Source organism: Mustelus asterias, chromosome 3 (genome assembly GCF_964213995.1).
Source record: "Mustelus asterias chromosome 3, sMusAst1.hap1.1, whole genome shotgun sequence".
NCBI lineage: Eukaryota > Metazoa > Chordata > Chondrichthyes > Carcharhiniformes > Triakidae > Mustelus > Mustelus asterias.
Genome location: NC_135803.1, coordinates 45128447 through 45640799, shown reverse-complemented (window position 1 = coordinate 45640799; position 512353 = coordinate 45128447). Strand labels below are relative to the sequence as shown.

The window sequence follows — 512353 nt, the reverse complement described above, 5'->3', positions numbered from 1 at the left end:
GCAGTGCTAACCACTGTGCTACCGTGCTACAGGGATCTGATTCCCCCTGGTGCCACACACCAGGGTGTATATCTGGACAGCACTGTGCTATGGGGCTCACACAGTAAGGAGTCTAACAACATCAGGTTAAAGTTCAACAGGTTTATTTGGTAGCAAACGCCACTAGCTTTCAGAGTGCTGCTCCTTCGTCAGGTGAGTGGAAGATCTGCTCACAAACAGCAAACAGGGCATATAAAGACACAAACTCAATTTACAGAATAATGAATAATGATTGGAATGCGAGTCTTTACAGCTAATCAAGTCTTAAAGGTACAGACAATGTGAGTGGAGAGAGCATTAGCACAGGTTAAAGAGTATTGTCTCCAGACAGGACAGCCAGTGAGACTTTGCAAGTCCAGGCAAGTTGTGGGAGTTACAGATAGTGTAACATGAACCCAAGATCCTGGTTGAGGCCGTCCTCATGTGTGCGGAACCTGGCTATCAGTCTCTGCTCAGCGACTCTGCGCTGTCATGTGTTGTGAAGGCCGCCTTGGAGAATGCTTACCCGAATATCATGCCCGTGACCACTGAAGTGCTCCCCAACAGGAAGAGAACAGTCTTGTCTGGTGATTGTCGAGCGGTTCATGCATGCAGCCACTGCAACAAATGTCCAAAGTTTGCCTGGAGGTGGAGTGCGAGATGAGGTGAGCCTGATGAAGGTGAGGGGGACAGTGTAGACCCTGAGCTGTGCAAGAGCGGGGGATTACGGGTGAAGAGCAAGGGAATTTAAGCTCTGTGTGTATATATATTTATTTCTTCCTCCTTCAAATAAGAATTTACTGGCTGATAATCAACCTGTTTGGCCACAGTATGATCTCACCTTCCTTGGGCAACAAGCCCTGATGCGGGGCTTGAACCTGGAGCATCTGGCCCAGAGGTAGGAACACTACCACTGCACCACAAGATCTCCCCTGTCGGCATGCAGCCTCATTAACGTATTTAAATGACTGACCCTCCTCTCCAGAGCAACTCCCTAGAGTCCCCATTAAAATTAAAAGTTGGCATAATCGAGGCCAGTTGGGGTCACTTTCAGATGGTTGAAATTTGAAGCTACCCCTCTCCTGCCCATAGAATGGAGTTAAAACCCCCTCACTTAGGCTATCCTGTTTTTATTGATTCCTCAGTCAGAATGACCAAGAACATTGTTACCCCTATTAAATCAGTGCAAAAGTAATTTATTTTACTGTAGTCTTTTTCCCAGCAGAATTCTTAAAAAGGTTTGATTTGGGTTTGGAGGTAATATGGGCCCATTTGTTGAAACGCATATTTTGCATGAGGTACAAGAAAACTATTTAATTATCTTACTGTAACTTTGCATTTCAAGGACCCGATGGTCTGGCCTCTTCAGATGGCCCGCGGGAATCCTGCTGCCCTGGTCATTGGAGCATTGGCCTAAAATCAGGATTCTCGACGGGTGTAAAGTAAAAATATGTTAGTTAGTAGTCACAAGTAAGGTTTACATTAACACTGCAATGAAGCTACTGTGAAATTCCCCTAGTCGCCACACTCCGGTGCCTGTTCGAGTCAATGCACCTAACCCGTATGTCTTTTCAGAATGTGGGAGGAAACCGGAGCACCCGGAGGAAACCCACGCAGACACGGGAGAACATGCAAACTCTGCACAGAGTGACCCAGGCTGGGAATCGAACCCAGGTCCCTGGCACTGTGAGGCAGCAGTGCTAACCACTGTGCCACCGTGCAGTGTGAGGGTTTTCAGGATTCACCCACCCCGCTGGCCCTGATCGGGTTCCCACCCACAGCGGGCAGCAACCCAATAATTATGTAAATGCCCTCATCTCTGTGTCATTAGCAGGACTGACCCCAGATGCAGCAGCCATATGGTATTCACCTACCCTCGCTGTCGGACATCACGTGGGTGTAATTTGGCATCCAAGGGGGAGCCAAGAGGGAAATGTTCATTTTAAATTTTTTTGTCTTGATTGGGTAGCATGTCAGACTCAATGGGGGAAGCTGGGGTTTGACTTGGAGGGAAGGGGGTGATCTCACAGTGGACGGTCTCCCAGATCGGGAAGGCCTTGCCTGACCACATCCATTGCCTCTTTGAACTGTTGCTGCTAACTCGATCCATATCAATTTCAGGCATCTGTATGTCAAAAAAGTGTTGGTTCTGCTCTGTGTCCGATCTTAGCTCTGACCTTCTGGCTTTATGGGTAACACGTACCGAGGACATAGAGACCCCTGCATATCTGGACCTGTTAACCTCTCACAGTCTAGCATAGTCCTGTCCTCATGCAAGATATCTCCAACTCAGGCCAACCCTGTCCTAAGTCCCTTCACACACAGCAAGTGTCACTGACCCAGGACCTCTCTCCTTTCAAATCCTACATGAGGGCTGGATGTTGGCACACCCCAAGAAACTCCCTTCATTCACAGTAACGCACCAGGTCAGGGAGAGGAATGGGAAAGGTGAGTACACACAAGGGTGAGGAGCCCCAGTAACAGCTGTAACAAGTGCTGCCAGGTGACCCATATCACAGAAACAGCCACAGCGCTGAGACATACAGGGGAAGCTCCATAAAGGATGATGCTTGCTGCTCCTGCATGCCAGCTGCTCCCTCACTGTCTCATCCTTATCCCACTGGAAGACAGTGACACTCCTATAAATTTGCCAGGTCTCACCAAAGAGCGTGATGGAAACTCAGATTCGAACCAGTACCAGTGTCACTCACTCTGATCTCCATGTGAAAGGATTGACATCTGCCTTCAGGGCAGCTGGTTCCTGGGATCTGGCAGTCCTCTGACTGCTGGCTGTCCTGGAAGTTCCTACCTCCACCCGATGTACAGCAGTAGTTGTGTAGTGATCACCAGAAAGTGCCCCAGAAACCTGATGGCCTAACATTTCCTACCGAGGTGAGTGTATCTGCGTTGTTGGATGGTGTGGTAAAGGCAGTGCTGAGAATTCAGTGCTGTTCCCGGAGCCATGGCCTGGGGAGCTCTGAGGAGTTAGACGAGGGGGTATGACAACAGGTGGCCTGGCCTTGTTGGATAGTGATCCTGGAAGAGAAAGGACATTTTGGATCCTCAGTGGTGTGGAGAACATTAAACTCACTTGAGATATAAATGAATTTGCTTTGGATTCTCACTTGCTCGGGCCATCCCGACCTCAAAGTTGGTTCCTAATCACTCCTGGCCCTCCCCTGTGATTTCCAGAGCCCATTGTTCAAAGGGGGGTAAGGACCCTCACAATGGTTCACCCACACCCGTCTTCTCTCTCTCCCTCCTGTTATGTGCTGTCTTATCCTTCAGGGAGAGAAGTAGATTTTGAGAGGGTGGCCAGGTGAATTTGGGGGCTTAGCATCAGCGTTAGGTGTGGGATCCGGGGCAAGTCTGTGAGAGATCATGATGGATGTCAGGGGGGAGGGAGTGAGACTGATGGGGATCAGAGGAGGAGAGGGGAATGGGGGTTTCTGAGCGAGGTGCGATAGGCTAGCTGGTTGAAGGCTGGAAGCTGTAACCTGGCTGCGTTAGGGTTGGAAATGATGCCAGGGGAGAACAAGCAGGTACTCTTACAACTCTAGGGAGGTCGGTAATTTTCTTCATGCACTGGATGGCTGTCCTCCGGGTCAGGCTGTTGCTACTGACAGCCTCAGCCACCACCTCCCAGGTTTCTGCCAATATGTTAGCAGGTAACCTCCTGCCTACCCTGGGGAACAGGGTGGCCCTCCTCTCCTCAATGACGTCCAACATCCCGTCAATATCCACATCCAGTAAGCCTGGGGCTGGTCTCCTTCCGGCCATCTTCCCTGGTGATGTGACTGTGGGTTGTGCAGGGAGACCTTTTAAGCTGTTCCCTCTTGTTGCTCATTCAGGTGATTCCTGACTCCAGTGCATCTGCTGCTGCTAAAGTCAGAGGATCCGTGTGTTTCACGTGGGACTGGGCTAGCCTATTTTGAATAGGCAGAGTGGCTTGTGAACACTGCTGCCAGCGGAAGCATGAATCACTCCAGCTTCCCCACTGGCAGGAATGCTTAGACTCAAAACGGGAGAATCAGGCCCCAAATACTTTGGGGGAAATAACCCATTCTGCCAGTAGTTCAGTGAATTACTGAGTGTACATAGTGTAAACTCTAAGACAACATAAGCTGTCCTTAGGATTATATTACAAGTTTTGCATTCCTTAACCTTCTTGTAGTGTTGGACAGGCTTGATTATGCCATTCTCCTTTATTGCCTCTCTTCTATTATTTAGCTCAAGAAGACACCATTTGTTCGGCTCCCACTCTCTTCCTCTCCTGTTGCAGCCAGTACATCTTTAGCAATGACTTCACTTACCTTTGCAACACCAGCAGTGCAGGACTCACCTTGGCTGCTTCCTTTTCCGTCTTCTTATAATTGCTTCACAGTGACATTATCTGTCGGCATGGGGTGACCTTTTATTTGGACACTGCTGATACCTCGGTGCACTTTTCCACCAACTTTCTCAATCCCATACACCATCTCATACTGTCTGGCTGTCTGTCCAACAACTCAGAGGACACAATATCACATTAAATATCACATAACTTCTTTCAGCTGGGCAGGCTGAAGCCTTTGCAGCACTTTAAACCCTACTGTTTGGACTCATCCTGTCCTCCTTCCAAACATCTCTCTCAGACGGAAGAAGTTCCGAACCCTGGTACCCTGCTCAATGCTCAACCTTAGTTGCCTGTTTAAAAGACCAGGTTAAGATCAAAGATGGCAGAATCCTGGCTTTACATTGGTGGGTAAGAACCTACTTGATTTTAACTTTCCATCTGTCTTCACGCTTGAAGGATGGCCATTTAGATAAGGCACAAGAGGCTTCTGGCAAAGTAAACTGAACCCAGTAAATTTAAACTTCACAAAACAAGGTGGGAAAATTGAGAAACAAAAAGAGAAACATGGGAATTATATGGAGATGTCAGCAATCCTTCAGAGTTCTAATCCAGATTTGCATGTGTATAATACAAAGTGAAGTACTATCAGCACATTGTTGTTGGTGGATTGCTACAAACATCTGCAAACCTTTTTCAAATACAGTGCATGCCAGCAGCAATGTACGCATGTATTTCCTCCTCACTGTCCCTTGTATAACCATGAAATGGAAATGATGTGCTGTTGCTGCAGGGAAACCCAAATCGGAGACTAATTTGGGTGCCTTTGTTATAAGCATGAAAAAGAGAATAGAGCAAACTTGTACACCACTGCACCCGATAGAAGCAAGCTCTGTTGCTAATTATTTTTAGCAGCTCCTTTGGAAATTCAGCGATTGAATCCTTTTAAGTTCTGTAAGGGAAGGCTCCTTTGAAGAGCGGCAGCTGCTTTGAGTTAGTTGCATCGATGCAATTATCCAATACCCTGTTTAGATTTACAGACCAGACCAGGTTTCTCTTCTGCGATCTCTGGTCACTGGGGGACTTGGCTAATGCCTCATGGCTAATTGGAACAGGACTTTAATTCAATGTGCTTCCTTTTACTTTTTGTTTAAAATTGGTGGTGCCCTTTTAAAGGGAGAGCCTGTATTAATTGATAATCTATTAATCTGGGTTGAAGAAAAAGTACTTCAGGTTCCTGTACTCACCTGGCCTCCAGCTATCAAAGGAAACTCACCCAATTCTTAGTCTGAACTATCTTATTATAAAGGAAGTCCATCTCTGGTTTCATAAGAATAACAGGGTGTAAGTTGTTAACAGACTTAATGCTGAAATATAAACAGATAGTATCAGCATCAAGCAGTAGAAAGAATTGATAATTCCTTGAACCTGGGACACATTTTTATATTTCCTCAAAGTTTAGCCTATTTTCTTTGCTAGACAAATATTATTTAATTGATTACTTTCTGTTACAAAGGCTAAGTGGCAGCAATGTAAATGGGACAATTCCTTCAAGAACAGAGAACACATTAAAAGCTGCAGGACTCTATGAACAAAGCTGATTATAAACTCTGTTTTAAGAATATGGTGTGAATATAGAATTATATTCCAAACACATTGAAAAGATTTCCATACACTGGATTGCCTTAAAGAAAAATATTTAAAGTTCAAAATGAGATAGCCTGGTGCAGTAGAAAAAATATTTGAAGGAAGTGTGATCGTATCTAAATAAACTATGTAGGCTGGGACTTTCCACCCCTGCCAAACCCACCCTCCTCCCTGGCCGATGCATGGCGTGTTTTCCGGTGGTGGGGGCCACTCATCATTGACCCCGGCGGGATCTTCTAGTCCCGCTGAAGTCAATGGTCTTTTGCGGTGCATGCTGCCAGGACCAGCTGCCAGAGGTCTTCAGTGGGACCGGAAGATCTCGCTGGCAAGAAGGACTGGAAAATCCTGGCCATAGGGGGGAATTTTCCTATAATTTGTCAGAGTGTCAGGCTCTGACTGAAAGCTGGTGTGTATTTCTCCAGGTGCACTGCCAAGTTTTCAGACCAGATCTTCAACTACTCTGGACAACAAAATGGGGCCGTGGTTTATGCTGTCACTCTGGCAGGGTAGGGCGGGGCTCCACAGTGATCGGGACGCCATCATTATAGAGCGCTCTGATCAGCACTAAAGTTATACTCCCCCCTCCCTCACATTCACAGGCAAGTACCACTACCCCCCCCCCCCCCTTCACCAGCAAGGCCCCCCCTTAACTGGCAAGTTCTCATCCCCCATTCACGGACAAGTCCCCCCCACCTTCACAGCCAAGTCCCTCACCCTCTCTGACATGCAAGGCTCCCAGTCCCCCTCTTCATAGGCAAGTCCCCCCCCCCCACTCTCAAGCTAGCTCCCACCACCGCCCTCCACCCCCCGCCTCCACCCCCAACTTAGCAGGCAAGTCCTTTGTTGTAAATCAAAGATCCCCAAATTTGTGTTTTGTATTGTAGTGGGGGAGGAGCCAATGGACCAAATATAGAAGAAAACATTTTAATGGCGTTGAAACTGACTAAGCAGGATAACGTGTAGCAGTGTCAGCCCTTGGCAAATACTGCATTGGAAATAGCTTGGAGTCCACCGAAAACAAGCAATTTTGTACCAGGTAAAAAATACATTGTACAGGTTTGAAAAGAAGAAAATGATCATATAAGATTCGCTGGCTGCAAAATTCGGCTCCATAGTGTTGGTGCCGTTGCAATGGAAACCCAAAACTCTTAACACTGTACACCAGACCCCTTCTTCTGGACACTGCTGACATCGCCGGCGTGAGGTGCAATAATTTCAGTCCCTTTCTGGGACTGCTACATTAACGGCTGTATATTGATCGAGTGTATCTCCCCTTCAAGAGGGAGGAGACTTCCTTTAAGAAATATCGGCGGGTAGTATGTTATGTTAGTCACACACACAGACATACACATGGCCTCTCCCTCCCCAGGTCAGCACGCAGCAATCAACAGTGTATTTCATGCTGGGCTTCACAATTCAGTCATGTTGAAGTTTACACACTGCCGGCCTCGATGGCAGCAGGTGTGAGGTAACAACACATTGTGGTCCCTGAGTCTACTGCTGAGCCTAATCAAAATTTTCCACCTGTTTTACGTGATAGAAGGCAGAGGGAAGAGAAGGGAAGCAAATTGACTATTTATAAATGGTGACAGGACACCTACAAATTGTTACATAGCAACAAAGTGTTCCATTCAGCAACTTAAGCCTTGAATGACCTTTAGCTTAAATCCATTTACCAACCTTGATTCCATACCCTTACTGAACAAAAATCTATCAATCTCATTTTTGAGTTTTCCAATTGACCTTGCCTCAATAGCTTTACGGAGGCAAGAATCCAGATTATCGCTCTCCTTGGTGTGAAGAAGTTATTCCTGACAACACTCTGGAACGGCCTAACTCTGGTTTTAAAATTATGTCCGATGGTCTATCCCACCAGATAAAATAGTTTTCCACTATTTACCCGATCACATCTGTGATAACTCGAGGTGAATCGGTATGGCAGGTATAAAAGGTTTATTTAACGAGAAGAAACTACAACTAAAGGATTTCCAACAGAACGACACAGGTCTGTTCCCAACAACTCACTCTGCCAACTTCCAGCTCTGGGGCTGCACGCCCTTGCTCCTGATTGGCCGAGGTTTGCACACTCGCGCTCCATTGGTTCTGGTCGGTCATTGGGTCACATGGCCCACGAAGGATTGCCTCTTAAAGGGACCACACTACCACAATATCCTTTTATCACCTGAGACACCACAATTAGATTAGCTCTTAATCTTATATAGTCAATGGAATATAAGCCTAGTCTTTGCAATCTGTTCTCAAAATGTAACCCCATCATCCCAGTATCATTCTGCTGAATCTGCGCAGTGGCCCCTCATAGGTCAATGTCCTCCTTCAGGCATTGTGGCTGTAGTGTATTGAAAATTGCATTTTGCATTTTGTCCACTTGAAGCTAGTACACACTTGTACCAGCAGACAGAGTTTAGTACAAAGAGATAGTAATAAAAAGGCCCCATGTTTAACAGCACTTGCAGCAGTTCTTATTCTCAACATCCAAGATTTTGCCTGATATCTGCAAAGGCCAATGTCAAGCAGGAAAAGTGGTGTTGAAGTCACCGACAGCAATGGCAGCTTTCTCTACCGTACTGTGTAACACTTTGAAAAAAAAACGTTCAAGTCGTGGGTCCCACAATGTATCGCTGGCACCATCAACTTCAACCCTCGATGATCTGGGGTGCAATTTTTAAAGGTCTCTGCAGCACACAGTGAGCAAACCAGTTTGTCCCGGCACTACTCTAGCAACCCCCCCGGAACTACCCTGGCATCAAGCTGGTATTGACCCTTTCCCCCTGAGCACTGCACTTGCCTAGCTCTCCTGAGAGGTCTGCTCACCAGGTGCATGTCTTCTGAGACCAGTTGTGATTCACGCCGTTCTGCCATTGCGCTGCCATGGATGGATTTCATGACATGAGGGGATGATTCCAGCATATAGGCCTGATAATGATATGTTATTTTATTATTATGATGTTCCTGACATTCTCTGCAGCCCATCACTGACAGGCAGGGATAATTGCGTCACACTTTCATTTAAATATAACTTCACACTTCTCATATTTTTCGTTCTCCTTCACATTGGATGGGAGCAGAAAATCTCGAACAATGCTCCTTACTGAAATTGGCTGAATCTCACTATTTCTGACCCACAAACTTTACAGTGCCCAGACCTAGGCTCAGTCCACTAAATGCAGACTAAATGAGCTCTATATAACTGTCTCCTAAAATTCCATTGTTATGTATTCCAGCTCCCTTGAGATGAAAACCAACATTCCTTTAGCATTTAAGTTACTTCTTTGAATCTGTTCACCAGTTGTTGGTGATCATTTATTAGCAGGAGTCTATATAGAAGAGTCAAATTACAGATTCTGTTCCATGTTTGAAGATGGCCTTGGCTAATTTACCTACAGATACTCCCTCACTCAGTGAGGGAGCATTAAGCTTTTGCTCTTTGCTTTCTGAAAATGAGACTGAGACCAGCTGAGAATGGAATAAAGGATGACATATGTCAGGGTGGCACAGTGGTACAGTGGTTAACACTGCTGTCTCACAACACCAGGCTTGGATAAATATCTGTGTGGATTTTGCATGTTCTCCATGTCTGTGTGGGTTTCTTCTGGGTACTCTGGTTTCTTCCTGTGGTCAAAAGATGTGATGATTAGGTGGCCTTGCTAAATTGCCCCTTAGTATCCCAAGTTGTGCAAGTAAGGTGGATTAGCGGGTATGGGGATCAGGCAGGCAGACAGAGGTGGTATGTGGGCTTGGGTAAGTGTAGAGTCAGTGGAGACTTGATGAGCTGAATAGCATCCTTCTGTTGGCATTCTATGATTTTATTATATTGAGCGAGAGAACTATTGTCTTTCCATTCCGAGCATTTCAACGGAACTTTGTTTTTTCATCATTCAGTAGACACCTTCTCCTGCTGGCAAAAGAGTAGGAACAGAACTCTAACCACTTTCACCTTCTGGAACAGGAATTGATACAAATCACAGAAGAAGCTAGAAGTGAGAACAACACTGAAGTGAAATAATAGCCCAGATTTTCCTGGGGGCATGCATCATTGTAATAACACACTGAGGGCATAGGGACCCGCGAATGGCATTGAAAAAGGACAATTTAGAGGAAGTAACATTCCACATTAGTTGTGGCACTCAATGTTTTCCTGTACATTTGGGCCATTCAGCTTTTACCCTCAGCAAAAGCAGAACTTTCGTCTGTGAGTCAGTTGCGCAGAGCTGGGAGAATTCTACAAACTCAACTTTTAAAAATGGCTGCCTGGATGTCAGTCTGTTTTCAGTCGGGTGGGTGGGCTATATTAGAAATCAAGGCAGAAGAACTGCACATAGTAAGGAGGTTGCCAACTGCAGAGGTGGCCTAGGTGGAAGGCCTTGGGATACCAGCACAGTGCCCAAATTTTAAAGAAAGAATAAAACATGAAACATAGTTTCAGCTCTCACTCCTCCTCACCCCAAGACATTCGCCATACCCCATCCATGCCAACCCTTACCACCTCATGCCCTGTACCCACCCTATAACTCCTCATAACCTCCATGCCAGCCTCTGCCCATGTACCCACTCTGCATATCCTTTGTAGACTTAGTGTCGACTCATGCCAACCAATGACTCCACCATCCTTTGCCCATACATGCACCATGCCAACTTACCCAGTATCCACCATGGGCGGATCTCAGGACCCATGCATAGATGAGATAAAATAAAGTTGAAAGTGTCTATTGCTGATTGCACTCTATTCAATAAAACACTCTAATTCATAAAACCCAATTACTACATTTACATTCCTTCAACTAGATAAAGCCTTGTTACAATAAAGATTTAATTCAAGTACACAATCCTTATGACAACAAGTATTGGAATCCACAGTCCCACTTCAAAGAGCATATAAGTAATTATAGCTGTCAGTCAAATCTTAGGCACCCTGCTGTGATAATGGATGTTTGTGAAATCTGTCATGCAGCACTAATCCAGTATTAAAGTCCTAGGGCTTATGTTAACAGTAAGCAATGTTTTTTTAAATATTGCAGACATTTTTTCAAAGATTTAAAGGGCAGGACTTTTAAATGCCTTGATAACTATTCAGCTCTCTTTGACAGGTGCCTGAAATTTTCTCTTTGACATGTTTTTGGGACAGGTCCTCGAGACACGATTAACTAGTCCTCTTGACCATTTTGACAGTTAATTTTGACAGGTCTGTTGGTAGTTCATTTATGCCTACTTTTAACAATTCCAAGGGACGTCTGACATCCTCCAAAGGGCACCTTACCTCCTTAAAGGGCAGCTGATCTCCCCAAAGGGGTTAGATCATCTCTTCAAAGGGGTACCCTGACTATCCAAAGAAATGTACAAAATTCAGACGTACTCTTACCAGGTCCATTCTACATGCTTCAGGTTTCAGACTCTCTTGGGCTATCAAAACCCAACTTGAGTGGAGGCAGCTGATGATTTGAATGGCCAGATGCTTCCCTGAAATATGCATGTGCGAAACACCCCCAAGTCTGTCCCCTCCCCACCCATCTCTGAAAATGAGAAGTGCTATGTTCAGGGCAGGATTTACGATTTTTAGGCATTTCCGCCATCCTCGCCATCACAGTTTTAAATAACGCTGAAAATCATTATGAACTCCTGAAGAATTTCCTTTCAAAATTCAAATGATGATGATCGCTGGAAGTGTAATAAGTCCTCAAAGGCGGAAGTCCCTTCACCAAAATTCCTTTATTTACAAGATCCAACAACAATATACTGCGTGCTCTCAGTATGCAGTCTACATCCGGAGAACTGACACTCCTGGTTAAATACAAAGCAAGGGACCCCCTGACTGGCCCATCAATTTGGCCCTTAATCAGGGAGTTCATACTCTAACAGGCCAACCTCAATTGCCTGATTAAAGTCATTACAGAAAGGCACAGCAAAGAATTATGTTTCAGCAAGTAAAACTAAACATCTATAAAAGTGATGAGTTGCTCCAACTAGTGTACTTTTGTCAACTCTTGTAGAGTTCAAGCTAAAACGAGCTAACGTAAAATAGCTGTTTATTAGAAGATTTTAAAAAACGGTATTTCAAAAAACATTAATGCTCAAATGAAATGCATAAAGTGTGCAATGAAAATGAGATCAAATGAGTGAATTGCAGCATTAGCAAGGCTCAACCTAATGACATTGATATAAAGCAGTTTAATGAAAATCATAATTCACCATAACCAATTTCCAAAAAATGAAGGTGGAAATTAATTTGTTCGACTTCCAGTGTCAACATGTATACTCTGGTTCTGCTTCAATATAATCTGCACACATGACTTTTTAAACATAGTAAAATCAAGTCCATATGTGGAAAAATGGAGACAGCCTACATTAGTTTTTCACTGTAAAACTGAGTTTCTTTAATGACCATTGCCTGCGTCACTTCTGATTTACCACAGCTCTTGTTTTGGCTGATTCAAATATCTGTCCAGAAGTGTTAATTTGTCACCAGAGGATTGGGGTGCACAATGCTCCAGCTTAGGAAATTTGTCACCAAAATCCCAGATGTGGGAAAATCTGAGCCAATAATTATGCAGTGGTGGCAGCAAAACAAAACTACATAACTGAATCCCACTAATGGAGCTGTTAGGGCAGAGTGTCTCTAATGGGAAGCAGCTGGACTGGCACTTTGAAGGAGGAGGGACAAATAAAATGCAGACTGTCTGCCAATGTGCTGCATTGTGCTGTCACAAACACTACAATGTCTCCTGTGCACTCAGCTCTGCAGTCCCCCCTCACCTCACGCTCACTGATTTGTACAGACATACTGTTGCTGATTTAAACTTTCGACAGACTTCAGCGAGTGGCTGTGCAGTATGACTACATCTCCTAACTGATGTCAACAGTGGAGACTTGCAGCTGTTCTGAAAATCGGACCTTATTTAAGTGGATTTGGAGAGCTTTGCATTGACCAACAAGGATGGAGAGGTTCAGGAAACTGAGGCAGGGATAACGGGGGCAGGATGGGGGTGGTGGTGATCTGGAAGTACCTTTGCAAAGCTGTGCTGGACATTGGAGGTTAAATGGCAAAGCAGGTGGATAGGAAGAATTTTCATTTTCCTTCTGGCTGCACAGAATTCTTTTTGAGGTATCTTTACCTTTGCTGTTTTGTGATCAGCCTTTAAGGATTGCCAGATGGGCCATTCCATACTAGTATCGATGTTAGTTCAATGCTGGGCATGTTGGCATGGTGCCTTCGCTTGATCCTCCAAATCTGGTGGCAAGAAAGATGGTCCAACAGTAGCATCTTCTCCCAAGCCATCATACCCAGTTTCGAGGCACTGATCACTGAAAACCAGCTCCACTGGGCAGAACGTGTCTTTCATATGCCTGACATCAGATCCCTGAAGCACCTCAGAATTCTTGAGACTCCCAGGGGCGGGGGACAAATTTCAGGGATGTACCCAAAGCATCCATGAAGCATCCATGAAGAGGGTCAAACATTCCCGTTGACTCACGGGAGCCCCTGGCTTGTGACCAATCAATATGCAGCAGGTTCATTTGGGATGACACAGAGCACATCAAGAGACTTTGTCAAGAACACACGAGGCAAAGTCAAGGCGTTGGAGGGAATGCAAGAAACCCCCCCAACAACTCCTCTACCTGGCCAGTCAAACACTATCAGCCCCACATATGGCAGAGTCTGCTAATCGCATATTGGACTCACCAACCATCTCAGAACCCATTGAATTGGAGTGGAAGCAAGTCACCCTCGATTCCCAGGGACTGCCTAAGAAGAGAAGCAGTATCACTGTGAGCAGCATGTGCATCTAGCGATCGGCAACTAAAATTATGTACATTGTTCCCTAATTTTCATTTTAATCAGGCACCCACTGAAACAAGCAGGCACTTTGGCTGTACAGGATCGAATGGAAATCATGGCAAGCATAGGAATAAGGTGTTAAGTTCAGCATTATAATTTTCAAAGCGCTTCTGCCCTGTTCTCACCTGATGGAGGTATTAAAATCCTGCTCCATTTTCTCAACACTGAGAGCACACGAGAAGTTTTATTTCTAATCAGTTCCTATAGGGAAGATGTGGAGATGTTGGTATGGGACTGGAGTAGGACAGTAAGAAGTCTCACAACACCAGGTTAAAGTCCAACAATTTGGTAGCAGGAGCTTTCGGAGCACTGTCCCTTCATCAGGTGAGTAGGGAGAAAATAGTTCCAAAGAATTTCTATAATATTTTGACCACGTAAATAATGTTTTCCATTTTGCTGACGTGACATCGCAGTCCATTGTTTAAGTCCCAGCACTTGTTCTGTTTAAACTAGTCCATCTGTAGAGCTGGTGCCTTTCTTCAACAAGCTCCGCCCTGTTTGAAAGGGCCTGTGAATAAACTGGTTTATGCCTGTCTCTGCCTTCCACTTCAACAAGATCCACTGGGCAAGAACTAGTTCTACTAATCCACGTAATATAGGAGAGAACATTTTTGTCCTAAGTATCTGTGGCCCTTTCAAAAGCAATTGTACATTTAGGTTTAAACAGAAACTACTAGTGCTGTCTACTTTGTATTGTTCGCTATGGGGTCATGCTGATAAATGGAGACACAATGATCCCAACGTTTTTATTGCTCCAGCAGCTTCCTTCACTGGTTCAATGTTTATGTCAATCTAATGATTTTAATCTTTCACACCACCTAGTGGAATTTGGAAAAAATGATTATTACCGCCTTCAAACTGGAGCCCATTCTGCAGCCATCGTGAACTTTGAATCCATTCTGCGTTTTTCTTCACATATCAGTGAAAGGAATATATTCTGAGGCCCCGGTTCTAAATCTGAACATTATTTAACAATGTGAAGAATGAAGACTGCCTCCATGCCAGACTCCAGTGTCAGACGGCTGAGCTATTGTATTATCCAGAAGATTCTTAGTGCCTAAATTATAACTCCCCATTTATGGCAGAAGTATCCGTGCTTCCTTTCCCAATCAAAATAAATATCTACCAAGCCATGCAGCCCACATGGTTTATCCTCCTTGGGGAACTCTCTCCCACACAGTCTTTTAAAGCAGAATTTCTGAAGCACAACTTGGGCAATGGGAAGGCCTTTTTTTTTCATTCATTTGTGGGGCATGGGCGCCGCTGGCTGGCCAGCATTTATTGCCCTCCCTAATTGCCCTTGAGAAAATGGTGGTGAGCTGCTTCTTAAAATGCTGCAGTCCACATGCTGTGGGTTGATCCACACTGCTGTTAGGGAAGGAATTCCAGGATTTTGATCCAGTGACTGCGGAGGAACGCAATATATTTCCAAGTCAGGATGGTGAGTGACTTGGAGGGGAAATTGAAGGGGTGATGTTTCCATATATCTGCTGTCCTTGTCCTTCTAGATGGAAGTGGTTGTGCGTTTGGAAGGTGCTGTCTAAGGATTTTTGGTGAATTGCTGTAGTGCATCTTGTAGATAGTACACGTTGCTGCCATTGAGCATTGGTGGTGGAGAGAGTGGATGTTTGTGGATGTGGTGCCAGTCAAGCGGGCTGCTTTGTCCTGGACGGTGTCAAGCTTCTTGATTGTTGTTGGAGCTGCACCCATCCAGGCAAGTGCAGAGTATTCATTTTATACTCCTGATTTGTGCCTTGTAGATGGTGGGCAGACTTTGGGGAGTCAGGAGGTGAATTACTCGCCACAGTATTCCTAACCTTTGGCCTGTTTTTGTAGCCACTGTGTTTATGTGGCGAGTCCACTTGAGTTTCTGGTCAATGGTAACCCCAAGGATGTTAACAGTGGGGAATTCAGTGATGGTAACACCATGAAATATCAAGGAGCAGTAGTTGGAGTGTCTGTTATTGGTGATTGTCATTGCCTAGCATTTGTGTGGTGCATTGTGTAACTCTAAACATTACTTTATTTAACAATGTGAAGAATGAAAATGATTGTCTCCATGCCAGACTCCAGTGTCAGATGGCTGGGCTGTTGTATTATCTAGAAGATTCCTAGTGCCTAAATTATACCTCTCCATATATAGCAGAACTACCCGTGCTTCCTTTCCCAATCAAAAAAAAATCTACCCAGCCATGTAGATTCACATGGTTTATCGTCCTTGGGGAACTCTCTCCCACACAGTGTAGAGTTCATCTATTAAAGGGAGATTTCTGAAGCAGAACTTGGGCAATGGGAAGGCCTGTGAACTTGACCATGGTCCAGTAGAGATTGTCACTATCCTGATCTCAGTAATCACCAAGGTCAATAAGATAATGATCTTTGGTTGCAACTTATTTTATGCCACCTGATCTGATTAAAAACAAATTATTCTCAAGCTGTGTCCGTGAGAAATGTCAAAGTGAACCAAATTAATTTACGAGATGTACCTATAAAAATGCTTCCTGCAATATTTTAAAAACAAATATAAACACCTTTTAATATTTACTTTATGACACACGAGTTACTCTAATGATATTTTCACGGCAAACGGCTTCACAGCGATGCTAAGTCTATAGTGTAAATTGGGTGTGAAAGCCCAAGCTGACTGTGGAGTGGAGGAGAAATAGATTTCCTCTGCAAGGCTGCTTTTTCACTGTATTTGCAACTACAGTGTGAAGTGAAACCACTTAGCAGCCATGTTAAATCTGCAGTTTAAATGTTTCCCTGAAGTGTTTAAATAAAATGACAGTAAAGGTGTCCAAATGTGATCCTCTATATTGTGTTGTGCATTTTCTGTCTGTCATTTTACATGCTTTTTTTTACATGTGTCCAATAGCGATACATGTTTGTACATGGTGCAGACAAGAAAGGATATAATCCCATTGGTCAGTTGCTATAGGCTTTGGTTTCAAAAGTAAACTATTTTATCCAAACTTTTTATTATCCCTTCCATGTTGTTAGGAAGATGTGCTGGGAACATTCTCTATTTTATGGAGATTTAAACAATATTTGCAAAAGCACACATTGCTTTTATGGTACCTTCTGCCTGAGAAGCGCTTCTCAGGATTACTGCTTGGTAATCAGGAAGATGACAATAAAAGCAAATTATTTTGGTTTGCAACTTTTAGTGCTCATTCTCAGGATGTGGCAAAATAGGCATTTATTGGCCATTTCTAGTTGTCTTGAGTTTGATACAACTGAGTGGCTTGCTAGGTCAATTCAATTTCAACCACACTGGTGTCAAGCTGAGGTCATTCATAGGTCAGGCTGAATAAGGCTGACATCTTCCTTCTTAAAATTTAACATTTAATTAACGAGTTGGATTTTTAACAATGTTACAAATATGAGTTTCATAGGATTGGTATGTGTCTTTGACTGAGGATAAAACAGTTCATGTGACCTGTTCTGAAGTCTGCCTAGTAAGCCTTGGTGAGATGACTGTTCAAGATTAAAGGGAGGCCTGGCTTATTTTGCTGTCAAAGAAAGTCTAAAGTGTTCACAAGTGGAGGCAATGGCAGCAGCATCTGTGTTTATAGTGGTTAGATTGCTGTGCTCCAAAGTCCCAGGAAGGTGTTCAGAATAGCGAATTGTCAACAGTCATCACAGAATCACAGAGTACTACAATGCAGAAGAGGCCCTTCAGCCCATTGAGTCTGCACCGATGCTTGAAATGCCCTGACCTGCCCACCTAATCCCACTTGCCAGTGCTTGGCCCATAGCCTTGAACAGAAATACTTTAGTCATACTTTAAACAGTCCATTTACTTCAAGATAGAACCGAGGTAGGGTCTAAAGATTAGCTAAACAGCATTTCTACCTGGATACAAGGCCCATGTGATCCACATTGCCATAGAGATTACTTTTGAGAGGGAAAGAGTCCTCAGGATGCCATTGTGAGATTGGGTTACAGGCCTTCCTAAAAGATATCCTTAAAACTTATAGACTTAAGACAGTCTGCCAGAATTCAGGAGAAAGAGAGAGAGGGAACAGCCAGCGGCTGAAATACTCTGTGGTTCATTGTGCAGGAATGTGAGTGGTAGGGCGGCATGGTGGCACAGTGGTGAGCACTGCTGCTTCATAGTGCCAGGGAACCAGGTTCAATTCTGACCTCAGGTGACTGTGTGGAGTTTGCATGTTCTCCGCGTATCTGCGAGCGTTTCCTCTGGGTGCTCCGGTTTCCTCTCACATTTCAAAGATGTGCGGGTTAGGTAGATTGGCCGTGCTAAATTGCCCCTTAGTGCTAAGGGGATTAGCAGGGTAAAAACGTGGGGTTACGGGAATAGGGCATGAGATTGCTGTCGGTGCAGGTTCGGTGGGAGGAATGGCCTCCTTCTGTACTGTAGGGATTCTATGATTCTATGAGTGGGAGCAGGTGCTCAGACACAAATCCTAAATTTGTGAGGATTTGAAACAAGGCTGGTAGATTCATTTGTTTGCGCTCGAGGGAATCTCTCCATGAAAAAACCCTTACCTTGAAAGCCAGTTCTGGGGTTAGAGGTTACCAGGCTGGGAAAGGAAAGATCTGAAAGTGAACTGTCGGCAGCTCAGGATCAATTTGGCCTAGGTCCAGGCAAATTGAATGCCATTTTAAGAACACTGTAAAGTAATTGTGAAGCAGGATTTCCGGTTGTGTTAAGAGCGAATGAGGAAAGTTCTGAACAGTCATTTAAAGTACAGGTTGACCAGGCAAATAGGCCTGAACTCTACCACCTCGCCCGCCACGGAATCGGAGCGAGCGAGTGTCCGACAACAGAAATCTCTATTGACCTCGGGTGAGAATTTCCAGTCTTGCCCGAGCAAGGCTGTAAAATCCCGCCCATAGTGTTTAGCCAAAGTTACCTCTAGTTTTCTTGTTACAGTAAAAGTCTTAAAATGTGAACTCTTGTTGCATAAACCTTTCAGCTATTAATTGGAAGTTCAAATATTTTTAAAAGCTAATGGACTGTTTAAAGTTTGAAGTTTATTCATTTATTATTCACAAGTAGGCTTACATTAACACTACAATGAAGTTAGTGTGAAAATCCTCTAGTCGCCACACTTTGGCACCCCTCCGGATTCATTGAGGGAGAATTTAGCATGGCCAATGCACGTAACCAGCACATCTTTCGGACTGTGGGAGGAAACTGGAGCACCCGGAGGAAATCCACGCAGACACGGGGAGAACGTGCAGACTCCGCACAGACAGTGACCCAAGCCAGGAATCAAGACCGGGACGGGTCTCTGTGGCGATCATAACAATAAGAATCCAGCAATTTCATGGTTAAAAAGCTGATTACAGCTTTTATTATTTCCAGATTTTTCCATGGTGAGATTTGATCTCACCTTCTTGGGATCACTAGACAGTAACATGAACTCTACACTGTCATACCTTCATATCTGTCAATAATATGAAGCAGTTTTCAAATAGTTTAAGTTCAATTAAAATGTGCACCTTGCACAAAAGTGATTGCTCCCTTAATAGACTTTTAAAGTTGTTTAATAGAATTGAAAAGAATGGAAAATGAATTGCGTTTCTTCTATCACATCTGGTAACTTATGTCTGGCTCCCATCTGGTGACTGTACTAAGCATTTGAGGTCAAGTATGCATGGATGAGCAGTAATAATAGGCATCCACGGTATTCCACAATGTAGTTTTAGCCCCAAGCTCCAAACAGCCATCCACACTTTTTCTTCTCTCTATATATCAAGCTTGGCAAGGATGTAATTGTAATATTATTAAAGCTAATGATTGGTAGCAGCTTCCACTACCAACCTATGAGCCCCTTGATCCATATTATCTTGTTTATTTTTGTAGTACAAATGAATGATTGTTTGTCTCCATCCCTTGGTGATATCGAAGGGATAATCTAGAAAACTGAAGCAATAGCTTGAAAAGAAACAGCCAAAATAGAATTGGAATAAGAAGAATCTGCCTGTCAGTCTTCCTTGATCTCTTTGAGGATTTTACAGAAACAATAAATTGTGGAACTCCCTACGATATTGTTTAGTTGTATTTTGAGAAGATCTAATATCAATAGATGTTCTTAGTTCTAAGTATTCTGAGATGTAATTCTGATATGTGGGACATTATATAAATCTATTATTTTTAACTAGTCTTCCAGTTCTTTGGTTTACATTGCATTCTCAGGTTATTAGTTTATTGCTGTTGTCATGATATGGATGTTATCTGCAAGGGCAGCTTACTTGAAACACTGAGTCGTGGTGGTGTATAATTTTGTGTTTGGAATGGTGTGAGGTGTCATGTGAAACCCCAGTGAGCATAACCAGCCCAGTCACCATGTGACAATTACTAAAGACTATTTATAAACTAAACAAAAGACCAATATACACAGGTAAGACTATCATACTCTAAGACAATTAAATATATGAACTACTAAACACATGCAATTTATACAAAGTTCCAAAATATATATATAGCTACTACCCTGAACTTCTTAAGACTTTCCTGCTCCCAAACAACATGCAAATTAAATAAATCTCTACGTCAAATCCAACTTTTAGTTACCACACAATACAGGATGAATGATCAAGTCTGGGAAACATCTTTTCCTGGTCAAGTGAAGATGTTTAAACTGCCTTTATGAAGATTCCTGCACTACCCTTGGTTCTGAGACTTCTTAAATGTTAAAATGGCCTCTCGGCTGTGAAGTGTTAAACTGACCTGTCGGCTATTATGTTACAATGCCTTCTTAGTTGCTAGATGTTAAACTGGCTTACCTGCTTCTCCAGGTACTGGCAATTATACCCTGGTTCATTTGGATTCTCCCCTCTGTGTAGTTGGGCTGTTTGCATCTCTCACATTCCATAACTCTTGAAATTAGCACCTGCATACCGCCAATAATTGCTCAGCCCTCATCGGCAAAGAGGCCTCACCAATACACCCTGTCATGACCTCGAATGGGGCGCATGATGATAGACATCACCATTACATCTTGCATAGGGGTGCAGTGTTATCTGTGCGATGTTGCAGCCTTACTGGGATTGTCAGTTCAATGCTAGGGACATCAGCTTGCAACGGTTAACGTTTGGCCTCCACTAAACAGTTTTTTTTGGCTGCACACCATTTATTGATATAACCACTAGTGAGGGAAGGCTGGGATGGCTGTTCAGCCAAGTGTCTGCCTCTTGTGGCAGAAGAGGCACAGCTGAATCGTGCAAGGCCACAATTAGCATGTCCAGCTCATTCCCAGAGGGTGCCCTGTTTCTACTAGGTCATAAGAGGTGCAGAGCTGAGCAGCCTTCCATGACTCATTGAGAACTACTGTTGCACGCAAGCATCCTTACAATTGGTTTTGGCCTTCCGGGCAGTCTCTCCCCTTTGTCCTCACACTGCTGTCTGAGTGTGGGTTCCAATCACACTCCAGTCATCCTCCCCACTGAGTGGGAGGCCCTTTAGGCCACATGAGGGGAGATGCAGCCCATTCTTGAATCCCTCACTCTGACCTGACAGCCTGCACTCTCATGAGACCCATTCGAGAAACTCACTGTTACCCCCAGTACTGAGCCGCTTGTTTTCAACCCTCCTACCTTCTTGTCAGCCCCCACTAAGGAAGGGTGCTCCCTTAGCTGTGAGATGGACAGGGACCCAGGATGGGGGACACGAGAAGCATTCCTGCATTCCAGCCTTCACAATCTTCTTAAAGCAAGGGGCAGCCCAACATGAAGTGAAGGTAAGGCCTATAAGTGACCCCCCGGACCCCAAGTTGCACTTATTTGTGTTCCCCATGTCCTCTCTGGTGTCCCTTGCACCATGAACATTCCGGAGGTTGATGGATGCCTGAGCGCTCACCTCCGAACTCCCTCTCAGAGGTGGAGGTGCCAGGTTCAAGCTTATGTAGGTCTGTTCAAAATGGCGCCTGCGTGATGTCACGCCAGCTCACACTGAATATCCAGTGAGAGGGTAAGTCCTGGAGAGAGTGCTCGCTAATGACATGTTAATGTATTGAAATGAGCTTCCTGGGGTCCCGCAGTGTGTTTCACACTACTCCTCAGATGAGGGAGCTGAAAGATCGGAACTCGGAAACTCACTAGCGTCAATCGCGCTTCCAAGTCTCTCCGGATTTTGAGCACGTGCCACCATTCCGGCGGACAGAGTGTGCGGGCTGCAAATCGCCTCTTAAGGGTTTCAATTTTGGAAACAAGCCTATTATGCGGAACATTGTCAAGCGCCTTTTGAAAGTCCAATAACACAAAATTAACCACAATTAACCTCGACCCTCTCTTTTACTTCATCATAGAAGTGGAAACTGTTCCTTTGTAGGCCAGGAACCAAAACTCATGATTTATCTTCTATCTGGTGAGTCTTGCTTTGATGCCAACTCATGGCCTCCAGTAGCCTGACCTTACAGTTAGAAACAGGGGAATTTATAATGGGGAACAAAGAAATTGCTGACCAACTAAATACATACTCTGGTTCTATCTTCACAAAGGAGGTCACAAATAAGATACCAGAAATGTTGGGGAACACAAGGTTTAGTGAGAGGGAGGAACTGAAGGAAATCAGTTTTAGTGGGGAAATGTTGTTGAGGAAATTGATAAATCTACATCCCAGAGTACTTAAGGAAGTGGCCCCAGAAATAGTGAATGCATTGGTGGTCATCTTCCAAGATTCTGTGAACTCAGGATCATCTCCTACAGATTGGAGGGTAGCTAATGTAACTCCACCATTTAAAAAGGGAGGTAGAGAGAAAACAAGGAATTATAGACCAGTAAGTCTAATGTCAGTAATGGAGAAAATGCTAGTGTCCAATATAAATATTTAATAGCAGAGCACGTGGAGAACAGTGGCAGGATTGGACAGAGTCAGCATGGATTTATGAAAGGGAAATCATGCGTGACAAATCTACTGGAATTCTTCGAAGATGTAACTAGTAAAGTTGAGGAGTGGGAGGCAGGGAATGTGGTTTATTTGGACTTTCTGGAGGCTTTCAGCAAGGAGACACATAAGAGACTAGTGTGTAAAATTAAAGTGCATGGGTTTGGGGGTAATGTATTGAGATGGATAGAAAACTGGCTGACACACAGGAAACAGAGGCGGAATAAATCGGTTATTTTTCCATGTGGCAGGCAATGACTAGTGGGGTATCGTGGGGATCAGTGCTAGGACCCCAGCTATTCACAACATCTATTAATGATTTAGATGAGGAAACTAAATGTAATATCTCCAAAATTGCAGATGGCACAAAACTGAGTGTGAGGGTGAGCTGTGAAGAGGATGCAGAGATGCTTCAATGTCATTTGAACAAGTTGAGTGAGTGGGCAATTGCATGGCAGATGCAGTATAATTTGGATAAATGTGAGGTTATCCACTTTGGTAGCAAAAACAAGAAGGCAGATTATTATCTGAATGGCTATAGATTGTGAGAGGGGAATATGCAACGAGACCTGTGTGACTTTGTACACTAGTCGCTGAAAGTAAGCTGGTGCAGTAGGTAGTGAAGAAGGCAAATGGTATGTTTGTCTTCATAGCGAGAAGATTTGAGTACAATAGCAGGGATGTCTTGCTGCAGTTATACAGGGCCTTGGTGAGGCCACACCTGGAATATTGTGTGGAGGTTTGGTCTCCTTACCTGAGGAAGGATGTTCTTGCTATGGAGGGAGTGCAGCGAAGGTTTACCAGACTAATTCATGGGATGGCAGGACTGACGTAAGATGAGAGAATGAGTCAGTTAGGCTCGTATTCACTTGAGTTTAGAAGAATGAGGGGGCATCTCATAGAAATCTACAAAACTCTCACAGAACTAGACAGGGTAGGTGCAGGAAGGATGTTCCCGATGACAGGGGAGTCAGAACTAGGGGGTCACAGACTGAAGATAGAGGGTAAACTATTTAGGAGTGAGATGAGGAGAAATTTCTTCACCCAGAGATTGGTGAGCCTGTGGAATCCTCTACCACAGAAAGCAGTTGAGGTCAAAAGATTGTGGGTGGGATTTTCTGGCCTTGCTCACTCTGAAACTGGAAAATATTGCCCCAGATCAATGGACCTTTCCATGGCCTCCCCTCACTATGGGAGGTGGGCCGATAAAATTCCCCACCCCGTAAGGGCAGCATGGTGGCACAGTGGTTAGCACTGCTGCCTCACAGTGCCAGGGTTTGATTCCCGGCTTGGGTCACTGTCTGTGTGGAATTTACACATTCTCCCCCTGTCTGCGTGGGTTTCCTCCAGGTGCTCCGGTTTCCTCCCATAGTCCGAAAGATGTGCTGGTGAGGTGCACTGGCCATGCTAAATTCTCCTTCAATGTACCCAAACAGGAAAAAAGAGTCGAAGGAAATTTAAGAATTGATTCCCTTTTTTACAATATTCTGAAGTAACAAATAAGTGTTGTCCTTGATTCCTGTTATACACAGGACATCTGATGGGAAAGATAATATTTTACTGCTGCAGCATTCTCTGGAATCTGAAGTGGCCAACATGCCAGATTATCCTGCAATTTCCCTGAATCTGTCGTAATCTGGAAAAAATAATTGTTAAAAAATGGCCCTTATCATTTTCTTTGAATTGTCTTGTTTATTACTTATACAAATATTTGGAGAGAGTGGGAAAATGCTGCTTGATCAACAGTTGATCATCTAATTGGATAAGGAAGAGTCTGCTCACTTTCCAATTGGCTTGGGAAGATGATGCATCACAAGGATGGATGTGTCAGGGTGACCAATGCAGGAGCACTGACTGGAAGTGGGAGGTCATGTGATGACGCTTCAAACAGAGTTGTTAACTCCATGACTGTAAGTTTAGTCTAATGCTCCAGATATTAATCTCTGAGGCTTTGCAACAGAATCCTGGAACATGACACAGAGGAACAATTTACTCAGTCAAAATAGTGTAAAATAATTCCCTAAAACAGTTTTTCTTCATAGTGAAGAAAATAAAGTTTGCATTTATATGGCACTTTCCACCACTGTCAGATATTTCAAAGCAATTTACAGCTGATGAGGTAACTTTAAAATGTATTCACCGTTGTAACATAGTAAAGGCAGCAGCCAATATGTTGCACAGCAAACCCCCACAAATAGCAATGAAATAATGACCAGATAATCCATTTTACTGATGCTGATTGAGTGATAAATGTTGGCCAGGACACCAGGGATAGCTTCCCTGTTTTTCTTTGAAGTAATGCCGTGGATTCTTTGACATCTTGTCCACCTTCTCAAGCACTCGGAAGGATGGGCAACAAATACTGGCCTTGCCAGTGAAGCTAACATCCCATGAATGAGTAACATAATTCACTCCACCAGGCAGATGTGGCTTCAGTGTTAATGTCTCATCCAAATGAAGACACCAAGACAGTGCACTCCCTCAGTACTGCACTGGAGTGCCAGGGTAAAATTTTGTACTCAACTCTGGCATGGGACTTGAACCTAGGACACTGTGTGCCTCAGTGACAAGAGTGCTACCAACTGAGCCATAGCTGACACTACTGTCAAAAATAACACTGTTCAGGTACTTAATCCAAAACATGTTTTAGCTCTTTTATATAAATAACACTAGGACAAGAAGAAACTTTGTCCAAAACTGTTTGCAATTTGCGTGATGGACCGGAAACCCACAACAAAAATAAATGCTTGTTGTCCTCTGAAATCTTTATCCATGCTTGCGATGTTAACTTGACTGAACAGCCAGGATGGACACAGTTAGCTGACTGCTGAGTTATATGTAATATAGTTTTTTTTAAAACAATTTTTCGCAGGATTGATTTCAAGAGCTATTGCATTCAATTGCATTCTGCCAAAGTTAAGAAAATGAAATGATGGAATCACGGTTTTAATGCATGTTTTGTTTTGCAATATTTCCCTCCCTCTTAGCAAGTAAAATTATACGGTGTAACTATTGCCAGCACTGCAATATTGATATTGGATCGGTCACCTGATTTTTTTTTTCCATTAAAGTTAATCCTATTGTGCACCTCACATTAAAATTATTTCTATTTGTTGAAAACTGGGTGAAAACCTGAGGTCTACTATTCTGTAGTGCAACATCTTGAAGCTACTTCAGTTACGTAGAAAGTTCGGAGAAGTCGTGATTGTCCTCTCTGGCAAAGAGAAGGTTGAAAAGAGATTTGATAGAGGTATTCAAAGTCATGAGAGGTCTGGTCAAAGTAGATAGGGAGAAATTATTCCAATTAGTGGAAGGATCATAAACAAAGGGCACAGATTTAAAGTAACTGGTGAAGGAAGCAATGGCAACATGAGGAGAAACTTTTTCACATAACAAGTAGTTAGAATCTGGAATGCACTGCTTGAGAGTGTGGTGAAGGCAGGTTCAATTAAAGCTTTCAAACGACAATTGGATCATTATCCGCATAGGAAAAAAATTGCAATGCTGTGGGGAAAAGGCAGGGGAGCGGCATTAGATGAATTACTCCCTCAGAGAGCCAGCACATTGCTTTAATGGCCTCCTTCTGTGCTGTAACTATTCTATGATTTTATGATTGTGTAACAAACTGGGACCTATAAGGCAATTTTAAGCCCTGGACAGATGAATAAATTATGATCATGAATATAACAAGGGCAATTGGAAATGCAGTAAGGGCACTAAAAAGTAAATTCTTGTAGTTTTATAATGTAATCTGTCAAATCAGATTTACAATTGGGGGAGAGGTAATTATGATGCGATTAGGCAAGAATTAGGGGGCAGAAGTTGGGAACAGAAACTGTCAGGGAAAGGAACTAATGAAAAGTGGAACTTTTTCAAGGAACAAATACTGGGTGTCCTTGATAGGTATGTCCCTGTCAGGCAGGGAGGAAATGGCCGAGTGAGGGAACCGTGGTTCATGAAAGAGGTGGAATGTCTTGTGAAAAGGAAGAGGGAAGCTTATGTAGGGATGAGGAAACAAGGTTCAGATGGCTCGATTGAGGGTTACAAGTTAGCAAGGAATGAGCTGAAAAAGGGGCTTAGGAGAGCTAGGAGGGGACATGAGAAGTCCTTGGCGGGTCGGATCAAGGAAAACCCCAAGGCTTTTTACTCCTATGTGAGGAATAAAAGAATGACCAGGGTGAGGTTAGGGCCGGTCAAGGACAGTAGTGGGGACTTGTGTATGGAGTCAGTAGAGATAGGCGAGGTGATGAATGAATACTTTTCTTCAGTGTTCACCAAGGAGAGGGGCCATATTTTTGAGGAAGAGAAGGTGTTACAGGCTAATAGGCTGGAGGAAATAGATGTTCGGAGGGAGGATGTCCTGGCAGTTTTGAATAAACTGAAGGTCGATAAGTCCCCTGGGCCTGATGAAATGTATCCTAGGATTCTTTGGGAGGCAAGGGATGAGATTGCAGAGCCTTTGGCTTTGATCTTTGGGTCCTCGCTGTCCACGGGGATGGTGCCAGAGGACTGGAGAATGGCAAATGTTGTTCTTCTGTTTAAGAAAGGGCATAGAAATGACCTGGTAATTATAGACCGGTTAGTCTTACTTCGGTGGTTGGTAAATTGATGTAAAAGGTCCTTAGGGATGGGATTTACGACCATTTAGAAAGATGCGGATTAATCCGGGACAGTCAGCACAGATTCGTGAAGGGCAAGCCGTGCCTCACAAATTTGATAGAATTTTTTGAGGAGGTAACTAAGTGTGTTGATGAAGGTAGGGCAGTTGATGTCATATACATGGATTTTAGTAAGGTGTTTGATAAGGTCCCCCATGGTCAGCTTATGATGAAAGTGAGGAGGTGTGGGATAGAGGGAAAGTTGGCCGATTGGATAGGTAACTGGCTGTCTGATCGAAGACAGAGGGTGGTGGTGGATGGAAAATTTTCAGATTGGAGGCAGGTTGCTAGCGGAGGGCCAAAGGGATCAGTGCTTGGTCCTCTGCTCTTTGTGATTTTTATTAATGACTTAGAGGAGGGGGCTGAAGGGTGGATCAGTAAATTTGCTAATGACACCAAGATTGGTGGAGTAGTGGATGAGGTGGAGGGCTGTTGTAGGCTGCAAAGAGACATAGATAGGATGCAAAGCTGGGCTGAAAAATGGCAAATGGAGTTTAACCCTGATAAATGTGAGGTGATTCATTTTGGTAGGACTAATTTAAATGTGGATTACAGGGTCAAAGGTAGGGTTCTGAAGACTGTGGAGGAACAGAGAGATCTTGGGGTCCATATCCACAGATCTCTAAAGGTTGCCACTCAAGTGGATAGAGCTGTGAAGAAGGCCTATAGTGTGTTAGCTTTTATTAACAGGGGGTTGGAGTTTAAGAGCCGTGGGGTTATGCTGCAACTGTACAGGACCTTGGTGAGACCACATTTGGAATATTGTGTGCAGTTCAGGTCACCTCGCTATAAGAAGGATGTGGAAGTGCTGGAAAGAGTGCAGAGGAGATTTACCAGGATGCTGTCTGGTTTGGAGGGTAGGTCTTATGAGGAAAGGTTGAGGGAGCTAGGGCTGTTCTCTCTGGAGCGGAGGAGGCTGAGGGGAGACTTAATAGAGGTTTATAAAATGATGAAGGGGATAGATAGAGTGAACGTTCAAAGACTATTTCCTCGGGTGGATGGAGCTATTACAAGGGGGCATAACTATAGGGTTCGTGGTGGGAGATATAGGAAGGATATCAGAGGTAGGTTCTTTACGCAGAGAGTGGTTGGGGTGTGGAATGGACTGCCTGCAGTGATAGTGGAGTCAGACACTTTAGGAACATTTAAGCGGTTATTGGATAGTCACATGGAGCACACCAGGATGATAGGGAATGGGATAGCTTGATCTTGGTTTCAGATAAAGCTCGGCACAACATCGTGGGCCGAAGGGCCTGTTCTGTGCTGTACTGTTCTATGTTCTAAATCTCTCAGTACAGAACACATTCTGTAATCTCCTAACATTGCAATAAAAATGGAGGTGAGAATGACAGTTGCCCTTATAAAGTATGTGAAGAGACAGGAATGAGGACATGCTGAACTTTACAGAAAACAGGGTTATAGTTAGAGTATTCTCTAATTGTCAAAAGTAACCATTCTGCAGTATTTAATCAACTGATTTCCATTAATTCACCATAAGGCAGTTGACGTTATCATATCAGTGGCAGGGTTCCATTGCATTTTTTCTAGTAGATTATGATTTTTTTATTTTACTGTAAATTTGAAGGTATGTTACCAATGCAGAAATGTACTGTACTCAATTAGCCTAAACATGCAACCAACAGATGTCTATCGACATATATCCAAGAACTGGCTTGACTTATTTCCTTATGAAAAGCTTATTTCAACATTGTAAGGTAAAAACAACTCAAAGAATTGTCACAGTGCCCACTGTCACAATAAGCAGTTTCATTTCACAGTGGTTACTTTGATAACTCTATGCGATAGTTGTTTTTTTTACTTTTTACTGCCATTCTGGATCAGCCATCCATTATATCAACCATTCAATTTTATTTTCCATTAATATCAAAGAAAGTGAACATTGGGGCATTTTTATAATACAGCACTGACCCACAACACCAGCTTTATGTCTTTGTGGCAAGTTTGAAGTTGATTTTTCCTAAAGATACTGACCGTTGGATAAACTAGATTAAGAGAGTAAATACTTTACACCAATAGCATTTATCAGAGACAGAACAGTAAATCTTAGGCTAAAAGTTTTCTCTGGCCTCTGTAGATTAGTAAAATTGTAAACATAATGAGCAAATTATGAGGTGGCACGGTGGCACAGTGGTTAGCACTGCTGCCTCACAGCGCCAGGGACCCAGATTTGATTCCTGGCTTGGGTCAATGTCTGTGTGGAGTTTGCATGTTCTCCCCATGTCTGCGCGGGTTTCCTCTGGGTGCTCCGGATTCCTCCCACAGTCTGAAAGACGTGCTGGTTAGATGCATTGATCCGAACAGGTGCCATAGTGTGGCGACTAGGGGAATTTCACAGTAACTTCATTGCAGTGTTAATGAAAGCCTTACTTGTGACTAATAAATAAACTTTACTTTAAATTTCCAATGTTCAGTAGTTTCAGCAAAAATGGTTGAATTTTAACTGCCCTCTGCAATAGCCTGGCAGATCACTCAGCACAAGGGCTGGACGACAAATGCTGGCCTTGCCAGCGATGTCCACATTCCATGAAAAATTTAAAAATACTGCATTCTAATAGAGTATATTGATAGGGGGCGATTTTCCGCCTGTGTTCGTCACAAGCGATCTTGTGTGAATCAGAAAACAAGATTCTTGCCGGCAATTGTAATTTTCTGATTTTCCCTGCCCCCAACCAGTGACATAATGAGGTACCCACCCTTTATTTTAATGTATTTTTAAAAATTGGACTGCATTTAAAGGGCTTTCCTGTCATATCCCCCACCCCCCCACTGGTAAGGAAGTCCCGCCTCATCACATTGGCAATGTTTACAACAGCTGAAGCAAAATGGAAAGTAGTCGAGAGGAACCCGGTGGAGGCACAAAGGTAAGTATAGCCCCTGGGGGGAGAGGGAGATGTCAGGACTCTGCTGGGAGCTGTGCTGGGATGTGCCCTCTGGGGAACTCCATTGGGGGGAATTCCCTTCATATGGGGGTCTCCCCAGTGCTGGTGTATGTGGGGTGTTGCCCAGCTGCTTGTGTGAGGGGGTGGTTTGCCCTGATGCTTGTGGGGATGTCCCCCATGTCTGTGGAAAGATGGGGGTGGGAGTTTATTTTTAATGTGGATCAGGACGCCCTTTAAAAAATGGCACCCCGATCTCTGTGGAGCTGGCATTGCCGGCTCTATCAGCCCCGCCCTGCCAGTGTGATGGTGGAAACCATGTCCCAGATTCTCTGTGCATAGTGTGCCAGAGAATCTGGAGAGAAAACTCGGCTGTGCAGCTGGAGAACTACATGCCGATTTTCTCTCCCCAGCCAGCACTCTGTGGAGAGTGCCAGCTTCGGTTGATAATTTTACTAGAATCATTGATAAGAAGAAATCTTTCTGCTGCACTAACAACACTGCTAACATTTAGCAACTAGAGAAAAATCTCTTCCTTTGAATTCCACCATCAGTAATTCTCAACACGGCACGGTAGCACAGTGGTTAGCACTGCTGCTTCACAGCTCCAGGGTCCCAGGTTCGATTCCCGGCTCGGGTCACTGTCTGTGTGGAGTTTGCACATTCTCCTCGTGTCTGTGTGGGTTTCCTCCGGGTGCTCCGGTTTCCTCCCACAGTCCAAAGATGTGTGGGTTAGGTTGATTGGCCAGGTTAAAAAAATTGCCCCTTAGAGTCCTGGGATGCGTAGGTTAGAGGGATTAGCGGGTAAAATATGTGGGGGTAGGGCCTGGGTGGGATTGTGGTCGGTGCAGACTCAATGGGCCGAATGGCCTCCTTCTGCACTGTAGGGTTTCTATGATTTCTATGACATTTATAAAGTGTGCGTCTATAGTTTGGCAGTACAGAACTTGCGTATTGCTGAATAATATCGCAGTATAATTTGTGGTTCCCTTCACTGTTGACATTTCTCACGAGTTCTCCTGATGGCTGCAAGACAAAAAGTTTCAATAGCATGTCTCTTTTTTTCAGCAATGCTATGGCCGGGATTTTCCAGCCCCGCCCACAGCCGGAATGTTCCAGTGCTACTGAAAGTCAATAGACCTTTGGCCAGCTCTCCAAATTTTCTGTTCCCGCCCGCCCACAATGGACTGGAAAATCCTGCTCCACGTGTTTATATTTAAATATACATATACTTTTCTCAAAAGTTCATTATAAATAGTGGACATAACAACAGTGTGATTGGTGCTCCAATAAACCAAGTACTTTGGGAGCAGGCAATGGTTTCCAGCTGCAGGTGGTCAGAATGTGGAGGTCAGGTACAGTCCCATAGATGGAGGGATTGAGAGTCAGCCGTGAACGGCAGGCTGGGCAGTGTTGAAAGAAGCCTTGAAGCAAATTAACGCATGGCCTTCTAGGTTGAGGCACAATTTACTGTTAGGAGGCATTACTGCACACAGGAATATCAGCTTGCTAATCTTAGCAAGTCCTATTTCATAGAAATCATAGAAACCCTATAGTACAGAAAGAGGCCATTCGGCCCATCGAGTCTGCACCGACCACAAATCCACCCAGGCCCTACCCCCACATCCCTACATATTTACCCACTAATCCCTCTAACCTACGCATCTCAGGACACTAAGGGCAATTTTTTTTTTAGCATAGCCAATCAACCTAACCCGCACATCTTTGGACTGTGGGAGGAAACCGGAGCACCCGGAGGAAACCCACGCAGACACGAGGAGAATGTGCAAACTCCACACAGACAGTGACCCAAGCCGGGAATCGAACCCAGGTCCCTGGAGCTGTGAAGCAGCAGTGCTAATCACTGTGCTACTGTGCTTTATATATGTTAATCTTCATACACACCATTATGTTGAAATATTGTTCTCAATCTCCATTTGGATGGATGTAGCTGCCATTGACATTAAAACTACAGCAAAAGTATATCAGAAATTTTGTCTCACCAGCAATTTGCTCAATTGAAACAATATGGTCACATGGGGAACAATCCAATGTTCTGGGAACATCTCCAGATTTTCCTATCAGAACATAAGGTTAAACACTCTGGTCACCATATGTGTCTGAAACAATGGTCAAAGTACATTGTGATTCTTGTGACACTTTGTTTGACTGATGACCCCAAGCTCAGGCATCCTTAGGACCAAGACAACAGACCTAGTTCATACAGCAGAATCAGTAACAACTGTTGAGATAATAATTACACATTCAAATTTAATAATCAGTCATAAAATGAATTCAACAATGTCAACATTGGGTGAGACTGTGATTGGTTCATACATATTAAATGTATGTTGAAATTGCAGACCATTCTATTGAACTGTACAATTTTGATATGTGGTTTTTCAATATTTCATTTTTGAAATGACGTCTATGTGAATATTTGCCCAATGGAATTCATATTGTTTTTTGTATCCATTATAGTGTTTAATAAGGTAGCAAAGATAGATGCATCATGAATACATTTGATATTATATGATTTGATAATAAGTTGAGGTTAACTCAAGGTTTGGTCGCCAATTGCTTAGCAACTGATATTTAAGGTCTCAGATAGTGGGTGGATCCTTCCTTATTTTCTATTGATTGATTTAAATAGATGAAAACCCATGGGTAGTTTATCTGCAATTTTCCAAAAACTTGTTAAATGCCTGTGAAGTTATGCTGGTAGTTAAGGTCTCAGAAAACCTCATCCTGGTGTCTAGGTTCCTATGATAAAAGTAGTCAGTTAGGGAAAGTAGTAAAGGCCAGTTAGCAGCCCTGAACCTGCTCCAGCATGAGAGATGCTTTAGCTTTTGTAGTAGTTTCATCATTTAGAACATTTCTGGTTATCCCTTTCTGATGTGGAGATGCCGGCGTTGGACTGGGGTGAACACAGTAAGAGTTTTAACAACACCAGGTTAAAGTCCAACAGGTTTATTTGGTAGCAAACACCATTAGCTTTCGGAGTGTTGCTCCTTCGTCAGATGGAGTGGAGATTGTACACGCTGAGGATTTTGATTTGATTTATTATTGTCACATGTATTGGTACGCAGTGAAAAGTATTGTTTGTTGCGCGCTATACAGACAAAGCATACCATTCATAGAGTACATAGGGGAGAAGGAAAGGAGAGGGTGCAGAATGTAGTGTTACAGTCATAGCTAGGTGTAGCGAAAGATCAGCTTACTATAAGGTAGGTCCATTCAAACATCTGAGGGTAGCAGGGGAGAGGTTATTCTTGAGTTGGTTGGTACATGATCTTAGATTTTTGTCGCTTTTTCCTAATGGTAGAAGGTGGAAGAGAGTATGTCCAGGGTGCGTGGAATGCTGAATAAGAATAATAAACATGGATCTGAGAAGCAGATATAAAAAAGAAGAATGGGGATGCTAAGGAATGATACTGAGAAAAGATGCTAAGTGTTTACAAACATACTTGACTTTGAAAATTGACATACATCATAATTTATAACATAATAATGATTGATTTGAATGAATAATTTATTGATTATACTAACATCATGCCAACAAGGTTCGAATTTCTGAAAAAGACATGGTTTTATAGCTGAAAGATTAGCTACAAACCCACTGCATTATCCAGTTCACGGACTGATGTTTTTATCAGGATAAATGTACAGATTTGCTCAGCGAATGCATTGTACATATTCAACACAACAGTGAAATAATCAGATCAGTGAGAGTCTGGCTCACATAATTATCTTGTGTTTCCAGAATTTAAAACGATGCCTTAAGCTACATGCACTGGTAAAATGGTATCTTGGGTCGATTAATATTTAAGACAAATTGTGTTTCTACCCCACCCTTTCACCAAAGTCGTGCTTCTGATCTCAACTGTTCAGACTTTTTCTGAGCCAGGGAGACAGCAAAGAGAAGTCACCCTAGGAAGCTCTCAAGCACCTCCTAGTGGCCAGTTTCAAGCAACACCAATGAAGACATGGAAACATATTGCCCTTGCCTGCCGTGACTGGAACTGGGACACAAGGAGAAATTAAGAAAAATGCCTTCAAAATAGGGTGGCCCCCCTTGCCAACAAAAAGAAGGAATCATTTGATTCCTTTCGTATTTAGCAAAATACCACAGCAACTTAATTGCTTCCATACATTTCCTGGAGTGTTTTCACTTATGGGTGTATTCAGGAAAACAGACACGAACACAATCAAGGACTACAGGAAAACGATTGGGAGTGACAGTGCAATAAAAAAGGAAAAGCATGACTATAATGTTGAAGCGATGCTAGGCTGACAATTAACTCCCAGTTCCAGAAGTTTGGTTTTCTTGGGAGCCAGTGCCCTTCATTAGAAGAAGAGGCAGCAGTAGTTTTATTAATTAATAAATACCCAACAGCAGTAACCACTCAGCTCGCAACTGCTTTTGAACCCCAGGAACTGCATTTGAACCCCAGGCGCGTGCAGTTGCAAACAGAGGATTGAGGGAGGCTAATGAATGAGCAGACAGACATTCAGGGATGGGCGGCTGGATGTTTTCATGACAGCATTTTGTTTGCTTGTTTTCACTTTTCCTTTCTATTTTTTTCAGAACCAGCTTTTTTTTGGAGTGATTCTCCAACTTTAGTAGGATTAAGAAGAAATGGTTTGAGCTTTAATTTTTACTATCCAGCTTTAATGAAAAAATAAAGTAGAAATTTCTAGACAGAACTATTATTTGAAAGCAGTACACAAGGATTTTGAGTTGAAAAAATCTTCCATTAATCAAAAATTTATAGAATGTCATATTTTATCAACTGCAAACATTAGAACTGGACAGTCCCCTGGCTGAGAGAGTTGACGAGCTGAAAGAAACTTGTTGTTGACTTATTTTCTAAGTTTCCCACCTCCTCCAGAGACAAATGTCTGGCCGCATATTAATTTGCTTCTTAGTGCTTCTCATGTGGCCTGCACTCCATACAGTTAATCCTAGATTTCACTCAATTAATCTGATTGTGTCAATCTGTAGGCTGACATCAGTTTCTCGGTCTGAAAGGAAATTCCTATATAAAGTCTGCCTTCATGCAACACCTCACCTTCATTCCTATCTGGATTCATATAATGGAATCAAGACAGCAGCAAAAAGCTGTGTTTAACAGATGGTGGCTCATTGTTACAGCAATGTTGATTAGTCAGGTGAGGAAGGATGCAAGGACTTTCTTTTCCCCAACTCTTCGATTCATCGTAACAAGGATTTTTTATAATTTAAGGAAGGATGAATGTGCCAATTCAGTGTATACTTAACTGTTTAAGTGCTGATTACTAAGAACTCAAACAGACAAACTTTCTTGAATTTAAACAAATATGGGTTTAGATTTATTGTGCAAAAAATCCACCCAAGTAAGAATATTGCAAATATTAAAAAGGGCAAACAAACTGTCATAATATACACACGTACCCGCAAGTATACAAAAATACAAGTTACAAAGGACGGAATGCTAGCTTTTGGCCAAATTAAGGTTGAACAAGAAAATACAATTAAATGAAGCATTTACTGTTTGTTGCTGTTTTTCACAGCTGAGGAAGTTGTTAAAGGGGTGGGTGAATGGGTGAAAGAGCAGTCTTTTTGCAGTTTTCAGATATTCCTTCTCCAGATTGATTCAAGTGGTGTTTTATAATAAAACTGGCTTTGACCATATGACCTCTTTCTCCATGACGATTGAGCAGTCCATAGAACATAATTGATTATCTCATATTTGGACAGTCCTTGGCTATTGTGTTACCCATTCTTCTTTATGCTGAGCTAGGAAGAAATGTATCAATACCTTCAGGGTAGCCATTGTCTCTGTAAGCTCTCCACCTTCAGTCTAACAGAATGAAATATAACGATGAAAGTTGAGGCAGTAATTAGCTTCACTCTGTCTCTGAAGTAATCATTGATATCGCAGGTGTGAAATTCCACAGGAGGATTATTTGGGCATGTCCTAAATGCAATCCGCATTGGGAGCTTCCAGAAGCTTGACCAATTTGTGGTTGCAGAAATATCAAATGATCTCTGGCAGCCATCTTAAGTCATGCCTTTGTTTCAACAATTAAAACTGTTTCTTTTAAAAGAGTCCTCATGCAATTCCAGCAGATTGAATTGAAATGTAATATTTGACATCAACACTTCGTCATAACATGTTTCTTCAGGAAATTAACTTTATTCCCATAACAATATGCACCTTAAAACTAAAAGCTTTGTCTCTGTTATACTGTAATAAGCTTGTTACATTGGTCATTGGTTCATGTTTACTATGCGACACCATGAGAGCTTGCTCTTTGTCAACTCTTGATGACAATCAATGATGACAATTGTCATCAACAATGGGAGTTAACAAGTATCTCCCCCCACTCTTTTAGAGGGGCACAAACAATAAACTGTAATTTATCTGTAAAATAAAAAATAAAGTAAGATGTGGTTTGCTATGTCCATGTGCACACCAGTCCCTCTAGTGTTCTTCAGTTGAGAATGTGTCAAACATGCCCTGAGACACTGTATGCTCCCTCTCCAGAGACATCCTGGCACAAATACAGCCACTGAACAAGTTGCTCTTTGTTAACCATGAGACACCACATGTCAATCAAATCCTCACAAAAATACACAGTTGGCCATGTTGGGTCTGTGCCTACATAATTAAACAAATAAAGCATTACAGTTCCAATTTAAATCCTGACTTTAATTTGTTTTAATTCTGTGGTTAAGAAAACTGATAAAGCAGAACAGGATAGAAATCATGTGAGAAGTTAGTCCTGGAATGGAAAGGAGTATTTATGAACTGAAATGATAGTACCAGAGAGAGAAGAGAAATAGCAGACACAGAGAGGGGAAAAGCTTGGAAACAGAGAGAGCGAACTGAGAGTCAGTTCTAATCATAATATGCTGTGTAGTGCCTACCTGCAGCTATAATGGGAGGTCGGAGGACAAAGCACATGAATATGGAGCAATGGCAGAGATGATCAGCTAGTATATTTAATAAGTGTTTGCAAGTGTTCCTGTTGCAATGCAGCAGTAGATATAATTGATTCACAGCAAATACTTCCTCTAAGATGCTTCATGTTTGTAGTATCTGATGCAATATGACAGTGGTTACTCAGCTGTGAGAAAATCATGCTTTGTAAGAGAACTAAGCCATATATTCAAATTCTGCAGCTTTAACACAAGTGCGTATAATCTCAAGTACCATAATTTAGATTCTAAGTAAATCTTTACTTAGAATCTAAATTATGGTACTTGAGATTATACGCACTTGTATATTTGTTTGTAACTGCATGGAACTGTACTGAACTAGTCAAAACCAGGCCTGACTGATATGGTGTCTGGATGTGTGAGAATTCTCTTACTTAGAAGCCAACATCTGATGGCAGCGACCAACTGAAGATGAATTATGTGCCTTGGTAACTGGTCAATTGGCTCTATTGGTTTATAGAGATGAAGACTAATTAATTGTTTCGGGTATAAGAAAGATTGAAACCGCGTTTGTTACAGAAAATACAAGCAAGATCCAAAAGCGAAGGGATTGCCCCCATCAAGGATCAGAGAACTACAGAAGCCTGAATAAGTCTTCCAGACGAATCCAGTTTTGACTTTTATGAGCTCTGTTGTTCACAGCTGAAGCGGGAAGTATAACCAGTTGGGTGTGTTAATTACTGCCTAGTTTGTTAGGTCATATTTTATATAATGAATCTTTCCACTTTACTACAAGCTGACAGTTTTGCTGTTGACTGATTTATTACAGCTGGATTCCTAACACTACACCCAATACCCTGCATGTATGTTAAGCACTGATACGGGGCACAAAGGAGCTTGTATTTGAATTAGGAATGAAAACTTGTTCCAGATATGCCTTTTTCACGTGACCACCATGTACACGTAGAACTACATTACTAGTGAATGCCTGTAAATGAATCAGAGACAGAAGTAGCCATAACATAAATCACAACGTGATATATAAAGCTATCTATCAGGAAATGACATTTTGATTGCAAATTAAAATTCTTTATTTTAGAGAGCTGGCGCTCTGAAAGCAAGTCATGTAATTTATATATAAATATATATGTACAATTACATTAAACGTCCAGATAAATTACATAACACACACTGGTACAGTACTCATATTCATGGGGGTACAGTTTCTGGTCCAGCCGGCCATGGGAATCTCACGGACAGGACGGGAAATTTGGTGAACCAATTAAAGGCCCATTGACCTTGGCAGGAATTTCTAGTCTTGGGGCAAGTGGAACAGAAAATCCCACTCATGGTATGTTCTTGATCCATCTTTCATTACAAAATGACATTAGTGATAATAACATTTGTTTGAAGTAATTGTTCATGTGCAAATTTCTTCCAGGAATCTTTTAAAATTAAAAGAGATTTTCTGGCAGTGGTCAGACAGGATGTCTCTAGTTTTGTTGCACAGTATAGTAATCAGCTGAGAGGATAGACATATCTCTGGCACTTTAAATGCTGATACGGGTTATTGCTGAAAAATTATTTTTTGTCAAAGAATTTCGACTTGCACTCATCAGAACATTTGTAAGAATACTGATGTCAGGGGAAATCAACAAATGTATCCTGTATGAAAAGAGAGTGCTGATTAGTTGGCAAGTGGACTCTGATTGGTAGAGGTGTTGCCATGGAGCATGCACCAGTTGATGGTGACTAACAGTTAACAGCCATGCGTTGTTGCAATTTAAATCAGGCCGCTTGACTCTAAATGGTCAAAGTATTGCCCCCTGAAGAGGAAAGCAGCAAATTGCTGTTACTTATTTTGTTTGCTGAAAGCAATGTGTGCCCTTACAGGGTAATCTGAGATATACTAGGCACTTCTCAAGGCCAAAAGCTGTGGCCTTTGGCCCACTCTTGATTTTGCATGATACACAGCATGAAATGATCTGATCAGTGTAGCCATTATCCCACAAGATGACTCTGGTATACACTATTTTAGCATCAAGCTTGCATGATGACCAAGTGAATGGTTGTTACTTACTTGCATGCACTGGAAGCTACATATATGCAGACATAAAGAACATGTACACACATTACATCTATAGAATGTGTATTCTTGGATGTATTGACATGTCCTACGCACTGGAAGTGATGTGGTAGTTGCATGGGAGACTGCAATAGTGTGGCTAAGAGCTGCTGAAGAGCTTTAAAGTAAGCTGTTGAAGTTGTAGTCCTTGTCATTATTCCTACACAATATTACATGTTTCAGCTAAATAAAAGAAGTAACAGCTATACACTGGCTCATTCCTCATGGCAATACCTTGACTGCCTGGTTTAAATTTCAGACAATCCTTGGGAGTTAATGGTCAGTCATCATCAACTGGTGCATTCTGCATGACAACACCTCTACCAGAGTCCACTTGCCAACTAATCAGCAGTCTCTTCCCATCCAGTATAAATTTGTTGATTTCCCTTACATTGTATTCTCGTGAATGTCTTGATGAGTGCAAGATAAAAAGCTTTAACAAAAATATTCAAAAACTGATCTACCAAATGACTATTTAGATATTGATTAATTAGAATGTATTTGTTGGTTCAGAGAATTGAACCATATGAGATGAATTTGAGTTTAACTGGTCTCTGAGTGGAAACTGAAGATGAAATTTCTGGTCTTTTTCTCCTTTTTATTTATTGCTAATATTTTCAAATCATAAACTGCAGACATGTCGATCGTGGTGTTATATAGCTGCTCCTTCAGCAAGGACGCATTCAAATTTCAAAACTGACAGCAAAATGTAATGCATCAGGTGTTGTAGTCAGTCCTTTAAAGAAGCCAACATTTAAAAGTAAAAAAAAGAGTACTATGAAGCTAGGTTCTTTGTGATGGACAATGTTTAGATGCCTACCAGCATTCTTCAGCTCAAACCTGTCATACATACAGTGACTTTTTCAATATACAACTCGAGAGAATTAATAAAGCCATCAGAACATGAATATGTACCTACAACTGTAAAACTGTAGCTAATACCTACAAATTTGGAGCCACTGGGGCAAGATTTACTGTCCCAACGTCATGGGAATCAGAATGGGCAAGGGGCGGACCATGGAAAGGTCTGTTGACCTCGGGCGGGATTTTCTGGTTTCAGGGCCAGCAAGGGCGGAAAGTCCCACCCACTGTATTTGAATGTGCTCTCACATTCCCGGCAAATACTAAACCCAGGGAATGTTTTGATAAGAGTGAAAGTTACCAGATACTGCTATCAGGATCATCCCCATTGGAATCACCTTCGTATGGTAATGGACTATTCATTAAATTGTTACGGTATGTAAGAAGACATAGATTTGACAAGGTGTTTTTGCACCAGTCTTTGTCCTGAGTGTGATTTTTGGTATTTAAGAAACTTGGGGGCGACTCTCCCGGCCCAGGAGACATCAGTGGAGGTCGTTTCACGGGCTCCCCACTGTGTGTCACGGCCTCCACGGGTCTCCCAGCTGAAGATTTCCAGAGTAATCAACTCCGTGCTGGAAATTGGTGCGGAGTTGATTAGCATGTGGAAATCAGCATTTACATCCGATTAGTGGGCCTGGGACTGAGGTCTCCGGGCCTACTAGCCTCTCCCCCGCTAGTTCACTCCAGCGGAGTTTACTACTGTTCCCCACGAACAGGTGGGTGCCGGCAGAGGAAGGGGTCAGGACTGTTTGGGGGGGGGAATTGGACCTGCCCGGGGTGGTCCTGGAGGCCAGCGATCGGTGGGGTAGGGGAAGGGGAGGTCAGTAGGCCAGCGATGGGGGTTGCGGAGCTGGCCAGTCATTGGGCTGGCCAGCGATCTCGAGGCCAGCAATGCGGGGCCACTGCACTTGCGCCGACCTCTGCGCTGACAGATTGGCACATGTGGAGTGGCCCGCTCAGCGCTGTGCTGCTGGCCTCTCGGATGGGAATAGGTCCCGCCCGCTGATTTCCAGAGTGAATCACACTGGGGACTCTGTGATGCAGTGTCGGAAATTCATTCTGGGAATAGAGTCATAGAGGTTTACAGCATGGAAACAGGCCCTTCGGCCCAACTTGTCCATGCCGCCCTTTCTTTTAAACCCCTAAGCTAATCCCGATTGCCTGATTTGACCCATATCCCTCTATATCCATCTCACCCATGTAACTATCTAAATGCTTTTTAAAAGACAAAATTGTACCTGGCACTACCTCTGGCAGCTTGTTCCAGACACTCACCCTCTCTGTGAAAAAATTGCTCCTCCTACTTTTGTATCTCTCCCCTCTCACCTTAAACCTATGCCCTCTAGTTTTATATTCCCCTACCTTTGAGAAAAGACATTGACTATCTAGCTGATCTATGCCCTCAGTATTTTATAGACCTCTATAAGATCAACGCTCCAGATAAAAAAGTCCCAGTCTATCCAGCCTCTCCTTATAACTCAATCCATCAAGTCCCGGTAGCATCCTAGTAAATCTTTTCTGCACTCTTTCTAGTTTAATAATATCCTTACACTGAATCACGCTGAAAAAAACAGTGGCACTTACTCCCATTTTCCCACAAATTGGGGACTTAGAATTTTTTTGGGAGAATCCCAGCCCTTGTGTTTCAGCACAGAGAAGTAGTGGTACTAGCAGCTGAAGCAGAGAAAAGACTGCAACCGACAGCAGTGGCAGCGCTGAATAGTATAGAGCTCACAGGAAGTAAGTTTGATAAGGTAATTAAATGGACTAAAATGGAACAACAAAGCTAAAGGAACATCAGGGAACTGAAGAAGCAACTTTTCAGAAGCAGCAATCCAAGGGTTAACAATGTGGGTTGCTATTGTAATGATACTGTGCCCTTGAGAAATATATTAATATCATGTTATGTCATGAAGCAATTGAGCTGGAGATAGATTGATTTGATGATTGTTTAAGGGGAATGGTGGACAGTGCATTCTGCTGGATGGACCTGGAAAGATGTGTGTGGTCTCAAGAAAAGGAGTATACAATTGGGAGGCATTAATGAAAAAAGTCCAAAGTGAATTAAAGCCATTGTAGAGCAGGAGAAGGGAGTGTTTGCCCAATACACACACAACTGTGGGAGAATCCCAGGGGAAGTTAGTGGAAGGAAAACCCAAGAAAACTTTGCAGAGGTAATATCATTTCCCCAAAGCAGAGAGGGATTTAGCAGTAAGATCCCTCGTGGATCAAGGGGTTAAGGCTCTTGACAACACATATTTGTTCACCAATTTGGCCTAAAAAAAACCCCAAATGAATCATGGAAGATGACGATAGATAAAGTTAAATATGAATATTCCAGCATGTGCCCTAATGGTCACTGCAGTCACAGATTTGATTGGCAGTATACCAAGTTCCATAAAAGGGTGCACAGTTCTGGATATTTCTAATGGGTTTTGCTCTATTCCAATGAGGAAAGAAAATCAATACAAATCTGCCTTTACCTTTAAGCGGCAGCAGTACATGTGGACATAACTGCCACAAGGATTTCAAAACAGTGTCAATATTCCACCAACAAACGGTTAAGTGTTAGTTCGCTGGCAGGGACAAGCTGATTCAGTATGTGGATAATCTGTTAATATTTACACAGATGCCTGAGGAACATATGGTGTTGCTGAAGGAGTTGTTACTACTCCCAATGCGGAGGATGAAGGTAAACTCTAAAAAGGCTCAGATAGGTCAAAAAGATGTATAATTTTTGGAGCTTATATTGAGACTAGGAGGGTCATGGATGAGGAATAAAGGATGAGTAACCGAGACCAAGAGATGTTTCAGCTTTAAGATCATTTTTTGGATTGATGGGATATTGCTGAGTTTATGCAGGTATAGCTCAGACTGTTGTACACATTAACACAGATGTCAGTCAAATGGAAGTGAACAGAGGAATGTGGGAGAGCTTATCATACACTTAAGCAGAAGCTGCAAACAGCCTCAGCTATGGGAACAACAGAGTTTTTGGCTAGAGTGCATAGCCACACAAGCTAGTTCAAGTGCAGTATTGTTACAATAGCCCATGGGAAGCTTGGACCAGTAGTGTATGATTCTCGGACATTAGCTTTAGTAGAAATTGCATACTCATCTTGCAAGAAACATCTTTTAGCGACCTAATGGGCAAACACTTTGCTGTCTTGATGGGAACTGCCATGATAACTCTAGCAAAGGGATGAGATTATTGGTAGTTGGGAGAATTAAAGAAGGGGCAGTGTCCAGCCTGACTGTTAGTAGATGGACCATGGTAATAGGGTCATATATGATCTGAAGGTGAAACCACTGAACCACCTAACCCATGCAGTAAATATAGGGTACATGGGAAAACAGCAACAGTGTACAGTAGAGAAGGTGGGATGAATGGAAGGAGGACTTATTGCACTGGTAAGGTTTCTAGCAATCTGGGAAAATCACTGTATACTAATACATATGACAAAAATAAATCAAATCAAAAAGTGAGGATTTAAATCAGCAGACGGGAAACTCGTCTTAAGTGACCCTGTGCTGAAGATGGTACTGCAGGTGATCAAAAACAATGGAGATATGACTTTTAATTCACAAAGTAGCAGAGCTGAGATGGGACGGAAATGAGAAAGCAGACACATGCTCACAAGAAAGGTTCTACAGGAGGGGTGGCTTGGGTTCCTGGGCGGCACTGTTAACACTGCTGCTTCACAATGCCAGGGACCCCGGTTCGATTCCCGGCTTGGATCACTGTCTGTGTGGAGTTTGCACGTTCTTCCCATATCTGCGTGAGTTTCCTCCGGGTGCTCTGGTTCCGGGTGCTCCGGTTTCCTCCCACGTTCTGAAAAATGTGCTGGTTAGGTGCATTAACCCGAACAGGTGCTGGAGCATGGCGACTAGAGGAAATTCACAATAACTTCGTTGGTGTTAATGTAAGCCTTATGGCACGGTGATGCAGTGGTGACTAGGGGAATTTCACAGTAACTTCATTGCAGTGTTAATGTAAGCCTTACTTGTGACTAATAAATAAACTTTAACTTTAAAACTTTTACTTTACATAGAAGGGATGGGATAAATAGCAATGATGTCGGCAGTTGAACCAGTGAAAGAGAGTGACCTCATGGCAGTGCAGAAGGCCTAGTACTCAGGGACATGATAAGCAAACTAGAAATTGGGTAGACTACGGAGGGAGCTAATGGAATGTCTGAAATGGGAACTAAATCAAGGGTGTCATTTAAGAATGCGAAAGAGTGGTACCTACAGCCCAAAGGGCAGATCTTCTCTGATTAGTACAAAAAAGAACCACAGCAAGGACACCCTAACGGAGAGGAAACATAGAAAAGAGCGACTGTAGTGGAATGTTGGCTTCATCAGAAAAATGATGTGGGTGACTTTTGTCATAATTGTCGAAGTTATTGTCTCCAGTACCTCTGTCAATGCCAGGTTTTCTCACCAACTTTTCTGTAGAGCACAATTTTACTTCCACGATTGTCAATTTGTCTAGGCTTTTGTCCAAACCCAATTTAGTTGTCTAAACCTAATTTAGCGTCCCCCTTAAATAAAAGCAAAATACTGTGGATGGTGGAAATCTGAAAAAGAGAAAATGCTGGATTAACTCAGCCTGTCTGTGGAGAGGAAAACAATTAATGCTTTGAGTGCCATCCTCATTCCATAAACTCCAAGACGTCCAAAACTCAGCCCACGCATCCTACTTGCCCATTGTCCTCACTGATTTACTGACTCCGTTCTCACTTCATTCAATATCCTAATTCTCATCTTCAAGTCCTTCCACAGCATCACACAATACTTCTGAAATTCCTTTAATTTCTTTGCCCACGTCAGTGCCCCCAACTGTGGTCTTTATGCATCGCCGCTTCATTCTTGTCTAAACCTACAGTTGCCTTTGCCCCACAATCTAGAACTGCCTATTTCTCTAGTTCACCTCTGCCTCCGCCATTGAAATCCTTCTTAAAACCCAAGCCATGTTTTCCGTTCTCTCCAGCAATAATTCAACATCTTTTGCCTTTGCAGATGTATTTTGTATAATTTTGTACATTAAAAATGCTCGAGAATGAAATGTAATTCTACAACTCGTCAGGTGCCTATACTAAAGATGGCGGCGATCCATCTGATTTCACCCACACCGGCAGTAGAAAGCTCACGGTATAAACATTTTTTCGTATTTGTGTCTTCTTTGTTTACAGTAATTCTACTGGTATCGTTTATATAACAAGCTTTTGCTATTCTCGTCGATGGCTAATATCTGTTCAGCAGTGAGAGATTTTAACTTCATGTCTCCCTCCCACTGGCTCTGCATCGCCAGGGATTGTGGGCCGGTTCGGATCTGCCGCCAGGGATTGTGGGTCGGTTCGGAGGTCTGCCGCCAGGGATTGTGGGTCGGTTCGGAGGTCTGCCGCCAGGGATTGTGGGCCGGGTCGGCGGCCTGTCGCCGGGGATTGTGGGCCGTTTCGGAGTGCTGACGACTCTTCCGGAGGACTCAGGTTGAGGACGTGGAGACATGGCGCCCAAAGGCAGCAACAAGCAGCAGTCCGAGGAGGACTTGTTGTTGCAGGACTTCAGCAGAAACGTCTCGGCCAAGTCATCCGCACTCTTTTATGGAAACGCGTTTATTGTGTCGGCCATTCCTATCTGTAAGTGTCGGGGGTGGCGGAGTTGCTGCTGCCGGTCGGCGCTGACAGGCGATCAGCCTCTTTGAGCATTTGTGTCTGGGTGCACCATAAGACATAGGAGCAGAATTCGGCCACTCGGACCATCGAGTCTGGTCCGCCATTCAATCATGGCTGGTATTTTTCTCATCCCCATTCTCCTGCATGTGCCCCGTAACCCCTGATCCCCTTATTAATCAAGAACCTATCTATCTCTGTCTTAAAGTTACTCAATGACCTCAATGGAGAAGGAGGACAGGGCCTCGTCTCTTGGATTTGGGAGCTGAATCAGTGAGAATGGAGGGTTGTGTCTGTCTCTGGAATACAATGAATTGCCAACCATCTTCGACCCCAATTACTGGCTCAGTCTCTGCCATATATATTTGCAAATCTATATTGTGAAGTAGGGAAAAAATAATTGGTCTTTGGTGTCTTTTACATTGCGAAAAGTTCAAATTCCTTCAGACAGAAATTGGTTGTAAGGTTTTTGGTCCTGTCCTGGAATAGGTGGAATTTAAGGTGGGTTTTTTTAAGTTTGGTGGGAGGAAAGGAGGCTGAAGGCTGAGAGTCTTAACTGAAGTAGAGCGGATGGGAATGCTCACCAGACCAGAGATGAATGAAGGCGGATAGTGCGAGTTGCCACATAAAGTTGGAGAAGGTTGTAAAATTTAGAGCCTTGATGGTTAGAAGTCAGTGTGCCAAAGGATAAGGGAACTGGAATCCAGGCAGTGGAGTTTACTAAATCTGTTTATTGAGGAGAGACTTTGGATAATTTGGAGGTGACAAAAGACATAGATGAAGATACGGTCATGATGAAAATGGTGACGTTTCAGAGCATGCAGCCCATCTCAAAACTACGTGTTCAGTTTTGTTCAGGGATGAATGAGACGCCTATCACCAGCTATAGGAACGATTTTAAGCAGGCTTCTGGGAAGGGATTAGCCCATTGCAAGATTGAGGTTTTTGACAATGACCTTGATCATTTTAAATGTAGATGTGTAAGAAGCTGTGGTTTATCTGTACCTTACTGTCAGTTAGGAATTTATATAGCATGACATTTTTGGAGTGGTAATTGAGAGCTGTCATTAGCACACGTTAGTGTTGACCCCATGTTTATTGAAAATGCATCCTTGGAGCAACATAGATCAGAATTGTCCAACAGAAATTGCTGCCTAGTCATAAATGTAGTTTTGGTGACGTCATTTAACAGTGTGTTCGCTTTCGTAGAGCATTTGTACATTTTCAATATTCAATTTTTAGGAATGCATCTGGTGTTTTTAAGCAGTAATAATTCTTAAATTTCACTAAGCTCTATTGGCATCATAGCTACAAGTACAACTAGAACTAATTGTTTAAGTGCTGATAGCCTGGAGATTCAGTGCTGTTTTTGTGTAAAGTATTAAAGGTCATGATTCTCAACCATGTGAATTTGGCGAAATCTTTGTAGTGAGGAAAGTCAGGAAAGTGAGTTACAATTGTTCAAAGTCCGGAGCTGGTCATAACTGACTTTTGTTTCCAGGTTCCTTCTTCATACCCATGTCATGTAAGGTGCTGTAGCAGTATTTAAAATTCATTTGATTTTCAGTGGCCTTATTAACACACTGTTATTGCATAGATGTTGTGGGTAGCATTATTGCAATATTTTGTTGTTCAATCTATTCCATATAGAACTTTCAAATTGCCAGTATACACAATATTAATCAGTTTTACAGCTTGTTGTTTTGTCAAGATCCACTTTTATGGGATACCATATCTTGTATTTCCATTTTTCAAACAAAATGATTTCTCCCATGTCTATGCATGTTTGATACAAATGCCTTCAAACACTTCCCTAAAGAATAACATTTTTGTTGTGCAAATAAAGTTAGACCATTTTCCTTTCCTCAGCTTCCCAATAGATAGATGAGTAAAGTATTCATTTTGGAATACTAACAGAACTTTATTAGTGTTAAGAAACATCAGAAATTTTTAATTTTTTAAATTATATTTAATTTTTAAAATTAATTTATAAAAACATTTTAAAAGGGCATGGACTTCGCTGGCTCGGCTAGCAGTTTTATTACCCTTGAGTAGACGGTGCCTTTTTGAATTGCTGCAGTCCATGTGGTGTAGGTAACAATTATAATGTTGTTAGGGAGGGTGTTCCAGGATTTTGGCTCAGCAGTAGCAAAAGAACTGGGTTATAGTTCCAAGTTAATACGGTGTGTGAATTGGAGGGGAAGTTGAAAGTGGTGGTGTTCCCCTGCATCTGCTGCCATGTCCTTCTAGGTGTAGAAGTTATGGGTTTAGAAGGTGCTGTCAAAGGCGCCATGGTGAGTTGCTGCAGAGTATCTTGTAGATGGTACACACTGCTGCCACTGTGTGTTGGTGGTGGATGGGGTGCCAATCAAATGGGCTGCTTAGTCCTGGTTGAGCTTCTTGACTGCTATTGGAGCAGCACTCATCCAGACAAGTGGAGGGTATTCCATCACACTCCTGTGCCTTGTAGATGGTGGACAGGATTTGAGGGTCAGGAGGTGACTTATTCTCTGAAGAGCTCTCAGAACAAGGACTATTAAATTAAAACTTAAGCTTTTTTTCTTGGACCGTTTAATTCTAAATTAAACTTGATCAAATGAAAATGAATAGTGGACATAGGATTTTGAATATTTTCTCAAGCTGAGGTGAGATTTTAATTTTCAATCTTTCAGGACTGTCTTTGTGAGAATAGACTGATACAAAAGTATTTAAAATGCCTATTTATTGTAAGAGGAGTTGAATATCTGAATCTATTGCATTTTCTTCACTGCTGCAAGCCGATGTGTGTTGACAATTGCAAGAGTAATGGTCTCTAAACTTTGTCTTTCAGGGCTCTACTGGAGGATCTGGCACATGGACCTTGTCCAGTCTGCAGTTCTGTATTGTGTTATGACCCTTGTCAGCACCTATCTTGTGGCATTTGCTTACAAAAATGTTAAGTTTGTCCTGAAACACAAGTAAGTAATTCCCAGAGACATATTACTTGTACAATTTAACGGATGATGTATTAGCATGTCACATTGTTAACAGGGATTCATTTGTCTAGGGTTGCGCAGAAGAGAGAAGACGCAGTTTCCAAGGAGGTCACTCGGAAACTGTCAGAGGCTGACAACAGGAAGATGTCTCGTAAAGAAAAGGATGAAAGGTGTGCTTTTTAAGTTTTGAAAGTTGCACAGTGTATATTGTCTTAAAAGTGGAGAACGTCAAAACATGCAAAGCACAATTTCTGGTATATAAAATGATCGTATGTGCGAGCTTAGGTTTCTTTTTTAAGCAGAGGCAACCAGCTAGTAACAAGGCAAAGCTGTCATCACACAAAGAGGCTATAAAGTGAGAAATGCAAACAATTGACACTAGTGTGGTTGTTGGTTCATCGCAGGTGGCTGTCTGTTGTTAAGTGGATGCCGAAACCAAAATAGTTTTGCTAGTCTGTTCCAAAATTGGTTCTCCGAATCTTAAAGTTGAATGCGTGGCTGTCTGTCTCTTGCCCGGAAGATGCACCACCATTTATGTAAACTTTATACCAACAGCCCCACCAATCTGATTGTAGACAAGATTCTTGTGAATCTCAGTACCATTGTAGTGTTTTGGACTTTAGTACATAGCTACCAATCTGAAATGTTCAAAGGATTTAAGGGCTGCAACCCTTGTCTATTGTTTGATTACTTGATATCAATTCTTTGTAACTCCTGCAGTCGTGGGGTAAAAAAGACCAATGTAGCAATGATTTCCCAGAGAATTGATTTTGCGACTGAAGAGAGTGGCTTGGAGCCTGGAAAGCTTTTACCTCTTGGCTTTGAATACCGTCCAGGCTCAAGGAAGGAATGTCAAATAAATGGGGCATTATCTGTTTGGCTTCTAAAGGGCAAACGCCAACATCACACAAAGAGGCTATAAAGTGAGAAATGCAAACAATTGACACTAGTGTGGTTGTTGGTTCATCGCAGGTGGAACTTTAGTTTCCAGCTGGAAACATTCAGGAAAGCCAGGTTGACATGTGGCCTAATAAGTCATCCTTGAAAGTCTGCTGCAGGCTCCCATCAAAATGGTTACATTTGTTTTTAAAAATACATACATGACAGTGAAGCCAGGAGAAGGAGAAACATCATAATCCCTGCCATTTTTTCCTGCTGGATAATGATCTCCCCTTGTTCCCTTTATGAAGTTATGGAAGTGACGCTATCTTCAAGGCCCCTTTAGTGATCTGCCTGGTGTCGTGCATTTGTTGGCTGAAGCTCACTGGTTTATTGATAGAGGCTTGAGGCCCAATCTTTGATACATCTCAGATCTATCCATTCAGAAATAGAGATCATCGCCTGTGGCTAGCACATTCATTTATGGGGGGGAACAGACTTTTACCCTTTGTGTATTTACACAAGTGTGTTTTTTCTAGATGTGTATCTCTGGTTCTTGCAAGCCATGCTTAATTTAGATTGTTTTTCTCCCCAATAGAATTCTGTGGAAAAAGAATGAAGTGGCTGACTATGAAGCTACAACCTTCTCAATCTTCTACAACAACACCTTGTTTCTCGTCATGGTCATCATTGCTTCGTTCTTTATACTGAAGAATTTCAATCCAACAGTGTATCCTTTTTCATAATAACATAGCAACAGCAGCATGCAATTATTTGCATTTGGGAAGAAATCTGTCCTCTGCTTAGGAATTGGTGAAGACTTTCACCTTTAACGGTTGTGACATTCTTGGTACTATCTGGCGCTGAACTGTAGTAAAAAATGATAGGAAAAGAAAAACTTTTAAGTTTGTTTTGTTCATTTATGGGATGTGGGCTTCACTGGCCAGGCCAGCATTTATTGCCCATCCCTAATTAGCCATGAGAAAGTGGTGGTGAGCTGCTGCCTTGAACCACTGTAGTTCCTGTGGTGTAGCTACACCCAGAGTGCTGTTAGGGGTAGAATCCCAGGATTTTGACCCAGCAACAGTGAATGAATGGTGATGTATTCCCAAGTCAGGGTGTTGTGTCATTTGGAGGGGAACTTCCATATTGTTGTGCTCCCACACATCTGCTGCCGTTGTCTTTCTAGATGGTAGTGGTTATGGGCTTGGAAGATGCTAAGGAGCCTTGGTGAATTCTTGTAGAGCATCTTGTAGATTGTACACACTACTGCCAATATTCTTTGGTGATGGGGGGGAATGAATGTTTGTGAATGGGGTGCCAACCAAGAGGGTTTATTTGTTCTGAATGGTGTTGAGCTTCTTGAGTGTTGAAGTTACTGCACTCATCCAGGCAAATGATGAGTTATCCGTTACACTCCTGACTTGTTGCTTGTAGATGGTGGACAGGCTTTGGGGAGTCAGGAGGTGAGTTACTCACCACAGGATTCCTAGCCTCTGACCTGCTTTTGTAGCCACTGTATTTATATGGTTAATACAACTTAGTTTCTGGTCAATAGTTAGTCCCAGGATGTTGATGTTGGGTGATTCAATGATGGTAATGTTATTGAATATCATGAGGCAATGTTAGATTATCTCCTTGTTGGAGGTGTTTATTGCCTGGCACTTGTGTGGTGCAAATGCTGTTTGCCACTTGTCAGCCCAAGCCTGGATATTGTCCAAGTCTTGCTACATTTGGACATGAACTGCTTCGGTATCTGGGGAGTTGTGAATGGTGTTGAACATTGTGCAGTCATCACCGAACATCCCCACTATTGACTTTATGATGGTAGGAAGGTATAACACTACCCTGAGGAATTCCTGCAGCAATGCCGCAGGACTGAGATAGACCTCCAATGACAACAACCTTCCTTTGTGCTAGGTATGACTCCAATCACGGAGAATATTGCCCCGATTCCCATTGATTTGCAGATTAGAAGCCCTACTAAGTTAAGGAAAGCCAATAATTATCAGTCCACACATTTATGCCCATCATAAAACAGCAGTCCATTCCACAGATTTCATTATGCACAATAAACACTTTTCCATTGGTGAATTTGAAGCCTGCAGATCCAGTTGTAGTTGTTGCATTGAAGTTAGAGAATAAATAGGCATTGTCAGTCCTTTTGATGTGTGTGTGAACAGTACCATGTCCACAAATGCAAATTAGAATGCAACATATTTTCTGGAAAATATGGGAAAACAATGGAGGCATTTTACATTCCAGTTATTGCCTGTGTTGATATAGCCTTTGCCTGAAGATATCATTCAGTCCTTCTAGTCAGATATAAATTGTCATGGGTTTCTTTATAAAACTTGTATTCCTTAATTGTACTCTCAGAAACTACATCCTGTCCATCTGTGCTTCATCAGGATTGATTGCTCTTCTATCTACTGGCTCAAAGTAATTGCCTCTGGCTTTCTTTGGGAGCTGGAACTTAAGAATGCGATCATTTAGATTTTAAGTCTAAAGATGAGATCTGAAACCACAGAATTGGCCACTTAACTGAGACAACTATAGTTCTGTGAACTGCATCTTTTTTACAATATACCTGCATTCCATGTTTTCAGTTATGGATGTGCTGTAATAAAATGAATGCACTTTGCAATCAGAATTTTTTATTTGCAAGTCTATTACTAGCAGTTTGTAATTTTGCTTCAACTTAAATGCACATGCGCATAAACTTGATTTATCAATGTTTCTGTAGATGCTGTAAAAGGTAAGTTAAACTTTTGGTGTCAAACCAAGGCATAAGAGTTGGGACCTAGTGTAGATGGTGTGTTGTACATATACATAAGTACAGTTTATGCTATGTGTAGTCTCATACTAATTATGAAATTCTGTACACTTGATACACAAACAATTGCTAAGATTCTGAATACATCCCACTGCACATGGGTCATCATGCAAATGAACAATTCAGTAAGAATCGTGATCTAAAAAATTATAACTCACTTAATCTCCAAGCATTGTGTTATAATTTAGGACAGGCATTATTGACCACAAAATAAATGTATGCATAAAAAACTAATGCACAGAAAGAAGCGAAGTAAATAGGAATCAAAATTAAAAAGGATTGTTAATTTTCTAATTGGGTGAGGGGAAGTAAAGAGGAAACCTGAACAGATGTGGAAGAAAGATGGGAATAACAAAAGTATGAGGCAATTAATATTACTAATAAGGACGTAGCAACAGTAGATAGAAATTGACTGTTTCCAGTGATTGAGCAGATATCACAGCAATAAGAATTTATTTATAATAGAACTTTTAACTATATATGTCCCAAGATGCTTCACAAGAGTGTTAGACTAAAGTTGGGCACAAAACCACATGAGATGATGGCACAAGCTTGGTCAAAGAGGTAGGTTTTAAGAAGTGTGAAATAATATCAATTTTTACAGCGCTGAAGGAAGCTATTCGGCCCATCGCGCTCTCACTGTCTCCAATCGAGCAATTCATCTTGTGCCATTCCTCTGCCTTCTCCCCTTAACCCTGCACATTCTTCCTTTTCAGGTGACAGTCTAATTGCTTTTTGAGTGCTGTGATTGAACCTGCCTCCACCACACTCCCAGGCAGTGCATTCAAGACCGCAGTGCTGGATCTAGAAACATAGAAAAACTACAGCACAAACAGGCCCTTCGGCCCACAAGTTGTGCCGAACACATCCCTACCTTCTAGACCTACCTATAACCCTCCATCCTATTAAGCTCCATGTACTCATCCAGGAGTCTCTTAAAAGACCCTATTGAGTTCTACTCTTATTTGTCATTTATATTAATAATTCGGATTAGAATATAGAAGGCATAGTTAGTAAGTTTGCAGATGACACCAAGATTGGTGGCATAGTGGACAGTGAAGAAGGTTATCTCCGATTGCAACGGGATCTTGATCAATTGGGCCAGTGGGCTGACAAAGAACAAAGAACAGTACAGCACAGGAAACAGGCCCTTCGGCCCTCCAAGCCTGTGCCGCTCCTTGGTCCAACTAGACCAATCGTTTGTATCCCTCCATTCCCAGGCTGCTCATGTGACTATCCAGGTAAGTCTTAAACAATGTCAGCGTGCCTGCCTCCACCACCCTACTTGGCAGCGCATTCCAGGCCCCCACCACCTTCTGTGTAAAAAACGTCCCTCTGATGTCTGAGTTATACTTCGCCCCTCTCAGCTTGAGCCCGTGACCCCTCGTGATCGTCACCTCCGAATGGCAGATGGAGTTTAATTTAGACAAATGCGAGGTGATGCATTTTGGTAGATTGAACCAGGGCAGGACTTACTCAGTTAATGGTAGGGTGTTGGGGAGAGTTACAGAACAAAAAGATCTAGGTGTACAGGTCCATAGCTCCTTAAAAGTGGAGTCACAGGTGGACAGAGTGGTGAAGAAGGCATTCAGCATGCTTGGTTTCATTGGTCAGAACATTGAATACAGGAGTTAGGACGTCTTGTTGAAGTTGTACAATACATTGGTAAGACCACACTTGGAATACTTTGTACAGTTCTGGTTACTCTATTATAGAAAGGATATTATTAAACTAGAAAGAGTGCAGAAGAGATTTATTAGGATGCTACCGGGACTTGATGGTTTGAGTTATAAGGAGAGGCTTGATAGACTGGGACTTTTTTCTTTGGAGCGTAGAAGGCTGAGGGGTGATCTTATGGACGTCTATAAAATAATGAGGGGCATAAATCAGCTAGATAGTAATATATTTTCCCAAAAGTAGGGGAGTCTAAAAATAGAGGGCATAGGTTTAAGGTGAGAGGGGAGAGATACAAAAGGGTCCAGAGGGGCAATTTTTTCACATAGATGGTGGTGAGTGTCTGGAATAAGCTGCCAGGGGGAGTAGTAGAGGCGGGTACAATTTTGTCTTTTAAAAAGCATTTAGACGGTTACACGAGTAAGATGGGTATAGAGGGATATGGGCCAAATGCGGGCAAGTGGGGACTAGCTTAGGGGTTTAAGAAAAGACAGCATAGATAAGTTGGGCCGAAGGGCCTGTTTCCATGCTGTAAATGTTCTATGACTCTAATAACCACTCAGTGCGTGAATATGTTTTTTCTCATGTTGCTCTTGCTTTGACTTTAAGACCAAAATCTTATCACTGTTCACGCCAGTGGGATTTTCCCATCCTGCTGCAGAGAATGGAGATTTGGCTGGCTGCCAAGTTCTGCAATCTTGCTGCAGCAGGAATGTGGCGTGAACGGCAGGTAAATTTGCACCCTAAATCTTTGCCCTCTTGTTCTTGATCCTTTCATGAATGAGAAGTTTCTTCCTATCTACTCTGCAGAGCCCTCATGATTTTGAATACATCTATCAAATCTCCTTTCAGTCGTCTCTTTTTCAAAGAGTTCTCCAATCTGTCTTCACAACTGAAGTTCCTCATTCCTGAAACCATTCTTGTGAATTTTTTTTGCACTCTCCCCAATGCCTTTACATTTTTCCTAAACAAGTGTAGCATCCAGAATTGGACACAATACTCCAATTGAGGCCAAAGTAATGCCATACAAGTTCAACATAACCTTCTTGACCTTGTACTCTATTCTCTTACTCATAACACCTAGTATAATGCATGCTTTATTTCTAGCATTCTACCTTTCCTGCCACCTTCAACGACTTACACACATATATACCCAGATCCCACTGCATCAGCACCCCCTTATTCTGTATTTTGCATTGAAACATGTTCTTACCAAAATGAATCACTTCACATTTCATTGCATTGAACTTCAAAGGACATATCAGTAGACAAGTGGAAGATTAAGTTCAATGCTATCTTCCTCTCAGTTCACATGCTTCCAAGTTTCGTATCATTCACAAATTTTGAAACTAACCTGTACACAGAGGTCTAAGCCATTAATTTATATCCAGGAAAAGCAAGGGTCATAACATTGGCCCTTGGAGAACTCCACTACCAACATTCCTCTGGCCTGTAAAAGATCAATTAACTCTGTTTTCTGTCACACAGCCAAGGATGAGTTAGAGATTTAGGGAGGGATGTCACAAAGCATTTCTTCCTGAGATATCGCACGTTTTAAAACACAGGCAATTACCATGGCAAATTAGAACTTGATGTTAGACATGATGGGGGTGATTCTCCCAAAAGTGCTGAATTGGTGAGAAAACTGATCGAGATCACAACTGTTTTTTCAGTGCAGCTTCAGACCTGAATCTCCCCACTCTGTGCATAGCAGAGGTCACAATCGTGAGTATCATTAAAAATCCAGGGAGGGTGGAGCCCATTCACGTCAGAGTCTGACAGCTCCAGAACTCTGCGTGTGTGCAGTGGTCCCGATCTTTGTCTCCCTGTTTGCTGGCCAGCTCGATCACTGGCCAGCCCGGGACCCCTGCAGTGCTGCCCTTCCCGACACCATCATGCCCCAATCGCGGTCCCCACAATTCCCGGGCCATCCTTGCCTGCCCCGATCGCTGGCCTCCCTCCATCCCAGACCGATCCCCATGCAGAGTGGCAGTGGCTCCCCCCACCCCCACCAATCACCCCCTAGGCCCTGCCCACAATAGGCCCCCCTTGGCCCTGCCACATGCCTGGAGGGACTGCCAGGGGGCACCGCCCAATCCTCTAGGAGACTCCTGCTAGTTCGCCGAACGTGGGGAGCTACTCTTAAACCCCGCCGGAATGAAGTACTCCTGGCAGGGTGGGAGATGCTATCGGGCCTGGCAAATTCTGTGCTGGGCCCGATACATGCAAAATAGATTTAAAATACATTTAAAAAGATTAAAATGACTTACCTCTCTTCCTGTCGGTTTCCAGTGCGGTCTCGACTGCGACTGGTCTCCGGCTCTGGGAGACACATGTGCGAAACCCCTGAAATGGCCGACACTTGATTCTCCTGACTGGACCCACCAGAAAATCTGCGGGTCGCAATGGGAGAATCGCCCCCAATATTACCCAACAAGCCAGTTAAATTACTGCATCATAATTATGGCGGCGGCGGCACGGCGGATGATGCAGAAAGTGGTGACCGGGGGCCCCAAGCTCGCCCTGGCTGCTGTGAATTACTCTAAGCCGTGTCTGGCTACCTTCTGGAAATATGCTCGTGTGGAGCTGACTCCAACTCCTGGAGAAATCCCAGTGGCTGTTGAAGGCTTCAAGGGTCTTGTGGCATCATTTAAGGCTGGGCATTACAAACAAATAACTGTAAAGGATGTCGTGAGGAATGCGCTTGTGGCCACGGAATTTGCCATGTGGTTTTACATTGGTGAGGTCATTGGCCGAAGAAGTCTGATTGGATATAATGTCTGAGCCTTAACGTGTGTTGGACCAGCATTCTATTGTAAATGAATAATATTTCAAACTAAATAAAACCATTATTAGGAATTGGGAAAAAAAATTATGTCTGCTGATTAGTCTTGGTTTCTTATACATAGTGATGCAGCAACAATGTAACTTGTTAAGATAGTGAAACAGGATGGTGCAGAATGGAACAAATTAATGCACAGCATGGTAGCACAGTGGTTAGCACTGCTGCCTCACAGCACCAGGGACCCGGGTTCGATACCCAGCTTGGGTCACTGTCTGTGTGGAGTTTGCACATTCTCCCCGTGTCTGCATGGGTTTCCTCCGGGTGCTCCGGTTTCCTCCTACAGTCCGAAAGACATGCTGGCTAGATGCATTGGCCATGCTAAATTCTCCCTCAGTGTACCCGAACAGGCGCCGGAGTGTGGCGACTAGGGGATTTTCACAGTAACGTCATTGCAGTGTGAATGTAAGCCTACTTGTGACACTAATAAATTAAAAAAAAACAATGTTATGCCTGCAACTAATCAATTTTATTTATATTTTGAATCAGATCAGATACAGCTTTAAGTTAGTTTTCACACTGAGCAAAAGATCTGATTTGTAATTTAAATCTCATAACTAGCCAGAGTGCATGTACACGGGTGTTTTTAAGTACGTGATACCCGATCATCTTCCTACACTTCTAGTGCACCTTTCTGTTTTACTTCTCATGGTTACCTTTTTACTTTGGCTCGGTCAATGTGCTGGCATTCATTAAAAAAAGTCATGGTCTTTGCAAATTAAACTATAACAGATTCTACTAAATGGTTTCTCAAGTAATTTAAAGCTATCTCAACTTGTTTTGATATCTATGAACATAGGAACAGCAGTACGTCGTTCAACCTATTCAAATCAAATCACGATTGCTCCATACCTCAATTAAGACACTTTCCATTGATTCAGATCTCTGAATATCATAAGCTAATAAAATCTGTCCACCTTAGTCATGGACGTTTCAGTTGATCGAGTATCCACACATACTTTTGGGGGAGAGAACTCCACGTTTCCACTGCCCTTTGTGTGATGGCCTGGATCTAATTTTAACAAGCCCTGCATGTTCTGGATTCTGTCCCCCAGAGGAACCAGCTTCTCTATATTGACATGTTGATTCCTTTTAAAATTTTAACACCTCAATAAAAATCACGCTCAAACTTTATAATCAAGGGAATACGGCCCATTTATGGAACCTGAGCACATAATTTAACCCTTTAAGGCTTGGTATCATTTTGATGAATATGCTAGGTAACCCCCTCAAATTCAAATAGCCGCCTTGAGGTGCAGTGCCTAAAACTTGAATGCGGTCGACCAGATCCAGTCTGACAACTGAAACATTGCTTCCTCCACTTCATATTTCAATCCTTAATATATAAAAGGACACCATTCCATTAGCCTTTTGTATCTGTCCAATATTTATTTTATGATTTTTGTACCTATACTCTTTGCTCTAGTCTCTCGGTGGCAAGAAAGTATTCTGATTTCTCTTTTCTGGATCCAAAGTGGATTACCTTTCACTTCCCACATTGCACTGGTCCAGTCATTATTTTGCCCACTCATTAATCTGTCCATGTAACTTTAAACTTTCTGCTTCCTTTGACACAACTTAATCTACATCCTATATTAGTGTCACCCGCAGACTTGCATATGCTCCGCTCTATTCCGTCATCCCAGTTTGACATATATCGTGAATAGCTGAGATGCTAGTACAGATCACTTGGGAACACCATTTGTAAGATTCAACCAAAGTATACTCTCTTTATCCCTATATTCCCTCTGATCTCCCAACCAATGAAACCATTAAAAATTGAAAATTTATGGAACAGAGGCATTTATAGACCATTCATAAAGCAACTGTTGCTTTCTGAAAAAGGCACCCAGCAGTTGTGTGTGTCAATGAAAGCCATGTGGTTTAACGTGTTTGTAACACACGTACAGTACAATTTAAGCTTTTACCATTGCACACTGACTTGTTATCAGTGACTTTATATAAATGTACTAATTTAGCCCAGAACAGGTTAAAACAAATATTTGTTGTCAGGATATTTTACAACCCGAAATAAAATATCCAAAATGCATCTTTGGGTTTCAATTTACTGATGTAAACACATTTAGATTCCTGTTCTAAAAAAAAATCAGCAAGTTCCAGCATAAAGCAAGCCACTAATTACATGTACATGCCTGTGATCTATAATTCACTGGATAAGATTCTGTTGGGAGGGAAAAATTGCTTTAACTTGGTACTGGAATTGAGATTCCAAAGGTACACAAGCTATGAACTTGCTTGTTCTCAGTTTTATATTTTAAGCAAAGAGATAAATGTACAGCTCAGTTTGGGTGAGTAAAAAAACTCCAGGAACCACTTTAGCCTGGGAGATTGTAAATGTGCTTCTGTATAAGGGTACGTCTCTCATTGTATGGGCATGCACCTGTGGGAATTCAGCAAGAAACAGCTTTAGATTCACAGCCAGACAGTGGTCCAGCAAGTAAAGAGTACCACTTGCATCATGCAATCCCAGTCATTATCATGCATCTTTAAATTAGGATCTGTAGTCCTTCTTGCTTAATGGTTTATTGCCAAGTATGTTGTCGATCTCATTCACAGTCTGCGTTGTCAACTTTGAGAGAACCTGAAAATAATCCAAACATTTCAGTAAGAAACAGGAAAGAGATCCTGAAAAAAATATTTTATCCAATACAGACTAGAAAAGAAATGCTTTCAATTTCCACCTATGTAGCACTTATGACCTCAGGACATTTCTATGCAGTTTGCATCCAATGAAGTACCTTTTGAAGTGTTGTCACTGTTATTATGTAGGAGATAAAGAAGGCAATTTGTGCACAGTTTGGTCCCAGAACTAGCAATGCAATTATGAACAGAATTACTTACAAGTGATCTTGGTTGAGGAATAGACATTGGCCAGGCATTAGGGAAAACTTCCATGATATAATTTTGAAGAAGGTCTTTTATGTCCAGATTAGAAAACCAATGGGTCATGTTTCAACACAAGATGGCATAACGGTGCAGCCCTCTCAATACCACACTGTCAGCCTCGATGGTGCATTCAAGCCTCTGGCATGCTGCTTTGAACTCACTATCTTCTGACTAGGAGGCAAGGGTGCCACAGTTAACACTAGGTTAAGAGAAACCTTAGGCCTAATGTAAGGTCCTGAAACAAAACATGCAATGGATACAAAATTAAGTTGGTAGGTGATAGGCTTGATCAGTACCAATAAACGGTTCATAAAAGACCCAATTCAGATCTAGCTGTGGACCACGAGTTCTCAATTCTATTTCATTTATAGATACTTGACATTTATAACTAGGTAATGGACAAACATGCACTAGATTAGAGTGGACCGAAGCAGTTAATCGTGTAGTCTTTTCCACATCAATGCTTTCAATTGACTGGTTAGTATCCCTATCTTGAAATGACAATAACTGATAAAATTCCAGTTGTATTATGTAGAACTAATGCAACCTCCCCTTCAAGATAAAGCTTTAAGAACGTAAGTTAATAGTGGGAAAAGGAACAAAATTATATAACACTCAAACCACCATGTGGAAAGTATTTTCTACGTGTAGAAATTAACTTTGCTAATATACAGTGGAGGGGCTGGTTTTTGATTTGGTTGTATATTGGGTGGAGTTTCCTCTCCTCACTGCAGTTAATGAGAGACTGTAATATTGTGGTTGAACACGCAATGCGTTGAGGTGCCTAACCCTGAGTCTGCAGCAACAGTTTAATGGAGTAGAGCGGAAGAATCAGGAGTTAAAGGGAGCAGAATGGTGAGGGGAAAACATTGTGTTTATAACAGAAAGAACTTCATATGTTGGAAATCTTTCAAGCTCAGGACACCGAGGCAAATAGAATTAGGGTGGCTCGGTAGCACAGTGGTTAGCACTGCTGCCTCACAGCACCAGAGACCTGGGGTCAATTCTGGCCTCTGGCTACTGTGTGGAGTTTACACATTTTCCCTGTATCTGCGTGGATTTCCTTTGGGTGCTCCGGTTTCCTCCCACAGTCCAAAAATGTGCAGGTTAGGTTGACTGGCCGTGCTAAATTAACCCTAGTGTCAGGGGGATTAGCAGGGTAAGTATGTGGGGTTACGGGGTTAGAGCCTGGGTAGGATTATAATCAGTGCAGACTCGATGGGACGAATGGCCTCCTGCACTGTTGACGATTCCATGATTCTTGAAAATGTTTGGACCTGAATCCATCTTTCCCTATGGCAGCTAAGGATCCCTTTAACAGTAGTTTAAAATGATCATCTCTCATACGGTGTTGCTCACAGATTGTGCCTAGTTTAAGGAACTGGTGATAGTTGGGGTCTTCCCACTTTAACTATCTTCAAATAATAGTAAAGAATAAACATAGTGTTTGGTTTGGTTGAAGCAACACTTGAGAAGCAAGAGAAAGAGCATTTCTGAAGTGTGCACTGAACGTTGTAAATGTAAAGGTTTTAATGACAATGGTTTTTGTGACCTGCGTGACTTGCTCCTTATGAAGTTTACCAGAGTACTGGCAGTCCAATTTTCGAAAGGGGGAGCTTGATCTGTTGATGGATTTCACTCTCCGGTATCCCTTTGTGGGGGTGAGCAATCCTGTTGCAAATAACGATTTCTATCAATAATTTGGTCAGAGTTTTCAATAATAACTTGCCTGTATGGCACCTAGGTTTTCTGTCAGCTGTTCTGCATTGGAGGCTCCCAGGAGAACTGAACTTACACCCTCATTGCGCAGACACCAAGCTGAAAGAAGTGGAGAATTGCTCAGGGTTAAAAATTGCACCAAGTTCGCTGACAGTTTTGCTAAAATACCATTGCACATTACACAGCAAGAAGACAAATGTACAATAATAGTAAAACAGAAGTTAATATCTTTCATATTATATGTAAGATGTTGTACTGGTCAATTCTCTGCATTTGAATTTACTTTTTCCTAACTTTCTGTATAGCCACTAGATGGAGCACTTTATCACAGCCAGGACCATGAAACTTGAAAAGCTGGAAGTAAGATGGCTTCTTATTTTCAAAGCAAATAAAAGTAACGTTAGTGGCTTTGGAGAATGACTCAGCTCAGACCACTATTTCCTCCAATTTATACTTGTTGGTCTTAAAAAAAAACGTTAGAGAGAGAATGAGAGTCTAGAGATGTTGAGCAAGTCTAGGGATACATATAGAAATACATAAAAGTTCTAATTCGACTCAAGCAGTTTGTGATGGTGATTAACCTTCAAATGGTATTTACTCACCCTGTATCCATATCCTTATATCTCATTTTTCTTCGTCCACCAGCTCAATCTAATCTTGAATGTAACATCGCTTCACCTCAATCCTGGTAATGAATTTCAAAGGCTTATAACTCTGAGTATATAGATAGGCGGGAAAATTGGGCGGAGAGGTGGCAGATGGAGTTTAATCCGGATAAATGCGAAGTGATGCATTTTGGAAGAAATAATGTAGGGAGGAGTTATACAATAAATGGCAGAGTCATCAGCAGTATAGAAACACAGAGGGACCTAGGTGTGCAAGTCCACAAATCCTTGAAGGTGGCAACACAGGTGGAGAAGGTGGTGAAGAAGGCATATGGTATGCTTGCCTTTATAGGACGGGGTATAGAGTATAAAAGCTGGAGTCTGATGATGCAGCTGTATAGAACGCTGGTTAGGCCACATTTGGAGTACTGCGTCCAGTTCTGGTCGCCGCACTACCAGAAGGACGTGGAGGCGTTAGAGAGACTGCAGAGAAGGTTTACCAGGATGTTGCCTGGTATGGAGGGTCTTAGCTATGAGGAGAGATTGGGTAAACTGGGGTTGTTCTCCCTGGAAAGACGGAGAATGAGGGGAGATCTAATAGAGGTGTACAAGATTATGAAGGGTATAGATAGGGTGAACAGTGGGAAACTTTTTCCCAGGTCGGAGGTGACGATCACGAGGGATCACGGGCTCAAGGTGAGAGGGGCGAAGTATAACTCAGATATCAGAGGGACGTTTTTTACACAGAGGGTGGTGGGGGCCTGGAATGCGCTGCCAAGTAGGGTGGTGGAGGCAGGCACGCTGACATCGTTTAAGACTTACCTGGATAGTCACATGAGCAGCCTGGGAATGGAGGGATACAAACGATTGGTCTAGTTGGACCAAGGAGCGGCACAGGCTTGGAGGGCCAAAGGGCCTGTTTCCTGTGCTGTACTGTTCTTTGTTCTTTGTAAAGAAGCTTCTCCTGCTCTCTGTCCTAAATCTCTTGCCATAGAGCCAAAGGAGGCAATTCGGCCCATCTTGTCTGTGTCAGCCCAAGGACACCCAGGTGCATCTGTCCTCTCATCAGCTATTTCAATGGCCTTTTCCGAGGAGTTGGCTTAAATGTTCAGTGGACCTGAACACCCTGCTCTTCCACAGCACCAAACATACTTGTGTTTAGTGCATAATCAATGTTATTGTTCTTTAACTAAACTGCAACACCTCACAATGACACTGATTTACACCATTCACTCTTTAGTCCATTCCCCCCTTATCAATTTTCTGATACAACTTCCTTTAGTCCTCTCAGAATGAAGTGTCCTAGTGTTATCTGCAAATTCTAACACCATTCCCTCAACCCTATTCCCAAATCAATCTGTATAGTAGACAGAACTGAACTATTGAGCTATTCATAGAATCATAGAATCCGTACAGTCCAGAAGGAGGCCATTTGGCCCATCGAGCCTGCACCAACAACAATCCTACCCAGGCCCTGTCCCTGCAACCCCACAATTATGCTGCTTATCCCCTTGACACTAAGGGGCAATTTAGCATGGTCAATCAATCTAAACTGCACATGTTTGGAGTGTGGGAGGAAACCAGAGCACCCAGAAGAAACCCACTCAGACACAGGGAGAACGTGCAGACCCAAGGCCAGAATTGAACCTGGGTCACTGGCGCTGTGAGGCAGCAGTGCTAACCACTGTGCCACTGTATTCATTATTCCCTTAACTATGATTCTCTATTCTTTTTGTTACAATCAATTTTCAATCCAGTTTATAATACTCCCCTTAACCACATGTGCTTAACTCGAATAGATTCATGTGTGGTACCTAGCTAATGATCCCCAACAGTCTAGAAGTGGAGTGAAACCTGACAGTTATGGGATGAGTGTATACTGAACCTCACAATCTAGAACAGTCTACTCTGACATCTGACAGTCTGGGGCTGGGTGTACACTCATCCCTGATAGTCTAGGGTGGGTGTACACTGATTAATGGCAGTTAAGTGATGAGTGTACAATGATCTCCAAGAAGTAGAGGTGAGTGTACACAGAACCCCCTGATTCTACGACTGTGAACTCTACTCCCCAACAATCTAGGGATTGATCTCCACCATTGGAATGTTAAGTGTACACTGGACCCCGACAGTCTGGGTCACACCGGGTCCCGACAGTCTGGTGCTGGGTGTACGTCTTCCGAGAAGGAGTCAACAATGAACCGGAGTTCAGGTTCTCAGTGAATGCACACAAGCGTCATCTGCATAGATACAGGTAGGGTACCATAGGATTAAAGGTCTGTGAACTCTGTACATTATTTTAAAAATATGCAAGGGATAGGCTAGAAAATGACAGGCTGGCCAGTTTGACTTCAGTGGTGGATAAATTATTGGAAATAATTCTGAGAGATAGGATAAACTGTCATTTAGAAAGGCTCAGATTGATCAGGGATTAGTCAGTATGGTTTTGTTCTGGGAAGACCGTGTCTTATAAGAAGATTTTTTTTTGAGGAAGTAACAAGGGGATTGATGAGGGTATTGCAGTGTATATTGTCTACAAATATTTCAGTAAGATAGCTGGCAAGGTGCCACATGGCAGACCGGTCAGAAAAGTGAGATCTAATGGGATACAAGGGAAGGTGACAGGTTGGATCCAAAGTCGGCTCAGTGACAGGAAACAAATGATAATGATTGATGGATGTATTTGCAAATGGAAAGAGGTTTTCAGTGGTGTTCCACAGGGTTCACTGTTGGGGCTTTTGCTGTCTGTTGTATAATTTAATGATTTAGACTTAAATGTGAGTGGCATGATTGGGAAATTTGCAGATGACATTAAAACTGGCTGCGTAGTTAATAGTGAAGAGGATGGCTGTCAACTCCAGAATGATACCAATGGTTTGGTTGAGTGGGCAGAGAATTGGCAAATGGAATTCAATCTGGAAAAGTGTGAGGTAATGCATTTGGGGAGGGCAAACAAAGCAAGGAAATATACTCCATAAATAGGAAGACATTGAGAGAGACCTTTGAATGCAAGTCCACTGGTCCTTGAAGGTGGGAGAACAGATGAACAACATGGTCAAGAAATCAAATGGAATGCTTTCCTTTATTGTGCGAGATATTGATTACAAAAATAATGATGGAACTATATAAATTCTGGTTAGGCCACAGCTGGAATTTTGTGTACAGTTCTGGTCACCACATTACAAGAAGGACACTGCTGCTCTGGAGAGAGTGCAGAGGAGATTTATAAGAATGTTGCCAGGGCTTGAAAATTACAGTTATGAGGAGAGACTGTATAGGCGACTGTTGATTTCCTTAGAACAGAGGAAACTAAGCGGTGAAGTAATTGAGATGCAAAAAATTTATGAGGGGCTTCGACAGTGTAGATAGTAAAGACTTATTTCCCTGAACTAATGGGTCAGTGACTTGGGGGGACAGAAATTTAAGGTGATTGGTAGAAGCATTAGAGGGGACATGAGGAAAAGCTTTTCCACCCAGAAGGTGGTGGGTGTCTGGAATTCACCCGCCTAAATTGGTGGTTGAGGCTGAAATGCTCAATTCATTAAAAAAGTCCCTGAATCTGCATCTGCAAGGCTATGGAGGTAGTTTCTTTTTTAAATCTTTTTTGGCTGGCGCTGATATGGTGGGCTGAATGGCCTCTGTCTGTACTGTAACTTTTCTATGGTTCATATTGAAAGCTCAATGACGGAGGTTGGAATGATTTTGATTTTGGATGGAAGGTGACATAGGTTGAACGGTTTCCTAAAAAGTTTATTTTATTAGTGTCACGAGTAGGCTTATATTAACACTGCAATGCAATTACTGTGAAAATCCCCTAGTCGCCACACTCCGACGCCTGTTCAGGTACACCGAGGGAGAATTTAGCATTGCCAATTCACCTAACGTCTTTGGACTGTGGGAGGAACCCGGAGCACCCCAAGGAAACCCACGCAGACACGGGGAGAACATGCAGACTCCACACAGACAGTGACCCAAGCCGGGAATCTCCCTGGCGCTGTGAGGCAGCAGTGCTAACCACTGTGCCACCGTGCTGCCCCTTCTATATTGCAGATTATCTCCATGCTTGTGGGTAATTTCCTTGAGGTGAGGTGCAGTACTGCAGCAAGGAAAATGGAGAAGTAGGTTTGTGTGTGACACAATCTTTTTTGACTTCAGTCTTAACTGAGATAGGATCTATGGTGGTTCCATTGACGAGGATGACGGCTTGCACGTCATTCTTGTGACAAAGTTCTGAGGGCAGCCATGTTCCATAAGTCTTTGTGCTCGACAGAATCAGGGGGCTTTGCAAGGTTTTTAAAAAATGGTCATGTACTGCAATAGTGCAGTTTTTGGCATTTATCTGAAATCTACCACGCAATGAAGATCACATCTCGATGGGTGTAAATGGCACTGTGACTCTGGAAAGAGTTATTCGACCACAGCGGGGAGATGATTAGAACATAGAACATTGAACAGTACAGCACAGAACAGGCCCTTCGGCCCACGATGTTGTGCCGAGCTTTATCTGAAACCAAGATCAAGCTATCCCACTCCCTATCATCCTGGTGTGCTCCATGTGCCTATCCAATAACCGCTTAAATGTTCCTAAAGTGTCTGACTCCACTATCACTGCAGGCAGTCCATTCCACACCCCAACCACTCTCTGCGTAAAGAACCTACCTCTGATATCCTTCCTGTATCTCCCACCACGAACCCTATAGTTATGCCCCCTTGTAACAGCTCCATCCACCCGAGGAAATAGTCTTTGAACGTTCACTCTATCTATCCCCTTCATCATTATATAAACCTCTATTAAGTCTCCCCTCAGCCTCCTCCCCTCCAGAGAGAACAGCCCTAGCTCCCGCAACCTTTCCTCATAAGATCTACCCTCCAAACCAGGCAGCATCCTGGTAAATCTCCTCTGCACTCTTTCCAGCGCTTCCACATCCTTCTTATAGTGAGGTGACCAGAACTGCACACAATATTCCAAATGTGGTCTCACCAAGGTCCTGTACAGTTGCAGCATAACCCCACGGCTCTTAAACTCCAACCCCCTGTTAATAAAAGCTAACACACTATAGGCCTTCTTCACAGCTCTATCCACTTGAGTGGCAACCTTTAGAGATCTGTGGATATGAACCCCAAGATCTCTCTGTTCCTCCACAGTCTTCAGAACTCTACCTTTGATCCTGTAATCCACATTTAAATTAGTCCTACCAAAATGAATCACCTCACATTTATCAGGGTTAAACTCCATTTGCCATTTTTCAGCCCAGCTTTGCATCCTATCTATGTCTCTTTGCAGCCTACAACAGCCCTCCACCTCATCCACTACTCCACCAATCTTGGTGTCATCAGCAAATTTACTGATCCACCCTTCAGCCCCCTCCTCTAAGTCATTAATAAAAATCACAAAGAGCAGAGGACCAAGCACTGATCCCTGCGGCACTCCGCTAGCAACCTGCCTCCACATAGACATAGAAACCCCACAGTGCAGAAGGAGGCCATTCGGCCCATCGAGTCTGCACCGACCACAATCCCACCCAGGCCCTACCCCCACACATTTTACCCGCTAATCCCTCTAACCTACGCATCCCAGGACTCTAAGGGACAATTTTTAACCTGGCCAAACAACCTAACCCGCACATCTTTGGGACCTGTCTCCTTCCAAACACTCCAATCCGAAAATTTTCCATCGACCACCACCCTCTGTCTTCGATCAGACAGCCAGTTACCTATCCATTCGGCCAACTTTCCCTCTATCCCACACCTCCTCACTTTCATCATTAGCCGACCATGGGGGACCTTATCAAACACCTTACTAAAATCCATGTATATGACATCAACTGCCCTACCTTCATCAACACACTTAGTTACCTCCTCAAAAAATTCTATCAAATTTGTGAGGCACGACTTGCCCTTCACGAATCCGTGCTGACTATCCCGGATTAATCCGCATCTTTCTAAATGGTCGTAAATCCCATCTCTAAGGACCTTTTCCATCAATTTACCAACCACCGAAGTAAGACTAACCGGTCTATAATTACTAGGGTCATTTCTATTCCCTTTCTTAAACAGAGGAACAACATTCGCCATTCTCCAGTCCTCTGGCACCATCCCCGTGGACAGCGAGGACCCAAAGATCAAAGCCAAAGGCTCTGCAATCTCATCCCTTGCCTCCCAAAGAATCCTAGGATACATTTCATCAGGCCCAGGGGACTTATCGACCTTCAGTTTATTCAAAACTGCCAGGACATCCTCCCTCCGAACATCTATTTCCTCCAGCCTATTAGCCTGTAACACCTTCTCTTCCTCAAAAACATGGCCCCTCTTCTTGGTGAACACTGAAGAAAAGTATTCATTCATCACCTCGCCTATCTCTACTGACTCCATACACAAGTTCCCACTACTGTCCTTGACCGGCCCTAACCTCACCCTGGTCATTCTTTTATTCCTCACATAAGAGTAAAAAGCCTTGGGGTTTTCCCAGGATTGAGGAAGATCCTTGCAATGATCATACTAGTGGCAGGGAGACTTCTCAGTAATTACCACAGTCGGACCTGTCTCCTTCTATGACTGCCTCGCATGCTCCTATTCCACGGGTCCTACTGATTTTCCATGTCAGGGAGAGTTTTTTGGAGGCCAAGTGATTTTTCTTTAGACTAGGTGATAGCTACACACAACTTTCTTTCATATGTATTGGAGGCAAAAAAAGAACATCCATGTCATGAGTTCCGTGCCTTTCCGAGTAAACCTTCTCCATTTCGATCAGTTGCAAGCCAGTCCCCATGAGTCACCAGGTATGTCTGACCTCCTTAGGAGTGCTTTGAGGACATCTCAAAAGGAATTCCACTGTCCTCCTGGGAGTCTCTTGCTGTGATAGAGTTCTGAGTAAAGCAGTTTCTTCGGGAGTCTGGTATTTGGCTTACGATCATTATGTCCCATAAAGCGGACATGGTTTTGAGTGATTAGTGCCACGATGCTGGACAAGTTGGCCTGGGAGAGGACACTGCTTTTGGGTGGCCTTTCTTGCCACTAAATTGGGAGCATCTTAGTGAAGACATCACCTGTGATACTTTTCCAATGTCTGTTGTGGATCATCTAAGTGTCTGAAGCAGATAGGAGTCAGGAATCACTCCTGACTGGTAAACCATAATCCAAGTCTCTGGATCTGGTCCTCAACCTCTCTTTTCCTCTATTGGCCAAAGGCTGAGCTGGCACAATGGAAGCAATATGAATTCTATCGTCTTTGTCAAGAAGAGGCTCCCAAGATACAGAAACTGGTCCACATTTTCCACGATTGAAGATACAAAAATCTATGATGCCACCATAGAAAAGTCTTGTTTCTGACATTAAAATTGATAAGTGCTGAATCATTCTAAGTACTCAGCAATTAATATATTCCTAATCCAAAAAAAGTAAAATAACAAAGTGACATTGGATTTTCCCATAGATTACCTTATAACAGGTACTTTTCCATATTTAACACTGCACAATTTGGCTGACAATAGACACTTTACCCTTTCCAATTCAGTTCACAGAAACACTCCATTCTTTTATGTAGATACTCTCCTACGGCCCTCACTGTCCACACTGACATTCTTCTCCATTCCCCATCAATTCATTTCCTTCATGTTCATCACTTCTCCTGATCAGACTGGCATTCTTGCCTCTCAGCCACTTTCTGCCCCACTTCCTTTCATTCAATGCTGACTTTCTCGTTACTCTCCGATCCCAATTTCTGTCCCAAACCAGCGATCCAATATAAGCCTCTTCCTCTCCCCCTTTTACGCTCCCATTCATTTGCTCCTCCTTTGTCATCCGTTGCCACCTCATTGACTTCCTTCTATGCCCCCTTGCCACTGCTCCTACCCGGGTCCAGCTACATTGTATCAGGCACACACACTGTCATATGTTTCTTCTGGACCTAGGATAGAGATTCTGAATATGATAGATATGAAATTATAATTGCAAAACCTGCTATTTGCAGTGTGCAGAAACAGATCAATCCCTGTCCTGAATTAGCAAAGATTGAATCGAGTTATCCAGTCTGGTACTTTATTCAAATTTTATTCATTGGACATGGGCGTTGCTGACTGGGTCAGCATTTATTGCCCATCCCTAATTTAAGAGTCGACCACATTGCTGTGGGTCTGGAGTCACATTTAAGTCAGACCAGGTAAAGATGGCAGATTTCCTTCCCTAAAGGACATTACTGAATCAGATGGATTTTTGTTTAAGGACGATCAACAATGATTTTATGGACTATCATTAGCCTTTTAAATTCCAGGTTTTTATTGAATTCAAATTTAATCATCTGCCATGGTGGGATTCGAACCCGGGTCTTCAGCCTTCATTCAGCCAACATTGGATCTCTGGATTACTGGTTCAGTGACCATGACCATTATGTCACCACCTCCCCCTGCCAGGCCGACCTAGCTAGAAACAGCAGCAGAGGAGAGATCCCATTCCAAACTAAATTTTGTTGACAGTGGTCATTGTTGACATATATAAGACTAATAGAAGGTGTTTGTTTAATTATCATAGAATCCCTGCAGTGCAGAAGGAGGCCATTCAGCCCATCAAGTCTGCACTGACAACAATCCTGCCCAGGCCCTATTCCCGTAACCCCACACATGACACTAGGGTCAATTTAGCATGGCCAATCAACCTAAGTTGCACATCTTTGGACTGCGAGAGCACCTGGAGCAAACCCACACAGACACGGGAAGAATGTGCAAACTCCACACAGACAGTGACCCGAGGCCAGAATTGAACCCGGGTCCCTGGTGCTGTGAAGCAGCAGTGCTAACCACTGTGCCACCGCGCCGCCCCAATTATGTTTAACCCAAAGCTTGATTCAACCCCGAATCTCAGTTTTGGGGTCAGACAAGCTCGGCAAGGTTTCACTCGATGTTACTGATTATAGTCTGCCACTTTGATTCAGAGTGGTAGTAAGACTGTTAGTCGGAATCTTCTAGAACTGTTCTCACCTATTGCTAACTGGGGTAGCGTACAGCTCAGTCGCTCCACAATCGGAATGAGATCCTTCAGTTTTGCCTGCTGTCTCCTTCCTTCTTCACTGATAATTTTGTCCTTCAACCATTGGTAACACTGAAAATGAGCACAATCTTAGTATAACGATTATTTTATTGAATACTTTCAATAATTTGATTTATAGCGCTAGAATAGTTGCTGCATATCAAAAATAATCTATTGGTCGTGAAGCGCTTTCAGACATCCTGAGAATATAATGAAGCATTATATAAATGTGTTTTTATTTTGATGACAATCAATATACATTCTTTGCAAATTACTTGGACAATGTGTATCTGAATGTCAATACATATTTGAAGTGTTTTAATGGATCATGAGATGTCATGTATTTCCAATATTCTACAAAACAATGTAACAATTTTGTATAGTACTGTATATTATGTACATTTTTTTTTACAACCTTCTGTTTTTAAACTTGCCATAATCCTGAACATAAACTATGTCCTCAGTAACATTATAATGTACATTCAATGTTCTATTTCCTCATAGTCAAGCAACAAATCTTTGTGGCTCTTTTGATCATTTGACATATTTGTGTATTTACTCATTTTGTCATGAATTATATTACGCCCCCTCATCTTGATATTTGACTCAAAAAAACCCCATTGGCTACAGAGACTGCAGGGGTGAACATTTTATGGTATTATCAGTGTAAAAGGAACACATCTGAAGTTTGCAGGGGTCTGAGTTTGGTGCTGAGCTACCTTCAATCAGGACTACGGTTATGTGAAATTCCCGTTCAGTGGGACAAGCGCCCCTGGCTAGCTGCAGTAGTTAGCAGCTGAAGTATTAGCCAAACAGCAGCCATTAGGACCTTCAGGAATGGAGGTTTTTTATCATGTGCTGGAGTCTTTCAAGCTGAAGGACAAAAAGCTGATAGTAGCCCGCAGTGCCTGAACTAATCAAAAAGGACACTGCTCTTCATTATTAGAATAGCTGCAGAGAAAATAGAGATCATCAAGGGAGTTACAGTTGGAGAATAGAACTAGTGCTGTCAGTCGAATTGTGATAGAGTAAGAAAAGGGACTAAAGTCAAATAGTCACAAATCAATCCTCTTATAGGAACTGAATCTGACTGAGATTAAGGGAGATGCATTACTGACATGATCTGTTACACAGTTCAGAAGAAAGAGAACAAAGTTAATGAGCAGATGTAACCTAAGAGCATCAGCAGCTGTGGTTAAGTTTGAATACACAAGTGCGGGACAGGTTGAGGGAGGACTGGTGCTGCTACTGTCCTCATGTTGCGTTCACTGAATAGTACCATGAATGTTGTGCCATATGATGGCTAATGAATGTTACCTTAATTTACAGTAGGTCTAGTCTCCTATACTTCTGTAATGGTTACAGGCTGCTTGCTAATGAGTAGGAATTCACCCGTAGAAATATATTATCTAAGGTAATAGTTGAAGTAGAATGGATAATGTGCAACCTTAAGGGTGAGTTAATATCATAAATTGCAAGAGGAAATTTTGAAATAAGATTGCGCAATGCATTCATATTCAATGAAGTCTCATTCAATGAAATATAAGTTGACGTTAGTGCAGTGCGAGTCACATTGTATCATAGCGCTGTAGTTTGATGCAGTCGTGGGTTCCTGCTATCCAGGAACATTTCAGTCATTTTTGCTGCTGATTTTCATAATACAATAAGATCTGCTTCCCTAGTGGCCCAGCATACCATTAAGTTTTGCCATATTCATTTAGAAAGCACCGGTTTTGACCTTTGGTCTCTTTTAAGTTAGTTAACCTCAGCTGCCAGTGTAGCAGATGTGCAATAATTGATTACTGGGTCGCTGAATCATAGAACAGTTATAGCACAGAAGGAGGCCATTCAGTCCACCGTGTCTGTGCCAGCTCTCTGTAAGAGCAACTTAGCTAGTTTTATTGCTTGACCCTTTCCCCATGGCCCTGCAACCTTTCCCCCTTCAGGGCTTATCCAACTTTTGAATCTGGCTCCAACATGCTTTTAGGCAGTCCACTGTCTGTAATGCCTCTTTGCAGCTGAATACTTTGCTGGAATTCAGTACCGATGTTCACATATGAAGAGTAGGTACTTGTGTGAAGTACTGGAAAGCAATTGGGACCAGTGGGACTGGAGCCAAACAAAAAGACTTTGACCACAGCATTTGGTTGCACAGTTACTGTATTTTTCATGATACGAGTGCTAATTTAATTCCATAGTGGGGGGGGGGGGGGGGGGGAGGGGGAGGGAGTCACACATGGTTGGTATTAGCCATGCCAGATACCATTTTTGAGAATGTGTCGGCTCAGGTACAGGGAATGTGCACCGGAAGAATGCGGATAGGCAGATTCTGACGTCAATCAACATGTAGTACTCATTTGACACCATGCTGCTATTTTTGACCTCAGCTGTCTAACTAATCCTATATTAATCCTGTATAGCTGAATATGCATTAGCAACAAGAACTCCATCAGTGTGATTTAAAAAGATCAACTACTTTCAGTTTGATTTCTACTGGTGTCGAGTTTGTAGAACTGGTTGCTGGTTTGTATCATCATTTAAAGTTGCTGAGTTCTACAGTGAGTGCTGTCGCATGTGCTGAAGGACTTTCTCCTGACTTTAAGGATTCTACTTAGACCATTTGCTCCCAGACATTAGTGCAGCAGTTTGTATCCCCCTTGTCTAGCAGTTTGATAGAGAAAACAAACAGAGGCAACACCGAGGAGGACAAGCTGCTTGAAGAGGGAAGAAGAGAAGGATTCTCAGCTGGAGACTGTATCTGTCCAGGGTCTTCAGTGAGCAATTCTCCACAAGAAACCACAGCAAGGAACAGTGTGTCAGACATCTCCACTTCACTAAGGATGTCATCAGCAAATCTGCCACCTATTGCAGCAAGAACTGTACCTCAGAACAGGGCCAGGAGTGCATTGCCAGTAGCTTTATGCAATCAGATCCTTCCAATAGGTATAATTTCAACATTCGCAATGGGAACAATTGCATAAGGGAGCTCCTTAAGGCTCTCATATTTCGTTCTCTCTTGCCAGAAAAGAGCAGGTAGAATGAACAAACAGCTTCAGGATTATAGGCTCCCCTGTGGAATGGCCTTGCACTGATTACCCTATTCCATTGCTGTAATTATTTTTCAAATTAGTCGATCGTTCTTTTTGAACCGACATTTGCTGGTAGCATGGCAGCCGTCAGCTGCGTGGACCCTCTGGAAGCCCTTTGCTGACCTCCGCACACCCCAGTTTAGAAACCCCTGATGTAGAGCATCATCTCTTCCATGGGTGGAGGGATATGCTAGTAAGGTGTTGCTGTCTGAGGTTTTGTGCCACCTTGCCCTGCAAGAAATGGTGGGGGAAGTGCATTGGGGAATATGGTGCAACCTGTTTGGTTGTGTGGCTATCATGGTTGAATAGCTAGCAGTGTGTATGAGATGGGAGTGTGAAGTTTGCAGCAGTGCAATGCAGTGTGTGGGGGTGAGGTGAAACTATAATTGTGATATGTCAATCATGTTTGATAGCGATTATTGGTAAGTGAGTGATGAATTGAGCAGTGTCTTAGGCTAGTGATTTTTATTATTGGCTATCCCTTGTTAGTGAGGGTGATTGTCTTCCATGGTCCGAAGATGGCTGTTGAAGCAGATTCGGGACCTGTGGGCTTTGCATCGCCTGGAATGTCTGGTCGTGTATTTTCAGTTCGGGTCATGGCATGTTCTTTTCACCACTTTCACTTTTCCTCTTTATTAATGCTGGGATCCTTCCTCCAGACTCTGCCAAGGTTTGATCCAAGGCGATGGTCTCCAAGGAGCTGATGTTAATGTTGCATTTCTTCATGTTGTCTTTCAAGCACATCCTTAAGTGCTTCTTCTGGATTCTTATGCATCTTCCCTGACTGAGCTAGGAGAAGACCAACTGTTTTGGGGGCCTGATACCTGACATCTGAATTCTGTGACTAACTGAATGAAGCTTTTGGCAGATGATGACAGCCCTCAATGCTTGTGAGAGGATACTGATGTTAGTGCGTCTGTTCTCCCATATAATATATAAGATCTTCACAGGCAGCGCTGATGACACGACTCCAGTGCTTTCAGGTGTCTCCTGTACATTGTCCATTTTCAGCCCTGTACCGTATGGAAGGGATCACCACCATATGGTAGACCATCAGATTATTTTCAGTATTGACATTGTAATCTTCAAATAGTCACATCCTCAGGTAGTCAAAGGCTGCTCCAGCAGATTTCAGGTGAAGCTGGATTTCTTTGTCAATGTCAGCCTGTAAGGATATAGCTTTGAAGATGAATTCACTGATCTTGACCACTTGTGTGGTCATTAAACTTTTTGTGGCACTGCATCCAGGTCCTCGGGGTTATACAGTTTATATTGACCACAAAGGCTATTGCTGCCATTGCCTTCTCAGAGTTGATCTGATGATCCACTGGCTTCCTGTGAAGATAAAACATCTCTGCTCCTCTTCAACTCTTGTATCAGCGCTGAGTTTGTAAACGACAGGGGCTGGACTCTCTTTGACCCCAGTCACTCTTGAGTTAGCACTTGCCCAGCCACAGTGCCGGATTTAGACTTGGTGAGGCCCTAAGCTATATAAAGCTTGGAGGCCCCTTGTTAAAAAGTTACACCAAAAGGTCTCACAAAGGTGCGTACCAAAACAGGACCTTGGGTCGCCACAAAAAAATTGAAAACATAATTATGCCTTTTAATTATTTAATAGCAAGGTATTTAAAGTGAAAAATACAAATTATTTTCAAGTGAATGCATTTACTGATTACCGAGGATGCATTTACTGATAACCGAGGAGTTCACCCTCGGTTAAGACATCCCATTGACCTACATCATTGAGTTTCGTGAATTTTGTTGTTTCAACTCTGGATGTCGGCTCTGCAACGCTCACATTTGCATCACTTCCAGTGTTTTCCTCAGCTGAGATTCCAGACTCTGTTGTCTCAGTAGCAGAGGCACTAGGCTGTGGTTGTTTTGGACTTTGCCGATCACCTTGGGTTTGTGGATCCTTATCTGTTTCTGGAGTAAAGTAACTGTCAACTTTTGATAATTTTTTGAGTTGCTCTTCAAGCTGGTGCTTTCTTTTTCTTTTCTGGTATCCGCTCTTAAATGTTCCCTTCATTGTAAACCTTCTGAAATTTTGTGAGGCCCCTGCGGATTGTGAGGCCCTAAGCTGTAGCTTGTTTAGCTTATGCCTAAATCCAGCACTGCCCAGCCAGAATGCACCTCCCCTTTAAAAGTTGTAGGCTGGCTTTAAGTGATATTAGCTTTGCACAAACTTGAACCCCTTAGAGGCCTACAGCTGTCCAACAGCATGGTTAAGATTTAGCAACACATTACTGTTAGCATTACAGTTTGAGGTTTGTGTGATGCCTGAATTGGAAGCAATGGAGATTAGTTATGCCTTGCAATCCCTGTGCCCATTTTCTGGGCAGCCATACTTTCCGTCATTGACTTCTGGATAGCAGGAAGAAATGGAAAAGAATCAGCGAGGAAAAGGTTTGAAAAGAAACAATAAATGAGTTACTTTTCTTTCAATGTAGTTACATATTGTGAGGGTTTTTGGTGATAGCAGCTTTATTTAACTTGTCATCATTACATTCCTGTTTTGACACTAAATATTCATACACTGAGCACTAAAGAGTTTTGAGTAATTTGATTTGCATGATAAGTGAACTATTAACTGAATCACTGACTAATGTTTTCAGCATCCTAAAACAAGAAATAGTTGAATAAGGCCACTTGTGTTGCTGCTTCCACAAATCCAATACCATCACACAGGCTGTATTATCTCCTTAACCTTCTCAAAGTTTTGCAATATGCATAATGCTACATAAGGTGGACTGTTAATGCCACAATGTAAAATTTGAAAATAGCAAAAATAATAACTGCTGTTACCTGGGGAATCCAGTTATAACATGATTAATCTCATAAAATAAATTACTTCAACAAGGCAAAGGTGTCACTTTCTATTTCGTTAAAGGCGCCCATTAAATCCAAGAGATTTATTCATTAGTTGCATTACCTTTAATGAAGCTCTTGAACTGTCAGGTACTCCAATATCATACTTCCCACTGATGATTCCACAGGCAAGGGGAGACCAGGTCATTGCACCAACTCCTACAAAAACAAAGACAACTGAAAATGAGAAAACAATCAATACAGTACAATGACAAACCTAAGAAACAAGGGCTTATGGGGTTGCTTCAATATTAATGATAATACGCAAAGTATTGCCTGAATTAGAGAAAATATCCAAAGCATTTCCATAAATCTGACCTCAAAATGGAGCCAGTGGTCAGACTGCACATTGGGGAATTAAAATGCTAATTCAAGTCTGAAGGTTAACATAATAAGCTATTCTTGTGAGTTTGGGAATACAGAAGCCATCAAGGCGAAGGTCCACAGATAGTTTGTTCAGAGTTTCAACTGTTTCACTGCTCTGAAAGAGTGCAAGGCTCTTTATTAAAAACAGACTGATGTTAAGGGCATATTAACATATAAGGGCAAAAACTGGCATATTTGGATTAATCTTCAATAGCGTTTCATTCATCAGAGTATTGATGTAGCTGTTTAAACTATCTGATATCTAAAGAGATGAACTCTTCTAATCTGTATCACTCAGATTGATTAGTAAAATTCAGCACGTTTCTTTGCAAATCAATGATATATAAGATGTAGTTTGGCAGTAGTAATTTTTGTAGTTGGTACAAATTCAGAACATTTTAGTTTTAAGCTTCACAGGTATTATCCAGTACTACAGTGTAGGAGTTATTTGTCCAATGTATGTGGAATTAGAGTAATTAATTCAATGTCAGATCAGATATAGAAATATATAAAGAAAGAAAAACTGAATTGAGAGAGAAAAAAGATCAAAAGGGGAAAGTCAGCTTTTTTTTCAATTTTAATATTTTTGACAACAATTCACTACCTAATAGTATGAATTTCCAGACTTTCAGTTACTCACTTTCTGGACACAAGAGGTTGATTACTTATTCTTTCTCTGGAAGACAACACAAACCACCACTGACAAAAACTGCCAAGTAAATGGCTCAGGATGAAGCATCAGCAGACAATGAGCAAGGACCTTTCTTCAGGCACAGCGCACATGAATGAATGAAGAGAGTATTTACTCTGTTAATTACTAGACTTAACTTTCCAGAGCAATTCATGTACAAATAGAGCAACTTCATGAAAATCATAGGAGATTAAGAATGAACGGCTGTTTTCACAAAGCTAAAGGCAGAGCACTGCAAATTGGGCAGAAACTTCTGGCCTTTCACAACTCATGAGGTTTATTTTCCTCGTCACCAATTGCTGGCTGATTTGTGCATTAATAAGGGTGAATCTGATTCAGACACCATTATTTTTCAGTTCTTTCTAGGCCGGTGTCTGAGTGCTGTGGATTGTGACCATGTGAATAATAAACAATTGTTAGGTCTTGGCTTTATTATTCAGCTGATTAGATGTTTTGGCAAGACAGGTTTCGTTTATTTTCTCAGTCGCTTGTGTTTATCCTTGTATGAGCTTGGTTGTATAAATGCTAATATAATCCAAGCTGGCAAAATAATTCTGCAGGTCAATCTTTGGCATCATTAACTCCGAGGCATAGACTGGATAGGAAACACTAGACCATTTTCTTCACAAGGAGTTAAGAATCTTCTGGTGCTCTTAATGCATGTACTTGACAAGGTACTGATCCAAGTCCTTTTATGCTTTACCGATTTACTACATTGTCATTTGGAGTTGATTGTGACTACATTTTAGTTAATTCCTATCCAGACAATTAAATTAACTTACTTTACAGAGAACCCAAAGTGGAACTGACACACCAGCCATGTCCTACAAGGGTATACGGAATGTGCAATATTGAATCTTCCCTCGAGTTCAGACTGCTGCAATGTCAGGCACCAGTGAGATTCAGGACAAGGAAAGTGAAGTTATACAAGGTCACTTTCCATAAAGCTACTTTCAATAAAGCTCATCATTGCTGAAAAACACCCCCACAAGATTGGGACAGTTAATCTGAACGGTACGAGACGTATAACATGGAACATTTCATATAGTCATCCTGAGCTGAGCTTTGAATAGATAACATTTAATTTTACTTTATTGTCTGGATGCATTGAAGCTCCTGAAAAAAACCCAATTGCCAATGAAAGGAATCACATCATACATCAATGCACAGCATATTATTTTACACAGGTTTGGATGCATGCTGCTGCTGTATGAAGCATGTAATATTACTGACATTGTAAATAGTTATTATAATTTCAAAATATTGAATTATATAAAAATTTTGATGGTGTCTAAATCCAGCTAATAAGTAAAATCTTATATAAGCTTGGCTTATTTGATAGCATTTTGCCTCAGTCAGAAGGTTATTGGTACAAGTACTGCTCCATGACTTGGAACACTTAATAGAGGCTAATGTCCCAGTGCAATAATGAATAAAAGCTGCTGTGATATGTGCTTTTTGTTAGTGATGTTAAAATAAGGCTCTGGCCTGACTTGACATTTCAAGTGCTTGTTAATGGTTTCAGTGTGCTGGTCATCTACCATCATCAAAAACTGATTAATCAATCAACTGCCTCATTGCTGATTAATCAATCAACTGCCTCATTGCTGATTGTATGATCTTACTTAACATACCTAAACTGGATTTCAAAGTAGAGTAATTAATTGAATGTAAAGCGCTTTGAAATGCTTCAGGGAAACGGGGCAGTCATTTTATGACAGGACCTGATGTCATTCTCAAATGCAGCTTCTAGTCCTGCATCAAGCTGGGAGCAGTCACCGGAGATTGATTTTTTTCCGGACTGGCTAATTACTGATCAGAAGATGCAACTCACCATTCAATTAAAGATGATTTGTGGACACTGAAGCTGGAGGGCCAAACAGAGGGGGGTGCTCAAGGACATCTTGGAGAGGTGGGTAGGCCCTCAGGCTGACTGGATCTATAGTCTTCATTGGCTGGGTATTTACCAGAGCAAACTACCTGAGCAAGATACCCACCTACCTTGACCCAGCCTCCTGGTTGATGACTCGGGAGTGGCTGGTTACTGGCAAACTAGCACGCAGGCCAGTAGCGTTAAAGTATGCACCCACCAGCCTCAGTTGCCATCCCCATATTGGGGCCAAAACCCTGATCATACAATCAGCCACAAATCTTCCTTGTCAACACTTAGGATGCAGCATATTAATGTTCATCTTAAAACTAATGGATTAAATCTTGGCAGGACCAGTACATTAACTATAGCGCAGGTACTCACCAATCTTGTGATAAAGCTCAGGGAGTTGCACCTCAATCTTCTCTCTCTGAAAGATATGATATTCCGCTTGCTCACAGACTGGAGGGATCAAATTAAACTGTCTGGCGACGGAGTAGGCCTCCTGAGGAAAATCACAAACCGAAAATCAGTTTCTAACAATACTGTACTAGGAAATAAAAGATGAAGTGACTATCCTTGTCAATCCATGATTCTCATCAGAAACATTTCAATGATTGGAACAGATGGTGGTGGGAAATGAAACAAGACACTACTCATTTGCACATAACTTATTTTCAAGGGTTTTAAATAAATATTTGTGGGTAAAGTTCCCCCATTAATAGGTCTGAATTTATTAATCCATAAATTGAAGAATGCCCTTTATTCTAACAAATGCACGTTGATGATGCCAAAATTACAGACAATCAGAGATTCAAAGGTTTCCTCAGGTAAAATCCATTAAAAGAGAAATATAGATTAACATCAACATTTCATCAGAGTCAATCTGTGTTTCTCTTTGATATGGGTGTGAATTTATACAACTTCAGATTTTTGCATTGTTTAGGATTTCATTTACAAAGTGCTGCCTTTGATCATTTGACTAGAACATAGAACGGTACAGCACAGAACAGGCCCTTCGGCCCACAATGTTGTGCCGAGCTTTATCTGAAGCCAAGATCAAGCTATCCCACTCCCTATCATCCCGGTGTGCTCCATGAGCCTATCCAATAACCGCTTAAATGTTCCTAAAGTGTCTGACTCCACTATCACTGCAGGCAGTCCATTCCACACCCCAACCACTCTCTGCGTAAAGAACCTACCTCTGATATCCTTCCTGTATCTCCCACCACGAACCCTATAGTTATGCCCCCTTGTAATAGCTCCATCCACCCGAGGAAATAGTCTTTGAACGTTCACTCTACCTATCCCCTTCATCATTTTATAAACCTCTATTAAGTCTCCCCTCAGCCTCCTCAGCTCCAGAGAGAACAGCCCTAGCTCCCTCAACCTTTCCTCATAAGACCTACCCTCCAAACCAGGCAGCATCCTGGTAAATCTCCTCTGCACTCTTTCCAGCACTTCCACATCCTTCTTATAGTGAGGTGACCAGAACTGCACACAATATTCCAAATGTGGTCTCACCAAGGTCCTGTACAGTTGCAGCATAACCCCACGGCTCTTAAACTCCAACCCCCTGTTAATAAAAGCTAACACACTATAGGCCTTCTTCACAGCTCTATCCACTTGAGTGGCAACCTTTAGAGATCTGTGGATATGGACCCCAAGATCTCTCTGTTCCTCCACAGTCTTCAGAACCCTAATTTTTGATTTTATCATATAAAGTTTTGTGGTTGAGGTGCGAGCCCAGGAAATAAAACGACAAGAGGATTAGCAGCTTTCTGGTGCCTTTGGAACACAGCTTCATTCTGGATAAAGCAAGGATTCACTTACATTATTAATCTGTCAGATCAATTAGCTTTCTTCTAAATGGTGAAAAGGTCAAGATCCTAAAATAGCACCGTGGCACGAATAAATAACAAATATTTAACTCGCTAAAATTCTCTCTGTATGAGACAAAAATAATTTCTGACAAAACCAACAAATGCATTCAAACCACAGTAGTCTTCACATAAATGCCAGTTAGAACTGAAGAATTATTTTCCACACGGTAGTAGTATTTGATTCAAGACTGAGCTCTGCTTACACAGATTAGATCATAATGATAAATTTGAATTGCTACTTTTTTCTAAAGATATTAAATGACCGTTTAGATCCTTAGAAGTGGATTGCGTGGTTGATATGCAGCTAATAAAGTATTTACAGATGGATACCATAATCTCCATGGCGCTCCAACGGGATGTTCCCCAGTACATGGTCATTCCTTGGTTTATCACATATGTCATTGCCCGGACAATCTCTAAATGAAGAGGGAAGCAAATAAAAAGATAGAAGTTAGGTACTTCACCCTTCTTGCTGCTAAAGGATCCTGCATGAACTATGGCTTTTGACAGAACAGTCATATTTCTAGTTGATAATGCTAACTTTTCCTCGGTTTCCATGACTTCAGTTCAACGACTGGAACACTCATAATAAACTTAAGAAATTAAACATTTCTGCTTCTCAAGACAATTTTGAACTGTGCTTATCCTTTGCTTCAGGGGTTTTAAAGCATGGCTGATCTGACCTGAAGTCCTATTGTCTTTCATGTAACCCCACTTCGATCGATTTTGCCTCTATTGGACTTGTCCACTACTTGCATATAAAGTTGTCAGAAAATATAAGCACTGTTCATTGCATTACATTCTAGGATATTATCTGTTATTGTAAATGAAGGAATTATACATTGGTTTTACCAGACAAAATCAATTTTCTACTGACAGTAATGCTTTACTGATAGACTAGATCTGATTGGAGCAGATGCAGAAATTACCTGCCCTATTATATGATTTAGTTTTTCAACATGCTTGGAATCATGTTCTTGTTTGAATAAAGCCTCAGCTGTGAGTTCAAACAACATTCAGAGCAAGACGGGGGCGAGCGAAAGATGCTTTTAGGGGTGTAGATAGCTCCAGCTGAGGGGTTAATATGAACACAGGGCTTATGGCGTCCTGTGCTATAATTTCCCAATATTGTGATTTGATCATGACCAACAGCAATGGAAAATGCCATCAGTTAGCAGCTATACGGTGGCACCGTGGATAGCACTGCTGCCTCTCAGCGCCAGGGACATGGGTTCAATTCCAACCTCGATGACTGTGTGGAGTTTACATGTTCTCCCCGTGTCTGCATGGGTTTCCTCTGGGTGCTCCAGTTTTCTCCCACAGTCCAAAGATGGGCTGGTTAGGTTGATTCGCCATGCTAAATTGTCCCTTCATGTCGGGGGATTAGCAGGGTAAGTATGTGGAGTTATGGGTATGTGGAGTTATGGGTGGGATTGTTGTCAGTGCAGGCTCAATGGACCACATGGCCTCTTTCTGCACTGTGAGGATTCCATGATTCAATGACTCTATAATATATTTACTACTCTGTTAAATCCTAGTGATCGGGATGTAATCGGGCAACTCTCACATACTCTTTTCATCCCCTTCAAACAGCAAGCATGAGTGTCATTCCCACTCCAATCAGTTTGTGCAGAGTGGTTTAAGGAAGCATTCGAGAGTAGACAATTTTGCATTTGTTGCCCATATCACTGCTGCTGATGCATGATTAAAAGTTTAAAAAATGATTGATGAAAGTGTTAATTACAATTAAAACATTTTCAAGGAATGATGAACTAAAAGAAATAATGTTTCCAAAGGGCAAAATGAAAAACTTCCAAAGAACTTTCATGGTACATTGGTTATATGAAAAAAAGGCTATTTTAGGACACTTGATTTTTCACAAGATTTCTTAATTTTATTCTGTACGTATTCTTCAGGTGGGATATTAAATGGATGCCCTGGATGTCTATTCCAATGTTTCATGTGCACACTATAGGTCTGATGGAACCTATTAAGGAGCAGTGAGTTCTTCCAGTGTTCTGACCAATGGCCTTCTTTCAACTGTCACTAAAGATAGTGTAACTGGCAAAATTGCTTCCACATTGTTATTGTGTTACAGGCAATCACTATAAATTGTGGGAGAAGTGCTCGGAGACATTTCTGAGAGATGTGATTATTTTATTTGAGGTAACATTTGATCAGAATAACAGTTTCTGTGTACAAGCCACTGACTCTTGGAGACAAGGTTTACGTCACAGCTCTTCCAGAGAATAAACACAGGCCCAACAATTTCTGACCAATGTCTGCTGCTCCTTTTCAATAGTGTTTATTCTCATGACACATAATTATAGCCTGAAAATCCAAGGAAAATCTTATGTCTGTATGAGTGGAAACAGACATTTGTCTTTCATCTAATGTATTCTGCTGTGGAAAAGCTGGGTCCCAAGATTTTATAACATTCTGTATGTCACAGGAGTAGGTACTGAGAAAGAAAAAGAAAACTTCTCATACTTCAACATGAAATGTTGCTGCTAAATTAATATAAACAATATATTGCCACCAAAGTGTACTGCCAGGGCAGTATAGGGTTAGAGATAACAAGCCCTTCAGCCCAACTCATCCATGCCGATCAAGTTTCCCAAACTGAACTAGTCCCATTTGCCTGCGTTTGGCCCATATCCCTCTAAACCTTTCCCATCCATGTACCAGTCCAAGTGTATCTTAAATGCTGTAATTGTACCCATCTCTACCACCTTCTCTGGCAGCTCATTCCATATCTGCACCACTCTCTGAAAAAGTTGCCCCTCAGTCCTTTTAAATCTTTCCCTTCTCACCTTAAACCAATGCCCTCTAGTTTTGGACTCCCCTACCCTGGTGAAGACTTTGGCTATTCACCTTATCTATGCCCCTTATTGATTTTATAAACTTCTATAATGTCACCCCTCATCCTCCCATGCTCCAGGGAAAAAAATCCCAGCCTATCCTTATAATTCGAACCTTCCAGTCCCGGTAACATCCTTGTAAACCTGTTTTGTCTGGGAAGGAATGGCATCAGACAACATGGAGAAAATAACGGAGGATATTTTCTCCCTAGTAGGATCACAAGCAACGGCTTATTCTATCTAAAAATAAATAAAATACCATAATTTAGTTTTGTTCCACATTTGGGAGTGAATCTTCACTGCTTGCATTGTTATGTACTCATTATAGAACTCACACAATTTTTATTTAATTGAAGTGAACGATATTAAAATTGGATGGAATCTGTAATGGGTGAGCGATCTCTTCTGCCAGAACCAAGCAGTGAAGTGAAAGCTTTCTTCTTTCAGTGCCAGTATTACTGTTCCTTCTGTGCACAACCCTTACATAATAATTACTCAGTAATGAAGAATAAAAGGCTGGCATTAATTTTAATACAATAGCACAGGAAGGTAACTCTGATGAAGTGAAACAGGTTTAGACACAATCTTCAATTAAGGTAGTGATCAATAAAGAACTTCCTCAAAATATGTTGTTTATGAGAAATATATATATTAAATGTTCACATTGAGTGTGACATTTTTGATCATATCTTTTCTCTACTTGCCTGCAGCAGGTTTCTCTACTAGAATGGCTTTGAAAAAGCAGGAGAAACATTTGTTTCTCAAAATTATAAACCTCATTCAGCCTTCAACCCATGATCTTGGATTGTTTTTAAGATCTTTCACCAACCAACAAAATGAATGTGCTTTAATTACATTATCACTAGCAACAAAATCATGATTACTTTTGACTCTTTCTTCTGGCTCTATGACTCACAATTTGATTTGGCGGGCCCTGGTCTACCAACACAGCCACTAGGAGGTGCACCTCCTCCAAGAAAGATGCTTAACTCATATTGGAGGAAGTTGATGTACCATAGGCTGAGACTATTACCAACTGCTTTCTGGACAATCCAGGCACTGACATTAAAGGAGCATTTACACTACAGGAATATAACAGAGAGCAAATATATGGGTGTCTTTCTGAAAACCCACAGTGAGGTACATTTTAAACTCGTGTTTTTATGCTGCTTCACTCACTTAGATAATGTCAGCTGCAGTGAGACTCCCAAATGACCATCAGGTAAATCTGAGAAACTTCAACAGCAACACTGTTGAACTGTGTGGAAATGGATACTTGTGGTATTGAGGCTTACAGCACATAAGGAAGCCTTTTGGCCCCTGTTGTGTGTAGAACCATCCAAAATAAATCCCATTGCTGTGTTTGCCTCTCGTAACCCAAAATATTCCTGTAAAAAATGTAAATGGCTTCTGTCGTAACTATTCTTTGTGACAAAACATTCCATGTTCGCACAACTCTTTACATAAAGAAACTTATCCAAACCTCTGACTTTCTCTGCAACAAGTTTAAATTGATGGCCCACTTGTCACTGTCTCAACAACTGGGGAAAAAAAACTTCACACTATTCACTCTATTAAAGTCCTTCATAATTTTAAAACCCCTATCAAATCTCCCTTTAGTTTTCCCTGCTCCAGTGGAAATAGTTCCGGTATCTCTCAGTTCTCCTCCACAATGACAATTTTTCATCCCTGGTGTTGTTTTGTAATCAATAAATTGATTTTGGAATTAAATGCGAGTTAATTGGTCTTGTTCAAAGTTGTTGTTATGGCCGGGAGGTTTGCTAATTGGCCGGGAGGTTTGCTAGTGTCACACGGGAAGATTTAAACTAGTTTGGCAGGGGAGTGGGAACCAAAGCAAAGGTGAATTAACTGAAGGGGAACCAGAGAGTAATAGAAACATAGAAAACATACAGCACAAACAGGCCCTTCGGCCCACAAGTTGCGCCGGTCATGTCCTTACCTACCTAGGCTTATATATAACCCTCAATCCTATTAAGTCCCATGTACTCATCCAGAAGTCTCTTACCACCACCACTGACGGCAGCCGATTCCACTCACCCACCACCCTCCGAGTGAAAAACTTACCCCTGACTTCTCCTCTGTATCTACTCCCCAACACCTTAAACCTGTGTCCTCTCGTAGCAGCCATTTCAGCCCTGGGAAAAAGCCTTCGAGAATCCACCCGATCTATACCTCTCAACATCTTCTACACCTCTATCAGGTCACCTCTCATCCTTCGTCTCTCCAAGGAGAAAAGACCGAGCTCCCTCAGCCTATCCTCATAAGGCATGCCAACCAATCCAGGCAACATCCTTGTAAATCGCCTCTGCACCCTTTCAATCATTTCCACATCCCTCCTGTAATGAGGCGACCAGAACTGAGCACAGTACTCCAAGTGGGGTCTGACGAGGCTCTAATATAGCTGCATCATTATCTCCCGACTCCTAAACTCAATCCCTCGATTGATGAAGGCCAGCACACCATATGCCTTCTTAACCACCTCCTCCACCTGCGAGGCCGATTTAAGAGTCCTATGGACCCGGACCCCAAGGTCCTTCTGATCCTCTACACTGCTAAGAGTCTTACCCTTGATATTATACTCCTTCATCCCATTTGACCTGCCAAAATGGACCACTACACATTTATCCATGAAGTCCATCTGCCACTTCTCCGCCCAAGTCTTGCATCCTATCTATGTCACGCTGCAGCTTCTGACATCCCTCCAACCTATCCACAACACCACCAACCTTCGTGTCGTCGACAAACTTACCAACCCATCCCTCCACTTCCTCATCCAGGTCATTTATGAAAATGAGAAACAGCAAGGGTCCCAGAACAGCTCCCTGGGGCACTCCACTGGTGACCGACCTCCATTCAGAAAAAGACCCATCTACAACCACTTTCTGCCTTCTGCAGGCAAGCCAGTTCTGAATCCACAAGGCAACAGCCTCTTGGATCCCATACCCTCTCACTTTCTCGAGATGTCTTGCATGGGGGACCTTATCGAATGCCTTGCTGAAGTCCATGTAAACCACATCTACCGCTTTTCCTTTGTCAATGTGTTTAGTCACATTTTCAAAGAACTCCACCAGGCTCATAAGGCACGATTTGACTTTGACAAAGACGTGCTGACTACTTTTGAGCATACTAAACTTCTCTAAATGTTCATAAATCCTGTCCCTCAGGATCTTCTCCATCAACTTACCAACCACTGAGGTTAGACTCACCGGTCGGTAATTTCCTGGGCTATCCCTATTCCCTTTCTTGAATATAGGAACCACATCTGCAATCCTCCAGAACCTCTCCCGTCTCCATTGACGATGCAAATATCATCGCCAGAGGCTCTGCAATCTCTTCCCTCGCCTCCCACAGTAACCTGGGGTACATCCCATTCGGTCCCGGCGACTTATCTATCTTGATGCTATTCAAAATTTCCAACACATCCTCTTGTAGGGCCAGTAAGACTCAGAGGAAGAGCAGGCAGGGTGTAGTTGCTAATCAAAGAGGGTCTGGTGGACTGAAATGCATTTGTTTCAGTGCGAGAAGTGTAGCAGGTAAGGCAGATGAACTTAGAGCTTGGATTAGTACTTGGAACTATGATGTTGTTGCTATTACAGTGACTTGGTTAAGAGAAGGACAGGATTGGCAGCTTAACATTCCAGGATATAGATGTTTCAGGCGGGATAGAGGGGGGTGTAAAAGGAGTGGGTGAGTTGCACTACTGGTTACGGAGAATATCACAGCTGTACTGTGGGAGCACACCTCAGAGCGCTCATACAGCAAGGCAATATGGGTAGAGCTTAGGAATAGGAAGTAGTCACAATGTTGGGGGTTTACTATAGGCCACCCAACAGCCAGCGGGAGATAGAGGAAGAGGGTTGTTGTAGTGGGAGATTTTAACTTCCCCTATATTGCCTGGGACTCACTTGGATGGAGCAGAGTTTGTAAGAAGCATCCAGGAGGGCTTCTTGAAACAGTATGTAGATAGTCCAACTAGGGAAGGGGCCATACTGGACCTGGTATTGAGGAACGAGCCCGGCCAGGTGGTCGACGTTTCAGTAGGGGAGCAGTTCGGGAACAGTGACCACAATTCCGTAAGTTTTAAGGTACTGATGGATAAAGATAAGTGTAGTCCTCAAGTTAAGGTGCTAAACTGGGGGAAGGCTAATTACAACAATATTAGGCAGGAACTGGGAATGTAGTTTGGGGGCAGATGTTCGAGGGCAAATCAACATCTGGCATATGGGAGGCTTTCAAGTTTAAGTTGATAGGGATTCAGGACCGGCACATTCCTGTAAGGATGAAGGATAAGTATGGCAAGTTTTGGGAAATGAGAGATATTGTGAGCCTAGTCAAAGAGAAAAAGGAAGCATTTGTCAAGAATAATCCAGATAATTACAGGCTGGTGAGCCTTACGTCAGTGGTAGGGAGATTATTGGAGAGAATTCTTCGAGACAGAATTTACTCCCACTTGGAAATAAGTGGATATATTAGCGAGAGGCAACATGGTTTTGTGAAGGGGAGGTCATGTCTCACTAACGTGATTGAGTTTTTTGAGGAAGTGACGATGATGATTGATGAGGATAGGACAGTGGATGTTATGTACTGTAAGGCCTTTGACAAGGTCCCTCATGGCAGATTGGTGCAGAAGGTGAAGTCGCATGGGATCAGAGGTGTTACAGAACTGGCTCGGTCATAGAAGACAGAGGGTAGCAGTGGAAGGGTGTGTTTCTGAATGGAGGGCTGAGACAAGTGGCATTCCTCAGGGATCAGTGCTGGGACCTTTGCTGTTCGTAATATATATAAATGATTTGGAAAAAAATGTAACTAGTTTGATTCGTAAGTTTGCTGATGACACAAAGGTTGGTGGATTTTCGGATAGCGATGAGTACCATCAGAGGATACAGCAGAATATGGATCGGTTGGTGACTTGGGTGTAGAGATGGCAGATGGAGTTTAATCCGGACAAATGTGAGGTAATGCATTTTGGAAGGTCTAATAAAGATAGGAAATATACAATAAATGGCAGAACCCTTAAGAATATTGATAGGCAGAGGGATCTGGGTGTACAGGTACACAGGTCACTGAAAGTGGCAACGCAGGTGGAGAAGGTAGTCAAGAAGACATTCGGCATGCTTGCCTTCATCAACTGGGGCATTGAGTTGGCAAGTCATGATACAGCTTTATAGAACCTTAGTTAGGTCGCACTTGAAATATAATGTTCAATTCTGGTTGCCACACTACCAGAAGGATGTGGAGGCTTTGGAGAGGGTACAGAAAAGATTTACCAGGATGTTGCCTGGCATGGAGGGCATAAGCTATGAGGAGAGGTTGGAGAAATTTGGTTTGTTTTCACTGGAACAACGGAGGTTGAGGGGCGATCTGATAGAAGTCTACAGGATTATGAGGGGCATGGACAGAGTGGATAGTCAGAAGCTTTTTCCCAGGGTGGAAGAGTCAATTACTAGGGGGCATAGGTTTAAGGTGCGAGGAGCAAGGTTTAAAGGAGATGTACGAGGCACGTTTTTTTACACAGAGGGTGGTGGGTGCCTGGAACTCGTTGTCGGGGGGAGGTCATGGAAGCAGATACGATAGTGAGTTTTAAGGGGCGTCCGGACAAATACATGAATAGGTTGGGAATAGAGGGATATGGTCCCCAGAAGTGTAGGGGATTTTAGTTCAGTCAGGCAGCATGGTCGGTGCAGGTTTGGCGGGCCGAAGGGCCTGTTCCAATGCTGTAATTTTCTTTGTTCTTTTCTTTGTTGTACATGAAGAAAGAATGTGCATTTATATAGCACCTGCACAACTCCAGGGCATCCCAAAATGCTTTCAAGTTAATGAAGCGTTATTTGAACTCCCTATCTATAACACTGTAGGAGTGGCTTCACCACAGAGTTTCAAGAAAGCAGTTTTTCACCCCCAACTGAAGGACAAAAGGAATGGCAATAAATTAAGTTACTGTGCATGTGCTGTAGGATCAGAACCCCACCCAACTGGATTTTATGAAATATGAAAAACTCAAAACAGACACTCAATTACTGTAAATAAAAGAGCCTTACCCCAACACACAAACATACAGAGCCAGGCTATACTGTAAGGGGTTAATTTCAAACATTCCAACGGCGAAGCGGAACTGATGTTATTGAAGGGTGTTGGGACATTATCACAACAGTGACACATGATTGCTGCCATCAGATAACTCAGGTAAGAAGCTGAGGAGGCCATTGTTACAAATGGCCCCAACAATGATAAGAAGCATCACAAAAAAGACATGATTGAAGGGTCTGGCACTGCAGTCAAGGAGGAGAGTCAGAAACAGCCAACCTGGCTCGCAGACCTACAATTCACATCAGAAGGGGGAATTGTAAATGATCAGCCAAATCTGAGGGTATTGGGGCTGAGGTTTTTAAAGTAATTTAAGGGGAGCAACCAATTCTTGGTGGGGGGGGGGGGGGGGGGGTGCGATTTGGGTTTTAATTGAGGAAGATTTGAGTAGAAACCTGGGGTTTTGTCTGTGTTTTTTATGTAGAGGCTTTCAAATAAGTCGTGATGATTTTGTGTGTTTAAGTGGAAGCCGAGGTTAAATCGTGGAGGAATTTAAATTGGTGTAGTGTCATACACTGGTTTAGTGCTCTTTGTATTAGGAGTGCTTTTAAATAAACAGCAAGTATGTGGGTGCGCCAAACTCCTTGTCTGTGTTATTGTGTCCTTTATAAAATTCTAAAGTCAGGAACCATCTGTAGGGGGAAACTCTTACAGTGCGGACTGCAGAAGTTGTCAGTTTCAGTGCAGTGATGGCGATGAATGTTGACAGTTTCTTTACTGCAAAATCTGGGCAAACATAAGAAAGATAAAACAGGAATAAGCAGAAACCATTCAGTCCATCTCTCTTGCTGTTTGTGAAGTTCCTAACAGAACTTGGCCAGCCTTTTAAAATACCCAACCGACCATGGTACCAAGCCAGAGGCTCTCCTTCCCATTGTTCTTTTAAAAAGGCAAGGCAACATTATTTTTCTATAATGAAAGAGCAACTGCTGCCACCCTTCCAAATTACTTCCTGAATCAATGTCTGGGATTTTAAGGTGATGTATATTTTCACTATGCTTTTTTTGTTCGGGGGGATGTGGGCATTGTTGGCTGGGCCAGGATTTATTGCCCATTCCTCATTGTTCTTGAACTGAGTGGTTTGCTAGGCCATTTTCAGAGGGCATTTAAGAGTCAACCACATTGCTGTGTGTCTGGAGTCAAAATGTAGGCCAGTAACGATGACAGATTTCCATCCCTAAAGGACATTCGTGAACCAGATGTTTTTAAAAATCATGCCCATCATTAGATTTTTAATTACTAAATTTTTATTGAATTCATCTGCTGTGGTGGGATTTGAACCCAGGTTCCCAGAGCATTACCCTGGGTCTCTGGATTACTATTCCAGTGACAACACCACTATGCCACCACCTCCTTGGGTCAGAAGGTTCTGGATGAGGTTAGACCAATAGGATGAGAAGAAGTGGCTTGTAGATACATTTATTTATTCTCATTGAATTAATGGAGAACAAACAAGTGCTTATATTTGGGAGTGAAAATTGATTTTGTTTTGGGAACTTAAAAATAACACAGTTTGCGCTTTTAGAACTAGTCTCCCAGGGTTTGTTCCTGGATGAAAATTAAAGTTTAATTTAGTGCCTCAGTAAGCTACAGACCCACTGCAGTTGCATAAATAAATAAACACTTTCCTGTGCACTTTGCAGCTTTCCAGTTTGTCGCGCCTATTTGTACAAGTAGCCAATTTTATACTTCATTAATTTTGTTGATGGTGTCTTCAAAGCAGCAGATTACCGGGCATTCCTTTGCTAATTACTGATTATCTGCCCCCCTACCCACCCTCACCATGTGTGGTTTAAAAAAAACTTCCTGAGGATAACTAGGGAAAGAAGCTTAGAATACCGTCTGCGCGTGAAAGAGAGAGAACTGAGCAGGCTGCAAACTCATACATGTCCTGAAAGAGCAGCGGACAAAATTAATGGAAAATAATATATTTACACAACATTTACTCTGACTTTGAAAGGGTTAATGTATTTAAAGAGGAATGCCATGCCTTCTATTATTGCCGATAGTAATTTTTAACAGTGGCAGCCAGTCACCTTAGATATTGCGTAATTTAAAAAGTGGAAGGATGGCAATCAAGTGAGAATGGGGTGGTACATTTTCAGAGAATATTTTAATTGCACAACTGCTCCATTTCTGCCAGGGACCTGGGTAAAAATAGACCCTATGCTCTTGTTTCTCAAACTGACACTGCTGATTTATTTTTGCTTGTGTTGTGGTTCACAGTAATTACACTCTCTGGAGCCTCTCACTTCCTTTGTTCAAGACTCTTGTGACTACTGTCTCAGTTGTACTCCTGAATCTTACTATTAAGCAATTTGATTTAAATTTTGAACTGTCCATGCTGCAAACAATTTAGTGGCAGAATCATCGAATGATAAAATTAATGCAACTTACTTAACTTAATGTAACTGATTTAACTTCTGTTATATTAGAACTGAATTCTTTCCTCCTGTCTCATATTTAGGAACAAGAAAGTTAACTGCTGGACATTTCCCTATGTCAAGATATATCTGAAAACATGATCGGGGCACATTATAGGATTTACTAAAGTACAAAATTTGATTTGAGCCATGACGGTGAACAAGTCCACCATGAAGTATGGACATGTGCAGAGGGATTTGGGTGTCCTCATTCATGAGTCACAGAAAATTAGCATGCAGATACAGAAAATAAAGAAAGCAAATGGAATGTTGGCATTTGTAACTAAAGGAATAGAATATAAAAGGTAAGGAAGTACTGTTGCAACTAAATAAGGCATTGGTGAGACCACATCTGGAGTATTGTGCACAGTTTTGGTCCCCTTATTTGAGGAAAGATGTGGTGGCATTGGAAGCAGTTCAGAAGAGGTTCACGAGATTGATTCTAGAGATGAGGGGTTGATCGTATGAAGAGAGACTGAATAGTTTAGGCCTATACTCTCTGGAATTTAGAAGAATGAGGGGAGATTAAGTTGAGGTATATAAGATGATAAGAGGCATGGATAAAGTAGACGTGGAGCGGATGCTTCCTCTTATGGGGCATCCTAGGATGACAGGTCATAGTCTGAGGATAAGGGGTAGCAAATTTAAAACAGAGTTGAGGAGAAACTACTTCTTCCAAAGGGCTGTGAATCTGTGGAATTCGCTCCCCCAAAGCGCGATGATGAGACAGTGAGTAAATTTGAGGAGGGGTTAGGCAGATTTTTAATTGGTAATGGGTTGAAGGGTTATGGGGAGAAGGCAGGAAAATGGGGATGAGGAGCATATCAGCCACGATCGAGTGGCGGAGCAGACTCGATGGGCTGAATGGTCTAATTCTGCTCCTATATCTTATGAACTATTAATTCATCAGCCAGGCTCACAACACTGCTCATTTACATCAGCTTGAAGCTATATCTATTCATACGCAGGGATCAATTTCTGCAGGAAAAAGGAACTTGTCCTGGCATTGTTTCTTTTTTTGAATTAAACAAAAGCATGGAGGAATGTGAAGTCAATAAAAGAGTCGAATGACAATCATGAAACCTTGTCAGTTGTAAAAAAAACCTGTCAGGTTAACTAATGTCCGCTAAGGAAGGAAATCTGCCATCCTTACTTGGTCTGGCCTACATTTGACTCCAGACACACAGCAACGTGGTAGACTCTTAAATGCCTTCAGAAAATGGTTTAGCAAACCACCAATTCAAGGGCAATTAGGGATGGGCAATAAATGCTGGTCCAGCCAGCAATGTCCACATCCCATTAATGAATTAAAAAAAACACAGTTGGAGCTCAATCTCTGCCTATGTACTCAAGGGGCTGCATACATCCTTCAACATGTCTGCTGGAGGTTCATGAGCACCCTTTGGGTCAGGCACAGCTCGGGCATCCTGGACCTCCCAACATGCCCTTCATCCTTTCACTCTCATCGACCTCTTCATCATCTTCCTCACAGGGTGTCTCCCACAGAGACTCCTTTCCCCATACTTGACTTAGTGTAAAAGACTAAGATGATGGTTAAGGACTAAATTGACCTCTCTGTAGGAGGAATTAGACCACTAAATACCGTCACTTAGAAATGCAAACTCTGCTTCTTGCATGAAACATTTCCAGCAGTCACAGAACTCTGAACCACGAAGCTGAAACTCAGGGCTCAGCTGGACTCTCTAAACCTGCCCAATAAAAATATGGGAAACCCACTTGGGGTGAAACACACTTGACAAGAATTTTATTGCTCACACAAAGTTTTATTCCAGTCAATTGCCTGATTAATGAGCCCCATTTAATGATATTTGAATAATGTGAGTGAGTTCCTGATTTTTAGCCCCAGTAGCCAGCTGTGTTAGCGACCCAACCCTAGCGCGCCAGATTTGTTGGTATGGGCGCATAACACTCCTGTTTTGGGAGCTTATTATTCAGCCCAATGACTGTCTACATATCAACAATCATGGCCCTTCAATAAAATGTAAAACTAACAAACCAAAGTTAAGCACTAAGGCCATTGGTGCAAAAAGGTCACCAAAATTCAAAGGCTTTGAAGAGAGGATGCAAAATAATGATCAGGCAAACATCAAAAGCCAATAGACTGTGACTACTTTGTGATGTTATACTGCCACTGTGATTTCTCAACGGTAGTTCCCTACATATGTGATAAATAATTATGTTTTAAGTTTGCAAGTTCACAAGTATCCCCGAGACCCTGAAGCTATTGAGAAACATCTGTCACACAGCCATGCTGGGGATTGTCATCAGTTGCGTTGCGTTATCATAACTGACAATTGCTGGCTGCTAAATGACACTTCCATTAGGAAACAGGGAACAGGTTTCTTACTGAACGGTCTCACTGAGCCTGGCCTAAAGGGTATAAACAATCATTGAAATCATAAATGTACATTGTGGGATGTTGTAATGGGCTTTTAATAGTCTTGCCAAGAAACGCTGGATGATAATCTGTCAGCAAACTGGTCTGTTGCAATATGATTAAAAGCAGAAGGTGCTATAAATTGCTTCAATGATATCAATGTGCGTCACAGTGATAATATACCACATCTAATTTCTTAATTTTTAATGTTGCTATGCAACACTTTAAACTCCACACAGCAAACTGTTCAACTAGATAACTATTTGACAAGAATAAGTGCTGCATTGTTGCATTTCGTGATGTAGCATGTTGCATAGTTTCTTCATGTGCGTATATATGGGATCTATATTTATATACATTTATAAATACCCTATATCTGTATCTATATAGTTAAAATCAGAACTTGTGTGTGATTGTAATAAGTATAAAGCCATGTTTTCAAATACAGAATTGCCAGGTTAGCATCCCCTTTTCTTTCATACTGTCCTTCTTTAAAGACCTTAGTAGCTCTTCTGTTGCACCACATTTCAGATCTGAAATATTTTATATAAATTTCTGGCAGTGCGATTCGCCATGAAGCTCAATGAAATGGAACCTCCACTTGCCTCTTTCACCTTCACTTTCTCACGTCCCACAACATGGGCCACTCCTATAATAGGGATGGGTGCCTGTGCTGGAGTAACTCTGTCCGTGCAACGACGTTAGCAGAAGCTTTGAGTGACACCATAACATTCAAAAAGAAGGAACCACAGTGCCATCAGTTCAGAAAATGGAAGTGCTGCCAGGATCTTTGGGCAAGGCCCATGTTAATACCTCACAAATCAACCAGCAATTGTTCCTGCTGGGTTATCTGGTGGGGGCCACTGTCCCCTCCTGCAAGCATCGGTATCACTGGGCTGTGTACCTCCAGCCACACTCCCAGATTGTCATCGTGACGCAGGGCACAGGCAGAAAATGCACCCCTTAGAATTTCAGTCCATTGATCTCTTGAGGTAGAAATACAGCAAAGCTGGTTATGCATCAAGAGGCCCTCTACCTCTACTACACCAGAAGGAGTTCAAATTCTGATCTTTTCTCAATGAGGAGTTTTTAAATGATGGGTTTTGAAGATCTCATCACTCAGTGGCAGTCAGAACAAACATGGTGACCTGTTTCTAAGCAGGAACCATTTCTGACTCTATCCCTTGACTATGAGCCAGTCACACAATCTGCTGGATGTCTGTAGGTTTCTCTTATTCTTGTACTCTCACCAGGTCACTGGCACACTGTCAGGTTCTGTGGCCCGGAAAGGAAAGAGAGGGGTTAGGAGAGCAATAGTGGTGGGGGATGCGTCGGTTAGAGGCACAGACAGGCGATTCTGTGGGTGCGAACGGGACTCCAGGATGGTAGTCTGCCTACCTGGTGCTGGGGTCATGGATGTCTCCGAGCGGATAGGAGGCATATTAAAAGGGGAAGATAAAGAAACGGATGTCATTGTACACATTGGTGCAAATGACGTAGATAGGAAGAGCAGGGGGATCCTACGAGAGCAATTCAGGGAGTTGGGAAATAGGCTAAAACGTAGGGCCTCCAGGGTGGCCATCTCTGGGCTGCTCCCAATGCCTCGTGCCAGTGAGGCTAAGAATAGGGAGTTAGTACAATTGAATGCTTGGCTAAAGGACTGGTCCAGGAGGGAGGGCTTCATTTTCCTAGATCAATGGGAAGTTTTCAGGAGAGGATGGCACCTGTACAAGAAGGACGGGTCACAACTAAGTTGGAAGGGCACGAATATCCTGGCTGGGAGTTTTGCTAGTGCAGTTCGGGGGGGTTTAAACTAGTATGGCAGGGGGGTGGGGATCAAAATATTAGGTCTACAAGTGTAGAGGCTGGGGACGAGCTTGGGGCTGGGACAAGGCTGGCAAAGAAGGAGAGCACTCTGGGGGAGGATGACCTCACTGGGCCTGGAGGTCTGGAGTGCTTATACTTCAATGCAAGGAGCGTAGCAGGTAAGACAGATGAACTTAGGGCCTTAATGCTCATGAGGAATTTGGATGTGGTTGCGGTGACAGAGACTTGGTTGAAAGAGGGACAGGACTGGCAGCTGAATATTCCAGGGTACAAGTGTTTTAGGCGAGACAGAGGAGGGGCCAAAAGAGGTGGGGGAGTAGCAGTATTAGTTGGAGAGCATATTACAGTGGTGCAGAGGGAGGACAATTCAGAGGGGTCGTGTAACGAGTCACTCTGGGTGGAGCTTAGAAACAGGAAGGGCGCAGTCACTATGTTGGGGGTGTACTACAGGCCCCCCAACAGCCCAAGGGAAGTGGAAGAACGAATATGTCAGGAGATACTGGATAGGTGCAGGAAAAATAGGGTTGTTGTAGTGGGAGACTTCAATTTCCCTGGTATAGACTGGAAATCGCTGAGAGCAGGGACTCTGAATGGGGAGGAATTTGTAAAATGTGTACAGGAGGGTTCTTTGGAACAACATGTAGATAGCCCGACTAGAGAGGGGGCTATACTGGACCTCGTACTGGGGAATGAGCCCGGTCAGGTCTTCAAAGTTTCGGTAGGGGAACATGTGGCAAATAGTGACCACAATTCTGTTAGCTTTAGGATAGTGATGGAAAAGGATGAGTGGTGTCCCAAGGGTAAGGTGTTGGATTGGGGGAAGGCTAACTTTAGTGGGATTAGGCAGAAAGTGGCAGCTCTTGATTAGGAGAGGCTGTTTGAGGGTAAATCCACATCTGGCATGTGGGAGTCTTTTAAGGAACAGTTGTTAGGGCTACAGGACAGGCATGTGCCTGTAAAAAAGAAGGATAGGAAGGGTAGGATTCGAGAACCGTGGATAACCAGGGAAATTGAGGGACTGGTCAAAAAGAAAAGAGAGGCGTATGTTAGGTCCAGGCAGCTAAAAACGGAGGGAGCTCTGGAGGAGTACAAAGAAAGTAGGAAAGAACTCAAACGGGGAATTAGAAGGGCAAAAAAGGGGTCACGAAATGTTCTTGGCAGACAGGATTAAGGAGAATCCCAAGGCATTTCATTCATACGTTAGGAACAAAAGGGTTGTCAGGGAAAAAATCGGACCTCTCAGGGACAAAAGTGGGGAATTATGCTTGAAGCCCAAAGAAATAGGGGAGATCCTAAATGAATACTTTGCGTCGATATTCACAAAGGAGAGGGATGTGTTGACTGGGAGTGTCTCGGAGGGGAGTGTTGAACCGTTGGAGAAAATCTCCATTACAAAGGAGGAAGTGTTAGGTTTGTTAGAGAATATAAAGACTGACAAATCCCCAGGGCCTGATGGAATCTATCCAAGGCTGCTCAGGGAGACGAGAGATGAAATCGCTGGGCCTCTGACGCAAATCTTTGTCTCGTCACTGGACGCAGGTGAGGTCCCAGAGGATTGGAGGATAGCTAATGTGGTCCCGTTATTTAAGAAGGGTAGGAAGGATAACCCGGGTAATTATAGGCCGGTGAGCTTGACGTCCGTGGTGGGGAAGTTGTTGGAGAAGATTCTTAGAGATAGGATGTATGCGCATTTAGAAAGGAATAAACTCATTAACGATAGTCAGCATGGTTTTGTGAGAGGGAGGTCATGCCTCACTAACCTGGTGGAGTTTTTTGAAGAAGTGACCAGAATGGTTGACGAGGGAAGGGCCGTGGATGTCGTCTATATGGACTTTAGTAAAGCGTTTGACAAAGTCCCTCATGGTAGGCTGGTGGAAAATGTTGGATCTCATGGGATAAAGGGGGAGGTGGCTAGATGGGTGGAGAACTGGCTTGGTCACAGAAGACAGAGGGTGGTAGTGGAAGGGTCTTTTTCCGGCTGGAGGCCTGTGACTAGTGGTGTTCCGCAGGGCTCTGTATTGGGACCTCTGCTGTTTGTGATTTATATAAATGATCTGGAAGAAGGTGTAACTGGGGTGATCAGTAAGTTTGCGGACGACACAAAATTGGCAGGACTTGCAGATAGTGAGGAGCATTGTCAGAAGGTACAGAAGGATATAGATAGGCTGGAAATTTGGGCAAAGAAATGGCAGATGGAGTTCAATCCTGATAAATGCGAAGTGATGCATTTTGGTAGAAATAATGTAGGGAGGAGCTGTACGATAAATGGCAGAACCATAAAGGGTGTAGATACGCAGAGGGACCTGGGTGTGCAAGTCCACAGATCCTTGAAGGTGACGTCACAGGTGAAAAAGGCATATGGCATGCTTGCCTTTATAGGATGGGGCATAGAGTATAAAAGTTGGGGTCTGATGTTGCAGATGTATAGAACGTTGGTTCGGCCGCATTTGGAATACTGCGTCCAGTTCTGGTCGCCACACTACCAGAAGGACGTGGAGGCTTTGGAGAGAGTACAGAGGAGGTTTACCAGGATGTTGCCTGGTATGGAGGGGCTTAGTTATGAGGAGAGATTGGGTAAACTGGGGTTGTTCTCCCTGGAAAGACGGAGGATGAGGGGAGACTTAATAGAGGTGTATAAAATTATGAAAGGCATAGATAGGGTGAACGGTGGGAAGCTTTTCCCCAGGTCGGTGGTGACGTTCACGAAGGGTCATAGGTTCAAAGTGAAGGGGGGGAGGTTTAACACAGATATCAGAAGGACATATTTTACACAGAGGGTGGTGGGGGCCTGGAATGCGCTGCCAGGCAAGGTGGTGGAGGCGGACACACTGGGAACGTTTAAGACTTATCTAGACAGCCATATGAACGGAGTGGGAATGGAGGGATACAAAAGAATGGTCTCGTTTGGACCAGGGAGCGGCATGGGCTTGGAGGGCCAAAGGGCCTGTTCCTGTGCTGTATTGTTCTTTGTTGTTCTTCTTTGTTGTTCTTGCCAATTTTCCTGTCAGGAAAACACACTGGTAGTTCCTATGATTTGGAAATGTTACATCCACAGTTCCTCGTCTTCCTTTGAGCTACCAATCAAAGGAACGCTATGGCCTGTGTCCTATATCAAACCAAAATGCCTCTAAAGAATTCCACTGGCATAACCTCAAAAGGTCTGCTTCCTCTGAATACCTGTTTTCTCAGGTACTGTCAACTGATGAAAGTCTGTCTTCCTGCTAAGTTTCCACATTCCACTGTATATTTTCACCTTTTTGCTGCTACTGTCTCACAGGTAACCTTTAGTCATCAGCAAATCACTGTTTTGCTCCGTCGTTATATAAAGATTCAGGAGCTTCCTCTATCGGTACGACAAAATGAGGTGCAATATCTTTTCTGGGATGACACTGCAAGGATGTTACTTGGATTGTTATCATACACCTCGAGTTGAGAACATAAGGTAACTTTTTGTTTGGCTGTAGATGGGAAAATGGTTGTTGTCAATTGACTGCCTGTTATACAGCCTGGTTACTTTTCCTTTCCAATGAAGCTGATAGAAATGAAAATCGGGCAGGTGTTTGATCCCTTACTACCAGTTTTCCACTCCTGTCAGAGCTGAAAATTGTCCACTGTTTCAGAATATTTTGCATTCATAAAAGATGAACACCAACTGATCAGTGAGAAAACAGGGATTAAGGTGGAGAGTTGAAGACATGTGCTGGAATTTTACCCCCACGCCTACCCCGGAATTGGGGCAGGTGAGGCTCACAGAACAGAATTTTTCATTGGCCTTGGGCAGGATTTTACAAGCCTCGCCTGAGCAAGGTGGTAAAATATCGGCCATGGTCCGTGAAGGGAATCACAGGAGGTTTTAAGAATCCGGAGGAAAGGTGGTAATGCAGTCCGAGGTAGAATGCTTCGATAAATCTGAAGCAGAGGAAGAATTCTCCAACTAAAAACTCATTCGTGACCATCCATTCCAACCTCACCTCTTGTGCCTGACAGATTGTGGAAAAAACACAGTTCTTGGCTCTTTATACTGTGTAGATTGAAGCAGCCACCTGCTTGTCAGAGTTCCAAGTCTTTCACTGTAGTTATGTTGAAGTCACATGTCTAGCCCTGACTGGTACTGGCATGGCTTTCTCACAGTTCATAGCCATCTCTGAGAACAGCTGAACACCTCACTGATATTCTCTACTTGTGGAGTACTAGAGAAATATAACCCCTGTGTCATTCCAGAAAAGACACATTTAAAATATAACAAGCAACAAATGAAATAAAAATGACAATTGAATAATTTCAGCGCATATGCCAGAGGTTTAGTGGTGTATTAAAAAAAATTAGATTGGATAAAGTTAGACACTGTCTCTGAATATTTTGCATAAAAGATAAACACCAAATTTTTACCAAAGTGTTCCTATGTGGTGTTTTCATCGTCACCATTCTGATTCACAATTTTAACCCAAGCCAACAGCATTACCAAGAGCCACTAGTTTTACTCTGCGGAAAGATACTTTTATAAGTGCAATTGGGGCAATTTGCAATATTCCCATTAACAATGGTGCATTATGATTCAAAGCAAATGAGCTCTGATGTTGAAAAAGCCTCAAGTGTGGGACTGACAGTGTGTAAACACAATGCAGAGACATCAGCTGGTGCAGTGCTCCACTCAACTGAATTGGATTGTCAAAACAGAGCGTCACTGACCTTCCATTGGGGTATTGGTGTCCGGCCGATTTGCAAACACAACATCGACGTACTCAAGCTGCATTCTCTGCAGAGAGGCCTTTAAACCTAAAGGTAGTACACAATATAAGTATGCTCAGTTCTACTAGTAAGAAGAAGCATTCAACCAGCAAATTAAGCCAGGCACTGTGATTGACTGTTCAATCACTGATAGGAATATGCCACTGTCAATGTTCAACACCTTATGCATCAAAGTCATATTAAATAACAAACCAGCAATGCCACTGCTATCAGCACACTGAAATAATACCTTAAAAGTGCTTTTTAAATTCCTGTATAATGAGGTGTCTAAGATGAACTAACAAGTTCTATTTAATAACAGGAAGAAATAATTTTGGGTGACACCAATTGAACTTGAGGGGCTTGATTTTCAATCCAGGGTCAGGAACCAAACACTTGGAGCATTTCTGGGTCTGAACCTTGCATTATGACAGTGTCAGTGGCACAATGTGATTTTTAGATACTAATTGGCCAATTACCGCAAGTTCAGTGGCCAATTATCAGTTCTGGGAATGGCCTGGAAGTGGGACATAAGAAGCAAAGGTCCTTGGAAAAGGTGAGTGGCAGCCATGACTGGGCCTGACACATGCTGAGGAGATGGCACAAGAGGATTCACAGAGGGCCAGCATTGGCATGGGTAAGCGTTCAGAGGTGGCTTCAAGGTTCTCCGATGCCCCTCTTTGAGGCATTAACTGAGGCAGTTGTTGAGAAGAGAGAGATATTGTCCCCAGCGTTAGGTAGAAGACATCCATCCTCAGACACCAAAAGTGCTTGGATGGAGGTAACTATAGAGGTCAGCATTAGGGGAATGATCAGGAGGATGTGGATCCAGTGTTGGAAAACATTCAATGAGCTTATATGTTCCGGAAAGGTGAATTGAAAGTGACGTTGGGGTGGCAGTCCTCAAACTCTGAACACAACAGCATGCACACAAGCTCTCCCATTCTTCCTTTGAAAACCACGTTTTGGGGCATGGGGATCCAATGAAGCAGGAATGTGATTTTGAAATCATGCCCACATCCGTTCTCCACCCCACTGGCATTTCAAAATCCAGCCTCTGAGTTGAGGAAATTGTAGTGGAAATAAGTTAGATAAAAATGCAAAAAGCATGTGTCACGGTTAAAGTACAAAAGGATAAAGCTCCCCCTGGGGGATGAATACCGTTGTTTATTTTACTTCTAATTTTTCTCTTGGCTTTTCCATGAGAGACACAAGAAAGTAGATCTTTACATTTATTCATTAAGATCTGAAGTTACTCATAAATAGTATGCAGTCGGTTTGACGGCTATGTTTCTCAATGAGTGTTTGAATTGTCTGTCATCTAGCCCGACTGCTACTGGCAGGCTTGTTCTCTCAGTTTGTAGCTAGATTACTGAAAACAGTTGAACACCTCACTGTGCTAGGATGTTCCATTTCAGAGAAAGAAGGGAAATGAAAATGGCATTGTAGATTGATCCCATTATAAATATGATTCCCACTGGCTAAATTACAAATATTACAGACTGATTTATTCTGCTCAAGGCAGCTGGGTGGGCCAGGCAATGAAAAAGTTAAACCTCTATGCTTCTATATTCATATTTTTTCTTTACAAGTATTTTGCACAAAATCTGAATATACCAACCCACACTATATGAAAGAGCTGTCACGACCGTATTTCATCCAGCAGTCCATGAGTGGGAGGAACCATGATACAGAAACAAGACCATCACATAACCACAACTGATCATTATTCTCTTAAAGTTCCTGTTACATTATTTATACCCCCTTTTCAATAATCTGTATAATTCCAGCCTGACAGCTAAATAGAATTCCTGTTGGTAAATTAATTGGGAATAAGCAGTTTCACAAAAGCAGAGGCAAATTTTCAAAGATAAATGTGCAGAGTTACTGAATAACATTCGATCGCATACTGTGATGCATACCTTCAATTATATGTTTTCGAGAAAGGCCTCTTTCAGTCTCAGCCCTGTAGATGACATCAAATACACATCAGTACCTTGTGCTTCCCCACAGGACACAGACAATGAATACGAAATCAACTGACACTTTCACTGGTTGAAGATTTTTTGATCAAGTTTATCTCATTCTCCAGGCCCTTATCCCCAAAGGAGAGTTATTCACTGACAAGAAATTACATTTGCTATACGGCTGTTCAGAGTTCTTTTTATTGTTGGTGGTTGTTTCTGAGTGTAAATCCAATGGACCTATCATCAGAAGGAAAGAAGAAATAACCAATATAAAAGCAAATATCCAGACTTGAAATGTTAACACTGTTCTCTCTCCACAGATGCTGTCAGACCTGCTGAGATTTTTTTGTGTAAGCGGTAACTGATATTAATCATTTACAAGTCATTGCTTTTTGTTTGAAATTCAAAGCCCATTCAACTTCAAACAAGTGAATACAAACATATGCTTATAGATACTTATTCATGAGCGTCTGAACTTGGTACATGAAAGTGGTTCAAAACTGGATCCCCAAACTCAAGGCCAGAAATGACCTCCCTCAAATAGGGATGTTTATTTGGTTTCCAAAAGGCTCCAGATGGAGCACCAGCCAGAAGGGAAATGGCACTGACCACCTCTGCCATTCAGATGGGATTCCTACCAACTGATCACAGATTGATTGCTATTTACTTTCAGCAGTTCTGTTTTTGACCACAGGCTGTTATTAATGGTGGCCAGACATCCCAGCACATCTTATCCTCCTGTAAGTGCAGAATAACATACAGTCCGAAAAGAGAAGTTTGAAACAACATCGTGAATGTTGAGGACATTTGCAAAAATACGCCAAATTCAAATGAAGAGCACAGCTGAATTTTCTTTACACTCTTTGGATGTTTGACATTACATTCGGCGTATTTTTCTGAATGTATGGTGCTGTTCCACTTTACAGGAAGTATTTTCTTCCATATTTCAGAAGTTGTCAGAAATTTTTTATGGATACAAAAACAAATCCAATCTATTTTTGCAATTGTTGCTTTGCTTTACAAGTAATTGCATTTGGCTCCCCTGATGGTTGGGGTAAGGTTTACAGGGCTGATATACCTCCCAACATAATCCCAATGGTTACACATGATCATGGCCATTGGGACTTGCCAACATTTAACCTGCTGGAATTTTGGGTGCCATATGGAGAACAATGCAATAGGACATGGCAAACATTGGCCCCTGGCACATTTTGGATTCTGTCTGCACAAAGGGCAGAAACTCAGACCACCTGCAATGGAATTGTGAATGGTTTGCGCAGGTTCCCTTCACCATCCCTGACCTCGGCCAGGCTCCTCTTAGCCTCCTGAGCTTCTGAAATAAAAACTTACTTGCAGTAAAAGTTATCTACTACTTTGGAACTCTATGCTGCTTGGCCAAGTCCCCATTGGTGGAACCCATATCGATCATGAATGAAGATGGAGTGAGTGCCTTGTCTCATTCAGTGTACTTGATTTCTCTGTTACACTAGCCCCTGCATAAGCCTAATAATAAGCATAGGGAGAGTCCACCCTTGTTCCACATTTTTGCCTTCATTTGTCTTGTCAGAGGCGGCAGTTTGGAGCTTTTTCATTTTATCTGAGGGAATGTTTGTGCAGAAAATTAAAAATTTTACACAATCATCCAAATGTTGTACCCATCACACAAACTCATGCTGCATTTTGGGAGATATGTCAGAGAGGTTGCACCTCTGGAAACCTTTGAATTTTAGTAAAAAATGATTAGTGACATTGGAAAATTTTACAATTAAGAGCTAATTGTAGGGGATTTTCACAGTAACTTCATTGTTTTGTTAATGTAAGGCTACTTGTGACACTAATAAATTAAATAAACTAAACTAATAAATAAACTATTTAATCGGAAAAATAGGACAAGAATGTTAACTTGGATTCATCTATATTTAATAGATTAAATAGATGAACACCTCCAAGATACCACGACAATTGCAATCTCATCCACCCCCAGCAGCAAGAGGAATTCCCTCTCTCCATCTGCCCTGGCTTCAGAAGTACTCCATACCTCTAGTTTCTCCATCATTCCTAGTTCAGAGACATTGAACCAGATTTCCTTCAAATGGGTGGATTATCCCACCAGGTAGGCCTTCCCATTACAACTCTAGGGCAGACACAAAAGAATAAGAGAGTTGGGAAGATGGAAAATGAACTGTCAAGAATATGTAGATAAAGGCATCAGACGAAAGGATCACTATGTGAAATTGCAAAATTTCTAACTGGGCACAGACAGAGTTGCTCTTTGCTTTGAAACTCCAAGGCTATTGTATAGACACAAACTTCTCAATTCCTGTCCTATATTCACAACGTGGAGATGCCGGCGTTGGACTGGGGTAAACACAGTAAGAAGTCTCACAACACTAGGTTAAAGTCCAACAGGTTTATTTGGTAGCAAAAGCCACTAGCTTTCAGAGCGCTGCTCCTTCGTCAGGTAAGTGGGAGTTCTGTTCTGAATTCATCTGACGAAGGAGAGCGAGCGCTCCGAAAGCTAGTGGCTTTTGTTACCAAATAAACCTGTTGGACTTTAACCTGGTGTTGTGAGACTTCTTACTGTATTTACCCCAGTCCAACGCCGGCATCTCCACCTTATGAAATAAACACAGATTACTCTCTCTGAACTGTAATTACCCCAGAGCTGCATACCAGTTTATTAACCAAATATTTCCATGTATTGGAATTTAAATTCAATTTCTAAACTAAATGTTACTTCCTAAAACATATGAATTATGAAATCAGATATTCACACCAATGAGCACAAGGAACTGGGAATTGAAGAAGATGAACAAGTCATTCTTCCAGAAGGGTGAGAAATGACCACTATTGGCTGGGGAAGCAATCTTCACAGGATCAATGATTAGGGAGCATCAACCTGATATAAAGTCATTGAAGATGCTTCTCATGAAAATGACAGTGCTGATGGGGGAGTGGAAGGGTCCATTACACCCATGGAATTTACTATTCCACGCATAACACCCTCAAAAAGGCATCAGGTCAGGCGTTATCTGTGATGAGAAGGTGACATGAGGAAGTACCAAGCAGTTTGATATTTTCTGGAGTGGTGGCTAGCACTACTGTAATCAAGAACTTGAGGATCAGCCTTACCATGAAAGTCTTCTAGGATTTAATTGGACTTTTCAGTCCTTCCTCTCTCACATTGATCAGTGGTGCACTTGAGCCTGTGTCCAGGGTCAGAGAAATGGTAAGAAGTATCACAACACCAGGTTAAAGTCCAACAGGTTTATTTGGTAGCACAACCAATAAACTTTCGGAGCACGGCCCCTTTATCGGGTGAGTGGGGCTCCCACTCACCTGATGAAGGGGCCATGCTCCGAAAGCTTGTGGCATATGCTACCAAATAAACCTGTTGGACTTTAACCTGGTGTTGTGATAATTCTTACTGTGCTTACTCCAGTCCAATGCTGGCATCTCCACATCAGAGAAATGGTAACAGATATCACTGTCTTTCATGAGAAGGAGAATGCATTGCTTTTTAACTGTCCTTTCCAATGCTAGCATGTGAAGGAGATTCAAGCTTGGATCCAAACTGCTTTACCCAAAAGAAAGATGACTGGAAGACAGTTTGACTGCCAAGAGTCACTTTAATTCCTAAAGGCTGCAGAAGAACAAACCTAACCACCCTGTTCTCAAACCTTGTATTTGTAAGGGAGCATGTCATAAAAGCAGAAGAATAAGGGCCTCAGTAAGAACCTTAGCAAGGACGGAATTGCAGCGCTAAGATGTAGATGTCAATTGAATGTTTGAAATTGTTGATTTCATTTGGAAAAGGCCATTGAAGAATTTTTTTGAAAAATTCTGTGACTACAGAGTTTTGAGATCAGCAGATTGCAGCGAGGTCATTGTAGATCATTGATGGAATGAGGAAAAATTTGCCAAGCATGACTCACTAACTTACTAACCAAGTTTGCTGAGCTATTAAAGAAGTCCATTGGTTGAATAGTTAGCAATTGCTATAGACTCTCATAAAATCAATTCAATGCAGCAAAATTAATTATGGCTGGGATTTTCTGCACTCGACCCCTCCCCCCCGCCAGATTTTCCCATATCAGATGCAGCAAGCCATTGGTCACCGGCTGGACTACTTTTGAATGGCTCATCCACCCCACCACCAAGGAACCAGCTGTGAGAGTTCAGTTTTGGCGGGACTGGAAGATCCCACTGGCAAGAGGGGCCAGGAACTCCTGTCCTGCATGTTATTTCTGAATTTGTATAAAAATAGATCCAAAGGCAAAGAAACAGAGGGACAAGCAACTTTACTAAGCACTCACTTTCCTCCCCAGTACAACTTCGTCGTTATCACCAGGCTTGATCGTCTGAAAGAGAAACACAAGAATATCTCAAATCACATGCACAAAAAAAGGACCCCAAAATCTAGGCTGGTGCTTTTACTACTTACATTGACTGTTAATAGGATTGTTATAAACTTTCAATCTACCATAAATATCTTAGCGGATTCAATGGTGTCGGTCACACTCATTAGCAGTCTGAGAGTGTTACTTTAATGAGATTTGACTTACACAGTTCTAGACCTATTTGTATGAGATCACAGCCCAGTGCACAAGTATTCTCTCCTGACCTAAACTGAATGTTTGAGTCTTCTACACATGTACTTGTTCAATCTTCTCTGAAGACCAAGAAAGCACTTGAGATTAAGCCTGACATCAATCGATAAACTGCTTTATCTTACGGTAAAGTGAATATACAGGTAACACTTACAATCAGAATCAATTTGATTCAATTCCTACAACCCTAGCTTCACGTGACAATATACTGTAAGGGACATGTCACATTTCTCCCAATATCTTACTTGGCTTGGAAAACCGCAAATGTAATAATTCTGTTCAAGAAAGGAGGGAGACAGAAAGCAGGAAACTACAGATCAGTTAGCCTAACATCCGTCATTGGGAATATGCTAGAATACAGTATTAAGAAGGTAGTAGCAGAACATTTAGAAAATCATGATATAATCAGACAGAGTCAACACAGTTTTGCAAAGGAAAAATCATGTTTGGAAAATTTATTAGACTTCTTTGATGATGTAACAAGCAGGATGGATAAAGGGGAACAAGTAGATGTAATGTATTTGCATTACGAAAAGGCATTTGATAAGATGCCACATAAAAGGTTTCTAAACATAATGAGAGCTCATGGTGTTGGGGTGATATAGTAGGGTAAGAATATGCCTAAGAATTCCTGTATAAGCTTGCTTAGAAGGACGCCTGAGATTGACTGTTAAAAAATTATTGCTAATGAAGGAGCTTACTGTGCTTGTGTTTACCTTTCATTCAAAAGATGCCTCATAAGTCGTGGACAATCATATGCCCCTTTCAAAAACAAATGAGACCCTGAAGCAAAAACGGACGCAAGGCCAAACATCCTGCGGCTAAATAACTACTTGTTGGAGGGTCTCATAAGAAAGCAAACTATAGGATTAAGTCCAGTGGGATTTGGACCAAAGATTGAGCATACATCCTGGAGACCAATCAGTGGCCTTAGAAGAATCAGGCATGAGGGCAATTGCTGTGCACATGTAGATACAACAAGTAATTAGGAAGGCAAATGGAATGTTGGCCTTTATTGAAATAAAAGTAGGGAGGTCTTGCTACAACTATTGCTGAGACCACACTGAGCACAGTTTTGGCCTCCTTGCTCAAGGAGGGGAAGCAGTTCATTTGAAACAGTTCAGTGAAGGTTCTCAAGGCTGATTCCTGGGATAAAGAGATTGTCTTAAGAGGAATGATTGAGCAGGTTCGGCCTGTACTCACTGACATTTAGAAGAATGAGAAGTGATCTTATTGAAGCATAAATTTTTCAGCAGGCTTGACAGGGTAGATGATGAGAGGATGTTTCCCCTTTGTGGGGGAACCTAGAACTATAGGAAACACCGTTTCAAAATAAACAACCACATTTTTGTCTCCTGACTTGGAGCAAACCCGAGTTCAGAGGGTCAAAGTGGAGGCCTGCAAGACCACAGCTTTGAATTTCCCTAACAATTCTATTATTCCATTATTGGAATTGTTAGGGAAATTGTCAGAATCATAACGGGTCAGGACCTGATGCTCACTCAAAGTGACATCAGGTTTGCAGTTTAAATCCCTGCTGGAAATTCAAATCTACCTGTCTTTAGTGCTTTCGTGTCGGCAGGTGGGTTTGGGAGCTGACCAGATAAGTCAGTTTGTGAACCTTGGGAAAAGTTTGCTGAGAACCGGCACTTATTGACAGTTTAAAAGGTGTTGCAATGTCTACTCATATTCCCATGCCCCTTCACGCGCCCATGCTCTTTCCATGTCCACTCACATTCCCAAGCCTTCTCCATGCCGCTCATATCCCCCATGCCCTTTCCATGCCCTCTGAGGGGAAGGCCCCCTCCCCCCACCGCTCCCCCCAAGGTCATTTGGTGAGAGTGAGAATTGGCCCTCAAGTGGGTGCAACGTCCAATGACCCCCACTGTATGTGAATATGGAGGTGGTAGCGACAGGTTGGTTGGAGGTGGACACAGTGCTCACAGGATTTTACACACACTCACTTCTTCAAACCCCTCCATGCCAAATGCAAGATCCAGGCCCAAGTTTCAGAGCTTTGTTTTAACTGCATTAATACACCAGGTAAGTTTTTATCAATGTATTTTTTTGTTTTGGAGGCAGCATACACATAAACCAAGAAGATTGAGGATAACTAGGAATTGGTCCTCGATGCTGGTAGTGTTGTGCAAAAACTCACCCCTTGAGAAAAATCTTTGGGTTGTCTGCTTTGGTGTCAAGGAGCTATTGCTGGAGCAGACAATAGGGCGGGGTGAAGGGGAGGCCTGATCACCATGGCTATGCAGATGGGGAGGGTGGCAGGGCAGAGGGTGAAGGTGGTAACACCTCTTTGCTCCACATAAAGGATTAAAAAAGGATTGATGGCCACAAAATAGCACTTGAAGAATTTGGAGTGGGTCCCACTAAAAAATAACAAATTTTACACGGGGGATCCTTCAATAGGTGTTGGGCCCCAGAAGTATTCAGGTGCCTTATCTCTGCTTCAAGTGGCTGGCTGGGATAACCAAATATTGAGCCACATGAATGTAGCAGTGGGGTCAATGCCTGTGCTGATCAGTGGACAGTGTCCCACTGCTAATTTGGCTTTGCTCCCCATTTTACACCCTAAAAACAGGAGTGATTTCATTTCAAATGCACCAAACCTAAAAATGTTAATGTAACACTTTTTCTCAGTGTGTTCTGTGGAAAACTGATGAACAAATCATAAAGTACCTCAAGGGTTTTTAGAAAATAAATATTTCCTTATGCTTCATTTCTGTAAGTTAAGCATTTATTTTAAAGATATGTGATCTTATAGTGATTGCACCTTAATGTCCTTATGTTCCAAAAACAAGTTGTTAATGATAAATGACAACTCCTTTCAGGCTAAGAAAGACATGACTCATAAGTGACCGATATTATAAATAAATTCTGCACTTCCTTCGGGACTAAACAAAACAATGGTGTCTGTCATTAATATATTTTTATCTTATAAAACACAACAAAATGGAGCACAGGTATAAAAAAGTTCATCACTGCTTGAACAACAAACCTTCCAGACAATTGTTTCTTTTTAGTCATTTCCCATTATCTATGCATTGATGTAATCTGATTACTTAACCGAAAAATTCATATGATGCTCAGTGGCTGTTCTCTTTTATAATTATTTGTTCAGGATGTGGGTGTTGCTGACTCGGCCAGCATTTATTACCCATCCCTACTTGCCCTTGAGAAGGTAGTGTGAGCTGCCTTCTTGAATTGCTCCAGGCCATATGTTGTAGGAACACCCACGGCGCTGTCACAAAGGGAGTTCCAGGATTTTGACCCAGCAATAGTAAAGGAACAGTGATATTGTTCCAAGTCAGGATTGGTGCGTGGCTTGGAGGAGAACTTGCAGGTGGTGGTATTACCATGCATCATTAAAGTACATGGGGTTGCAGGTAATGTCTTGAGATGGATAGAAAGCTGGTTAGCAGATAGGAAGCAAAGAGTTGTCATAAATGGCTTTTTCTGCTTGGCAGTCAGTGACTAGTTGGGTTCTGTAGGGATCTATGCTAGGACCCCAACTGCTCACATTACATATTAATGATCTGGAAGAGGGAACTGAATGTATTATCTCCAAATTTGCAGATGATACAAAAGTTGGGTGGGAGGGTGAGCTGTGAGGAGAATGCAGAGATGCTTCAGCGTCATTTGGACAGGCTGAGTATGTGGGCATATGCATGCTAGATACAGTATAATGTGGACAAATGTGAACTTATCCACTTTGGTAGCAATAATAGGAAGATAGGTTATTACTTGAATGGGTGTAAAATGAGAGAGGTGGATACTCAGCGAGACCTTGTGCATCAGTTGCTGAAAGTAAGCATGAAGGTACAGCAGGCAGTAAAGGCGGCAAATGGTATGTTGGCCTTCATAGTGAGAGGATTTGAGTATAGGGATAGAGTTGTTTTGCTGCAATTGTATAGGGCATTGGTGAGGCCACACCTGGAGCATTGTGTGCAGTTTTGGTGTCTTTATCTGAGGAAGGATATAGAGGGAGTGCAGCAAAGGTTTACCAGGCTGATTTCTCAGATTGCAGGTCTGTCAAATGAGAAAAGACTAAGTCGGTTAGGATTATATTCACTGGAATTTAGAAGAGTGAGAGGGGATCTCATAGAAACTTATAAAATCCTAACAGGGTTAGACAGGGTAGATTCAGAAAGAATGTTCCCAATAGTGGGGGAGTCCAGAACTAGGGGTCATAGTTTGAGGATAAAAGGTAAACCTTTTAGAACTGAGGTGAAGAGAAATTTCTTCACCCAGAGAGTGGTGGATGTGTGGAGTTCACTGCCACAGGATGTAGTTGAGGCCAAAATGTTGTCTGATTTGAAGAAGAAATTAGATATAGCTCTAGGGGCTAAAGGGATCAAGGGATATAGGAGGAAGGGGGGGGATCAGGAAGTGTATTTTATTTATTATTCAGAAGTAAGGCTTACATTAACACTACAATGAAGTTACTGTGAAATTCCTCTTCACCTAACCAGCACATCTTTCAGAATGTGAGAGGAAACCGGAGCACCCGGAAGAAACCCACACAGACATGGAGAGAACGTGCAAACTTCACACAGTCAGTGATCCAAGCCGGGAATCGAACCCGGGTCCCTGGCGCTTGAAGCAGCAGTGCTAACCACTGTGCCACCGTGAATTCGATGATCAGCCATGATCAAAATGAATGGCGGAGCAGTCTTGAAGGGCTGAATGGCCTCATCCTGCTTCGAGTTTCTATGTTTCTATCTACCGCCCTCGTCCTTCTAGGTGGTAGAGATTGCGGATTTGGAAGTTGTTGTCGAGGGAGCCTTGGTGAACTGCTGCAGCGCACCTTGTGCATGGTACATGCTGCTGCCATTGTGCATTGGTGATGGTGGGAGTGAATGAGATGCCAATTAAGCAGAGTGTGTTGTTTTGGATGGTGTCAAGCTTCGCAACTGTTGTTGGAGCTATACTTGTCAGGCAAGTGAAGATACATTTGTGTTATTTTGTATTTACAGGCATGACCACCACACAGTCCATGTGGAGATAAAGTTTATTGCAAGGGGAAGACTATAAAAGTAAGGATGTTCTGCTATATTTGTACAGGGTGTTGGTGAAACCACGTCTGGATTTCTGCATACAGATTTGGTTGCCTTATTTATGGAAGGATATAAACAAGGGAAGGTTCATTTGACTGAAACCTAGGATGGGGATGTTATCTTATGAAAAAAACGTAGGCTTGTATCTATTGGAGTTCCAAAGAATGAGAGATCATAACACATAGGAATAGTAGGCCATTCAGCCCCTCAAGCTTGCTCCGCCATTCAATAAGATCATGGCTGAACCAACAGTCCTCACGTCAACTTTCCTGTCTTTTCCCAGTAACCCTCGATTCCCTTCCTGATCAAAAATCTATCCCAACCTTCGATATGCAGAAGGACTTGGCCTGCACAGCAATCTGTGGCAAGGAATTCCAAAGACTCACAACCCTCAGAGAAAAAATTCCTCCTCATCTCAGTCTTAAAATGGTGCTTCTTTATTCTGAAACTATGTTCCCTGGTCGTAGACTGTCCCATGAGGAGAAACATCCTCTCAGCATTTACCCTGTCAGGCCTCTTAAGAATCCTGTACATTTCAATGAGATCACCTCTCATTCTTCTAAATTCCAATTAACAGAGTCCTAACCTATTTAACCATTCTTCGCAAGACAGTCCCTCCATACCGGGGATCATTCTAGTGAACCTTCTCTGAACTGCCTTCAGTGAAATAATCTTTCCTTAAATAAGAGGACAAAAACTGCTCACAGTACTCAGAGGTGGTCTCACCAGTACCTTGTACGGTTGCAGCAAGACTTCCCTACTCTTATATTCCAACCACCTTGAAATAAGGACCGACATTCCATTAGCCTGATTACCTGCTGCACCTCTTGTGCTAGCCTTCTGTGTTTGGTGCACAAGTCCCTTTGTGTTGCAGCTTTCTGCAGTTTTTCTCCATTTAAATAATACTGTTCTTTTGTTCTCCCTTCCAAAATCAATAATTTCACATTTTCCCACTTATACTGCATTTGCCAACTTATTGCCCACTTACTTAACCTCTGTGTAAACTGCTGGTATCCCTCTCGCAACTTGCCTTTCCACCTATTTTTGTGTCATCTGCAAATTTGGCTACAGTACATTTGCTTCCTTCCTCCAAGTCATTAATACATTATAAATAGTTGCGGATCCAGTACTGATCCCTGTGAAACCCCACTGGTCACCAACCTAAAAAAGAACTCCTTATCCCCGCTTGCTGTTTTTTTTCATTCATCTGTGGGACATGGGTGTCGCTGGCTGGCCAGCATTTGTTGCCCTTGGAGGGCAGTTGAGAGTCAACCACATTGCTGCGACTCTGGAGTCACATGTAGGCCAGATAGGTAAGGACGGCAGATTTCCTTCCCCAAAGGACATTAATGAACCAGATGAGTTTTTATGACAATCGACAATGGTTTCATAGTCATCCGTAGATTCTTAATTCCAGATTTTCTTTACTGAATTCAAATTCCACCATCTACCATGGCAGGATTCGAACCCAAGTCCCAGAACATTAGCTGAATTTCTGGATTCATTGTCTAGCGATAATACCAGGAGGCCATCGCCTCCCTTCCTGCCCATTAGCCAATTCTCTATCCATGAGGTGAAGATCATCAGCAGTCCTGACAGGTTGGATGCTGAAAAGATACTTCCCCTTGTGGTGAACTAGGGGACACTGCTTAAAAAAAAGAGAGATGAGGATTTTTTTTCTCTGAGAGGGTTGAGTCTATGGAACTCTCTTCCCAGAGAGTGGTGGAGGCAGGGTCATTGAATATTAGTAAGGCAGAGATAGATAGATTCTTGACTATCAAGGCAGTCAAAGATAATGGGGCATAGATGGAATGTGAAGCTGAGGCCACAATTAGATCAGCCAATATATGGTGGACCAGGCTCAAAGGGCTGAATGTTCATCTCCAATTCCAAATTCGTATGTTCATATGTTCACACGGAGGATCCATCGTGTTGTGTGGCATTACCACCGTGCTAAATGCATTTGATTTCAATTCAAAGCTGGACATTCAGAAAGCACTGTGGTCCATCAGCAGCAGCAGAATTGTATTCAACTACAATCTGTATCTCATGGGTCAACATATTCCCCATAAACCGGGGGAGCAAGCCAGGTTCAATGAAGAGTGCAAGAGGGCATGCCAGGAGCAGCACCAGACACATCTAAAATGAGCTGCCTACCTGATGAAGTTACAACACAGGACTACTTGCATGTGGAAGAATTGTGATCAATAGAGCTAAGCAATCCTACAATCAATGGATCAGATCTAAGCTCTGCAGTCCTGCCACACCCAGCCAGAACTTTCTCAAATCCCCTCTTTGTCCTCCTAATTGCTTTCTTCCACCCTGCACTCTCTGTTTCCCACTAACGCCTCTGCCGATTTTTTCCTCTTGTACCTGCTGAAAGCTTCTATTTTCCTCATCATCACTTTAATATACAAAATGACTGGGGTCAATTTTCAACTGGCGTTTGCTACTTATACGTAGAAAGGGGAGCTAACGATTGAAAATCAGGGTGAGAGGGCATCTCAGCCCATGTTAATGCGAAGGCACGGCCTATGCAATTTAGGAGCATTGAGCTGCTATATTATGCAAATTGCAGTCTAATAGTAGTTATAAGACTCTGTTTGCAAACCTCAGGTACAGATTAACAGAATGGATGCTCTTGCCTGCTCCCAACTGGGGATGTAAACTTCAATGGACACAGAAAGTAATCCTTATAGATCTCCAAAAGTCACTGTCCCGCAGACCAAAGCTATGCTTTCTAACGCTGGTCAAATGTTTTATCCAACCCTGCTCATTTGCTACAAACTCCATTTCTCTTTCTCCTATCTTTCTCAGCAGCTTACATCTTTGAATTTTGTCGAATATCTTTTGAAATCCAAGTGTACTACACCCACTCAGAGACTGCTGCGTGCTATCCCCCAGGGGCACTGGCAAAAAAAAAGATCTTGTCATGCGTAAGGTTATGAGCACAAATCCAAGTTTCACCTCTCCATGCTGTAGTGCACTTGAATGTCGAGTACTGTGCCACCTACTCAGGCCATCTGCTTCAACAACACTGTCTTACAAACACTTACATAACCACGCCTCATGAACTATGAATGAATCTCCATTACAGAAGCTTCATTAAAAAATCATTTTCGTTAATGTTCTGTTTCTTGGACTGACATTTGTGACATCAAGAAACAAACCCAAACTATAACACACTGAATCAACACATCAGTTATGGGATCGAATTTAACTCTCAGCAGGTTCCTGGCAGGAAACGTGTCGCAGGGTGAAAAGTGGCTTTTAGCCCATGAAAAACTGGATAGCCAGGGGCCCAGCTGCCAGCGCTCAGGTAAGTGTGGAGGCTGGAGTTCTGGGAGCATATTAGGATGTGGAAGGCAGGTATTTCTGACCCTACACTTAACCCTGGAACACCTTGATAACAACGACACCTATGTCAGACTCCTATTTATTGACTACAGCTCAGCCTTCAACACTATTATTCCCACAAAACTCATCTCTAAACTCCGTGGCCTGGGCCTCAGCACCTCCCTCTGTGACTGGATCCTGAACTTCCTAACTCACAGACCATAATCAGTAAGGATAGGCAACAACACCTCCTCCACAATCATCCTCAACACCAGTGCCCCACAAGGCTGTGTTCTCAGCCCCCTACTATATTCCTTATACACCTATGACTGTGTGGCCAAATTCCCCTCCAATTCAATTTTCAAGTTTGCTGACAACACCACCGTAGTGGGTCGGATCTCAAACAATGACGAGACAGAGTGCAGGAATGAGATGGAGAATCTGGTGAACTGGTGCGGCAACAATAATCTCTCCCTCAATGTCAACAAAACAAAGGAGATTGTCATCGACTTCAGGAAGCGTAAAGGAGAACATGCCCTTGTCTACATCAACAGGAATGAAGTAGAAACGATCGAGAGCTTCAAGTTTTTAGGTGTCCAGATCACCAACAACCTGTCCTGGTCCCCCCATGCCGACACTATAGTTAAGAAAGCCCAACAACGCCTCTACTTTTTCAGAAGACTAAGGAAATTGGCATGTCAGCTATGACTCTCACCAACTTTTACGGATGCACCATAGAAAGCATTCTTTCTAGTTGTATCACAGCTTGGTATGTCTCCTGCTCTGCCCAAGACCGCAAGAAACTACAAAAAGTCGTGAATGTAGCCCAATACATCACACAGGCCAGCCTCCCATCCATTGACTCTGTCTACACTTCCCGCTGCCTCAGCAAAGCAGCCAGCATAATTAAGGACTCCATGTATCCCGGACATTCTCTCTTCCACCTTCTTCCTTCGGGAAAAATATATAAAAATCTGAGGTCACCTACCAACCAACTCAAGGACAGCTTCTTCCCTGCTGCAGTCAGACTTTTGAACGGACTTACCTTGCATTAAGTTGATCTTTCTCTATAACCTAGCTGTAACACTACATTCTGCACTCTCTCGTTTCCTTCTCTATGAACGGTATGTTTTGTCTGTATAGCGTGCAAGAAACAATACTTTTCACTGTATGTTAATACATGTGACAATGATAAATCAAATCAAAAAATCAAATCAAAAATTTCAGTGCGGAAGGCCTGAACTTGCTTTCCGGAGCCCAGAAATGCAATTCTTCACAATGGAAAGTAAAAATAAACTTACTTTTAATGGCCTCTTCTGCTTCCCAACATCTTCAGATCGTTCTCACCTAGTTGGAAAAGCTGCTCAGGCCAAAGTTCAAATTGCAGTGAGGGCCCAGTGGGGGTCATTGGAATATAATCTGCAATCAGTGGGGGCGGCACAGTGGCACAGTGATTAGCACTGCTGCCTCACAGCGCCAGGGACCCGGGTTCGATTCCCGGTTTGATTCACTGTCTGTGTGGAGACAGTGTACGTTCTCCCAGTGTCTGCGTGGGTTTCCTCCGGGTGCTCCGGTTTCCTCCCACAGTCCAAAGATAAGCGGGGTAGGTGAATTGGCCATGCTAACTTCTCCCTTGGTGTACCTGAACAGGTGCCGGAGTGTGGTGACTAGGGGATTTTCACAGTAACTTAATTGCGGTGTTAATGAAAGCCTACTTCTGACTAATAAATAAACTTACTTACTTGCATAGTTAAGGAAGGGTTTCACCAGCTTTGGGTGGATGGTGTAGCCACCCATCAGGGAATACCAGTAAGAATCAGCAATGGCCAGTTCCTGGCAGGGCTTCTGCAGTCATCCTGTCGAATTCAACTTCTTTCCAGAAACCCAGTGGGTCGGGTTAAATTCTTGTGACATTTGTTTAAAAATTGGCAATTTATTTAAGTACGTGGGTAAGTCCATTTTATGTTGTTTAGTGCTTCTTCTTGTTTAAACACAACTTACTCATAATTACTGTTATCTTAATATCATACTTAAATATATTTAATATTCTAAAAATAGAAAAAAGCAACAAATAGTGACTTGTTTTTGGTTCTTACTGTAATTAAAGTCATTGGTTGTAAAGACAAGCTGAGGTAAGTATGCTGTCGCAGCCCCTTTAGTAGTTCAGTTAATTAATGTACAGGAAAAGCATTGATTAGTACGTTGGCTTAATCTCCATGGCAAATGGAAATGAATTAATTAATCAAATAAAACCGTGACAAAGCATCTATCCTAAGTCAAATATAAATCTGCATATTAATGTGGAAATTGAGGCACTTGCTATTTCTTCAGAAGTTCAGACCTGTGATCTGATGTCATGGCCAGCAGCTGACTGAGAACCAAATAACATTAACCTTGCAGGTCTGAGTGCATTACTCCAAACTCCAAACGTCAGGAAGACAAATGGCATGTCGCTCTTTACTGCAAGGGCATAGGAGTACAGAATAAAGAAGTCTTGCAAGAGTTGTACAGGGTTTTGGTGAGACCAGAGTTGTGTGTGCAGTTTTGATCTCCACATTTAAGAATAGATATACTTAGTTGGAGATGGCACAGTGATTCGCACTGCTGCCTCACATTGCCAGGGACCTGGGTTCGATTCCCAGTTTGGGTCACTGTCTCTGCGGAGTCTGCACGTTCTCCCCGTGTCTGCATGAGTTTCCTCCGGGTGCTCCAGTTTCCTCCCACAGTCTGAAAGATGTGCTGGTTAGGTGAATTGGCCATGCTAAATTCTCCCTCAGTGTACCCGAACAGGTGCCAGAGTTTGGCAACAAGGGGATTTTCACAGTAACTTCATTGCAGTGCTTATGTAAGCTACTTGTGACACTAATAAAAAAACCCAAAATAAGGTGGTACAACAAAGTTTCACTAAATTGGTTTCTGGGATCAGGGGATTGTCCTATGATGAGAAGCTGGACAAAATATGTCCACTTTCTCTGTAGTTTGGAAGAATGAGAGGTGATCTCATCGAAACGTACAAAATTCTGAAATGGCTTGGTAGGGTAGACATTGAGGGAGTATTTCTGCTGGTTGGGGAATCTGAAATGTGGGACAGAGTAAGGGGACAGTCATTTGGGACTGAGATAAAGGGATATCACTTCGTTCAAAGGATTGTGAATCTTTAGATTCACTCCACCAGAAGGTTATGGGTCCTCTGTCACGGAATACAGTTAAGACAGATTTTTGGTCTCAGGGAATCAAAGGATATGTGGAACAGGCAGGGAAGTGGAGTTGAAGTCCAAGATCATCTATGATCGAATTGAATGGCGCAGCAGGCTCAACTGGCCATATCATCTTATTAGGAAACCAAAGGTAGTTTTAACAGATTTATATTTAAGAACAGAAGAACATAAGAACATAAGAAATAGGAGCAGGAGTAGGCCATCTAGCCCCTCGAGCCTGCCCTGCCATTCAACAAGAACATGGCTGATCTGAAGCGAATCAGTTCCACTTACCCGCCTGCTCCCCATATCCCTTAATTCCCTTATCGATCAGAAATCTATCTACCCGTGATTTAAACATATTCAACGAGGTAGCCTCCACCACTTCAATGAGCAGAGAATTCCAGAGATTCACTACCCTCTGAGAGAAGAAGTTCCCCCTCAACTCTGTTCTGAACCGGCCCCCACTTATTTTGAGGCTGTGCCCTCTAGTTCTGGTTTCCCTTCTAAGTGGAAAGAATCTCTCTACCTCTACCCTATCCAGCCCCTTCATTATCCTATATGTCTCTATAAGATCACCCCTCATCCTTCTAAACTCCAACGAGTACAGACCCAATCTGTTCAATCTCTCCTCATAAGCTACACCCCTCATCTCCGGTATCAACCTGGTGAACCTTCTCTGCACTCCCTCCAAGGCCAATATATCCTTTCGCAAATAAGGGGACCAAAACTGCACACAGTACTCCAGTTGCGGCCTCACTAGTGCCTTGTATAGTTGCAGCAAGACCTCCCTGCTTTTATATTCTATCCCTCTCGCGATAAAGGACAACATTCCATTCGCCTTCTTGATCACCTGCTGCACCTGCAGACTGAGTTTTTGCGATTCGTGCACAAGGACCCCCAGGTCCCTCTGCACAGTAGCATGATGTAATTTTTTTCCATTTAAATAATATTCCAATTTACGATTATTTCTTCCAAAGTGGATAACCTCACATTTGCCAACGTTGTATTCCATCTGCCAGATCCTCGCCCACTCGCTCAGCCTATCCAAATCTCTCTGCAGACTTTCCACGTCCTCCACGCAATTCGCTTTCCCACTCATCTTCGTGTCATCAGCAAACTTTGATACCCTACACTCAGTCCCCTCCTCCAGATCATCTATGTAAACAGTGAACAGTTGAGGCCCCAGCACCGATCCCTGCGGCACGCCACTGGTCACCAACTGCCAACCAGAAAAGCACCCATTTATTCCAACTCTCTGCTTCCTGTTAGATAGCCAATTCCCAATCCACGCCAACACCTTACCCCCAACTCTGTGTACCCCAATCTTCTGCAGCAACCTTTTGTGAGGCACCTTATCGAATGCCTTCTGGAAATCTAAAAACACCACATCCACTGGTTCCCCTCTGTCAACCGCACTAGCCACATCTTCATAAAAATCCAGTAAATTCGTCAAACACGACTTTCCCTTCATGAATCCATGCTGCGTCTGCTTGATCGAACCATTCTTATCCAGGTGCTCTGCTATTTCCTCTTTAATGATGGACTCCAGCATCTTCCCAACTACGGACGTTAAGCTAACCGGCCTGTAGTTACCCGCCTTTTGTCTACTTCCGTTTTTAAACAGCGGCGTAACAGTAGCTGTTTTCCAATCAGCCGGCACTACCCCAGATTCCAGCGAATTTTGATAAATAACTACTAACGCATCTGCTATTACCTCAGCCATTTCTTTCAGTACCCTGGGATGCATTCCATCCGGGCCCGGGGACTTGTCTACCTTCAGTCCCATTAGTCTACCAAGCACTACCTCTTTAGTAACAGTAATTGTATTAAGGACCTCACCTCCCACCAACTCTCGATCTCTAATATTCGGTAAACTATTTGTATCTTCCACTGTGAAGACCGACACAAAGAACTTATTTAAAGTCTCAGCCATTTCCTCGTTTTCCACTATTAAATCCCCCCTCTCGTCCTCCAAGGGTCCAATATTCACTCTAGCCACTCTATTCCTTTTTATATATTTGTAAAAACTTTTACTATCATTTTTTATATTTTGAGCTAGTTTAGTTTCATAATCTATCTTTCCTTTCTTAATCGCTTTCTTAGTCATTCTTTGTTGCTTTTTAAAGCTTTCCCAATCCACTAATTCTCCACTATTTTTGGCCACTCTGTACGCATCTGTTTTTATTTTAATACTCTCCTTTATTTCCTTCGTTATCCACGTCTGGTTATCCCTTTTCTTACAGTCCTCCTTTATCACCGGAATATATTTTTGCTGAGTACTTAAAAAAATCTCCTTAAAAATCCTCCACTGTTCCTCAGCTGTCCTACCTACCAGTCTGCTCGCCCAGTCTACATTAGCCAATTCCGCCCTAATCCTATCGTACTCCCCTCTGTTCAAGCAGAGGACACTGGTTTGGGACCCTACTTTCTCACCCTCCATCTGTATCAGAAATTCAACCATACAGGTGTGACCTGTACACAAAAAACGGGTGGCACTTGAATCCAAGGGGGACCAATATCCTGGCGGGAAGGTTGTCTAAGGCTACTGGGGAGAGTTTAAACTAGATAGGTTGGGGGGAGTTGATCGAGATGAGGTGACTGGGAGCGAGGAAGTTAGCTCGCAAACAGAGAAGGGTTATAGACGGTGCAAGAGGGAGGATGGACGGGGGATAGAGAAGGGGAGAGCTCAGACCAAAGGATTGAGATGTGTTTACTTTAATGCCAGGAGTATAGTGAATAAAGGGGATGAGCTCAGAGTGTGGATCGATGCCTGGAAGTGTGATGTGGTAGCCATTACGGAGACTTGGATGTCTCAGGGACAGGACTGGATACTACAGGTGCTGGGATTCAGATGTTTCAGGAAGGACAGGGAGGGAGGCAAGAGAGGGGGTGGAGTGGCACTGCTGATCAGGAATAGTGTCACAGCTGTAGAGAAGGTGTATGCTGTGGAGGCTACAGAGTCTCTGTGGGTGGAAGTTCGGAGTGGGAAGGGGTCGATCACTTTGCTGGGAGTTTTCTATAGGCCGCCCAATAGTGACAGGGAGGTGGAGGAGCAGATAGGGAAACAGATCCTGGAGAGTTGCAATAATAGCAGAGTTCTTGTGATGGGAGACTTTAATTTCCCAAACATAGATTGGAATATCCCTAGGGTAAGGGGAGTGGATGGGGAGGAGTTTGTTAAGTGTGTTCAGGAGGGTTTCCTGACACAGCATGTGGACAAGCCTACAAGAGGAGAGGCTGTACTTGATCTGATACTGACCAATGAACCTGGACAGGTGTCAGATCTCTCAGTGGGAGAGCATCTTGAGGATAGCGATCATAACTCTATCTCCTTTATGCTGGCATTGGAAAAAGAGAGGATCAGGCAAGCGAGGAAAGCGTTTATATGGAGTAAGGGGAAATATGAAGACATAAGGCAGCAAATTAGAGGAGTAAATTGGAAGGAGGTATCCTCGGGGAAATCTACTGAAGAGAGGTGGCAGTTTTTCAAGGAATGTCTGTCTAGGGTTCTATAGGACAATGTTCCGAGCAGACAGGGAGGAGTTGGTAGGTTAAAGGAACTGTGGTGCACGAAAGCTGTGCGGGACCTAGTCGAGAAGAAAAGGAAAGCGTACAAAAGGTTCAGAGAGCTTGGCGAAGATAGGGATCTAGATGAGTATACGGCTTGTAGGAAGGGACTAAAGAAGGAAATTAGGAGAGCCAGAAGGGGTCACGAGAAGGCCTTGGCAAGTAGAATCAAGGAAAACCCTAAGGCATTCTATAAATATGTGAAGAGTAAAAGGATGAGACGTGAAGGGATAGGGCCTATAAAAGGTGAAGGCGGGAAAATCAGTACGGAACCAGTAGAAATGGCAGAGGTGCTTAATGAGTATTTTGCCTCGGTTTTCACAGAGGATAAGGACCTGGGTGGATGTACTGTGGGCTTGCGGTGGACTGAAAAGATTGAGTATGTGGACTTTAACAAAGAGGTTGTGCTGGAATCTTTGAATGGCATCAAGATAGATAAGTCGCCGGGTCTGGATGGGATGTACCCCAGGTTACTGTGGGAGACGAGGGACGAGATTGCAGAGCCTCTGGCGATGATCTTTGCTGCCCTGTGGATCCAGAACTGGCTTGCCCAAAGGAGGCAGAGTGTGTGTATAGATGGGTCTTTTTCTAAATGGAGGTCGGTCACCAGTGGTGTGCCCCAGGGATCTGTTCTAGGACCCTTGCTGTTTGTCATTTTCATAAATGACCTGGATGAGGAAGTGGAGGGATAGGTTGGTAAGTTTGCCGACGACACAAAGGGTGGTGGGGTTGTGGATAGTCTGGAGGGATGTCAGAAGTTACAGAGGGACATAGATAGGATGCAAGACTGGGCGGAGAAGTGGCAGATGGACTTCAACCCAGATAAATGTGTAGTGGTCCATTTTGGTAGGTCAAATGGGATGAAGGAGTACAATATAAAGGGAAAGACTCTTAGTACGGTAGAGGATCAGAAGGACCTTGGGGTCCGGGTCCATAGGACTCTAAAATTGGCCCCGCAGGTGGAGGAGGTGGTTAAGAAGGTGTATGGTGTGCTGGTCTTTATCAATCGAGGGATTGAGTTTAGGAGTCCGGGGATAATGATGCAGCTATATAAGACCCTCGTCAGATCCCACCTGGAGTACTGTCCTCAGTTCTGGTTGCCTCATTACAGGAAGGATGTGGAAAAGATTGAAAGGGTGCAGAGGCGATTTACAAGGATGTTGCCTGGATTGAGTGGCATGCCTTATGAGGATAGGCTGAGGGAGCTCGGTCTTTTCTCCTTGGAGAGACGTAGGATGAGAGGAGACCTAATAGAGGTGTAGAAGATGTTGAGAGGCATAGATCGGGTGGACTCTCAGAGGCTTTTTCCCAGGGTGGAAATGGCTGCTATGAGAGGACACAGGTTTAAGGTGCTGGGGGGTAGGTACAGGGGAAATGTTAGGGGGAAGTTTTTCACACAGAGGGTGGTGGGTGAGTGGAATCGGCTGCCGTCAGTGGTGATGGAGGCAAACTCAATAGGGTCTTTTAAGAGACTCCTGGATGAGTACATGGGACTTAATAGGATGGAGGGTTATAGGTAGGCCTAAAAGGTAGGGATATGTTCAGCACAACTTGTGGGGCCGAAGGGCCTGTTTTGTGCTGTAGTTTTCTATGTTTCTATGTTTCTATTATGATCACTCAACCCAAGAGGATTCCTCACAAGAAGATCCTTAATTCTACCTGTCTCATTACACAGCACCAGATCTAAGATAACTCGCTCTCTTGTAGGTTCAGTAACATACTGTTCAATGAAACTATCCCGACAGCATTCCAAGAACTCTTCCTCAAGCCCTCCACGTCCAATTTGAGTCGACCAATCAATATGCAGGTTAAAATCCCCCATGATTATTGCCGTTCCGTTTTTGCACGCATTCATTATTTGCTTGTTTATAGCCCTCCCCACCTCTAAGTTATTATTTGGGGGCCTATAGACCATGCCTACCAGTGTCTTTTCCCCCCTACTATTCCTTATCTTGACCCACAACGATTCCACGTTTTGCTCCTTAGAGCCTATGTCGTCTCTCACTACCGTCCTAATATTATCCTTTATTAACAGAGCTACCCCACCTCCTTTTTCTACCTGTCTATCCTTCCTAAATGTCTGATACCCCTGGATATTCAGTTCCCAGTCCCGGTCACGCTGCAACCACGTTTCTGTGATGGCCACAAGATCATACTCAATTGTACGGATTTGTGCCATCAACTCATTTACTTTGTTTTGAATGCTTCGTGCATTCAGGCAAAGCGTCTTTCTGCCAGCCTTTATCTGGACCCGGTTTGTTGAAACGCTACTAACATCTCCCGAGCCCTCTACTCCTTTAACTAGTTGAATGTCCTCAACATTAACCTGCACTTGTACTCTCTCCTTTACCTTTGATTTTGTAATTCCCCATACCCCTGCACCCTCCCCCCATTTAATAGTTTAAAGCCCTATCAACGACCCTAGTTATACGATTTGCCAGGACTCTGGTCCCAGCACGATTCAGACGGAGACCATCCCATCCAAATAGGTCCCATCTGCCCCAATATTGGTGCCAATGCCCCATGAATTTGAACCCATTCCTCCCACACCAATCCCTGAGCCACGCATTCGTCTCCTTAATCCTATTGACCCTGTGCCAATTCGCGTGTGGTTCAGGTAGTAATCCAGATATTACCACCTTGTTGGTTCTGCTTTTTAATTTGGTTCCTAGCTTTTCATACTCCCTCTGCACATCCTTTGTTCCTGTTATGCCTATGTCATTGGCACCTACATGGACCACGACAACTGGATTCTTACCCTCCCACTCCAAGTTCCTATGCAGCCCAGATGATACATCTTGGACCCGAGCACCAGGCAGGCAACACAACCTACAGCATTCTCTATCCTGGTCACAAAGAACAGTGTCTATGCCCTTAACTGCACTATCCCCAATTACCACTACATTTCTCTTTACTTCCTCTGCCTCAACGGCTCCCTGCACCATGGTACCATGGGCAGTTTGCTCGTCCTCCTTGCAGTCTCTGTTCCCGTCCCGACTGGTAGCAAGAATCTCAAACCTGTATGGGTAAACATTAGAAGGTAAGTTTAGGTGGGTTTAATTTAACATTTCTGTATCTGGAAGGGATCCGTAGTTAGTCCATCATGTTGGACAAAGGTGCTTGCCTATGTGGGGGTTGGTTTCATTTCCAACTGGGATCCTATTGTGCTTAGAAAGGGTTACAGTGGGTAGAATAAATAGTTGTGGGTGCTTAGCAAATAAGGCCCACTTCCCAGAGAGGGAGAACTTTTCTTTGATTTTTAGTTTTAACTGGAAACCAGAGCAGTTGATGACAGGCAGCTGGAGAGGGAACATCAGGAAACAGGCAGCACGATGGCACAGAGGTCAGAGCTGCTGCCTCACAGCGCCAGGGACCTGGGTTCAATTCCAGCCCCGGGTGACTGTGTGTGGAGTTTGCATATTCTCCACGTGTCTGCATGGCTTTTCCCATGCTCTGGTTTCCTCCCACACTCCAAAGATGTGCAGGTCAGGCAGATTGGCCATGCTAAATTGCCCCTTAGTGTCCCAAGATGTATAAGTTAGGGGGATTAGTGGGTTAAATACATGGGGTTACAGGGATTGAGTCTGGGTAAAGTGTAGGCTCGATGGGCCGAATGGCCTCCTTCAGCATTGCAGTTGTTCTAATTTCAAACTTTTCATCTCTCTCTCTCAGCTTTGCTAGACGAAAAGCCATACAATGGAGTATTGGTTAAGAAAGCCAGTGCCAGAAATCTAAAGGGCAACTACTCAAGGAATCTAGAGAAATGAAGAGCAGTTTTGAGGAAACCTTATATTAAAGGAACCAACTGCAGTTTGTGAGACATTAATTAAAATAATTCTGGAGCAATCAGTGACTGGATATCAGAATTTGTGCATGTAAAAGCAATTAAGACAAAGAAATCCTAAAGAAGCTGGTGCAAAACCTAGCATGGGTTCACTCAGAGTGGGGCAGAAAGCTTTGTTCAAAAGAGTTGTTTGGAAAACATGCAGTGGATTTCAGAATGCAACCTGCCAATGGAAAGCATTATTATGAGAGAAGATTTTAAAATGTATCGGGAGTAGAGTTTGGAAACTTTCATGTGACAATCATTTGGGGGCTTTGGAGGAGTAAACCACAGATACTAACTTGGGTTGAGGTCAGAGTGTATGTTTGACCACAGCCAATCTGTGTGCTTGAAAAAGGACTTTGGGTTAATTAGACCCTTGTTGATACAAATATACTTTGTCATCCATAGTAATGATAAAACCTATGTGGATTTGTTAAGCTAAGGGGAGAGTAAATGAGTATATTATTATAATCCAATTTTTCCATGTTCAATAATTGTTTTTGTGGTTAAAACTAATCAGCAATGCTGTTACTCTGTTCCTCCATGTTTGAAAAAACAAGAAAAAGTTGTGGTCTTTTGAGCCAGCGTTCCACTCTGGGATCTTCCTGTCCAGTTATCACATCAAGTGGGATCGTAACAAACTACTCTTGCTTCTATTTCTTGTGTTCTTGTTTACAGCACTCAAAGTTCATTACTGCAGGTGACTTGAAAATAACTGATTCCCAAAAGAATTCTACAGAAAAAAATAATAACTCCCCTAGCTGACCTTCACTTCACTACCCTCAATAAACTTCATCTCCTTCAAAACACTGCTGCTGGTATCTTATCTTGCACCAAGTTTGCTCATCCATCACCCCTGTTCCTATATTGGCTCTTTGTTACTCAAAGCCTTAAATTCAGAATTCCTATCACAATGTTTAAATCCTTCCGTAGTCTTATTTTTCCCTAACTCTCTAACTTTCTCCAGCCCTACAAACCCTCTTTTGTTCTGATTCTAGCCTTGTACACCTGCTCTATCCCCTTAGCTGCGCCACTCCTGGCCCTGCCTTTGGTTGTTTAGGCTTCCTTTCTACAATTACCTCTCTAAGCCCCTCTAACTTTACCAGACCTCACTCATTTTTATGGCCTTGCTGCCTCACTGCGCCAGGGACCCGGGTTCAATTTCTGGATTGGGTGACTGTGCGGAGTCTGCACTTTTTCCCCGTGTCTGCGTGGGTTTCCTCCAGATGCTCCGGTTTCCTCCCACAGTCCAAAAGATCTGCTGATTAGGTGCATTGGCCATGCTAAATTCTCCCTTAGTGTACCTGAACAGGAGCGTGGTGACTAGGTGATTTTCACAGTAACTTCATTGCAGTGTTAATGCAAGCCTACTTGTGACAATAATAAATAAACTTTAAACAATATCCACTTCTTTGATCAAACATTTTGGTCACTCACTCCAGTAATAGAATTGGTTGCTCTTTTCTCCTGTCAATCAACTGGGGGAGGGGTGGCACTAGGGGAGCAGCATCCGCAGAAAGATTGCAACGAGCATGTAAACATCACAATGTGTGTTCTCAATAAAATTTAAGCTTATCTGCACCAAATTGGTTCCTCCCTCAAGTTATTACACCTTCTAAACTCTTTTAGTTTAGTCTCCATTTATTGCTTATCTCTCTGTGAAGCATCTTGATTTTTTCACCCCAGATTTAGGGTGCTATATAAATCCAAGTTGTTGTCATTGGCTCATGGCGCTGACCTTTTTTATTCATTGCTGTGGGTTTGTGTGTCCCTGGAGATTTAGTGACTTTTCAATCTCATCAGGTAGATGGAGGTTTCAAATTGTTTCCAACAGAATATCTGACCCTTGCTTGATGCCTTTCAAAACAGAATCATCAGTAAACGAATCCCACCACAAAACCCATCCACCAGAGCACCGCTCTTTGGAATACTAAAGTTGGGCCATTGAACCTCCGCTACATTCTTAAAAACAGAATTCTGAATTTCATTTTGGTAGGAGGCACATTGTTAATCTCAAGTTACATTTTACTCATTCACCAACAATGGCAATGAGTGAACTGCCACTGCTTATAGGGTGGGTAGTGTTGGAAATTAACAACATGCCTAGTATGTATAATTAGCTTAAAATCGATAGAGGGATGGGTTAGTGCTGTAAGCTTTCTTTCACTGGAAATTGATCAAAGTTTTATTTTGCTGGAAGCAAAAGTTAGTGGGATGATTATTCTGAGATGGTGATAATTGCAGCCAGACTGAAAAAGAGGCCATCGTCAGATGAGGGCTCTGCATTAGTGGGAGAACAACTGGGTAGATACTTCAAATAAATAACCATAGTACAAAGCTGAGTTAGGTTTTTCAGTTAACCTTGCTCAATTAAGATGCTTGCTGATATGTGAAAGTTAATTAGGGTGTGGAAGTTGAATAGGCTTTAGTGAATAACCCTACGATTCAATAGTTTGATCAGGGATGAGACCACTTTGACCAGATAGTCATTATGAACAGCTCATTAACAGGTTTTATGAACAGATTTGGGCACAAAAAATTGATAACAATGGAGCCCTGAGGTTAGCTGAAGGTCGGAGATCAGATGGAAGGAAGATACAAAACCGATCACAGAACAGCCAAGAGTGAGACAGGGAAAGATAATGTGGAAGCCTGGTCAATCAATAGAAGGAAGCAACTGACAGGTGAATAACATTAGACTGAACTTTTACCCCATAGTTTAGACTAAGAACTTGATATATCGCTGGGTATTTTATAATAAAATAAATCTTTATAGGGCAATCAGGTCCTGTCAATAATTAATAATCCATCCAGGTCGACCCTGAAAAAGACTTTGGGAGGTTTCAGATAAATAGGTAGTGCTGAGGAATTCCAATGGGTACATCCATGCTAACAGTTTTGGGTAGTGTTAGGAATAGCGTATGGCTTTACATTGAATTTATATTTTGTAGATGCATGTTAAGAAAGGTAAAACCTGAGTCTAGTTTCAATTGGAATTTCTTTTGTGAATTGCGTGCCGCCAAGTCTGGGCCTTGTTTGTACACATGCATTTCCAGTGTGTTTTCACAACTCAAGTCAACTTGGTTACCAAGGGGTTTACAGTTTAGTCAGGTTAAAACCAAAAACAAAGTAGAAAAAAACAGTGCTAATGCCTAGCATGACTGACACAGTGGCACAGTGGTTAGCACTGCTGCCTCACAGCACCAGGGACAAGGGTTCAATCCCAGCTTGGGTCCCTGTCTGTGCGGAGTCTGCACATTCTCCCCATATCTGCATGGGTTTCCTCCGGGTGCTCCCTCCCAAAGTCTAAAGATGTGCAGGTTAGGTGCATTGGCCATGCTAAATTCTCCCTTAGTTTACCCGAACAGGCGCCGGAGTGTGGCGACTAGTTGATTTTCACAGTAACTTCATTGTGGTGTTAATGCAAGCCTACTTGTGACAATAATAAATAAACTTAAACAATGGGGTCCAGAGACACACATCAGTAAAGAGAGAAGGACTGTTTAAATGGTTAGTTTTTGGATACCAGAGAGTGGAGGAAACCCAGTTTCACTCTGGAATCTGACTTGTTTAGTATTATCAGCTGGGATTGTAACAGTACTTTGAGAAGTCGTGAAGACATGAGGCACCAAGATGAAAAGAGAAAGATGAAGAAATAGTTCTTTGTGCGTGTCAATGTTCTGACTGATCGGGGCAGGCGTTTTCTACTTGTCATGGTTAGAACCATAGAAAGATTTCCATGCAAAAAGAAATTAGCTGCTCATTTTAATCCCATTTTCCAGTACCTGGTTCATAGCCATGAAGGTTACAGCACTTCAGATGTGGATTCAGATACCTTGTAAATGAGTTGAGCCTTTCAGTCTCCATCACCAACCTAGACAGTGAATTCCAGATGCTCACCACCCTCTGGGTGAAAAAGCTTTTCCTCATGTCCCCACTAATCCTTCTACCAATCACCTTAAATCTCTGCCCCCGAGTAATTGGCCCCTCTAGAGGAAACATGTCTTTCCTGTCTATCTTGCCTAGGCTCATCATAATTTTGTACACGTCAATTTGGTCACCACTTAGTCTCCTCTGTTCCAAGGAAAACAACCCTAGCCTATACAAAGTCTCCTCATAGCTGCAATTTTCAAGCTCTGGCAACATTCTTGTAAATCTCCTCTGCACTCTCTCTAGAGAAATTATGTCCTTCCTGTAATGTGACCAGAACTGTACATAAAACTCCAGCTGTGGCCATCATTTTATACAGTTCCATCATTACCTCCAGGCTTTTTTATTCAATACCTCACCCAATAAAGAAAAGCATTCTATATACTTTCTTGACCACTTTGTACACCTGTCCTGCCACCTTCAAAGACCTGTGGACATGGACTCCAAGGTCTGTCACTTCCTCAATCCGTCTCGATATCTTCCCGTTTATTGAATTTTCGCTTCCTTTATAAGCCTTCTCCAGATGCATTATCTCATACTTTTCTGGATTGAATGTTGTTTGCCATTTCTCTGCTTACTCAAGCAAACCATGCTGTATAACTAGTGTGTTAAACCCTGTCTTAAACTTTGATTAAGTTCAACATAACCCCCGCATTGGTTGAGATCAATTGGTTAGATAATTGATGACCACAACATATTTTGCTTAAATGAAAATATCAACAAACAGGGAAGATATAATTATAGAAGGATAAACACAAAAACGCAAGAATTCTTTCTTGAATTGAAATGGGAGGTCAAAATGGCATTAGAACAGCAATACAACTTTGCAGCTATGGGCACATTTGATATTTATATTAAACACATTTGATCGCTAAGCATCACAAATCGCAATTGTTATTTTTTAAAAATCAGTGACTGAGCTTTAGAGGAAGAAGGGAAAACCCTATCAAACTGAAACTAATCCATAGCAGCCTCTTCATCTGCATAGATAAACCTTGTCTTACGTTTGCCAAACTAATGTTGAATGCTCTGTCAGTACTCAGCAGACAAGAGCTTAAATCATGTGAGCATTGCTAAAATGAGAAGAGTTTGTGCGTGACAGTTCAGCTCTTTCAGCGCTATCTGATAGTTCTGCATAATAAACCCCATTGCCAATAAAAAAAATGGTAAATGCCGGAAACTATTCATCAGCTGAAGCAAAAAGAGTAAATAAGCCATGGGAGGAATCTAATTTACTCCCCGATTTCACATATTTATACTGGATTCCTGGGGACTCTGTAGTGTCCCTGAGGCATGATTTCTAATGGAGAGAATTGAAGCTTCAGTTGGCAAAATGCTCAGAGTTTCTGCATCTCTTAGTGGGGCCTTGCATGTAGCAAGCGGCTGGTCAGAAAATTATGGGTACACTGCCCTGCAATTTTAGTGCTATTGTCATCCATGGCTTGAAAGCAAGAGTTGACCTGTTGGTCCTGATAATGACAGATAGACAGGAAAATTGTGGGGCCGTTGAAGGTTTCTGTCCAGTTTGACAACAGGACCTGATTTAACAGAAATTGTTTCCCAGCCAGACTGAAGTTCGACAGGTAGGCCTGAGGCTCCAGGCAGCAACAAGAGGCTCTGCATCAACAAGAGTAAGTCACCGGAAGGTCAGATCACTGGAGAGGGGAATGGGTTAATTTGATAGTGGAAGAGGGTCATGCAGATCGTACAGTGAGAGTTTTTGCAGGTTTGCTGGGAAATGTGGGGAAACACTCTTGGTCCTGTTGGCACACTAGCAATGCTGTAAAGGCACTTATGGATCTGACCCTTCATGTCTCCCTTCAAACAGCCACACTTCCTGAGGCCCAAGAGATGCATCTTGAGGTGGTTAAAAATCAAACTGACATTAAAATTTATAAGGAAGCTGGGTGCCTCCATTTTAAGAGAACATACATACATTTTGAGAGTGGTTTCAACAGCTGCCCCCTTTTTTTAATTTATTAATCACAAGTAGGCCTACATTAACAGTGCAATGAAATTACTGTGAAAATCCCCTCGTCGCCACACTCCGGCACCTGTTTGGATACACAGAGAGAATTTAGCATGGCCAATGCACCTAACCAGCACATCTTTCAGACTGTGGGAGGCAACTGGACAGAATGTGCAGACTCCGCACAGACAGTGACCCAAGCCAGGAATCGAACCCAGGTCCCTGGCGCTGCAAGGCGGCAGTGCTAACCACTGTGCCACCGTTCCACATGGTTAAAACCAAGAATGGATGGAATTGAGCCGGAGTGAGCTGGGTTGCTCACTTTTTAAAAAACTTTTAACCACTGCCTTCCTTTGAGAATTCAGGATGGCTGCAGTGCCAGGACATAACTTCTACATCGAAAGGATTGAAAGCCGATGGAGAGGGAGTGAAACAGTGAGGAAAAGACAAATATCCAACTTTTCAGATCCTGACATGGAAGTGATCCTCCCCAATTTACAAAAGAGAGGAATTCCTTGGATGGGAGGAGTATTAGAGAAGAAGCCATTACAATTTACAGCACAGGCCACAAGGAGGTAACCATGGTTTTATGACCTACAGAACCTGAAGGGTGTCCATGCAATGTTGAAAAATGTTGGATAAACTAACTAGGTCGGCAAAAATAAGTATTCAAGGTGAATAACAGGACAGCTGACTGAATCACTGAGAAATTCCAGGGCATTTCCTGGTCAATAACCAATCAATGCTCTTTGGTGTGTCACAATGCACCATGCCCTTTGACCCAGAAGCAAATTTAACTTTGATTATGTGCTCAAGTTCCTGGTGTGGCCCTTGTACAATATTTGGCCTCAGAGGGAAAAGGGCCATCACTTTTCCCACTTTGATAGAAGACGTGTCTTTATACCTGCTGCCTGTTGTTGAAGTCACAAAAACAGTGCAAGGGCCAATTGAAGACACCCCATTAAATGAAAAAAAAGAGCTTTAAAAGGCTTTAACCTGCTGGTCCTTGTTAACTAGTAAGGAGGGAGTGTACCATGCAACTGAGTTTAATTTTATGTGGCTGGAAAGTGGCTGCAGAAAACAGTTCAAAATTGCTGCAGTTTTTAATTGATGTTTCTTAGCAGATTTTTGAGGTTTGAATTTCAAATCCTATAAAATCAATTCATTAAATTGCAAATTCACCCAAATGTTTATTCTTCATGACGATTGTTGTTTCTCCTCCCGCACTTATTGATGCACAAGGCAGAGTTGCATGCTTTCATGGTGGGTTTTTCCTGCAACTGGCTGCCACCCGCGACTTATAGATTATGGAGCACCATTCTGCATTAAGTATAGTTGACCAGGAGTATCTCCCACTCTTACCGCCTGCCATTGGCATGTGCTGGAAGGATTCTGCAGGTTGCTCAGCTGCGTTACAAACATACCTTCCTTGGTCATCAAGTCCTGGGTGGGAGTCAAACCCAAACTTCTGGATCAGAGGGAGGGACGCTACAGTACAGTTCCATACATCTTTTATTTGGCCAGGTGTGTAGAAATGGGTTCCCAAAGACCGGCCACTTATAACAAACAATACTTTATTCACTTACTGAGCAGTTACTCCAGCTTATGCTCTGGGGAGAACTCCTGCCTTTCCATCACATGACCTCTTAAGTGACCGTGTCATCATGTGACCACCTGGTCTACCCAGTGCATGCTGACATAAGATTTAAGTTATTGTTCAGTTGCAAACACATTAGATTGCACTTACGATCCCTATTGTCCAAATGCTGTAATTATTTTATAAATATATATTTTTTTAAATCACAATGTTACTTACATCCATGTGAGTTATTAGTATGCACAGAGATGTGAACATATTTGGGAAGAGGGGTACAATAGGTCGAATGGGAGAAAGAGAAAACAAAACATGCAAAACTGAGTAATAAAAATATTACCTCCAGCCCTTTTTCTTGATGATGTTTCCAAGTAAGACCTCTGCCCTGAAACAATATTAAATAGATCGGAATCAATGTTATAAAATGCAGCCATTATTACACTAGGACATAGTTAAACAGAGGTTTGGAGATTGGATCGGTATTCTGGAGCTCCAACATTCAGGCTACAATGGGCCTGATTTTATCAAAACTTCGCACCCGTTTTCAGGCGTGAAATCGCGGTAAAGTTGGGTGTCGGGCCTATACCGCGATCTGCACCCGATTCCAAGCAGATCGCGGCTTTACCAACACCCGATTCAGACGTGGGTCCGGTGCGCGCTTGAATCGGGCGGCCCGACGACTTAAATGCATTTGCATGCATTTAAATCGACTTAATGAACCACGCGCCCAACTCTACCGCCAAATCCCACTTTACCGTCTTCTGGCCCAATCCGCGTCCGCGCTGTAACCGACCTGCCAAATAAAAGTCTGAAGTCGCCACTGCAGCCTCCGAAGAGCGGGGTCAGAGACTGCAACGGCTCTCTGACCCAGGTCATCCGCTGGTCGGGGCGGGAGGGGAGTGGGAGGAGGAGAGGGGGTGTGACGTCTCAACCCCTGGGGGGGGGAACGGGACGGGGGGGGGGGGGGGGGGGGGAGGAGAGGGGATGTGGCGTATGGTAGTGTACCATCACTGGTACACTACCAGCCACAGATTACTCTTCCCTGCAGGGCAAGAGAGCGGAAGAGATGGCTGTGGCTGGTAGTGTACCAGTGATGGTGCATCCCTTTACAGGCCCAGTTTGGTCCTTCTCCAGTGTCTCCTCTTGGACTTGTACTGATCTTGTAGCTGGTTTTCATGCGGATCCACTGTGGAATCGGCCGGTTCTGCTTCATCTTCTTAGCGAGGAATCGCTTCATCCTGAAGGTTTTGTGGGATGGCACGGCCGCACGTCCACTCCGGCAGGAGGGATCGGCTGCAGACAGACAGCGGAACCCCCCCGACCAGAGAATGATGGGTCACCCCCAACCCCCGACCAGAGGATGAACGTCAGAGAGCCGCTCTCTCCGCTTTTTCTTTTTGTTTCGCGCCCGGGCGCGCTGTCACATTTTTTCAAACTGCGCATGCGCAGTTCAGAGCTCCGATCGGTCCGCCAGCACTAAGCCCCGCCCACAGCGCGGATCGGGCCGGAGCCGACAAAACACGTATGGGCGCGCTGGAAAGAGGATTCCAGGCGCGGATCTATTTGACGCTCGTGTTGTGGGAAATGTACCACTGAGCCAGGCTTGAAGTTTTCAAGAATACAGTTTTATTTTAACGAAGCTTCGTGGAGACAAGGCACTAACAAGCAGCAAACCTTCTCTCAATGAGACAATAGGAGCGGTCCATCTTTATACCCTTTACACAATAGATGGACCAGACATCTAGCCATTATCACATCATTGTAATCAAGTAGGTGATCGATCGTTAACACATCGTTATAGACAAATACAGACAGAAGCATGTTAACATTGCATTGTTCTATGAATGGATACATTTCCTACGTCAATGACTATCAATGGTTTAGTTTCGGCTCATTCATATAATAATGGGTTTTCCTGCATTTATGTATTCCCATTCCCATTTGTGGCTAATCTCTTTAGCAGACCTTTTTGTCCCGGGACTGTCCCTATTTCCACTGGCTTCCTGCAGTATCTAATTCCTGCATGTTTTAATTCCAAGTAGTTGTCTGGGCTAAAAGTCAGTGCCTGTTTATGGTCTCTCTCCCAGTTAACTCTTTATGTGCCAGGCAGTCATTTTTAAAGTGTACTCATCTGTATATTTTTCCTCACTTCACCCAAATTCGGCACTTAGACTCAAAATGGTAAAATTCCCCCCAATGTGTGCCCCTTACACTGTGCTACTTTGCACCTCACATGAGGACAATCAGCAGAGGCAGGAACAACACCAACAACAGCTGCTGATGCTCACAGAGCTGCAGTTCCATAGGAGAGGGGGAAATCAACAGAGTGGTGCAGCCCGGAGGAGGGGCATAACCAATACACAGATTCTGCAGAGAGGATCACAGAGGATAAGCTTCCTCAACATGCAAGAACACAAATATCTTAGCAAGTTCAGAGTCTAGCATTGAGGGGTAGCAAATGTGTGTAGCCTGCTGGAACCAGACCCACGGGACCTGGTGGCCATACTTTACCAGTGCCTGTCAAATATATCAATGCCTTCAACTCTTTCTACTTCTGAAATTTTCCAGGACTCTGCTGGGGATATTAATAAGATTTCCAGTTGGTGGCCCACAACAGAAACAGAAAAGAGTGACTGGTTTCTTTGCCATAGCTGGCAATTATATCAACTTTGTCGATGATAACATCAGTCAGAGTTAGCAAGGACCTAGGTTTGCAGCTCTGACTGGCTTTTCACATATGGAGGGCATCACAGACTACACCAGTGACAGAGCACTCATTAATAACTCATTGTTAACCACAATGCCTCCTGGCTGGAATAGAAATGGATTGGCTAACTTCTCCCTTCCTCGTGCACCTCCTCCTCCTCAGCTGGTTACTGTATACCTGGTGGCAAAGGCTGTGTCTTCATAATAGTGAGATCATGCAGCAGGCAGCAAACCACCACCAATCATAGTGAGTACTGCTTGGCTCCTTGAGAGTACTCTCGGCAGCTGAAGCATTCTTTAGGCATCACAATGGTCTTCTCCATCACATTTTGTGTGACAGTATAGCTTTCATCATATGCATGCTTTCCACATTTATGTGGGTTGTGCACCAAAGTCATGAGCCATGTTGTCAAACGATAGTCTTTGTTGTTTAGCCACCACTCTTTGGTTTGTCATGGTGGTTGAATTGCAAATGGACTCTGAAAAATGAAGACAACTTGACTGGTGCCAGGATATTGGGAATTCCTTGTGCATGGTTACTCACTAGCTGAGCATTCAGGGAATGGGATCCTTTTTAATTTGATACATTTCACAGTTGGCATTTGGTGCCACGCGGCACCATAAGGAATGCCTGCATTCCTTATAAATGCACACACTCATTTTGCTTGCTTCTGTCTGGCAAGAGAGGATGAAATGTATTCCGTCCTCTTGGAATACAGAGCTCCTTTATGCAACAATGGACAGCAAACTGGCAGATGTTGCCAAAATCGCCTGTTCCAGCCCGGAGGGATTCAGATGCATAAAGGTTCATCGCCACATTCATTACCAGATCCACTGGCAATGCCACCTTCATCCTAAAGTTAAAGTTTATTTATTAGCGTCACAAATAGGCTTACACTAACACTGCAATGAAGTTACTGTGAAAATCTTCTAGTCGCCACAGTCCGGCGGCACTTGTTCGGGTACACCGAGGGAGAATTTAGCATGGCCAATGTACCTAACCAGCCCGTCTTTTGGACTGTGAGAGGAGCACCCGGAGGAAACCCATCCAGGGAGAATGTGCAAACTCCACACAGTGACTGGAGGCCAGGAATCAAACCCGGGTCCCTGGTGCTGTGAGGCAGCAGTGCTAACCATTATGCCACCGTGCTGCCAGTTTGAGGTTGCAGCTGTGGCTGCAATAAGTGGCAGGTTTCAAGCGAGGTCTTTCTGAAATGGAGACATCTGATACACTGTTCCTTAATATGGTTCAGCTAGAAAAATTGCATCTGAACACCACAGCTCAATATGGCCTCCTGCTGAGAGCTCCTCTCCTCCTCCTTCTCCTCACTCATCCAGCAGCATGTTCTGCTCTGCATCACTTCTGCTTATCCCCCCTGCTATACTCTGGTTCAAGGGGATATAAACTAATGCCTGCGAGCAGGATGTTTGTGCAGAATCCTTCAAGTTATAACCAAGGCCTTCAGTACATACTACACCCTCTCCTCTCCTACCATTATGTGCTGTTTGGCTTCACAAACTGCCTACTCTGTATTGTTTTGCTGGTCACTACCTGTACTCACCAAAATGGCATCTAATGTGCTCAGCACCAGGATTTAGTCTGCATGTTGCAGGATGGAGGCAAAACAGCATTCGTAGTACCAATAAAATAGGTGTTAGAGAGCTGAATTCATGCCCAAAATCTGTTAGTTGACTGTTTGTAGTATAGTTCAAGTAGTTGCAGATATCAGGAATATTATAGTTGTCCTGTAGCGGTAAGCTATAGAACAACTTTTAGAAATAATCTTCACTGCTCAGTATTAGCCAGAGAAAAGCATCCCTGATACAAATATGAAATTTCAGTTCAGTCAATCAAGTTCTATATGCTTCCATTAAATAGAAATGTTGTTGCAACTACAACAATGAGCAAAAGAACTCCCCTAATTATTCATGTATTCAGCGTTTGCTGACAGGTAGGTTTCATTTTAATGAACACGACTGGCTATCAGTCTAACCTTTGCACACCAATTATTTCTCTTCATACTTCTTCAACAAGAATATCACTTTTGGCGACGTACTTTCAATGTAACCCCATCATGAAAAAAACCAATTCCATTAGGCCGCACAATAATAAAATAACATTAAATAAAAATATTTGCTGGGAGCATTGCAGGCAAGGCCGACATTATTTATCGATCTCTAGCTGTCGTGAGAAGCTGGTGGTGGGCCTTCTTCTTGAACCACTATCAGTGTGGTGAGGATGCTCCCACAATGCTTTTGGAAAGGAGTCTTTGTAGTACTTTGATAGACTGACTGTTGTCAGGCAACTTGAGAGTCCACCATATTGGTGTGGAACTGGAATCAACATCCTGGAGGTTACCATTGACCAGAAACTTGAACCAGACTAGCCACATAAATACTGTGCCTATCAGAACAGGTCAAAGGCTACGAATCATTTGGCAAGTAATTCACCTCCTGACCTCCCACAGCCTGTCCACCATCTACAAGGCACAAGTCAGGGGTGTATTGGAATACTCTCTAGTTGCCTGGATGAATGCAGCTCCAACATCATCATGATGCTTAACAACATCCAGGACAAAGCAACCTGCTTGATTGCTACCCCTTCCAGGAACATTCAGTCCCTCCGCCATCGACAAACGGTGCCAGCAGTGTTTACCATCTATAAGATGCACTGTAGTAAGGTTCCTTAGGCAGCAACTTCAAACCCATAACCATTACCATCTAGAAGGACAAGAGCAGTAGATAGCTGGGAACACCACCACCTGGAGGTTCCCCTCCAAGTCACTCACCATCCTGACCTAGGAAATATATTGTGATCACTGTCACTGGATCAAAATCCTCGAATTCCCTCCCTAACAGCATAGTGAGTGTACCTACAACTCTAGGACTGCAGCAGCTCAAGAAGTCAGCTGACCACTACCTTCTAAAGGGCATCTAGAGGTGGACAATAAATGCTGGCCTAGCCAGCTACACCCACATCCTGTAAATACATTTTAAAAAAGTCAGACTGGGTAAGGACAGTAGATTTCATTCCCTTTAAAAAAGTATTAGATTTGTTGTATGACAATCCAAAATTGTCATGGTCACATGTTACTGATACTGGGTTTTATTTCCAGATTATAAAAACTGAAGACAAATTCTCAAGCTGCCATGGTTAGATTTGATTTCTGGATTATTCCAATGACATAACCACAACATGCTCACTATAGAATGCGTTTACATTGAATGTACAAATTTAAAGTGCTAAACCTGGTCACCATGCATTCTAACCCAGTTGCCTCAGTTAGATGCATTTCCCATGACAATAGAATGCTCCATCTAAAGGATGGTCTGGCTCTCCACAACCACAATTACTGCTTAGTCATGGGATTGATGGTGGCCACAAAAAACAATTTTAACCCTACCTGTCCAGTGGAAACCAGGTCTTTAGACGGTAAGATAGTTACACAACCCCACTGAAGCTGCAAGGACCTACATTCCCTCTGATTTTAATCTGCTCTCATGTCAGTGGCAAGAACATCCTCCCAAAGTCAGCAAGGTCAATATGCATGTTTTTTTATTATTCATTTGTGGGCGTTGCTGGCTGGCCAGCATTTATTGCACATCCCTAACTGCCCTCCATTTCAGAGGGCATTTGACAGTCAACCACATTGCTGTGGCTCTGGAATCACATAGGCCAGACCAGGTAAGGACAGCAGATTTCCTTCTCTAAAGGACATTAGTGAATTAGTGGGTTTTTCAGACAATCGACAATGGTTTCATGGTCATCAGTAGATTCTTAATTCCAGATGTTCTTTCATTATTGAATTCAAATTCCACCATCTGCCAAGGCGGGATTCGAACTCGGGTCCCCAGAACATTAGCTGAGTTTCTAGATTAATTGTCTAGCGATAATACCACTAGGCTATTGCCTCCCAATGTTGATCTCAGGCTCCAAATGCAATTTTAACTCAGGCCTGAACAAGGAAACAGTTGTGACTATATCATCAGGCCAAGTCTAGACAAAAGAATATCAATCCCAGCAGTGGACAAAAACCAGTGTGCCAATTTTCTTTGTTCGGCTAGGAGTGCTTCCTTGCCAAGGCAAACTTAATTTGCCCCGCCCCAGACCTCCATCTTCCTGAATGTGGAGGAACCTAATCCTGTCACACCTTGTAGTCAAGCAATGTTCCACTGGTTTGGGTGAGTGGGGTTTAATGGAAGCCTGGTTGATTGTACTGCAGATAGGTGGGAATTAACTTGCTAGTGCAATTTCTTACTTAAAAAGACCCACTGACAGTTAAAATGAGAAGGTGTTTAAATAGCATTAATCATATCTAAGTAATCAATAGAAATCTACAAACCAGCAAAATCTTGGGATAGAATAACAAATTCTGGTGAGCAAATCATCTAGTTTGGAATATTCAGTAGGTTTTCATAGAAATCATAGAAACCCTACAGTGCAGAAAGAAGTCATTTGGCCTATCGAATCTGCACCAACCACAATCCCACCCAGGCCCTACCCCTATACCCCTACATACTTACCCGCTAATCCCTCGAACCTACACATCTCAGTACATTAAGGGGCAATTTTAGCATGGCCAATCAACCTAACCGGCACATCTTTGGACTGTGGGAGGAAATCGGAGCACCCAGAGGAAACCCACGCAGACACGACGAGAATGTGCAAACTCCACACAGACACTGACCCAAGCCGGGAATCGAACCCAGGTCCCTGGAGCTGTGAAGCAGCAGTGCTAACCACTGTGCTACCGTGCCGCCCATACCACTGTGCTACCGTGCCACCCAAAATTTTGTTTGATTTGTAATGTCATGTCCACAATGGGGGTCACACAGGAGGCGATTTTCAAATTCCAGCTTTCTTTTGCCTGAAAAACAAATACTGAGGGGAAAATGTGTTTGCCCCAATGATGCCCAAGGCCCAGCTGCTGCCATGTTGAGGAGAATGGGTGAGCAGCCTGCATGACCGCTTCCAGCAGGAAACTATGTTAATGTGCAAATTGAGGCCCTATGGCACTAATGTTTGCAATTTTTCACGTACAAATGAGCACAGCATCCTCCATCTATATTCTGTCCGATAGTGCCAAGCATAAAGGAAGCACTGGAATCAACTTAAAAAAGTGCTCCTCTGGGGCTGGCAGTTATGTGCAGCCTCCTGTCAGGCCACGATAGGCATCCCCCACACCACACCCACACAATCTCCAACGACCCAAACCTCCCTGATTATATCTCCCCCCTCAAAGCCTGATCTGCTGGCTTGCTCAGTGTGGAAGACACTCAATATCCTACCTTACCATTACCCTACAGCTAGGCTAGCTGCTGGGCAGCTAAAACTGACCACGTTTTTTAAATGAGGCCCGAACCAAAAAAATAGTTTGGGACTAGATTCAGACAGCCAGCTCAGTCTCTCTGCCGATTTCATGTTGGATTGGTTTTGGATACGAGTCGGGATTGCACCCATAAAGTCCAAAGCTGGATAAGAAACTTGTATGCTAGTTGGAGTAAAAAAATAATAACTGAATTACTTCTAACCCAAGGTTCACTAATTTGAACTAAATTCTGTGGTTGATTAATTGTTGCCAGTAGTGAATGGCTCAGACTCTGGTTATTTAAGGCCAGATAGTATATTTAAAATGTAAATTGAATTCTTAGGACTCTATTAGGGATTAATGTCTAATCAAGGACAATCAGATCATGATTAATAATATACCTATTAGTATGAAATTCATATTCCAATACAGAAAGATGTCTGGTTTGACGGATGTTCTGTGTTCAGGCATTATAAATCTGAGAACAATGGAGTCCTGCATCACAGCGAGGTCTCATGAAACTGAAGAAGTTCATTTTCATTCTGAACCATGTTACAACCTACTAACATCCAAGATCGATTTGAAAGTTGAACTATGGTTGCAGTGAGGACACGGCATTATTCATGTGGCACTGTTCTGATCCAATGAGCCATGGTTCATTCATATACCCTATCAATGGGATAACAATGGTTTGATCACTGGTGAATTACTTTGTAACATCAGTTTCTGGTCTATGTCATTTTTATTCAGAAGGGTCATTTCAGACTGCAAATAGTTTCTAGTTTCTAGAATAATTATGCAAACGTTGTGCAAAAGTGTTAAAATTCTGCATTTATAGAAAGTAAGTATCTGAAAGTGCAACTTCCAGAAACACGTACAAATGAATTTTGTATAAAAGGGAAAATACAGAGAAAATAATGCCACCGCCTGAAAGGTTTTGGAAGTCTATTCCTTGCTTTTAAGTATCTGTTTAAAAATAAAACCTCAAAAATAATAATTTGATACAAGCTAGGTAGTTAGGTGACAGTGGTTGCTTTTCTTTTGTCTCAGAGCAGTAAGGCAGTTCACTTACTTGCCAGCTGCGTACACCTCTGCTGTATCGAAGAGATTTATTCCATGTTCATAGGCAATTGTCATTAGCTGCTCAGCCACCTGGAAATACAAAATAATCAAAGACAGCTGAGCTGTGCCGTTCTGAAATGTCTGACTACTTTGTCTTAGGAACATGTTTTCCATTTTTCATTCAGCACTTTTCTTCAAGCTTGGGATTATCTTTCCTGTCCAACGGCCCTCAGCAGTCACGTGCTTGGCAATATCTGAAATGTGGTTGCTACTTCCTACAAAGAGGAAGCAATCCTGAGAGAGCATGTGTCATCAGCAGTTTAGTTTTTCCCCCAACTGCCCGAATGTGCCCTTTATTGTTTGATATTATGCAAGTTGAGTCAAATTCTGGAACTAGCCCCAGCTAAATAAAATAATGTAATACTACAACCAGCTTGTTCTCTTCGTAAAACAAGGAATGACAATCAGTAAATTATTATAATGGCTTTGCCAATACCAGGTATAGGTCACTAAAACCTTAATTGTTATTCCCCCAGACATGATTGACATTAAGGTGGAGACCTTGGCCAGAAGGTAAGTGGGCCAATCACTGGGATCAAAAAGGAGGTCTGACCTCATGCAGGCTGGCAGCAACCCTGGGCTGCATATTACCAGCCAGAGACAATCGAAAGGCTGTTGCAGGGACTGCCATCCAATTGAGGGTGGAGACCTGCCCCCGAGAGCTGTCAACATAGGCAGCTTTTCATGCAACAAACTGGGCGCAGGATTTTGTGTCACACTTAGAGATTAGCCATGGGTGCTGCAAGAAACTTTTCGATACCTTAAATTTGATGTTATAGACTGAAGCACTTTTTACCTTTAATTCAAGGAAGATTATTATGTGTTTACAGTGACAATTTGGTTTGCTAACTGAACGAACAGGGGGCGAGATCTGCTCAAGAAAACCATGCCTCAACAGAGTCCACCTTACTCCTTGAAGTTTGGATCAACAGATAACTGTTTACACTTTACCACTTGCAGGTATTTCAGTGTAGCAGTGAATACACTCAACTATTTTACCAACCAACTACATGAGTGGAAATTCCAGCCTGATCATCAACGTATATTGAAGAAAAGAGAGTTATTGAATGATAGGTTGCTTTGCTGCTCAGAAATTAAGTTTGCCGCTCGATTCCTTGCTCCTACTTCAAGTAACATTATTTATATTTCCGTTATCTTCAAAATGTGTAAATCTGGGATTGAGAGTTAAAACAGTACTTAATGATCTATCTGAATGTTTAACTTACATATCCAATAGCTGCATGGGCATTCCATACTGCCCTTCAATCTCACTCTGGGTAAATCCAGGAAATGGCAGGATGATACAAGAATCCTGACAGCGCGTTACTTTTGGGGGGGTTTAAACTCCTTGCATGCACCTAAACCCACCACACAGGCTGGGAAAATTCCATCCATGATTAAATATGCATATTTTTTGTGATAAGCCCATTTTCCGCTTTAAACTGCACCAGGTTAAATCTCTTCAATATATCAAAGAATGTTTTTAAAGGATTATTTCTAAAAAAAAATTATGATCTAAGACACTGCTCAATTGTCCTGCTTCAGGCAAGTGTTCCACTCAGAAATATGCAAATGAATTTGAGTGGAAACTTCTCAAAGCATAATTTCAGCTTCAATTCACACCTGGATCACCAATTGCACTCAAAGCAGATGTTGCTATTTAGCGACAGAATCTCCTGATAATGTTCCAGTCTGAAAATGATGTGGAAATTGTGAACGACTTTATTCCATTTGTTCTGAATTGAGACTTTAACTTACTTTTTCAAAAGTGAACGTGGTCCTCATTTGAGGTACAAATCTGACCTCAAAAGCATTGTTAACAGCATTAATCCTAGCCTGTAAAATGAATAAACTGAATCATGCCCTCACTGTGGATGAGCCCTATTTATTTACTTCTCTTGATTGCATGGAACCCAGCCTCGCTGTAAGCGGCATCTGTCAGTTTCATTTAGGGAAGGAAATTGTTGTTCCGTTATTTTGTGCTCCTCTCCATAAACTTAACATATGTCAGGAATAAAAGAATGACTAGGGTAAGATTAGGGCCAGTCAAGGACAGTAGTGGGAAGTTGTGCATGGAGTCCGAAGAGATAGGAGAGGCGCTAAATGAATATTTTTCGTCAGTATTCACACAGGAAAAAGACAATGTTGTCGAGGAGAATACTGAGATACAGGCTATTAGGCTAGACGGGATTGAGGTTCATAAGGAGGAGGTCTTAGCAATTCTGAAAAGTGTGAAAATAGGTAAGTCCCCGGGGCCAGATGGGATTTATCCCAGGATTCTCTGGGCGGCTAGGGAGGAGATTGCAGAGCCTTTGGCTTTGATCTTTATGTCGTCATTGTCTCCAGGAATAGTGCCAGAAGACTGGAGGATAGCAAATGTTGTCCCCTTGTTCAAGAAGGGGAGTAGAGACGACCCTGGTAATTATAGACCGGTGAGCCTTACTTCTGTTGTGGACAAAGTTTTGGAAAGGATTATAAGAGATAGGATTTATAATCATCTAGAAAGGAATAATTTGATTAGGGATAGTCAACACGGTTTTGTGAAGGGTAGGTTGTGCTTCACAAACCTTATTGAGTTCTTTGAGAAGGTGACCAAAGAGGTGGATGAGGGTAAAGCAGTTGATGTGGTGTATATGGATTTCAGTAAAGCGTTTGATAAGGTTCCCCACGGTAAGCTATTGCAGAAGATACGGAGGCATGGGATTGAGGATGATTTAGCGGTTTGGATCAGAAATTGGCAAGCTGTAAGAAAACAAAGGGTGGTGGTTGATGGGAAATGTTCATCCTGGAGTTCAGTTACTAGTGGTGTACTGCAAGGATCTGTTTTGGGGTCACTGCGGTTTGTCATTTTTATAAATGACCTGGGTGAGGGCATAGAAGGATGGGTTAGTAAATTTGCAGATGACACTAAAGTCGGTGGAGTTGTGGACAGTGCAGAAGGATGTTGCAGGTTACAGAGGGACATAGATAAGCTGCAGAGCTGGGCTGAGAGGTGGCAAATGGTGTTTAATGCAGAAAAGTGTGAGGTGATTCACTTTGGAAGCAGTAACAAGAATACAGAGTACTGGGCTAATGGTAAGATACTTAGTAGTGTGGATGAGCAGAGATCTCTCGGTGTCCATGTGCATAGATCCCTGAAAGTTGGCGCCCAGGTTGATAGGGTTGTACGGTGTGTTAGCTTTTATTGGTAGAGAGATTGAGTTTCGGAGCCAGGAGGTCATGTTGCAGCTGTACAAAACTCTGGTGCGGCCATAGTTGGAGTATTGCGTACAGTTCTGGTCGCCGCATTATAGGAAAGATGTGGAAGCATTGGAAAGGGTGCAGAGGAGATTTACCAGGATGTTGCCTGGTATGGTGGGAAGGTCTTATGAGGAAAGGCTGAGGGACTTGAAGCTATTTTCGTTAGAGAGAAGAAGGTTAAGAGGTGACTTAATAGAGGTATATAAGATGATCAGAGGATTAGATAGGGTGGACAGTGAGAGCCTTTTTCCTTGGATGGTGATGGCTAGCACGACGGGGTATAGCTTTAAATTGAGGGGTGATAGATATAGGACAGATGTCAGAGGTAGGTTCTTTACTCAGAGTAGTAAGGGCGTGGAATGCCCTACCTGCAACAGTAGTGGATTTGCCAACATTAAGGGCATTTAAATGGTCATTGGATAAACATATGGATGATATTGCAATGGTGTAGGTTTGATGGTCTTTAGATTGGTTTCACAGTTCGGCGCAACATCGAGGGCCGAAGGGCCTGTACTGCGCTGTAATGTTCTATGTTCTATGTTCTAACTGGATGTATGCCAGAACAGTATGTAGTTGTTGTGAGGCTGGCATCATTGGAAGGTGTGTGAGAATGAGGTGGAGCATCTGATTGTTAGACATGAGTCCTGAGTGGCAGGGACTGGTGCTGTGTGTGAGATAGGGCTGTAATGCATTGAGCAGTGAGAGAGGTTGGTGGTGTGGTGAATAGGAGATGTCACATGAAGATGCATTCACTGTCTTTGAACACTTGTGAGGTCAATACACATTTTTTTGCACTCCTGTCAGACTACAGAGTTCAAATCCCTTGCATTAACCACTTCCTTCTACAGCCCCCTGGGCCCTGTAGAAACATGACATCTTTCCTCCTGCCAACCTCCATGACTAATGCCTCCAGTGCTGCATACATGAATCTTGGAGCCTTCTCTCTGTCCTAGTGTTCCATTTAACTAGACTGCACTGGAGCACTGATAGCAGCCGCCTTTGTTTGGGTGCAGCTTCCCTTTAAGAGGGACAGACTGCATTTAAGAAATGGAAGCTAGCTGCAACCCATGCTTGCCTCACACGCTCCTCGGCCTTATTGTGCATGCTGCCATCCAGCAGGGTGAGTTGTTCTGGGATACATAAAGAAATTATGAGAAGGCAGTGTGAATTTTGCACATTGCTTGCCTCAATGTGTGTAGACAGACCATGAATCACAAACCACCGCTCCAGAAAATAAGTGCAGAGCCATTTTTAACTGATCCAGTTTAAAAAATATATATATATCATTGTGAAGTGTGAAACTTTTATCACTGGACAGTACAAAACCCTCTCAGTTACATCTAGTTTTCCACTTTAACTCTCATCAATCAGATAATATAGAAAATTTAGTCCAACATGATGTTTGTAGGATTTTAAAAACTAATATTATTTAATCAACAACTCTGTAAAGAATTGGAAATAGGCTGGTATTAACCCAATGGTGTACCTGTTTACAAATGCCATTAGCAAAGTAGTTTTTGCCGATTCAACATCTTCACAAATTGAGACAGAGCAAAGGCAGAACTAATAGGTGGTTTTGGAAACTCAACTTGTGAGGAGAGTCTATGCAAATACATTCCGTGGTTTCCAAGCAATTCTTCAGTATATGCAATTATCTATCCATCTCTAGCCCTGTGCTAATTATTTTGTTCCCACTGTGGTAAATAGTTGGTGCAATCCTGTTAATTATCATTAGGACAATGAAACCTTAAATTAAGTATACAACAAAACCTAATGACCTCCTAACCGGTGAACTGAAGGGTATTGAACAGAGGTTAGATTCCCGAATATAAAATAAAAATAGGAAGTGCTAAGAAAAACTCAGCATGTCTGACAGCATCTGTGCAGAGAGAAAGAGTTTTGAATCTAATATGGTTCTAATTCGGAAATGGGATTCCCTACTTTGTTACGGTCTTCATTTTTCAAAAGAATATGTCACACATTTCTAGGGTTTGGTATTTAAAAAGGGAATATCATGCTTGTTTGTTGAGGTGCAGTCTGTAAAAGGGAAGCAGCATGTTTGATGATCAGTGCATTTTAGCTTATTCCTATAAAGCCTAACTAGGTGGGGCACCCTGATTTGGAAATGGTAGTCTATCAGAGCTAAGGAAATGGAAGTCCTATCAAAGCTATGAGTGGGATGGTAGAGAGGAAGAATCCATCCATTCAAGAACTGAAGTAGACTTTACTGAGGAAGATTAATTAATTAAGGGGTGTCATAGTGGCACAGTGGTTAGCATTGCTGCCTCACAGCGCCAGGGACCCGGGTTCAATTCCAGCCTCGGGTCACTGTCTGTGTGGAGTTTGCACATTCTCGCCATGTTTGCGTGTGTTTCCTCCAGGTTTCCTCCCACAGTCCAAAGATGTGCAGGTTAGGTTGATTGGCCATGCTAAATTGACCCTAGTGTCAGGTGGATCAGCAGGGTAAATATGTGTGGTTATGGAAATAGGGCCTGAATGGGATTGTGGTTGATGCAGACTCAATGGGCCGAATGACCTCCTTCTGCACTGTAGGGATTCTAAAATGAAGTAATAATCTTCTTCATCATCATTCAGCAAAGACAGCAGGAACATGATGAATTATTGCCAGCTCGGAAGATCTTACAATGAAGTTTAAAGACCAAATAAAAAGACTGATCTCACAAAGTTCAAAGTTACTTGTAGGATGTACTGCCTTGTGAATGATGCAGTAAGGTTGCTTCATGTCACCGCTATGCAAATAATATTGCTAGTCTTCTGACAGAGTAAGATAACCAGTTGTGGCTGTTGACTGGATGAAATTACCTTATTCTATCCTGGGCACTCTGTCAGAAAGATAATAGTTCACGATGCTTTCTACTGGTTTTCTTATTGTCTTCGGGCCAAGGAAGATTAATTGCCCTGAGTTTTTTTAAAGTTCAGTTTGTTTAATACAAAGTTGGCATCGAAGCAATGAAGCCTTCTTTCCTGGTTAGAACATAGAACATTACAGCGCAGTACAAGCCCTTCGGCCCTCGATGTTGCGCCGACCTGTGAAACCAATCTAAAGCCCATCTAACCTACACTATTCCAATATCATCCATATGTTTATCCAATGACCATTTAAATGCCCTTAATGTTGGCAAGTCCACCACTGTTACAGGCAGGGCATTCCACGCCCTTACTATTCTCGGAGTGAAGAACCTACTGCTGACATCTGTCCTATATCTATCACCCCTCAATTTAAAGCTATGTCCCCTCGTGCTAGCCATAACCTTCCGAGGAAAAAGGCTCTCACTGTCCACCCTATCTAATCCTCTGACCATCTTGTATGCCTCTATTAAGTCACCTTTTAACCTTCTTCTCTCTAACGAAAACAGCCTCACGTCCCTCAGCCTTTCCTCATAACACTTTCGCACCATACCAGGCAACATCCTGGTAAATCTCCTCTGCACCCTTTCCAATGCTTCCTCATCCTTCCTATAATGCGGCGACCAGAACTGTACGCAATACTCCAAGTGCGGCCGCACCAGAGTTTTGTACAGCTGCAACATGACCTCCTGGCTCCGAAACTCAATCCCTCTACCAATAAAAGCTAACATACCGTACAACCCTATCAACCTGGGCGCCAACGTTCAGGGATCTATGCACATGGACACAGATCTCTCTGCTCATCCACACTACCAAGTATCTTACCATTAGCCCAGTACTCTGTATTCCTGTTACTCCTTCCAAAGTGAATCACCTCGCACTTTTCCGCATTAAACTCCATTTGCCACCTCTCAGCCCAGCTCTGCAGCTTATCTTTGTCCCTCTGTAACCTGCAACATCCTTCCTCACTGTTCGCAACTCCACCAACTTTAGTGTCATCCGCAAATTTACTAACCCATCCTTCTATGCCCTCATCCAGGTCATTTATAAAAATGACAAACAGCAGTGGCCCCAAAACAGATCCTTGCAGTACACCACTAGTAACTGAACTCCAGGATGAACATTTCCCATCTACCACCACCCTCTGTCTTCTTACAGCTAGCCAATTTCTGATCCAAACTGCTAAATCACCCTCAATCCCATGCTTCCGTATCTTCTGCAATAGCTTACCGTGGGGAACCTTATCAAACGCTTTACTGAAATCCATCAACTGCTTTACCCTCATCCACCTCTTTGGTCACCTTCTCAAAGAACTCAATAAGGTTTGTGAAGCACGACCTACCCTTCACAAAACCTTGTTGACTATCCCTAACCAAATTATTCCTTTCTAGATGATTATAAATCCTATCTCTTATAATCCTTTCCAAAACTTCTTTTGTAAACCACGGTTCCCTGGCTCGACCACTTCCTCCCTGCCTGACAGGTACATACTTATCAAGGACACGCAGTAGCTGTTCCTTGAACAAGCTCCACATTTCAATTGTGCCCATCCCCTGCAGTTTCCTTCCCCATCCTATGCATCCTAAATCTCACCTAATCGCATCATAATTTGCTTTCCCCCAGCTATAACTCTTGCCCTGCGGTATAAACCTATCCTTTTCCATCGCTAAAGTAAACGTAACCGAATTGTGGTCACTATCACCAAAGTGCTCACCTACCTCCAAATCTAACACCTGGCCTGGTTCATTACCCAGTACCAAATCCAATGTGGCCTCGCCTCTTGTTGGCCCATCTACATACTAGTCAGCAGGCACATCACCCTAACATGGTGCAACACTTCCACTGACTTGCTTCTCTTGCTCTTGCATGACAAGCTGGCATGAAGTTGAAGACACCAGCAGAGAATTGGTAGCCGGGCACACCTTCACCCCCTGAACCTGACGGAGGAGATGGTGCTCTAGATCATGGAACAAACTATGACAGAGCTGATGACATCCAGGGTGATGATCCAGGGCGGCATGGTGGCACAGTGGGTTAGCGCTGCTGCCTCACAGCGCAAGGATCCAGGTTTAATTCCGGCCTCGGGTCTGTGTGGAGTTTACCCGTTCTGCCCATGTCTGCGTGGTTTCCCCGGGTGCTCTGGTTTCCTCCCACTGTCCAAAGATGTGCGGGTTAGGTTGATTGACTATGCTAAATTGACCATTATATCAGGGGGATTAGCAAAATAAATGGGGGTTATGGCGATAGGGCCTGGGTGGGATTGTGGTTAGTATCGACTCGATGGGCCGAATGGCCTCCTTCTGTACTGTAGGGATTCTATGATAAATGGTATTGCCTCGTGCTCCTTTTCAACTCCCACCTCCCTTTCATCCTGCTATCTGAAATGCCAAGCAAGCTTTAGATGGTGTGGCCAGGGACCTCTTTCTTTACTCTCCATCCCACTCTCCCTTCATCCCCATCCTCCCCTGCTGACTTTGTTTTTAGATATCCAAGAGATGCCACTTAGACAGTGCAGCACCAAGAGGAAGAGAGAGAATAAGACCACATAACTGATGAAGAAGCATCTGACACGCTCAGCCACCATCCCAAATACAGGCACTGTGCATACTTTAGAGGTTAGTATTAGGTTATAATTGGCAGGTAGTGAATGTCTGGATACAAGTAGGCTGCAGCCAGGCCATGGGAAAAGCTAGTCCTTGTTCCCCAGAGAATGAGGTCACAAAAGAGTACTACCAAAGGGAACTCAGATGAGGACTTTGCTGGGAGAACCTACAGGAGAATGTTGATGAACCTGTACACTGAGATGCCTCGTGCATAGGCAGGCCTACCATGCAGCCTTCTGTCATTGTCAAGGGACATGGAGGCTGTAGCCCTGAGCACTTATAGGAATTTGAGGTCTCAAACAGCAGTCAAGCAATCGCAGATTATGAGGACTGCTGGGGTTTTGCCTCGGGGAGTGGCAGTAGCACTATGATGCATGACGAGTCTGCTGATCTTTCTCAGAATGACTGCATGCATGCTTCCAACACTCCGTTCCACCATTCTTTGTCATTGCCGGTCAGTCAGCCAGCCCAGACTGCAGCCATCACTGCCAAATTGGTGCTGGAGAAATTAATGGGAATGAAAGCCGATAAATCCCCAGGGCCTGATCATCTACATCTCAGGGTACTAAAGGAGGTGACTATGGAAATAGTGGATGCCATTTTCTAAAATTCTATAGATTCTGGAATAGCCTGGATAGATTGGATGGTGGCAAATGAAACCCTGTTGTTATTTTTTTAAAAAGAGGGAGGAAGCAAACAGGGAATTACAGAGCAGTTAGCTTATCAGTAGTAGCGAAAATGTTAGAGTCTATTATAAAAGGTGCGATAACAGGAACTTAGAAAATATCAACAGGATTAGACAAAATCAACATTGATTTACGAAAGGAAAATCATGTTTGACAAACCTCCTGGAGTTGTTTGAGGACACAGCTAGAATAGATAAGGATGAACCAGTGGATGTGATGCATTTGGATTTTCAGAAAGCTTTTGACAAAGTTGCACATAAGAGGATTGTGCGCAAAATTAAAGTGCATAGGATTGGGCTATTGTGTTGGCATGGATTGAGAATTGGTTAGCAGACAGGAAACAGAGTAGAAATAAATTGGCCTTTTTTGAAGTGGCAGGCAGTGACTTGGGCCCCAGCTATTCACAATATACATCAATGATTTGGTCGAGGGAACCAAATACATTATTTCCAAGTTTGCTGACAACACAAACTTGGTAGGAATGAGAGGAATGAGGACGTCAAGAGGCTTCAAGGTTATTTAGACAAGTTGAGTGAGTGGGCAAATATGTGGCAGATGCAGTATAACATGGATAAATGTGAAAATATCCACTTTGGATGGGGAAATAGAATGGCAGAGTATTATTTAAATAGTGATAGATTAGGAAATGTTGACATACAAAGGGACCTGGGTGTTCTAGCGCACCAGTCACTGAAAGCAAGCATGCAGGTACAGCAAGCAGTTAGGGAGGCAAATGGCATGTTGGCCTTCATTGCAAGAGGACTTGAGTACAGGAGCTAGAATTTCTTACTGCAGCTATACGGGGCCTTGGTGAGGCTACTGGAGTATGTGTATGCAGTTCTGGTCACCTTATCTAAGAAACAATACTCTTGCCAAGTGGGGGGTGCAGCGAAGGTTCACCAGACAGATTGCTGGGATGGCAGGATTGTCGTATGAGAAGGAATTGGGTCAACCAGGCCTGTATTTACTGGAATTTAGAAGAATGAGAGGGGTTCCAATTGAAACATATAAAATTCTGACAGGGTTCAACAGACTGGATGCAGATACATCATTTCCACCGGCTGGAGACTCTAGAACATGGGATCAGTGTCTCAGGATACAGGATAAGCCATTTAGGACTGAGATGAGGAGAAATTGCTTCACTCAGAGTCTGATGAACCTGTGGAATTCTCTATCACAGAAGTCTGTGGAGGCCAAGTCACTGACTATATACAAGAAGGAAACAGATAGATTTCCAAACTCCAAATGTGTCAAGAGGTATGGGGAGAATGCAGGGTATGCTGTTGAGATAGAGGATCAGCCATAATCATATTAAATGGTGGAGCAGGCTTGAAGGGCCGAATGGCCAACTCCTGCTCTTGTTTGCTATGTTTCTACCACCTGCAGACCTGACAGAAATGTAAAATTCTGCACAATTAGTCTCTGCAGAAATCACGCCTAATGAGAGCATGCATAGGTTTTATATGTACTGGAACTTAAGAAACATTTTAGAAACTTTTGCCTTCAACCTCTAGCTCCCTATCAATTAGATTTCCCGGCAAGCATTCAAAGAAGTTGCTTCTGTTCCACCTTTACCAGTGAAGAAACGTACCAGAATTGAGGGAACACCTTCACTTGGAATTTTACCTTCCACAACAGGTACAAATCTGTTTAGGTTTACGATTGCTTCAGAAATGTTTAATTCTTCAACAATTCCACACTCTTAAATGAAAAAAAAAACGTTCTTACCTCATCAGAAATTTGACCTCCAAATGTCACCCAGGTTCCTGGAAACAGAGAAATATACTGTCAAACCAGTAGATGAAATGAACAGACAGTTCCACACTGTATTTTTAAAATATATTTAATTAAAATGACCACATATGTTATGTATATTGTGTTACTCACCGACAATGTTTATCTTTAGATCCCTTCCTATCCTTGCTCCTTCCCACTTTCAGAGACACCACCAACTGTACAACTTCTTTCCTTCATCTCCTCAAGCCTCTGGATGTAGCCTCACATCCATCTGCTCACACCAATATCCTCCAACCCCCTGTATGTCCCATTATCGACAGTCATTACTTTTAGTTATCTGGAGTCCAATCCCAAAAAGACTCTTTCTAAACAATTACATTTCTAACTTCTTTAATCCTCCTTAAAATCCACAACTTCCTGGTTTTGATAACTCCTCCTAATCTTTTCTTATTTAGTTCCGCGAGCATTGTTGATCATCAGCCATTACACTCGTCGGAGAAGATGCAGCACTTCAGGACACATTGAACCAATTAACCCAGTCTAGACTCAAAGACAGCTGTAGTCAGAGTGTGTCATATCATCTATACAATGGCATAACTTGATTCCAATACATCATGCACCAAAGCTGTGCATAATTAAACATGTGACAATACTGTGCCTTTAAAAAATGTATTTTAATCATCTTTCCCTGCAGTTTTATCAGCAGGTCTGGTTATTTTTGTTTTGTTACCATACTGGTATCTTAAATTGTTGAAGCAGGATAATTGAAAGTGTTTATTTTTAATCTGGGCCTAATGCAGTGTCCTGGAGTTTTATGACCCTTTTGGGATTGATGCCTGGGGTTTGATTTGCGAATGATTGACAGGTCGGATGTTACTTTGGGAAAGCTAATGGCATTTGCCACCAAATAAACCTGCTGGACTTTAACCTGGTGTTGTTAAAACTCTTACAGTTTTTTTCCCCACAGGGAAAATCCAATTAGTTTCAGTTTGTCAGAAGCTGTTTGGACTGCAGACTAAAAGCAGTGTTCTCTGACTTTCTCTGGAGTGAAAACTCTGCTCTGAGATGCAGCTAGAAGCTAGAGGCAAGCAGTATCTTTGTGTCTCAAGGTATGCTAGAAGTTCCAGGGCTGAGAAGGCCTCAGCGTTTTCATTTCAACATCCAAAGGAGTAATACATAACAGGTGTTGCAAGGTCCAGCATCACGTGAGCATACTTGCTTTCTGTGCTAAGCCTAGAATAGGGTGTATGTTTGTGAGGTTGTTTATTTAACAGTATATTTAGCTGTTGAGGTTTAAACAATATAATGGTTGTTCTTTCTGTAATTGGGAAAAGTTACACTAATTTTCTTATTATATGTTAACTGTGTTCTTAGATAAATTTTGTCTGATTAAAGCTCCCTAGTGGATTACATGAATCATATTTGGAGTGGAACACCTTGTGCTCACCCACACCAAATTCAAAGTGCAAAACTTATGATCTAGGCTGACTTTGCAAAACACCTTGTAGTTTCTGGCCTGGATTATAACAAACAAATTTAGTGCCGCTTTAGTTAACCTGATTATTACATTGCCACATCGCTAACCATGACTTAGTGAGCAGTGAATCTGAGATATCTCCGACCAAAGATCCATGAAACAATTGGTTAACACTGAAGATCAATCTTGAATGCTGTGTGACAACTATATCAGTTTCCACTGAGGCTCCTCCAGTGCTGACACTTACCAGGATTAAAATGTTATACATATTTTAGAATGACCTTTTATTAGCAACTTCAATTACCATTTTGAGAACACAGAGACACTTGCTGCATGCCTGATCATCTCAAGCAAATTAAGATATTTCATTAGTGCAAAGCAAATAATAAGATGAATTGGAGTTGATTTTGGAAATTTGTCTCTTCCATGCAGACTATTCAAAGAAATGTAGCTGCAGTTGTGTCCAGGAAAATTGTCTTCAAAACTATTTCACCAGCTACACAAATACACGAAGAGCACACAGCATGGGGATAAGATCTCAAAGATAATTGGGGCGATTCTTCCAGTCCGCTGAGCCACAGACTCCGTGAGCCTCCAGGTGCTGGATTTCCGGCGCCATTAGCTCCGCGCCAGAAAGCAGGCTCGGGACTAAAGCCTCAAGGCACGGTAGAGTCTCTGCCCCCGCCAGGAATGTTTCACTCCAGCGGGGTTTAGAAATAGCTCCCCACTTGCAGGGAGCTGGAGGCCCGACCCTGCTGGAGTGAACAGGGGCGAGGCCTCCTCTGATGTTGGGAGTGAGGGGGTGCCCCCGGACATTGCCAGCCTGGAGTGCCAGCCTGGCCCACTGGCAATGCCCAGGGGGCATCTTGGCATTGCCTACCAGGCATCGGGCAATGCCAAGGGGGGGTAGGGCCTAATGGGGGCGATTGGTGGGGTCCCGCTGCCACTCTGCATTAGGGATCAGTGACAGAGGGAAGGAGGCCAGCAATTGGGGCTGGCGGTGGTGTGGGGGTGGGGGTCTCTGTGCCAGTGATGGGGGGGGGGGGTGGTCATGGGGCTGACCAGCGAATGAGCTGGTCAGTGATTGGAAAGCTGGCATTGCAGGGCTACTGCGCTTGCGCCGATCTCTGCCCTGACAGATTGGCACATGCACAATGGCCGCTCCAGCAGGCCCCGCCATCTAATTTTTAATTAGCTTCACACTAGTGCAGTCTACAGTGCACAGAGTGTGGGAGATTCATTTTGAAAATTGTAGTTGAGAATTCTGATTAATTCTAAATACCCAACATGAGGATAATTAGCAGCTCATGTTTTAATATGTGGTTTGAGAATACAAAATATGTAACTAACATCTTAATGTCTCTCAGAAATGTTTTTAACATGTCATTAAGATGTATTCATGAAAGACATCAGCACAAATCAGGCACAAATAATGCAGAAAAGTAAATTACCAATGCATTTCTAAGCTGGGGAAAATAAGTCCAATAGATAAAGGTGCCTTCAATAGAAGCGGTTTAAATTGGTTAGAGAAAATGCTGAATCATAAGAATCCGTTTTTTGGGAGAGAACGTACGTAAAACAGACTGACGAATAACAGAGTTATGTTTGAAGGTGCCAGAGAATTATTGATTGAAAAACATGCCATCAGTAGATTGACAGATAAGTGAATGAATAAAATTGCTATTAATTAAGTGCTGGGCAGATTAATCTGATAAAAAAAAGTATAACTATTCTACTTTTTTGACATGAAATCGGAGATCTTTTGTGAAAACCTGCTAGTGCATTAGCTGTGTAGGTGGAACCATTGATCTCCCATTTTGGCCAAAATGAGATTTGTCTTGTCCTAATTGTATGTTTGTCCGAATATTGTTAATTTGTAATGCTTTTGATTCTAACATTTCAATGTTTTAATAAAAACTAGTTTAATTGAAGAATTTCATTGAACTGAATAAACTTTTTTTTTGCCTTTGTGAAATGAAATGTTTAATGAAAAGTCTTTAAATTAATTAGGCCACCTAAAAAAATTTCCCCACAACAAAAATCCTGCTGAAAGAAAACAGGATTATCTGGACTCGAAATGTCAGCTCTTTTCTCTCCTTACAGATGCTGCCAGACCTGCTGAGATTTTCCAGCATTTTCTCTTTTGATTTCAGATTCCAGCATCCGCAGTAACTTGCTTTTATGCAGGATTTTCTCCAGTTTTCCCGCGAATTCGACACTTAGAATCAAAATGGAAAAATCGAGCCCCAAGTGCTGAATCTGGGTGCAATTCAGATCCGAATTGGAAAACTGCTCCCAGGCACCCCCAAACGCACTCAGCCTGAAAAAAATAATCACGAGTCTGAATCACGCTGTGGGCGGGGCTTGGCACGTCTGAAACGCTGCAGCTCTGATTGGAGATTTGAACTGCGCATGCGCAGTGAGAAAAATATTTGAAAAACACGCCCCTGTCACATCGCCCCCGGGCCGCAAAAAGCACATAAAGTGGCCCGGGAGTGAAAAGCGGGAGCGATGGCCCCCACAAACATCGCCCCACCCCCATAACATAACTGCCCCCCTTATCCACCCAAACCCCCGCTACCCAGACTGATCATGACCCTCTTACCCCCTTCCCCCCACTGATCACCCAGAGTGTCAGCGGATGTCCCCTGCCCTCCCCCCCCAACCAGAGATCCATCTAGCCTCCCTCCCCATGCCCCACCAGTGAGCGATCGAGCCTCCGTCCCACCACTAGAGTTACATCTTACCTGAGAATGATCGGGCCTCCCTTCTCTCCCCCCCCCCCCACCAGAGAATGATCTGGCCCCGCCCAATCAATCTGAGTTAGGGAGCTGCTGGAAGCTCTGAACTTACCTCTTCAGAAGCTGGAGCGCCCAAAACAGACCTTTGCTGAGCATGTCTGTTTCGCGCCAAATCTGGACGCGCGAACGCGATAGTAAAGGGGAAAATGCTGGTAAAGTTGGGCAGGCAGTTCATTAATTCAATTTAAATGCCTGCAAATGCATTTGAATTGCCGTTGCGCCCGTTTCGGGTGCGATTCGGATCACGGCCATTTTCGTGCCTTGGTAAAGTGGCCATCTGCATGGACGCGGGCGCGGATCGCGTTAATGGCCTCACGCCCGACTTTACCAAGTTTTCACGCCCGTTGGTAAAATTAGGCCCTTAGAATTTTTTTGGGAGAATCCTACCCAATGCCACAACATGTGCATTCCAATTCCCCAAATTAATTACGCAAAGCTCCCGAATGTTTATTCATTTCAAATCTGACCTGCTGCCCGCTACACAGAACATTTTCCACCCTAGCAGCAGAGGAGCCACTGGAAGAAAGTTTCAATCTCTGCTGGTGCCCTGCTTACAATGGGGTGTAAGGCACCTTACAACGATGAGTGGAACTCTTGTTCTTGTAACTCCTGTTGGAAGCTTCTGGAACAATTGCCCAATCCTGAGAGTTATGTGGCCTTTAGCAACCATCTTTTGCTTCAGCAAATGTCCATTCTAAAAATAGCGAAAAGAATAAAGTTTGACGTACACAGCTTTGATTTCTTTCCCGTCTTATTGACATGTTAGGGAAATCTAATTAAGGTTCTCTATTTTGCAAAGACATTGGATGGAATTTTTCTTTCTGGGACAAAGTCCCATGGTGGGTGTGGAAATGGGGGGAGCCTCCCATCGTGGAGGCTACTGAAAATTTGTGCCAGGTTACACAATACTGACCTCATTTATTATGCAGTCAGAGGTTTCCCAACATTTCTTTGGCAGAGTGGGCTGGATGGCTCACCCTGCTATCACATCCGGGCGTGATATTTAAAAGGTGCCTGGACATCAATTGACCCACCACTGAAGATAGTAGGCCGACCTTCCAGAAGATACACAAGCCAGAAGGTTCATGTCATAGATGCTCCACTCACCCACAGGTCCCAGGGTCTTGTTGCTGAAGGCAATGTCCAAAATGAGCATGTTGGTGCAGACGTGTCCTGAACTGACATGAAAACCCACTGGCAGCATGGATAGCTGGGCAGGTGGGGGCAATGCTTTCGGTCAGGCTTTCATCAACGCCAGTGAGAATCTTTATTCGCCTTCTGCTGCTTTGTCTTGCCTGCCCATCATTGAACCCACAGTCTGGAAAATTCCACCCATTTATTTTTACATTTTATTCAGCTGGCGCTCCCCACATGTCCTTGGTGAGCTTATGCAAGCTTATGCCCTCTCTCACGGAACTCACATTATTGACGTTCATTTGATTAGTAATTTACAATTCCAATATGTAATTTTATTGTAAAGCAGTTCAACCAAAAATACATATTTAAAAAGCAGTGTAATTTAATAAGTTCTCTATGTATTCAAAGGAAGACTATTTTCCATCTTTTGTCATTACTTCATGTTTGTTTAATGTTGTAAAAGATTTAATGGTGTAGCTGCAGAATAAGGAAAAGAGAGGATTATAAATTAGGGCAGCGAGTGTTACCCTAGAATGCCACAGAGCGAAACTCCGGAATATTATCTATCGGATAGAAGGCCACAGCACAACACAGATAGAACCGTAACAGGAAAATGCTGGGAAATCTCAGTAGGTCTGACAGCATATGTGAAGAGAGAATAGAGCCAACATTTCGAGTCTAGATGACCCTTCATCAGCTCTGCTTCAGATTCCAGCATCCACAGTATTTTGCCTTTATACAGATGGAACTATTCCCATCTCCCACACCTCCCAGATTCTCTCTCCTTTTCTCTACTCCTGTCTGGAAGACATGGCCTCATCCTGGATCACAGATAAGGTGCCTGGTGGTTCTGGAACGAAGTGTCTATTTTATATGGTGATGTGTTAAGAGGAAAGAAATTGCATTTATATGACACCTTTCACATGTTCAGGGTATTCCAAAGCACTGTATGGGGTGAGATGTGATTGTTGTTGTTTTATGGGCAAACACAACAATCAAAGTTCATGTAAGGATCAATTAGATGAAGGCCCAGTTAATTTTTTTTTAATGGTGTTGCTTGATGGTCTTATGCTAGTCAGGATGCAGGGAAAATTCCCCTATTATTCCCTGTAACGTGGCATTGGATCTTTTACATCCACTTGCAAGGGTGAAGCTTGAGGTTAATGTCTCATCCAAAAAAATGGCACTGCAGCACTGAGACATCAGTCTGGATTACGTGAAGTCCAGGTTTGGGACTTAATTTAATGAGCTACTGACTCAGAGGATTGAGTCCTACTGGAGCAAGGCTGACACATGCAGAGTTCGCAGATGGACATTGATAGGTTGAGTGAGTGGACAAAAAATCTGGCATATGGAGCTGATGTTGTTCACTTTGGTTGGAAGAATAAAAAAAGCAGAGTATGACTTAAATGGAGAACAACTGCACAACGCCGAGGTGCAGAGGGATCTAGGTGTTCTCATGCATGAGGCACATAAAAGTTAGTATGCAGCTGCAGCATGCAATCAAGATGGTTAATCGAATGCTGTCCTTAATTACAAGAGGAGTTGAACATTAAAGTAAGAATATTATGTTTCACTTATACATGGCATTGGTGTGGCCACATCTTGAATACTGTGAATCTTGCTCTCCTTATTTAAGGAAGGATGTAAATGTGTTGGAGGCGATGCAGAGGAGGTTTACTAGATTGATACCTGGAATGAACAGGCTGTCTTATGAGGATAGATTGGATAGGCTGGGCTTGTTTTCACTAGAGTGAGGAGTGGCTTGACTGAAGTATGTAAGATCCTGAACAGTGGAAGGACATTGGAAGGAAAAGGTGGACATTGAAAGGACATTTCCTCTTGTGGATGAGTCCAGAACTAGGGGGCACTGTTTTAAAATTAGGAGTCACCATTTTAGGACAGAGATTAGGAGAATTATTTTTCTTTTTGAGGGTTGTGCGATTGTGGAACTCACTGCCTCAGAAGGCAGTGGAAGCAGGGTGGTTGAATATTTATAAGGCAGAGGTAGATAGATTCTTGTTAGGCAAGGGAATCAAAGATTATCCTAGATTTTTGTGTAGAACTCAACAGATCAGCCATGATCATATTGAATGGCACAGCAGACTCACAGGGCTGAATGGCCGACTTCTGCTCCTATTTCTAATGTTTATATAAAATAATATTATCGCATGGTCAAGCCATGTTTACGTACTCAATGTTTTCCACCACAGAGTTTGCCAATGGGCAATCAATTTGCATTCCGTGATGCAGGAATGCAATGTCGAATCGTAAAAGATTAAAAAACGTGTTTGAGGCCTTAAAGGCCCTTCCCATTGACAGATGCGCCAAAAGTGAAGAGACAGCTTCTAAATGGTTGATATGTTTGTTAATGTTTCACAGTGCTATTTTGATGATTGTCCCCAACTTTTTATGAGTTTGCTTTATGGAACTGAAATTTCATCCGCTTCATTTAATTTTTCTCATCAGTCCTATATTCATTGGGAGTATTTAGCAACACAAGGCCCATTCGATCTACTTCCCATAACATTTTGTTACTGCTTTTCTCCTCTGACTCAAGCATTTGAATAATCTTTAGATTATTTCTTAGTAATTATACATCCATATTTATATTTATGACTACTCCACATCTCTTCCCATGAGTGATCATTTGCCTGAATGATCACTCATGGGAAGAGATGTGGAGTAGTCATAAATATAAATATGGATGTATAATTACTAAGAAATAATCTAAAGATGATGAAACCAGGTTTCAAAATGAGACAGCAAAACAAGCCATATATTTAAAAAAAAATTTCTACTGTGCAAAATCTCCTGAATACTCATCGTCAATAATGTGGAATCAATTCCCCAAGCCTCTACATAATCACTCTGTGATCCCATTTATACACCTGTTAGCTATTAGAGTAGACAGCGGCCGTGCGTTAGAGCAGGCAGCGGCTGTTCAGAGTGGGCATTCGCTGTTTATTAGAGTGAGCAGAGACTATTTATTAGAGTAGATAGCGGCTGCTTATTAGAGTAGACAGCAACTCTTTATTGGAGAAAAGATGTTTATTAGAGTGGACAGCAGCTCTTTATTACAGTGGAGAGCAGTTATTTATTTATCAGCAGCATTTTGATGGGTAGACTTCAAACTATCACCCTCCTCCAGCAGCAGCTATGTATGGGCGCGGGCAGCGGCGGCTGTGTATCTGCAGCATTTTGATGGGTAGCACTGGAAATATTACCCTTTTACAACAGTGATTATTTGAATCGGGTTAATCAAATTATTGTTGAGGATTACAAGCGCCACTTAACGACACACTCATCTTCCAGTTTTTCACGTTTGAAAAAGACTTTGAAACACATCGGAATCTTTCTGGAATGATTTTTCATAACTACACCAAGACTCTATGAAAACATTTATTCTGTAAATTCATCAGGAGAAAGGGAATGCTAGGTCACAGGCATCTTGCCAGAGATCTCCCATGGTCTGCAGGAAGTATTGGAGGAAGAGGTGATGCAGTGCAGGGTCGAACAGCCTGTGTGCCCTCTCCTCTGGTCCCTGGGTGATCCTGAAACATGCCATTGTGTGTCAGCCAGAACCTTCCTTGGAGGTTGGTTCGTGGAGCCACATCTACTGTTCCCTTAAAATTGCATCTCATCAGTGCTTTAGTGCTGAACCTCTAGGTGTCTATTTTAATATCTTCAGGCAAGTTCAAATTAGAGTAATCAGTAAGGCCCAAAATTACATGACTAAAATCAGACTTTCAAATGAGTGTTTGTTTTACAAGCAGCACCACTGAGAGAATATTTGAACTCTTTCACCACAGAACCCACTTTGGTGAGAATGGGTGAAAGCCTGTTTTCACCTCATTATCTGAATTTGTTATGGCCAGCCAGAGTGGAGCAGAAAGGAGATGGTTGTGTAAATATATTAATAATCAGTGTGGAGTACTACAAAACCCAAAGCCCTTTGGCATTTTTATTCAATCAACCTTGCATAATTTATTTTGACAGAAGCAGGGGTGATTTCCCCAGTGTCCTGGTCAATATTTATCCCTTAACTAATAAAACATATCATTAAGTGATTATCACACTGCTGTTCATGACTGCTTGCAGACATTTGTGGAAATTAATTGCTGAATCCTACATTACAACAGCAGTTACACTTGCAAAGCACTTAATTGGCTCAAAAGCATTTTGGGATACAAAGAGGCACTCTATAAACGCATATCTTTTCTTCGTCCTTTGATAGCCATTTAAGCATTGCCAAAAAGTACATTCATTCAAAGTTTTTTATCTTGAACTCATCAGGACAATCAAGTAAAACAATATCAGGGGAAATAATAGATTCATACAGCACAGAAGAGGCCCATCGAGTCTGCACAGACACATTAGAAACTCCCACCTAATCCCATCTGCCAGCACTTGGCCCATATCCCTGAATGTTATGATGTGCCAAGTGTTCATCCAGATACTTTTTAAAGGATGTGAGGCAACCCACCTCTACCACCCTCCCAGGCAGCGCATTTCAGACCGTCACCACCCTCTGTGTAAAATGGTTTTTCCTCACATCCCCCCTAAACTTCCTGCCCCTCACCTTGAACCTATATCCCCTCATGACTGACCCTTTAAGTAAGGGGAACAGCTGCTCCTTATTCACTCCATGTCTCTCATAATCTTGTACACCTCAATCAAGTCGCTGATATTTATACTGAATGAGAAGAGAGTGCTGATTGGTTAGCAAGTGGACTCGGATTGGTAGAGACATTGCCGTGAAGAATGCACTAGTTGGTGGTGCCTGATAGTTAATAGCCAAGGGTTGATTAAAAATTTAAACCAAACCTTGGCTGTTAACTATCAGGCACCACCAACTAGTGCCTAACTTTGATTGGTTCATTCCACAGGGCAATGTCATGAACAGAGAATCATCTATTTTGTTTAGCTGAAACAGGCACAACGTGCTTTCTGTCTGCAAAGAACAGGTTGCTCGAGTTCATTCAAACATATCACACTATGAGCCCAACTGACAATATTAGGTTGGTTGTCAGTGTAATGTTTAGTACAAGAGGGTTATTTGACAAAAGTTTGTTCAATCGTGGAATCACATCTAACAGTGGGCACTGTGTTTTGGATTTTGCAAGCACAGTTTGATTGGGTACGGTCTGTACTTTGCCTATTGTGGACAATGGGCGGGACATGCTATTTGATACAAACCACCAGTCTACAGCCTGTATATTGAATTCCAGTGCCAGTGTGATGAAGTAAGAGTTTTAACAACACCAGGTTAAAGTCCAACAGGTTTATTTGGTAGCAAATGCCATTAGCTTTCGGAGCCCTGCTCCTTCGTCAGATGGAGTGGATATCTGCTCCCAAACAAGGCACACAGAGACACAAAATCAATTTACAGAATACTGATTAGAATGCGAATCTTTACAACTAATCAAGAGTTAAAGATACAGACAATGTGAGTGGAGGGAGCATTAGGCACAGGTTAAAGAAATGTGTATTGTCTCCAAACAGGACAGCCAGTGAGATTCTGCAAGTCCAGGAGGCAAGCTGTGGGGGTTACCGATAGTGTGACATGAACCCAAGATCCCGGTTTAGGCCGTCCTCATGTGTGCGGAACTTGGCTATCAGTTTCTGCTCAGCGACTCTGCGCTGTCGTGTGTCATGAAGGCCACCTTGGAGAACGCTTACCCAAAGATCAGAGACTGAATGCCCATGACCGCTGAAGTGCTCCCCCACAGGAAGAGAACAGTCTTGCCTGGTGATTGTTGAGCGGTGTTCATTCATCCGTTGTCGTAGCATCTGCATGGTTTCCCCAATGTACCATGCCTCGGGACATCCTTTCCTGCAGCGTATCAGGTAGACAACGTTGGCCGAGTTGCAAGAGTAGGTACCGTGTACCTGGTAGATGGTGTTCTCACGTGAGATGGTGGCATCTGTGTCGATGATCCGGCACGTCTTGCAGAGGTTGCTGTGGCAGGGCTGTGTGGTGTCGTGGTCACTGTTCTCCTGAAGGGTGGGTAGTTTGCTGCGGACAATGGTCTGTTTGAGGTTGTGCGGTTGTTTGAAGGCAAGAAGTGGGGTTGGCCTTGGCGAGATGTTCGTCTTCATCAATGACATGTTGAAGGCTCCGGAGGAGATGTCGTAGCTTCTCCGCTCCGGGGAAGTACTGGACAACGAAGGGTACTCTGTCCATCGTGTCCGTCTTCTGAGGAGATTGGTGCGGTTTTTCGCTGTGGCATGTCGGAACTGTCGATCGATGAATCGAGCACCATATCCTGTTCTTACGAGGGCATCTTTCAGTGTCTGGAGGTGTCTGTTGCGATCCTCCTCATCCGAGCAGATCCTGTGTATACGGAGGGCTTGTCCGTAGGGGATGGCTTCTTTAACGTGTTTAGGGTGGAAGCTGGAGAAGTGGAGCATCGTGAGGTTATCCGTGGGTTTGCGGTACTTCCCCGGAGCGGAGAAGCTACGGCATCTCCTCCAGAGCCTTCAACATGTCATTGATGAAGACGAACATCTCACCAAGGCCATCTCCACACCCCTACTTCTTGCCTCCAAACAACCGCAGAACCTCAAACAGACCATTGTCCACAGCAAACTACCCAGCCTTCAGGAGAACAGTGACCACGACACCACACAACCCTGCCACAGCAACCTCTGCAAGACGTGCCGGATCATCGACACAGATGCCATCATCTCACGTGAGAACACCATCTACACGGTACCTACTCTTGCAACTCGGCCAACGTTGTCTACCTGATACGCTGCAGGAAAGGATGTCCCAAGGCATGGTACATTGGGGAAACCATGCAGACACTACGACAACGGATGAATGAACACCGCTCGACAATCACCAGGCAAGACTGTTCTCTTGCTGTGGGGGAGCACTTCAGCGGTCATGGGCATTCAGTCTCTGATCTTCGGGTAAGCGTGCTCCAAGGCGGCCTTCACGACACACGACAGCGCAGAGTCGCTGAGCAGAAACTGATAGCCAAGTTCCGCACACATGAGGACGGCCTAAACCAGGATCTTGGGTTCATGTCACACTATCGGTAACCCCCACAGCTTGCCTCCTGGACTTGCAGAATCTCACTGGTTGTCCTGTCTGGAGACAATACACATTTCTTTAACCTGTGTCTAATGCTCCCTCCACTCACATTGTCTGTATCTTTAGCTCTTGATTAGTTGTAAAGATTCGCATTCTAATCAGTATTCTGTAAATTGATTTTGTGTCTCTGTGTGCCCTGTTTGAGAGCAGATATCCACTCCATCTGACGAAGGAGCAGGGCTCCGAAAGCTAATGGCATTTGCTACCAAATAAACCTGTTGGACTTTAACCTGGTGTTGTTAAAACTCTTACTGTATTTACCCCAGTCCAACGCCAGCATCTCCACATCATGACTGGAATTCAAATCAGTTTACTCATTGTTATCCGCCACTTATAGGATGCTGCCGTCAAGCCAAAAAGACGTTCGACCCAAGAGATCTAACAGGTCAGCCAATGCCTATCAATGTTCTCCTGTATGCCACCCCAGCAAAGTCTTCATTGGAGTCCTCTATAGAACTTGTCTGCAATCTCATGCTTCAGTGAACTGGCTGCAGCCCACTCATGCCTGTTGAATCACGGGGGCGATGCTCCCAAAAGTGCTGAATAGGTGGGAAAACGGGTCTGGATCACAACTATTTTTTCAGTGCAGCTTCAGACCGGAATTTCCCCACTCTGCAATGCAGAGGTCCCAATCATGAATCTCATTAAAAACCCAGGGGGGCGGCGCCTATTTGCGCCACAGTTTGACAGCTCCAGAACTCTGCGCATGAGTAGTGGTCCCGATCTGTCAGTCTCCCTGTTTGCTGGCCAGCTCGATCATGGGCCAGCCCGGGACCCCCCCAGTGCTGCCTCTCCAGCCACATCCCCCCCCACCCACGGCCCAATTGTGGCCCCCACAATTCCCGGGCCCGCCCTGACCCCCCTGCCCCGGAGCACTCCGATGTCCAGCTCACCCCCCAGTAGTGGCGATCCTCCCACCCCCTCATCCCAGCAGACCCTCCCCCCCTCCAGGAGGTAGGCCCCCTCCCCTCCCACCACCCCTCCCCCAGCCTGCCCCGATCGCTGACCTCCCTCCAGCCCAGAACGATCCCCATGCAGAGTGGCAACGGGACCCCCCAACCCCACCAATTACCCCAAGGCCCCGTCCACAATAGCCCCCCCCCTTGGCACTGCCCAATGGGCAGTGCCAAGGTGCTCCCTGGGCATGGGCACTCGGCCCCTTAGCAGTGCCAGGGGGCACAGGCTGGCACTGCCGAGGTGCCCATGCCCAGGGGGCACAATCCCCCCCAGCGCCCGACCCCCTGGGGGGCCCCCCGATTGTCCCCCCTTCACTCCGGAGGGCTCTCCCGCTAGTTCCCCGAACGTGGAGAGCTACTCTAAACCCCGCCGGAATGAAATACTCCTGGTGGGGTGGGTGATGCTATCAGGCCCGGCAAGTTCCATGCTGGGCCCGATAATCACATTTAAAATATATGTAGAACATATTCAAATGACTTACCTCACTTCCCGTCGGTTTTCTGCACGTTCCTGGCGGCGCCATTTTCTTCCAGTTGGAAGATGTGCGTGGGTCGTAAACACTCATGGAGAACCCGCGAAACGGCTGACACTCTCATCTCCCAACCCAATCCTGCCAGAAAAGCTGCGAGTCTCAATGGGAGAATCGGGCCTACCATGTGCAGACCCTAAATCTGTACTAAGCCGCAAGGTAAGTATGGTACCAGTATCTGAGCTGGAGGCTGTGGGTATGGGGGGGGGGGGGGGGGGGGGGGGGGGGGGGGGCTCTTCATCAGTGCTGCCCTGCTGTTCTCCTACTTCTAGTGGCAGGTTGCAGTTATTGGGTGTCTGAAAGCAGGAATCCAGAAGGGCAAGTTTAGTGTGAGGGAACTGGGCTGGGGTGGGAAGCAAGAGGTGTATGGCCACACAATCAGCAGCTTGCTCATCAGACCAGTATAAGGGTGAGCTGAGAAAGGGGATAAGAGTTCAAATATGTCATCCTCAATATTCGGAATGACGCCAGATGTCATGGGCCGCATCACAGTCGGCATCATGGCATCGAGGATTCAAGGAGACGTAGGTGTCATTGTTGCACCAGTTATGCCCTGAATCTTTCTATTTTGTGTCACCCTGTCCTACAAGAGAGAGGGCAGAACACGAGTGATGATATAGCACTGTCTGGGTAATGTGCCTGCTGAATAGCTGGACGTATGTGGGGGCAGAGAGAGGTGGGCATGAGGCCTGTTTGATGGGTTTGTGAGGGTGAGGTGGAGTATCAGAATGTTAGGCATGGGACCCAAGTGCCAGGGTGAATAATGGGATGTGGTGTGGGAAGAATTTGTGGGTGTGTTGGAGAGGTCTTGTGAAGTGCATTCATTGATCTTGACCATGGACCTGAAGTCGTTAAACGTTTTGGGACTGTGTTACCAGGTCCTCAGGTCAGAATTCTGGTAGACCTCACTGATCACCTCTCCTCTCTGCAGCTGGTTCCTGAGGGGATTGTTCTTCACCCACCCTCCCCCAGGGCCATGGCTTGTCACCTTGTGATCACTACTCATGCATTCGTCACTTTGGACGAATCGTCACTCTGCCTGCCCCATGTAGCAACAATTTACAAGGCAACAATACTTTCTGCGCAGGTTGCCTTTAAGATAAAGCCTACCTTTAAGAGAATAGGCTGACTGTGCTCAGAAAACAAAGCTGCCAAAAACTATGCAATGAGGCCACAGGCAGCTTGGAGGAGGGAGGTGACGCTAGAGCCATTAGCGCCAACAATCATACAGATACAATGGGGACACTGTAACTGCATGGTCCCCACCTTGATCTGTATGGGCAGAGGCAGGTTGCAAATCATGACCCCCCCACCGCTCCCCCAACACACGCCCTCCCTAATCCCTGCACAGCCCAATTAATAGCCTCAGGAGTAACCACCGTTAAAGCATCGTATAGAAAATGATTGTAAGTTTATGTTTGAAAACAAATAATTTTATCTCCTGATAATTCAAAGTCCTACTTATACTGTTTTTTCCTATCCCTATCGGATAATGAATACAGGCTGTATCCAGTATATACACATTCTGCTTCATTATAATACTGCTCCAGGCAACTATAAGATAATTGAGATGCTCATGCCTCTGTTGGGGGCTCTTAAGAATCGGCTGAAGAGGCACTGAGCACCACTGCCTTGAGGCACTGGTCTGTCCAATGTCAAATTGAACTCTGATGTTATAGGCACAGGCACCTTTCCAGCATGCTGGCTGGCTGAGAAACTGACCAACCCTCACGATTTTGTACAATTGTTTTACTGGGGACTATATAACGGCCAGAAATATGGGCGCAATTTTAATGGATTTTAATATTAACAGAAATGCAAAATGCTTGTGATCGGGATGTAGGGTTATTCACCACAGAGAGCACTGATAGGAACTACCTTCTAACATTTTAGACCAATACATCTAGTGTATTGCAGATATTTATATTTACATTTCAGGCTCAGACCTTTCCCCTATGTCAGTTATTTTCTGCTATTGAGCAAATATTTCAATTTCCAAAAAAATGGAATGGCCACAATTGGTGCACTTCCTTATTGGCAGGGCAGAGCTGCTATGAATGCAGAAAGGGAGTGAGTTAAATGAGTGGGTACCAGCTAACCCTTTGAACTTTTCACACTGTTATTGCACTTAGTATCAAATGGTAGTTGGTCAAACTTAAGGGAAAATGCATTTTGTACTGTGAAAAGCAAGCTGGTGTTGGCACAGGTGGGTGGACAAGTGAAAAGAATGTTTAAAGGAATCTTTGCAATAATGGTTAAATACTGTTTATAGGGCAGAGTCTTTAAATGTATTTATTTTTATTGCCATACAGTGCGAAGCACAGAGGCACAGTATTAAAAACAAGATCAAAAATAACATTAGACAATACATCGATAGAAATCACATGCACGGGATCTTATGCTTCCGCTTTTGTCAATGGGGTATCCCGTTGGATGCAGCCCTCATCACCGGAAAACCCACGGCGGGAATGCACCATCAGTAGGAGCGCAAAATCCTGGTGGCATGAACCGCAGCAAGACTTTGGCGTATGTTCCTAACAAGTCTTCTTTAAAAAAAATCACTACATTTTCAGGATTCACAACAAAAATCAGGCAAACCATTCCAAGTATCAACAATTCAATGTGAAAAAATAGATTGGTGAATATCACAACATGAACCAAGCTGCTAGAGTTTGCACTGATGACCACACAAAATACCATCATTGCGAGTAAAGAACTTTTCAGGCTTAGGCCATCCATCAATTTATAAACTTCAGCTAAATCAAACATCAGTCTTCTTAAACGTTCCTCATAAGGTATTCCCCTCAGGCCCCCTTCCATTTTCCCGGTAACACATCTTTTTACACGCTCTCTAAGCTGCACATCTCTCTGAAAACATGGATTCCAAACCGTAGATGCATACTCCAGATATGGGCGAACTAGCTGCTTATAGAGTTGAAGATGAACGCTGACATCCCAACTCAAAGAGCTTGTGGTCAGTCTCACTTTATTCAGACAATTTTACCCATTTACCCAAGACCAATGCAAAAGATTGTGCAATTTTGTTCTACACAAATAAAGTTTGTGATCTTTCACATTGGTTGACAAAATACGGCTCTGGAAGTCGGCAAAACTGGCCAAGACCCCAGTTAAAATTTTGGTAATCATCAATGCAATTGTGCTCATTTACAAGCCTCCAAGGTGGCTCCTTTGGGTACAGGAATACTAACAGAAGCTTTTGAATGGACTTTTTCTTAATTTACTAAGAAAGTGACTCCTATATTCTGATATCTACTAACAAATGATTCACCAGTTCCGAGCTTCCAAGCTGGACAAATCCCCATTTCCAAACCAGATTGGACAATGTTGTCTACTTACCTTCCTACAATTTTTTGGGCCCATCTTTTGATGGAAGATCCTTCTAAAATCTCTCAGTGCAGCGAATCATTGGAGAAGCCACCACTTTTTATGGCACTAGCTGTCATCTTCCACAAAATAGAGAGAGCTTAAATGTCCCAAAGAGGCAGGTGGTTGGGTGAGGATATAGGGAATATCCTATCCATTTCCTAAGTAACTATTCAGATAAGTGAGTCAGAAGTATCCAAAGTCTCCGATTCTAACTCAAGAGTTGAAGAATGTTTTGAAGGTTCCAGATGCAAGTGAATTGTCTACTTGAAGTTCAAACTTCTTGGGCAATTCCCACATCAGTGTGTCAGGACTTACAAGATGTACGCTACCACATCTGGAAATCTGGAAGTTCTGTGCCATTATATATATTTTTTTAAGTATGACTTTACAGTTGTTGCCTTCTTCAGCTTCCGGTAGACCTTGCCAAACACAAGGTGGTGGTCAGATTTTACATCAGCATCTCCACATGTCTGGACATGGGATGTTCTCCATCTGCTGTTTAAGCATATATAGTCAATCTTGTTCAGAGTGTTACCATCTGGAGACCTTCATGTCTTTTTTTGTGAATGGGATTGTATTTGAAGAAGGTATTCCCAATACTGACCCCATTGCTGTTCCAGAAGGCCAATAGACACTCCCCGTTTCGGTTGAGCATGCTTGCTGACCCATGATGCCCAATCGTACTGTTCAGTCCTCACTGGTTGCCATTGAACTCAGCATGGAGGTCACTGATCAATAACTTGATATCATAGCTGGGACTCGTGTACTGCAATTTATGACAGACTACATCTTCTTCCTCCTCTGTGTCTGCCTCTGTTAGTGCATAAACCTGTCTTGTGGGGGTGATGATGCAATCATTTACTGGCTTCCACCCAACTAATGCTTGTGCTGAGCATCTATTAAGTATGAGGCCAACTCCATGGGTCTGGTGTTCCTCCTGCCCAGAGTACAGGACTTTCACACCCTCACTGCTATTCATCCTTGGCCTGTCCATCAGGTCTTCGGCATGGTGTTCCTCAACAGATTGAAAGGAGTAGACAGTACTCTTCAAGAGAGCAGGTGGGTTTCCAGGGTGGCAGATAATACTGCAAGTGGATCTGGGAAGCCATTCAGCCCATCGAGCCTGCACCGAAAACAGCCCCACCCAGGCCCTATCCCTATAACCCCACGTATTTACCCTGTTAATCCCCCTGTCACTAAAGGGCAATTTAGCATGGCCAGTCCACCTAACCCGCACATCTTTGGACTGTGGGAGGAAACCAGAGCACCCGGAGGAAACCCATGCAGACATAGGGAGAACATGCAAACTCTACACAGACAGTGACCCAAGGCTAGAATTGAACCTGGGTCCCTGTCGCTGTGAGGCAGCAGTGCTAACCACTGTGCCACCGTGCTGCCACAGCTTATGATTAACTTCACTGATTTCATAGAACATAGAACATAGAACAGTACAGCACAGAACAGGCCCTTCGGCCCACGATGTTGTGCCAAGCTTTATCTGAAACCAAGATCAAGCTATCCCACTCCCTATCATCCTGGTGTGCTCCATGTGCCTATCCAATAACCGCTTAAATGTTCCTAAAGTGTCTGACTCCACTATCACTGCAGGCAGTCCATTCCACACCCCAACCACTCTCTGTGTAAAGAACCTACCTCTGATATCCTTCCTATATCTCCCACCATGAACCCTATAATTATGCCCCCTTGGAATAGCTCCATCCACCCGAGGAAATAGTCTTTGAACGTTCACTCTATCTATCCCCTTCATCATTTTATAAACCTCTATTAAGTCTCCCCTCAGCCTCCTCCGCTCCAGAGAGAACAGCCCTAGCTCCCTCAACCTTTCCTCAAAAGACCTACCCTCCAAACCAGGCAGCATCCTGGTAAATCTCCTCTGCACTCTTTCCAGCGCTTCCACATCCTTCTTATAGTGAGGTGACCAGAACTGCACACAATATTCCAAATGTGGTCTCACCAAGGTCCTGTACAGTTGCAGCATAACCCCACGGCTCTTAAACTCCAACCCCCTGTTAATAAAAGCTAACACACTATAGGCCTTCTTCACAGCTCTATCCACTTGAGTGGCAACCTTTAGAGATCTGTGGATATGGACCCCAAGATCTCTCTGTTCCTCCACAGTCTTCAGAACCCTACCTTTGACCCTGTAATCCACATTTAAATTTGTCCGACCAAAATTTCAAGGATGCTTTTGATTGCATCCATCAGCAGTCACTCTGGTACATCACAATCGAGAGGCATGGGCACTGTGGGCTCCTTCAACATCAGCACAGGAGTACACCAAGGTCAAATACTCTCCCCACTCTTTTTCTTCTTGGTCACCGATTTCATTATGAGGGAGGCAATGGCGGGTACAGACTTTGGCATCCCATGGCATTACCACCAATTCATGGGCTTGAGGATTTCACAGACAAGAACACCTTGGTGGCAGAAGAAATGCTTGCACTCCCAGGTCATGATCACCAGTCCTAAGAGTAGCTGTGCCAAGGTTGGTCTATGCATCAGTTGCAAGAAGACCAACACATGAGTGACGGGTGACAACAAAGCCTTTCCACCACTATTGGGGAATAGAACATCAATGATGTCGACCATTTCCCCATCTTGGAAGAAATATTACCGAGAGGGTGATCAATGTCCAAAAGAATTGGCAAAGAAGCATTGGTTTTCCTGCAGCTCGATATGGTCTGGGCATCCAATGCCATGAAGCTGTGATTCTACATGTCTACAATAACACCCACTGCAATCTATATTAGCGAGACATGGAAAAGAATAGCAAAGACATCACATAAGTTGAAAGTCTTTCACCTGCGCTGCTTACGCAAGATCCTGGGCATTACAGGGAGAGGCAGCATTGCCAATGAAGAAGTTCTATAGAGAACTAGTCAGATTGTCTATGGAACACCATGACACAGATGATGGAGGCTAGCAAGGTTTGCCAGGGTGGCAGTGGAACGCACACTACCAGATGGAAGAAGAAGACTGGGTCGGCCAAAGAAGACCAAGAGAAGTATATTTGAGGATCTTCAAGAGTGCGACACCACCTAGGCTGGAGTGGAGATTGTGATGGACAGGTAGCTGAGCCTTGCTGCCCATTGTCCCACAATTACAATGCAAAATAGAAAGCTCTCATCAGTTCAATTATTTCTAATAGATAGGAAATCAACATAATGGAGAAGTACAGAATGACTGAGAGCAACGTCTGGATTTCCACATGATCTACTTTCACATGGACTGCTGTCAGTGTTAGAGGAGTAATGACCCTAAACACCAACAGAAACACTATTACTACTGTAAAACCTAGACCATTATTGTAAACAATACATTCAGCTTCCTCACTGATCCAGTTGCTTAAGGAAGTAAATAGCTGAACAGAAAGTCTGGAACATCTATGGTGTGATCCTCTATGGCAAACTGCATGCTTCGTGGATGTACAGAATCACTAACCCAGTAGCCCATGTTGGAATCATTGGATGTGTATGGGCATTGTTTGAGGACATGTTTGGACTCATTGGTTATGCTGCAAGATAACAAATTGATTGGAGTCAATAGTAAAGAATGGTAACTTAGGGGAGGCACTGGAGAGTTGGTAGTGTTTATGGAAAGTACACTAGCAAAGAGCCTCTCAATTACAGTAAAAGTAGAAGTGGAAGCTCGAAAGGCTACTCTAAAGTAATGTTAACGAACATTAAATGAGCATTTTGATTGTTACAACTCGTATAGCCTTTTCAAAGTAATTCAGTAAAAGATTTGCTAAATAAAATTATTAAGTAGATTTCCGTTGAAGTAATTTGATTTTGTGGGTCTCCTGCACGACCCACTCCAACAGAAAAATGCTCAGACTGTGAAGGTGAAAATCCTTTCCCGCTGCTATATATTCTTAAAGGATATACAGAAGTGTTTAACAGTAACTTCAGTTATATTACAGATATCACCGTGAAACCAGAATTTCAGAATCTTATTCTGCCAAAATGACTGTTGTATTTTTAAAGGCTGACCTCACACTATATTATTTTCCTTAAAGCAGAGTGATCCAGCAGAAACTATTGACTTTTCACAGATGCAGCTTTGGTGTACCATTTCACCCATATGCGCCGATATCCGTAGAAATGGCTTGGGTCATTTGAATCATACCTGAAATGAAACATATCATGCTTATCCTAGCCAAATTTAAGGCTTGGGTGAATATTTACACAACAAGCATCTGCAGCCACTCCGTATGCTACTCTATGTACAGCCTGTCCCTTTCATCAAAGTTTGGAATTCCACCATTAACTTTTTGGAAACAACATTTTATTGCAACGTCCAGGTTTTTATCCAGCAGTGTCAATTTTTAATGTGCAGTACTTAGACTTCATCAATGAATGTTGAAATACACAATGTGATGCACCAGATCCACCCACATCTTTCATCCAGAACAAGGTTGGATTGCTTGCCTTTTGCCATGACCATTGAAGATGCTTAATATTGCTTTGCTTTCTTCTGCTGTTTGATTCTTTAATTTTCATTTGTCAAGTTAACCACAAAGACTGCTCCCCTTCATGTACTATATTGCTAGTGTTTGTTGGTAAAATGGCAGGTGGAAAAGTAGAGTGTGTGTTTGATATTATGTGTGCATTACTTTTTGGGTATTGCTTATTGAATGTCTGTTAATGTGGTGTGTAACCTGGGTGAACTTTGGCACCATGATGTTATGGTTCAGGTCAGAAACTCCAAATGGAGCCCGCCTGGATCATAAGTTTTGCCTCTTGAATTTGGCTAGGATAAGCATGGGTTATACATTATAGTGGTTGTTTTGTTTCTTGTTTGTAATTGATAAGAATTCTTGCTAATTTTCTTACCATACATGTTAACTATATTCTTAAATAAACTTTGTTTGATAAAAGCTCCCTAGTGGGTCATTTCAATCATACCTGAAGTGAAACATATCATGCTTATCCTAGCCAAATTTAAGAGGCAAAACGTATGATCCAGGCAGGCTCCATAAAACACTTTGGAGTTTCTGACCTGAACCATAACACCATGGTGCCAAAGTTCACCCAGGTTACACACCACATTAGCAGACATTCAATAAGCAATACCCAAGAAAGTAACGCACACATAATATCAAACGCACACTCTACTTTTCCACCTGCCATTTCACCAACAAACAAAAGCTCTAAAGTACACATGTAGATCTCATGCTGAATGATTATTGACATCACATCATAGAGACCATTCAGCCCATCAACTCCACACTGACTCTCTGACAGATCATCTCACCCAGGCCTTATCTCCGTAACCACATGTATTTACCCAGCTAACCCCCCTAACCTATACATCTTTGGACACTATGGGGAAATTTAGCAAGACCAATCAATCTAACTTGCACATCTTTGGACTGTGGGAGTAGCACCCGGAGGAAACCCACGCAGACACGGGGAGAATGTGCAAACTCCACACAGTCACCCAAGGCTGGAATCAAACGAAGGTCCTGGCGCGGTGAGACAGCAGCACTAACCACCGTGCCATCCTGCCCCCTGACCGATAACAGTATTACTTAATTATTAACAATTAGTCGGGTACATCTAAATTTCCAATTAACTACATGTGGCTGGTGGCTAACATATTAGACTGTACTATTCTACTGCAGCCATACAAATTCAAGATTCATATCAGATGTTGGACGTCACTCTTCAGATTGTTTGTCTTTCGGCACTCTGAGCTCCAGACCCATTAATGATATTCTGTTATCACTTTTCAAATCAACATGTACCCAAAAATTACTTTACAAAGATAATCATGCAATGGCAACATACTTTATATTTTTCAGATTTACCTTGTGAAATGTTTATGAAGAAGACATACATAAAGGAGTAATTTTGGGAGCTTCTATTGCTGGTGTTGAACTTCATGAGGCCAGTCCGTAGGTTGAAAATAACACTTTAATCAGATTCTGACTCACACTCACCTTGAGCCAAGTTCTGCAACAACAGTGCTGCCTTACAAAATGCCTCAATGTTCTAACCCAAAATCATGTTAAATATCAATACTTACCAAGTCCTAAGCAAGATACTCGCAGTCCTGATTTTCCCAAGTTCCTTTAAATTAAAAAGAGTAACAGTTAGTAAAATAAGCGAAAGCAAAGAAACACACAAGTTTTGCTTGTCTTTTAAGCATTTTTAAATGGAACAAAATAGATTTCAATTTCAATAATCTTTTTTGGGGAAGAGGTGAAGAAGCTACAGTGAGCTGTTAACATCATGACCAGAGAAGATTATGTCAGGGCTTGCATTAACAATGAACTGCAGTGTCCTGGCAAAAGCCAAATGTGCACAAAGCCCACAAGTGGGCTTTTCCATTGTTGGAAAAACCCCATCTGGTTCACTAATGTTCTTTAGGGTGGCACAGTGGTTAGCACTGCCGCCTCACATTGCCAGGGACCCAGGTTCGATTTCCAGCTTGGGTCACTGTCTGTGTGGAGTCTGCACGTTCTCTCCGTGTGTTTCCTCCGGGTGCTCTGGTTTCCTCCCACAGACCAAAGATGTGCGGGTTAGGTTGATTGGCTATGCTAAATTGCCCCATAGTATCAGGGGGATTAGTTGGGTAAATATGTGGGGTTACAGGAATAGGGCCTGGGTGGGATTGTGGTCGGTGCAGACTTGATGGGTTGAATGGCCTTCTTCTGTACTGTAGGGATTCTATGAATTTATTATTCCATAAGAGTTAATTTTCTTCCTGTTGTTATCTACAGTACCACAGTATAACAGTAACAGCTTTAACAATAGATTAATTTTCACAAAAGAGGGCATATGAATGTGATTATGCAGCAATAACAGAGAAATACAATTGAAAGTCAAAGACAAGGTAATTAAAGGTTTGTTTTATCAAGGTTATGAGTGCTAAAATTGGGTACAAGGCAAAGTATTTATTTACACGTTAAAATTCCCTTTGCCCTGAACCAACCCAACCATCGAAATAATCTTGTATTGCAGCACTGAAGGTTTTTTCCTCTTTTGTTTTTAAATCTGTCAAACAAGACATCATCATTTATATCATAATTTTACAGCAAGTTAGCAATCAACTGAAGTTATTTTAATAAAAAAATGGTAGGACGGTAGGAAATCAAGGTTAGCTGTGCAATTGGAACCAACAACTGTAACAAAAACAGAATGAATTTATATCATCCAGGGCTCAGTTACGCAACAAGATTTTAAGAAGAAAAATTATAAATGCTGAAAGTGGAAATAAACAATAGAACTGGGCAGGAATATAAAGCAGGCCATGTACCTTCTGAAAGGAAATATATTCACATTATAATTACCCACCCGAAACAATCTCTTCCTTTTCCCCACATTGATTGGATCCTCCTGTTTCTCTCACTGCGATTGTCAATTAAGCAGCCATTTTGTGCTGTAGGTTCTCACTCATTAGAAATTGAGACTGTCTAAAGTGATTTCATGTGTGAACCCTTACAGCCAAATAAAGGGAGGAGACGTCTTGATTCCTCAGGAACACTATTAATTGGATCTATAAGTAGCCCAGATGGTAGAGGTTATACTAAGTGCATCACTAACCGAATGAAATACGAACATATTCAGTGCACACAGAAACTATGCTCCAATCTGTGCCATCTATTCCAAGATGGCAGTATCCCCAATTCTACGCAGCTACAGACCATCAGCAAGAACATCGTTTTAGATAGTAATATATGATGCCACTGTGATTGAACTTGTAAGATTGCTATATGTTTCAAATTCATATTTATATGTACATTTTCTATAAAAATGGATTTGAATCTTTGACTCTAGAAATAATAAAGCATATCAAGGATATGTCATGAATAACTTAAGGAAAAGGGGAGAAAATTGGGCTAATGACAAAAAACTTAATGTGCAAGCCTCTACATAATGCATTTTCACAGCATTATGGGAACCCACTGGAGTCTATTGTTTGGTCCTAAGATCTCTCACATTGTGAGACCAAAAGCAGAATTTTACAGTAATGTAGCCCGGTCGACTCTGGTCACCCCGCAGCTCTTTGAGGAGTGGCTGGAGATGGCATTTATGTCCCTTGATTGGGAGGAAGGCCTGCCTCAGAGAGGTGCCAGCCAATATGATTGGCCAGCAGTTCTGAGGTCCCAGCGATACCATTGGGACCAGTGGCCAGGATTGGAACTGCAAGCGATCTCCAGATTCTAAGCCCAGAATATTTATGCTCCCCTCAGCAGATGCTGAGGTGGGGGGAGGAGCGTGAATTTGCATGCATGTGATTCTTTCCAGGATCCCACCTGCCCCGACTTGGTTGTAAGTTTACTCTAGGGTGGGCGGGGCCTTGGATGGGTCACATCCCCGACCCCCTGCCCCTATTAAGGCCATTAAGTGGCCAGTTAATGGCCACATAAGAGCTTTTCCCCACCCAGCCTCAAATTTAGGCTGGAGGGAATCAGATGATAGGTCAGGAGGGCACACTTGAAAATGAGCAGAGGTTGATCTCAGGTGGGAAGGGTGGGGGATGCCTTCATCAGAAGCCGCCTTCTTAATGTCCAATGACCTCCAGATCTCTCTCCTCCCCCAATTCCACTGGAACCCCGATCAGCCCCTCACAAGGCCCCTAGGCCTTTCCTACCCTGCCACTTACCTTTCCTCTGGTTCCCAGGGCTTATTCCAGGCAGCTGCGTGCAGTACGTCTTCTAGCCACTACAGCGCTGCTCCTGAAGGAACTGGAGAGCTGCTGGTCAACCTGATTGGCTGACAGCTCTTTAAGGTGGCACTTCCTCATGGTGTTGACTGGAATTCCCACTTTATGCCAATCAATGCTCATCAGAGCGTGAAATAGCATTGGGTCTGCTGGAGTCGGCGGGAAGTTGGCATGTCCTCCCCATCAACTCTTCAGCCAAGCCCCATCCATCCTGAAAATTCAGGCCTCAGACTCAGAGCCCAGGATGGAGGGAAGTGCAAGGATCTCACAGTAGGAATGGGAGGGGTGGTGGGGAGTGGGGTCAGGGGCAAGAACTTTCAGGGGTTCAAAGATTCTGGGGAGACTGCACCTAATCTCAGAAGGGATCAAGAATTGGAGGCCAATTCCAGTTCCCACCTGAGGCCCAAGCAGAGTGATTTACTGGGTTTATCCCCTGGACACTGCCCATTGGCTGAAAAACTGAGACCAATAAGAGATGGCTCTTAAATAGCCAATAATTGGCCACTTAAAGGCCTCAATCCCGGGGAGGACAGGTGGGCCTGAGGCCTCAACCATCTCCCACCCACTTCCAGTAAAACTGTGGACAGGTCAGGAAGAGGGCTGGCGGGAAGACAATGGGTAGGCGATCCTGAGAAATTTATAAGCTCCCTGAAAACCAGCGGGCAGGCGGCTGTAAAATTCGGTGCTCTGCTCTGGAACTGCAGATAGTTTGTTCGAAGGGTTGTAAACAATGAAACCTTTAGAAGGATGCAACTAAATCAAGCTTGGAATTGAGCAATAGTTATGACAGAAGACGTTTCTAATTGAAAAGTTGGACCTTAGTCAGCTAAGTTAAACAACTAGAGCTCTTAACAGCCAGCAAGATAATTTCACAGATTGGAAAGAGCCATGTCAGAATGTCGAATGGCAGATTTACTCAGAGGCCAGGAAATAATGTAGAGAAAAACAGAACTTAGCAACTGGCATTCAATAATGCAGTGGTTCACTTTCAAATTAAGATTGCAAAAAGTAATATTCAAAAATCTGTACAAGGCATCATTTGTATGTGAACATGTAATGCAATTGTTAAGCTTTGTTGCAATACAAATAGATTAGAGTTGAAAATTGTTAGAATAATTAAGGAATTGTTTAAGTAGCCAGGTTATCCTAACTCTCCTTTCTTTTCAACATTTTCATTGTTGGAGAAAATGAGAGAGGAAAGGAAATCATAATCTTTTCTCCATATTTGAACAACTGAAAGTTTGGAAACATAAGGGAAAGGAAAAGGCTTTTCAAAGTACCGTAAGCATGGCAAACGATAAACATTTGGCCAACACACTTACTGTTATTATAAACAAAGCCTGTAACTTAAAGAGAAAGCTAAAAAGATTGGAAGCTGGGTAAATACCTAAAAATGAAGGCTCAGCTAAATTTATAACCTACATAATATAGGGGCACAGAGCAAGGTTGTATTATAGTACAAGAATTATGATCTCCATAGAGAGTAATAACTTTAAGATTTAAATTCCCAGTGATCACATCATTAGATTTCATGTTTTAAAACTTTTACTGTAACAAACACACTAAAATAAACATCAACTAAACATTACTTAATAGGCAACTAATACACTTAACTATGGGAAAGTTATCTCCCTTGACTTCATAACAGACGGAAAACCCCATGTTGTGTTTAAATGTTACATTGCACTCTCCACAGAATTGTAGTTTTACATGAACCAGTCCAAAGTTATCCTCAGCTTCCAAAAGACTCGCTGTCCCTGTTTGGCTTAGTTACAACTTCCTGTCCATCGAAAATTGTTTCTGTCACTCTTCTGAGAACCCCTGAATTGATTTCCAGCAGCAAGATCCACTCTGGCAACTCCTTCTCCTGGCCATGCCAGGGTGAATCTTCCAGTGTTCCTAAATCTCCACCGGTGCCACCTCTTCAACCAGAGAACAAGATCCCACCAGCATCTTATCTGGTGGTTAACAGAGGGCAGCCTTTCCTCTGCTGTTCATAGCAGCTGCTGTTTCCCTGTCTCTCTCTCTCTGGAATTCACTCTCTCACTTTGCCCAGCATCTGAGTCAACAAGACCGCAACCAGAAAGAGCAGCTGCCTCTCCCTTTGTGTTCAGATGTTAAATCTGGCACTTGACTTTGAATAAATTTTGGCCTGGTCCTGTCTCTATGGTAGCCAGATCTCCTGGGCTGAATACCGGGAAGATCTAATAGGAAGTTACATGGTCCTCTCCACTGCTCCATTTTACAAAGAACAAAGAACAGTACAGCACAGGAACAGGCCCTTCGGCCCTCCAAGCCTGCGCCGATCACGTTGTCCTATCTAGACCAACTGCTTGTATCACTCTATTCCCTGCCTGTTCATGTGTCTATCCAGATAAGTCTTAAATGTCACTAACGTGTCTGCCTCAACAACTTCACTTGGCAGTGCATTCCAGGCCCTCACCACCCTCAATGTAAAAAACTTCCCCTGCACTTCTCTACTGAACCTTTCCCACCCTACCTTGAACTTGTGCCCCCTTGTAATCAGCATTTCTGCCCTGGGAAAAAGCTTCCACTGTTCACCTTATCTATGTCCCTCATAATTTTATAAACTTCTATCAAGTCACCCCTCAGCCTCCGTCTTTCCAGGGAGAACAATCCCAGTTTATTCAATCTCTCCTCATAGATAGTACCCTCCATACCAGACAACATTCTGGTAAACCTTTTCTGTACTCCCTCCAAAGCCTCCACGTCCTTCTGGTAGCGTGGTGACCAGAATTGGACACAGTATTCCAAATGTGATGTAACCAACATTTTATACAACTGTAACATAATTTGCCAATTTTATTACTCAATGCCCTGTCCGATGAAGTCAAGCATGCCATATGCTTTCTTCACCACCTTTTCCACATGTGCTGCCCCTTTTAAAGATCTATGGACCTGTACTCCCAGATCCCTCTGTGTGTGTGTATGCTCCTGATGGTTCTGCCATGGATACATAATTGGCTTGATGACAGAAGAGGGTTGTAGAGGGTTGTTTTTCCAATAATAGGTCAATATTGTGTCCTGGAGGTCTGTGACTAGTGGTGTGCCTCAGGGATCGGTGCTGGGTCCACTGTTATTTGTCATTTATATTAATGATTTGGATGAGAATTTAGGAGGCATGGTTAGTAAATTTGAAGATATGCAGGTTAGGTGCATTGACCATGCTAAATTCTCCCTCAATGTACCTGAATAGGTGCCGAAGTATGGCGACCAGGAGATTTTCACAGTAGCTTCATTGCAGTGGTAATGTAAGCCTACTTGTGACTAATAAATAAACTTTTTTAGTGGACAGCAAAGAAGATTATCTAGGATTGCAATGGGATTTTGGTCAAGTGGGCTAGTGGGCTGACGAATGGCAGATGGAGTTTAATTTAGATAAATGCGAGGTGATGCATTTTGGTAGAACAAACCAGGACAGGACTTACTCAGTTAATGGCAGGGTGTTGGAGAGAGTTATAGCACAAGGAGATCTAGAGGTACAGATTCATAGCTCCTTGAACGTGGAGTCATAGGTGGACAGAGTGGTGAAGAAGGTATTCGGCATGCTTGGTTTCATTGGTCAGAACATTGAATACAGGAGTTGGGATGTCTTGTTGAAGTTGTACAATAAGAAGTTTAACAACACCAGGTTAAAGTCCAACAGGTTTATTTGGTAGCAAAAGCCACACAAGCTTTCGAGGCTCTGAGCCCCTTCTTCACTCACCTGAAGAAGGGGCTCAGAGCCTCGAAAGCTTGTGTGGCTTTTGCTACCAAATAAACCTGTTGGACTTTAACCTGGTGTTGTTAAACTTCTTACTGTGTTTACCCCAGTCCAACGCCGGCATCTCCACATCATGACTACCGAAGTTGTACAAGACATTGGTAAGGCCACACTTGGAATACTGTGTACAGTTCTGGTCACCCTATTATAGAAGGGATTTTATTAAACTAGAAAGAGTGCAGAAAAGATGTACTAGGATGCTATCGGGACTTGATGGTTTGAGTTATAAGGAGAGACTGGATAGACTGGGACTTTTTTCCCTGCAGCGTAGGAGACTTAGGGGTGATCTTATAGAGGACCATAAAATAATGAGGGGCATAGATCAGCTGGATAGTCAGCATCTTTTCCCAAAGGTAGGGGAGTATAAAACTAGAGTTTTAAGGTGAGAGGGGAGAGATACAAAAGTGTCCAGAGGGGCAATTGTTTCATACAGGGGGTGGTGAGTGTCTGGAACAAGCTGCCAGAGGTAGTAGTAGAAGCAGGTACAATTTTGTCATTTAAAAAGCATTTAGACAGTTACATGGATAAAATGTTATAAAGGGTTATAGGCCAAACGCGGACAATTGGGACTAGCTTAGTGGTTTAAAAAAATGGGTATCATGGATGAGTTGGGCCAAAGGGCCTGTTTCCATGCTGTAAACTCTATAACTCTATTTATTTTATAGCTCCCACCTAAATTGGATCTACCAAAATGTATCACCTGGCATTTGTCCAGACCAAATTCCATCTACCATTTCTCTGCCCAATTTTCCACCCTATCAATATCCTGCTGTATTCTCTGACAATCTTCATCACTATTCGCACTATTGCTGTCCAGCAATCTTCGTATCATCCTTGACCTTGAATTTACCTTGAATTAAGAGAGACAATTCAAAACATATCTGTCTGAGAAAGCCTGTCATTCATAACAGAATAAAACCTGCGTCCTTTTTAAGACTGAACATTCTTGAGCTTGGGAGGCATTCAACCATGAGAAGAGCTTGGTCACTCCTGGATTTGGGAATGAACTGTGTTGTTCTCTTTGGTTGGAGCACACTTTCAAGTGTCAAAGCCTGGGAAACCAGGTTGTATTATTTGCATGTCATCTCATCATTTAATATAAATGGAACACCATTGTAATAAAGCTTGTTATTATAAAAATAAATCTTGTGTGAATCACACCTGGAAATATTAGCTGCCAGGCTAACCAACCATTTATTGTGGTGGTATTCACAGAGGAAAATTCTCCAGCAAGCCTACTTTTCTCCCTCCTCTAGTGTATAATAGAAACTGGAAAAGCTTTGAGAGTTCGTGTGACTAATTCCTGTTGTCATACCCAGTAAAAGACTTGTCTTATGCATAACTTTAAACATAGACTGAGGTCCGATGGAAGCTTCTGGAACTACCTTTATTTAAAAATGGACACTGATGTGTCAGACAGGTAGGCTATAGAATTAAAAACGCTGCACTGATTGTACAGTGTGGATGAGGAAGCTGCAAATCGCATGAGAGCAGTGAAGAGCTCTGAAGAAACATCAATTCTGTTTCTCTCTCCACAGATGCTGCCAGACCTACTGAGTTTTTCCAGAATTTTCTATTTTTATTATGTGAGAGCAGTGATGATGGTAGAATGCACAAAGTGGAGCTTTGGTTTACATTATGAAGATCTTATCCAGCCTTCTGCAATTATAATTATAGTTGTTCTTGTCTGGTAACATGAAAGACTTTATAACCTAAATAGTGGGTTAGTTATTCCTTTAAAGTTTTACATTACCTTCCTTCCAGAAGTGATGTCCTTTAGTTCAGAGTAAAGGAGCCAAGATCAAAACCACATTAAAATACAACAATCTGGTTCGGCACAAATATGCCCACAGCAGCAAGTGACTCTTTCTATCTAGGGTGGCACGGTGGCACAGTGGTTAACACTGCTGCCTCACAGCACCAGGGACCCGGGTTCGATTACTGGCTTGGGCCGCTGTCTGTGTGGAGTTTACACATTCTCTCTGTGTCTGCAGGAGTTTCCTCCGGGTGCTCTGATTTCTTCCCACAGTCCAAAGATGTGCAGGTTAGGTGCATTGGCCATGCTAAATTCTCCCTCAGTGTACCTGAACAGGTGCCGGAGTGTGACATCTAGTAACTTCATTGCAGTGTTCATGTAAGCCTACTTGTGACGAATAAATAAATAAAAATCTAGCATTTGGCAAGACCTTTTACCGCCCACTACTATAGTCTAACTGGTCATGCAGCACATGCACACAGACAAGACATCCTTCCTTCCACTGCCTGGGAAGGACTTGAGTCCTATGTTCTGAATAAGCACTGATGTGACCATGAAGAAGCCTTTCGCCTGCAAGCGTTCAGCCTCCTATGTTCCAATCAATTGGTGATGCACCAAAGTACAGATTGTGGGCCTGGCTCCTTCATCAGCGTGGCCTGAGGACAAAGTTTCACCACCCACAGGAGTGGTAGCAAGCACTGAGATATCCGATCAGGCCTGTGCCTCTTCAACTGGGACACTTGCAGCAAAGCTAGGTCCAAAAGGCTAACACGTTCCACTGCAATGAATGTTATATTATGATCACGGTATTCAGCACAAGAAACATTAAATAGTAAGAATAATTATCATCTTCATTGCTTGACCAGTAAACCGGCAAAGTGGATCACACCCCCTGTTACAAAACCTCTCTGAACCCAATGGTCAATGGTAGAGAAATTGGGTACACGCTAATGCAGAGGTAGAAGCATTCAGTTCTGCTGGATTAGCAGCCAAACAGTGGTGGCACAAACGGCCTCTGGTGTTTCTATTCTGGGATCTGATGAAGTGCAGAGTAAGCAAATAATACTTGAGAAAAAAAACCAAGACGTCAATTCAGAGAATATGGAGCAGTAAAGCGCAAACCTGGGCCCTGAGGGATTACTGTGCTCCATGCAGAAATGCTCTGCTCTTGAGCTTTCATTCCTTGATGTAGTCCTTAAAAACATGTTAATCTAAGCAGCGCTCTAACTAACCTGTGGATTTGCAATTACATTTCATTGCTAAATAAATAATAAACACATTGCACATTTTTTTCGCTGGAGTAGTTATTTGCTTCCCAATGAATTGAAGCATTGCCCTATCTACATAATCAAAAACTTCCTTCACAGCTGCTACAGTTCTCAACACCATTATGTTCTGCAAATTATTATTGGAAAATAATAGAGACAATTAAAATGATGCCATCATAATAAAGTAAAAATGAAAACTAAGTTAACTCAAATCAACATCATTAGCATATTTTATATTTGGAGAGAAAATGAGGATTCTCCCAAAAGATTCTCCCAAAAGTGCCGAATTCCCGTGAAAACAGGAGTAACAGGAGATTTTTTTAGCGTGATTTTCAGAATGAATCTCCCACACTCTGAGCACTGCAGAGTGTCCTAGTGGGATTCACTCTGGAAATCAGGGGGTGGGGCCTTTTCCCGCCCGAGAGGCCGGCAGCATAGCGCTGAGCGGGCCACTGCGCATGCGCTGATCTGTCAGCCCCGAGATCGGCACATGCGCATAGCCCCGCATCGCCATCCAATCGCTGGCCAGCCCCGTGATCCCGTATCGCTGCCCCCCCCAACCGTACCATCTCCTGATCGCTGGCCTCCCGGACGTCTCTGGGCAAGCCCCAATGTTCCCTCCAACCCCGAGGAATCCCAAGCAAGCATAATAAAAGGCAGAAATGTGTGGGTGCATTTTCAAACACAGAATGGTGCTGCGCAAGCATTTCATTCCACAACCAAAAGGTCTGTGACCAGCCCAAAATTAGGCCTCATTTCAGTAAGATTTGCAACTTCCTGAATCTCCTTCTCAATTTCAGAATTCAGGACACTTACGTTGCTGGCAGCAGTCCTCAGGTAAGTGCTACGAGAGGAGGAAAGGAAGCAAGAAGTGGCAGGAGCGGATATCAGCTGTCAGAGGATAACAGAGATCTGTGGAGCTGGAATTGAAGATCATTGGTAAAAGAACCAGAGGTGAAAAGAGGAGTTTTTTCAATGTAGAGAACCGTTGAGATCTGCAATGCACTGCCTGAAAATAGGATCGATGCTGATTCAATAATAGGGGTTGGAAAAATACTTAAAGGTGAAATAAATTGCAGCATTATGGGTAAAGGGCAGGGGAGCGGGACTAATTGGATAGTGTTCTCAAAGAGCAGATACAGGCGCAATGGGCCATACAGTCTTCCTCAGTACTGTATCATCATGTGATTCATTAGCACACGCCATTTTGGACGACTGTCCCATACACCTGAAAATTCAAAGTCAAAAGCACTGCAGACCTTTTTCCACTTGCCCATGAAGAACAGGACTTGAAATTCATCATTTTTGGTCCAGTAAACAGGCACAACAATGATCAATTATTAACCCTCAGAGTGACAACTTGGTATACACATGTAATAAAGCAGAATCTTGTTGAGGTGTCGGGTCTTGCCTGTCAGCTGACAAACGGGCAAGAGACTTGCGCTGCCTCTTTTCAGGAAGGTTCACCAAACCACCAGCCAACAGGCCACTCGCAAGCCCTCCTCTGGAATCAAGATGCCAAGGGTAGAAGCCTTGCCTACCAAAAGCTGTAGGCCACTGGATAGGTTGTGGCTGCTGCAGTAAAAGAACCTACCCGCATCTCATGATTGCAGAAAAACCCAGGCCACTGTTAAATAATTGGAGGGATGGCGGGGGTGGGGGGGCGGGGTGCTGGCAGTCAGCAGAAAGAGCTGGAGGGTGTCTCTCAGTGGGTACCTCCTTCCTGATGTGCAGTCTCTTGATCAGGCACAGAGTGCCTTTGACCCCCCACTTCCCTGGAGGAACAAGCAGGCATGGTTTTTGCTGTCATGGACGCTGCACAGTGACAAGCCCACTGGCAGGATTATTCATTGCCCACTTAAGGAGTTCAACAGGCGTTAATAGCTTGCCACTATCAATCATTCTCTAATTGTTTAATAGAAACAGAGTTATAAATGTGTCAGGAGTCTGAAAGGCAACTAAAGGGCTTCCTGCCTAGAACTTCATTCCACAAGAGGCTGGAAAGAGGTAGGGTTCCAGTATGCCATCATCTCGCGTAACTATGTGCCCTTCCTGCCTCCAAGCTCACTGCCATCAAGAACAGAAGATTCCACCCATGGTCAGCAGACATGAAATGTCCAAAAATGTGCGGGTTAGGTTGATTGGCCATGTTAAAATTGCCCCTTAGTGTCCTGGGATGCGTAGATTAGAGGGATTAGCGGGTAGAATATGTAGGGATATGGGGGTAGGGCCTGGGTGGGATTGTGGTCGGTGCAGACTCGATGGGCCGAATGGCCTCTTTCTGTACTGTAGGGTTTCTATGATTTCTATGATTCTATGATGATTAAATTTTATATGACCTGGAAGAAACAATGGCTGCAAACAATATCCATGTGTTTAACTTTAAGAAGACCAACTTCAAGGAAATAAGGAAAAACCTCAACAAAGCAACTGTGATAGTCAGACTGAATAAATCCTCATTTGAGGACAAATGGAATATCTTTTTATTTTAAGATTATTCAAGTGAGCATGCAGGATGAATAAAAACAAAGGATCTAAGAGTCCAGAAAATGCTTAATTGCTTGACAGTATTCTAAGGCAAACAAAAGCCTTTAAACCCTTTTAGAAAATAGTGAGGAGAATCATTGGGGAGAATACATGAACTCTCATGAACAGACTGGAAGGGATAAAGAGGGAAATGGGCAGAATGGCACATAAATAGTTTTTTCCAGTGTTTTAATAGCAAAAGAAGCATTGAGATGTGTAAGGGTGCAACAGTGGTGCTACTAAAGATGAGTTGAAAATAATACACATTAAATTATTAGTTTATGCAAGTATTTATGACTGAAGACTTCTTACTTTAAACTTGCTAAAGTATAATATTATTATATGTTCATAATTCATGCTAGAAATTAGGAAAAGAACCATATGTTATGAAAAACGCTGAGGTGCAACATGCGCCATAATTATATAAATCTAAGAGGATTTTTGGCACCATTGGATTATTCTAATTAGAAAAAAAAGCCCAATATTTCTCATTTGGCAGCTTGCCACTACCAACCATTCTCTAATTGTTTAAAAGACGCAGAGTTATCTATGTGGTCAGGATTGAGTTCCTATACTGTAATATACAAACACAATTCAAACAAATTCCACATGACATGTTTGTGCAATTATTATTCTGCGGTTCATTTCAAGACTGAGTGTAATCCATTTGCACTATTTTTCTAAAGTTGCATTCTGTGCACTTGTGACCACCGTTTCTCTATTGGAGTGAATTCAATTCCAACCATTGTATTTTCCACAAGTGTTACACCACTCCTCACCAATCAAGTAGACTGGTATAACAGGACACGATGACATACCTGTCCAAATCTCAGTACTTCAAATAGCACTGCATCCACAAGGTGGAATTGCAAATGGGATGATGATCAGGTGATTCAAATACTTCTGAGAGAGGAGTCTCTCATTTCAAGAACCTCAAAATCTAATGTGATACCCAAGCTGGAGCAGCAGTTGCAAATTAAAACTGAGCAATCGTGGTTTAGCTAATTTCACTGATTATATCATAACTTGACATTATGCAATATTATTAATGTTTTAAGGTTTAAATATGGTGTTGATGGTTGTTGTAATCTAACTTGTAAACATGACAACTGTCAGTTGTAATGAATCGCATGCACTATCTATATAAAAGAGCTGATGTGAGAATGATCAAAGCAATTTTGTGAAGAGTAAAAGGAATCAGACAGGGATGTATTTTTTCTCCACATTTATTCAATATGTATAGTGAAAATATACTTTGAGAGATTGAAGACCTCACTGGATTATTAGTTAGAGGCTATAATCTTAATAATGTAAGATATGCCAACGGTGCTATTTTATTGCCAACTATTAAGAAAGGTTTTGGATAGAGTAGAGAATGAAAATGAGAAGAAAGAGTTGAACAGAAATTGTAAGGAAACAAAATGTCTCGCTGTGTGCAAAGAGAATTTTATATCAGAATGTAAGATCACATTGAAGAGTGAGAGGATCAAACGGACAGACAGATTTTCTTACCTAGGAAGTATCTTAACATTGGGCAGAAAGTGCAACCAAGAAATATGGCAAAGAGTGGAATGGCCAAAGATGCATTTCAAAAATTGAAAAAGATTATGATCAGAGAGGCGAGTTTCGGATGATCAGCGAAGTAGTGCAGAGAAGAATTGAGGCCGCAGGATTGTGGCTTTTGAGACCAATATTGAATGTATCTTGGGCACGTTACATTAAACATAAGGAATTCCTAGCAAAATCAGAGACCAAGAGAATTCTGGGGATCAAGATCAGGAAGAGACAGTTGGAATTTCTTGGGCACCTTTGTAAGAAATCATGATTAAGAAAGTCTGATGTTGATGGGAAAGATCAATGGTAAGTGAGATCGAGGGAGACAAAGAATAGCGTTTTTAAAGAACCTTCTAAACTGGATGAATATACCACCAATGAAGAAGATCCATTTCTCTACAGCAAGATTAACATGTAGTCCATCAAGGCTCTCTTAGGGCAAGCTACCTGAAGAGAGAGAGCAAGAATATACAGACCAGTATGGTGTCTCAAGGATGTGAAAGCAACATGAGCAAGAATAGGTTTTCAAATGTTTTAAGTGTTACCATTTACCTATCTTAACCCATGAAATGATTATTGCTTATATATTCATCTATTAGACAACAATATATCACTTTTGATTAGATAAACACCCAAATATTAGAGCTTCAATAATTCAGTTATTTTTGACTGAATCAGTCATATAACATTGATTTGTGTGGAAAAAAAAATTACCACATTTTTTTATTTGTTCCATATCTCCAAAAGATATAGAACAGAGAACATAGAAGTCATAGAAACCCTACAGTGCAGAAGGAGGCCATTCGGCCCATCGAGTCTGCACCGACCACAATCCCACATATTTACCCGCTAACCTACGCATCTCAGGGGCAATTTTTTTAACCTGGCCAATCAACCTAACCCGCACATCTTTGGACTGTGGGAGGAAACCGGAGCACCCGGAGGAAACCCACGCAAACACGAGGAGAATGTGCAAACTCCACACAGACAGTGACCCGAGCCGGGAATCGAACCCGGGACCCTGGAGCTGTGAAGCAGCAGTGCTAACCACTGTGCTACCGTGCCGCCCACATAGAACAGTACAGCACAGAACAGGCCCTTCGGCCCACGATGTTGTGCCGAGCTTTATCTGAAACCAAGATCAAGCTATCCCAATCCCTATCATCCTGGTGTGCTCCATGTGCCTATCCAATAACCGCTTAAATGTTCCTAAAGTGACTGACTCCACTATCACTGCAGGCAGTCCATTCCACACCCCAACCACTCTCTGCGGAAAGAACCTACCTCTGATATCCTTCCTGTATCTCCCACCATGAACCCTATAGTTATGCCCCCTTGTAATAGCTCCATCCACCCGAGGAAATAGTCTTTGAACGTTCACTTGATCTATCCCCTTCATCATTTTATAAACCTCTATTAAGTCTCCCCTCAGCCTCCTCCGCTCCAGAGAGAACAGCCCTAGCTCCCTCAACCTTTCCTCATAAGACCTACCCTCCAAACCAGGCAGCATCCTGGTAAATCTCCTCTGCACTCTTTCCAGCGCTTCCACATCCTTCTTATAGTGAGGTGACCAGAACTGCACATAATATTCCAAATGTGGTCTCACCAAGGTCCTGTACAGTTGCAGCATAACCCCATGGCTCTTAAACTCCAACCCCCTGCTAATGAAAGCTAACACACTATAGGCCTTCTTCACAGCTCTATCCACTTGAGTGACAACCTTTAGAGATCTGTGGATATGGACCCCAAGATCTCTCTGTTCCTCCACAGTCTTCAGACAAAAACGGTCGATGAAGGAAGGGCCGTGGATGTCGTCTATATGGATTTCAGTAAGGCATTTGACAAAGTCCCACATGGCAGGTTGGTTAAGAAGGTTAAGGCTCATGAGATACAAGGAGAAGTGGCTAGATGGGTGGAGAACTGGCTTGGCTATAGGAGACAGAGGGTAGTGGTCGAAGGGTCTTTTTCCGGCTGGAGGTCTGTGACCAGTGGTGTTCCGCAGGGCTCTGTACTGGGACCTCTGCTATTTGTGATATGTATAAATGATTTGGAAGAAGGTGTAACTGGTGTAATCAGCAAGTTTGCGGATGACACGAAGGTGGCTGGAATTGCGGATAGCGAAGAGCATTGTCGGGCAATACAGCAGGATATAGATAGGCTGGAAAATTGGGCGGAGAGGTGGCAGATGGAGTTTAATCCGGATAAATGCGAAGTGATGCATTTTGGAAGAAATAATGTAGGGAGGAGTTATACAATAAATGGCAGAGTCATCAGGAGTATAGAAACACAGAGGGACCTAGGTGTGCAAGTCCACAAATCCTTGAAGGTGGCAACACAGGTGGAGAAGGTGGTGAAGAAGGCATATGGTATGCTTGCCTTTATAGGACGGGGTATAGAGTATAAAAGCTGGAGTCTGATGATGCAGCTGTATAGAACGCTGGTTAGGCCACATTTGGAGTACTGCGTCCAGTTCTGGTCGCCGCACTACCAGAAGGACGTGGAGGCATTGGAGAGAGTGCAGAGAAGGTTTACCAGGATGTTGCCTGGTATGGAGGGTCTTAGCTATGAGGAGAGATTGGGTAGACTGGGGTTGTTCTCCTTGGAAAGACGGAGAATGAGGGGAGATCTAATAGAGGTATACAAGATTATGAAGGGTATAGATAGGGTGAACAGTAGGAAGCTTTTTCCCAGGTCGGAGGTGACGATCACGAGGGGTCACGGGCTCAAGCTGAGAGGGGCGAAGTATAACTCAGACATCAGAGGGACGTTTTTTACACAGAGGGTGGTGGGGGCCTGGAATGCGCTGCCAAGTAGGGTGGTGGAGGCAGGCACGCTGACATCGTTTAAGACTTACCTGGATAGTCACATGAGCAGCCTGGGAATGGAGGGATACAAACGATTGGTCTAGTTGGACCAAGGAGCGGCACAGGCTTGGGGGGCCGAAGGGCCTGTTTCCTGTGCTGTACTGTTCTTTGTTCTTTGTAACCCTACCTTTGACCCTGTAATCCACATTTAAATTAGTCCTACCAAAATGAATCACCTCACATTTATCAGGGTTAAACTCCATTTGCCATTTTTCAGCCCAGCTTTGCATCCTATCTATGTCTCTTTGCAGCCTACAACAGCCCTCCACCTCATCCACTACTCCACCAATCTTGGTGTCATCAGCAAATTTACTGATCCACCCTTCAGCCCCCTCCTCCAAGTCATTAACTTTCTTATACTTTCATCGACATGTTTAGATATACTGCTGTCATCAGCACCTTTTATAGAAAGGTGAGCCAAGGCCTCACTTATAAATATTTATAGAAATTCCATATAAAGTCTGACATCTTTTTCAACATGAGGAATTTTGAGAAACTAACAGCCAATTGCTTGTTCAATGGGGTGTCTTAAAAGCAGTAGAGTGGTAAATTACAAGCATAAGATTTAACAGGCCACTGAGGATCTATATTCTTGAACAAATATTTATTACCATTTTCAGGATGCTGATTTTAAAAGATGAAAGGGTGGATATTTTGGATGCCCCTTTACGGAATCGTAACAGACCTGGCACTGCAGTTTACAGCATCTGTCTGATGCTTCATGATTGAATTACATAAGTAAAGGCCAGACTGAAAGCTTGGATCGGAACCAAGGTATATGCAGTAAATACAGTAAAGACAACCAGTCACATTTGCACTCAGGGCACTAACGTAAAGGGAACAATGCTTTGCTCAGATCGAGAAAGAATGCCTGGCTATTATTTTTCCATGTGAGCATTTTCATCAATACCTGTTTGGGGGAGACAAAGAAACAGTGGAGTCCAACCACAATCTCCTTCAAAGCACTTTTTTCAAACAGCTAATATCTGTTCCAAAGCAAATGTTACTTCACTCACGGACAAGGTAATAGTGTTAAGTATTCTCCTTTCACATCTCGTAACTGCAGGAATATCTCAGCTCTTTCATGGATGTTCAGGACAAAGTCAGAAGAGGAAATAATGAACATTAAACTTGCCATGGCTTCAATCATTGGAGTTTGCTGTGAGTTCTGAGATTACTGATACAGATGATTTTTGTTTGATTGGCACAATTACTGAACAGTGGAGTTATTTCCTCCTGTGCAAACGCCAGTGGCAGGGAAGCTAAAGAAAGAAAATGGGGTTTGATGGCAGAATATCCACTTGTCTCCCGAGTTTTCATTTTATACACTCAGCTCAAATAGAAATCGTATTTAATAAATAGCAGTCTTGCCAATGTAAATGCCCACATACAAAGAATGTTTTTTTTTCAATTCTGAGTCCTTTTACCAATTTAAGATTCCTATAAAATGGACCTGAATCTCTAGATCTCCCCGTTTTTCCAGTTCATTGACAATTTCATCGCCTAAGATATATTTCAATTCCATGAAACCAAAAGAAAAAATGCTGGAAAATCTCAGCAGGTCTGGCAGCTTCTGCAAGGAGAGAAAAGAGTTGACGTTTCGAATCCAGATGACCCTTTGTCAAAGCTCAATTTTTTTCAATTCCATGATATCGGACTTCACATTTATCTGCACTGAACTGTACTCACAATTCTGAATATTCCTTACCTCTTATTACCTCTATTACCCCATTTTATATTATCAGCAAATATTAATCTTCCCTTAAACCCGTGTAGTTGGAGAATAACTGGGCTGAAATTGCCCATGAGCCAAGTTCAATCAAAGCCAGAATGACACTGCAATTATCATTGTAAGATTACAGAGAGCTATGAACCTTATTTGCAAGTGAATGAATATTGTGGGGAGAAATGCCGAGAGTGGTATTGTTAATCTATCCACTGGCAGAGTGCTAGGTGCTAGTATTTGGTGAGTGAGTGATAGATTAGATAGATTTCTGGTCACCATGGGAGTTGAAAGTTTCATTGAGAGGGCACACAGTGGAGCTGAAGCCAGAATTAGATCAGCCATGATCTTATTGAATGGCAGAGCAGACTCAAGGGGAATCTGTTTTCCAGCCTGTTTTGCAAGTTTATGGGAGCTCATGTATTCTCCCCAATGATTTTCCTCTTGTGTTGATATGAGTGGGTGTGAATGAAGTTGGTAGATTTGCTCCCAGCAGCCAGGCTATGCAAAAAGATTGGTGAGAGAGAAGGATGGGGCAATTGGCTTTCGTTTTTAAAGAGGTAGTGGCAAGTACCTTGACTCCCCAGTGAGCTGTAGGATTATTAAAGAAAGATTGAAGCCTGGGTCAGTGACAAGAGAGTAGAGGACAACAAAATAGTCATGGTTTGTGTTCGGGAATGATGGCCAGGGGATGGGGAATGCTGACAGAGGACCAAGAGGGAGCAAAAATACCCAATTGGGAAGAAACAACAAAGGTGGTACAACTGGATGACAGGAAAAAGAGACAGAAGGAAAGGATCACAAGTTAAAAAAGGGAGAGAAATAATGTACTTAGATTTGGAGGAGCAGTCACAATGTGTTTGTGCCTGGACACAGAGATGCTTTAGCCAGAAATCTCCAGCTATTCACGCCAGCGGGATTCTCTGATCCAGCTCCAGTGAACGGAGATTTGGCTGAGCACCAAATTCTTGCAGTGACGGCGGAGCATGAACAGCTGGAGAATTCCGGCCTTTGTGTTACACAGGATGACAGATAAGAGACATATCCTGGCTGTAAATAATTAAGAGGAAAAGGATGATATGAAACAGTTCAAAGTCTGAGATTCTTTGGTGAAATTATGTTGACCAGGAATAATAAAAGCAGACAATGGGCCTGATTCTCCCATCGCGACCCGCAGCTTTTCTGGCAGGTCCTGACTGGCGAATCGCGTGTCGGCCATTTCACGGGGATTCGTGCATACGTCAGGAAAGCATGCGCATCTCCCAGAGCCGGAGAACAGTCGCAGTCGAGATCGCGCTGGAAACTGGCAGGAAGAGAGGTAAGTCATTTAAATCTTTTTTTAATGTATTTTAAATATATTTTGCATGTGATTATTGGGCCCGGCACGGAACTTGCCGGGCCCGATAGCATTTCACACCCCGCTAAGAGTATTTCATTCCGGCGGGGTTTAGAGTAGCTCCCAACATTCAGGGAACTAGCGGGAGACCCTGCCGGAATGCAGGGGGGGCAATCAGGACCTCCCAGGGGCAGGCAGCAGGGGAGTAGTGCCCCTTGGGCATGGGCACCCTGGCAGTGCCAGCCTGTGCCCCCGGCACTGCCCAAAGGGCAAAGTGTCCATGCCCAGGGGGCACCTTGGCACTGCCCACCAGGCATCGGGCAGTGGCAAGGGGCGGGGCCTATTGTGGGTGGGGCCTAGGGGCGATTGGTGGTGGGGGGGGGAGGAGGAGTCCTTCTGCCAATCTGCATTGGGATCGGTCTGGGCTGGAGGGAGGTCAGCGATTGGGGCAGGCTGGGGGAGGTGGTCTGCCAGGGGTGAGGGGGATCGCTGGACATCAGGGCGCTCTGGGGCAGGGGGATCAGGGCGAGCCCGGGAATTGTTGTGGGGGCCGTGATCGGGCCGTGGGAGGGGGCTGGAGGGGCAGCACTGTGGGGGTCCCGGGCTGGCCAGCGATCGAGCTGGTCAGCAAATGGGGAGACTGACAGATTGGGGCCACTGCGCATGCGCAGAGTTCCAGAGCTGTCAGACTCCGGCGTGAATGGGCCCCGCCCCCACTGGGTTTTTGATGATATTCACGATTGTGACCTCTGCAGTGCACAGAGTGTGGACATTCGACTGAGAAGCTGCACTGAAAAAATAGCTGTTATCTGGAACAGTTTTCCCACCAATCCAGCACTTAGAGTCATAGAGGTTTACAGCATGGAAACAGGCCCTTCGGCCCAACTTGTCCATGCCACCCTTTTTTTTAAACCCCTAAGCTAAATCCAATTGCCCGCATTTGGCCCATATCCCTCTATACCCATCTTATCAATGTAACTATCTAAATGCTTTTTAAAAGACAAAATTGTACCCACCTCTACTACTGCCTCTGGCAGCTTGTTCCAGACACTCACCACTCTCTGTGTGAAAAAATTGCCCCTCTGGACACTTTTCTATCTCTCCCCTCTCACTTTAAACCTATGCCCTCTAATTTTAGACTCCCCTACCTTTGGGAAAAGATATTGACTATCTAGCTGATCTGTGCCCCTCATTATTTTATAGACCTCTATAAGATCACCCCTCAGCCTCCAACGCTCCAGAGAAAAAAGTCCCAGTCTATCCAGCCTCTCCTTATAACTCAAACCATCAAGTCCCGGTAGCATCCTAGTAAATATTTTCTGCACTCTTTCTAGTTTAATAATATCCTTTCTATAATAGGGTGACCAGAACTGTACACAGTATTCCAAGTGTGGCCTTACCAATGTCTTGTACAACTTCAACAAGACATCCCAACTCCTGTATTCAATGTTCTGACCGATGAAACCAAGCATGCCGAAAGCCTTCTTCACCACTCTGTCCACCTGTGGCTCCACTTTCAACGAGCTATGAACATGTACCCTAGATCTCTTTGTTCTATAACTCTCCCAACGCCCTGCCATTAACTGAGTAAGTCCTGCCCTGGTTCAATCTACCAAAATGTATCACCTCGCGTTTGTCTAAATTAAACTCCATCTGCCATTCGTCAGCCCACTGGCCAAATTGATCAAGATCCCGTTGAAATCGGAGATAACTTTCTTCACTGTCCACTATGTCACCAATCTTGGTGTCATCTGCAAACTTACTAACCATGCCTCCTATATTCTCAATCAAATCATTAATATAAATGACAAATAACAGTGGACCCAGCACTGATCCCTGAGGCACACCACTGGTCATAGGCCTCCAGTTTGAAAAACAACCCTCTACAACCACTCTCTGGCTTCTGTCAAGAAGCCAATTTTGTATACATTTAGATACCTCACCCTGGATCCCATGAGATTTAACCTCATGCAACAACCTCTTGTACCTTTTGGGAGAATCGCCCCCAGTATATCTGTCAAATGTTTAGGTCTCTGGTCAGCACATCAGAATTTGCTGACAAACTCCACTAGTCCTACACCTAGTCAAGTTCAACGACTTTCCACCAAACTAGTTCCCTTTCTTCTCTCAGTGCTTCTTCCAGGAATAATGACAGGGATTAGAACGTCTTCATACATTTGGGAGGAACTCTCATGGTAACAACTATTGTAGAGAGGCCACAATGCCTTCCAATGAGACTAGCAGTGAAGCTGTGAGGACCTAATCAAATGCATTAACAACAGGATTTATGAGTAGGATTGAGCATTGAAGAGGGATTTGGCAACAATCATAGGGAGTAAAAGATTGACATTAATGGGAGAAACAGATGACAATTAATAAGGAACAAGCACATGGTAAAAGCTGGAAATGGATAGGAACAAAGATAAATAGATGGCAGTGAAAGTGGAAATATCCAGCAATAAAAGGCCAACTGGAATGGAAGAGAAAGGGAAAGATAAAATGTATAATAATGAGGGGGAATGGGAAGTGGAACTGAACGTGGTGCTTTGGGAGAAAAAGGAAAGATTGTTAGTATGAATCAGGGACTTGGAGAAAACAGGATCTCGCTCTGTGACAGGATTGTGAGTTGGATGGACTACATTCTCTCTGAAAAAGCATGAATATAGAATGACTGTGAAATGTGACAATGAAAGGGTTTTGTGATGATTCAGATCAGCTTTTGAGTATGAGTAATTAAAGATACAAAGCCTTACATTTAACTCAAATTGAGGGGACGAGGTGGGGAGGGGGTGGAGAGTGGTGGGGGACAATGCAGCCCAGAGAGGGGAGAACTAGGAATTTTCCCATCCTGCCCGCAATGGGAATCATAGCAGGCGGGGGCGGGCCATGCAAAGGTCCGTTGACCTCAGGTAGGAATTTCTGGCCTTGGGGCGAGCGCGGCCAGAAAATCCCGCCCTTACTCTTTCTTCATGGGGCCTGGGGGAGCAGTTCTGCTGCTCGTCCTGGTCCCATGAGGAATGAAAATTGGCACGAGGCTATGCGCCATTATTTTTGAAAGTATGATTTTTCAACTTTCAACTGACTGGAAAGTTTTCAATTTAAAATGAGACAGAACAAACTTCTTAAAAATGCAAGGCCACATTCCAAGGTGAAGGTGAAAATGAAACAAATTACTCCCAGGAGAATGCGAAGATAGGGAGAGATTTCCTGTAATTCCACGACACTTCAAAACCCGTCACTTTCTAAGGAGGAGACATTAAAATCTGAAGTGCTAGATAATGAAACAATGGCTGCCACACAAAACCACTTGGAAATACACAATGGGTGAAGTATTACAACTCGGGCTGCAAGGTGATTGAAAGAACATTTTCAACAGAGGAAACAGGCTGAAAGCTGGACTCTCTCCCTCTCTCTCTTTTGGAATAAATGGATATTACCCGAATTAGAAGCCAAATTTACCTAAAATCTTTCAGCAAACCAAGATCTCATAATAATTGCAACATCATAGAAACCCTACAGTGCAGAAGGAAGCCATTCGGCCCATCAAGTCTGCACCGACAACAATCCCACCCAGGCCTTATTCCCATAACCCCATGGATTTATCCTGCTAATCTCTACCTACTCATCCTGGGACACTAAGGGGTAATTTTCCATGGCCAGTGTGTCTAACCCAAACATCTTTGGACTGTGGGAGGAAACCGGAGCACCCGGAGGAAACCCACGCAGACACAGGGAGAACGTGTAAAATCCACACAGACAGTGACCCAAGCCGGGAATCGAACCCAGATCCCTGGAGCTATGAGGCAGCAGTGCTAACCACTATGCTACCATGCCGCCCTAACATCTTCTACATCTTAACGCATCCACAAAACCAGTTAATTCAAATTGGTCGCAACGTTTAAAAATCTACGTTTTAAGGTTAATCAAAGGACACTTAATCATATATTCTTTTTAACTTTTTTTTTCATTGGATCTTAACTTCTCTTTATCTGATGCCTGTATGTGTGTGTGTAACATCACATTTTTATTATTTTCTGCCTCAGGTTTAGTGATTAAAATTTCTTTGACTCAAGAAAACTTTGTTTAATTGGCTCCTCATTGCCCAAAACTCAAATAGTTAAATACATTTGGATTCAGAAAAGGCATTTCCTCATTTAAAAAGAAACTTAAACTTTTGTTGTAATCAACTGAGGATGATGAATAGAGGGGAGCCAATTCACCCCTGCTCAGCTGGTCATCACAAAAATGAAATAGCTCTTTGGGATTTTTCTGGCCTGGACTCTTGTTCCTGTTAGGTAAAGGAGCATAATGCTGCACTCTCTGGCAATGCACCTTCAGCATTTGAATTCCTCCTTCAAGCTTTCAAGCACATGTCCCTCTAATGCAAGTGGAAGAATGTTGTCTGCACTTAAGCCTAAGTTACAAACTAGTTGTTTAGATGTGTCAGGGTTGTTTTTGAGTTGTCAGCTCTCTCTGATGCTGTGGTCAGCTTCCCTTAGCTTTCTGTGATGTCAACAATACGAAAATACTCACTGATTTGACAGACTAGGTTACAGTTTGTGAAATGAAAATGACTAAAGGCCAGAACAGGATTAATGTCATCTGAAAGACTTTCACTTTGTGCTGTTTTCCCTTCACATTTATTTGAAATAACAAATCAACCACAGTCATCTAAACATTAATTCTTGAAGGACTGCTATGGAATAACTGCTGATTCACTCCTTGTTGGGGTAAAGTTCCACTCTTTGATTTCCCTCAAAAGTTATTACTAATAATGTTAAATCTTGATAAATAATTTCAGCGAGGTATTCAAGCAATGGACATGCACTGGTGTGTATGTCCAGCAGTGCTTCATTGTAATCAGTATCGTAAATCCGTCTAAGCTTGGGTGACTATGCTGCTTTTCAGTGCTATTCACCAGAAATCAACCAAACCATGTAAACGATAGCAGAGTTTCAAGCACAAATTATGTTTCCACGATTTAATTTCAAAATGCTCATTTCAAAAACATTACACCAGAAGGTGGCCTGCCTATAAAACTGGCCAAGCAATATCACCAGTGAGAATTTCTGCTAATTGTGTTTGTTTGCGAGACTTTGAGGAGGCTCTTAAAATCAAACTGGTTCCTTTAAACGTAAGACACATTTTGAAAGCTTTTGAATATAATATTTTTTAAATTTACTATATACCAATGGAACTAGCAATAGCTCTGTATAGTTTAACAAAACCCAATTTTCAGTTGTTTAAAATCAGGCGGTAGACTAGAGACTGGTTAAAATGCTCATCTTTTGTGATGAGCCAATTTACAGCTATATTAATCGAATTCCACCAACTTTAATGCTTAAATAGATGAAGGATTTTTAAAAAAACAAAGCTTAAAAAACATCTAAAATATACTTCCCAATGCATATACTTCATGGCAGATTTTATGTTCACGGACATGTCAATGACTTTCAGCAGAAGGTAGAGGAAAGAAAACACTTCTCAAAACTAGTTCAATGTTGGGCACAATTTGTGACTGTATCATTGATTGTTCCCAAAGCAGTAAATCTATCCCATTGCACCAAGTTCCTATTGGTTGGTTGTAGCATCAGATCAATGGAAGCCAGTAATTAGTATCTGAGTGCTTAATCTCTGCCAGCCCACTGACTGAATCTTTTAATTACTCTCTTTAAAAATCTTTCTCCATTCAGGCTTAAGACTCAGAATCAAAATCATTCTATTGCAAGAGAGACGTTTTGTTTCAGGTCAGCTTTACAACATGGAGAGTCGGTAAACTATTATTCAGTGTAAAGGACAATTCTAAGAAAATGAGATTTGGTTATGCCAAATGGAATCATAATTTTAAAAATGCAGCAATTGGTCTTGTTTAACATATGCGTGGCTGAATAACATGTTAAGAAGAAAAGTAAGTGGATGGTTTGGTGCTGCATGCATCTGTGTTTTGATATCCAATGAAGGGCAAAGTATTCAATTAACTTCTCTAATGTCCTAAAGGGTGAATTCCCAACCTTAGCTCAGCTGTTGGGTTGAAACACAGGATAGAGAGTTATGCATGGTGCTCTGCATGCCACACTTGCATGTAAGTGAGAATTGCAATCAATGAAGTTGCAGTAAAACCAGCGAATCACATTGAAAGTATGGAGGAACAAACCCAGACTGCAGAAACAGCTACAGTAAAATGGGAGCATAAATTGTAGATAAACTGGGAGTAATTGCTCCCAACAGATAAATGGATTGCAACAACCTAACATGAATTCATCAAACTTTCTTCAGTAAATGATTGAAATTCTGCATGGGAGATAAGGTTCCAGTTGGTAACTCTGTCAGCTGCTTTGATAGGACAGCGTATGAGGTTCCTATAAAAGTCATTAAAAGTGATATTGGATTGACACGATGGAGGTAGGCCAGGAAGAGGATTTTTTTTTACAAATGTTTGACCTATCAGGAGTGGAAGAAAAGTCTGATGAAATAAACAAAACTGAAGAGGTGGATTTCCCCTGTGCTGTGTTATTTTAACTCAGTAACATGTGTGGTGTCGCCACTAGCTGGTTCTTCACTGGGAATCATAGAATACCTGCAGTGCAGAAGGAGGCCATTCGGGCAATCAAGTCTGCACTGACCACAATCCCATCTTGGCCCTATACCCGTAACCCCACACATTTACGCTGCTTATCCCCTAACACTAGGGCCAATTTGGCATGGCCAATCAACCTAACCCGCACATCTTTGGACTGTGGGAGGAAACTTACGCAGACACAGGGAGAATGTTCAAACTCCACACAGAGAGTAACCTGAGGCGGGAATTGAACCCGGGTCTCTGGCACTGTGAGGTAGCAGTGCTAACCACTGTGCCACCATGCCGTCCTAGCAAAATACAGGAGAGAGATTATGAATGGTGCTAGGCTGATTGACAGACTTAGCTCCAATCAGGTGGGAAACAGTCTCTTGGAGCAGGATTTTCCAGCTGCACTTTCCCGAAGACTGGAAATTCCTGCCCGAGGTCAACAGAACTTTGCATGGTCCGCCCCCACCCATTATGATTCCCGTGGTGGGCGGCATGGGAAAATTCCACCCATAGAGTCCATAGAACTTGTTTGGCCCAATGAATCCTAGTTACGCAAGATATTTGCAGTGCAGCAATTCTCTCCCCTCAAACCCCTCTGCAAATCTGGAAAACCATGTAACTACTGAATTTGAGAGCGACTTGTGCAAGAACTGCTAAAAGTCATGATCTTACTGAGAACCCGGGTAGCTCATCCTCATCCTTGCACGGTACTGAAGTATTGAATAGTATGTTGTATTCATGTCCTCCTGCAGATATGTAGGGAAGGCGATGGCCTCGTGGTATTGTCGCTAGACTTTTAATCCAGAAACTCAGATAATGTTCTGAATACTCGGGTTCCAATCCAACCATTGCAGGTGGTGGATTTTGATTCAATAAAAAAAAATCTGGAATTAAGATTCTACTGATGACCATGAAACCATTGTTGACTGTCGGAAAAACCCATCTGGTTCACTGGTGTCCTTTAGGGAACGAAATCTGCCGTCCTTACCTGGTCTGGTGTACGTGTGACTCCAGAGCCACAGCAATGTGGTTGACTCTCAACTGCTCTCTGAAATGGCCCAGCAAGCCACTCGGTTCAAGAGCAATTAGGGATGGGCAAAAAATACTGCCAACCATGTCCCACAAATGAATAAAAATATGATTTTAACAGTCCCTTTTTAGGACTGTTGATTTGGTTTGTGTATAGAAATAACATTGAGTAAACTGTAATGCTGAGTGAGAACAGATGTTGCAATCCAGCAGGAAAACTTTACCGATTGTATACAAATATATTTATTGCCTTCCCAGACTTACTTACTGGCAGCTCAGTCTCAGCGATACTCTCCAGAAAATTTGCATTCACAAAAATACCTTGGCTATTTGATTTCTTTAACCTTTTGTGGTTTAAATTGCTATCAATGTAATCACAATATAGTAATTTAAATTAATATACCCAGCTCTCAAGAAAACCCACATTTTATTTGTTGATTCAGAATTATGTAAAATTTATCCCACCCCCAGACACCGCCCTGTGTTAGGGCTCGGGACCAGAATCCCAAATTACATTAAGAAGCCAAGCTAGACCCCAACAATTTTTCTATTTTTACATAAATGTGAGGATGTGATGCTTCACTCCAGGAGCAATTAGGGGTAATTTATAGTAAACAAACATTATTTAATAACGCAGTTTAGCTATATTTCTAGTAAATGAAACAGCTTACTATTACCCATTGAATAATATTTTAACATGAAAAGAAACAACTCTAATTTCTAACTTATCACTGTTCCAGTTCCAAATAAGCAACATTCTTCTTAGACTCAAAAACAACTTCACATAAAGTTAGCAACTATAACTATACTTATTATAAGGGATGTAGTCAGTCTTGAAGCTTTCAGATGGATTTTGTGGAGAATGCAGTTTACAAAGCTCTTTCTTTAAACAAGCCCCTGCCAGAACTCAAAAAACTGTTTTCTCTCTGCTACATACCTAACTCCTCCCATTAACCACATTATCACATGACCCTGTCAATCTAAACCCACTTCTATTCCTCCTATTCCTTAGAACTCCAGAGGACCTTTTATTTTTGTAAACTAAAGGTCATTAGCTCTCTCCTAAGTAAACACTACATGGCTAAAATTAGTAATTAACCTACTTCCCCAGCATCTGAGCTGCATTCCATCCAAACATACCGACTACTTGTAGAAAGAAAACTGAACTTTAAAACAGTTCCCTTAAACATATATACATAATATATATATCCATAGCAATGGCACACTATCATTACACCTGAGAAAACGTTCGATACAGCAGAGTGATAGGACACTTCAGAAGGCAGTTAAGGGTCAACTATGTTTATGTGGGTTTAGCCCACACATAGGCTGGTGTGGGCAAGGAGAAGTTTAACACCACCAGGTTAAAGTCCAACAGGTTTATTTGGTAGCAAAAGCCACACAAGCTTTCGGAGCTGCAAGCCCCTTCTTCAGGTGAGTGGGAATTCTGTTCACAAACAGAGCATATAAAGACACCGACTCAATTTACATGAATAATGATTGGATCAGTCCAACCATTATTCATGTAAATTGAGTCTGTGTCTTTATATGCTCTGTTTGTGAACAGAATTCCCACTCACCTGAAGAAGGGGCTTGCAGCTCCGAAAGCTTGTGTGGCTTTTGCTACCAAATAAACCTGTTGGACTTTAACCTGGTGTTGTTAAACTTCTTACTGTGTTTACCCCAGTCCAACGCCGGCATCTCCACATCGTGGGCAAGGAGAGACAGTTTCCTGTCCTAAAGGACATTAGAGTAATAGAGGTAAGCTTACAATAACAATCTGACAGCTTTGCTTTTCCAAGTATCAGATTTCATCTCCAGATGTTTTATATTGATTTCAAATTCTCACACTGCTATGGCAGGATTTGTACTCACATTCTCTGAATTATTGATCCAGTCCTTTGGATTACGGTTCTAGTTACATAACCATTACCCTAACAGTGGTCCACAGTGCAAATAAAGTAGCACTGAGGCACACATCAGTGAAGCAATCCCAGATGTAACTGCTTTGACAGTTTTGAAGCTGTATGAATTGTACTCTGTGATACTGGGAAGCTAACCCAAGAAGGTGTGAGAATCAAGTCCTATGGATCTGTCACCCAATCTAAGATTTGAAGTCATATGGACATCAATGTTCTTCAATATTATATTACAAAAATGAATTTCTTACATTCATGTAAGTCATGTATGTCATTCCTATCAATCTGATCCTTGGCAACTTAAGTTTATTGTATACATTATCTGTTTTATCTTTTTCAGCATGACCCTGACTTTTGGAAGATTCTGTTGGAGCAAACTGAATAATGTAAAAGTACATTCAGATCTGAAATAGACTCCATAGGCTCGGGTGCAACCTGCAAAGCTCTAATATTGTACAACCATCTGTGCATGATGCTTCTCTTCCTCTTAGATAGTCCCTTGGGATTGAGGAAGACAAAGCAAAGAACCAAGAAAAGTACAGCAAAGGAACAGGCCTTTTGGCCCTCCAAACCTGTGCAGATCATGATGTTCTCACTAAAAAACCTTAAGCTCTTACTCGGTCCTATCCCTCTATTAAAGGACAAAAGATTCTCTCTCAGTGCGCTGTCAGGAAACTTCGCAGCTCTCCATCAGGGAATTGGACCTCGGTCTCCCACGTGACAGGCAGGGATACTAACGAGGACTTGCTTCCACTCCTGTGCAAAAGGTTCTGAAATGGTTGATAAGTCCAAATGCTCGATCTGCAGACTCTTAAACATGCAGGGCAGGTGGTGCATGAGGATTCAGTAGATGGGTTGTTTGGAGGTTTGTGCATTCACTCTGAAGCATTGACCTCATCTCTGTAAATTCCCGACTAAGTCTCTCAATATGTTCAGTGTCTTTCCAAATCAGCCTTTTCCATTTTGATTGGTCATAATCCAGGGTCTTCCATGAGTCTGTCTGATCTCTTCAGAAATGTTTTGAGAACATCCCCAAACCCGTTTCTGCTGTCTTCCTGGGAGTCACCTGCCCCAACCGAGCCCAAGTAGAATCATGAGTCTAGTGACTGGCACATGAATGACACGTTCTACCCAACATTGTTGAGTACTTGACACACACTAGTATTAAAGGCATGTACAACATTTCAATAATTTAACTCTGAAAAGAATAACATGGCATCAAAAGGTTTTGGCCTTGATGAAGGAGCAGCACTCCGAAAGCTTGTGATTCCAAATAAACCTGTTGGACTTTAACCTGGTGTTGTGAGATTTCTTACAGAATATGATAGGAAGGCATGGAGAGTACAAACATAAGAGTGCACCGGCAAATCAGGTCAGAGTATGGGAAAATAGTCAACAGACAGAATTATCAGAATGCTCACCCCACTCAGAACAAGATTGATGGGTTGATGGCATAAATTGAAATAAGAGATATGGTTATAAGGTGGCCAAGGTGAATGTTCAATGATATTTGATATTTCAGCAGGATATGAAGAAAGTGAAATGGAGGTGGGGTGGCTCTATTAATAAAGGATGAGATCAGTACAGTGGTGAGAAATGATCATGGTTCGTAAGATTAAGATATAAATTTAGTTTGGGTGGAGATGAAAAATAGCGAAGGAAGAAAATCACTGGTGGAAGTCATTTATTGGCAACCTAACAGTAGCTGCACTGTAGGATTGCATTAAATCATAAAATAAGATGGGGTTGTAAGAAGGTACTGAAACAATGGTGGACAATTTAAATCTACATCTAGATTTAATTAATCAAATTGGCAAAGGTAGCCTAGAGCAGGGGTCCATGGAGTGTACCTCTAGAACTTCAAAGAACGGGAGGTGATCACATTGAAACTTACAAAATTCTTACAGGGTGTGACAGGGTAGGTGTGGACAGGATGCTACCCCTGGCTGGTCAGTCTAGAACCACAGGGCATGATCCCAGCATAAGGGGCCAGCCATTTAGGACTGAGATATGGAGGAGTTCCATCACTCAGAGGGGGCATATTTTTGGAATTCTCTACCCCAGAGGGCTTTGGAATCCTTGCATCATCATAGCATACAAGGATATCGGCCAAGTGCTGGAAAATGGGATGAGAATAGATAAGTGCTTGAGGCTGCTGCAGACCCAATGGGCCAAAGGGCCTCTTCCTTTACTGTAAAACTCTATGACTCTATAACAATTGTTGAGCATGTTCAAGATAGAAATTGATAGGTTCTAGATACTAATGACATCAAGGAGGAAAAATGGCATTGAGCTAGATAATCAGCCATGATCTATTTGAATGCGGAGAAGGTTCGACGGACTGCTCCTATGTTGCCACGTATTCAGGGCGGTTTCTTTGACAATACATTCTGGAACTTATCAGAGACTAGGTAATTTTGGACCCGGTGATGTGTAATGAGACAGGATTATTTAAGGACCTCATAGTCAAGGATTCTCCATGCAACAGATTCCATAACACGATGGAATTTCACATTCAGTTTGAGCGTGGGAAATGTGGATCTAAAATTAATGTCCTAAACTTAAATAAAGGCAACTAGAAAGACAGTGTCGGCAAAAGTGAACTGGGAAAATAAGTTATAATAAAAAGCACATTGTGGATGTTAGATATCTGAAATAAAACAGAAAATGCTGGAAAAATGAAGCAATCTGGCGGCATCTATAGAAAGTGAAGCATTGTTAACCTTTTGAGTCCATGTGATTCTTCTTCAGAGAAAAATAAGTTAAATGGTAAGATGATAGAGAAACAGTGGCCAACATTTAAGGAGCTAGTTCTTAACTGTCAAGAAAGTGGCTCAGTTGAGATGGGAAGGAATATCTAAATACATATCGATGCCAAATGGGTTAATCAGTCAAATTATCATTTTTATTTTTAACAATGGACAAAACTACCCTGACTAGCCATGAATCATACCAGAGGAATTTCTGACCTTCAGACAAACCAGTAGAGTCTCATTATCTTGAAAACAGACACTAATGCCTCTTCCTGGAGATGCACAAAATGTATTTGCTTTTGTAAAGAAGGATGCCTACCACCAGAGGCGCTGGGTCCCGAAGGACAAAGGCAGCTATTTGTGATTCCCAGGCCGGAATTCTACCGCCTCACCCTTCCCGGGATCAGTGCAGGCGAGGCTCACAGAATGGAAATCTCCACTGGCCTTGGGCGGGATTTTACAATCTTGCCCGAGTGAGCCTCATAAAATCCCACCCCCTATATCCAACGAGAGGTTAATGGGCTGACCATTACCTGCTCCAAAACACAATGAGTTTCAACCAGGAACCTTGGGCGAAATTCTCCCAAAGAAACTCTAAGTGTCGAATTCGCGTGAAACCTGGAGCAATTCGGTTTCTTCAGTGAGAGTTCAGACAAGAATCTCCGACACTCTGTGCACTGCAAAGGCCACCAATGTGAATATCATTAAATTTCAGGGGCGAGACCTATTCCTGCTGGAGAGGCTGAAATCAGCGCACTGAGCGGGCAACTGCACATGCGCTGATCTGTCAGTGCTGAGATCGCCATGCGCAGTGGACCCACACTGACAGCCTCCCTCTTTGCTGGCCAGCTCAATCACTTTCCAGCCCCATGGCCCAGAAGCACAGGCCCTCCACCCCTCCACGACCTGACCACCGGCCCCCTGACCATTCCCGGGCCCAGTCCCGACACAACCCCTCCCGACCCACCCCACCCCGATCTCTCCAAACCCCCCCGCCCCGATACTTAACACCCCCCACAGTCCCGATCCCCCCCCTCAGTTCCAGCCCCCAAGCAGACTGACTCCCCCAGTTGACCCCACCCCCCCCCCAACCCGGCCTGCCCCAATTGCTGGCCTCCCTCCTTCACTGACCGATCCGTAGGCAGAGTGGCACCCACACCGAATGCCTCCTAGGCCACATTCCATCAGGCCCTGCCCCTAGCCCCATTAGCCCCCAGTAGGTCCCACCTCCTATAGGCTCCACCCCTTTGGCACTGCCTGGTGCCCGATAGGCAGTGCCAAGGTGCCCCCTGGGCATTGGTACTTTGCCTCTTGGGCAGTGCCAGGGGGCACAGGCTGGCACTTCCAGGGTGCCTATGCCCAGGGGGCACCACCTCCTGTGCCACCCACCCCTGGGGGGCACTGTTGCCCCCCTTTCACTCCAGTGGAGTTGAGCTGCTAGTCCCCTGAAGGTAGGGAGCTACTGTAAACCCCGCTGGAGTGAAACACTCTGGCAGGATGGGAGAGGCTCGCAGGCCGGAGACTTTAATCCCGGGCCTGCTAATTACATTCAAATAGTATTTAAATTTCTCCCTGCATGTATAATGCAGCTCCGCACCTATTTCCAGCGTGGAGCTGATGGCGCTGGAAATCCAGCACTGGGAGATGTGCTTGGGGCTGGGCACCTCTTAAATCTCCTGGCCCGCTGCACTGATTTTTTTTAATGCAGCGGGATGGGAGAATCGCCCTCCTTGATATTCAACCCAAAACCACACTGTCACATGACTGAGACTTGATCTGTCTGATTTCCATTAATTCATAAGTTGTTGGATCTTATCATTAGTCTCTGTTAGACCTTGAAAGAGAACAGGAGGCCATAAGATCATTAGGTGCAGGAGCAGAAGTAGTCCATTCATCCCATCGTGTCTGCTCCACCATTCAATGTGATCATGACTGATCCGATATGATAATCAGTAACTCCAGGTAAACAGCCTGTTGCTGTTTACAACAGCAACATTTAAGAGGCATCTTGACAGAGATATGAATAGGCAGGAAATAGAGGGATACAGACTGCACAGAGGCAAAAGGCCTTTAGTTTAGAAAGGTGTCATGTGTCGGCGAAGGCTTGGTGGGCTGAAAGGCCTTTTCCTGCACTGTTCCTGTTCTTTGTTTTCTACCATCTTACCATCAAACAGGTAGCAGCAGAAAGCCCTGTCCAGGTACAATTGCCTGGCCCTCATCTATACTGTCAACCACTGAAATATTGGAACTGGTGCCTTCAAGACTAATCCAACTTTATGTGCCTTTTCCCTTTGTGGAAGTCCTCACTTCTGGAAAGACAGGTGACCCTGTGACAGTTAACCAAACTACCCGCGGAATAGAAACATTTGTCTTTTGATTCTGGACTCACATAAACCATGTTTATTATGGTCTGGCCATGGAACCCTTTCTTTCCCTGAAAACGCTTTTACTGCATGAAAGCAAAAAGGGGTGGACATTGCAAAACCCCTTTCCCATATTTTGTGTGTGTGTGAAACAAGCCAACCCTTTTACTTTATCTTATTTTGAGTTTGCTGTGCGTGTTATTCATAGAGAATCAGAACACTCCAAATTTAACAGTTGGGAAGAATACATAACCACTTATAAAAGGAAGAATCAAAAATCAAAAACATCTTTCTATTCATGGATAGTAGTGAGAGGAGAAATCAGGGCTGTTTAAATTAATCCCCTCTCCTGTCCATAATAGAAGAGATATTCCATTCAGAAAACAAGATTCTGAAAATACACAGCATTTGAGGCTAAGTAAGGAAGTTAAGGATGGTATCAAGTTGAAAGAAGAGGCTTACAATATTATGAAGATTAGTGTAGACCAGAAGCTTGGGGAATATTGAGAAACCAGCAAAGGATTACTAAAAACATAAAGAGGGAAAAATTAGAAAAAATTTGTAAGATATTTTTAAAAAGAGTAAAAGCTTTTACAAGTATATGAAAAGAAGAGTAGTTAAAGTAAACACTGGTCCATTAGATTGTGAGATGGGGAATTAATAATTGGAAACAAGGAAATGGTGGAGATTTTGAACAAGTATTTTGAATCTGTTATCACAGTGGAAGACACAGCAAGCATTGCTAGAATAGTAGGAAATCAAGTGGCAAAAGAGAGGGAGGAATTTAAAACAATCAGAATCACTGGAGAAAAAGTATTGGGAAAACTAATGAGATCTAATGGCCTGCCTCCTAGGATCTTAAAAGAATTGGTGGCAGTGTGTGGTGGACTTCAGTTGTGCCTTTGTCCTGCTTGGACCACCGTTGTGTGTTTGTTATGCTGGACACATTCCCTGCCGGCTCGGCTCCTCCCCTTGTCACCTAGTATAAAGGTGGCTGTCTCCTCCCCCTTGTTCAGTTCGGGTCGGTTACCTGTTAGAAATCATCATAGAAACCCTACAGTGCAGAAGGAGGCCATTCGGCCCATCGAGTCTGCACCGACCACAATCCCACCCAGGCCCTACCCCCACATATTTACCCGCTAATCCCTCTAACCTACACATCCCAGGACTCTAAGGGACAATTTTTAACCTGGCCAATCAACCTAACCCGCACATCTTTGGACTGTGGGAGGAAACCGGAGCACCCGGAGGAAACCCACGCAGACACGAGGAGAATGTGCAAACTCCACACAGACAGTGACCCGAGCCGGGAATCGAACCCGGGACCCTGGAGCTGTGAAGCAGCAGTGCTAACCACTGTGCTACCGTGCCGCCCATTATTTTATTTTTCTACTATTCTGTTATGAATAAAAGCCTACAGTTATATTGGCACACAAGTAGTCTTTTGCCTAATTGATAGCGCATCAATTTTATTCATAACATTTGACCGACATGGAGCAGCTTTTAAAACCCGACAAGTTAACATTAGACCCTCAAGAGGTCGGAGTCTCTGATAAATTTGACCATTGGCTGGACTGCTTTGAAGCATTCATCGACGCTCACTGCATGGACCCTGGGCCGACTCCGCTCTCTGTTCGGACGACTCTGCAACCTGCCCTACGACGATCGCGACGGCAGATCAAGCCACCAGATCGTCTGGACTTGTGATATTGTTTCCACTTCACCCCGTGTTGTTTTTTTAAAAAGGAGGGGTGAATGTGGTGGACTTCAGTTGTGCTTTTGTCCTGCCTGGACCACCGTTGTGTGTTTGTTATGCCTGGACACATCCCCTGCCGGCTCGGCTCCTCCCCTTGTCACCTAGTATAAAGGTGGCTGTCTCCTCCCCCTTCTTCAGTTTGGGTCGGTTACCTGTTGGGATGTGCTCCTGATTCTGTTATGAATAAAAGCCTACAGTTGTATTGGCACACAAGTAGTCTTTTGCCTAATTGATAGCGCACCACAGTGATAATGGGTGCATTGGTGGTAATCTTCCAAAAGATTTTCAAGGAAGTGACAACGCTGACTGACTGGATTGGCAGCAAGATAGCTGTAAAAAAAACCTAGAAAGCTGAGAATGTGCATAGATCCAAAGGTCCTCAATAAAGCTTTGAACAGATCTCATTACCCTTTGCCAACTAGTGAAGACATTTTGCTGCAACTTGCCAAGGCAAAGGTTTTTATCACCCGAGGTGTGAAAGATGGATAGAGGCAAGTGAATGAAAGCAGCAGTTTTCTGACTAAATTCTGGACGCTATTTGGGAAGTACAGATGGTAGTGCATGCCCTTTGGCATTCCTACTACTCCAGAGAAATATTAACATAGACAGCATGAAATAGTCCAGAAATGAAAGCAATTGTGGATGATCTGCTAGTCTATAGATGTGGAGATACAAAGGAAGAGGCCATCACAGACCTTGATCAGAATATACTCAGACTGCTAGAGAGAGCTCACCAGATGACCCAAAAGCTGTACAAGATAAAACTGAAGACAACTGAAGTTCACAGGTTAGTAACTGATGGCAAAAGGTGTTCACCCTGATCCTGATAAAATGTTCATTGAAATGCAGCAACTAGCAGATATGAAGGCGGTGGAGCAATTTGTTTGATTTGTAAACTACCTAGGAAAGTCCTTGCACAATTTGTCACCAGAGTATGAATCTCTATGCAAGCTGACTGCAAAGGATGTTCAATGGTACTGGGATACAGAGCGTGAAGTAGCTTTCACTCGCATCAAATAACCAATGATGAAAACACCAGGGCTGAGGCATTATGATGTTTATTATGAGGACACTCTGCAATGTGGCAGGACTTGGAGCAACTCCCAAGCAACAAGGACAATCTGTTGTGTTTATATCCAAAGCATTAATGCCAATCGAACAATACCACGCACAGTTTGAGAAAAAGTACCTAGCTATTGTCTTTGCCTGTGAATGTTTTCATCTGTCCCCGTTTCGGAGAGACAAAGTGACAGTAGAGCCTGACCATAAGTCATTTCAAAGCATCTTCCTATCTGCGCCAAAGCATCTGCAAAGGATGTTACTTTGTTTGCGAGGTATTTCTGCTCTACCATTTAATAAGATCGTGGCTGATCTGAATGTGGCCTTAGCTGTTAAAAGTGGTGGATGAAATGCCTTCTATTCTCAACACCAAAGATGATATCAGAGGCCATATGGCTATTGCATTTCACATTGCACAATAGCTTTTCTCTAACTATCCCCTTTACATAGAACTGCTATGGTGCAGGAGGCCATTTGACCTATCATGTCTGCACTGACACTCCAAATGAGCATCATGACTTAATGCCATTCCCCTGCTTTTTCCCCATACCCCCACTCATTCTTTCTATTCAAGTAATGATCCAATGACTGTGTGAATGCCTCGATTGAACCTGCCTCCACCACACTTCCAGGCAGCACTTTCCAGACCCAAAAAAATTTGTTGTGTGAAAAAGATTTTTCTCAACTCATATTTGTTTCTTTTGTAAATCACTTTAAATCTGTGCCTCTCATTCTTGATCCTTTTAAAAGCGGTAATAGTTTCTCTTTATCTACTCTGTTCAGCCCCCCTCACGATTTTGAACATCTTTATCAAACTTCCTCCTGGCCTTCTTCTCTCCAAGTAGAACTGTCCTAATCTCTCCAATCTATCCTCATAACTGAAGTATCACATAAGAACATAAGATAAGAACATAAGAAATAGGAGCAGGAGTAGGCCATCTGGCCCTTCGAGCCTGCCCCGCCATTCAACAAGATCATGGCTGATCTGAAGCGAATCAGTTCCACTTACCCGCCTGCTCCCCATATCCCCTAATTCCCTTATCGATCAGAAAACTATCTACCCGTGATTTAAACATATTCAACGAGGAAGCCTCCACCACTTCAATGGGCAGAGAATTCCAGAGATTCACTAGCCTCTGAGAGAAGAAGTTCCCCCTCAACTCTGTTCTGAACCGGCCCCCACTTATTTTGAGGCTGTGCCCTCTAGTTCTGGTTTCCCTTCTAAGTGGAAAGAATCTCTCCACCTCTACCCTATCCAGCCCCTTCATTATCTTATATGTCTCTATAAGATCACCCCTCATCCTTCTAAACTCCAACGAGTACAGACCCAATCTGTTTAATCTCTCCTCATAATGGGAGATTTTAATTTCCCAAACATAGATTGGAATATCCCTAGGGCTAGGGGTTTGGATGGAGAGGAGTTTGTTAGGTGTGTCCAGGAGAGTTTCCTGACACAGTATGTGGATAAGCCTACTAGAGGAGAGGCTGTTCTTGATCTGGTGCTGGCTAATGAACCTGGACAGGTGGAGGATCTCTCGGTGGGTGAGCATCTTGGGGATAGCGATCATAATTCTATCTCCTTCACGATAGCATTGGAAAGAGATAGGGTCAGGCAGGCTAGGAAAGTGTTTCTCTGGAGTAAAGGGAAATACAGTGTCATCAGGGAGGAAATTAGACGGGTAAATTGGAAGGAGGCATTCTTGGGGAAAAGTACCGAAGGAAAGTGGAGGATTTTCAAGGAATGTTTGTCTGGAGCTCTGCATGACAACGTTCCGATGAGACAGGGGGGTGTTGGTAGGGTACGGGAACCGTGGTGCACGAAGGTTGTGATGAACCTGGTGAATAAGAAAAGAGAGGCGTACAGAAGGTTCAGAGAGCTGGGAGGTGTTAAGGATTTAGAGGAGTATACGCGATGTAGGAAGGAGCTTAAGAAGGAAATTAGGAGAGCGAGAAGGGGTCATGAGAAGACCTTGGCGGGTAAGATTAAGGAGAATCCCAAGGCTTTCTACAAATATGTCAAGAGTAAAAGGATGAGATGTGAAGGCATAGGACCCTTAAAAGGTGAAGGGGGAAAAGTTTGTGCGGAACCGTTAGAAATGGCGGAGCTGCTTAATGAATACTTTACCTCGGTATTCACGGTGGAAAGGGATCTGGGTGGTTGTACTGCTGGATTGCGGAGGACAGAAAGGATCGAGCATGTGGACATAAAGAAAGAGGATGTGTTGGAACTATTGAATGGCATCAAGGTTGGTAAGTCGCCGGGACCGGATGGGATGTACCCCAGGTTACTGTGGGAGGCGAGGGAGGAGATTGCGGAGCCTTTGGCGATGATCTTTGCATCGTCGATGGAGACGGGAGAGGTTCCGGAGGATTGGAGGATTGCGGATGTGGTCCCTATATTCAAGAAAGGGAACAGGGACAGCCCGGGAAATTACCAACCGGTGAGTCTAACCTCAGTGGTTGGTAAGTTGATGGAGAGGATCCTGAGAGACAGGATTTATGATCATCTAGAGAAGTTTAGTATGATCAAAAGTAGTCAGCACGGCTTTGTCAGGGGCAGGTCGTGCCTTACGAGCCTGGTTGAGTTCTTTGAAAATGTGACCAAGCACATTGACGAAGGAAGAGCGGTGGATGTGGTCTATATGGACTTCAGCAAAGCGTTCGATAAGGTCCCCCATGCAAGACTTCTTGAGAAAGTGAGAGGGCATGGGATCCAAGGGGCTGTTGCCTTGTGGATCCAGAACTGGCTTGCCTGCAGAAGGCAGAGAGTGGCTGTGGAGGGGTCTTTCTCTGCATGGAGGTCAGTGACCAGTGGAGTGCCCCAGGGATCTGTTCTGGGACCCTTGCTGTTTGTCATTTTCATAAATGACCTGGATGAGGAAGTGGAGGGATGGGTTGGTAAGTTTGCTGACGACACCAAGGTAGGTGGTGTTGTGGATAGTTTGGAGGGATGTCAGAAGTTGCAGCGAGACATAGATAGAATGCAAGACTGGGCGGAGAAGTGGCAGATGGACTTCAACCCGGATAAGTGTGTAGTGATCCATTTTGGCAGATCCAATGGGATGGAGCAGCAGTATAAAATGAAGGGTACCATTCTTAGCAGTGTAGAGGATCAGAAGGACCTTGGGGTCCGGGTCCATAGGACTCTTAAATCGGCCTCGCAGGTGGAGGATGCGGTCAAGAAGGCGTATGGCGTACTGGCCTTCATTAATCGAGGGATTGAGTTTAGGAGTCGGGAGATAATGCTGCAGCTTTATAGGACCCTGGTTAGACCCCACTTGGAGTACTGCGCGCAGTTCTGGTCACCTCATTACAGGAAAGATGTTGAAGCCATTGAAAGGGTGCAGAGGAGATTTACAAGGATGTTGCCTGGATTGGGGGGCATGCCTTATGAGGATAGGTTGAGGGAGCTTGGTCTCTTCTCCCTGGAGAGACGAAGGATGAGAGGTGACCTGATAGAGGTTTACAAGATGTTGAGGGGTCTGGATAGGGTGGACTCTCAGAGGCTATTTCCAAGGGCTGAAATGGTTGCTACGAGAGGACACAGGTTTAAGGTGCTGGGGGGTAGGTACAGGGGGGATGTCAGGGGTAAGTTTTTCACTCAGAGGGTGGTGGGTGAGTGGAATCGGCTGACGTCGGTGGTGGTGGAGGCAAACTCGTTGGGGTCTTTTAAGAGACTTCTGGATGAGTACATGGGATTTAATGGGATTGAGGGCTATAGATAGGCCTAGAGGTGGGGATGTGATCGGCGCAACTTGTGGGCCGAAGGGCCTGTTTGTGCTGTGGCTTTCTATGTTCTATGTTCTATGTTCTATAAGCTACACCCCTCATCTCCGATATCAACCTGGTGAACCTTCTCTGCACTCCCTCCAAGGCCAATATATCCTTTCGCAAATAAGGGGACCAAAACTGCACACAGTACTCCAGTTGCGGCCTCACCAGTGCCTTGTACAGTTGCAGCAAGACCTCCCTGCTTTTATATTCTATCCCCCTCGCGATAAAGGCCAACATTCCATTCGCCTTCTTGATCACCTGCTGCACCTGCAGACTGGGTTTTTGCGATTCGTGCACAAGGACCCCCAGGTCCCTCTGCACAGTCGCACGATGTAATTTTTCTCCATTTAAATAATATTCCAATTTACTATTATTTCTTCCAAAGTGGATAACCTCACATTTGCTAACGTTATATTCCATCTGCCAGATCCTCGCCCACTCGCTCAGCCTATCCAAATCACTCTGCAGACTTTCCGCGTCCTCCACGCAATTCGCTTTCCCACTCACCTTCGTGTCATCAGCAAACTTGAATACCCGAGATTCAGTCCCCTCCTCCAGATCATCTATGTAAATGGTAAACAATTGAGGCCCCAGCACCGATCCCTGCGGCACGCCACTGGTCACCAACTGCCAACCAGAAAAGCACCCATTTATCCCAACTCTCTGCTTCCTGTTAGATAGCCAATCCCCAATCCACGCCAACACCTTACCCCTAACTCCGTGTACCCCAATCTTCTGCAGCAACCTTTTGTGAGGCACCTTATCGAACGCCTTCTGGAAATCTAAAAACACCACATCCACCGGTTCCCCTCTGTCAACCGCACGAGTGACATCTTCATAAAAGTCCAGTAGATTCGTCAAACACGACTTTCCCTTCATGAATCCATGCTGCGTCTGCTTGATCGAACCATTCTTATTCAGGTGCTCTGCTATTTCCTCTTTAATAATGGACTCTAGCATCTTCCCAACTACGGACGTTAAGCTAACTGGCCTGTAGTTACCCGCCTTTTGTCTACTTCCTTTTTTAAACAGCGGCGTAACAGTAGCCGTTTTCCAGTCAGCCGGCACTACCCCAGAGTCCAGCGAATTTTGATAAATTACTACTAACACATCTGCTATTACCTCAGCCATTTCTTTCCAATTCACCAATTCGGTGTCTTTTGTTATTGCAATGGAGAGGGATAGGGCCGGACGGCAGGGCAAGGCTTACAATTGGGGGAGAGGTAATTATGATGCGATTAGGCAAGAATTAGGGGGCATAAGATGGGAACAGAAACTGTCAGGGAAAGGCACTGATGAAAAGTGGAACTTTTTCAAGGAACAAATACTGGGTGTCCTTGATAGGTATGTCCCTGTCAGGCAGGGAGGAAATGGCCGAGTGAGGGAACCGTGGTTCACAAAAGAGGTGGAATGTCTTGTGAAAAGGAAGAGGGAAGCTTATGTAGGGATGAGGAAACAAGGTTCAGATGGCTCGACTGAGGGTTACAAGTTAGCAAGGAACGAGCTGAAAAAGGGGCTGAGGAGAGCTAGGAGGGGACATGAGAAGTCCTTGGCGGGTCGGATCAAGGAAAACCCCAAGGCTTTTTACTCTTATGTGAGGAATAAAAGAATGACCAGGGTGAGGTTAGGGCCGGTCAAGGACAGTGGTGGGAACTTGTGTATGGAATCAGTAGAGATAGGCGAGGTGATGAATGAATACTTTTCTTCAGTGTTCACCAAGGAGAGGGGCCATGTTTTTCAGGAAGAGAAGGTGTTACAGGCTAATAGGCTGGAGGAAATAGATGTTCGGAGGGAGGATGTATTGGCAGTTTTGAATAAACTGAAGGTCGATAAGTCCCCTGGGCCTGATGAAATGTATCCTAGGATTCTTTGGGAGGCGAGGGATGAGATTGCAGAGCCTTTGGCTTTGATCTTTGGGTCCTCGCTGTCCACGGGGATGGTGCCAGAGGACTGGAGAGTGGCAAATGTTGTTCCTCTGTTTAAGAAAGGGAATAGAAATGACCCTGGTAATTATAGACCGGTTAGTCTGACTTCGGTGGTTGGTAAATTGATGGAAAAGGTCCTTAGGGGTGGGATTTACGACCATTTAGAAAGATGCGGATTAATCCGGGATAGTCAGCACGGATTTGTGAAGGGCAAATCGTGCCTCACAAATTTGATAGAATTTTTTGAGGAGGTAACTAGGTGTGTTGATGAAGGTAGGGCAGTTGATGTCATATACATGGATTTTAGTAAGGCGTTTGATAAGGTCCCCCATGGTCGGCTTATGATGAAAGTAAGGAGGTGTGGGATAGAGGGAAAGTTGGCCGATTGGATAGGTAACTGGCTGTCTGATCGAAGACAGAGGGTGGTGGTGGATGGAAAATTTTCGGACTGGAGGCAGGTTGCTAGCGGAGTGCCGCAGGGATCGGTGTTTGGTCCTCTGCTCTTTGTGATTTTTATTAATGACTTAGAGGAGGGGGCTGAAGGGTGGATCAGTAAATTTGCTGATGACACCAAGATTGGTGGAGTAGTGGATGAGGTGGAGGGGTGTTGTAGGCTGCAAAGAGACATAGATAGGATGCAAAGCTGGGCTGAAAAATGGCAAATGGAGTTTAACCCTGATAAATGTGAGGTGATTCATTTTGGTAGGACTAATTTAAATGTGGATTACAGGGTCAAAGGTAGGGTTCTGAAGACTGTGGAGGAACAGAGAGATCTTGGGGTCCATATCCACAGATCTCTAAAGGTTGCCACTCAAGTGGATAGAGCTGTGAAGAAGGCATATAGTGTGTTAGCTTTTATTAACAGGGGGTTGGAGTTTAAGAGCCGTGGGGTTATGCTGCAACTGTACAGGACCTTGGTGAGACCGCATTTGGAATATTGCGTGCAGTTCTGGTCACCTCACTATAAGAAGGATGTGGAAGCGCTGGAAAGAGTGCAGAGGAGATTTACCAGGATGCTGCCTGGTTTGGAGTGTCGGTCTTATGAGGAAAGGTTGAGGGAGCTGGGGCTGTTCTCTCTGGAGCGGAGGAGATTGAGGGGAGACTTAATAGAGGTTTATAAAATGATGAAGGGGATAGATCGAGTGAACGTTCAAAGACTATTTCCTCGGGTGGATGGAGCTATTACGAGGGGGCATAACTATAGGGTTCATGGTGGGAGATATAGGAAGGATATCAGAGGTAGGTTCTTCACGCAGAGAGTGGTTGGGGTGTGGAATGGACTGCCTGCAGTGATAGTGGAGTCAGACACTTTAGGAACATTTAAGCGGTTATTGGATAGGCACATGGAGCACACCAGGATGGTAGGGAGTGGGATAGCTTGATCTTGGTTTCAGATGAAGGTCGGCACAACATCGTGGGCCGAAGGGCCTGTTCTGTGCTGTACTGTTCTATGTTCTATGTTCTATTTTCAGTATCACATCTCTGGAAACATTCTTGTAAAGCTCTTCTGTACTCTTCCCAGTGCGTTCACATCCTTCCTATAGTGCGGCCCTCTTAGCTGTCCGCAATATTTTAGCTGAGGTCTAATTAGTGTCTTGTGTAATTGCAGCATCACCTCCTTGCTCTTGTACTCTCTATTTTGGATAAGTACATGGATGGGAAAGGATTAGAGGGATACGGCCAAATGTGGGCAATTGGGACAAACTGAGAGGGCACCATGGTCAGTATGGACCATTTGGGCCAAAAGGCCTATTTCTGTGCTGTATTACTGTATGTCTCTATGCCCTTATTAATAAAGCCCAGAATACTATATGCTTTATTAGCTGCTCTCTCCACCTCTCCTGCGTCTGTGTATGGTCTATGCACATACACACTCATGTCCTTCTGCTTCTGCACCCTGTTAAGAATTTAACCCCTTATTTTATATTTTCTCTCAATGTTCTTCCTACCAAACTGCATCACCTCACACTTCTCTATATTGAACTTAATCTGCCTCTTATCTGTCCATTCTGCCAATTTGTCTGTGTCCTTTTGAAGTTCTACACAGTCCTCTTCACTGTTTACAATACTTTCAAGTTTTGTGTCATTGGCAAACTTTGAAATTGTCCCCTGCACACCAAGATTTAGATCATTAACATATATATCAGGAAAAGCAAGGATCCCAATACTGACCCTGGAGAAATCCACTACAAACTTTCCTGAAAAATATCCATTGACCATTACTCTCTGCTTCCTAATATTCAGCTAATTTTGTATCCATGTTACTACTGTCCCTTTTATTCCATAAGCTATAACTTTTCTCTCAAGTTTGTTGTGTGGCACTGTATCGAATGCCTTCTGAAAGTCCATGTACACCACATGAACAGCATCAATTTATACAGCATCAATTTATATGAAGTCTAAATGACTCACTTTTCTGTTGAAATGAAATTATTTGTAGCTTGGTTGCAAAATTAAGCCAACTTCATGCAACAGATGTACAGTGAGTAGAAATCATTGGCAGGATATCAAAATAAATGGACTTCATACACAAGTTTACAAAACCCAAACACCTAATGGCCTTGAATTTGGCTTCGTTCATTGGAAAGCTTCTTAAAACACAATGGTGGCCATCTCTTTTACCTGCTCTTCCCTTTCCACAGTATCTTTATTGGGTTAGGATGAATGGAAGTTGACCTGTTGCACTTATTACTGGAGATGTTGCAAACTACTAGTACATCACTTTGTTTTCAATGTACAAGATTCTGGAATTATGTTGAAAAATGGAAGCTAGGATCAACCAACAATCTTCTTAATAAACTTAAAGAGGGCGCATTTCCTTCAGAGGATGCTTTCAGACAGTTATGCAATAGTCAGGGCATCATAAATCATAAACAGGAGGTAATTCAATCTATCATGTCTCTATCAACTGAACTCATTGCCCTGGTCTGTCCCAATAGCTCTGCATCTTTCCCTAATTCAACCACACCCTGTGAGGAGACATTCTATTCTGCAATCTGAGTACATAAAGAATCTTTTCCTAACCACTTTTCCCACTCTTAGGGTGGTATTTAATGCAATCTCCAGAAGTGGGAAATGAAACAGATAGAGAATTAATGAAATGTGATATTAAATTTCAGTTTTGTAATAGTGGATTGAGATGTGGAGATTAAGTAGGCAGTGTTGTACTGGCAAGTTGGGCTTCATGCTGTCCAACGACAGGTTCCTATTTTCAGTATATTTCCATTTGAGAAATATTCATTGTATTAAAACTTTTTAAAATTAAGTCCTACCATTGAGATTAAGTACGTGACATATGTGAATCTCATGGCACCAGTTTCATGCTGGTTGAAAGATGGCTGCACCAGCAAAGTTTGTCCATTTGGATCTGAAGTGGGCAGTTGTCTTTGTTGTAGGAGAAAGGCAGTTTAGATAACGGTACAGGAGAGGTGAGGACAATTGGGGATTAAGAGAGGACAGTTTAGATTAGAGAATCTATGGGACTGCGATGCTAGTGTACCTTTAAGAAATGTATTTTTTTAAAATCATGTTCTCTGCAGTTTGTAAGCAGGCCTTTAGATTCCATTGTTGCACCAGGTCTCTGCTAAAAGTCTTTTTATTGCTGCTTCAATGGTTTAAATGGGGTTTGTTTATTTTTAATCTGGTTAATGCTCTGATTTGGAATTTACGACTGGGTGGCAGGTCATGTGTTTTGGACAGTTTTTTTCCCACAGTGAATTCAAGGTTTCACTTTCAGTTTAGTTGCTGGCTGCGGTTTTAGTTTAGAAGGTGTTTGGACATCAGACTGAAAAGCAATGTTTCACTCTCTCTCTCTCTCCCTGGTCTTGTAAATTCTGCTGGCTAGCTGGAAGCAGATCGTCTTGCCTTCCTGGAGTGAAAATTCTGCTGTTGGTGGTTTGCTAGCCAGTAATGAGAGTCTCTCTCCCTGATGTTTTGGGAAGCGGTTCTGACTTCAAGCTTGTCTGTGTGCATATCAAGAGAGCTGCAGCACCCAACCATAGGACTAAGTTCCAGTATCACGTGAGCATTCTATGCTAAATCTATAGCAAGGATTTTGTTTATAGGATTTGTTTGGTTGGAACAGTATTTAGCTGTTAAGGTTTATACAATATCATGGTTGCTTTTATCTTGTTTGTAATTGGTATAAGTTATTGCTAATTTTCTTTCTATATATGTTAACATATTCTTAAATAAACTGTTTGATAAAAGCTCCTTGGTGGGTCATTTGAATCATACCTGAAGTGAAACATCTCATGCTTACCCTAGCCAAATTCAAATTGCAAAACATATGATCCACGCGGACTTCATAAAACACTTTGGAGTTTCTGACCTGAATTATAACAGGAGCAAGGGAGTTTTGAGAAAGGAGAGTGGGTGAAGTCAGGCCATGAAGAGCAGGAGGGGCTTTGAGGAAAGGGGCAGGTGAGGTTGGGCCATGAAGGGGGGGAAACCAGAGCTTCAGGAAAGGGGAGGAGATGGGGTTGGGCATGAAACTGCACAATAGAAAGGTCCTGGCGTATTGGGTGTGGTCAGAGTGGGAGGAGCAGTTAAAAAATGCAAAATGAGTAGCCTAAAGGATGGATTCGGGGGATTTACTGTCAGGTCCTGGGTGTCTAAATAAGGAAGATTTATTGCCATGGAGAAGTTCCACCATTACAGTGGGGGAAATTCAATGCAGCTTATACCTCCATCTGATCTATCACCGAACAAATCACCAACTTACATAAAGCATACTGCTGTTGCCTTGATCCGTATGAAGGGGCTATGCTGTACATACCACAGAGGGTATTCTGAATAGTTGTGGTCTGCTGTGCATTGCACAATGTGGCCATGCAACATGAAAAACCATTAAAACAGGATGACAGGGCAGAGCAGTACTTCAATCAGATGAAAATGAATTGAATGAGCTGAAGGAAGAGGTGATGAATGTGCAAGAATCTTTATAGAATACAAAGGCCATGAGGAGATCAGCCAGGGATACCAGGGACAACATAATGTACAGCCAATTCACCCAAGCTTGAGGCATCTACATGACCATGGTCTCATTGCCGGAACTCCACTGCCCCTCTCAGCCTGTCCACCAACCTCCCATTCAGGGCTCCAGGTACACGGTACATACTCTTGCTACTCGGCCAACATTGTCTACCTGATACGCTGCAGGAAAGGATGTCCCGAGGCATGGTACATTGGGGAAACCATGCAGACGCTACGACAACGGATGAATGAACACCATTCGACAATCACCAGGCAAGACTGCTCTCTTCTTGTTGGGGAACACTTCAGCAGTCACGGGCATTCGGCCTCTGATCCTCGGGTAAGCATTCTCCAAGGCGGCCTTCACGACACACAACCAGCAGAGTCGCTGAGCAGAGACTGAGAGCCAAGTTCCGCACACATGAGGACGGCCTCAACCAGGAAGATGGTGAGATAGGTTAACAGAACTGTAAGTATCTTTTCATTTTCTCCCACCATTGATCCTCTAGGCACAAGATTACATTGCTTGCATTTTGAGTGATCCATTTTTCTCCTCAAATGAGGAAAAGCTGAGCATGTTGGGTTTATTATCACTGAGGGAAAAAAACAAGTTGGTCCGTTAAAAGCTTTCAAAATTCTGAATAGGACTGATGGTGCAGATGAATTGTTGACACTGCCGAAGTGTTTCAGTTACAGTACATATTTCAAAATTGGGTAATGAGCTATACATGTGGCAAATGAGGCAGAACTCATTTAAACAAATTGTATGATATTGGAATTAATTACGAAGAATGGTTAATGATATAAATAGTATAAGTAGGTTGCAGGGATAGCTAGTTTGAAGGAGGAAATAGGTGAGAGGACCAAAGGTGTAGTTGATATCAAAGAAAAGATAGTCCGAATTTAAACCAAGGATTTCTTCCCATCTCTAAAATACCCTATTTCCTCTGTCACAGAGCCCCATTTTTTGAATAAAGTGTTGTCTTTTCTAGGAGGAGTTTAAGAAAGAGATCTCCAATAAGGGTGGCACAGTGGTTAGCACTGCTGCCTCACAGCTCCAGGGGCGTGGGTTCGGTTCCCGGCTTGGGTCCCTGTCTGTGTGGACTTTGCACATTCTCCCTCTGTCTGTGTGGGTTTCCTCCCACAGTCCAAAAGGTGTGTGGGTTAAGGTGATTGGCAATGCTAAATTTCCCCTTAGTGTCCCCGGATGCGTAGGTTAGAGGGATTGGCAGGGTAAATATGTGAGGTTATGGGGATAGAGCCTGGGTGGGATTGTTGTTGGTGCAGACGCGACGAGCCAAATGGCCTCCTTCTGCACTGTAGGGATTCTATGACAAAGTCAAGGTATGGGAGAATAAGTGAAGAAGTATTGTGCATATCCATTGCTTAAATTACAAACTTCATGTAACTACCTGTGTTAGCATCTGAGAGATATTTGTTAAGTTGTCAACTTTTGGACACAGTCAGCGTATTGAAACTGTTAATCCTCATTTTCTAGATAGATGTTGAGTACATACAGGCAAATTAATTAATTATAAACCCTAATCTAAATTAGGCATAACATAAAACCAGACATTTTAAGTCAATATGGCTAAAAACTGCTTCTATGAGTTTACCACAGGTCAAAAGCCAACAGGGACAATCAGAACTGTCTTGGATACCAAACTGGGGTACTTCACTTTAACAACAAGGAAGTCATCATGACCCGAAAGCAGAACTCTTACATATTGAATGGAGAGGCTCAAACTTTACAATGGAAGAGTCAATATGGCCCGAAACCCATCAGAAGACATTATGATTGTGTATGCCAAAGTTTCAGCCAGACTCCTGGCTATTAAAGAGATATGTACACCTAGGATGACTGGCCTAACCTCATCGGGGGTTGTGACCCCCCCACCCCCGCTATGTCAACCCCATTGGCCAAAAGCCAGGGAATGTTCGAAGAATATAGAACAAAGAACAGTACAGCACAGAATAGGCCCTTCAGCCCACGATGTTGTGCCGAGTTTTATCTGAAACCAAGATCAAGCTATCCCACTCCCTATTATCCTGGTGTGCTCCATGAGCCTATCAGATTCTTGCAGCCTAACCCTGTCTGCGAGGTTCAGTGCGATTTTGTTTCAGGAAAACTTGCAACCCAACCCTACAATAGCTTCCAATGGACTTTTCTCTTTTCAAAGTCCATCTCCATGGCATTGCAAATCACAAGGGCCTTGTATCCATGCAGAAATGCTAATTAGCTATCTTTCATTATTTCTTTGAATTAAATAGCTAGTTTAAAGTACAGGCATTCCTAAAACCTCCTGGGACGATGCAAGAGGGTGTAAGAGACCCACCTTTGTGCTAAGAGGACCCTGAGTTCATCTGTCGCTGTGAGCTCAGTGAATTGAATCCCACAGCCCAATCGATTTCATCAGGCCGGGTAATATCTATTTCTCAGACAAGTAGCCTAGTTTGGGGAAAATTAATTTATCGTGTAAGAATGGTTTCTTGAATCTGTGGGTGTTTTTTTATAAAGCTAAGTTTGAACCCCAGTCCTTTGTCTGTCTCATAAAATAAAAGCACCTGAGCAAATGTGATACATTGATCGAAGTGTCTGTATAGAATACTTGACAGACAACACAATACTCATAATTATAGTGTGTGAAAATAATCTGTTAATAGCTTCAAGGAAACAGGTATTTATTTACAAATGAGATGAATTTGCCTGCTCCTCAGTCGGAGCTATCAGCCTGATATTTAACAATGACATTCATTCCATAAAGAAGCCAATGTTTCTTAGTTTTCAGAAATTGGAATTATCTTTTACCTAAAAATACCCATAAAAATACCATTTAATTAAAAACAGAGTTTGATTTACTCAGTCTGGTAAAAGCAACAGACTTGCACAGCACTGGAGACCAGCTAAAGAATATGGTCTGAGACTAGTTTGGCAGCTCTATGCACCTCCCGGAGTGCACCAATGAAAGAGGCCACGGCATATGTAAACATTTGCCATAGTCACACTGGACGGGGTTTTTAACCAAAAGGTCTAGCACATTTTAGTAGCAGGCATGGTGGCGAGATGAGATCCAAAGCCTGGCTGTGGCTTCCGGGCAGTCGCCCAAGTTCCCCACTTATAAGGCCAGCCCTGCTCAGTAAGCAGTTTCCACAGTGGAAAGTCTCTGTCAGTCCCGGTTTGAGAACCACTGGTCTAACCATGTGAGGGCCAGCTACCCTACTGCTGAGAATCGGACATTCATTTGCACTTGAGGTGAAGTCCCTACTTGTAGATTGAGAAATGACTAACACAAAGTCAATAGGCAGCTGTCAATTTCTACCCAAAACGATAAAGGAATCGCTGGGCAGGATTTCAAATTTGGCCTTATAAACTTATGCTCAAGCGGGGGCATTTGCCGCAGTGAATTTTCTGGAGAAGACCAATAACCTTTTTTGGAAACGCATGATGACCTACTTTTTCACAATTTGCAAGATTGATGCTCAACTGCTGCTGATATGATCAGTGTCCTTGCTTAAAGTACAACTATTGCAGGCAGATTTTATATGGAGGATTAGGAGGCTGAAGTTTCAGTGCTGATGTATAATAATACAAAATGTAACACTGCAGTTATCTCTTGCAGCAACCTTGGTAACAGACACCGAAAGGAAAGTTTACAACTTACCTTGTGTTTATAATTTACAAAGTATTTATTTTCTCAGCAAGACTGACAGCATCCATGGGGTGCTCTCCACTCACACTGTTTGTACCTTTAAGACTTGATTAGCTGTAAGTATTCGCATTCCAACCATTATTCTGTAAATTGAGTTTGTGTTTTTATATGCCCTGTTTGTGAACAGAATTCCCACTCACCTGCCGAAGAAGCAGCGCTCCGAAAGCGTGTGGCTTTTGCTACCAAATAAACATGTTGGACTTTAACCTGGTGTTGTTAAACTTCTTACAGCATCCATGGGAACAGAGGTGTAGTAAAAGTTTCAAGTCATCATCAGAACTGCTTCTTGACCTGAAACATTAACTCTGTTTTTCTCTCTCTCGCTCTGTTTGACCTGCAGAATATTTCCAGCATTTTCTGTCCTTATATAATTTCCAGCGTCCTCAGTATTTCCAGCTTGTCACAGTAAATATATGTTGCTGTCAGAGTGAGAACTCTTCAGAATCTCCGTGAATAATGTTTCCTTTGCCCTCTTTGTGTCCTTGGAAGGCTTTAGAGTCACCTTCTCAAATAGTAATTGATGATGGACCTGAATACTTTGATGTTGCAAACTCATTTTTAGGACAGTTAGATTGAGAAATATTTGATCCCATTTACCTTTTAGCATCGCGAAAGAAGACCTTTATCCAGTGCATTAGACTTTCACTGTGATCTATGCCATAGGTAGAAACTTTAATCTGCCGCATTAACTGTTCTATAAATAGGGGTGGCACGGTAGCACTGCTGCTTCACAGCTCCAAGGACCTGGGTTCGATTCCCGGCTTGGGTCACTGTCTGTGTGGAGTTTGCACATTCTCCTCGTGTCTGCGTGGGTTTCCTCCGGGTGCTCCGGTTTCCTCCCACAGTCCAAAGATGTGCGGGTTAGGTTGATTGGCCATGCTAAATTGCCCCTTAGTGTCCTGAGATGCATAGGTTGGAGGGATTAGTGGGTAAATATGTAGGGATATGGGGGTAGGGCCTGGGTGGGATTGTGGTCAGTGCAGACTCGATGGGCCGAATGGCCTCTTTCTGTACTGTAGGGTTTCTATGATTTCTATGATAAATTGATAGGAATGACAGATCATTTTTAATTTGGTGACCATTGTTCATTTCTCACCAAACTGAGACACTGGATATCTCAAAACAGTGAGTATTTGGAACTCAAACTCAAAATGCAGAGGCAGACTGGTAACTGCAATGTTGTATTATCAACTTTAAAACCCAAGTTCAAGTTCCCTGTCTCAATTGACATTTGCTGTGTAACATTCTCAACGGGAGAGTTTGTCAACCTTGGCTTGATTATCAGGGAATGTGGACGTAATGAAAAGATCACATGTCTGTCTCCATGTGTCTACCAACGAGTTGCGATGCCAATTTTCTGTTATCCTTTATTACTTACCTTCATAAGGATGTAGAGGACTTTTCCCAAAGAACTTGACTGAAGTCAACAGATTGTAAACTACTGGTATTTTTTGGTCTGGATTTCAGATAGCAGCAATGCTTGTGTGGTATTATACTAACCAGAGTGATTTCCTCCATGCTCTTATGCAGATGTATCAAAACATTAAACATGTGCATTTTATAGACAGTTTACTAATTATGATACATCGCATGTCAAGTTACAGATAATAATTTCTACCAATGAGAGTGGCGAATGTTGTTCCTCTGTTTAAGAAAGGGAATAGAAACGACCCTGGTAATTATAGACCGGTTAGTCTTACTTCGGTGGTTGGTAAATTGATGGAAAAGGTCCTTAGGGATGGGATTTACGACCATTTAGAAAGATGCGGATTAATCTGGGATAGTCAGCACGGATTCGTGAAGGGCAAGTCGTGCCTCACAAATTTGAATGAATTTTTTGAGGAGGTAACTAAGTGTGTTGATGAAGGTAGGGCAGTTGATGTCATATACATGGATTTTAATAAGGCGTTTGATAAGGTTCCCCATGGTCGGCTTATGATGAAAGTGAGGAGGTGTGGGATAGAGGGAATGTTGGCCGATTGGATAGGTAACTGGCTATCTGATCGAAGACAGAGGGTGCTGGTGGATGGAAAATTTTCGGATTGGAGGCAGGTGGCCAGCGGAGTCCCACAGGGATCAGTGCTTGGTCCTCTGCTCTTTGTGATTTTTATTAATGACTTAGAGGAGGGGGCTGAAGGGTGGATCAGTAAATTTGCTGATGACACCAAGATTGGTGGAGTAGTGGATGAGGTGGAGGGGTGTTGTAGGCTGCAAAGAGACATAGATAGGATGCAAAGCTGGGCTGAAAAATGGCAAATGGAGTTTAACCCTGATAAATGTGAGGTGATTCATTTTGGTAGGACTAATTTAAATGTGGATTACAGGGTCAAAGGTAGGGTTCTGAAGACTGTGGAGGAACAGAGAGATCTTGGGGTCCATATCCACAGATCTCTAAAGGTTGCCACTCAAGTGGATAGAGCTGTGAAGAAGGCCTATGGTGTGTTGGCTTTTATTAACAGGGGGTTGGAGTTTAGGAGCCGTGGGGTTATGCTGCAACTGTACAGGACCTTGGTGAGACCACATTTGGAATATTGTGTGCAGTTCTGGTCACCTCACTATAAGAAGGATGTGGAAGCGCTGGAAAGAGTGCAGAGGAGATTTACCAGGATGCTGCCTGGTTTGGAGGGTAGGTCTTATGAGGAAAGGTTGAGGGAGCTAGGGCTGTTCTCTCTGGAGCGGAGGAGGCTGAGGGGAGACTTAATAGAGGTTTATAAAATGATGAAGGGGATAGATCAAGTGAACGTTCAAAGACTATTTCCTCGGGTGGATGGAGCTATTACAAGGGGGCATAACTATACGGTTCATGGTGGGAGATATAGGAAGGATATCAGAGGTAGGTTCTTTATGCAGAGAGTGGTTGGGGTGTGGAATGGACTGCCTGCAGTGATAGTGGAGTCAGACACTTTAGGAACATTTAAGCAGTTATTGGATAGGCACATGGAGCACACCAGGATGATAGGGAATGGGATAGCTTGATCTTGGTTTCAGCTAAAGCTCGGCACAACATCGTGGGCCAAAGGGCCTGTTCTGTGCTGTACTGTTCTATGTTCTATATAACTCTAGCATCCCATGGCACACATCTTTGCATTGGGCTTTTCCAGGTTCTGGTAGTATCCCACATGGTTATCTGTCCAGGACATTAGGGAGTGTTTTGTTCCCAAAATATGGTATTTATTTTCCCGCTTTTCCCCCAGCAGTCATTCCACACTGAGATTATTATTCAACTGACATGACTACGAATCACCTTTCACAAGAGCGAAGTGAATTCTATTGCTTGTGAAACTGCTGTCAATCATCTTATTTGGTGACTCATGTTCCTGCTCTGTCTGTTAGGATAGCCACTGAGAAACAGGCAGTGTGTTATGCACTTTATAGGGTAGGATCTCTGAGTCCTACCGACTATGGGACCAGAAATTCCTGCCCGAACTCAACAGACCTCTTGCTGGTCCCATCAAATTCTCCGTCCCGCCTGCAATGATTCCCGAGGCAGGTGGGACTGGAAATTCCCAGACGTACAGTCTGCTTACAATACCAATACCATAAGACCATAAGATATTGGAGCAGAATTAGGCTATTCGGCCCATTAAGTCTGCTCCACCATTCAATCATGGCTGATATGATTCTCATACCCAAGATGTAAAATTGTATCATTAATATACTTCTCTGATTTTTTTTAGGGCAAGACCTGTGCCCTATGCATTAGTAGAGAGGGTACAGGCAAAGCCAAAATGATTGAATGGCATCATCAGGCCCATACAATTTGCAGAGTGGGTAGCACCCATTGAACTAATAGTTAAACCAAACAAGAGCATCCATATCTGCGGAGATTACAAGCTAACAGTAAACCAAGCTGCAAAACTGGATATGTACCCCATCCCCATGATAGAATATCTATATGTGAAGTTAGTTGAGGTTAAGACATATACCAAACTGGACGTGAGCCACGCTTACTAACAGTTAGAGCAAGACAACGGGCGGCACGGTAGCACAGTGGTTAGCACTGCTGCTTCACAGCTCCAGGGGCCTGGGTTCGATTCCTGGCTTGGGTCACTGTCTGTGTGGAGTTTGCACATTCTCCTCGTGTCTGCGTGGGTTTCCTCCGGGTGCTCCGGTTTCCTCCCACAGTCCAAAGATGTGCGGGTTAGGTTGATTGGCTATGATAAAATTGCCCCTTAGTGTCCTGAGATGTGTAGGTTAGAGGGATTAGCAGGTGGATATGGGGGTAGGGCCTGGGTGGGATTGTGGTCAGTGCAGATTCGATGGGCCAAATGGCCTCTTTCTGCACTGTAGGGTTTCTATGATTTCGACAACAGATCAAGAGCTCATGTCACCATAAATACACATAAAGGGCTGCATCAATATTTGTCATTTGGGGTTTTGTCGGCTTGCTCCATCTTTCAGCAAACAATGGAGAGTTTGCTGCAGAGTTTGGCCAGAGTTGTTGTTAATTTGGATGACATCCTAATAGCAGGGTCCACCAAAGAGGAACGTTTGGCAAATCGGGACGAAGTTTTGATGAGATTTCAGAGGGCAAGAGTGTGCCTAAAAAGTGAAAAGTGCATCTTCAAAGCAAATGAGGTGGCTTATCTTGGTTATTGGGTTGATGTTCAGGAGTATACCCAATGGAGGACAAAGTGAAAGCAATTAAAGTGGCACCAGCCCCTAGGAGCACCTCAGATCTCAGATCCTCACTTGTGATGGTCAACTATTACAGGCGGTTCCTGCAAAATCTTTTTTTCATTCATTCATGGGACATGGGCGTCACTGGCTGGCCAGCATTTATTGCCCATCAATGTTGAGGGTTCCTAGTGCTGGCCTCTCCTAACTATTCATCATGGCCCGGCAACTCTGGCAAGAAATACCTAGAGATGGTGATGGAGCAGTATGGGATGTTGGTTATTGCCTGACTACACTATGGGATAGCTCTCCAATTTCGGTACATGTCCACAGATGTTAGTGGAGAGGATTTTTACAGGGTTGACTCTGCCTTTGTTGATGCTGGCGATCTATCCAGTTTTATTCTTAGAATGTTTGTCCTTTTGATTTAACTAAGTGACTTACTAGGACATTTAAGAGGGAATTTAAGAGTCAACCTGGATCTGGAGTTACATACAGATCAAAACAGGTAAAAGCAGCAGATTTCCTTCCCTAAAGGACATTAGTGAACCAGATGAGATTTTATGATAAAGCAGTAGTTTTATGTAGGTTACCATTAGGTTACCATTACTGATACTAGCTTTTTAATCCAGATTTATTTAACTTGCTGACTTTAAGTTCTCAAGCAGCTTTTATGGAACTTGAATTCGTGTCCTGGCAACTTTCTCCCTGGGGCCTCTGGATTACTAGCTCAGGACCTTAACCACAGCACTACCATAACTCGTTGGCATCATTTTGAGTATAACTCATCTATCCGCCAACTCTTGAAATTGGTATATCTGTTGTCAGTTACAAAAATCTATCTGACAGAGTTTAAATAAAGTACTGGGGAAGTTAAAACCAGTAAGAAGTTTAACAACACCAGGTTAAAGTCCAACAGGTTTATTTGGTAGCAAAAGCCACACAAGCTTTCGGAGCTCCAAGCCCCTTCTTCAGGTGAGTGGGAATTCTGTTCACAAACAGAGCTTATAAAGACACAAACTCAATTTACATGAATAATGGTTGGAATGCGAATACTTACAACTAATCAAGTCTTTAAGAAACAAAACAACGTGAGTGGAGAGAGCATCAAGACAGGCTAAAAAGATGTGTATTGTCTCCAGACAAGACAGCCAGTGAAACTCTGCAGGTCCAGGCAACTGTGGGGGTTACAAATAGTGTGACATGAACCCAATATCCCGGTTGAGGCCGTCCTCGTGTGTGCGGAACTTGGCTATCAGTTTCTGCTCAGCGACTCTGCGCCGTCGTGTGTCGCGAAGGCCGCCTTGGAGAACGCTTATCCGAATATCAGAGGCCAAATGCCCGTGACCGCTGAAGTGCTCCCCCACAGGAAGAGAACAGTCTTGCCTGGTGATTGTCGAGCGGTGTTCATTCATCCGTTGTCGCAGCGTCTGCATAGTTTCCCCAATGTACCATGCCTCGGGACATCCTTTCTTGCAGCGTATCAGGTAGACAACGATGGCCGAGTTGCAAGAGTATGTACCGTGTACCTGGTGGATGGTGTTCTCACGTGAGATGATGGCATCTGTGTCGATGATTCAGCACGTCTTGCAGAGGTTGCTGTGGCAGGGTTGTGTGGTGTCATGGTCACTGTTCTCCTGAAGGCTGGGTAGTTTGCTGCGGACAATGGTCTGTTTGAGGTTGTGCGGTTGTTTGAAGGCAAGAAGTGGGGGTGTGGGGATGGCCTTGGCGAGATGTTCGTCTTCATCAATGACATGTTGAAGGCTCCAGAGGAGATGCCGTAGCTTCTCCGCTCCGGGGAAGTACTGGACGACGAAGGGTACTCTGTCCACTGTGTCCCGTGTTTGTCTTCTGAGGAGGTCGGTGCGGTTTTTCGCTGTAGCGCGTTGTTTTGTTTCTTAAAGACTTGATTAGTTGTAAGTATTCGCATTCCAACCATTATTCATGTAAATTGAGTTTGTGTCTTTATAAGTTCTGTTTGTGAACAGAATTCCCACTCACCTAAAGAAGGGGCTTGGAGCTCCGAAAGCTTGTGTGGCTTTTGCTACCAAATAAACCTGTTGGACTTTAACCTGGTGTTGTTAAACTTCTTAGTGTGTTTACCCCAGTCCAACGCCGGCATCTCCACATCATGACTACCATCGAAGTTAAAACCTGCAGCTTTGTAACATTTGATTGATCCTTTATAGCAATCCATTATCCATTTATCATCCTGTCAAAACACATATACAATATAAAAATGGTCCATTCTTATGGTTGTGAAGAATTAGCACTCAGAACACTGAGTAGGTGAATCAACACTTCATTTCCCAGCGAAGAAGTAAATGAAGGCTGGAATTTTACCATCCCGCCTGCCACGGGTAATCGGGGCGAGCCATGGAAAGGTCCGTTGACCTCGGGCGGGATTTTATGGTTTCGGGACAAGGGACAAAAAATTCCACCCAAAGACTTTTGTTTATATAGACTGGAATTCTCCGGCCGTTCACGCCCCGCCGCCGTTGCCAGCAGGAACGGAGAATTTGGCACTCAGCCAAATCTCCATCAACTGCAGTGGGGCCAGAGAATCCCAGCTGAGGTTGGAGAATCCGGTCCATAGTGTCTTTCATAACTTCAGGATGTCACAAAGCATTTTACAGCCAAAATGAAGTACATTTTAAGGGTAATCACTGTTGTAATGTAGGAAATGATTGGGGTAAGTTAACCTGCTGCACTTGCAGCATCTCAATGTTGTCAGCGACATACCAGATGCACACTGACAACACACTAGCTGGTTTTTGCGTGCTGCAAGTATCAATATTCTGAGCTATACAACAGAAACAGAATTAAATGAGAAAGCATGATTATGTTAGTGTGGGTTCAGAAATCAGACTATTGCTGCAAACTGCTATTTATAGTGACATGCACCATTTATATAATGTGGAATCTATTTTTGTGTTTCCTTCCTTAACCACCCACTGTTTTCACTGATGCCACTATTTGAATGCCCAATTTTTCCCCACACATTGCTGCTAAATAGCAGACTTTTAAAATGTCCCATGAAGTACACTGAATCCAGGAAAGAACCACCGTCTTGTTCTTCCTAATAGTATTTCAATGATTCTATACCAGCTTTCTGTATTCGTGAAAATGCAGTGGGTTATCAAATATTCATAACAATTTCACTTAGTGATGTGGAAACATGGCTTGTTTTTGTTAAAACTGGGGCTGCACAAACACAAAAATAAAATCTTATATACAAATTAAATTAATGAGTATCGTACGTTATAGTTCACATTTAAAACCCTTGTCTGTCCTTGCAACAACCATCCCATCTCCAGCTTCCCTTCCTTCCCAAAGTCCTTGAGTGCGATGACGCCTCCCAAATCCATTCCCATATTTTCCAGAACTCATGTTTAGATCTCTGCAGTCAAGTTTCCTTCCATGCCAAAGTGCCCAAATAGCTCTTATTAAAGCCACAAAATGGCAGCCCAACTCCACAGTGTGAGTGAGTCCACTGATATGTAAATCTGTGATTTAAAATCACATTAGTCACAGGTGAAAGACTGGAACTTCTTATTAAAAGGATTCTTTTTTCTGTGATAAATTCATTTTCAGTTGTATCAATAAACGTGAACCAGATTACATCTTGCTGAAAAAAAGACACGTGTTGCTGAAATGCTTTGGCTTGCTTTCATCAGAACAGATACAAGAATGCCAAATTTCAAATAATCACAACAATTTATACTACTGAAGAAAAATATGCTGATTGGTTGGCAAGTTGACGCCAATTGGCTTAGGCATTGCCATGGAGAAAGCAACAATGAACTATAGGTTCCCAAGCCCCCGGGTAATTCAAAAAAGGTGCAAAGCTTGAACATATTTCCTTTGCTTACAGAGAACGGATCCCTGTGTGTGAATGTATGTTGTTTCTAGCAAGTGTAAATAAGCCATGTTATGAGCTCAACTGGTTATTTTAAATTAGTTGTTAGCATAGCAACTAGCACACTCAAGATTGTTCAACAAGTGTTGCCCAATCATGGAATCACATTTAACAGGAGACATTTTGTTTTGGGTTTTGCAAGCACAGGCTGTTTGACAATGCTCTGTACTCTGCTTATTTTGAAGGACCATGCTGTTTGATTTGATCAGCCCATTGTTGGGATGGATAGTCTACATACCTGGCATCACAATGGCACTGACATTTATGCACTGCATTGCTCAATTGTGTGGTCGGCAGAACATCTTTTTGGACTATCGGCAGAAAACTGTACATGCAAATACCATCTGTGCCGTCACTGCATGCAAGCAGCCTGAAATGGTTTGTTTAATCTGCTGTTCAGATTTCTGAGGTGTTTTGCCTTTTCAAGATAATTTGAGAGAGACTGGGCACTTTTCAGATCCGAAAGTTGCAGCCTTTGGTCCTTATGCAAGTTTGTGTGATATGCAGTGAACATTGATCTGATCAGGATAGCCATTGTCCCACAGCATAGCTTTGACAAGTTCTATTTTACATCAAGCTTGCAATGTGACCAAATGACCAAGGCCCTATTTAGAAGATTGCTGAAAGGCCAATGTTATAGCACATGGAACTATGTGAATTCCAATCAGCATATTGGATGGCACGGTACGGTAGCACAGTGGTTAGCACTGCTGCTTCACAGCTCCAGGGTCCTGGGTTCGATTCCCGGCTCGGGTCACTGTCTGTGTGGAGTTTGCACATTCTCCTCGTGTCTGCGTGGGTTTCCTCCGGGTGCTCCGGTTTCCTCCCACAGTCCAAAGATGTGCGGGTTAGGTTGATTGGCCAGGTTAAAAAAAATTGCCCCTTAGAGTCCTGGGATGCGTAGGTTAGAGGGATTAGCAGGTAAATATGTGGGGGTAGGGCCTGGGTGGGATTGTGGTCGGTGCAGACTCGATGGCCTCCTTCTGCACTGTAGGGTTTCTATGTTTCATATTGATCAGTAAAGATAGGCTTGTGAGAGATTGTAGTGGAAAATCCATCAGCAGATTTCTCAACCAGCATGTTGAGGAAAGGAAGCGCATTAGACTGCTCCATGTTAACGTTGAATTTAAGCACGGAACAGACTATACCTTTGAATTGGAGTACTCCAATGCACCCCTTTCTGCAATTGGACAGCACCCGTTGAACAATGTTGAATGCGCTAAGAGATACATGAACAACAATTTAAGATAACTAGTCAAGCTCATAATGTTCATTTACACTCGTTAGTAGGAACACATATTCATACGTAGGGACTTGCTCTCTGCAATGAAAAGGAATATATTCATGCCTTATGCCTTTTTTTGAATTACCAAAAGCTTAGTAAACATATCGTTCCCCTTTGCCTTCTCCATGGGCAATGCCTTTGCCAATCAGAATCAATCTGACAACTAATCAGCACCCTTTTCTCCTGTAGTATAAATTGTTGGGAGCATTTGAAATTTGGTATTCTTGCATTTGTCCTGATGAGAGTGCAAGGTTAAAAGCTTCAGCAAAATGTCTCTATTTTCAGCAATATTCAAGTTCTATACTACCAAGCAACTGTTTGCAGGTAACATCTCTTAAATAATGAATATCTTTTAATGAAAATAATATTAAAATCTATCATGGTGACCGATGTCACTGGTTCACGGAACTCTTTAAATTTGTGTTTATGCAAATGAGTTTGGGCAGATAATTGCAGCATAACTTCACTACAGAAAACAGCACCATTTCAAGTGTAATTTTTGTCCAGTTTCCTGACTGTGTTCAAAGCAGAAACTCTATCCCAGAAGAACTTTTATGAGATTGGTTTAATAATGGAATTAATCATGCTAATTTGAAATGAGTGTTATTTATAAATGAGTGGATATGACACTTAACATTGCTTGCTTAATTCACTGGAAATGCTTAGGTAAAAATTCAAACAAATTAAAATCATTTGAAAATTTTAACAGATGAATTTAGAGTTTAATGCCATTTGAATTATGAGATGATCAAGCAGCACTGTGGTTAGAGGGGCCTCAGCACTGAAATTATGATTTAATGGATTAGCAGCCAATTTATCATTCTCCAAAACATTCTTGTGTGATAAGTAATTACTGCCTCAGCAAACAGTTCATGGGAGTACAGTTACAATGCGGTTAGGTTACCGGACTAATAAGTGAGAAGTCTAAGAATCATAAATCCAGGCATGAATTCAAATCCCAGTGATAGTTAGGAAATTCAAATTGAGTTTGTTAGATAAATCTGTGATTAAAACCTAGTATCAGTATTGGCAACCAATGTTAACACTCATTTGGTTCACTAATATCCCTTAGGGAAAGAAACCTTCTATACTTAAGTTGTCTGGCCTATATATGCCACCAGAACCACAACTGGGTGGTTAACTCAACTGCTGTCTAAAATGGCCTTGCAAGCTATAGAGCAATAAGTGCTGTCCTTGCCAGTGACCACCACCCTCCCACCCCCACAGGGAATGAATAAATGTAAACTGTACAAATAAAGATTACCAAACTTTGCCTCATGATTCTTAACATTTGTAGTATTCAACCATTAATTTAAAAAAATCTTTATTTACTCATCAAATTCCATCAAGGTGCTTCTGATGTCTTTCTTTCAACCCTATATTATAGTTATGGAGAGTCTCAAGGAAAACAAGGACATAGGCTGAAATTCTACTGCTCCGTCTGCCACGGGAATCGGAGCGGGTGAGGGGTGGATAATGGGAAGGTTCATTGACCTCAGACGGGATTTTCCGGTCTCACCGAGCGAGGCCATAAAATTGCACCCAAAGTTTTTTAAATTCTTTCATGTAACATAGGTACCACTGACAAGGCCAACATCTGTTGCCCATCCCAAGTTACCCTTGATCTGAGTGACTTGCTAGGCCATTTCAGAGGACAGTTAAGAGTCAACCACATTGCTGTGGGTCCAGAGTCACATGCAAGTCAGACCAGGTAAGGATGCCGATTTCCCTCCCTAAAGGACATTTGTAAACCTGATTAATTTTATGCAACAATCAGTGATAGTTGTCATGGTCACCATTACTGTAATCACTTTTACACTCCCATTTTCAGAAAATTAATTGAATTTAAATTGCTCCAGCTGCCAGTGTGTGATTTGAACCCATGTCCTCAGGGCAATGAATAGAGTAGGAGGGCACACCAAAAGCAATGCCAGGCAGACCTAAAAATGAGGTATCAACCTGGTGAAGCTATAACACAGGATTACTTGCATGCCAAACAGCAGAAGCAACAAGTAATAGACACAGCTAAGCAATTCCACAACCAATTGAACAGATATAAGCAGTCCTATCTTATCCAACCATGAATGGTGGTGGCAATTAAACAACTCAACCGGAGGGGGGGTCCACAAATATCCCCATCCTCAATGATGGGGGAGCCCAGAACATCAGTGCAAAAAAATAAGACTGAAGCATTTGCAACAATCTTCAGCCAGAAGGGCTAAGTGGGTGATCCATCTCGGTCTCCTCCAGAGGTCCCCAGCTTCACATATGTCAGACTTCATCCAATTTGATATTGAAAGGCTATTGTTCCTGACAACGTTCCAGCAATGGTACTGAAGACTCGTGTTCCAGAACTTGCGGCATCCCTAGCCAAGCTGTTCCAGCACAGTTACAGCACTGGCATCTACCCGGAAGTGTGGAAAGCTGCCCAGGTATTTCCTGTACACACAAAACCTGAAAAATCCAACCTAGCCAATTACCACCCCATCGGTCTACTCAAGATCATCAGTAAAGTGATGGAAGGTGTCATCGACAGTGCTAACAAGTGGCACTTATTCAGCAATAAACAGTTCAATGACATTCAGTTTGGGTTCTGCCAGGATCACTTAGCCTTAGTTCAAACATGGACAAAAGATCTGAATTCCAGAGGTGAGGTGAGAGTGACTACCCTTGACATCAAGGCAGTATTTGACCGAGTATAGCACCAAGGAGCAAAACTCGAGTCAATGAGAATCAGGGGGAAATCCTTCACTGGTTGGAGTCACACCTTGCACAAAGGAAGATGGTTGTGGTGGTTGAAACATCTCAGTTCCAGGACGTCACTGCAGGAGTTCCTCAGGGTCGTGTCCTAGGCCCAATCACCTTCAGCTGCTTCATCAATGACTTTTCTTCCATGATAAGGTCAGAAGTGGGAATGTTCACTGATAATTGCACAATGTTCAATTTGCAACTCCTCAGATACTGCATCAGTCCATGTCCAAATACAGCAACAACTGGATAATATCTAGGCTTGGGCTGACAAGTGGCAAGTAACATTTGTGCCACACAAGTGACAGGCAATGACCATCTCCAACAAGAGAGGATCTACCCATTTTCCCTTGACATTCAATGGCATTACCACTGCTGAATCCCCCACTATCAACCTCCAAGGAGTCACCATTGATGAAAAACTGAACAACAATGTTCCCCTCCAGGTCAGTCACCATCCTGACTTGGAAATATGTCTCCATTCCTTCAGTATCGCTGGGTCAAACTCCTGGAACTCCCTCCCTAACAGCAATGTGGATGTTTCTACACCTCAGGAACTGCCGCAGTTCAAGAAGGCTTCTCACCACCACCTTCTCAAGGGCAACTAGGGATGAACAATAAATGCTGGTCTAGCCAGTGACATCCACATTCTATAAATGAATCACCAGCTCAGTGACATTACCACTGCACTATTGTCTTCCCCCGTATATCACACTATGGAATCCTCAATGATCCTTTGGAACAGAATAAAAACTGGCACCAGATGCATTTTTAAGTTTAAATTTATTTGTTAGTGTCACAAGTAAGCTTACATTAACACTGCAATGAAGTTACTGTGAAAATCCCCTAGTCGCCATACTCAGGTACCTGTTCGGGTGCACTGAGGGAGAATTTAGCATCACCAATGCACCTAATCAACACGTCTTTTGGACTGTGGGAAGAAACCAGAGAACCCAGCAGAAACCCACGCAGACATGGGGATAACGTGCAGACTCAAGACGGTGACCCCAGCCGGGAATTGAACCCGGATCCTCGGTGCTGAGAGGCAGTAATGCTAACCACTGTGATACGGTGCCACTAATGTGCTACCGAAATGGTAGACATCCTGTCCAGTCCAGTCACTGGTTGCTGCCAGCATTGTATCACAGACCAACTGTGCTGGAAATACAGACGATTAACAATATTTGCCTGTGAGTTAATCGCAATCTTTTATTGCTACCCTTTTTTGCTGATTCTGCTGATAAACTCAAATCCAACACCATCTTATGGCCAAGTAGTCATTGACATCAGATACCTTCTAAACTATTAGTGCCATGGCAAAGAGGTCACTTTACTCAAGAATAGGCTAAAAAAAGATTCAAATTAATATCAGGAAAAAAGCTCGAGATAATCTAAGTAGAGAAAGAAATTAAAAAAGAGGGTAGAGATACTAATTAATTACTTGACTGTTAAATCCTTGCAATGTTATTGACCTAAATGTAAGCAGTAACACACGGTAAAGGCTTATTCCAATAATGAGCTTGAGAGCAAAAGTGCAAGAGATACATCATTATTGATAAACCAAGAGTTTTGCAGAATATACCAACATGATTAGTGTTATAAGTCTTCATCTCAATTGATGTTTTAGTCAGTATTTTTCTCTTCCAGCATGAAAGATATTGGAACATTAATCATTATCAGAATAGGTTTTTTGTGATTCATTTCACATTCATTCATGGAAATTCAGAAAAGAATTTTTAAAAAATAATTTTCTGCCCTGTATTTTTATTTCCCCATGGGATATTTTTACATACTTTTAAAGAAATGATGAAAAATCTAGCCAGCCACTGAACAAATATTATCCAAACAGCTGTGTGAATCTGTAAACTGTTACAAGTTAAATCAAGTGGTCTCAAACTGTGCGAAGGGATCTCCAAACTGAAGCTGCAAACTAGTAATCACAGTGAACTAATATTCTGCAGCATATGGATGGTTTTACTGAATTGGTAACAGTGACTGCCATTGCAGATACCAATGACCAAGTGTCAGGGGTGCATAATGTCACCCACATTGAAATGTTGTAAATGCAATGTTATCAGTCAGGTCAGTAGAAAGTATTTTGGAAATAGCACAACCATGTTTTCCTCCTCCCTCTAATCCTGCAGCTCCCTGCTGGCCTCCAGTACCTGCCCTACCTTTTCCATCCCCATCCCGCAATCTCTCAGAATTCTTCTTCTCCGACTTCATTTCTTGCCTGTTTTGAATTCTTTTTATTTCTCTTTCACCATTATCCTCAATTTCTGTTGGGTAACGTTTCTTTCTGTTTCCTTTTAACAAGCTTCTGACATATTTTGTTCAGTTGTCCGGCAGTGATGAATAGAACCTAATCATTTTACGTTCTTCACATGAAAAATAGAAATCAGATCTTAAGCTGAGCATGAGTCAATTTTGCTGAAAAAGTCAAACTCTTTACACTATCAAGGACTCATTCTGAGTCCTTCCTGCTCTGTCCAAGACTGCAAGCAACTACAAACAGTTGTGAACGAAGCCCAGTCCATCACGCAAACCAGCTTCCCATCCATTGGCTCTCACTACACTTCCCGCTGCCTCGGAAAAACAGCCAGCATAATCAAGGACCTCATGCACCCTGGACATACTCTCTTCAAAAAGTCTACATGCCAACCGACTCAAGGACAATTTCTTCCCTGCTGCCATCAGATTTTTGAGTGGACCTACCTTATATTAAGTTGATCTTTCTCTACACCCTAGCTATGACTGTAACACTAAATTCTGCACCCCCGCCTTTCCTTCTCTATGAACGGTATGCTTTGTCTGCAGGGCGCGCAAGAAACAATACTTTTCACTGTATACCAATACATGTGACAATAATAAATCAAATCAAATCAGAAGTTACATTCAGGAAAGCATTTCAGCCCGCAGTAATGCTGCAAAGTAAAAATAAAACTACATTGTTAATGAAAGTGTGGTCTTCACAGTTTTATTTTGATTAGTCAGCTTGCAAGAAGCGTCATCACCTGTCACCTAATAATAGCTCTGAAACTGACAGTGATTATTGACAAAGTTTTAACATAATAAGCCCTTTAAATACTTTGGCAGCGATTAGCTATAAAGGAACTTGCTTTACCAGTACAGGGAAACATGCTTACTGTTGCCCAGGTTCTTAAAGATGTAGCACTAAAAATAGCATTTTTATATCATTGTTCAAAATAAGGACACATTATCAGAATATGGTACGAAGGATTTAATGAATTTTCCTTTAATCTTTAATCCTAACAGCTGACAGAAAAGACTTGGCATTTTGAACAGGTTAATGTAATAGTCTTAAACAGATATTGCAACACCAAAACTGGACAAACCCATTCCATTTTAAAGATTATCCTCCACACCAGCAGTTGTCTTAATCTCATATGCCTTCCTGTTCCTCCAATCATCTAATCTATTGTTAAAGGCTAACACTATCTCTGCTTCAATCACTAACTCTAGTACTGCAATCTTCGCAGCCCTCTGTGTAAAAATAGTTCCTTCTGGTCTGTCCTAAACATCTCTTGCATTTAATCTTCTATCTCCATCTCCTAGTTCTACACCCTACCATCACAAGAAACTTTATCTATATCCATTTTTCCCATCACGTTATAATTTTAAACACTTCTGTCAAATCATCCGTTAATTCCCTCTGTTCTAACAAAAACACGGTCCCATTTTCAAATCTTTTTTTGTCCTCAAACCAGGCAAAATCCTAGTAAACCTGCATTGTACTCTCTCTATTCAACATCCTTCCTAACTGCACATGGCATTCCAATTATAATGTCACTGAGGTTTCCCATAGATTCACCATGACTTTTCAGCTGTTATATTCTATACCTCCTGCTATAAGTTCCATTATTTAATTACTTATTTTTTAAATGGCTTATTCCACTTGAGGTGCTACTTTTGGTACCTTGCGAACCTGAACTCCAAATCCTTTTGCCATCCAAACCAAAAGCGTAGTTATTAATTTATTTTCGAATCAAAGTGTGACACCTCACATTGACACTAAGTTCTAAATGCTATACCTTTGTCTATATCACCACATGATGAGTATCCATGTGACTCATACTCTATGATCCTCAGGATTTTTTCCCTCATAATTTAATATTGGCCGGGAATTTCCGCTCCCAAATGTTTCAGGAGGATTTGGCAACGGGAGCAGAAAATCTCATGAAAGGCCCAAATTGCATTTGTGTCTGAAGTGGAAGAGGCTGAAGAAAGATGGAACGAAGGAAATTTATTAACGGACAGCAGCATCGATGGAAGTGACAATGACGCAGAAGAAGAGCCATGAATTCTTGATGGGACCTTATTTTTAAATGACTGCTTTAAAAACTCATTTTAACTGAAATGTTGTGATCATCAGATGTGCATTTTTTCAATTGCCAAGTTGATTGCTGTAAATTGGAAAAAAAGCTTCTTTCGTATGGTTAATATTTGGTAACAATATTTGTGATACAATTGTCCCCAACCCCGCACCAGTGACGTAACAGGATTCCCAACGTTCAATGTTAGGAACAAAATTTCCATGCATTAATATCTCATTATCAGGCCACCAGGTCTGAATCATCCCCCCAGTAAAGAAGTCCATTCACGTCAGCATGAGGGCAGACCAGGCTTAATCATGACGGGGCTCCCAAAGCATGAACCTGACAAGCAAACTTCCCAAGGAAGCGGGGGAGTGCATCGCTCGGGGGGTGTGGGGTTGGCGGGGGGGGGGGGGGTCATGCTCAGCACTGGGCACTACCCAGGTACTGGCAGTACCCTGAAGCTGACCCCTGCATATTTCTAACTTTGTTATTTGGAGTTTTAAAAATTGGCATTAGTTCAGGCAACATAAAACATATTGACAATTTAACAGATGTTCTATCAAATTATTTATATTTGAATTTGAGATAATTTGATTTTAAGCAACTTTTATTTCAGGACCCATCATCTATTTAACTTTTAGTTCCTTTATGAAGATTTAGAAATATTGCCGAAAAAAGAGGCATACTGTTGAATCTTTTCACCATTTACTCATCAGGACAGATTCACAAGAATATATGTGTGAATATAACAATTTATAGTGCATGAGAGGACAGTGCTGATTGGTTCTCAAGTGGACTCTGATTGGTAGAGGGGTTGCCATTGACAATGCACTGTTAACAATTAACTGCCAAGCTTTTATTTAAATTCAAACTAGACAGGTTGACTGTGATTGGTCAAGGCATTGCCTAGGCTTTTGCTTAATTGAAGAAGGTGCAATGCATGGACATGATCCTTCTGTCTGCACAGAACACTTGTGTGTGAATATATCTAGCTTCTAGCCATATTGTGAACCCGACTGATAATCTTAAATTGGTTGTCAATGTAATTCCTAACGTAATCAGGATTGTTTAGTTAATGCTGTCCAGTCACAAAATTTCAGTTATTGTTCGACACTATGTTTTGAGTTTGGCAAGCACAGCTTGGGCCCTACGTATAAAGTTGCTGATAAAGCTGATCCTATAGCACATGGAACTGTAGGAATCCCAACATATATATTGACCAGTTAAGATAGTCTTGCTGCAGACAGTAATAGAACTTCAATTGGCAGATTTCTCCACTGACATGTCAAGCAAAGGGAGCTCATTTGATTGCTCTGTTTCAAAAGTGAATTTGAACAACGGATAGAGCCCATTTAAGTATGGAAGGAAATTCTTAAATGCAGCTGCGGATTCAATGCAGTAGCAAGATGAGTGGTATTTGCCGCTGACAATATGCTGCCGTCAACACAGAAAGATATTTTGACTATCACACAATTGTGTAAAGTGGTATATGAATTTCAGTGCTGGTGTGATGCCAGGTATGTCGTCCATACACCGCAATGATTGGTGGCTCATATGAAACAGCACACCCCTTCCATCATTCGCTGCAGGCAAAGTGACACTGAAGACAGGATCTTCCAACCACGCTCACCCCGAAACTGAAAAATACTGCCCAAGGTCAATCGACCTTTCCAGAAAATACACCCCTGTATCTGAGCAGCCCAGGCTTGCAAAACTCAAAAAAAAAATGCTCAGCAATAGATGTGATTCCACAATTAGACAGCATTTGCTAAACAATTCTCATTTTGCTAAGATTTACATTGACAATCAATTTAAGATATTCAGTAGGGGCTTGCAGTGTGGCTCACATACGCTACATATATTCACACTCATACTGCTGCCCTTGGCAGATAAAAGGAGCCTGTCCGTGCATAGCAGCTTTTACAACTCAACAAAAGCTTTGGGACAGCCAGTCTCCATGGCAATGCCTTGACCAAGCAGAATCGACTTGCCTAGTTTGAATTTAAACAAAAGCTTGGCAGTTAACTGTTCCCTGGTACATTCTCCATGCCAACCCTTCTACCAATCAAAGTCCATTTGCCAACCAATCAGCACCCTCTTCTCCTGCAGTATAAATTGATCTTCCCTTTACAGTTCGTATCCTTGTGAATTTGTCCTCATGAGTGAAAGATGAAAAGCTTTGACAGTATGTCTCTTTTTCCGACAATATCCAAAGTCTGTGGCCGGAATTCTCGCCAAAAAATTCTAAGTGTTGAATTCAAGTGAAAACTGGAGTAATTCGCACTGTTTTTTTCAGAGGGAGTTCAGAGAAGAATCTCCCACACTCCATGCACTGCAGAGGCCACCAGTGTGAATATCATTAAATTTCAGTGAGCCCAGATATCTATTCCCACTGGAGAGGCTGAAATCAGCATACTGAGCGGGCCACTGCGCATGTGCCAAGATCTGTCAGTGCCAAAATCTGTCAGTGCCAAGATTGGCGTATGCTCAGTGGCCCCACATTGATGGCCTCCCGCTCGCTGGCCAGCTCGATCACTGGTCGGCCCTGCGACCCCCGCATTGCCAATCTCCCATCCCCACAGCCCGATCACTGGCCCCCCAACCATTCCCGGGCCCAGCCCCAGCCCGCCACAATCTCCAGCCCCACCCACTGATACCCCCCCCCCCCCGCATTCCTGAACACCATCCCCTCCCCACAGTGCTGACCGCCCAGCAGGCTGACCATTCCCCCGCAGCCTGCCTTGGTCGCTGGCCTCCCTACTTCCCCTGCTCATCCCTATGCAGAGTGGCAGTATGTCCCCCCATCCCTACCCCTACCGATCGCCCCCTAGACCCCTCCCCAATCAGGCTCCACCCCTAGTCCCCCAAAAGGCTCCACCCTTTGGCACTGGCCCATGCCCAATGGACAGTGCCAAGGTGCCCCTGGGGGCACAGGCTGGCACTGCCAGGGTGCCAATGCCCAGGGGACACCCCCCCACTGCCCAACCCCCTGGAGGGCTCAGACTGCCCTCTCCTTCACTCCAGCCAGTCAGGCTGCTAGCTCCCCGAAAGTGGGGAGCTACTGTAATCCCCGCTGGAGTGAAACACTCTAGCGGGGTGAGGGGTGCTAGCAGACCCGGAGGCTTCAGTCCGGGCCCGTTTGCATCTCTCCGCCGATTTCCGGCGTGGATCAGACGCCGCCGGAAATCCGGCGCTGGGAGATGCAAGTGGGGCGCGAACACTTGCGCAAACCCTGCGAATCAGCTGATGCGACAATCTCCTGGCCCACTGCGCTAAAATATTAGTGCAGCTGAATGGGAGAATCGCGGCCTGTATTACCAAAAGACTATTTAGAATACAACGATTTTGATGATTGCTTCATAATGGGAAATTACCAAGTTGCAAAATAACAATTCCCAAAGTAACTACTAAAACATTCAACCAAATTTCTAACTGTTGTTAGATCCCTAAATTATGCAGCAACAAAAGCTGGTCTTGGAACGTGATCAGTACCATGGGACATTCAGAGAGGATCAAACATCTGTGGCAGTGCATGGAGTACAACACCAGGCACAAGAGAGAGGGAGTGTTTTCATTTCCCGAAAGAAAATGATACTGACATGTAGTTTTGCTCATTGCATAACTGTGCATTTTTTAGCGTAAGGCACATACTTTAATTTGTGATCAGATCAAAATGACTCCTAATTAGATAGTCCAATGCTCCTGTAATCAATTAAATTATTAGGATGCCAAATTCATAAAAGCTTTCCAATTTGCAATAAGTTTCCTCTGTGGCTCAGTTGCTACTACTCTCAACCTCTGAGTCGAATGATTGTGGGTTCAAGAGACTTGACCACACAATTTAGGCTGGCAATGCAGTGACGTGTTGAAGGGGTGTTTCACTGTGGGAGATCAGGGTGGGGGGGGTGATTCTCCCATCCCGCTGCGTTAATTGTCTAGCACAGCGGGCCGGGGGAATTGCGCGGTGGGCGATTCGTGGGGTTCCCGGAGGCGTTCGAGCCCAGCTAGCGTCTCCCAGCGCCGGATCACCAAGGAGGCATGGCTAGTATCATTTAAGTGCTATTAGCAGGCCCGGGACTGAATTCTCCGGACCCGCTAGCCTCTCCTACCCCGCCAGAGTGTTTCACTCCAACGGGGATTAGAGTAGCTCCCCACTTTCGGGGAGTTAGCAGCCTGACCACACTAGTGAAGGGGGGGCAATTGGGGCCCCCGAGAGGAATGGGCGGCATTGCCCTCTGGGCATAGACACCTTGGCAGCACCCACCTATGTCCCCTGGCACTGCCCAAGGGGCAAAGTGCTCATGCCCAGGGGGCAGTTTGTCACTGCCCACTTGGGAATAGTTATGATGTGGAGATGCCGGCCTTGGACTGGGGTAAACACAGTAAGAAGTTTAACAACACCAGGTTAAAGTCCAACAGGTTTATTTGGTAGCAAATGCCATATAGAGCAGAGCCTAGATGGCAGGGCCTACTGTGGGTGGGGCCTAGAGGATGGGCCTGAGGGGGTGGGGTCTAGGAGGCAATCGTTGGGGGTGGGGGGGGTCCCGCTGCCACTCTGCATAAGGATCAATGGGGAGGCCAGCGATTGCGGCTGGGGGTGGGGGGGGGGGGGGGTGTTTGCCAGGCGAGGGGGTTAATCATCCGGGGGGGTGGGGGCTACCTGCATGGGTGTCTGCACGCGGGCGGGTGGGGGGAATTGGCACTACGGGGGGGGCTGGAAATTGGTGCGATCCGGGGGGGGGGGGGGGGTCTTGGGAATGATCGGGGTTCCATGATCGGGCTGTGGGGGTTTTGGGGTGGCAACACTGTGGGAGTCCTCACTGGCCAGCAAACGGGAGGCTGACACTTCGTGGCCACTGTGCATGCCCCGCCCCCTGAAATTTAATGATATTCATGCTGGTGGCCTCTGCATTGCACAGAGTGTGGGAGATTCTAGTCTGAACTCCCACTGAAAAATCCAGCGTAATTTCCGCCAGTTTTCCCGTAAATGCAACACTTGGAATTTTTTTGGGGGGAGTTCCATCCCCCGTCTTTCCGATGTTACATGAATCTGAAGTCCTGATTTAAAGTCTCACCTCAGGTGGATGTAAACAATCCCATGACTCTATTCACTGAAAAGCAAGGGAGTCTCCTAGTGTTTTAGCTGATATTTATACCACAACCAACATCTTCAAAGCAGATTATTTGGTCACGTATCTCAATGCAGGAGGCTTCTGGCGTACAAATTGGCTGTTTCCTGCAATACAAAAGTGACTGTATTTCAAAGTTCCTCATTGGCTGTGAAATCTTTGAAATATCCTCATGTCATGTTGGCACTATATGAATAATTCGATTAACTTTGACCATCAGACAATGGCAGGATTCTCTGGCATCCTCACAGCATCTTTCTCATGGTGGGATCAATGGGATTTCCCATTAACTCCATCCCACACTGTCGGGAAACCTGCAGCAGGGATGTGTCGTCGGCAGGACCAGAAGATCCCGCCAGCGTGAACAGCTGGAAAGTTCCGGCCAATGTTTTCACAGTTCAACTCAAAAGGAGGCGCAGCTAGATCTGGTGCTGGAGAATCAGGTGGCCCAAGGGGATCAGGTGTCTGAGGGGCATAATCTGGGTGAGGGTGACGAAGAAGAGGAGGAACAATCCTAAGTAAAGTTTCTAAATTAGAATAGGGCTAACTAACTTCAACGGGATGAGAGGCAATCTAGCCAGGATAAAATGGAACCAAGGATTAACAGGAAAAAATTTAACGGAACAATGAATGATCTTTAAGGAGATGTTTAGGTATTTTCCAACAAGAGGGAAAAATCAGGGGATTCAAAACCTTGAATCATAAGGGAGTTAGAGAAATAATTAAAATTAGTAAGTGGGTGTCAGATGAATTCTTCAAGTGAGAACCAGACCAAATACAAGAGTGGAAGAGAGTGGAAGAGAGAGTTGGCACAGTGGTTGGCACTGCAGCTTCACCAGGAGCCTGGGTTCAATTCTGGTTTTTGATGACTGTCTGGACAGGATTTTCCTGCCTCGCTCGTCTCGAAATCAGAAAATCCTGCCCGAAGTCAACGGATCTTTCCATGGTCCGCCCCTCGCCCGTTCCGATTCCTGTGGCAGGCGGGACGATAAAATTCACCCGTGTGTGTGGAGTTTGCACATTCTCCCCGTGTCTGTGTGGGTTTCATCCAGGTGGTCCAGTTTCCTCTCACAGTCCAAAGACGTGCAGGTTAGGTGGATTGGCCATGCTAAATTACCTCTTAGTGTTCCAAGATATGCAAGTTAGATCGATTAGCCATGAAAAATATGTGGGGTTACGAGGATAGGGTGGGAAGAGGGCCTGGGTAAGAGCTCTGTCAGAGAGTCGGTGCAGACTCAATGGGCTGAATGGCCTCTTCTGCACTGTAGGAATTCTCTGATTCAATGAATTGAGAAAAGAAAATGGGTGATGCAAATATAGGAATAGAGTGACAGTTAACATAGAACAGAGCTCAGAAATCCTCTACAAACGTTTAATCAGGTAGTAAGAGGAGTGGTGGGGCCTATTAGAGACATAGAGAATGATATCTGTGTAGAAGAGCAGTGCAAAGCTAGGATAATGAATGTATATTGTGTATTGATTTTTAATAAGATGATGCTGGCATCATTTGTGTAGAAGTGAAGGTAGAGGTAATAGATGGCAGGAATAGTTGATAGACAGGATGTTCTGGAAAGGTTGACTACGTTTACAGAGGATACGTTCTGTTCCAGATGGCATGTATCCCAGGTTACTAAGCAAAGTGGGGGTGGAAATAGTGATAGGACCTGCCATAATCTTCCAGCAGAGGTACTAGAGGAGAGAAAAGCTGCAATTGTGATATCTTTATTCAAAAAAAGGACGCAAGGACATTCTTAGCAATTACACACCAGTCAGCTTATCAGCAATTTGTGAGGTTTTAGAAACAACAATGAAGTAAAAGAATTATAGGCACTTGGAGAGGTTTAAATCAATTAAAGAGAAGCCAGGTCTATTAAAGGTGTATGTGTTTGACTAACCTACTGAATCTTTTAATGTAACGGAGAAAGTTTTATTTTAAAGTTTACTATTAGTGTCACAAGGAGGCTTACATCAACGCTGCAATGAAAATACTGTGGAAATCACCGAGTTGCCACACTCTGGCACCTGTTCAGGTACACTGAGGGAGAATTTAGCATGGCCAATGCACCCTGTCTTTCAGAGCGTGGGAGGAAACCAAAGCACCCAGAGGAAACTCACGGAGACACGGGGAGAACATGTAGACTCCGCACACACAGTGACCCAAGCCCAGAATCACCTGGTACTGTTAGGCAGCAGTGCTAACCACTTTGCCACCATGCGCGTTGATGAAGGGAATGTGATGAATGCATTTTACCAAGTACCACATTAACTGTTGGATATCAAAATAAGGGCTCATTGAATAGAAGATTAGTGTCAACTTGGATTTCAAAAAACTGGCCCAAGGATAGAAAACAGTGAGTTAAATGTTTTCTTTCAGTCAAGAGGATGGTGAACAGCTGATCAAGGGTCAGCGCGAGGACCACTGCTTTTTTGACATCTATAAGTGATTTGATTTCAAAATTTGCTGAATATTTCAAAATCTGTTCTCGGTAGATGATAGTAAAATACAAAGTCGCCATTCTCCTAGATGACCATAGGCTGCTCTCCCGTTCGAGGGGGAGAGCTGACTGGTGGTGATTTAACCTGAGTATCAGCAAACCTCAGGCAAGGGACAAGGTTGAGAAGGCGGAACCTTCATGAATAACCTTGATAGTAAGAAATACTGGGGGACAAAGATTTAAGGACGCAGGGGGGATTTTTTTATTTGTTCGTGGGGTGGCAAGATCAGAATTTGTTACTCATCGCTAATTTAGCATTAGAGCAGTTAAGAGTCAGCCACTTTGCTATGGGCCTGGAGTCACATCTAGGCCAGACCAGGTAAGTGAGGCAGATTTCTTTCCCTAAAAGACTGAGACTAGTTTTGTATTTCATATCCACCCTGCTGAAGTTAAATTCCACCAGCTGCCATGCTGAGAACCACGCCCCCCCCCCCACCCCCCCCAACTCCCAATAAGAGGAAAATATTTTTACGCAGCAAGTGGTAATGACCTGGAAGTCATTTCCCATGAGGGTGGTGGAAGAAAAAATGATCAATGATTTCAAAAGGATATTAGATATATGCTTGAAGGAAATGATTTGCAGACCTACAGTGAAAGAGCGGAGGAATTTCTTCTCTCAGAGGGTAATGAATCTGTGGAATTCTTTATCACAGAGGACTGTAGAGGCTGGTCCATTAATATATTCAAGCCTGAGATAGATAGATTTTTCATCAGTATGGGAATCAACGGTTATGGGGAGAAGGGCAGCACGGTGGCACAGTGGTTAGCACTGCTGCCTCACAGCATCAGGGACCCGTGTTCGATTCCCGGCTTGGGTCACTGTCTGTATGGATTTTGCAAATTTCCCCATGTCTGTGTGGGTTTCCTCCGGCTGCTCCGGTTTCCTCCCACAGTCCAAAGATGTGCAGGTTAGGTGAATTGGTCATGATAAATTCTCCCTCAGTTTACCCGAACAGGTGCCGGACTGTGGTGACCAGGGGATTTTCACAGTAACTCCATTGTAGTGTGAATGTGAGCCTACTTGTGACTAATAAATGAACTTTAAAAACTTTAAAGGCGAGAAACTCGAGAATTATCACATCAGATCTGTCATGACCTCATTGAACGGTGGAGCAGGCTCAATGGGCTGAATGGCCTGCTTTCGCTCCTGTGTCCTATGTTCTTATGATGTCAGAAAATGTGAACTTGTCCATTGTGGCAGGAAGAATAGAAAAGCAATATATTATTTAAATAGAGAGATTGTGGAACTCTACAGTACTGGATGTCCTGGTACCTGAATCACAACAAGTTAGTATGCAGATCCAGCAAGTGATTAGGAAGGCCAATTAAATGTTGGCATTTATTGCAGGGAGAATCGAATATAAAAATAGGAAAGTGTTGCTGCAGCTGTACAGGGCCTTGGTGAGATCACATCTGGAGTAATATCTACTTATTTGAAAAAGGATATAATTGCATTGGAAGCAGGTCAGAGAAGGTTCACTTGACTGATTCCTGGGATAATGGGGTTATCTTCTGAGGAAAGATTGAACAGGTTGGGCCCACACCCATTGGAATTTAGCAGAATGAGAAGTGACCTTATTGAAGCATATAAGATCCTGAGGGGACATGACATGATGGTTGTTGAGAGGATGTTTCTCCTTGTGGGGAGTCTCAAACTAGGGAACACAGGTTAAAAATTAAGGGTCTCCCACTTAGGACTGAGGTGAGAGTGAGGAGAAATACTTACTCTTGTAGGGTCGTTAGTCTGTAGAATTCTCTTCCTCAGAGAGCAGTCGAGCTGAGTCACTGAATATATTGAAAGCTGAGTTGGATAGACTTTTGATTGATAAGGGGGAATCAACAGTTATGGAGGGCAAACTGGAAAGTGGAGTTGAAACCAAAATGGGATTAGCCCTGGTCTTTTTGAATGGTGCAGCAGCCTTAAGGGGCTGAATAGTCTACTCCAGCTCCAAAGTCTGGTGTTCTTCTGTTGTGTTTATGTCATTGAATGCATTTGAATGGGGCGCTAGACAGAGAGATACCACTTGCATGAAGCTAATAGTTGAATGACGCATCTCCAACAGCAACTTTTCAATTTCTGCATTGAATTGTGCATCTGGGCTTGCCTGAAAGTGCTGCGGAATTTTCACACAAATAATGCTGAGCACCATTCATCTCACTGTAAATCTGACAGCAATTTTTGGGTCAATACTGCAAATTCATTACTCAGCTAATTTCGGTTAGCCATTAATTATCACTGTTATTTAATTGTTGACATCCGTTTAGACAGTGATTTATTACAGCTATGAATGATCCTTAACATAAAATTAGATTCAGTAGTAATAAGACTACATTTAACGTTTTCCCAAAGATGAATGATAATAGTACTAAAACACTGCAATGCAAAAGAGAAATACTGCGGATGCTGGAAATCTGAAATTAAAACAGAAAAAAGCTGAAGATACTGAGCAGCTTGGGCAGCTTCAATGAAGGCAGAAACAGAGTTAACATATCAGCTCAATGATCTTTCATCAGAACTGGGAAAAGTTAGAGCTATCATTGATTTTGAGCAAGTGAAAGGGAAAAGGATAGGGATAAGAACAAAAGGATGAAAGAAAGGAGAGACTAAGGGTGGAATTTTACAACCTCGCTCGTCCTGAAACCATAAAAACCCGCCAGAGGTCAATGGACCTTCCCATGCTCCGCCCCACATCCACTCCGATTCCCATGGTGGACGGGGTGTTAAATTTCCAGCCTGAATGACTAAACATTGCTGCAAGGCCAAAGGGAGTGGGAATGGGAGATTCCCATTGAATGGGAGATGTAAATAAACAAAAGACATGTCGAGGGCAGAAGTGAACAGGAGAATGGCGAACAACTGCTGTCTGAAAGCAAAAGCAAGAGTCAAACCAAAAGCTGCAAAAAAAACCCAAAATGGGGACAGAGGTCATGATCTGAAATTGTTGAACTTGATGTCTTTTTTAAATCACTCATGGGATGTGGGTGTCACTGACTGGGCCAGCATTTATTGCCCATCCCTAATTGCCTTGGAAGTGAATGTCTCACTCAGCCATCTCAGAGGGCAGCTGAGAGACACCCACATTGCTGTGGAAGTAGAGTCACATGTAGGCCAGATCAGGTAAGGATGGTAGATTTCCTTCCCTAAAGGATATTAGTGAACCAGGTGGGTTTCTACGACAATTGACAATGGTTTCATGGTCATCATTAAGATTTTTAATTCCAGAGTTATATTGAATCCATTTGCCATGGTGGGATTCGAACCTGGAAACCCAGAGCATTACCATGGGTGGCTGGATTACTAGACCAGTGACAATACCACTGCATCACTGTCTCCCCAAAAGGTTGTAAAGTTCCTTCTGGAAAGATGAGGTGCTGCTCCTTACATCGAGTTTCACTTGAACACTGAAGGATGCTGAGGACGAAGAAGTTAAGGTGACAGCAAGATAGAGAATTAAAATGACAGGCGACAGACTGAAAGCTCAGGGTTCATGCCTGCGACTGGAGAGAAGTATCCTGCAAAGTAGTCACTTAATCTGCGCAGTTCTCCGCAGTGCGCAGCAGACCACAGTGAGCGGAGAATACCTATACTAAGCTGAAAGAATTACATGCCAATCAGCTTTTCAGCTGAAAGGAATGTTTTGATTTGATTTGTTGTCACATGTATTAGTACACAGTAAAATGCATTGTTCCTTGCCCGCTCTACAGACAAAGCATACTGTACATAGAGAAGGAAAAGAGAGAGTGCAGAATGTAGTGTGATGTGAATGTTTGTGGCCCTGGGCTCTGAGGAGGCAAGAATGACACAGCAGATTTTGCATGAAAGGATGCAGTGTGAAGGAGAGGGAGTGGGTGAGGAGTGCACTCAGTATTAATGGGGATCGTCCCTTTGGAATGCAGGAAGTGGAGGTCTGACGGCAGGTCATCTAGACTTGAAACGTTGGCTCTGTCCTCTCCCCACAAATGCTGTCAGACCTGCTGAGATTTTCTGTTTTTGTCCCTTCTAGCCATGCCTGGTTAGTTTGAGAAAATTGCCTCTTCCTCCCGTCCTTTGCGAACACCACCTCACTTTAGTCCATCAGATCCCACAGCAAAATGTTCAGATAAGAGGCCAAGACCCAATAGATCTTCTAGGTCTCTTTATCATTCCTGTGGTTGCTGAGAACATAGGAATCAATGTACAGTTCATCCATTCTGACTCCTGGCTGAGTTAAAGAACAAAACTTGTCAGAACAAATGGTTCCTGTCCCATTTCCTGCTGCTTGTATGTCTAGGTAAAGTTCTGTCCAATGATTTTATAAAATATTGTATGGTATAACATATAGTGTGTCCCGGAATTAGCTCATATACTAGTTTCACATACATAGAAGGGGAGAATATTAATGTGTAGAAGCAGTCAAATGCATAATGCAGCAGGTAATTAAGACGGCAAATGGAATTTTGTCTTTCATTGCTAGAGGGATGGAGTTTAAAAACAGGGAGGTCATGTTGCAGTGGTATAAGGCGCTGGTGAGGCCACACCTGGAGTATTGTGCACACAGTTTTGGTCTCCTTACTTGAGAAAGGATATACTGGCACTGGAGGGGGTGCAGAGGAGATTCACTTGGTTGATTCCGGAGTTGAGAGGGTTGGCTTACGAGGAGAGACTGAGTAGACTGGGGCTATACTCATTGGAATTCAGAAGAATGAGAGGAAATCTTATAGAAACATATAAGATTATGGAGTGAATAGATAAGATAGAAGCAGGGAGTTGTTTCCACTGGCGGGTGAAACTAGAACTAGGGGCATAGCCTCAAAATAAGGGGAAGCAGATTTAGGACTGAGTTGAGGAGGAACTTCTTCACATAAAGGGTTGTGAATCTGTGGAATTCCCTGCCCAGTGAAGCAGTTGAGGCTACCTCATTGAACGTTTTTAAGGCAAAAATAGATAAATTTTTGAACAGTAAAGGAATTAAGGGTTATGGTGAGCGGGTGGGTACGTGGAGCTGAGTCCACAAAAAGATCAGCCATGATCTTATTGAATGGCGGAGCAGGCTCGAGGGACCAGATGGCCTACTCCTGCTCCTATTCTTATGTTCTTATAATTATTCCTAGAATTACTTAGCCAGAATCTGACCTTCTTTAAGTTTGCAGACCTCACATTTAAAAAAAACTCCCATATTTTTAATTGGATTTTCAAGCTCCCTTGCTCTTTTGTAACATAATAAATATCACTTCTAACATAATCCAATGTTGACAACTCTGGTAATGCTTGAAGGATCCATTTTGCCTGATATCGTTCAGTGCAAGCGAAGAACTGATGGAGCTGCCAAACTAGTCAGCAGGCTTAATATGTTTTAACTCCTCTGGTAATGGAAAATAGTATGCACAAGACAGGCTAGTTCCTGTGATAAGTCTGGATGATGTACCTGAGAAGTGAGGAATGAGATACTTTACTTATCCCAATCTCAGGAAAATAATGATTCTTCATTCAGGCAAGCTGTTAAGAAAATTGCTGTCACTTGTCCTTTGAGCTAATCAATAAATAAGCCAGTGGGAAAATTAGTTTTTTTTTTGTTATTTGCTTTTTAATTTCCATAAATCACTTGGGGAATGACAATCATAAAATTCAAGACTACATTCGTAAGAAGAATGTCAATGGATTTTTGAGGAATTATGATGTCTCAGGAAAAGCAAAAGCTAACACGTCTGGATGGAGATACTGCAGTTTGAAAGCTATATGAATACAATTCAGGTTTTGTCACATCCATCCACTATACCACTTAAGGATTAACAGTATGTTGGACCGGGTGCGGCAGTGGGTTGAACACACTATCCTTTCACCTTCAGGATTTGGATTCTAACATGAAAGTTCCTTCTTTCTGTTGAAGGTATCAATCCTAAAAATGAATCTACACAGCTTCAAGTCAATGTTGAGCTGGTCCCAATCTCCATAGTCCACATCTTCTGACTGGACTGGGACTTTTTTCCCTGGAGCATAGGCGGGTTAGGGGTGATCTTATAGAGGTCTATAAAATAATGAGTGGCATAGATCGGCATAGATCAGCTAGATAGTCAACATCTTTTCCCAAAGCTAGGGGAGCTACTCGCTGCATAACTTCTAGCTTCTGACCCACTCCTATAGTCAAAGTATCTATATGGCTAGTCCAGTTCAGTTTCTGTTCAATGTTAACCCCTTGGATGTTGACAGTGGGGGATTCAGCAATGGTAATTCCATTGAATGTCAAGGGGAGATGGTTGGATTCTCTCTTGTTGGAGATGGTCATTGTCTGGACATGTGTACTGCAAATATTACTTGCCACTTATCAGCCCACACCTGCAGGTTGTCTAGGTCTTTCTGCATATGAACACAGATTGCTTCAGTATCTGAAGAGTCACAAATGATACTGAACATTGTTCAATCGTCAGTGACAAACCCCATTTTTGACGTTATGATGGAAGGAAGGTCAAAGAACAAACAAAGAACAAAGAACAGTACAGCACAGGAAACAGGCCCTTCGGCCCTCCAAGCCTGGGCCGCTCATTGGTCCAACTAGACCATTCGTTTGTATCCCTCCATTCCCAGACTGCTCATGTGACTATCCAGGTAAGTCTTAAATGATGCCAGCGTGTCTGCCTCCACCAGCCTACTTGGCAGCGCATTCCAGGCCCCCACCACCCTCTGTGTAAAAAAGTCCCTCTGATATCTGAGTTATACCTCGCCCCTCTCACCTTGAGCCCGTGACCCCTCGTGATCGTCACCTCTGACCTGGGAAAAAGCTTCCCACTGTTCACCCTATCTATACCCTTCATAATTTTGTACACCTCTATTAGGTCTCCCCTCATTCTCCGTCTTTCCAGGGAGAACAAGCCCTGTTTACCCAATCTCTCCTCATAGCTAAGACCCTCCATACCAGGCAACATCCTGGTAAACCTTCTCTGCACTCTCTCTAAAGCCTCCACGTCCTTCTGATAGTGCAGCGACCAGAACTGGATGCAGTACTCCAAATGTGGCCTAACTAGCATTCTATACAGCTGCAACATCAGACTCCAGCTTTTATACTCTATACCCCATCCTATAAAGGCAAGCATACCATATGCCTTCTTCACCACCTTCTCCACCTGTGCTCCTTTGAAGGACGGTCATTGATAAAGCAGCTGAAGGTGGTTGGGCCTAAGACACAACCCTGAAAAATTCCTGCAGTGATATTCTATGACTGAGGTGCTTGGCCTCCAACAACCACAACCACATTCCTTTGTGTTAGGTATAATTCCAAAGGGTGGAAAGTTTCCCCCTGTTTCCCATTGACTCCAGTTTGCGAGGGCTCCTTGATGCCACACTCGCTCAAATGTTGTCTTGATGTCAAGGGCAGTCATTCCCAATGCACCTCTGAAGTTCAGCTCTTTTGCCCATGCTTGGGCCAAGGTTGTAATGAGGCCAGGAGCTGAATGGTCCTGGCAGAACCCAAACCTGGCATCAGTAAGCATGTTAATGTTGGATAAGCTGCGCTTGACAGCATCTCATGCATCCTTTATCAGTGCAGTGTTATTGCAGGCCCTCCAAGAGATGACACATATGCCTCTCCATGAAGATCCTCTATCCTCTGCCTCTGACCCTGCACTGCCTCAGGGAACATTGACATGTGGCAGTATATCTCCTGCTGCTGGACTAGACACAGCCTCCTATCCTGTAATTCCTGAGACTCAGCATCTGTGTCTAGCTGAGTGCAGCTGTGTCTGTCCTCCATCCTCTAAGTGGGTCTGAGCACAGTCTCTCTCGCACCTCCTCCTGCTCAGTCGTGCTATGATCGCCACCCTTTCAAGGACTCACCCAACTGTGTGTATCTGGTTGCTCCGGTTTCCTCCCATTGTCCAAAGATGTGCAGGTTAGGTTGATTGGAGCTAATTGTCCCTAGTGTCAGGGGATTAGCAGACTAAATATGTGGGGTTATGGGAATAGAGCCTGGGTGGGATTGTGGGCGGTGCAGACTCAATGGGCTGAATGGCCTTCTTCTGCACTGTAGTGATTCTATGATTCTTCCGTTAGTCACAACATTATGCAAAGTGAAAAACAGGATTGGGGGACAGTACTTCTAAGGCCCGTTCCTTTCATACACATTTATCCTGTTTTTGGTCCAAGCTGTAGGTTCTTTGCTGTTGATGCAAAAGTGAAGGATCAAGAATGACAAATCCAATTGTGATCATTCATCAATCTGCTGACACCGTTGATAAAATTCTACGTCCTCCTCTTCAGGCAAAAAAACTGCCCTGTTATGGCAAAGCCAATGCCATCTAATACTCACATATTCTGGCCATGCATCCTTTCAATGTACCTTCCCAAATCAATCCCGTTTTTTGTGAGAATCAGAATGATCGCAGCCCAATATTTCCAGCAGAGTAAAACCCTTTCATGTGAATGTATCCTCTGAGAGAACAGATGCTGAGCATTTCAAAGGATGGCTGCCTATATTTTCTTTAAACACATCAATGGTTTGATGCACAGTCCTCGGGGTTGACTGACAGTTTAGTGAACCTCGGCTTACTTTGCTAAGCAAATGAAAGGATTGTAAACTATATTCCCTGCTCTCGGTCATATGTAAAATCTATTACTTTAAATTGGAGCTGACAATCATGATGCTGGAATATATTTTCAAGTTACACAAAGGTTAGAAAATAAATATGTATCACATGGATTGCATAATAAATATTTTCTTGAGTTGCTACTCAAAATATGTTACTTCTACCAAGATTTTATTTATAAGCTGTCACTTAGCTGCGGGGCGAGACAGTGGTTAACACTGCTGCCTCATAGCGCCAGGGACCCAGGTTCAGATTCCCAGCTTGAGTCACTGCCTGTGCAGAGTCTGTACGTTCCCCCATGTCTGCATGGGTTTCCTCCGGGTGCTCCGGTTTCCTCCCACACTCCGAAAGAAGTTCTGGTTAGGTGTATTGACCATGTTAAATTCTCCCTCAGTGTCCCCGAACAGGCACTGGAGTGTGGCGACTAGGGAATTTTCACAGTAGCTTCATTGCAGTATTAATGTAAGCCTACTTGTGACACTAATCATTAAACTTTAAACGTTAGAACAAGATCATGTCATTTAGAACTGCTAAAGCATTTGATCTGAGACCTTCCTAATCGGTTTAGCTCTGTACCACAGAAGGTGGTGCACCTATCCATCGAGTCCAGCACAAGTTATTAAGCAGAACATTTTTTTTGTAACTGGCTCAAAGCATGTTTTCATCAAATATCAGTGCTCCAAGCAGACTTACACAATATCTAACTGCAATGGACTTATAACTAATATTACACATCAGCATAAATGCATCTTGTACTAGGGCACGTAGCAGCGCTGGAAGGATTTTTGACAGCATTGTGTGTAGGAAGTAATATAATTTATTATCTGGGATAAAAATGATTACTTCACTCAAAGGGCCCTATTTTACCATTTTAATTCTAAGTGCTGAGTGGGCTTGAAACTGGGAGTGTTTCAGATCCAACTTTTAGACCTGTTCTCAGGTGCCCCTATACGCACTCTGCCTGAAAAATAGCAGCAATTCTGAATTGTGCTGCAGAGGCCTGGGGGCGGGGCTTATTGCATCCGAAACGTGCAGCTCCAATTGGAGCCTTCAACTGCGCATGCGCAGAACAAAAAATGATAGAATGCGGTTCCCCTGCCACATCGCTCCCGGGTAAGATAATGCTTCCCCCTGGCCCCCACAGATATTGCCCCACCCCCACAACATTACTGACCCCCTTATCCCCCCACGCCCCCGTTAGCCAGACCAATCGCAGCCCCCTGCCCCCCTTTCCCCCCACCGATTGCACGCAGAGTGGCAGCGGACCCCCCTTTCCCCCACCGATCACACGCAGAGTGGCAGTGGACCCAACTCCCCCCCCGCCACTGATCACATGCAGAGTGGCAGCGGACCTCCCCTTCCTCCCCACTGATCACACACAAAGTGGCAGCAGACCTCCCCTGCCCCGCACCCCCCCACCAGAGAGCGATCTGACCCGCCTCCCTCACCCACCCCCTCACCAGAGAGCCATCTTGAACCGCTACAGTTTCTAAGGTGTAGTGGGTACAGCCACAGTGCTGTTATGAAGGGAGTTCCAGGATTCTGACCCAGTGACAGTGAAGGAACGGCAATATATTTCCGAGTCAGGATGGCAAGTGACTTGGAGGGGAACCTCCAAGTGATGGTGTTCCCAGGTATCTGCTCCTCTTGTCCTTCTAGATGGTGGCAGTCATGTGTTTGGAAGGTGCTGTCTAAGAAGCCTTGATGAGTTCGTGCAGTACATCTTGTAGATGGTGCACACTGCTACCACATGTTTACGTAGCATCTGTAAAGGCGTGTAACCAATAAGCATTTTTCCTTGGGTACTGTTCTCACATACAGGTCACAAATATTGGCCTGTCCTTCCAACAATTCGCAATTTTGAATTGATAAAGAGAAATGCTACCCATTCTTCTAATCAACTACAATGTTATCCATGAAAGTTACAGCTAAACTCAGAGACTCTTGTTAAAGTAATCTTCCATCTAATTGTACAGAAGGAAAAAGTCATTTACAACTTGCTGTTCATAAATTTTCAAAAGAAATGATTCTTAGTAGTCTCCATCATATTGTGATGTTTCAGGACAGTTATTATGCTACAAAGTGTTGGGCCCCAATTTTAACATGACAAAAAATTCTCTGCCTCAAAGAAAGTTCACCAATATCAGGTAGATAGTGGGATCAGCAGCAGGAAGGTTTGATCAGATGGGGTCAGTGGCAGAATGTGTCGGCGTGTGTTCCTGAGGTTGGTGAGGGATTCAAGGCTGGAGCACAAGAGGCCTAAGCTCTTGTTGTGAGCAAAGTGCTTCAAGAGAGCTTCAAACTAAAGAGTCGGGGTGAGGGTTCAGTTGCTTGGAAAATTAGGAAGTCAAAGTTAAAGGTAGGAGTGCAGGTTAGTGATCAGTCTGAGCATCAACAGAAAACTACAGGTAGGGACAGATCATATCAACATTTTATTACACCGAGGATTCATACAAGAGCCCTAACTAGGAGGGGGGAGGGTTCCAAGAACAGAAGGTTTAAAGAAAATCAGGGGTATATGAGGGAGTGGTGGCACAGAATAGTGAGGGGGAATTTGACTGTGACAGGCCAGACAGGAAACAGAAACAAAAATATACAACACAAGAGAAAATCCAGAATTGTAAACAACTGCAAAAAAATCAAAGCTAAATGTATTTTATCTGAATGCTGGAAGCATTTGCCACAAGACAGATGAGTTAATAGCACAGATTAGTATGATGTATTAGCTCTTACAGAAATGTGATTGCAAGGTGATTAGGACCGGGTGCTCGACATTCCAGGTATACAATGTTCCGAAAGAACAGGTAAAAGGGGAAAGGAGGGAGGCTGACATTGTTAATCAAGGAAGGTTTCAGAGCAGTGCTGAAGCATGATGTAAAGGTAGTGGAAATGATGCAGAATCGGTTTGGGCTGAAATCATGTATAGCAGAGGAGGGAGAACAGAGGTGGGAGTAGTCTATAGACCCCAAAATGTGACCTCCCAAGTGCCTCCTGGGTCTGCCCTTTGCCCTCATTATCTTCATCTGATGGGGAAAGGCAACAAGCTGCCAAGCTAAAATTACAACTCAGTCCCGGTGACACCATGTAAATCCAACATGTATTTGCCAAGAAGGCTTCTGGGGGGGGGGGAATAGGGCTAAAATCACTTTCTAGGTTCCTAAGGAGTATAGATTCAGTTTTATACTCCCTAAAATATACAATCAAGTTAAATCCTAAATTTTCTTGCTTTCAGCTTCTTAAGCTATTTTCTCCCCTTTGACTCAGAACATTACTCAGCAAAGAGAAGGGCAGCCTGCTGTTAGGCCTCTTCCCGTGCTGGTGCCAATCTGTAACCTCTTGTCAGCAGATCTGCAAGGAGACTCACCTGTTTGTCTTCTCTTTGTGCTAGTGAGCACCACCTGTCCAAAGTTAATTGCTGCAGGAAATGCTCAACCCTATCCGTTTCCCCATTTTCTGATGCCAAGCTATATTTTCTTGAATTTAACAAATGGGATATTTTCATCCTGCTGTGATCTATCCCATCAGTGCCAGCAGGCACTGTTAAAATGATCCGTGAAGAAAAACAAAATTGAGAACATAGCTCATCCCTCATTGCTTTCATATCACAATTAATAAACATACATCAATCTTGGCACAACTGTTCCGTTAATGTGTTTTCTAATGCTTCATGTAGAGTACAGCAAAATATTGGCTCACAGGAATAATGCTTCAGGATATAGGAAATAATAAAAAGCCATTGGCCATCTAATATCTTTGTCCTATGACCCATTCAGCTCATCACATTTTCTGATCAAATGGACCATATGCAAATAAAACATCTAAGATGGAGTTGCATGATGTATTTGTTTAATCCTCTAAGGTAATCAAACAATGAAGCAGAGTCCATGATATCAATTTAATATTATAAACCGTTTCATTAAGCCTCGAATTTAACTTGGGAAGATGTGAGATCAGGAGCATAGACACAAAGAGAAATCTGGGAGTACAGGTCCACAGATCCTTAAAAGTGGCAACACAGGGGGAAAAGGTGGTGAAGAAAACATATGGCAGGCTTGCCTTCATCGGACAGGGCATCGAGTATAAAAGTTGGCAAATTATGTTACAGTTGTTTAAAACATTGGTTAGGCCACATTTGGAATACTGTGTGCAATTCTGATCACCACACTACCAGAAGGATGTGGAAGCTTTGGAGAAAGTACAGAAAAGGTTTACCAGAACGTTGTCTGGTATGGAGGGTATTAGCTATGAGGAGAGATTGAATAAACTGGGATTGTTCTCCCTGGTTAGACGGAGGTTGAGGGGCAACCTAGAAGCTTATAAAATTATGAGAGGTATAGATAGGGTAAAGAGTTGGAAGCTTTTTCCCAGGGCAGAAATGACAATTACAAGGGGGCACAAGTTCAAGATAAGGGGGGAAAGGTTCAGTGGAGATGTGCAGGTGATGTTTTTTTACACAGATGGTGGTGGGAGCCTGGAATGCACTGCCAAGTGAGGTGGTTGAGGAAATTACATTAGCCACATTTAAGACTTATCTTGATTGGCATATGAACAAACGGGGAATAGAGGGATATAAGTGGTTGGTCTAAATAGGACAACATGATCAACGCAGGCTTGGAGGGCCGAAGGGCCTGTTCCTCTGCTGTACTGTTCTTTATTGTTCTTTGTTGTCCAATTTGACAGGAAGATTTGAAAAGCACCAGACTATTTAAATGGAGAGAGATTCAGGAACTCAATGGGACAAATGGATCTGGGTCTCCTCATTCATGAATTACAAAACGTTAGTACGCAAATACAGCAAGTGATTAAAAAGTAAAGTTTATTTATTAGTCACAAGTAGGCTTACATTAACACTGCAATGAAATGACTGTGAAAATCTCCTAGTCACCACACTCCAGTGCCTGTTCGGGTACACTTGAGGGAGAATTTAGCATGGCCAATCCACTCACCAACACATTTTTCAGATTGTGGGAGGCAACAGGAGCACCTGGGGGAAACCCACACAGACACAGGGAGAATGTGCAAACTCTACACAGATAGTGACCCAAGTTGGGAGTCAAACCCAGAGCCCTGGCACTGTGAGGCAGCAGTACTAACCACTGTGCCACCGTGCCGCAATGTTTGTGTTTATTGAAAGAGGAATGGAAATAAAAGTGGGGAAGTTTTACTGCAGCTGTCCAGAGCTTTGGTGGGACCACACCTGGAATAGTTTTGGTCTCCTTGTTTGAAAAATTATATAGTTGTGTTAAAAGCCGTTGAGAGAAGGTTCAATCAACTCATTCCTGGGATGAAGCGCTTATTTTATGAAGCGGATTGAATAGGTTGGATTGATACCCATTAGAGTTTAAAAGAATGAGAGGTGATCTTATTGAAACATATAACATCCTGAGGACACTTGAAAGGGTGGATATTTCCTCCTGTGGGAACTAGGGGACACAGTGTAAAAATTAAAGGTCTCCCTTTTCAGATGAGACGAGGAGAATCTTTTTCTCTTGGAGGATTATTAGTCTGTAGAATTCTCGTTCCCAGAGAGCAGTGGAGGCAGGGTGATTGAATTTAGTCAAGACTGAGGGAGATGGATTTTTGATCGGCAAGGGAGTTAATGGTTATAGTGGACTGACAGAAAAGCGCAGTTGAGACAGCACTCAGGGCAGTGAAGATTTTATCAAATGGTTTGATGGACTGAATGGTCTATTTCTACTCCTAAGTCCTATGTTCCTATAACCTGTTATATTCGTATGAACATATAAATTAACAGGAATAGTTCATTTGGCCCCAAAAGCCTGCTCCACCATTCAATAAGATCATGGCTGATTTGATTATAACCTCAACCCCACACTCCTGCCTACCCCCAATAAACTTTCACCCCTTTGTTGATCAAGAATTTATCCAGCTCTGCCTTTTGAGGAAGAGAGTTCCAGAGACTCACGACCATCAGAGAAAAAAATTCCCTTCATCTCCATCTTAAATGAGAGGCCCCTTATTTTTAAAGTGATACCAGAGATATCATTCCCAGCATCAAAGGAGCCACTGGCCTGTTTTTTGCAGTTAACAGCAAAGGAATCGTTCACCTCACTGACTGCTTCCCTTAAAAGTCTTGCTGACTTTAGAGAGCAGACTTTCACTAATCCCGGTCTCAATCAATGCTGCGATTTCCACAAGGTATCTGCAGAATTTGTGACTAGGGTAAGAAATAATGAGACCCTTCAATCAGATTGAAAAATCCTCACCAAGATAAACAGAATCTAAATCAGGAAGTTTATATTAGATTTAAATCATGTATAGAAAATGAAATAAAGATTGGGAAACACAGGTGCGATAACAGAGATAAACGATGCAGACAGAATAAAAAACATTATTTTAATTTATTTTACATTTCCAAGATAAGTTTTCTTCTGAGGGAATGAAACTCCACACTTGTAAAATTCATTTTTCAGAGCAGGCGCTGTCTTTTGGCAGTCATTACCATTTACTACATTGTTAAGAACTCACTCTAACTACATCAATCCTAACATTTTGCCATCTTTAGCCGAGAGCTGATGGGCAAGCACCCCAAGTTCACATAATTACATTCATTTCAGTGCTGAGTCCATTGGTAGGGACTACAAAGCACACTTTGGGTAGGAGCTGAATGACAGTAATTTCTGGATCTCTGTGTTTAACTGCACAATTGTGGATGCTGGAAATTGTGTTCAACTTAGCCCCATTATAAACAATGAGCACTGTTAACCTGACTCGCAAAATCCACTCCATTTGGTTTAACAGATCATGTATGTACTTACTCTTGATCAAGTGTTTGTTTTAGCCAGATTTCTTTTAATTAAAAAGAAACAGCAATTGTTTTTCCAATGACTCTACTTCACAATCTACTGCTGTGTGGAAAAATATCTGCTTGGTTAAATTTGTCTCTAATCTTCCAGTTCTGCTCCAATAGTTCAATTAAATTAACTTGATTATATTATTATTCATGTTTCACAGCATTTTAAAGGCTGACATCATTGGAAAAGAGATTAAAACTGGACAGAGAAAATAAGCTGAGTTCTGTAACTCTCTCCATTGTATAAAGTGCTTTCAACATTGGTGCTATTTGGTTTAGATCCGGGCCTCGCCTAGCCGTCAGTATTTACATTGCTAAATTCACCACCTTACCCTGGCAGCAGAATCATGGAGACATGAAAATGCAATACAAACCAAATAGGCACCAATGTTAAAAAATGCCTTAAGAACTCCAAGGCTGCCCAGTTCTCCTTGTTTATTTGGTTTCTCTCCTGAAGGTACAATGCACAGTGCAGTATTCTAAATTTGGCCTACAACAGTAAGTTTATAACCTGTTTTGGCATATCGTCAAACACCAGTCAAATCCCAGAAATGGGTCAAGTCCCCTATTTTTCCAAACGCCCCCTACTCCTCCATTCCAACAAGGAAGGAAACATGAAAATACAAGGCTTTGTGTCCACCTCACAGTTTACTTTCCTACCTATCTTTGTCTCATCAGCAAATTTGGCTACAATAAACTCAGTCCCTTCATTCAAGAAATAGTTGAGGCCCTAGTACTGATCTTTATGGCTCTCCATGGTTACAGCTTGACAATATGAAAATGATCCATTTTTATCCTAACTCTGTCTCCCATTAGTTAGCCAATCCTTTATTCACGTTAATATATAACCCCCAAAACCACTTGTGCAATAACCTTTCATGGGAGATCGTATCAAATGCCTTTTGGAACTCCAAACACACTACATCTATCGGTTCCCCTTTTTCCAACTGCTGGTTGTATCCACGACCTCCCAAGTGCCTATACCTCTGCTACAAGGACATCTAAAAGCAAACTATGAAGATCACGGGCTTAGCGACAGATAACTGGGTGGCACGGTGGCACAGTGGTTATCACTGCTGTCTCACAGCGGCAGGGACCCAGGTTCAATTCCGGCCGCGGATCACTGTCTGTGTGGAGTTTGAACATTCTCCCAGTGTCTGCCTGGGTTTCGTCTAGGTGCTCTGGTTTCCTCCCACAGTCCAAAGATGTGTGGGTCAGGTTGATTGGCCATACTAAATTGACCCCAGTGTCAGGGGATTAGCAGGATAAATATGTGGGGTTACAGGAATAGGGCTTGGGTGGGATTGTGATCCGTGCAGACCTGATGGGCCGAATGGCCTCCTTCTGCACTGTAGGGATTCTATGGATTCTATAACTTCTCAGCACACTAGTCTTTCTCTATATCACATCAGCAGAGAATGGCATCCCAGAGTGCGATTCCTGAACCACACCAGGCAATACTTCAATAGATGATTTGGAGTTGGGGACCAAGTATAGTGTGTCAAAATCCACAGATGACACTAAGATGAGTGGCAGAGCAAAGTGTGCAGAGGATACTGAAAGTCTGCAAAGAGATATAGATTGCCTAAGTGAGTGGGTGAGGGTCTGGCAGATGCAGTACAATGTTGGTAAATGTGAGGTCATCCATTTTGGTAGGAATAACAGCAAAATGGACTGTTATTTAAATGGTAAAAAATTGCAGCATGCTGCTGTGCAGAGGGACCTGGGTGTCCTTGTGCAAGAATCACAAGGAATTGGTTTGCAGGTGCAGCAGGTAATTAAGAAGGCAAATGGCATTTTGTCCTTCATTGCTAGAGGGATGGAGTTTAAAAACAGCAAGGTTATGTTGCAGCTGTAGAAGGTGCTGAAGAGGCCACACCTGGAGTACTGCGTACAGTTTTGGTCTCCTTACTTGAGAAAGGATATACTGGCACTGGAGGGGGTGCAGAGGAGATTCACTAGGTTGATTCCGGAGTTGAGAGGGTTGGCTTATGAGGAGACTGGGACTATACTCATTGGAATTCAGAAGAATGAGGGAGATCTTATAGAAACATATAAGATTATGAAGGGAATAGATAAGATAGAAGCAGGGAAGTTGTTTCCATTGACAGGTGAAACTAGAACAAGGGGGCATGGCCTCAAAATAAGGGGAAGCAGATTTAGGACTGAGTTGTGAAGAACTTCACACAAAGGATTGTGAATCTGTGGAATTCCCTACCCAGTGAAGCAGTTGAGGCTACCTCATTGAATGTTTTTAAGGCAAGGATAGATAAATTTTTGAACAGTAAAGGAATTAAGGGTTATGGTGAGTGTGCGGCTAAGTGGAGCTGAGTACACGAAAAGATCAGCCATGATCTTATTGAATGACGGAGCAGGCTCAAGGGGCCAGATGGCCTACTCCTGCTCCTAGTTCTTATGTTCTTACGTTCTTATACTTAACACAGAGTTAATCACCATGGTGAAAACAATCTTATCATATGGAAGGCTGCCATATATGAATGCATCCTGAAAGAACACTAATAACATTTGTCAAACACAATATGCTTTTCATAGAACCATGTTGACTCTACCTGATTATAATATGATTTTCTAAATGTTCTGCTATAACTTTGTGAACACCAGATTCCAGCATTTTCCCAACGATATATGTTAGGATGACTGGTCTAATAGTTTCCTACTTTCTCTCTCCCTCCCTTTTTGAATAGAAGTGTTACAAATCACTGAGACCTGTCCAACATCTGGGAAATTTTGGAAGAGTACAACCAATGCATCCATTACCTCTGCAGCCACTTATTAAGACCCTGGGATGTAGGCCATCAGATCCAAGGGACTTGTTCACCTTTAGTTTTCTTAGTATTTTTTCTCTGATGAAGATAATTGTTTGAAGATTGTCTCTTCCTTTTGCCCCCTGATTTTCTACTATTCATGGGATTCCTTTTGTGTCTGCTACCATGAAGACATACAAAATACTTGATCAAAATGATGCCAAATTTTTCTGACAGGAATGGACCAATGTTACTTACTCTTTCTTTTGATCTATTTCTTGCTAGTTTACTCTCAAATTCTAATTTCTCCCCCTTTATTTTTTCTTAGTCATCCTTTCTGAATCTTCTGGAATACCACTAATCTTCACACCATTAAACCCCTTTTCTTTCAATACCTTAACTTCTTTAGTTGGTAATGAATGGTACATGCTGCTCATGGAGTCTTTCTTTCCAGATGGAATGCATCTTTGGTGAGAGGTATGAAATATCTCCATAAATATCTACCAATGCTTCTTAACTGTCTCACCTTTAAACCTGTTTGCCCAGTCCATTGTAGCCACTCTGCCTTCATATCTTTGTAATTACCTTTATTTAAGTTCATGTTACTAGTTTCAGACCCAAATTTCTCGTCCTCAAATTGAATGTGAAATTCTATCTTCTTAAGATCACTCTTGCTTAATGATTTTTTCACTGTGATGAAATTGGTGAGATGCACCCACATATTTAGGCTGGATCTTTAGGAAAACCCTAAATGGCGAAACCCAGAAAGCGAAACCCCAAAAGATGACTCGATTTTCATTGGAAGGGAGGTTGTTTGCTGCTGTATTAAGGACAGTATATTTGCAGTTGACGTGATATCAGCTTGTTGTTTTAATAATTTATCATTGTGAAATCATAATGTATTTGGATTGTAATGTACTTGATGAATTATTTGAATAAATAAAAAATTGGGACTTGTGTGAGAAACGTTGTCCTAGTTGGGACTTGTGTGAAAACTGTTGTTCCTCGAAGGCGAAACCCTGGATGGCGAAACTCTAGATGGCAACAGATAACTTCACTTACAATTGACTCTATTTTCATTGAAAGGGAGGTTGTTTGCTGCTGTAATAAGGAAGATATATTTGCTGTTACATGTAATCATAGCAGCTTGTTGTTTTAATAATTTGTAATGTTTGTAAAATTGTAATGTATTTGGATTGTAATGTATTTGGATTTTAATGTATTTGGATGAATTGTTTGAATAAAAAGAAAGTTGGGACTTTTGTATGTACACCAAGGAGTACTGGCTTCATTTTGTGTCTAACAATAAATACTGTTCCTTTCCAATCAGGCTTCCTGCATTATTACATTGGCGATGAGGAACAAGGAAAGTTTTGCATATGGGGGTAGGGCCTGGGTGGGATTGTGGTCGGTGCGGACTTGATTGGCCGAATGGCCTCTTTCTATACTGTGGGGTTTCTATGATTCTATGAACCTTGCCTTCAATAAACCCGGTAAGACAATAACAGGGAGATTTTAAAATGCTGTCGTTCAGGAAATTGGAACCATATGATGTAGATGTGGAGGATTGGTCCCAAGAGGTTGAACAGATGAAATACTTTATCCGGGCAAACGGAATCAAAGGAGATAATTGGCAAAAGGTCATCATCCTGACCGCTGGTGAGGCCCCAACTTTCAGCATCATAAAGCGTTTAACCTATCCGGCAGCCCTGGATTCAAAATCCTTTACTGAACTGATAGATTTGTTAGCAAACCACTACGACCCCAAACTATCTGTTATATTATAGCACTACAAGTTTAACACGGCAAGTAGACTTTCTGAGGAACCAGTTACAGAATTTTTGATTAAACTGCTGGAATTGACAGAACAGTGAGTACGGGCCAGCCCTTCCAGAAATATTAAGTAACTATTCGATATGTAGAATAAATAATATAGCAGCCGAAAGGAAGCTATTGACTGAGCCAAATCTGGACCTTAGGAAAGCCATAGAACTGGCCTTTTCTCATGAAAATGTGCAGAAAGGGGCCCAAGAGCCATAGATCGATAGTCGTTACTGTCCTCAGCCTTGGGCAATCCCATGGGGAGGCACGGTGGCACAGTGCTTAGCTCTGCTGTCTCACAGCGCCAGGGACCTGGGTTCGATTCCTGGTTTGGGTCACTGTCTGTGTGGAGTTTGCACATTCTCCCTGTGTCTGCGTGGATTTCCTCTGGGTGCTCCGGTTTCCTCCCACAGTCCAAAGATCTGTGCAGGTTAGGTGCATTGGCCATGTTAAATTCTCCCACAGTGTACCCGAACAGGCTCTGGAGTGTGGTGCGTAAGGGATTTTCACAGTAACTTCATTACAGTGTGAATGTAAGCCTACTTGTGACTAATAAATAAATAGATACAGCAGAACCAAGTCCCCAGCACATAACATTCATATCTCCCATTTGTTGCCAAGGAAGGGCGAGGTGATTCCAGAACTGGAAGGGAGATTTCTCCACAATATAGTGAGGAGCAAGCACATCCATGTTGCACTTGCAGTCATAGGGTCCGCCCCAAACAAGGCTACCGAAACAGGCAAAACGCATATCGCCCAGGCCGAAGCCAGCTCAAGATGGGGCTTTGCAAATAAATCAGCCCAAGGACGAGAAATTCATTCAACTAAATTGCAGCATTGCACCCAAAGTGGCCCCTATCCAGATTCAACTGCAGGCAAAAGGCTACCTCCTAGACATGGAGGTAGACACAGGTGCCGCAGTATCTGTCACTGGGGAGAACACCTTTAGGTGTCTCCAATTGAGCATCTTGCCATTAAGCCACCATGGCTGGATTGGCCACACACACCTGGGAGTCCTTGCGCATTATTGGGAACACTATAATCCCAGTTACACTTGGGCAACAGACAGTCTGTCTCCCCCTAATAGTAGTGCAAGGACCAGGGCCCAGCCTCTGGGGAATGGATTGGCTGCAGAAAATCTGCCTGGATTGGCAACATATCTTTAAAATGGGTACTGGAACCTATACAAAGTAATTGGGAAGTACCCCGAAGTGTTCCAAGAAGGCCTCAGGAAGATTAAAGATGCCAGGGCCAAGATCTATGTAGACCCAGAGGGCCAACCTAAATACTTCAAAGCACAACTGGTCCCCTATGCCCTGCGTGCCAAAGTAGAGGACGAACTGGAACACAACCAAGTTGAAGTTCTTCCTATGTCTCAAATTACTACGGGAAATTCAGGCCAATCCTGGTGATGCTGCTGGCACCAACCTCCCCGCCAACTCTCCCATGTCCTGCTAAAAAAAAATCAGAAATGGTCATGGCAAAGGCCACAGGAGAAAGCCTTTACTCGTGTCAAACAGCAATTGCTGTTTACAAACATACTGGTCCATTATGATCCACTGAAACCACCTACGATGCCTCCCCCTATGGGATAAGAGTAGTACTGGGATGATGGGACAGAGCGCTCAATCATGTATGCTTCATGAACCCTGTGGGATGCAGAAAGAACAAGAAAAGTACAGCACAGGAACAGGTCTTTTGGCCCTCCAAGCTTATGCTGATCATGATGCCCTAACTAAACTAAATTTTCCCCCTCTCACCTTGAACCTGTACCCCCTTGTAATTGACACTTCTATCTTAGGAAAAAGCCTCTGACTATCCGCCCTGCCTATGCCTCTCATATTTTTGTAGACCTCTATCAGGTTTCCTCTCAGCCTCCATCTTTCCAGTGAAAACAATCCTAGTTTATTCAACTTCTCCTCATAGCCAACACCCTCAAGACCAGGCAACATCCTGGTAAACCTTCTTTGCACTCTCTCCAAAGCTCCCATGTCCTTTCAGGAGTGTGGTGACCAGAACAGCACACAATACTCCAAATGCAACCTAACCAAGGTTTTAAATAGCTGCAACATGCTTTCCCAACTCTTGTACTCAATGCCACGGCTGATGAAGGCAAGCACTGTGGACCTGCACGCCCAGATCCCTTTGTATGTTAATGTCCCTAAGGGTTCTGCCATTTACAGTATAATTCACACCTAAATTTGATCCTCCAAAATGCATCACCTCGCATCTGCCATTTCTGTGCCCAAGTCTCCAATCTATCTATCTATATCTTGTTGTATTCTCTGACAATCCCCAGCACTATCAGCAACTCCACCAATCTTTGTGTCATCCTTAAACTTACTAATCGGACCCCCTACATTTTCCGCCAGATCATTTATATATACGACACACAACACTAGCTACAGATCTGCAGGAATGCCTAAATTGAGAAAGAATGTTTGGCTGAGGTATTTGCAGTGAAATAACCAATACGTCTATGGTTGGCATTTCACCATAGTGACGGATCACAAATGTCCATTGGGTCTCTTTGCAGAAAGTAAGGTGATTCCTTGAACAGCATCAGCTCGGATCCAACGCAAGGCAGTGCTATTAAGCATTTATGAATACACCCTAGAGCATTGTCTAGAGAGATAGATTGACAATGTGAAATCCTTGAGCCGCCTACCAGCATTCACTAGCCTACCCTCACCTCTGAAAATGCATGAAGTCATGATGACTTCAAACTTTATGGACAATCAGCCAGTATCTGCCAAGCAAATTCAGGCTTGGACCCAAAACGACACCACGTTGACAAAGCTAAGTCATATCATCCTAAGTGGTGGATCACAAGGCAGACCGCCGGAGGATCTAAAACTTCATACTTCCAAATATCAAGAGCTCTGCATTGAGGATGGTATCATCTTGTAGGGAGCCTGGGTGGTTGGTTGTTCCGTGTCCAGGCCAGCGACCAATACTCCATGAATTGCATAACGGCCACCCAAGGATTTCTAAAATGAAAATGTATGCAAGAAACTACATCTGGTGGCCTGATATAGATATAGACAAGGACATTGAGAACTTGGTCAAGCAGTGCAAAACCTGCCAGGAAAACCAGAAGATCCCATCGGCAGCTTTATTGCACCCCTGGGAATGGCCGCGGAGACCCTAGGTGTGAGTACACATAGGGTTTGCAGGGCCATTCATGGGCTTTGTGTTCTTAATTCTGGTCGATGTGCACTGGATCACCTCTACTACCTCTTACAACACCATAGAAAAACTCCAGCAATCTTTCTGCACACATGGTATACCTGAGGTCCTTGGAATGGACAGTGGGACCCAATTTACCAGCAGGGCATTTCAAACATTCATGAAAACAAATGGAGTGAGGCACATCAGCATGGCACCCCATCACCTGTCTTCAAACAGCCTGGCAGAGCATGCAGTCCAGGTATTCAAAAGCAACACGAGAAAACAAAGCTTGCTCATTTCCTTTTCAATTATAGAACAACACTGCACATGACAATGGGAGTAGCCCTGGCACAGCTATTGAGGGGCCGACCCCTTTGGACCAGGTTTAGCCTCACTTTCTCAAATCTGGGAAGCAAAATCGTAAAAGAAAAGCCCAAAAAAGGGGCCACGATGAACATCAGCCTGATAGGACCTTCAAACCGGGAGACAACGTCCACGTACGGAATTTCGGGATGGCTCCCCAAGAGCCGTGCTCTCAAAACAGGAGCAGTGTCATACATGGTAAAGACTGGGGAGATGATTACAAAGAACCCGTTGATAACCTCCGCCATTGGGAACCTCCACAGACGCACCTGCGGCACCGGACATGCCATCACTGGCACCTTATATTCCGGCCAGTGGATGGAAAACTCCATTCACATAAACCTCAGGAGGTCTACCAGGACTCAGCCTCAGAAACAGGGATGGAGCAGTGGAATCGCGGTCGGAAATCGCCACCGAGGACGAGCCCCCTACAGTGGCTCTTCGATGTTTCACAAGGAAGAGACATTCACCCACTCAGTATACGCTCCCCAGACCAGACCAGGCAAATGTCAGAAACGAGGCCACAGGCCAAATGACAAAAATGGCCCCATCACCGTAAGAGCAAGGGGGGGACCCTCAAACCTGGAGAGGGAGTGATGTGATAATCCCCATGAGTTCAGTGGGGAATCTCTAATTGATCTCCCTATGGGGCTCGTTGAATAGGAGTTCCCTTGCTCACAGCCAAAGACCGACCCAGGTGGAACTCATCTGAACCATTTATAAGACAGTCAACGGGGAAGAGTCTGCAGAACTGTTGTCCCGATTGGGATTTATGTATGTACACCATGGAGTAGGGCTTTATTTTGTGTTTAATAATGAATACCATTCCAGTCGGGCTTCCTGAATTATTACAGTTAGAATGTCCAAAACCGTTGCATATCGGGCAGCTGCCAACCGAGTACAAGGAATATCAAAATTCATTATCAGCACAAGACAAATTAAATAATGGCAGGACTACCAGAGAAGTAACAACCAGGATAGTTTATAGTGATTTCACTACATTCTGTATCTTACAGCTTCATCTACAAAGATAGCTGATTGCAGTGAGGCAAGGCACAGAATTAAAGCAAAATAAGCTTGACAAGCCAAAACCCACAAGAGCAGTGCAGAATGGAGCAGTGTGAAATAAAACTGGCAGTAAACCGATAATAGGGAACAATATGTGTAGCACAGTGATAATCAGGTCCCTGTAATGTGTTGGCAAACCATGCACTATTTTCTATTTATGATGCAGTTTAAATGTGTTTTTTTCTTGTCAACACATTTCAAATGCTTTCTTTTACGCAGAAATCTTCAATTTCAGTGCACTCATGGGATTGGGCAAATTTTGGAGTTTGCCAAGTTAATAATCTTCTGTGCTGTGCCAAATAAAACTGGTGAGAAGCTTGCGTGCTGCATTAATCAGAACTCCCCATGAAGCTGACTGCATGCAGTTCTTGGTTTATTTACAACAATTCAGAAAAAGGTGATTTTTCATCAACTGCATAGCCTTTGTTCAAATTTTCAGTGGAACTAGCTCAATGGCTGAACAACTGCTACCAGCACAGTCACATGGTCCTGTTTCTCAGCAACCAGAGGACCTGAAGCCAGGTAGCCAATTAAAATTGGCTGACATCCCAATGTATCCCACCGTCTTCAATTTTAACTTGCTCTTTTTTATTTTAAGGGTGGTTATTATGTTCCCTTTTCAATCTATTTTCAAATGAAAACATGTTCAATTCTCTCTTCTGGGGCTAGCTTTTATATACAGTGAGCGGATCTTGTGGGTGGGTATGGAAGCAGGCCTATCTTCCCCCTCCCACCCAGTGCCATAACCCCACAGCAATTTAATAAATGTTGGGATGTTAATTACCACCCCCAGCCAGGGAAGGAATCCTGCCTCCAAAAGCTGCCAGCCAATTGAATGGTCGACAGCTCTCTGGTCGTAGCAGCGCCATCAGGAGTAGTGGCTATTGCTAGAATTGCATCCAGCACCTAACAACATTGTGGAGATACCAGCATTGGACTTGGGTGGGCACAGTAAGAAGTCTCACAACAGCAGGTTAAAGTCCAATAGGTTTATTTGATAGCACGAGCTTTCGGAGCACTACTCCTTCACTCACCTGATGAAGGGGCAGTGCTCCAAAAGCTCGTGCTACCAAATAAACCTGTTGGACTTTAACCTGGTGTTGTGAGACTTCTTACTGTGCCCAACAATGTTTGTCACTGTGGCTGGATGAGGGAGGTGGGTAACACTCGAGCCAAGCTGACAATGGCCCAACAAGGAAGGTGGAGCGGGCTCAACAGCCAGTGTGGACAGGGCAGAGGAGAAGGGTGTGTCGGGACCTTGAAGAGGTGTCTCTGATCAAAACAGGAGGCTCCTAAAGGAGGCGCTCCCCCTTTTCCACCCAAAGTTTGAGCAGTATCACCATTGCCAGCAAAGCTGGCCATGAAATGGCAGCAGAGGCTGAAAGTGGCCCTTAAGTGGTCATCAATTAGCCACTTAAGTTTCAACTGACACAAGGACAAGTAGACCACCTGAAACCTCACAGGCCATTCATACAATTGTGGTTGGGGCAGCAGTGGGTGAGTAGGATCTGGGACAGATAACTATGGCATTTTTCAAGCCACTCTTCCCCAACTGCAACACCCCCCGCCTCCCGCACTACAAGGGAGTGTAAAATTCAACCCCACAATTTAGAGACCAGTGGTCTATAATAAATACAATTGTTTTTCTCTGAACCTTCAACACATTGGTACCTTTATGATAGAAGGATGCAAATTTTGATTTGATTTATTATTGTCACATGTACAGTGAAAAGTATTGTGTCTTGCTCGCTATACAGACAAAGCATACCGTTCAGAGAAAAGGAAAGGAGAGGGTGCAAAATGTAGTGTTACAGTCATAACTAGGGTGTAGAGAAAGATCAGCTTAATATAAGGTAGGCCCATTCAAAAGTCTGATGGCAGCAGGGAAGAAGCTGTTGTTGAGTCGGTTGGTACGTGACATCAGACTTTTGTATTTTTATCCCGACAGAAGGTGGTGGAAGAGAGAATGTCCGGGGTGCGTGGGGTCCTTAATTATGCAGGCTGCTTTTCCGAGGCAACGGGAAGTATAGACAGAGTCAATAGATGGGAGGCTGGTTTGCGTGATGGATTGGGCTTCTTTCACGACCTTTGTAGTTTCTTGCAGTCTTGGACAGAGCAGGAGCCATACCAAGCTGCTTTCTATGGTGCATCAGTAAAATTCTAGATGGTCTAAATGTCAAGTGGAATATGTCAAGGGTTATTTTCAACTTTGCTAGGCTAAAAACAGGCGAGCTCAGATTAGTTCACCAGAACGCTTCAGATGTTTCTCAGTTCATTGAAAATTGGCTCATTCATTTATTTTGCAATTTAAATTGGAAATTATTGTGCAGGTGAGCACGAGTGTGGAATATAATGTTTAGAATGTCCTGTAGTTCAAAAATGGTTGTAAACTGTAAAATCAAATGCACGTAATGAACTCAATTGGGTTAATTTTTAACATTGGAAAAGTATGAAACCAGCATCAAATTGGCTGCCCATTATACACTATGTCCGATTTCCCGACGTTACCCAGCACAGCAGGAAATGTGACATTTTTCAACATCAATTCAATTAGACAAACTGTTCCTGTTCTTTTAAAAATGAAATGGGATAAAAGTTTTCAAAATTACTTACATCATTAAATAAAATGACCTTCCATCATTCTAATCTAAAATTCTGTTACTGCAGAGTTTATATAAATCTCAAAATAGAAACACAGTTGTTCTAATTGTAATAAGTGGTGCATGAAATGTGCATCTCCAGGGTGAATTTGCACTGTCAGTTTTCAACACAGCCTCTTTCTATAAACTCCATATGAAATGATGGGTTGTGTTATTGTCAAAGAAGCCTCACTGACACATTGAACTTATACTCTTTACTTTCATACATAAACCTTGCTCATCAGAGATTCACTAGATTGCACAATGGTGAGTTAACCTTTGAAAGCTTTTTGCTAGCAAACTGCCTGGGGTTCAAATATGACAGCAACCATTAATGGACATTATATAATAGATTCACTGGTTTATGATGTAATGTAATTAAATTAACAGGAGCTACAAGACCGCACAGAACTATGGTTTACATGAACACTCCACTCATCAACTCTCCTATAAATTGTTATAGGCCATCAGTTGCACAGAGCATTTCTTTTCCAAACAAAATACAGGAAATTTTATTTTGTCATACAACTGTTAGTTGGCAACATAACCATTTTCGTACAATTAGGTTATATTAGGTGGGCTACTGTAATAAGAGTTCGGAAGCAGAAGTTCCTTCACCATAATCTCTTTATTTACAATTCCAACAGTAAACAGAGTGCTATCAGTCAGCAATCTACCATCAAGAGCGTCAGAGGAACTGACACTCCCAGCTAAATACAAGGAAAGGACTCCCTAATTGGCCCATCAATTGACTCCATAATCAGGGAGTTCATATTCCAAAAGGCCAACCTCAATGGCCTGATTGAAGTCATTACAGCTACCAATCTAGCCTGTGGGCCATGGGTTGGTAGCCCTAGATTCTCCCAAAACCAAGGTACTCGGTGTCACAAAAATACAAGTCAGAATCTCTTAAAAATGTCACACTTTTAATTTCTCAATATAATGCAACCGAGGACAACTTGGCCGAGGATGGATGACACTCCGGTGTGAATCATCACACTGTTAAGTTTGTAAGTTTTAATGTTGCTAGGGGTAAAGAAAATCACAAGAAAAACAACAAATATATTGTTTCAGTGATTAATGCCCTTCAACATTATTAACAATATAAGGCGATATTCCATGGCAGTAAAAAGTGAGGCACCAAAGCAAAACGTTGAAGCGGGACATGCAGAAAATTGAGTAACTCAGTGAGTTAAATAGTTCAGTCTCAATCAGCTTTCCTGTTACATAACCTCTGACTGCGGAGTAAATGTTTTTGAGTCTAAATGAGATTACCTATTGCAGCATGTTGCGCTGTTTGGAGATGGGAGTTGTTATTTATAGTCTCACTTCAATAATCTTACTTCATTGTTGACCACCTGTTCTTTGCAAAAATCAGCAACCAATTCTTCTCACTGAAGCTGACAATCATTTGTCAAAAATTAGAATATTAGGATCAAATAAAGCAAATTTGGCAATTTGAGATGTTAACATGCATTATAGGAAAACTCTCTGTAAGATCAGGGACTTTGTGATGAAGTAAACTCAAAACAGTGGAAACACTCCAAGTCTCCAAGCAAAGGCATTAATTTTGGAACAAATTTTATTGCAACTGGATAGCAAGCAGCCAATGTGTGCACCTGCTTCTCATTCATTGATGCTGATATGTGATTGAGCCATTTTGAGGCACATGTTCCATCTGCATGCAACTCAATATTACAATCTGTGTCCTGTGTCAAAGGACTGTGATTTGCATTCCAAATGGTCTTTTCTTGGAGCAGGCAGGCACTCTGGCTGCCAATCTAGGAAACTATCAAAGATAATGGTAGATTATGGCCACATTTATGGGAAAGTATGCAATTTAACATCCGTGCCACTAACACCCAACTCAAAGAGAAAGTTAAAGTCAGCCCTTATTACTCAGAATTATGTTCTACTGTGATTTAACAGTAAATATTCTGATTATAGCCTCATTTAGCCACATATTGCCATTCAAGATTTATTGCAGTATTTTTAAAATAATCACTACAGACCAGATATTCATGGAGTTGAGCCAACTCCTGAGACCTTAAAGTGGGCGGAACCAGTATGCAGAAGTCCCGCCCTATTTCTAAAAATCTTTTGCAAGCAAGGAGAAGGAGACGGAGTGTGAATCATACAAATAGAAAAGCCAAACTCACAATGCCAGATTAAATTAGCGCCAAATTCAAACAGACCTAGTGGCCGACAAGAGGTGAGGCCACATTGGATTTGGTACTGGGAAATGAACCGGGCCAAGTGTTAGATTTGGTTGTGGGAGAGCACTTTGGAGATAGTGACCACAATTCGGTGTCTTTTGTTATTGCAATGGAGAGGGATTGGGCCGGACGGCAGGGCAAGGTTTACAATTGGGGGAGAGGTAATTATGATGCGATTAGGCAAGAATTAGGGGGCATAAGTTGGGAACAGAAACTGTCCGAGAAAGGCACTAATGAAAAGTGGAACTTTTTCAAGGAACAAATACAGGATGTCCTTGATGGGTATGTCCCTGTCAGACAGGGAGGAAATGGCCGAGTGAGGGAACCATGGTTCACGGAAGAGGTGGAATGTCTTGTGAAAAGGAAGAGGGAAGTTTATGTAGGGATGAGGAAACAAGGTTCAGATGGCTCGATTGAGGGTTACAAGTTAGCAAGGAATGAGCTGAAAAAGGGGCTTAGGAGAGCTACGAGGGGACATGAGAAATCCTTGGTGGGTCGGATCAAGGAAAACCCCAAGGCTTTTTACTCTTATGTGAGGAATAAAAGAATGACCAGGGTGAGGTTAGGGCCAGTCAAGGACAGTAGTGGGAACTTGTGTATGGAGTCAGTAGAGATAGGCGAGGTGATGAATGAATACTTTTCTTCAGTGTTCACCAAGGAGAGGGGCCATGTTTTTGAGGAAGAGAAGGTGTTACAGGCTAATAGGCTGGAGGAAATGGTTGTTCGGAGGGAGGATGTACTGGCAGTTTTGAATAAACTGAAGGTCGATAAGTCCCCTGGGCCTGATGAAATATATCCTAGGATTCTTTGGGAGGCAAGGGATGAGATTGCAGAGCCTTTGGCTTTGATCTTTGGGTTATCACTGTCCACGTGGATGGCGCCAGAGGACTGGAGAGTGGCGAATGTTGTTCCTCTGTTTAAGAAAGGGAATAGAAATGACCCTGGTAATTATAGACCGGTTAGTCTTACTTCGGTGGTTGGTAAATTGATGGAAAAGGTCCTTAGGGATGGGATTTACGACCATTTAGAAAGATGCGGATTAATCTGGGATAGTCAGCACGGATTCGTAAAGGGCAAGTCGTGCCTCACAAATTTGATTGAATTTTTTGAGGAGGTAACTAAGTGTGTTGATGAAGGTAGGGCAGTTGATGTCATATACATGGATTTTAGTAAGGCGTTTGATAAGGTCCCCCATGGTCGGCTTATGATGAAAGTAAGGAGGTGTGGGATAGAGGGAAAGTTGGCCGATTGGATAGGTAACTGGCTAGCTGATCGAAGACAGAGGGTGGTGGTGGATGGAAAATTTTCGGACTGGAGGCAGGTTGCTAGCGGAGTGCCACAGGGATCAGTGCTTGGTCCTCTTCTCTTCGTAATTTTTATTAATGACTTAGAGGAGGGGGCTGAAGGGTGGATCAGTAAATTTGCTGATGACACCAAGATTGGTGGAGTAGTGGATGAGGTGGAGGGCTGTTGTAGGCTGCAAAGAGACATAGATAGGATGCAAAGCTGGGCTGAAAAATGGCAAATGGAGTTTAACCCTGATAAATGTGAGGTGATTCATTTTGGTAGGACAAATTTAAATGTGGATTACAGGGTCAAAGGTAGGGTTCTGAAGACTGTGGAGGAACAGAGAGATCTTGGGGTCCATATCCACAGATCTCTAAAGGTTGCCACTCAAGTAGATAGAGCTGTGAAAAAGGCCTATAGTGTGTTAGCTTTTATTAACAGGGGGTTGGAGTTTAAGAGCCGTGGGGTTATGCTGCAACTGTACAGAACCTTGGTGAGACCACATTTGGAATATTGTGTGCAGTTCTGGTCACCTCACAAAAGAAGGATGTGGAAGCGCTGGAAAGAGTGCAGAGGAGATTTACCAGGATGCTGCCTGGTTTGGAGGGTAGGTCTTATGAGGAAAGGTTGAGGGAGCTAGGGCTGTTCTCTCTGGAGCGGAGGAGGCTGAGGGGAGACTTAATAGAGGTTTATAAAATGATGAAGTGGATAGAGTGAACGTTCAAAGACTATTTCCTCGGGTGGATGGAGCTATTACAAGGGGGCATAACTATAGGGTTCATGGTGGGAGATACAGGAAGGATATCAGAGGTAGGTTCTTTACGCAGAGAGTGGTTGGGGTGTGGAATGGACTGCCTGCAGTGATAGTGGAGTCAGACACTTTAGGAACACTTAAGTGGTTATTGGATAGGCACATGGAGCACACCAGGATGATAGGGAGTGGGATAGCTTGATCTTGGTTTCAGATAAAGCTCGGCACAACATCGTGGGCCGAAGGGCCTGTTCTGTGCTGTACTGTTCTATGTTCTATGTTCTAGACATCACTTTTGCTGTTACATAGGCCTTAACCTACAGTATAGGAATCATAAACTTATGGGGCAGGCATAAATGCTCGTGAAAAGCGGATAATGTAAGTCCCATATTCTGAAGTTATTTAAATCCCCATTCCTTTAATCATGGAAAAGTCAGGCCTCAGCTTTCAATTAAGGAAAAAATACCAGTAGCTGGAATGGTTTGAATGACAGGACATCTGGTGTAACTTCGATAAAAATACAACTATTTGTTTCCTGCAGTTTCAATAAAGTTCATTGTTGATTTCCCAACGGCTGTTATTACAGCTGAACACATTATAAATGCTTTGCTGAGTTTCAACACCTCAGACACACAGCACGGAGTTCTGAGACAGACTGTTTAAAAGGTCTTCCTTAATTCTCTGGGACCTCTCCCATCCCTAGCCCCTCATTATCATCAATTCCACCCCCTCCCCATACCCTACCCATGCCAACAGATGCCCCCAATGGTCCCTCAAATCCTTCATGCCAATCTATGCCCCCTCTCACCTCCAAGGCCCTTTATTAACCTCATGCCAACCTATTGCCAACTAATTTCAACCTATGCCTCCAATATTTGCCTTTACAGTCTGTGTCAACTCATCCACTAGCAACATTCAGCAGATCTCAGGAGCCGTGATGAGATGGAATAAAGTCTAAATGTCTATTACAGCCTTGACTATAATAAAAAAACTCCCATTTATGAAAATCCATTCAAAACTTTAAAGGCCTCTCAAATAGTTACTCCCGTATCAAAACAAATACACATGCATTCATAACACCACAAAGACCAATAATCTTTTAATAGCCTTTATGGGAGCTCAATCAAACTGTAAACTTATAACCCCGCCCTGCTGGGATAACTAGTTTGTGGAAAGCAGCCAGCCATTAATAATGATACTTCTAAAGTGTAGGGGTTTCAATACTTTGACAGTATGGTGTTTAACAGACCTTATCCACACTTCATGATCATTTGTCCCTCCTCCATCAATTTAAGACTCTCACATTGTAGGTTTAGGCCTTTTGAACAGTCACAATTTGCTCTGTTAGAATTCAGCTTTGAGTTCAAATGGCCCTGCTGAGTTTGGGTTCCCAATTGTGTGAGTCATGCCCTGGCCCTTTCCCCAACCAAGAAAAATGGGATCTATCAGAAATAGGGGCAGGACTTTCAGATCTGCTTCCCATCCATCATTTTAAAAGTTTGCAGTCATCACAACTCTGTAAAAACCTGGCCCAAAGAACATTTTATCACTAATCTCAAGACTTGGTTTTTTAAAAAATCAATTCAATCTTTTCAATTCACCACCTCAATAAAAATGAACATAGTAGGAAGAATAATAAATAGCATCCACTATCTTCAATATTTTAGGATTTTTTTTCTATATTTCTTTGAAGCAAAATTAAATTCTGATAAAATCTAACAGGAAAGAAATGTTAGGTTTTCTGGGTGAAGATTGAGAAAATTCCATATTACAAAATCTTCTACAGATTTTGATTTTATTGGCTATAAAGTTTTAATTAAAGAAGAATTTTATTAAAAACTTTTATTAAAGTTTAAATTTTGAGGGCCTTGGGAAGACTTAAGCTATTATTTCTTCGTCCCTGCTCTAAATTCTGTCTCCAATTTACTGACTCTATCCCTCTCCCCAACATATCCAAGATTAAACCACACTGTTTGCAACCTTGGCATCATGTTTGACTCTTAGATGAGCTTTCAACCACATATTCACACCATCACTCCATCCACCCATTTCTTTTCCATAACATTTTCTGACTTTGCCACTGCCTCAGCGCATCTGTTGCTGAGGCACTCAGTCATGCCTTTGTTACCTCTAGACTGGTCTATTGTGATAAACTCCTGGTTGGTCCCCACATTCTACCTGCCATAACCCTCTGCTGCCAGTGTCCTAACTCACACCAAGTTTTGTTCACCAATGACTCCTGTGCACGCTGACTTGCATTGACTCCCCGACCAGCAATGCCTTGATTTTAAAATTCTTATTGTGGTCTTCAAAGCCTTCCATCACCTCATCCCTCCCTCTCTTTGTAATCTCCTCCAGCCCCACAACCCTCTGAGATTTCTATGTTCCTCTAATTATAGTCTCTTGAACATCCCTGATTTTGATCGCACCACCACTGTTGGCCACCCCTTAGAGTGATTTAAAGAAAGAACTTAGAACATAGAACATAGAACATAACAGCACAGAACAGGCCCTTCGGCCCACGATGTTGTGCCGACCTTCATCTGAAACCAAGATCAAGCTATCCCACTCCCTACCATCCTGGTGTGCTCCATGTGCCTATCCAATAACCGCTTAAAATGTTCCTAAAGTGTCTGACTCCACTATCACTGCAGGCAGTCCATTCCACACCCCAACCACTCTCTGCGTGAAGAACCTACCTCTGATATCCTTCCTATATCTCCCACCATGAACCCTATAGTTATGCCCCCTTGTAATAGCTCCATCCACCCGAGGAAATAGTCTTTGAACGTTCACTCGATCTATCCCCTTCATCATTTTATAAACCTCTATTAAGTCTCCCCTCAATCTCCTCCGCTCCAGAGAGAACAGCCCCAGCTCCCTCAACCTTTCCTCATAAGACCGACACTCCAAACCAGGCAGCATCCTGGTAAATCTCCTCTGCACTCTTTCCAGCGCTTCCACATCCTTCTTATAGTGAGGTGACCAGAACTGCACGCAATATTCCAAATGCGGTCTCACCAAGGTCCTGTACAGTTGCAGCATAACCCCACGGCTCTTAAACTCCAACCCCCTGTTAATAAAAGCTAACACACTATATGCCCTCTTCACAGCTCTATCCACTTGAGTGGCAACCTTTAGAGATCTGTGGATATGGACCCCAAGATCTCTCTGTTCCTCCACAGTCTTCAGAACCCTACCTTTGACCCTGTAATCCACATTTAAATTAGTCCTACCAAAATGAATCACCTCACATTTATCAGGGTTAAACTCCATTTGCCATTTTTCAACCCAGCTTTGCATCCTATCTATGTCTCTTTGCAGCCTACAACAGCCCTCCACCTCATCCACTACTCCACCAATCTTGGTGTCATCAGCAAATTTACTGATCCACCCTTCAGCCCCCTCCTCTAAGTCATTAATAAAAATCACAAAGAGCAGAGGACCAAGCACCGATCCCTGCGGCACTCCGCTAGCAACCTGCCTCCAGTCCGAAAATTTTCCATCCACCACCACCCTCTGTCTTCGATCAGATAGCCAGTTACCTATCCAATCGGCCAACTTTCCCTCTATCCCACACCTCCTTACTTTCATCATAAGCCGACCATGGGGGACCTTATCAAACGCCTTACTAAAATCCATGTATATGACATCAACCGCCCTACCTTCATCAACACACCTAGTTACCTCCTCAAAAAATTCTATCAAATTTGTGAGGCACGATTTGCCCTTCACAAATCCGTGCTGACTATCCCGGATTAATCCGCATCTTTCTAAATGGTCGTAAATCCCATCCCTAAGGACCTTTTCCATCAATTTACCAACCACCGAAGTCAGACTAACCGGTCTATAATTATCAGGGTCATTTCTATTCCCTTTCTTAAACAGAGGAACAACATTCGCCACTCTCCAGTCCTCTGGCACCATCCCCGTGGACAGCGAGGACCCAAAGATCAAAGCCAAAGGCTCTGCAATCTCATCCCTCGCCTCCCAAAGAATCCTAGGATACATTTCATCAGGCCCAGGGGACTTATAGACCTTCAGTTTATTCAAAACTGCCAATACATCCTCCCTCCGAACATCTATTTCCTCCAGCCTATTAGCCTGTAACACCTTCTCTTCCTGAAAACCATGGCCCCTCTCCTTGGTGAACACTGAAGAAAAGTATTCATTCATCACCTCGCCTATCTCTACTGATTCCATACACAAGTTCCCACCACTGTCCTTGACCGGCCCTAACCTCACCCTGGTCATTCTTTTATTCCTCACATAAGAGTAAAAAGCCTTGGGGTTTTCCTTGATCCGACCCACCAAGGACTTCTCATGTCCCCTCCTAGCTCTCCTCAGCCCCTTTTTCAGCTCATTCCTTGCTAACTTGTAACCCTCAATCGAGCCATCTGAACCTTGTTTCCTCATCCCTACATAAGCTTCCCTCTTCCTTTTCACAAGACATTCCACCTCTTTTGTGAACCACGGTTCCCTCACTCGGCCATTTCCTCCCTGCCTGACAGGGACATACCTATCAAGGACACCCAGTATTTGTTCCTTGAAAAAGTTCCACTTTTCATCAGTGCCTTTCCCTGACAGTTTCTGTTCCCATCTTATGCCCCCTAATTCTTGCCTAATCGCATCATAATTACCTCTCCCCCAATTGTAAGCCTTGCCCTGCCGTCCGGCCCTATCCCTCTCCATTGCAATAACAAAAGACACCGAATTGTGGTCACTATCTCCAAAGTTCTCTCCCACAACCAAATCTAACACTTGGCCCGGTTCATTTCCCAGTACCAAATCCAATGTGGCCTCACCCCTTGTCGGCCTATCCACATATTGTGTCAGGAAACCCTCCTGCACACACTGCACAAAAAGTGCCCCATCCAAACTATTCGACCTACAAAGGTTCCAATCAATATTTGGAAAGTTAAAGTCCCCCATGACAACTACCCTGTGACCCCCACACGTATCCATAATCTGCTTAGCAATTTCTTCCTCCACATCTCTATTACTATTTGGGGGCCTATAGTAAACTCCTAGCAACGTGACCGCTCCTTTCCTGTTTCTAACTGCAGCCCATATTACCTCAGTGTGCATATCCCCCTCAAAGTGCTTTTCCGCAGCCGTTAAACTATCCTTGATTAACAATGCTACTCCTCCACCTCTTTTACCAGCTTCCCTACACTTACTGAAACATCTATACCCCGGAACGTCCAACAACCATTCCTGTCCTTGTTCTACCCACGTCTCCATAATGGCCACAACATCGTAGTCCCAAGTAGCAATCCACGCCCCAAGTTCATCCACCTTGTTCCGGATGCTCCTTGCATTGAAGTAGACACACTTCAACCCATCTTCCTGTCTACCGGTACCCACCCTTGACCTTGATACCTTCCCCAATATCTCACCACCCTCAACACTGACTTCCGGACTACAACTCCTTTTCCCACTCCCCTGACAAATTAGTTTAAATCCCCCTGAAGAGCCGTAGCAAATTTCCCTCCGAGGATATTGGTGCCCCTCTGGTTCAGGTGCACCCCGTCCTGTTTGTAGAGGTCCCACCTTCCCCAGAACGTGTTCCAATTATCCACGTATCTGAAACCCTCCCTCCTGCACCATCCCTGCAACCACATGTTTAAGTGCACTCTCTCCCTGTTCCTCAACTCGCTATCACGTGGCACCGGTAGCGTACCAGAGATGACCACATGTTTTGTCTTTGCTCTCAGCTTCCAGCCCAGCTCCCGAAATTCCTGTTTTAAATCCCCGTCCCTTCTCTTACCTATGTCGTTGGTACCAATGTGTACCACGACTTGTGACTGTTTCCCCTCCCCCTTAAGAATCCGGAAAACACGGTCCGAGACGTCACGGACCCTGGCATCCGCTAGGCAACAAACCATCCTCGAGTCTCTTTTGCTGCCACAGAACCTCCTATCTATCCCTCTAACTAACGAGTCCCCAATAACTATTGCCCTCCCGCTCTCCTCCTTACCCTCCTGAGCCACAGGGACGGACTCAGTGCCGGAGATCCTCTCACTGCGGCTCACCACTGGTATGTCGTCCCCCTCAACCGTATCCAAAGCGGAATACTTATTGCTAAGGGGAACGACCACAGGGGATCCCTGCACCGACTGCTTCTTCCCAGCCCCTCTCACCGTCACCCATCTATTTTCATTCCTCGGAGTAACTGTATCCCTGAAGCTTCTGTCTATGGCCATCTCTGCATCCCTAATGATCCTAAGTTCCTCCAACTCCAGCTCCAGTTCCCTTACACGGTTTTGGAGGAGCTGCAGATGGATGCACTTCTCACAGGTATAATCAGCAGGGACACTGTCGTCGTCCCTCACCTCGAACATAGTGCAAGAGGAACATTGCACTGCCTTCACACCCATCCTCTCTAGATACCCTGCCAGTACCAGGTAGAAACAGCAAAAAATGAATTAACTCACCCAAGCCCTGTGAGCCAAAGCCCTACTGCTTTCACTCTGCCTCCTGCTCACTCTGCTGCCCGCTAACGACGCTGCCCGCTCAAAAGTGCGGCCTACTTTTAAACCCTCCAAAAACCTTCCCAGACTCCTGCTGGGCCCACTTCCTGTTTTAAAAAAAACCTCCGATTTTTTTACACAAATTTAACTTAAAATAAATAAATAAATGTAGTGAACAAACCAACTGCCTTCTCCTCAGCCTGGTCCTGGTCTGGAATCCATTTCCCACTCCATCTCGTTGTCCTCCTTTAAAATATTCCTTAAAACCAACCTTTTTGACCAAGTTTTTGGTCATCTGACCTAATACCTCCTTATGTGGCTTGATGTTGTATTTAGTTTTATAATGCTCCTGTTATGTGCCATAAAATGTTTTATTATGTTCAAGGTACTATCTCAAGATAAGGTGTTGTTCCACAAGTTTCTTTTACAACTTTTTGCACTGAAGAGACAAGATAATGCTACAGATACACTGGAGGTGAACGGCTACTTGGGAGCTGCAAGCAAGGGATGGCAGTGAATTGTCCCCCAATTACTTCTCCTATATTCAGTCTAATTCTCCTTCCCACTCCACCTCTGATGGAGTGGCAATGGCCAAACACAGCTCCGGAGAAATATATGGATTTTGTGCTTAAAGGTGCGCATATTGGGGGAAGATGCAAAATCAGCATAAAGTCTTGGCGATATTTTGAAGGTTGCAAAATCAGGGTTGCAATTTTACCAAGTTGTGTTTGTTTTGCTAGCAATGGATTGAAATGCAAACCAATTCAAATTTTCACTGGAAAGGTTTACATATGGAACTTCATTATGATCACCAGCTGTGATAGGACTTACTTTCAGCCTCTCAGCTGGTTTAGCGTCCATTAAAGTAGTAAAAATAACTTGCAAATTAGGAACAGGAGCAGGCCACTCTGCTCTGCCATTCAATAAGATCTTGGCTGTTCTGACTACAACTTCCCACCTGCCCCCTTTGTTTTATCAAGAATCTATCTACTGCAACCTTGAAAACATTCAAAGACTCTGCCTCCACTGCCTATCGAGGAAAGGAGTTCCAAATATTCCAAGAAAAAAAGGCTTCTTCTCATCCCTGTCTTAAATGGGCGACCCCTTATTTTTAAACACAGTCAGTTGGCAAAGATGTTAAACCAGCTCTGAACAGTGGGAAGATGTTAAGCAGAGCAATTAATTCATACACCACTGGCACTGCCAGTTTTAAAAAAAACTGACAGCTAGATCCATTGGCGTTTGTGTATGTAATCAATCCCCAGTAAAAATGTAAATAAACTGCAACACAACTTTTAAAAATTGTCTGAATCATCTGCTTGAGTAGGTGGTTTCAAAAAATATTTAAATGCGCCCCTTAGTCAGTCTTGGTCTCCTTTGTAGTTTATGATGATTTATTCCATCAAGAAGAGCGGAACATGCAGCACATTGGCACAGTTCACTTCTCATTTCTTTGAAGTACTCACGAACGGATTACTGTATTGCTGATTAAAATGACAGTGAGAGGAGTACTGGTGGGGTGAATGCATTAGGCCACAATGGAGTCTGTGCTCTCTGGCAACCCTCTCCTGCTAATGCTGACACTGGAGCAGCTAATTTCACAATTGCAGCAAAATCCATGTTGAGCAGATGTTTTGTTTAGTTGCTCCATCATTGTATTAACTCCAGCTGACTGGCTGACCTAATTCTTCACAGATCATTTTAAATCCCCCCCCCCACAGTGGGTAACAGCCATATCCAACTCGGAAAGTTCATTACTTGAGCATTAACAAACTCCAAATATTTTTCAAAAACATCCCCTTCCCCAATTTCACTCCAGGTTTTGAGTTTCCCCTCCAGGAGGAAGGATTAAAGAATAGAGCAGAAAAGAGAAGATAAAAGAGGGGACACATATTTCCTGGTTTTCTGCCAGCTTTAATTCCCATCTGTTGTTGATCCTGATGCAGAACAGTGGGAAAATTTTCCCTCAACTGCGTTCATTAACATGAACGCTGGTTTGTGGTTAAGTTGTAAGATGAAAAATCAATAATTATACCAAAGAGGCAAGCATGTTGAAGTGTGTCCCACTCAAAGGAGGGACGCACTTCACCTTTCTTTGGCAATTTCCAGACTCACTCCTGTCCTGGACATTTGACTGAATGGGAACCGGAGTTGGCAAATGGGATTTATAGGTTGTCTCATCAGGTACAAAGCAGCATCAGGAAGATTCTGCTGGACATAGGCCTGAACTTAACAGTTTGATTATGGGCAAACAGTACCATGACCCCTTTTACTCAAAGGTAAATGTACATGGACAGCACACTTTGGAGATTTGACTCCATCGATCCACTGCCCTACGACTGAATGTTGCATGGGGATGGAACTACCAAAGATTTGCTCTATCGGCACTGCCTCACAAGCCACACAAATCATGAAGTGTTTTATCTACAATTTTGTGATAAGTCACCCATTTAAGGTCAGAAAACTCTTCCACTGACTGAAGACTTTAGTATTAATTGATAGTGAGCACAGTGCTGTCCAGAGTTTCTGGTTCAGAGGTAGGGGTGCTAGCACTGTGCCACAGGACCTCCTTTTCTGTGCCGTTTCAACGTAATTTTCTATATCAATAATGCCTGACCCTTCATATTAAATGTACTTGTGGAATAAACCTCGTTCCTATGCCTCAGTGCCCCGCCATGTGCATTATTGATCCTATGATTGAGGCAGAGGTGTGGTGTTCCCCTGTCTTATCTGCATTCTTAAAAGGTGAAGGTATGGTGTTTAAGGAGAGATGTGCTCACACATACAGAAGGCTCACATACTGTCTATTTCCATCTGCCTGCTATTTCTCGGCAAGGTTTTGATGATATGAGCCTTTATTCAGAGCTTATGTGCACTCAGCCAAACAGGTTTCCAAGGCTCCCAGAGTCAATCTGCTGAGCTCGGCAAAAAGTGGGAGCACCTTGCCACCTCATGGTGACAAAGCAATGACACATTAGTGTGCAGGCACTGAGCTGCCCGACCTTAAGTGTCTTCCATCCTGCAGTTGTGACAGTTGCAGGGAAATGTGTCTTATCACCAGGTTGATAGACAGTGCTGTGCATCCCATCACCTTCACATTCCCAAGAGGTTACTGGTGCTACTTCCACATGGTAATTTCTGGAGACTGAAACAGTCTTTCAGCATTCTCTGGACTTGCATAGCGTCATTTCAGACTGTGTGGAAGGGAGCAATGGGATAGGAGCAAGAATGTAAGAAGCAGAGCATTGTCCTCATTAGCAATGAAGCATTCCCTGGAGGGCTTCATGTTGTCTGACCATCTTGGACTTCTCAAGGACCAAGGTTGTGTTGCTTCCAATGGATCTCTGAGGAGTCTTGAAGGCATGCAATCACTAGCCCACTGAAGATTGTGCCCTTGCATCTGGTAAGGTGCTGTTGAGTCTGGGATGCTGGCTGGACACATGAAGAAGCAGCACCTTCTGATACCAAGAAACCTCCTCCATGTAGCACTTCATAGATATGCCCTCAAGGCTTGCTCATCTTTCAAAACATAAGGGCAATGTGAGCATCTTGTGCAATGATGCATTGTCATCTGGAAGATCATGGGTGAAATTCAAGAGGGAGCAATGCTGGTGGTCATGCTGGAGGAGAGTTGTCCAAGAGGACCCTCAGTGCATATCCTCATTCTCCTCCTGGAATCTTCTGGCAAAGAGGGCCTCATGAGCCTGTCACCTCTTTGCTTACATCCTCTGCTTCCACAACCTCAACACCATCATCCCCTCAGAGGTCCTCCTCATTGGAGGAGAAGTCAGCTACTCCATCTCATCATCTGACAAGACGTCTCCCCTTTGCAACGTCAGGTTGTGTAGTACGCAACAAGCCTCAATGATACACAAGACCCTCTGGGGAATGTACTGAATGTACCCCATCAGAATCACCTTTTCATGATCCTTATGATGTGTTCCAATGTGGTGTTGTGACATGAGCCTCATTATACCTTCACTCAGCAGGAGACTGAGGCCACCGCACAGGTGTCATCAACTACTTCCTTTGCAACTAACTCTTAACCATGAGGAACTGACCCTGCATCCTGTGTGGTCCCTTGAAGAAGTCAGGGATCTGAGATTGACTCAGACTGCACAGACTGTACTGGGTATTTGGTGTAACACTGAATGTTTGTTATGGTCGCAGACCAGCTACACATTGAGTGAGTGATGGCTTTTCCAGTTGATGTACTAGACTGTCTGTTGCCAGGAAGCTTGATAGCCACATGAGAGCAGTTGATGCCATCCTGCACCTGTGGGAAACCAGAAATCTCAGCAAAGCCCAGCGCTCTTGCATCCTGGCTTGGTCTCTGTCGGTGTTGAGAAAATTGTGGACCTTTGCAAAAATGGCATCCATGGCCTCCTGGATGCGTTTGAGAATGGATACTTGGGAGATCCAGCAGAGATACACTGTGGAGCACTGGATGGAGCCACAGTGTAGAAGTTGAGTGCAGTGGTTACTTTCACAGTTACTGGCAATGGATATCCTCCAAGATCCCTTGTGATGCATGGAGATGTGTTACAATCTTTATTAAAAGTGTGCTTAATGCACTTGTAACTCTTCCTTCTCATCACCCACCAATGTGTAAGGACAGCTCAGCCACTTTGAAGAATTAGCAGCAGTTGTGTCTTTTTTTTATTCACCTGTGGGACATGGGCGTCACTGGCTGGCCAACATTTATTGCCCATCCATAGTTGCCATTGGACTTGTGGCTTGCTAGGCCATTTTAGAGGGCAGTTGAGAGTCAACCACATTGCCATGGCTCTGGAGTCATATGTAGGCCAGACTGGTTAAGGATGGCAGATTTCCTTCCCTAAAGGGCATTAGTGAACCGGATGGGTTTTTCTGCCAATCGACAATGGTTTCATGGTCATCAGTAAATGCTTAATTCCAGATTTTTTTTATTGAATTCAAATTCCACCATCTGCCATGGTGGGATTCGAACCTGGGTCCCCAGAACATTGGCTGAGTTTCTGGATTAATAATTTAGTGATAATTCCACCAAGCCATTGCCTCCCCATATCACTACCCCATTGTCTCCTCAGTGGTAGTGTTAAACAACGAGATGTGGATGGATAGATGATATCCCCAACCATGTCCTCATCTCATTGGCCACCACCGTATCGCATTAACGTGGCAATGGCTGTATCCAGGAAGTTGCCACCATGTTCTTGCTGTTGTTTTGATTATCACTTCCTAGAGTGAGCACATACAGGGTGCACCACTGACCTTCTAAAAGATCATGGCCTAGTCAATCATGAGACTGGAATACGAAACTTGCTGTCCATGTGTCCATTGGACACCCCTTTCAATGCAATAGAATGGTATTCATGGACAGAAGAAAATTGGCCATCTCCCTTTGCCTTCACTTTATTCCTCCTGGAATCTTGTGGCAATGAATGAGTCAAGGGCATATCTTCCACGTCATGCTTCCTTGATGGCATCATCACATAGAAACTGACCCTCATCTCCCTCTTCAGGTTCCTGGGCGTCCTGCTTTTCATCTTCTGATGAGTTGTTATCCTTGGCCATTTTTCCCTCTGACGATGGATCACCCATCACCACTTTGCAGCGCCAGGTTGTGATGGATGCAACACACAGCAATTCTGTGGGCGACCCTCCCTGGAGTGCAGTGGCCCAAACAGAGGAAGCATATCTTCAGAATGCCAATGGTCTGCTTAATTAGTGACCATGTGGAGCAGTGAGTGCATTGGATCTCTCCTCCAAAGCACTCTGAGGCTGACGCATGGGTGTCATGAGTCAGCATTTCAGTGGGTACTCCTTATCCCCAAATATCCAAGTCAGGCCCTTTGAATATCTGAGGCACCTGGGAGTGACTCAGGATGTATGGGTTGTAGCAATTCACAGGGTTATTGGCACAGATGTGCATTATGTGCTTTTGATGATCCCAGACCTGTTGCACTTTGATGAAATGACCGCCTTTATGGTTGGTGAACATAAGGGCTCCATGGCAGCTCCTAAGAGCCACATGGGTACAGTCAATGCCTGCTCCAAGAAATTGCCAAATGTAATGAAAGAGGGGCATCGTGTTATAATAATGAAACGGAAAACTAATTTTTGCTTTGTAATATTTATGTATATAAATAAAGGGAATATGGGATCTATGAACTTTGTTTCCATTTGTCTGGATTAACAAAATGTGTTCCTGAATTTAAAGCTTTAATTCAGAAGACAGGAGTATCTGGCAATGTATCAACAAGTGCACGGTGGCACTGTGGTTAGCACTGCTGCCTCACAACACCAAGGACCCGGGTTCAATTCCAGCTTCGGGTCACTGTCTGTATGGAGTTTGCACGTTCTCCCTGTGTCTGCGTGGGTTTCCTCCAAGTGCCCTGGTTTCCTCCCATCGTCCAAAGATGTGCGGGTTCAGTTGTTTGGCTATGCTAAATTGCCCATTGGTGTCACGAGGACTAGCAGGGTAAATATATGGGGTTACGGTGATAGGGTCTGGGTGGGATTGTTGTCAGTGCGATACCTTGCTGCTTTTTGGGTAATGAAGTAACCCATTTCCATATCTCACTTCGGTTTTCCATTGCTCATGTAGCTTGATGAGCCGAATGGTCTTCATCTGCACTGTAGGGATTCTGTGAAGTGCATGCTTCGGTAATTATACTGTTAAGCTAATTACCTTATTAAAGACAGGTGATTATTATTGGCTCAGCCACAAATAAATGGACACAGCTGGAACACAGGTGTAGAGAATTTACAGGAGTTTGTATCTCTATTGAACCATATGCAGAATGATTGTGAAGGTAAAAGACATGTATTATTTCTCTATCGTATATTAGCACTGATGCTAACATGACAACAGATGATGAACATTAAGCCTTGGTGACTGATTGCTGCAAAAGGAAGTTTTTAGTTCCACCCTCTGAAGGAAAACAAATGTGCTGCTGTTGATAAGTTTATATGACAGGATGGCAGAAGATGCAAAATGTCAGGCTTTGATTATCCACCAGTTTTCTCAGAAGTGGAGCCACATGAGCAATGGAAAACCGAGGTGAGGTATGGAAATGGGTTACTTCATTACCCAAAAAGCAGCAAGTATGGCTTTGGCTCTATCATGGCCAACAAAATTAGGAATGAAGTGTCTTCAGAATGGAATGTGAATAATTTTGATAATGAAGAGGGACTGAACCTACTGTTACAGTTTTTGGATAAATTCTACGAAAAGGATGACTTACTCCAAGCATATGAAGCCTGGTCAGCCTTTAAGAAAACAGATGCACAATCCATGAAGGAATATATCGTGGACTTTGACAGATGGTGTAAGAGACTAAAGAAATTTGAACTTGACATCTACCAGTCTATTGACACTTGCGTTATGTAATCAGTCTTCGGAGGCAGAAGTCCCTTCACCAAAATCCCTTTATTTACAATTCCAATAGCAGAACAAAGTGCTATCATTCAGCAGTCTACCTTCGGGAGTGCCAGAGCAACTGACATTCCCAGTTAAATACAAGGAAAGCACTCCCTGATCGGCCCATCAGTTGACTCCTTAATAAGGGAGTTCATATTCCAATAGGCCAACCTCAGTGGTCTGATTGAAGTCATTATATGTTACTTGGTATGCATGTGTTTCTCATGTCGATAGACTTTTAGTTTTTTTGATGCGAGTTCAATTCCTGAGTAGACAAAATGGCTACTGCCCTAAAAGAAAAGTCTGAGCAGACCATCATTTCTAGTTATTTTCCTACTTAATATCTCTGTGATAAAGCAAAAGATGAAAAGTTCAATGGTGGCTGAATTTTGAGATCAATAAAATGTTAGATGTAGAATTTAGTACAAAGATGGGGTTATTGATGAGCAATCTGAAGATAGCTTTACTTCTAACCAATTTGAGAGTTGAGATGAAAAGCAGTTCTGCGATGGCAACTGTAGCCACTTAAACCCAAGAAATGCGTGGGGAATATTTAATCAATGTTGTTGGTGTGATTCCAAATATCATTATGCAATTCATTGCCCACAGTGAAATAATGCATGAAGCAGAACACTAAGGCTGATGTCGGATGATGAAGATGACAGTAAAAAAATTATGTTGGCCATGGAGAGTTTGAATCCAGTGATGAGTACTTAGTTGGCTGATTCCTTTAACTGGACAATTTTAGATAGTGGTCACACTTCCACACACTATAGGGTGGACTGGGTTAACTGCTATCTGGAGTCTCTTGATGAAGCAGATCGGTGGAAGGCCAAAGGGTATGAAAGCTCTACATGCTTCAGGTTTGGAGATGACAACCCACTAATGTCTTCCAAAACATAGACCGTCCTTGCAGGATAGATTGGATCAGCCTTTTCATCAGTACAGATGTAGTTTGTGATGACATACCTGTCCTGTTAGGTAGATCTTCAATGAAGAAAGTACAGATGACATTAGACATGAAAAATGATGGAATGATCATGTTCCAAAAAACTGTGGATCTATATTTTACTACATCGGACTGTTGCTGCTTACCATTAAGGAAGCCAGAAATTTCTCAAGAAATTCATGAAGTCTTAACTTCTGGGAATGAGAATCTGATAGACAAAGGGATCACTTAGAAGTTACATAGACAGTTTGCATATCTGATGCCACAAAAACTGGAGGCTTTACTTGTGAGATGAATAAAGACTGACCATTTTGAGAAAAATCACGGCTCAGTGTGAAATTTGTATAAATATCAGAATACACCACTACATCCTGTTGTGAGCTTGCCTCGCCATTAGCTTGGGAATTTAACAATGCAGTGACAATGGACTTAAGAATGCAGGACAAAGATAGGGGTTTTTGTGTTGTGTTGTAATAATGAAATAGAAAACTAATTTTTGCTTTGTAATTTTTTGTATACGTAAATATGGTAAAGGGAACATGGGGTCTATAACGTTAAAGCACATAAATTTGTTTTCATTTGTTTGAATTGAAAAATTGTGTCCTCGAATTTCTTTGTTTTTACAGCTTTACTTTAAAATAGAGAGGGGAAAATGAATCAGCAACTGCATGCTTTGGCAATTGCATTTGTTAAGCTAATTGCCTTATTAAAGGCAGATATTGATTATTGGCTCCACCTCGAGTATAAATGGACATAGCTCGATGCATAAGGAGTTTTGTATCTGTACTGAGCTGTGTGTAGAATAAACCTGTTAAAGGTAAAAGATGAACTGCTGTAATATTCCTAATCATGTACGAGTGCTTGTATTAAGTGCTTGGGAAGCCTGAGATAGCTGTAGAACATAGAACAGTACAGCACAGAACAGGCCCTTCGGCCCACGATGTTGTGCCGAGCTTTATCCGAAACTAAGATCAAGCTATCCCATTCCCTATCATCCTGGTGTGCTCCATGTGCCTATCCAATAACCGCTTAAATGTTCCTAAAGTGTCTGACTCCACTATCACTGCAGGCAGTCCATTCCACACCCCAACCACTCTCTGCGTAAAGAACCTACCTCTGATATCCTTCCTATATCTCCCACCACGAACCCTATAGTTATGCCCCCTTGTAATAGCTCCATCCACCCGAGGAAATAGTCTTTGAACGTTCACTCTATCTATCCCCTTCATCATTTTATAAACCTCTATTAAGTCTCCCCTCAGCCTCCTCCGCTCCAGAGAGAACAGCCCTAGCTCCCTCAACTTTTCCTCATAAGACCTACCCTCAACCAGGCAGCATCCTGGTAAATCTCCTCTGCACTCTTTCCAGCGCTTCCACATCCTTCTTATAGTGAGGTGACCAGAACTGCACACAATATTCCAAATGTGGTCTCACCAAGGTCCTGTACAGTTGCAGCATAACCCCACGGCTCTTAAACTCCAACCCCCTGTTAATAAAAGCTAACACACTATAGGCCTTCTTCACAGCTCTATCCACTTGAGTGGCAACCTTTAGAGATCTGTAGATATGGACCCCAAGATTTCTCTGTTCCTCCACAGTCTTCAGAACCCTACCTTTGACCCCGTAATCCACACATTTAAATTAGTCCTCCAAAATGAATCACCTCACATTTATCAGGGTTAAACTCCATTTGCCATTTTTCAGCCCAGCTTTGCATCCTATCTATGTCTCTTTGCAGCCTACAACAGCTCTACACCTCATCCACTACTCCACCAATCTTGGTGTCATCAGCAAATTTACTGATCCACCCTTCAGCCCCCTCCTCTAAGTCATTAATAAAAATCACAAAGAGCAGAGGACCAAGCACTGATCCCTGTGGCACTCCGCTAGCAACCTGCCTCCAGTCCGAAAATTTTCCATCCACCACCACCCTCTGTCTTTGATCAGACAGCCAGTTACCTATCCAATCGGCCAACTTTCCCTCTATCCCACACCTCCTCACTTTCATCATAAGCCGACCATGGGGGACCTTATCAAACGTCTTACTAAAATCCATGTATATGACATCAACTGCCCTACCTTCATCAACACACTTAGTTACCTCCTCAAAAAATTCTATCAAATTTGTGAGGCACGACTTGCCCTTCACGAATCCGTGCTGACTATCCCGGATTAATCCGCATCTTTCTAAATGGTCGTAAATCCCATCTCTAAGGACCTTTTCCATCAATTTACCAACCACCGAAGTAAGACTAACCGGTCTATAATTACCAGGGTCATTTCTATTCCCTTTCTTAAACAGAGGAACAACATTCGCCATTCTCCAGTCCTCTGGCACCATCCCCGTGGACAGCGAGGACCCAAAGATCAAAGCCAAAGGCTCTGCAATCTCATCCCTTGCCTCCCAAAGAATCCTAGGATATATTTCATCAGGCCCAGGGGACTTATCGACCTTCAGTTTATTCAAAACTGCCAGTACATCCTCCCTCCGAACAACTATTTCCTCCAGCCTATTAGCCTGTAACACCTTCTCTTCCTGAAAAACATGGCCCCTCTCCTTGGTGAACACTGAAGAAAAGTATTCATTCATCACCTCGCCTATCTCTACTGACTCCATACACAAGTTCCCACTACTGTCCTTGACTGGCCCTAACCTCACCCTGGTCATTCTTTTATTCCTCACATAAGAGTAAAAAGCCTTGGGGTTTTCCTTGATCCGACCCGCCAAGGACTTCTCATGTCCCCTCCTAGCACTCCTAAGCCCCTTTTTCAACTCGTTCCTTGCTAGCTTGTAACCCTCAATCGAGCCATCTGAACCTTGTTTCCTCATCCCTACATAAGCTTCCCTCTTCCTTTTCACAAGACATTCCACCTCTTTCGTGAACTATGGTTCCCTCACTCGGCCATTTCCTCCCTGCCTGACAGGGACATACCTATCAAGGACATCCAGTATTTGTTCCTTGAAAAAGTTCCACTTTTCATTAGTGCCTTTCCCTGACAGTTTCTGTTCCCAACTTATGCCCCCTAATTCTTGCCTAATCGCATCATAATTACCTCTCCCCCAATTGTAAACCTTGCTCTGCCGTACGGCCCTATCCCTCTCCATTGCAATAACAAACGACACCGAATTGTGGTCACTATCTCCAAAGTGCTCTCCCACAACCAAATCTAACACTTGGCCCGGTTCATTTCCCAGTACCAAATCCAATGTGGCCTCACCTCTTGTCAGCCTATCCACATATTGTGTCAGGAAACCCTCCTGCACACACTGCACAAAAACTGCCCCATCCAAACTATTTGACCTACAAAGGTTCCTATCAATATTTGGAAAGTTAAAGTCCCCCATGACAACTACCCTGTGACCCCCACACATATCCATAATCTGCTTAGCAATTTCTTCCTCCACATCTCTATTACTATTTGGGGGCCTATAGTAAACTCCTAACAACGTGACCGCTCCTTTCCTATTTCTAACCTCAGCCCTTATTACCTCAGTGTGCAGATCCCCCTCGAAGTGCCTTTCCGCAGCCGTTAAACTATCCTTGATTAACAATGCCACTCCTCCACCTCTTTTACCAGCTTCCCTACACTTAGTGAAACATCTATACCCCGGAACGTCCAACAACCATTCCTGTCCTTGTTCTACCCACGTCTCGGTAATGGCCACAACATCGTAGTCCCAAGTACCAATCCACGCCCCAAGTTCATCTACCTTCTTCCGGATGCTCCTTGCATTGAAGAAGACACACTTCAACCCACCTTCCTGTCTACCGGTACCCACCCTTGACCCTGATACCTTCCCCAATACCTCACCACCCTCACTGACTTCTGGACTACAACTCCTTTTCCCACTCCCCTGACAAATTAGTTTAAACCCCCCTGAAGAGCCGTAACAAATTTCCCTCCCAGGGTATTGGTGCCCCTCTGGTTCAGGTGCACCCCATCCTGTTTGTACAGGTCCCACCTTCCCCAGAATGTGTTCCAATTATCCACGTATCTGAAACCCTCCCTCCTACACCATCCCTGCAACCATATGTTTAACTGCACTCTCTCCCTGTTCCTCAACTCGCTATCACGTGGCACCGGCAACGTACCAGAGATGACCACGTTTTGTCTTGGCTCTCAGCTTCCAGCCCAGCTCCCGAAATTCCAGTTTTAAATCGCCGTCCCTTCTCTTACCTATGTCGTTGGTACCAATGTGCACCACGACTTGTGACTGTTTCCCCTCCCCCTTAAGAATCCGGAAAACACGGTCTGAGACGAAACGGACCTTGGCATCCAGTAGGCAACATACCATCCGTGAGTCTCTTTTGCTGCCACAGAACCTCCTATCTATCCCTCTAATTAACGAGTCCCCAATAACTATTGCCCTCCCGCTCTGCCCCTTACCCTCCCGAGCCACAGAGACGGACACAGTGCTGGAGATCCTCTCACTGCAGCTCACCACTGGTATGTCATCCCCCTCAACCGTATCCAAAGCGGAATACTTGTTGCTAAGGGGAACGTCCAAAGGGGATCCCTGCACGGACTGCTTCCTCCCAGCCCCTCTCACCGTCACCCATCTGTTTTCATTCCTCGGAGTAACTGTATCCCTAAAGCTTCTGTCTATGGCCACCTCTGCATCCTGAATGATCCTAAGTTCATCCAACTCCAGCTCCCTAACACGGTTTTGGAGGAGCTGCAGATGGGTGCACTTCCCACAGGTGTAATCAGCAGGGACACTGTCGTCATCCCTCACCTCAAACATAGTGCAAGAGGAACATAGCACTGCCTGCACACCCATCCCGTCTAGATACCTTGCCAGTACCAGTTAGAAACAGCAAAAATGAATTAAACTCACCCCTGATCACCCTGTCCCCTGAAGCCCTGTGAGCCAAAGCCCTTATAGCTCACACTCTGCTTCCCACTCACTCTGCTGCCCGCTGTACTGCAGCCTACCTTTTATACTTCGCGCGCTTAAAAAACCCTTCCCAGACTCCTTAGCAGCCCACTTCCGGTTTTCACTTTAAACTTAAGAAAAATACTACTACAAAAGTAAAGGCCAAAAAAAAAACACACACTAACTGACTAATTAAATAAATAAATAATTCAATCATCTCTCACCAGCACTCCTGCCTCCAATCACTCCCTCTCTGCTTGCTCCAGTGGAACTATTGATTCTTGCTACCCAACTAGCTTCATTGAGTGAGAACCTCACATTGATGAGCCTGAAGGCATCTGTGATGTCCTTGATGCATCTATGTGTAGTGGACTGTGAGATGCTGTACAGGTTCCCTGAAATGATCCACAAGGAAAGGGAATTGAGCTTCAAGGCCAATGGCAGGAGATCGACTCCAAGTTCACAGGGCATTTAGGTCCATACGAAGAATGTGGCAGGTAACTCAGGGCAAGTGCAGACATGCATAGTATTGTCTCTCACTCATCTGTAAATCAAAGCTTTCTTCAGTGTACCCTTGATCTTGTGAGTCACCTCCTCGGGCTGGGTCTATCCTCCTGATCCTCATGTTCCTGCTGTGGCTCCCCTGTACCCTGGACCTTGGGAAGATCCTCCTCCTGACACTGCACTTGGCATTGCCTGCTCCTTCCTCCCATGATTAGAACTTTTTATCCTCCGCCCCACATACTCTTTCTTCCACCGCCCACCCCCCCCTCCCTCCCCTGTTCCACTGATGTTGCAAAGTGATTGGCACAGTGCTGTGGCAGGTAGGCTATGAATGTGGCACTCAGAATCATGGCAGACTCAATGATAGTTATAAACAATGAACATATAAAGTAAAATACATTGGCTTGATATCCTAAAATGAAGTCTCAGCCAATTGGGTGGGGAGGGGTGCGCGCGCACGATGGGCAAGGGCAGTAGCAAGAACAGGTGAGATTCCTGGTCAATGATTTGAATTGGACCCTCTACCATCACCATTTATAGTCTAGACTAGAGTGTGCATATTGCCACAACTCCTTTTTTAGGGGGTTTGAGGTTGGCTGGACAGCTGACGTGGATCAAATTGGTGCCACCAGCGCAGGATTTGCTCTGGCTGGGGTGGATTTGTGACCTGCCCTTTTGCCCTACCCTTGCAGGAGGTTGTGGCACTGAGTTGGACCCCACCTCGGACAGAGAACTGAAGAATACTTTACCACTTTTGAAGACTGAAGTGAAATTAAAGGAGGCTCAAATTCTGTCGCTAAAAATAATTACTAGACAGCGCTACTGTTCATGGGCAAATTATCAAAAGCCAACCTAGATCCCAAGGCAAGTTATGAATGTTGGAACTCCCTCATGAAACATGATACAAGACATGAGAGCTAAAATAATCTCTCTCAAGATTAGAAAATATCTAAAAGCATTTTATATGTACGATAAAGGAGATATCAGCACAATCCTAATGCTAATCACAGGTAATTGGGCAATTACTACATTAGTTTTAGAAAAACATTAAGGGGAGCTCCTTTATTACAATACGTTAGGCGACCAGCAAGCCTAAAGCTTGTGCACTAAGAACCCACTCACTCAATCAGAAAGGCCACTCAACAAATATAGTTTAGCATAAATTACCACAGCCCACACCACTTAAAACTTCAATCAGAAATTTAAGGCATTTAGATATTCGGAGGGACTGATTAAAAACTACTCATGCATGTAAGTGTTGTTGCAGAGCACTCACTGGATCTTCTTCCGTGAATACAAACTGAAATGTCACCATAAAGTAACATTTCCAGCAGTAATTATGAAGAGTGTAGGTGTGCTACGTTATTGATATTCTCATTTTTCATTATCAATTTCATGTTTTCATTAATTTTAATGTGGAGAACAACATTAGGGATAATTTGACAAAATTAACAGCTATGCAGCAAACCAGTTTGAAATCATAATTAATCCTGAGCTGTGCTAATTTATAGAATCAGTCTCTCGTCACGTGGGCAATTTCAGACAGATTCAATTACTCGAATAACGAACAACAGCTTGTTCAGTTGTTCCAGCACAATGTGGTCATAACTGGAGCATAATTTGCTATAGCAAGGCAATTGACAGGGTCTCTGCCATTAGCTACAAAAGTGTCCAGAGGGGCAATTTTTTCACAGAGGGTGGTGAGTGTCTGGAACAAGCTGCCAGAGGTAGTAGTAGAGACGGGTACAATTTTATCTTTTAAAAAGCATTTAGATAGTTAAATGGGTATAGAGGGATATGGGCCAAATGCAGGCAATTGGGATTAGCTTAGGGGTTTAAAAAAAATAAGGGCGGCGTGGACAAGTTGGGCCGAAGGGCCTGTTTCCATTCTGTAAACCTCTATGACTCTATACTCTTGCCTTTGCAGGTTTTTAAATGTCTTGTGGCAAGTTGCTGAAAATGTGAGTGATAATGAGGAAAACAGTGCATTTGGGCCTTAGTGAATAGGCAATGAAATGTGTATCTCCTCAATCAATCAATCAGGCTGAAGATTGTTAAATAAACAACACAAGAACTGAGAAGGAGGGTGAATGAGTCAAAACAGGTACAGTGGAGAATACAAACAGAATGAAAAGCTGGATTGAGAAAAAGGGTAAGTTTAAAAAAAATACAATTTTGCAAGTTAATTTCTCCAACAACAATTAAAAAGAGTGAGGCTCTACACTTGTAACCGTTACTTTTCAGTCCCAGAGTAGTTGATTGGCAGTAATAATTAGATCTGATTGTTAAAAAGATACCCAGGCTCAACTTTCTGGGGCAAAGTTAGATTGAATGTAGAGCACAACTACAGCAATATATACTATACAATGCAACTCGGACAATAACTTTAGGGTATTTGTATATCTGCTCATGTTGCTGTAGCATATGTGCTTAAAAGCGATGTTTTTTTACAGCAAATTCAGACCCATTATATCATCCAACACATCTCTCCTGGTAATCATTCCTCCTGTTCATATATTGAAGATTATTTTACTTATTGGGCTGAAACCATTGATTGTGTTTTAAAAGACTGAACAATAACATTTCAATTACTAAAAACAACAGCCTCTAAAATGCCAGGAGAATTGCATGACTGTACTTTACAAATGCCAAAGCCATTGAAAATGGAGTCAGGCTATCCAAAGAGGTATGTGAATGACCCATCCCTTTATCTATTCACAAAATATCCAGAAAGTCACCTGTGTATTCAACTGGATGGGGAATGGGCCAATAGACAGAATCACCTTTGACAATGATCTCTTGTGGGAAAGGAACTTATCCAGCCATAATGTAATCATATCTAAACCATGGACCTGGAATCAATTTGCCATGACCATATTTGATTAACTGGTCAGTTGGCGAGAGGGGTCATGTGATAAGCCAACTAACCCTCTTTTGTGTTTAAGAAATTGTTTAGCTCCAGGCCACTGGACAGAAGAAGAGGACAAAGATGAAGGTTCCCAAGTGAACACATTATTTTTCTGTACCCTACAAACTCAAACACTGCCTGTTATTTGACTATTCACACACCGCAGGCAGTGTTTTATGAATTAAACCAGATGCTACTGCCTCAAGAACAAAGGATATAAATTGTCTGTCAACAACTTTAAATCACCTCGATGCAGAATCCAGAAGGACTGTCAAACCAAGCCTAATCGGAAACTACCCAAGTCATCAATCTGTAAGATCCATATAGCATCTCCAAAAACTATTTAATCTATTCTCCCATTTGTAACTTACTGTCTGTGTGTGAGCTTTTGAATGCATGTGTGAAAATTGGAGCATTTTTTGGATTGGGTGATAATACTATTCTCTTTAAAAAACTTACAAGGAAACCTGGCTCTGTCTTTTACAGTCACAGTGCTTAAACAGTTAAATACTCACTGAACTAGAAAGTGTACTCTTTTTAGAAACTTGTTGCTGTCAGACAAGGAGTGGGAAAGCCAGGAGCCATTTTATCCCTTCTCATTTGTTCATTACACACTCGCTTTCATGCAAAATTTCCAGAGTACTTCCTTACTGGAATTCTGTCTTTATTAGAAATTGGCAGTTAGAAGAAATCCAAAGTAGCCATATAAAGTTAAGATCGGGGTGAAGTGAACTGGGTGAAGGATGTCTGTCCCATGCAGCAATATAAAAACTGACTTCAATAAACAAAAGATCTGCTTTTACTTTAAACTAATTGTCTAATAGTGATTGCAAGCATGCATGACTAAATACACCTAGAAGTAGCATATACTTTATGACCAACTTGGGATGTTGGAGAACAAACTGAATAAATTTAAAGCCATTATGAAAAATGTTTTCAAGATTTTTGTTTATGTATTGCTTATCTTTGACACAATATTATAAAGCAAGATAAGTTTCAGGGGAAATCTTCCTGTTATTTGAAAAACACTTTTGATTGCTATGTCAGTTACAATCTCTGTTAAACTCGAACATCAATTAGCATCTCGAGATTTGCTTTTCTCATATGCATGTGATTAGCTTCTGCATTGTCAGATCAAAAATGATTGAAGCAAATTAAACCATCAGCTACTCCATCCTGGAAGGGGAAACATATTCAAACTTGTGAACATTTTAAATATCACAAAATTAATCTTCAGGCAAATGAAACATATGCCAAAATTGTGCCAGTGAGTTAGTGTTGGGAGATCTGGAGCAGCTCAAACAAGAACGGACTACAATTTATTACTGCCCGCCTCAGTAACGGCAGGCTTTGCTGTCCAAGAGAGTTGGAAGACAAGTGAACTGGAGGAGGATATTGTACAGCAGGGAAAGATAATGTTGGATTGATTATTTCACATTTTCCAGTTGGTAAGTACAAGATGGCATTAGCATGGGTTTAGGAAGAGAACTAATGCTTGGTCTGCCAAATGCGAATCAGTGAAATGTGTATGGAAATAATACGGGGCAGGGGAAGGAAGACAAAATTTTAAAAGGGAGAGATATAGATAATAATGATGCACAAAGCTGCATCTGGATATAACCCACATACTTTACCAAGAGCTGTGTAATGTCTAAGAAAAATGTCAGCTTGACTAAGTTGGTCGCACTCTTTCCTCCGACTCAAAAAGGCTACTAGGCAGATTTTCATTGCTGACACTGCAGATCTTTAAAAATGGTGGGGCAGGACTAGGATGGAGCCATCCCATTCCCATTTCCAACTTCTAAACCAAATCAGGACAAAGTCCCAGAGAACTGAGGTAGCTGGTTAGAATGTCCACCTTGGCACTTGCCTGTCCGAAGGCTGCCTATGATCAGTTTCCAAGGTTGGTGGACTTGACCTGCTCCTGCCTCCCCTTACCAGAGTGGAAACTGTCCGATAGGCCCTTTAAACAAAGTTATTTCTGCCAAGACAGGAAATTCTCTGACTCAAGCTTCCTGCCTGGGGAGCAAAAAATCCGACCCTATGAGTTGAAGTTCACTGCAGGACCTGGACACATCATTTAGCTGAGACTTCAATACAGTAGTGAAGGAGTGCTGCGTTGTTGAAGACTTTTGGGTCAATTTTCATCTGGAGCATACCCGAGGCTGGTGCACATGTTGCCCGCTATCCAATGTACCATTTCTGTGGCTAGGTCTAATTTAAATGCAACTAGCAAGTTGGCATTGCTAATCGCAACACATTAAAAAGAGAGGTGTGCTTTTTAAATGTGGTTGTTGGACAGCAATGTACTCAGCAACCAGCAGCAAAGGGTAGATTTTTACTTTTGGCAGTGGCTCCAATTTCTATGGTTAAGGGAGATCAGGTGGGAAACCAATCCAGCACTGTGGAGCTTTCATCCAGAGCCAAAAGTGAAAACTGGCTTCCACTGAGTTCAAGGGAGGCTTCAGATGCTCTGAAGCAATGTTTATGTTTATGGAGCAAATGCAACAGATGGAAGGTCATCTTGTACCCTGATGGACATTGAATGTCTTGCACTGCTAGGCAGGTACATGCAGACATTGTTCGGAACAGTCTGAGGTGGCGACAGGGCTGCCAAGCAATGAAGCAGGCTGGTTAAAAAGGCCCACCTCAATATTCTGGTTCTTTATCTCAGTTGGCTTGTTCAATACTGAACTCTCTAGCTATCACCCCTCGAATCCCCCATCCGCTCCGCATGCACATACATGCCAATTCATGCACCCCACCCATCCCCAAGTCCTGCCATGCCAGCCTATGCCCTCACATACTACTTTTGACCTTACTTTCCATGCCAACTCACCCAATGCCCACCATGGGCAGACCTCAGGAGCCACATTGAGATAAAATGAAATAAAGCTTTAAATATCAATTAAAGACTTCACCATATAAAAAAAATGTTTCATTCATGAATGTCTATTTGATGCATTTAATTCCCCTCAAGAACTTAATTCCTTTATTCAATAAAAACATTTGTATTTATATCCCATGGGGAAAGACATCTCATCCTTGAATAAACTCTTTTAGCTGTCAATCAAACTGTGAACCTACAACCCCCATTGTGATAATGACAGGAAGCAGCCAAGCAATGACAATGCTATAATGACAACTCTTTGGGTTATGTCAACAAACATCTGTTGAAACAGTTAAAACTAGTTTTGTTTTTTTAAAAACTCGTGGCACAGTCAGGCAGTATTTTCAAAATCTAAAGGGCAGAAGAATTAAATAACTTGACATCTTGACAGTTCTACATGCCTCATCTGCTCTTCAGGAGCATTTCCACCTTCACCATGAAGTTGCGGAACACTCACTGTGGGTTGAGGCTGTTCCTGGAGTAAAAATTGGATCCTCCAACCCTGTACACAGAGATTAAATGGTCCAGCCAATTCATAATTCACAACTGTGCACTTCACACCCTGACCCATTTCTCCTACCCGTTAAAATAGTAGATCATAGAATCATAGAATCATGCAGGAAATTGGGTGGGTCTTTGAAATCTGGGTCCCATTCACCATTTTTAAAGGTCCCCAGAGTATCGAGACTCTGCGAAAATCTACTCAGCATGTTTAAAATTCACATATACTTGAATGGACAGGCCCCGACTTATTTTGGTGAGTTTAGTGGGTATTAAACAAACATGAACTGCAGTATCACATCCTTCCATAAATGTCAATGCTGAATCTCAGTGAATTACTGTTATAGTGAAGCCTCTAAAGCAGCAGTTTAACTCAGACAGCAACTTCCTGATTTCCACATTTAACTATGTATGTCGAGATGTTTGCAGTTACTGACAGAGTTATTCTTTTATAACGCTGAGCACTGCTGCGCCATTATTTCTACCACAAAAAGGTCAAATGTCATACTTTTGGTTTTAAAAAAGGGATTTACACTCTCTCTCTCTCGCAAGATGCTCTTCCAATGAGCTTAGAAAGCTGATGGAAGGCTATTTGGTGTTCACATGGAGATCTTCGAGATGCTTGTGACAGGTGACTTCTGGCTGCTCAAAGCTGTCACAGCCCAGCTTCATGTTACAGCACTTCAATGTCAACAAGATGAAGGAGATTGTCATCGACTTCAGGAAGCATAAAGGAGAACATGCCCCTGTCTACATCAATGGGGACGAAGCAGAAAGGGTTGAGAGCTTCAAGTTTTTAGGTGTCCAGATCACCAACAACCTATCCTGGTCCCCCCATGCCGACACTATAGTTAAGAAAGCCCACCTTTCTCAGGAGACAAAGGAAGTTTGGCATGTCAGCTACAACTCTCATCAACTTTCACAGATGCACCCAGAAAGCATTCTTTCTGGTTGTATCACAGCTTGGTATGGGCTCCTGCTCTGCCCAAGACCGCAAGGAACTACAAAAGATCGTGAATGTAGCCCAATCCATCATGCAAACCAGCCTCCCATCCATTGACTCTGTCTACACTTCCTGCTGCCTCGGCAAAGCAGCCAGCATAATTAAGGACCCCATGCACCCCGGACATTCCCTCTTCCACCTTCTTCCGTTGGGAAAAAGATACAAAAGTCTGAGATCACGTACCAGCCAACTCAAGAACAGCTTCTTCCCTGCTGCTGTCAGACTTTTGAATGGACTTTACCTTGCATTAAGTTGATCTTTCTCTACACCCTAGCAATGACTGTAACACTACATTCTGCACTCTCTCATTTCCTTCTCTATGAATTTATACTTTGTCTGTATAGCGCGCAAGAAACAATACGTTTCACTGTATATGTTAATGCATGTGACAATAATAAATCAAATTCAGGTGTGAGTGGGGAAGTTTGGCTCATGGTGGCATCTGCTGCAGGAGTCATGGACAACCAAACATGTTGACATCCTCAGAGAGGGCAAAATGTATCATTACTGTTGCACCCATTGCCACTCTTTCCTTGGAGCTGCAGTTCATCACGCCCACTAACCTGCAGGACAGCAGGTTCATTAGCTGTCCCTCAATTCGACAATGACATCTACACAAAGTCATGAGTTTCTGCCATGATCTTCATGTGATTAAACAGCCAGTTTTTGACACACAGATCTTCGAACACACGCGCCAGATGTTCTACAAGGTAATGTGATTTGGAGTGCAGGATTTCCTACCCTGTCTTTTCTTAGAGTCATAGTCATAGAGATTTACAGCATGGAAACAGGCCCTTCGGCCCAACTGGTCCATGCCGCCCTTTTTTTAAAAACCTGTAAGCTAATCCCAAATGCCCGCATTTGGCCCATATCCCTCTATACCCATCTTACCCATGTAACTATCTAAATGCTTTTTAAAATACAAAATTGTACCCGCCTCTACTACTACCTCTGACAGCTTGTTCCAGATACTCACCATCCTGTGTGTGAAAAAATTGCCCCTCTGGACACTTTTGTATCTCTCCCCTCTCACCTTAAACCTATGCCCTCTAGTTTTAGACTCCCCTACCTTTGGGAAAAGATATTGACTATCTAGCTGATCTGTGCCCCTCATTATTTTATAGACCTCTATAAGATCACCCCTCAGCCTCCTACGCTCCAGAGAAAAAAGTCCCAGTCTATCCAGCCTCTCCTTATAACTCAATCCATCAAGTCCCGGTAGCATCCTAGTAAATCTTTTCTGCACTCTTTCTAGTTCAATAATATCCTTTCTATAATAGGGTGACCAGAATTGCACACAGTATTCCATTGGCCTTACCAATGTCTTGTACAACTTCAACAAGACATTCCAACTCCTGTATTCAATGTTCTGACCGATGAAACCAAGCATGCCAAATGCCTTCTTCACCACTCTGTCCACCTGTGACTTCACTTTCAAGGAGCTATGAACATGTACCCCTAGATCTCTTTGTTCTGTAACTCTCCCCAACGCCCTACCATTAACTAAGTCCTGCCCTGGTTCAATCTACCAAAATGCATCACCTCGCATTTGTCCAAATTAAACTCCATCTGCCATTCGTCAGCCCACTGGCCCAATTGATCAAGATCCCGTTGCAATTGGAGAAAACTTTCTTCACTGTCCACTATGCCACCAATCTTGGTGCCATCTGCAAACTTACTAACCATGCCTCCTATATTCTCATCCGAATCATTAACACAAATGACAAATAACAGTGGACCCAGCACTGACCCCTGAGGCACACCGCTGGTCACAGGCCTCCAGTTTGAAAAACAACTCTCTACAACCACCCTCTGGCTTCTGTCAAAAAGCCAATTTTGTATCCATTTAGATCCCATGAGATTTACCCTTATGCAACAACCTACCATGCGGTTCCTTGTCAAAGGCCTTGCTAAAGTCTACGTAGACAACATCAACTGCACTGCCCTCATCTACCTTCTTGGTTACCCCTTCAAAAAACTCAATTAAATTTGTGAGACATGATTTTGCACTCACAAAGCCATGCTGACTGTCCCTAATCAGTCCTTGCGTCTCTAAATGCCTGTAGATCCTGTCTCTCAAAATACCTTCCAACAATTTACCCACCACAGATGTGAGGCTCACTGGCCTGTAGTTCCCAGGCCAGTTCCTGGGAACTGTTCCCTTCCCTGTTGTTGCACTACCCCATCATTACGATGTTGCGACTCAAAGTGCGATGCAGCTTCATGGACAAGCTATTCCATTTTGAACAATTATACCAAACTCTTCCCAGTCATTGATGTCAATGTATTTCAAGGAGAGATTCAGAGGGTCATTGAAGCATTTTCTTTGTCATCCCCTGTAACACTGGCCATTTGAAAGTTGAGGAAACAGGACCTGGCATGGGAGAAGCTTTTCTGCCATCCGCACACAATACAAAGTTGATTTTGCACGAGTTTTGCCTGAATGCTTTTGGGCTGGCTTCAAGAAGGACACTAGCATTTACCTGACGGTCCTCCCATTGAATCCAGGCAGCATGCAAGAGGAGGTGGATGATGCCTAGACCCTCTCTATTCAATGCACCACTCTATCGAAGAGAAAGCCTAACATCTGGATAGCAAATGTTTGTGTTTCCACCAAAACTGAAAAGACTGATTTCTTTTCAGACTAGTTGAAAATTACAACCAGAAAATCACCATATGAATTGTTAATGAGACCTGGGAGATGAAATACCCAAGTACCAAATGTGTTTCTCAACTGCATCATCACCTGATCTGGGTAAAAATCAACTGCAAGGATATTTTTTTAAAGTACATATTTAATATAAAATTGTTGATGAATAACAGTGCATGAAGCTCCCTATTTTTCTCCTTCCAGCAGTCAAAAGTGATGAAATAAGTATTGATTCTGACCCAAGACAGAGTTACATAATTTTTAGTCTTCAAATTTTGATTCATCAGGCAATTAAATACTGATGCATTGCCTAATTCCTTTCTACACAATCTTTAGAAATCCTCATCTTTATGCAACAGTTGCACTGGTAGGACCAAACTGAACAGCTTTGCTTGTGTTCTTACTCATCAACACGGTACAACATGCTGAAATAAATCAAGATTGATTCCGAGGCCGGAGAAGTTAAACATAAGAAAATAGCCCTTGGTCAGAAATGATAAACCAAAGGAAAATAATTGAAATTGTGAATTTTCTATATCAAAGCCACTATCCATCTAAATATCCATCTTGTGAAAAAGGCATTGAAGTGGATGATCAGCCCTGATCATATTGAATGGTGGAGCAGGTTCGATGGGCTGAATGGCCTACTCCTTTATTGCTAATATATTCCACGTAGCAATCCACTGATCTGGACCAACTTTACCTTTGGGCTTTCTCAACATCTTGTTCTTATGGTATTCCTTGCGCAGGCTGTTGCCAAACGCAGCAAAGGAAAGCAGTAACGACACAAACAGGAAACATTCCATACTTGTAGAAAAACAATCTTAATGAATAGCACCAATCACAGTCCCGCGGTGCAGTGGCAGACATTGTGCCCCTCGCTCAGATTCAAGCTGTGTTTCTTCTGAATCTGTAACTAATACACTTCAAAGAACACTGCATAAATTTTCTTGCACTTCAAACACCAGGCTCCCATGTGGTCCCTTCAGTTCTGTTCCAGAATGCCAATTCACATTCAAATTGATGAATAAACAGTTATGAATATTCAAAAGAATTGTAACACAAGAAAATGTTAAATAAATTTGGGAGGAAACTAACTAAAGAATTGAACAAGTGCAACCGCAGGATAAACCTCAAGCATCATTGAATGCCCTGAAATGTAGATATTAAGTCCCTAGCCCAACAGGCATATTGGCCGCTTTCTGTAATTAAAAACATCCAGAGATGCTTTCTGTATTTTTTATCCATTTAGTTTGTTTGACCCCAAGTGATTTGTAATGCTGCCATAGTGAGTAAACTGGAGCAAAGCTTTGGCCTAAGTGTCACAATCGCACCTCTGAGTCAGAAGATACAGGATTCAAAAACCATAACAAGTTCTGGCAAGTGAAGACCAGAGCACTGGTTTGAATTTTGGCTTGTCAGGCCGAATACTCAAGTTCAGTAGGTGTGAATTGTCGTGACAACGGATCATAGCCCCAAATTACTTACGGACATATTGGGCTGAATTTTCCCATCTCACCCACCGTGGGAATCATAGTGGACGGGGACGGAAAATTTGGCAGACTATTTAATGGTCCATTGACTTTGGGCGGGAAAATCCCACCCATTGAATTTTTAAATAAGATATGTGCTTTTCTAAAAAAAAGGACATACAAGCAAAAACTGGCAGAGACTGTAAAGTAACCACTTGCTAGAATTCCTACATGGATTACACTTGACCAACTTGTCCAGAGAGAATGGAATGCTGCACCTTTTTCAGACAGAAACACTTCTATACAATACAAAAACTGAACTGTAATTTCCTGTGAAGCTAATAGAAGTTGAGTCATCTCAGCTGAAACCATCGCCTGTGAGTTATACCCCAGACTGTGGACATGATGCAAGTCCAAAAAAAGTAGTTCTGGATGAAAGGCATGTAAATGTTTTTTCCCTTCCAAGAATACACAAGAAAATGGGTTAAAAACGAACTGCAACCTTGGGTGCCAGTCCAATGTTCGCGTTCTACTGTGCTAGTGTGTGGTGTGAAAGTCACAGCTGAAGAACTAGGTATCCCTGTGCTGCAGGATAAAAAAAGCTCACTTTCTGATTGCTGGAATTAGTCAGAAGTCATCAAAGCCACCGTCAAAAAGGATCCAAGACAACTTCTTTCAGCTAAACTGTACAACCAAAAATCTCCAAATGGACTGCTCAACTGCCGAAGTCAGTGATACCGGAATCACTCAACTTAATGGCCATAACCTTTCAACATCTACTCATCATGGACAAGCCAAAGACTGATACATATATTATTTTAACTTTTATTTTTGGACTCACTTCTCATTTATAATGTGTGTAATGTGTGTTGTGTTTTTATTGTTTTCTTCTCAGGTCTTGGTAACTGATAGACTCACCCTTTCTTTAACTCAAGAAAGTCAGGTTAAATTGGCTCCTTCTAAAACATAAATATATTTGGACTGGGGAAAGGTATCCAAGAGGGAAAGGATCCTTTTTAAATTAACCATGTTGTGACCAACTGAGGGGGTTGAATAAAGTTCACCCTCCCTCACCCAGGAACATAACAATTTGGGGGTATCTCACCTGGAATCGTAACAAATTGGGGGACCAGTCATAATAGAATGCATCCTTCTTTGTCATACAGGTTGAGAGAGTGATTTAAAACAATTTCCTACCATTTACACTTAACCACCTAAAGAGCTGTTATAAACGGGGTGGCACAGTGGTTAGCGCTGCTGCCTCACAGCGCCAGGGACCCGGGTTCAATTCTGGCCTCGGGTCACTGTCTGTGTGGAGTTTGCACATTCTCCCCGTGTCTGCATGGGTTTCCTCCGGGTGCTCCGGTTTCCTCCCACATTCCAAAATTGTGCGGGTTAGGTTGATTGGCCATGCTAAATTGACACTTAGTGTCAGGGGGACTAGCAGGGTAAATACATGAGGTTACGAGGATAGGGCTGGGGTCGGATTATTGTCGGTGCAACTTTAATGGGCTGAATGGCCTTCTTCTGAACTGTAGGGATTCTATGATTTTATGAAAAGATAGTTATAGTTAAAAAAGTATTCACATTATGACATATCACACTATTAATCCACTTTTTATTCCAGATTTAATTAAACAAGTAACTTAAATTTCTCGGCTGCAGTGTTGCAGTGTTGGGATTTGAATTCCTGTCCAGTAAAATAACCACCATGCAATTGTTCTCATTTTGATATAAAATTTTATATTTGGGAATTCCTAGGAGATTTCATAAATGTAACTTTGTCAAGCCATTTTCACTCTGAGAGGCCTCATTAACATGCTGCTAATTCATTCACCATCTGGAACTTGAAATGTGTGACAAAAGGACAGTGGAAAAGATAAATCTTTTGAATCAGTTTCATAGCTCCAGATATTGCAGTCAGCAGTAATGTGACAGTGCTCACCTCCAATCTGAAAGAAAGCTACAACCAAAGATCCAGCAAGCTCAGTGGCATAGGCTGCATATTCACCAATGTGAATTTATTTAGTGCTAGCAATAAGGGATCTCTGGCATCCAGCTACAGTGATGTCATCAGGCAGGCTAAGCAGCAAACCAGGAAGTAAAATGTACAGATAATCTTTCACTTGTTAATTAGTTTGCAGAGAGTGAAGATAGATCACAGCATACGTTTAAGACTAAGGTGGAAGCAGTAATGTCAAAACAATCTCTAAATTAAAATTAGCTTGTATTATTTTAAAACCTATGTAATTGTTATCATGAAATTTGACATTCCACAAATGTAAAATTAGTATTTCAGATCCAAGGAAGTTGTTTGGCTGTGATTATGACCAACTCCTTCATTTAAAACTCAATTACACATTATTTAATAAGGCATAACCTTCTTGGGGTTTTTTAACAGCAAGAATAGAGCGCAAAAAATGGAAGCTCATGTCAATTCAGTGCTTTCTAATTGATTTCCATCTGCAAGGATTTTAACAGCACTCCCTGTGAAGGAGCAGGAAATCACAGTCAACAATCTATTAGTTCCGCATGTAAAGACATCAGAAGTTTCCATTGTTTTCACAGAGTAGTGATATGAATGCTGACAATTGTGCTGTGTTACACCTATAAAATCTAGACTGTAATAATTTTTCTAAAAAGAAAACTTTGGTTAGGAAAGCTGTTCCTGAAGTGACCATTGGAAACAAATAAAGTGAAAGAAAAAACAAACCCCTTACAGTGACAATGATGTGAAAAAAATATATCATTCTATTGTCAATTTTCAAACCAAGGGTAGACAGACATTTCTCAATCTATCAATGTCCCCAGCGCAACTGAGAACATGGCCTCTTACAGAACTTGGCCATGGAAGGCACCAACACTTCATAGCTGTCGGCATTTTCACTACAATAGGCAGATAGAATTTTGGTTTAACATGATATCTGACAAAGCAGTACACTTTGTCAATTGCATTGACTTGTTAGCTTAAATTGTACTTCAAACATGAGAAGCATTTTCACTCTGCAAGAGCAAATACGAATCATTATGGAAAAGGGCAATCACCATTGGAACACAAGCAGTAAGGATCCAAAAGAAAATAATGCATTTCTTTTAAATATTATAGGTATCTTGTACTCATGATGCCTTACACCATAATCGACTATCTGGAGGTTGTGTCCATTAATTCTTTGGAAACTTGGATTCGTTAAATGAGTTGAAACCCTTAATAGAATTAACGTTCACATCTGTTTTGTCTACAAAACAGCTATGTACGTATGCATGATTGTCAAAATGCTATGGGTGTGAGCATTTCAAATGCAGTATAATGTGAATGTGACTATAAACATTTCGGCCTTGAAACCTTGTTGTTTTCAGCTTTTTATGTTTTTTCAGTTTGGATGCCCTTAGCAGGAGTTACTGAAGAATCCTCGAAGTGATGCTCTTGACGTTCTCCTGAATAAACTGTTCAAAATCTGGGTCCATCAGAGTCTGTCCGAAAAAATGTTATTCAAGATATTAAAGAGAAAATGTTTATCAATAAGAGAATGCTTCATGTATTGTGTCTAAAAGACTCCTTTATGTATCATGTGTCTAAAAGGCTCCTTTACATAAATGACCTTGCATCACTAGAAATTTCTAAACAAGTTATATTTATCCCACATGGAAGCCAACTTTAGCCACAGAGGAGTACAATGCATGGCAGAATTTCTAATAAATAATTACACTGCTAATAATCAATTGCATGGTAAATTTGACTTACAATTGAACACTTGCACCTCTGGATATAAACCTCATATCATGTTTGAAGTACAATTTAAGCTAACAAGTCAATGCAATTGACAAAGTGTACTGCTTTGTCAGATATCATGTTAAACCAAAATTCTATCTGCCTATTGTAGTGAAAAATCCCAAAGGACTATTCCTGACTAAAATTACTCCCATACAATAAAAATTTAGAAGGCATTGTTTTGTAGGATGCAGCAGGTGCGCAGTAGTTTTCTTTATTCATTCAAGGGATGTGGGTGTTGCTGGTTAGGCCAACATTTATTGCCCATTCCAAATTGACCTTGAGAAGGGTGTGGTGAGCTTCTTTCTCGAACTGCTGCAATCCATGTGGTATAGATACACCCACCATGTCTTTAAGAATGAGTTCCAGGATTTTGATCCAGCAAGTGCTGGAATGGCGATATAGTTCCAAGTCGGGATGGTGAGGGGCTTTGAGTTGAACTTCCAGGTGTGGCATTTCCATGTGTCTGCTGCCTCTATCCTTCTAGATGGTAGTGGTTGTGGGTTTGGAAGATGTTGTCGAATGGGCCTTGGTGAATTTCTGCAGTGCATCTTGTAGATGGTACACACTGCTGTCACTGTGCACCGATGGTGCAGGAAGTGAATGTTTGTGGATGGAATGCTGTTTTCTGTGTAACACTCACTGTGCTTCAAGAAACTAATGCACAATGTGAAGAACTTTGTGATCTTCAATTTGATAAGTACTATATATAAATGCAAATGGATGGAATTTTTCCAAAAAAATGGCATGGAGGAGCCCTCCCTCATAAGCCTCAGGGTGCCTCCCCCCCCTTCACTACAGAAGGACGCACGCACACACACACGCACGCACGCACATACACACACACACACACACACAGTACTCGGTGGCATCCCTCTCCCCCTCCACCACACACAAGGGGAACTGCCATAATAGAGGAGGATAATCCCTTGACAGTGCCCACCTCAGTGCATTGGCCCACAACTTCTGAGACCTCGAGGCACCTCTGCAGTCCAGCGTGGTCTTCTCAACTAGTTTTCATTTTCATGATATCACACTAGTGGGAGAGCATTCCACAGGGCTGGACAATACAGCGTGAGCCTTTTTATAATATTTAAATATATGTAAATCCATGGTAATCAAGTTCACACCCTTTCTGAATCTTTCATGAACCTGATTATTTAACCGTTGGAAGAGGGAATGGGGCTGGGACTGTCTCAACCCAAGATGTCACTGGCTCAAGTCCAGTTATTGTCCTCCCGTGAGATTTTGCAGCCATAACTAATTTGCACATATGGCAAATGGACTCACAGAATCTTGCCCAATAAGTCTTAGAATCTTAGAATCCCTACAGCACAGAAAGAGGCCATTCGGCCCATCGAGTCTGCACCGACCACAATCCCACCCAGGCCCTACCCCCATATCCCTACATATTTACCCGCTAATCCCTCTAACCTATGCATCCCAGGACACTAAGGGGCAATTTTAGCATGGCCAATCAACCTAACCCGCACATCTTTGGACTGTGGGAGGAAACCGGAGCACCCGGAGGAAACCCACGCAGACACGAGGAGAATGTGCAAACTCCACACAGACAGTGGCCCAAGCTGGGAATCGAACCCAGGTCCCTGGAGCTGTGAAGCAGCAGTGCTAACCACTGTGCTACCGTGCCGCCCAGTTTCACGTAACTACACCAGAAAGAAATCAGAGCTTGCTTTAAATCCCTACTTTGGAAGCAGTTTATGGTATTTTCCTGCACCATCTCATATTGACATGCAGCAGCCATCAAAATCATGCCACATGCCTTAAAATTATAGCAGAAAAATAAGGAATGACAGTAAAACAAATTGATGACCAAACATGGAAAAAAACATCTATTATTTAATGATGTAATCAAAATTACTTCCACAAAGATCACTCACTCACTGCAAAAAACATAAGCCACACTTCACTGATGCTCCCCAACATAATGACATTTAGAAAAAATACTCAAACATCAATAGAATTTATTTTCAGTTCCATGAATTATTTCATTAGTCATCAGAAATGATTGTAAAGTTCTGCTGCTGCATTAAATTAGGGAATATTCTGGGTACCCATATCCATTTTAGGAAAAAATTGCACAACCGGGATATTTGCCCATGCCTTCCATTGCAATCTCTGTGTAGATATTGTGCAAATCACGGACTTATTTAACTTGCCTTGACATTAGCATAAAAGAAGCTTAATGACGTAATGTGCTAAATATGTCGACCCTGAAATGACATACAACAGAATAATAAAGGAATGCTTCTGTGTAACACTATTATTTAAACAGACAAATCAGGTCCATTGTATCCAAAAACAATAGAAACATAATATTCCAATGGATACAAATTGAATCTATATATTGATTTGGATTGACACTGAAAGATATGAATGGATAAATCTGATGCCTTGGATAAACCTATCATTCTCAGGTTGCCAGATCAGAACCCCAAGGTATATTAAGAAGCCAGACTAGACCCCAACATTTTTTGGGGGGCATAAATATAAGGAGAAGATGTTTCACTCCAGGCACAATTCTACTGACAAACTAGGGAGCTTTTATCAAAACAAACTTTATTTATCAATACAGTTTAACTATAACAAATGAATTAGTTTAACCTTTAACAGTTGAACAATTCTTAAAATGAAAGGAAGCAATTCAACATTCTAACTTATCACTACATCAGTTCCAATTAAGCAATCTTGCTCTTATAGACTTAAAACACACTTTAAACACAGTTAGCAAAACACAGGCATACTTGTTTTAATCTTTGTTAATAGTCTTGGAGCTTTCAATGACCTTTGTCTTCAAGCAATTCCCAGCAAGAATTCCACTTTAAACTCTGAAACTAAAACCAGCACAGAACCCTTGCTACAGACCTTGCTCCTCCTATAATGATGTGGTTAACATCATTATACGTTCCTGTTGATCAACCTTACCAAAAACTCACATGACTCTGCATACCTAGTCTGAAATACCAGCCCATTAACTCTACAAAATAACACATTCCTAGCTAAAACGAGCTATTATCCTGCTTCCTCAGCATCTGAGTTGCGCGTTTTCCCAAACAAACTGACTGCTTGTAAAAAATCCCTGCATCAGAAACATAAAATATATTAATAGCACATATCATCACACAATGAAGATATGATGCTTCAAACTTTTGTGAGGTTATTCAACACATATACTATTTGAGTAGTGTTTCACTTTATCAATATTGGTTTAAAATCAATAATCAGTCCAGGTATGAAGGAACTAGCCAGAGGTTTAAACCCCTAATTAGAGTAAAATGATTATTTGAGGATTTGTTTTGTAAAGAAATGTCTTCTCAAAAAGTCCTTGTTATAAAATACAAAAAATACAATTCTGGTCAAGATGTTCTTCAGTACTGACCAATAAAGTGGCCTGACTATGTCATGTGACACATTATTACACAATGATCGGCACATCACACCTTAGTCATATATATAATAGAGTTTCTCAGTCATCAGTGACTTGATTATTTATTAGGACCTAAAGTAGAGAACTATTCAGGCTCGTCCTCATAACTCATGATTATTATTAGTTAGATGCAACTAATACAATGCCCTCATAATAGATAGTCAACAAGGGAATGGAAGTGTTCAGAATATTTTGTCTCGCAATAACATGAGAAAGATCCTTATTAGCTCTTAAAGATTAATGGAACAATGATAAATGCTTCAGTACAAGTTGTACACTAATTAGTGAAAGATGCTTAACATTACAAATTTGATGTAACCTATTTGAATGGGCTAAACAGATTAGGGAAATACACATTGAATTCAAACTAAAGAAAGCTACAAATGGTGGATTGCAAGTTAGGGGACAGTTAATTTGATGATGTAAAGAGTTTCAAGTCAATTATGATATAGGATTGACACATACTTTAAATGCCAAAGGGATTAATTACAGAAATAAATGCAAAAATGAAAGTTTAGTTCCTCAATTGAAATGAATATATAGGTTTACAAGTAAGGATGGTCACGTTTTCAACATTAATAGTGAAAAGTGATGCATAAAAATTTCAGTGTATGATGCTGAAAATGTTCTAGGGTATTGCTGTTCTTTACAGAGCACCAAATGGCATAGAATAATAGCTCTTGGTTTTTAAGCAATGGCTTGAAAAGATTAAACAAGGTTGGGCATTATTTGTGCACTTGGGTAGTCAGAGTTCAAGCAATATTCTTAATAGTCTTATACAAAGGATATTTCTCCTACATTACAAACATCATTATGCTAAATAATGAATTCAGCAAGCCGTGGTTTTCACTGATGAATTAATGGAATTACAGAATGTGGTCCCCAAAATGCAGGCAAAATGTCCTAAAAGAATCATCATCAAATCAATAAAAATGTAATAAAATTTGAATTTAATTTATTGTTGATAATTTTCCAACAATGCATCACCCACTGGCAACACAAAACAGCCAAAGGTAGGTGCACAGTATGTGTCAGGAAAATTACCCTTACTCAGCCTTTAAAATAAAGGATATCCCACTGTACTTCACTCGTTTAAGCGCAGAAAACAGATATTCAGCAGAAAGGAAGAAGTTAAGAGAAGTGACTGAAGTCTTGTTCAAAGAGATGGGTTTTAAAATGTTTGTAAAAACAGAATGGCAAAAAGGTTCACAGAGAGAATTCCCGAAAGTAGGGCCAAGATGGTTGAATGGGCGACAAGCAAATGGTTGCAGTCTGGAGTGCACTGCTTGAGTGTATGGTTAAGGCAGGTTCAATCGAGGCATTCAAAAAGGAATTAGACTGCCATTTGAAGAGGAAAAATGTACAGAGTTATGGGGAGAAAGCAGGAGAATGGCATTAGATGAATTGTTCGGAGAGCCATTGCAGATACGATGGGTTGAATGTCCCCCTTCTGCACTGCACCAATTCTGTGTTTCTATGAGGGAATTTTACAAAGAAAATATAAGACTAGAGGAAATGAAAGAAATAGATTGGAGACATATTTAAAAACTAGGATGAAATTAAATTTAATGTAGAGGGGATGGGGAACCAATGTAGGTCAGCAAGGACAAGGATAATGGATCTAATGTAGCATGGGATATGCACAGCAAAGCTTTCCTCATAGAATAGAGTGCACCAACTCTTTGAAAGAGTACCTCCCCAGGCCCTTTCCCCCGCCTATCCCGGTAATTCCACACACATTTACCATGACTAGTCTCATCTAACCTACACATCCTGGGACGCTAAAGGACAATTTAGCATGGCCACTCCACCTAACCTGCATATCTTTGGACTATGGGAGGAAACCGGAGCACCCAAAGGTAAACTATGCAGACACGGGAAGAACTTGTAAACTCCACACAGTCACCCAAGGCCCAAATTGAACCTGGATCCCTGGAGCTGTGAGGCAGCAGTGCTAACCACTGTGCCACCATGCCGCTCAAGGTGCAGTTTTGAAATGGAGGTCAGTATTGGGGTGGTTGAGTTAAGTGTGACAAAAGCATACGTGCGGATATCAGTGGTGATGGGACAAAGGTAAGAATAGAAGTGGGACATGCATTGGAGTTGGAAGTAAGCAGTCCTTGTTAAAAGATATAAAGCCTGAAACTAAGCTCAGGATTGAACAGAATTTCAAGATTGAAGAAATGAAAGGGTTGACGTATGAGGTGAGATTTGAACAGTTTGGGCTGAGACTCTCTGGAGTTTAGAAGGATGAGAGGAGATCTGATAGAGGCATATAAAATTTTTTAATGGATTGATAAAGTAAATGTAGACCAAATGTTTCCTCTTGTGGGGCAATCTAGAACAAGAGGTCACAGGTATAGGTTGAGAGGTGCTGGATTTAAAACTGAGATGAGGAGGAACTACTTCTCGCAAAGATGGTAAATTTGTGGAACTCGCTGCCCCAGAGCACGGTGGAGTCTGAATCATTGAATGGTTTCAAGAAGAAGATAGATAGATTTCTAATTTTAAAAAGGGATAAGGGGATATGGGGAAAAGGTGGGGAGGTAGATTTGATACCAGGGGGAGAGAGATCAACCATGATCTGGCTGAATGGCAGAGCAGGCTCAAAGAGCTGAATTTGCCTACTTCTGCTCCTATTTCCGATGTTCTTATGTTGTGCAGAATTTAGTTTGAGCCTTGGACAGTAATGTGGGTGGGGAAGCATCTGATGATGAAAAAGTTTGTGGCAGAAACTGAAAAGAGATTTTGGAGGGACTTGCCGGATAACCCTGTAGCGAATAGAAGACAAAGCCTTCCTGGGGATGTGCTGACTGCATTTGGAAAGATGTCACTGGAAGAGAGATGTTGGAGGAGAATCATGAGGTGCAATCAGAGAGGATGAGGGGGGATAAAGCATGACAATCATGGTCAAAACGATAGTGTTGTTACTTTAAATAGAGACACTTTGAGAAAGGCAGGAGGCAGACTGGAAGGGATTCAGACATAAAATTCTGGGAGTGATGGTCATGTAGTTTGGAGATAACAGGGGAAGGATATTTTGAGACAAGACAGAAACTATAAGACCATAAGACATAAGAGAGAATTAGGCCACTTGGCCTATCGAGTCTACTCTGTCATTCAATCATGGCTGATATTTTTCTCATCCTCATTATCCTGCCTTTCCCCCATAACCTCTGATCCCCTTATTAATCAAGAACCTATCTATCTCTGTCTTAAAGTCACTCAATGACCTGGCCTCCACAGCCTTCTGCGGCAAAGAGTTCCACAGATTCACCACTCTCTGGCTGATCAAGTGGTATAATTATAAATAAACGCAATCATGGAATATGATTCCAAAATACCAGAAAACATCACTGAATCCCAAAAAATAAAAACAATTTTAAATATTCAGGAATTAAATCAGTGGCTCAAATGATAAAAGGTAGAGACTGGCTAGAAAATCAGTCCCTGATTTTAAGAATAAGCTTCTACAGAGTTTACTGTGTGAACATTTAAATTTAATATTTAGGATCTCCTCAGGCACTGGTTACTGAAGTTGCTGCTATAGTTTGTTGATATGCAACTGGCCTACTTTTTAATAATAATCTGCTTCTGAAGCAGTTTTGTCTAAAGGAAGTGAGCCATTTAAACTTATGTAAAAATGTGAATTTGATCCATGAACATTTGAATATTTCTGCAAGACTTATGTTTTCATTCTGATTAATTTTGGTATTCAAGATCTGACTACACTACTTAAAGGTGGTTTTCTATCCTTCTGAGTTGTACCAACTCTGATTTTCCACCTTCAAGTTTTATACAAGTGTGTTTCTGAAAGAAAGCTAAATAGAATGTTAACACACATGGCAACATGGAATTTGTTATGCTGGAGGTAATCAAACAAAATATTTATTAAAGGAACTTGTAACAGAAAACACCACTGGATTTGTCTGCTGTGTTATGTACTACATCAAAATTTAGGATATTTCTATTAATCTAATATGTGTGCTTCAATACTATCATAAAATATATTGCTGGAATCGTTCATTCAAAACAAAAGAAAACCTCATATTTAGTGGTCAGACTTACGCACATCTAATTCCTACATGACTGTGATCCCAGCACAGAAAGCCGCACACCCTCTCATTCATGGGTAACATTTTTACATAGTTGCAGTATATTTTTTTACTGAAGATTGATGTTTGTTACTACTCTTTAGCAATACACATGTAATATTTTAATATTGAGCATTTAGTACTTAGATGAGAATAGCAAATATATAAATGGGAAATAGTTCCTGAAAGTGTACATTTTATATGAAGCCTTCAAAAATCCTCCCACTTTGTCAAAATAGTAATGCATCAAAATTCATTCATTCTACAAAGTATTGAATCTGTGAAATATTAAGAATACATAACCTTCAATATTGTATCCAAACATCTTGCACTGAATAGAAACACTTTGAAGCCTTTAGCAGAGCAGTAATTAATTTAATGCACAAAGTCTCATTTACTTTATTGGATCTGCGATCAAAGGCTATGATTAACATAATTGCCTTTGAATATGCTGGGCAGTACATTAGACTCCACAGATCAGTACAAATAACATTATTGCTTTAGCTGCGAAATCATTCCCTGGAATAGGCAACGGAACAAATCTGCAAAGTGCTGAGTAAAACAAGAATATTTCTCATACCTATATTTCATCCCTGTCTGCTTTGCTGTTGACTCCTTCAGAGAGATGTGGTGTTGAGGTATGAAGTGTCCCAGACTCCGGGCAATGATAGCAACCGTCCGAAATTTTGCACGGGCCCCATTCCCTAATTTCGGGCTGCTGGGGTTCTGCTTGTGCCTGTCCTCGTTACTCCTTGTCTTCAAATTATGATCGGTGCAAGCGATTGAGACTTGCATTTTTTTTTGTTAACGGTGCCGAACGAAAATGCTAACCACAAGTCAACAAACCCAGCTGCTTTTGCACTAGTCTACAACACTTGCGGAGCAGCAAAGAGAGCTGTTGGTTTAATCCAGAGAGACAGCAATTAGCAAAACATCGCATCACAGGTACTCGAATGCTTCCAGATAAGTGCCAGTGAATGAAGCGAAGATTGATGCGAGGCAGCGAATGACACAGTGCCCATACAAAATGTTGAAAGCTTTTCATATAGCATTAAGCTTTTCCCCCCACTTTACAGTTCCCTCCTTCCGCCAAATCTGCAGTGATTTTAACTCTTTAAAAAACTCAACACTTGGAACGTTCTGCAGCTTGAATTTCCCTTTGGTTGCCTTACAGATTTTTACACATTATGAAGCAGCAGCTCCTCCTCCGTCCTGGCCAAGCCCCCCAGCTGCTATCTCACATTTTTCTCCTCTCCCCGGCACCAGTAGGATGCATGCTTTCTTGACACACTCTTTAACTGCCGAACGGATAAGTTGTGAAACACACACACACACAACAAATTAATCTCGCACTCAAACTCCGAGGATACAATCGCAGGGCACAGCAGTTGTTTAGAATAATCGTCCACCAAAGAGGATTCACTTAGGCGTTCGGCTGCCTGTTATTATTATCGGACCTCAGGCGCTGGGAAACAAACAGCAAGCTGATGTATGTCAGGATCCTTTGACAGATTGCATCGTTATTACAAAGTAATAAGCTGGAAAGGTCTGCTCTGGGCTCCTGGTGTGCGGGCATTAGCACTTCGCTACTCGACCATATCAATTTGCAAGAAAGACTGCAGCAGTGGGGGGAAAACTCCCTGTGAAGTGCTTCAGCCCTGAATCAGGTCTTACGCCCCATCGAGCTTAAACTGGTTCGTCGCTAGAGCTCTCCAATTAGCCCCACTCTTCCCCCATAGCTCTGTATATCTCCCTTCATTTGTGAAAGCGACATTTCTCCCTGTTGTCACCATCCCTCTCGGGCTTGCCTTCCACATCACAACTCATTTGTCTAAAAAAAAGTTTTCTCATGTTGCCTTTGGTTCATTTGCCAAACATCATAAATCTGTATTCTCTGCTTATTAGCCTTTCTGTCACTGGTTCCTCCTCATTTACTCAATCAAAGCCATTCATGATTCACCTGGACGGCATGGTGGCACGGTGGTTAGCACTGCTGCCTCACAGCACCAGGGATCCAGGTTCAATTCCAACCTTGGGTCACCGTCTGTGTGGACCTCTCCCCATGTCTGCATAGATTTTCTCCGGGTGCTCCGGTTTCCTCCCACACTCCAGAAATGTGCGGGTTAGGTTGATTGGCCATGATAAATTGCCCCTTAGTGTCAGGGGGATTAGCAGGATAAATACGTGGGGTTATGGGGATAGGGCCTGGGTGGGATTGTTGTCGGTGTAGTCTTGATGGGCTGAATGGCCTCCTGCACTGTAGGGATTCTATGATTAATCTCTGAACACCCTCTGCTCTAATGAGGGCAACCTCAGCTGCTCCAGTCTCTCCACATAACTGAAGTCCCTCATAAGACATAGGAGAAGAATTAGACCACTCGGTCCATTGAGTCTGCTCTGCCATTCAATCATGGCTGATATTTTTCTCATCCCCATTCTCCTGCCTTTTCCCCATAACCCCTGATTCCCTTATTAATCAAGAACCTATCTATCTCTGTCTTAAAGACACTCAATGACCTGGCCTCCACAGCCTTCTGCGGCAAAGAGTTCCAGACATTCATCACTCTCTGGCTGAAGAAATTCCTCCTCATCTCGGTTTTAAAGGATCGTCCCTTTAGTCTGAGGTTGTACCCCCTAGTTCTAGTTTTTCCTACTAGTGGAAACATCCTCTCCACGTCCACTCTGTCCAGGCCTCACAGTATCCTGTAAGTTTCAATAAGATCCCCCCTCATCCTTCTAAACTCCAACGAGTACAGACCCAGAATCCTCAACTGTTCCTCATATGACAAGATCTTCATTCCAGGGATCATTCTTGTGAACCTCCTCTGGACCTTCCCAAGGCCAGCACATCCTTCCTTAGATACTGCTCACAATACTCCAAATGGAGTCAAATCAGAGCCTCATACGGCCCTGAAGTATATCCCTACTTTTGTATTCTAGACCTCTCAACATGAATGCTAACATGGCATTTGCCTTCCTAACTGCCGATTGAACCTGTACATGAACCTTAAGAGAATCTTGAACAAGTCTATGCTTCCATTCCTCCTTCCAAAGTGCCTAACCTCACACTTTCTACATTCCATATTTTCCTCATCCCTGATAGCATTTGAGTAAACCTCTTCTACACATTCTCTAAGATCTTGACATCCTGAAAGATGATGCCTGGAAGTAAACACATGACCCCAGATGAGGACTAATCAGGGTTTTATGAAGGTTTAGTGTAACTTCTGTGTTTTTGTAATCGATGCCTCTATTAATAAAGTAAAAAGTCCCATATTCTTTTTTAACACCTTTCTCAACTTGTCCTGCCATGTCCAAAATTTTGTGAATGTACACCCCTAGGTTTCTGTTTTTGCAACCATGTTAAAATTGTGATGTTTGGCTTATGTTGCCTATTAACATTCTTCCTGCCAAAATTCACTTCACACTTCCCTGCATTGAATTTCAGATCATGTGTCTGCCCTTTTCCACCAGTCTGTTTACATCCTCTTGAAGTCTCTTACTACGTTCCTCATTGTTTATTACATTTATAAGTGTTGTGCTATTTGCAAATGTTGAAATTATATCCATATCCATGTCATTAATATATATATCAAAAAGCGGAATGGTTCTATTATCAACTCCTAAGGAATGTGGCTTCCATCCAGTCAGAACAGCAATCAAAGAACAAAGAACAATACAGCACAGGAACAGGCCCTTCGGCCCTCCAAGCCCGCGCCGCTCCCCAGTCCAGGATTGAATCCTGAATCCAGGATCCCCACCCAATTTTCCAGCCTATCTACATACCAATATCCTATCCACCGAGCTGTCCCTCACAGCTACGATGCTTTGTTCATTACAACCTATTAACTTACCCCCACCCCCCCATTCCAGACCATGTGATCTCCAGGGAGAGGCGAAAACCCAGAGTGAAAAACCCCAGGGCCAATATGGGGAAAAAAAAATCTGGGAAATTCCTCTCCGACCCCCTGAGGCGATCGAAACGAGTCCAGGAGATCACAATGGCCCCGATCGGAAAATGCTTCCCAACCCTAGTCATTTCCACTTCCACGAACACCATATGAATCCCCTGCCCCCGAGACAGGTTCCCAACTATCCGCAGTATCACTCTGTACTGGCACCAGCAAGATGATCGTAGAATGAAGCCTTGAAACGAGAAACCAGGAACAATTAGCCCGCGCCGCTCCCTGGTCCAAACTAGATCACTCTTTTGTATCCCTCCATTCCCACTCCGTTCATATAGCTGTCTAGATAAGTCTTAAACGTTCCCAGTGTGTCCGCCTCCACCACCTTGCCCGGCAACACATTCCAGGCCCCCACGACCCTCTGTGTGAAATATGTCCTTCTGATATCTGTGTTAAACCTCCCCCCCTTCACCTTGAACCTATGACCCCTCGTGAACGTCACCACCGACCCGGGGAAAAGCTTCCCACCGTTCACCCTATCTATGCCTTTCATAATTTTATACACCTCTATTAAGTCTCCCCTCATCCTCCGTCTTTCCAAGGAGAACAACCCCAGTTTCCCCAATCTCTCCTCATAACCAAGCCCCTCCATACCAGGCAACATCCTGGTAAACCTCCTCTGTACTCTCTCCAAAGCCTCCACGTCCTTCTGGTAGTGTGGCGACCAGAACTGGACGCAGTATTCCAAATGCGGCCGAACCAACGTTCTATACATCTGCAACATCAGACCCCAACTTTTATACTCTATGCCCCGTCCTATAAAGGCAAGCATGCCATATGCCTTCTTCACCACCTTCTCCACCTGTGACGTCACCTTCAAAGATCTGTGGACTTGCACACCCAGGTCCCTCTGCGTCTCTACACCCTTTATGGTTCTTCCATTTATCGTGTAGCTCCTCCCTACATTATTCCCACCAAAATGCATCACTTCGCATTTATCAGGATTGAACTCCATCTGCCATTTCCTTGCCCAAATTTCCAGCCTATCTATATCCTTCTGTAGCCTCTGACAATGTTCCTCACTATCTGCAAGTCCTGCCAGTTTTGTGTCGTCCGCAAACTTACTGATCACCCCAGTTACTCCTTCTTCCAGATCATTTATATAAATCACAAACAGCAGAGGTCCCAATACAGAGCCCTGCGGTACACCACTAGTCACAGGCCTCCAGCCGGAAAAAGACCCTTCCACTACCACCCTCTGTCTTCTATGACCAAGCCAGTTCTCCACCCATCTAGCCACCTCCCCCTTTATCCCATGGGATCCAACCTTTTTCACTAGCCTACCATGAGGGACTTTGTCAAACGCTTTACTAAAGTCCATATAGACAACATCCACGGCCCTTCCTTCGTCAACCATTTTGGTCACTTCTTCAAAAAACACCACCAGGTTAGTGAGGCATGACCTCCCTCTCACAAAACCATGTTGACTATCGTTAATGAGTTTATTCCTTTCTAAATGCGCATACATCCTATCTTTAAGAATCTTCTCCAACAACTTCCCCACCACGGACGTCAAGCTCACCGGCCTATAATTACCCGGGTTATCCTTCCTACCCTTCTTAAATAACGGGACCACATTGGCTATCCTCCAATCCTCTGGGACCTCACCTGTGTCCAGTGACGAGACAAAGATTTGCGTCAGAGGCCCAACTATTTCACCTCTCGTCTCCCTGAGCAGCCTTGGATAGATTCCATCAGGCCCTGGGGATTTGTCAGTCTTTATATTCTCTAACAAACCTAACACTTCCTCCTTTGTAATGGAGATTTTCTCCAACGGTTCAACACTCCCCTCCGAGACACTCCCAGTCAACACATCCCTCTCCTTAGTGAATACCGACGCAAAGTATTCATTTAGGATCTCCCCTACCTCTTTGGGCTCCAAGCATAAGTCCCCACTTTTGTCCCTGAGAGGTCCGATTTTTTCCCTTACAACCCTTTTGTTCCTAACGTATGAATAAAATGCCTTGGGATTCTCCTTAATCCTGTCTGCCAAGAACATTTCGTGACCCCTTTTTGCTCTTCTAATTCCCCGTTTGAGTATTTTCCTACTTTCATTATACTCCTCCAGAGCTCCCTCCGTTTTTAGCTGCTTGGACCTAACATACGCCTCTTTTCCTTTTGACCAGTCCCTCAATTTCCCTGGTTATCCACGGTTCTCTAATCCTACCCTTCCTATCCTTCTTTTTTACAGGCACATGCTTGTCCTGTAGCCCTAACAACCGTTCCTTAAAAGACTGCCACATACCAGATGTGGATTTACCCTCAAACAGCCTCTCCCAATCAAGAGCTGCCAATTTCTGCCTGATCCCAATAAAGTTAGCCTTCCCCCAATCCAACACCTTACCCTTGGGACACCACTCATCCTTTTCCATCACTATCCTAAAGCTAACAGAATTGTGGTCACTATTTGCCACATGTTCCCCGACCAAAACTTTGAAGACCTGACCGGGTTCATTCCCCAGCACCAGGTCCAGTATAGCCCCCTCTCTAGTTGGGCTGTCCACATATTGTTCCAACGAACCCTCCTGTACACATTTTACAAATGCCTCACCATCCAGAGTCCCTGCCCTCAGCGATTTCCAGTCTATACCAGGGAAATTGAAGTCTCCCACTACAACAACCCTATATTTCCTGCACCTATCCAGTATCTCCTGACATATCCATTCTTCCACTTCCCTTGGGCTGTTGGGGGGCCTGTAGTACACCCCCAACATAGTGACTGCGCCTTTCCTGTTTCTAAGCTCCACCCAGAGTGACTCGCTACACGACTCCTCCGAATTGTCCTCCCTCTGCACCGCTGTAATATGCTCTCCAACCAATACCGCTACTCCCCCACCTCTTTTGGCCCCTCCTCTGTCTCGCCTAAAACACTTGTACCCTGGAATATTCAGCTGCCAGTCCTGTCCCTCTTTCAACCAAGTCTCCGTCACCGCAACCACATCCAAATTCCTCGTGCGCATTAAGGCCCCAAGTTCGTCTGTTTTACCTGCTACGCTCCTTGCATTGAAGTATAAGCACTCCAGACCCCCAGGCTCAGTGAGGTCGTCCTCCCCCAGAGTGCTCTTCTTCTTTGCCAGCCTTGTCCCAGCCCCAAGCTCGTCCCCAGCCACCACACTTATAGACCTAATAGTTTGATCCCCACCCCCCTGCCACACTAGTTTAAACCCCCCCGAACTGCATTAGCAAAGCTCCCAGCCAGGATATTTGTGCCCTTCCAACTTAGTTGTGACCCCTCCCTCTTGTACAGGTGCCATCCTCTCCTGAAAACCTCCCATTGGTCTATGAAAATAAAGCCCTCCCTCCTGGACCAGTCCTTTAGCCAGGCATTCATTTGAACCAACTCCCTAATCATTCACTGCTTCTCTCCTTTTAAACCTTAGACAATTTCCTATCCATATTGCCACTGTGCCTTTAATCCCAGCAAGCTCATGTTGCAATTAGTCTTGATGATTGTTGATTCACATGAGGACAAGCTAGGCTACAAGGGTAATTAAGTTGTATTAGCTATTTAGGCTAGCAAAGAATTAATAGGATCCTGACAGCAGGCAAAAATGAATGTTAGACACACAAAGGCGGAGAGTAAATATATGTACCAATACCAAGGTTGCATCTGCTTGGAATTTTGTAAACACAAAAGGAAGACTTGCTATCCCCTGGGAAACGTGAAAATAGGTGCCTCTCAAAAGCTGGGAATGTTATATTTTCTTGGTTTACTGATGGCTGCCATGATAAGGGAATCATGATGTGGAGATGCTATGACAATGGATGAATGAACACCGCTCAACAATCACCAGGCAAGACTGTTCTCTTCCTGTGGGGGAGCACTTCAGCGGTCACGGGCATTCGGCTTCTGATCTTCGGGTAAGCGTTCTCCAAGGCGGCCTTCACGACACACGACAGCGCAAAGTCGCTGAGCAGAAACTGATAGCCAAGTTCCGCACACATGAGGACGGCCTAAACCGAGATGTTGGCTTTCTGTCACATTATCAGTAACCCCCACAGTTTGCCTCCTGGACTTGCTGGCTGTCCTGTCTGGAGACAATACACATCTCTTTAACCTGTGCTTAATGCTCCCTCCTCCACTCACATTGTCTGTATCTTTAAGAACTGGTTGGCTGTAGAGATTTGCATTCTAATCAGTATTCTGTAACTTGATTTTGTGTCTCTGTGCCCTGTTTGAGAGCAAATTTCCACTCCATCTGACGAAGGAGCAGCGCTCCGAAAGCTAATGGTATTTGCTACCAAACAAACCTGTTGGACTTTAACCTGGTGTTGTTAAAACTGTTACTATGATAAGGGAAGCCAGAGAGTCAAAACCAAATAATGTAAGAGGTCACAAACCAACACCTAAGCAATTTGAGGCCAGCATACATGATATCTATATGATTGGATGATGGGCTTTCGGTTGTAGGTTAATGGTTGATCAATACAATTGATGATATAAAATTAGGTGATTGTGTTTGCGTGTGTGATGCTGCAGTCACCTGATCTCGGTGACTGTGTACGTCAGGTCAATTCTGTAGTTTGAACGAAGAAATTGTTCACTTGAAAAGAAAAGTATTGTGTTTGAGAGTACTGCGGCACATGAACTCCAGTATTCAGAGGGGTAGGACAGGCATTAATGCTAAATGTGGGAATCCTGATGCTGTGGTTTTATTTAACTGTAGTCGTGCTTTTCTATTCTTTGAGTAGAAATAAAAAGGGAAATAATACTTACTTGCCAATGAACTCACAGCATGACTTTGAATGCCTACATGTAGTGTTTCACTTGACAATGTGCACACGCTCACTGACCTAACACAAGCACCAATCATCAGATACTGGTGAAACTGAGTGTTAAATAGAAGTGCTTGAACCTGTTGACAGCAATAATGTGACAACATGCCTGAAGATGGGTGGCGGCGGTACAATGGTTAGCACTGTTGCCTCACAACGCCATGAACCCAGGTTTGATCCCAGCCTCGGGTGACTGTCTGTGTGGAGTTTGCACATTCTCCTCGTGTCCGTGTGGGTTTCCTTCGAGTGCTCTAGTTTCCTCTCACAGTCTTAAGATGTGCAGGTTAGGCCATGCTAAATAGCCCCTTTGTGGCCCAAGATGTGTAGGTTAGGGGATTAGTGCGGTAAATGAATGAGGTTACGAGGATAGGGTGGTAGGTGGGCCTGGGAAAGATGCTCTGTTAGAGGGTCGGTGCAGACTCGATGGGCCCAATGGCCTCCGCCTGCACTGTAGGGATTCTATAATCTTATGAAGAACATACAACATGGTGCATTTAGACTTTCAAAAAGCATTTCACAATATTGCACATGATAGACTATTAGGTAAACTCAAAGGTGTGGGGATTCAGGATGAAACTTGGGTATGGGCAACCATTTGCTGAGGTTTGAAAAAAGTAGACTGTGGTTAGAGGGTTAATTTCGGAGTGCAGCAGGGCAGTATTGTGCACGGTGCCCTCGGGTTCAGTTTTGGGAATACTGCTGTTTCCCATTAACATTAAAGGATATGATCCACAATTGAGAGAATACAGTGGACTGAATATTTTTGGGGCCAAGACATCTAAGGAGGCGATCTTGTAAAAATATATCAAATTGCAAATGCTATGGGAAAGGTTAATCCAAAAAGTTATTTTAAATTATGAAATGTGAGTGTTGGATCAGGAACACAGCTTTGAATTAATAAAAAGCAACTTTACAAGTAATATCAGCAAGTTCTTTTGCACAGAATGGTGAACACTTGGAAAAGGCTTCCACAGTGATGGAAGCAAAAACCTTGAATCATTCAAGAAACAATAAGATCCAATGGGGGAGTATGGTTGTTCTGGATAGATTAAAATTCGGCCAAATAACTTTTTCTCGTCTATGTATCTCTTGATCTTCAAATTTTAGTATATTATAGTCGACTGTTAAGTAAAAAAGAGCTGGCAGCAGTTTTTGACAATACAATCTTTGACTTACAACAGCAAACAATTAAAATGATGAAGGAGGTGGCAGGTTTATATCGCAAATATAATAAAGTTACTCTCTTTTAATGCTAAAATAATTTGCATCTCTTCATCTCAAAGAAGTATCCATGCAGTATGATATGAAGTCGATGCAGTGGCATTATAATGCTGGTTGTGCACTACTGAAAATTGCATGGAGGTTGACCATAAAGAAGCTTTCTGCATGAATGCTTCAATACATGAGTGAAAACCTATTCCCAGGTTGAGAAGTTTTCACATCTGGAAAGTACTTCCAGGAACAAAGAAAAATGAAAAGTACAGTACAGGAACAGGCCCTTCGGCCCTCCAAGTTGATCATAATGTCCTAACTAAACTACAAAAAAAACATTCTGCCCTTTCTCGGTCCATATTCCTCTATTCCCTCCCTATTCATGTACCCATCCAGATGCTTCTTAAATGTTGCTAATGTGCCTGCTTCCACTACCTCCTCTGACAGCATGTTTCAGGCACCCACCACTCTCTGCATGAGAAACCTCCCCTGCACATCTCCTTTAAACTTTTCTCCTCTCACCGTGAACCTGTGCCCCCTTGTAATTGACACTTCCACCCTGGGAAAAAGCCTCTGATTATCCACTCTGTCTATGCCTCTCATAATTTGGTAGCCCTCTATCAGGTCTCCCCTTAGCCTCCGTCTTTCCAGTGAAAACAATCCTAGTTTATTCAACCTTTCCTCATAGTCAATGCCCTCAAGATCAGACAACATTCCAGTGAACCTTCTTTGCACTCTCTCCAAACCTTCCACATCCTTCTGGTAATGTGGTGACCAGAACTGCATGCAATACTTTTATATAGCTGCAAAATTATTTCCCAACTCTTGTACTCAATGTCCCAGCCAATGAAGACAAGCATGCCACATGCCTTCTTAACCATCTTGGCCACCTATGCTGTCATTTTTAGGAGACTGTGGACCTGCACACCCAGACCCCTCTGTCTGTTAATGTTCCTAAGGGTTCTGCCATTTACAGTATAATTCACACCTAAATTTGATCCTCCAAAATGCATCACCTAGCATTTGTCCAGATGAACCTCCATCTGATATGGAGTTAAACTCCATCAGGGGTATTGCACCACTAATGACGTTTAAAAGGAATCCATACAGAGTTGTGGAAATTTTCAGGAGTATCAACAGACTGCCTGGGCAGCTCAATTATGACCTTGTACTGGGACAGAATCATATTGTAGCTGGTGTCAATTCAAAGTGCTGTGAGATGAATTGTTGCACTGCTTGGCTTTACTGCTGATAGGCGTGAAGCCAGGACTTAGCTCTCAAGATCTAATGCCACTTTCACACTGATGCATGCTTGGAACTGTTCCACATTGATGTTGCCACTTTGACTGTATAACTGCAGCATCAACAGACTGTGTATTTAAATAACAAAATAGTAATGTGAAGTTCCATAAATGGATCAAAGAGTTCCCATTATTTAAATTTCAACAGGAGAAACTGGTGATTTTAACTCTCCCTAATTGGTAGGAATGGATTGGAGGAACAGTTAGAATGGAGCAGCTTCATTTCCCAATCCATTCCTGATGATCTACTAAATCCTGGTGACATACAAGGCCCACACCAGTTCTGGTAGAAGATCCGGTTTTCTAAAAACAAATTGGGATCCCTTGACTTCTATTAAACGGGATTGGGTAGAAGGTCAGGTGTTTCACACATGTCAGTGCAGATTCGATGGGTCGAAGGGCCTCTTCTGCACTATATGATTCTATTCTATGATGCTATGACTAGTAGGAATCTGCAGTGGAATTTTTGCTGCCCCCTGAGTGCAGGAGTACTCCTCGGGACATCACAAGGGAAGTCCAGGCTTTTGCTATCTCGGGCCCCTTTCCCCCCTCCAGCCATGAAACTCCACAAATGCCCCCTACCCTCACCTTCCCAGACTCGCAAGGGTTCTCCCAATGTCAGCAGCTGGCCTCTGGATAAACTGAATTTCATTCTTCCCACCAACCAGAAGTGGTCAGGCAACTAACCCAGTGGCTTAATCAAGGGTCAACAGTTAGAATCAGTCTTCCAACCCATACATCCATGTGAGAGTGCTATTGGGAGTCAATCTGCCTCTATCTCATTATTGCAGCGAGATTCAAACCCTAGAGAACTCAAACGAGGTTCCAGGTAGTTGAACTCAAATTTTGAACAAGGAAGTTGGGTGAAAACTTTGAGAAATGAATGAAGTTAATTCGTCATGTACATATTCTGTATTCTAGTTTAAAGTAGATCAAAATATTCTTGGTATCTACTGAGATGTATTGAGCGAAAATCATGAATCCAGACACTCAAAACTCCAAAAAGGGAATTGTCTTTTTTTAACTTTGCTCATTGCCACACTACAATGCATATGCCACGACAGATGTAACAGTATATTAATCATCATCACAGGTCTAAATAGGCAGCTGCTAGTTCAATATCTGCTTCCCAAAATCTTACTTTTGCTTCATATGACCCCATGTAAAGGAGCGGATGTTTTGCTACTGCTAAACAAAGCCTGAGTTAGACTACATCTGATGTACTGTGTATAGTTGAGTAGCCAAGTTCCACTCCAACTCCATTTTCAAGTTTGCTGATGACACCACCGTAGTGGGTCGGAGCTCAAACAATGCCGAGACAGAGGATAGGAAAGAGTTGGAGAATCTGGTGAAATGGTGCAATGACAATAATCTCTCCCTCAATGTCAGTAAAACAAAAGAAACAGTCATCGACTTCAGGAAGAGTAGTGAAGGACATACCCCTGTCTACATCAACGGTGATGAAGTGGAAATGATTGAGGGCTTCAAGTTTCTAAGTGTCCAGATCACCAATGACCTGGCCTGGTCCCCGGACATTGACGCTATAATTAAGAAAGCCCACCAATGCCTCTACTTTCTCAGGAGGCTAAGGAAATTCGGTAGGCAGGATTTTACAGCCTCGCTTGTCCCGAAACTGTAATGATTCTATGATTCTATAATAAGTTCATTCCCACAATCAGTCTAGTTACTCTCCCCCAGAGTGAGCCTGTCAGACAGGTACTCTCCCATGCCATTCTCAGGGACTCCCAGTCTCTTCAGGTTGGTGATGTGATCTCCAAGCTTTTTGATCGTCTTCACTTGTTCATCCCGTAGTCAACGGACCTTTCCATTGTCCGCTCTTCACCTGCTCTGATTGCTGTGGCGGGCGGGGCGGTAAAATTCCGGTGTGTCTGCTGTGACTCTCACCAATTCTTATAGACGCACCACGGAAAACATCCTTTCCGGATGTATCACAGCTTGGTATAGTTCCTGCTCTGACCAAGACTGTAAAAAATTACAAAGGGTTGTGAACTTAGCCAGGTCCATCACGCAAAGCAGCCTCCCATCCATTGACTCCGTCTACACTTTCTGCTGCCTTGGGAATGCAGCCAGCATACTCAAGGACCTCACACACCCCGGACATGCTCTCTTCCAGCTTCTTCCATTGAGAAAAAGATATAAAAGTCTGAGATCACGTACCAACTGACTCAAGAACAGTTTCTTCCCTGCTACCATCAGACCTACCACATATTAAGCTGATCTTTCGCTATCTGTAACTGTAACACTGTATTCTGCACCCTATCCTTTCCTTCTCCTCTGAGTACTCTATGAACGCTATGTTTTGTCTGTATAGTGTGCAAGAAATAATACTTTATGCTATATCCTGATACATATGACAATAATAAATTAAATCAAATCAAATCAAATCAGTTCTGGGCCTTGCGCCTTAGGAAAAATGGATTAACATGGATGCACTGCCATGCAGATTCACCAGAATTTTACCAGGGCTCCATCGTTCAATTGTGAGAGATTGCATAAACTTGGCTGGAATTCTTGCAATATAAAATGTTGAAGGGCTATTTGATTGAGGGTTTCAGAGCCCTGAAAGGAATTGATGGAGTAGGTAGCGAGAAACATTATACACAGATTGGCGAGACTAAAACCTGGCTACGTACATAACTTTGAAATCAGAGCCAAACCATTCAGGAATGAAGTTAGGAAATACGTTGTCACAAAAAGGGTGGTAGTAGTGTGGAACTCTCTTCCATAAAAAAGTAGACGCGAGATTAATTAATCATTCTAAATCTCAAATCAATAGAGTTTTGCAAGCCAAAAGCATTAAGTGAAATTGCCAAGGCAAGATTTAGATAATCTATGACCCCATTGAACGCAGAACAAATTCAAGAGGCTGAACAGCCCATTGCTGTATCTACGTTCCTAATTCTTCCGGTTTCTATAATCTACCACCTTTTCTTGTTTTTTTCTATCTATCATCACTCTCAAGGAACAACACTCAAGGAATTTGACACCATCCAGGACAAAGCAACCTGCCTGTTTGGCACCTCATCCACAAACATTCACTCCCTCTACCATTGATGCACAATAGCAACAGTGTATACCATCTACAAGAGTACCAGAGGAACTCACCAAGGCTCCTTAGATAACACCTTCCAAACCCGTGAGCATTGCCTTCTAAATGTGCAAGGACAGGACAGCAGATACACAGGAAATCCACCACCTGGAAGTTCTCCTCCAAGTCACTCACCACTTGGAAATATATCGCCATTCCTTTACTGTCGCTGGGTCAAAATCCTGAAACTCCCTCTCTAACACCACTGGGTGTACTTACACCACATCGACTGCAGTGGTTCAAGAAGGCAACTCACCACCATCTTCTCAAGGGCAATTATGAATGAGCAATAAATGCTGGCCTATAAATAAGCCCACATTCCACAAATTAATAATAAAAATCATATCCCTTCTTAGTAAATGCCCAATCCAATGAATTTGCTTTCATAGAACCATACAGCCCAAAAGAGGCCCTTCAGCCCATCAAGTCCACACCGACACATTCTTCTGATATGAAACTGTGTGCATATGGTATCATTGTCAATTCTTTACTTCCCTTGTTCAACCATTTTACTTTATCCAAGAATCTCCAAACTCAAATCTCCAAACTCAGTAGGTTGTATATATATTCTATAGAACTTACAAAACCGATTCCAGGCCTCCTATTTTCTCAATGCCAATATTTCAGCACAGTACAGCACACCACTTCATATCAAACTGCTCACTAATCTTTTCTTCAGTTCTCTATCTAATTGACCAGTCAATATTCTACTTCCTTCTAGTAAATGCCAATTGTCTCAGTGTAACTCTGACTCTCGCTTCCTGGGCACAACTGCCATCCTTAATCTTTATGCTGCTGTGTCTCAACTGAACCAAATGTTCCTCATTTATTAATCTATATGCTGAGAATCCTTCATAACTTTGGTTATAACCACGTTGAGCTTCATGTGATAGTATATCACGACAACATTCAGGCTATTCACAATAACATTTTTAAAAACTCATTGTACGGGATGTGGGCATCGCTGACTGGGCCAGTATTTATTGCCTATTCCTAACTGCCCTCCATTTCAGAGGGCATATGAGAGTCAACCACATTACTGTGGATCTGGAGTCACATGTAGGCCAGATCAAGTCAGGATGGCAGATTTCATTCCCTAAAGGACACTAATGAACCAGATGGGTTTTTACTGCAATGATTTCATTTTAATTCCAGACTTTTATCGAATATAAATTTTACCATCTGTCATGGTGGGATTTGAATCTGGGTCCCCAGGTCATGCCCTGAGTCTCCGAATTACCAGTCCAGTAATAATACCTGCACCACTGCCTCCCCTAAACCATTGATGATTTTCCAACCAAGACTTTGTCAATTAGGTAGCAGTCTATTCAATGAGTATAAAAATCTAAGATTCCAGAGCTCCTCAAGAATCGCTTCTCGGCCTTTTGGCTCAGATCAAGTGTGGTCTGGTGATGCTGCACTTGGTCGTGGCCATTGCGTTGCATTTAAGCTTTATTTTCATAAGAAGCAATTTTTAAAAGCGGCATCTCAGCCTTTTGGCTAAGATGCAAATGAGATCAAGCCTTGGAGGAGGAGCTATGCCTACTCCAATCAGCTTGGATCATGTAGATCAAGCTCAAGACAGGAGGTGAGAGCCCTGTCTTGTCAGCTTGGATCGGGAATGTCTCAACTTGTTGAGACTCTGAATTGGACTTGATTTGATTGATTTGGAATAAAAACAAAATTAAAAAAAGAGAGAATAATAAACTATCATTTGAGTAAAATCAAATAATATGCGTTACTACTGAGATATTATGTTAATTATTCAAAGTAAAAATAATGACTGGAATAAATATATGAACTTTTAAATTATAATTTTGATTGACCTCAATTTCATGTGAGTAATATCATGAGTGTTAGAGGTTTCCATAGTGACAGGTCTTTAGTAAATCTCTGCTCTGGGCTGTGGGTGGGTTCTTGGTCTCATGATGTCAGTGTACAGAGGGATGCTATACAGTTTAATGACTATATCCCTTCTTAGGACAGTGGTAAATTGGAGTGGGAATATCATTTGTAATTATATATTCTGAATGTAATTAAAACAGAAATCCTGGAATTTACTCTTAACTGCCCTCTGAAGTGACCCAGCAAGTCATTCAGTTGTCGTAGAAGGGATTCTAAATGCTGGCTTTGCTGAGGAGATGATGGCATAGTGATAATGTCACTGGACTAGTAATCCGGAGGCCTAACCTAATGCTCTGAGAAAATGGATTCAAATCCCAGCACGGCAGCTGGTACAATTTAAATAATTCAGGAATTCAAAGTAGTCATTGTTGTAAAATCCCATCTGGTTCACAAATTCCCTTTAGGGAAGGAAATCAGCCATTTTTACCTGGCCTGGTATACATGTGACTCCAGACCCACAACGCTTAAATTCCTTCTGAGATGGCCTAGTGAGCCACCCAGTTGTACCAAACCACTTCAAAGTCACAAAGAATAAAACCAGACCACCCAGCTTCAACCTAGGCACTGGAATAAACAACAAACACAACATTGTCGACCCTGCTAAGTCATAGAGTCATAGAGGTTTACAGCATGGAAACAGGCCATTCAGCCCAACTTGTCCCCTTTTTTAACCCCAAAGCTAGTGCCAATTGCCCGCGTTTGGCCCATATCCCTCTATACCCATCTTACCCATGTAACTGTCTAAATGCTTTTAAAAAGACAAGATTGTACCCGCCTCTGCTACGACCTCTGACAGCTTGTTCCAAGTACTCACCACCCTCTGTGTGAAACTAATTCCTGTCTGGACACTTTTGTATCTCTCCCCTCTCACCTTAAACCTATGCCCTCTAGTTTTAGACTCCCCTGCCTTGGGGAAAAGATATTGACTATCTAGCTGATCTATGCCCTTCAATATTTTATAGACCTCTTCAAGATCATCCCTCAGCTTCCTACGCTCCAGAGAAAAAGGTCCCAGTCTATCCAGCCTCTCCTTAAAACTCAAACCATCAAGTCCCAGTGGCATCCTAGTAAATCTTTTCTGTACTCTTTCTAGTTTAATAATATCCTTTCTATAATAGGGTGACCAGAACTGTACACAGTATTCCAAGCGTGGCCTTACCAATGTCCTGCACAATTTCAACAAGACGTCCCAACTCCTATATTCAATGTTCTGACCAATGAAACAAAGCATGCTGAATGCCTTCTTCACCATTCTGTCCATCTGTGACTCCACATTCAAGGAGCTATGAACCTGTACCCCTAGATCTATTTTGTTCTATAACTCTCCCCAATGCCCTACCATTAACTGAGTAAGTCCTGCCCTGGTTCGATCGACCAAAATGCATCACCTCGCATTTATCTAAATTAAACTCCATCTGCCATTCGTCAGCCCACTGACCCAATTGATCAAGATCCCATTGCAATCCTAGATAACCTTCTTCACTGTCTACTATGCCACTAATCTTGGTGTCATCTGCAAACTTACTAACCATGCGTTCTAAATTCTCATCCAAATCATTAATATAAATGACAAATGACAATGGACCCAACACCAATCCCTGAGGCACACCACTAGCCACAGGCCTCCAGTTTGAAAAGCAACCCTCTACAACCACCCTCTGTCTTCTGTCATCAAGTCAATTTTGTATCCAATTGACTACTTCACCCTGGATCCCATGAGATTTAACCTTATGCAACAACCTACCATGTGGTACCTTGTCAAAGGCCTTGCTAAAGTCCATGTAGACAACATCAACTGCACTGCTCTCATCTACCTTCTTGGTTATCCCTTCAAAAAACTCAATCAAATTTGTGAGACATGATTTTTCACTCACAAAGTCATGCTGACTGTCCCAAATCAGTCCTTGCGTCTTTAAATGCCTTAGATCCTGTCTCTTAAAATACCTTCTAACAACTTACCCACTACAGATGTGAGGCTCACCAACCTGTAGTTCCCAAGCTTTTCCCTGCAGCCCTTCTTAAACAAAGGCACAACATTTGCCACCCTCCAATCTTCAGGCACCTCACCTGTGACTATCTATGATTCAAATATCTCTGCTGGGGAACATGCAATTCCCTCTCTAGCCTTCCACAGTGTCCTGGGATACACTTCATCAGGTCCCAGGGATTTATCTACCTTGATGTGCTTTAAGACTTCCAGCACCTCCTTCTCTGTTATATGTACACTCCTCAAAACATCACTATTTATTTTCCCAAGTTCCCTCACATCCATGTTTTTCTCAACAGTGAATACTGATGAGAAATATTCATTTAGGATCTCACCCACCTCTTGTGGATCCGCACATAGATGACCTTGTTGATCCTTAAGAGGTCCTACTCTCTGCATAGTTATTCTTTTGCCCTTTATGTACTTGTAGAAGCTCTTTGGATTCTCCTTTGCCCTATCTGCCAAAACAATCTCGTGTCCCCTTTTTGTCCTCCTGATTTTTCTCTTAACTCTACTCCTACACCCTCTATACTCTTCAAGGGATCCACTGCATGTCATGTATAGGCAGATGGGATCAAGTGGATCCCTGTTAATATCTACGGGTTTATGCCAAAATTGGAAAAGCTGTCCCACAGACTATTCAAGCATCAGTCTGACATAGTAATACACACACAATCATATCTTACAAACAGTATCCCATCACTAACCATGGGGCGACATTGCTGCCTTACAGTGCCAGGGACCCAGGTTCGATTCCTGGCTTGGGTCACTGTCTGTGTGGAGTCTGCACATTCTCCCTGTGTCTGCATGGGTTTCCTCCGGGTGCTCTGATTTCCTCGCACGGTGCGAAAGATGTGCTGGTTAGGTGCATTGGCCATGCTAAATCCTCCCTCAGTGTACCCGAACAGGTGCTGGAGCGGGGCGACTAGGGGATTTTCACAGTGACTTCATTGCAGTGTTAATGTAAGCCTACTTGTGACACAAATAAATAAACTTAAACTTAATATGTCCTGTCCCATGGCCAGGATAGCCATGGAGGCACAATGGTATATAGTCAGGAGGGAATTTCTCTGAGAGACATCAACATTGACCCTGGACCCCATGAAGTCTCATGTCATCAATTCAAACACAGACAAGGAAACCTCATTCTTATTACCACATACCTCCCCCACTCCAGCAGATAAATCAATATTCCTCAAAGTTGAACACCAATTGGAAGAAGCACTAAGGGTGGCAAGGGCACAGAATGTACTTTGGACGAATGATTTCAATGTCCTTATCCAAGAGTGCCTCAGTAGCGTCACTATAGACTGAGCTGGCCGAATCGTAAAGGACATAAAGGACAATCATAAAGGACAAATTGTATAGTGGGTGACGAGGGATCCAGAGGGAAAAACTTCATCCTCACCAATCCATTCGTCACAGATGCATCTGTCCATTACAGCATTGGTAGGGGTGACCACTACACAGTCCTTGTGGAGACAAACTCCTGTCTCCATCATGTTATGTGGCATTACCACCATGCTAAGGGGCATCCATGAGACACTGTGGGCTAAGCAACAGCATAATTGTATTCAGCCACAATATGTAACATCGTGGTCCAGCATATTCCCCACTCTACCATAACCAACAGGCCAGGAGATCATCCTTTGTTCAATGAAGAGTGCAGGAGGGCATGTCTGGAGCAGCACCAGACATACCTAAGAAGGAAGTGTCAACCTGGTGAAGCTACAATACAGAACAACTTGCATGTCAAACAGCAATAGCAGCATGTGATAGACAGAGTTAAGTAATGAACCAATCAACAGGTCAGGTCCAAGTCTGCAGTCCTGCCACATCCTGAATGAATGCTGGTGGACAAATAACTGAAAGAGGAAGCTCCACAAATATCTAAATCCTCAATGATGGGGGAACCCAGCACATCAGTGCAAAAGACAAGGTGAAATATTTGCAACCATTTTTGGCCAGAAGTGCCAAGTGGATGATCTATCTAGGTCTCCTCCTGTGGTCCCCAGCAACACATATTGTATTCAGGCAATTTGATTAATTCCACGCAAAGCACTGGATACTACAAAGACTATGGGCCCTGACAACATTTTGGCAATAGTACTGAAGACTTATGCTCCAGAACCAGTCATGCCCCTAGACAAACTGTTCCTGTACAGTTACAGTACTGGAATCTACCCAACAATGTGGAAAATTGCCCAGGTATGTCCTGTTTACAGAAGGTAGGACAAATTTAACACGACAAATTACCACTCCATCAGTCTACTCTCAATCATCAACAAAGTGATGGAAGAGAGTGTCATCAATGGGATCAAATGATACTTAGTCAGCAATAATTGTCTGACTGATGCTTCGTTTGGGTTCCGCCAGGGCCGATCAGCTCCTCACCTTATTAAAGCCTTGGTCCAAATATGGACAAAAGAGTGAACTCAAGAAGTGAAGTGATAGTAACTGCCTTCGACATCAAGACAGCATTTGACCGAGTGTAGAATCGAGGGGCCCTAGCAAAACTGGAGTCAATAGGAATCAGGGGGGAAACTCATTCCAGGCACAAAGGAAGATGGTTGTGGTTGTTGAAGGTCAATCATTGCAGACCAGGGATATCACTATAGGAATTCTTCAGGAGAGTGTCCTACATCCAACCATCTTCCGCTGCTTCATCAATTAAATTCCCTCTGCCATTAGCTCAAGAGTGAAATGTTTACACAATGTTCAGTACCATTCACAACTCCGCGGATACTAAAGCAGCCCATCTCCATATGCGGCAAGAATCAGACAGCATTCAAGCTTGGGCTGATAATTGGAAAGTAACATTTGCGCCATACAAATGCCAGGCAATGACTATTTCTAACAAGAGAGAATCTAACCATCTCCATTTGACATTCAGTGGCATTACCATCGCTGAATCCCCCACCATCAACATACTGGAGGTCAACATTGACCAGAAACTGAACTGGATCAGCTGTATAAATACTATGGTTACAAAAGCAGTTCAGAGGCTGGGAGTTCTGCGTGGAGTAACTCACCTTCTGACTCCCCAAAGCTAATCTACCATCTACACGGCTCAAGTCTGGAATGTGATTGAACACTCTCCATTTTCCTGGATGAGTGTAGCTCCAACAATGCTCAAGAAGCTCAATACCATTCAGGAATGCTTTGTCCTGCCCGCTTCATTGGCACTCCCCATCCATTACCTTAAATGTTCACTCCCTCTATCACCAACACAGAGTGGTAGCAGCGTGTACCATCTACAAAATGTACCGTCTACAAGATGTACCATCTACAAGATGCACTGCATCAACTCACCAAGGCACCTCTGGCAGCATCTTCCAAACCTGTCCACCTCTACCGCCTGGAACAACGGTAGCAGATGCATTGGAACACCACCAACTGCAAGTTCCCCTCCGAGCCACACACCACCCTAACTTCAAACGATATTGCTATTCTTTCACTGCTGCTAGAACTCCCTCCCTAACACCACTGTGGCTGTACCTACGCCACATGGACTGCAATGGTTCAAAAAGGCAGCTCATCACCACCTTCTGAAGGGCAATTAGGGGATGCGCAATATATGCTGATATAGCCAGCGATGCCCACATCCAATGAAGGAATACATTTTTTTTAAACCCACAGCCTGTGAACAAAGAAAAAGAAAAGTGAGGTTAGGAAACTTTGACTTCAATATGGCCATCAATGTGTCGGAAATATTACATCATCAGCTCAACAACTGAACTTGAAATCTCATTTTAGTTGTTCTGTAGCTACTAGTCTAAGACCAGTGTCTATAGAGAGTTATACACATTGGTAGATCTCTTGACAGTAGCAATGTAGTGATGAATGTATAAATAGAGATCAGTGAAGCATGTTGCAAAAACAGTATATTGAGAGATTTTAATTTTTTCGCAGACAAGAAGAAACAAAACAGTTCAAATGCTAAAGGCAATGATTTTTTAGAATTGGCACAATTTACTGGAACAACATATTTTATATGTTGTCAACAATGGATGGGTCATAATGGATTAACTGAATAAGGAACCTGAATTAGTTAACAATCTGATGATAAGGGACAGGATACAAATACGGACCATACATAATTGAATTTGTTACTGGCTTCAAGAAGGAGAAGGCAGAATCACAAAACAAGATTTTAAACTTAAGGCAAATTTTAAAAGGATGACTCATGCAGTGGCCATATTAAACTGGACTGAATTGGTAATCCTACAAATAAACAAGGAATGATTAGTGTGTCGTTTGATCTAAAGTGTGGTGAGTGCAGTGCAGGATGCAGAGAAAATAGGAGGCCTGAAATCTGTGTTGTAAATTCTATGTAATTATGTATAATCGAGCAAGCTTTGAAATGTGAGTTTGGAGAATTATGGAGAAAGTGGATAAACAATAAAAGTAAGAATTGGCAATGATACTAGAGGCAGATAGTTCCATATCAAAAGAATAAAACTTAATTATCATGCCAAGTATTTGATACAATACAAAACCAGTATATACTCCTTAAAGACAAAGGGGGTGATTCTCCTAAAAAAATGTTTTAAAAAACTGGAGTAACTCCCGCTGGTTGTTTTAGCGTGATTTTCTAAATGAATCTCCCATACTCCAAGCACTGTAGAGTGCACTAGCGAGATTCACATTGAAGATCAGTGGATGGGGCCTATCCTCACTGAGCATATGCTGATCTGTCAGAGCAGAGTTCGGCCCGTGCGCAGCAGCCCCGCACTGCCAGCCTCCAGATCGCTGCCCCTCCGACCCATCCACTTCCTAATCACTGTCCTCCCGGACCTCTCAGGGCCAAACTCAATGTCCCGACAACCCCCAACCAGACCCGATCTCCCCAATCCCCACCCCCCAACTGGCAGTCCCGGTCCCCCCAGACAGCCCCGATCCTTCCCCCATCAGACCTGATCGCCTCCTCCCTCCCTCTGCCACCGGGACACCCCACCCTCACCCATCACCTCCCAATAGGCTCGGCCCCCTCCATTTGCCCCCCCCCCCACCCCCACCCACTCCCTTGGCACTACCTGATACCCAGTAGACAGTGCCAAGGTGCCCCTTGGGCATTGCCAGTTTGTGCCTTGGACAGTGCAAGAGGGCCAGCCTGGCAATGCCCAGGGGGAACCCCCCTTACTCCTGATCTCCTGGGGGGGCCTCTGTTCCCTCCAGCAGGCTTGGCCGCCAGTTCCCCGTGAGTGAGGAGCTGTTATAAACCCTGCTGGAGAGAACCACTCCTGGCGGGGGGGGAGGGAGTCAGTAGAGGGCCTGGAGACTTCAGTCCCAGGCCCGCAAATGATATTTAAATTGAAATTTTAATATTTAAATCAGCTCCGCACTGATTTCCGGGGTAGAGCTGATGACTCCAAAAAACACGGGCTGGAGGCGCGCGGAGGCCATGGCGCCCAACGGAGAGCCTGCTAAACGGCTCCACTGATGGGCTGGGAGAATTTCCTCCAATAGCTTTACCAGTGTCGTCCATAAATGAGCAAGTTACCATCATGCTAAAAGGCTTAAACTAATATGAGAAAAGAAACATGGCAGACTGGAAGAATGAGGAAAGGCAACATAGGGATGCAAAGGAAACAAAAAGGGAATATGAAAAAAAACTGTCAAGAGATATTTATGAGGTTTATAACGTTGTCACATTTTGGGCCAGTGTATTTCATTTTATTGATAAAAAGAAGTCCTGTGGTCTATTCTGACATCTGCCTGACAGATGTGGTTTGATTGCTAGAGATCAAAGGGAAGCTTGTTTTCTTTTTACTGGGAAGAAGGTGCAAGGTATTGGAGACAATAACAGCCACCTGTTAGTCTCCAAAATCCCAGAAAAGTTTTGAGAATGTCAGGTAGTATGCAATTGTCCTTTAAACTGCCCACTTAGTTCCAATCTAAAAGAGAGTTAGGCTGTCTAGGATAGCTAATTAGTATTTCTACCTAAATACAAGGCCCGTGAGACTCATGTTGCCATGACAAAGAATGCCGAGGAAGCTATTGTAAAGATCAGGTTGCAGGCTTTTCTTGGATACCATTGAATATCACTGCCAGTGTTTTTAATCTGCCCAGAGCTGGTTGAGGGGGATCAGATAGAAAACAACAAGATTTCTAACGTTTGCTGCATAGGAATGTGGGTGGAATGTCACACTCGGATTGAAAGGGTCAAATTCATGGGGAGTTAAAACAAGGATGGAAAAGTCAGAATATTTTCTTAACAGTGAACTATAGAAGACCAAAGATACTGTGACATGCATGCTATTGTCCTTATACATCTAAATCTAATACAAGCTAGTGTACAGTAAAATGTGATCAAAAAGGCTAATGAAATGTTTGCCTTTATTTCAAGAAATTGGAATTTGAAAGTGAGGAAATGTTACTTCAGTTGTTTAGGACCTCGGAGTGACCCCATCTAGAATATAATGCTCATTCTGAGCATCAAACCTCAGGAAAGGTAAATTAGCCTTGGGAGGGTTCCCCACAGATTCCCCAAAATAATACTGGTATTTAAACTGTTAAATTATGCGGAAAGGTTGCGTTAAGTTGGCTTTGATTTCCTTGCATTTAGGTTGAAGGATCATTCAATTGAGACACTTGCAATGATTAAGAGATTTAATAGGTTAGATGCAAGGAAGCTGTTTCCTCTTGTGGGGAACCCAAGGCAAGAGGACATAAACTTAAAAATAGAGCAAGATCAATTAAGAATGAAAGCAAGATGCATTTTTTTCACACAGGGTAGTAGAAATCTGGGACTTACTCTCCCAAAAGGCTGCTGTTGAATTGATTGAAATTTTCAAGACAAAATTGACGGTTTTTGTTGGGAAAAGTATTAGGGGACATAGAACAAAGGCAGGTCAATGGAGTTGAGGTACAGATATGACTGAATGGTAGAACAGGCTGGATGGCTGAATTATTTACTTCTGTTCTTATGTTTTCTGGGCAATGATTCTTTAATGTTGGAAAAACATGAGTGGAAACACAAGTTTTCTTTTGACATGAAATAAAATGTATAATGTTGAGAACCATTGTAAGATGGTTTCAGAAGGGACCTTGGACCAATTTAGCCTGTCGATATTTGTTCTCAAATTGAGATCCGGGTCCTGAGTTACACTAGCACTTCTACACTTCATAGAATCATAGAAATCCTACAGTGCAGAAAGAGGCCATCTGGCCCATCGAGTCTGCACCGACCACAATCCCAACCAGGCCCTACCCCCATATCCCTACACATTTACCTGCTAATCCCTCTTACCTACGCATCTCAGGACACTAAGGGGTAATTTTAGCATGGCCATCCAACCTAACCCGCACATCTTTGGACTTGGACACAATGGTAACAGTGTAACTGCACCATTAACAGTTGCCAGTCCAGCTGGCTTATTTTATGAACAAGTGCTCTAGAACATTCATTTATATCCTTCAGATGGAGTCAAATAATTTTATACATACTTGATGGGCCATTACATACAAATCAATAAAACATCAGTGCAAATAGGTGGATTGACCATGCTAAACTGCCCCTTAGTGTCAGAGAGATAAGTAGGGTCAAATAAGTGGGGTAACGGGGATAGGGCCTGGGTGGGACTGTTGGTGGTGCAGGCTTGATGGGCTGAATGGCATCCTTCTGAATTGTAGGATTCTATGAAATATATGAATCTAATAATGCAGAATATGAAAGCGTTTGGGCAGATAGCAGAGAATGGGAATAGAGTAGATAGATCCAGGTTAAAAGACATTCATGGGACATGGATGTCGCTGGCCAAGCCAGCATTTTTATTGCTCATCCCTCATTCCCCTTAGAAGCTAGTGGTGAGCTATCTTCTTGAAGCACAGCTAGAAGGGAGGGAGTTCCAAGATTTTGACATTGTGACAATGAAGGAACAGCGCTATAGTTCCAAATCAGGATGAGGTGTAGCTTGGGGGGGAACTTGAGGTGGTGCTGTTCCCATGCATTTGCTGTCCTTGTCCTTCATGGTGGTAGTGGTCATGGGTTTGGAAGGTGCTGTTGAATGAAACTTGGTGAGTTGCTGCAGTGCATCTTGTAGATAGTGCACACTGCTGCCAATGTGTGACAGTGGTGGAGGGACTGGATGTTGAAGGTGGTGGGGGTTGGGGTGCCAATCAAATAGGTGCTTTGTCCTGGAAGGCTTTGAGCTTCATGTGTGTTGGAGTCGCACTTATTCAGGTAAATCAGGAAACCTCCATCACATGCCTGACTGATGTCTTGTAGATGGTGGACAGGCTTTGGGGATTCAGGAGGTGAGTTACTGTGCAAAATTCCCAGCCTCTGACCTATCTTGTAACCATAGTATTTATGTTGCTGATCCAGTTCAGTTTCTGATCAATGGTAATCCCCAGGATGTTAATAGTGGGGGATTCAGTGATGGTAATGACATTGAATGTCAAAAGGTGATAGTTAGTTTCTCTCTTGTTAGAGATAGTTATTGCCTGGCATTTGTATGGCATGAATGCTACTTCCCAATGATCAACCCAAACCTGAATGCTGTCCAATTCTTGCCGCATATGGAGATGGACTGCTTTAGTATCTGTGGAGTCATGAATAGTACTGAAAATTGTGCATTCATCAGTGTACATCCACCATTTTGGACCCTATGACCCCCGATTCCCATTGACTCAAGTTTTGCTTGGGCTCCTTGATGTCACATAGTTGAAGAGATAGCATCGGCATGGGCATGAGTATCCTCTTGTTTGTCATTTCTATGTTTCTGCTAATCAATGAATAGTATATGGATCACATTGCAGCTTCTGTTGCTAGCATACCATCTGTATCCACTCTGTGCCTTAATAGTGTATTTTCTGAAGTACACACTGGTTTTATTATAATACATTTCATACCTCAATTACGTTTCGCATGACTTACTTATTTTAAAAAGTCCAGACAAAGGGAGTAATTTGTACACACTATTCAGCTTTCTCTTCCATTGACCATATGAAATGAGCAAACTATTCAATATCATCCATTTATTAGTTCAAGTTCAAATTACCCCACAAATTCTGAGTAGGACATGACAGTTACTGGTCACTGAGGTGACAAAAGCATTTTCAGAATAGAGATTTTCACTGACCAAGCATTCTATTTTATTAAACTTTACTATTCTCACTTATGGGAATTTGCTGTTGATTTTGACCAGGATATTGAAAGCAATCTTTTCACTGCTGTTCATTAAGTTCCTTGCACAGTGGTTGGATATGAATAAACAAGAGGTGGATAATGCACCTGGCGTGGTGCTCATTTGGCCCTGCGCTCTCCCGTGGTGCATCCTGCTGACCTCATGCTATGATGCTATGTCAGCTCATTAGAATAGAAATCTGGCAATCTCAGCAATCAGTGCATGCTATCAGCAGCTCCACAGGATCAGGAGCAGAATACTGAGTGTCAGCCATTCTTAAAGGGCTGCTGTTCAGCTTGCAAACTGACCTGCAACTGAAGCCAAAGCACAAAGGCTTATATACAGTGGCACAATCCGGAGGCCTTGTTTCAAGAGGTATTAAGGAGAGGGACGGTCTTTTTTGGAGGAGAATGCCAGCATGCAATACAGAATATGGTCAGAGAAACACAGATGAATTGAATAAGGCTAATTAATGCTTTTGTACCCCTGGTTCAAACATGGGAACAAGTAAGAAATATGTTTCCTGGGCTATGCAAAATTGCCAAAATACATATGTTAACATATGACTTTATTTCACAGTTAAAAAGCATCTAGACTTCATTCAAAACTTGTGTTGTCCCAGAGGGATGTACTGTACTTTGTTAACTGTTCATTCTTTAAATGCATCGGGATACTCATGTTCCTTTCTGAGTATTGAGACACCAAATTGTTGACAATGAGTCTCTAAAATCTTCCTAATGATAAGCAAGAAATATGCTTCCTCCAGAAGGAGCCTGAATGCTTCATGTTCACCCATTCACAGATGGTGAATTAGATACTTAACCAGATGCATCTTCTTTCTTTTAACCTCTTTCCAACAAATGAACTATTTATTTTTACTTGCACATAATTAGAGGCAGTGCATGTGAACAGGAGGTGGGTCTCCAGGGCTGCAACCATTGCCTCCTTGGGTAAGGTCTTACGGCCTCGCTCGTCATGAAACCGTAAAATCCTACCCAAGGTCAACAGACCTTCTATGCTCTGCCCCTCACACCCTCCGATTGCTGTGGCAGGCGGACCGGTAAAATTCCGGCCCTAGTGAAGATTGTCAACTGCAATCCTAACCAAAAATAGATGGGATCACGGAATAAGTGACAGGGAAATGGCAAGGGGAGGGTTTTCAATGCTGTTATCAAGATTTCTCTTCCCATACTCGCATTGGAATCATTCCTGTCCACCCCTTCCCTATCTGTTGTTGCATACCAATAGTGGTAGGATGCAGACAGTGAGCTGTTGGCAGCAACTCACAAGGGGAGCAAGTGCAGGTGGAATAGCAGAAAATGCACTGTGTTGCTTGGACAGCCTATTTAACGGCTGCATCAAGTGAGTTCAAAAAGAATGTGAGAGGAACCGGGAGTTCACCAAGAGCATGAAAGGATTCGAGAGTTCAAAAAGAGCGCTAGAGGAACCGAGAGTTCAAAAAGAGCGCTAGAGGAACCGAGAGTTCAAAAAGAGCGTGTGAGGAGCTGAGGGTTCACAAAGAGTGTGTGAGGAGTTGGGAGTTCAGAAAGAGTGTGTGAGGAGTTGGGAGTTCAGAAAGAATGTGTGAGGAGTTGGGAGTTCAGAAACAGTGCGGGAGGAGCCAAGAATTAAAAAAGAGCATGAGAAGTCAGCAGGGTGGCACAGTGGTTAGCACTGCTGCCTCACAGCGCCACGGACCCGGGTTCAATTTGGGCCTCGGGTCACTGTCTGTGTGGAGTCTGCACATTCTCCTATGTCTGCGTGGGTTTCCTCTGGGTGCTCCAGTTTCCTACCACACTCCAAAGATGTGCAGGTTAGGTTGACTGGCCATGCTAAATTGACCCTAGTGTCAGGGGGATTAGTAGGGTAAATATGTGGGATTACGGGAATAGGATTTGGGTGGATTGTGGTCGGTACAGACTCGATGGGCTGAATGGCCTTCTTCTGTACTGTAGGGATTCTATGATCTATGAGGAGGCAGGAGTTCAAAAAGAGCACAATAGGACTGTGAGTTAACATAAGAATATGAGAGGAGCCGGGAGTTTAAATTATGAAGAGATATTGGATAAACATCAATTGTTTTCAACGGAGCAGAGAAGACGGAGGGGCAACCTGATCGAGGTGTGCAAGATTATGAGGGGCTTGGACAGGGTATATAGGGAGCAGCTGTTCCCCTTAGTTGAAGAGTCAGTCACACGGGGACACAAGTTCAAGGTGAGGGACAAGAGGTTTAGGGGGGATATGAGGAAAATCTTTTTTACCGGGGGGTGATGACAGTTTTGAATGCGCTGCCTGAGAGGGTGGTGGAAGTGGGTTGCCTCACAACCTTTAAAATGTACCTGGATGAGTACTTGGCACATCATAACATTCAAGGCTATGGGCCAAGTGCAGGTAAATGGGATTAGGTAGGTAGGTCAGGTGTCTCTCACGTGTCGGTGCAGACTCGATGAGCCGAAAGGCCTCTTAGAATCAAGAATCCCTACAGTGCAGAAGGAGGCCATTTGGCCCATCGAGTCTGCACTGACCACAATCCGACCCAGGCCGTATCATTGTAACCCGACGTATGTACCCTGCTAGTCCCTCTTGCACTAAGGGACAATTTAGCCCAGCCAATCAACCTAACTTGCACATCTTTGGACTGTAGGAGGAAACCCCCGCAGACATGGGGAGAATGTACAAACTCCACACAGTCACCCAAGGCTGGAATCAAACTTGGGTCCCTGGCGCTGTGAGGCAGCAGTGCTAACCACTGTGCCACCGTGCCACCCCACAGCGCCACTGTGTGATTCTGTGATTCTGAGCTGCAGAGATAGAGGATGGAATTATTGTAGAGACAGAATGATTCCACACCTTCGCAAAAAATGACACCAGGACACAAATCCGGAAGTTCCCCCATTGTAACCAGCACCCACCATTTTTGCTGAGGGGGAATGAGTATTGGGGATGGGATATACTCCACCTATCCACAGTTTACAAAGCACATTTAAAAGTAGAGTTCCTTCACTCAGAAACAGTTTTTGTCACCCAAGCTTCAGAAATACAATTTGCAGGCTTGCTAACGGAACAATAGGAGGATCACAAAAGTTGGCATGGATAATGGAGATCTGCTACCGCATATGTTCCTTTCAGCTACCCCACCCAAATGATGGAAGACCTGGACAGTGTACAACCAATCCCTGTGGTCCCTGCAATTTCTGGGCCATCAAATGATACAAACAAAGCAGAAACTGTGCCTCTTCCATCTCTAGAGGTAGATTAGCAGACTTCCACCTCACTCCATCTGCTATTCGGCTTACACTTTGAAGGAACAAGGATTAGGAATTAGAAAATATATGCTCTCTATTTTCATTAAGAGGGGCAAAATGCATTAAACATTCCTGCACCATACAGGATAAAAGTTAATAAAAATTGCATTGACTGAAATTGGAATGTGCCCCAATGCTAGTTGCTGCTTATTGGCTGTTTTCTTTTCCTACATTTTCCATGGTTGTTTCCATTTGTAAGACACAGTTGAAAATATAATAAAACGCAACAGTCACAGAGACCTTGGCCAAGTAAATTGTTCGAACAATTTGTCATAACATTGATTCACTGCTTAAGAATGCTAATGTTGTACTCAGAGCAGATCTTTGAGTGAAATCACGCATCACATTGTATCTTTTGTTAGATCTTTCATTGACCTTGATTTGCAGTGAGTCAATGTCGCAGTTTGTAACCTTGAGTAGTCTCTGAGAAGAATTCCTCAGAACTGCCATAATGACAAGCATTCACGTGTACAGGGTGGTAGTTGTTTCTGTGCTCTAATAGATTAGCATTCTGCGTAAAGGCACATATTGACATATGAATAGATTGACACAATATTCTGGGGAATCTTTGATTTGATTTATTATTGTCACATGTATTAACATACAGCGAAAAGTATTGTTTCCTGTGCACTATACAGACAAAGCACACCGTTCATAGAGAAGGAAAGGAGAGAGTGCAGAATGTAGTGTTACAGTCATAGCTAGGGTGTAGAGAAAGATCAACTTAATGCAAGGTAGGTCCATTCAAAAGTCTGGTGGGAGCAGAGAAGAAGCTGTTCTTGAGTCGGTTGGTACGTGTCCTCAGACTTTTGTATTTTTTTCCCGACCGAAGAAGGTGGAAGAGAGCACGTCTGGGATACGTGGGGTCCTTAATTATGCTGGCTGCTTTTCCGAGGCAGCGGGAAGTGTAGACAGTGTCAATGGATGGGAGGTTGGTTTGAGTGATGGACTGGGCTTCGTTCATGACCCTTTGTAGTTTCTTGCGGTCTTGGGCAGAGCAGGAGCCATACCAAACTGTGATACAACAGGAAATAATGCTTTCTATGGTGCATCTGTAAAAGTTGGTGAGAGTCGTAGTGGACATACCAAATTTCCTTAGTCTTCTGAGAAAGTAGAGGAGTGGGCTTTCTTAACTATAGTGTTGGCATGGGGGGACCAGGCCAGGTTGTTAGTGATCTGGATACCTAAAAACTTGAAGCTCTCAACCATTTCTACTTCGTCCCCATTGACGTAGACAGTGGCATGTCCTCCACTATGCTTCCTGAAGTCAATGACTATCTCCTTCATTTTGATGACATTGAGGGAGAGATTATTGTCGTTGCACTAGTTCACCAGATTCTGTATCTCTTTCCTGTACTCCCTCTCATCATTGTTTGTGATTTGACCCAATAAGGTAGTATCATCAGCAAACTTGAAAATCAAGTTGGAGGGGAATGTTGCCTTATGCTAAAATAACTGCTGCTGCAGGATGCTTTGCAAAAGGCTGTGGCAAATAAAGTGCCAATGAATTTCATGTCTCAAGTGTACACCAAAGATTGGGAGATATGACCAAAACTTTAATGGCTGCTTGGAAGTAGTTTCTAACATACAATTTCAACACAACTACAAAATGTACAACCTCCACCTCACCCTCTCAAGCCACAATGGAGGAATATTAGTCTCTGAAATGTAGGTGTCTTTGGACATGTCCAGAGGCTGGTTCTGTATTTATGACGAGAGTATAAGAACAGATTCTCATAGAGCAGCTGAAATACAAATCCACCCATGTGGCATATCTCTGAATTCTCATTCTCCAGATACAGGACTTGCAATAAGAGATTTATGCCCCAAGCGTTACATATGGTTTGAAAAAATTGGCACAGGTGACAGATGATGTACAGCCTTAAGTTGTCAGGAAGATTTTAGTTAGATTTGCTGTCTTCCTTCATCCAGTAAGAAGTTTAACAACACCAGGTTAAAGTCCAACAGGTTTATTTGGTAGCAAAAGCCACACAAGCTTTCGAGGCTCTGAGCCCCTTCTTCAGGTGAGTGGGAATTCTGTTCACAAACAGAACTTATAAGACACAGACTCAATTTACATGAATAATGGTTGGAATGCGAATACTTACAACTAATCCAGTCTTTAAGAAACAAAACAATGGGAGTGGGGAGAGCATCAAGACAGGCTAAAAAGATGTGTATTGTCTCCAGACAAGACAGCCAGTGAAACTCTGCAGGTCCACGCAACTGTGGGAGTTACAAATAGTGTGACATAAATTCTGATTCTAGGATCGCATGATAAAGACTCAGGAGGAAAAAAGCAGAAATATTTATGTGAAATAGTGTGACATAAACCCAATATCCCGGTTGAGGCCGTCCTTGTGTGTGCGGAACCTGGCTATCAGTTTCTGCTCCGCGACTCTGCGCTGTCGTGTGTCGCGAAGGCCGCCTTGGAGAACGCTTACCCGAATATCAGAGGCCGAATGCCCGTGACCGCTGAAGTGCTCCCCAACAGGAAGAGAACAGTCTTGCCTGGTGATTGTCGAGCGGTGTTCATTCATCCGTTGTCGCAGCGTCTGCATAGTTTCCCCAATGTACCATGCCTCGGGACATCCTTTCTTGCAGCGTATCAGGTAGACAACGTTGGCCGAGTTGCAAGAGTATGTACCGTGTACCTGGTGGATGGTGTTCTCACGTGAGATGATGGCATCTGTGTCGATGATCCGGCACGTCTTGCAGAGGTTGCTGTGGCAGGGTTGTGTGGTGTCTTGGTCACTGTTCTCCTGAAGGCTGGGTAGTTTGCTGCGGACAATGGTCTGTTTGAGGTTGTGCGGTTGTTTGAAGGCAAGAAGTGGGGGTGTGGGGATGGCCTTGGCGAGATGTTCGTCTTCATCAATGACATGTTGAAGGCTCCGGAGGAGATGCCGTAGCTTCTCCGCTCCGGGGAAGTACTGGACAACGAAGGGTACTCTGTCCACTGTGTCCCGTGTTTGTCTTCTGAGGAGGTCGGTGCGGTTTTTCGCTGTGGCGCGTTGGAACTGTTGATCAATGAGTCTAGCGCCATATCCTGTTCTTATGAGGGCATCTTTCAGCGTCTGGAGGTGTCTGTTGCGATCCTCCTCATCCGAGCAGATCCTGTGTATACGGAGGGCTTGTCCGTAGGGGATGGCTTCTTTAACGTGTTTAGGGTGGAAGCTGGAGAAGTGGAGCATCGTGAGGTTATCCGTGGGCTTGCGGTACAGTGAGGTGCTGAGGTGACCGTCCTTAATGGAGATGCGCGTGTCCAAGAATGCAACCGATTCCGGAGAGTAGTCTATGGTGAGCCTGATGGTGGGATGGAACTTGTTGATGTCATCATAGAGTTGTTTCAGTGATTGTTCACCATGAGTCCAAAGGAAGAAAATGTCATCGATGTATCTAGTGTATAGCACCGGTTGAAGGTCCCGTGCGGTGAAGAAGTCTTGTTCGAACCTGTGCATGAAGATGTTGGCATATTGAGGTGCAAATTTGGTCCCCATGGCTGTTCCGTGTGTCTGGATGAAGAACTGGTTGTTGAAGGTGAAGATATTGTGGTCCAGGATGAAGCGGATGAGATGTAAAATTGCATCTGGAAACTGGCAGTTGTTGGCGCTGAGCACTGAGGCCGTTGCAGCAATGCCATCGTCATGGGGGATGTTGGTGTAGAGTGCTGAGACATCCATTGTGACGAGGAGCGCTCCTGGTTCAACTGCTCCATGTGTGCCGAGTTTCTGTAGGAAGTCCGTCGTGTCGCGACAAAAGCTGGGGGTTCTTTGTACAATGGGTTTCAGGATGCCCTCGACATAGCCGGAGAGGTTCTCGCACAGGGTCCCATTGCCCGATACAATGGGACGGCCGGGTGTGTTTGCCTTGTGTATCTTCGGGAGGCAGTAGAGATCTCCAACGCGGGGAGTACGTGGGATGAGAGCACGGAGGGTGTTCTGAAGGTCCGGATCAAAGGTCTTGATCAGAGTGTTGAGTTGACGGGTGTGTTCTTTGGTCGGATCTGCAGGTAACTGTCTGTAGTGTTCCTCGTTGTTGAGTTGTCGGTACACTTCTTTGCAGTAATCCGTTCTGTTCAGTATGACGATGGCCCCTCCTTTGTCTGCTGGTTTGATGACAATGTTGCGGTTGGTCTTGAGAGCGTGGATGGCGTTACGTTGTGCTTGGGTGATGTTCGGGGCTGTCTTGTGAGTGCGGCTGATGAATTTGGTGTTGACGCACCTCCTGACGGCTTGGGCATACATGTCAAGTCGAGGGCAGCGGCCTTCCGGAGGAGTCCAATTCGACTCTTTCCTCTTCGGATGCACTGCGGATCTCTCTGTCGGCTGTTCCAGTTCATTGGCTGTCTCATTGTGTTCGTTGTTGGCCTCTTGGGGTTTGTGGAAGAACTCCCTCAGCCTCATTCGCCTGATGAATTCCTCTGTGTCTGCTGCGAGACTGATGGGGTCTATTTTGGTGGTGGGGCAAAAATTAAGCCCTCGGCTGAGAACTTCGATTTCATCTGGTTGAAGTGTGTAGTCGGACAAGTTGACAATGGACTTCCCTGCAGTGGGACTGTTTCCTACTGTGGTACCGGGGGAGGCTTGGTTGCTGCTGGTGGTGATGCCGAGTTTCTCAAGTTTCCTGTTCTTGGTGTGCATGTAGATGGTGTAGTTCCTTTGTCTCGTCTGCTTGGCAGAGTTTCGCAGCTGGTCTGCGTCCTGAGCGCAAGTTGAGAATATGGATTCGATCTTGGTTTCCAGGCTGCGGCGTTTGCTGTAGAGTTGGTGTATGAGGTGGTTGAGGAGGGTGAGAGAGGTGCGACGGCAAAGTCTCTCAGCGTAGTCTGTGTTATAGGTTGACCTGAGTGGGTTCGTGATCTGTAGTCCTTTCGGTATCTTGTCTGCTTTCTTGCATCTTTGTAGAAACTTGATGTCTGTGTCGATATGCGCGATCTTCTTGGCGATCCTCTCCACTTGGAGCCGGCAGTTTGCGGTGTCTATGGTAGTCATGATGTGGAGATGCCGGCGTTGGACTGGGGTAAACACAGTAAGAAGTTTAACAACACCAGGTTAAAGTCCAACAGGTTTATTTGGTAGCAAAAGCCACACAAGCTTTCGAGGCTCTGAGCCCCTTCTTCAGGTGAGTGGGAATTCTGTTCACAAACAGAACTTATAAGACACAGACTCAATTTACATGAATAATGGTTGGAATGCGAATACTTACAACTAATCCAGTCTTTAAGAAACAAAACAATGGGAGTGGGGAGAGCATCAAGACAGGCTAAAAAGATGTGTATTGTCTCCAGACAAGACAGCCAGTGAAACTCTGCAGGTCCACGCAACTGTGGGAGTTACAAATAGTGTGACATAAATTCTGATTCTAGGATCGCATGATAAAGACTCAGGAGGAAAAAAGCAGAAATATTTATGTGAAATAGTGTGACATAAACCCAATATCCCGGTTGAGGCCGTCCTTGTGTGTGCGGAACCTGGCTATCAGTTTCTGCTCCGCGACTCTGCGCTGTCGTGACTCTACACCAACATCTACACCAACATCCCCCATGACGATGGCATTGCTGCAACGGCCTCAGTGCTCAGCGCCAACAACTGCCAGTTTCCAGATGCAATTTTACATCTCATCCGCTTCATCCTGGACCACAATATCTTCACCTTCAACAACCAGTTCTTCATCCAGACACACGGAACAGCCATGGGGACCAAATTTGCACCTCAATATGCCAACATCTTCATGCACAGGTTCGAACAAGACTTCTTCACCGCACGGGACCTTCAACCGGTGCTATACACTAGATACATCGATGACATTTTCTTCCTTTGGACTCATGGTGAACAATCACTGAAACAACTCTATGATGACATCAACAAGTTCCATCCCACCATCAGGCTCACCATAGACTACTCTCCGGAATCGGTTGCATTCTTGGACACGCGCATCTCCATTAAGGACGGTCACCTCAGCACCTCACTGTACCGCAAGCCCACGGATAACCTCACGATGCTCCACTTCTCCAGCTTCCACCCTAAACACGTTAAAGAAGCCATCCCCTACGGACAAGCCCTCCGTATACACAGGATCTGCTCGGATGAGGAGGATCGCAACAGACACCTCCAGACGCTGAAAGATGCCCTCATAAGAACAGGATATGGCGCTAGACTCATTGATCAACAGTTCCAACGCGCCACAGCGAAAAACCGCACCGACCTCCTCAGAAGACAAACACGGGACACAGTGGACAGAGTACCCTTCGTTGTCCAGTACTTCCCCGGAGCGGAGAAGCTACGGCATCTCCTCCGGAGCCTTCAACATGTCATTGATGAAGACGAACATCTCGCCAAGGCCATCCCCACACCCCCACTTCTTGCCTTCAAACAACCGCACAACCTCAAACAGACCATTGTCCGCAGCAAACTACCCAGCCTTCAGGAGAACAGTGACCAAGACACCACACAACCCTGCCACAGCAACCTCTGCAAGACGTGCCGGATCATCGACACAGATGCCATCATCTCACGTGAGAACACCATCCACCAGGTACACGGTACATACTCTTGCAACTCGGCCAACGTTGTCTACCTGATACGCTGCAAGAAAGGATGTCCCGAGGCATGGTACATTGGGGAAACTATGCAGACGCTGCGACAACGGATGAATGAACACCGCTCGACAATCACCAGGCAAGACTGTTCTCTTCCTGTTGGGGAGCACTTCAGCGGTCACGGGCATTCGGCCTCTGATATTCGGGTAAGCGTTCTCCAAGGCGGCCTTCGCGACACACGACAGCGCAGAGTCGCGGAGCAGAAACTGATAGCCAGGTTCCGCACACACAAGGACGGCCTCAACCGGGATATTGGGTTTATGTCACACTATTTCACATAAATATTTCTGCTTTTTTCCTCCTGAGTCTTTATCATGCGATCCTAGAATCAGAATTTATGTCACACTATTTGTAACTCCCACAGTTGCGTGGACCTGCAGAGTTTCACTGGCTGTCTTGTCTGGAGACAATACACATCTTTTTAGCCTGTCTTGATGCTCTCCCCACTCCCATTGTTTTGTTTCTTAAAGACTGGATTAGTTGTAAGTATTCGCATTCCAACCATTATTCATGTAAATTGAGTCTGTGTCTTATAAGTTCTGTTTGTGAACAGAATTCCCACTCACCTGAAGAAGGGGCTCAGAGCCTCGAAAGCTTGTGTGGCTTTTGCTACCAAATAAACCTGTTGGACTTTAACCTGGTGTTGTTAAACTTCTTACTGTGTTTACCCCAGTCCAACGCCGGCATCTCCACATCATTCCTTCATCCAACCACAGACGTTTAGCAGAGAAATACAGGGTGGAATTCTCCCATTCCGCCTCCAGAGGGTTTCATGGCAGGTGGGAGTGGAGAATCCACAAGTAGGCAGAAAGTCGGGAACCCGCCAGTGTAGACGCAGTTTGCAATTCTCCCAGTGGTGAGTTAATGGGGGGATTGGGTATCCCGCTGCCTAATGGCTTGAACGCCATTTGCATGGACGTAAACAACAATCATAAACAAAGACATTAAAACAATTGCTCGCCAGAATCTCCTCATGTCTTCTAATCTTTTGTCACACCAGTGGAATATTATGTCGGTCTCACACCCATTTGAAAATGTGTGGTTTGCATAAGTTGGACCTTAATTCACTTCTGACTTCAAGGTGAATGCAGCATACATAGCCTACCTGCCACAACGCTGCACCGCTCCTGTTGCGATGAAAGCACACTGCTGAGGCTGTTCTGATCCATCCACTTTCAGACACTGGTCAGTACTACGGCAACAGTTGTAGAGTGCAGGGGTCTTCTGGTCTCAGTGGCTGACACCATCGTCCACAAGGGCACCACTGTGCAGTGGTACTCAGGCAGAACTCCATTTTCACAAATGCACATTTCGGATCGGGGGTAGGACGTGAGGGGAGGCTGGGGATGATGAACACAAGGGATGCAACAGGGAAGAAAGGATGTACAAGGGCTATGAGAGGGGGAAAAGGTGAAGATGAGCAGGGCAACAGGGAAGGATAGCTATGCAAGATGTGTGAGGTGGTCACATGGAAACTCAAAAGGTGGGAGGATACTGTAGTCCTTACTCTTCATGGCAATGGGGAATACCGTCAAAGTCCAAATCGTTGGTCTGGGGCATGCAATCAGGCGTCACAGAGTACAGGCACTTCTGTGATGATGTGAAAAGTAGTCACAGATTACCAGCAACCCAGGGGCTGAATGGATCTCATTGTCAAATATCAGAGATAGGAGACAGTCCAGATGTGTACAGGGCAGTGCAGCAGGGGAATCATTGGGAGCAGGATGGATTCCATCTGTAGGGTAGCACACACTGCACGTTTGTGCATGGTACTCTGGGTATTGCCATGACTCCTACATCCTGACTCACAGCGCCAGGGTTCAATTCTGACCTCGGGTGACTGCATGGAGTTTGCACGTTCTCCCCGTGTCTGCATGGGTTTCCTCTGGGTGCTCCGGTTTCCTCCCACAGTCCCAAGGTGTGCAGGTTAAGTTGATTGGCCATGTTGAATTGCCCCTTAGTGTCGGGGCGTTAGCAGGGTAAATATGTGGGGTTACGGGGATAGGGTCTGGGTGGGATTGTTGTCGGTGCTGGCTCGATAGACCGAATAGCCTTATTCTGCACTGTAGGGATTCTATGATTCTGAGTCACTCCCAGGTGCCTGAGATGTTTGAGGGGCCAGTATGTCTGCAAGAATGGCTCCCATTGAAACACTGACTGATGTCTCCAGTGTGTCACCCGCACAGTGGTTCAGAGGAGAACACATCTCTGCTCACAGCTCCACACTTTCCCTTATAGAACAGATCTCGGGCTCCTGAAGATACACTTCAGATGCTTGAACTGCTCTGGTGGTTCACTTCAATACACTCCCAATAAGGTCTCCTGCATCATTGCAGTGTGTTGCGCCCCTCACAATCTCGCAATGCAAAGAGGTGATCCCTTACCAGAAGGTGAACTGGAGGAAGGTGAGAGCTTATTGGAGGATCAGGATAGGGAATGCCAGGAACCTCGGGAGGCTGCTGAGGGTCAATGTGAGTGCAATGATGCCATAGAGGAGGAAAGGTGAGGGAGGCGTGCTTGTAATAGTTTAACTGCTGCCAGGATCCAAGAAGGGTAACATTAAGTGAGGGCATATGGCGATACCTCGACTAGTCCTAAATGGCATTGCCCTTTCATCTCAGCAGATGTCCAGCCACTTGAGCAAGAACATGTCCTGCATTCACATTTGCATGTTCTGGCCTCATGAATCATTAGGCAATGATCTCAGCTTCAGTTCACAATGTGCAATGAATAAGCTCACTCTGGGAACTGAGAGTCCATTGAGGAACAAGAACAATGCAAGAGAAGACTCGAAGCTTTCACCACCAGATAATGATGTGAACACTGCTGTGACTGAGAAGAGGACATGCCTAGAGGTCTCCTCCATCCATGCATGTCTTGTCTTCTGCCATCACCACTGAGGAGACACAAATGCCACTAGAATATCAATGCTGATCAGCTGCCCTTACTCAATGGTGTTATTTGAGAAGAAGGGTTAGCAACACCTTCATCACTACTTCAAATAAAGATTTAAATACATTTCCCTGACATCACCTAAAGGTCTGGAGACTAGTTCAACTGAGGTTGACATTAAATGAATGTTATTTTCGCAGTGGGGCACTATCGCTGAGTGGGAGGATGGCTAACCGCTACCTAAGAAGATTCCAATGTACAAATTGCAATGCTTTCAGTTGACCAAAATATTCACATACCCACCAAATATATTCGCAAAAGTGGAATTCACTCCCGTGACATCAGAATGCTGTTACTTCCCTGACCCAACCATTATGCCTGGGTCCAGCTCTAACATCTGCAGCAACGGTGGAGGCAGCCTGCTGACTGCTGCGCCCTGATGCCTTTAATGAACTTGGCAGGCATCCTCTAGTGGCCCGATGTCTGGAGGACTCCAGCCTGATGATGGTCTCTTGCTCAGGGCAGAAGCGCCCTCGGCTGCCTGAGCAGCTGGAGTGGATGGGGTCACAGGCAGAAGTGATTGCACATCCAGTGTCCTGAGAGGAGGCCCCGGAGGTATCCAGCTGGCCTTGATTCTCCCTGCGAGCGCCCATTGGGCTGGGCTGACTATGGCAGGAGATGGTGCACCTGGGAGAAGGTCAAGGCCCCTGGTCCCCATGTGGCCTACAACCTGATGGTGCCCACCAGAGTGTGTGGCCAAGGAGTGCATGGACAAGTGTAAATCTGGCAAGACCTATCAGAACAAGGTCTCTATGGTGGTCACCAACTTTCCCATGGTGACCTTGAGGCCCTCGCATCTCGGAGCCACAACATTAGACAGAATATGGACGGAGTCCTCCACTGTGCACTCTAGTCCACTGAGTGACTGTTGAATCTCTGCCTGATATTCCTCCACCTGTCCTTGCATCTCCAGCACTGAGTTGTCAGTTGCTTCCAGAGGCTGAGCTCTGAATGGGACTGCGTGGGTGTCTGGTCTCCAGCAACTCTGAGTGCTGGAGCCCTGGGCTGTCCCTGCCTCTGATTGCTGCAACAACGTGTTAGTGAGGTGTTCTCCAGAAAGTGAACCCAACTCCAGTCTAGAGTTTATTCTGGAGCTACGTCTCACTGAGATGAGTGTCTCTGGGCTGGTGGAAGGTGAGTTTATGACATTTCTTTCAGAGCTTCTGCTTCAGATGTGGTCTGGGAGCTCGATCTGGTGACCAGCTGCCTTGTGGGCCTGAATCTGCTGGTGCCTAGAAAATAGGGAATAGACTTTCAGTTGAAGAGCTATATAAGATAACATGTGACTCACTGTGATTGTCCTCCATTGGAAGGCAGTGGTGTAGTGGTACTGTCGCTGGACTAGTAATCCAGAGACCTGAGGTGAAGCTCTGGGGAACCATCACAGCAGATGGTGGAATTTGAATTAAATACAGAATTAAAAGTCTAAAGATGATCATGAAACCATGGTCGATTGTTGTAAAAACCCATTTTGTTCACTGATGTCCTTTAAGAAAGGAAATCTGCCATCCTCACCTGGTATGGCTTCCATGTGACTCCAGACCCACAGAAATGTGGTTGACTCTTAAATGCCCTCTGAAATGGCCCAGCAAGCCATTCAGTTCAAGGGCAATTAGGGATGGACAATAAATGCTCGCCCAGCCAGTGACGCTCAAATCCCATGAATGATTTTTTTTAAAATTGATGCAAAGATGGAGCTGTGTTCAATATGAAGTTATTGGAAGAGGCCAATCTCCTCTTCCCCACTGGGGTAATCTGTGACCACCCCAGTAAGTTCAACTGCAGCCTCCTCAAACTCAGTGAAAGCAATGATATTGGCTGTTCCTACCCCAGTCTGCAATCTCAATGGAAGTAGGAGATAAGTGGAGAGAGCAGCTGTTTGAGTACATGATGCCATGATGAGAGTTTGATACTGGAGGGAATTGAAGGATGATTTACACTGGTGGAGTAGATAAGATCATTCACCAGCTTGTTGCACTGGATGGCGTTTTGGGTGCAGTTGCCAGCTGGGCTGACCGGCTCTGTGGTGGTCTCCCAGGCCAGAGACATGAGGTTGGCGTGCATCCTGAGCCATTCCTGGGATACAGGACATCCCTGTGCCCCTGCACTCAAGGCTTTGAAGGCATGGTGGGTGAAATGAGCTGCTGCTTTCTTCTTGTGGCTGCAAGCCTCGTCCTTCTAGTTGCCAGACATCTGTGACAGTCTCCTAAAGACAGGTGGGCTGTAGAGAGGTGTATGTGTTGGACTGGCATTTAAGTATCGCCCTAACTTTCGATCCTGCCAACTGACAGAGGGCAGACAAATCAGCTCCTGATCCACCAGTTGACTGAACCCAATATTCGTCTGTGCATAAATAATGAGCTTCCAGGCACAGAAACGGGCGTGAGTTTCCACCATTCTGGCTAGCGAGATGGGCACCACCAAAACTGCCCACCACCGCACTTAGTCCCATAAATGGAAAATTCGACTCAGAGTTTCCAAATATGCACTAAAACTTCCTTTAAAAGCAAGGACTCAACTGAGCAGTACAGCCTCCCTTATGAAGCCTGTTTTGTAACAGAACTTAACCATGAAAGGCTGCTCAGATGCTCCACTCATTTTCTGGGAATTAAATGAGAATCCGGGCCTCTGTGAGCCTGGTGCACAATTCATGTATTGGCTTCAAGCACTTGAGGCACTTCTACATTGCATTATACAGCAGTATATGCATCAGTTATTCCTGGGGTCTCAGCACTGAATAGTGCAGGGAGCTGACACAATGTGCAGCAAAACAAATGCACAAAACACATTATCAGATCCATAATCCAAACAACAAAGGATGGACTTTGTCTCATTATGAAATCCAACCAGAACCTTAAAATTACCTCCTTTGATCCACCTCAGTACTACATTGTCTCCTCTTTACAAATATAAATGAACATAAGCACCACTTCTTCAACTGTATTAGCAATTCAAAAATGTGGAGAAGGCTTTTCAATGTCATCAAAATGCTAGAAGGAATTCTGGCCCTGCAGCATGCTTCCAGCTCTTGTCTGTATATGTGTGCAATCATAATGACATGACTGGAGTTACATGAATGCCATGTTCCCTCAAGATTTTGCAAAATTAACTATTTGTTGTAAACACCATAACTTTCCTGTGCATTCATTTCTTAGATTGGCAGGAAGGAAACCAGCTTTCATATTTGCCTGTTCAGAATTTGCCTGATAGACTGAGTTCTGGTTTTAGACAATGACTTCCTTTTCACAGTTTTTCAAACCCATACAATTAATACAATACGTGTAAAGATGCATTTAAACATTGCTAGCAAACATCACCCAAACATGTTTGACGCTGAATTTATGGGCCAGTTTTCTTCTTACCCTCACGGGGGGCTTCTACTGCAGAGGACTCAGATGAGGATTTTGATTGGCTAACCCATCAGAAGAAGGCTGATGGGAATGCACAACAGAATGCTTGGCCTACTGGAAAGCCTGTCAGAAAGACTGGAGTAAATGTCAAGGAGCATAGAGAAGTTTTGCACAGGGCTTTATGCACTGCTTGAAGTTCATTCTTCCCAGCATGGAACTGTTGGTTAACTCCAATCTTGTGGATCCATCTTGTTACTGGCATATCCTTTTTAGCAATTGCTCCAACCACCCCGCCACCGATTCTGCCTTCAGCTGCCTTGTAAAGTTCCACCTGAGGTCTCTGCTGCCTTTGAGTTTTCAAGGGTACATGAAGAAAAAAGGCAATGGCTTTTCCCAAGTTCTATATCTTCTTGCTTTCTCATCTTGTGGGAAGTGGCACTAGGTCAATGAATCAGTCTAATCAGCCTCACCCAGAACTTTTGCAAACAGTATCTACCTGACTTATGAGAAAAAAAGTCAAAGATATAGTTATCTCATTCTACATCAATTGGAATGGGATTCCATCTGTTCCAGGTACAATCAGCCAGGCCATCCCTTGCCATCATCATCACATCCCTCCACTCACACCCCGTCACCAACACCAGCCCCCCATATCCCAGCTAACCCCAGAAATCTCAGAGCAACTAAAAGAGAATACCATCTTCTTTGATTGATTCAGCCTGCCACTAATCATAACAAGGCATCCCAATAATGGCCAGCACCATATCTTTCAAGTGGGTAAGTGCATGCAAGCACACCTATCCCCTCTGGGTAACTCCTGCTGCCACCTTGTCCTGAAAAAAAGAGAGGAAGGCGTGTTAGTGAGCATTGTGTGAGCTGTTTGCTTGATGAGGAAACCATGGCTGAACAGATGATAGTCTGTGCAAGCTGTGAGATGTGGGTTTGGGGTTTGTGTCAGTGTTAAGTCTGTAATAGTGAGGAGAAACATTGAAATGTTTGATATGAAGCCTGATACTTCTTATCAGTAGATGAGTGATGGGGATGCTGTGATTTGAGCAGTGGCTGAGACTACTGGTGCAGTTGGTAAGATCTGGCATTTGAAGATGCATTCACTGATCTAGGTCTCTTACTTGCATCTGAAAATCTTGGACCCCATTCTGTCCCCTGATGTTCCATTCCTCCCTCCCTTCCATGTTATATACTCATCAACCATGAGTCCCAGCACCTGCTTCGGCCTCAATATACCGCCCCTTTAAGATCCAGCGGTTAGTTTGAAGTGATAGTTACCATTCACGGCCATCAGCTGTGGTGTCCAGCCAATGGATACTGCAGGTAAGGCTACCTGGGCGCAGATATCATTTAAATAAGCATCACAATGAGCAGTCTGGAATCAGCTTCTCTCCATGTGCACATTTTCATGCTATGTTCTGGTGGCAGGAAAGGTTTCCAGCAGTAAGCAGATGCTTGGAAAATGCCCCCCTACCTTCTAACCAATGATTCATACAGGTCAGCATTTATTCTGTGTTCTTATGCCCTGCGCCACTATTTATAAAATCAAAGAGACTGGAGTTTGGGCAGAGGGGTCACAGTCTGTGACCTGCCCATGGCTGTACAGATCAAAGTGGGCAATACTTTGGACAAAAGGTGTGTCCCCCATATCATCTGTATGATTGTGGAATTGACCTGTGCAGCTCCAATGTTGCTGTCTTCTCCCGAATGCTGCCAACAGCCTATGTGTAGGAGGGTTCAGAAGGATTATTTGCAGACCATGTAGGACAGTCAGTCTGCTCTTCCTAAAGGCAGGTTGTATCTTAAAGCAAAGCTGCACTCAACAGTCCTGCTGCGGTGTAAATTATTGCAAAGTGAACATGAGGGCAGACAGAAAAAGGAAGGGAAACTTAAGTGCATTGAATGTATTCTGTATTTAAAATTCTGTGATCTTTAACAATAGTTTGGCCGATTTTGAACAAAGTGCACTAATATAAGTCACAGTAAGAAATCGCACAACATCAGGTTAAAGTCCAGCAGGTTTATTTTGGAATCACGAGCTTTCGGAGCACTGTTCCTTCATCAGGTGAGTGTTTGATCAGAAGCAGCGCTCCGAAAGTTGTGAGATTTACTGTGCCCATCCCAGTCTGATGCCAGCATCTCCACACCATAATATAAGTCTGCACTACCTCTGCCCTTATATCTCTATACATTTGTAGTGCCACGTGTGCTTGCCTGAATAAGTTCGCCAAAGAATTAAACCAATTTTGTCTAGCAACACTGCACTAAGAAAAGTTACAAAAACAATTTGGAAGTATTAGAGTAGAGCACAAAGGCAAAACTTGCAAAATTGCAGTGAGCAGGGCTGGTGACTGATGATCCTCCTGCACAGGTGGAATTGACGATATGAAAGTCATCAATCTGCTCCTTTATGTTCAGCCAGTGAGGAACTTCATACATTATTCTATTATCCCTAGCAATACGTGCACTGCAGAATTTTCTCTGATGAAATGCATACCTTCACTTTGTACGAGAAAGACTCCTTTCAATAGGTGGCCGCCTCTTACCTGCAAAGGGCATCATAGACCGGGAAGTACAATTGTAGGAAATACTCAAGTTTACAGAGATGGCAATTCTTCTGGCTTGTTCAAAGATAACCAACTAGACACCCTGCGCCATTGTTTTTGATCGGATTGAAAGTAGTGCTTAAGCTCAACTGCATAACCCATCATTTACTTTCAGTACAGCAGCAAAATGCATAACAAGCTGCTCATTAGGTTTCATCATTCACTTCACAGAAAAGATAGAAGCCAAGGAAGAGGAGACCTGTATTTTAGATGCTAATACTCATTTCAGCATCTGCATCATAGCCATCACATAGCAGACAACAGCTTAGAGGCGCATGCTTCAGAGGTTATTAGTGAATTTGAGAAGGGATTCTAGAGTCAATCACAGATCATACCTAAAAAAGAGATAAGCGGAGAGACGAGAAGGCAAAATTGCATAATCAATGAGCCCTGCTGAGTTGCTTTCTGATTCTGGGCTCCTGGGAAAATCTGCTTATTTTATGAGAATTAATGGATGATATTGTGTTTAATTTGCATCAAATGGTGAGCACAAAACTCATCTTCTGGCAAAAGAAAATGGAACTGGGTAATGCTGTAAATTCTACCACCCAGTCCTGCAAGGTTATTGAGCTGTACTCGCCTGCTCTGCAGAAGTGGCAGCTGCAAGCAGATCTCAGACATACGGATGAATTATCAGTTGTGAGGTATCTCTCGGGGGCATTCTTGCTGCTGCTAATCTGGTATTGAAGTCCAAAATACAGGAAGTAACTAAGGCTGACTTTAACACGCTTATTACAGTAGAGATAATCATGGGGGAGAAATTTGAAATCCTTGCAGCAGTGCACTGATCTCTGCTTACAGAGATCATTGGCCAACTTTGAGATTCAGTCTCCAAATCTAGAACTCGTGCAGAAAGATGGCATGGATCACTTGCCAGCATATGACTATGGTAAAGGATCAGATATTTGCAGCGTGCATAACCAGAGCAGGACAGGTTAATCCTGGTGCCCATTCCAGGCTATTCGTGACCAGTGTATATCTGACCAGCTTTTGAAATCAACAACTCATATTTATAGTTAATGCAATAAAATGGCCCAAGGCGCTTTATAGGAAGGTCTGTGGGAGACTTTCCTTCAATTCTTCTATGAAGGTACATTTCAGAGTAGTAAACAAGGCCATATATCATGCAATGTACAAAAGGATTCCAGTCCCTCACATTATCACATTCTATATAAACATTCTTACACAACAAAAACACTAGAACAATTGGAGCCATTCACTATGGTTAAATTGCAAAGAAAACTACACTGAAGATTTTGGCCAGGAAAACTCATAGAGATAGCAGAGAAAGAAATCTATTTATATTGGCAACACAAGTCTTGAACCACCAAGAGGAACTGGCAGCCATGTACAGGGGCAATTTTGCACTCGGATGACAGGTTGAAAATCCATCTCATTAAATTTATGCTTTGTAAATGTAGGTTGTTTAATGTGCATTTTGAAGGACATGGGTTCTATTAGCTCTGTTTTCAGTGAACATCCCATGTCTTCCAATCTTCCATTCAGTTTTTCTGGAAGATTAGTTGGATCAAACCGGATCACATCATGATGTGTGCATTTTGAACACTCCCTGGAAAGCAAGCATTAACTCGGATAGTCAGAAACTTTTCCCAGGGTGGAAGAGTCAATTACGAGGGGGGCATAGGTTTAAGGTGCGAGGGGCAAGGTTTAAAGGAGATGAACGAGGCAAGTTTTTTTACATAGAGGGTGGTAGGTGCCTGGAACTCGCTGCTGGGGGAGGTAGAGGAAGCAGATACAATAGTGACTTATAAGGGGTGTTTTGATAAATACATGAATAGAGGGATATGGCCCCCGGAAATGTAGGGGGTTTTAGTTCAGTCTGGCAGCATGGTTGGTGCAGGCTTGGAGGGCCGAAGGGCTGTAGTTTTCTTTGTTCTTTGTTCCAGAGCTCTATGCCCATGTTTGCTTACCATTTGCAGATCTGCTTCCAGGAGATAACATAGTTTACGGATTGCATCCCCAATGAAGTATAACTTTTGAACACACCGTACTTTACTAAGATTCAGGTAGCTGCAGCTGCAGTAGTCATACTGTGTCAGGCATAGGCAAATTCAAATGTTCTGCTCCTTGTGCCTTCTAACTTACTCAGCTGTTCTCTCCCGCTGTTCCTGCTTTTCCATCCACCCGTGCTGCTTTATGCACTGCAAGGTTGTACCACATTCAATAAAATATCTCCCACCCTTCCTCCTCTTTAAACCTTGCTATGCTATAACATTGCTTACTAATATCAACATCAATGCATTGATGCTTATTTCAATTTTAGAGAACGCATGTGGAAAGAAAGTTACTACCAAACAAGATTGCTGGTATCCTGTTAATCGCTCATTAAGAAAGCCTTTAAAGCAAAACTCCCTTAAAGCTAGGGCATAGGCAGCAGCTAGAAAAACAGGAGTAATTTTCAAAGAAAATGATCAAGTCATCAGCATTAACATGCAAAAGTACAAACCAATAAAGTTTATTCAGCACGTGTGCTACCTCAAACAAATGGAAAAATTATCCCAAAGGTGAAGAAGTTGAGGCAGCATGGTGGCACCATGGTTAGCACTGCTGCCTCACAGCGCCAGGGATCCGGGTTCGATTCAGGTTTTGGATGACTGTGCAGAGTTTGCACATTCTTCCCGTGTTTGTGTGGGTTTCCTCCAGGTATTCCGGATTCCTCCCACACTCCAAAGATGAGCAGGTTAGGTGAATTGGCAATGCTAAACAGCCCCTTAGCATTCAAAGATGTATAGGGGTTCGGGGGATTAGTGGGGTAAATATGTAGGAGTATGGGGATAGGACAGAGAGTGGACCTGGGTAAGGTGCTGAGTCGGTGCAGACTCAATGTGCCAAATGGTCTCCATCTGCACTGTAGGGATTCTAAAAACAAAATGTTCCTCTGAGTTATGTCAGGGTTACTTGAATTCCAACTCCATTGAATTTGCACCATCTTCCTCCTTTTCTATCCAATTCCCAAATTATTTCCATTGAGAAACAATAACAGCATAATTTATTGATGGCAATAGTGCAGTCTATTTTTGAGCAGAACACTATGTTATTTTGTTTGAAGTAACAGTAAATCAATGCAATGCCACGAGATTTTCTTTTGCTTAACAGTGACGTTTCTGACCGTATATATAACTCTACAGTGTGACCCATTTCTACAAGTAAATGGATTTTGCTCTATCTGAAAGCTCCTGATGCAATGCGTGAGATTTATTTGTCAGTTTAGTCTCCTTACCTTAATCTGCCTTAATGATAATGTACAGAGAAACTGCTTAATGAAAAATGCTTGCAGTTACATAAGTAAAACATAGAGTTAGGAATAAACACTACATTTCTGTTATTTTTCATTCATCTAATCTTCCACAAAGTCAATGTAATACAATAGGAGACGAATTCAAAATCCGCTGGCTTTCTTATCAAAAAAGAGTAGTGTTGGTAGAGAACGTGAAAGAGGATTTTCTGTTCAGAAGGAAAGATGACTAAAATATATCTCTCAAAAAGCTATCCAATTAGTCCCACTCTCTTGCTCTTTCCCCTGCAATTTCTTTCCCTTGTAAGTAAATGTCATATTTGCTTTTCAAAGTTATTATAGGATCTGCTTCCACCATCCTTTCAAGCAGTGCATTCCAGATGACAACAACTTGCTGTGTAAAAACATTTCTCCACATCATCACTCTGTGTTTTTCACCAGTTACCATATTTATCTGAGTCCTCTGCTCACCAGCAATAAATATATACAAGATAAGGGTCTGACCGAACTGTAATATGCATCTATTCTCTTCTCCTCCCTGGCTCCAAACTCAGGTTCCTCCCTGTCCCAGGACATGTGCCCTTGCTCCTGATTGGCTCGGCTTCCCATGTGGCCTCTCCAAGGTTCTGACGCGATCACGTTGTCCTCAAAGTATTATCCCCTTAAAGAGACAGTGTTAGCACACTGACATGCTGTCCTCTCTTTCGCAGGACAAGATAAGATGAAATGGAAGGGAGCAGAACAGAACTGGTGTGGACTAGGATGCTCACATCTCCTGAGCTCTACTTGGCTATTCTTGTCCACCTACAAAGTGGCACTTGACATCCAATGTTGCTGAGAACATTGTGGATGGTGGTATGTTTTTATCTAATGCCACTTTTCAGTATGAGCTCACTCTCATTCTGTTGCTAGGACTAACATTGCCCAAGTTAGTGATCCACCCTCACAACAGTCACAGCTGATATTAACTACACTAAGTCTCCATGCTTGCAGTCATCTTACACAAGAGGATTTTGTATTCCATGCCTCTATCCATAAAAGCCCAAGTTCCTATGCTTTTATTAAAAGCATGATCGTAAATCAGCGCTAACTGTACTGCTGATCAGCCGTGCACTGTTTGAGGGGTGCAGCAAGTTGGGCATACATGCACACAACAAACTGCAGCTGCATTCTGCAACCACTAACCTCTCTCTGCTCTCCCTTCACACTAATAGCCGTCCCTTGTCCCACTCTTTCAGGTGCTGAAAATGTCAACACAATTATGCCATTTCAGAAAAAGGAGCATAGCCAGTCTGAAGATGGTAAAAGTCAAGGGCCATGGCGACCATGCTGGACACTAGTGTGGAAATGTACTTCCACTTTCTGTTGCTCTTCTTGAAAGATAAAGCACATTTTACGATTCATAGAAGGTCTAATTGTATGAATATATTAATATAAATGCTACCATGGACATTGGAAAAGTTCCCTGTTCTTCTTTGAACATTGTCATGGAAACTTTTACATCCCACTGAGAGGGCAAGACAAGATTAAGGTTTAACATCTCATCTATAAGATGGCACTGATCTTCTTCAATACCAAATAGAGCTAACAATGGGGACCACGATGGCAGTATATCAGGACACGTCTCTGGAATGGGGCTGATTGATAAAACTGCTATCACTGAGCCAAGGTTGGCAACTTGAAGAAAGAGATTTTTGACTGGTACTTATCCATCTCCACCAGAGAAATATACTTGTGATTGCAAAGAACTGGCTGAGAAGTGATAGGAGACATTGGTGAGGTATCTGGTACACATTAACCTCTCTTCAGTTACACTGTGTAAACATGGATGGTGCAGAGGTGAATCATACTTCCAGATTACCTTTTGAACGCACATGTACTCGGTACTTTCACTTACCTGGGCCAACTTGATGAAGTCATCAAAATGTTTCTGGCACTGTGCTGTTATTTGTTATAGATGTGGCACTGTCTGCCTGTGCCACCTCTCTCCATTTACAATCTGCATCTTTCATTTACAGAACTTCCTGCCTTGCAAGTAACATTTTGCTCCTTGCCTTCATCTCATGGAAGCTTCTTAGAATCCTGCAACCTCCATCATGACGAGACAGAGTACAGGAATGAGATAGAGAATCTGGTGAACTGGTGCAGCGACAATAATCTCTCCCTCAATGTCAACAAAATGAAGGAGATTGTCATCAACTTCAGGAAGCGTAGAGGAAAACATGCCCCTGTCTACATCAGTGGGAATGAAGTAGAAATGGTCGACAGCTTCAAGTTTTTAGGTGTCCCGATCACCAACAACCTGTCCTGATCCTCCCATGCTGTCACTATAGTTAAGAAAGCCCACCAACGCCTCTACTTTCTCAGAAGACGAAGGAAATTTGGCATGTCAGCTACGACTCTCACCAACTTTTACAGATGCACCATAGAAAGCACTCTTTCTGGTTGTATCACAGCTTGGTATGGCTCCTGCTCTGCCCAAGACCGCAAGAAACTACAAAAGATTGTAAATCCATCACGCAGACCAGCCTCCCATCCATTGACTCTGTCTACACTTCCCACTGCCTCAGCAAAGCAGCCAGCACAATTAAAGACCCCACGCACCCCAGACATTCTCTTTTCCATCTTCTTCCGTCGGGAAAAAGATACAAAAGTCTGCTTCTATCAGAATTTTGAATGGATCTACTTTGCATTAAGTTGATCTTTCTCTACACCCTAGCTATGACAGTAACACGACATTCTGCACTCTCTCGTTTCCTTCTCTATGAACGGTATGCTTTGTCTGTATAGCGTGCAAGAAACAATAATTTTCACTGTATGCGAATATATGTGACAATAATAAATCAAATCAAATCTAAGTAGACACCCTCCATCCTCCCCCACTACCTCCACACACATGCTGGTCCTGCTATTCTCTTCTCAATGCCCTTCTTCTGTTTACTTCCTTCATAATTGAATTTTCTTTTAGTCCTTTAAGTTGCACTGAAGTTAGATCTTCTCTGGCATACTCAACTAATACAGCAGTGGCATGATCTGTAAAGATGGGTCTTACAGTTTTTAATATAATGCTTTTGTTGTTGATCTGGGGAGATATTGTTCGCTTGTGAATTCATTCTTTCTGTCTAATAAAGGCAGTTCTATGGACATGGCCAAAGGATTGTTATCCGTTTAAATATTTTAGCTGCAACTTGCGTTACCAATGCCTCAGGAAAGCTCTATCTAGAAAACTTAGGGCATTAGCAAGGAGTCAGAAATACATAGGGAAAACATACACGTCTAGTCCATCAACATTCCCTGACAACAAAACCTATACACCAACACTAACTGAAACAACAGCAACTTGTATTAATATTTTTTTCCAAAACAAACCGGTCTCAAAGAGCTGTTGAAGGCCTATCACAAAAGATTAAGTTCTCACAGAGCAAATCCTCAACTAAAATTACTAAACACAGCAAAGGACTTGAATTAAAATGATTCAGCTCTGTAAATGTGAGTTTGGTTTGCCTGTAGCCAATGATCTCATAAAATTGGCCTGGCAGTATTCACTAGGTACCACAATACACAAATCATGATTTAAAGTTTATTTATTAGTGTCACAAGTAGGCTTACATTAACACTGCAATGAGGTTACTGTGAAAATCCCATGGTCGCCACAATCCAGTGTCTGTTCAGGTACACTAAGGGGCAATTTAGTATGGCCAATGCACCTAACCAGCACGCCTTTCGGACTGTGGGAGGAAATCGGAGCACCCGGAGGAAACCCATGCAGACATGAGGAGAACGTGCAAACTCCACACAGACAGTGACCCAAGCCGGGAATTGAACCCGGGTCCCTGTACTGTGAGACAGCAGTGCTAACCACTGTGCCACCATACATTTAAGCAAATTCAGAAAATAATCCTTCTGTACACTTTTATCACAATTATCCATCTATTTCAAAAAGCTCCAAGACATTTTAAAAACAAATATTTCTTATTTTCAAGGTCAGCTTCCTATAACTTTAAGCCTGGACTCCACAAACACTACTACCAATGCTTAGATAATTCAGAGACTGGGTTCTTGCACAGCAATTATGTACCTGACAATTAAGACAAGTCTATAAGTTTGCTATTAGTCTGAAAACATTTTTTATATGAATATTGTTGTACTATTGGTGAATGGCTCCTCCTACTGGTTTGCTCGAATACTTCCCAGATTTCTTTGGCACTGTTAACACTAAACAATCTGAAAACAGTTCAGATCTGACCATGAAAAATATTAAAATGAGAAAATGCTGGGAAAACATCTCCAATTGTTGGCAATGTGGTCGGATGTTGTATACTTCCACTTACGCTGTATAGGCACAGAAATTCCAATCTCTGGGGAATCGGGCCAGGATTCTCCCAACCCGCTGTGCTGCTCGAGTAGCGCAGAGAGCCAGGAGACATCAGTGGGGGGGCCTCTGGCGGGACTCGCGACCGGCATCCGGACAATCACAAGTCTCCCAAGCTCTTTTTTTCAACGAAATCAGCCCCATGCCAGAAATCGGTGCGGGGCTGATTACCATAAGGAAATTGCTATTTCCATATGATTCCATATGGGTGGCACGGTAGCAAACTGGTTAGCACTGCTGCTTCACAGCGCCAGGGACCTGGGTTCGATTCCCGGCTTGGGTCACTGTCTGTGTGGAGTTTGCACATTCTCCTCGTGTCTGTGTGGGTTTCCTCCGGGTGCTCCGGTTTCCTCCCACAGTCCAAAGATGTGCGGTTAGGTTGATTGGCCATGCTAAAATTGCCCCTTAGTGTCCTGAGATGCGTAGGTTAGAGGGATTAGCGGGTAAATATGTAAGGATATGGGGGTAGGGCCTGGGTGGGATTGTGGTCGGTGGAGACTCAATGGGCCAAATGGCCTCTTTCTGCACTGTAGTGTTTCTACGATTCTATGATTAGCAGACCTAATACAGTAGTCTCTGGGGTGCTAGTGTCTCCCCCCCACTATGCCGGGAGAGGTTCCCAACAGCGGGGTTTACAATTGCACCCCACCAACGGGGAACAGGCGTGCTCACCCCACTGGTGGGACAGAGGCATTGGGAGCATGGAAGGGTGCCCCTTCCTGTGCCAGCCAGGCACCTTGACACTGCCCACCAGGCATTCTGGCACTGCCCACCAAGCACCGGGCAGTGCCAAAAGTGGGGCCGGGGGAGCAGAGCCTACTGGAAGGGGGGGTGACCAGTGGTGTTGGGGATGGGGAACCTGCTTCGCGCTCTGCAAGGTGATCGGTGTTGTGAGGGAGGAGGCAATTGGGGCTGGCCATGGGGGCGGGGATCAGGGCTGGACATGGGGAGCTGGTGGTTGGAGCTGGCCTGCAGGAGGGGTGGGAGGGTAGCGATCGTGGGGATGATCAGGGAGGCCAGCAATCATGGGGGTGTGGTCAGATAGGCCGGCGATCGGAGGGGGGGACTGCAAATGAAATCGAGACAGCGATTGGGAGGCCAGCGATGGGGGGGACTGTGCATATGCACCGATCTCCCCACTGACAGATCGGCAGATGCACAGTGGCCCGCTCTGTACTATGCTGTCGGCCCCTTCAGCGGGATGAGGCCCCTCTGTAATGCAGAGAATACCATAGCTTCATTCAGCAGCTAAGTATGCCCAAAAAACAGGCGGGAAATTCTCCTGTTTTCCTGCCCGTTGGGCACTTCGCTTTTTTTTGGGAGAATCCCAGTCTCTATGTTTGCTCTTTGGGTAAATTCACTTTTGACAAGTTGGCATGTACTAATTTTACCACCAGATCAAAGAAATCGGAAACAATATCACAATATCTTGAGTTGTGACTAAAATATCCTACAAAAATAGTTTCATACTATAACAAGCTTTTACCGCATAGATAAAATATTTGAGTTAAAACAATCATTAGTCTTGCTCTATCTCACCATCTGTTCCAACACAGTCAAAGATGTGCAGGTTAGGTTGATTGGCGATGTTAAATTGCCCCTTAGTGTCCCAGGATATGTAGGTTAGATGGGTTAGCCATGTGAAATGTGTGAAGTTACAGGGATAGGGTGGGGGTAAGATCCTGGGTGAGATATTCTGTCAAAGAGTCAGTGGAGACGCGATGGGCCAAGTGGTCTCTTCTACACTGTAATGATTCTATGATTTGAGCAGAGCATACATGATGTGACATCTGGAAGAATCAATAGAAATGAATGGCCAGAATTTTCCTGTGGGCTTCAGGATCCGGAGCGGCACGATAGCACAGTCGTTAGCACTGCTGCCTCACAGCTCCAGGGACCCGAGTTCGATTCCTAGCTTGGGTCACTGTCTGTGTGGAGTTTGCACATTCTCTCTGTGTTTCCTCCGGGTGCTCCAGTTTCCTCCCACAGTCCAAAGATGTGCGGGTTCGGTGAATAGCCCCTTAGTGTCAAGGGGACTAGCTAGGATAAATGCATGGGGTTATGGGGATAGGGCCTGGGTGGGATTGTGGTCGGTGCAGGCTCGATGGGCCAAATGGCCTCATTCAGCACTGTAGGATTCTATGATTCAGGATCAAATAGAGGTGCTGAGCCCACATTTGCGAGGTGCAGGAACTGTGGTATTATCTTTCTCCTCTGCACTCAGCCTTCTCATCAAGGACAATGGGCAGGCTCCTGATGATGCCAGCCCAATCAGTGGACCACCAGCTCTGGAGCCATGGTAGCTCCATTGGGAAAGTGAGCACAGTTCAGACACTGTAAAGGCGCCTCTACATGGAGGCACCCTCAGAAGTGTAAAATTAAATTAATAATTGTGATGGGCTGAAGCTGGTAGACTCCTCACAGTAGAGGGGAAACCCCTGAGTGAATTGTTTGGTGTGGCCTTTCTTGCCTATGACCCTGCCATTAGAATGTGGGGACCTTCATTAAGCTGGAGGCCTCTACATGTGGCGTGGGGCCACCTTGCTGCTGGCAAAAGGCAAGACCACAAAATAGCCTCCCAGCTGGGGTCTTAAGAATGTTAATTGGCTGAACATAAGCAGTAGGAGCAGCAGCTGACCATCTGGTCTCGAATCTGCTCCAACATTCAATAAAATTATGGAATATCTCCATGGTGCATGCAACCGAACCACTTCCCATCCCACCCCCGAAAACATTTCTGGGAGGCGAGAATGCATTGGGGAGTTGTCTCGATGTGCCCCCCCCACCTCTCCCACCACCACTATTTTTCCGTCCTTACGCCTCCCCAACCTCCAAGCCTGCCACCAGAGGGCAGGAGAAATTCAATCCAATTTCTCTATTTACTAATTAATTCCTCAAATTCTCCACAGGGCCCACTGGGAAGAAATCAAGCAGAATCCTTTATAAATTCTCATCGTGAATCCTGACTTAATGCATCAGCGGCCACACATTCATCCAGATTCACACATCTGAGATATATCTTTGATGATAGGATCAAAGCAGTCGAGCATATTTCATTACACGGTCAGTGCCACGAGCAACAATTTTTTATCAGAAGTTTCAAGCAATAAATATGCTGAGGTGAATAGGTTTTGGATTGTTTGTCATCGATGCACCATGGAGCTGATAGATGGTGGGGTCTCATGTTAAATATATGGAGGCCTAAATCCAACCACAAATCCAATCAACTCAGAGAAACCCAGTGCAGTTAACAGACATCGAGACACCAGGGGCCTGGATGAGAATGGCACACCCAACACATTATAGCAATTAAAAGAAATGATTGGATGACTACTCATACAACTGGAATCCCTGAGAAGTATCAGAATGATTCTTAGTGTATCTAAAAATATAACCAATAGTCATAGAAGCCCTACAGTGCAGAAGGGGGCCATTTAGCTCATCGAGTCTGCACCAACCACAATCCCACCCAGGCCCTACTCCCATAACCCCACATATTTACTTTGCTAATCCCCCTGATACAATGGTCAATTTCGCATGGCCAATCAACCTAACCCACACATGTTTGGACTGTGGGAGGAAACCAGAGCACCCGGAAGAAACACACACAGACACGGGAAGAATGTGCAAACTGCACACAGACAGTGACCCAAGCTGGGAATTGAACCTGGGTCCCTGGCGCTGTGAGGCAACAGTGCTAACCACTGTGCCACCGTGCCGCCCCAAGTCATGTTAACTGTTGCCATGTTTAACTTTGTAAATGTCTAGATATTGTAAGATTCTTTTTGATTGAATGTTTGTTAAACAGTTTGTTTTCTTTCTTCTTTGTTCAGACCCTTTCACATTACTGCTGGAAAATGTACTCAAGGAAAGGAAGAAAATGCCTGACAGTGCTATAACATGACCCAGTCTCAGAGATTTCACTTTCGCAATTGGTCTAAAACATGTCCCTTACTTCTGTCAATGCGCATGCCAGAAATAGACTGCTTTGCGCAAAGTAATTCATCAAGCATGTCTGATAAAGTGTAATTCCATCTAAGTGCCAATTGCTAATGTCCCTTTAAATGTGCTGCTTAATAATAAACATTAATCAATGTAGCTGCTTTGTAACGATCAGAGATTACTTACAAACCCTGAAGCTCATTGTTCATTGTAACACCTTCATTATTAATGAGACCAAAATCTCTGCAATCATTGGACTTTCACATGTAGCAAAGACTCTGTTATTTTACAAAGGGAGAAACTAATCACCAGTTCAAACGTACTTTAAATGCACAAGGTGCAAAAAAAATGAGATTCAAGTATTGTTGAAATAATTTAGGTAATACTCTATCTCTCTGGCAATGCACAGTTTCTGTGATTAATGCCAACAAGGTGGAAGGGACAGAAAGGTAGGATGGGGTGGTGGGTGCTATTTTACAACCTCTGTGCAATGCTACTATGAAATATGTTGAGAATCCTGATACATGCAAAAGGTACATAGAATAAAATGTGAGTTATCTGCAATAATTCACTAAAACCCATGAGAGTTTACAGCGAGCAATCATTGTACACAAACACCTCTGAGCAGAGGACAGGTGCACCAGAAATAGTCTATTCAACAACTGCCTGTTTCTCCCAAACGTAAATCATACTTGGATAATTTGATGCTGATAAAAATAGATATTTTTCATTGCCCTTTATATTTGCACAAGCAGACAAAATAAAAAAGAAACCGTTAATTTGTGATCTTACTGGTGGAAATCAGTGTGTGTTGAGACTATCATTTTCTTTTATATACATTGTAAAATAAATTTTGAAGAACCTCTGAGCTGTGATCACTGGGAAAGTAAGTGTGGAGCACGGCACAGCTAATTTACAGCATTGTGATTCTAAAATGAAGCAGTGAAAAACTGGGTGTACCATCTGTGTGCTTGACTCGGCACCAACTCTCCAATCATCATTCTTAACAAATGAGATTACGTATAGGGAACATGATGACACAGCGCGTTCCTGTTGTATTCTTCAACAACCTCTCACAGTTCTGTGGTTTACAATTATGTCCATGTGCCACTATCTGGAATTGCACTGAAGCATTTAAAGGCCAAATTACCACTCAAATGCCAGGAGCTGCTGTTCCTTCACAACTTAGCAGAAAACATTATAAATCAACTTATTACTAAGTCACAGATATAGATTTGGTGTAAGCAAACACTGAGTTTGTTCCATGTGTGTTTGAAATAATTTGTTGTGCAAACATCCAAGTACAAAGATATCTTAAGTATATTTATTTAGAAGTAGAGCCATGGAAGTGACTGCTGTTTATTTTCTGTGCCACGAGTACCTTCCAAACTCTGATGGAGCAATTGTAGAGATCAGGCAATCTCTCATGGTTAAAGTGTCTTCTAAAATGTTTGTACTTTTGTTAACAATGTGCAACAATACGAGCAATTGTTACAGCAGAGAATGAAAGGACGCTGACCACACATTAATTCTTTCCCTAGCCAGGAATGTATGCATCTACGATAAGAAGAAAGACTTCAATTCTATCAATGTTCAGGTAGAATTTAATACTAGAAATCCATTTCGAATTCTCGACCAGACAGATTGGTGAATAATTAACGGATCGACCTTAATATCTCCCTATGTGACTCGGTGTCAAATTTAGTTGGATAATGATCCTGTGAAGCACATTGGGATGTTTCATTGTGTTAAATGCTGTATATAAACACAAGTTGTTGTTGTGTGGCAATACACAGATCACTATCTCTATGTTCTTTTAACTTAAGCCAGTCTCTCATTTCTAAATGACAGAGGTTGGAGCTTGAAGCTGCAGCTTTGAATTTCAGGACCAGAATTCCCAATGCCACACAGAAGAACTACAATATAATACAACTCTACCACATGGAAGCCGTATGCACAATTTTGTGTTCAAATATGTTTTTGATCTTTAGATTTCATTGAGTGAAGATTACAATACAGCTTTAAAAAGTAATGGCTGAGTACTATTTTGGGCACTGAACCAACGTTGAACTGTGCTGGCTTGTATCATGGCAAACATAACACTCTCAAAACTGAAGGTTGTAATTCAATGTCAGGGTTCAGATGACTTTCACAAGTCTCTCGACCAATGCTATCGGAATTCCTTCATTGAATTACGATCTTGCAACTCACTGTCCGAGGTCTATTGCTATATATACAAGCAGGCATTGGTACAATAATCTCAATGTAATGTACCTCATTAGAAACTTTGTGTGCTATAACTTCCTAACTGGGGAAAGCACTGAAAAAGGATTTCTGTGGTGATGGAAAGCGCATTGATTTTTGAAATTTTTTAGCACAATTAGCAGTTAGTACATACCATGGATATGACTGCTGCCATAGATTTCAATAAGCATAAAACACTTTAAAACAGCAGGTTTCATTTAAATCAATATCAGGGAAGACACAAACACGTGGAGGAGATTTTCAACTGAAAGACGAGCTATTTACAGTTGAAAATTAAAGGTATGGGTGCAGGCTTGGGGGGGGGGGGGGGGGGGGCGGGTGGGGGGGGGGGCACAATTGGGAACCTCAGTGGCTGCTTTGAACTACAGGCTCACCTTGTCCAAATTTCATGAAGACACCTTTTTCAGGCAGAAATGACTTGTATATGTGAATTGGACACATATACAGATTGAAGAACGCTATTTGCAATGTTTAGGTACAAATGGGTGGTACCAGCCAGGTTTTACAAGGTGGTGAGCTGCTAATCCAGCAGTCCTTAAAGGGATCACTGGTGGCTGCACATAAAGGCTGGATCAGTGTGGGAGCCAGGAAATTTTCTGCCCTCCCATAACTTGCGAGCTGTAACAGACTGCCTGTTTAACACCCACAGCTCGCTGACCAAATGCAAATAAGGCCCAAACTTTATTATGCTTCCTGCCTCCTGATCTCAGCTTCAAAAAGTTTCATGGCTTCTGTGTTGATTTCACAGCAGTTTTGGATGAAAGTTTAAATTCTCCCCCCAATATGTTCTCAACACTAACTCGTGGATTGCTTGGATTTGCTGTTATGTGTAGATAATCCTGATAAAGAGATAATCCATGTCAACTCAGAGTATGTTTTTGTATGATTCTCAAGGGCAATATTACTCTGGTTGTATTCCCAACATATTGATGTAAACCCACATTATGTACAGCACGTAAGCATTGTGGAGTGCTGGAATCAGACCTGCTGAATGTACCATGGAAACTGGGAAATGTACAATGGAAAGAGAGGGCTGAATTGTATGGTCCTATCATGGAGTAGGTGGGGCTGGAAAACACAGCAAGCCATTCAAATATTCATTGACTTCAGCAGGAGTGGAAAATCCCACTGGTGGAAAATTCCACCCAGCGTCTCCAATGAGAGAAAAGGGCCAAGATTTTCCAGCCCTTCCCACCAGCAGAATTTTCTTGTCCCTCTGAAAGCGACCCCCCCCCCCCCATGGTGGGTTCCCCAGTGGCATGGCCGGTGGGCAATACAAATGGGCACTGACTTTGGTGGAACCGGCAGATCCTGCAGGCCGCCAAAGGCAAGGCGCCTCCGTTACTGGAAAACACACTGTGGGGAGTGTGGAACAACCCAGCCAAGAATATGATGTGAAGTGGATTTTAAAAAAGGATCCGGTGTATAAATGTATTTCCTATGCTCTAAACAAAGACTGAGGTGGCACATACTTTAGCAAAATGTTCCCTGATGATAGGATTATACAAAGTTCAAAAAACCATTTGGGTGTTTCTGTCATCTGGGCAATAAATCTAATGGGTGGGATTTCCCCCTGCTCCCCAGTGCGCTGTGATTCCTGGCAGTGGAGACAGCTCACTATTGGCTGCTAGCTGGATCTTCCAGTCCCGCTGTTGCCTATGCCATTTTGCGTGGCTCGCAACCTCCACCACCGGGAAACCCACCATGGGGGGGGTGTCACACTCGGTGAGCCTGTAAGTTCCCGCCAGCAAGAAGGGTCAGAATATCCTGCCCACGGATTCTTTCATCAGCAAAACAATATCATTTTGTTGAACACATTCCATTTGTGACAATTCCTCGCTTTAATGTGGTTGACATCAGAAGCTCAACTGACTGACGGAATTAATCGCATATCTGAGAGAAGGTATTCCATCACAAGATTGTCTGAACATCATTCATTGTAAGCAATTCAAGATTATGTGCAATTTATAGCAAATGTTTATCTCGATTGAAGAATATTCCCCTTTAATGCATCCTGAATTCTAAGCATATTTTTAACAAAAAGACCCGTCAAGATTATTTATTTGGCGTGGTTTTTGTTCGAAGAACAGGATCACTGAGATGGAGACCCAGAAAATCATTCATTTTAATGAATGTTTTCAAATAATTACTTGCTGGATTTTTGGTCTTGCGTCCGTTAACATTAAGTGAAGAAATTCTTTGCCAAGTGAAATACCCTTTTATTTAAATTAATACTGTAAGAAAGGTATCATATGGAGAAAACAGATTAATTACTTCATTATGCAAGACAACTTATGAGGATTTAATGAGCCCGCCTGCTTTCCTTTGTGAAAAATTAATCTGGTTTCCACACTGAATTAATAAAAAGCACTTCACACCCATGTTGTTTTAGAACAAGTTAATTTTAGATAAACACACTTAAAGGCAGTCCTTCATAAAGGTGTGTTGTAGTTGCTTTGTCCACACCATACAAGAACTGCTTTGTTGTCTTACCTCATGAATACTGCAATAGATATTGTGAATAAATACTAATTCTATTGTGTGATGACCATTTTGGAATCTGTGTAGTGTTCTTTCAGATATTATACAAATATATTTTTGCCAAAAAATCCTTCTGATTACAATGATTCATCGTCAAGTATTTTGGCTTCTCTAATAATTTATACATACTGATTTTAGTAACTTACATCCTGAGTTAGCAAATGAGGGTGTTGTATTTGCATACAAAAGTAAAAGAAAAATCCAGCATGACTTCCACAATTGGCTCACAATAACATCCAAACTTGTTGCCACACTATCAGAAGGACATGGAAGCTTTGGAGAAAGTGCAAAGAAGGTACACCAGGATGTTGCCTTGTCTCAAGGGTGTTGGCTATGACGGGAGGTTGAATAAACTAGGATTGTTTTCACTGGAAAGACGGAGGCTGAGGGGAGACCTGAAACATTTTGAGAGGTATAGACAGGGTGGATAGTCAGAGACTTTTTCCCAGGGTGGAAGTGTCAATTACAAGGGGCCACAGGTCCAAGGTGAGAGGGGAAATGTTTAAGGGAGATATGCGGGGGGGAAGTTTTTCATGCAGAGGGTGGTGGGTGGTGGGCGCTGCCAGAGGAGGTGGTAAAAGTAGGCAAGTTAGCAACATTTCAGAGGCATCTGGATGAGTACATGAAGGGTAAGGGAAAAAGCATTTGTTTTTAGTTTAGTTAGGGCATCATGATCAGCACGGGCTTGGAGGGCCACAGGGCCTGTTCCTGTGCTGTACCTTTCTTTGTTCTTTGTTTTTTATATCTGCCTAATATCACAGAGCAGAATTTTACAGCATCATCGCAGTACGGGCAAAGTCAGAGAATTGACGAACCATTTATAAGTCCATTCACTTCAACAGGACTGGAATATCCCACTAATGGGAGGAACTGTAAAATTCTGCCCATTATGTGCAATGCACTCTATCCGAAACCCAGCCTAATTCAAAGACAAGGAAGCAACAAAGTGGACATGGACTTAGGCAGTGGTTAAGTTGGTAACTGAACTACCAAGTGAAGTGGATCTATATAGATGAGGCAGGTTCTGAGTTTAATCCCAAATCAGCTAATTAGTTAAGGTGGAAGTAAGATTGCTGAACATGGTCTGAGTACCAGGTTATAAAAGAAAGAACACAGCCTGAATCCCCACTGCTGATCATTGTACAATGACTTCTGCGATAAAAAACATTGGACAAGGATGACATGAAACCCAAAAGCAAACTACAGCAGATGCTGGAAATCTGTAATCAAAACAGAAAATGGTGAAACTGTTTAATAGGTTAAGCAGTATGTGTGGAGAAAGAAACAGAGTTAAGTTTCAATGAGCTTTCATCAGATAGGAAAGGATGGAATGAAGTTTGACTGTGAGGGGTCCACATAGTGGAATAGCCAAGTTGCTCGGTCACTGGTGTCACTGAAAATGTAATGCTTCCACCATTCAAGGGAAAGTGTTTTTAATACACTATTAACCTGCAACCATCTTGTAAAAGGAGGCGATGGCCTAGTGATATTATCACTGGACTATTAATCCAGAAACTCAGCCAATGTTCTGGGGACATGGGTTTGAATCCTGCCATGGTAGACGGTGGAATTTGAATTCATTTTTAAAAACTGGAATTAAGAATGTACTGATGACCATGAAACCATTGTCGATTGTTGGAAAAACCCATCTAGCTCAATAATGTCCTTTAGGGAAAGAAATCTGCCATCCTTACCTGGTCTGGCCTACTCTGGTAACTCCAGAGCCACAGCAATGTGGTCGACTCTCAACTGCCCTCTGAACAAGGGCAACTAGGGATGGGCAATAAATGCTGGCCAGCCAGCGACACCCATATCCCACGAATGAATAAAACAAATCCATACCCTAAAAGCTATCCATATGTTGACGGACATAATGGGTGGGATTTTACGACTTCGCACGAGTGAGGTAGAATTCCAGCAATCTGTGTATTTCTATCATTTTCTATTCTTATTATTGGTTTATAAAGAGAATAAGAAGCAGAACCATAGAATAGCACAAAAAGTAAGGCATTTGGCTGATTATCTTTGCTTTTTTCTGCATCAGTCATGTAGTCTCCTAATAGCTCTCTCTGCCCTTTAATATTCTTCATTGTCCTTTTGAAATATTTTACGGACATTCCTTCAACAATGTCGCTTGAGTTTCTCAAATGCCTGCTAAAAGTAAACAAATCTGCAATTTATCTGCATTTCTAAGTGTTTCTAAAACAGATTGCCAATGACTTAAAAAGTGAAAACAGTAAAATGTTAAAATAGTGACTGCTTTGAATCATAACATAGAAACAGTGATAATGTTAAATGGCCTGGGTAAGGCACTGCATATACAAGTCTGATCTTTTAAAAATCATTAAGCGCAGAATAACAGTCGCCAAAGTAAGAAAGCAATGCCCCATTTTTGACCTAAATAAATTGTTAATTAGATTTACAGAAACCTTTGGAAAAGCATGCATTATTGATCAAGAAACTATACGAACAAAATTACATTTGTCACTGGTGTTTCAAAGACCTGAAGGCTTTTGTATACTGGCATTTTTCATTTTGAGGATTTGGTGCTTCACAACAGCAGTTTTAGTGTACTTGATAGCTGTGAGCATTCTTTCTCGGTCAATGAGAATTCTGATATTCCGGCAATCCACTTGATAAGTACCGAGTCAAAGGGGAAGCCAGGTGTAAGTAGGAAGTAAATTACACCGCAAAATTGCTGTTTTGTGCATTAAGAATTAGATTAAATTAATTAATTAGACAAATCAGCCCTTTAGTCTCTCAAATTCAAAAGGTTGAGAGGTGATCTGATAGAAGTCTACAAAATATTTACAGGGAAGGACAGGATGGATTCGGATAAACTGTTTCCACTAGTTCAAGGCTCTGGAACCAGGGGCCATAATCTAAAAATTAGGGTCAAGCCATTCAGGAGAGATGTTAGAAAACACTTCTACATGCAAAGAGTGGTGGAGGTTTGGAACTCTCTTCCTTAAACATCAGTGGATGCTGGTTCAATTGTTAGGTTTAAGTCTGAGATAGACACGTTTTTATTGAGCAGGGGTATCAAGGGATATGGGCCTAAGGAGGTACATGGAGTTAGGCCACAGTTCAGCCATGATCTTATTGAATGGCGGAACAGGCTCGAGGGGCTGAATGGCCTACTCCTGTTCCTATGTTCCTTTAGAAGTAGGAAGGAATCAAAAACATTCCTTAAATAATCATTTGTAACCATTTTTGTCGAAGTGTCAAGTAAACTCACAACTTGGTGTGACACTTTCCTGATAACTGGAGAATTATTTAGGGCTGTTGTCATAAGTTTATCAATCAGTATTGTTCTCTCTCTCTCTCTCTCTCATAGTTAGAAGTTAGAGGATCAAAATCTGATATTGCTTCTTCCTCCTAAACATATTAAAAGTAACTTCACAGCAGTGCATTTAACAATTACCACAGAAACTTGCATAAATATCACAACCTATCATACTCTGGCACGATTACAAAATATTGCACATTGAGTATGTCTGGCTGATGCTGAATGCTGGAAAGACCACACAACTTCCACAATAACTTGCATCTATATGGTGTATAGCCTATAGTGTAATAAAATGTCAAAAGGCACTCCGCAGAAGTATTGTAAGGCAAATTCTGACACAGTATGGCATATTATGGCTGTGGGGGCCAAGTCATTGAGTATCTTTAAGACAGAGATAGATAGGTTCTTGATTAATAAGAGGATCAGGGGTTATGAGGAAAAGGCAGGAGAATGGGGATGAGAAAAATATCAGCCATGATTGAATAGCGGAGCAGACTCGATGGGCCTAGTGGCCTAATTCTGTTCCTATGTCTTATGGTCATATATTAGGGCAAACAGCCAACTTGGTCAAAGAAGTAGGTTTTAAGGAGTGTCTTAAAAGAGGAAAGAGTGGTAGAGAGGAGGAGAGGTTTAAGGAGGGAGGAGGCAGCTGAAGGCACAGCCACCAGTAATGGAGCAATTAAAAATGGAAATGCTCAAGATATCAGAATTAGAGGGGCCTAAATATTTCAGAGTGTTATGGAGCTGGAGGAGATTCCAGAGATTGGGAGGGATGAGGCCGTGGAGGGACTATGAGCACAGGGGTGATGGGCAAAAGACAGTTGGTGCGAGTAAGAGCATGGAGAGTTTTGGATAGTTTATGGAGGGTGAAATGTAGGAAGCTGACCAGCAATGTGCTGAAATTGTCAAATCTGGAGGTAACGAAGGCATGGTGAGAATTTCAACAGCAGATGAGCTGAGGCAGGAGTAGAGTCGGGTAACATTACAGGGATGCAAACAGGTGCTGTCAATGATGCCTTATGGTTGAAAGCTCATTTTGAGGACAAAAATACACCAAGTTTGCACTCAGGCTGCTTCAGTCTCAGACATTTGCTAGGGAGAAGAATAGAGTCAGCAGCTAGAGGACAGAGTTAGTAGCACCAAAGACATTTGTAAAGACAAGTTTCAGCAATTGTAGTCAATTCTATTTTACGCGTACTTCTGAAAATTAGTCCTTTAGCTGTAATATAGAGAGGAGCAATGTGATGAAACCTCTCGGATCCTTTAAGAATTAGAAACCATTGTCCTTGAATCTAACATTATAAAATTATACCAAGAGCCAATGTGACAATAAGCTGGTAGTACAAATCATCTAACTTTTATACAACCTGCCCAATTTTCATTCGGATTGAAAGGACCATCGTGAGTTCCATCAATAATCCCCTGGTCATTGAGGAATCTTGCAACATAAAAAAACAGCAGTGCCAATTAATTCTGCTTTAGCTATTCCATGAGGAAAGCAATGAAGCTCTTTGGTCAATAAATAAATCATCTGTAGCCTCAATGCCTCCTTGAGCTATAGGGACAGATGGTGGTGTGAAAGGAACATGAGGCATAAAAGTTCAGGGCAGTGGTAACCTTAACTGCTGCTGGCACTGCCATTCATGTGGCAAAAACCAGTCTGCAGGTCAGATTGCAGAAGCCAACACAACTCTTGCTCTGCCCCCTTGGTGAACCTCATCCGACCAAACATAATTCTCTCCAGCCATTCTGAGGCAGATGTGCCTGGATTGCTGAAGTGCCTGCTGGACAATCTGCATCTAAATGCACTTACTGTCATTCCTCCTTTCCCATTCAAAAATACGTAAGTAGAAAGGAGCATTTTTAAATCCCCATTTTAAAAATCTTTGTTGTAGTAACCTAAAATAATGTAATGGCCCTGTAAAGAAATATTTCTTTGATATTTCTGAATGTTTCCGATCTTTGGCTGCCAATTAAAATGGTGCTTCTGTCAATAGAGCCAGCCAGAGACAGTTGCACAGCATTTGTTGCAAAAACTTACATAAATCAGAAAACTGTACACCAAGAGCTATCACCCTTCTTTTGTGTATGATGAAAAATAAAAGAAAACATTTTTTTTTTAATTTGGAAAATTTCATTGAGAGTGAACAACGGAAGATAAAACAACAGATTTTATTTATATACTTCATCTAATATAACAAAATATCCCAAGGCCTTTCATAGTAACATTTTAAAGTAAAATTTGACACTAAATCACACTGTGATATTACGGCCATTGAGCAAAAGAATAATCAAGGAGGTAGATAAAGCGTAGAGAGTCAGAAAGATTTAGGGAGGGAATTCCAGAACTTAGGCGTCTGTAAGCATAGGTACCAGTGGTGAAGCAATTAAAATTGACATAGATTCAGAGGTCAGAATTAGATGAGTGCAGATATGTCAGAGGCTTGTGGATCTGGAGAAGATTACAGAGCTGCAGGCGAAGCCATGGAGAGAATTGAAAACTAAGAAGAGAATTTTAAAACCACGGTGATAGGTGAAAGGGACTTAGTGTGAATAAGGGCATGGGCAGCAGAGATTTGGGTGACCAAAAGTTTAGAGGAAATAGAATATGGGAGGCCAGCAAGAAATGCATTGGAATAATCAAGTCTAGAAGAAAGGCATTGATATGGGTTTCAGCAGCAGTTGAGCTGAGGCAGGGATGAAGTTGAGCAATGTTACGGAAATGGAAATAGGCAGTCTTAATGATGATGTGGTTATGTGGTGGGAAGGGCATCGCTGGTCAAATATGACATCAAGATTATAAATAGTCTGGTTTAATCTCAGACTGTTGCCTGGAAGAGGAATGGAGTTGATGGCTATGGAATGGAAAACAGGGACTGAAGTCTTCCGATTATCTAAATGGAGGAAATTTCTGCTCATCCAATGCTGGATGCGAAATAAGCAGTTTGATGATTGAGCCACACTGGCGGAGTTGAGAGAGGTGGTGAAATAGAGCTGGGTGTCATCAGTGTACATGTGAAACCTAAAAGGAAAACACTGCACTGAAACATTGCTGAAAATGGAGTAATCTCGGGTTGGGGGGTGGCGGGGGGGGGGGGGGGGGGGGGGGTGCGGGGGTAAGTGAACAGATATTTAGGAACATAAGACCATAAGACATAGGAGCAGAATTAGGCCACTGGGCCCATCGAGTCTGCTCCGCTATTCAATCATGGCTGATATTTTTCTCATCCCCATTCTCCTGCCTTTTCCCCATAACCCCTGATCCCCTTATTAATCAAGAACCTATCTATCTCTGGCTTAAAGACAGTCAATGACCTGGCCTTCACAGCCTTCTGTGGCAAAGAGTTCCATAGATTCACCACTCTCTGGCTGAAGAAATTCTTCCTCATCTCTGTTTTAAAGGATCGTTCCTTTAGCCTGAGGTTGTGCCATCTGGTTCTAGTTTTTCCTACTAGTGGAAACATCCTCTCCACGTCTACTCTATCCAGGCCTTGCAGTATCCTGTAAGTTTCAATAAGATCCCCCCTCATCCTCTTGACATGAATGCGAACACTCCATTTGCCTTCCTAACTGCCAACTGAATCTGCACGTTAACCTTAAGAGAATCTTGAACAAGGACTCCCGAGTCCCTTTGTGTTTCTGATTTCCTAAGCATTTCCCCATTTAGAAAATAGTCTATGCCTCCATTCCTCCTTCCAAAGTGCATAACCTCACACTTTTCCACATTGTATTCCATCGGCCACTTCTTTGCCCACTCTCCTAACCTGCCCAAGTCCTTCTGCTTCCACCCCCCCCCCCCCTTCCTCAATACTACCTGTCCCTCTACATATCTTTGTATCACCTGAAACTTAGCAACAGTGCCTTCAGTTCCTTCATTCAAATCATTAATGTATATTGTGAAAAGTTGTGGTCCCAGCACTGACCCCTGAGGCACACCACTAGTCACCGGCTGCCATCCTGAAAAAGACCCCTTTATCCCCACTCTCTGCCTTCTGCCAGTCAGCCAATCCTAAAAATTGCCAACATCTTACACTGAACACCATGGACTCTTAACTTATTTAACAGTCTCCTATGCAGCACCTTGTCAAAGGCCTTTTGGAAATCTAAATAAATCACGTCCACTGGTTCTCCCTTATCTAACTTCCTTGTTACCTCCTCAAAGAACTCTAACAAATTTGTCAGACATGACCTCCCCTTGATGAAGCCGTGCTGACTCAGTCCTATTTTATCATGCACTTCCAAGTACTCCGCGATCTCATCTTTAATTATAGACTCTAAAACCTTGCCAATGACTGAAGTCAGGCTACCTGGCCTATAATTTCCTATCTGCCTCCATACCTTCTTAAACAGCGGTGTTATATTAGCTACTTTCCAGTCTTCTGGGACCCTCCCTGCCTCCAGTGATTCCTGAAATATCACCACCAACGCCTCCTCAATTTCCAAATTAGGATTTAGGAGCAGGCCATTCACCTCCCTGAGCCTGCTCTGTCAATAAATCAGATCATGGTTAATCTGGCTGTGGTCTTAACTCCACTCTGCCATCCTTTCCCCTCCCCAAAACCCTTGACTTCCTTGTCTATAAAAATTATTTTAAATCTGCCTTGAGTAAATTAAATGACCCAGCTTCCAATGCTTTCTGGGGAAGAGAATTACTCATCCTTAACAATCCTTTGAAAAAGGAATCTCCTCATTTTTGTCTTAACGGTAGACCTCTTATTCTGAAACTGTGCCCACTCTCCCTACACCGGTTCTGGTCTCTCCCACAAGTGGAAACATCCTCCCATCATCTGCCTTATCAAATCCCCTCAGGATTTCATATGTTTCAATAAGATCATCTCTTATTCTTCCAAATTCCAATGGGTATAGATCCAACTTGTTCAACTTTTATTCATAAGATAACCTCTCATCCCAGGAATGAGTTGAATAAACTTTTCTGAAGCCTTGAGTAAATGCCTTACAAAATAAACAGTGTAAGCTCAATAATCAATGACAATTCTCAGAATAAAAGTAGTGTAATATAAGTTGCTGCACTTAAATGTGTTATCTCATGAAATACCCTGCAGTTCATTAATGTTTTATTAGTGTCACATGTAGGCTTACATTAATACTGCAATGAAGTTACTATGAAAATTCCCTAGTCGCCACACTCGGGCGCTTGTTTGGGTACAGTGAGGGAGAATTTAACGTGGCCAATGCACCTAACCAGCACGTCTTTCGGACTTTGGGAGGAAACTGGAGCACCCAGAAGAAACCTACGCAGACACAGAGAGAACGTGCAGACTCCGCGCAGACAGGTACCCAAGCTGGGAATCAAACCCAGGTCCCTGGCACTGTGAGGCAGCAGTGCTAACTACTGAGCCACCGTGCCACCCACGACTGTTTCCACTTATGGTCATGATTCGTTGGGCTTTCTACCAGAAGTAATGGATCATTGTGGTGGCACATTACTACTGGAGGCAGAAGTGGACCAACAAAGAAAACAAATTGAAAACCCAATCAGTGAAGAGACTTCACTTATTTATGTTCAAAATAAATAATTTTGTACAATTGAAAGTTTAATTTGGATAATGAAATAACTCCTCAGGGGCCGGTGTCCCTTCACCAGATGCCTTTTACTCACAAACTTATCTCCACTCCTCAGAGTGCTTCGGGTACAAAGTCAGAATCCGGAGTGTCAGTAGCCCTGACACTCCTCAATATATATACAGGTGAGATCCCTTGATTGGGCAAGCAATCATTACCTCAGTCAGGGAGCTCATACTCCAAGAGGACAATCTCGCGTCCCTCATTGAGGTCATTACAGTTAAAATTAATAACACATTATATTCAAGCGTGCAAAATAAAACAAAATGAGGAATTAATAAAATAAATAGTAAAAAACAAACACTAAGTGGATTACTTATATTTACAAAGCAGCTATTAATGTTACCCTTAAACAACATGATCTTATTTCATTGCGATGGCAATATACCAATTTAGCATTTAATCTATTTCAGTTTATGAATAGTAATATAACATTTGAACCACTAATGGTACTGTTCCTGTGAGTGCCAATGACATGCTGCTGCTGAACATCTACTAACAAAAGAGATATAAAGTAAAGCTTATTCAGACCAAATTGTCTGTTATCACAGAATAAGTCTGAAACTGTACCTGTGTATCATTCCTGTTTGTGGCTGGACTATTTCTTGTAGCAGCATTGCATGCATATGAAGCTCTTCCAGCCTTTTCTGTTCCAATGTGCTATTCTGATGAATGCCCCATCGAGGGGACGCTTGCTGCTTGTTAGGTGCTGCATTTGCCTTCATGGTATTGATTTGATTTCCCCTTTGTATGCGCCTTCTGGGATTTGGGATATTATTGCAAGTGACTTTGTACAAATACATGTTGTCAAAAGTGTATCTCTGAAATCTTAGTCTTCACACTCAGGAAACAAATTGCAAACTTAAGTGACTGAACAGCAATAATTCCAGCTATAACTCTGACTGATCAACTTCCCTGTGTCCGAACAAAGGCATGTGAATTTCTCAACAATTTTTTGGTTGAATTATCTAGCAATTTAGTTATGTGTGACTGCCTTATGTGTGCTAAGGGCATCCAGTGACTTTTTTTCTCCACGCATTGCATAATCCAGGCCTCAGTTTTTCTCTATCTAATGCAGGTGGACCAATTCAATGACCTTTACCATCATTTTAAATCACTCTGGTCCAACTCAGTTGCAGCTTCACAAAGCAAAATGTGAACAGGAGAAACTCATGGGAGATAAATGTCTAAGTATTTCACATGTCTGACTGTTTAATTTGTGGCTAAGCAAAAATCCATTCTACCTCTCATCTGAAATGTAAGTTCTAACATTATTTATCTTGGATGGGTAAAATGACACAAGAATATAAGTTCATGCTAAACAATTATCACTAGGAGCAATGAAAAATCTATTGGTCTGCAGCAGGGAAATTTTTTGAATTTCGACACTGACTATTTTGATGCTAATCTTAATGGTTGCCATTGTGTCCAATTATCTTGACCTGAATTTCAAACTGACATTTTTTTTAGCAACTGCATCATATGCACCATCTGACAGCTAAATACTTAATTCATTCTTAAACATTTCAACATCTCCATCTCTTTAACCTTTAAGAGCCTACTATGAAAAGCACATTTTGGACAAAATTTTAATGACTCCATCTAATATTTGCTTCTTTGGTTCGGTATCTATTCTTTCTTACACTTCTGTGTAGTGAACTTCAGATGTCTTTCTATGTTAAAGGCAGCACATGCTGCCATGTTGTTATAATGCTATTAACACCAATTGCGGATACTATTAACCCCTGGCGGCAAGATGGCACCGTGGTTAGCACTGTTGCCTCATAGCAGCCAGAGACCTGGGTTTGATTCCCAGCTTGAGTCACTGTCTGTGTGGAGTCTGCATGTTCTCCCTGTGTCTGCATGGGTTTTCTCTTCACCATCAGAAACCACGCCATGGGAGGGCTGGAAAAACTCGCCATAAGTCTTGATCGCACAACACATTTCCCTTCTAGTGATGTCATGCTGCTATCCCTTAAAGGCAGATTACAACACACACATGTAACTTGCTGTTTTGCTGCTGCTTAACTAATGTTAGAAAAATATTACTAATAATACAATGAGCTGAATGGAAATAACCTAATTTAAATCTATACTGTTCAAAACTCTAAGTTAAAAAGACATGTTCTATGTGGACTTTTATTTGTTTATGGAGGAGGAAAAGCCAAAAGAGTCATCATAGCGATATCACATTCAAGGAACGAAATTATGTTAGCAAAATTGGAGGGTTCAAGTCAAAGGAAGTCATGCTCAAACTGCACAATACTTTGAGAATTGTGTTGCATTATGAGCACAAGGTTGGTTGGTTTTAATATTCCCAATGGAGGTTCTGCCCACTGCTAAAGAGCTGGTGGGAAAACCACATTGCTTCCATGGGGTAGGGCTGATACAATTAACTACCTCTCAGCCAGGGTCAGACCTTCCCAGAGAATTTGAACCCCCTGTGTAGAAACGTCAATAAGTATCAACAATTAGTTTGTAGTTTAGTTATGTGCATTAGTCAAATAATCAAAATATGTCAACCCAATATGATTTTATGCTGAATTCTGGGACACTAGTTCATCATATGACTTTGGTCTTTGTTAGCATCACACTCACACTTGGCAAGGCTGGTTAGGTACATTGGCCATGCTAAATTCTCCTTAAGTGTACCCGAACAGGCACTGGAGTGTGGCGACAAGGGGATTTTCACAATAACTTAATTGCAGTGTTAATACAAGGCTACTTGAGACAATAATAGATAAACTTCATAAACTGCATAGAAAAACCAAATGGCCCTTGAGCCAGTGATGCAAGGCATCAGGGTTGAACAATCAAGATATGTGACCATCAAACTCCTGGAAATTAAAATGATCAGTTGTGTTAAGTTGTGATTTTTTTTTTTAAGTTACTGCATTTCATAGTATGTAACCATCTTTGATTTTATAATCTTAGAGTTAAATTCTGCAATTAATTTTTGTAACTCTATAGCTCATTTAGCTTTCATTATTTATGAATATGTATTAGCTAAATGTGTTGTGCATTATTAGCACACTTTGAAACTTATTTAGTATAGACTTTGTATAATTTCTGTAATTTTGTATTTTTTCTAAAGCTATTCTGTATTATTATTTGACTTATACCAAACACTGACAGATACAACAAAAACATACTGCAAAGTAGTTCTCTCAACTAAAACACATTGATGAGCACTTGTTTTAATGTGGTCCTACAGGACCTATTGATACACACAGATTAATTAGACATTTGTACTGATGAATCCATGGTCCCAGACATCACATGCGGTCTTATCTCAAACAAACAGACATCAAAATCATTCTAAGGAGACTTTAAACACTGATTATGGCTGTGCACTTACAATTTATACATACTCTATACAACATTTAAGTGCTACCCATTTTGTAATCTTCGTGATTAGGTTTTAATGTTATGACAACTTTACTTCTCTATCCTTTCATTTAAAGTAACTCATTCCTAGTAATCATAGAGAGTAAAACATCACCCATCAAATGACCAGTAAAAGCAATCACTGATAGAGGTCTGATTTAATACCAATTAAACAAAGTCTGAGCTCAAGGTATCGTTTGTGAGGGCATGACAACACACTTCCCCCATCTTAAATACATGGGCAAGGAAGACGTCATGAAACATATTTTTAATTTAGCAAGAAGTCATAAAAGTGACAGAAAAGTTAAAATGAGAGGACAGTCCCTCGTGTGATTGGCACCTTAGAGGGCTAGTCCGGGGACAATAGGGAATGACATCAATAGATGGCCATCATCCTTGAGAAATCAATCATGCACCATCTAGTTCAATCACAGATTGATCATGTATCCCTTAAACCAATTTACAGATAGACTCACCTCACTTAAGTCAATCAGAATGCAATAACATCATTGATCACACTATGTGACTTGGAAAGGGGTAATAAGCAGCAGCTTTCACTGACCAAGGTGCAGAGTGATGCGCTATCAATAAGGCGAAAGACTACCGATATGCCAATATAAGTGTAGGCTTTTATTCACAACAGAATCAGGAGCAGATCCCAACAATTAACCGACCTGGACTGAACAAGGGGGAGGAGACAGCCACCTTTATACTAGGTGCCGAGGGGAGGAACCAAACTGGAAGGGGATGTGTCCAGGTATGACAAGCACACACAACGGTGGTCCATATAGGACAAAGGCACAACTGAGGTCCACCACACAGAGCAAGTTTAAAACGGAAGTTCACAGAGCCTGTTACCCATTGGGAAGCAGCAGCAATGGAGAGAGAACAGAGTAAAAGGGCCCTATTTTACCATTTTGATTCTAAGTGCAGGGTGGACTTGAAACTGGGAGTATTTCAGATCTGACTTTTAGGGCCGTTCTCTGGCACCCCCATACGCACTCCGCCCGAAAAAATATCAGTAATTCTGAATCGCGCTGTCGCAGCCTGTGGGCGGGACTCAATGCGCCGGAAATCCTGCGGCTCCGATCGGTGCCTCCAACTGCACATGTGCAGACAAAAAATGATAGAATGTGGCTCCCCTGCCACATCGCTTCCAGGCTGGATAATGCCTCCTGCTGGCCACCACAGGCATTGCCCCACCCCCACAACATTACTGACCCACTTATCCCCCCATCCCCTCCCACCACCAAGACCGATCACGGTCCCCTCCCCCCTTCCGCCATTGATCTCAAGCAGAGTGGCAGTGGACCCCACCTTCCCCCTCACTGATCTCAGGCAGAGTGGCAGTGGACCCCACCTTCCCCCTCACTGATCTCAGGCAGCGTGGCAGCGGACCCCACCTTCCCCCACACTGATCTCAGGCAAAGTGGCAGCAGGGCCCCCTCTCCCCCCACTGATACCAAGCAGAGAACCATTGGACCCACCTGCCCACCGCACCCCCCCCCCCCCCCCCCCCCCTCACCGATCTCAAGCAGAGCTGTCGGATGCTCAGCACTTACCTGCTCATTAATTGGAGCACCTGAAACGGACTTTTGTGGTGCAAGTCTGTTTCGTGCCGATTCTGGATGGGCGAATGCGGTGGTAAAGGGGGAAGTGCCGGTCAGGTTGGGCGTGCAGACCATTAAGTCAATTTAAACAACCGCGGCCAGTTTCGGGCCTTGGTAAAGGGGGAACTGGCAAGGAGGCAGGCGCGAATCGCGCTACTTGCCTCACGCCCGATTTTACCAAGTTTTCACGCCTGAAAACGGGCACAACTTGATGGTAAAATAGGGCCCCGACTGTCAACCTGCACCCGAGGCTGAACTGGGAAGCAAGAACTATAGTCCACTTATAAAATCCTGCTCTGTTTTGATAAGTATTAATTTATAACTTATTAATTTTTTTTGAGTTACTTCATCAAACTATATCCTGTTATTTGTATGGTTAAAGTTTCAAATGAACACAGTTGGAATTTAAGTTCAAATGATACCTGGTGGCTGAAATCTAGCCCACTGAGTGCTGTCAGCCAATAAGAGGCTGGCAACTCTGTATTACTGGCAGCACCACCAGCCCAATGGGGAGCCCACTATACAGTCTCTGCTTGAATCCCCTGGCTGGGAGAATCGCCCCGAAATCTTGTTCAATCCTTTCTGTTGGTCATTGGGAGATTCACATCTATTTTAAAAGTTACTGGTCTCTATGGAGGTAACAAAAGCAGCAATGCAAGTTGTGTGTAAGGTAACGTGAGCAGGATTAGCATGCCTACATACCTTCCTAACAAAATAATCTATCTTACTGCCAAGAGCAATAATCTGGAAAAGACACTGCATTAAAAAAATCCAGTCACCTGTTTCTGCCAAGGTAGAAAACACAGCATCACTTCATAATGTCTCCTTCAAGGCTACCAGATCCTTAGTGAGAAACATGCACATTGTGAACTATTCAGTCAATTCCTAGCAGCCAATATATCTTCACACTTCAGCAGTTTACAATCTACTTGTTTTCGTGTGTGAGTTGTTGAATCTTTGGCTTTCTGGCTTTGTCCATGAGGAATCTATGACGAAATCTAGTACTATATTGTCAGTGTCAAATAAGGTGTCTCTGTCAGCAATTAGATTTGATCCAGTTGAAATCAAATAAACTGATCAAATGTTCAAAAATTTATTATAACAGAATCATTCCTTTTCCCAAATTTAAAAGTTTATTAAAAAGACCCACATTTGCATCATCAATTTCAAATTAAACACTCCTTTTGCGTGCAGGCATTAGTATTTGTCTGAAAACACCTCTCACCTGTAAACCATTCCAGTCTGATGGGCCACAGTATCTTCATATGATAAATCATTTTCTCTCAAGTACCAGCTCATTTCCAACACACGTACAATAGCCATTCTTTGAAACCTCTGCTGCATTTGGATTGCTGTACTATTTCTTAAGTCCTGAGAAAAGTTTCGCCTTTCCTTGCTCAAAGAATTAACAGAATATTTTCTTAACTTGGAGATTTCTTCGGGTTTCTTTCCTGAAGATCCAGTTCGCGCTGCCAGCATCTTGAGGTGGAGAAGAGGGCAACACCAAGCAAGAAGGCGCAGTCATCAAGTTGTTTAAAGTGACTGTGCGCTGCTCCTTCCTCCCCTTATAACCTATCCAGTCCCACAGATGTAATGGGATATATGGATAATCATGCCTCAAAGATAGGAGAAGCTGTAGTGTTCCTCTGAGGTATCTGTGACAGCACCTCTGCAGCATATCAGGAACAGAATGAGAGCAATTGGCAGTTTTGTGGCAATAAAGTTTAATTTAAACAGAAACAACTGAAATGCTTCTTTTAAAAATTCTTTTTTTTTGCAGACCAAGGATAGTAATGATATTTTTGGATATTTAGATACAGCATTGTATGCAAGTCTGTGACTGCATAGAAAACAGACTTTTTGGCCCAACTGGTCTGTGCTGGCATTTTCATCTAACCTTATCAGCAGATGCTTATTTTTTATTTATTTTTATTCATTCATGGTACATGGGCATTGCTGGCTGGCCAGCATTTATTGCCCACCCCTAGTTGCCCTGGTGTAGACCATTTCAGAGGACAGTTGAGAGTCAAACACATTGCTGTGGCTCTGGAGTCACATTGTAGGCCAGACCAGGTAAGGACGGCACATTAGTGAACCAGGTGGGTTTTTCCGACAATCGACAATGATTTCATGGTCATCAGTAGATTCTTAATTCCAGATTTTTTTTATTGAATTCAAATTCCACCATCTGCCGTGGCGGAATTCGAACCTTAGCTGACTTTCTGGATTACTAGTCCAGCAACAATACCACTAAGCCACTGCCTCCTCTATGCCCTTTTCCCTCATTGGCTTATCTAGCTTCCTATTAAGAGCATCTAAGATATTCATTGCAACATGTGGTAACAAGTTCCGCATTCTAAATACTCTGAGTAAAGAAGATACTCTTCAATTCTTTGTTGGATTTATTAATGACTTTCTTGTACTTATAGCCCCTGGTTTTGAACTCTGCTACACATAGTTGTATCCATAATTTCTCTATCCTCTTGAACATCATTTTTTTTATGGGTGGCTGTCTCATTGGTGCATAAGACGCAAAAATATCATTCTTAGAGATTATTTGGAAAACAAGATCTGGTAATTGGCATCAGCCAAAGTAGCACTGATTTATCACACTGCCAGTTTGTTTATGACATTTCACTGCCTAATAATTAAAGCAGCTCGGTAGATCTAAGTCAAGAGTATCATATACATTAGTTACTAACCACATGTGGTCAATTGGAAATCCAGATTTTCGGAATTTGCATTTCTGTAATTGCAAGTCAAAAATGAATAAACACCACCAATGTGGACCTGTGATCGCAGCACTCGAAATGCAGCATGGGCATGTGACCTTAAAGCATTTTGTGCATTTGTTGGTAAAATGGTAAGACAAAAACAGTGGGCTGAATATTATGGGGGGTCATGGCGGGGAGGGAGGACAGCTCACCCCGCCCACCCACCCACCTGAAATCATTGTCGATTGTTGGAAAAACCCACCTGGTTCACTAATGTGCCGTCCTTACCTGGTCTGGCCTACAATGTGACTCCATGTCAGCAAGGAGCCAACCCATTCCGTGCTGGCCTGCCCCACAGCCATACCGTGCTGTGAGTGAACTATACTAGGCCAGTGTGGGACTCCTCGCTGGGGAGGACGTCCTGCCCTCGGGAGCTGCTGGCCAATCCGATTATCTGGCAGCTCCATCAGTCCTGGTAGTGCCAAGAGTGCATTAGTGGGCATTGCCGGGACTACAAACAGGAAACAGAAGGTGGCACATGGATCCCCAGAAACAGCTAAGTCTAAGATCCTTTGAAGGGAGGCTTTAGAGATGAGGGGTGGTGGGTTTAAGGGGGTGGCAGGTGTGAAGACAGGAAAGATTCCATCCACAAATGGTAGCCCCAAAGATAGAACCCCACCCCTTTCCTTCCAACTCTTTGAAGCATTTAGTTTTTAAAAATCAGGCTACACACACCACCCGGCTGCCCACGCCAACTGTTTTGTGTCATGAGTAGCATATTATCGGGGTCAATTGACTTGGTAACAATTGGTAACAGTGCTGCCATTTTTGGTTCCTGTCCACCCCCGATATTATGGGGGTGAGCTCAGTGGTGTGTGGGAAGGTGGTGTGGAGGGCACCTGCCCTGTGTTACGTGCCCCCATTTGGCAGGCAAAAACACACCTGGCTGGGGCATATAAAATACAGCCCAATGTGTACAAGCATTTTTTATCAATGTGAGTGCTATACTTCCTTGATTACTTGATTTTTGTTAGATAAATACACATGCGTTAAGTACATTTATCTATATTGATTTTATATTACACTATTAACATAATAGAATGTTCCAAGGAGCCTCACAAGAATATTATCAAACCAAATTTGATACTGTTAAAAAAAGAGACATGTTGCTGAAACTTTCCATCTTGCACCCTTCAGGACAAACTTCAAACAATCACAATTTATACTAGGGGAGAAAAATGTGCTGATTGATCGACAAGTTGCCTTTAATTGGCTAAGGCACTGCCATGGAGAAAGCAATGCGGAACCAAAGGCTCTCCAAGCTCCCAGGAGCTTCAAAAAAGGTGCAATGCTTGAAAATATCCCTTTGTTTGCAGAGAATGTGCCTTTGCATATAAATATATGTCACTTGTAGCAAGTGTAAATGAACCATGTTATGAGCTCAACTGATTATCTTAAATTGATTGTCTGTTTGACTATTAGTGTACTTGGGATTGTTCAGCAAGTGCTGCCCAATTGCAGAATCACATCAAATAGCTGACAATTAGTTTTGGGTTTTGTAAGTGCAGACTGGTTGATTCTGTAGGCTGCCGATTTCAAACAACAAAAGGAACATGCAGTTTGGTTCGATCAGCAAATTGCTGGAATGTACAGCCCAAGAACCTGGCATCGCACTGGCATGGAAATTTCTACACAATGTTGCTCAATTGTGTGGTAAGTAGGTCTAATGTCTTTTTGGATTGTCAGTAGCAACCTGATATTGAGAATATCCCTCATGTAGCCACAGCAGAGTAACAGCCTGAAACAGCTTGCTTAGCTGTTGTTCAGATTTTTGAGATACTTTGCCTTTCTAGACCAATTTGAGGAAGAGAGGGCAATTTTCAGGTCTGAAAGTGATGGCCTTTGGCCCATTCGCGCGTTTGCGCAATAAACAGTGAACAGAAATCTGGTCAAGATAGCCATTGTTCCTCTGATTCCCTCTATTTCTGTGTCAAACTTGCAAAATGAGAAAATGGCTAGGGTCCTATTTACAAGATTGCTGATAAGCCTATCTTATAGCGTGTGGAGCTATATAAATCCCAACATGTATATTGACTGGGGAAGGCAGGCTTACAGCAGAGAGTAGTGGGGAAATCATCAAAGATTTCTCAATCAGCACCTCAGACTGCTCCATCTCAAAAGTGAATTTGAGTGTAGGATATTGAAGGATGTAAGCAAATCCTTACACAGGATTCAAAGCTCACAAACATTTTATCCACGTGTTGATACAAATATACCAAATTTGATAGTAATCCATGTGAAGAGATATTAGACTGGTGGCCAGGTAGATTTTAAGGAGTGTCTTACAGAAGGAGAGACAGGGAGGGATGTTTAGGGAGAAAACTCCAGAACTTAGAGCCTAGGAAGCTGAAAGCACCACAACCAATTGTGGAACAATGAAAACAGAGTATGAGCAAGTGGCCAGACTTGGAGGACTATAATGGTATCAGAGGATTCTAGTACTGGAGGAGTTAGAGACATAGGGAGAGACAAAGCAATGGAAGGATTTGAAAACAATGAGAATTTTGGACATTGCCAGACAAGGAGCCAATGTAGGTCAGCAGAATGAATGGTTCTTGAGCAAGTTAGCATACGGGCACCAAAGTCTCAGTGGGCTGAAGTATACAGAGCATGGAAGGTGGGAAGAGAGCCAAGAGAACAATGGAATTGATGAGTCTGGAGGTAATAAACGTATTTGTTCAGGGTTTCAACAACTGATGGGCTGAAGTGGGGATGGAGATGGGTTGTATTACATAGGTGAATGTAGGTGGTCTTGGTGATGGGTAGGATATGGGACTGGATGTTCAGCTCAGGGTCAAATGGGATGCCAAGGTTGCAGTCTGGTTAAGCCTCAGAGAATCACTAGGGACTGGCTTAGGAACAGAATTTGTGACAGGGACCGAAGCCAATATTTAATTAGAGGAAAGTACCGCACATCCGATATCGGATGTCAGACAAGCAGCATGACCAATCTGAGACAACGGGAGGTTGACCTGGTGGTGGGGTGGACCTGTGCTTTCTAAAGACTGTGATCTCTATTCCTTCATAATCTGGCTGAGTCCAAAACATTAAACTCTGCAGTTCTATAATTCTAAGAAAGCCAGTTATTTGTACTTCAGAGAATGCTCAATAAATATTCTATTTACATAGCTATCCTTACCCAAAAGGATACCATACCCATGACACAATGAAGTAAGTTTTTAACTTGCCACCAGGGCATGAAACTGGTAATACATTTGTCATCCAATTTTCATTTCCACTGACGGTATGAAAATCAGACAATGTTTATATCAAACAGGTGACCTGAGTGTGGCCTCTGCTAGAATACTACACAGACAGGAAAGATGAAAATGTATCCCAGTATCAATTTACCTTAAGTTCGGTCTTGTTTATTTGATACTGGGGAAGGTAGGCTTACGGCAGAGAGTAGTTTCAGAAAGTTGTAATGTGGTCATTTTAACTTTAGACAATGGCATAAAAGGGGAAAAATTAAATTGGTTCCCATAAATATTTTGTTTCTGTTGGTTATTGAGTATGTTATATAATGGATAGCCAGTCCAATATCATTGCTTTATCCATTAAAATTTAATTGATTCCCAGTTCCTTGAATTGTAGTTGTTGCATTTTGAATTATACATGACTAAAAGTTTTGCCTTCAATGATGCAGGATGCTTGTGGAAGACAAAGAACACTGTTGTGGTTTTGAATTAACTAATAAATTTTGCTTTTATGTTTTATTTTCAATATTCAATAGTGACCCAAGAACTAAAATGCTCTTCCATTTGCAATAACCGGTTATAAGTTTTTCATTTGAAGAAATGTTTTTTGCACAATATTGACAGAATACATTACAATATATTGTCTTTGCCTCTTCAGATTTATTCATCTCCCAAAGGCATTGACTTTCATTGGACTATGGTTCCAGAATGCTGGCTTGAATATTGAAAAGGCACAGATATCAGCAATAGAATGAGTTTCTCAATGAAATAAATGTCACACACAGTTTCAGGAATAGGAGCTGAAATCTTAGCAGGAAATCTGATATTCCAATAAAAGTAGGAAATGAACAATCCCTTTATATGTTAAATAGTAGGCACTTTGAGTTATCTCTTGTTGCTAATCCTGATACCCATCATATAAACCAGGCTTGAGACATCAGTGATTTAGTTTTATGGTCTAAAATAAGATAAGAAGAAATGTATAACTTTTCAGGAATATTTTAAAGTATTTCATTAAGCAGTGAGCCATAAAGGTAAGATCTATTACATTATTACTATTTATTATACTGAGGGTGGCACAGTGGGACAGAAGTTAGCACTGTTGCCTCACAGTGCAAGGGACCTGAGTTTAATTCTGGCCTTGGTGACTGTGTGGAGTTTTCACATTCTCCCCATGTCTGCGCAGGTTTCCTCCAAGAGTGCAAAGATATGCAGGTTAGGTGGATTAGCCATGCTAAATTGCCCCTTAGTGTCCACAAATGTGTAGGTTAGGTGGATTAGCCGTGGTAAATACAGGGGTTACGGGGATGGCGTGGAGGGGAGGGCCTGGATGGGATGCTCTTTCAGAGAGTTGGTGCAGACCTGATGTGAGAGTTGGTGCAGTCCAAAGATGTGCGGGTTAGGTTGATTGGCCAGGTTAAAAATTGCCCCTTAGAATCCTAAAATGCGTAGGTTAGAGGGATTAGCGGGTAAATATGTGGGGGTAGGGCCTGGGTGGGATTGTGGTCGGTGCAGACTCGATGGGCCGAATGGCCTCCTTCTGCACTGTAGGGTTTCTATGTTTCTATGTTTCTATGATGGACCAGATGGCCTCTTTCTCACTGTGGGGATTCTATTAATTCAAAACCTTCCTCATAAAAACAAAAGGAAAGCCATATTAGAAGTCTATAATTAATATTATTGTACAGGCTTGTGGAAGCAGTCTCCAAACTGTTTGTAAACAAATACTTTAGCACTGTTGTTACTAATTTAATTAACACATCTATCACAAAGTAGCAGTTCCTAATCCCACATTCTTTGTTGGGTAACAAGCAGGCATAAATAACAGTAAGAGTGGTGCCGGCAGAACAGAAGGATAGTACAAGCTTTCAGATATTCTTGTGGCCCAACAGATAAGAAAGCTTTGAAATAATCTGCTCTATTTTCTCAGATTTTTTTAACTGTCAGACTTGCACATGGTGTATTCATAAAATTCTGCATGATTCAGTTTAACAGATTATAAAGTAATTGATTTAAAATAAAGTTTTTTTTGCACTGAACATTTTTTCTGTTCCATATGACTATCATAACTGAAAATGACAAGCACTATAAATATTATTAGGTTTGATAACTCAAGCGAGACTAGTAAACAGCCTTCAGTATTATATTTAAAACTTGATTAACTATCACCTGGAGTTAAAGGGACACTGTCCTCATGAACGTGGTTGACAACTTGCGCTTCCTTTATTCGCACGCAACAGGCATGCAATGTCATAACACGATGAGCGGGATTTTCCAGCCTCGCTCGCCCCAAATCTGGAAAATCCCGTCCAAAGTCAATGGACCTTTCCATGGTCCGCCCCTCACCCGCTCCGATTCCCGTGGTGGGTGGGTGGTATGTCGAAATCATTGCATGTATCATCATTGTGATAAAACAATGCACAACTTTCTGGGTTCTTTTCAATTCAGAAACAAAACTGTTTACCAAACAATTTCATGAGGACAATGTATCTCTTGACACTGGCCCAATTAGGTGGATTAGCCATGCTAAATTGCCCCTTAGTGTCCACAAATGTGTAGGTTAGGTGGATTAGCCATGGTAAATACAGGGGTTACGGGGAAGGAGTGGAGGGGAGGGCCTGGATGGGATGCTCTTTCAGAGAGTTGGTGCAGACCCGATGGACTGGATGGCCTCTTTCTCACTGTGGGGATTCTATGGTTCTATTAATACGCAGATGTATCAAATATTTACATTCAATTTCCTTATTGAAATGTTTTCAGTAAGTTTTGTTCCCAGTATGGAATTATAACCACTGCTCTTTACATCAACTTAGTCAGGCATGACAGCTGGAACATTAGTAACTACCATAACTGCAGTGCAGTGTTGCATGAAACAGTTGGGTGATACCTTGTCTACAATGGCAAGCAATTACATTACTTTCCCTGGGCCAAGACAGAACAAGAGAAGAGGGCTCTAAGATTCTTTCAACGGTAGGGTTTCCCATGCATGATGTAATTGATTGCATGCATGCTACAATTATTTGCTTCAACACATAAAAACCGAAAGGGCTTCTACTCAATCAATTGTTTATGACCATTCTCACTGGATAATAGAGTTGAGAATTCCATTGGCAGATGGCTTTTTGCCTTTATTTTAGCACAGTCGGTAACAACCCTATTATTTGCCACTAATCATAAACTACAACACTGAAGCCTCGCCACAGCGCTGCCTCATGCCCCTCTACATTTTGCAGGCAGGTATAACAAAGTTCATGCTTATACCACAGCCGTCATCAAATTCATATGCACACATGAGCAGCATTTCCAATGCCTTATTAAGTCAACGGCTTTCCAATAAAGACCAGGCAAAGTTTCCAGCATTTTTATCGGGTGGGGGCAGGGGGTGGAATTTCTGCATTTGGCATAACTTCACTATTCAACAAAGTATCCTCAAAAGACATTTCATGCAATTAGCTACTTCATTGTTAGGTTTTCAAAGTGTGTTATGACCAGAGTGCTGCCCATTTGCAGCAATGGCATCCTCAGATTTGCATTCTATTTTCTTGGCATTCTTGTTCAGCATATAAATTCAAATGAATTAATAAGCAAGAAGTTATAAATCACAAAATTTTTATTCAAACACATTTCTCTATTAATGCTCTTCTCTTTGTCACACTTGTAGCACAGTTATTTGCTAACTGACAAAAGAAACAGTCAAAGTTGATCTTGGCATATTAGTATTACAGATATTAATTATATAAAACCAACGCAATGCAATTATTTTCCTCCTGGTCCAATCCCACGAGTGTCATACTTGAATCATTGCAATGGCAGCATAATGGTTGTAATAATGCTAAATGTTGGTTCAAATCCCATTATGATAGTTTGCAAGAAGACTTGAAAAACATGCAGTTCATTAATATGACCCAAGTATAACTGAATACAACTTTTCCTTCTCCACTGCAATGTTTTAACATTGACTGGAAAACACTGCTCTCTACTTACAGTGGAATTTCGAGAAGGTATCTATGTTATCGTAGCTGTGAGATCATTAAATCTTCATGACATACTTGCATTCAATGAGGCATATCTGTTTCACCATGTAAACTATCCAGTGATGGCCAATGTTTTAATGACATCATCTATTGATACATTTTCAGAACGTTAAACCTATCTAGACTGTGATCTTCCACAGAAAACAAAAAGATCAACAGTCCAAACTGCCACCCATCTGTCACACTTCAATCATTAGGTTAGCTAGTGGTTTTGTCTAATATAATTTCACCTGAAAAGTCATTGACCTAAATGTCCACAGATGCTGCCTGACCTGCTGAGTACTTCCAGTATTTTCCATGTTTATCTCCGATTTTCAACATCTACAGTATTTTACTTTTGCAGTGGTTTTATTTTTTTCACTTGGTTTCCCCACTCTCTTTTTCTGAGCCTCATCTACTTCACATGTCTTTACCTTTATCTCTTCTTAATGTGTATGTGAAAGAATATCCTGACTAACTTTGTTGTGTACTGTGGCAGAAAAATGGTTATTCTCCTCACATTATCAATATTCACAAAATATTGGACATCAGAATCCTGTTCCATTGAACTCTATCTAAAACCCCTTGGCACAAAGCAGCTCATTGAATCTCATACGTACAGTTGTCAGGTGCTCACAAGTCATAACTGTCTTCTGTCTTCTTGTGCTTCATGTTCAGAAGGGATATATCATCTATCCAATAATCTTCCTTTCCTTAACATCATTGTTACAAGAGTTATGGTTGGTGCCACATAAATCTCCAAGTGTCACAACAGCAAGTTAACACCACAAGGAACGTAAGTTTGAAGTATCTTGCAGGCAGACCAGGAAGAACTCATTTTTTAAATCAGACAGAATGCGTTCCCCAAAGAATCTCCCAAAGGATCTCAAGCTGTGACATGTGCCAACATTAAACCCAGAGGAATATATCAATGTTAAACACAATGCACTGTGGAGGAACATACCACAACTGTACATCCCCTCACAGAGCAAGAAGAGTGTGTTGGAAGGAGCTGGGTTAGAGAGGCATGTGTTGAGTCCCAATTGTGCAGTGAGGGCTCTGGTTGCCAGAATGATCAGACCAGCAGTGGACGGGGTCAGCTGCCCCTAGGCCTCCAGATGGATGGAGGAGTGCGTGGCTCCCACCTGAGCTGCAGCAGCTCACCGCACGCACTCTTTCCAGATGTATCTGTCCAAGACCGCAAGAAACTGCAAAAAGTCATAAACGAAGCCCCAGTCCATCACTCAACCAGCCTCCCACCTTCCCGATGCCGCAGAAAAGCAGCCAGCATAATTAAGGACCCCCACGCATCCCAGACATACTCTCTCCCACTTTCTTTCGTCGGGAAAAATATACAAAAATCTGAGGTCACGTACCAACCAACTCAAGAACAGCTTCTTTCCTGCTGCCATCAGACTTTTGAATGGACCTACCTCGTATTAAGCTGATCTTCCTCTACACCCTAGCTATGACTATAACATTACATTTTACATAAACAGTATGCTTTGTCTGTATTGCGCGCAAGAAACAATACTTTTCACTGTTAACACATGTGACAATAATAAATCAAATCAAATCAAACACTCCAGTTCCTAGGAGCGTGTGCACCAATGACACCATCGATGGGAGAAACTGTGCTTGTGGGCACAGTATGTGTGTGCACAGATTTGTGAGGCGTGCCACTAAAGGCCAAGGATTAGAATGATTGCACAATTCAATTACCCCTCTCACAAAAGAGAAAGAGAAAGCAAATCGTTCTCCTTGTGCAAAAGCATAGGTGTAGGTTCTTACTGTAAAGTCTCTGTGCCACCGCATGCTGCCCTCAAAGCAACAGCTAGGGGGAAGAGATAGTTGCACACCATACCACCTCAGGGAATGTGCCTTTGCAAAGAGAGCGATGCAGTTGTATTTGTCGAGGTTCATCCCAAGCAGCTCTGTGACACAGGACTCTGTGCTCTGCAGGCTGTTCCCGGGGTCGCACACCGAGACAAACATCAATTGCTGCTGGAGGATCATCGACTCGGTGAAGGACATTCTTTGGTCTGCGCAAAACCCATTGGACTTCCAGTGCAAAGAATTATCCTCGATCGAGTGTTGCAGACTGGCACATTCCAAGGTCTGTGCTGAGGGACTCACTCAAGTTTGGGGCTGTCGCCGTCAAGGTACAATGGGGAAAGACCACTGAGTAAGGCCTTTCAGCCAAAGTAGACCAAAGGATTGGTAACCGTGAAAAACTCCTCAGATTGTGTGCTTAATCCTAACTGTATGTAACTGTATTGAAGCACCTCAGAGTGCCACGTGAACAAAATTGTGCTCTGTATCAAAAATATTGAAATGTTTGTAATGTTCTCATTACTGAGTTGAAGCATCTCAGAGTGCATCTTGATCTCAGGAGAAAATGTGAATATCATTGCACTTTCCTGTTTTGACAATTTGAAATGTTTTGTAATGTTCCTTTCAGATATTTTATGAATAAAGCATATTTTTGCAAACATGTTTTTGTCAACAGTTGTGGCTAAAAAAACACAGAATGTTATTTGCAGAACTGCAAAAGTCCAGAAGTCTTAATTGTTTGTACCAAAAGAGAAATCAAAAACTCTTAGAACTTGTCTGTGCATCAATTGAAACATGCAGTAACCTTGTAATTTTGATGTTGTGAATAATTTTAAATAACGTAGGCCTCTCCTCATTTTGGGAAAGTGTAGGATGAAAATTCTATCTGCAACAATGTAGAGAGGAATAGTGCATATAGTTTACCCCAAAGCACTGTGTGACTAATATTTATGATGAAAAATACAGATGATATCAATGTAATCTTTTTTTAAAACTTTCAGCAATAGTGATGTGTTTAACAACAAAACGCAAATCACCCACATAATGAAAAAGTTCAATATCTTTGAAGAGTAAAATAAGCTATAGTGATGCAAAGAACTATTGAATGTTTCAATATTGATTTTAAAAATGCCCATACCTGTACAACATAGCAACAGTATTCTGCTTCTTCTGTGAAACCTTCCCAGGTGAGCCAGTCAGTGAATCAGAACACATTACTCCCAATAAAGAAATACAACATACTCTAAAGAGGGAAAATCAAAAGGAAAGTTAACAGGACTGACAATTAGTTATTTCAGCCAGAGTGATAGTCTGCTAAATGTTATGACAATTCCTTAGAATTAAATTTTGTCATTGTAATACATGTCCTCAAAACTTAAATCTCAGAATAACAGTTTTAGAATTTAGTTCCTAAATTATAGAAAGATTATTATTAAACTAGAAAGAGTGCAGAAAAGATTTAGTAGGATGCTACCGGCACTTGATGATTTGCGTTATAAGGAGAGGCTGGACAGACTGGGGCTTTTTTCTTATCGAGGTCTACAAAATAATGAGGGGCATAAGTCAGTTAGATAGTCAACATCTTTTCCCAAAGGTAGGGAAGTCTAAAACTAGAGGGCATAGGTTTAAGGTGAGGGGGGAGAGATACAAAAGGGTCCAAAGGGGCAATTCTTTTTAACACAGAGGGTGGTGACTGTCTGGAATGAGCTGTCGGATGTAGTCGTAGAGGTGGGTACAATTTTGTCTTTTAAAAAGCATTTAGATAGTTACATAAGTAAGATGGGTATAGACGGATATGGGCCAAATGCAAGCAATTGGGACTAGCTTAGTGGTTTAAAAAAAAAGGGCGGCATGGACAAGTTGGGCCGAAGGGCCTGTTTTCATGCTGTAAATCTCTATGTATAATGTCTTCTTTGAAACTAATGTGTTTCTTCTCTGTGCCAGTCACTGTTCTCCTGCTGAAGGAACAGAAAGGTGAACTGTGCTTATGGTAATGTCGAGCATTGTTTAATTGCGGAGGGAAAAAATGCTAAGGCAGGAGGCCACAGAGTTGCCTTCTTCCCTTATGATTTTCCCTTTGCCTGCATCCATCAAAGGAACTGACAACTGATCTTTGTAAAATTATTTTATTTGGCTGCTGCTGTAGATTCCTAAAGTTTTTATTGCCGTGAGAATATACTATTTCCAATAAATCATGGAATACAATGGAACCTCCTATTGTATCCGTATGGACTTAAAGAAAGTACACACACATATCTATGTGAATGCTAATAAAAGTCACCTCTACTTTGAATACTAATTGCAAAATTGTAATTTGCATAAATTGTAATTTCCTAAAATACTATCTTTTTATTGTATAGTGATGAATTTTGTCATAACCTGGTAATATATTGCGTATCTTAAGTCAATATGTGCATTCTGCAACAACATACATCTAACCAGAAAAATTGGAAAAACTTTGATGAAAGGTTGGCTCAATCTATGCAATTGGGTGGCACGGTCGCACACTGCTGCCTCACAGTGCCAGGGACCCAGGTTTGATTCCCAGCTTGGGTCACTGTCTGTGTGGAGTTTGCACATTCTCCCTGTGTCTGCGTGGGTTTCCTCCGGGTGCTCCAGTTTCCTCCTACAGTCCAAAGATGTGCAGGTTAGGTTGATTGGCCATGCTAAATTGCCTCTTAGTGTCAGGGGGACCAGCTAGGGTAAATGCATGGGGTTATGGGGATAGGGCCTGGGTGGGATTGTGATCAGTGCAGACTCTATGGGCCGAATGGCCTCTTTCTGCGCTGTTGGACTCTAGTTGACCTGTCCAGATCACTTCATTCTGAATTTCTTATCTGACTGATACTGTTTTTTTCTGCTGATAATAGTTAAACTGCACTTTTAATTACAGTGTTTTTGCAAAATTGAAGAAACATGATTAAACAGGTAAAACTGAAGATTCTTATCTTATGGGCATGCCAATGCGTAAGTACATTAATTAAAAACACTGCTGTCTGTCCATACATTGTGTGTGTTTTTATGCACCTGGATACCAGTGTTTCTATGTGTGTTCTCTGATGTATGTGATGATGCCCCTGGGAAGAGACATTGTTTTTCATTTACTCTGCAAAGTACACCAACCTCAGGGATGGTGTTTGTCAACAGTAATGTAAAGTTACTTTTAAAGCTGCAAACATATAATTCTATGCTACTCCTTTACCACACCATTCCTCCACTCTCCTCCCTCTCTCTAATCCACCTTGCAAGCTTCGAACCCTGTTTGCTGACAATCCAGGGACACCCCTGTCACACGGCCTCTCAAAATAATTTAACTCAACATTACAGTCTACAGATAAGAATCCAAATCACCACCTTCACCTGTAAATCAAAAGCATTGAGACAATCAAAGTTAAATTGTAAGATCACTGAATTCAGCCTAAAGCCAGCCAAATCACCAAACTACAGATTGTACATATATACTTTTGCTTCTTTTGACCCAAATTTGACCACCAATCCTTCCTCACACTGTAATCTTTTTCTCTGTGTGTATGTGTTATTTTACTTAGAGTTTAAACATTATAAAACCTAACCTATTTATTTGTTACACGCAGGAAAACCTGTTAATGGTTATTTTATGATCATATTGTGTGAACAATTAAGTATTCACCAAATTGGCAAGTATATCCTTTGCAAACAAAAAATCTATTACAGTCAGATGAGGAAAAGGGGAATGGTTGGGGTGGGGGTGGAGGGGTGGTTTCAACCCCTCTTCACCTGATTGTCGTACCAGTGCCTGTGAAAGTGGCCGTGATGGTGAACGTTTGTGTGTCTGGCATCTTCCAAGCTTGAGCTGGAGATTCTTCTCCATGTTTTGCTATGCTTCAAATAATAGTCACATTTATCAGTACTAGTAATGTTTATCAATAGTTGTAAGGTTTATTAAGTTAAGGCCAAGTAAAGCAAAGTTAATGTAAATAAGCCAAAGTAAAATATAGTTAAAGTAAGTGAAGTAAAGATACGGCAGGGCAACTCAGTCATGTGGAATGTGTGTCCTGTAGTATGTGGGAAGTCATGGACTCTGCCTGTGTCCTTGATGGCCACATGTGCAGGGAGTGTCACCAGCTGCAAAAACATGAGCTCCAGGTTTCAGCGCTTGAATGATAGCTGGGATTGCTGAGGTGCATTGTGTAGATAGCACATTCAGTGAACAGGTCCCACCATAGGCTAGGAATATAGAGGCAAAAGGGGAATGGGTGACTGCTAGACAATATAAGAGGACCAGACCGTTAGTTTTGGAGTCCCTTGAGACCTTGCTTGCAAATGAGTTATCCATTTTGGATGCTGATGAGGTCATTGGTTTTTTGGAGGAGTGCAGTCTAAGCCATGTTCATGCTACCACAGGTAGCTCAGCTGTACAGAAGGAGGAGAAGAAGTGGGGAAAAGCTGTAGTGATAGGGGATTCCTTAGTTAAAAGAACAGATAGACATTTCTCCAGGATGGTATGTTGCTTCCTTCGTGCAAGGGTCAAGGATGTCACGGAGCAACTGCAGGACACTAGGAGGGTGATCAACCAGATGTTGTGGTCCAAGTTAGTACCAATAACGTAGGTAGGAAAGGGGATGAGGCCCTGAAAGCAGATTTTAGGAAGCTAGGAAGAAGATTGAAAAGCAGGATGCCTAATGCAGTAATCTCAGGAATATTCCCAGTCACAAGTGCTAGCGAGCATAGAAATAGGAAGATTGAGTGATTGAACATGTGGCTGGAAAGCTGGTGTGGGGGGGAAGGGCATCAAGTTTCTAAGACGTTGGGATCAGTTCTGGAAAAGGTGGGATCTGTACAAGCAGAATGGTCTACACCAGAATAGGGGTGGGATGAATATCCTTGCAGGGAGATTTGCTTTTGCTGTTCGGGAGTGTTTAAACTAGATTGGCTAGGTGGGGGTGAAATCCTGAGGGCAAATGCCCAAGGGGAAAAGTGCCAATGCCCAGGGGGCACCTTGGCATTGCTCATCCCAGTGGCAAGGGGGGGTGGGGCCTATTGAGGGGATGGTGCCTAATGGAACCTAGGGGGCGATCAGTGGGGGTGGGGGGCCCCGCTGCCACTTTGCCTCGGGATTGATCGGGGCAGGAGGGAGGCCAGTGATCGTGGCGAGCTCGGGTGCAGTCAGCCGGTGGTGGGGAGATAGGTCAGCCTACTGGGGGGGTCGGCACTACAGGGGGATGGGTCGGGACTGCAGGGAGGTTAACTGTCGGGGGGGATTCGGGGTGGGGGAGGGGGGAAGGCTGGAGAGATCGGAGCAGGCCAGGTGGGGGATTGTATCTGGGCCCGGAAAAGGTCGAGAGGCCAGCAATCGGGTCATGGGTGGGCAGAGAGCTGACGTTGCGGGGGTCACTGGCCAGCAATCGGGGAGGCCATCAGTGCAGGGCCCCTGTGCATGCGCCGATCTCAGCACTGACAGACCAGTGCATGCGTAGTGACCTGCGCAGTGCACTGATTTCAGTCTCTCCATTGGGGATAGGCCCCGCCCCCTGAAATTTAATGATATTCATGCTGGTGGCCTCTGCAGTGCACAGAGTGTGGGGGGTTCTTCTCTGAACTCCCACTGAAAAAAATCAGCGTGAATTACACCAGTTTTCATGCAAATTCAACATTTAGAAATTTTTTGGGAGAATTCCGTCCATCATGAGGGAATAGTCCTTACCTTACTACCAGTTACATAGAGAGTGACTCAGGAAAAGGAGCATGTTAGGAGAAGGGAAAGTGAGGAACTAGACAGCCCCTCTGTATCCAGCTGTCCCTGAATAACTCAAGCAATTGCGAGAGCAGGAACCGCAATCTCAATTCCCCATTTGCCAACATTCCCACAGCTCACCTGTCCTCTCTCACTCACCATCACAGTATCATCTTGGCCACAGTGCAAATATAAAAGGCCCCAATAATAAACATTGCAAACCAAATTTATAAATCTAATCATGCCATATTGCATGCAAAAATCAACAAATCAATCATGCTTATCCATTCCCTTACTGCTTGTCCGCCAGGTACCTTTACCTGTACTTATGCTCCTATGCAGTGCTGTCCAAGTGACTGCAGCATGATTGTTGGAAGACTGTTGACTTACAGTGGAGGAGACTGCAGATGACCTTGGAGGATGTCCTTGAGTAGCTTTGGTCCTAAATAGCCTGGCCGTGACTGCACGATCTCAGCATGGGCAGCAGCATTCCAGGCTGGCTGGCTGACAAAAACAAGGGTGCTGGCAGAGTGACAAGAATGGAAGGATGAGTGCTGTATTCCCAAGAGAGAACAACAGATTCCGGTTCCATGGAACTGTTGGCCCTTCCTCAGGGTGATGCCTTGGCAGTCCTAAATATCGATTGCTGGATCACTGTGGCTTTCTGGATTCTCCCTGAACACATGGTATCCACAGCCATGACAACAGCAATTTGAACTCACAAAGCAGTGAGCTGACTTCCATGACAGCAGTCTGAGCTCCCACTGTTACACTCAGATGTTGGATGTGTTGTGGGAAAAGTACCACTCGGAGTCAGACTTAAAGATTCAACACACAGGGCCCGATTTTACCATTTTCATTCTAAGTGCCGAATCTGGGCGTAGTACAGATCCGACTTAGAAATCCGCTTTCAGGCGCCCCCATACGCTCTCAGCCATCTCCAGTCCGATTCACGCTGTGGGCGGGGCTTAGCACTGCCGGAACGATCGGAGCTCTGAACCGCGCATGCGCGGTTGGAAGAAACATCGAAAAAGCACGCCCGTCACATCATTGCCAGGCCAGATAATCCCACACAAGGCCCCATCCCACTTACACTCCGATGGCTGTGTGACACCCCCCTCTCTCTCCCCTGTCGCTAATCACTGAGGCACTCATCCACCACCAACGCTCCCCCGCCCCCCCCCCCCCCCCCCCGCCCCCACACACACCCCCCCTCCCCAGCAGCACACCTGCAAGTGCTCACTTGCCTTCCCCTCAATACTAACAAGCAAACTGCATGGAACTTGCTGGAATGCTCTGTCAACCTGCCTGCAGCTGATCTGCCCGAACAAGGGGCAGCTCCATAAAAAACTCCAGAATGGACAGGCAGGCAGTACAGGACAATGTGTGCATGACCAGCCCCCCAATTCTCTGAGGACTTGGGGAGGCTGCTGGATGCAGCAGAGGTGATGCGGGCCACCCTCTTCCTCCCAGGAGGACACAGACCCAGGCGGCCTGGGAGGCAGTCGCCGCCTCGGTCAGTGCCAGGGCACTGGCCCCCCGAACCGTGAGGCAGTGCCGGAAAAAACTCAATGACCTCATCCGTGCAGCAACGGTGAGTGCTGAACCCCATTCAGCATGCTCCCCCATATCTCCCCCAGATCCTCCCATCCCCAGCACCCTGCATGCTTCCAGCTCCTGACCCCCAAGCACCTCCTTCCTTTCCCCCCAATGAGCCCCACTGTGTTTGCCCTCTAAGGGTCACCACCTGATTCTCTGCATGAGTCTCACCACCATTTATTTCATGGTTCCTTCTGTCTCCACAGAAGAAGACCGAGCACAACACTCGTGAGAGGGTGAAGACAGGGGGTGGTGAGCCAGACCTCCGGGTCCTCACCCCCTTCGAGGAGCGGGCGCTGGAGCTCACCAGAGAAGGGGAGACGTGGGCTGTCAGTGACAGCATGGTAGGTTTGCCATCCAGACGTGAGCACCTGTCATTCCTACACTCACTTTGAGGCAACTTCTTGGGGGCACGAGTTTTGGGTGCAAGGGGCAAGGTGTAAAGGAGATGTACGAGGCATTGTATTCGCATTGAGAGGATAGTGGGTGCCTGGAACTCACTGCCCGGGGAGGTCGTGGAAGCGGAAACTACAGGGACATTTAAGGGGCATCTCTACAGCTATCTGAATGGGAACAGAGGCATATGGGGGCAAACAAATCAGATGGGCAGCCTGGTCGCTACAGGGTTGGATGTCCGAAGGGCCTGTCCCTGTGATGTAATTGTCTGGGTTCAGTGTTCTATGTTCAAGGGAGCCATGTGATTCATGTGTTTGGCATCCCGGATTCCTCTCTCTCCCTTGCACTTAACCTTGTGTCCTGCGTTTCAGGGACAGATCCTGATGCCCCAGGGCCTTCTGGACCGCAAGCCCCGGCTACAGCTCCCATCCATCCTGGGAACGATAGCTCGGATGAGTCCTCGGAGGATCTGGGTGAAGGGACCTCTGAGGGTGGCACCGTTTATCCGTCAGCTTTTACCTCACAAATCACCATCGCAGAAACAGACACATCAGTGGGACCAGTTAGTGTTGAGGCTTCTGGGTCACAATCTGGTGAGCACGACACATCTGCTGATGTACATCAGGTGGAGGAGGGAACGTCCGAGGCCTCTGGCATGCGGGGGCTTGCTGGAGGCGAGAACACAGCTGGCTCCAGGCTACATGTTGGGCCTCTGAGATCACTTCTCCCTCAGCTGCTGGAGATGCAGCAACAGAGCCAGGGAATGCAGGAGGGGCTGACGGCCACACTGGACCAACTGCGAGGCTGCTGGGTGGATTCCCAAGGCTTTCAGGTGGACCAGCTATTGCCTGTCATGCGTGCTTCCAATGCCAACACAGCAAGGGTGGCGTCTGCAGTGGAAAGCCTGGGGCAGGGGAACCTCACAGTGGGTGACAGGCTCCAAGCAATGGCCGAGTCACAGCAGGCCACAGCGGAGGGACTGAGCAGGCTTCTTGAGATGCTGCGGCCCATGGCTGAGAGGCTCGAGAGCTTGCAGAAGACCCAGAGGGACAGCACTGAGACACAGCGGGCAATGGCAGCAACCTGTTAGAAAGTGGCCCAGTCTCAGAGGGCCACGGCTGAGGGCTTGCAGAGCATGGCCCAGTCTCACAGGGCACTTGCTGCGGCCATTGAGAGATGGCCCACGATTCAAGTGGCCATCGCGGAGGGGTCGACCACCATGGGTAGGACGCAGGTGGTCCTCCAGGACTGGCAGTGCCAGGTGACGCCGGAGCTTCTGGAGCTCACTGCGGGATGAAGAGGGTGGCATGGAAACATCCCAGACACCTGGAAGCCGGCCAGGGCCCTCAAGGTCCAGGGCCTTCAGAGGACGCCCACCACGTGAGGTCGGCAGCTGGTCCCCTCCACCTCCGATGTACATTCTGGGGAGTCACTGAGGCGTAGTGTGAGGCAGCGTAAGGTTAGGACGTTGTAGTTGCACTGAGATGGCACGGGTGAAGGGCTGCAATAGTTAGAAAGGACTGGAGGCACCTTAGTGTTTTCTTTTCACAAGTTTCTGTGTTTCACCAGCTTATCTGAACGCCTTTATTGTAAATAAATGTTTTTTCTCCACAACCACCTGCGAATAGGTTGTTTCGAATAGGATTCCTGCCCCATTGACGATCACCCAATGGATGCCTCATGGTGAGATCAGTTGGGGCGGCCTCTCAATGCAGTGTCACTGAGAAAAGGAAGCCATTGGTCTCTCATACCTCATGAGCAATGACCTCCCAACCCCCCACCCCACCCGCCCCAGGGCCCTGTATGAGAGTTTCGGATCCCTTATCTACTAGACAGACGTGGACCCAGGTGCCAGCGTGCATGTGGAGCTCAGATAGGAGTCAGACTAGTTTGCACCAGGGCATCATCAGAATGGTGCTTAGCGAGTCGTCATTACCCTTCTGCCTGCCAAAAACTCACTAACACAGAGTACCCAGGCCCACCACCCTGGTGTGACCATGTGCAGGATAAATGGAAGGCATTTTTCGGGGGTGGCGGGGGGGGGGAATGGAACCCACAATCACCATCCCCTAGTGACTGAACCGTCTGGTTATCAGAGCCTCCCTAGCCACCCTCGCATGCCTCAGCTGAGATGCCAGCCCTGCACCACCTGGCAGGCGTTCCAAGGTGCTCTCATCCTCCTCTTCCTCCTCCTCCCCTTCCTCCTCCTCCTGCTGGTCATCCTCTCCAGTGATGGCCGGCTGGTCATTCTCCACGTCCTCTTTCTCCTCCAAGAGGTCACCTCGCTGCAGAGCCAGATTGTTCAAGGCACAGCACACCATCACTATGTGGGAGGAGATCAGGGGGATGTACTGGAGGGCCCCTCCGGATCGGTCCAGGCACCGGAACCGCATCTTGAGGAGCCCAATGCACCTCTCTCCCATCGCGCGGGTGGCTACATGAGCCTCATTATAGTGGGTCTCCACCTTGGTCACAGGCCTCCGCACAGACGTCATAAGCCATGTCCGAAGCGGGTAACCCATATCACCCACGAGCCACCCCCGCAGCCTGGGCTCCTCCTCAAATGCTTCAGGGATGTCCGACCTCCTTATAATGAAGCTGTCGTGCCGGCTGCCTGGATGTCTGGCGCAGACGTGCATGATGGTCATATTGTGGTCACACACGATTTGTACATTCAGGGGGTGGAACCCCTTCCTATTAACAAATTGTCGTGGATTCTGTAGGGGGGCCCTGAGGGCTACATGGGTGCAGTTGACCGCCCCCTGCACGTTCGTCATCCCCGCAATTGCAATGAACCCCAGAGTCCGGGCTTCCTGAGTGTGTGCCACCCCCGGCCCCAGGCGCCAGGTCCTGCAACAAGTTGCACAGGTGTCGCACGGTATCCTTTCGGAGTCGGAGACGTCGGCGGCCTACGGTATCCGACATCTCCTCGAAGGACACTCGTGCACGGAACTGCCGGGGTCTCTGCTCCCTCCTTCTCCAAAGCCCCCGCTCTGGGTTAATGGCGGCCACCTCCTGCCACTGGGGGTCGTCTCCCTCCGGTCCTGCAAGTGGTATGGCCCGGGCCTCCTGGGCCCGCAGTTCTTCCTCCATGTCATCCTCCTCAGCTCCAGCAGCAATCAGCAGAACAGCAAGATCGATTGGTTGCATTGCAAAAGCCATCTCGTATCTCTGAAAGGCGGGGGGGGGGGGGGGGGGGGGGTGAGGGGGGAGGTGGAGATGAACAAATGTTGGAGTCATGCAACGCTGCTTGCCCCTAGCACACCGACAATCACAACCCCCCCATGCCCCCCAATCCCCCCAGCCACATGCTCCCCACAGTCACAGCCCCTGGTAACGTTGAGAAGCTGCAGCAGCGCTATCTGCAAGGGCTTCAGCCTGAAGTGAGCTGCGGTGCCAGGACCCAGCAGCACTGCAGGACCCGAGGTCAGTGCTGAGACCCGGGTCCGTGCTGCCAGACAAACATCGGAGATCGTGCACAGCAACAGCCCCCCCTGCCCCCCACACACTCGCCGAGCCGCCACCGACCCGAGACAGCAAAATGGCCGCAACAACAGGACACCTGTGAGTAGCGGAGAGCTTTCGGACGCCATGCACCTACCTCCTCGCCAACCCTCACTGAAGAAGCACCTGATTCAGACTTTTATTCAGCAGGTCCCTAAAAGCGCTGTTCCGGATTGCTAAACGCAGTGGTAAAGGGGGAAATGCTGATAAAGCTGGGCGGGCAGTTCATTAATTCAATTTAAATGCATGCAAATGCATTTAAATCGTCGTTGCACCCGATTTGGGCGTGGAACGGATCCCCGCCATTCGCGGGTCTCGGTAAAGTGGCGATCTGCGCGGACGAAGGGTGCAGATCGCGATAAAGGCCTCACACCCGACTTTACCATGATTTCACGCTTGAAAACGGACGCAAATTGTTGGTAAAATCGGGCCCACAGTTTTATCAGACAAAGCTTTGGGAGAAGCGCTGGGCTCTCCGCAGTGCGCGCAGTCACCTTCTCAACTTTACAATGGCAGTTGAGCATCTTTATACTTTTCAAATAATAGATAAGTACGGACATTAGCCGTTAGCACATCGTTATACAAATAATAGACAAGAACAGACATCGATAGTTAGCACATCGTTACACATAGAGTAGACAAGGACATTGACAGTTTGCACATCGTTGTACATAGAGTAGATACATTTATGCATTTATGTCCCGCATCAAGGACTGAGCTCGTTATCAAAACTTTTTGTTTTGTGTCCTGCTTTTATCTAAAGCTAAGGTGCCTCCAGGTCTGATCTGTTTCCTGCAGTAATTTAAACATGAACAGGTTTTAACTCTTTGTGCAATGTCTGTGCCCAAGTCAGCACATCTTAATGTCTTTCCCAGAGTCCATTTTGTGCCAGGTAACCATTTTGTGTCCTTTAATTTTGATTTTACTCCAACAGATGGCTACATCTTGTGCTGCAGTGGAAGCTGTGATCTAACCATCAGACATTTTATCATTTGGAAAAGATGGCCTCCAAGTTCTGCAAACAGGTCTGTGACTAGTTTGCGCTGGACTCCTCCACATTCTTTAGGATTGATTACAGGCTTCCTGGCAGACTTCCCTATTCACCAAACATTTTTTTGTGTACACCTATTGCATCTGCATCCTCTGCAGCAGAAATTGCATGTAACCTTGCCCTCCCGCAAGCTGGCATCTTGTGATACCCTTGCCCTGGCTGTGGCCCACACATGTCCTGTATTTCACCACATGCAGATCATACCTCTAAGCTACATGGAGTGTCAGTTTCTGATTTGGTGACCACAAGTATGAAATCAAGTGATGTTGTTGTGTCATTATCTGATGCACCTCAATGAGCACCCGGAAACAAGGCTTTAGAACTGAAGGCTTTAATACATTAACAATGAAACTACTAACACAAATTCACCCGTTCAGACTGAAGGGGTCCTGCCGGAGCAGGGGGTCTTATACCCTGCCACCGGAGGCGGGACCCCACTGGAGTGTGCCATGATAACACCCAGGACAGGTAAACACCCTATCCCAACAACATAGTACAACCCCCATAACAACAACACCCTAGCCCAACAGTAATACAATAACAACCCCAGTGGTGAACCAACGATGGTTCACCACATTCACCCCTCCTTTAGGAACCAAAGGTGGCGGGGTGGATGAAAACAGACAATGACAAAAAAAATAACAGGATTCACAAGTCCAGACGGTCTGGAGGACCACACCGACGCTGCGATCTTCTCAACACCGGTTGCGAAACCGGAGCAGGTGCTTGCGGTGGCTCTCTCAAAACAACATCTGGCTGTCCCCTCAAAGACTCCCGGGCCGGCCGGCCCTGATGAGGCGATGGTGTAGGGGATCCTGGAACGTTTGGTGGTGGTGGTGGTGGTGATGATGGTGGCGCCGATCTCCGAGTCTCAGGCAAGCTGTACATGGGAGTAAAAGTGTTATGCACTGGTCCCGGTGCTGACCGCGCCACGTCTGGGGAAGTAATGAGGAGTAGTGGATCTGTGACTGGGGGAATAGGAGCGACAGGAGTTGCTACGTCCCCTGCGGGCGCCAGGTCTCTAATGGAGACAGTGTCCTCTCGCCCGTCAGGATATGCCACATAGGCATACTGAGGGTTGGCGTGGAGGAGTTGGACCGGTTCGACCAAGGGGTCGGACTTGCGAGCCCTCACATGGCGCCGCAGAAGGACGGGTCCTGGGTACGTCAACCAGGCTGGCAATGAGGTCCCCGAGGACGACTTCCGAGGGAATGAGAACATCCTCTCGTGGGGAGTAGCATTGGTTGCCGTACACAGGAGGGAGCGGATAGAATGGAGCGCAGTTGGAAGGACCTCCTGCCACCGGGAGACTGGAAGGCCCTTGGATTTCAGTGCCAGTAGAACAGCCTTCCAGACTGTAGCATTCTCCCTTTCCACCTGTCCGTTACCCCTAGGGTTGTAGCTCGTGGTTCTACTAGAGGCAATCCCGAATGAGAGCAGGAATTGCCTCAAGTCGTTGCTCATGAACGACGAGCCCCTGTCGCTATGAATATAGCAGGGGTACCCGAACAGGGTAAAAAGCTCACTGAATGCCTTGATGACGGTGGCAGTCGACGTGTCCGCACAGGGGAAAACAAACGGAAACCGGGAAAATTCGTCTATTATGTTAAGAAAATAGACATTCCGATCCGTTGAGGGAAGGGGGCCCTTAAAATCTACACTCAGCCTCTCAAAAGGGCGAGTGGCCTTGACCAAATGTGCCCGGTCTGGTCGATAAAAGTGTGGTTTGCATTCTGCGCAAATCCGACAACTTCTAGTAACTGACCTGACCTCCTCCACCGAGTAGGGTAGGTTGCGGGCTTTTATGAAGTGGTAGAGTCTGGTGACTCCAGGATGACACAGATCATTGTGGAGAGCCTTCAAGCGGTCCTCCTGCATGATGGCGCATGTTCCGCGCGAGAGGGCATCCGAGGGCTCATTGAGCTTCCCTGGACGATACATAATATCATAATTATAGGTGGAGAGCTCAATTCTCCACCGCAAGATCTTATCGTTCTTGATCTTGCCCCTCTGCGTGTTACTGAACATAAACGCCACGGATCGTTGATCCGTGATCAGGGTGAACCGCTTACCTGCCAGGTAATGGCGCCAGTGTCTGACTGCCTCCACAATGGCCTGAGCCTCCTTTTCCACCGCTGAGTGCCGAATCTCTGGGCCTTGAAGGGTGCGGGAAAAAAACGCGACGGGCCTGCCTGCCTGGTTTAGTGTGGCGGCTAGGGCGAAGTCCGATGCATCACTCTCCACCTGGAAAGGGATGGATTCATCCACCGCGTGCATCGTGGCTTTCGAGATGTCGCTTTTCAAAACCTTGAAGGCCAATTGGGCCTCCGGCGTAAGTGGGAAGGTCGTGGACTTAATGAGCGGACGAGCTTTGTCCGCGTAGTTGGGGACCCACTGTGCATAATACGAAAAGAACCCGAGGCATCTCCTCAGTGCTTTCGTGCTAGCGGGCAAGGGAAGTTCAGTGAGTGGGCGCATACGGTCTGGATCAGGGCCAATGACCCCGTTTTCCACCACGTATCCGAGGATGGCTAACCTATGCGTACGGAATACGCACTTTTCCCTGTTATAGGTCAGATTCAGGCGAGATGCAGTGCGTAGAAAGTGTTGGAGATTCGTGTCGTGGTCCTGCTGGTCATGGCCGCAGATGGTGACGTTATCCAGGTACGGGAAGGTAGCCCGCAACCCGTTCTGGTCCACCATTCGGTCCATAGCACGCTGGAAGACCGAGACCCCATTGGTGACACCAAATGAATCCATCCCTTTCCAGGTGGAGAGTGATGCATCGGACTTCGCCCTAGCCGCCACACTAAACCAGGCAGGCAGGCCCGTCGCGTTTTTTTCCCGCACCCTTCAAGGCCCAGAGATTCGGCACTCAGCGGTGGAAAAGGAGGCTCAGGCCATTGTGGAGGCAGTCAGACACTGGCGCCATTACCTGGCAGGTAAGCGGTTCACCCTGATCACGGATCAACGATCCGTGGCGTTTATGTTCAGTAACACGCAGAGGGGCAAGATCAAGAACGATAAGATCTTGCGGTGGAGAATTGAGCTCTCCACCTATAATTACGATATTATGTATCGTCCAGGGAAGCTCAATGAGCCCTCGGATGCCCTCTCGCGCGGAACATGCGCCATCATGCAGGAGGACCGCTTGAAGGCTCTCCACAATGATCTGTGTCATCCTGGAGTCACCAGACTCTACCACTTCATAAAAGCCCGCAACCTACCCTACTCGGTGGAGGAGGTCAGGTCAGTTACTAGAAGTTGTCGGATTTGCGCAGAATGCAAACCACACTTTTATCGACCAGACCGGGCACATTTGGTCAAGGCCACTCGCCCTTTTGAGAGGCTGAGTGTAGATTTTAAGTCTGATGTACGAGGACCCTACCCCTGCTACGAACGCGTCTCGGGCGAGGTCTTGCATGTACTGCTCGGCGGAGACATCCTTACAGTCACAACCCCTGGCAAGCTGCAGGAGTTCATTGGCGTAGTCTTCTATGGTCTCGCCCGACTGCCGACGTCGTGTAGCGAGGAGATAACGAGCGTGAATCTCGTTGGGTGGCGTAATGTACCTATTCTTTAGGAGCTCGACGGCACCCTGGTAAGTGGAAGCTGCACGAATGGCTAGGTAAATCGTGTCGCTTACCCTTGCGTGGAGGACCTGGAGTCTATCACTGTCTGTAGTGATAGCTACCGAGGCTGCCAGGTAGTCCTCGAAGCACTTCCACCAATGTTCGAACGTGTTAGCTGCACCGACCGCACGTGGGTCCAGTGTCAGACGATCCGGTTTTAGGATCTGTTCCATATTCTCAGTTAATGTATTAAATTGATGCACCTCAATGAGCACCCGGAAACAAGGCTTTAGAACTGAAGGCTTTAATACATTAACAATGAAACTACTAACACAAATTCACCCGTTCAGACTGAAGGGGTCCTGCCGGAGCAGGGGGTCTTATACCCTGCCACCGGAGGTGGGACCCCACTGGAGTGTGCCATGATAACACCCAGGACAGGTAAACACCCTATCCCAACAACATAGTACAACCCCCATAACAACAACACCCTAGCCCAACAGTAATACAATAACAACCCCAGTGGTGAACCAACGATGGTTCACCACATTATCATCCCCTTTTATGTGTTCCTGCACCTCCAGGGCAGGTTGTATTCCTTGGGCATCTGAAAGGAAAAAGGCACAAGGATAAGGCTGTGATGCAAGGAATTGAGTGTGGAGGGCCGGTGGCAGTAAGAGATGCATGTTTACACCATCTGCAGCTGATAAATCAGACCAGAGTCCCGGGTGATAAGTGCATGAGACTGAGGGTTAGGTGTGAGTGTGCCATCACCATCAATGATTTCAATCCAGTTGCTGGCCATGGTCTCAGCAAGAGACATCCCAGTAATGGCCAGCACTGTCTCCCCCATGGGGATAAGAACTGCCAAGTGTAGTTGTCCCCTTTATTAATCTTAAAAAATAATTTTAGGGATGCGAGTGTTGCTGGCTGGGCCAGCATTTATTGTCCATGCCTATTGGCCCACGAGCAGGGCTGGTGTGCCACTTCTTGAACCTCTGCAGCCCATCTTGTGTCTGCTGCCTTTGTCCTTCCATACTGAGATTGCAGATTTGGAAGGTGCTATAGAAGGAGCCTTGGTGAGTTGCTGCAGTGCATCTTATAGATGTACACACTGCTGTCACAGTGGACCCTATTTTACCATTGCGAAAATGTGGTAAAGTCGAGTGAGAGGCCATTACCGCGATCTGCGCCCACGTCTGTGCAGATGGCCACTTTACCGAAACCCAGGAATGGCGGCGATCCGCTTCGCGCCTGAAACAGGCGCAACGGTGATTTAAATGCATTTGGGGGAGGAGAGGAGTGAGGCCAGATCGTTGTCTGGTTTGGGGGGGAGTGGAGGAGGAGGCGGGTCAGATGTATCTCTGGTGGGGAGGGAGGGGGGGAGGCCCGATCACTCACTGATAGGGAGAGAGGTAAATGGATGTCTGGTAGGGAGGGGAGGGGGAAGGGGGGCCTGCTGCCACTCTGCGGGCGATCGGTGGGGGGGGGGAGGGGAAGGGGGCAGGGGGTCGCGATCGGTCTGGGTAGCGGGGGGGTGGGTGGAAAAGGGGGACAGTGATGTCTGTGGCGGCCATCGCTCCCGCTTTTCGCTCCCAGGCCGCTTTCTCTGCTTTCTGTGGCCCGGGAGTGATTTGACACGGGCACGCTTTTTCAAATTATTTTCCAACTGCACATGCGCAATTCAGAGCTCCGATCGTTTCGGGTGCGATAAGCCCCGCCCACAGTGTGAGTCGGACCCGCAACTCTTTTTTCAGTCAGAGTGCGTATGGGGGCGCCTGAAAGCAGATTTCCAAGTCGGATCTGAGTTGCGCCCAGATTTAGCACTTAGAATGAAAATGGTAAAATCGGGCCCAGTGTGTCAGTGGTGGAGGGTGTGAATGTGAAGGGTGTGATGGTGGATGGAGTGCTGATCAAGCAAGCTGCTTCATCCTGTATGGCGTTGAGCTCTTTGAGTGTTGGGAGTTGCATGCATCCAGGTTAGTGGAGAGTATTCCTTCACTTGTGCTTTAAAGATGGTGGACAGGCTTTGGGAATCAGGAGGTAAGTTACAAAATTTCCAGCCTCTGACCTTCTCTTTTAGTCACAATATTCATATTGCTGGTGCTGTTAAGTTGCTGGTCAGTGGTAACTCCATCACTGCCAGGATGTAGTTGGTGGGGAATTTAGCAATGATACTGCCATTAAATGTCAAGAGAAATGTCCTGCGACTTCTAGTTCTGCACCGCCTTGTCCTACAAGAGATAGGGAAATGTGTCAATGAGTATCATGCACGTATTTTGCTGATGTGGCTGTCATGGTTGAATAATTGGCTGTGTATGCAACCTGTGAAATGTAAGTTTGAGTCTTGTGGCAGTACTAATTGTGGGAGGATAAGGTGAAACATAATGTTCAGTGTGAGGCCTGATTGATAGAGATTGTTGGTGGGCAGGGTGGATTGCGCAGTGTCTAGTCTAGTTTTGCAATTTGGAAAGTATGGCATTTGAAGCTGCTTCATTGACCTTGATCACTTGTCAACCACTTGAGGGGTGGCACGGTGGTTAGCACTGCTGCTTCACAATGCCAGGGACCCGGGTTCAATTCCCAGCTTGGGTCACTGTCTGTGTGGAGTTTGCACATTCTACCCATGTCTGCGTGGGTTTCCTCCGGGTGCTCCGATTTCCTCCCAGTCTGAAAGACGTGCTGGTTAGGTGCATTGGCCATGCTAAAGTTTCCCTCACTGTACCCGAACAGACGCTGGAGTGTGGCGACGAGGGGGTTTTCACAGTAACTTCATTGCGGTGTTAATGTAAGCGTATTTGTGACACTAATAAATAAACTTTTACTTTTGTGTGAAGTCACTGAACTTCATGCGGTACTACATCCAGGTCCTCAGTACTTGCCTCCTGGCATTGACCTCTATGGTAATCTACTTTCACACCTTTTGACTATGTGTTTGGAGGGCCTCCTGCTTCCTCGTGGATACAGGGCATCTCGCCTCCTTTCCATCTCCTCCACTGCGACCTTCCATGTAGTGTTCAAAAAGCTTGGTCCCAATTCTCCCTTATTGCACCACTCCTCACTCTTTCCCAGGCTACATTCTCTTCAATTATGTCTCCCAGCACTTCCATCCAACATACACTTTCTCTTTCGGCAGTGCAGGCTAGCTATAAGCGGTGCTAGCCATGCACAGTATTGGTCCCCTGTTGATGCATGCAGCCAATGAACAGTGCACGAATACTGGCTGAGATCAGGCAGCCCAAGTTGCTGTGCTGACTGCATTGCAATCCAAGGATGCAGGTTAATCACTCAACATGAACCAATGCCTGCTTTCGAGGGTGATCTAATTCACCTCTATCAAGTGTTCTAGAACTCAGCCATTCAGACAAGGAAGGATCTGAATTTGGCCCCTAATCTTTGGGATATGTTAACTTGTCTGTCGGGAGGGGAGCATTCACCTACTGGCAACCTGTTTCTCACCAAGCCAAATGGATAGTTGAAAACATGATGGGCACCTTGTGCACTTATCTGCCTGCTTGAGTCTAATTTCTGTGCCGAGTGCCCTTGTCAAAAACAGGTACGAGTCCAAAACAAAAACATTCAGTAGGTCAGGCAACATCTATGTAGAGAAAAACAGTGTTAATGGGGGCTATTCTCCCAAAAGTGCTGAATTGGTGGGAAAACTGGTCTAGATCATGGCTGTTTTTTCAGTGCAGCTTCAGACCTGAATCTCCCCACTCTGTGCACTGCAGAGGTCACAATTGTGAATCTTATTAAAAGCTTGGGGGGGCGGGCCCTATTCATGCCAAAGAGCCTGAAATCAGCGGGATGAGCGGGAACCCGCGCATGCACACATCTCTGGGAGATCGCGGAAAAGACCTCCCAGCATCCAGATTACGACCATCCAACCACCACAGACATCGCTGCCCTCATCACTGGCCCCCATAACCCCACCCCCACAGACATCGGGTGGAGGCAGGCACATCTGAGGGCCCGGGCACACGGAGGTCTGCCGGAGGCCAGGATTCAGCTGTCCCCAAGTCAGCTGCTGGGCCTCTGGGTTTGTTCCTCCCAAGGCTGGTGGAGATGCATCAGGAAACCCGGGGAGTTGTGGAAAGGTTGTCAACAGCCATTCTGCGACTGCAAGGCTGTTTAGGGGTGTCCAACAGAGTGCTGTTGCAGGAGGTGGTGCCGACACAGCGTGAGACCCAGGCCAACACTGCAAGGGTGGCGACCGCAGTGGAAAGTCTGGGCTCAGGGGTCTGACCTCATGGGTGACAGGGTCCAGGCCATCCTGGAGACACAACGGGCCACGGGCGAGTGTGTTTCCGGCATTCTGGCACAGCATTCGATGGTTATGGGTGTTGGAGGCATGTGGGAGACACGGCTGCCATGGCTGGGATTCTCGCTGGCAGCCTGGAGACACAGCAGGCTGTGGCTGTGAGCTTCGACAACTTAGCCCAGGCTCAGAGGGCTACTGCTGAGGGGCTCCAGAGCCTGGTTCGCTCACAGAATGCTGTAGCGGAGGGGCTCCAGAGCTTGGCCCAGTCTCAGAGGGCCAGGGCTGAGGGATCACATATCATGGGGCAGATGCATCTCGGCTTCCAGGACTGGCAGAGCCAGGTGATGCTGGAGCTTCTGGAGCTCAGTCCAGATACCCTGGTGTCCCATGGATTGTCCCCGGGGCCTCTGGGCACCCCAAGGGAGGAGGGAGGGCTTGAGCCAACGCCGGGACCTTCCACCCAGGAGATCCCGGACGTCCCGAGACCTTCCATTTCCCCCTTCCTCACACCGGGGCATCTCAGGGCCAGTGAGATGAACAGACACTGAAACAGTGCCATCCACAAGTCAGCCAGGGCCCTCCAGGTCCCAGCCACCCAGGGGACATCAACCAAGGCTATCACAGGTAACAGGGCGTGCATCACATCTGGACGCCTCCACCTCCAATGTGCATCCTGGGGTAGTACCTAGAAGAAGCTGTAGACCGCACAAAGTAAGAAAGTTGTAGTTCACCAAGAGGGCACGTGTGAAGGTCGCCAGTAGTCAGGGTTTATTCATCAATAACACTAAGAACACAATAAACTTTTAATTGCACCTCACAACTGTGACTAATGTGTGTCTGATCCCACCCCCCCGCCATAGACCTGAGTGGTCCCGACTCCCAAACATAGAGGCGTTGTCTGTTGTGCTTTGCAGACTCAGCCACATGTTACAGAGTGCCTGCTCTACCTTCCCCATCCTCCACCAGACCCTTGGTTCAAGGCCCCCCCCCCCACCACCGCACCCCCCCCCCCCCCCCCCCCCCCCCCAAAATGTGTCCCCAACCCTTACAGCTACGTGGGCCAGGGTGACAGCGTGCATTCGGAGTACAGGTAGGAGTCAGACTTGAGTGGCACCAGGGGCAGGATCCCAATGTGCACAACAGTGAGTCATCATCATCCTCCAGCCTTCAACCAAGACTTGCAACCATTGCCAGCCCAGGCACATTAATAGGTTCGGACGTTTCTGGAGGATAGGATGGTGGGATAACAGAGACTGGGGAAGGGTGATGTGGTGGTTTGAGGGTCCAAGTCAGTTTGGAGGGGAATAGCTGCACCTCCTCACTGCCCAGCTCCAGCTCGGTGAAGCAGGCTGCAATCAAGGCGTCCCTCGCTGCCCTTCCTTGCCGGACACCTGCCATCGCTGCCTGCCCTCTTTCCTCCAGCTCTTCACATGGTGGGACGCCCACCTCGCCCGCTCACCGCTCCTCCTCCTCCTGTTCCAACTGGTCTCCCCACTGGTGGACGATGTTGTGCAGAGGGCAGCAAACGATCATGATGCGTGAAGCACGCACAGGGTCTTACTGGAGGGCCCGCCCAGAGCGGTCCAAGCAGAACTGCATCTTCAGCAGGCTGATGCACCGCTCAACAACGGACCGGGTGGCTGCATGGGCCTCATTGTAGCGGGTCTCTGCCTCGGTCTCGGGCCTCTGCACAGGTGTCACCAGCCATGACCTTAGCGGGTATCCTTTGTCACCCAGTAACCATCCCGGGAGCCTGGGCTGGTCTTCAAAAAGCCCAGGGATGTCCGACTGCCTCAGCACAAAGCTGTCATGGACACTCCCTGGATGGGGTGCATCGACCCTGCATGATCGTCATTAGATGGTCGCAGACAATTTAGACGTTCAGGGAGTGGAACTCCTTCCTGTTCACAAATTGCTGCAGTCATGCATGTGGGGGCCGCAAGGCCATCCACTGCTCCCTGTACATTAGGAATCCCGGCGATGGAAGCGAAGCCAACAACCCAGGGCCGCCCGCTGTGCACGGCCCACATCAAAATTAATGAACTGCCCTGCCCGGGCATACAGGGCATCTGTGATCTGCCTGCATGCCCGGGCAGACCACCGCAGGAGCAGCCACCACCAGTCCCTCAGGAAGGAGGGCAGGGGGCTGCCGCTGAGGGCCAGAAGGTGGGTGCGCAGGCTCCCGAGAGGGTGCACAGAAGGCGGAGGATGCTGAGGCCAAGGAGATAAAGGCCCCGCAATTCATTTGAGGCCCTCTCAGAGGAGATGTGCCATCGCCAACTGCACCTGTCCAAGACCACGGTGCGTCACATTTGTGAGGTGCTGGAGGGGGAAGGTGAGCGGGACTCCTTGAGGCTGCCTCCCACACTGAGTTACAGTGCTGGCCTGGAGGGAGACAATGGGCGGGACTCCTTCACATAACCTGACCCAGAGAGCTCTGAGAAAATAGAAGGCCCCCCACCCCCCTCCCACTCCAGATATCACTGGTCCATGGGCCAGCACCTGAAGACAGCAGGAGGAAACCCACCAGGCATCTCCAAGGCCTGCCTGCAACATCTCCTGCGCTCCGCTAGCAACACTTACCTCCTCACGCCAGTTCAAGGCTGCCATGCCACGTTGAGACTTTTAAATACCTACTTTGATTCGCGCCAAAGTGGCATCACGCCAAAGAGGTGGGAGACACTAACGTGGGTGGAGATTGCCATGTCGATCCCGATAATGGCATGCTAAGGTATGGAAAGTAATGCAAATCAGCAGCACGCCGGTTTTCTGCACGGTCCCGGCGGTGCCATTTTCTTTCTGTCGGGAGATGCGCGCAGATCGTAGGGAACCCACAAAATAGCCGACACACGCACCTCCTGACCTGACCCGTCAGAAAATCTGTGGGTCGAGATGGGAGAATCGCCCCCAGTGTTTCAGGTCAATGACCTCCCATCAGAGAGACAGGTTGGAGTCTGTTTAGTTGTGCAAATCCTTCTCAGGTTATCCCATTTATCCCAAAGTCGAAAGACCTAACTGGTTCCTCTTCAGCTGGCCCATTCCTATCTAATGCCTCCCCTCCCCCCCCACCCACCCCACCCCGCCTCCCCAAACAAGGGCCAGAACTTTACCACCCCGCCTGCCACGAATCGGCGTGGGCGAGGATCCGACAATGGAAATCTCCGCTGACCTCGGGTGGGAATTTACGGATTTGCCCAAGCGAGGTTGTAAAATCCCACAATGTCTTACAGGCAGACCAAGTGCATGGATCACAGTCGCTGGAGCTTGCTCATAAAATGTAAACGAGGCCGGACCTCCTGACTGCTGCACTGGGCAATCGCTAGAGCCACATTGTTGATACCGTTGTCATTTATCACCCAAACCAAACGTTGTTGCCCAAAATCTCGGCCTTTGACAGACCAATGATGAGAACAGTATAATCAGCCTCATATTGTTAATTTAAAAAGTAAGAAAACGGTAAATTCCCACCCCTAAGCACTATCCTATGACTGGTAACTAGAAAGTGCATGTAGATACACTTCCTAGTCCAATATAAGACAGACTCAGAACAATCACAAGACTGTTCCCACCCTCCTGACTCGATTACTGGCAGCTGGTTCTCATCCAGTCACCATGCCATTTTAATGCAAGCCACAAATTCTTCTCCTTCAGCTCCTTCAAGGCTGTCAAAGGATATTTCAGTACTATCAGTCAGTTTGCAGTTCATGCTTGCATTGAGCAGGTGACTAATACCATGTTTGTTAAAACAAACACTGACATCATGTTCCCCAAGGACATCAAGAAGTAGCAAGGTAGGATTTTGTATTTGCTCAGGTTGTTTCTGCCAAGTGCAGAGATTCACTGATGTAAGAGGTTTCGTGACCAGACAATGAATTTCAGATGATGAGATACCTAATGCAGAGGTATCAGGTCAATCTATCAAGCACCAAATGTGATGCTTAACAAAAACAGTTGATATCCTCGAGTTTGAATGGTTCTTGCTTCGCACTAACTCTAGTGGTGCTAGAATGCCTGTAACTTCTTCCTCTTTCTCTCCCTATGTCTTCAAATCTGCTCACTCGACCTGTTTCGCTGTCCAGATTGATCTTCTGTAGTCAGAACTCATGCTGTGTTCTAATATTGCTGTCATACTCTTGATCTTACTATTCCATTTGTCAATGGTCAGGGACACATTAAACAATGCATCATTAACTTTTTCCTGGAAAACCATTTGACAGACTTAATAACTTACACTCGTTTAGTTATAACCCCAAAGTCCATTGATCTATACATTTCAAAGTATGTCCCTTGTGAACATCGGTCCTACTTGTCTTTTGCTTTTCACACTATCAATTTGTGTTACAGTGTGACTTCAATTTGATTCAAGTCACACAAACCAAATGTCCTTTAAATTACAGTGTGATTTGGATTTGATCCAAGTCACACAGAACATATTTCCGATGCAAACGTTTAGAATAAACTTTTCATTTACCAGGAACTACAAAATACATGAAAGAAATCATAGCAGAAATTATAAAAAGTACAAAAAGGTACACATTTCCTACACTGATTGCAGCCACATCATCCTGTCAGCTACTTCACATTACCGTCCGCCTTCATGAGTATCAAAGCCATCCACTGCAATACATGTGTAACTCTTGTGTGATCACCAGCCGCAAATTATACAGATCTGTGCTCACTTCCTTGGCAGCCGTTGCAACTCTTTTTTTCCCCCTGTTCAGCAAGTGAGAGGTTTGTTAACTTGGGGATGGGCTTGCATTGTAACTCCTCTTAGGAATCCAACCTCAGTGACCGAACTGCTTTACAGATAGATCTATGGGATCAGCAGAACCCTGATTGAATCGAACGTTGACATCCTCAAGTTCTGCTGCTTGAACAGGTTTGGTGATTTTCTGCAATACGAAGTGTGTCCTGTATAATTTCCCTTACTCATCCTAGGAATGTGATTATCTCTGGAAATGGTGAGATTTATTGCCCATCTCTAATTGTCCTGAAAAGTTAGTGATAAACCGTGGCCAGAATTTTACACTCTCCCCGCTGGCAAGTTCTGAGGCAGGTGGTGGGGGAGAGCTTACAATTGCAAGGTCGAGATTCCCTCCGGATTCTTCAGATTTAGGACACCTTCCCCTCAGGTACCTGGGAGATCTTGCCAGCTTCAAGCCAGCATTTATCGCCCATCCCTAATTGTCCTTAAGAAGGTGGTGGTGAGCTGTCTTCTTGAACAACTGCAGTCAGTATGGTGTAGGTACAGCTACAGTGCTGTTAGGCAGGGAGTTCCAGGATTTTCACCCACTGACTATGAAGGAATGGCAATATATTACCAAGTCAGGATGGTGAGAAGCTTGGAGCGGAACTTCCAGGTGGTGATCCCCTTTATCTGCTGCCCTTGTCCTTCCAGATGGTAATGTTTGGGGATTTGGAAGCTGCTGCCTCAGGAGCCTTGGTGATATCCTGCAGTGCATCTTGTTGATGGTACACACTTCTGCCACTCTGCGTCGGTGGTGGAGGGAGTGAATGTTTGTGGATGAGCTGCCAATCAAGTGGGGCTGCTTTGTCCTGGATGGTGTTGAGCTTCTTGAGTTTTGTTGGAGCTGCACCCATCCAGGCAAGGTGAGAGTATTCCTGATTTCTCCCTTGTTGATAGTGGCCAGGCTTTGGGGAGTCAGGAGGTGAATGCAGCAGCCACCAGCATGAGTGGTTTTCGTCACCAGCACGAGTGATTTTTTTCCACCACTAAATCATTAGTGTGTGCCCGCCAGCCAACGCCAGTGCTGGTTTAAGTCTGTGTGAATGGCGACATTTCTCAGTCAGCCACTCTTTCTGTCACACAGATCACTCTGTTTCTTGCCGCCTGCAGCTCTGGAGCTATCCGGTCTGCGGCTAGTCCACTCCCTCCGATGCCCCGAACTTTCACCAACCCCTCTCCCCCCTGCCCTCACCAGCCCTCTCCCCCGGCCCTCACCGCCCCTCTCCCCTTGCCCTCGCCACCCCTCTCCCCCTGCCCTCGCCCCTCCTGCCCTCGCCGCCCCTCTCCCCTGCCCTCACTGCCTTTCTCCCCACCCTCACTGCCCCTCTCCCCCTGCCCTCAGCGCCTCCTTCCTCTGCCCTCATCGCCCCTGCCCTCGCCACCCCTCTCCCCTGCCCTTACTGCCCCTTTCCCCCGCCCTCACCGCCCCTTTCCCCCCACCCTCAGCGCCCCCCTCCTCTGCCCTCACTAGTCCCTCTCCCACATCCTCGCCTCTCCTTTCCCATGCCCTCACCAATCCTCTCCTGCACCCTCGCTAACCCGTCACTAACCTACCCTCACTATTCTTCTCCCACACCCTCGTGTCCCTTCACATGTCCTCACCATCTCGCTCCTGCACCCTCTCCACTCCTTTCCCATGCTCTCACTACTCCTCCCGTGAGCTCTCAACATCCCTCTACCATACCGTCACTATTCTTCTCCCACACCCTTGCACCCTCACTGCCCCTCTCCTGCTCCCTTGACATGTGGTGCTTCAATATCTGTCCTTTACGAGCCACAGTCAATCATCTCCGTCTCATTTCCCTGGGACTCAGCACATCATTCTTTAACCCAGCAGACATGCTCCTTCCCTCCTTGCCTATCTGTTGCAAACCAGAAAGGGGCTGTGCATTAATGGCATGTTCCTCAGCAGGGTTTAAGATTGCCTGGACAAGAAACACATCCACTGGATAAAACAATGAGACCTCAGCACAGCATGCACATTGCAGTTACAAGATACTGGCACACATCGCTGAAGGTTTTCCGAGGGATTCACCATCTTTGATACAGGCAGCTGGGACGTCACTAGCTTTGATGTCACAAACAGTATAACTACATGTGCAGGAAGTGCACCCTCAGTGTCACCAAATTCAGCCTTCTCAAACTATCCTATTGGATTTGAATTTTTGTTCTCTGGAATATTCTTCCCAGTTACTGGACAACTAGTTCAGCGGCAAAAGCACCGCACTACGGTACACACAATAGTGGCTTGCTGTGTGCCATATAAATTTGCTGTGCAATAATGCATAAAGTCTTGATCATATGAGGATCTTCATCCTAATAAAGGAGAGGACACTGATAGTATAGAGGACAGTGAGGGAATGCGAGTGCAGAATCACAATATTTCACCAGAGATAAACCCTCAGTGTTATGATTGCTGCATTCAAAACGTTTGTGATAATTTCGCTTCACGTACAGGCAGCAAAGGAAATGCATGAAACTAACCAGTTTGTTTTTATGTTTAAACAAATAATTGTCTTAAATCTTCAGTTAATGGCAGGTTCTTACCTGGCTCTTCTGCTGTCTATCATCTGGATGGATTTTGCCTTGAACAAAATGCAAATAACTTTCAGACAATTTAAGATCTTGTTCCTGAAATGTAAAATCTTAATCATACATCTGTGCTCAATTTAACTCACACTCTAAGCACATTCTACAAACAACTGCAAGTAATAGAAATTATACAACTGAAATTAAGGAATATATAGTAATATGCAATGGCGTAGTGACAACACGTTATATAATTGTAATTTTACATGTTTTTAACATTAAATATTTAACTATTGTTATCCTATCATTAAAGAATCCCAAAGGCAAACATCAATTGGTTTGCTACTATATTGCTTGCATAAATCAGAATTCAAGATCAACAAGCATTATTGAGTCAACTCACAGTAATGCACATTGCATTAATATATGCAAACATCCAAACATGTTTTACAGAGCAATATATGTTACTGCAATTCTCAAGAAAAACTTACGTATATTTTCCCAGATTAGCAGTGAGACTATGAGCGGCAACTGTTACTATGGAGTAAACAAAACAGCGACCTACCACATAAACACCAAATCAGATAGTTGCCATTCAATTTGCCCTCTCCTGCACAAGCATCGCTACACAGTACCTCACCAAGAAGCTCAACATTCAAATACAGGAATGATGTGAGGTTGTGGTCCCGAGCATGGGGTACCCTCTAAAAGCACTGGGAAATCTGAGAGCTTGTTCGTTCAAGTGCAAGTGAATTTACAAAGTTGCGATAAGTCTTAATTAGAACCAAGCAATCTCTTGGCTACTGACAATTTACTTTGCAAGTGTGGAGCTTTATTCTTTCAGAATCATTGTTGGAATTTTTTCAAAAATGAGAATTGAAACAAAGCCTTTTTATTTTACTTCTTCTGTCTTTCAACTCCCTTTATGAACAATTAGGAGCTGGAGTGGGTCAGTTGGCCCCTTGAACCTGCTCCGCAATTCAATAACATCATGACTGATCTGATTGTAACTTCAGCCCCACATTCCTGCCTACCTTTGATAACCTTAACACCTTTGTTAATCAGGAATCTATCTATACTTTCTTAATCCCTCCTCTCTTTCCCTATTTTTATTTTGCTTTCTGTTCATGACTTCACATTAAATTCAATCTTCTAACATATATTTCCTGGTTCAGACTCCGAATGCCGAGGTAAGGATTTTAAAATTTGTTTGTTTGAGAAGAAACAATGGTCCAGATCTACCAGTCTCTGGATAGTTGGAGACTGGAGGCATCCTGGAAGATGGGCAATGGAAAACCCTCGTAAGTCCGCATGCAAGGACTTCATGGGAATCTAAGATGTAGCAAATCCATCATTTGGTTGAACTCCATAGGATACACAGACATTATATTAAACATGATACAATATGGCCAGTTTCAAGTGGAGAAACGGACATTTTAAAGACAGTATTATTTTAAAGGTTACATTCAAGTAAAATGGCTGCAAACCAGACATCGGAATATACAACACCAGCAGACCAGCAAAGAAGTGAACAAAGGGGGCCTTGAGTCATGGCAAAGCTAGCTGACAAGATTATGCAGAGGGGTGTCGATAGCCCTGACCAACTACAGGAGAGAAAATGGAAATGGTAACGCGTTTTACCCCAGCTATGTAGAATAATGCCTCCACTAATGGGAAAAACGGTTTACCATTCCCAAGAAACCACCTTGGAACACTTATCAGCACAGCAGATACCTCCTAAAAGGCTCTTTGTCACTGAAACTGACCAATATCAGTTTCATCCTGTAAGCACTTTGCACCCCATTGTTCTGAAACTGACCGATGGGAGAAGTCAGCCAATTTGATTAAGGGAACTGTCTTTTAAAAATATCAAACTCTGCCCAAGAAACAAGAGGCGATTGAGCTTTCAGCGGTTAACTCGGAAAGGAGTTCTGTGACGTTTGGTGCAGGAGAGTTGTGTGAAGTCAGAAAGGAGTGAATTCAGGTGTCCAGCTAGACAACTGCTTTGTGGGCAGAGGAAAGAACAAGAAGAGACAGCAGCAAGCAAGACATCAACTATTTTCTCAGCAGCAGCAAGGACTTTTGTTTTTAAAACGATCTGAGAAATGGTGAGTATATTCTCTCAGTCTTCAGAAATCCCCCATTTAGGTAAAGGTTGAGGAGGGGTCTAGGATTCTTCTTGTTTTTGTGTAAATTGTGTAATGCTAAGAATTTACATTGTGCCATTAGAGTTTTCTTTCCATAGCATAGTATTGTAGTGTTTGTGTTTTACTGACTGAGTTTGGTTGGAGTTATTCTTGAATAAATTATTTTTAAATTAACTTTTACTAGTCTCTCTCATTGTCCATCTTGGTGAGTCACTAAAAAGCCAGAATATAATTCTGGGGTACAGAACCGTATAGGGTCCGAGCACTTCAAAACTGCTCACTCAAGGGGGTCTACTGGTCAGGAATAAACAGTGGTTCCTCTCTCTCTCTTTCTCTTGTGAAGCTGTCCCAGTGTGGCACTTCTGGGTTGTATTACACTACCTACAAGAAAGAGAGACGCACGATCTTAGATGGCAGCCAGGGTAACTCGTGTGGCATAAGGGCAAGCTCACCGGTCAGGAATAAACAGTGAGTCTTTCTCCCTCTCTCTTGTGAAGCTGTCCCAGCGTGACACTTCCGGGTTGTGGTTTGAACACCTGCAGGAGAGAGACACCCACGGTTATCAGTGGCATCCGTGACCAGTCTATGTGGAGTAAAAGGACCTTTACAGGAATTGCCTGGGATGTTTGAATTTCCGATGGGACAATTCCCCTGCTCCACGGACCCTCTGAAAAAGTCTCCAATACTGAGTTAGAGTTAGAGAGTTTGGATAGTTCTGACTTATCTGGATATTTACCTAGAAATTGTTAGACAAGAAAAAATCTTGTCTTAACACCTGGGCCTTCAGGTGGGAGACCCCTGGACTCCCACCTAAAGGCCCAACTACACCTCTAATTCCCCCCAACCTGATATTCTGCTTCAGCCACGGAATCCAGTGGAGGACTCATAAACTGTGAACTCTCAATTTTTTATCTTTTAGAACTGAATTTTAATTTGGCCAAAACAGTAACCTCCCACTGTTTGTCTGCATGGCTGCCAGACTGGTTTCTCCGCTATCTGCATGTAAAAATTAAGCACAGACATTGAATTAATACCTCCTTCATCCTTATAAATGTACAAAGAAACCCTGTTATGGTCAGACCTGGAGTGGTAGAATAGGACAGTAATTTCACACCTCCCCCTCCTCACATGATCGAACAAAGTCCCAGATCCCCTGTAAAGGCTGGTGCACTGTTTCAGATGCCTGATGACTAGAAGTTGCAAAAAGTCTTGTGAATAGCTGGAAGGGTTATTACTTCACCATGGCAGCTATTTAAACTGTGTTAATTCATGTTTCTCACTTCAAAATTATAGAGTGCACATTTTTTGATTTGTCACAAATGAAATGCCTGCAAGCAATCAATGTGCAGTATTATTAGCATTGAGGAAGGCAAGAGGAGGCTTTGCACACAGCAATTAGTTCAATCATCATACAGCTATAGCAGTTTACAACATACCAAAAGATTATTCATCTAATCATGTGGGTGCGGGCTCTTTGCAAAAGCAATTCAAAAGTAATTTCGCTATCTTGTTTTCTCCCTCTTCCCCTTCACTATTAATCTTCCTATGCTTCAAATATTCATCCAGTTTTTCTTCAAAGGTGCTGTAGTCTCTACCTTGAACATTGGGCAGAATTTTCCAGCCACCCCCGCAGTGTGTTTTCCAGTGGAAGAGGTGGCCCGCCATTGGCCGCCAGCGGGATGTTCCGGTCCTGCCGATGTCTATCGTGTTCTGAATAACTTGCCCGCCCCACTGCAGTGTGCCTGCTGCAGGGGGTCACCTTCGGTGAGACTGGAAGATTCCGCTAGTGGGAAGGGCCAGAAAATATCACCTATGATCCCAAGCAAAATAATCCATGATCCAACTTCCCTCTACATGCAAAGATTTCTACTAACTTTCCTTTTCATTCACCTGGTGATATCTTTAAATTGATGATACCTTGTCACAGATTCCCCAACAAGTGGAAATAGTTCTTCCCTAATCATTGTGTCAAAACTCTTCCTAATTTACAAAACCACAATTAAACCTTCTCATACTCTCACCCACTCATAGAGTCATAGATGTTTACAGCATGGAAACAGGCCCTTCAGCCCAACTTATAGAATCATAGAGTCATAGATGTTTACAGCATGGAAACAGGCCCTTCGGCCCAACTTGTCCATGACGCCCTTTTTTTTAAAAACCCCTAAACTCATCCCAATTGCCCGCATTTGGCCCATATCCCTCTATACCCATCGTACCCATGTAATTATCTAAATGCTTTTTAAAAGATAAAATTGTACCCGCTTCTACTACTACCTCTGGCAGCTTGTTCCAGACACTCACCACCCTCTGTGTGAAAAAACTGCCCCTCTGGACACTTTTGTGTCTCTCCCCTCTCACCTTAAACCTATGCCCTCTAGTTTTAGACTCCCCTACCTTTGGGAAAAGATATTGACTATCTACCTTGTTTATGCCCCTCATTATTTTATAGACCTCTATAAGGTCACCCCTCAGCCTCCTATGCTCCAGACGTGTCCATGCCACCCTTTTTTTAACCCCTAAGCTAGTCCCAATTGCCCACGTTCGGCCCATATTCCTCTATTCCCACCTTACCCATGTAATTGTCTAAATGCTTTTTAAGAGCTGTACCCGCCTCTACTACTACCTCTGGTAGCTTGTTCCAGATACTCACCACCCTCTGTGTGAAAAAATTGTCCCCCTGCACCCTTTTGTATCTCTTCCCTCTCACCTATGCCCTCTAGTTTTAGACTCCCCTACATTTGGGAAAAGATATTGACTACCTTATCTATGCCCCTCATTATTTTATAGACCTCCATAAGATCACCCCTAAGTCTCCTACGCTCCGGAGAAAAAAGTCCCAGTCTATCCAGCCTCTCCTTATAACTCAAACCATCAAGTCCCGGTAGCATCCTAGTAAATCCTTTCTGCACTCTTTCTAGTTTAATAATATCCTTTCTATAATAGGGTGACCAGAACTGTACACAGTATTCCAAGTGTGGCCTTACCAATGTCTTGTACAACTTCAACAAGACATCCCAACTCCTGTATTCAATGTTCTGACCAATGAAACCAAGCATGCCGAATGCCTTCAGCACTCTGTCCACCTGTGACTCCACTTTCAAGGAGCTATGAATCTGTACCCCTAGATCTCTTTTTTCTATAACTCTCCCCAACACCCTACCATTAACTGAGTAAGTCTTGCCCTGTTCGATCAACCAAAATGCATCACCTTGCATTTATCTAAATTGAACTCCATCTGCCATTCGTCTGCCGACTGGCCCAATTGATCAAGATCCCATTGCAATCCTAGATAACCTTCTTCACTGTCCACTAAGCCACCAATCTCGGTGTCATCTGCAAACTTACTAACCATGCCTACTAAATTCTCATCTCAATCATTAATATAAACGACAAATAACAGTGGATCCAGCACTGATCCCTGAGGCACACCACTGGTCACAGGTCTCCAGTTTGAAAAACAACCCTCTACAACCACCCTCTGTCTACTGTCATCAACTTGGTGCTTAATGTTCCCTCCACTCACATTGTCTGTATCTTTAAAACCTGGTTGGCTGTAGAGATTCGCATTCTAATCAGTATTCTGGAACTTGATTTTGTGTCTCTGTGTGCCCTGTTTGAGAGCAGATATCCACTCCATCTGATGAAAGAGCAGCGCTCCGAAAGCTAATGGCATTTGCTACCAAATAAACCTGTTGGACTTTAACCTGGTGTTGTTAAAACTCTTACTGTGTTTACTCCAGTCCAACGCCGGCATCTCCACATCATTACTGTCATCAAGCCAATTGTGTATCGATTTGGCTACCTCACCGTGGATCCTGTGAGATTTAGCCTTATGCAACAACCTACCATGTGGCACCTTGTCCATTGAAAATAGTTCTGGAGTTGGGGTGTTCATCCTAAAGCCTGTTGGAAACTGGATTGGGGGGAGTTAAAATCCCCTGGGTTATTTACCACAGAAGCTATTTCTGATTTTAACAAACATTTCTGGGGGGACAGGCGTTAAGCCACCCAATCGACACTGAAGGTCCAAACACACATATGCTGATGGGTGTCCAATGAAAAGGTTGACGCCTGGCCAATTTTAATTTTGCTGCAAGTGGAGAAGTCATTGTGGCTTTTCTACCAGATGAAGACCAGAGTATCAGGAACCAACTAACAGTTTCTTAATAGGCCCTGGCAGTTAAAATTGGCATGGCCTCGTACTATGGCAGGCTAACCAAAATCAGTGGTTTTGTGCCAGAAGCCCAGCGGCTATTAAAAACCTCTTCCCCCACGCAATGCAATATTGGAAATCTATTCTCAGTAACAGTTTCCCATACCTGGCATCATCCTAGTGAATCTGTGTTCCTATTATCTATGACTTTGAGATAGCCAAAACTGCTCAGGACACACTTTGTATGCTTTAAGTAATATTTGCTGTACATTTATTATTATTCCTTTATCCATGTACACTGCTGTCCTGTTAATATATATCCCAAAATACTATTGTTTTCTCCAACTGCACTCATAAATTCCGGGAATGATATATTTCAATCCTTAGATCTTTCTGTTCATCCATACCCTTCAGTGCCTTTCCAAAAAAGCCAGCAGTAAACTATTTGAAGCATAGTTATGACCAAGTTGTACAATTAATTAAATGAATATTAATCCCAAATGTAGCACGATGTTGTTTAGGCCATAGGATGGGATCATGAGCAGCATTAATATTGATTGCCATAGACAAAGAGAGGTTGCTGAAGGACAGTATATTTATCAGCAGAAAGCTAGAGCTATTTTTTGCCTGTGCTTGATTTTTTCCTGAAATAGGCCCCTTTGAATTATATATGCTTTACATGCATTAAAAATGATTTTTTTTTTAATGTCCAGTTCATCACTACAACGCCCATCCCACATTATTATTATGCAGCCTATTGTGTTCCCGGTTTTAGCACCAGTGATCAGGGATTAACCTGGTGTTTTTAGCTTCTGCTGCTGGATTTTATCATAGATTAGGAAATGTTTAGTGCAGCTTTGTGCAGTGTTGATTATATTTTTCTCCAGCTGCATCAAGATGTAATTTTATGTCATCATGAAGCAGCACAAACTTAAATCAGGATTTAATAATAATTTGTATAATTCTACCAACAAATAAATCTTGCACACTAATATCATTGATGTATTTCTGGGTTCCTTTGGATTCCCTGAAAAGAAAATACCTGAAATCGAGAACAACATTTGCTACATAGCTTGGATAAGATGTAGATAGTTAAAGGAAACTATATTTGAATATTCCAATCCGCATGAAACTTTTAAAAATCCTCAAAAGGTACAGAATTATTTATTTGTTTAAATTTTAAAGTATTTAATAAAATCAACAGTGTGCCTGAATCAGAGATATGAACAGAGTAGTTGAGCTCAGTGGATATAATGCAGACATGATTTAAATATTGTGAAGTGCTCTGGAATGCCAGAGGCTATCAGAAATGCAATGTTACTCGAGTATGTAACAGCCAATGATTTATTTAATGTTGTATCAATTTCCCTATTATTTCTGAATTTAACATCAGAGCCTTGAGACACAAAAGGAATTGAAACTGAAGGAGGGGTCTGTATCATTCTTACCAATATTTTAAGATTAATCATAAGGAATTGATGTGATATTCATCAGCCAGTATAATGCTTGAAAAGCTGCTACATTTGCAAAACGAAGGTACTCTGTAACCACAGCAGCCTCAGAGCTGAAAACAGAGGCAAAGTGCATGGCTGCAGCTTCCATTTTGCTACTGCATACACAGTACATGCAGTACTTTAAAAAAAGAATTCTAGAAATGTCCTGCCTGTTGTCCAATGAAGATTGGCACGTAATTTTTTTCCTGACACAATACAACAATTCAAGCAGGAGTTTACCAGTGACAGTGCTCTCCATTCTAGATGAAGTAGACTTTCACAATAAGCTCTCTCTTACCTTAAGATTTCTGAACACAGTTCTGCCCTGATGTTCTGCAGTCACCCAGACTTTCTGCGTATGAGCTGTTAAAGCTACTGTTTTTGTTTACCCATCCACATAACTTTCTCAGACCTGTTTGCATTGATGAAGCCAGACTTTGCTGTTCCATTATTAGCGCAACCGAAGTCAATTGTGACTCCTGCCAGCATTCAATTGTTTGGTATATTAAAAACATAAGCGTTCAAACAGTAAGGATCTCAGGAGACTAATAAAGCACAGCCTTGGTTTATAAATCACTATAACTTGGTGCATCAACATGGGATTATCCAAAATTTTAATTTTTCAAGTAATTACACAAAGCATTAAAAATCTGTGATTATCCTCTTCATATGATACATTGGGCTGTAATGTTTTATTATATCTGAAAAACACTTCAAAACATGCAACCAAACTATTGCCCAATAACTTCAATTTACAATTCAGAGAAATCAAACTTACAGAGACACAGCATTTCAAATATATTTTGAACACTAACGTCTTCCTATTTAATGAACTTATTTGCCTTATTTTAAACTTCTTTTAAAATCTCAAATTTGCTACAGAAATAGATTTATTTTGGGGAGTGTAGCCTTTAAGAAATGAGTAGATGGGTTGTGTAAGACAGGATTTAAGCATGTAGAATGCACAGAAGATCCAACACATGGATTGTTTCTTCCACTGGCATCAAACCTATAAACATACTTGTGTAAAAACTTATATCAAAGAAATGAACATTTTCTTTTACAATGGATGGCTGTTGCTTCACGCTTCAAAACTGGGGCGGCACAGTGGCACAGTGTTTAGCACTGCTGCCTCACAGTGCCAGGGACCCGGGTTCGATTCGTGGCTTGGGTCACTGTCTGTGCGGAGTCTGCACATTCTCCCCGCGTCTGTGTGGGTTTCCTCCGGGTGCTCCAGTTTCCTCCCACAGTCTGAAAGATGTGCTGGTTAGATGCATTGGCCATGCTAAATTCTCCCTCAATGTACCTGAACAGGCCAGAGTGTGGCGACTAGGGGATTTTCACAATAACTTCATTGCAGTGTTAATGTATGCCTACTTGTGACACTAATAAATAAACGAACAGTAAAACTATCAAGAACTCAATTCCTCATCTCGTTTCAACAATGTTGTGGAGCTTGTTAAATGATATGAGCTGGTTTTCAGCGGGATGCCAGGTTGTAATCCTAAATGTTTTCCTGTATCCCTTATCCCCAATCTTCACATCATGGGGTGGGCTCAAAACTGGACTTGAAGCACAGTGGAGAAACAAAATTGGGAGCCAGTGCACTCTAGCTAGTTCCCCTGGAACACATGAGCCAGGTTACCTTATTAATCCGCCCAGAATGGTATCTCTAGTTTCTCAGGGCCCCTCAGGCTCAGGGAGGGATTCCAGGTTGTCCAGAAAATTCTTTTGAGTCATTATAAGCTGGTCCTCCTTACCTATTCTCCAGATCAATAGGCCTCAGGCTGATTTCTTCAGCTCCTGCTCCTGTACTCCCCCAACTGCCAATGATACAGCTTCCTGCATCAGAGGAGCCCACAAGGGCCTATCAATCCCCCTGCCCAGTGCTCTCCCCATCTTTGCTACCAGTTTGCAGAGGCCCAGTCCACAGAACTTTCCAGTAGCCAAGGGGAATGCCCTGTGAGGAATTCCACGCAGAAGGCCAGGCCTGGCATCTGACCTCACTCCAAAATCAGAAATCTGGAGCTGGGGCCCAGTGCGATCCCCCCACCAACAGCCTGTGACACATGAGTAAAAGATATTGCATGTAGAATAATAAGGATGGCTCATTGCAATGAAAGGCTTTGATAAAAATGTAAATTTGACTTTTTAAAAAAAAATGTTTTGGCAACTATTTCAAAATTGTTATCTTCATACAAAAATGTTTGTTCCAGATGGCAGCAATAAAATTATGTTTTAGTTTAGTTTTGACCATCAAGTTTCCTGTGGAGGCACAGTCACATGCAGGTTTTGGCCAGATGACGACGGGGTGAGTACATGATGCATTCATAGGCCTAAGTTTGAAGTCCAGGATATTTTAATACTCAGGCCTCATCAGTAACCCCATAGTCAGCTGGGCATCCCAAACAAGTGAAAAGCAGCAACTGGGAAAAGGGCAGTAGTGGCAGCTCAGGGCATCAGAGGTCACAACCAGCACCAAAACCGGCTCATCAGCAAGTAAAGAGAGGAGTTTTGAGAGATGATCACTCATTCCAGAGTGTTACGGGGAACACTTCACGCATCACATTACCTGCAATTCAAAACAAACTGGTTGCCAATATTCCTTTATCAGACCCAATGAATACCTGCCCAATGAACACTAGCAGCCAAAACTCAAGTGCTCTGGAATTTGTTGTATTGGCTGGCTCTCCTTGTGAGCAGAAAGTCACAAAATGCATATGTGTAGCCAGCAAGGCACCAGAAGATCAACAATGAGCATTCATTAAATGGCAAGAATTTCATTCCATCAATGTGCAGCTGCTCTGCGATCATTGCAACGGGATTAAGCAGGTCTGTGCCTGGTTCCCAGGAAGATATCTCATTTCTTTTATCATGAAGCAGTCAATTATCTCCCTGCTTATTTCATCCATCCAGAAATGTATTCGTGGATGACTTCTTCGGGTTAAAGATGAGCCCCTCCTCGCCACTTCACGACCCCAGAACACATGAACGTCTGAGGGCTGAACCAAACCACAAGACCCCACAATCGGCCTCCTGAAGCAAGGTGCCTGGAGCACCGAGGGGCTCACCTCAATACACAGTAGAGAGAGTCACATAAATTGAGTGCCGCACATGGAGAGGGCAGAGAAAGTGGAACTCATAACATCTAATGAGGAAGACCAGTCAAGTGGAGGTTCAGAAAGAACATAAGAGAGACGCTACAACATCTTGTAGCGGCACTTTATTGTTGCTGGTGGAACTTGCTACTTAATAACATTGTCACCACACAGACTGAAGCAGTTCAAAAAGAAGTCCACCCCATCGCCTCAGGGTAACTCAGGATGGGCAATTCATACCAATAGTAGAGTTGATGATCATGTGGGTGGCACGGTGGCACAGTGGTTAGCGCTGCTGCCTCACAGCGCCAGGGACCTGGGTTCGATTCCCGGCTTGGGTCACTGTCTGTGTGGAGTTTGCACATTCTCCCCGTGTCTACGTGGGATTCCTCCAGGTGCTCCAGTTTCCTCCCACAGTCCAAAGATGTGCAGGTTAGGTCGATTGGCCATGCTAGATTGACCCATAGTGTCAGGTAATTAGCAGGGTAAATATGTGGGGTTACGCGAACAGGGCCTGGGTGGGATTGTGGTTGGTGCAGACTCGATGGGCCGAATGGCCACCTTCTGCACTGTAGGGATTCTATCCATCTTGCTGTCAGAGATACCAAGGGTGGTTCAGCACTTCAGTTGACATGTTCATTCTCCTGAAATGCTGCACAATAGCCTTCTGCTTGAACTGTTCATGTTATCTCATTCAACACTCTCACTCCCTGCAATAAAAAAACATTGAAACTATTCAACCAACTATTGTATACAAAGTATATTGACAATACCATAAGCTGTTGTGAAAACCCATTGCAACTGAAAGTGTGAAACATGAATTTTTAATAGCAAACACAATAATTGCCTTGGATTAATTTCTCACACAAGATTCAACCTGAAGTGCATTTCTCTAAACTGGCTTGCTAACTCTACTATAAGAAGTCTCACAACACCAGGTTAAAGTCCAACAGGTTTATTTGGTAGCACAAGCTTTTGGAGCGCCGCTCCTTCATCAGGTGAGTGATCATCACATGATCATCAACTCTACTATTGGTATGAATTGCCCATCCTGAGTTACCCTGAGGCGATGGGGTGGACTTCTTTTTGAACTGCTTCAGTCTGTGTGGTGACAATGTTATTAAGTAGCACGCTCCACCAGCAACAATAAAGTGTGAAACATCATATGTCCAAGTCTGGATGGTATGTGACTTGGAGAGGAACTTGGAAGAAATGATGCTCCTGTGCATCTAGCACCTTTCCGTCAGTGTCAGTGGTCCTGTTACATGAGAAGTGGGATGGAAGGTGCAAGTGTGACATGGCTGGCAGTGGGGGCATAATGGAAAACCCCCACCAATGGCAGGAAGACAGTGGATTTTCCAGTCACATGGGGCAGATGGACAGTGTTAGAACTGAGGATGCTGGCGGGGATTATTCCAGCAAAACAGCTGGGATTACATCCTGAGCAATTTCAGAAACAATGGCCGGTATTCTACGACCTCGCTCGGGTGAGGCTCGTAAAATCCCACCCGAGACCAACGGAGAATTCCGTTCTGCAAGCCTCGCCCGTCTTGATTCCCGAGCGCGGGTGCCGGTAAAATTCCTGCCATTTAATAACTTCGTCAAATCGAAACTTCCTCCAAAATGAAAGGGAGAGAATGATAGAAATAGTTTCCTGAGAATCTTTCTTGAATTGTTGAGACTATTCTTGGTGAAATAGAGAAGTATCAATAGAAACACTATCGTCCAAGTCAGGACAGTATGTGACTTGGAGAGGGACTCGGAAAGCAATGGTGTTCCCAGCACCTTTCCTTCAGTGTCAGTGGTCTTGTTACATGGGAAGTGGGATGGATGGTGCAAGTGCTATTATTACTTAGCAGAAATGTGCTCTCTACATTTCTGTACAATGGGGATCATGATTTTGCAAAGCAAATGATTTTCATTGCTTTTCACCTGACACCAGAAGCATTGTGCTAGAAATTTAAGCTGAAGACCTTTCAGAAAGCTGATGAACAGATGATGTATTGAAATGGTTTGGAGAAACAAAAGGTCATGTAATACGATGAAGCACATAGTCAGAGATCTTTTTATGGAAGTGACTGTGTGGCATCTTGAATGAGAGCCATCTTCTAAATCAGGTGGCCGGGTTTGTTGCAAATTCACCAGGGAGTGGTTGAGAAATTTAAGGTTCAAATCTGATTGGCACATTCAGTGAAATTGTCCATCAGTCAATCAGCCAGAATCCTGTGAGACCGTAGCAGTATATTCCAGCAAGTCGTGAAGGACTATTCAAAGATAATTCATTCAGTAAGACCGAATACAAAGGTACAATTTCTGGTCTGAACGGGAGTCTATGCCCTAGGTGAGAAATTGAGTGCTGCTGTTAGTTTTAAGATTACTTATAATCATGAGCTTCCTCCAAATTCATGGAATATGATAAAATTTGGTACAAGCATTGCCCAATCATTTTAAACAAGCAGTATACACAAGGACATAGTCAAACAATGATATGCCTGAATCTAGTGGCAGAGATCTCCAAATTCACTGTATTTTGTAGGAGAACACCCAGTGACATTTGTGCTATTCTCATGGAGGAGGTCTACCCTTGACTTTGATGGCTACAAGATATATTACAACATTCAAATCTACGCTTTCCATGCTTGAAGCTTGGGTTTGCTTTGTGAAATTAAGTTGACCCTAAACACTGTGACAGAGTCAGTGCTTGTGGCATTAGGTGGGCAGCAAGGTGGCACAGTGGTTAGCACTGCTGCCTCACAGCATCAGGGACCCGGGTTTGATTCCAGCCTCAGATGACTGTCTGTGTGGAGTTTGCACATTCTCCCCGTGTCTGCCTGGGTTTCCACTGGGTGCTCTGGTTTCCTCCTACAGTCCAAAGATGTGCGGGTTACGTTGATTGGCCATGCTAAATTGCCCCTTTCGTGTCAGGTGGATTAGAAAGGTAAATACGTGAGCTTACAGGAGTAGGGCCTGGGTACAATTGTGGTCGGTTCAGCCTTGATGGGTCTATTGGCTTCCTTCTGCACTATAGGGATTCTATGGTTCTATGGAAAGTCTCACCACAAAGTAATTCCAAAAGGGGTCAAAATGCCTTCACTGCAATGGCAGGCTCAGCTCTTAATGATTGCTTTGGTAAGTTCTATCTTATGTATGGAATACATGTCTTCCTAATTTTTCTTCTAATATGCAGTACCATACATTTATCCCTATTGAACTTCATTTTACATACATGCAAACATAACTCGATCTAGATTGCACTCAAATATCAGAAGATTTGACCTATGATGTCTATGACAAGTGAACGTCAAAAAGGTTGGGTATTCAATAAATAACTAAACTTTCTGAAGGTCTCTCCTTCTGATAGTCAGAAAGTAACTAAAGAAAATCCAGCCCATTGCTGGATGCTAATCAGTCGCATCCTTCCTTCAACTTCTCTTTCACTACTTATGTATTTTTAATATATTTTTGTGCTCCTTCTTGTAATCTAGTCTCGTGCTTTCTCTTTGCCTCCTATTCCTTTTTTTACATCACTTCTACTTTCGATATTCAGCTTGGTTCTCTGTTGGATTATGAATCACAGTAAGAAGTTTAACAACACCAGGTTAAAGTCCAACAGGTTTATTTGGTAGCAAATGCCACTAGCTCTTGGAGCGCTGCCCCTTCGTCAGGTGGAGTGGAGATCTGCTCGCAAACAGGGCATACAGAGACACAAACTCAATTTACAGAATAATGATTGGAATGCAGTCTTTACAGATAATTAAGTCTTAAAGGTACAAACAATGTGAGTGGAGGGAGCATTAAGCACAGGTTAAAAAGATGTGTATTGTCTCCACACAGGACAGCCAGTGAGATTCTGCAAGTCCAGGCAAGCTGTGGGCGTTACAGATAGTGTGACATGAACCCAAGATCCCGGTTGAGGCCGTCCTCATGTGTGCGGAACTTGGCTATCAGTTTCTGCTCAGCAACTCTGCGCTGTCGTGTGTCGTGAAGGCCACCTTGGAGAACGCTTACGCGAAAATCAGAGGCCGAATGCCTGTGACCGCTGACGTGCTCCCCAACAGGAAGAAAACATCTTTAAAGGGGGCCCCGATCTGCATTAAAAAGAAGCCCTCTTCCACACCACAGTGCTTGTGGGGGGGCAGAGTGGTGTGGAAGAGGGCTTCTTTTTAGTGCAGATCGGGGCCCCCTTTAAAGATGTTCTCTTCCTGTTGGGGAGCACTTCAGCGGTCACGGGCCTCTGATCTTCGCGTAAGCGTTCTCCAAGTGGCCTTCATGACACATGACAGCGCAGAGTCACTGAGCAGAGACTGATAGCCAAGTTCCGCACACATGAGGACAGCCTCAACCGGGATCTTGGGTTCATGTCACTCTATCTGTAACCCCCACGACTTGCCTGGACTTGCAGAATCTCACTGGCTGTCCTGTCTGGAGACAATACACATCTCTTTAACCTGTGCTTAATGCTCTCTCCACTCACATTGTTTGTACCTTTAAGACTTGATTATCTGTAAAGACTGCATTCCAATTATTATTCTGTAAATTGAGTTTGTGTCTCTGTATGCCCTGTTTGAGAGCAGATCTCTACTCCACCTGACGAAGGGGCAGCGCTCCGAAAGCTAGTGGCATTTGCTACCAAATAAACCTGTTGGACTTTAACCTGGTGTTGTTAAACCTCTTACTGTGTTTACCCCAGTCCAACGCCGGCATCTCCACATCAGAATTATGAATCATGCATTTGTCACAGCCGTCCATTTTTGTTTCAATTTAATCACAATGGGGCAATTTTACACCCACCTTTACCATAATCGCAACATGAGAATAGGAAAATTAGATTCCCACTGGTGAAATCTCATTTTCCGATTTTCCCCTCCCCCTCTCTGGTGAAGTCATGGGCAGGAACCTCATTTAAATATATTTAAAGTATTTCGCCACAATATGCTCCCTCCAGGTAAGGGAAGGTTTACAACAGCTATTGAAAAACAGGAAGTTGTCAAGGGGAACCCGCTAGGGACGCAAAGGTAAGTATAGCTCCCAGGGAGAGAAGGGTATGCCCTGGCAGGGCCCTGGCACTGCCCCCTTATGGTGTCAATCTGGCAGTACCAACCTGGTAGTGCCAACCTGGCAGTGACAACCTGGCAGTGCCTTTCTACCCCACTGGGGAGCCCCATTTGGGGTTCCCTTTATGTGTGGGAGGGGATTGTCTCAGTGTTTGTGGGGGGGCAGGGTGGTGTGGAAGAGGGCTTCTTTTTAATGCAGGTCGGGGCCCCCTTTAAAGATGGCTCCATGATCTCAAAGTGCCAGAGAATCCAGTGTCCCGCTGCCACTTTGCATTGGGATCGATCAGGGCTAGAGGGAGGCCAGTGATTGGGGTGGGCTGGGGGGGTGGTCTGCCTCCCATGGGTGGGGGGGGGGGGCTCTGCTGGGGGGGCTGCCAGGGTGGTCTGCGCCTCCTGAAGAGGGGGGTCTGCCTGGGGGGGGGAAGAGGGCATCATCACTGCTGGGGGGTCTGGAGATCTGGAGGGGGGGGGACGCTCCTGGATGGGAGAAGGGGTCTGGGCTGGCCTAGGAATGCGAGTGGAGGCCGCGATCGGGCTGTGGGGGTGTCGGGAGGGGCAGCACTGCGGGGGTCCCGGGCTGGCCAGCGATCGAGCTGGTCAGCAAACTGCAGTCTAACAGTTCAGGGCCACTGCGCATGCGTAAAGACCCGGAACAGTCAGACTCCGGTGTGAATAGGCCCCACCCCTGAGCTTTTAATGATATTCCCGATTGTCTCCTTTGCATTGCACACAGTGTGGGAGATTTGAGTGTGAACTCCCAAATGAAAGAACAATCGTGATTTACACCAGTTTTCCCGTGAATTCAGCGCTTAGATCTTTTTTGGGAGATCTAATTAAGTTTCTGTCATTCATATGTACTCAGTCTGTCCTTGAGATTCTACATTGAAGTTGTTGGCTATCTCTAGGTCATGAAATATCTCCTCTGTTTGAATTGTTATATGTAATTTGTGCTGCTTGCTTACAGGTCAGACTGCAAAACAAATAATCCTCAGTCACTGTGATGACAAAGATAATCACTGTTTCATAATAAGTGTTCTGAAACTTTCTGGTGTTGATTTCTTCTGCTTTGAACAGGTGATGCTTAGTTCCATGCACTTGCCTGGATAAGTGCAACGCCAACAACACTCAAGAAGCTCAACACCATCTTGGACAAAGCAGGCCCACTTGACTGACATCCCATCCACAAACATCCACTCCGATCACCAACGCACTGTGGCAGTAGTGTGTACCCATCTATAGGGCAGCATGAAGGGGCAGTGGTTAGCACTTCTGCCTCACAGCTCCAGGGACCTGGGTTCGATTCCTGGCTGGGACCACTGCCTGTGTGCAGTTTGCACGTTCTCCCTGCATAGGTTTCCGCTGTGTGCTCCGGTTTCCTCCCACAGTCCAAAAAGATGTGTGAGTTAGGTGCATTGGCTATGCTAAATTGCCCCTTCGTGTCCTGGGATGCGTAGGTTAGAGGGATTAGTGAGTAAATATTTGGGGTTATGGGAATAGGGCCTAGGTGGGATTGTTATCGGTACAGACTCAATGGGCTGAATGGCCTCCTTCTGCACTGTAGGGTTTCTATGATTCTAAGATTTAATACAGGAACTCACCAGGGCTCCTTCAACAGTACCTTCCAAACTTATCTTCACTACTACCTAGAAGGACAAGGGCAGCAGATGCATGGGAAACCACCACCTGGAAGTTCCCCTCCAAGTCACTCACTTGGTGGAACGGTGGAACTATGTCACCGGTGGAACTATATCACCGTTGCTTCACTGTCGCTGGATCAAAGTCCTGAAACTCCCTCCCTAACAGCACTGTAGGTGTACCAACACCACATGGACTGCAACAGTTCAAAAAGGCAGCTCACCACCTCCTTCTCAAAGGAAATTAAGAATGGGAAATAAATCCTGGCCAGATTCTGTGAATGAATTTTTAAAACGTTTTCTGATATCATAAACACATCCAAAGCTTTGGCTCACAATTAAGTTTTATTGTAAGATTTCTTTATCAAATAATTGCATAATGTTACCAGTTAAGCTAATATAAAGGATGGAAATATGTTCAAAGTTATATATTAAAAGTTGTGCCATTGAGTGGGGGCATGAAATTCATTTCCCACCCAATAATGTCTTGGTGTACCTTCTCCACTGTGAGGAGATGCTAAGTGAGGAGGTGCTTCAGGGAGGAAAGCAGAGGGAAAAAAGTCACAAAGTTGCAATCCTGCATCTCCACAGCAACTTTGATAGAGGCTGGAGAGTAGATCCACTCAGATATGTAGAAGTCCAGAGAATTCCAGAGAAGGGTGGACATTTTTTTAAAGTATTATCCTCAATTCTTCAAAAGGCTATGGTTATAATTAAATAAATGGGAGGGAAAGAAAACCAAGGAAATAAATTGCTCATTTTTATTAATCCTTTACATCAACCTAAGTGTGTGGTTCGATTGGAATAAACAGCACCCTACAGAACATAAACCTTTGAGGTTGGTAGGCTGAACATGTCTGTTTATATTTGATTTTGGTGTGACATTCTATAAGTAAATTGCCTTCAGAGTAACACAGCTTTCTTTTTAAAATAAAAACCTTAGCCCAAAAAGACTGTTGGCAATTATAACAAATACTTAAATGTGTTCAAATTACATTTCTTTTCCCATTATTTACCACAGAATTGTCCATTTATTTTAATAGCAAAGGAGAGTTCATTATTAAATAAAAACATGCTAAATTTCAATCATTAAATGTGGCAACAATATTTTTTAACGTATTTGTATTAAATAAACAAAAGCAGAACACAAATACAGCTAAATTAGAATTGTCACTATGCAGAACAAGTGCAGTCTGATTTGATTCAACCAAATAAAAATCCATTACAAAGTTCACTACATCCTTTGCAACATATGGGTCTAACTAGACTTTCCGATCTCTGGATCTCCATACTCTGGAGGTAACCCTCGGAAGTCTTGATGCACTGACTATGTGGGAATTTCCCAGAAAGTTTGGACTTCCAATGGGCAATTCCACATCTGGAATCCTCTGAAACTCTGGAGTTAGAGTCAGAGACTTCGGTTGGTTCCAGCTTACTTACCAGAATGGTTACTCAGGAAAAGTTAGAAGGATTAAAAGCAGTTCTAACTCCTAGATGATTACTACTTGGCTTCCCCTGATGATCCTACACAATGAAGGAGGACTCCCAGAACAGGTGCAAGCTGCATTTCGGAGGTCTAAGCAAGATATGCAGAGTTCCAGTGTAAGATAATTGGAGTGGAGTGACAATCTGACAGTGATTACCACTCCTTGGAAGATTCGGCACATGGTATCATATTTAAAGCATTCAGTGTGTACACCTCATCCTTCATTCGGGACATGGTTGCAATGTAACAAAAGGTAGCCTATAGTGGCTTTTATACATAGAATTGGTTTTGCATGGAGAATCCAATTTTCTAAATGAACAATGGCAAAATCCCCTCCCACAGTTACTTTTCATTGTATTTTGAATCTGATATTGTAATCCACAATTAAGCAGCTTGCTAGAAAATGTTGTTAACCTTCCTCAATCTAACTGATTATCTATTAGTTTCTGATTTGATATGACAGCAACTGGATGTGAAGTTAAGCGCAATAGAGAAACCATGCAAACTAATCATATTTCAAAATAATTTTGGACATAGTACTTTCAAGAAATTACGCTTTTAAACAAAATGACTTGACTTCATTATTTTCTCAAACATAAAGTGAGGTTATGGGTCCTGCAGTTGAGAGGACAAAATGATCTTGATTTGCTGCTTCAGGTTGGTACACTTTTATAGTTTTCCGTACAGAGAATTGGTCAGGGGGTAGACAAGAACAGAGAAAAATACATTCTACAAATTCCGACATTAAAATAGAATCCATTAGCATTTTATATGTATGATATACAATCTACAGCTTCCTTAAGTTCATAAAGAGTATAATAATGTACATTCAAGCAGCAAAAACAATCGTAGCATCATGTGCAGATCTTGTTTGTAAGCACATTTATTAATTGAGTGTAACTGTTGAACAGGCAGTGCTTACTCCAGAGCTAGTCAGCGACTGTGAAGTTGGTGGTGCACTCTTGTCATTTGTATCAGTTTTGCCCTTAACTAACTCCTCCGTGTTTCTTTCTGGCTTCAGCAAGATAATATAACACTTGGGAACAAAAAGACAAGCAAGCATGCCAAAACTGGATGCCAGAATGGCAAACATTTCAACAGCTACCATATATTTCCCCCGAGTGCTTAAGTAAGCTGGGATAAAAGAAATCCAAACAATAAAAAAAACAAGTAGGGCAAAGGTCATGAACTTAGCCTCATTGAAGTTATCGGGTAACTTCCGAGCAATGAAAGCAAAAATAAAGCAAACAGCAGCCAGTAATGCGTCGAATCCTAACACGCAACACAGAAATACTACAGAGCCTTCGTTGCATTCCATAATTATTTTGATATTTTGAGACTGTGTATTCTTGACAGGATAAGGAGGGAGAATTAGTAACCAAGCTGTACACAGACAAGCATGGCATGAGACAACAATCAATGCAATCATCCTTTGTTGAAAAGGGCCTAAACATTTCTTTTCTGTGCCTTCTGCTGATTTTGCTTTTGCTGCTTTGGCTTTGAGCATCAGATTAACAGCCTTTGACAACATACATGAGAGGCAGGTAGCAAAGCTAATAGCAAGAAGAACCTGCCGTGTCATACAGGACCATGCTACTGGCAAGCCAACAAAGACAATAGTGCTGAGAAAGCATATTACCAGTGAAAATAACAGCACAAAGCTCAGTCCACGATCATTAGCTTTGACAAGGGCAGTATCTTTTCGAACCACGTAAGCTATAGAAATGGCTGTAGCAATGCAGGCACCAAATATCGATAGTGCTATCAATGTTATTCCCAAGGCATCATCATACCCAAGATATTCAATCACTTTATGTATACATTCATCTCTGTTTTCATTGGACCAGTAATCTTCAGGGCACTGAATGCATTCCCTTGAATCTGTTAAACGAACATCAAATATTGTTATGCAGTTGACATTTACATATGTACTATTCATTTTCATGTTCAGTCCTGCTAATTCCACTTAAACAGCTCAAATAGCATTTGGTAAATATACCCAATCAACCGATCACTGATGGGCAGTGCTGCTTTTCTCTCAACTTTTAGTCCAAGAGAATGAGCAACTCTTGTGGTGCAGTGAGTGATGTTGTCCTGCCTCTGAGCCAGAAGCTTCAGGTTCGAGCACCCGCCCAGGACATAAAGAAGATATATTTGGAACGCAGCTGAACAGGTTGATTGTCAACCTGAAAATCCTTTTCATACATATCAATGGTAGGTGGTAGAAGTGGAAAAGATTCCTGGTCAGCTATATGATAGAAAAATTGTTGGAGCCTCTACCATCATTATCCAGAAGCTCCAAATTATGCCACACATGTTAAATTGCAACTTAGCCTACCTGAATGAATTTTAACACACCATCACCAAATGAGAAATAACTACTTACTTACTTAACCTCCGGCACAGGTAACTTTAGTACAAGTCAAATGAATATCAAATTATTTTATTTTATTTTCAAAAGGTCTCATTTTTCACTCATAGAACAGAATTAATGCACTCCTTCTAGGCCGGTTTGTTGGCAGCGGCCATTTAATTAGACAGGTGAGTGCAGATCCCTCTACCTTCTGATCCCTCTACCTTCTGATCCCTCTACCACTGCCTCCGCCACATCTGTGGGGAGAAGGCCCGTGGAAAGTCTTCCTGCCCTACTGCTAATTGAAGTCCTTAAGTGGGCAATTGTCTATTTAAGGATTTTATCTCTCATCCACTGGTATTCATCCAAAAATCATCGCTAGATTCTATGAGATCAATTAACTCACTTCTTCCAAAATAGTATAGATGGTATTTGATGGAGGCAACAGGGTTGCTTGCAGGGTATTCCTCAGCCCTCATTCAAAGGCACAGTGCCTGGTCAAGGGACCTGGCATTGGGAAGGGGAGGCCTGTTGAGTGCCAACCCATTGCCCTTGCTGCTGCCTACCCTGCAACCACATGCCATCATTCACGTGCCTAGATCCATTGGTAATCTTAGACCTCAGGTGTGTTTCGTCCCAGTGGTACCAACTCCCTAGTGCTGCTGAGCAAAGAAGATTTGTCGGTCCTTGATCATGGGAAATGCCTGCCATTGCCCAGTTAAGTGCCTAATTGGCACTTAATTCAGGGGCCTTCCTGGAAAGAGGTGACCTGGGGTTCTACCCCTGTTGCCTCCATCAAATACCACCCATACTATGTGTCATTTTTGGGAAAAATGAGTGAATTGACCTTCCAGAACTGTGTGGTGATTTCTGATGTCACAATGAAGAATTGGGGTCCACACACCAATAAATTTCAATCACTTGACTGAATATTCCTTTGCTTGTACCTATCGTCTAGATGTAGGCAAGTCAAGTTTACAAATTAATTTTAGCCTAATCTAATGTTAAGCCTTTCACAGGCCTTTCCAAATAAGAAGTGTAGTTGGCTTATCATTCAGAAAGTCGTGGCATGAATCAATTCCAGCCTCCCGGACTACCTGGATCCACTACAGTTTGCCTACCGCCACAACAGGTCCACAGCAGATGCCATCTCCCTGGCCCTGCACTCAACCCTGGAACACCTAGATAGCAAAGACACCTATGTCAGATTCCTATTTATTGACAACAGCTCAGCCTTCTACACTATTATTCCTACAAAACTCACCTCCAAACTCCATGGCCTGGGCCTCGGCTCCTCCCTCTGCGATTGGATCCTGAACTTCCTAACTCATAGACCACAATCAGTAAGGATAGACAACAACACCTCCTCCATGATCATCCTCAACACCGGTGCCCCACAAGGCTGTGTTCTCAGTCCCCTACTATACTCCTTATACACCTATGACTGTGTAGCAAAATTTCCCTCCAAATCAATTTTCAAGTTTGCTGACGGCACCATCATAGTGAGACAGATCTCAAACAATGATGAGACAGAGTACAGGAATGAGATAGAGAATCTGGTGAACTGGTGCAGCGACAATAATCTCTCCCTCAATGTCAACAAAACAAAGGAGATTGTCACCGACTTCAGGAAGCATAGAGGAGAACATGCCCCTGTCTACATCAACGGGGACAAAGTAGAAAGGGTCGAGAGCTTCAAGTTTTTAGGTGTCCAGATCACCAACAATCTGTCCTGGTCTCCCCATGCCGACACTATAGTTATGAAAACCCACCAATGCCTCTACTTTCTCAGAAGACTAAGGAAATTTGGCATGTCAGCTACGACTCTCACCAACTTTTACAGATGCACCATGGAAAGCATTCTTTCTGGTTGTATCACAGCTTGGTATAGTTCCTGCTCTGCCCAAGACTGCAAGGAACTACAAAAGGTCGTGAATGTAGCCCAATCCATCATGCAAACCAGTCTCCCATCCATTGACTCTGTCTACACTTCCTGCTGCCTCGGCAAAGCAGCCAGCATAATTAAGGACCCCACGCACCCCGGACATTCTCTCTTCCACCTTCTTCCATCGGAAAAAAGATACAAAAGTCTGAGGTCATGTACCAACTGACTCAAGAACAGCTTCTCCCCTGCTGCCATCAGACTTTTGAATGGACCTACCTTGCATTAAGTTGATCTTTCTCTACACCCTAGCTATGACTGTAACACTACATTCTGCACTTTTTCGTTTCCTTCTCTATGAACAATGTGCTTTGTCTGTATAGCGCGCAAGAAACAATACTTTTCACTTAAATGTACTTTTACATGTGACAATAATAAATCAAATCAAATTCTAGAAATTCAGTATATTTTACCGTATGAAATTGTATGTTTTGTACAACTGTCATCCCTTACCATTTGCTTTCTTTTTTTTAAGCTATTACCTTCAAATTTTATCATTCAAATGTCTGCCACTACTATCAATCTTCTTTTTTATTTACCACTGATAAGCTATGCCAACAGATGAAAGAATGTTATGATGAGACTGTCACAAGCTGGTGAAGCAGTCTGTTAGTTATCTGGCACAGTGTATCATGCGGGGCAATATGTAGGTTCATGCCAGCAATTTCATCCACTTCAATTTCTTGAATTTTGATGAGCAAAGATGTCAAGTGGAGATCAAACAGCTTCTTCATGGGAGGGGAAGAAAACTGGACCATGTACAACTGTACCTTCCCAAAAGCATGTGCTGAGTGATTACAGTATGTTATTATTTGGTTATGAAGCAGGTATTAGCAATTACCTAACAGGCAGAAGATTTAGCTCAACCATCACCTAACCCCTGTCCCCCAGAAAGGAACTATTCAGTATGGAGAGAGCTAAAAGAGCAGAAACATTACTAAAATATGGAGAATACAAAACAGCATAAGAAATGAGAGTTATGACAGTCATTTAAATATCTGGTACTACAGAACTATGGATTCTGTTTCTGCGTATCACAAGATTTTCAATACAATGTAATGTAATTCAAATTGAATTGATCCGTTATTCAACTGAATCAGCTAATGGGCATGGGCAAATTATATTTAAGAGCAGCTATTCCATTGTGTATTCATTGCACGCATATCTTTCCATGTTCATCCTTGGGTATACAAACATATCTTACTCAAATGCATAATTTGAACATTTTTTTTCATGCCTTCATTGGATTCTCCCCTACTAAGAAGATAGTACGGTATCTATTTGCATGTGAACTCGAGGGGTATTCATAATCAGTAGCCTTACCTGCATATTAGGAATTTAGATGCATAATCCTCACAATATCCATCCATTGGTTACAAAATTGTGAACTGAATGTCATATAACTACCACTAATGTTATTGCACTCATAGAAATCAATATATTTGTGTCTTCACATTTTAATTGCTCTTGCATTATCTTAAGTGTTATAATGTATCGTGCTAAATAAGCTGCATATACATAAAAAGTGAATATTTTACATAAATTTATAGAAACGTGAGTATAAAAATGTGGTAACTAACCTGTCTCATTAGTTATCTCACCATCAGCACATGGAATGCAGTCAAAGCAGCAAACTGGTTCGCCTTGGCGAATTCCTTTTCTGGTGCCAGGCTGACAGCTTTCACTACATACAGAAAATGGAGGCTGCCAAATAGAACATTGATATAAATTAAGTAGGATTTTCCAAACAGCAATTTACACAAAAAAGACCAAAACCAATATTTCTCTGGCCTAAAGGAAAATTACAAGTAAATTATCTCGAAAACATAACATAATAAAGCGCTTTACACCAATGTGGTACATAAGTTGTGAAAACGTACTGCAAGATGGTATCTTTTTGCATGTAACAAAATGTAAATTGGGGGACAGCAGCAATACTTTTCATTCCTATATAGTTTGTGCACTATTATAAATTCAAAAATGAAACTTTATGAATCATGATCATGTACAGAATAGAAAATATACAGCTAAGTATTTGCAAAGTGAAATCTGTTTATCATAATGTACATTATGATGGGCCCAGTGCTTATGGAAACTAGTCATTTTCCTCAATATTTACAAGGAATATTATGGGAGAAGCAGAGGCAGAGAGAAAGATAAATGATTTAGTTGCTGCGCCTTAAATAAAGTAAGGTAAAGTGACACAATGCCATTGAATTTTAACTGAACCCCTCCTGCCTTGAATGAGAAAGTTATGTTCAAATTGTTTCAAAGGATTTATCACACAAATCCCAATCGGCACTGATTTTAAAAAATGAAGTTCTTTTTAGGTCATTGAAGCAAGTCCTGGAATCAAGAGCATCTCATGAAAACATGTAACTTGAGATAATTTGATGTAATTAAGATCCTGATGCATCTTTAGCAGAAAAAAATAAGCTCTACTTAGTACGTGCTGGCTGAGTAAGACATGACACGATTGGAATGGCATGCTGACTGGAATCAATATTTGAAGAGATAGAGATCTGTGTGCTGTTATGACCTTTGGATTTTCACTGAATTTCTGGCCTTGGTGTTGATCGTTTTTGCATCACACACCCTGAATAAACAGTCACAGGTTATGATAGCTGCATTCCAGCTTCATGTTCTGGATAAAGGAAGAGATAGAGGGACAACTGCAGCCAACTCAAGAACCAGAAGGAGCAGCAGACTAGCCTGTTAGAAGATAACAAAGAAGGAAGCTCATTCATAGGGGGTCATATCCAATTCAAAGGGTTTATAGACCTAGAGCCATTTTCCTGGTTATCCCTAAGGTGTAGTGAATGGAGAGTCTGTTCTTCACCAACCAGGCTGCCACTGATCTGGTCATGTCTGGCCAACTTGACTGAATTTTTCAAAGAGGTTTCCGGGTTTGTAGACGAGGGCAATGCATTTGAAGTAGTTTTCTTGGACTTCAGCAAGGCTTTTGACAAGGTCCCACATGGGATACTAATAGTAAAGGGTCTAATAGTCCATGGGTTTCAAGGAAATTTGGCAAATTGGATCCAGAATTGGTGAGCGGCAGGAAACAGAGGCTGATGGTCGAGGGGTATTTTTCAGATTGGAAGACTGGATCCCCCCCGCAGGGATCAGTGTTGGGTCCTTGCTGCTTGTGGTTTATATAAATGGATTAGACTTGAATGTAGGAGGGTTGATCAGTAAGTTCATGGGTGATATGAAAATTGGTAGGGTGGTAAATCATGAGGAGCATAGCCTTAGATTAGAGGATGGTTAGAGTCTGGAATTCATTCCCTGAACGGATGGTGGAGACAGAGATTCATATAACATTTAAGAAGTATTTAGATGTGCACTTGCGATGCCAAGGCATACCAGGCTGTGGACTAAGTACTGAAAATTGGGATTAGAATAGTTGGGTGGTTTAGTCTTTGACTGGCACACACTTGATGGGCTGAAGGGTTTTTTTCTGTGCTGCAAACCTCTGTGACTCTGAGTTCCCCATCTGGGTTGTAACAATTGAAACAACTCATCCAACCTTTATAGTACTGACATTGCAGATTCAGGAGCTACGATGGAAAGATATTGCAGACCAAAGTGTCAAATGTGATAATGGTGCTTAATTTTAGTGTTGGCAAACCTCCAACTATTTAAGAGAAAGAGAATATCCCTCTTTGCCCTTATCTCCTGCAATAGAACCTCCACCAGGGAAGCATCAGAGAATCTTGGGGCTTCATCGGGAATCCATTTGTCAGTTTGAATGATTAAAAGAAGGGTCATCAACAAAGTGAAACCACCACTCCCCTTCTCCAGTCTGCACTCCTTCCCCACCAACCATCCGCATCCATCCCCTGTTCACACCCCTCCAAAATTCACACTCACACATATATAAAAGAGACTTGCTGGAAATTACATCTACAAAGTGGACAATCGTGTTAGATGTCTTCCAATAATTTTAAGGTGAGAGGGGAATAGGTTTAAGGTGAGAGGGGAGTGATACAAAAGTGTCCAGAGGGGCAATTTTTTTCACACAGAGGGTGGTGGGTGTCTGGAATGAGCTGCCAAAGGTAGTAGTAGAGGCGGGTACAATTTTGTCTTTTAAAAAGCATTTAGACAGTTACATGGGTAAGATGGGTATAGAGGGATGTGGGCCAAACATGGGCAATTGGGATTAGCTTAGTGGTAAAAAAAAGGCATGGACAAGTTGGGCCAAAGGGCCTGTTTCCATGCTGTAAACCTCTATGACTCTATGACTAAGTCAGATGTCTTCCAATCAAATGTTAACTTATGACAGTAGCCCATTTAAAAAAGGTTCCAAAAGAAATCCGGGAAATTATAGGCCAGTAGGTTTGACGTCGGTGGTGGGCAAGTTATTGGAAGGTGTGATAAGGGATAGGATCTACAAATATTTGGATAGACAGGGACTTATTAGGGAGAGTCAACATGGCTTTATGCGTGGTAGGTCATGTTTGACCAATCTATTAGAGTTTTTCGAGGAGGTTACCAGGAAAGTGGATGAAGGGAAGGCGGTGGATGTTGTCTACCTGGGTTTCAGCAAGGCCTTTGACAAGGTCCCTCATGGGAGGTTAGTTAGGAAGGTTCAGTCGCTAGGTATACATGGGGACGTAGTAAATTGGATTAGACACTGGCTCAATGGAAGAAGCCAGAGAGTGGTTGTGGAGGATTGCTTCTCTGAGTGGAGGCCTGTGACTAGTGATGTGCCGCAGGGATCGGTGTTGGGTCCATTGTTGTTTGTCATCTATATCAATGATCTGGATGATAATGTGGTAAATTGGATCAGCAAGTTTGCTGATCATACAAAGATTGGAGGTGTAGTGGACAGTGAGGAAGGTTTTCAAAGCTTGCAGAGGGATTTGGACCAACTAGAAAAATGGGCTGAAAAATGGCAAATGGAATTTAACGCAGACAAGTGTGAGATATTGCACTTTGGAAGGACAAACCAAAGAAGAACGTACAGGGTAAATGGTAGGACTCTGAAGAGTGCAGTTGAACAGAGGGATCCGGGAATACAGGAACAGAATTCCCTAAAAGTGACGTCACAGGTGGATAGGGTCGTAAAGAGTGCCTTTGGTACATTGGCCTTTATAAATCGGAGTATCGAGTATAAAAGTTAGAGTGTTATGGTAAGGTTATGTAAGACATTGGTGAGGCCGAATTTGGAGTATTGTGTACAGTTTTGGTCACCTAGTTACAGGAAGGATGTAAATAAGGTTGAAAGAGTGCAGAGAAGGTTCACAAGGATGTTGCCGGGACTTGAGAAGCTGAATTACAGAGAGAGATTGAATAGGTTGGGACTTTATTCCCTGGAGCGTAGAAGATTGAGGGGAGATTTGATAGAGGTGTATAAGATTTTGATGGGTATAGATAGAGTGAATGCAAGCAGGCTTTTTCCGCTGAGGCTAGGGGAGAAAACAACCAGAGGGCATGGGTTAAGGGTGAAAGGAGAAAAGTTTAAAGGGAATATTAGGGGGGGCTTCTTCACGCAGAGAGTGGTGGGAGTGTGAAATGAGCTGATAAAGTGGTAAATGCGGGGTCACTTTTAACATTTAAGAAAAACTTGGACGGGTTCATGGATGAGAGGGGTGTGGAGGGATATGGTCCAAGTGCAAGTCAGTGGGACTAGGCAGAAAATGGTTCGGCACAGACAAGAAGGGCCAAAAGGCCTGTTTCTGAGCTGTAATTTTCTATGGTTTCTATGGAAACCCATTCCAAGTTTCCAGGTTAACATTCAGCCCATTGTGTCACTTTTGACAATTAAACACACTGAATATTTGCCACTTCACTTCGAGCTATTACTTGATTCCATTAACTGCTATTCAGGTTCTAAAGATAATTAACAGTTACTATTAATCCTCATTTGACTTAAACTCTTTAACCACAAAGCAAGGATAAGAATTATGCTCCATTATATTATCTTCTGTTATAATTGAACCAGATGCTTCACTACTTACATACCGTAACCTGGTCATCATTCCAAATTATAGAGTCATTTTGGATGATCATCTCTTGTCCTGGGGGTGCGGTCCCGTTGTAACTACCGATTACCTTAAAAGAGATATACCCATCGGAAGTTCTCTGCCAGTTCATAATATCGTACATGGCATCGATATCTCCATTTACATCAAAATAGATTTCTTCCCCTAGAAGGCTCTTGAACCGAACATTTTTCAGGTAGTACATAAGCTGGAAAGAACAAAGGAAAGATTAATAATATAAAACAGCAATGCAGAGATTTAGCTTTGTTGGTTCAATTGATTAAATTAAACATCTACTTGTAAATTATACTGAATCAAATCTTGCTGGAAGAATAACAGCAAGTGAACGATACATGCCATGATTAATGCAGAAACTTGCAAACATTGAGGGGGTGGGTAATACCAATGAGTTGTAAATCTCCAAACTTGCTTGTCTACCACCTATAAAAAGAGGAGCTACAGATACAGGGGAACACCATCACCTGCAGGTTCTCTTCCAAGCTACACACTATTTGACTAGGAACCACATTGCTATTAGACCATAAGACTTAGGAGCAGAATTAGGTCACTCGGCCCATTGAGTCTGCTCCACCATTCAATCATGGCTGCTATTTTTCTCATTCCTATTTTCCTGCCTCTTCCCCATAACCCCTGATCCCCTTATTAATCAAGAATCTACCTTAATGACCTGGTCTCCACAGCCTTCTGCGGCAAAGAGTTCCACAGATTCACCACTCTCTGGCTGAAGAAATTCCTCCTCATCTCTGTTTTAAAGGGTCATCCCTTTAGCCTGAGGTTGTGTCCTCTGGTTCTAGTTTTTCCTACTAGTGGAAACATCCTCTCCATGTCCACTCTATCCAGGCCTTGCAGTGTCCTGTAAGTTTCAAGAAGATCCTCCCTCATCTTTCTAAACTCCAACGAGTACAGACGCAGAGTCCTCAGCCGTTCCTCATATGACAAGCTCTTCATTCCAGGGATCATTCTTGTGAACCTCCTCTCGACCCTTCCTTAGATATGGGGCCAACACATCCTTCTTTAGATATGGGGTCCAAAACTGTTCGCAATACTCCAAATGGGGTCTGACCTGGGCTTTATACAGCCTCAGAAGTACATCCCTGCTCTTGTATTCTAGCCCTCTTGACATGAATTGCATTTACTTTCCTAACTGCCAACTGAACCTGCACATTAACCTTCAGAAAATCTTGAACAATGACTCCCAAGTCCCTTTGTGTTTCTGATTTCCTAAGCATTTTCCCATTTAGAAAATAGTCTATGCCTCTATTCCTCCTTCCAAAGTGCAAAACCTCACACTTTTCCACATTGTATTCCATCTGCCATATTCTTTCGTATATTCCATATTTTTTTAACCGTAACCGGGTCAACGTCCTGGAAATCCCTCCCAAACAGCACAGTGAGTATACCTGTACCACATGGACTACAGTGTTCCAAGAAAGCAGTGCACTACTACCTTCTCAAAGACAATTAGAGAATAGCAGTAAAAATGCTGGCCTAGCCAGTAATTCCCAAGTCCCATGAAAGAACAAAAATAAAGTTGTATTTACAGTCTGTCAACCAATGAGTTGTTAATCTCCAAACCTGCGAGTCAATATATGTCACCCCTGTTTGCTACATTCATATAGCATCTCACCTTCAGCCTCCTCCACTCTACCTCACTTTCCTCTTCTAGGGCACTCCTTAAAACAACCTGAAGGTGACGTGATTGAAAACTATAAGGCGGAATTTTGCCCGTTACGATTCCTGTGGCGGGCAGGACGGGAAAATTCTGCCCATAGAATCCTGAGGGTCTTGATGATGTGGATGTGGAGAGGATATTTCTTCTTATGGGAGAATCTGTTCAAAAATAAGGGGTCGTCCATTTAAAACAGAGATGAGAAGAATCTTTTTCTCTCAGTACATAGTAAGCACTTGGAATTCCCTTCCTCAAAAGACGGTAGAAGTAGAATCTTTGAATTATTTCAAGGCAGAGGTAGATTGGTAGATTCTTGATGAACAAGAGGTGAAAGGTTATTGAAGGTAGGCAGGAGGGGACAGTCAGATCAGCCATGATCTTATTGAATGGTAGAGCAAGTAGCCAAGTAGCCCATTCATGCTTCTCATTTATATGTTCTTAAAACCTATGTTTATGAGCAAACTTTTCAGCATTTGTCCTAATATTTCCTTATGTGGCTTGATGACATACTTTGTCCTTAATGCATCTGTGAAGAACCTTGTTTTATTATATTAAAGGTGCTACATAAATGTAAGTCACCGCCTGATTCCCCAAAGCCTGCCCACCATCTACAAGGTACAAGTCAGAAGTCTGGTGGTATTCTCCACTGGATGACACTCAAGAAGCTCAACTCTATCCAGGGCAAAACAGCTTGCTTGATTGGCACCCCATCCACCAACTCCAAAATCCACCCCCTCCACGACAGACACACAGTGGTAGAAGTGTGTACCATCTACATGATGTATTGCAGCAACTCAGCTAACCTCCTTTGGCAGCACCTTCCAAACCCACAACCTCTACCACCTATAAATAGAAGAGCTGCAGATGCAGGGGAACACCATCATCTGCAGGTTCTCCTCCAAGCCACACACCATTTGGCTAGGAATCATATTGCTATCCCCTCACTGTAACTGGGTCAACATCCTGGAAATCCCTCCCAAACAGCACAGTGAGTATACCTATACCACATGGACTACAGCAGTTCAAGAAAGCAGCACACAACGAACTTCTCAAAGACAATTAGAGAATAGCAGTAAAAATGCTGGCCGAGACAGTAACCCCAAGTTCCATGAAAGAACAAAAATAAGTTGCATTTACAGTCTGTCAACCATGAAAATTAAGCTCTTTGTTTAAAAGAGTCATTCCCTTATTCTTAGGTGATTTTTGAAGTTATGGATCCACAAAAAATTATCATCTTCTTTCTGGAAGGAAGATAACACTGTGGCAGATTCTCAATTATATTAGATCGATCAATTCTGTACCAAACCGCTGTTGATCTCCAACAATTGTCTATCACACTTTCAATACTTGGTTGTTAAACGCTTCAGTGTATTTTCAGTTGGACTCCTGGGGTGGGATTTTCCCGTCCCGCCCGCCACGAGAATCGTAGCAGGCGGGACACGGACCATGCAAAGATTTGTTGAGCTTGGGCGGGATTTTCTGGCTTTGGGGCGAGTGTGGCTGGAAAATGCCACTCCGGGACTGTCATATTGACCAGAATTCTCCGGTCTCACATGCCCCACTGCCAATTAGAACAGAGAATTTGGCGCTCAGCCAAATCTCCATTCACAGCAGCGGGACTGGAGAATCTATGGGCAAGGTCAGAAAATTCTGCCCATTGATTGAACAATGACTTACAATGAATTTCTTTCATAAACATGCTAATCTGTAACTTTTTAAAAACACAATTTACTAATAAATGTGGTCGATGATTCACTTGTAACAAAATCTCATTGAACATACTATGTTTACAAATGAAGTTTGATTTCTGTGGCTTTTTAGAAAGATAAGAAGACACCTTTAAAACAGTCTTATTCAATAATGCTCATCAAATATTCCAATGCTCCTAAAAATAAGAACTTTGAAATTTGTTCCCATTTCACCATGGAGTGCAATGGCCTCCTTTGTGCTATATTATTCGAAGATTAAATAGGGCAGATGTACACAACAGAAGTGAGATGGCATAACTTTCAGGATGAGTGACATTTCTACTTTTTTTTATTCAATGTGAAGAGATATTTTACTGGTATGTGAGTATTGTTTCTTCTCTGAAATGCAGCACAGTGTTACAAAAGAGAAACCAATTTAAATAAAGTCATTAGTTCCAAATATTTAAGCGTCTATTCACATTTTGAGAAACATAAGTAACAATGTGTGTCACGTTTTTTGCTGTTCTTCAGAATTTAGAACCTTAACTAGATTCTAATCCATTTTAAGGTAATCGCCAAGAGAATCAAAGCTGATGTGAGGAAAATAAAATGTACGTAGTAAGTTGTGATCTGGAATACACTGCCTGAGAGGGTGGTGGAAACAAGTTCAATAATAACTTTCAAAATGGGATTGGATAAATTCTTGAAGGGGAAACATTTTCAAGGCAATGGGGAAAGAGTGTGTCGAATTGGATAGCTCTTTCAAAAAATTGTCAAAGTCACCAAGAGCCAAATGGTCCCCTTTGTGTTGTATCACAGAAGATCAAACAGGGCAGGTGTACAGATTTGAAGAGTAATGGGCATAAACTTTAGGAAAAATGACTTTTCCACTCTCTAATTTTTACTCAATGTGGACAGTTATTTTATTGCTGTGTATATTGTTGCTTCACTGAAAGGCATCGTTACAAACTAAAAACTAATTAAAACAAATCCATTAGTTCCATGAATGAAAAGCATTGAAAACATACCTGCCACGGCTGAAAGTTTGAGATATTTGCACATGATCCATTGACAAAAGGACCCTCTCCTATCTTACAAGTGTGCATATTGTGAAGTGCATTTGCCACAGTGTACACAGATTTGTACACACTATATGTCAGCCTCAGTTGGCTTACATCAGTATATGTATTGTAGATTTCCTCCAAATTCTCCTTTCCTGTACAGTACCTCTGAGAAAGAGGAGGAATATTATGGATTCTATTCTTTATATCTGTTCTGTTATACTCAGTTTTTTTAACGTCAAACATTCTACTGACAGCCACACCATGCTCAGGCCACATGCAATCAAAGGCTCTCTCCCAGAACTCCGTTATCAGTTTTTCTCCAGAGCTTATTGGATCTAATTGAATGAGGTGATTCTGTAGGCCACGGATATCAGCTCGTTGAATTGCCAATCCAATAGTTCCACCCAAAAGTGAGGAATATTCCGGTTTGGAAATCAGTGCAGAGTTAATCCAAGCCTCACTTGCTATCCATGTTCTGCCAGTAATGTTGCGTCGCAGGACTTCTTCCATTAAATAGCTCAGGTCAATATCAGCAGAGAAGACAGCAATGATTTTGGCAGTTGATTGCTCAATTGTGTCTACGATTTGAACTATTTTCTCTCTTGCATAAACTTTGGGGATAGTCTCAGAAAAAGAGACGCACACTCCAACCTTTTCTACCTCTTCTTTGAAAGTTTTAATTCCATATTTCCCATAGTCATCATCTGACGCTATTGTGCCCACCCATGTCCATCCGAAGTGTACCACAAGTTTTGCCATTGCTCTGGACTGAAAAACATCACTTGGTATGGTTCGGATAAAGGATGGAAACTGGAATTTGTCACTGAGAACTGAACAAGAGGCTGAGTAATCCACCTGCAAAATAGTAGTCAAAGAAATTATGTAAAGCATTCAGCCAAAAACAACACGATGACAACACGTGCAAATTACTTTTCCACCCACAGTTATTGAAAATGTTTGTTATGAGTATTGTTGAAAAAAGAGACATGTTGTCAAAACTTTTTGTCTTGCACTCTTCAGTTTCAGACATAGGAATGTCAAATTTCAAAGGGGACAACAATTTATACTGCATGAAAAAAGGGTACAGATTGGTTGGCAAGTTGGCTCCAATTGGTTGAGAGTTGGCATGGAGAATACACCAGGGAGCTATTGTCCCCCATATTTTGTTTAGTTGAAAAAAAGTGTAATGTGGCTCACTTTCACTTGCCTGAAGCTACATTTATTCATACACTGGAACCTGTCCTCTACAGAAAAAAAGGAACATGTCCAAACCTTTTAAATTAAACAAAGGCATGGTGGACAAAAGCTTTGTGGTGCATTTTCCATTACAACGCCTTGACCAATCAGAGCCAACTTGCCAACCAACACAACAAAAACAGAAAATGCTGGAAAATCTCAGCAGGTCTGACAGCATCTGTGGAGAGAAAATAGGGCTAACATTTTGATTCAGGATGACTCATCGTCAGAGCTGAGTTGCCAGCCAACCATAACCTTTTCTCATGCAGTATAAATTATTGCTTCCATTGAAATTTGGGTTTATTGCCTCTGTCCTGATGAGTGCAAGATGGAAAACTTTGACAGCATGTCTTTTTCAGCAACACCCAAATTCTGAATTACCAAGCAACTTTTGTCATGCTTTTTTTTCATATCACCTTATTTTATTTCCGAAGCTTCCCTTAATTCTACAGCTAAAGACATGGATATTTTATGCACTATGCCAATGTTCCCAATCCTCTTCTATATTACTCTTGGTCTCGCCATTTGGACTCAAGAACAAATTATTGATTCACCCTTAGATTTCACACTGTTCAGCATTAAGTGCATAGCCAATAGGTGACTGTGAATGTGTGAAGAATCATAGGCAGGAATCCATATCCTCGCACTCCACCACAAAACATGTCGGCAAATAATGTATTGTACCACTCCCATTGTACATTTCGCATCCTGTCATCAAAATATATCTTCCAGCATTTTCATACAGCCTTTACTTATTTCTAATTCCTGTTCAATAAGATTATCAATGCCAAAACTATGGTTGTTCATCTATTACAAAAAGGGGCAAAGTAAAATCAAGAATTGATCGGTATGATTTTATTTGAATAAGAAAGGTCTTTGTGCCTCACTTTTGAATTTTAGTTTGGAAAAGCTAAATTAAAGGCAAAAACAAATTTATTTCCAAATCCAACTAAAATACACATTTGGTATTAATTTGTAAATTCTTCATATTTCAAGTTCAGACTGCTCTATTTTTAAAATAGACAGAATGTTAAACATGATTTACATCCCCCATTTCATGTGACATGAACTCTATAACTGAGTCAGGGAGTTAGGGGGCTTCAACAGCTTCTGCAGAAAGAATAATGAATTTCTATCCAAAGATACACAAGTTTGAATACCTTAATGGAACTTATCTGAATCTGAAAAAGATCAATTATTTTTAAAGTTTATTAGTCACAAGTAGGCTTACATGAACACCATAATGAAGCTACTGTGAAAATCCCCGAGTCACCACACTCCGGTGCCTGTTCGGGTAAACGGAAGGAAAATTTAGCATGACAAATGCACCTAACCAGCATGTCTTTCAGACTGTGGGAGGAAACCGGAGCGCCCGGAGGAAACCCACACAGACACTGGGAGAACGTGCAGACTCCCCACAGACAGTGACCCAAGCCAGGAATTGAACCCAGGTCATATATAATATAATCCCTCCATGCAGGAGGCCATTCGGCCCATCAAGCCTACACAGACAACAATTCCACCAAGGCCCAGAACCCCACACATTTACCCCACTAATCCCTCTAACCTATGCAACCCGGGACACTAAAGGGAAATTTAGCATGGCCAATGAACCTAACCTGCACATCTTTGGACTGTGGGAGGAAACCGAAGCACCCAGAGGAAACCCACGCAGACATGGGGAGAATGTGCAAACTCCACACAGACAGTGACCCAAGTCGGGAATCGAACCCAGGTCCCTGGCTCTGTGAAGCAGCATTGCTAACCACTGTGCCACCGTAAATATGGATTAATCCGCTTGAACCAATTGAGTTTGAGATAGCCTGGAGTGCCATTCCCCCTTAAAGCACAATGTTGTTCATAAGGTAATCTTCAGATCAACCATTGAACAAGTTATTTCAGTATGTGAAAACTTTACATTATGAAATGCTTTACAAACTTGGGTAATTTGTCATATTAATACAACATCCCCAACTTAGTTCTCACATTTTTAATTAAGCTCTAATGAAAACATAGAACCGTTCATCATTGCATTTCCCATTCTGTTACCTGAGGAAAGTAATACAGTCCCAGTATTCTGGCAGTTGCAATAGAAAGAGCTGAACCTCCAGCTCCAATCAGCACTGCCAAAGGAGCTCCATTGCCACACCGGTAGTTTGGTACAGCTTCATCTTGTCCAGTCAGATAAGTCAATGTTCCTTCAACAGCTTTGGAAATGGTAAAACAAGAGTCATAGATCGTGTACCCAAGCTGTATATCTGGTAGAATTGAATCATTCTGATTGACTTCGTTAATCGCATGGATCATTGTTCTGGCCCAGCGGAAAGCTCTGAAATTGAATCTGTTCAGCAAAGCAATGAGAGGTTAAGGGAAAAATCCATCTCACATTTACGAAGCCACACATTATGCAAATAAAACATAGTTATCAAAGACATATATGAACTCTGTAAATGAGGATTAGGAGAATTTGCGATGTAAAACAATAACAACTTGTACTTACGGAGCACATTCCACATCGTAAAACATCTGAAGGTGTTTCATAGGAGTGTTATCAAACAAATTTGACACCAAGCCACATAAGAGAGTGCTAAAGTAGATAACCAAAAGCTTTGTCAAAGAAAAGGGTTCCTGTGAGACTTAAATAAGGAAAGAGATAGAAAGGGAGGAAATTCCAGACCTTTGGGACCAGGCAGTTGAATGACAGAGAGATTATAATCAGGGATAAGCAAGAAGCCACAACGGGAAGAGTGAACTATCTTGGTGGGTTGTAAAGCTGGAAGAGATTACAGAGAAAGAGTTTTGCAAGGCCATGGAGGGATTTGAAAACAAGGATGAGAATTTTTAAATCGGGGCATTGCTTAATCAAGAGCCAATGTAGATCAGCAGGACAGAAGAGATGGATGAATAGAACTTGGTGCAAGTTAGGACACAAGCAGCAGAATTTTGGATTACCTCAAGTTTATGGAGGGTGGAAGATGGAACACCATCTAAGGAATACATTGAAATAGAAAATGGAAAAATACTTTTCATTCTATCCCAATACATGTGACAATAATAAATCAAATCAATTCTAGAGATAACAAAGCCATGGATAAAGACTTAATTAGCTGAAGCATCATTTGTTAATGCAGCAAGGTTGTACTTATTAATACTGACAAAGCTGCATTTATTGTCCCTATTCATTTGCCCTAAAAACATGTCTTTTATGATTAAAGTATTACTTTCACTAGAACTTGTGATTTATATAATAGATATGGTGCTGTAATGGCACTATTTAACCTGAAAATGTTCCTGCTCCAGTGCTATAATCCATTCAAATAATTACACATTAGCCTAGTAAATGCTCTTATATTAGTAAGAATGTTCTTTTTCTTACTTACATGGGCAGTTCTGGCAAAGCTGCATTTATTGCCCATGCCTACCTGCAATAAAATGGTGGTGATGGCAATTCCATTTCATAGGGCATTAAGAATAAACCACTTGGTGCAGCCTTGAGTTAAGCGTAGGCCAGGCCACACTGAGATGGCACGTTCCCAACCATGACACATGTTAGTGAACGAGCTTTTGTTTTTAATAGCAATCCAGTATTTAATTTTCACGGTAAGTTTCTGGAACTGGCCACAAATGGCCAGATTTATTAAAATAAAAAGTTAACAATTTTCCATTGGAGATATGAACTGTCAGCCTGTGGGCTGCCGGTCCAAGTTGAGAAGTGTTAGCTACTATACCTAGTCAATGACAATGACAACAAACAAGGTATGACAATCAAAAAGCACTTCTAAGAATTGAACATTTCTCCAAGATTTGTCTCTGAGGAGAGATGAACCAACTGATAATGAAATGGATGTTTAGCCTCGGAGGGAGAGATTGGAAGGGGTGACTGAAAACTGAAAAAATGAGAGTTTGAAAAGTTTTTTAAAATGAAGAAAGACGAGAAGCAGAGAGAGTTGAGGAGAAGTTCCAGAGAGCAGTACTTAAAGCATTGATGAGACTTCAGAACGTTAGAAACTTAGAAGCTCAGGAAGTGTGAGGACAAATGGAGGAAGACCTAGAAGACCAGATGACACTAGAGCCAAGCTGTAGCAACCCATAATTACAAACAGTGAGCATTCAATAACTAAGGGGAAGTGGCTCTACAAGATTCAGATCAGCTTAAGTCCAATTGTGCCATTAGTAAACAATCCACATTACAGGGAATACAACTGCCAGTGACAGCCAAAGTTATTACCACCTTAAACATTTCTATCCCTGTCTACCTTCAACTAATTTACAAATTTGTAACATTAACTAATAAGATACTACATATGTATCAAATGTATGATTGGTACATTAGCCAAAGTTACTGGTCAGTGCTGCCAACATGTTCAACCAACAGCCACCATGGCACAGCTGCCCAAGATCATTGCTATGCTGCATTTTCAAAAGTAAAGGAATGGTTGTCGGCAGCTATGTGGACTTCCAGGTAACGGGTTGCTGCTCCACATCTGCCACAACCACTTGGTCCTTGTCACCGGTAAATGGTGAAACAGCTGACACGGCCACCTCAAACTAACTACAGCCTCTGCAGTGTGTAGACATGAAGTTGTAAACATTGGGGAGAGAAATGTAAGGTGTTGTCAATCCAGGCCATTGACAATCCTGACGGGATGCTTTTACAAGCCTACAATAACAGAAAAATAACAAGTTAGCTCCATAATATACCTTCAAACATATCAGAATGGTATCGTGCATGTGGAACCTCAGATTATGTGATGAGACTAGAGAGGCTTAAATCATTCTCCTTAGTATGGAGTAGGCTCAAATATATGTCTAATTTACACCCTATCATGGATGTCACTAAGGGATCATGCATTTAAGTTCTGATACAATTATTTTATGTATAAAGCCCTTTGAAGATGTCAATGTCTCACAATACTTCCCATTGTAAGCTGCATTTATATGTGTACCTTGCTGAAGTATAATTATGATGTGGAGATGCCGGCGTTGGACTGGGGTAAACACAGTAAGAAGTTTAACAACACCAGGTTAAAGTCCAACAGGTTTATTTGGTAGCAAAAGCCACACAAGCTTTCGAGGCTCTGAGCCCCTTCTTCAGGTGAGTGGGAATTCTGTTCACAAACAGAACTTATAAGACACAGACTCAATTTACATGAATAATGGTTGGAATGCGAATACTTACAACTAATCCAGTCTTTAAGAAACAAAACAATGGGAGTGGAGAGAGCATCAAGACAGGCTAAAAAGATGTGTATTGTCTCCAGACAAGACAGCCAGTGAAACTCTGCAGGTCCACGCAACTGTGGGAGTTACAAATAGTGTGACATAAATTCTGATTCTAGGATCGCATGATAAAGACTCAGGAGGAAAAAAGCAGAAATATTTATGTGAAATAGTGTGACATAAACCCAATATCCCGGTTGAGGCCGTCCTTGTGTGTGCGGAACCTGGCTATCAGTTTCTGCTCAGCGACTCTGCGCTGTCGTGTGTCGTGAAGGCCGCCTTGGAGAACGCTTACCCGAATATCAGAGGCCGAATGCCCGTGACCGCTGAAGTGCTCCCCAACAGGAAGAGAACAGTCTTGCCTGGTGATTGTCGAGCGGTGTTCATTCATCCGTTGTCGCAGCGTCTGCATAGTTTCCCCAATGGTACATTGGGGAAACTATGCAGACGCTGCGACAACGGATGAATGAACACCGCTCGACAATCACCAGGCAAGACTGTTCTCTTCCTGTTGGGGAGCACTTCAGCGGTCACGGGCATTCGGCCTCTGATATTCGGGTAAGCGTTCTCCAAGGCGGCCTTCGCGACACACGACAGCGCAGAGTCGCGGAGCAGAAACTGATAGCCAGGTTCCGCACACACAAGGACGGCCTCAACCGGGATATTGGGTTTATGTCACACTATTTCACATAAATATTTCTGCTTTTTTCCTCCTGAGTCTTTATCATGCGATCCTAGAATCAGAATTTATGTCACACTATTTGTAACTCCCACAGTTGCGTGGACCTGCAGAGTTTCACTGGCTGTCTTGTCTGGAGACAATACACATCTTTTTAGCCTGTCTTGATGCTCTCTCCACTCCCATTGTTTTGTTTCTTAAAGACTGGATTAGTTGTAAGTATTCGCATTCCAACCATTATTCATGTAAATTGAGTCTGTGTCTTATAAGTTCTGTTTGTGAACAGAATTCCCACTCACCTGAAGAAGGGGCTCAGAGCCTCGAAAGCTTGTGTGGCTTTTGCTACCAAATAAACCTGTTGGACTTTAACCTGGTGTTGTTAAACTTCTTACTGAAGTATAATTAAGCATGGTAAATATTGAAAGAGCTGTAAGGATTGTGCACAGGTTGCTTTGAAACATTTGGACTTGTTAAATGGCATATTAAATAAATTTACCATGACAGCTTCCGTAAGATACCATTCCCTACTGCAACTGTTCCCAGGTCCTAAGGGAACTGTACACAGTATACACCTTGGCTGTTTCCTTTTGCCAGGAAGCTGCAATGATATATCCTGTTCTAAAATGACAAACAGGGAACTCTGCTCACATGCATCTCATGCAGCAGCCCTCTATTTCACTAATTGTGAAGCAGGAGTTTTGAATGCTGCACATTAATTACTCACAGCCTTGCTCATTTCTGACATCGAGATTTGTTTTCCAAACCTTTACTTCTTGCCAGCTATTTTTTATGCCCTGGAGAACATTTTGGAAAGCTAAAATGTGGCCACATCACTTTTAACCCAGCTTTAGGCTATTACAAGCTGATGGCTTGCCAGATTTCTCTCCACCAGCCTCCTTCGACAATGCCTTCTGTACCAGCCCCAGTTCAGGCGCAGACACTGTTTCAAGTATTATATTAGGGTACATCTTGGGAGGCCCTAGGGAGTTGGTCATTCCTGATTTGCATGCATGAAAATGTTATGAACTTCAGTCCAATTGTCTCAGTTCCAGGATCAGAAAATCTGCCGATGGTCTATTACTAAAAGGAAAATATAACACAATACCGGGAGATTAGATGCTGTTATTAAACGCTTGAATAAAGTAAAGATTTAAGAATGGGATACAAGTCCCACAGTCCGAAAGATGTGCTGGTTAGGTGGATTGGCCATGCTAAATTCTCCCTCAGTGTACCCAAACAGGTGCCGGAGTGTGGCAACTAGGGGATTTGCACAGTAACTTCATTGCAGTGTTAATGTAAGCCTACTTGTGACACTAATAAATAAACTTTAAAACTAAAGATTAAAGCTTGGAAAAAATAAAGTTTGAAAGATGGGACGAAGGAGAATGTAAGAAGAGGTTTTGACTGGAACAGTCTCTGCAGAATGGAGGGTAGCGAATGCCACTCCAATATTCAAAAAGGGAGGTAGAGAGAAAACAGGGAATTATAGGCCAGTAAGCTTAACATCGGTAGTGGGGAAAATTCTCAAATCTATTATCAAAGACTTTATAGCAGAGCATTTAGAAAGCAGTGGCAGGATCAGACAGAGTCAGCATGGATTTATGAAGGAGAAATCATGCTTGACGAATCTGTTGGAATTCTTTGAAGATGTAACTAGTAGAGTTGACCAGGGGGAGCCAGTCCATGTGGTATATTTGGACTTTCAAAAAGCGTTTGACAGAGTCCCGCACAAGAGATTATCGTGCAAGATTAAAGCACATGGGATTGGGGGAAGTGTATTGAGATGGATAGAAAACTGGTTGGCAGAGAGGAAACAAAGAGTAGGAATTAATGGGTGCTTTTCAAATTGTCAGGCCGTAACTAGTGGAGTGCCATGGGGATCGGTGCTGGGACCCCAGCTATTCACAATATATATTAATGATTTGGATGAGGGAACAAACTGTAACATTTCAAAGTTTGCAGATGATACCAAGTTGGGTGGGAGGGTGAACTGTGATGAGGATGCAGAAATCCTTCAGAATGATCTGGACAGATTGGGTGAGTGGAATAATCAATGGCAGATGCAGTATAATTTAGATAAATGTGAGGTTATTCACTTTGGAAGCAAAAACAAGAAAGCAGATTACCACCTGAATGGCTGTAAATTGGGAGAGAGGAGTGTGCAGCGGAACCTGGGTGTCCTTGTGCACCAGTCACTGAAGATAAGCATGCAGGTGCAGCAGGCGATAAAGAAGGCAAATAGCATGTTGTCCTTCATTGCAAGAGGTTTCGAGTACAGCAGCAGGGATATGTTGTTGTAATTATACAGGGCCTTGATGAGGCTACACCTAGAGTATTGTGTGCAGTTTTGGTCTCCTTTTCTGAGGGAGGATGTTCTTGTTCTCAAGGGAGCGCAGCGAAGGTTTACCAGGCTGCTTCCGGGGATGGCGGGACTGATGCATGAGGAGAGATTGACTAGGTTAGGATTGTTTTCGCTGGAGTTCAGACAAATGAGGGGGGATCTCACAGAGACATATAAAGTTCTAACAGGACTTAGACAGAGTAAAGCAGGGAGGATATTCTCGATGGTGGGAGAGTCCAGAACCAGGGGACACAGTCTGAGGATTCAGGGTAGACCATTTAGAACGGAGGTGAGGAGACATTTCTTCACCCAAAGAGTGGTGAGCCTGTGGAATTCATTACCACAGGAAGTAGTTGATGCCAAAACATTGAATTTATTCAAGAGGTGGCTGGATATTGCACTTGAGGCGAATGGGATTAAAGGCTATGGGGAAAAAGCAGGATTAGGCTACTGAGTGGACAATCAGCCATGATCGTAATGAATGGCGGAGCAGGCTTGAAGGGCCAAATGGCCTCCTCTGGTTCCTATCTTCAATGTTTCTATGTTTCTATGATATGCAAATTAGCTTAGAAACACGGTAAATAGTTATTTACTTCAGTAAAGTGGGGAACAATAAAAGTATAGAATTTTATGTTTTTAAATTGCAGAACAAATGAATTCAAACTGGTGACATGAGAATACATTTCATATTTATATGCTAAAAGCCTGCTTTCTAGATAGGAGATCGAAAGGGAAATATGTTCTATTTGTAGCCGGTGGCTCTGCACTGACAGGAGAGATAGAAAGGAGAAAGAAGAAGCAGCTGGAAAGCAGTTATGAGCACAGCCACTCCTAGCTGGAAAGTGGAACTCTCTCAGAAAGCAGAATTCTATGCTAAAAACTGCTGATTTGAAAACCTTAGACACAAACTGCACTGAACTGAAGAAGACTTCTTAAACTTAAAGATAACTCATGGGGGTAACCATTTGCTGGATTTAGCTCATAGCATTATACTATATGGGATAATTGTTTTGGGACAAGGGACTTTTTTCAAAGTTCAGGTACATAGATAGATGAGAATGGGCTTTAATTCCTGAATCTATTGTGTGTGTAGCCACTACTGCAGTTAAGTTTACCTTTGTTTTGTATTGTGGCCTTTCTTGTTGTGTTTTTTTACATATTAATAAACATTTTTTGAGTGGTTACACCTTTCCCTCACTGGTTTGCACATCTATCCTTACATTATTCCAAATTGAAAAAACACATTCCAGAGTTCCAAGTTACCCTTCAGGGTTTTGAGATACCCTTGCGTGTAACATCAGTGGGTTTTTAACAGTGTCTATTTGATTGAGTTGCAGATTCAACACAGGCATAGACCTCAATGGCCTCATTCTGTGCTGTCATTTTATGATTTTATGGGTGAATATAAAAAGGTTTCCCTATAGCACAGATTCTCACTGAGGCCTGCTCTTGAACTAACTTGAGGTTGACAAGAACCTCTTTGCTTCCACTCTTGAATTTTATGCGAAAAATTGAGCATGTTTGTATTAAGTAATGCAAGTATGCATCTGTATCCAGTTGAACGGACTAGTATGTATTTCTCAAAAAAAGAGAAGGCTGAGAAGAAATTTGAGAGAGGATTTTAAGATTATAAAAGGGCCTGATAGTGTAGATGTAGAAAAGATTCACTGTAGAGAAAAGGTCCACTGTCGAGCAGACAGAACTGAATGGCCATAAATATAAGTCAGTCATTAATAAATCCAATAAAGTATTCAGAAGAAAGGTTTTTTTACTCAAAGAGTGATTAGAATGTAAAACTTACTGCCAGAGGGAGTAATTGAAGCGAATGGCCATTGATACATTAAAGGAGAAGTTGGATAACCACCATGACAGAGGAAGGGTTAGAGTTCTTGGAGGGTTAGATGATGAGGGTTGGGGAAAAGCTCATGAGGACATTAATAACGATGTGGAGATGCCGGCGTTGGACTGGGGTAAGCACAGTAAGAAGTCTCACAACACCAGGTTAAAGTCCAACAGGTTTATTTGGTAGCAAATACCATAAGCTTTCGGAGCGATGCCCCTTCATCAGATGGAGTAGTTATCTAGATAACTATGGACACCCATAGATAACTAGGTACACCCATAGATAACTACTCCATCTGACGAAGGGGCATCGCTCCGAAAGCTTATGGTATTTGCTACCAAATAAACCTGTTGGACTTTAACCTGGTGTTGTGAGACTTCTTACTGACATTAATAACACCATGGACCAGGTGGACAAAATGCCCCGCCTCTTTCCTGTAGTTCTTTCATTATTACTCTGTGGCATAGCATGGTGGTATGTCATTGCTCTGCATCATAGTTTAAATCATATCTTTTTATTATTCATTCATGAGATGTGTGCAGTGCTGGCTCGGCCAGCATTTAGTGCCCATCCTTAATTGCCCTTGAGAAAGTGGTGGTAAGCTGGTTTATAGAATTCTACAGTGCAGATGGAGGCCATTCAGCCCATCAAGTCTGCACCGACCACAATCCCACCCGGGCCTTATCCCCATAACCACCTGCATTTACCCTAGTTAGTCTCCCTGATACTAAGGGGCAATTTAGCATGGCCAATCAATCTAACCTGCACGTCTTTTGGAGTGTGAGGGGAAACGGGAGCACCCAAGGGAAAGCCACACAGACACAGGGAGAATGTGCAAACTCCACACAGACAGTGACCCAAGCCGGGAAGTGAACCCGGGTCCGTAGCGCTGTGAGGCAGCAGTGCTAACCACTGGGCCACCGTGCTGGTTTCTTGAACAGCTGTAGTCCATCTGGTGTAGGTACACCCATAGTGTTGTTAGGGAGGGAGTTTCAGGATGTTGACCCAGCAACAGTGAAGGAACAGCAATATTGCTCCAAGTCAGGATGGTGCATGGCTTGGAGGGGAACTACCAAGTCTGGATATTTTCCAGGACTTGTTGCATTTGGGCATGAACTGCTCCAGTATCTGCAGCCTCAGGAATGGTACTGAACATCATCAGCAAACATCCCCACTTCTGACCTAATGATAAGAAGTAAGTCTCTACAAACTGCGATCATTAGTAATCATGATATCACTATCAACAATCCCTGAAAAGGTTACAGTGCGTTAATTTGGTTCATAACAGAATATCAGGTCATACCTATTGCTGAATGACCTTTCTGGTACAGGGAAACAAAATATATGTGTGTCATGTCAGTGTATCTCATTTTGATCAATTAATATAATGATTTTAATTAGAAGTTTATGATATTTCAACTTCTAATGTGTATGCTCCAATCATTTATTTCTCAATCATTATGGCAGTGTCCTCGGCCCAGCCATTTTCAGCTGCTTCATCAATGGTCTTCCCTCCATAATTACATCAAAGGTGGGGATGTTCACAGTTACATTTGCAACCACTCAGAAACTGAAATAGTCCATGTCAGCAAGCAACAAACCTGGACAAGATTCAGGATCGGGCTGATAGATAGAAAGTAACATTTGTACCACAAATGTGCCAGACAATGACCATCACCAACAACAGAGACTTTAACTATTGCTCCTTGATGTTGAACAGCATTAACGTTACTGAATCCCCACCATCAATACCCTGGGGTTAACATTGATCAGAAACTTAACCGTACCAACCTTCCAAGAGCAGATCAGAGGCTGAGAATTCTGAGGTGAGTAACACTCACCTTCTGACTTCCCAAAATTGTCCAAAGGCATAAGTGAGGAATGTGATGAAATACTCCCCACTTGCCTGAGTGCAGCTCTAACAACACTGAGGAAGTTGGACAACATCCAGCACAAAACAGCCCACTTGATTGGCACCCCATTCATCTTTTTTAATGTTTACTCCTTTCACCAACAGCAGCAGTCTGTACTATCCACAAGATGCACCCAACAACTCAAAGTTCCTTCAACAGTACCTCACAAACCTGTAACCTCTATCACCTAGAAGGACAATAACAGCAGATGCATGCGCACACCGCCATTCTCAAACTTTCTTACATCCTGGATTTGGAACTATAACACCATTCCTCCACTGTTGCTGGATCCCTTAAAAGAGGCCACTGTTGCTGGATCAAAATCCTGGAACTATCTCCCTAAAGGTACTGTGGGTATAACTACACCACATGGACTGTTCAAGAAGGTGGCTCATCATTGCCCGCTTGAGGGTAATTAGGAATGGGCAAAAAAAATGATGGCCTTGCCAGCAATATTCTATGAACAAATAATAACAAATTGCTCTCTGCAAAAATATATAAAAAGTGACTGATAATCAATGCATTTTTCGGAATTCCTCTTCTTTTAAAATTTGAGAGAACGTAATTGGTTCCTTTCCCAGCTTGGCAACATCACCGTTACTGAGCGCTTGGGAGTTTCCAATTAGCCCCAGATTTAAATTAAATCTGGAAATGGAAAATCCAGAGTTAACCAAATCTTTGCGGAGAGTTTTCTTCGAGGTCAGTAGAAAGCACCGTCAGCCACAAAATCTAGGTTATTATTCGGCCTGTGCATGTGTGTTTTTCTCAACCTTTGAATATCTGCAATTTCTCTTGGCCATTTGGGATCAACCTAACTTTTCCTCCAGCTATGACTTGAAATCCAATTAACACACACCAATTAACCCTGATTCGGCTTTACACAGATAAAACATCATAAAGCTGGAAGCTTTCGATTGGAGACACAATCGCCCCACCCACTGAATGATTGAAATGTCTTTCCACTGAAGGAAGAAGGCAAGATGCCATAGTGTTCAAAAACCCCCTTGTCAATGCTGGAAATATTTAATCGCGCATTGTTAACACGCCGATTAGACCACGGTCGATATCTAGCTCTCCAAGCAAATGATAACATCCACAAGTTCTATCTGTGTTGATTTTTTTACTATCTTTTCGTTAAAACGTTAAATCAGTTCGTCTTAAAATTTATTTGATTGACTTTTGATTTGTGTTTCTTTGAATTGTCACTTTTCTTATGTCAGCTGGTGTTAAAAAGTTAAAAAAGCACACGTTCACAAAATAACCCCCGTGTAAAGCAATGGCACAGGCGGCAGCCTCAGTAACACACCGTTCACTTGAGATCACAACTGGACCAGTAACAGTCTCCAGTCCCAATGATCCATTATTGGCTTTCCACATTCCACTCAATGTGTCCTTTATACACTTGTAGCATAAACCATACAACGTGCATTCTGGAATTAAACAACTCAATAAAGAAACAACACGTCTCACGAAGCAAGGAATTTAATTGGAAAGTTTTTTGTTGTTGCCATTGTCTGAAGTGCCAGTCAAAAGAATTGTAAACTAGAAATTCTACTTTCATATGAAGGCAAAATATAGTCAGAGCTTTGACGAAGAGTCACCCAGACTCGAAACGTTGGCTCTATTCCCTCTCCACAGATACTGTCAGACCTGTTGAATTTCTCCAGCTTTTTCTGTTTTTGTGTTAGAAATTCTACTTCAAAGGGGAAACGTAAATTGCGTGTTTCCTTAGCTGCTCTGAGATATGATTGTTTTAGACAGGTTTTCACTACTCTGGGAATTTATTACCCCAGACTTCCAATAACCTGGCTCTCATGCATTTACAATTGAAATCCATAACTCTTACCCCTCACATCCCGAGGACTGCGGCGATGTGCTGGACGATGAATTTGAGGCCACCACTCTGTGATGAATTGGAAACATCCCTCCGATCATCACATCTCCCGGCATTTTAAAACTATTTAAGTTAAATGTTCCTTTCAGCTTGCATGTTGATTTTGCAGAGACAGTCAGGGAAATTGTGAGGTACACCAACAAACGGAAATAATATCGTGGTTCCATTTCAGGAATTGGAGGGCATAAGAAAAAACTCGAATGTCACCAAGTCCCCAGCTTTTATGGGTTCCTGGGACACCAGCTATAACCCTATTGGTTAGAACAATGAAGTGGGCAAAAGAAAAGGCGCTGGTAGCGTCCCAAAGGGACACGAATGTAGTTATGAAGCAGAGTTAAGATTATCATTGGTCTTGCTTGTTCATTTCGGCATTATTTGGGCTAATGGTCTTTCGCAAATGTTACAAATAAAAAATAAAATGTCATTTCCATATAGGTTTTATTTCCATAAGTTGCAGAGAACGCTTATATTGAATACAATCCCCTGCAACATTTCATACTTGGTTTGGGTTAGTCAGCTGTTGATGAACTGAATAATATGGGTTAACACGGTGCCGCTCAGAAACGACCACCGACCGACTCATTTTCAAATAAAACGACAAGAGAGAGGTGTCATTTAAATATGAGGTCGAAATCTTAACAGAAAATTAATTTCTTAACGGCAAAAGCACAGGAGGTTGGTTGCATTGGTATTTAAATGTATCCAGCCCTGGGGCTGTTGGAAATCTCTTTTCGCAAGCCTTGGCTTTGAGAAGAGTCCCCTGTTAATTAATTACAGTAAAAACATCATTGGCGAGCAGCTGATTAATTTTCTTCGAAGCCATTGGGATGGGTCTCAATCAGTAGCTAAGGCTGGTCTATGTCTCTGACAAACATGTTTGGAGCCACCATGGACTTCAGTACCAGCTGATGGATCCTTCTGTTCTTAAGCCTCTGCGGGTCTCAGGATAAGTCCTGATCTGTTGGCACTTCGCCCCATGGGGCTGAGACACAAATATCTTCCATCATAGTTAAACTTGATCCTTTGGGGTAATGGCCACCCTTGTATCTGTTCGTCACGCCATCCCTGAAAGTTCGGCCAGCAGTTTTATCATACGGCCTCGTCTCTCAGATTTGGAACTTCGCAGTTAGTGGCACAAGTCTTGCAGAAAGGCAAACCTAACACAACACTTACGTTTCCCCATCCATTTTAATTTCCCCTTCAGTCATGAGGAAGTCAATGCCAGAATTTCCAAATGCCTGACAGGTGCTAAGTGCCTATCTCATTCGACACAACCGGTTTAGCGCAAATATTTTGGTTTTAGAAGAAAATACGCCGGGTGAGAAAACGGTTCTAATTCTCAATTCGTAAACAAATTTTATTTACATGAAACAATAACAAATCTGTTCCATATGAATGATGATTAATGTCCTATTCCCTCTGCTAGAAAACCATAATTAATTTACCTTTGAGCATGGATTCAACAATTAACTGTACAGAACTGTGCTTGCAAACTGTTCCGATAGTTAACAGTTGCCATGGCCATGAGGTAATAATAATCTCAATTTATGGTGCAAATGACTCATCAATTTCTGGATCATTCCCGGCGATAGTTCTCACCAATGTGTCCGGACATTCTCTTTATGTTGTGAAAAGTTCCAGGAACGTCAGAGAAAAAATATACACCTCATTCGTTTCTACATTTCTAGTGCCAGGCGATCGATGATTATTAAAGTTTATAGTGATTGTTTGTTTTAGTTTTACGATGGGCATCTTAAACCTCACATTTATTATACCTAAAAAAATACTGAATGGGTGTTCGGCCCGCCTGTAATCTAACCAAGGAGTGGGGGACACAACGGTGACTGGTGGATTTCAGTGCAGGCAAAGAAATGAAGATTTTTTCCACTGGTGTGGAGTCCAGGATAAAGGGACACAGCCTTAAAATCAAAGCCAGGATAGCGAGGACACAAGTTAAGGACAACTTCTTCATGCAACGGCTGGTGGAAGTGTAGAATTGTGTCCCACAAAAAATCAATAGTTCATTTCTTGCACTGTACCGGCCAAGAGTATTAACTCGCATGCAGTCAAGGAGCTGGTTGTGTGGGGCTAATAAAGCTAGGATACCGAACTACCAGGGTCTCACTGAATAGAGGAGCAGACTCTACGGCCTGAATAGTCTATTCCTGTTCCTACATTTGTCACAGCACCAGGAAACATGAGAATACAGGCCAGGTAGTTTGCCAACTAAAGCCATACTGTTCTCAAGATGTTCCACTCCCAATACATGTAATACCGCCAGAGACTGCAGAAATGTGTCTTGCCGATTTTGCATCGGCATCTAACGCTTAATAATAAGTGAAACTGACCTGGTGTCGCGAGCTACTGTGTCCAGGCTGAATTTTTGTTTTGCAGTAGCAATTGTGATCACCTCAGTTAGCCAGAATTGAGAAGTGGCGATCCCCTTAGCTACAATACTACACCTGTAACATCACAGGGATCCAACCTTTGCTGGATTACAGGGGCATAATAACTGTGCACATATTGTGCATCATTCGTTCATAATTAAGTTTGTTTCTTACTTCAGTTGACAATGACACACCATTAGGTGCTTAAAGTGCAGGTTTGCATCGCTGGAAGTGTTCCCTGAAGAGAAAGCACTGTTCACGCCCGATCTGAACTATTCTTTTCAATACAAATGGACAGATAAGCGAAATTAGTGGCCGTTAACAGCTACTTTGTGCAAAAAAAAGCACACGGTCATGACAGAAATCCGACTGTGGATCATTCGGCAAATTATACAAATTGGCAAAATTATGCATTTAAAATGAGAGATTTTGAGTTTTTACCACCAAAGCAGAAAGCCGCATCAAAAGCGCAAATATACTTTCCAAAATTAACAAGGGGGTGTTTCATCAATCTATATAACGTGAGGCCTATTCGACTGCAAAGGAATTAACAGGCTAATTAAACAATTATATTCTGACGGTTTTATCATTCAGTGTTGCGTGTTTTCGCTTATTTCCATGACTAGTGAGTTAAAATAATTGCTAATTGAACCAGATTTGTAGGAATCCTGCCCTTTTCAGCACCTCGTCTATTATACTAACATAACAACAAGTAGCAGGAGCAAACCATTCTGCCTGCTCCGCCATTTAGTAAGTACATGGCTGATCTGATAACAACCTCAAATCTGCATCTTCCTGCCTTACCCCTGATAACATATTACACCTTTGCTTAACGAGAATCGATCAACCTCTGCCTTAAAAATATTCAAAGATTTTGCTTCCACCACTTTTTCAGGAAAGGAGTTCCAAAGGACATTCTGAGAGAAAACATAATCACCTCATCTCCATTTTAAATGGCTGAACCTTTATTTTTAAACATTGACCCTGTAGTTCCAGATACTCCAGCTAGAGGAAAAAGCCTTTCCACATCCATCCTGTCAAGAACCCTTAGTATCTTCTATTTTTCAATCAAGTTGTCTCTTATTCTCCTAAACTCCAGCAGATACAAGCCTAGCAAGCCCATATCTAAGGAAGGATGTGCTGGCCTTAGAAAGGGTCCATGGAGGTTCACAAGAATGATCCCTGAAATGAAGAGCTTGTTGTATGAGGAATGGTTGAGGATTCTGGGACTGTCCTCATTGGAGTTTAGAAGGATGAGGGGGGATCTTGTCAAAACTTACAGGATACAGCGAGGCCTGGATAGAGTGAACGTGGAGAGGATGTTTCCACTCATAGGAAAAACTAGAACCAGAGGGCACAACCTCAGGTTAAAGGGACGATCCTTTAAAACAGAGATAAGGAAGAATTTCTTCAGCCAGAGAGTGGTGAATCTGTGGAACTCTTTGCCGCAGAAGGCTGTGGTCATTGAGTGTCTTTAAGACAGGGATAGATCAGTTCTTGATTAATAAGGGGATCGGGGGTTATGGGGAAAAGGCAGGAGAATGGGGATGAGAAAAATATCAGCCATGATTGAATGGCGGAGCAGACTCGATGGGCCCAGTGGCCTAATTCTGCTCCTATGTCTCATGGTCTAATGGTCTTATGGTCCAACTTTTCCTCATAAAACAACAGACTATTCCAGGTATTAGCCTGGTAAACCTTCTCTTAACTGCTTCTAACACATTTACATGCTTTCTTCAGTATGGTGACCAATACTGTACATAATACTCCAGATGTGGTCTCACAAGAATTGCAGATTTTTTGTGGGGCATCAGTTGACCCACACACCATGAGCGAAAATTAAAATCTGCAATGTAATATTCAATTGCAACATTGCCTCTTGAATGACAACTCAACTGTGTGTCTGTACACAATTGTATATGTATATTTTATATACATAGCACACATCTGCTGAAGAATGTTAGCACTATTTTGGATCCATCTTACTGATAATTTTTTCTTTGACAGTGACATGTGCATCAAGTGCTGCCTTAATTACCTCATGAATCTGGTCATTGTTATTGAGTGAGTCTGTACAGTAAGTGTTGGCAAGTTGTTAGACCACAAAGGGAACTGCTGTCTTTCTTCTTCTAGTGGCATTTTTGGCATCACTATCTCCTTTGAGCTCCATTGCTAAAGCAGCCACCAGGAAACTCTTCCTTGCCAAATATGGTAAGTAATCTCATAACACCAGGTTAAAGTCCAACAGGTTTATTTGGTGAGTCACCTGATGAAGGGGCAACGCTCCAAAAGCTCGTGCTACCAAATAAACATGTTGGACTTTAACCTGGTGTTGTGAGACTACTTACTGTGCCTACCCTAGTCCAACGCTCGCAACTCCACATCATGGTTGCCAAATATGCTTTGACTTGATGACTGAAGCTATATAGCCCAAAGGCATTCAAACTTTAATGCTGCTTCTACATCAGGGTGTTGTCTGAAAACTCTTTTACGCTCTGAACAAGATATAATAAAACATTTAGATAAAGGCAAAATGCGGTGGATGCTGGAATCTGCTTTATTATTGCTAGTGAAACCATAAATATCTTTGCTTGAAATGAATTTCCAGTGAATATGAACCCTAATTTTCTGTAATGTTTCCACCAGATTTCAGATGATCTCTGTCAGTGGAGGAGGAATATTATGTCAGTTCCATGCCAATTGCTGTCAGGTGTAATAGTGGTCCTTTAATACATCTGCCCAATATGGCTTAGTGCATAGCAATGATGAAATAACAACAGGAGTCTCAATTTAACATAATTGACACTGTTGCAAAACTGAACAGAAGACATGCCAGAATACTCCCAGCATTTAAACATCTCTGTTAAAATGGAGCAACAAGTTAAAGGATTTGTTGTTACAAAGATTTTCCCTTCTGTTCAATTGTCCAACAGGGTTCTGGCCCTCTTGCAGTTATACAAGCACCCAAAGTCCAGGGCAAAGATGACAATCTATTAAGGTTGTCTGCAGAAAATTCATCAGTGTCAACGATGACCAAGGTGGACAGGTGGAAAGCGATGGCCAAGGTGAGCAGATATACCTTATATACAAAGTGATAACCAATGTGAGCTGGTACAAAGCAATGGTCAAGGTGGGCAGGTAAAAAGTGATGGTCAAGGTGGGCAGGTACAAAGCAATGGTCAAGGTGGGCAGGTACAAAGTGATGGTCAAGATGGGCAGATACAAAGCAATGGGCAAGGCAGACAGGTACAAAGCGATGTTCAAGGTGGGCAGGTTCAAAGCGATGGTCAAGGTGGGCAGGTTCAAAGCGATGGTCAAGGTGGGCAGGTTTCTACCAAATTATAAAATCACAGATAAAAAACTCTTTTTTTGAATATTACTCGCACCTAGTAACCAGAGGAAAACTTACACCTTTAAATATGATTTAACTCCAACCCAAATAATCTGCTTTTGAGTGCATTTTGAATTTCCCAGGAAAATTTGCATAAATAGATTGATTTAAACATCTGTTTCGTCACTATGTATAACCTGCTACATATGAGATATATTTTGATTCTGTTGAGCACATAGTGACACAAATAAGCACTAGGTGACACTAGTGTTCCAATCAAATGGGCTCATTCAAGTGAAGTTCATAGCAGCAGTATTTATAGTCAGGGCTTTAACTAATGAATAGAAATATTTTTATATACTTCACGATTTAACAGTAACATTTTTTACTTATTTGTGTTAATATTGTTACTTGGATTACTTCAAGAACAAAGTAACTATTGTAAACTTTTTAAAAATAAGGCTATACTAAAACGCACCACAAAATATTTTGGTTGATAACCTCAATGATTCAGTTCATAGAACTTACTCCACATTGTAAAATGTATTCCTTTATCTGTTCTTATATGCATACTCTGACTGTAATTGAAATGTTATTCGTCAGAGCATGCTATTAAATCACAGTGCAATGTAACCAAAACAGATTGTTTAAAGCTGACTAAATCATTCAGATAGAGGAAGCCACCTTGTGCAGTCCCATCCACCACCTCCACAAAGAACATAAAAAAGCTGCATAGGATTATGGTTTGTATTGTTATTTTTCTTTTTCTGATTATTTGTAGTTTTCTTACAGGAAGTGAATATTTCAAGTTTCACCATTAAATGTAAATTACTGCGAGAACCCACTGGAGGAAAGTTAGGGTCTGACTCTGCAGTAAGTAGCAACTTGGCTTCCTTTAGAAAGTCCCGGTCCTCAAAATTGGGTTGGTTAGTTCTATATTTTCAGTTCTATGTGTACCTTTTCAGATTCAAAATGACACAGCACCTCACTGATCCTTGCATTGTATTGTTGTGACATCCTACAGACCCCTTTGAACACTGGTTTCTTGAGCAATGATGGAAGTAGTCTGAGCTTGCTTGACTGCAAGCTGACCTTTCATTACCTCAGTCTGAGCTGCCATTGCAGCAGTGGATAGTTTCTACCTGTGCTGCAATGGAGCTGAGACATTGGCCATCAGATGCTGCATCATGGTTAGGTCCACAAGTGTGTCGATGGAGTTGGTCACCAAGCCCATGCTGGACAGATTGGTCCTCACAGTCTGTGCAAGATTGGTGTCGGACTCCTCCATGCTCCCCGACAATGACCACAGTATTTCTGCCAGACCTGTCAATCCACTAAATATTTCTGTGTGCATGCCCATCAACCTTTTTCAGTAAGTCTTAGAGTAGCCAACCCTCCAGGATTGGCCTGGAGTTTCCAGGAATTGAAGATCAATCAGCAGGACACTGTTGTATCACCGTGGATAACCAGGGAAATTAGGGGACTGGTCAAAAAGAAAAGAGAGGCGTATGTTAGGTCCAGGCAGCTAAAAACGGAGGGAGCTCTGGAGGAGTACAAAGAAAGTAGGAAAGAACTCAAACGGGGAATTAGAAGGGCAAAAATGGGTCACGAAATGTCCTTGGCAGACAGGATTAAGGAGAATCCCAAGGCATTTTATTCATACGTTAGGAACAAAAGGGTTGTCAGGGAAAAAATTGGACCTCTCAGGGACAAAAGTGGGGACTTATGCTTGGAGCCCAAAGAAGTAGGGGAGATCCTAAATGAATATTTTGCGTCGGTATTCACAAAGGAGAGGGATGTGTTGACTGGGAGTGTCTCGGAGGGGAGTGTTGAACCGTTGGAGAAAATCTCCATTACAAGGGAGGAAGTGTTAGGTTTGTTAGAGAATATAAAGACTGACAAATCCCCAGGGCCTGATGGAATCTATCCAAGGCTGCTCAGGGAGACGAGAGATGAAATCGCTGGGCCTCTGACGCAAATCTTTGTCTCGTCACTGGACGCAGGTGAGGTCCCAGAGGATTGGAGGATAGCTAATGTGGTCCCGTTATTTAAGAAGGATAGGAAGGATAACCCGGGTAATTATAGGCCGGTGAGCTTGACGTCCGTGGTGGGGAAGTTGTTGGAGAAGATTCTTAGAGATAGGATGTATGCGCATTTAGAAAGGAATAAACTCATTAACGATAGTCAGCATGGTTTTGTGAGAGGGAGGTCATGCCTCACTAACCTGGTGGAGTTTTTTGAAGAAGTGACCAGAATGGTTGACGAGGGAAGGGATGTCGTCTATATGGACTTTAGTAAAGCGTTTAACAAAGTCCCTCATGGTAGGCTGGTGAAAAAGGTTGGATCTCATGGGATAAAGGGGGAGGTGGCTAGATGGGTGGAGAACTGGCTTGGTCACAGAAGACAGAGGGTGGTAGTGGAAGGGTCTTTTTCCAGCTGGAGGCCTGTGACTAGTGGTGTTCCGCAGGGCTCTGTATTGGGACCTCTGCTGTTTGTGATTTATATAAACGATCTGGAAGAAGGTGTAACTGGGGTGATCAGTAAGTTTGCGGACGACACAAAATTGGCAGGACTTGCAGATAGTGAGGAGCATTGTCAGAAGCTACAGAAGGATATAGATAGGCTGGAAATTTGGGAAAAGAAATGGAGTTCAATCCTGATAAATGCAAAGTGATGCATTTTGGTAGAAATAATGTAGGGAGGAGCTATACGATAAATGGCAGAACCATAAAGGGTGTAGATACGCAGAGGGACCTGGGTGTGCAAGTCCACAGATCCTTGAAGGTGACGTCACAGGTGGAGAAGGTGGTGAAGAAGGCATATGGCATGCTTGCCTTTATAGGACGGGGCATAGAGTATAAAAGTTGGGGTCTGATGTTGCAGATGTATAGAACGTTGGTTCGGCCGCATTTGGAATACTGCGTCCAGTTCTGGTCGCCACACTACCAGAAGGACGTGGAGGCTTTGGAGAGAGTACAGAGGAGGTTTACCAGGATGTTGCCTGGTATGGAGGGGCTTAGTTATGAGGAGAGATTGGGGAAACTGGGGTTGTTCTCCCTGGAAAGATGGAGGATGAGGGGAGACTTAATAGAGGTGTATAAAATTATGAAAGGCATAGATAGGGTGAACGGTGGGAAGCTTTTCCCCAGGTCGGTGGTGACGTTCACGAGGGCTCATAGGTTCAAGGTGAAGGGGGGGGAGAGGTTTAACACAGATATCAGAAGGACATATTTTACACAGAGGATGGTGGGGGCCTGGAATGCGCTGCCAGGCAAGGTGGTGGAGGCGGACACACTGGGAATGTTTAAGACTTATCTAGACAGCTATATGAATGGAGTTGGAATGGAGGGATACAAAAGAATGGTCTAGTTTGGACCAGGGAGCGGCACGAGCCTGGAGGGCCGAAGGGCCTGTTCCTGTGCTGTATTGTTCTTTGTTCTTTGTTGTGAGCAACCCTGGAGAAACATCATTGAGGCATTGAAAAAGATTATTTTCTTTTGTCATTTTTTTTGAACATTTCTCTTGACCAGCTGCGAAAATATTGAAAATGGGAAATAAAGGCTGCTGGTCTAGCTTGCTGGTTAGCGGTCTAACAATCAAGCATTATTCAATTGGGTAATGAGTCTTTGTTCTTTCCAATTGGTGTTACAAGGGTGGGTGTGTTGGCTGACTAATGGCTGGAGTGTGGGGCAAGTCATTTGATGAAACATTTGATTACAGTTGACAACCCTCCTGCACCATTGTATGACCAGTTGCAGTTTTTGGGTATTTGAAAGGAGGAAGGCACAATGGTAGAATTGCAGGGAGGAGGTGCGGGATTGGACCATTTGTGCCTTGTAAATCAGAAGGAAGTGTGGGACAAGAGGGTAATGGAATGTAAGAAGGAGGATTAGGTATGAGGATACCATCAGACTGTCACCTGCTTCAGCCCTGATACTGGCCATGGTCTTAATGATGGCTGCTCCAATGATAACAAGCACCATCTCCTCCATTGGGATGAACACATGCAGTTGTACCTGTCCCTCTGCCAGTTAGCTGCTGCTGTCTGTGGCAGTGTGCAAGAGAGAGTGGAGTGTGCCAGTGATTGTGGTGCAATCTCAATGATGTGGTTTTTGTCATTGAAATAGCTGACAATGTGTGCAAGCTGTCAGATGTGGCTATGAGGCTTACATCAATGTTAAATGTGTGAGGGTAAGGTACAGTTATGAATATGAAGCATTAGTTGTGGTTGATAGGGATTGTTGTCAAGCGAATGAAGATGGGATGAAGAGTGGAAATATGGTAATGGTAATGGTACAGGATTTGAGGATGTATTCACTGAACTGCTTTCAGCACTAGATTGAGATTCTTGCTGGCATTGACTACAATGGCTATCCACTATTATTGCCTTTGTATACCTGTCTGGTGGACCTCTTGGCCCATTGTGGATAGAGGGGCACTCTTCCTATCCATCTCCTGCGCCATAGCCTGCCGTGCTGCATCAAAAAACTTGGAGAGCTCTCTGCCATGGCGTGCTATTCTTGTGTCTTTCAAACATCAAAGTAACTGTGAGAATAACTTCCAATACCTGCTGCAGTCAAAATGCACTCCTTCTTTAAAAGGTGCAGGCTGCTTTTAAATTGCGTCGGCTAACTTGAACTCATGCGCACGTCTCATGATTTTGTGCCTCCTGCTCAGGAATAACTAGATCAGAATGTCTGGGTGGCGTGTGTTGGTTTAATTATCAGGAAAGCTTTTAGCTAACAGATTATTTCTTCACGTGATTTTTAGGTTTACACGCCTTCAGTAAACTCAATATGTTTATCATGGGTGCTGTTTATTGCTAGCACTCACTCAATGTAAAGGCAAGTTTTAAAATATTTGCTTATATGTTGACCTTAACTTCCAGCAATCCCTTTAAGCAAAGCCTAGCAATCTTAACAAATTTTATGAATACATAATGGGTGCAATATTACAATGAGCCCTGTGACATTGTTCAGGCATTCATCAGTGCCAGCCAAAAAAACAGGGTTAGAATATTATTTGATCGACTGGAAAGAAAAGCAGTGACTTTAACCCTGACCACTGGAGGGAGGATTAGTCACTTTGTTCGCTACACATCCTTGCTGGTTGCAGTTGGATGGAGACATCCACTAGGGGCAGAGGTAAGGCCTGATGAACATGTGCAAATGGGGTCTGGTGATGAGGTTATAATCTCAGTGCCATTCTAACCTGTAATCACAGATATCCCACCCTGTATCTGACATGCCAGTCAAGCCTAACAGCATTGGCCTCTCAGAATCACAAAAGCAGTATTTGAAGGAGTGTGCACCTGCACATAACTGGATCAGGATGTCTGGGTGGCCTGTGTTGTTTTAATTACCAGGAAAGTTTCTAGCTACCAAATTATTTCTTCCTGTATTTTTTAGGTTTATACGCCTTTAGTAAGCACAATATGTTTACCTTGGATGCTGTTTATTGTTAGTTTCATTGGGGCAGCACAATGGCACAGTTGTTTGCATTGCGCCTCACAGTGCCAGGGACCCGGGTTCGATTCCCGGCTTGGGTCGCTGTCTATGCGGAGTCTGCACGTTCACCCCCTGTCTGCTCGGGTTTCCTTCGGGTGCTCCGGTTTCCTCCCACAGTCCAAAAGATGTTAGGTGCATTGGCCATGCTAAATTCTCCCTCAGTGTACCCGAACAAGCGCCGGAGTGTGGTGACTAGGGGATTTTCACAGTAACTTCATTGCATTGTTAATGTAAGCCTTCTTGTGACACTGAAAAATTGCATGAAGAAACAGCTGGAGAAACCTAGAGCCTTACCAGCCAGTACAATCAGCACCTGTGTTTATTAGAGGACAAACATGGGCACAAAAGCCCAGAAGTCATTCATCTGACTTTATTAACCACTCAACCAATGTCTGCCCTGGTAACAGAAAACCAGCTGTGTCAGACTGCCCTGGCAGAACTGTAATCTGCTGCGGGGCCCTAACTCCTACAGTTTACTGACCACAAGAATCTCCAGCACCTCCTGCTGAACCACAGCAACTTTCCTCCTGCTATACTACAACCATGTGTAAGGTTTCAGGGTTTTGAGGTATACAACCCTTCGAATTAAAATATCTATGCTCTGAATTCTTAATTTCTAACACTTGGGGCCTCAATTATATCTTACCTAACAAGATATAGATAACTACTATTGATGAATCAAGTTGAATTTATTAAGCAAGATTTTACATATGAAATATGGTTTAAATATGGTTTCTTTATTGACAAATAAAGAATTTTATATATATACAACACTGTTGGACTAAATTACAATGCAACTGCTCTGCTTGACTCCCTGGTTCCAACTGTGAGTCCCTCTTTGACCCGTGATACACGTCCTCCTGTCAATTGGCTCAGCTTCCCACTGGGAGATCCATAGCGTCCTCACTGATAATGTGGCCTTTGGGAAATGTCCTCCTTAAAGGGCTACGCTACATAACGCTTCCTACCGTAATGTCAGAAAAGATTTTCCTTTGATACAGACGTTCTGATCTACAAATATGGTTAATCAATTAAATCAATATGTGGTTTTCTTTAAGGAGAAGGTGTCATCCTAAATTCAAGCTACATTTCAGCCATTTCTTCAAAACTGACAATAAGCCTCCTAATTACCCACCACACAATCAGGGCAACATACAACTGCTTAAAACCACCTTTGTGGTACCTTTAAAATCATAAAATCCATTAACACTAACAGCTGCCATCCTGTTCCTGGCCTTAGCTGAAAAGTGTCCCACCAGCAGAAATTCAATCTGGACTGTTTAAAAAAATGGTTAAAATATAATCCATAGATGTTACTTCCGACCAATAGAGAACCCAAAAAAATAGTAGTATTATTAAATTCTTACACATGGAGGAAACGGCTCAAAGACCCTTCAAGGATGTAAGCGAGCACTTCAGCAGGCACTATCAGCCAATATCTGGGAGGTAGTTTTGTGTAGCTATTTGTGCATGCCAAAAACCTTTGTGCATAAGTGTTTCTGTTGTAACCAATGACTTTGCAATGTCAGCAAGTGGGGCTATCCAAAGACTAGTGTCTTTGGACACTAGTAACTTATTCAAGAGAGGAATGACTGAGACAAATGTTGGACATGACTCTTAATGAAAGAGATTCCTCTTCCTGGATCCTGAATTACCATTGACACAGGACTAAAATCAGAGATGATCTAAACAAGGTGTGTGTTGTGTATAAATGGTATTTCTAGTGTTTCCTTGCTGTGGAATAGGGATATTTTAAGAAAGCCGTTTGCATGGGCAAACGTGCAGGGTAAAATAGCAGCATTTAGTGCTAACATCTTAGAAATAAACCTCTTCATTTGTTTGAACCTCTGAGGCCTGCAGACTTAATTTTCAAACCACCACATAAAAACTGGCAACAGGGTAGGTGAACAGCATTTGTAGGCACCTGGAAAGAACAATAAATAATTAAAATCATGGCAACATGAAAGCTAGCAATGCCGGAGCCAAACAACGATTGCAGCCACCAGAGAAACCAAAATGTCATCGAGGAATCTGAAGAAAATAACTTTGGAACGAAGCTCACCACACGCTCTGCCCGAAATGATCCATAACATTACCAGGAGCACCGTGAGTAGCAAGGTACCCTGCAACAACAAATCTGGAGCTGGGGTGTTGTAAAATACGAAAGCAAAACAGGCTGAGCTCAGTTTTGTCTTGTTTTGGGGATAGGAAGCAAGTCAGTGCTAAATATTCATGGCACATAGTGCACACTCAGGTCTTTCCATCGTGAAAAATGGCAGGAGGTTTTTGGTGCCGTGGCAACATTTGATGAGAATACAAAATGACAGAGCTCATATATAGAGATTCAACTATTTTGTCCAAGCAAGCAAGATAGTGGCAGATATAGTTGTCCCAACTTTCCTGAGCTTAATTGGGGGGCAAATATTTAACCTCCTGAGGACTCTAGTATAGCCAGAAAAGTCAGGCATGAAAACCTATGATGAAATAGTGGAAATATTGCAGGGACACTATTCACCAAAAATTTGAGTCACCACAGAAGGTTTAGATTTCATAAACACAACCAAGAGGAAGGTGAATCAATTACAGTTTGTAGCTACCCTGAAAAGACTGGCTGAGTATTGCAAATTTGGGGATAGGTTTGATGATACATGATACCATCAGAGATATATTATTCAGTGGTTTAAGGAGCAAGGCTATTCAAAAGTAGTTGTTAACCAAAAACAACCTGACCTGAAAGAGAGCTTTGGAAGTTACTGTATCATGGAATCCATGTATCAAGAAGGGAGGCAGTGGCATAGTGACAATGTTGCTAGACTAGTAATCCAGAGACTCAGGGTAATGCTCTGGGGACCTAGGGTCGAATCCCACCATGGCAGATGGTGAAATTTAAATTCAATAAAAATCTGGAATTAAAAGTCCAATGATGACCATGAAACCATTATAAATATCCATCTGGTTCACTAAAGTCCTTCAGGGGAGAAGATTTGTTGTCCTTACCTGGTCTGGCCTGCCCCTAACTCCAGTTCCATAGCAAAATGCGGTTGACTCTTAAATTCCCTCATGAATGGGCAATAAATGCTGGCCCAGTCAGCAATGCCCACATCCCAGGAACAATTTAAAAAAACACCAAACCATAGTATCCCTACAGTGCAGATCGAGGCCATTTGGCCCATCAAGTCAGCACCAACACTCTGACATAGTACCTTATGTCCCCAGAAGGCGGCACAGTAGCACAGTGGTTAGCACCGCTGCTTCACAGCTCCAGGGACCTGGGTTCGATCCCCGTCTTGGGTCACTGTCTGTGTGGAGTTTGCACATTCTCCTCGTGTCTGCGTGGGTTTCCTCCGGGTGCTCCGGTTTCCTCCCACAGTCCAAAGATGTGCGGGTTAGGTGGATTGGCCGTGCTAAAATTGCCCCTTAGTGTCCTGGGATGCGTAGATTAGAGGGATTAGCGGGTAAAATATGTAGGGATATGGGGGTAGGGCCTGGGTGGGATTGTGGTTGGTGCAGACTCGATGAGCCGAATGGCCTCTTTCTGTACTGTAGGGTTTCTATGATTTCTATGATCTATGATTTCTTACTGAGGCCCAACTCCCTATCCCCATAACCCCATGCATTTACCATGGCTAATCCACCTAACCTACACATCTTTGTTTTGTGGGAGGAAAGAGGGTACATGGAGGAAACCCACTGAGACACGGGGGGTGAATGTGCAAACTCCACACAGCCACTTAAGGCTGGAATCGAACCTGGGTGATGGGTCACTGGCAGTGAGAAGCTAATAATTGTGCCATCGTGTCACTAAAGAAGCTCAACAATTGAGTTTGAGCACAAGAATTCTCAAGAAGTTGGTTGAAATCCGAACATAGGCACAGGCTCACATTTGCATTAGATGTTCAAAAACCGGGCACTCAGCAGCAGATTATTGGCGCAACGGTATCACATACAGGAATTGTTCGAAAAAGAAACAAGGTTCAGGCAAAAGTTGCAGAAAGCAAGAGCCAAATAAATGGAAAGCTGAATAAAGGAAAAAGCATCCACATGGTACAAAAGGACATGAGAAGGAACTCGAAGCATAGTCCAAATGTGAGCTGTCATTAAATATACTACCTATTGCTGGTGAAACAAACCGATATTGGGTCATTCCATTACTCGAGGCACAGCTGGTGAAGATGGAAGTGGACAACGAGGCAGCTGTCTCGCTTTATCAAGAAAAAATCTAACCTATTGCTCTGAAAATAGTGTTAAAAACCTAGACAAGGGAAGTGATTCCATTGAGAGGCCATATTGACACAACAGTGCAATTGAATGGACAGACTGCAGATTTGTCCTTGCACAGAGTCAACGGAAATTGTCTGGCACAAATGAGAAGAACTTGGTTGGAAAAGATCAGATTAAATTGGGCCAAGGTAATTCTCATGACAGACTCTGAATTAGGCTGACTCAAAATCTTGAAGAAATATGCCATTGTCTTCAATGGTGAGCTGGGAAGAATAAAGGATCTCTCAGTAAAGCTGAAAATCAAAGAAGAAAGTCAGGCAAGATGCTTAAAGGCTAGGTCAATGCCATATGCAATTAATGCTAAGGTAGAGGCAGAATTAGAACAACTGGTCAGATCAGAAATCCATGAACCTGTTAACATGAGTGTTTGGGCCACGCTAATTGTACCCGTGATGGAAAGAGATGGATCTGTGTGCATTTGTGGCAATTTTAAAGTCACTATTAATCCTGTGCTGTGTATAGAACAGTACCCTCTGCCCCGATTGATTACTTATTCATTGGGTTGGACCTCAGTTAAGCATATTTTCAAATGAGCGTGGATCCAGATTCACAACAGTTCTTGATGATTGTGACACACAATATTTCAACATAAAAGACTACCATTTGGCATCACTTGAACACCAGTGTTCTTCCAAAGAGCTATGGACCAAATTTTAAGCAATTAGATGGAGTCCAGTGTTACTTAGATCTTGGTTACTGGAAAGAATGAAGAAGAACATCTCCGCAACCTAGATGTCACATTCCAGAGATTAGAAGATTACGGATTTTGCTTTGAGGACCTTGAATAAAGCCGAAAGCAATTGTGTGCAGATAGAGAAAGAAATCCTAAGAATCATTTTTGGAAGAAAAGGTTCCTGTGGGGAGGAAATTCACTTTATTGATGGACCGTCGTCACTGACAATGAATTTTGGACTTCATACTGGGATTCCATCACTGGCAGCGAGCAGAATGCAGAAGTGGGCATTGCTTTTATCAGAACACACATACACAATCAAGTATCGTCAGTCAAGCCTTCCTGGAAAACGCAGGTGAGTTTTCCTGACTACCCTTACCCAATAGTTCATCAATAAGTATTTTAGAACATAGAACATAGAACAGTACAGCACAGAACAGGCCCTTCGGCCCACGATGTTGTGCCGAGCTTTATCTGAAACCAAGATCAAGCTATCCCACTCCCTATCATCCTGGTGTGCTCCATGTGCCTATCCAATAACCGCTTAAATGTTTCTAAAGTGTCTGACTCCACTATCACTGCAGGCAGTCCATTCCACACCCCATCCACTCTCTGCGTAAAGAACCTACCTCTGATATCCGTCCTGTATCTCCCACCACGAACCCTATAGTTATGCCCCCTTGTAATAGCTCCATCCACCCGAGGAAATAGTCTTTGAACGTTCACTCTATCTATCCCCTTCATCATTTTATACACCTCTATTAAGTCTCCCCTCAGCCTCCTCCGCTCCAGAGAGAACAGCCCTAGCTCCCTCAACCTTTCCTCATATGACCTACCCTCCAAACCAGGCAGCATCCTGGTAAATCTCCTCTGCACTCTTTCCAGCGCTTCCACATCCTTCTTATAGTGAGGTGACCAGAACTGCACACAATATTCCAAATGTGGTCTCACCAACGTCCTGTACAGTTGCAGCATAACCCCACGGCTCTTAAACTCCAACCCCCTGTTAATAAAAGCTAACACACTATAGGCCTTCTTCACAGCTCTATCCACTTGACTGGCAACCTTTAGAGATCTGTGGATATGGACCCCAAGATCTCTCTGTTCCTCCACAGTCTTCAGAACCCTACCTTTGACCCTGTAATCCACATTTAAATTTGTCCTACCAAAATGAATCACCTCACATTTATCAGGGTTAAACTCCATTTGCCATTTTTCAGCCCAGCTTTGCATCCTATCCATGTCTCTTTGCAGCCTACAACAGCCCTCCACCTCATCCACTACTCCACCAATCTTGGTGTCATCAGCAAATTTACTGATCCACCCTTCAGCCCCCTCCTCTAAGTCATTAATAAAAATCACAAAGAGCAGAGGACCAAGCACTGATCCCTGCGGCACACCGCTAGCAACCTGCCTCCAATCCGAAAATTTTCCATCGACCACCACCCTCTGTCTTCGGTCAGACAGCCAGTTACCTATCCAATCGGCCAACTTTCCCTCTATCCCACACCTCCTCACTTTCATCATAAGCCGACCATGGGGGACCTTATCAAACGCCTTACTAAAATCCATGTATATGACATCAACTGCCCTACCTTCATCAACACACTTAGTTACCTCCTCAAAAAATTCTATCAAATTTGTGAGGCATGACTTGCCCTTCACGAATCCGTGCTGACTATCTCGGATTAATCCGCATCTTTCTAAATGGTCGTAAATCCCATCCCTAAGGACCCTTTCCATCAATTTACCAACCACCGAAGTAAGACTAACCGGTCTATAATTACCAGGGTCATTTCTATTCCCTTTCTTAAACAGAGGAACAACATTCGCCATTCTCCAGTCCTCTGGCACCATCCCCGTGGACAGCGAGGACCCAAAGATCAACGCCAAAGGCTCTGCAATCTCATCCCTTGCCTCCCACAGAATCCTAGGATACATTTCATCAGGCCCAGGGGACTTATCGACCTTCAGTTTATTCAAAACTGCCAAGACATCCTCCCTCCGAACATCTATTTCCTCCAGCCTATTAGCCTGTAACACCTTCTCTTCCTCAAAAACATGGCCCCTCTCCTTGGTGAACACTGAAGAAAAGTATTCATTCATCACCTCGCCTATCTCTACTGACTCCATACACAAGTTCCCACTACTGTCCTTGACCGGCCCTAACCTCACCCTGGTCATTCTTTTATTCCTCACATAAGAGTAAAA

At 43.3% G+C, this 512353-nt stretch overlaps 3 protein-coding genes and 1 pseudogene across 4 annotated transcripts; 2 read left to right on the top strand and 2 right to left on the bottom strand.

The window, feature by feature from the left end:
• The first annotated feature begins 45266 nt into the window (after positions 1-45266).
• ssr3 (signal sequence receptor, gamma) lies at positions 45267-52355 on the top strand. The gene is made up of 5 exons (XM_078208306.1): positions 45267-45815; positions 48679-48805; positions 48895-48993; positions 50301-50432; positions 52082-52355. The coding sequence occupies exons 1-5, from the start codon at positions 45683-45685 to the stop codon at positions 52146-52148; spliced, it is 558 nt and encodes a 185-aa protein (XP_078064432.1). The 5' UTR covers positions 45267-45682; the 3' UTR covers positions 52149-52355.
• Positions 52356-54394: 2039 nt separating this feature from the next.
• Positions 54395-57084, top strand: LOC144490600 (ATP synthase F(0) complex subunit g, mitochondrial pseudogene; annotated as a pseudogene). Its single transcript, XR_013497304.1, has one exon. The product of XR_013497304.1 is annotated as an ATP synthase F(0) complex subunit g, mitochondrial pseudogene (transcript).
• Positions 57085-57234: 150 nt separating this feature from the next.
• On the bottom strand, positions 57235-453191 carry kcnab1a (potassium voltage-gated channel subfamily A regulatory beta subunit 1a). Its single transcript, XM_078208296.1, has 16 exons — positions 453140-453191; positions 445064-445101; positions 418812-418916; positions 179196-179239; positions 155746-155783; positions 144571-144650; positions 135824-135868; positions 108699-108743; positions 104338-104381; positions 102377-102463; positions 82404-82489; positions 80575-80695; positions 77328-77422; positions 71258-71378; positions 61691-61779; positions 57235-59656 (listed from the first exon to the last, which is right to left on the bottom strand). The coding sequence occupies exons 2-16, from the start codon at positions 445084-445086 to the stop codon at positions 59567-59569; spliced, it is 1113 nt and encodes a 370-aa protein (XP_078064422.1). The 5' UTR covers positions 445087-445101; positions 453140-453191; the 3' UTR covers positions 57235-59566.
• An 11808-nt stretch (positions 453192-464999) lies between these two features.
• On the bottom strand, positions 465000-494034 carry vmn2r1 (vomeronasal 2, receptor 1). Its single transcript, XM_078210100.1, has 6 exons — positions 493916-494034; positions 482123-482414; positions 478802-479692; positions 474376-474603; positions 469989-470112; positions 465000-465994 (listed from the first exon to the last, which is right to left on the bottom strand). Exons 1-6 carry the CDS (start codon positions 494017-494019, stop codon positions 465000-465002), a joined length of 2634 nt encoding a protein of 877 aa, XP_078066226.1. The 5' UTR covers positions 494020-494034.
• Positions 494035-512353: the final 18319 nt, after the last annotated feature.

What these genes read in the sequence shown, in the direction of transcription:
- ssr3 (XM_078208306.1), top strand. Translation starts at nt 45,683, where the DNA reads ATGGCGCCCAAAGGCAGCAACAAGCAGCAGTCCGAGGAGGACTTGTTG. An exon ending in TGTGTCGGCCATTCCTATCT is followed by an intron (nt 45,816 to 48,678) that starts GTAAGTGTCGGG and finishes TTTGTCTTTCAG; the next exon opens with GGCTCTACTGGAGGATCTGG. An exon ending in AAGAATTTCAATCCAACAGT is followed by an intron (nt 50,433 to 52,081) that starts GTATCCTTTTTC and finishes TTGTACTCTCAG; the next exon opens with AAACTACATCCTGTCCATCT.
- vmn2r1 (XM_078210100.1), bottom strand. Translation starts at nt 494,019, where the DNA reads ATGCCGGGAGATGTGATGATCGGAGGGATGTTTCCAATTCATCACAGA. An exon ending in CAGTCCTCGGGATGTGAGGG is followed by an intron (nt 482,415 to 493,915) that starts GTAAGAGTTATG and finishes TTTGCTGAACAG; the next exon opens with ATTCAATTTCAGAGCTTTCC. An exon ending in GGAATGATGACCAGGTTACG is followed by an intron (nt 470,113 to 474,375) that starts GTATGTAAGTAG and finishes TCTATTTGGCAG; the next exon opens with CCTCCATTTTCTGTATGTAG.
- kcnab1a (XM_078208296.1), bottom strand. Translation starts at nt 445,086, where the DNA reads ATGATAGACAGCAGAAGAGCCAG. An exon ending in ATAGACAGCAGAAGAGCCAG is followed by an intron (nt 418,917 to 445,063) that starts GTAAGAACCTGC and finishes TTCCCTCTTTAG; the next exon opens with AGTATGTTGTATTTCTTTAT. An exon ending in AAGTTGTACTGGGGAGGAAA is followed by an intron (nt 104,382 to 108,698) that starts GTGAGTGCTTAG and finishes TGTCATCTACAG; the next exon opens with GGCTGAGACTGAAAGAGGCC.